We start from the raw sequence: 576,716 nt of genomic DNA on the forward strand, positions 1-576,716 counted from the left end.
GAACATTTGGAAAGGCACAAGAGTGACTGACCTAAAGAAACCCTTGGAGGTTGTCCTGGACTCGAGGCTCAGACAGACTTGTTTCCTCAGATGTAGCTGTAGTGCTGTTAAAGCACTATGTCCCTCCAAACTTGTGCCCCACAGATCTGAGTATGTTTAGGCTTCCTGCTGAGGCACTTGACCCATCGGAGAGGCTGGAAAGGAGGTGTGGGGTGCCAGGGCCAGGCATCTCCTTCAGCCCTGGCAAGGACCAGGAGAGGTGCTGTGAGGCTGCGCGCAGCCCACGCAGGCTGAGTGCTTTGGCTGCCCCTGCCAAACCAGACAAACAGATGAGCTCATGCCAAGCAAAGTCTCCTCTGAAAGTAGCAGGAAAACCAAAAACTGTCAGCTTTGTGACACATGCTTTGGAAAATCCCTTCCAGTGCTCCAGTCATCCCAAGCTCCATCCCAGGCAGGCTGAGCAGCTGGCTGTGCCTCAGCCCAGGCTGCTGCTGCCAGCCCCATCTGTGGCAATGATGTGTCAGGATAGAAACAAGATCTGTAGCTCCTTTCCTGCTCTGCCTGCTGGGTCTTTGAAGAGGACTGTGGGCACCAGAAACACCAGAGACTCTGCAGGGGGTAAGAGCTGGTTTGTTTATTCCAATGCAATAATTATTGGGAAGAGAAGTCAAAAACAGGAGCTAGTAGCATGTGTACCATGGTGGGCTGCACAGATTGGGGTGCTCCCACTGCTCATGTTTGTCCTTTCCTCCATCTGCTCTCCTTTCTGTCTCTGCCAACAATTCTACAGCTCCCTAGGCCCTTCCCACTCCCTTCAGCAATGCCCACACTATTGGTGGTACCTGTACCAGGAGCTGTGGTAGCAGCAGCCAGTGCCGCAGGGGTTCTGGCACCTTTGCTCTCTCATCTCCTCCTCTAACCCTGCCAGCTCAGTGTCTTCTCTCCCTCACTTTGCTCCAAGGCTGATGATTTCCAAATTTTTGAAGATTTTGGGCCTTGACTGTCAGGCAATGATCAGGCAAAGGCATCCCATATCAAAAGGCTCCAGCTGTGCTGAGCGAGTGGCCACACTGAGGACTGAGGGGGCTGAGCAGAGCACATTTGCCAGGCTGCAGCCACAGAGTGACCTTCATGTGGTGGCTCAGGGACCGCTGCCCCTACTGTGTGAGACTGCCTGTTGTAGAGGAGCAGCCACCCTTGGTCAGACCAAATGTCCATCTGACCCCACAGCTTGTCCCTACCAGCCACAGATGCCATGAGAGGAGGGTGAGGACAGGGTGAACCCACTCCAGCACCTTCCCAGCCTCTTCTCCCCACCCATGGGAATCCAAGCAACCTCCTGGGCTAGAGTTAGTATCTCTGTAGGCAAGAGTTTAAATTATTTTCCTTTCATGACTTTTTCCTGCCATGTTTTGAGCTGTGGCTGGCACTGGCAGGCTTCCATGGCAGAGCCCCACTGTGTAATGACATGCAGTGTGAAAGCACCTCTCTGTTTGAAGCTGCTGCCTCCTGCCTCCAAGCTGCTCCATGCCTCCAAGGTGTTGGCTGGGAAAAGGCAATGAATGGCCATGGCCTATTTGCTGTCCCCAGGCCTCTTCTATCAGCTTTTTGGCTGAAAACCACTCCCTTTTCCCTGCTATTGCAACTGCTCTACACCTTCAACTAGGAACTGGCTGTCTGGGGTGGGCTGTCACACTTGGCTGTGGGGCAGAGGCTGAGAGCCCGTTCTTGGCCCAGGCTGGCACCTGCAGCTGCACTCAGTGAGCCACCAGTGCTGGGTGTGCACACAGCCGTGCTGGCCACAGGGCTGGGCAAGGGACAGCACTCACACCTCACCCCAAAGCCTTGTGCAGTCACTGCCAGTGCTGTGATGCCTTTATTTCTCAGTGCCCTTTTCTTCTCCGTTGAGCCAGTAACTTAGAAGCATACAAGATATTTTTAGACCTAACTTAGAAGTGCTTCAGGTCTGCATTAGGGTGACTCAGCTGCCAGTGCTGTTTACTTTAGTTTTACAATCAAACTGGGCAATTACAGCCCTGAACAGCTTTTAGAGTCTGCATTTCCTTGTCATGCTGTCAGAGTTTGCAGGCAGCGCTGTCTATAAAGCACTTTGCACACCCAGGTACGTGTCTGAAGGTTTTCTAAAGCAGATGGAGAATAAAGCCCTGGGCTGTCACACCTCTTTCCTCTGTCTGCTTGTAAAAGCACCTTCCTGTGCCCTTGGTAACACTGCCTCATTGCCAGAGGAGCCGGCACGCTCTGCTGGGGATGCTCCCCACAATGACAGCTCGCAAAGGATTGCTGCAGGATTTGGGTCACGGCCGGAGCACAGGGTGGCATTTTCTCCCTAATGAAAGTCTCTCTCACAGCTTTTTCCTTTCAGGGGAAGAAATCTTTGCAGCTCACAGAGCCATTTGTACTGGCTTAATGATGCTCAAGACATTTATCCTGGGGAAAAGTTCTGCCTGAGCTCCCTGTTTACTTCAAACCCAGTTATTTATAACAACCTTTCCTCCAGTTCTTGAATCCTTCACCTGCACGAACATCTCCTCTAGATCATCTTTATTGAATACAGTTAAGTGTAGCTCATGGGGTTATTGAATTACAGGCATGAACTTGGCAAAATGAGATAAATCACTCACATATTAGCCTCTCTCTATTAAACACATCTCACCCAGAGGCATTTTTCCATAAAACAGTAACTATATATCAAGCATTTGAATATTTGAAGCAGCTAAGGCAGGCTTCTCCCAGCAAGAAGACACACAACAGGAATGTAGCAGCCCCCTCTGAAGGATGTTTTACTGTCTAAAATATTTATTAGAAATAGCATCCTCTGTGTGAGGCTTGATCAGTAAGAGCCTGAGAGCTGCATTTGCTCTGATTTGTGTCAGATTCTCTTCCATGCAATGTGGCACTAAGTGGAGATGAGCGCTGGCAACCACCCAGCCCTGACACCCACCTCTGCCCAGGCCCAGGCACAGCAGGGACAGTGCCCTCCCTGGGCTCACTCCCCAGTGGGCCCCTGCCAGGCACCAGCTCGAGAGGGACATTTTGGGAGTGAGGGGAGCTTGATTTGGGCAGGAGCAGCACTAGGAAATGTTGATGCCATCTGGGAATGCAAAGGGGACTCAGCTGCAGGCTCAGCCCCTGGCATGGGGGGGAACAGCAGGTCCTGGTACTGCCCCAGGTCCTGGTACTGCCCAGCCCCAAACCACGCCACTGCATGCTTGCCCTGCAGCACCCTTGCATTCATGCCCCTCCAAAATACCTCAAAATATTGGTTTGCTTTTCTCTCCAGGTAGGTTTCATTCTGGCACAACTTTTAACTTCTTTTACCGTGGCCTCAGCTTTGGTATTTTCAGAGTCCATGGCAAATCCATGTGTAACCTTCCCTGCTCTGTGGTTTGATATGTCTCAGGTTTTGAGGGGATTTTCTTCCCCTCCCTGTGTGACTTGGAAGCTTGAGGGGGTGTGTGGTGCTTTATTTGGGAGATCCTGATCCCCAACTGCATCTGCTCCAAGCCATTGATTCTGTAAGATTTTCAGATCAGAAGACTAACTGAAATACTAATGGAAAAAAAAATATACATATATACAATAATCTGCCCTGATACATCACTGTGAAGATCAATAACCTCTCAGGACAGACCATGTTCTGCATCATTGCTCCTTATGCACAGGATTTTGTTCTGAATATTAATCCAGAACAAATTAATATTAATTAATTACTATTGTTCTTGGATATTAACATTTTATAAATAATTAGTATAATCAAGATCTTATTTCCTGGCATTACTAAGAATTACACAACGATCAGCAAAGATGTATTTGTAACCTCATGGAGCATAAACTACCCTGTTTATATACTACTGTTTAAGGTGCTACTGTCAAGGAAAGTAATTTTTACAATCTATTAATGAGGTTCCAGCCAGTGAAAATGGTTTGCAGTGTGGACGTTTAACTCTTTTCTCTGGAAATACCTTTTATTAAAGAATAACCTGCAGATTCAATAACAGCGATGACATCTCTGTATGTCAGTGTCCTCTGGGGAGGACACTTGGACTTCTCTGCCCCATTTTGCAATGTTCTGTAAAGAAAGGCAGAGGAAACAAAAGCTGCACCCCCTTCTGCTGCCTGTGGCCCTGCACCCTGCAGGACTGAACCCCAGGAGCAGCACCTGTGGCTGCAGCACGCCTGGGCTGCAGTGCACAGTGGGATCAGTCACTGCCCCTGGGCACGGGTGTACAATGTGCTGGAACCAAACCAGGAGCAGCTCCCCTTTCGTGGCCTTTTGTTCAAACTGCAGGTTTGTAACACCCACTTTGTCCTCCAAATCCAGATTCCAGCTTGGCTTTTCCTCATTCCTTTGAGGCATGTGCATGTTGCTGGTTTATGGACACTGCACAGTGCAGCACAGGTTACTCCATTAAAACACAAAACTCTGAGATACCATTCCTTCTTGTTCCCAGTGAACTGGATTTCATACTTTTTATTCTCTATTTTAAAAAAACCCATCAGATAGAAAAGTGTGACAGACAAGCTTTCATGATAATGTTTTATGTTGATCCATCTTCCCTGCATTCTTTCCTGGTGGAAACGAAAATCTCCTGTAAACACAAGCCAGCGTGTGGTTCATTAGAGCAGTGGTTTGGCACCTGTGTCACCAACTTACCCCATGACTGTCTCACTGTCCACACACTTGGGATGCTGCACTCATTGATGTTTCGTGGGCCTGGGCACAGCAATAAATCCCCAGCTAGCTGGACACAGGATTGCAGATCCTGGCAGACACTGGAAGCACAGTGAGGAGCCAGGTGTTGAGTAAGGCAGCAGCAGGACGTGAGCTGGGCTCCTCCTACAGCCCATTAGATCTGCCTTCGAGCGCCCACACACTCTGCAACTTTTCAGTTGGACAAAAAGAAGTTTTCCAGCAGAGGAAGAAATGTCCCTTCTGTGGGTCCCCACAGCATCTCAGGCCATTGATGTCCTGCTGAGCCCATGGCACCAGACCAGCCAGCCTGACTGACCAGCATGTCATTGCCCACAGCCACCACCTTCCCTGCTCCCCTCAGACCTGCACAGCACTGCCTGAGCCTCCCTTCTCCTCCTTCTCCTGGGGAGCTGGAGGAGCGTGTGATGGCAAATGACAGCCTCACCTCTTCACCCATGGAGGGGGCTGGATGAGATCTGATCAAGCAGCTGCTCATCAGTCCCAGGCATTGTCTGTCCATCACTCAGAAGCCACAGGCTGCCCTGTGTCAGAAGTCCCCGCAGGGCTCTCCCAGCAAGGCCTCCAAAGACACTGAGGGGATTGTCAAAGCAGCTGGTTCTGTCTGGTGTGCAAGTAAATTACGCAGCTGTATTGCATACCTGCGTGGCTGGTGGCAGTGGAATATATTTTAGGAGTTTATACAGGGATTTCCTGAGCTGGGACATCACATTCCTTTCACCTTTTCTAGGTCTGAAAGCAAGGTGGGGCAGAGCACCAGAGCAAAGCGGGTGCAGAGGACATCAGGAGTGCCCAAGCTGTGTATGAGCTGTATGCATTGAGCTGAGCACACTTCAAAACAAACCCCCCCTCCCATAAGGATCATTGCTGGCACCCAAATGCAGGATTATCCCCAAAGAATCCTCTCCACAGTTTGCTGAGTATCTCCACATTCTGATCTACAGGAGCACATGGCTGAAGCAGTTGTGAAGAATGCCAAACACTATATCCTACTGTCTCCCCTGCCCAGGTAAGGGCACAAACTCACTAAGGTGGAGCTTGGCTAATGTAGGAACTTCACAGGTCCCTGAGTATACCTGAGAAACACTATAAACAGAATTTTTATTTTAAAAGGTGATCAATAAGAGCAGCTCTTAGCACACCTGGCCAGCCAAATACTAAAGGCAACCCTGCATAAACCAATACAGGACATGGTCAGATTTTGGCACAGTGGGTCAGAGAAGGAACGAGCTCCCATGAAAGACAGGTGCTCTTTACATCTCAGGGCAAGACAATACCTCTGGGCCTTCTCAGTGTAATCATGGGCCTTCCATAAGCATCTGCTCAAGGGCTTTTCACCTCTGTCTCAGCACTCCTGTAAGCACTGTCTGTACACAAATCCCTTCTTCACCTCCCTCAGATGCTGCATTCCATCTGTACCCAACAGGGTGGCAGAGGTGGCTGCTATTCGCTCACTCTGGGTGACACACTGGGCAAGTTCACAGTCTCACAAACATTAAACAAAGCCTTGCTCCAAGGATATGGCAGCCTTCCCACATCCCTGGCTGAGCAAATGGAAACACTTCCCAAGAGCACATGTCGTAAAGGCTGTCCTTGGTGGTTCTGTGGGCTCAGGGCTATGTGACAAGGTGTGCTGAGCAGCTGAAGTAACAACCACCCCTGCACCAGCCCCTCCACCATCTGCTCCGGCTCAGGGCACTACCCAGTCCACTTAGGTAGGTCCAGAAATGAGAAGGGATAGTTAAATTCAGGGATAATTAAACTCCTTGAGAGCCAAGGAAAGGCACCCTAATCCTGGCAGGCTGAAAAGTGCTTTTCAACATCTTGTGACATGGGAGCTTTCAGAGCAGTGATGGAGCTCATCCAGATTCCCATCCTAGGCTGGAGCTGGCGTGTATCACCCCAGGGCAATGGCTTCATTAACATCAGTGCCAGTGCCCAGTTCTCCAGCACAGGATCCCTGCAAGTACAGACAGTCCTCTGGAGACTTGCTCCTGCCATCACTGAAGCCAACCACCAAGATAAAGGCTGCCTGAAATCCTTGAGGAGAGGAACTTATCACAAGAGACCTGGTGGAAACAGCAGCAGCTGTGGTTGTGTTTTGCTTTCAAAGGGTAAGCACCTTTTTCTCTCCCTATCCTACTGTTGGAGTACAGTTTGTACATCCCATCATTCAGATGTCTGACAAATTATTTCACAGAGTGTTCTTTATCTGTAGCTGTGACAAGCAAATTACACTGATTTAGGCTCATCTACCTTGGTCTCCAGGGAAGCTGGATATTAAACTCTCTCAGAAGTGGCAGTCTGAAGCACTGTCACACTCAGCCCGAAGGAAGATGCTGGGATGGCTTCCCTACTCAAGTAAAAAAGGCTGCTCTACTCAGGGGAGGAACTAAAATATGATGAAGGGAGCACCACATTACTCATTCTTTCTACAGAAATGAGGCTCATCTTAACCACGGCAACAATATTTACTCCAAATGGCAGGTCTGCAACTTCCCCGTGGCTCCAAGAAAACTATGTGTCTTTTCTTACTGATACACAGTAAGTCCTATGAGATCCTGCAGGCTCCATTACCCCACTTGGTGGCAGCCAAAGTGCCTAACCAGGCCCATAAAATGATCAACAGGCACCACGCATGAAAGGCAGAGATCACTGGTGGCCTTTCAGTGAAGCCAGAAGAGGGTGTGCCCAGCAGTGGCTTCAGAATGAAGGAATCATAGAATATCCTGAGTTGGAGGAGACTCACAAGGATCATCAAAGCCCAACTCCTGGCCCTGTACAGAACCAACCCCAAAAATCACAGCACATAACTGAGAGCATTATCCAAGTTCTTGAGCTCTGGCAGGCGTAGTGCCATGGTCATTTCTCTGGAAAACCTGTTCCACTGTCCAACAACCCTCTGGATGAAGAACCTTTTCCTAATATCCAGCCTAAACCTCCCCTAAAAAAAAAAGCTAAAAGGAAACCTGAACACTGGCCCACCCCTCAACTGGGCATTGCTTGGGCACTGCCATGGGCAACTCAGTGAGTGCACTATTTTGCTATTTACATACATATATATGAACAGGAAAGAACAGGACAAAACCAATCTTCTAGTTCTTCCTTCTAGGAAGGTGGGACTGCTCCTCCCAACACTAATGCTGAAACCCTCTTCAAAAGGGATCAGTGCAAAAGTTATTTATTTCTTCTCAAAGCAGCTGGGTCTTTATTTGGTATGATAAATGCAGAGCTGCCACAGGCCAGGCTTGCTGGGAGTGCCAAGGTTAAGGTGCAATGGCACATTTATCCTCACAATCAAGTTAAGCTTGTAGCCCATTTTCAACATAAGCCTACTCTAGCAAAACAATTTGTCCTTTAATCACAGCAACAAAGACAGGCTCCCAGACTCCAGCTATTTTAAATGCACTCAGATGGGTCCAGATAATTGTTGGTAAGGAAAAGCTTTGAAGTTCTTGAATCCAGTAACAAAAGCTGAGCCATGTGCGGAAAGAGGCACAGCTGGCAGGTTGGCTGCTGCTGCCATCTCCTCACAGGAATTTGTAACTCTTCTATTAAACCCTTCTCAAAAGTGCTTTCTTCTCCTCCCCTCTCTGTAACCCTCATGTAAAAGCCCCAGTAAGAGCATAACAACAGGATTCATGTTTTTATACAGTTCAGGAAAGCAATTTAGAGCCTTGCCCTCTGTATTCCTAAAGCCATTATTAAAAAGCTTATTTGATACAGAAGATCCCTTAAAATTATCATGAATATGAAGTGATTGACCTTATCTGCAATACAGAATCATACTCTATCTTCGAGGTACCAGAGGTTTTACCAGGCATTGCAAAACCTTTTCTTTCCAAAGTCCTAGAGAAAAAAATCTCAAGGACCTCCTAACAAATGACCAGATGACAGAGACATCAGTACAAGTCAAATATTAGGATTTGACTTCCCTGTAGGATCTGTTTGTTCATGTAATCTGCAATGTATCTACTAAAAATGAGAACACAAGTGAATGAAATTGAGAGTAGCAGGCTATTCAAAACTAAATGCAGAATACAATTTAGTTTTATTATAATTATTTGATAAGCTGCATATTTATCTCAAATACATTCCTAATAAGAAAATTAAATTCAAGCATGAACTAATGGCAAGAGCACCTTTTGTCAACTGGATGCATTTCCTTTTGCAAAAATGAAACTGAAGCAAGCCTGCTACTTTTCAACTGCAGACATCACAATATAGTGGTATCAAATAAAGTCTGCTATTACATGAATAATATTATCTATTATGCATTATTATAAATATACATCAATAGTAAACAAAAATCTGGGCCAACAGCATTTTAGCAAAACAAAAGTTACTCTTGGCACCATCAGAGTACTTGGGAACAGCCTGGACAATACTGAACAGGCAAGCTTAAAGCCTATATATATAAATTAAGAATAAAAACTGAAAATGCTTTCACTTGAAAAGCAAACCAAAAAGTTTAATGCTCTCCCACATATACATTAATGTATTCCAGAAACCAAGGAAAGACAGATTTTGACACCTTTTATGTCAAAATTAAGAGGGCATCATACAGTATCACAAAAGCAGCATAAATTCTGCACTCAGATTTTCTTCTTTAATTTTAAGCCTTCTGAATACTTGAGCCTGTAGTCCATCCAGTCAGGCAGTTTAATCTTCACATCAAACTTGCTTTGCCTTTCAGGCAGACTAACGATTTGGGTTTTGTTTTGCCCCCCACTGGCATCTCAGTGCATGAAGATGAATCACACCAGTTGATATTCACACTACATGAAGCACCTGCAGAAAAATATCCTGTGTGTATTGCATATATTTATGTCAAAATCATGGTGTGGTATTACCTACCAAAATAAGAATGAGCTACAGAAACCTCAGAAGAACATCCAGACAGGAATGCTTCTGGATTTTGTAGATGAAAAGAAACTGTCTGATCTAGGAAATGTCACTAGTAATAAACCCACTTTTAGAGTATCTCCAGCTCATCAGCTACATGAACAGAACAAGAGTAATGCACTTTTTTTCCTGCTGTTTAAAAGAAAAATTATCCTTCTTACCAGTTAATGGAAGCCTGCCTTGCAAGATAAAGTCCTGCTGAATGCTGTTTCTCAGGACACAACCTGATATAGATGTATGAATGGGGGAGCAGGGGGTTTTCAATGATAAAAAGGAATACAGGCAAAGGTCATAATGCAGATTTATGAAAAATAAATTTATTACATAACACCTTGTTTTAACAATGTTTGATTTTTTTTTTTACTCAGAATACTTGTGTCATTCATGTAAAATAGTTTGATACAGTACATTGTATGTAAGTTTTTCCTCATAAATTCTAAGGCTCTCCTAACATCTTGTTCCTCTGCAGTAGGAATGGCACCCCTAAACAACGTGCGAACATTAAAAAAAAAAAAAAACAAACAAACTGAACAAAATTTAAAATCCACTACACCAAGCTGGTTCTCAAAAATCATGACAAAATATCTGAATGGATGCCGCACCTTTTTAGGAAATATCATTCATGCTTTTTTAATCCCAAAGCATGCTCACAAATCATTAACACCAACAGGAAAAAAATAAAACACTGTCTATGACAATCATTTTAGTTTGTTTGCTGAACCAAACATGTTTATATCAATGACAACATACTTATTTAACTATCAAATAGCAGCTTTAATACCAGTCAAGTCATAGATTTCAAAACAAAAAAACTTATGTTGGAAATAAATCTTTGGGACGCTTGTAATTGCTGGGAAAAAATGCAAACGCTTCCATGTTCTTAAAAAAATCTCATTGTAGCAATCATGTCGGTCATAAAACATCGATCTAGCTGAAAAATGAACCAACCCACAAAAGTCACTAAAAATAAATGTCTATCAAAACTGTCTGAGAGTTACGGTTAGTTTGCTTTTTTGCCATGGTAACATATACTGTATGCTTCAAGTACCAGTTCAAAGATGTCGTGTACTATCGGTCAGATGAAGTTGTTACATCAAGAGAATTCACCACATACGACAACAAAAATGCTTGCCCCTAGCACATTTCACAGCTTCACCTGCTACAGACTGTCACTGAAAAAAATGCATCGCTCAGTCTGAACCATGTCAAGTAAACTACAGAAGTAGCATATCCACAACACAAACCGTGCTAGCACTTCCTTTTCAAGTCTAACCCCAAAACCAGGTACAAGGTGGGAGTCCCCGGCCCCGTGGCGGTGGGACGGGTGGGAGGTGTGGTCGTACAGTACATTCTGCGGCCCAAGGCGGGCTCCTGGCAGCAGCTGCGTGGCCGGTGTGGCACCGGGTGCGGCTCAGTACCGGTGCGTCTGGTGCGAGTACTGCGGCGGCTGCTGGGAGGTAGCTGAGTACCCCATGCTGCTCTGGGGCTGCGATGTGCTTGGTCCGGGGTTGGGGTAGGCAGCATGGGGGTTGGAACGCTGCAGGGCAGAAAGCACAGACACACAGCCCTTCGTTACACAGACATGGAGAGACAGTTTCACCTAATGACTCCTTTCTTCAAGAGGCACCCAGCACACAGAGTCTCAAAGCAGCTGCACTTCCAGGCTTTGTTCCACTTTGATTACAGCAGGTAACAGACATCAGGAATACCAGATAAGAAAGTGAGAGCTGCCAGCCTTCTGCTATCTACCCTAATGGGGATCTTCACGCATCACAGTCAAACCTCCAGCCAACCCTCCAGATGGCTACTGTGCACCTGCATGTGACACTGGGCTACCACCACTCATGGAAGTGCTTTTCTCCACTTGCTCCCTTCTCCTAGCAGGAAGGTAGGCTGGGGTGGAGGTCCAGGTGAGGCATCTTACTGCTGATGAACCACTCTGCCTTATTCTGGAGATTTTCACACATAGAGGATATACTTGCTACCCTTCTGTGTGACCACAGGCTGACAGCACCGTGGCTGGGCTAAGGTGTCATCCATCAGCAGCCTTAAAATGCTCAAAAGAGAGTTTAAAGACAACAGTGACATGTTCCTCACCGGAACCAGATATTTCAGGCAAAAATGTCCTCAGATTGTGGCTTGGGAGGTTCAGGTGGGACACTGGAGGAGGGACCACCAAGGAGCCAGTACAGCACTGAAGAACCCGCCCATAGAGGGGCTGTGAGGGCTCTCTATGAAGATTTTTAAGACTCAGCTTAACAAAGCCATGCTAACCTGAGTGAGAACTAGCAACAGCCCTGCTCCAAGTGGGAGACTTGGCTAGATGGTTTCCAGAGGCCCCTTTCAACCAGCATTCCCACAATTATTTGAGTGGAGCATTCATCATTGCAAGAAGCTCTCCACAAACCAGGAACTGCCTACTTCAATTTTAACCTAAAAGTTATTATTTACTGATAATGTGTTATAAAGGAAAGAAGGACTGCCTGTGAGAATTTCAGTAAGTATCTGACCACTTAGTAGCACTTAACATTTCTTTAAACTAACACAATTTCAGTACATTACTGTGCTGGTATACATCCACACTAAGGTTTACATGCCCTCACAAACATTGGAGCATTTAGAAACTGTGTAGCTTCTGAATTCTTGATATCACAGGACATACTATGTTTTTTAGGAAAAGCTACTCCTAGAAGAGGTCTGGAAACCTCTAAAAAGTAACTCTTCCAGGACTAGGGCATTGCTACTAGACCTGAATAGGAAAAAACTGTGGTGAACCAACACCCTGAGAAAGTAAAATATTAGGTCACAACATAAAACAAAAACCCCAATTTTTTCTTGTACAGCATTTATAACAGAAGCTATACCCAGGAAGCTGAGATGATGGCAGAAATAAAAAAGGCATACTCTATTTGATAACACACACTCACAGGACTGAGTTAACACCTCTAGAGAAAAGGGGGAGAAATGGCTGGACCAGCTCTTAATGTCAGTGGGAATAAACCAGCACTGCTGATCCACACCGTTAGCACAGTGACTGAACTTTGTTGACATTTGCCTTCAGTCTTGAGAGGAACACTGAGGCACTCATCAACAGAAGGGTCACAGCTCAGGGTCACCCTTCTCCATGTTACAAATACAGGATATACTTCAAAGAGCAAAAGTCTTGAATGTTGGTTCTGCCCATGTGTGGCTCTTGTGTGTAGGAAACCATCACAAGTTTAACCATTTAAAACTGACCACTCATTTCAGTTGTAAAACACTCCCTGCATCCTGACTTCTAAAACAGATCTCATTTTAAGACAGAGGCAATGAAAAATCATATTCCTTCTTGACACCCAGAGCAACAAATGGCTTTTGTTTTAGAAAAAAAGTAAATATCCAGTCCTTTCTAAATACCATTAAGCACCCAGAGGGTTATCCCAAGCAAAAGCTCAGGGTAGTGGAATTGCTCCAGCCTGCTCAATCACATTGCCTTTGGGAGTGTCACATTGCACATTTAAACAAGGAGGCAAGTCTGTGTGCCATGTGTCTACTATTTTTATGCATGGCAGAAAAGGATATGAGGTCAATGTGCCCTGCAGAGAGTGATTTGACTTCTGAGTGAATGCAGAAACTGTCTTAGTGTGCCTTGCCCAGGAGATGGCAATCCTTCTTCACAAGCTTTATATGGGGAATTTGAGCAAATCAAATGACGAACAAAGGAACAGGTGTTTGATTAAAACAGAGGGCTGTATTGTAATGTTTGTTTTCCCTCTCCTCAAGCTGCTGGATCAGAAGCAAAAAATGTGAGGAATTTTTTTCAGGGAGATCTGAAACCATCAGTGGGAAACTCTTAACTGCTTTTGTTCTAGTACTAGCAAGTTCAGGTCTCCTCTCTTTGATTATCATGTTTTCCAGACACCTTAATCAGAACAAATCTACTGACTGTCTCTTTGCAAGGCTAGGGATAAAAGGATATATTTTTTTGAAAACCAGGCATTTTCCCTGCTAGAGAGACAGCAGAAAGACTGGTCAGGAGTAGTCAAGTTAGCAGTAAGAGCTCCTGAGAAAGAAAAGCAGCAGTTATCAATATCTTAAGGGAGAAGTATTCTGAAATTGTATTTGTCAACAAGGGCTGCCCCCAGCTGTAATCCCAGGATGGCTATCTGTGAGTACAAAAATTCTGATGGGCATGAACTGAAAACAAACCAATGCCAATTCTGGCCAAGCAATTTGATTCCTCTGACTTGTCAGCCAGCAAACCTCAGCTCTGGCTCACAGAACTGGGAGCTGAAGTTAATTCAAAATGCCCCAGTACAGCAGCAAAATGAGGTGAAGGACATGTAAATAGGGCATGTAAATGGGGCTCCCTGACACAGTACACACAATCTCTGAATCAACCTCCTTAGATGTGTGACTCCACCTGAGGGCAAGATTAAGAAAGTTACAGCTGCATTTGCCTTCTGCTCTGTGTGTGTTTTTAAGAAGCGGAAGAAAGAGCCAATTAAAAGGCCAAAACAGCAACTGACTGCAGCTTGCCAGATTGAAAGGGATGAAACTCCTGTAAGCGTGCCTGTGATGGATAATCCTACTAAAAGAAAGATGACATTTATACTTAGAGGCACCCCACCCTGCAGAATTATAGTTAAGGCTCACCACTGTCTCAAACAGCTCTAAAAATGTATATTGTTCAATCAGAATGACTTGCAAACTGATGTGTTATTGATGTCCTGGGATAAACTGAACAAAGGCACTTGGGGACTACATGAAGAGTCTCACAATAAAGCTCCTGAAAATGATCTTATTTTACATTTTTGTAGTACTTTCAAATTTTGGCCAATGCTGAGAGTACACAGATTTAGGTAAGGATGAAGGTGATGCCCCCAGGCAGCTTCTGAGGCTATCTGGTACTTTGAGGAACAAACTCTGAAACACAAGATTTCAAAGCCCACTGGTGGTTCATGGAGAAGCTGTATCAAACTGAAAGGCAAGTTGACAGCAGAAGCTTTACTGACTCTGTTTTTAACTCTCCCCATGTTTTGCTACAGACTGTAAGCCCAGCTAAGTGGGTTTCCACTATCAGTGTCTCACATTTAGATATCAACCTTTAAATTAACTGAAAACATTGCCAGTAGTTTCCAACTTCCCCACACTTTGATTTCATCCAAGACTGTCTGGCCCCCTGTACCGTGCATTCCATGTGAACCAGTACACAATGGCCAGTTCCTGCAGGCTAACACTTCCAGCAGCATGCCTCCTTTTGAAATCCCCTATTCCCTAGGCTGGAAAAATCTGCTGTTCTCTAACTGCTCCTGTGAATCATCTGAAGTCTTCCCTGCTCCTCTTTTGTAATTTCTAAACTTGTATTAACTAAAGGTTCTGTCCTTGACTCTCTTCTCCTCCATCTCCAGTAGTAGGCTTATCCAAACCCAAAAACTCAGGTATCATTTGCTGGGATGACAAAGATATTCTTATACTCCAGGCTCTGATTTCTTAATGTCTGACCACAAGCTCAAATGCAGGAAGGCCAGAACACATTTTTCATGTTTTCCTCAAGTGCTTTTTCCCAATGCACCTCCTCATCTTCCTCATTCATTGACTGCCACCACCTCACCTGTCTTCAGATCTGCAATATTTGGCTTACTCAACCTGGAATCTCCCTTGATCTTCAAAAGAGATTATGACAGCATCATGCCAAGTCTTTGTCATCCAAAATACTGCTTCCACATCCATTAACTGACTAAAACACTTGTTCAGATTGTTATTTCACAGCTTTTTTACTGCAACATCCTGCCTCCTACCATTGCAGGTTTGTTCAAGCAAGAAATGGCATTTTTAGCTGATACAGAACACAGCATAACAGGCTCCTGGTCCATTAACCATTAGCATTCCCTAATATGAAGGGAATTGGTAGTAACTCTAGTAATGTCTGATCCTAATTCTCTTACTGCTAACCTAAAGAACATCAGGATATTAACAAATCATCAACTATATGAATTAAAAAAAAGCCAAAGAGTAACAGTTAATACAGTGACATTTATCTAATTACTTTTTTAGTTTGAAGAAACACTGCTCTAAACATGAAAAACAAATACACAATATGTGAATAAAACAAAATACCTGATAGTCTGAGGTCATAATAAGTCCACCTGAGGTAGTGGTAGGAGGAACAACTCTCACTTTTTTCAGTGGGGGTCCCTGTGTGTGACTGTTGTCTTGGTTCCCTGGATGACCAGTTCCATTAGTATGGTTATTGCCCTGCTGCTGCTGCTGGTTCTTCTCAATTGTTTAAACACAAAGAAAAATTTCAACTCAAAAACAGTACATGAAATAACATAAAATCAGGAAATAGTGTAAAAGCCAGTGAAACATGATGATACTGTTCTTCTAGTACTTACTTTGTCTCCTTTATCATCTGGTTCTTCTTCTGTTAAAAATTCTCGTTTTGGGTAAGGGATTTGACAACCTGCAAAAACACTGTCCCCCAAAAAAGTCTATTTATCACTGTATTAGAACAGAAGGGTAAGACCTGTAAGATTCACACTTTACCCATGATAGTTTCATTTCATTCCTAAGCCATCATTTAATAGCTGCAACTAAGGGAGAAGTTTTCCCAGTCTGACTATCACCATATTCTAAACTTTGCAAAAACATAATCATTTTTACATATTCGATTGTAACGTTTATTTGACTCTTATACACTAACTTAAGCTCCCAGTAATTTTTTTGTTGGTTAGAAAGGTCCATCACTTGTTAGGTATCTGCAAGGGCACAAAGAGCTATCTCACTTATAGCTATTGTGTAATTCACAGTCTCAGGACTAACTATAAATATTCCTGGAAACTTCACTGACTATTAAAAAAAAACCCTGGAAAAAAAGTTTAAAAGTAACTAGAAATTTCACCTATCAACTCATACCTCACAGTCCACATGGATCTGCTACTTCTAGTGCAAGCTAATATTTACGTGCCCTTCATCAGTAGAATGTATTTATAATAAAGTCTCTGTACACCTGTTAGCAATACTCACTGTGCATTCACATTAAAACGTCAACCTAAATTTGAGAAAAATGCCAAACACTATCCTAAAAACAGTTTCTGTAACAGGCAATCATTCGCACGACTTTAAATCACAGAGACAGTTCAGGAAATGCTATAAATAATCCAGCAGGCTTTAGTGAAATAATTTCATTTTTAATTAATTCCTTATAAGTATACATATTTTATAAATTCTTCCCTACATAAGGGTAGAGAATCACAGACAGGATCTACTAATAGCTTTCCTAAAAGGGTGTACAGTCATGCTCTCTGGCTAGCCTTTTGGAAGAAGGGCTTAATTTTTAATGAAATCATTCACTGTCCATAAATTCTCTCCCTTTTGTAAATCCGCCTGTGCAAACAAATAAGAGGAGTGTCTACAGAAAATGGATTTAAGTTGTTAAGGATGACAGCACAGAGACACAGACTTGACTTTCCCCACCCAGTGAATTTACAACAAAGGCTAAGACAAAAATGTAAACTAATTAGAGACTGTCATCTGGCATTCTGAGGCAGAGAAGCGGACCTGCGGGCACTTAGCAGTTGTCTACCAAGATCTGTAGCATGCATAATCAACCTGTCAGTGAGTAACAAGATTAGTGCTGCAACTAATAGGATCAAAGTTCCATAAAGCAAGAGATTAATAAAAATGCTACTTAATTTTAAAAACCACGAATGGCATTTTAGTGGTTATAGCTCTCTTTGGTTGTTAGCCAGTATTTAGCCATATATTCACAAACATACTTAGGGCAGAGAGAAGGCACAGCTCGAAAGGATCTCTGCATGCACTGATAGGTTAATAAACTGACCACTTACTCGGATGTGGGAAGAGGATCTTCCAAGAAGTAAGGATCCTGCATAGCCTGTTCTGAGGTAATTCTCTTTATTGGATCCATAGTGAGCAATTTCTGAAGCTGAAAAGAAAAAAAAAAAGAAAAACGGAAGAAAAAAACATCTTTACATTACCAAAACCATTTATAGAAACTTCACTGTATTCCTGAAGTTAAGATGATACAAATGTGTGTGAACTCAAAAGCCTAACCATAAATGGCATAACCACATTCTTCTCCCCTGTTAAAATAGTAACTTCATTTCCTATCAAAGGACACCTATTTTCACTTGCAAAGCCCAGGACACTAAGTTTCAGTCACAAGTCAATGGTTCTATCAAAACCATTCAAAAAGTTTCCACAATGTACTAGCACCTTTAATCACAAAATAATTTGAGTTGCAAGGGCCCTTTCAAGGTCAGTTAGTCCAGCCCTCTGCCATGGGCAGGGACATCTTTAACTAGATCAGGCTACTCAGAGCCCTGTCCAGCCTTACCTTGAACACTTCCAATGATGGGGCATCCTGAACTTTGTGCAACACGTTCCAGTGCCTCATCACTCTCCGAATAAAGAATTTCTTCCTAATGTCCAATCTAAATCTACCTTCCTTCATTAGAAAGCCATTATCTCTTGTTCGATCAAAAGAATGCTCCTCTCCAGCTTTCTTGGAGACTCCCTTCCAAGTACTGAAAAGTGTTTCAAGGTCTTGTGGGAGCCTTCTCTTCTCCAGGCTGAACAAGCCCGGCTCTCTGAGCCTGTCTTCAGAGGAGAGGTGCTCCAGACCTCTGATCACCTTTATGGTCCTCCTCTGGACACAACACCCCAGATGAGGCTTGTGAACTAGGAACACCAAACCATAACTATTTTATTTAGCTCTAGTGCTGAGTTGCAGAGATGCTTTCTTAAACTACATGGTTTTTATTCAAAAAGTCTGCTGTACATGCAGATACTTCTCTCCATTCACTCTAGCAGCTGTGTGGAATACAGCTGTGCTGGACAAGCAACATGAAATAACCTTCAGATACCACACAGAAAAATAGTGAGTTTTCATGTTTCAACTATACAATGAAGTGTCCGAAGCAAAACTACACCATGACATATTGTCCAAGACTTTATAACAAATGCTTCACTTTTAACCTGCAGTGGGTATTTTTAAACAAGAAAATACATATGTAAATAAAATTAATTTACATTTCCTACTCATGCTTTTTATAGGATTCATACATTTCACCTTTTTAAAAAGATCCAGTATCATGATCTAAGTCTGAACTGGTCATTTCCTTTCACTAGGAGAAATTCATAACTACATGTGAGAATTCATAACTGCAATGCAAATCTCCATACTTCAAAAGCTGAGGTTGAGAAAGTACATTTCCCTCCTCAGCCTTCAGTTTTGACAGCATGGTTAAAACTTGATAACTATGAATTACCACCATCAATTCAGTTTTGTTTTTCACATCATCCACAAGAACTCACAGCGCTCTGAGTCTACATGAAGTTTTTATAGAATAGCATGTTGAACAAGCCAATTCTTACTCTCTCAAAAAGCACTGCCAAGAGCCAGAAAAGGAAAAGGCAAAACATGACAAAGAACTGCCAACACACTGAAAAACATGAATAAAAAGCACTGCAAAATACTGGCATCATTTGTGATGATTGGATTCTAGAGCTGTCCATCACAGGATAGCAAGTCTTGGTCATGATCAGCCATACAAAAAGAAATCAAAATGATTGTGCAACCATTATCCACTTAAGGGATCAAAACTTCTGCCCCCTTGTACAGATGCCCCACAGAAGCAAACATTCTACATATTATTACAAATATTTTCTATTTTAAAAACTGCTTGATGTAAAGATCACCTAAATGACACAATAAAAATGCAGTAAACTTCATACATCATCTATTAATGGGACAATCACTATAGTTTATATGGACCAAAGTAACCACAGGACAATCAAAAAAAATCAGGCATATAGGAATTTTTAAAAGTAAAAGTAAACTATTGAAAGTATGCAAAGCAGCAAAATTAATAAGGATTGCAGCAACACTGCAAATCTAACTATAGGCTAACACAACTATAATATGACTTAAAGAACAAAAACTTCAAAATTACTTGATACTTGAACGTAATCCAGTGAATGAAACTCAGAATCATTTTATCAATGTGAGAAGATATTTCATCAATGTGAGAAGATAAAGTGATTTTGCAATTTTCAGAGTGCAGAGTATCAGTTATTCCTAACTTTATGAAGTTAGTTACAGTGGACTTAACACTAGCTCAACTCTTACTTGAAAGAACTGTAACATATACAAGGGATTTTTTATGTTGGCAGGAACTTACCAAGTGGAATGCCTTACTATCTGGTTTAACTTTATGTTTTTCCATATATTTGATAAGGCTGCAGTTGGTATACCTAGAAAAGGAAACAGAAGTGATATTTCTAATATGCAAAACACCGATACTGCAAAATTTTCCTGATAGTCACAAAACATTAATAAGAACAGTTTAGTCTCCCTGCAAATCCAATAAGCAGGGAAAAAACACAACTATCAACACCACAGATTGCTTAAAAATGACAACTGCAGAAAGGCATGTTTCCCTCACATCCTTATAAAAGCATATCATACCCACACAAAAAGCACACTTTTAACCCTGAGCGTGCAGACAGCAAACTATCAACTGGATTTAAACTGCCTGGTAGCAATTTCACTACTACACTCTTTGATTCTGTGTATTTCTCATGGCAGTGAAGATATATAATAAGCTCATCTAAATGCTCTCCTGCAACCTACAGGTTGCTACAAGAACATTCACGTATTTACTTTTTGAAGAGAAGCTCAAAAAAAAAGGCTTCTAAATAGTTGCAATTACATGGCAGATGCAAGAAATGCATGTAATTATACAGCCCCAAATGCCTCAGCACAGAAATCAGGCAATGGGGTGGCACTTTAAGTGCAGGTATTGGCCTGTGGCAATGTGACAGCAAAGCTGAAGGGCATTTTCTTCTTTAGTCACTGTAAGCTACCCTAGACATCAAACCTGACAATTATACCCACTGTTTGCTGGAAATGGTATAAGGTTACCTGACCCCTTTTAAGCAGCTATTACAGAAAATCACTGCCAGTACCACAGATTTGGGAACAGCTGTGCTTTGCCACACTGTGCTTTGCAAACTTCAGAGCTGCATGGGGTCTTACTGGCATCACCTTTTTCACAGCTGCCACCTTACCCTTTACAGCCTCTGGCTACTCTTCGGATCCACACCACCTCAACAGGCCAAGTTCACCATTATGAAACAACTTTATTTTTCATTTTTCACAACCTAAGTCATAACAATTTCACAGTCCTTGTTTGGCATCTACATAGAAAACAACTCAAATTGCAAGAAATTTCTTGCAGTGTTGGAAAGATATATAAAATATGCTTTATTAAGAAAGCTCAACACAGACTTACGTGTTTCTCCGGAAATCTTTCATTAAGGTTGAATGTTCTGGCATCTTTTTTATGTCTTCCCAATCTTTATCTGCAAAGCAGTATTAGTTATTTTCTTCCTTTCTCTCTGAGTAAAACAAAGCATTTCAAAGTATCTCCACAGCCTTGATATGTGTTTTTTTGCGTTCCACTCCTCTAACCTTGTAGTCTTATGCCTTTGTACTCCCTAGCTCCTACTCCTTCATCATCTCTTCACAAGAAATCATACCAACACCCAAGAGGCTCCAGCTGGGTGCTGATTAACTCAAGAATTTGAAAAAAATATACCAGCTACAGTGGCCACAAAACAATGCTGAAGAAAAACACATCAGGCCTTGAGCTTGAACCCTTCAGGACGGTTACTAAATCTATTTAGACACAGCTGTGATCTCAGGACAGGAGTACACAGACCTCCAGCAAACCCTGTCTCCTTCCTAAGGGATTCTCTGTTCTGACAGCACTTTTAGTTACAGGAAACTGCCCAGAGGTACTTCAGCAAAGTAAGATATACTGTTATTAAACAAAAAGTTAAGAAAAAGTAAAGTTTGCACACTCAAAATGAAGAATAATTCACCTCAATGTAGACCAAGGCCAAAATGGATTTCAAAATAAAACAAAAAATTCAGTACCAGCACCTAACTTCAAATGTCTTAAGCTCTAACTCTTGAAAAGGCTCTGTGGGCAACTAATTTGGTTCAATTCAAATATTTACTAAGTCTGATCACTACTGCAGAACACTGAGTTTAAAAGCATTGAATAAATAAATAAATAAGATAGAATTATTTAATTATTACTTAAAGTATTCTCCTCTTTCCTGTCCCATAGACATGAGAAATTGTTTCAGATATGGCAAGTGTCAATTAAAATGCAAAAAAAAGCTGCAATTGAAGGAAAAGCATTTCTTGAAAAAACCAAAGAACTCCAAAGGTCAAACAGACCATTAGAAAGGATTCATTAATCCAATCAGAAAACCAAAATGAGAGTATCATCTACTTATATAAGCAATACAGAATCAATGTAAAACCCAAATGAACTAAGAAAAGTATAACAGGGTAAAATTCTAGTTTAAAAGCAGAAGGGGACAGTATTGCTTGAAGAAGTAAAACTACGGAGACAATATGCAAAGGCAACATTTCCATGAATCTCATAGAGCAGTACAGAAGAAATGAAGCACATACACACCAAAAAAAGGCAAAAGCAAAAATAAGAGCATGTTTAATAACAAAATTCTAGAACCAACACAAACATATAGACCACAAAAGTCATGTGAAAGGAAGAGGCAAGTTCAGGAACAAAAAAAACCCTGAACAATTAATAGTGGGGCAGGGAACACAAGCAGTGAGGAGAAAGATAAACAAAACAAAAATAAAAAATAAGGCCCCTGTTACTATGACTCCTGCAATCATGTGAACACCAGAAGACAAAGTATTAACTGAAGAAGCAAGGCAGCCTGCATAAAAACAAAGTGTGACCAACACTGAGGGGAAAATGCAACACAAGTGATGCAATTTGTTTTGGTTCATACAACCAGTTCTTGGAAGAAAGAAATTTTTTCTATACCACCAGTTTTCCACCATGTGGGGGGGGGAATCAATATCCAAATGCTATGTTTAATTTGGCATGAGCTAAACAAATGCATAATATTCACTAAATATATGTATTTTTTGCCTGGTTTCATAAATCATCAGTCACCTTGCAAATCAATAATCAGTACTGAAGCAATGTAGAAATATTCCTTCTCATTTTTAATCACCCAGCATTAAATACACTCTTAAAATAATAAAGCACTGGTACATGTATACACAAAGATAACCCTATCATCAATAAAAGGGAACATACCTAATTTGACCATTGGATTCTAGATTTATAACTCATGAAATAAAGATTGTGTTTGAACAGCTTTGCTGCTTTGATCAGCTGCCACCTTCATATGCAAAGAAAGCAATATGGATATCTTTCTTTGAACAGCAGTGATAAAAAATACAGTATGTACCTGCAGGAAATCCCATTACATTGAATATTCTGTCCAGCTGGTCATGGTGATAAGGATTACTAGTTTTGATATCTTCTTGTCGACAATGGAATATTGGCTCTGATGTTAGCAGCTCTGCAAATATACACCCTATGGCCCAAATATCTTTAAAAAAGGAGAACAGAAATAAAAAGAACAACAAATGAATCTTTCCAAAACCATCTGGATGAGGTAGAATGTTAGTGTTTAGCTTATCAGAGATAAGGTCAAGTTTCTATTGTAGAAGTGCAATACTTCCTCAACTTTTTCTTTTAGCTTTGAATGGAGGTACCCAATTCAGAAACTACACAGGAGCTGAGAGAATAGCATATGAGTTTTTGTGGGGTTTTTGAAGTGTAGTTACCATTTAACATTGTAAAAAATTATTCTGGTTAAGAATAAAAGTGAAGGAGAAACTATTGGGATAATGGTCAACACACAAAACACCAAGAAAGAAAAGCCAACTGGCATCTTGTTCTTTCAGTGCCACATTGTCCTGACCAAGAAATGTGCAACCGCTGAGCAGCCAAGTTTAAGTAAATGGCTCCAAAAATACAAGCTGAAAAGTAGTGGTGTTGGTAAAAACCAAATAACACCTTGAAAGAGAGTAACACACAAATTGCTACAAGCCCACACACTCACAACTTTTCCACAACATTCATTAAAAAAAACCCAAACTCCACAACCTATCTAATAATCAGATCTCCTAAATCTTCCCAGTTGTTTTCTCAATTCTTTTCTAGTATATACAAATACAATTTTTAACTCAAAGTGGTGCTACACTGAGCCTTGAATGAACAAGGTCATAAACAAGGACAAAAGCAAATAATGCAAACAGCATAACTCCATTACTCAGTGTTTTTACACAGTAATTTTTTATCTACACTGAAAAAACTATGTACTAAAGGCTATGACTGCCCATGCAGTTTCACACACTGCCATCAGAAGAAACAGCAGTAAACATGAAAACACAACAAATTAAGCAGTTTGAAGGAGCATATAAAAATTTATCTGATCTATAAAAGAAACACAGTATTAACAGAAAAGTAAACAAGAATACATTTTAGGCATAAACATGAGAATTGCTGACAGAAACACAGATAGGATCTTTAAAAAAACAAAACAAAACAAGAAAAAAAGACTGAGTTCTGAGGAAGACTGTCAGGTTACAGAAACAACACAGCATGCTGACATACAACCTCCATGTCTGTGCAAAGCAGAGTAGCTGCTAGGGAAGTTACTTGCTCCCAGAATTTGTTGCCAGCCTTTAACACATCTTTTAAACCAGGCAGCAAGAGAAATCTTCCCAGTGCTTTTCCCTACAGTCTCTCTTCTTTCCACAGCAAAGCTGATCAATGCAGTAAAAGTGAATCTAATCTCCCTCCAGTTTGCTGCTGGGCTGTTCCCCTGTTACACAGCCCACAAAAGCTCTGGCCATCTGTCAGCTGTCTTTTTCAAAGACACAGAGAGGCTAAAATGCAGCTTAATTTTACATTTTAGCTTCAGTGCAGCCACTATATTCTCCATTCTGTACATTCTTTATTGCATATCTTTATTACACTAGGTAATAACCTCTGCAATGAATTTAATGCACTGTGTCTCACAGTCATCCTAATACAAATTCTACCAGCAGTTCAAAGATGCTTCCATATTTTATAGCCCCTAACAGCATTTATGAAAGTCCTGTGTGAAAGCCACAAACTTAAGATTGCATTGCAGGGCATTTGGAGATAAAACCCAACAATATATTTCATTTCTATATATAGCCTGAGACCCCAGGAAATGAATCAATTTGTCAAAGATTAATGTTTCTTCAAGAAACAAGGAACATACCTTTAACTCAGCTACAGTCCTTTGAACAATTTATCAAAGCTTTAATATTTGGGTACAGTTTACATAAAGAACAAAACAGTACATTTTTGTCCAATTTACTTACCAATAGCTTTGGTATAATGCCTTGCTCCAAGAAGCAACTCTGGAGCTCGATACCAGAAGGTTACAACTACTGGATCCAAGTCTGCTAAAGGCTTCAGAGGTGAATTAAATAATCGGGCAAAGCCCATGTCAGCTGCAAAATGCAAAGAGAGATGCTTTAAAATTTGAGGGAAACTAGCAATCTTTTTTTTTTTTTTTGAACAAACTGATTGAGTTTACTTGTTAGCACTATCATCACTCCTAAATAAAATGCAAAGGCAGACTGTAGCAGATATGAACTCTCTGAGCAGATTTTCTTTCTGTAGAAGTTACTGGACGGCATCACCTATGGAGTATATCATTATAAATCATTACTAACATGAGTCATTTACAACAATGAATTAACCATTGTTCTGAAGAAGTGCATCAACTCCTCAGGACACTGGTAAATCCTGACTCATTTTACCTGATGTTCTCTGGTAAAATATTCCCATTATTACAGGATGTTTTTTCACAAAGCAGCAATTTTTAAAGCAAGCAAAATGCAGATTCTGCAAAGGTTAGAATGATTTATAATACATACGTGTACATGACAAAATCTCCCTCTTCATGAAGTTAGCTGTGGCAAGAGTTCCCTCACACAAAAACAGCACCTAAGCCTAACAGCATCTGCCTCCCTGCTGATTTTCTATCAAGATGCATTTCCAATATCAATATATCAGTGCTAAATACCATTCAGGCTATGATTTTAAAATTTTGGTTGTGGGCATTGTATCATTAAAAACTGCTTCCTAAAATTTGTAGCGTACAACTGCCTAGGAAGTTGTCTGAACAACTAAATGTAAGTCATATAGGAAAAAATGGGCAGAGACTAAAATGTTCAGCTTCTCCCACGAAATTGCTTTCCTGACCCACCAACCCCCGAATTCCAAGACAGAGTGACCCTCTCATGTAGGGATATTCATATGCTGAGAAAAATTTGAATGAAATGAGATGAGTAGCTACCCTGAGGGAAAAGGACCTACATGCTATAGCCCAATGAGGGAACACTGCAGTGTAAATATGGGTCTCTAACTTGACTACACAATCCTTAATTATTTTTTCATATGCATTCCTATTTATGATTACTTTAAGGCATTTAAAAAGAGAAACATTTTACAGTTTTCTACACTAAAATATCAATTGCTCAAAATTGGTCAAGTCACTAATAACTATGAATAATAAGGAAAATTGTTGGCAGAAAGTGAATTTATGACCCAAAGTGACACAAAAATACTATAAAAATTATTTTAAGTTAAATACCAGTTATGTATTTTTTATAAAAATTAGTTACACTGGAAAAGTGGAAGCCCTTGGTATGTGTATAACTTCTGCATTCTTTAACGGCTGTGGCAATCTTAAGAAAATAAGAAAAAAAAAATCTACATTTTGATAACACACTTCAAAATCCAAGGTTCCCCTCCCTCTTTCCCTGCTGGGAATGGATGGCTCAGAGGACTGGTGGCCCAGTACAGAATCTTTCACCTGTCCATTAATGGAGTCTGACTTAATTTAGTTGTTTACTAAGTTATTCTCAAATTAATTCAAAACTATGAATTAAGAAATAAATGGGTGGTCTATGTGCAATCACTAGCAAGTAGTTGTGTACAGCAAAGATCACCACCACTGTCAAAAGTGAGTCCAGAGGATGACCTACGTGCTCTGTTTTGGAAGAAACCCTCCATGAAGAGTAAGGTAATATGAAGAAATTTTCCCTTCTGTTGTCCGTGCTGTACCTGTTTTCTATGCAGACCTCAATCCCTACTGCCAACCTTAAAAGCTCAGAAAGGCATTAGAAACTTTCAGAGTAGGATCTGCAGAAACATTCAACCCTGGCCCATCACTCCTTGGATTCCATAGGACAAGGGAAGGCCTAGAGCAGCACTGAATGCTCCCAGAAAATCCTACCCTGAATCTTTCTACTAGTGACTAACAATATAGTTCAGATCAACAAAACAGTAAGAGAACAGAGCAACAATGCAGAAGAGTAATCTCACAAAAGAAAACCAGGGGAAGTGAAAAAGATGAACTAGCCTTAAAAAACCCTTCTAAATGGGGCTGCATTACCATAACAAATGTAAGCAGGCTGTGCATTAGTAGCACTGCCATGATAATGCACAGCCTGGTACAGTTTATTATTTTTAGACTACTGTTAATTTTTATTTATGTATTTAGTTTAAAACAATTGAACTTCTACAAGTCATCCTATCACTGCAAACAGTAACTCCCACCAGAAAATGTTACAATAGTGTGGAGTGTTGGGTCCTTTCTAACCTGGTACACCCCAGGCTAGGCATTTAGCATTAGCTATTCACTGTCACTAAACATTTTGCATGGATTTCTGTGGTTTCTGCACTCTTAAGATCCCTTGTGTTCATCTCCAAGGGACCTGCCTACTCCTTCAAAAATATTTTGTAGGCTGTCATCTTTGATTCCATTATAAGATTTAAGTTTTGTAGCAATGAGTAGTTCCCTATTTAGATTTTTATAAACAGCAGCAAGATGTCATGGCATTAGAGGTAAATGGAGGAAATTTTAAAATCCCATTTTTCTCCTCCTTTCCTCCTAGCTAGCTGTCATCTTTAACCCCACATCAAAATGCCCCACCCCACACAAACACCCACTTAAGCAAAACATAATGACAATTTCCACTTTTTATTGATGAGGCTACAGCATTTCATTGTCAGAACTGCTACATGGGGCTAATATAATGAAGCCAGTCACTCACAAAACAGTATTTAGGCAATGTGCCCAGGCACATACTGGTATTATACAGTGACTACTTTAGGTGGTAGAACTGCACCTTCAGAACATTCTAACTTAAATGCTACACTGGGACTTATCAAAGATATAAACATACCAATTTTTACTCTTCCTCGCTCAGGACCTTCACCCATAACTAAAATATTAGCAGGTTTCTGTGGAAAAAAAAATAAATATACAATACATATACCACGATAAACCTAAACATTAGTCTCTGAAAAGTTAATTAAGCTTTGTTTTGCCAGTTTTAAACCAACTTTGTTTTGATAAAAATGACAAGTTTGGCTGTCACAGTAACACTGTGCAAGGACCCAGACACAGGCTCTCCCTGACTGCATCCTCCTCTCGTTTCTTCTGGGCATTGCTGTGCTCCAGCAGCACATTCCCTGCTGACACCCTGGTGTCTGTCCTCAACATGCACCAGCTGGCAGCCACCCAACTGCTGAGATTTCTACCCAAATTGCCCTAGATCCTTTCAGTGGGAGGCAGTCCCACTGCTGCCCACCACCCCAACCACAGGGATGGGAAGCCAGCTCTACAGCAAGCTTTGCCCAGGGTTATTAGGCACATTTGCAGACACATTGCACATAAAAATATACAAGTGAGATACAGATGAAACATATCACTTGATATTGGAGAGAACACCATATCACTTGATTTTGGAGAGAACACTCATCTAAATTCTTCCTATTTACAAGTGTTTACCAATTCACACAGCTGCAAAACTGGAAAGCACTGCCTTTATGTTATTCTTCTGTCTTTCCTTTTTTTCTTTTACTATGGAAGCAAGTTAAAGAACTGAGCTAGAGTTTGGCTGGTTAGAAACATGATAACTCACTTCATAATCCTCTATTTTCTGCTGTCCTCTTTCTTATAATCCATTCTCAGCATCTGTAGTCATAGGATTCCTCAACTCCTAACACAGCTTACATAATGAAACCTACAGTGCTTATTTGGAGGGAAAAAAGTAAAGAAACTCACAAGTAAAGCTGATAATGTATGCCAGACTTGTTCTCAAATGGAGTGATTTAGATACCCATTAGTTCTGTAAATCCTGGACAAAATAGGGACTCCTATTCAGTTGTGACCTCTAAGATTGCAGTAAGGCTGAGTTACAGCTCTTGCTTTGCTTTTCCAGTTTAAACGGATCTGAAGGTAAGAGTACCTGAGCAGAACAGCTCAGACCACCTAAAAGTTAACGCAATAAATCCTACTATCTTTGTGTGGTTTTCTAAACACATTCTAGGATATTCTCAAGCCTTCCTGAATCTATCAGGCTCTAATGTAAACACACATGCAAAGAAGCAGAACACCACAATATGATATCAACCTAGAAGTAACTGCTATTAGGTAAAAACGAGGCAGAAAATATTAGTACTTGAGCAAAAATTTTCCTTGAGAAATTAAATTATTGTTGTTTATGAAAGGCTGCAAAATGGATTTCTGAAAGTCTACAATCTTGGACAAAATATGTAAAAAGAACCTGAGGCATTGCATTTCTGAGAACAGGTTAAGGACAGAAGATCTTATCAAAAATGTAGTCAAAAAAGGTGAGATATATTTCGTTGTCTTTCCAACAGCAAGAACAACAGATCCAGCTTGTGCTGTATTAGCTCTGTGATTTCCAGAAGAAATTGTTCCCCACACCACCACCACCACCACCCCCTTTTGCCTTTTTTTAAATAAAGGCATACACTCCAGATAAGTATTGCTTCAACATTAAAAAATGCAGAATGTGGGCACACAGCTCTCAAACCATTTCATTTAGATTGCCTCTACAAAAGTCCTAGAAATAAACAAACGGCATACATCTTTAAATTCATAGTTAGTGCTGAACTTTATGGCAATTCAATCTGCTAAGTATGAAAACACATCATTTCACCAAAGAAATCTTTCTATTGCTACACTGTGACTCAAAGAACAAATCCACATCTTTTACAAAACCTGCTTCAATATATATAGGGTGTTAAGCTACATGTCTAATTATCATGTTTTCATTAGAGTTAACAATACATTACACAGGCACTAGAATTTTTCAGATATATAATACATGGACATAATACATAAAGTACCATTTTTCCCCCTTCAAGTTCACAGGTTGATAATACTCTACAAAAATGCTTTTAACATCCTCATGATATTTTCACCCTAAAATATTTTACTGTTTGGATTTTGGTAAGGACAAGAAGTCCTATTCACACAAAGACTGTCATATGTATTATACCATATGACTAATCAGCCCAGCACTGGGTAACAATTCCTGCACCAAAGATCTCCTACCCTAAGGTCAAGGCAGGTAGAGATGAGAAAGCACAGCAAGACAGTACTAGTCAGCAAAGTAAGTATCAACAGCTTGATTCACACTCACATTTCAGAAGTTACAGAACACACTTAACAATAGAGACAATTTAGAAATCTGTGTAGGAGTATTCTAAAGCAGCAAAATAAAAAAGAACCCTCAGTTGGTCTGAAATATTCAGTAAACCTTTTTCTAAAGCCACAAGTCCTTCACTGAAAACAGCTCTGTTTGGAACACAAGATTTTTCCTACAGACAAAAATATTTATGTAATCACATCACTGTAAAAATATATCACAGTTAAAAAAAAAAGTAAATTAGATGTCTTATTCTGGAGGCTTCCGTTTCTAAAATCATTGTATGCAGAGACTGGAACAACACTTTTTGTTCAAAAAATTTTCCAAACAAGACCATTCAACTTAAATTTAATAGGGGGATATCTACTAGAAATCAGTATAGGAGTAGTATTGATACAACTAAATACTAAGCATTTTGAATAATCCCTGAAAAACACTGAAGGCCACTAACAAAAGTGAATACATGTGTCAGGAATTATTGTTACGCATCTTTTAATCGAGTCCACTATCTGAAGATAAAAAACCCCAACAAGTCCCCAGATTTGTCTATTTGGGCAACTCATTACACATTAGAAATTTATTTGCAAAGAAAAATAAGCAGTCATTAGAAGAAGAGGGAGAAATTTGGATAAGCATTAGTTGAATTTGTTAATTTTCAGTTTAATTCTAATTATCCAGAGAAAATTGAAGTTGAAACTGCTTATTCAAATCACTTGGGCTGAGCAAGTGAAGCAAAATCTTTTTGCAATTCTTATACTGTATTCTGAAAATACTCTACTTTAAAGCAGCTATATATTTTTTATAACTACAAATTACCAACTAAAGTCCCTAATTTTTGTACTAATAAAGGAATAATTACTTTTGTCATTCAGTAAAATAATCTGTGCATGCCAGACAAATGCTAATGAGAAACCTGTTATGAAACTAAACCAAATGTGAAGAGCCATGCAGTGATGTACAGCTGAATATTTCAGAGACCAACAAAAGTGTCTGGCAATCCCATAGAACTAAATTCAAGAAAAATCACCCTTCTCCTCCCAAATCCACCTCAGCAGCAGAGGGAGAATTCATTCTCATGAAAGAATGACCTTGTGACCATGGCACAGCACTAAATCTCATCTTGTCTTATATTTGGCTTTGTAGGACTCCTCTTTATGATTCCTAGACAAATCCTCTTCTGTATTTAATCATTATTACTGCTGAAAAGAGAACCCACTGATATATCTTTAGGTACTTCTAATTTAACAATTATTTGCAAAGTGCAAAAAGAAATTCTAAACAGCAGGTTAATTTTAACCAAGGGAGGTAAAAACCCAAAGAGGTTCATAGATCTGTGAAGAACTTGAGACAGTCACCTTTACCTATCTGCCTGATCTCACCCAATGCTGCTCAGAGTCACCCTGAAGTCTCTGGTGATGAAGGCTGCACAATTCCCATGCAATCTTGTCTCTTTCACTCTTCTCCATTGCAGTGTTCTTCCTTTCCTTTTCACACCACAAACAAGGTTAGTCCCCTTGCCTCTTCTCTTCTTCATTAGCAGAAGGCACAGACAATCACTCCTTCACTGCAAGAATGTCCAACACTTCCTGGGACAAACATCTCTCTTCAGTCCTATTACCTAGATTAAAAAAACCCTGAAGCTCTCTCCTGCTCTGTATTTCTTGGTAGGCTGTTTTTGTTTCTGGATCTATGCTCATTCTTGCTGATTTCCTCTAGCTGTTCTGCCTTGGGCCACCCATTTCTTTGAACTCCAGTGCTGCAAATTACACATTGCTCCTGCTGAGGCTTCACTAATGCTAAATGCAGTGGAGAGATTGTTTTACATGCCTGGCACAGCATCTCTCACTCTGTATGATCCCAGTATGGTATCCTGCCTCACTGCATAAGGCTACTGATGCATGTTAAGGTTACCAGCTGTGCATTTTCTTCATATCCTTTTGGCAGGACTACTACTATGAACAAACATTGCAGTCACATACTGCTTCTTAACATATACTGAAAATGTTTGTGTTCTTTCACAGAGGGGAAACTAGACTTCAGAACTTATCTGAATTGCTGTCTTGAAGGCAAAAATGCAAACAAAATTAAAATTATACCAGTCTATGTCATGATGAGATGCGACAAAAAGAAAAAAAAAAACATCATTCCTGCTGCTCAGAGGAAGTTATTGATGGAAGCAGGAGATGATTATTTATTCCAAATTTGTATACAAAGTATCTGGAAATCTTAGGACATTGTCTCATGCTCCTGGAAAAGTTTTTAGGTGTTAGGCCCTCCTTTGACAAAGCTTTACTCACCAAAGTAGTGAGGAAAGAACTGGGCATTTTTAGACAGCTTAGCCATTGCAATTTTTGATACATTTTAAGCATCAAACCAGTCTGCAGGAACTACTATTCCACATAGGTTTTGCTACTAGTCTGTTTCTGAAATCACCAGTTTTCAAAGACTGATTTTAAACACAGGTATCAGTGAGTAATCTAAACTCCTCTGAATTACCTGTTATGATATTATAATGTCAATGCTACCTCCTCCCCATCCACATTTTTAACTGCTTGCAACATCTCTATGTATACTAATAAACAGACTCATACTCTTTACACATCCTTATTAATATACCATTTAATAAGGTTTTAGTATAATCCTAACCAATTTTCATTTGGATAATCCAATACTTACGAGTTGGGCTCCTAAAACATTACACTCTAGAGGATTCACAATGATGGGGTGAGTCACACCAGTGATATTTGTTAACTCCTGGTATTTGTGCATCCTTATTGGCTGTGGGACCAGTTTACAGAACTGGCCATGCCATCCATTTCCACCTGTGATGAGCCATGATAATTTATAAGAACATAATACTGGTTTTCAATTTAAAAAACAAGAGCAGGTTAACTTTAAAAGAACCATACTAGACAAAGGGCTTTTATCCCTAAATTATTTTGCTTTTGCAACTATGACATCGACAATGATTCTATTATGATTTATAGTGAAAGACTTCTTTCTATTTTAGACTTCAAAGTACCATACTAAACAATATAGGAATTATAATCTATATTAAACAATACAGATTATATTGTTTAAAAACACAACCCCACAATCATACAAAACCATAACTGAACTTCTTCAGCTGTATTTGAACAAAGTAAATTAAAAACATCTTGCTGAGAAGAAAAAAATCAAAAAGGTTTTGAAAGACAACTGCAAGGGTTTAGCAAGTCGCAGCCTGCTCAGAAGAGTGCTTTTGTGGCACGGTGGTAGAAATTCTAATATACTGATGTGGTTTATCATGTCCCAGTCAGGCCCTCTGACAAGAAAAGCTGCGCAGCAAAACCTACTAGCCTTCAGCTTGGCTTGCAAAATTCACACCCCATCTCAAGGTCTGTGACTCTCAAAAGAGTCAATGTTTATGCTTCTTCTGGCCCATCTCTAACAACCTTGTTATCTTCAAGCAGACATAACCTACATCAAAATATTTCCTTATTATCAAGGTGGTATGATCTCTTATTGCATTCTTAGGGACTGCAGCTGTCCTTTTGGATCAGTTTAAAGTTAGAGAAAATAATTTCATTCCAAAATAATTCAATTTTCTTTCCACTTTAACAAAACTGACTACTTCAACACTAAATAGTACTCTAGCACAATAGCAGTGACAATATAACCTTATTCAAATGATAGTATCAGCACTTTTCTGAAGTAATTGCTTTCCTTGAGTTCAAAAATGTTCATTTTCTTTTGCAACTGATTGGGGCTTTAAAACATATTATAATCAAAAGACCACTACAAACACTGGTGAAAACAACAGCTCCATAGAATATCTTAATGTTCAGATGTAATACATGTTTTCTGATTACATAACACAAATTGTAAAAAGCACTGCAAAATTAAGAAAGCCTGTTTTAATGTAATACTTCCTGTTCATTATCTTCCTATAAAGAACATCCCAGAGCTCTTTAAAATAAATAAATTGAGCATCTAAATAAAATTCTCTTTAAAACTAAGAACCATTAAAATTACTAGTTACAGCCAAACAAAAACAAACCCCTAAATTATCAAAGCACACATGTCCAAAAATTTTAAAAGTAAAGGAAGTATTTGGATAGGATAGAAAATAGAGGGATGCTGTATCTATGCCAAGGGGGACTTCTGCTAGTTACCATCAACCATATTTTATCTCTGTTTCAGCCTGATGAAAGCTGTTAGTCTCACTACTATGTTTTCAGGCTCTGAACACACTCCAAAAATTTTCTTTCACTGCTGTCACTCCATTACTGCCAACTTTGGGCACTGTAACTTATTAAAAGCTTGCACACTGCCTAATACACAGACTTTTCTCACTTTCACTGGAACTGAATTCAAGCCAAATAAAAAAATTAATTACTCTTTTCAGGCCAACTCTTTCACTCTCTAGAAATGTCAGCACAAGCAGCAGGGCATGACTTTCTGTACTAAGACTCAAAGCAAGGAAATGTGGATATCAAAAATATTATTATAGCAGGAAAATCTACCATGTCAAATATCATTAACACACCATTCAAAAGTGTAATAACAAGCTTAATACATTAAAATGAACATGAAGAAATGTATTTCCTGTGGGTTTTGCTACAGCAGCGATTACTCTGTCCATAGGTTAAAATGACTGGATGCTGTGGACACAGCAGAGCAGGATCAAATGCAAGAGGAGAACATGCTCTGAAACCAGTTTTTAGGTACTATGTTATTCTATATATAATTCCATCTCCCTTTTAAATTCTAAGTTCTGCCTCACAAAGTAAGGATTTGAAATGTGTAATAAAAACCCAGTACTATTTTTGCTCAGTATTTTGTTAGAGCAGTTTCCGTGGGGTGACAGGCATTCAGTAGTACTGTAATCTCACACATCCCAAAACTTTCACACAAAGGCAGAGAATTGTCTTATTTACTCATTGGTTTACACGGAGGTGTGTTAACCCTTGCCATTTTCTTTAAAAGCCCTACTCCGTTGTTGTTTTTAATTTAAGTAATAATTTCATTACTTCCATACCACCCTACTTGCATGGACTATAAACAACTCCTCCTTGATCTGGATTAAGAAAAAAAACAAAGGTGAAAAGCCTATGTAATTTACTACTATGCACTTTCCAGTGGTTGCATGGGCTTTGCTTGTGTTAAGAGCACTTCTGTGCACAGAACAAATACAGTATTTCAAACTACATCCCAAGTATCCCTTTTGTGTCACTCATAGTCACAGTAAGACAGATGAACCTGGGAGTACATAAAGAATAAGCTTTTACATGGGATGTGTCCTATTCATACAATTTTTTAAAACTCCTTGGATTAGAGTTACTCAAAGGACTGTTTTCTTATCATCTTGTCCTCTATATCATGAATATAGATCATTCATACAGAATATAGCATTTTCTTTGTACAGCAGACTGCAGTGAAAACACTTCTTATAGCTATTTCCTATATTCTGAACAATCCATATTCCTACCTTTCACAGCATCTCATGGTGTAATAACTTTTCCACAACCTTAACAAGGTACTTAACAGGTGTCTCTAAAATCATACCCTAGGGTTTTTACTAAATCCTGCTGAAGGGTTTTTATTGACTAAACTTACTTTACAGGTACATTTATGATCAAAAAGCTTCTGGTCCTCCATACTTCTCTTAGGTCAGAACCACAAGTTATGCTGGTATTTTTTCCACCTAGTATAGCTCATCACCTTTATGGCAGGAATTAGATCTGAAGTTTCTAGCACACCTTTCCTCTGCAGAACTCTTAACTCTCTTTGTATTTACATACATAGATATGAGAGCTCCTGCAGCCAGTTTAGTGTAACCACTGAGATGACTGAGTCTGCCTTCAAACAGTGAAGGATTACTTACATTACTCTTTCCAGCACCACAATCAGGTATCTGGCCATCTTGGAAAGCCAGCACATGAAAAAAACAGGCTAGTAACAAAAGAACAAATTTATAGCTACAGAAAAGAAGGAAATCTTATATAGTCTGCCCTGTAGCTGACGTATTTTCCTCCCTCAATGTGTCATATATATGCAGATAGGTATAAGCAATCATCTACAAATTATATTCCTCAATATATTACTTATATTACACCATTCTACTTCAGTTATCAATTTACTTAAAATTACCTGGAATTTTAAAAAGTCAAGTATTTCTAAGCTTGAAAAAAATCAAAAGTATTTCAGCATTTGTCCCTGGTTCAACCATCAATAGACGTCTCCCGGAACACATGCCCTCCTCTATATGACATTTGCTTTTCATGACATTTGAAACAAATGGTCTGTTTTGATACTGCATCTTTTTACCAAAGGCACCTGAAATTTGCTATCAGATACAAAGATCACTTGAGGAAACTAAGAACCAGCATGCCCAGGTAAGCAGTCTCCTTAAGCAATCACACAGTATCAACAGACCAACATAATTTTCTTTTTATTATAAAACATGCAACACAACTTGCATTTTCTAAACTATTTTTTCCTAGAGACTGTAGAAGCCATGCTATCATTTTGCACATCTACAACTCTAAAGCACCACTTTGTCTCCAGCTTAGAAATCAATATGCAATATGAAGGCACATGTGTTTCTGGTGCTGTAATTAAATGCATATTCCACCAGACAAAGACAAACTTCCTAAAGGCACAGAAAAAGGCCTGTACTGATTACATATCCTGTAAGGCAAAGATGCAAATGGTTATAAAGATCAGTTCTGAAACGTTCAATTTAGTCCTGAAGGGCTCCAGAGGAATGAGGAAAAAGATTTAAATTTGGAATTTCCCTTTTGCAACAGTTTTCACTGCCTGTTAACTGGTCCAAGACTGCTGGTTAACATTATTCCATGTACAATGATGTAGAAATGTCAGGGGAAAAAATTGTCTGCTTTCATTGTTTCTTGTGTCTGACAGTTCTGCAGCAGATAAGGCAAAAATATTTCACTAAAACATCCATAATCATGTAATGCAATTTCATGACTACAAATCCTCATCTGTGTTGCACTTGTCTGTCCCTAACATATCTGGTGGCAGTTCAATAAGTAGTCTTACTTTTTCCATTTATTTTCTGCACCTTGTACTTCTTTCATGTTGAAGTCTACAATGATTTCGGAATGCCAAAGTCAGAGACTTTACCTGCACTTTAGCAAAGCCCCTCTTATAATACATATATTGTTCCACCTTGACCTTCCCTTTAAACTTTGGACAAAGATTGTATTTACTCTAGTTTTCAAAAAAGATAAATTCATCAATAGAGAAAAAAATTATTGTCAGTATGACTGCCAGTTTTAAACATGAAGGTTGTGAGAATTGGGTTTTATTACCACATAGGATTAATTATTTTGAGAATTATTGATGGTAAAGAAATACTGAGCTAACAAGAAGAAAAACTAAATTTAGGTTCCATCAGACAAAATGCAAGGCAGTAACCCAGACACAATGATGTAGTCAGACCTTTTGGGAGCACCTGCAGAAATAATAAAAGGCTACAAAAAAATTACAATTAGGGCTGGACTTGGCAATCAAGCTAATGGGGCTTTGAATAAAAGTAGCAGTCTAAGAGAGGTAGATTTGAAAAACCTGTACCTGGAAGAGATATTTCTGACCTTTCCTTGCACCCCTACTTTCACTTAAATCAAGCAAATAAATGAGCTTGTCACTTGCAATCAGAAAAATATCCATCAAATGTTCCCCTATTCAGCACTTCATCTTTGTATAAATTGGAATCTAACAGCATTGTGTGATAAAAGATTATCAAATAACTTTTAGGACTGATTTAGCATTTTTTCTAAACACTGGTTGCTTGAATAAAAATTTTCAAGTGTTATCTGTTCATCTCATGTATTACATACATCTTGGAGTCTTTACTATTCTTTCACAATCCTTACTTAAAACTTGTTAAATGGCCTTGCCTTTTCTTTTCCTAAAGCTAAAGATGATCAACCTGTAAAAAGCTGTGAAAGACTACATTCAGATTAAAAAATTGCTTAAAGGGACACAGCCAGTGAATTAAAACAAAATAAAATCATTTCACTACCTTTAAAGATTGATTTACAGAATCACCAGGAAGTCTTGCAGTGACGATCCAAACACAACTGGAAGAATAGACTGAATAGCTTCTTTTCATTTATATTCTCCATTTGATCTTAGTACTGAGCACCTTAGTGAAGAATGAAAAATATAGGCCTGATAGCTTAAGGCTTGGGTATAGCTTTCTAGAGATATTGCCATTACACAAATGTTTCATACCCAACAACCGATGATCCAGCAGAAGTATATCTTTCATTTTTTGACCATACTGCTTCCAGAAAGGTTTTAGGGAATACGTCACTGTACTACTCAGGAAAAAAAAAAATGGCACCATGTCATACCTCTCATCATACTGCAGTCATTTTGCAAGATACGTTGCAAAAACGTCACGCTGCACTTCAAAAATTGGGTATTTCACTGTTTTCTTCACACTGTTCCTTATTCCTTGGGAGCTATTTGATCTTTCATACTCATCTTACACCTGCTCCCACACAGCCCACACTTGGTACCTGGCATCTCTTCTCTTGATTTGTCATGAGCTGGATTTTAGACTTTGAGAGAGCAGTAATTGAATTTTTCAAGACAAATCAAATGGTGAATATACAACTCATCCACAGAATGGTCAAGGCTGGAAGGTGCCACTGGAAATCATCTGCCAGCTTGTTGAGGGTTTGCTCCACCTCATTGTTCAGGTTACTAATGATAATGTTAAACAGTACTGAACTCAGAATCAGCCCTTGGGACACTCCACCAGTGGCTGGTGTCCAGCTTAACTTGGTGGCATTGGTCACAATCCTTAGAGCCCTTCAACTCCTCCCGTTTTCCATGCCCTTCACTGTGCACTTCCTGGTGTGTACTTCCCTAGCTTGTCTACAGGGCTGGATGGGATGCAGGGCTGAAAGCCTTACTGCAGTAAGCAACATTCCCCACTGTTAGCCCATCCATGGAGCTCATCATTGAAGGCTTTCAGGCCAGGCACAAGCTCCCCTGCATAAAAATCCATGCTGACTACTCTCAATCACCTTGGTATCTTCCAAATGTTTGAAAATGGCTTCCAGGAGGATGTGATCCATCACCTTTCCAGGGATCAAGGCGAGAGTGACTGGGAATGTAATTTCCCAGACCCTCCTTGAAGACTGGAGTGACATTTGCTTTCTTCCCCTCAGGAGCTTCCCCTGATGGCTATGACCTTTCAAAGAGAGTGGTCTCACAATTATTTGCATATATGAATATGAAGCACAAGATTTGATATATCTCTATGGGCTTCTCTACAGTGAACTCAAAGATCTCTCACTACTTTTCCAACTAGAAGGCTGGTAGCACTTCAACAATATTCTCTATTTCTACCTTTAAATATGATTTGTACAAAACTGACAGACATTACTCAGTCAAAAGTTTCACCTAACTGGCTATTTTTTCAGAGTTCTTGGATTACTTCTCTCTTTTTTTTTTTTAAATCACTGGCACAAACACCAAATACTGAAATTTTGCAGTCTCTTTTGATAACTTCTACATTTTCATTACTTACTGGTTTGAAAGTGTAATCTAATACATTAAGAAAGTGCTCAGAAAGGCAGGCAAGGGAGTAGCCATGCTCCCTGTAAACAGAAACATTAAGAAACACTAGATAATATTATTTCAACTATGGAATATTTAGAACTATAGTAAAGTACAACTTACAGGAAAGCATGTGATTAGAAGCACATGCAAAAAAATAAAGTTTTGCCAGACACACCGTTCTTTGGTGATCTCACGAAAGTACATACCTAACGAAAAACACCTTGAAAACAAAAATCTTGGGAAATACAACAGCTGACAACCAGAAGAGTGATTTGGTTTGGATTGCTGGGAGTTTTTTTCTCCTCTGAAAGCAAATCATCAGCAAGTCATTATAACACCTTTTGGGAAATAACACCTATTACTTGTCGATCTACTTAGAGTAGAAAATTACCCTACTTTTTAAAGCTGCAAACTTATTTCTAGTAATGTGCACTATTATTGCTTTCTTCTTTTCAAGGATTTAGGTTCAATCTTTCAAATGACCACAGCTTTGGAAGTTTTACAGGAAGACAGAAGAGCATTCCTGTATTTGTGAAATAATCCTTAAATATTGACAGGGAGACATCCTTGGATTCTAGAGTTCTAATGAGGAAAATTGTAAATTGCCAAGGTAAAAATTCCATATATTTAACTTCGCCTAAAGAACATATTTAAGTGATTCACTTTATGGAGCCTGGAAAGTAACTAAGATCCTGTCTAAACAAAGACTCTGGCAGTGGCTTTTCCTCATTCCTTGTTAAAAGAACGTCTTTAATGTTCTCACTAATCCCAAACATGGTAGCAGGTATCCCTGGGAAGAGTCCAGATCTCAGAAAGCGACACACCAACTGTATTAAAGCCTGACTGCCTCAAAGCTTTTTAAAAGCCAGTGCTTGTCCCACAGCAGCCCTCGAGCTGAGCTGCACATTAGGGACACCTTCCCCACACTGCACTGCTGCCAGTCTGCAAATGTCCACAGTGACACAATCCCAGGCTAACTAGGACAGGGATGTTATTGACAAAGGCTAAGAGATTGTTAATTCCTTTGGCAAGAGATAGGAGGAGAAGAATGGGAAGCAGAAGTCCAGCACTCTGTTCCCCACTTCCATACCTCACTTGCCAAGTGGTAATTCATCTGTTCAACACCCACTCACACCAGGCACAAAGCAATAGGCCAGAGAATGCAGTCTGAAGATTTAGGAACAAAAATAATTTTATGCTACTGTCCCAGCTTCAATACTACAAGACATGTGATATTTCCTCTAGGTTTTTTTTTGCTGGAGTTTTTTGGGGGTGGTGGTGGTATGCTTTTAAGCACTGCTGCACTGTGGAAGTACTTCAAATAGCTTAGGTGCCAATTCCATTATTAATGTAAATTGAAGACTAATCTTACTTACTGTCACCACACAGAAGCTGTGGAGGGGTGCTCATCTTTACTTAAAACTGGATCCTGACTGTGTAGATAGGACTACTACCAAATAAATTAGAGATGCACTTTCAAATGCTAACAGGCATAGCTTAAAAGTTATTGTACCATGCAAAGGACCTCTACTTTGAGCCCATTACTTGAAAAAACCTTCCAAGCATGCTGTGAAGTGCATGCTGTCTTTTCCCTTGCTGTTCGAGTTGCATATTGATGAAAACACATCTATGGCAAATCTTCGGCTTATGCTTATTTTTAGTGTGGAATAAGAACTTTGAGTAAAGAAAAAGCACAATAGCTGCATATTATAAAGTGGAAAAAATACTCAAAAAAGAAGTCAGCAAAATGCAGTATGTTACAAGCATACTTGATAGCTAAATTCAAAACATTATTAAAACTATAATTGATGCACTTTGTGGTAATTATATGAAGTGTTCTTATTTCCTTCCTGCTACAGTCAGAGCATGAATAAACAATCTGCTTTCAATCGCTCTCAGCCATGAAATTTAAAGAGGCTGAAGAATACGCAAGTCAAACAAGAAATTTTAAAGGGCTGGCATTTATTTGTTGAAAAATTTTACTGGTACATTTCAAAAACTTATGGAAAAGTTAACTACTCAAGTACAGTAGTATTCAAGGCAGTATTCAAAGGCAAATACAATCAACATCTCCCTGCTCTGATGGAAATTGTGAATTGGCTTTCAGGTACCCAGTGGAAGAAAACAGCCAAGTATTTAAGTTACTGCAAAGATTTGTGTACATTTCCTTTGTAAAAGGCACACCATGACCACAAACCCCACAACAGACAATTGTTGTCTTCCAACAGATTTTACTGTTTCATACAGAATTCAGTCACTTTATACAAACCTTACATGAGCTGAGATTTCTTGATTTCCACATTGTGAAGAAAAATTTCAGTCTCAGTTTGTGTGATTTCAACAGCTGCTACATTTTACTGCCCAGGTTGTAGCAAGAAAGGAGTTGGTTTATGCCATATTTTGTTTCTGATTAGAGAAGTCAAAATCTAAAAAAACCTCCAAAAAATTAGCTACCTAAAAGCTAACTCGACTCAGATGTCTTAAAAAAAATGCACACAAAAAAAAACCCCAACAGAAAACCCAGGAAATCTGCACTTAGACAGAAGGTAATTATATAGATAATCCATACCTATTAAAAATTCCTTATCCAATGAGAGAATAATAGATTTTTTTTGCCACGTACTATACTCTTTAGCCTCCTACCAGCCCCAAGCACCATCACTCTTATAATAGTATATGACATGAAAGCAAGCATGTTACTTCAGCAGCTCTGTGGGTCTATCTAAACCCAGGAAAACATAAAATATCTAGAAACTACAGCAATACCTATCGTTTAAAGGCACAATAGGAGTTAAAATTGATGATCTAACACTGATATTCCTGAAGAATAACGTTACAGGTATCCTGGAATAGAAAAATCACACCTAAGCATTCATGTCAGTTATGCTGCTTTGAATCAGAATGTTAGAGAAGTCCCAATTCTCAATCTTAACCACCAGGTTCCTGTCTTTCCAAGACAAAACACTAAGTAGAATCCCTTCTCTTACTCAGGTTATTTCCAGACCCTGATAAAAGAAAGTAAGCATTGGCAGGTGCAATTCTGTCTTTTGTTCTGCAGGAAACATGTGCCTTCTGAATTCAGCTCAAACTGGAGAGTTTTGAAATAACAAGTCCCAAGGTTTCCATGGACAAGTCAGCACAGGCAGCCCCTGTACAGCTCTTACAGGATTCTCACCAACACAGCTTGACAGGGTTCCAGTGGGAAGACCTCTCAGTCTCTGCCTCAAGCTTTTGGTCTCTTCCTCAGATTATCAAAAGACAGCCAATTGTGATGGTGGATTTTCTGCTGGAAGGAAATTTCATGCTGGACTGAGACCACCAACTCATTTCACAAAAAATAAGATGGCAGTAGTTTTTTTTGCAGTTGCCAACCTAAATTGTATCTGAGCTACAGCCCTAGATGTGAAAGGCTCTGTAATAAATTACCAATCTCCTGAGCCATCCAGTTAACAATATGCCTGGTTTTCTTTAAGCATTATTTCACGTTCATAAATTTTCCGAAACTGTAGAAAGCAAAACATTAGAAAAATTTAGATTCTTGATGACAAATCATCTGCTACCTGTATGCCTCTTAAAAATATAATAAAGTTGGCTAAGTAGTAACATGCACTATGTATTTCTATATTATGTTTTGCTCCACTACTTCATGAGTCATGACAAAGCCACCAGAGTCTTTTTGATTTTTTCCCCTCAGTGCTGAGGCTTTTGTTCCATTTCTAAAACCAGGAGCAAATTAAAATCATCCACACAATCACTGCAATAAAGCAAAGTTTCCTTGTACTTCAATTCATAAAATGCTATTTATCAGAGGGATAAATAGCATTTTCAGAATCGAAGTACAAGGAAACTTTGCCTTCCAACCAAATGGAGAAACTGGTACTCTGTAAAAGCATTTATCAGGCATGAAAATAGATGTCCAAAAAACTAGTCCTTGACCACATTTCCAGGAACACTATTAAAGCTATTTCAAAGACAAAAACTGACTCTGGAGGAGTAGCAAGGAAGCCAGACTTATTTCACCAAACACAGAATATCACTGGCAATACTGACTCATAGGAATGAAAGGTCAAACTAATGATACTTTTAATTACTGAAATTTCATTCGTGCATAAGAGTATCATATATAAGTGGTACACTTAGAAGTAAATTGAAAAAAAAGAATGCTATCAAAGAGTAAGAGCTACAGACAAGTGGATCAGAGAAATTACCCAATTTCAAGACAACAGACAAAAAAGATCAGTTACTGTGGGCCTGTTTTGAAGGCAAATATATAACAATTGGTGTGATTCACCAGTTGAAAAGAATTTGCTGGTTAAAGACACTAACTCAGGTTAAAAATGTTTTCCTTATATTGTAGTTTGAATAAACATTAGTCTACTTGCAGAAATCATCTAAAGTTGGTGTGGCTATATTGCTGGTAGATTACAAACATTAGGAAACAATAATGGCTTTGAAAAGTCACTTTCCTACATTGAACTGATAATTTCAGAAAAAAATCTTTTTTTTCAGCAATTCTTACAGCCAGTCATTCTCCCCCACCTACACCAAAGCTGTAGGTATTTATCTTGCCTGCAGTGATACTACCAGAGGCATTTTCTGTACCTCAACGTGCCTGTTACTTAAATAACCCATTTAAAATAGTTTATTTAGAAAATCAAAAAACATAAACAGCCATCTGATACACTTGATCTCATAAGCATATCAGATCACAGCCAGCTTTTAAAATCCACTCTACTAATCAAGGCTGTCTGACTGCAGTGTAAAAATATATATTTATTAGTACATGCTCTTAGCACCAAGGCTTTTGTTTCCCAGTGGATTTTCATTAAGAAAAACAACCCTTGCCCTCAATCATCATCCCAGTGCTAAAACCCATTGAGGATCCACTTACCAAATCCCTGTGTAACACCCAGTTAGCATGCAGGTAGTGAATACCATCTAGGATCTGATATAACAGCGACTTCACCATTCCCCGAGGTAACTGAACTGGTTTCTTGTTTGCTTTAGAAGCCCTGTGAAACTTGATTATATGCTGCAAAGGGGAAAAAAGAAATGAAAATCAAAGAAGTGCAACGTTTACATGAAAAGATTGCCATCAACTCCTTACACAGACTTTTTAGGGTTTTTTCAACCTTTCATGATTTGTTTTCCAAACTAGAAACATGGGCCTCAAGTACTAAAAAATTAATACTGTACTAAGTAAAGTGATCACCATCCCAAAGCAATCTCTCAAAAATTAAATCAGTTTTTGCTGTGGTTTAACCCCAGAAGGCAGCTAAGCCCTGCAGAGTATGAGGAATACAACACCAATATGACCATCAAAGCACATTTCCTTTTAGATCACTGATCTTTCAGGTTTTAGAGGTATTTTTGTTTGGGGAGTCTTTTTGTTAAGATGGGCTGATATCCTGTACATCAAATCACAGAATTACAAGTGTATTAACTCCTACATTATTTTACTTCTAAGTTTTCTCCTACAGTAATAATGACGGTAACATTCAAGACCTAATGCCAAGCAGAAATTTTTGCAAACTGTACTAGAAATTTTATACATTTAAATCAAAAGCCCAGATTTATTCCTTTTTTATTTACTGTACCCTTATAGCACAGTACTCTCAGAACAGAAGCTGTTGACAGAGCACGTCTACAAATCTGTCCATCTGAAAGTCAGCCACCAAGTCAGACACAGAAAAAAAACCTTTAGTAATTCTAAATTTAGACACAAGGATTGATGTCACCAAGGAGGAGCCCAAAAGGATGTGTTGTCTTAGTACTTGAGCCCCAGGTGTCACTAAGTTCAACAACAAGGTGTGCCATAGTCATGGTAACCATTTCCATGTTTGCCTCCTTCAAACACAGAGGCAATTTCTAGAACAAACTTCTTAACACATTCACACTTTTTTTCTGTAATGGCTCGCACTTGTGTGATCATCAAAACAGCCCAGATCTTGTCTACCAAAACCTGGCACCAAACCTCTATCGTGTGCTCTTCCTACGTTCATGACTTCTCATATTCCAGGTGCCAATTAGCTAACTCAGCTATCTAACATCCTTTGGGAAACTGCCTTTGCTCTCCTGCTGCAGCCCAGCTCTATACAGCCTGCCCTCCTCTGCTTCAGGCAGCCAGGCTTGGCTTTCCTGTGAGGAACAGGCACATTTCTGCCCTGTCAATGGTAAAAATGGAGACATTCAGAGCAAAAAAAACATTGATGAAAATGGGACAATCCCTGCAGTGTCAACCAAGCACCACATGCAGAAGCATCCCTCAGCCTGAGCCACAAGTTTTACCTCTTCTCACCTCTCACTTCCACCAACTCCAAAATAAATGTTATTTTCATACAGTGGACCAAGAGAAGTGGCTCTTCAGAGACAGGCAGGAAAACAGATGGTTGTCCCAGGCTTTTCTAATACACTCTGTATTATCTAGCCCTTTCCCAGCATTACTTAAAACCTGCTGTCCTAAATACACAAGTGCTGGAGCACTTGATCCATGGCCAGCTCTCTGGGGCACAGAGCCAGTCCAGTCACTGCAACCAAATCTCTCACATCCAGATACAGTGAACAACCAGGAGCTGGTGCGGCTGGGGAATTCTGGAGTTCATACAGGTATATGCATGTAAGCATAAAGCTCAAAATTGAGGGTCACTCCTAAGTTAGTTACATACAAACCAGTGTTTCATTAACAGAAATACTTCTGTGGTGATTTAGGTTAAGTATGAAGCAAAGTAGAAATGTATAAATACAAACAAAAACAGGGTCATAGTAATAATAGTCCTAACAAATATGAAGCCTTGTAGGACATTTTCAAACAAAAAACTCTCAAACATTCCTAGACCTCAGTAGCTCAGCATATCATAAATACAGGGGAGTAGTGGAAAAAAGAGTGCTCTTATTTTTTCCATCATATTAAAATAAAAACAAAACAACTGTACTCCATTTCCTCAAGATGATGCTGTTTCTGTTTATCAGCCTTAAGAATGTCTCAACATTTCAGCTGTTTGCTACCTTTTTTTGTCTCTAATTTTATTTTGGTAACAAAACCTCAATAACAAGTATCAGAACTTCCAAGACATTTAACAGTAAGAAAACATCTTTCATTTAGCTTAGCAGAAAGAAAACTGACACACTAGTTCTTAGGCAAACCAAATGATTCCAAACTATAAGGAAAACCATTTTTAAAAGAAATTATTTTGTTTTGATTTTTACTAAGTGACAGGCTGACAAAAAAACAACTCATGATTCAGTGTGCAATTCTCACATGTACACATTCATAAAAATTTTCCCTCATTACAAATTGTTTCTGTTGCACCCTTTGGTATGAATCTTAGCATCTTTTGAGGTTAGCATTTGTAGCATTGAGAGCAATCCTCCTTATGTATGTCATCATTAATTTGAGGCACACCCACCTTTTTTCAGGGAAGTCACAGCTGCATGGTATTTTTCATTTTACCATGCTATTTTATTTAAGTATTCCAAACAGATATTAAGCTTACAAATATTGAGTTAACAGAGGAATTCAGTTTGTATCTTAAAACAAATTTACTTTGCCTCCAACAGGTTTATATTTTAAAGCTGTATCTTGCAATTAGGAATAAATAGCTTTCGTCCCAAATACAAGGAATTTCTGCAGAGTTGAGAAAAATTTTTCCCACTGAAATGTATGAATTAAATATACAGTGGCACTACTCTCATTTCATGTATTCATGGACAACAACCAATGCAACTAAAACTCTGATCTGTCCTATTGAAAAAAAAAAAAAGATTTTAAAAGGGAATTCACCTGCATAATCAATACATTTTCCTGCACCCTACTTTTGCTGTAATAGGGGTTTATATCTACATTTATTTAAGTAGACTTCTAGCTACTGAGAGCTGATTTCTGCAGATTTTTTGCAGTTTTTTATCTTCTTAAAGAGATCACAGGTTTAACTGTGTGGTGTGTTTACTTAACATTTTCCATCGCTTTTCCTTTAGTACTGGAAATGCTTCCAACAAACATGGAGTAAACAGCTATATTGTGCTTAAAACTTATGCATCTCCCCTGACACTGTCATTCTGCTGCAATTAAAACTCGAAGCCTGGTACCTACAAACAATTCACCTTACCCAGAGGTCATGCTCAGCGTAGTCAAAGAGAAGCCACACTTTCCTGTCAGCATGAGAAAGGAACACCTTTTGCAGAGAAATGACATTTGGATGCTTGAGCTCCCGCAGCAACTGCAAAAGAAAAAGTCCACAACAGTTATATACATACATCCAGAGGTGGTATACTTAGAACACAAACAAGAGAAGCTGAAATCTGCAAGCCACAGAAAAACACTTTTTTTAATGAAAGAACCAGTCATTACTTTCAAACCAGAGCTGAAAGCAGGTCATAACCCCCTCAGGGCATTCATTTCCTACTCATTTTCTAAAAGCTCAACTCTATGTAAACCTCATTATTATCCAGGACCAAGATGACTCTGCAAACAGCCAGCTGTGGCATCTGCCCTTTAGCATAGGCTGTAATCTTCGACAGTCCTATTTGGGGTACCCTATTTTCTCCTCACTTCCAATTATCTGAAAAAGTTGCATTTTCATTGCAGTCAGTTGAGACTGAATGGGATGGCTGATGTAGAGCCTGCTAATGCAGTCAGCTAAACCAAGATGTGGTTTGTAAGGTGGACTCTGCTGATCTACAAGGTCACCACTCTCCACAGAGGAGGGTCCAGCTTCTGGACCACAACACAGACTACACCAGTTAGTACACCCACAAGACTACACCAGTTAGTACATTCACAGAAGCCACCCATAAAACAGCACCCAGTTCAAGAGAAAACTACTCTGGATGCATAAAGGCTGAAAGGTAAGCTGGTACAGAGCTCTTGAGCTGAAATAAACCAGAGTACTAACAGCAGAGACAGCCCTAGCAAAGGGACACACCTGGATCTTCTTTCAGCAGCAGTGAGCCATTAAACCAGATCAGCTGCTTCAGAAACTACAGTCTGAACCCCAGCAAAAGGAAAATTAGATGAGATACAGCACAACAACTGAATGCAGACAGCATCAGTCTATTTGAGGTCTACTGGTCATGTTACAATCATACTGTACTCATCCAATTGCTAAGAAAGAAAAAAAGCTTTAGCTAAGCAAAATGTGTTTGACTACCCAAGACTAGTCAAATTCCTGCCAGTTCAGTGTGCCAAAAATGATGACATTTCTCACTAAAAGGAATGGTTAGGGCTTTTAATTTTTTAAAAAAGTGCCAAGAGAAAGTTAAACTACTCTTTGAATACAGAATTTACTTCTGAGACAATCTATTTCCACTAAAATATAATTTTCCCACTACATAAAAGAAGAAACAAAAAAAAATCATTCTTTTCTATTTATACCTTTGTCATAAGTGTTAAAATTTTAGCTGCTACTGAGATAGTAAAGTGGAAGTATATATACATGTGCTTGTTTCCTTCTTTCCTATTTCATTTGAGACAGACTTGCATTATGACTCACTGACCAGTCTTCAGTGTGCCATTTCTTGGAAAAAAAGGACCTATAACCCACAGAAATTTTACCTCAAGTACAAGATCAAACAGGGAGATAGCGTAGAGAAGACAAAGCAGAAATAGAAATCAATGCAGAAGGCTGTAGAGTTTCAGCATGGTAAAACTCTAGGATTTGTAAAAGCACTACATCGAGGCACTTTAAGGCAGGATCTACAAGAAGTATGGAATTCTTTAAATGCCTGTAATTCCAAGAAAGAGTAAGATCAGTATGGGAAAAACCAAGAAATGCTTATTTGCACTTTTTTATCAATTACAGGTGGGGATCGCCTGTAGTAATTTAACCCCAGCCAGAAGCTAAACCCCACAGAGCCACTTGCTCACCTCTCTCAGTCAGACACTAATGGAAGAACAAAAATTCAAGAAAATTTGTGAGTAAGACAGTTTAGTAAGTGAAAGAAAGAGGAATTAAACACCACACCCACAACAAAAAACAACAGAAGCAATGCGAAGGTAATCATGTACAACTTCCCACAAGAGAACTGGTGCCCAGCCAGTCTCCATGCAAAGGGAGGAGGGGGCAGGAATGGGACACAGAGAAAGCCTGAACACTATAAGCAAAAGCACAGGCTTTGCACTGATAAGCCAAAGCACTGCTGGCTTATCAGCACTGCTCTAGTCACAAATTCAACACACTCCACCATACAAGCTGGTGTGGAGAAGATTAACTGCATGCAAGACAGGCACAGCACAGCATCAAAGACCAGTCTCTCAATGGTGAATGATGTTGCAGGGTTTAAGAATACACTGTGCCAGCCCTTAAAACAAAGTCATTTTTCTTTAATCAGCATAAATTCACATATTAAATTTATGCTAAAAAGTTTAATTAACTATACCAGAAGATTAAATGACAGTTCAGCAACTATGTGTCCATACAAAAATATTGTATTTCCTGTGACCTAATGGACACATCTGTACCAGATACAACAAAATATTCCTTGATGAAAGATGCAGATACTAGTCAGAGCTCTTAAAAATAATGTAATGTTCCCTTTTGTCTGCTCCCATTTTAAATCTCTCCTACTCCTTATTCCTGAGGTAGCAGCTATCACCTACCTAAAAAAATCCATCCTCTTCACATGAAATATGATTCAGCTTGGAGAACACACAGAAAACCTATCACCAAAGCTGGACACAAATATGAGAAACCTTTAAGTAATGCAGCAGAAGAGCTCCCTGCCTGTGTAGTGAAGTAACATAGATGGAATTCTCCCTTGTTTGTTCTAAGGTAGTCTTTGCAGACTTGAGATTGACAGCATTCTTTGCTTTTTTCCTCACCACTCCACCTTGATCATTCCCCTTCCTACCTTTTATTTTTCCTCTAAACATCCCAGCAATCCTCTCAACTACCCAAAATCCCCACTATCCTCCTAAAAATTCCACAGCAACCTGCTTTTCTTCTCATCAGTCCCAGCTGACACTCACTGTTCAAGAGCACTCCTGAGAAGTTCCTACTGCAGCCCATCACCATTGTGTTAGGAGTTCTGGCCTTTGCTACTGTCACTGGCAGCACCTCTTCCTGTTTGTGCATCTGTGCACTTAGTTTATCATTCTTGCTGGTTTCTGCCTCTGCCTTCTGTGTTGAATAACTGTTAAATCCACATTCTTTCAGTCTGCTTAAAAAACTGATGGGTTCAGTCAAAGCCAGCCAGCCACAACCCAGTAAACAGAAAGGCTAACATGTATCAGCAAATCCATCAGCATAAGGAAATGATTGCTGCAGTGCGACAGATGATTCCTGAATCACTGTCTTGGAAAGGTTGAAATGTTCACAGTGACAAATGCAAACACTGTCTCTGAAGTATCTGAAACAGCTCATGCAGATGATAATATATCACATGGGCTGCAAAGAGCATTTTCAGCAACCTCAGTCTCCATGAACCAGGCCTCTCTAGCCCATAAACCACATGCCTTCCCTACCAGATGACTTGACTTGTGTCCAGCAGCTGACAGAGTTCAAACAAAGACAGTTCAGACAAAGCAGACTGCAAGAAACATGCTTTGACTATCACTATGATGCCTCCTAATGATAAAGGGTATTTTTTGGCCTAATGACTGTCATCTAACTACTTCTGTCTATCCTAGCTCAGTTCTGTAGAACACAAAAAGAAAGCAGACAAAAATGATGTGTTTGGCTCTCAGTAAATTGCCTTCCTTTTTATTTGCATAACATATGATGATTCAAATCTATTTCCTCAGCCAGAAAGGTTTCTCTTATATTAGTTAGACTGGGTACCCCCTTATAAAGAAGGACATCCAACAGACCTTCAAAGAACTAGAAAATCAGCAAATGACAAAGATGCCAATAACATCAGTTTTGGAAGCCCATGTTTGCCCCTGGCTGGTCCTACCCTTGTTTTCATACTGTTCAAGATCCAGCAAGGGAAACAGCATCCCTTTGTGCAGGTCCTGGGCTCAAACTAAGGTCCCTCCACCTCCCTCTTGAAATGAAGAAATACTCATTCCACATAGCCACGGGTCAGCTGAGAGACAGTAAATCAAAGTGTCCCAATGATGCATAAAATTGTTAAATTGCTTCAGGAACAAGGAGAAAGTGAAGTAAAACAGGATGATATTAAATAATCAACAGCAGCAGTAAGGAAACCAGGAAAACTGCAGCATGACTAAGACCAATCTTTTCTTGCACTAACAACAATTATCTTTCACGTAAAATATGAGCTGAAGCCAGCACAATTTTTATGAACATGACCTGCTTCCTCTGGTGATATTCCTAAATTTCCTGTGAAGCTCTCCACGACTGCAACAATTCTCACAAGCCAAGACAAAGCCCTCTTCACGTAAGTGAGGATTTCTAGCTCTGCTGCAAGTGGCATTTCACCCCTGCTCTTGACACTTGCTAACCTTTGTGGTCCACAGGGAATGTTAACCTGCAAATGCAGCCTTGCACTACTACCATGCTGACTTCCATAATACAAGTCGCACTGGGGAGGTTAAGATCAGTTATCAGGAAAAATTACTTCACCAAAATGCTTGTCAAGGACTGGAACAGGATGCCTAGGAAAGTGGCTGCACTACCATCCCTGGAGGTATTTGAAAGACATGCAGATGTGTTGTGCTGAGGGACATGGTTTAGTGCTGGACTTGGCAGTGCTGGGTTAGTGGCTGGACTTGATACAGGTCTTTCCAAACCTAAATGATTCCAAAATCCATTAACAGAGCACAGTTGCTAGAGCAGTTTGCCAGGTAACCCAGCCCAGGAGTCTCCCCTCTGTCAGGACATCAGCTATCTTAGAAAAAGCAGCTTCTTGCTCTGACCGCCTTCTTTGAGTGCCATGCAGCACCTCTTCCAAGCCCTAGGACAGTCAGAAAACTGGCTACACACAAAACCATTGGCAGTATCAACCAAACACTCATTTAAACAAAAGTCACTGTTGCATTACATGGCTAGTTTGATAGCATAAATTCCAACTCTAATTGTCATCTCATGCTTCAAAAAGGTTCTCATCAGTTTCACCAAGGGATCCAAAAACAAACATCATACATTAAGTCATGCCATGGCCTTGAAATGCAAAAATGGGCAAGCAGGGCCTTGGAACACAAAGCAGACTGCAGTTGATGCAGAAAGGCAACTTTCAGACTGGAAAGAGAAATGACAAATTTTACTCATCCTGTAACAAGTAAGGTGCCAGTGGAATTACTGCTACAACAGATGAGTATAGACAGCAATAAGCCATTACCTGAAACATTATGTGTAATTCTGACCCATTCAGGGAAGATTAAATCCAACTGCAACAGGACAAAGAAAGCCTAAGCCTACACCCAGAGGAAGGGAGAGCCTACTGCTCAAAGAAAAGCAGCAAGCCAAGACAAAATGCTAATAGCCTGCTGAAACAAAGCAGAGAAGAAACAGTCTCTATCTCTCTCTTTAAAATGAGAGCAGAAGAGAAGAGCTATTTTAACTAACAATATTATGATAAGTACAAATGGGTACAAATTAGTCATGATTAATTTTGGCTTAAAGGCTGAATAATGTTCACAGACTCATTACTAGAATGAGACTCAGAAACTGCCTTCAGAGATCTCTTTTCCTTACAAGTTTAACTTGTAGCTTGCTAAATTTTTAAGTACCCTTTGCTTTTCTGCACGAGCAGGAGTAGAATATGACTTGAGAGATGTCACCAATTCTAAGCCACAAACACTTGTAAAAACTTTCAAATCACTATTCTTAGTTTCCTATGAAACAGTGGAGCTCGACTCAAGTGCTTTAAACTTGTTATATAACAACCAATCCCCAAATTTTATTATACAACGGCTCAAATCCCAGGCTGGCTTAGCTGCTCTGCATCAGACTCAAGATCTGTTTGCTTCACTGTAAATACAATTTTAGTTTATATTCTCACAAGTCAGACATTCCACAGTACTAAAAAAGAACAGAGTACCTGCTAAAAGTACATGCTGTTTTCCTTCCAGAAGTGTTCAAATAAAAGCTTACAAAGGCATTGTAACAAAGTTATAATACTGCTCACCCTAAGAATTTATTATGAAGCTGACAACACATTTTTGAAGCTCCAGTTCTTCAGACAAAGCAACAATTTCAAAAAAAGATGTATATTTTCTTCTTTTGATATTTTTAAACTCCTAAATGTGCAAAAAAGAAGCCTGACAACACAAAATGTCCAGTGAAAAAAAAACCCCATATTTCTTTTTATCTTTCACAGTTTCTAAAATAAGTGAGTCTTATGTGATGTCACATGCAAGTCAATATTTATTAGCACCTTCTAATTCCAAACACATCTGAAGTATTAAAAGAAGTGTTACTAAATGTTCTCTCAAAGTAAGGAGGTGGGAGAAGAACCCAGATGAGACAGACACTGGATGTCAAGCTTCAACAAATTCTGCTGTTCACAGAAAACATGATTCCTAAGGATTCTAATTACAACATTTAGTCATCATCTTTGTTCCACTGTCACAGAACTAAAAACAGTGCTACACTCCCTTCACACAAAAGCTCTCAAGAATCTGTCCTCAGATCAGTAATGTAGCTGGGTAAGAACTCAGTCAGAACTGATATTTTACATACCATGTTAGTATTAAACTAAAGCATTTGAGAATCATTAAACATGCCAAAAAGAGTAAAATTAGACATCCGTCTTCCTCAGTACTTTGTCACCTTTCACTACATGCAAAGATTGCCAGGAAACCATAACATGCCCCCAGACATGAGGAGGGTTTGGTCTTTCTCATGGGAAACTGCTTTCACTGTTAGTGTGGAAGGGACATGACAACACCCATAACCTGAGGAACCTACACCAAACTATGGTTCATTGCCACACAGCTGGTTCAGGATCTCTTCAGGCAAGCTCATTGTTTGTTCCTTAACAGGGGAAGGTGTTGAAGAGGGTAAATCCTGGTGTCACCCAGTTTTGGCTTCTGCCTCATTGAGTCTCTCTGGCTGCTGCAGGCTGCAGAGACCACAGTCATCCTCAGACTGGCTGTGAAAGAGCCTTTACAGCCTTCTTCCATCCCTTCCACTGGCAGAGGGAAGAGAGACCTGATAATCAATGGTGAGACACTGTCATCACCCAGGGCACGGAAGGCCCAGTGTGTGAGAAGGACCAGTTACTCTCTAGAGGAGCCTCCTCCACCAAGGTCAACTCAGGTAAAGACCACTCACCACGAGCAGCTCCCTTCTCCCTTGCCATGGGGGCTGAGCCTGCTGCTGTGCCTCTGTGTCTCCCTCTGCCACCCTCCAGCCCAGGTGAAAGCCATGGGGACAGTGCAGATGCAGAGATGAGCAGGCCTGCTGCAGAGGCTCTCCCTTTCACAGGAGTTCTGTTAAGTAAGAGCACATCCAAAGGACGGTTCAACTCTGCTTGCTCACTCCACAAAACTGCTCTTTTGCCCTTTGGTAAAGATGAACGTCCTACAGTCACACTATTGCTAGATCCAACACAGAGGACATCATCTTTTGTGATAACAGCCTGCACTTGTTACAACAGGAAACATAAAATCCTAGGAATGCCTCCAAGGCAGACCTAAAGAGCAAAAACAACCAGAGAAGCCAGCTGCTTATTGTTCTGTAGTTTTCTGTTCCATCCCTGGCAGCCTCAAGGCTGTTTTAACTCACACAAACTGGATATGGTGTTTAAAGGACACAACTCAGGCAGGAGACAGCCAGAGCACAGCACTGTCCACCTCAGATCTGCACTGTCACTTTCACCATTTCCATCACTGAAAGCATCTCCTATGACACCCAGCAACTTCCTCTTCAGAGCCAAGACAAAAATTAATGCTATCAGGTACTTCTGTTGACCTAACCAGGCACCAATAAACAAATTACATGGAAAACTGGTAAAAAGAAAAAAACAACAAAAAAAAAAACCCAAAACCTTCATAGCTCCCTCAACTAAACAAAACAAAAATCCCAAACAAAACCTAAGCCTAAGCCAAGTCCTTGCTAGCCAAAGGAAGCATATGCAAGCAAAGTACTTGCAAACCTGCTAAAACTGAATGAAAAAAACTAATCAACATAACACATTTCAGCAAGCGACTTGGTTGCTTCAAAAGCTAGGACTTCTACATAGGAAACTGTCCAAGCCAAAATCCTGAAGCTCTATTTAGAGCCTGGTTAACTACTTCAGCTTTCTACAGCCTTGAAGAATTCTCCTGCTTTGCGAACTGTGAAATAGCATTTGCTGCACTATTCCAGGTGGATAGACTTTAATGACTTTCTTCCACGTGATTAAATCAGAAGACGAGGAATCAATCATTTGGGCTTGTACATTCTGCATATTTTTGTACAACTCTTCTCACCATTCGGTCTCTCTGCTCTCCCATCTACCACAAATTACGCTCATGGCATGCTGAACATGCAGTTTTTAGTGCCTGCTTAAATCCTCAGAAGTGAAATTGCAGATCACAAAACAGATACCCAGTATAGCAGGCAGTGCACAGATCTGCAGACAACAAGATATGAGCAGCCAAACATTCAGTTAAGGTTCTAAAAGAGGCAGGATTCACAAATGTTTACCATGGCGGATGAATGGGGCAAAGATAAGGAAAAATACAACTCTTCAACTAGCTTGATATGAAACATATTGATTCAATTAGCACAGTAACTGTTAACTCCACCAAGTAAACAGATGGTTGAAGAAAATCAAAGTTCAAATGATTGAAGAAAAAAACCCCAAACAAATCACTTATTTAAACTGAGTTATAGATTTAGCTCAGCCCATAACTGATTCAGACATCTGAAATCAGGTCTCTAACCCAGTTGAAACCTTTCCTGAAACTGATAAATTTCAATACTTACTTTATTTTTCTTACACCCTTCTCCAACTCAGATGTCTGCATCAAACAGATGTCTTAAAAGAATAAGTTATGGGCATTTTTAAATATAAAAGTTACTCAATACTCCAAACCTGAAGTTAGTCATCATAAGACAAAAGCCATGGCAGAGCTGTAAAAAGAAGAGCTTCTCTGCAATTTATATCAAACTACATTCTTCCTAGACTGTCACAGAGTAGAAGACATAAGCCTCAGCTCTCCAGAGAAACTGAAATGGATATGGCTCATATGCAAACCAAATCATCCTAGTTCCTCCTAACATCACCACGCTCTTAACGCATTGACGTTAATTTGGATAGTCCAGAACACACTGTAACAAAGTCTGGCATGCAGCCTTGACTTTTTAAGTACAACAACAAATAATTTTATTAGCTATTTGTACAGACGACAGGGTATAATACTGCTGGTTAACTCAGTAGCATATTCACATAATCAATATAAACAGTATGATTATTATCATCATCAATTTGATTCATTTCCATAGGAAGTTCATTTTGCTCCTTTTATAACATTAATTGATAGAAGGGTGGAAAAAATCTATTTAACAGAATTAAAATAACACCATTCCAGACGGAAAAAAATTCTCCTGTTCGCTTCAAACAGCAACATCAAAAGAATAGCAAGAAACCAATTCAAAGTGCATAGTGAATTATTAATTCAACTCCAGGAAAATTTAACCACATTATTACAAGTCAGAAGCCTGGAAGCATAACCAGAAGTAAAGTCAACTATAGCTCAAGAAATATTGCTTCAAGTTTCTCCTTCTATCCCTACACCTGCTTTTGGCTCCATGCCTCTCGTGCTCTCAATACCTGCTTTCTTGGCATCTTTGGTATTTGCACTGTGTTCCCTCCTTCCTTCACCAATCCTGTCACACATGGCCCTGAGTTGTACTGCTGTTCTCTTCCAAAGGCACATGCTGCAGCAGCTCAGAGCATGGAGAAAGCAATCCTGCTGCTTGCACCTTTTCCATCAATACTGGGGGACCTTGCTGCCCAAGAGGAATGAGGCCAAATCCTTGCTGCCTGTCAGCCAAGTTAATGATTCTCATAATGCACAGAAACTGAATTACAGTCATAGACAGAGCAGAGACACCTCCCCAAGACCAGCCAGGCTTCTCCTGCCAAGTTCAAGCAGCACAAACTCTTCAAATCTTTTTAGGTAAATCACTGCAGAAAGACAACAACTTATCCCAAATCCCGCTGAAATGGTAGCTGACATTTCCTAAAAGCATTCAGCCTGAGTCACAGTATTTGGAAAACTTGTGCCCAAGTGGCTGAAGGTAACAAAATTTAAGACCCTGTTTCCTGCTCCTTTAATTCAGAGTGGATGTCTACAATAGCAGAGGGCTCAGCTTTCACCATTGGACAAAAAGAGCATCTCGTAAAGATTACTCTTTGTGCTTCTTGTTCATCTCTGTGCAAGAACTAATGTTTTTGACATCACTAAGCCAACTGGAATTTGACTAAGTGGGAAAGCCTAGTACTCACTTCAGTCATAGAAAATTAAATTTAGGGTGAAGTTTTACACTCTTGAGGAATATGGGCGGAAAAGAAATTATTCCCTTCCCACACACACCCTAAATAAGTTAGCCACATTTCCTTTCAGTAAGCAACTTCATTTGAAGCATTTAAAGAACAACAAACCCAAGCAGCAGTAAAACATAAGAACATACAACAGGTAAGCTTCACAACATCGGGTTTTCCACAACTTCTTCCCAAGCTTCTCACAAACTATAACCAGACATTATTCACCAGTTTCTAAAGGCATGAAATATACAAATGTAAACCTGAAAAACTAAAGAAAATGTTTGAACAGCATTCACAGCTGTATTACAGCCTCCAAGGCAACAACAGCCTCAGTTTATTCACCTAAATAGAAGTTAAAATGTTTTTATCATTGTAAACCAGTAAGAACTAATTTCCTTAGAAAGAGAACTGAATACTAAAAGTCAGACCAAATGTGACTTTTAAATCACTAACGCCAATCGTGTTTTTAAACTGCTGCATTTAAATATAATCTGCCCTGAGGCAGGCAGTTGCAACTCAAAAACAATCAGTTTCAGACAGCATACATGACAGGTACATAAAATCTCCCATGACATTTGTACTTACTTTATACCCCTATGATAAAAATACAGCATCCACAGTAAAATAACAAGACTGAGCAGAAAAAATCCAGTATTCATGCAAATTAATAATTTTAGTAAGTTTGCAAGTAAAACAACTGTTACTTACTGCTATTTCTCTGCATGCAGACATGGAAATTCCAGTACCTTCTATCTGTTTTAAAGCGTAATCTTTATCATCTTTTCTGTGAAGAGAAAAAGAAATTTGTTTTGTTTTTTTTTTTTAATTGCACCATAAATTCAAAGTGAGCTGTTCAGTACCATTCAGACATCAGTTTCTACTTAATGCAAATTATGCATCTTATTTTCTTTTCATTCTTTATTAGTTAAATGCCTGGATATCCAGCTAAACTGTAAGCAAACCACAACACTCTGATAAAGTTAAATAATAAGTTTGCTCTCATTAGATTGACATCACTTAAAAACTTGTTTTTCTAAATGCAATGATTAACACTTCCATTTCTTCCTTCTCTTATCAAAAAGAAAACACAGCAAACAATTAGCACTAGAAATAAGCCTAGCTGGGGCTTTATCTCACATAAATGTATTACTCTAGGACACAGTAAGTCTCGCCCATATTTTAATGAATTCTTGACCAGCCCAGAACTAATATCACATTAAAGGACCTTTTCTTTCTCCAAGGTACCAAACTGCAATTGAAACTGCCAAGATTAATTAAAATCTCCACCAGATGTTAGAGCAATGTGAAGAATCCAGAAGTGGATTCCAGTGGAAGGTGTCCCTGTCCCTGACAGGGGAGCTAGAACTGGATGATCCTGAAGGCCCCTGCCAATCCAAACCATTTTATGAGTCTGTGACAAAGTTTGCTTAGGTTCAAATGTATATAACACTCCTAAAAGCAATACTGTGACCTTTCTGTACTTCAACCAGTATATACCTTAGAGTCACTTACTGAAAATGCAAGCCTGTTAGTAACTCCAACTACCAAAAGCAAAATCAGGAAGAGATAGAATTTAGTATCTTCTTTTGCTGCAGTTTTTCTCATTCTCAGCCTCAAAGACTCAAAATTTTTAAGAGCTGGAGTGCTTGTCATTCCCACTTCTGGGCAGGCATCCACAGTGCTCCTGGGGGGCATGACACTTAACAGCATTGCTTCAATATTTAGAGTACTTTTATAGCCTCAAACCTCCAAGTTACATAAGAAGCCTTATTCATTTTTAATGACTCCAGCTTTCACAGCCATGAAGAGCCATCCTAAAAAAATGAAATTCAACCATCCTTAAGGCACATAAAACTAAGCTGTAGATAAGGACTGAGAACCAATCTACTTGTTTCTTCCAGTTCTCACCATTTGTAAAACTTTGAATTGCTTTATTCCTACCTAAAGCACACACTTTTCCCTATTAATCACCACCTAGGGAATGGAGAAAAAAGTGAAATTAACGGGCAATATCTGAACACAGATAATGAGGAGAATGAACTAACAGCAAGCAGACAAGAGAAGACTTCAGTAAGGGGCCAATTACATGGATGCAGTGAGATAAAAGACAAGAAAATACACAGCATTTGACACAAAAAAAAAGAAAAAAAAGAAGAGGGAAGGCAACGATAGAAGCATTAAGAAGCTTCCATGTAATAAACCCCTAAAATTTCCTGCCTGGAAAAGAAAGAGACAATGCTGAGCACAAAGTCTTGTGGCCAAAACAAGGTGTTACACAATGCCCCAGAGTACATACCTCTACACAACTCAGAGGAAAACAAGCTGCATGAAGCCATTATGATACTAAGCACAAAACTCAACTGTGCAACTCATGATGTAAGATTATTACAGGGATCAAAAGCATAAACAGATTTAAGATCAAATTACACAATTTGATCTTTTGATGATCTTTGGTAATTTGATTTTAAGATTAAATTAACGCAAACTCATGGTGGATAAGGAAGTTATGGACCACTCCACAAGCAGCTTCTGAATATAACCCCAAGCTGCTTTACAGCACAGAGATTTCGAATGCTGCTGATAGAAAGAGGGGGAAATTTTCACAGCTAAAAATTGTTTTATCCTCTACCCGCCTTAGCAAGCAATGGCTATCCAGCTGTCACTCAACAGAAATATGAAGCAGAACAAATTGGACTATAGGTTATTCTCACTGCCCTACATGTTTATCTACTTCATTTTGAGGTGTTTGGAGAGATCTCTATTTCAAGAGAAGCACTTCCACACAGTTGCTGTTACATGCATTACCACCACTGTCAGGACAGGGAGCAAAGTGGGACGGACTAAAGGTTCTTCTCATTGCCCTGTTGCTCATCTGCTTAGATTTCAAGGTCTTTGAAGGACAAGTCAGTGTTAACATGAGGTTAACATGAGGTTATGAGGTACCATAAATCTAGCCATATTACAACAATGAAGCCTGCCATACACTTAAGATGGTACAACTACTTTTAATTGGTCAAATTTCTGCCAAATTAAATCTGGACTAAAATTCTCCATACCAGATGGCAGACCTTCTCTAGGAATTTTTAGGGGGAAAAACCCTCAGCTGTTTCCTAGAACAAAACTGGAAGAACACTCTTTCAGCTGTGTATGTTAACTCTTTTACAATCAGGGCTTTAACGCTGAAATTCAACAGGGTGGCTCAAAGAACACACCATTTGGTCTCCTCAAAGCAATCAATGAAGTCCTTGAAAAAATTAATCTTCTCATTTAAAGGCCATTTTAAGAGCTGAAATCAAAAGCTTCAAAGCCCAATCTTGCTCTGCCCTCACAGTGACCCAGGGCTGTGGGGAATGAACTGTTGTTCCCTTGCTTTGCTCTGCCCAGCTGCTGCATGTGGGAACCCAGACCAAGTGACCTCTGCTGGGTCCTCAGCCTACCCATGCAGTCTAGAAGAAATATAAGCATGGCAAAAAGAAGGAAAATAAATTAAGTTCAGTTCACATTTTTTAGCACCATGCTGCACTCCACTCCAGAATGAGGAAAAAAATAACCAAAGACTTCTAAGACTTAAATTCTCTGAATTGTGCTGGTGCAGTTGAGATACAAAGCAATAAACCAATTCCTAACCCACTCCTAACATGTTCTACTCTGAGGCTGCTAAAATACCATGATTACCCAACTAAACCCAATACCAGCTTTTCTATTTACAAGAGTAGGAATATCCTACTTTTACTTTTAAGCCAAGTGATATTTTTATTGAAAAACTTAGTGTAATTCTTTGAGAGCAAAGGAAATTGGGGGAATACTTTTTAAAGGGAGCGGTAAGAGTCTGCAGGAGTGCCAAACACCATGACCAAGCTTATTTTACAAAAGTTAAAAAAATATTTTGCCAATAGTCTGTTTAGAATCATAATGCAGCCCAAGGCTTCTCCATGATTTTGGGACATGGGCAATTTCCTTCTCTGAAAATAAAGAGATGTTTGAAGATAAAGAGACATTCAAAGACAAAACAGGAAAAAAAAAAGCAGTAAGTAAAAAGAAAAAAAGTTGAAAGAAGTCCCATTTATAAACATCTTCCACAGCCAACTGTGAGTAACAAAATGGGCCACTTAGCAGGCTGTACTTTAAGGGCACAATAAGACTCAATTCAACTGAATTTCTTCCTTCTAACAGAGAGCTCATGTTGGGAAAAATCTGTTTTCTTTCCCTGTTGCCTAGAATTTAAACATTAAGTAACTTCAGAAGCTCCTCCACCTACCAGTAGGCTTAGAGAAGCTGGTCAATCTGCAAACTTATTTTCCTACCAATTTATTCTTACTTTCCTGCACTGAAATAGGTTGGTATCTTCAACTCTGTGGTGCTCCCCAGCAGTAACATGCAGCATGAGAGCAGCAAGAATAAGAAAACTCACTTTGTACACTGCTGCTGACAACAGCAGTACTTATTGTAGGAATGAGCAAACTACATAACCTTGTGGAAAATCCTCAGAGGGACAACACTAACATCAGAGGTGTAAACTTGAAAAAAAGGTTACCCTCAACACCACGTCCAACAGATTTTAATGACAACAGCAAAAAAAACCCTACTAAAGTACCATTAAAAAGTATAAAAGATGTTGCACCTAAAAAAAATCTGTACATAAGAAAGGAGGCCTATTACATAAAAGGCAGATTCTAAAAAAATGAATTGTTATTTCATCTCACATACCAAAAATGCTGTAGAAATGTATTGACATAACCCTACAATATACCCTTTATTCAGATCATAAGAACGGTTCAAAATTCATCTTAGTAATAAATATAGCAGAATAAAGTACCAAAGTCTTTAAATCAGGGATGATCATGGTAAATTCATGTTACAGTTAAAAATCTCAAATTCAAAATTAACTGGTCACAATGTAGGATTAGTTGTGTCTACATCTCCTAAAGAAGGAGATGTAAATCTGACTGCAGTTAAACATGTGAAGGAAATAGCCACTTGAGTTTTCAACTACCAAAGGGAACTATAAATGCACTATCTCTTCTACAGAAAACTAAGGAATCTCTTAACTGTTTATGACTCTTATTCCCTAAAAATATAAAAAAACCTGATAATGAAAAATAAGCCTACTAATAAAACATGTGTAGTTTTTTTTTTTTTTAATTTCTACATGTTAAATTATGAAAATCAAACACAACAGCAAAGTATAACATTTAGGAGACTTGGAATTTTCATTTTGTGGCATCATTCCCTATCTCTTCTCCCAAGTCACACCAGTGGAAATTTTTGGTTTTGTTTTTAAATAAATTAGAATCCCCCTAGTCATACAAGAGATGCAATGAAGTTTACAGGAAGCAGTAATTCAGTTCCTGGGAAGTGTATAAATGCACAAATGCAGTTTTTGAAAGATTTAATCCTTTTATACTAAATGCCCCTAATACAACCACAGCAAACACTTAAATACAAACCATAAGAAGACATAATTTTCTAGAAAGCACAGCAAGATGAGGACAGACTTGGTACCCACTCAAATGATGACTTGCAAAAATAGATTTATCTATTTCCCACAGCTATTATCAACACCACATCTGTGCACTAAATAATCTTGTCAGAATAAGTTATTTATACCAGTAGTTCTAATTGTTTTGCATTTTGTACCTATTAACTACCATCCCAGTGTGTTGGAGAACCAAGGGGCAAAGAACACAAGAGGCTCAGGTTCTCAGTGCCTTCTTGGCATCGGTTTTCACATCACAATACACTTTCACAACTACACATTCTCAACACTGGTGGCACAGTCCTGGTGAAAGGAAGTAGAGGAAAACCAAATTAGGGACAATGTCAACAAACTGGAGACACTCGAGTCCACGGGACCAGGTGGGCTGCATTTAAGGGTGCTGGCAAATGTCATTGCAAAGCCACTCTGTCATTTGCAAAAGGTCACACTGCACACTGGCAGATTCCTGATCATTGGAAAAGGGCAAATATCGGGACCTCTCTGAGAAGGGAAAAAGGGCAAATATCACTGACCTCTCTGGTTCAGTGATATTATAGGCCAACCAGCCGAATCTCAGTCTACAAAAAGGTTACGCAGCAAACCCTCCTTGGAAACTTTAAGGAAAGCAGACGACTGGGAACAACTAGCAAGGATTTTCCAATGATAAGTTGTGTCTCATCAACGTGAGTGTCCCATACAATGAGAGGACAGTGAAAAAGCACGGGATGTTACCTTGACCTTAGCAAAGCTTGCGACATGATCTCATCATACATGCAGGGCCAAATGAGAGAGCCTGGACGGCACGCAGCTGCATGGGGCTGAGCTGCTGAGGTTAATCCTCAACAAGCACATAAACTGCCTTTAAAACTGAAGAATGCAATAAAATTTAAATTTACATTGTCACAACAGCGGAGAATGAGAAATGTTGCAAATTGTAAAGACGTTTAAATGTATGGAACCCAGCAGTTATCACTGCATACATTTCAACGTACAATGCTGACCAGGTATAACTCTGCAGAATGAGATAGAACAGTTCTGTGAAGATAGAGGGTAACAGTCAAATAGCAAAAATTATGTGCATCAGCAGAAAATAAATTGTACAGGAAAAAATGGATACTGGCTACTAGCTACTAGTAGCTGAGAAGTCACACTATAAGCACCTGAATTCCCAGAAACACATTTAGGTCAAAACTTTTGTCACGCTAATTAGCACACACAGTAAATCTCATCACTGACCCTGTACCTTCAGGTAATCCTAAAATAAAGAACAAAATCCTATAAATCATTCTCTCAAAAATATCTGAGCTAACAATGATGCAATGACAACCACTTCATCTTCTTGTAATTTCCTTTTTACAAAACCTGCTGGTTTTCACATATCAAAATGTTTTCCAATTATGTTGACAAAAAGAACTGAAAAATACCAAGAAGTTTTGCACAATGGCTTGCTTTGAGTCAATGAGTTCCTGCTGAAACAACCCCTTTTTCATACACACACACTCCTGTCCTTTGCACTAGAGCCCAGGCACTCATTTCTGATGGAGATGAGCTTGTTCTGACCTTATTCAGAAAGGTATTTCCAGATTTTTCTCTGGTACACTTTCTGCCCCATTAGTACACTGAAGTGGCCTGCTGAGTGCTCAGATGAACACCAGACTTAGCTAAAAATGAAAAGCAGACACAGCAGAAGTACAGCAGTTCCTGTCCACATTTAAGATGATGTTAGATTAGCTTCTAACCAGTACTTTTTTTTTCCACATCAGCTGGATGCAGTACATTCACATTTGCCAGCTAAGTGCAGCACCCCCTGCAGAAGTAATTATGATCACTGGAAAAATTCACCATCGCTAAAGACACCTATTTTTCAAAATACGGAAACAATATAAACTAAAATTATGTTCTTCTCTTATAGAGGTTTAAGAAGGACTTGAAAGTTATTTTACTTTTACTGATGCTCTATGCATATTATGAATATAAATTCCCAAAAATTTATTATTCTAAAAAATACTTAATTTTACAAGAGTCATTCATGGGTTTTGTCTTGTGAGCACATTTCAGTTAAATTGGCTAAAGTAAGTTGGAAGAAATCAAATCAGAAGATAAATATTAGCTCAAATTACTGCTTCTTCATTTGACTGAACTTAAAAACATTTTGAAAAATGCAGTAGTTCTATAACATGCATTAAACCTACAGGAAACAGGTTAACATTATCTTCTCTATTATAAACTGTGTTCCACACAACCAAAGCATGACTATATTTAAAAGTTCAGATTTATTCAAGCCTGGAGTATTTAAAAGTATTTACAACCAGCTTAAAGTTTATCCCATCATAAATTCTAGCTTGTTCTTTTCAAGGAAGAAATCTGCCAAAACTGAGATAAAATCCCAGATTTTGTCATGAAAGCCTCTTATATAATAATATATGAGAAAGGATTATGAATAATACAACCCAGTCAGAAAATCTGTGAATCTGAACTATTGTTTTAAGCATTTCAGCTAAAAAGAGCAGTTTACAACTCTTCTCTCCTCTACAAAGAGAGCATGAAAATAAAGAACATCTCTTTCCAGGAAGAGAAGGGAATAAAGTGCAGCTGGTACTAGTTAATCAGTAGATGAGATTAAATTCAGTTCATAAAGTAGTGTGACTTCTTTCATATTTTTCCTTGCCACTAAAAGCAGTATCTTCCACCCATTCTAATACAGATGCCAGCATTAGGACCTCTTTAAATTGTCACACACTCAAGGGTGCTCACTCCCAAAGGGGAGATTTCAGACTGCTTCCCCATTTATACAGAAATAAATATTATTTACTTCTTCAACTTCAAATGTGAGTTACACAAAAAATATGAATAAAAATGCATGGAAACATGTTAAAAATAAACAAAAACCAACCAAACAAAAATTAACAAAAAAAGGTGGTGTTCAACTGTCTAGAATCCGCTAGAGCTGAATGAAGTCTCCAAACAATACAGCATCTCTGCAAAACTTGTACATTGCAAAACTCAGAAAAATTGACAGAAATTTCATATTTCATTTTAATTTTACCCTGCTGTTCTCTTCTTTCTCTTCTTTTTTTTCTGGAAATGTAACAAAAATAAATGCCTTAATGCTAGGCAGTGAATATCTTGCAAGTTTGTCAATAATTTCTAGCTGAATTAAAAATTTAACTTAAGGTCTAGCAGAAAAATCTTATTTAAAATGTAAACATTAAACAATCCAGCAGAAGAAAAAAATTAAGACTTCTCTCTAAGGCAAAATTCCAATAAATTTGCATGGTAAGGGTTGGGTTTTTTCCCCTTTTGAAGACATGCACATGATACACAGAAAATGCGGAGGCAAAAGACAGCATATGCAAAAGCAGGGAAAAAAGACAGTTTGTGCTCTTCATTGTTGCCATCAGCCCCCTGCTGCCCCCCCCCCCCCCCATATAGCTTATCCTCAAAGTAATGCTTCAGAATGAGTCTAGTCAACACTTTAACATGCAATTTTTAGACTGTTTGCTTTAAAAAAAAGCAAAAAGAAAAACCTTTACTAAAGGATAGAAGCATATAAGGTGCACAGTTTTTCACTGAAGCTGGTTTCATGGACTCGGATTTGATTTTACAAGATGTCATATGAAAATAAAAGACCATATTACTCACCTCAATGCTAACACAAATAAATTAGTCCAGGGGAAAATGCATTAACAGAACTGAATTTATTAAAGGTCCAGCTAAGGCATCAATATTTTTTCCATTCCCAAAATACTTAGGAAGACATGGCAAGATCGCTGGGCCAGAACAGCATCATTATTTTTAACAGATAGCAAGGTTCATGCTGAGAATACTTTCTACTTCAAAATAAATCCTCCAATAATCAGAGCTTTTAATGGGTAAAGAAAAAGTATTTTCCAAAGCTGGAGGAAAAACCATCAACAGCAAGACAATAAATACAAGGGCTTCTGTGATGGTTGATGTGGTAAACGGCAATTACTGATTCCCTTTTTTCCTTTTGTTCTTAGATTTTATTTTTTTTTAATTAACAACTTTTGCCACAACATGTAGTTTGGCAGGAAGTTCAAAGCAACCAAGCAAATTCAATGATGCACTGTAAATGTGGTTCTTCTGATCTAAGAATTTGCTGCAGTCAAAAGGAAAGTCTTCTCTCAACATCTCTGCCTTGCTGCTCCCAGCCAAAAAATTCCCTTCCTTTATGCCAGCTGTGATCTGTGCCACACTCCATGACAGAACTCACTTCCTGCATTTTCCTAAGAGTTATCTACTTCTGAAAAAGAATTTAACTAATGTTAAGTAAGTTCACTAACATAGGTTAACTAATTCTGTCCATTTACAGCAGGGTACAAGGAGTATCAAAACCAGCATTAACAAAGTATGTGGTGAGAGCAAAAGACAGCAAAGGAATGAGTAAAGGACAGAGACAGAGATGGAGGAGAAAAAGCAAGATACCACTCGCTTCACACCCTGCTTTCTAGTGGTAATACCACAGGAAGTATGGCTGTCCATAACTCAAAAAACAGAAAAAAAAGAAAAAAAAAAAACCCAACAAAAAAGACCATCTCGCCATAGCCCTGCAACTAGCTCCATCACAAAATTTCTGCAGGGAGAGAATCCCTGGGATTTGGTTCTCTTTTCGTCTCTTAATACACAAAACTGTAATTTGACAGCCAGCCTAAAACCTAGGTTTAAATCCACACAATTATGAAGATCACTCCTATGAGATTAGCTGATGGGCAGCAGACCCCTGCTCCAGACTCAAAGCTCCATGGTGCTTTACTAAAGGTCATGGCAGTCTTACCAGTACTTTTATAGGAAACAAAACAACAAGTGCCTACACAAATTATCTCTAAAGGAAAAGACTGCTGTAATTCATCTGCACTTTCCTTCTCTTCTTCAGATTGCTCTTAACTCACCTCAGTACTTGTACCATTTCAGAAACTAGAAGCTGCATAAAGACAGCACAGCATTTCAAAGCATCAACTACAAACTGGGTTAAAGCACAGGTCTGTACTCCGGAAAGCCATAATTTCATTGGGTAATTTCTATTTTTGGCCCATTTTTCTTCAGTAGTCAAATCTATGACATTACTTGGTTTACACAGAAGAAGCAACATTATTTGCTGCTTTTAAAAAAAGCCTAACAGTCACAAACTCACTACTGCAGGAGCTACAAGTCTACAGATTATATTAGCTTATTTATTTGCCCTTAAGAGAATTCTCTTTCAGAAATGTATCCAGTCACTGAACAACTGTTTCTTCTCAATGACACTCAAGATTTCAGAGACTTTGCCCATCCCGTGCTCTCACAGACAAAAGAATCCTTGTCCATGGGAATAAATGAAGTTTTCACACAGACACTGCTCCACATTCCCGAGTTGTTGCCGGTTCTGTGATGAAGGAATTAGAAGCACCTACAATACTGAAAATAAGACTTAAACCAACAATGGCACTGTGTTTTGTGCTCCACTCCATTGCTATTGAGTTCTGTGATTCTCTCTGCTTTTTAGCAATTGCTTGCATTGAACTAGCACTTTCATGAAAGTGTCATTATAAACTCCACAATTGTTTTCTTAAACAATAATTAACTTGTGTGTGTGCAAAGAAAGGACCATTTTCCCAAACAAACAGCTCCACATCAAGTACAATGTGTTATTCGGAGATTGTGATGATCAGGGTAAAGCCCTATGATCAGCCCTTGCCTTCAGTATCCCAAGTAACACTCATCAGCAAAGCTTCTCCCCAATTATTTATGGCAAGCGATTTCCAAACAAACCTTCTGAGCAGCACAGATTCCTGGGAGATACCACTAATGACCTCTCACTATTATTTCACATCTCTAACTTCTCCATACAGAGGAGGACCATCTCTAAATTCAGCTTTAGTCTCTGGTAGGAAGCTTAACAGGATGCCTTTTGAAAATATAGTTAAGATTACATAAACTGCATTGTCCTTAGCCTATATTTTAACTCAATTGATGCATTTTAATAGACTTATGAAGTGCTGAATGTGTTTTGCAAGACTGTTCTCTCCATCTCAGCACCTACCATGGGTCCACTATCTCTGCTTTTGGTTCGCCTTACCAATTAGTACTTTCCACTTTCCAGAAAGTCCTTTTAAAATCTGATCTCACCACTGCCCCTTTCCAGCCTTTCATAACTGGGACAATTTAAAGCACAGGGTCATACTTTCTGGTTAGAAATTTGCTCCTTCCGATGTGCAACGATATCTCACCTTGACAACTGTCTGCACCTGAGACAGATCCCTCAATCACTGTCTTCACTGCTAATCCTTTAAGTTCTTTCATAATGTCTACATTCACTTTGCTCCTATTTCTTTATTCATCCTTCAGAGAAGACTTAATTTTTCAAAGAACATATCCTCACTCCCAAGGGCTTCCTTTATTCTACTATTTGAGCATGTCACATTTTTTTAATTGATGGGTTTAGAGTACCTACTCACCCTCAGTCATTGAGAGCCCAGCAAAGCTTCAAAAACTGTTCCCAGGCAGCTTGCAACACTTCACCATCTTGGCTCTCTTTTAGCTTTGAGAGGCCATCTCCTCCCACCACCATCCCTCATATTTTCTTTTTTAACTGAAGTGGTACTTCAAGCAGGTCTGTTTTTTTTTTAACCCTGTACAGATTCGGCATATGCCAGGAGCAAAGAACAACCCATGTTTATCACAGACAGTCCTCGGTAGTAATGGTTTCCATCTTTCACCCTACTGTAGGCCAGGTCCCAAGTTGATGCCCCCCTCTGTGCATGCCCTATCTGTTTCACTAACTAACTACTCATTACCATGAAGTTTTGGCTAGGCATTCTTCACTGCCCAGAAGCACCCACCTAAATGAAATGAGGCTAACAAGCCGTTCATTGCTGCATTCCCTGCTTTGCAGCCTCACTGATCCAACACAGCACAGGCAAACAAGTGGCAGATGTAAATGCAGTCCTAATGATATTGTTCCCCCGCCCTTACACTCCACCCACAGACCTTTCCGTGTTGCAATAGCTGGTCTTTCTTAAACGTCTTCTGGTATCTGGCAGTCACATAAGCTTCCAGTTGGGCTTTTACACAATGGAACTAACATAACAGTGAATGGCACTGTTAGCACATTTAATTGCGAGGGGTTGTTTTGTTCCACCCTGCTTAAATAGGATTGATGTTCACCCAAAAAGAAACGAGAGATTTTGAAAGCCAAGCTGTTCAAGTACAAAAAGTTAGATAAGATTCAAATTACAGTCAGGGACAAGTTTGCTGCCTTGGGGTCTTCAAGTCCCCCCAGGTAAAGCTTGCTCCAGTTGCTTTGATTAAGCTTCATACCTTGCTCAGAGGTTCTGTGAGAAAATGCACTTGATGAAACCTGACTTTCCAAGGCTTCATTGTGGGATTATCCCGTTATCTGAATGCAAATCGTAATTGGAAGTACATCTGAAGTTAGGGCTCCCCACTCACAGGGTAATGCTATGCCTCTCACAGAAAATGTATCTTGGCCAGAATTAAAAAGTCGAATCAAGAATTTTCTGCAATTCAGATCCTTTTGTATTTCAAGTTCTCAGCTGCACTTATTTTTCACACACACAGTAATGAATTGAGTCTTCATTTTTAGAGCAACTCTCAAGTGTCCTTTATTCAAATGTCAACATCTTGTATGCAAGGTGTTACAAGCACACAGCAGAGCTTTCCCAGAAAAACAGGCAGATTGTTTCAGTGACCTTTAGTTGTGTTCTTGCCTGTTCACAAAACGTGCATTTTTTCAAGGATAATTTTAATTTTTGATGTTTAGGCTAGCATCTGTAGTTGAGAAAAATCATTATGCTCTCTCGAACATTTTGTCCTTTAAAAAGTATCTGCAGCTTTAATCATGGCTTATACAGTTCTTTTCCTGCAAATTCTAAACTGACTGCACAATATGTTTTGCCATACTACCACTTAACACTCAAGGTTGTTAAGAAGCTGTTGAATAGAAACTGTTTTCTGAACAGCAGTATCTTTTTGCTTAGTGTCACACAATCTTACAAGCACTCTTTGGCATCCAAATGCTCTTATAATTAAGTCAGACTTTCACTAGGTTATGCAAAAAAACCCGTGCAATAGGGCAACATCAGTAGAATCCTCCATTAAAAAAAAACCCCAGAATATAAAATGGACTATCCAGCACCTTTCCTATATAATCTACTAAAGACTTTGTATGCTTCTGTATACAATTCAATATATTTATTCATAAAATCACAGAATGGTTTGGGTTGGAAGGGACCTTAAAGATCATCTAGTGATTTCCAAACTCAAGCAGCTATCTCTCAAATGGGAAGCCTCAACACACAGAAGTTAGCAATTCATTCACAAGTAGCCCAACAAAAAATTGTAACTATGAATAAAGCTAGGGCTGTAATCCCAAATGTGCTATTATGGGGCTTGACAAGGTCTCAGAAACCATTTGTTGAGCCTTGGAGGAGACAAGAAAGAACAGCAGGCTAGCCAGCCAGAACACAAAACCCTCCTGAATGGTTATCAGCCTGCACGTAGCAGTAACATGCAGCATTACTTGCCAAGCTCACAAAGAAAAGATGTGGGACGGTGGAGGGAGAGAAGCATGAGAGGTACAGCACCGGGGGGATAAAGCCTGAAACTGAAACTTTATTCCCATCCACTCACAAAACACAGACTTCTCTACTCTAAACTCAAGGCTGCTTTACAGTTGAAGGCTACCAGAAAGAAAAGCACGCCTTTTATCAGCAGCACTGTTCTGTGACAACACAGCCTCCTGTACAATCAACACCCTCAAAAACGAACCCCTATTCTCTAAGGGGACATCGCGTACACGCGTTAGCCACTCCATGCCCCCACTATTTACACATATTACTGTAATTTATAAATCCAGAATCAAACTACATGGAGACAGACCTCTGGTGTTTTTCTTTCTTGTTTTGCAACACTACTTTCATAGCCTCTTCTCTGTACTTGTCATAAGCTTTGGGTAGGAATGAAACACCAACTCACCTTTGCTGCAGGGTATGAAAATAAATCAACACATCTGTGACAAGATAACAAAAGATCACACCAAATAAGGTCCAAAGGCCACAGCAGGACTCTCTCAACCACACGACCTTAAAAACCTGTAAAGCCTGGAGCCATGTAACCGGGTGAGAAGGGAAGGAAGAAGATAGAAGACAGTTAAAAGAGTGGTTGACCAGAAAAATGTAAGAGCACAAGACTTTATGCAATATGGCATGCCTACCTCATTATGTAGATACAGTTTAATTAGGAACTTTGTAACTACTATGGCGAAGGATCCAAAAGAGACTCAGGGCATATATTTTAAGAAGGTAATACCACATATTACATACATAAATAAAGTTTGTGGCATTTAGAAATTCCACACCACTGTTGACAGGAGTCAGAAGCCAAAGGCTTGCATGCCAGCTCTGCAGGTTCTCACCACCTGCCTGCAAACTCCACCAACTACTTCGGGTCAAAACAGCTGAAATCAACACACAAACATTCAGCCAAAAACAACAACAACAAAATCACCATTGAGAGAAGACAAGAGTTGTCTGGAAATTTATAGTGAAAACTAATAGCATGAGGTTCATGACATAACTCCTATAAAGGCTCCATACAGAACTAATCAAGACACTTCAAGTCCAGCCCCACTGTTTCACTTCTCACCAAGTAAAATTTTAACTCATTACTTGTGGCACTCCCAAATTCTGTGTAATGTGGTAAATTAATGTGTAGAAAATTCTCAAAGCCAAGAAACGTTTATAACATATTATAATTAGAAAATAGCTTCTAATTGTAATAGTGTAAATTGTAGCATCTGTATTGTCTCATCCTTCACGTGACACTAAAAATAGATTAAGTTTTTAAAATGCCTCTCAGCTGCCTCATCTCTAAGTCAGAAAAAGACTTAATCTGACATGTACCTCTCAGTAAATATAAGTTTGATTTAGAACTTGACAAAGTAAGTGATTACTTATCCAATATAACTCAATCAATACACACTCACAACACAGACAAACTGGAACTCATCTGCTAACCACCCTATGAAGGGCCAGAAAGTAGTTTAGTGTTAAAAAAAAAAACAAACATCACCAAAACTCAGAATTCCTGAAGCAAGCAAAAGCAGTTCTTCTGCATCTATTACAGAGCTTTGCCTGATCTGTAAGTGAGCAATGAACTTCTACAGTTACAACAGTCAGAACTGACTGGTTTTGACAACATTACAGAAGAGACACTATGCTCTTATCATTTCCCTTCAACAATAGGTTATGCAGTTTATCTACACTGCATTAAAATATTTTATGTTTCCCGAAAACATTCCAGGTCATCCATCTTCAAATGCTGTGAAACAAAAATAGCACAAGAATCTTGCACACTACCCAAACCATTCATTATTTTATCTAACTTAAACAGTTCTGCCTTCTCTATCTTCCAAGATAAATATTCCTCATCCCTTCAGTTTCTCTTTATACAAGATTTTCTGAGAGAGAATCAAAATTCTTGCAATATCCTTTAATTGGTAGGTAGAAAGTAATGTCACATTAGAGATTATGCAACCCAATAACTTACTGGACATCTACTAGATTTCCACCATTCTGCTTCTTTTACAACTCAGACAAACCCTCAAGGGGAGAAAAAAAGTAGATTACATTTGACTGCTTGAAGCACACAAGATGTATTTTCATAGTGCCAATTACAATGTGTCAGTGGGTTCAAATTAAACAATCTGCTCCCCTACGTACAGCAATACTTCCAACACAGAACTCTAAGTGCTGAAATTACAAAAAAAAAAAAAAAAAAAAAGTCCAATTCCACTTGTGTTCGGGACCAACATCACTTCTCACAGTTCCTGACAACAACTAGGACAGCACCAGTTTGCTTAGTGTTGGTTTCCCACCTTCGGTCTCACCACTCAAGTCTCTTTCCAAGAGATTAGGAAAGCTTTCAATAAAGCACCAGGGAACATTTCTACAGTTCAAGACCCTCAATTACATAATTTTTTTGCTGTTGTAATTAAAAAGTTAGATACTGCCTAACAGGGACATTCAGTAATTTCTTATTCTCATCCAAACCACATCCAATAAACAGGAAAAATGATTATTTGGAAACACTCCAAATTGCCACTGAAACAGTCAGCCTTCCTCCGCAGAATAGGCTTCTCTCTCAGGTTTCTGACTATAGCTGTACCATAAAAAGGGAGAGGAGAGCCAAGAAAGCAGTGGAAGACCAATCCCAGTAAGCCTGGGAACTCGTGGGCAGCACAAGGTGCCAGCCCCAGGACGGGCTGTACCTCCTGTGCTGCACAAGCTGGGCAGCCAGGCTTGCACCAGAGACCCCGGTGTCCTGCCACCTCAGTCTGCCCATGACTGGCACTCAGCTCCCAAGGAGTTGCAGAGAAAAAAAAAGTAAAAACAGTAGATCTGCATGCCAGTTCACACAACAAAAACTGCTGGCATATTTTACAAGTCCTGCATAAGTCAAATAGGTAGATTTAATAGCAGGGTTGAGCAGTGTTCCTGAGGGAGCACCCAAGTGGCACATAAGGCAAATTTTATGCAGGAAATAATGGACATTTTCTGGACCCCCAAAAAAAAAGGTAAACTATCCTACAAACACTAGAGATGAGCAACAGTTCCTTTATCTGAAGACTGATGCTCACCATGCCATGCCTGTGTTCTCTTCCCAGTGCATACCATTAGAGTCAAATGTCTTCTTGTACACCTTTCTGCTACAAAAATAAACCCCATTAGCGTCAAATGCTTCTTTGTACATCTTTCTGCTATAAAAATAAACCCCATCAATTCCAGATTTTGCTCTAAGCAGGTTTTAGAGCCCACTGCAGGTACTGCACTGATGAAAAAGACACCACCATCCAATAAAAAGCCAGGAAGATTCAACCACCTAGACAGACCACAAACTTAAAATAGAAGAGATTAAAATAAAAACTCCAGAATACCATTGTGCTTCAGGCAATGCATCAGATAGAGCCCAATTATGATGCCTGACACTGTCACTCAGCTGATTCAGATTCAGTTGGGTAAAGTTTGGCAAGTAATATGTGAGAAATGTCCATGGACCTGTACCTGGTGATGCTCTGAGATGGACCCCAAGCCTCACCTTGAGGCAAGGGGCACTGCAGGGCTACACTGGCTTTTTTTTCTTGGAGCAAGGCATGAAAGAAACCCTGGTTACACTCCCATTTGGTCACCAGCACACATACCACAGGACACCTCTCCTTCATTAGAAGGATTCTCACTCCATCAAGATTCCTGAAAGACTGTCCTCCAAAATACTCCTGTGTAGATCCAATGATGCAATTAACTTCCTAGGATTAGGATACAGAGCTGCTATCTAGTTTTCAACTGCCTTATTGCACCTCTGAGGCAGCTGTAAAACATGTAAAGCAGTAAAATAAAAATAAAAAAAAGGAGGGGAAGACTGCAGCTGTACTACAGAGACTGCTGTATTCTAGAACTGGGTTTTATCACCAAGGGCCTCAGAAGAAACATTTGCACAAACTCAATTACTAAAATTTAGTTATTTTTTGTGATCCTTCTATCTCCTAGTCATCCATAGTAGAAGATGTCATTTAAGAAAAAGCTGAACCAGTACTGTTAACAAAGTATTGGCAGTCCTGCATGCCATTCTTCAAAGTACTACAAGAATTACCATGCATATCTTAGAAGATTTGTGCTACTTTAATTTAAGAATTAGAATCATGTAGCAAAATTTAAAGAACGCTTGTAAACTCAAGGGAAATATAAAAAATAAAGTTTGAGCTGTATAGACTCTAGAAACAACTGAAAAATTATTGATCCATCATTACTTACCATTACTAAAACAATGCAAGAGTATGTTTTGAATATATGCATGTACAAATAAACAAATACTGAACTCTGCTGCAGGAACTCCCCACCACAGGACATAACCTCCATCCATTACTACAGCTTCAGGAACATTAACTGTTATTACTAAATGTTATTATTAGCTTCTTTGATTTAACTAATTCCCTCTGGATAAAAGGATGTAAACAAAGCCCTCAACTTCAAGCCTAATTCCATCCTTATAATTTAAGATCACACATGTACAAACATATTACAAGCTGCAAAACCATCTATGGATGCTTCTAGTTTACATATTTTAGGGACCGTCCAAGGGCAGTTACACAGGATATTTAAAAGAAAAAGTTTTCAGAAGTCAGAAAGGCAAATGGGAGGTATTACGGAAAGGGATGGGAAACAAGGCACTAAATGAACAACAAAGCAAAGAAAAAAAGGAGACAATATACACTGCTTATCTTTTTCTTTTTTTTTCCCGCAAACTTTAATCAAATACCATACCTTGATTTCCCCCCTCATCAAAAGTGAAAATCTAAAAACATGTGCATCCTATTGTAAAACCACGTTCGAGCAACTATCCATTTTTAAAGCAAACAATTCCATTTTTTGCTGTAATTTCTCAAAACAGCAGCATTTTCAAACATTCTCTCCCAAACAACATCAAGCAGACCGATAATTTCACCAAAACTGCTTCAGCAGTACGACATGCTGAATTCCCTACACGTTGCTGCAGTCCAACATGCTGAACAGCTGCAAAGCTGCCTGACACAAACATTAGAAATGTAGCCCTATCTTTCAGTACCTCGACTTATTTTTCATATTACAGATCTCTGTATGGGCAGAGAAACCAGGGCTGGGTATATCAGCAGCATTTGTGCCTGCATATAAGGAGACTTGAGGCAACAGCTTATCACACTTACAACTGGTTTGTTGTTTTTTGGTTGTTTTTTTTCTCTTGCTCTCCCAGAATAGAGAGAATTCGGGCAAGATAAGATTTTTTCCTACGGACAGTTGGAAGGATCCAAATATAAACGTTCTGCGAAAAAAGTAGTTACCTGACTCCTACCATCAAACAAAATTCAGGCTGAAGTAACTGTGCTGCAATTAATATCAGCATGTTTAATACAGAGACGAGACAAGGTGCAACCATTTTCATTACAGCTGTTTTCCACGTAACAGCCAGAGCATTTCCTTCTAGAATCAAAAGCTTATGTAAACACAACCAGATCGTATTTTGGCCATGATTGACCACTGTCTGCTTTAAAGTTCATTTATTCAATGTAAAAGTAATAGCCAGACTTTTGAAATGCACCTTACTGGAATGACAGCATACAGAGCACCACTGCGGTGAGACTTTAAGAGAAAGATTAGATGCAATTCAAAATTTAGAACCTGCTACAGGAACAACCCGTGCCTCTCCCGTTTCTCCTGCTCCCTACTTCCTATTGTTTCGCTGTTCAGCAAGTGATGCCATGCCACGGAAGAGGGAAACCTAAATGACAGTTTCATTCGGTCTTTCTTCAAAACGTTTATGCCAAGCAATTAATTTACTCAGGTCTAGAACAAGAACTGCTCATACACAAAAGGTGGCTTAAAGCATCCTAAAGCCCCAAAAGCACGAGGAGACTTTGGCTTCTGAAGCAGCCAGCAAGACGACCCAAAATGGTGACTACAAGTAATAAATCATATTAAAAAAAAAAAAAGCATTGTTAAAAACAACAACAAAAAAACCCTGTTCTATGAGCCGATGATCAGGCTGAACAGTATAAGCGGCCACTAATTTACTCATAACGAGAATCCATTAAGGGAACGGTTTTCCTCGGGCGCAAAATTTGTTTCTCCAAGCCCACCCGCTACCGAAACACGACTCCGGCACAGCGCTGAGGGGCTCGCAGTGACCCGGGGGGAGCCAGGCGCCGGCCGGCCGGGGATCCGGCCGGGCCGGAGAAAGGACGGCACTAACGTGGGGAGCGGGGGGAGGCACACGAGCCTGCGGGGCAGGAGGCGCCCGGGGGAAGGAGGGCGCGGGCGGGCCGGGGGTCCCGCGGGGAGCCGCTCGCTCGCTCGCTCGCTCACTCACCCGTCCTTGCGCTTGGCTTTGTAGACGTGCCCGTAGGTGCCCCTGCCCACCTTGCAGCCCTCGTACTCGAAGAGGTCCTCCACCCGCTCGCGCTCCCCGGTCAGCTTCACCTTGAAGTCATAGTCCATCTTGGGCGCCCGCCGCGATCCGCCGCCGCCGCCACCCCCGGCAGCCGCGCCCCGCCCCGCCGCACACACCGGGCGGCGGCAGCAGCAGCAGGAGGAGGAGAAGGAGGAGGAGGCCCCCGCGCCGCCCGCGGAACATCCAGCGGCGGGGCTGCTCCTTTCGCTCCGACCCCCAGCCCCCGGCGCTCCCTCCCTCCGTCCCTCCCTTCCCCGCGCCAGGAGCAGCACCGCCGCCGGTCCCCGGGCGGGCTCTCGGGGCCGCGCCCGCGCGCGCTGCCGCAAACGGACGTCGCAAACCGCGGGCACCTCCCCGGCCGCGAGCAGCGCACCACGTGGAAGGGGCCGTCCCAGCGTGCCTTGCAGCCGCACGCCGGGAGGTGTAGTACAGGCGGAGGGAGGGAGGCTGGGCCGCGCTGCATGCCGGGAGCTGTAGTTCGTGGGCAGGGCACGAGGGGCACGGGGCCCGCCATCAGCAGCCACCGCGACCCGCGCTCCGTCCCTTCCCGGGGCCTCGGCTACCGTGAATATCCCGGTCCCCGGCTCGATCCAGGCTGGCGAGGGCAGAGGTCCCTGCTGCTCTGAGCATCTCTTAGCATCTCTATAATTAAGACAATTCCATAACTATGAACATGGACAAAATCAGAGAATCACAGAATCTTTTGAGTTGGAAGGGATCCATTAGGTTCATCGAGTCCAGCTCCTGGCCCTGCACAGGACCATCCTCAAGAGCCACACCATGGACCTGGGAGAGTTGTCCAAGCACTTCTTGAGCTCTGTCGGGCTGGTGCTGTGACTGCTTCCCTAGGGAGCCTGTGCTGGTGCCCAACCACCCTCTGGGGTGAAGAACCTATTTCTAATATCCAACCTAAACCTCCCTGACACAACTTCAGGCCATTCCCTCTGTGGTCCTGTCACTGGCACCACAGAGCAGAGATCAGTGCCTGCTTCCCTGTTTCCCTCCATGAGGAAGTTGCTGACTGCAATGAGGTCTCCCCTCAGTTTCCTCTGCTCCAAGCTGAACGGACCAAGTGATCTCAGCCGCTCCTTCTCCATCTTGGTTGCCTTGCTTTGGACTCTTTCTAATAGCTTAATGTCTTTCTTATATTGTGGTGTCCCAGGCTGCTCACAGCACTCAAGACAGATGGATGTCACAGCGCTGACAAACCTGCTCTCTGTGTGGCTGCTGAGATCAGTCAGGATGTGTGGCCGCATTTCTGTTCACAGAGAAAAGCAAGGCACAGCTTCCCAAGGATATTTTCTGGGAATCGCAGCGAGGAACCTCAGAGAAAGAAGAAACAATGCTTATCTCATTTGCTGCGCCTGTGTTTGTGCAAAAATAGAATGCAATATGGAGATTGTTTACCCAAAGTGAGATTGTTTTTTTTCCTTGGCCTATCAAGGCCAAGCGCGTGTGCAGACTGTCGGTCAGCAGACAGTCACGAGATTCTGGGCAGTTGAGTGGAGTTGAGTCCTTGGGCAGATTCAGTTTAGATGTAATGTAATACATTGTAATATAGCACAGAATAATATAGTATAATAAAGTAATTAATTAGCCTTCTGATATGCATGGAGTCCTCCTCGTCATTTCCTCCCTTCGTCAGGGTTGCCCTGCATTTTACTATAGGGATGTAATACAAAAACTCTTGTGTTTAGCAAGGCCCTTGTATGTGACCAGTAACTGGGCATTTCCCAATTCCCGTCCTTGGCTGACAGAGCCGGAGTCACCCACCCAACACAAAGTCAGCTGGTAATTTTGTAGAACAGGCAGCTTGGAACTAAACTAAAGCTACAGCAATCTCTACTTACAGCCCAGCTTTTGGCATTTTTAATAGTCATGCATGCATGCTTCACGTTTCATGTCAAGAATACAGCATATTGAATAAATAAGTAGGCACTCAAATCCCCTAACTTAGAGATATCAAAGAACGTGAGGGCTCCTGAAAGAAGCAACAACATTCTGGAATAATCTAAAATAATTTCAATTTTCAATTATAAGTCTTAATTTTCATTTACACATTAGTACTGAAAATTGGGGATTGTGCCTGCTTCCCAGGCTGGCATCACTCAATCAGACTCATGACAGATGCCCACAGTTGGACTTTCAGTGTGTTGCTATGTAGTTGTTAGGGATATTATGTATGTTGAATAAAGCAATTAGGCACGTGTTACAAAAAATAAGTGCAATTGAGAGAAGCAGCAAAATTACACTTTATTTGCCCAGCAAATCAACTAAATTTTAGTACATTGCCCAGCACTTCACTATACCAACCAAACAGACACAGGTCAGGGCAGCCCAGCAGAAATCAAACAATCTGGAAGATGCCATCCACTTTACAAAGTTCATCCATCTCAGCCCCATCTCTGCTTTCAGGGACTGCTTGGCTTTGGGGACTTTCAGGGACAGTAAGGGACCAAGCTTGCATGGCCAAACCCACCATATACAGTACCTCTGGCCTGCTCCCCACCCTCAGTCCTATCAGCAGGGGAGGTAGCAATAACCACACTTCTGTAACTTTGTACTCTTCTGTGTGTTATTTATCACTTTTTTGTGGAGGCAATGAACATCCAAACTCCTCCACATGGATCCAGTTACTGCATGGTAATTAATGGCTGGGATTAGTCCAGCCCGAGCTGAAACATTGCAGGGTGTGGAAGACAAACAATGTCTGCTTAGAAAGGAAAGAGATCATGAAGGAATACAAGAACAGACAATCCAGATTAATTTTCTGATGACCTGTGCTATGTTTCACATTTGCATAAAACATTTGGAAAGAATTCCATACTTTGACAAACTCTGAGAAATCAAAACCACAACCAAAATATCTTCTTTTCCAGATTGTTGGTCCTGTTCTAAGAATATTTACAAGTTTGCTTGAATGTTTCTTTCCTTAGTTTTACATACCATTTGAATTGTATGCCTTCCAGAATGAGTGTAGCTGTAAACCTGGTGCACCCTTCGCTCTGTTTTCACTTCAGGTGCTTGCATTGAAACCAGTGTTTGATTTTACCAGTTCAGACGTATGGTCCCCAACTCAAGAGATATTTGAAACAGAAAGCACACTTTGGCTCTTTTTATAATGAAAAATAAATATTGACATTTCAAGGTCAACTTTCAACTCTCTTTCATGGAAAGATGCGTACTTTCTGTGCTTAATTTTAAAAATCTGTCACAGTGTAATATAATTTCAAGGAAAAGTTTAATTTGTGGTCTGCTCTTCAAAAGACAGACACAGACACAATCAGGATCTGGTATTCTTGACACTCAGGTCTCCATCCCCACAGTGGCCCTTTCAATTGAGAGGATTTCTTATCTCTTACTGCCTGTTTTTCGTTCCCTTCTCTCATGCTCTCTCAGGACTCAGTTTAAAAATATATGCTTAACACATCCTGCTGAAGTTAGATTTTTGGAGCTTTCCTCTTTCTCTTTTTTCCTCTAACAACATTCATGGTTTGCTTTAGCATATCCTTCTGTTCTGAGTTTGTGTAAATCCTAATATGCCCAGAACACACACACTTTTGACATTTTTTGGTCTGGCATCACTACAGATGTGAAGAATGTCCAAGTTCTCCACAGGAAAGCCACTGTTACTATGTTAGCACTGGTAACGTGCAGTGGGTTGGAGACAGTTATCAAAGCGAGCTGTGACCGGAGAGAACAGTAGTCAAGGAAGACTGACACCAATAAACACTTCTGAATGTATTTCAGGGCATTGTCTTTCAGGTGAAAGCCTGGATTTTCTGGGAACAGGCTGGATTGTGACAATAAGTAAATGCTGTCACCTGGGGGATGGGTGTGTGGAAGAAGTTTTGCAGCGACTTCTGTGAGCCACAATTTTGTGAGAATTTTGATAAGAGAATCCATGTTTACCCCTGAAAGAATTTCCTACCAAGGTCGTTGATGTAGAAACCAAGAAAGAGAGAAGGACAAATAAGAGAAATCTGCAACTGTCTATTTCAATAAGCACTTTGTTTGTCTTTCCTGACCAATGAGTAAAGTGTAAACTTATGTTTTGTAAGAATGTATAAAAAGCATGCATACTTTGAAGCCTTCTGAAAATGGAGTGTTGCTTTGTATTGTGACCATCTCAACTATGACATGGGAGCAGCAATATTGAGAACAAAGCTGGTTTTGGGAGGGGTTGACACGGGCAGTCTCTTGGTGATCCTCTGGCCAGCCCACACCTCCTGGCCCTGGCCCATGCCAAGAGTGCCAAGAGATTGACATGGGGAGTGACATAAGATTAGGTGGGAAAATAGTAGTGAACAACTTCAGGGCAAAACCCTTGAGGAAACTGAAGGGGGTACATGGAACAAACCACTCTAAACTTACAATAAGGAGCAGCTTAAAATTACAACAGAAAAACAATCTACCCCAAGGGATATGAGTTTGCATGCTTGTGGCCATGGTGTTAGTGCTAGAGTCAAAGTTTGTGAAGCAAAGCTTACAGCTGGGAAGTGTACAGCGAGCTACTTGCTTTTTGTTTTGCCTTCAAAAATAGAATAAAAATAAAGAAAAGCAAACTAATATTTTTGCTTTCTCATCTGTGTATTTTATAAGTAGATAACCTACAACAGTCTCCCCATGCCATTAGAGTGTGTGCTCATTCCACTTACTAATTTGCCTAATTTGAGCATACTTTTGCTTTTCAGAAAGCTTTTCATGAAGCTGTAGCTACCTGCTAAAATTTTCCCATATCCCCATACAGACATTCTTTAGTGGTGACTGAAGTGTTCCCAGCTTGGTATTGACTGAAAAAGTGCAGTCCTGCTAAGTGCTACACATCTTCAATTTTTTGTTTAGTCCAGGGAGAGGCTGAAGGTAAGACAATAATGTGGTGGCACTTTTTCCTTTTCTGTATGTAAAAAAAAAACTGTCATACTTGCACAGTCTGAGTATTTTTCAGAAACTTTGCAATTTTTATGTGCAGATGAGTGAGCTGAGTAGTGGCAGCACTTAAAAAAAGCAGTTTATTTAATACAGATAACTAAAGTGCTGATTCTACAGTTTCCTCTGTAAAACAATGTGTTGGGCTTTTTTCCATTCAACTATATTTTACTATAAAACTGATCTAACAAAGCATCCTAGATTCTGGCTGGAATGCAAGCTACTAACAAACATACATCAGTCCTTTGGATCCAGGTGCTGTATAGGAGAGTTGTGCTTGCATTCAGTGAAACATCTGTTTGCCAGACTTGGGACCACCTACGGTAACAATCAGCCTATGTTATGCTCCTGACAGAGATTCAGTTGTCACCATCCCTGGAGGTATTCAAAAGACATGCAGATGTGGCACTTGGGGACATGGTTTAGTGGTGTAGTGCTGGGTTAATGGTTTGGACTGGATTTTAAAAGTCTTTTCCAAACTAAGTGATTCTCTGATTCTGCCTCTGCAAATCTTGAAAATTCAGGCCATGAACTTGTGGTCACTTTTGTTACTGAGAAAAGCCCTGCCTGAGAGGAAATAAACCCTGAAATTAAATATAACTTTATATTTTTTCATATAATCATAGAAATATTAAGGTTGGAAAGGACTCTGGATGATATCTAGGACAATATCCTGCTCAGAGCAGGCTACTCTTAAATTCAGGTTGCTTGCGGGTTTTTCCACTCAAGCCTTTATGGAGGGAGATTCCATAGTGTCTCTGGACCTCCAGGTGAATTTTTCTGTCCTTCTCTCAATACAAATCCTGCCTCTGTCTTTTCAGTAAGCTCCTTGTCAGTATTGGCAGGCTGCCCATTATTCCAGCTGGAAGAAGTCCTAGAGCCCACAGCCTCTCTCACATGGTGAGTGCTCCAGCCCCATGACCATCTTTGTGCACTCAGCAGAACTCACTCCAATTCATCAGGAATTTTCCGTATCAGGATTGTTCTACTGGAGACCCCCAAACTGGGCATTGTATTCCACACACAGGCAAACAAGAGCCATGTAAAGGGTAGTAGTCACGTCCTGGTAATCAATTTTCTGTATTCACAGGATCACAGAATGGGTCAGGTTGGAAGGAACCACAATGGTCATCTGGTCCAGGTTCCCAGCTCAAGCAGGGTCCCTTAGAACACGTTAACCAGGGTTGTGTCCAGACAACTTTTTGAATATCTCCAGGGAAGGAGACTCCAAAACCCCTCTCAGCAGCCTGTTCCACTGCTCAGTCATCTGCACAGTAAAAAAGTTCTTCTTCATGTTCAGGTAGAATGTCCTGTGCATCAGTTTCAAAGGGCCCATTGCCCTTTGTCATATTGCTCAGCACCACCAAAAAGAGCCTGGCCCCATCCTTTTGACACACTATATACCTTGAATGTTGGAACCCTGGATGCTGAGAATAGAGCTACTTTCTAAAGAACCTAAAAGACAGAACAATCAAATTAAATCCAGGTTCTCAAATTCTTTATTACAAAACTTAGTAATTGCCTGAGGTTTGCTGCCCTCCAGAGGCTATTTTTATTATAGTTGCAAAGAGACAGTTTCACTGTGGACAGCACTGCTACAGTGCAATAATATTTTAAGATCTACTCTTGTCATTTTGTATTAACAACACAACATAAAATGAACAAGTACTTTACTTAGTTATAGTGTGCTGTTGTGAAACATCACTATGAACAGGACATGGACACCAAATTCTGTGCTGGAGAACGGGTCAGTGGAAAATAAACTAATTCAGTAAAAGGTTTTGGTATGGAAACGTGTTTATTCACCCATCTAAATCATAACTTCCTTCTGGATGAAGAGTGTGTATGTGGGCTTGATAGCAGAGGAGATGTTGTGTTTGACTATGGAACAATGATTAGTAAAAGTGGGCTGTGAGAGGAAAAGATTAAAAAAACATAACTAAAACCTATATATATATATATATATATATATATATATATATATATAGTATATATACTCTGACATTAATTATGAAAATAAATTGGATCTTCAGGCAAGGTGAATCATAATAGAATACTAATTATTTATACTGTGCCAAGGCACACGAAAAACAAAGAGGTTGCCAGTTTCTGAATGCAGTGAGCAAAGAGTAGTTCCTGATCTGGCCTCAGTATTAAGAATCTGTACCAGCCGTCAGTTTGTCCCATGGAAACCACCTAATGGCAGAACAGGAATTACCACCAAACGTAAATATAACATTTGTGCAAACTCTTTTCCTTAAGCAGAATAGAGAAATCCTGGGTGTGTTGTGGAAGAACCTTCCCGGAGAGCAGCCCTGAGCCCTTCCTCGCACCTCATCCATTACCGAGGGCGCTCCTTTGTACGAGACCAGCTGTACAAAAAATACCCAAACTCTTGTTTATTTTAGTTTGAACACAAGAGCACTTTGGACGTGAGAGGGATGAGGCAGAGGTTTCACACAGAAGCACCCTACTGGGGAAATCCCCTCATTTAGCCGATTCAGAGAGTTTGTGCAAGGTGTGTGGAGACAAACCCGCACGAGCAGCTCGGGCCCCACCCACACTGTGGGTGCCCTCGCGGTGTCCGCCACTAAAACCGGCAAAATCTTGTGGGAGGTTCCGCGTCTCGCGTGGGAGAACTTCTACCCAAGGCTCTGCAAATGAAGTCACTAAAATCGTGGCTTGCGGTGACGACACCCAGCAATTATTTTTTGAACGTTTTAGAAAAAGTTCAGTGGGAGATTCCTGCAGAAAGAAACGTAAACAAAAAGGGAAGAAAGGGAGGCAAAGTGACGGAAGAAGGAAAAGCGTCCCATTTAAAATCGCGGCAGCCTGGGGAGGAGGGAGCGGAGAGAAAAGCGGTTCCACGATCAATCTCGTTCCTTACGTAAGGCAGCACACAGAGCCCAACGCGCCTGCGCGCCGGGGGGCGGGGCTCGCGGTGGGGGCCGCCCCCTCTCTCGTGCACGGAACCTGCGCCGGCGGCGCCGGCAGCCACCCGGACCGCAATCGGTGCTGGAGCCGGCACCCGGACGGCAATAGGAGCTGGAGCGCGCCCCGCTCGCACACGCAGGGTCGGTGTCCCGGCGGGGGTGGTTGCCGCTGCCGCCGGTAGGGACGGGGCGCAGCGCGGCTCAGCCGGCCCACACCGCCGCCAGCAGCAGGCAGGGATGGGCTGTCGGGCTTTGCCGGCCGCGCTCTCGGCGGGCTTCCCCCCAACGGGGCAGGCGGCGGCACGGTTTGCCGCAGCGGGTGACGCGGCCCGCCGCGGACAGGAGAGCCGTGGGTTCGGGCAGCGGCGGAGAGCGTAGTCCGGCCGGGGCGGTGGGTGTCAGGGCCGAGCCGGGCAGCCCGGGGGCCGCGGGGCGGGAGGGCACGGGCTGCCTGGCGCTGCTGCCATTGGCCGGCGGCCGCGGGCCGGCCGGGACATTGGGCGGGGGCCCCGTCAGTCACGGCGCTCCCGTCCCCCGGCAACAGGCGAGGGCGGGGCAGGACCCGGCCCCAGGGCTCCATCAATCCCCGGTGCCCTCACGGCTCTACGGCCTGGGGTCGCGGCGCCAGCCCTGCCCTGTCCCGGGCCTGGCTCAGCTCTGGCGGCTGCGGGCCCTGCTGCCGGCCTGGGGCGGGGGCGGGCGGCCACTCTCAGGCCCTCGGCTTGGGTCGCGCTGGATGTCCGGGGGGCGGTGTTTTCATTACCTTCTGACTCTCCCTTTTTGTCTCCTTCCTCCTCTCCTTCCCCAGGCTTCATGCGTGGGGGTTTCTGCGTTTGGTTTGGGGTTGTTTTTTGGTTTTGTGGTTTTTTTTGTGGTTTTTTTTTTTTTTTTAATTCCCGAAGTCGGTGAGATCATCCTGCCTGGAGGCTATGGTGTGACAGAAATGCTAAATAGCCCTCTAGCTCGGGGAGGTTTCCTCAGTTAAACTCCGTGGTCGCCTTGCAATCAGGTGGTAGACTTTCAGAAAAGGAATACCTAATTGAATCGGGGGTAGTACTTCAGGGAAACAGGCTGAAACTTAAAAGCATAAGGTATGTATTAAAAAATAGTTGTAAACCTTAAAGAATAGGCTAGAGTAATCATGAATGAAGGTCTAAAGGAGTAAGTCTTGGGTTGAAAAGGCTAGAAAACAAGCTGTTAGCATGCGACCCCTACCTCTTTACTTCTTTGCAAAGGAAGAGTAGTCCAACTTATAACTGGATTTCAATTTCAGTTTTTTGCATTTTACTAGTTAATGCCCTTCAACTTTTCAATAGCCAGAAATATTCTAGTGCAATGTACTTAATTTTTGATACAGTTAATACCCTTCAACGTTAACTACTTTAAAACATTTTAGGTGTCAAAGTACTTAGTTTTAATGGCATTTGATTAATAGGGATAGTAGTTGTCATCCATGGAATTGTGTTAAACAGATAGGACAACGGAGCACTTCGCACTCCTTACTGTTTCTAAGTGAGTCATTCAAGGAGTGTGACTAATCATCCTACCATACAGTTGTCAACAAAAGAGTATTTTATTTTTTTCCTTAACTACCCACAAAATCAAAGAGATTTCCAGATTTTCTGTGGATAACTGATAACTAAAGAACCTATCTTTTGAACAACACTTAAAATTTAGATTGAGGGGGACTACATGTGATGGACTTCTTAAGAATATATGTGGAATTTTCTTGTGTGCAGCAGTACAGTGATGTACCTGGGAAGTCGGTTAACTTAGAATGGTCATTGTCGAGCAAGCAGCCACATGTTGTTTTAAGGCATTTGTCTAAATGACAACCTCTCGTGAAACTGAATTAATTTTATCATTCCTCCTTCCCCCTGTCCCCGCTGCACCTGTGTCAAGTTGTAAGTCCCCCGGGACAGAGGCACTTCAGCATTCAGTGCAGTCTGGATTGGGGATTTTCATGGTAATAGCGTTAATTAGGTAATTTTCACGATGGGTGTTGCCAAGCTAATGATAGTGCTGGCTGGGGGTTGGGTGGGAACCACTTTTGTTGTGAGGAAACCGGGATAGTAAGAGGAAGAGCTGGATGAGAAATTTGTGTTAGGAAGTGTGATAGGGAAGTAACCTGATTTGAACATAGCCCTTGTAGGAAATTGAAGTCAGCAGTTATCTACAGCTTGTGAGACTGAGCCAAGAGGACAACATTGATTAAAGAGAAAAATATTATGGGAATGGAAAATGTCTTGAAGGAAAGATACTCAGATTTAATTTTTTTGAAGTCAAATGAGTTAGAGCTCATTTAAGAGAGAGGGAGACAAGATTTTAAATGCACCAAAATGTAGTGTAGGACACAGGAGGAAGATGGTTGATTTGGAAGAAGTGTGTTTGGAAATGCAGTTACCTGGGACAGGGGCTGGTAGGGGGAAGTAACATGAGGTGTGGAAATAGTGAAACCAAGGATACATCAGAATGGATCCCACAAAGAACGTAAAAAGGTATATTAAATGTATGCCAGCTTCTGCTGTTGACAAATACATTTTCTGATTTTTTTGTATCTGTTTGCAGTATTGATAAAGATTTGCTTCTTTTTTTTTTTTTTTTTGATGTATTTCTAATAGTTGTTATGGTCTGTTTGTTGTCTCATCACCTGTCCTGTGAAGACTAATGATTGATCAGGAGTGTGCTTAGAATGCTGTTTTCCGTGTTTTCCCTGTCATCTAAACTTGAAGTGACTTTTATATGTGTGTAAATTGACAGAAAACAAACAAATAAAACAGGCATTTACTCACAGGCAAGCAGATTGGTGCAGTGAGTCTGGGGCTTCTCTAGCCTGATGATCTCTGTAGAGAAGTGATCTCTTTTTTTCTGGTGTCTGCCTCAGCAGGTGTTACAGGTGCCTTTTGTTAAACAGGAAGCGCAATTGAGAGGACACTTTATCGTCTTTCAAATAGAGAGTGGAAGAACAGGTTTCCTTTAGAAAATAGGAAAGTTGAGGAGTGGTCAGAGGATTGAGTCCTAACCAGAGGGAGGTGGTAATGACACAAAAATCAATGGAGATGATGCCTCTTGGACACTGGAAGGTTATTCTTGCCTTCTAACAGTGTGGTCCCACTGGTTCAATATTTGGTAAGTGATGAAGAACTGTGGCAAAAGTACAGCCAGTTCCTTTTACCCCATATTCTGGAGATGGATGTCTCGTTGCTAGCTAATCCTTGGATTAGAGAATGCAAGCAAAATATACCAATAATGTAAGAATGTCAGAAGAGTCATTCCACCAAAAAGAAATCTGTAGGCTGTACACTATGTGGATGATATTACCAATGAAAATACTAATGTAGTCTTATGTGTTGGGGTTGTAACAAGTCTGCACAGTAATTGCAGTACAATAATCAGAAAACCATGGTTTTAGCTATACTGCAGCTTCTGAAATACTCCCTACCCACTGCTGTTGTATTTTACTTGAGAGAAAGAACATAAATTTTATGTTAATTCCTTTAACTTTCTAGAATATCATTATTTAGCTAAAAAAAACCCCAACCTGTCATTGCATTTTTATTTTAAAGTTGCCATACCAACTAGTATGCCCTTTCAGTGAGGAAGGGGGCTTGAAACTATTTTTCAGCAAGCTACAAGTATTTATATATTTGAATTATAAACTACCCTGTTGTCTTGGCAAATAACATGGAGCTTGGTTCACTTTAATCATCTTTAGCTATTAATAAACTAATTTCTTTGAAAACGCTGGGGATGTTTGACTGCAAATCAGGTAAATACTTCCCGTAATTCCTGGGTAGTCTAATCTTCTGGTTTTATTCAGGACAGCTTGGCATTATCATTATGGATCGCTCCCGGCACCGTGCGGGAAATGGCAATGAGCAGGCGCCTTCACGGGAGCGCAGCGGTGAAGGTGAGAGACAGCGGCAGCTGGAGCGCCTCAGCAGGGAGGAGGCCTATTACCAGTTCATTAACGAGCTCAACGAGGAGGACTACAGGTTAATGAGGGACCGAAACCTGCTTGGCACTCCTGGTAAGATCTGCATACCTTCAGTAGAAGTATAGTGGAGTAACTCTCCTGCTGTTAGGCACCACATGGGGTCCTGTGACTCAAGCAGCCTGACTTCTGTGGCTTTGTAGAAAGGGAAAAATCCTCCATATGGAACACAAGGATAACACTTCACCTGTATACCAAGATGCTGCATTTGAATGTCCAAACCCAGATAATTAACATTTGGTACATTCAAGTATATCTGTTTATGTGTGGCAATTTTGGGGGCCTCTGAAGTGTTACTGGAAGCTGGCATACTGTCAACACATTCAGCATCTTTTTCTTCCACTCCACTACCTACTTCCTCTGATATCTGCATTGTGATCTCACATGAGTGCTGTTTTCTTTATGGTTTCATCAGTTTTGTCTGTCTTCTGAAGATTTTCATTCAAGATAGAAAATGTTATTTCTGCATGGCTATGTAGAGGCAATAATAGTGTCTTATCTAACAGTGTTATCAAAATGTAAATTAATTCAGGAGAAATAACAGCAGAAGAGTTGCAGCAACGTTTGGAGGGGGCTAAGGAGCGTCTGACATCACAGTCTGATCTGGATAACAGAGAAGGTGAAGGTAGAACTGTTGGAGGTAAATATTCTTCATTCATATATGTAGACACATAGTATGTGGTGCATAAGTAGTGTTATGTAAAGATATTTAAGAGAGTCTCATTTCTCTTTTTTTTTTTTTTTTTCAATCTGCCTGTGGGGATTGTTTAGGAGAGATTTCCTAAGGATGCAAAACCCAACTTGAAATACTTGATGAGAACTTGTTTATGTTAATCACAAATTACTTGCTCCTTTTTCCCTCATTGTCCCCTGCTAGTAAATGTGATAGCACAAAAATACTGTTTTTTCAGTTCTTAGAGGTTTTTATCATGTATTAGAGCAGTTGGAAATGAAGTTAATTGGAAAACAGTTATTCTCTCCACTGTTTTGACACTTTTGTTGTTTCATTTCCATTTGTTTTAGTCAAGTGAAGCTTGTGTTTTATGCACGGTCTTCATTTCGCCAGAAATACTGGCTTATTCATTTGGCCAGTTACAGTCAGATTTGGGAGAAGAATTGGCAGCTCAGAAATGAAGATACCAAAGTTCTTGGAGGGGAGGTTTCCTGGACACTGAGATGATGGAGTAGGGAGAACTTAATCTGATCCCTTAAAGGGAAAATCTTCACTGTGATCATGACAACTGGCCAGCTTTATACACATAGTTAGCCCTAACCACAGCACGTGTATCTGTTCCTGAGTGTGTAGTTGGAGAAGACTTGAAAATGGAGCTGTGGGTATTGTAATAGGAAAAGAGTATATTTGCACAAAAGGAGAAAATCTGTTCAAACCATGCATCCCACCCAGACACATTCCTGTGTAAGCTGCTCTAGGTGACCTTGCCTTGGCAGGAGAGTTGAACTACATTATCTCCAGAGGTTCCTTCTGACCTTAATGATTCTGTGATCATTTATTCTACTGCTTATAGGAAACATTTTTTAAAAATGTTTTCCAAAAGAAGACAAGACTTGGTATTCCTTTTCCTGCTGTATCAAAATGAGTTGTTAAAATATTCCCAAACTGGTAACTTCAGCAAGTGGCAGGTATTGGACAAATACAACCATCTTTGGACCACCTGGATCTGAACACTGGCTCAGAAGAGACAATCTGGGTGTATTAATTTCTCTGTGAGTCTGCTGGTGAGACAAAAATTCTAGGTTGAACTGGTAAGTTTTGATGGCATTTTTACATAGAGCACATTTTTGTACATTAGCATAGCAAGTTAGGTGCCCTGCTCCTGTATGGTGTCTGAAGTCAGAGCCTAGCAAGTGAAGAGGATTTGGAGTGCATTGTCATATGCAGAGCATGCAGTTGTATGAATGTTTGCAATTCTTTGTTTCTCTCAGATTCTGAAGTTCTTGGGGAAAACTCCACCGGCGACTCTTTGCTTGAATGGCTTAATGCATTTCGTCGCACAGGAAACGCCACCCGCAGTGGGCAGAGTGGGAACCAAACCTGGAGAGCCGTGAGTCGAACGAATCCAAACAGTGGGGAGTTTCGCTTTAGTCTTGAAATCAATATAAATCATGATCATAACAGTTTTGAAACTTCTGGTGAGGAGTATGTTGATATAGATGCTACCAGACTGTATGTAGAAAGAAGACGTCAGCTAGTTGCCAGTTCAGTAGCCTCACGGACAAGGAGCATGGCTGCAAGAGAGGCAAACAACGACGCTGCAAGGACCAGGCTTTTAAGACGTGCCATGGCATTAAGGTCAGAAATAGTCTCTCATGCAGTCTCAGGGAGGCTCAGGAGTAGAACGAGAGAGCTGACAGGCCAGACAAATAATACTACACGAAACAATTCCATGGCTGCTGATGAACCAAGAGAAATGCCAGAAAGAGGTACTTCTGCAGGGGTCAGAAGGGGTAGAGCTAGAACTAATGTCCGGATGAATACGAACCAAAGACTAGAAATTTTGCGGCTGAGGTCTACCCTAAGTAGTCGAAGCCGCTCCCCGCTGCAAAGGCAAGGTGATGCTGCTCATTCTGAGGAACATGGTCAGAGGCAGGATAGAAATGCACAGCAGGTCTACAGAAGTAGGAGACAAATGGCTCAGGCTTCTCCACAGCCTACTGAAGAGCAAGCAAGAGGTAACACTCAGGCTTCCCAGCTTTCCAGTGTAGCCCCATCCTTGCGAACAACTTCAGAAGAGGAAGAACCTGGTAGGCCAGTAGCTGCTGCCAGAAGGCACCCAACAATTACACTAGATCTTCAGGTGAGAAGAATTCGTCCTGGAGAAAACAGAGACCGGGACAGCATTGCCAGTAGAACTCGTTCTAGAGTAGGAATGTCAGAAAACACAGTTACCTTTGAAAGTGACAGTGGAGGGTTTCGGCGCACGATATCCCGCTCAGAACGCGCAGGTATTCGGACCTACATTAGCACTATACGGATACCTCTTCGTCGGATTTCAGAAACTGGGCTTGGGGAACCTTCATCAGTGGCACTTCGATCAATCCTTAGACAGATAATGACAGGCTTTGGAGAACTGAGTTCTTTAACGGAAACTGAATCTAATTCAGAAGTGCAAAGAGGCGGCCATCACTTAGCGGATGCACAGAATAACTCAAGTACAGCGAATGGCAGTGATCCCAGTGGGGTTTTGTCTAGAAATCGACACGCAGTAGATGGCAGTCAACGCTCTGGGCGCAATCATGAGAACCAAGACAGCAGGCAGTCTCAAGATGCAAACAACCTAGTGGAGAATGGAACGCTGCCCATCCTTCGACTTGCCCACTTCTTCCTGCTGAATGAGGATGATGATGATGATCGTTTAAGAGGTTTAACCAAAGAGCAGATTGACAATCTTTCTACACGGAACTATGGGGATGTTCACACCGAAAATGAATGGAGTAAAACGTGCAGTGTTTGCATTAATGAATATGCAACAGGGAATAAGCTAAGGCAGTTACCTTGTACGCATGAGTTTCATATTCATTGTATTGATCGCTGGCTTTCTGAAAACTCCACCTGCCCAATTTGTCGGCAGCCAGTTCTGGGGTCTAATGCCACAGATAATGGCTAGAATTGTTTGTACTGCTCAGCACTCAAGGATTTGCTCCTGCTCTGTTATGAGCCAGATGAAATTCATTGACTTAGATATGGGTCCATTTGTGGGGGCAGTTTTGTTAAATTTCTTCAAAAATTATAGAAACTTATCTAAATCTAACAGTGTAAATACTATTTTTTCCAAGTGCAGATCTAGGAGCACACATAGAACCAAATGATATTGGTAAAGTTTATATTTTTTTAGATAATTTTGTTATGCTAAGCACTTTTGTAAATACAGAAATGCAATAGTTAATCAGTCCTGCTTAATGTATGTTTTTTAACATTGTAATGGACTCGCTTTATTTAGATTACAAAATGTTTCACACAGACCCACCACTGTGTTGAAAAAATAGTGGCTAAATAGCCATTTGTTAGCTTTTTGTTCTAAGAACAATTTCTTTTACAGAGAGTCTCTTGCTGGACATGTTTGCTGAAGATATTTAAGTTACTTGAAGTGCTCATTTTTTAAATTTTTTTTTTAAACATTGAAATATCCTTTCCAAAAACTTGCCAATTTGGTTCTATTTAAAAAATTCTATGGCAATTTTTGCATGTGGGTTTACACAGTTCTTAATGTTGATGAGTTCTTATTCAGAAGTGGATGAGTTAGTGGCATTATGAAATGTATATAATTAAATGCTGTCTTTGACAATCTTTGTCTTTTTCGTGCAGACAGCAATCAAATCTGATAATTCTGAGAGGGTGTGTCTTACTTGCTCAAAGAATAAATGAGCACTAAGGAAGCCTTTTTACTCTTCCAAATTACTCAATCGATATTCCTGGGGTTTTAACTGCCTTAGTTTAAAGAGGGGAAACATTTCCTTGACCGTTATATTGTCTATAATATGCATGTTTTGGGCATCCTACTCAGAAGAACAAAACAAAGACTTGAAGTGCTTTTGTATAGAAATTTAAGGTACACATGTAGTGTTAGTCCTCTTGAAACACACCTGAGGACCAAGTGGCAAAAGACACTAAAAAGGACAAAATAAACTTCCCTGAAAATCCCCAGTATCTGTATAATTAGATATTAAACTTTATACCAATGACTTACACTGAAATAAAGTTGCAAGTTAAATAATTGAGGCTTTTTGTGAATTACTGTTGAGCCATATCCTGTAGATTAATAAGAAAACTTACTATTCTTAATGTTCAGTCTCAGTTTTCACTTTTTTCCCCACTTTTCCCCAGCTCTGTTCCTGGCCTTTTAGTCACTATGGTACATAAAAGCCCAGCTAAAAGTGCTCCAGGGGTTTCTAGGAGAAGCTGGATGTTACAAAGCTTGTCTTCTGAGCAACCTACATCTCAGTCCCTGGAGAAATGCAGAATTGTGCACTAATCTGCTGTGTGTATTCTGAGCAGTAGGGTACTTGAAGCGAACAAGTCCTACTGCCTTTCTCTGCCTGCAGATAGTGGCCTTGACAAATGTGCTTCTGTGCCAGGTGTGTCACTTAGAACATCTGCTCATGATATACTTCAAGGGTAGCTATAAAATCCCATGTGATTGGATGTCTACTTCAGTTCTGCAAGTGGAAAACTTGTGTCATAAATTCAACAGAAGGGCTTCTTTTCATTCCTGAAGGTAGTTCTAAGGAACTCTGTTATGAGATTTAGATGATTTAAGGATATGATTAAGATCTCTTCTGATGTAATTTGTGCTGTTAATTACTGCAGAGGTTGTTGTCCCCTCCCTTGAGTGCCTCTTTAGCTGCAGTAAAGAGTGAGGAGATTTAAATGTGATTGTAAGAGCTAGCTTTTTTATTTTGACTTTTTTTTTCTTCTGTTAGCTGCTGAGACTGACAGTATTTAAATACATACATGTCTTCTGTTGCTTCCTTGTTTCTTTATGACTTCCTTTAATATTTGAAATGTGCCTGATTGAAAAGACACATACATAGAAACCTACCTGTGGCTCACTACTGCCTTGCTGGTCAGGTCCTTCCTTCAAGGTCCATTTTAACTCTGATCCTTACAACTGCTACACTAATGCACTGATGAAGAGAGCTTGCCTGTGCCTTTTTTCCATTCTAGTAGGAATTTTGCTGTGTGTAAGAACACAGTTGGTTACATGGCTCAAGATGAGATCATCTGTGACAGGCTATGTTTAACTGAGCTGCTAAGCGGAATATCCCAAAGCATAGTGAGAGCTTTCTGTAGAAATTGAAGGCTATAGGAAAAGAAACATTAAGCCTCCACTTCTATATTCCTGCCCTGTCACGTGAGAGTTGTCAAGTATTTCCCCTCCATTGAGAAGTATGTAATTTGTTACTCAGCTTTCCCAAGATACTGTGTTAATGGCACCAATTAAATTATAGTGATTCAGTTTGGTATTGGCTTCTGTTATCTCTCTTTCTGTGATAAAACTGCAGTTCTCTGCCACCCCCACCCTCCAAACACTTTTTTTTACCTTGTCTTTTGGTGACATTAAGAAACGTAATTTATTTATACGCAAATGAATAAAAATTGTTGGCAGAATTTTTACAAATTAGTTCATTTAAAATGAAATATTAAATGAAGTTGAACTGGTAGCGCTAATCCAAAGCCTGTAGAAAGCCTTAATGTTGAAGATGACCAAGAGAGCTGCCTTAAACGTGATGCCTGCAAAGATAAAGAGAAATATCAGGCTGAACTAATAGATGTTTCTTTCTTTTATGTGTGATGCTATCATTGACTTTCTAGCTGATATTATGGCTCTGTATGTCTCCCTAATAGTCTCTTCTTTAATAATACATCACATAGGAGTGGTTTCCTCTGTTGCCAAGTAACACACAACAATTAGCAACATGTGCAAATGTGGAACTATAAAAGGAAGCAGTAAATGATAGCAGATTATGTCCTGTCACTTCATGCTTTTGCCTTGATGGGAAATAACTATTCTGCTTTTAAAAGCAGATGCCACTTCACCATGCCCAAGCTCCTGATGAAGTAACCCTGTGCAGTTATCTGATAAGTACCAAGTGACTGATCAGAGCCCAACCAAGCTGCCCACCAGGCCAACTAGGAATGATGTGGGGCAGGCAGGACATCCTGCAACTGTGTGAGGATATGTTGGGCCAAGCTGGTAATCTGAGTCTGCGAGGTGATGTGGGCAGAAGAAACCTCATAACAGAAGAGAATTGCAGTGGACTCACTCCAGGTCTGTTCACACAAATAAAGCTGGCCCTGCAGGTCAGTAAGGTGGGGCAGATACTTTTCTTTCTCTAAGAACTCAGCATCTCAAGTGCTGGTCTGCAGAAAGCATGGGGAAGAAGCAGGAGAAATCAGGTCTGTTTGCAGTTCAAAGGCTGTGATCTCATCAGGATCACAGAGACCTGGGGGGATAGCTCACACAGCTGGAGTGCTGCAATGGATGGACACAGGCCCTTTTGGAAGGACAGCGATGGGGAGGAGCTGCCTTTTGAGGGGAGAGCAGCAGGAATGCATGAGCTCTCTCTCAGAATGGATGAGGAGCCAGCTGAGAGTCGGGTCCCAAGTAGTAGGCAGACCAGCATGGTCCTGTTGTGGTAGCTGTGTGCTACAGACCACCTGTTCAGAAAAAGATGCAGAGATCTTCAGACAGTCCAGATCATCTCTGGATTATTGTTTCACAAATGAGACACATTAATTCAAATGTGGGCTGTAGGATTTGCCAGTTCCTGAGGAGGCTTTGAGACCTGACTTTCCTTTTGAATGCACTGACCATACATCAGTGCAGTCTGCAGGATTTCATGGGAGAGAGGGGGCAAATGTCAGAAAGCTCAGGATTATTGTTCTCCAGTCATATACCGTGGTTATAACTGGAGCTGTGCATACCCAGCTGTGGTCAGAGCAGCATTCAGAACAAAAGACACGGCCATGCTGACAGTGCAGCACTCAGTGATGAGTCTTTAAAATTAAAAATATAATTAGCTCTCCTGAGATCCTATGCAGCTAATCTGATTTCAGCCTGCACACAGAAAGCATCAACAACAGGCAAGCACTGCCCAGCACACTGCAGACTTCCCTCAGCCTGCTCATGTTTACAGGCGGAATGGGGTTAAGCCCGCCTTTTGGACACACAAGGAACCTCACAGCAAAATTTCTTCAATTTCTTTTTTTTCCCACTGGGCTTACACTAGACTTTGACTAGTCTGGAAGAGACCTGGAGCAGGTTCACCAGATACTTGGTGCACGTTGCTCTTTGGCATTCACACTTATTCCAGAGGGTGTTTATTCCAGCACTAAATTTATCTTTAGTGTAATGTAAATTGCCTGAAGTGCAAAAATGAAACATATACACACTAAAACAAAACAAATATAGCTTTGATTTTGTTTTACAGGTTGAAAGCTAAAATGGGATATGTGGGATCACTTTGTCCCATTATTTTAAGCAGTCCTTTTGAAGGCTGAACTTCAGGCGTTTATAACCACAGTGGCTCTTGTCCTGAGTAACATGGGACAGATAAATTGTATTGCTTGTACTTCCAAGAAAAGCACTTGGATTGTATGTTAAACTTTTCCATCTCATCAGTAATATTAAGACTTCAACTTGGCCAGTTCCATTGTGATGTATTTCCTTTCACAGTACTGTTTCCACAGTGCTGAGCATCTGACATACCTTGCAGAGCCTGTGAGCTATTTTTGCAGTTCAGACACATTTGAGCTACATTAATAATGGCTCACTCTTTACCTTCAGGCATGCGTGCCCAGGAAAGCATATCATGTTGCTATTTTAATACAGAGGTCTTGCCCTTTTCTGACCGAGTAATGCATGAATAGAGCACTTTGGCTGCTAGTACAATTTCTTTTACTGTGTTCTAAAACACATTTTACATACAGTTTATTCAATTTGTTCGATGTATTTGTACAAATACATATAAACATTGAAAGAGTAGGAATTGCCAGTGAGTGTATGAGCACACACTGTAGTTAACCTACATAATGTGTAGCAGTTAACTTGAATGTACATAGTGAGCGTAAAGAATCATATTATTTCAGCAAAAGGTCTCTAAAATTTAGCCCTCTCCCCCCTTCATTTTAAGGTATCTCCAAGACTAGACTCCAATTTTTTTTCCTTGTTACATGAATCTCAAACTATGATTCTGGCCCCCCAGCTGATTTCAATCACTCATTATTCCCCTGCATCCACTGTGCTCTGACATGAATCAAGCTATAGCTCCTTTCTCTATGATCTAGGCTGTGAGATGTGAGTAATGCAATTTGAGGCATCCAAAACTCCTGGAAGTACCATGGCAAGATTCCTTCTCACGTTGATGGTGGTAGAATTGGGGAAGGCAGAACACTTGAATAACCCGGACTGTTTTGGACAGAAGCACACTGTGGGCAAGAGCCCGTGCAGAGCCCCAGCGCACGGAGCCCCAGAGCATCCCACGGCACATCCCCGTGCGCTGCCTGGACCAGCTGAATCCGTCTGAAACTTCGGCTTCCAAGAGGAAGTGTCTCACAGCAGGAGAGGGCGCCAGACAACAAGGAGCAAGTGGTGGCTTGGCGGTGCGTCTGGGAGCGCAGACTTGCTTCTGAAGGGGAAGGTGACTGTGCGACAATAGGGCACTGTGTGACAACCCTCCCTTTAAGGGGAAGGGAGCACTTCAGCTTCGAAAATGCTCATTGGTCGAAAGGAGCAACAAAATCCGAGGGTCCACAAACAGAGAGTTTTACTGGCACATTACACACTTGATGTGGAAATTGGTGTGTTAGTCCTAGACCTGAGATACAGGCACACAGCACTGGATTTTCGGTAAAGGGCTGGGGTGAAGGGAAGAGAAAAATAAGGCATATGGCAGTGGGTTTTAGATAAAGAGGGAGGGTGGCAGGGAAAAGGGAAATTTAAGAAGTTAATTTAAAAAGGTAAGATTAATATTTAAAAGGAAAAGAGAAAAAAGAAAGGGAAAGAAAGAGGAAAAGAGAGATGAAAGACATCATCAGCCCTTGTTCCAGCATTGATCCAGCTAAAAAGATGCCTGTTGGAGAAGATGAAACAGGAAAGCCTTATAAATATGATTGTCTGGCAAAAGATTTTGAGAATATAAAAACAATAAGCAAGATTGAAATGAAAGCAAGCTTTGAGATACCTTAGTTACTGAACAACTAGAAAACAATGGTGTGGCCAACTGAAGGTAATAATCCCCTTTTGATGAAACAATATCCTCTGCTTGCAGGCAGGTCCAAGGGTCAGAGCAGACCCTACTAGCTTGGCAGAAGGGGTCCAAAGAGTAGTTTTTAGGGTTTAAAATGCAACACAGTATGGTAATGTAGTGATTCTTATAGGCTGTATGTAAATGCAATAAGATTTGTGTATGGTATTAGATTGGTTAGTGAGAATCAGAATATTCAACACAGAAGAAGATTTATTGTATTGTAACGGGAACTTTACTGTCTTACCCCTTTTACTCCCTTACACTCTTGCCTCTCTTACTCTCTTACCCTCTCATCCTCTCTACCCCTCTCTTCTTTTGGGCCTGCTACGAGCTGTTCTGGCAGCTCCAAGCAGGGCCCTGGCACCCACGCCCTCTGCAATAAACCCCAAGTTCACTACCTGGCTTCAGAGATCTCTCATCTCCGTCTGTCCTGACTGTCCTACCCCCCAACATTCCTACAGATGCCTATGCTTGTTTCAGCATCAATCCAGCTGATAAGTGGTGGTCCAGTTGAGCCAGTTCAGCTGATGAGATGTCCGGGCTCTGGGGACACCACCTGGACTTGGAAATGCCCTTTTATTGACAAGTTTCTCCACCCCAAAGACATATTTCTCATTTCCCATGTTAATCAATTACCATGAAGTCTGTTCTTTTAGGCCTTTCTGGAAATGGGTCAGAGGACTTCACAAGTCTTTGGTGGTTGATCTGAAATAACACTGAGGAAAGCCAGCTGCCAATCCCACCTTATAGACCATGTCTACTTCCTGCCAATCATTCCTGCACTCTGCTGTACTGTGCTGTGGTTCTTCCTCATGGAAAAGTGCTGCCCTCTCTCCACCTGCCCCCCCCTTCTCCAGCCAAAACTTGTTCTTTCTCACAGCATCCTAGTGCCAGTAGTCCTTGGTTATTACCAACAATTCTGATCTGTTATTAGAAACAGTCCTTGGCTGGCTCCACAGCCATCCAGTCATCGGTATTTGAGACATACACATCGGCCCCTTATCTTTTGGGAACTGAGAGCTCAAAAGTATCTCCCTTTAGACCACTGTCCACAAGGTTATAAGAAAATGGGGTTTAGTCATAATTATTTTTCATACTGGCCACAATTCGAGTCAGTAACTTTATTTGAAGGTTCATCAACAGAAATATTATTCCACTTGGGTTTCTAGTCAGGCAAGAAAAATAAATTTCTGAGGCTGCTTGTTAAAAAACAAATGCTCATTAGACAACACTATTTCCTGGGAACAGACAGTGTTTCTGATAAGCTGGAGAGGGGCTTTGTCCAGGTGCAGCTTGTCAAGGCCAAGACCTCATGAGCACTTGTCATATGATAGAGCAGCCTGAGCAGGGAGGGGGGTACGACTAAAGTCAGCTTCTCTGGGGCTCTACACACCGTGAACCCGGGAGGCGAGAGGACACACGCTGCCGAGCCCCAGCTTCCCCTGAGGGGGAGATAAAAAACAGGACTGGGGGAAAACCGGTTTCCCTTTGTGCTCCGCGGGGCCGGATCTGCCCTGGGAGGGAGGGCAGGGCAGAAGCTCCTTGGACATTGCGCCCGTGGCCTTTGTTTCTCCGCGTGTGGAGATACTAACGCGACCTTGAACCAGTGCTGGTTTCGAAACAAAACGAATTAGCTCGGTTTGAAATCACGGCGAGGAAAGCGGCTGCCGAGGGCGGTGACTGCTGCTCCGCTTGTGCCCCGCCGGGGCGGAGGAGGCGGCGCCGGGCGGCGCGGCCCGGCCCCGGGAGCTCTCCGAGGTGCTGGAGCGGCTCCCACCATCCTCCCCAGGGCAGGGACACCGCCAGCCTGCGCTCAGGACATCCCTCGGAGCACTGCTTCTCCAGATGCCCCGACGGGAGCCACCGCCGCTCCCTGTCCCTCCTCCGCCCGGGGGAAATGGGGATAGGATGACACTGCCTCTCTGCAAGCTCCCTGGAGACGGGTGTCCGAGAAGCAGATTTCCAGCTTGCAGGAAGGGCTCCCAGCAAAGGAAGCAACCTCAGTTAGCAGGGCACGAGCTGGACCTGTTTTCTGAACAGCAGCAGGGCAGAAACCAGCGTGCCTTTTACCCTAGAGCTATTTTATCCTATTCCAGCGTCCCTGCCAAAGCACTGCAAACAAGCAGAGCCGTGGGTGCTGGTCTCTAGGGTATGGAATATCATAGAATCACAGAATTCTATTCTTCTGAATTCTTTGGGCTGGAAAGGGCCTTAAATCCATTACCCCTGCCATGGGCAGAGACACGTTCCACTAGACCAGGTGCTCAGAGCCCCATCCAACCTGGCCCTGAACACTTCCAGGAATGGGCATCCACAGCTTCTCTGGGCAACCTGTTCCAGTGCCTCACCACCTTCACATCAAAGAACTTCCTCCTAATACATAATTGAAAACTACTGACAGTTCAAAGCCATTCCCCCGTCTCTACATACTCTTGTAAAAAGTCCCTCCTACATGCTCTTGTAAAAAGTCCCCCTATTTATACTAAATGGGATTTCAGCGAGTTTAATTTTTTTTTACTTACTATGTTGTACACATAGTAAGTGTGGTTTTTTTACATAGTAAAAGTAAGTGTGTTTTTTTACATAGTAAGTACATTTTTTTCTGGTATTTAGAGCAAAGTCCAGGTCACAGATAAACTATATAGTTAATTCCATCATATTTTAAATCATGTGGTGCCTTGGCCATAGCAGTTGGTTCAAAACATATTTCAGAAATTTACACACATGCTCCAGAGTATGTTTTACCTTAACAAGTGTGTCCACTCTCTCAAGCTTCTTTTCAGTCTGAGAACATTTTCTTGGGACTAACTTTTGCTTTTCTGCATTTGTTTACAACTGTACAACATGAGTGCCACCAAATCAGTATGGCAGTATTTCATGCCTGCCTTGGATTCCCTTTACACCAATCTCATTGATTAGAAAGCCAGAGAATATTGGACTCACATTAGCCAGCAACCTAGCTGTGGGAGAGGGAAGTGAATCAAAATAATGAAAATGCACCTCATGCATTTTGAGAACTATTTACATTCTGGAAATCAATCCCATCTTAAATGTTTCCTATGAAGACAGACTGAGAGGGCTGTTCAGCCTGGAGAAGAGAAGGCTCCAGGGACACCTTAAAGCACCTTCCGGTACCCAAAGGGGGCTGACCAGAGAGCTGGGGAGGGACTTGTTACAAGGGCATGGAGTGACAGGGCAAGGCGGAATGGCTTTAAACTGACAGAGGGCAGGCTTAGATTAGATACAAGGAAGAAACTCTTTACTGTGATGCTGGTGAGGCACTGGAACACGCTGCCCAGAGAAGCTGGGATGCCCCATCCTTGGAAGTGTTCAAGGCCAGGATAGACAGGGTTTGAGCAACCTGGTCTAGTGGAAGGTGTCTCTGCCCATGGCAGGGGGTTGGAACGAGATGATCTGTAAGGCCCCTTCCAACCCAAGCCATTTTAAGATTCCATGATTTTTCATTAAACTTTTAATTTCTTCAGTATTAGTCTTCTTTGCTTAAGAATATATTTCTTCTTAATTACTAGCTAATTGCTAACTTGGCTCCATATAAGCTAAGATCAAAACTATGGTCTACTCTACCATATGTCTTTCCTGTGCAAAGCACTTTAGGGGGTTGTTTTACACAGAGCTTTCCATCAATTTCCAGCCTGATGAATTCCTTCTGTTGACACCATTATCGTGGAATAAAAATTACTTGTTCCAATTCAGCTTACTGTATTTTGAATGTATCTTTAAAACCATGCAAATTTGAAGTTTTTCAGTAATTTTCAGGCAAATCACAGATCACCTCCTGCTATAAAATGAGTATAAATTTCAGTTTCCAACATATCAATATGATTATTCTATTCACTTTTTATTTTATTTACATACGTCATTATTGAAAAATCTGAAAAACCTGAATGGCATGTAAACAATGAAGATGCCTGCATTTCCAAATCTTTTATATTTTCCCCCCATTTCACTTAGAGGTAATGGTTTACCCTTTCTCTACCCCTCCCCCCCTCTCCTATGCTCCCACTCAATGTGCAATTCATCATATTTTTTTTCACCTTCAAGTTAAATCTATCTGTGGATTATGGTGAACTGTAAGAGAAGTGTTATTGTTGAGCCCCTTCTGCTCTATAAAGCACAGGAGACTCCAGCTCCTTTAAGAGATTCCAGGCTGGCCTTGCATGCATTGACACATGTTCACATATGTAAGGTCACATCCTGTATCTGTCTATAGATACCAGCATCTCTGCAAAGAAGATCCTTAAGCTATTTCACTTATTTTCTTAAGCTGGGTGATGCCAAGCACACTTTCTCTATCAATCTAGAAACAGCAAGTCCTGGATTTTTTACTTTTTTTTAACCTTTTAAAAAATGTAATGATGAGTGACAGATACCTCCCCTGTAGCTCAGCATATTATCTGCATCATGCTCATTTTGATCCTGTGCATATAAACAAGGGCAAAGCACCACAGCACAAAGATTTGGTTTAAGACCAAGAGAGTCCATTATGTTGGGGTTTATTTGTTTGTTTGTTTGTTTTTTAAGACAAGCAGAGTTAGACAAGCAGAACTTACATGCAATTACTCTCAGCCTGTAGCCTACCACCACTGCTGGCAGGAGGCCACAGGCTTTGTACTGACTTTGCAAGGCCTCAGGACTGAGCCTCATTTTGTCTGAGCTTTTATTGACCTGTCTGTTGTTTTCTTTCACTTAGTTGTTGCAACAGCAATATCTCTAATGGGAAGGTAGCTATGTCTAACTGTCTTACTTTTGTTTAACTTTGTATGGCGCCATTGTGGCTTTTACATGGAGAGTGACAAGAAGTTCTGCTGTGGACAATGAGATACTTAAAACTAACATGATGATGTATAGCATCATTTATAACTAACATAATGATGCATAACATAATAATATGTAGAGGAATACAGGCCTGGTATGACAGCAGAGTCCCCTGAGAGTGGACTCACAGGACACTGTAGAAGAGGCAGAGGATGATGAAAAAAGGAGCACAGCCTTGGCACTGGAGAACTTGGGGCTACAAAGAGCTCATCAGCAGTCAGCTAAAGCAGTGCAGACCTGGGAAGTGGACAAAGATAGCTGAGGGATTACACAAAGAACAAGTATGTACCATACATAAATGGCATCCCATATAATACAATTGGATGTAAAGTGGAGCAGTAGACAAATGGATAAAGAGCAAGGTGTGAAGGCATCCCAAATACCACACAAAAATACCCCCAGAACAGTTGTTTTTCTCAGCAAATATTTTGTTGGTAAGACACTGATGACCAGCTGCAGCCCCGACACCCACTGCTTTACAAAGGCCAGCACTGTTGATCATTGGTCTCAGAGGGGCAGTGGAAGGGTAAACACCACACCAAAAAAAAGGCAGACAGGAAGAGTGTGACTACAAAAAATTGAAATGGTTTATTATTTCTGTTTTTTTTTTTTTTCTTTCAAAAGTAGTAGCATTCCTAATTTCTTAGTAGTAGCATTATTTATTAGCATATTTCTTAGTATTAGTAGTCTTTAATTTCTTTCCTTTTTCTTTTTTTTTTAGTAATAATTAGCTCTCACCTTTGATTAGACTGTTACATTTTCCACTACACTAATAAATCTTGAGTAATGTGGGTTTCTTTCCTCTTTTTTTTTTTTTTTCCCAGAACCAGTCTCTGTGTATAACATTAGTAATTGGAGCAAAGGATGCATCTTTTTGGAAATTTGGGCTTAACAATCTCTCTAAGGTCCCAGACGGCATCTGGCACAGTCAAAAATAGAAAAAAGATATCCTGTCTACCAGTCTGGCACATTAACTACAGGACCATTCTTCCTGCCTTTGCTTTATTTATTACATTGAAATAATTATTATGCATACTGAGCTCTTTGAAAGTACATTGCTATAAATACTAGAAAAGTGAGCACGTTGTAATTTGAAAAATACCAACTCCTTTTTTTTTCAGTACATCATTCAAACCATGGAGCCATTATGACAGACCCCAGGGAATAATACTGCCATGACTCATGGTCCGATAATACACAATTTAGTGCAAATCAGCATGATGACAAAGACAGGCATTGCATAACAAAATAACAAAGGTGAGTCCTGCACAGCGGAATGAGCTGTTTCTTTCCTCAAAGCTCAGGGCTTACCCACAGGTTGTCAGCTGGTTACTAATGAACATGAGCTTTCAGAAACACAACCAACTGCTCTGGACTGCACACCTTAGTTTTCCTGCAGGCCTCACTCTTAAACCTGCTGAGCAGGACTCAGGTTCTTTCTCAGTTACTGAGATTATCCTGCACACTTGGTGTCCTTGAACACTTTTGCAGTCCACTTTCTCCTCTCAGTGTTCCACTAGACTGCATTGTATGATTATATCAACTTATGACTTGAGACAGATTTTACAGGCAGGTCTCCTCTGAGGTCCTAATTCTGAGCAGAGGCAAAGATGTGTTTTGTTTTTTCCACACCAATAAGCTTTACTGAAATGCCTGGTCATTAACGCTTGGGGCATGCCTTCCATGGGGATACAGCTCAGGCTTGTCCAGGTAAGTGTGGGCTGGGTAATTAAATCTCCTTGAGGCACTCAAGTAGTCAAGTTTAGGTGAGTGAGTAGCCCTTGTAAAGGCTGTAAGGCAGATGGTGTTCTGGCTGGAGCACTCTTTGAGAACATTGAGCGTGCAGAGGTGAAAGCAAGTGCAGTGCATGTGAAGGAACGAGTGCACTCAGCTGCTACATGGGCTCACAGGCTGACAGTCCACAATACTTTAAGTGTACTGGAAATACAGTTCACCTGAGGGCTAATTTCTGATGAAAGAGTAAACATGAATCCAGGAGTTGCCATTCATTTTTTGGTCCTTTTTTGGGAGCACTTTCTTTGACTTTGATCTGACAGTTTGAACCCAAAGTGAACTTCACTTTAATTTGTCTACTAGCTAACAATATATGTGAAGTGATTCCCTCTTCCCCAGGCCATTTGTTCTGGTACAAAGATACAGACCACAACAGAAAATAATTTGTGGAGAGGAGAAAGAGCAAGCTGAGGGAGAAAATGATGTTCATGAAAATAACCAGCTCTATGTCATGGTCTTGAAATGGGAAAGGAATGCCAGCTCTGGGCATTGTCCTAACTGGATGATTTCACTCACAAGAGCTCTTGGGCCACTTCTCCCAGAGTGATAAAATCCATGAGTAAAAGCCTCTCACAGGCAAATATCTGTCGGCAGCAGCCCTGTCACAAAGCACACATCTCCAGTGGGCTGGATGCATTCAGTGCAGTCAGTCTAAAATGCCACAGTTCTGGATTACTTTGAGTTTAGGAAGTTCAAAGTGGTTTGTCAACAATACTTCTATTTCTAAGTTCTATTTCTACTTCTATTTTGTGGAGTCATAGCTAGAAAGTATCACTTTCCATGCTGTATATGAGGATACCAAAGTACAGCAAGATTCAGAGGTTTAGCATTATTTATGATCTTTGAAATAAAACCCAAGTTACCCATTATGTGTGGTAGCCAACTCTGTGGGGTCTGGATTGATATACAGACTTAAGGCTGTTTGTCACAGACCTTCAAGATACAGGGGGCCATTTCTTATGCAGCAGATCTTCCCAAAACTCAATGTATCCTCATCCTGTGGTGATTCTGCCTCATTGAAACCATTCCACCTTGAAGCTCATCTGGTAGAAAAAGCAACCCCTTAAGATGTGGCAACTGCTGCTAGCTATGCCTGATTAAGATCAGGATCTGTAAAGATTCAGAGGTGCTATCTTATTTTTTTTTTCTATTAAGTTACATTCCTTCTTTGCCTATCCTTAGTAGGTAAATTCTCATGGCTGCAAATGTTTTGCACAGAAAGGTGATGTGCTGTAAGTGCTACATTGATTAATCTTTCCTCTATTTCTTTTATTATCCTTGAATTACCGGACGTTTTGAGAAGGAATGGTATCTTTTGTGATGAGGCTGGCAGCATGCCACAGTGATGAAAGATGTCCTTGTAACCGGAACAAAGAAGCCCGGTTAGGGATCCTGATCCCAGCGGGAGCTTTCTTGGGATGCTTTATGCGCCCCAAATGTCCAGTAAAATACTAGCTCTAGAGAGACACCTCAAAAACCCCCACCAAACCCAGGCCCTGGCTTCATGGCACCTCACGCGATGGCTCACGGCGGGCGCACGGAGCCGTGAGCGGCTCCCCGGGAGGGCATCCCTGGGCCCGGCCGGGGCTGAGCGCCTCGCCCGCCCCCGCAGCCCGGGCGCGACGGAGCCGGCGGCCGCAGCGCGGCGTCTGCGTGCGGGGGGGCCCATGGCCAGCGCGCCCCGGCCGGCCGCACCATGCCGAACAGGGCCGGCCTGGACACCGCGCTGAAGATGTCCCTGCGGCGGAAATCCTCCAAGATCCACTCCTCGGCCGGTGAGGAAAGGGCGAGGCGAGGCGGGCTGGGAGGAGGCGCCGCGGCGGAGGAAGGAAGGCGCAGCGGAAAGGAAGGGAAGGGAAGGGATAGCAGCGGCGCCTCCATGGCGCGGCCGCCCGGCCCTGCCGCCCCGCCGGCCGCGGCGCTCGGGGATCCCGCAGTGCCTTCCCCGCCCCCGGGGGCTCCCCTGGGCGAGGAGGTGCCTCCGGCGGGGCCGGGGCGAGGCGCTGGCCCCCGCTCCCCGGCCCCAAGGGCACCGCGCCCCCGCCTGCAGACCCCGGCCCGGCGCTGCCGCACCTCCCGTCCGTCCCACCAGGGCCCCCCGGCACCCTCAGCCCGCCGCGTGAGCAGCCCCTCGTCCTCTTGGCTCTGACAGTTACTGACAGGGACATTTCTCCTGGTCAGAGGGCAGTACCGCCGGTGCAGGGGAGACAGGGGTCCCCCAACCCACCCCGCCGGTCAGGGGCCTCTGTCCCGTGACCAGGAGTGGGGAGAGCATCAGGCACTGCAGTGAGCCTGCGGAGAGGTCAATTACAGGGTTTCTTAAGAGGTGCGTTTAGGAAACTGTTTTCCAACTAGTTCATAAAAAGAAGTAGACAGAAATGGAAGACTTTGAAGGTAGGATTCTCCTCACAAAAGACTGACTTCTGTAGGACCAAGGTGCATTCAGATTTTATCTCTGGTATGTTCTGCTTGGGCATAGATGAATCATCAGTGACATTGCTGGTGACCTACAGACACCCATTCCTGTGCAAATTATTTAGGTGCCTAGTACAGTTTCTGTGGTGAGTAAAACTGTAGTATAATGCTGTTTTAGCTCTTTTTGTTTCAATGAGAAATGTGCACATTTCTTGATCAGATCTGCTTTGGGTTAAATCTCAGAGCACCTTGGAGAGCATTTGCTGGATTGCTTTTGGATGATGCTGTATTTGAAGATGTCCTTTAGCCACTCATGGCTGTTCAGTTCATGGAACCAGGCTAGAGCTAGCTGAAAGAAGAAAGCCACCTTCCTTTTGGCTCCTCTGCACAACCTGGTCACTCTAGTAACATTTTCCTGTTTGGTCTCACTGCTTGGTAGCAAGGACAGAACATCAGGGACTTCTGCATAGCAGAAGTAAGTGGGATGCTGAGCAAAGAAGTGTGTAATGCCTGCTCAGAGGAAATGGTAAGGTTTCAGGGTAGGATTTAGCATATTACCCTCCCTACTTACCTTCAGCCTAAGTCATTCAGATGAAACAGTTGCAGTTAAGCAGATTCCACTTTCCAGTGTTTGGGGATATGTCCACTTCTGCAGTCCGATCTAAAACCCTGTCCTTTGATAGGGAGGCTCCTTTCCCAGAACTGCAGTTTGGCAGATCTTTTTGTGACTTAACCTTTGGAATCCAAACCTAGGCTCCTTTCAGTGCTTGGCACTTGGAGAATGTTTAGCTTCAGCGTAGCATACATAAGGAGTTTAAGCTTCAGCTTTTGTCAATGACAGAATCACACACGATGGTTTGGAAGGGACCACAGAGAGTCCAACCTCCCTGCTCAAGCAGGGTCATCCTAAAGCACATTGGATGGGATTGTGTCCAGAGGGTTCTGGTTCAATATTTCCAGTGCTTGGTCACCCACAATCCACAATCGTACTCATGGATCTAGGTGGTTAAGTTGTGCCTCGATGCGCTGGGTGGTTGGGGCTCCCAGATCTTCTAGCTGGGATTTATCTATAGACAGACTCAGACTTTTACGTGTTCCCTGCGTGTGACATAAGAAGAATCCAAATTAGATGATACTTTGAAGAAAGGTGGGGGTTGCTGGTTAGCATTAAGATCAATTTCTAGCTCTTGAACAATGTATTTCCTATATAGAATATTTTCAAGGGTAACAAGAGTAATATCTAGTATTAAGTTGATTGTAGTTGGTTTAGTACACCAGAGCCAGCTCTGGTGACTTAGGACAACCAGAACCAATCTCTCTGCCACCCAGAAAGTCCTGCCTTCCCCATTCGTGTGCATTCCCACTGCCTTGCTTGTGTCAGCAATAGCCATCAGATGGTTACCTGTTCACTGGGACCAGTGCTGATGTGGCTCACTACCAGCCTGTATGATCTGAATCCCAGCGGGGACCAGACACAGAAAGGCAGTAGCTCTGTTTTTCACAGCATGTTGTGGCTTGACGTGCAGACCTGCCGTCTGTGGGGGCCAAACAGGTTCACGTGAGGGGCTCTGGGCTGTGTGAACCCAACTGTAAGAGCATACATTTGGAGACTGAGCCACAGTCCACTAACAAGCAGTTCAGATGTGGTTGTGTGGTGGCACTGCAAAATCTCAAGACCCTTCTGAGCTGAATGGTGTGGAGGGGGAACTGGTCACCCTATTGTCATCCTTAGTTAGGGTCAGGTAACTGTCTCTATCCATTGCAGGTTTTTTGACATCCATGTATCAAAATGTTCTCTCTCCTTTCCTTTTTAGAAGAGAGATCTTTCCTGCTCTGAAGTCTTTTAGTTTATTTGCTAGTTTTGTTTACTTTTGAGGGAGTTTTGGTAATCTAAAGTATTAGGTTTTAGTTTGGGTCACTGAGATTTATTTTCATACCATGTAAAGCATTTCAGTAGCTTACAGACATTCCTCTTTAGTCAAGAAGAACACTGCCTCTGTGATCGTCTAACAATATCTTTTCATCTCAGATTTTCGACCACCCTGCACTTGGTAGTGTGACTTCCATATGTGCTAATACAGTATAAAGTGCATCTGGAATATTTGATAGAATTTTAAACCTGGTTAACACTGGTATAAAGCACTTGCCAGAAAAGCAGATGACATGAAAAGGAGAATTTAGAGATGGGAAGTCACCTTCTGCCACTCAGATGATCACTGCGCTTCTTTTTTATGCATTTGCTCATTAATCGATTTTTTTCCTTGTACAAGTAAACCTTTTTATTGCTGTAATGTTGTACCAACTGAGCTAAATTGATTAGATTTAAATTATTCTCAAAGTCTCTAGCTCCTTACTGTTGTAACCACAGACATCAAAGACTAACTTCTTCTCTCCTTCCTGCCTCCTTAAAATCACTAAAAATAAGAAACTGTCAATAAGACATTGGATTACAATGGCATTTTTATTTTTAGGGGAAAAAATCGAATTTCAGCTTTATAATGGATTAAAGGTATAACTGATCTCTATATTATTTACTGTGGTCTTTTTCAATTGCTCAGTGATACACATCAGCAAGAAAAGTATTTTTAGTGTAAAGGTAGTAACAGAATCTTCTCTCAGGACATGGTTTTCCATCTACTTTTCCTGTGAAATACTTGCTTATAGTTTATGCTGTGTTTTTGATTTTAGAGTCTTAGTCCTTTCCTTGTAAAGTATCTGTCTCTTCCATTTTTCAGAGAAATGTCTATGCAAGAATTTCTTTGTGCTATTTTTGTGCTGTGATATAATTACCATGATTGCAACTGTTGGGAAGCATCATACGGAGCAGTTAAAACCCTACACAGGCACTTGTACTTTGGTCAAAGCTTTTATCCTTGAGCAAAGATGGTTAAAGCATTGGAACAGGCTCCTCAGGGAAGTGATTGGGTCACCATGCCTGGAAGTGTTCAAAAATGAGTAGACATGGCTCTTTGCTGTAAGGTTTAGGGGGCATGGTGGTATTCAGTCAAAGGGTGGACCTGATGATCTCAGACGTCTTTTCCAACTGTAATGATTCTTTGATTTTATCTGTAGTCATATACAGGTTAGACATAATCCCTATAGATACAGATAAAATGCCCAGGAGCTACAGGTGAAATATATCATCAGCTCTGCAATATTTTACATATGGCTGTTGCTGCTTCAAATGAGGTGTGATTTGGTTTTGTGGAGGCAGGTTCAGGTGGTGTAAGAAGCATGGTGAAGGCTACAAAGCTTTAACCTTGAAGCTCACTCTCATCACCTCTACTCGCAGGGATATGTACATCTTATTTTGCAGGAGGATCAGCAGTTGCCTTGGATGCATTTTTAAGCAAACAACCCCTATGAAGGGATCAGCAAAGTGCTGAGCTAACAAATTCTTTAAAAACTGTTATTAAAACTGTTTAAGTAAGAATAAAAGCCCTATTCTGCTGAGAGAAATGTACCTGGCAGGAGTAGTGACAGTGGGGACTGACCAGGGGGGTGTACTTCCTCAGCAAGTGCTTTAACCACCCGTTAGCATCACCAAGAGTCACTGAAACATTGAGCAGGATGATTGCAACCATAGTGTTGGCACACAGAAATTCTGCACTGTGATGGGGAACTTTTCCAGGGTAAGACTGAACTGCTACCAGTTTAGTGGCAGAAGTTAGTACTGAATGGACAGACAGCTTTAGTCCATGTTTGTTCATGCACATACTCAAACTGTGTGGTGGTAATTCAGTGTGTTACAGACCTCCCATTGCTTTTCATCCACGTTTAACTGGCACACAGTGCAGTATAATGTGCAGCTCATTCTATCACATCAAAGGTCCCATCCTATTTGTGTAAACACCAGTGACAATTATAAACACCAGGGACAATTATAAACACCAGTGGCAATTACGCCTTCTGACAATGCGCTCATCCCAATAAACCCCATGCTCTACGTTACTATGTTTCTGTAGTAGCACAAAGGGGAACCTTCTCAAGCTGTTTGGGATCTTGCACGACTGTAAAGTGAGGTGGTGACAGCAACAGGGCTAACTGGAGGCCGACCTGAACTTCTGCTGCCTTTGCTTAAAGCTTGTTTGGCTGTGAGAGTTGGTTTGCATTAGAATTGGAGGGAATTTAAAATACCTCTGCTTAGGACGCTCAATTAGAAAAAGGTGACTTAAGCACAGTTACTGTGGAGCAACTTCCTAGCAAGATCCTAAGTAGAGTGGCAGAAGAAACATTTTTTCCGTACTCTGATGGGGGAGGTGACACTATTAATAAATTCATTAAAGATCAAAGCACTCAGATGATAAGGAATACGTTATTTAGGAGTTAATTGAGGACATAAGAGATTTAACTACCCTTCTGTTTCTAGGATCAAATGAAATGAATGTATTTAATAAAAGTTTAAAATTCCACTTGCTGTATAGCCAATATATGAACTCTCTTATGCTACTTGAGTATTCATAACTCCATTGAAACAGACACATGTATTGCCTATTTATAGAAACTGTTTTATTCCTTCTCTGTGCCGCTCTCTCCACAGGACTCTTGTTTCAGATTGTAGTTTTCCAGCAGTATCTGCTTTTAGTGTACTTCCCTGTGCTGGGTGAGTCAGTTTTCTCCTTTTCTGGGCAGACCTAAAAGCACTGCCCTACTAGTGTGATTTGGCAGAAATGCCACTCTAGTTCCATGAAGGATTAAAATATCTAACAGTGAAATGACTGCAAGGAAATCTGCTTGTCTGTTCAGGGTCCTAGAATATCACCAAGATGATGGAACTGCTGGGTGTACTTCCTTATGGAACTCACTGAGCAAAGAAAGAATAGTCATTTAGTATTGCATTTCCACTGCCACAAGGTTTGAGTGCAGTCTTGATCTCTGCCAACTCTGCAGGGTTTTTTTTTAACCTGGGAATCTATGGCTTTGTGAGTGATGTTGCTCTAAAGCATTCCCTTTTTTTGTTACCATTAACCCCCTTCCCTCTACAAGAAGTTTTAAGCTGATAGCTCCCATTGACTCGAGATGGTATTTTGGATGATCACTTGAAAGCTGATATCAGCATCTAAAAGTGATCACTCTCCAATTAGCAATTCACAAGGCATTTTTATTGTAGTGAAGCCTTGCTGAGGGCCCTATGGAACAACCAGGTCATCTGTTTCTGTACTTCTGGAAGGTTGTCAAGTGATGCTCTGTAGATTTTGCTACAGGGCAAGACTCTTGGCTGTTTCATTTTCCTTTGGCTAGTCTTTTTTGAGCTGTCAAGTATAGCCTTTAAATAATCTTTGAATCTGACTGATTCGCTACTTGTGAAGCAATATCCTAAGCACCTATGTTACCTTTTTTACTGCAACAGGGAGGTGTTCCAGGCTTGTTTTCCTGTACCATGTTGTATTGTGACACATTTTAATTATGTCTGTAGTAGTACAAATACTGGAATATCTGTTACAGGCAGTATCTGCAGAGACTGATTGTCAACATGTTCTTTTAAGGGATAGTTAATCCCAAAGTCTTTCTTGCACATATACCTGGTAGAGCAGAGCAATATACTGGATTTTGAAAAGGCAGTTGAGTGTCTCTGCAGCAACATCTTTCTGCTTCTGGGACAGCTTTTAAGTGTGGCTTGCCACAAATATTTTCCTTTCAGTCTCTTATCTTTTCCAGCTAAGCTACTTAAGCCTTTTGGAGCAGTTGCAGGTATGTAAGACATGGCATCTGAGAGCTTTAGATAACTGATTCTCAGCTGGTGCACTCAAAGGATAATTTGGGAAAGATCACTGACACAGTTGAGGATTGGGAAAAAAAACCCCAGATTTTACACAGTTTGAGGGTTTATTTTTAGTGCAAAAAACTAATTATCAATATTGAAAATATATTATTTTCAGTTATTCCAGTATTTGTTAGGAAAGCTCTCAGATTTTTGATTAGTATTATTGCCAACTTTTCATAATGAATCCTGCCCACTACAAAAGTTCCTGGACAGTTTCTTTCCAGCCCCAGGAGTGGCTATATGCCTGTCTGTTTTGAAGTTCTTAGTTGTCAGACTGCTGGCTGAGTGGTAATTACATGACAGTAAAATTACTAGAAGATACAATGGAGCGAAAAGACCTAAAAACAGAAGATGCAGAGCTTTGTATTTCAAGCCAAGGTGTGATAAGGCAAAGCTGACATGATGCTGATTTTAATGGCTGACCCAATCCAACCACCTATTTGGACTCCTCACAGAAGTGACACAATCCCTATAGTTACAATATCACATCCATGTACATGACATTCACAGGAGGTTTTCCTGACAGCTACAGGTGTAGTTACCCTACACCTTTTAGTGAGCACTAAATCCAGTTTAAATGAACATGAAGTGTCAGTAAATTAGTCTCAATACTCTCATGTTATGATGAAGGATCACAAGACATACCATGGATTTTAAATATATTTCACACCCCTTACATAGGATGTTTTTGTTAGTTCTAGTTCTAATTAACAGTTTGAAAACTCTTGCCTTGGGGTATTAGTGCAAAAAGAAGGTAAATGAGAACTTGTCTTCCACTTGACTAAAATGGAAGAGCCATGATTGTATCAGTTCATAATGGATCCAACAAAATGTGTCAGTTTGTTTTAACTAAGGGTTTGGTTTGATGAATCTGCCTTCTTTTAGAGTGCTGGAAATCAGGATTAACACAAATTTAATTAGCGTATAGGTTCTATAAAGGAGAGAAGGCAGCCTGACATCTTGTTTAAAACGGACTGTGAGGTCGTGATTTTTAATTCCTGATTTCTTGAATGCAGGTGACCAAACCCATTCATTTGATTTTATCAAATGAGGAGGTAGTCAGAAAGAGTGAAAGCAAAGTCTTTATCTCCTTATAATAACATCACCCTGATAAATTTTTCTACTTTGAATAGAAGGAGGGCTCAGGTGTTATCTCTTGTCAACCCAGCACTGTTCTGCCTATTTGTACAAAACACAGTAAAGGCATTCTAAGATTCTGTGCCCGTGAGATTGGGGAACATTCAGCCCAATGCTTATACAAAGGATACGTGAAACAAGTTCCCCAGGCTTTTTTGTGCCTTCAAATACTCTAAGCATACATCACCCTACTTAACAGATGGTGTTTATTTGTAAATGAGAGACAAAAGATGCTGAAAGGGTATGTGCAAAGTCAACATCAGCCGTTAGAACTCTGAAACAGATACAGAGGTTACATCTGCATTTGTCATATCAGTTACACAGCGGGGAATCAGGATTTAACCTGGAAGCTTGAATCTGAATTCCAGATGACATTTAGTCAACATTTCTGGATCACTGGGAAGGCTCAGCATAGTTATTGCTTCAGTGGTCCCATGGCCACTGAACTGAAATACATCAATTGACATCATTGACATCAATCCTGGTGCCTTGTTCTGAACTGGGACAAAGAGACAGGGGAATTAAGGTATGCAGGTGCTGCCCAGGCTGGGGAGGGCACCACCTCTGCTTTACAGATTAACAGTCAAATCTTCTTCCCAGAGTTTCACTAAGACAAGTCTGCATCTGGAAGCCATCCTTGTGCCATTTACCTGACTGGTCATAGGGGAAAAAAGGAGCTTTCAACAAGAGCCTAGCAGACAGACAGGAGGAGAGAATGCTAGCCCTGCCCCCACCAAATTTATCCTAATCCTGCACTGCCTAAAGAGGGGGAAGCATTCGCTATCAGTCCTTAACTAAAATCCTGATCCCTGCTGAAGTTTTCCCACAATCTTCAGTAAAAAAAAAAAAAAAAGAAAAAAGTTAATACCCTCTTTCTTATCAAAGTAATTTTATTTACAAATCTGAAATTTGTCTTTGAAAAGTTTTTAAACCCTACTAGTCATCATTATGGTAACAAAGTGGGGTGATCAGTCTTCAGAAGGAGAAAGGAGTGGCTAGAAAGATCTGAAATATCTGAGGAGAAAGAGTCCACTTCTTACAGAAAAAAAACCCCAACAGCCTGGGGGGTCTGGGTCCCAAATTAAGACACTTTGGAAAGTGCAAGTATCAGTCATTACTGTAGTTATTTTGGATCCATTCCCTCTTGTGAAATTGGAGTTGGACATTGAGTTTCAGCTGGGATTTAGCAGTGAGCAGCTGCATGGTACTTACTTTCCAGCTGGGGTTAAACCAAGACATATTTTTTCAGGTCTTTCTGTATAGTGCTGAGCCCCCATAATAGGAAGAATTAAAGATAGATTTTCTGGAGAAGGTGAGCTTCCTGCTGTGAGTTGCAATGTATACTGTCACTAAAGTTGTCCAGTGAACACAGATGAAACTTTCCCTAGTGCCTTCCAGGTAGCCCTTCTGTCATGGGTCTCTTAATTGGGACTGTGAAGACAGTATCTTCCACACACAGCGTGGCCCCAATACCATTACCACTCTTGTGACAGAGTGGGACATGTGCAAAATTCCAAATCCAAAATCCCACAGTAGACCCAAGAAGGCCTCTTTAGCTTCAGGATCTCCACTGAAAACAAGAAGTCCGGTTTGTGTCACAGTAGATGCACCTGCTTTAAATCTCTGGCCATTTCCACCCCTGACTCCATACTATTCTCCCTCATGTGTTCTTAGCCATGTTGTTTCTGGTAGGAGTTCAAGTGAGAGACTTCAGCAGTCCTAAACTTTTACCATTAAGAAAGACTGGGCTGCAAAGAAATTTCTGCAGTCCTCAACACTGGATGGTTTTGTTGAAGTTTTGGCCTGCCAGCTAATTACCTAAACCATTTTCTTTGAGGGCTTTCTGGCAAAACCCCAAAGAGAGAAAAATAGGGAATAAAATAGCTGTAATAATAAATCTGATATGATCTGGTTGAGACAATGCAATTTGTGTTAGTGCTAAATACCAGGGGATTTAAATAATTTAGTATTCATTTTGGTACTTTTTGGTTCATTAGACAGCCAGATTCCCAGGGTGTGTGTACTTGCCATTCCTGCTAGGAACATTGTTGTTTACAGAGACATTAAACTCTCTTATCACTGTCATCTTCTATATACAGAAATCCTGACAACCAAGGACAAGAGTTAATCTTCGATCTTCCTACCAGAAATCTCCTCCCTTTTTTTTAAATTAAGGTCCCTTCTTAAGACACCCAGCACTTTACAGACACAAGCATCTTGCTGAATTTCTGCATCATTCTTTTACAGGCTTCAAATAAATCAGAACAGTTTTGCCCTCTGATGAGATGAAAACATTTATATTTCTGTGTACCAGTTCACATCTTGTCAGGGCAGATGGTACTATTGAAGAGTACATTGTCATTAATTTGGGACTCAGCAACTGCAACCAACCAACCATATTTTTTATTTCCATCACAACTTGTACACAAACTAGTGTTCAGTAATAAAACGTTAGTATCCTAAGCAGAAGCCACAAAATTTACTGAGGTAGAGAAAAGTAGCATTGATGTGGTAGCTCCTGTCTTCATGAGGAGCTAAAGCTATTTCACTGCAGTTTCAAGTATTTTGTCATCAGTGGCTCCAGAGCAAGGGAATAATTTTAGTTACTACTTCAGAGGGCAAGATGAAGATCACAGACAGCTACACAGTGTTTGTATAGTTCTCAGAAGCAGAGGGTCAGACACAAAAATATTTCTTTAGTCAGGTAAGCTTACAGCCATTAGGTTTACTTGTTGTCATCTGGCTTTGGTGGTGTCAGACCTCATGAAACTAAGTACACCTGGATATTCTGAACAAAAAAACCAGAACACGACAATTTATTTAATTCCCTGCTTCTTAGAAAGGTTTATTTTTACAAGGTAATTTTATAAACTATATACCTTTAGGTTTTTTGGCATTATTTTTTATTGTCTAAGTTGTTTATTAACAATGATTCTATATTGACATAAACAATTCTAATAAGAAAATTGATATATCCAGTTTAGTAGACTAAAATTTGCAAAGAGTGATTAACAACCTGAAGAAAGGGGGAAGGGAAGTTCTACATTAAGAAGATTGGCAGTGCTTCAACTAGAAGACTATGCTGTGACTGAGGCTATGGCCAAAAATAGAATTGGATTAACAGAAGAAAGGCAAGTAGATAAAACTAAGGTCAAAGCAGAAATATATGCTTTAGAATTACCTCATGCACCAAAAGATATGAAGAGATATTTAAGGAGTTTTCCTATTATATGCACCTATAATGGAAAATCAACTTACAGTAAGAGGCACTGTGAAAAATGACTCAAATAATAAGTTAATTAAGAAGATCTAAGCTTTAAAATGGGCAGAAAAAATGACAACAACTTCTACTGATTGTTTGTACAGGCTTTAACACCATGATAGTACAAATAAACTTACAAAAAAAATTGTAAAAGACAGCTGTAGCAATACCAACACTTACAAAAAGAAACAGTAAAAATACCATTAGACACTCTCATTGAGGTGGGTAACAGAGTGACAAGTCAAACTCAATAGGTTGTGCTCCTCCCCAGAAAAAAGGCTTAGCTAGGTAACAAGTTCTACCTGATGACAATTATTACAGCTCTGTTTACACTAACGAGTCCCAGATGCATAATTAGTAGGGGAGAGAAGCTAATGCACACAGATAGGAAGACTTTAAAAGGGGGAAAAGTAGAAAAAGGTCACGTCTGTAGAGATTTTGGTAAGATAAGCTGTAGTGTTTAGGAAACTTGTACTTTTTTGTAGCTTTGAATTCCAGTCAGGTAAGTTGGTTTCAAAGGAGGGAGGGTTGTGCTTGTTTAAAAAAATTATTTTTGATGTGTTCAACTCTAATGCTCTGAGGTAGATACTGACTTATCTTTTCATCAATTTTCTACGTGGGAAAGCTGAAGACCTATTTTTTTGATAGGAAGGTAAGATAAGAGCTAAGGTAATGATCTACTAGGAAGCAAGACCTATGTCTGCTTTTATTGTAATGATTGTTCATTTATTTCTGATTAGATATTCCTTGGTAAATGCATAGTCAAAACCTAAACCCTGAGAGGAAACACTTACAAATTCATAATTCTTTCCTGTAATTCTGTGTTCCTGTATGACATGAGCACTACAGTGATGGCTCTCAATAGCTCCATTGTAGGAGTTATGTTAAAGATGAAAGGTATACTTGCTTAATGCAAGAGACTCCTTCAAATTTCTTGGGATCTAGGGCTCATTAGTGGCAAGAAACTGTTGTTTTGATGAGGAGCTCAGTATTAAGACAGTAACTGAATGGGAGGGATTTCTCTCCACTGAGTACTTCTGCTCTTCACGGCAAAATAGAACAGCTGTGTGGAAATAGTGTTTCAGTAATATTTCTAATGACCTCTGAATGTGGAATAGCGAATTAATGCTTATTAGTTTGGGACTTCTGCTCATATGTGACTAAATAATTTCTGTAATAGTCTGTCGAGTGAAGAGCAATAAGGCTTGCAGTCTTCCAGAAAAAACTGCTATATGGAATTTGTCTCCAGTAGTTACTTCATAGAACTAAGTATTTGCTTTCATATTTTTTTTTAAAAAAGGGAGTGGGTATGAAACCTAGATTAGGGGTGAGAATGACTATTTCTATTTCAAAAAGTGTCTCCTCTTTCACAAAAAGACTTAAACAATGGGTATAAAATCCAGGAATGGCTAGAGGTAAGGACTGTCTGAAATTCTGTCCTGAAGAATGTGTAGTACCTCTTGGGTTCCTCATCTGAAGTCTAGCTGATAAGCCTTTCCTAGGAATGAAACACCAGTGCTTGCTGTGCCTCAGTGGTTGCACTGTCACTGGAAATTGAGTCAGCCAGGTGGTGATATTCAGCTTTCAGCAGTGGTTGGTTGGTTTAGGCTTTTTTTTTCCCCTTCTCCTCCCTAGGGCCACTTTTTAATGAAAAACTCCTCTAGTACCAGCACATGAGTCATAAACATAATTTCCTCTAAATTTGCAGCAGCCTATGCAATACGAGATAATTAAATATTGAAAAGGTCTGTGATTCTTGTCTTTGCTCATTCTAGAAGCAATTGCAATAAAACTCTCCCTATTGCAGACAGGTATTGGAATGTCTCAAAAGTGACAGATGGATACAGTACAAATGTACTTAAAAATCTCAGAAATGATGCAATAGGTCAAGCTAATTCCTGATCCAATGGAAAGGAAGCACTTAATGTTTTGGCAATGACAAGCTTTGTGTGGACCCCAGCAGGAGACCTGTAAGGTTGTGGGCTCAGCAGGTCAGGTCAGCATAACTCTGCCTAAATCAAATTCACTGTCACCAGTCTGCAGCAGTTCAGGGTCTGAGCTATAGGATTACCAGAAAAATCTGTCAAAGCATAATAATATATCTTCTGGAGATCAAGCCACTGAAGCTATTATCTCTCTTTGGGGGTGGTGGGTGAGAGGAGAGAATATTTTTAAAAATGATCCAGTACAGATGCTGCAGACAACATAGCTGTTCCAGGAAGAACAACCCATATAAGAAGGCTGGGATTTTAAAAATAAAAATACTTTCTTGGGGAAAACATCTCCAGCTATGCTTATAGTATAGGACTTTGGCATAATAGTAGCAGGTGGCTGCAGCATTAAAATAACTGGTAATTATATTTTTCATATAATGTGCTTCAAAGGAAAAAGGAAGAAACCACATGAGGTTGTAGTTCGATCAGCTTTATTCTCATCCTTGGTCTGGTGTTTTGGCTAAGGCTGCAGAGCAGAGATAAGACTGGCTGATACTGCAAACCTGTAAGCCTCTCTTATCTGTCAGTAGTGCTTTCTTCCTGACAGGGACAGGCAGAGGCGTGTGATGGCAGTTTTTTTCCTTGTCCTTGGTTAAACATAGAACTGCTGTTGAATTTTCTGTTTTGTAGGTCTGTTTATACATCCATTACTCTGAAAATAAACTTGTCCTACATGGAAGATGTTCATTAAGTTCACAAGTCTGTTCGGAGCTTAGTGCAGATATATCTTTGTTAAGCTGCCCTAAACATAATTAGCTGTGTTCTGGTTTTGGTAGCCCTTGGTGATACAGATCAGTTGTAATCAATATAAGAGGTTCTGCACTAGATCCTTCATTTGGTGGTAAAGGCTGGGAGTGCAGTAACTACCCTTCTAGGTCCAAATATAAAAAACCTGAAATGCAGGTGCCCATTCTTCCATCCCCTTTGCTGCAGCTCTTCTCTTGGACAGGTGGGAATTTCTGTCTGGTATTCCAAGTCCCCTGGAAATTGCCAGGGAGCAGTCCTCTGGGAGGGCTGCTAATTCTCACACCACCATATTTGCTCCTGTTTGAAGGTGCCTTAAACAGAAGAAGAATGTCTTTTAGAGCCAGAAAATGAGTGAGCAATGTGCTGCCTCTCTGCATGCCCTGTGCTGTGAGGGTGATAGAGGACAGCAGAGTCCCTCTGCCATGTATCTGTTATTCCAAGAGCTCTGGAAATAGTTACTCTCAGGTTTATGTTGACTTTCTGCTAGTGACAGGCAACTTCATGACGTCCACTCTGTATTGAGGATGGCATTTCTTGTTGCTCTCATGGAAGCTGTGTGATGAGTTTGTGTGGGTTATGCTCATATTTCTGAGATTCAGTGCAGTCTTCTACATGGTTATGAAGTGTTCCCTTCATCGTGTGGGACTGCTGAACAGTCCTTGTTCTGAAGGAGGAGGGCTAAAATTTTCTTTTTGTTTAACAAGACAGTATTAATTTTGTTCCTGTATTATGTCAGACTTCAATGTAGCTAGCAGATATTAAATTAGACAAATTACTAAAAGATAAATAAGGACACAATAGACTAATTTTATTAGTTACTACACTATGCAGTTACATGCTGTTTTCTGCAGGGCATTTAGATGCTGCATGAGACATCTGAAAGTATTTTGCAATTAGAGAGAATTAATTGGTTGCCAATTTCCTCTCTCGAATGCTTCCATTAACAGACCCACTAACAGTTATAGTGAACCTTTAATGAATACAATAAGCCACATAACCCATATGAGCCTGCATGGCTTGGTACATGATAGGTTCTGTATACTATAATAGTACCTTGCAGTCATATTTTCTAAGTACTTAATCAACAACTTGATACGATTTTTATTTAAAAGTTGCCTCAGTGGAGAGAATGGACTATAATTGAGTTTACCTGCGTTATCTTTTTCATATCTGCTTCGTTCTATGTTAAACACATTTGGAGAATGGCAAAAATAGCAGTGTAGTAAGGATATAGTTGATTAATAATGTGCTGCTCTTAGTTTAACGCTCGATCCTTAGAACTTTTAGTATAATGCTGGGGTACCCTCTTAGGTAGGCTAATTTTGGTGGCTTGTGCAAGCCCTTAGCAATGCAGATGGGATCTGCTCCATGCCAATTCAAAGGTGTGTCTAAGGTGAGTGCTTGGATGTATATGCCTGTGCTGAGCAGCAGGACCTTCATCTAAGGGAGTCAGGATGAGGTAAGATAGGCCTTGCTTCTGCAGTAGCCTAGTCACTTCTTCTTCCAAGTCATCCTTCCCTGTTGTCTTCTAAACCACGTGTCTTGTTGCTATAAAGCAGAGAGCAGGGGTTTGAAGAAATGCTGGGAGTGAGCTTTATGCTTAACTGTATCCATCAGTTGGTCCTTGATGATAAAAATTGCTTCTGGATCAATCTTTGTTCCTCCCATGCAATAAAAGAGATGTATGGGTTTGAGACCCAGAGGTTTAAGGGAGTTGGCTTAAACTCTAGTTCCCACTTTGTAATTGAATGTCTTCTTGTAAAGATAGTTTCAGCTGTCCTGTATGGCATATAGGTATGCTCAGGGTATGCCCATATGGTCGTGTATTTAAATGTCTTCCTGAAAACTGGTGTTCTGCTAAGATCCTCTAGAGTGTGGACTTCTGGGTTTGAGGATGTAATGTTGCTGTTTTGGACAAATTTGGGTTTAAAAGATGAGACTTTTGGGGGATTTATTAAGTGTGAATTGTGAGTTGTCCTCAAGGGTGCTGGGGGAGCCCCACTGTTTCAAAGCTGGCTCTACTTTGCAGGGCCACTCTCTCACAATGCCTTACCTCAGATCAGCCTTCAGGATGTCTAAGCTGTCAGCAGCACTAGTGAGGAAGTGGTCCTCCCTGAGACATAGCTGGCTTGCTGCTGGCTGAGCCCTTCCCAGTGAGAGGAGAAGTTGGTGGTGAGATAAAGACATGGTGTTGGATTTGTTGGGCTTTTGCAGTAGGATCTGTCACAAACTGTAGAGGGGCCAGCATTGATTGGGTTGGTAGTAGAGCTGCAGTCTGCCATGTTTTGTTCTTAAGTGTTAAAATATGCCTTGATACTTTTATCAACCCATACCTGATCAAGGCAAAATATTCATCCTTGTGCCTGCATAAAAGAAGATGCTTTGAAGAAACAGGGCTTTCCTAATGTGTGTTTTCCTTCTGCTGAGCTCTTCCACGATAGCTGTACACACGTGCAGACATGAGAAAAAAACTGACTTCCTGAATAAATTGTTTTCACAGTGCTTTTACATTTTAGTAAAGCAGTGGGATGGTCTTTGTGGTCTGATTGCTATTGGCTGAAGAAAGTTTAGCAGCCCTACTCATCACTCACCTTACTCCATTAAGGGTAGGAGCAGCTCTGTCCATATGTAGCTGTTGTGAGGTGCTGCATAGCAAGTAAATGGCTTGTCTAAGCTGCCTCTGACAAATTCAGTTCATTATCTGCAGCCTAGTTCATTAACCATGCCTGAACAGTGAATACTGCAATATTAGCATTGCTAGTGGTGCATTTTGCATGCTGCCTTTCCTCTTCCTCCCCTGCTGCCTCTTGGTCAGCACTGAGGGTACCTGCTAATGTCCTGAGTGTAGCAGAGCTGCTGTGTAAATAATTCATAGGGCTTAAAAGTTTCAGGCAAGTCTAGTTAGAGTGGGTAACCTGAAGTTGAATGATGGCAGAAGATGCCCACTACGGGTTTTTCATCTGATGCAAATCTGGATTTGGGTAGAGCTGTTCTAGATCTCCCTGTGGTAGCTGAAGCCAGTTTTCCCCAAGTCTTGATCAGACTGCTTATCTGCAGTTGCTAGAACAGAGCTATCTCTACCCTATAGCCTGCTTGCCTGCTATAGGTTCCTTTGAGGTCTTTGTTGGTGGTGGTGGCTTTTTTTTTTTTAATAAAAGATTTTTATGTGTGATGAGGATTGCCCATAAGGGAGTTCCTATGGATCCAGTCATCATTAGAACATTTTTATGAGAAGCGTGTTGGGGCTGCATTAAACCTTGAGAACCTGTAGGGGAAAGACTGTGCTTGGTCTAAGTTACAAGCACAGAGATTCAGTGTGTTACCTCTGAATCTTTCATGTCTGTTAGACTTTGGCCAGTCACCAGAAGTTAGGCTGTAGGGCTTTGTTAAGCAAGAATTGGTAAGTGAGGCAGTTTGCTTTTGGATTTGTGCGTGTGTGGCCTTTCATTTTAAAAGGCATTTTGTACCGTACTGCCACAGGGTATGAAGAATGCATTTCTTTGCTTCATTTTGTCACTTCAGGAAGATATTGTTAAATGTATTTATTTTTCCCATTACAGATATTTAGCATTCTTGCCCCTAGAAAGAAAAAAAAAGGTAAATGAGCTCTATAGCATTTTTAATGCTGGCTTAATGTAAGTGCAAATAAATGCAAGAAGATGTAGTGGCTTCAGGCTACTTAGAGCAAGCTAGAGTTATCCTAACATAGTGAATATTTGGCTTTTCTTGGTGTTTACTTGAGAGGATATTAAAAGGATTAAATAAAAATACCTATTCTCTTTATTGATAGTATTACACTGTTTGCAAGTACTTAGTCTTCTTTATTGACATCAATATTTTAACTTTCTAAAGTAGAAGGCCTACTTAATGTGGAAGCAACTGCATTGATAAGAGTGAGACAAAAGCACTGTTAGCTGGATTGTAAGGACTATTTATTATAGGCATGCTGCTTTGGTTTTGTGGCCCAAGTTAGTAAAGCACAAGCTAGGTGAGAGGACATGAGTTCACAAAACTGAAAATAGTTCACTATGATGATTCAGTATTATCTTTAGAGAATAGATATATAATAGGCATTGCTCCTTTTTATTGAAAGGCTGGGTTTCTGTGCATTCTGTGAAGAGGTGATCCAGTTGGGATGAAGGTGAGTAAGAAGTTGGTTATCTTGCTAGTGAAATTTACGACCTAATTTGCTCCTGGTGCAAGGTTTTTTTATTTTTAAGAACAATGTTCTGTTAGTCCTGAATGTCTTCATGGAAGTCAGAGATGACTTCAGCTGACAGTGCTGCATTCCTACTATACATGGCAGGGATGGTCTGGCAGTCCAAGTGCAAGAGTGTCTTTGGAAGTGCAGTTGGCTCCTCTGCCTTGTCATAACACTGTGCTGGCAACACTGCAGCTGTGGGTGTGTTTACAGTGGGAATAGAGGTGATCTGGCATCTCCTGCATTTCAGTACTGGAAGACTGCTCTGGAGTGCTTTGAGATCAGAGACTCATCCTGTGATATCTGTTAATGTTTGCCTCTGAGTTTTTCTAGCCACTAGAACAGGCATATTAGTGATTATCTTTGCAGAAAATACAAAAGAGGATAACAAAGTTGGTTTGTCTTTGGTTTTGTCTCTGTGATTGCTTGGTGAATAATTGTTTATGGACACAAAAGCGCTTTGTACATGTGAAGTGCACTTTCTCTAGGTAGCACTAAGATAATCTAGAGAGAAAGGTAGCTTTATGGAATGCTTGTTTGCTCTTCCTTTGTATGCCAGGTATCTTAAAAATGCATTTTTTAAAAAGAGAAAAGCTGCACTTGAGTATGTATAGATGGGACAATGTTTAGAGCTGAACCATAAGAAGCCTCCAAGGAGGTATAATTATGGAGTGAGTGATAGGCAAGTAGTTCTGCTGGTGAAATGTGTATATAATTCTTATTTTCAGAGTGTGCTTAATTTTATGGTGCATTTCTGTTTATCTGTGAATAGTAGTGCAAGATCAAACTTCAAGATGCTTTTCTTTCAGTAAGTTGTGGGGGCTTCAGGCCACCATACTCTCTCTGTTGTGGGACTTAGTGTGCTTCTTTGCCATGAGCCTTGAGATAGATTGAGGCTTGAAGTCAAATTCTTGCAATGATTTAATGTTTTAGTATCTTGCTGGATTTCTGATGAGAAATGTCAACAACTTGGAGAACTAAGTTATGGAAAGTAGAAAACTTCTCCAAGCTGCATTTTTTTTTATTATTTTATAAATTTATATAAGTTTGGAAACTTGCTGGCTGCTGTAGGACGAAGACTGGTGGCAGATGGGACCCAGTACCTTCAGTGTTAATCAAAGGATGCCTTGCAAAACAGAAGGTAGCATAACCTGGCTGTACTTTCATGCTCCCTTTTGGCTCTGGAAAAGACAATTGGAATTTCCTTTCTTCCCTTCACCTTTTGGAAAGGAAATATTTGATATAATTTTTTTCAGAGAAAGGGAATATAGAAAGGCTTCCTTTAGCAGGTTACTGACTTGTGATAAATCTCATATTTATTGATTTTTAATATATATTTAAATAAACAGAATAGATATGTGAAAAGCTGAGTCGTCTGTAGATCTTATGGCAATATAGGCTTTTGTGTCCCATCATGAAATCAGAATTGTTTTACTTTTCTCCATTAAAATTCCATAAACATGAATTGGCTGACTCATTACTAATCTCATCAGGATTAAGAGACTTTAATCTTACTCAAACAACATAATAGCATAATGGAGTAAGACTGGGAACTGATTTTTCTTGTTTGTACTCCATGCATTTGCATGAAAGTCCTTACTATTTCCTAATTTAAAGCATCCAATCAACAGCTTGGAGATGATCTGGTAAAAATAAATTTAAAACTGAAAATTCTCTTACTAAATTATTTGAGGTTACACTCTTGAATACTAAGTTATTTGAGGTCTCCATAGATCTGAGCTGCTCTGAGAATTAATTCCCTTCCCAGTCTATGATAGGGAACATGAATCTTTGATTGTATAAGCTAGGGAATTACATTTAAAAGAGAAACTACAGCTACTCTTTCATTATTAACAAATGCCTGTTGGAAAGATGGTCTTTCTGACCTCGTAGGCAGTTCTATGCACATCTGTCAATGTTTGCCATATGAAAGCATAAAACTGGTGCTCAATGCAAGTGTTACTTTAGGACTCTTTTGAACAGATGCTTTATAAAAATCTTGAAGGGATAAATCCTGGAGGAGGGCAAAAAGCAGGTTTTTGAACTTGACAAGAATCCAGCAAAGGACAAAGGAATGTTAATTGGTTATACCTGAACTTTTGGCTGTAAAATACTCTCACATGCAAGTGGCAGTAGTAGTTATTACCCTGCTCATTACCTGCCTTTGAAAAGTTGGCTTCCTGACTGGGAAAATTGAGCTTGAACTAGTGGGGTTTGATACAACAGTATCATTATCTTAAGTCGCTTGACTCCACTGACAAACAGATGCTAAAAGAACTATTTTTCCAATGTTTCAGCCACTCTGTTCTCTAACCAGCAGCCTCAGGCAGAAGGGATTACATCTTGTAATTAGATGCTACCTCTACCAATCTGATCTGTTTTGAAGTCGGCATGCTAAAGATTTTTAACCTTTTAGAATGCAATAGAAGTTAAGCTAATAGTGGGTGGGATGGTGAAGTATAATGAATGGAAAACTTGTCAGTTCATCCCAACAAAAATCCTATAAATATTGGTGATACCAAATCTATTTTGAAATTATTGGAACGTGGGCTTTCTAATGTAATATTTAAACAAAATGTCATATTTCAGTTGCAAGATGCTGAGAATCCAATTTGTTACATAACAAATACAATTTGTCTAAAAATTACAGCAGAGAAGTACATTCTAGGCTTGAGAAATAATTAGCTGCTACAATACTTGAGTAATTGCTAATTAGTGTGGTTTGTGGCCAGTACTGATGAAGTCACCAGAATAGGAACAAATGCACTTAAGCCAGCTGTGGTATTTGGTTTCTTGCTTGTAATCCTTCTCATTGGCTTGCCAGGAACATGGCCAATGTATTGACTGTCTTTCTACTCTGAAGTACACAGAATGAAGAGATATTTGCTTTATTGCAAGTTATTAATTGGGTGAAACTTGGTTTTTAACAGCTTGCAGCATTCTGAGCTGTACTTGTGGCTGTGGGCGCTTTGTTGGCTTTGAGTGCTGGATACACACTCCAGTAGTCAGTTTGTGTGGAATGAAGGTACTGCAGGGGCTCAGCATATTGTGATCATATATTTGAGGCTATAGGCAGAGGAGAGGCTTGAAGTCTGAACTTCAATACTGTTAAGCAGTTTAAACTTGTCTACAGAGTATTCTTTTAAGGAGCACAGATCACTCACTCCCTGCAGAAGGAAAAGCTGGTTTTGCTAGGACTCCCAACAGTTAATGTGATGTTGAACTGTATCAAAAATATATTTCTGGCCTCCAAAAGTATTTGCATTTCACCAATAAAGATCAAACCATAAAGGAGTAGAAAACTTTTTTTATAAAGTTGACATCTTGATGCTCAGCCTGTGTCTTCAGATGTGTCTCTGAAGCCATCTTCTCTAGGATATGTTCAGCTTCTAGTCCTTAACTTTGCTAGCTTGATTAGTTACTAGGAAAGAAACTTAAACTTAATTGTAGCAAAACTGTATTATATTGAAAGTAGACTGCTAAAGGGAGTTTTTGGTGATTGGACAATATGCTCTGAAAGAGGCTTGCATAAAATTAACTTTAAAAATTCTGTTCAGCTCCGATCTGTGCTCTGGCTAGATATGTAGTGACCTGTCAGAACTTAAAAGATTTAGACCTCAACTTCATCTTTAAACTGAAGAACCTCCACAGCAAACCACTCAAAATCGTTTATCCACTACATTCCTGAGCAGTGTGTATACTGGGGAAGGGACAGGATTAACTGCTAGGGTGGGGTATTGTCTAGATGAGCTTCTATTCCAGGGTCTCCAACAAACACCCTCGGTTTTGCTCATAAGTGTTGTGACCAGCATTATTTCAGGCCACTATTTCACTGTGGGCTGGCATGTTTAGGTACCTTCCTAATATTCCATGCCCTTGGAGATGTTCCAGCATGGAGAGAATGTCCTGTAGTAGCCTTCACAAAAAAACTTAAATTGAGCAAGTAAGATAAAATTGCTTTCAAGGTTTTTTTTTTAGAAAAAAAACCCAAAAAAACCCAAAACTCCAAAAAAACAAAAAACCCCCAACCAAACAAGAAATAATAAAAACCCAAACCAAAACAAAAACACACAAAAAGACCCCCAAACAAGCAAACCCAAAAAAAACCAGTGTTAACTGGCTATATATGTATTTGCAGTTGGACTGAAATTCTGCTTTGCATTTCTTTAACAAATTTTTCTCCCTTAGAGATTTGGCAACTTTAGGAGGAAAGTAGATCTAGATTTGAAAATCTGGAATTTATGGAAGACTGATAGAAATTCTGTATTGATTTCTAATTATTTTATAATAAGGACAGCTTCAAAGCTTTGAAAATCATTGTTTAATACTGTTTGAAGATTTGATCACTGGTCATTTCCAGTTCTGTGCTCTTCTGTGAGGTTACAATTGCAACATAGAGTGACTGCAGTGACAGCAGGGGATGGCAGCAAGCCTACTGTGCTTCATGTTTGGATGCAGTCAGCTGTCAGTACAGCTGGTTGAGTTGAAGTCTGAATGCAGAAGTAGGGGCAGCAGTACTAATGGGGGCAGTGATGCCTGCTGCAGCAGGTGTGGGCCAAAAAGGAGCTGATGCAGGCTCTTGGAGGGGTGTAGGCTACCTATGTGATCAAAATGGGAGACAGAGAATGGGAAAGAAGCTTGTGTTCTGCCTGATTAGGGATGACCCTTCAAAAATTTGTTCTGGTCTATAATCTTGTGGTAAAACAGGGATTTTCAGAAATTAATGTGTTCCACAAGGGTATGGACTGATTATTAAACAAAGGACATGGTTGGATTTGTGAGGTACAAAAGCCAGGAAAAGGTTAAAACTTACGTAACTTTTTCAGGCTAGGTTTCTGGACCCAGAATGTTCAGTGCTTGTGGTGAACTCTGAAGGCTCCTTCAGTAATAAAATGCATAATGGTATCTGTGGGATGAAGAATAGCTCAGTAGGTCTTGGTACCTGTCTGTGATGCACTTGGATCTTGAAGACAGGGATACTGGAAACAAGTGGCAAGAGTCCAGTTCCTGTTGCATGAAGAAGTTCACTTGTGCTGCCCAAGTGCTGCACAGGTCTGACTCTTACCTTAGCCTGCTGTTCCTGGTGCCTTGGCTACAAACAGGAAACCTGTGGTGGGGATGCATGTGTTGAGACTGGGTCAACACTTGTGAATTAGAGATTTCATTTTCACGTGCTTATGTTGGTAGCTATCTAAAATATTTGCTGTTTGCTGGTGAATCATTCCTTAGTGAATCATTTTAGCTAGGCATTCCTGCCTTATCCCCTTGCATGTAGTTCTGATTGTCAGGATAAACAGCATGACAATCACAAGGTGACTTTAGGAGCAGATACAAGTGGATATGTAATAAACTGATCTGATATTTAGTCATTCACTGTGATTGTTAATAAGTTTGCTGAAGTGTGAACAGTTTCCCTGAGGGAGAAATGCATTAAGGAATTATCCAACTTTCTGTTCTGTTTGTAAGCTTCTGTTTTTAATCTAGTCCTTTCATATGCACGCTAGGTATACTAAACAAGCAAAACCCTGTTAGGGAAGTGCACACAAAAAAGAAACTTACATTCAAATCTGTTTTACTAGAATAATTGTTGGACCCAGCAAGATGCGAGCACATCTATTACATCAGAGATGAACTTTGTCTTCAGCATTAAAGCAAAATGCAAGTCCTTCCAGCTTTGATGATACTTCTGATCAGCATTATGTCAAGCTTCTAGCTCACGTTCAAGCAGTGTGTGGGGAGAGGAGCCTGCATTGCAGAACAATCAAGCTGTAATTGCAGGCAATCCTGAACATGTGATGTGTTTACTGTAAAGGGTCAGGGAAGTACTTATTTTTTTTTGAAGGACCAAAACCAAGCCTGAAACTCCAAAACTCTGAACATTATGATGTCTAAAAAAAGCTTTTGTCATGTTTTGATGTCTGACTCATTTTTGTCAATGCCTGGAGCTGCCAGCACTGAGTCAGTGGTACTCAGCATTATGCATGGAAGGGATTTCCAATAATAAAAAGCAGTACTGATGCAAGGCAGTGCACTTGATGGTAAATATGCCAACAGTACTGGCTTAAACTGCATTCTGATGGTTCTTGAGTATCCTGTATATGGCTTATGGATGTTCTACTTGCTCTGAGAGAAGCTCACAGAGCACACAAGCCGTTGAAGGATGTAAGGAGATCTAGAAAACTTTGAAAAAAGGTAGATTGAGTGTGGCTATGATGGCTGGGATGAGGCTGTAGGGTGCAAGTGGGAGCCCAGGACAGGAAGCAGTCAACACCCTACCTGGCTGACTTTGGGCCTGGCCCTTCTCGTGCTATTGCTGTACTCTTCTCTAGACGTGTTGGAGGTGCCTCTGCAGTCTGTCAGACCTCACCAGCCTGGAAAAGGTGAGATAAGAAGTTTGGGTTCAAGATAGCAGTTCCCTACAATGGGACCTTATCTTTGGTCCTTATATCTTATATAGGATATATATATATAGGGATATAGTTATATCTTAGGCAAGCTAGGCTGGTGTAGTCAGCTGGTGAGCTTCTACCGTATTTTTAGTAAGGAAATTAAAGCACAACTATATACAGAGGACAAACAGATACAACATTATCTGCTCATGGATGCGTCTGTGTAGGCAATAGATAATGTTCTCAAACATTGTTCTCTGATGTTTTCCTCATGCATTATGCAACATGCTTCCCTAATGAAAGCTGGATAAGAGCACCTAAAATTTTAGAGTTACCTTCCTCTCCTGAGGGAAAAGCACTTACTTGTAGCTAGCAGTGTCTTCCATGGTTTCCTGTCATTATGTTGCTCATAAATATTTGATTATCTCTTGCTAGCCTTTGTTGTGCCAGTTGTCAGGTGGTGCATGCAGCTTCCTCTTGGTGGAAAGAGATGGGCTTGATACATCCCTCATATCTGGAGCCTGGCTCTGCACAGATATGTTCAGTTCATAAGCAGAACTGAACCCCACAGCTGATGGTGTCACCAACATTTGTGTGCTGGTAGCTTTAGAAAGGCTGAACTGGCCAAGGTGCTGCTGTTGGCAATTAACAGCCAGTGCTGGTTCTTCACACCTCCCCTTGCTAATGTGGGCTGGCCTTCTTAGAGCACACAGCTGTCCTACCATAACTGTACTGCCTTGATAAAAATAGAATATGTATCACTCCAGTGGGCCTCATGGCCCCAGGGAAATCTACAGATGCAGTGCTTTGTTGGGATGGTCACTCCTGGTACAGTTCAAGAAGCCAAGTCCTTGCTTCCTCCTATAGCTGTCTTCTGAGGCTTTAAACAAGCTGCTGATGTTTTCTTTTCTATTCCCTATCCAGAAAGCAAGCAAGTAGTTTGGATGGAGTGATGGGGAGAAGGGAGAAGGACTGCCAGGGAGGAAGGACCCTGGAAAGCTGTTTTTAGTGCTTCATAGTTATATACATGACCCGCGAAAAAGGACTAATGATCATGGTTATCCAAGATGTATCCAACATAATTAGATATGACTTTAAGGAGAGGCACATAGTGATGAGTTTACTCTGGGTGAAAATAAAGTGAAAACTGCTCTTTCTTTTCTCAAGAGAGAGGGGTTTTTATTGCCTATATTGATAGCTGAAATAATTTCTAGCCTTTTCATTTGACAGCCAAAATACTTTTCTATTAACCTTGTTCTGAAGCAAAGAAAAGTAAGTTAAAAATAACCCTTTATACCTGTAGAGGTGAATGGGTCTCATGACCTGTAACATCACAGATAGCATCTCTGGTAGGAACAGAACATCTTTCTACTAGGATTTCACTTGAGAAATTGTGCTTTGAAACCTGGTAGAGGTGGGGAGGAGGGGTCAGAGTCCAGGAATTGGACAGGTCATTGTTTCAAGTGCTGAAATCCAGGATGATGTTGAATTTTCCCTTTTTTTTTTTCCTGGTTGAAATTATTAGACTGTTTCAGTGAAAGGCACAGCTGTCTCTTTGTGCATGGGTATACACAGGCACCTAGTGCACACTTGCCTTCTGTGAATCCAGTGCGGAGCAGTTTGAAAGTGCAAACATATATTTCACAGATTACCGTGGGGATCACTTTAATCAGCTTTGAGACCTGCTAATGCTGTAGAGATCTTTGGAGGACTACTGCTGTTTTCATCTCCATGCAGCCAGTGCAAGAAGGAATGAACATCATGTCTCTGTGCCGCTGCTGGAAGAGATTCTTCTCTCTAGGTAACTGTATACGATGGGCAGCTGCTTTTGTTGTGCATTACACTGACCGGGGGCGGGCAGAATTAAGACCAACAGCTTTGGGAGTGCTTTAGAGCAAAAGGTTACTATGTATGCAGTAAATCTTTGTAATCTACTGTTGGCTAGAAGCCAGTGTTATAGGCCTCTGGGCTTTTAGTAGAAGAAAACAGCTTTAAATCATGAGCATATAATGGAAACCCATTTATTTTTCTTGTTTAAATTGTTCTCTTAGAAATCAAGATCAGCTGTGCTTGCAGCTGATATGCTTAAAGCTGTTAATAAATTGTTATAGAACAGATGCAGTGTAGTAGAACAGAAAGGAAAAAGCACTTGGGTGTCAGAATGCTAACAGAATTATGATGCGCCAAAGATATTTTTAGCTTCAACCAATATTAATACAGGGAAACAAGCCTCAAAGGTGTGAGGCAAGAAGGCTGTAGCTGCTTTCTTCACAGGATTAGCTTTGGCTGTCAGTTGTGCTAAGCAGATTTCTGATGTCTGTTTTTTAAATATTCCACTAATCACACAACAGATATGCTGTACTTGATAGTTGTGTACATGGCCCACAAATGGGATTACTCGTCATGGTTATCCAAGGTGTGTCTGACAAAAGTTCTAGGACTACAGGATCCTCCTTGAGCAGTGGGATTATTCACAGGAGGGGGTTCTTATTCTTGTTTGAAGTATAAAAATGCAATGTAGCTGTAGCTTCTGCCACCTCATGTTCACTTTCTAGAAACTGTTTCAACAGCCACATGTCTGATCCAGTCTCATTATTATTGCAGTCCCTGTAAGTAAGGTGGGAGTAGAATTAGTGTTGTGCATTGTCAAATGCAATGGTTTGTGTTTAAAGGTTTTTCCTTTGTATTGAAAGATTTTTTTCTTTAGCAGAAAATTCAAAAGAAACACAAAGGATTTTATCTCAGAGGCTGGGAGTGCACGCAGAATGAGCACAATATGTTTTCATGTGTTTGCCCAATGAACCTGCATTTGCACTGTCACCTTGTATGTCAAAATTCTTAAGTTAAATGTAAATATAAATCTAATCAAATGCCCTCCACACTGTCTCAAGTGCTGTAGACTTGTTCATTGTTTTCTAATACATGCATGTGTTTTGAACTCAGCTGACAGTTGGTATGGTAGGCCATGCTATCCAGGAATTAAAAATAATAATAAATTCTGAAAAGAGCAGTGGAGTGGTGACACGTGGCATTATCAATAGCAGAAGCCTTGTTCCCCACAGTGTCAAAACCAGGTAACCCCAGAGAGAGAACAGTAGTGCCTGATATATATTGAGTTCTCACTGAACCAATGCCTCTGTGATCTCCTTTAAAGTTGCCTTAACTGGTATTTCTTATGGGACTTGTTCATGTACTGTTGGTTGGAAAAATAAATTGATGACTTTTTTTTTGGATGCCTTCATGCCTTTATAGTATCTGTGAAGTTGTTGGAAACCTGGAACATATGGAACTCAATTTTCAGAGTTGAATCTGAGTCTGAGAAGTGCAAATTGTCTGAACAGCTTTGAAAAAATCTATTTCACAGGAAGTGTTTGGATTTGAACTTGAGGGATTTTAGTGACAGCTTGGGAGGCTCCTTGAGCTTACTGGAACTGCAGTGTTTGCCTATTTAAAATTCTGGTGTTGAACAGTTTAAACTCTGCTGTAGCTGAGTATTCAACTTTGTGTCAGGCTATTAGATCTAATTTATATGCTGCCTGAAATTTATTTTTTCAGGCATCAGCTATGCTGTTGCTTCTTATAAATCAAACACATGTTGTATATACCAAAAACCCCTTCTTGAAGTCCAAGTTCTGGTGACAAACTGCTTGTAAATACACAAGTGAGTTTAGATAAGAGTGAAGCTTCTAGAAAGACCATTTTTGTTCAATGCAGTATGGGAACTCTTCAACTAACAACGAACCACTTGGTTGAACTGGTGTCAATTACCGGTCCCACTAATAATTTTGTAATGTTAGTTAGGAAGCTGGGGTGGGAAAAAAAGGGAATTAACTTCTCTACTCACTAGTGATACATCTTCATTCTTGGAGTTGAGCTGACAGTTGTGGCTATGAAGCTTGAGGCAGAATAAGAATAGATCATGTGCAGTGTTATTAGTTCAGCATTATCAGCAGAAACTACTTGGCTTTGACATTAAGTGAGAAGGTACAAAATTACTTGCGAGATGGAGAAGAGCTATTTTAGGCCGATATTCTTCTTGTGGTCTTGCCAAGGTTGCATATGAGGATTGTTGGAGGGAATAGAAACATTATGCCTTTATTTTGTCACTTCAAGAAGCAAAGAAAATGCACCAAGGAGACTTGAAACTATAAGTAACTCTAGGCACCTTTGCTTTCCCATACCTGAGTATTTAGCCAGTTGATTTTTTTGGTTTGAATAATGTCTGTTATTCATACAGAGATAGGTGAATTTTATTGTGTGGATCTGCTTCTTATCCCTTCCCTCAGTGAGAGTTCTGTTCTGTCTCTAGAAATATGCAGTATTTGTGTGTGAGTGCATCTGGATTCTCTTTGTATACAGTTTCTGCTGAACTCCTGAGGTAGCATATTCTGGTTGCTGCTGTTTAGTTCTCTGAAGTCTCTAATATTCTGCTAGGAATTAGTTTTGTTTGTTTGTGATAACATTTAGCTACTTCATTCAAGTGAATTTGAGCATATGCAAAAAAAATCCAGGCTCCAGCTGTCTCTGTGGCATGCAATTCCGTTTACAATTGGAGGCTGCTCTTCAAAAGCAGCAGTGTTTTCTGCCTTGAATTTCTTCGAACTAACAACTTCCTAGTTAGTAATTTAAAATTATTCAAAAAGATCTTTTTTTAGTGTTGTCAAATTTAGCTTAAATCTGGGATAAACACAAGAAAAGTGACTAAACTTCACAAGGAACATACTCTGTTCATGCTTAACATTAGCAGGGCCAAGCAAATGGAGTGCTGGTTCTTCTGGTTTCTTTAACCTCAGTGGTTGCTTTTGCATCAGCTGAAGCTACAAGAAGTCTTGCATATGTGTGTGCAGTTAAATGAAGTGAGAGCTACTGATGCTGTGTGTCTGTTAACACAATCATGTATGAGCTACTGATCCACCTATACTGAGATTATCTGTGCATTTATTAGAACACAGCAGTTCTTCTGCAGCTCCATCCCACAGGCAGACTGGTCCTCCTTGGATTGACCAGTGTATATCCAAGCTTATCTCCTGGCTTAGCTGAGTTCCCATGGCATAGCAGCATTCTTTGCATCCCTGAAGTTCACTGTGAGATGATAGAAGTCCATGAGCATTATCCCAGTGGCTAACTTTCCTGTCCAACAGTAGCCTTCTTAGTCTTGTTAATTTTGATAAACAACACATTGCGTAGCTGTGAAGAGGAGGAGGGAAGTTACAGACCTGTGTCTGTTTACTTTCCTGTGCAATATCTGTTAGCTTGATTGATGACAACTTCCTCCTTGCATCCTGGAATCCAGAGAATAATGTTCCTTTGGTCTTCTCTGGTGCTTCTGAAGCTTCATTTGCTTTTAATATCCTTTTGGAGCTACTGTCTCCATCCATTTGTTTATTGGTCTGTATTTCACATAGAAAAAAATTCTTATCTTCAAAACTGATTCACTGCTGTGCATAAAATAGCTGTTCTTTCTTGCTGTGCATCTCTAAAACATCTGCTGTAAAGACATGGATGTCTTTTTGTGTTCTGACTTGAACAGGGGAGTTATCCAAGAGCTTTAACTCCCACTGTCCTAAGTTTGACTCACAGTAGTCAAGTTGCTTGAGCTGAACACAAGGTTTTTTTGCTAAGTTTAGCTGTTGGCAGATACAAATTCAGGGTAACTTTAAAGAATAAAATCTTGTTTGAAGAACTCTAATCTGGTTTTTTGCTCACTTACTATGCTTTCAGGTTTTCTGCATGCAACTATTAAAAAAAACCCCAAAACAAAACCAAAAAGCAAAAATACCCCCAAACCCTTTGAACCCCTGAAAATCCAAACCAGTAATAAAGGCACTTGGAGAATGTACCTACCAGTTGAAAATCAGCTTTTCTGTTTCATATTGTCTTTAGTCTGTATGAAAAACAGAACCTTTCCTGAAAGTGCCCATAATGCTGTTTGTGCCTTGCTGCACAAGCTGGTAAGTGGAGGGGCTTGAACTGACTGAGTAGTCCCTTGGATATCTGCAGTAGCATTTCAGTCAGTAACTGCACTGATTTATTGTCCACTTCTGGTGTTGCATGATGGCAGCACTTGAGCCCATTAGTGTACAAGACCTGTTGTAGGGCTCCTAATGGCTGGAATGATGGAGATGGACAGAGAGCTCATGGTCCAGCCTGGGAGGCTTTGCCTGATGATAGTCTGAAGGTTGCTGTGCATGTGTTCTCATGTACTGTGTATGTTGAAGCTGACAACCATTTTCTGTCACTAGGAATTGTCATGGCCTCCTTGTGATCCTAGATGGAAGCACTCTTAACCCTCTAAGCTGATTAGGTGCTACTGGCTCAGAAGCTCAGTGCCAGTGAAGTTCTGGGTGAAAATGTACAGTACTTTGCTCCTTTTTGCTACTCAGCTTTTGTATTCCCATGGAAATCCTCCACTTGTTACTGTCATGTATAAAAGATTGTTTTTAGTAAAGGGAAGTTCTGGTTGGCCTCAAACTGCTAGGCACTCGCTTGGGAAAGATGAAGCAAGTTTTATAACTGCCTATTAAAATTGACAGCATTTGTTCATATTTTCATACTTCCATCTAAGTTAATTTGGTACCACACATGCTAACTGTACCTGCTGAAAGCTTTAAGTTCTTAAAAGATAAATATTAGTAATATCCATGGTGCTGTTTACAGAACTGAAACAGTTTGCAGTAAAACACTTCTAAAACCCCATCAACTAAATAAAACTTTTTAAAGAAAATAATAGCTTCATTTCTTGATGCAACTTGCTTTACTCCTAAGATTTAGGGTGTCATTTGGGCAGGAATCCTGTATCATATTTGCTTCTCCTTTAGAAAATGAAAGAGCCACATCATTTCCAGAAACTTAAAGCAGAACAGTTCTTGCTTGGTTCTTGAGAGAGCTGAGAGGTGTTTTGCAACTCTGTATTAACTTCAAGGCTGCTGCTATTATGAACTCTGGTACTTGCATGCAGGTGATCTAAAGACCTCTTAATTTGCAGGACATGGATCTGCAGTGAAGGAAGCATATTTAAAATTACTTCTGGTAATAGAAAAACTAGAAAATAAAAGTTCCACTGTGAAATTTGCCAGATCTTCCTTTGTTTGGACATGAGTATGTCAGAATGTTTACCTACAGTGTTATGCTGTTGAACACTGTGGCAGTTTTCTAAATTCTTAAAAATTAAAACCATAGTACTGTTCATCAGGAGTTTTTTTCACATGAACTGGTTATAACTCAAGGTCAAGATAGCCCAGTCCTGTGGAACAAAGCTCTCTCTGAGGACCTGGTAGCTGAAGTTCATGCCCTGTATCTCCTGTTGCCAGCATGCTGTGCTCTGCCTCTTTGAACTCCTACCTTATGTGTGTCTAGATTAACTTTCAGCTGCATTTCTGTTGAATGGTGAAAGCAGCTAGGGGAATAGTGCAAGAAATAAGATATTTCAGGTAAAACAAACTCATTTAGTCACACTTCAAAGTAATTGTGTATTAACTTGTTGACAATTCTGAAGTGCAGAACTCCTCATTTGGTGTCATTTTTGGTACTCAGTTTGTGATGGTGATGCTGTGAAAAAATGTTATCCCAAGAAAGTGAGCGTTACTGAATCTGGGTAGCTTGTTGAGAGCCAAATTTGCTTTTCAGTGCAAGGAAAAGTCTAATCTTGTCTGCCAGCTCTCTAAATACAGCTTTTGGCTGTTCAGGTGTTCGCTTTGATAACTTTCTTTGAGGCTTAACCAATAACAAAAATGCCAGGTTTTTTGTAAATGAGAAAGGTTGGAGTCTTTTGGTGAGGCTCTCTTTCACTCTGAGGAAAGCTGTCTTTCATTTGTCTCAATTCAAAACTGTCACTTAGTACAGTTGGGAGCATACAGGGAACATTGTATGGCTACTTCAAGTTTAACTTGTGAGGTGAGTGTCTGAGCTTAGAATCAGAGTGCTTGAGGTAAGAGGACCCCTGGAAATTGCAGTCCAACTCTGCTCTCAAATAGAGTGGCTTCTTTACCTCAGTGTACTTTAGCTCTTTCTTGTACTAGATCCTAGTCCTGCAAACAGTGTGCAGAATCAGAAGTATGATTCTTGGCTGTAAACACTCTTAACATTGCTTTAATACTAAATGGCATGAGGCCTTTGGTGAACTTCCTTTACAAACCAGCTGTTTCTCATACCTTGTAGTTCTGATGTTTTGGTGAAAGGCTTAACTGATCTAAAATAATTTGTTCTTAAAAATGGAACACCTGTTAGAGCAATCAAGCACTTCACTGAGCTAGAGGTAGTAACTAGCTGGCTGATCTACTTAAGTGAAAAGTGATAATTTTGGCATGAGTTCTCTTGTGACTTCTGACAGTTGACAAGCATCCCAAGTGACTCATCTTTCAAAACATTACGGAATTCACAACACTTTATTTACTCAATCATGCAGAAGCTATGACTGTTGGTGAGCAGGCATTAAGGAGGCAGATACATGCAGAAAAGTCATCTTTGCAGGGCCGGTGATTTAAGAGTATTAAACCATACTTCATTGCTTTTCAAGTGATAATAAATGCCATATGAATTTGTCAGGGCATCAAGTCTGGTTTCTCTTAATGATGAGAGAAAGCTATAAAATCTCTTTATTTTTGTCAAGCTTTAATCCCATCTATTTTTAGAAGAAACCTTGTTAAATAGTGTGAAGTAAGAGCCTTGAAGAAATGAATGGGCTTTTTATAAGGGAGTTTATAACTCAAGTCTGACTCATTGAACTTGTCAAGTACAGTGGGAAGCAGTATGAAACTCTTGCAGAAAGTGTCTCAGAATTGAAGCAAGGTGTATTAGACAATGTTTAAATTCCACAAGGATCTAAGTAGTTGAATTGTCATCTTTGAAGATGTTTAACAGGTAGTTGTGTCTTTGGAACATGGTTTAGCAGCGGACTGGGAAGTGCTGGGTTCATGGTTGGACTTGAGGATCTTAAAGATCTTTTCCAACCTAAACAATTCTGTGATGCAGGCTTAAGATCAATGTGATTAGGGCATTCAAAATTTGATGTAGCTGAACACGTAAGCTAAATCAGATGTAGCTCTTCTCAATGAAGAGCCTATGAGACAGTGGTCTGGTATTAATATTGCTAATTGAAGCATGAGTAGTTTGATGCAAAATAAATTGCATGGCAGTGTTGCAAGTCCTAGGGTGAATAACAGGAAAGGTCCAAGTCTTGTGGAATAGAGTGACAAGTTGGCATGCCCTTAAGTGAAGCCAATGAATCTTATTCCTCTGGATACAGGGAAGCAAACGCTACTGTGAATAAGAGCTGCTGAGCCTTCAGTTTCAAGTTCCACAAGTGTTGGAGGTGGTCAAGTCTGCTGTGTTTTCCCACAGCCTTTCTGAAACAAAAAACAGGGGTGCAGTTACTTTTGCGTGGCTGAAGTGATGATCTGCATGTGGTCAGGTGTCCTTGAGGGGGATACTTCTACAGGGGGTGTAACCTCTGGGATTGTTACCTACCAGGAGGCCCTCAGAAGCTCAGGGCTCCTTAACTTTTTTGGAAATACAGGGAAAGGAGAGGATCTACAGCCAGTAGTAAAGGCCACTCTCTGCAGGCTTTTGGATGTGATCTGCTTCGTAACAGGGGAGGGAGGTGGAAGGCATTCCTGATGGGCAGGATTATTGGATAATCTCCAAAATGAGCATTATTCCACTAAGAGTTGAAGCAGCTGCCTTGAGCCACTTTCAAAACCCAAAGCCTTATTACAGCTGTTTCTACACACTTGTAAGTCTACTTTGAAAATAATTCAGTGCAATCTAAAGAATGAGACCAATTGTCCCTGAGGCACCTGTCCTGAAGAGAGCAGCCAAAAGGATAGTACGTTCATTAAACCTAAATACCTCTGAACTTCATCGGCTGTATTGACTCAGTTAATTCTTAAAGTTGTGGGACAGCTTCATAATACTTTGCAGCAAGGAGAACTAGTCAGCAGGAAGATTTCAATCATCAGAGAATGTTATGAAAAAAAAAAACCCAAATAAGTAAGGTCTCTGGAAAAAACCAACAATTTTTACAGCATGTTTGTTCTAGAATAATTGCACTTCTCTTCTGGCACTTGATTAGGAAAACCGATGAAAGCTGCTTCCTTGCACTTAATGCTCTTAAGAGTATTGTTGTTGGATCTCCTTTGCAGTTACACAACATGAAATCAATGGGAAAGGACAACAAATATCCAGTAGAGCATTTAGTTCTGTTTTTCTGAAGGGGAAAATATCCATTCAGCAAGGCTGAGTGGTCTTCTGTGTCATGGCAAGGTTCTTCAGGCTGAGTAACTTAATATAGTATCATAATGGCATAGCCTTGCATAGTCTACAGTCTTCCTATTTCACTTTCTGAATTTGTCTCTTTTCACAAAGTAAAAATGATCGAGCTGGCATATTTTTGCTGTCTGAATTGATATCAACTGTAATGAAAGAAAATCAATTATTTAGCCTCGAACTTGCAAGTCAGCTTAATGTCACCAAAGTATGATTTCACAGTGTGCAACACTTGCCTTGGGCAAGAGGCGGTGCTGTTGAAAGCACATCAGTCTGTTAATTACATCGGCCTTGTCGTCCCGGAAAGGTTGTGTGCATGACCGTGGTGTACGAGCAATGGGTAACGTTGCCCTCCAGTGGCTGACGCCTGGAGAATCCCGAGCCTGTTTGCACTGGCAATAACAGAGCCAAGGCTTGGGAAGGTCTGAGGTGAGTGGGATTTAAAAGGGCGAGTTAGTTTAAAAGGGTCTTCTGTTAAACAGGACAGGTTTTCACACTGTACAAATACCTACCTGTTCAATATGCTAAGGTTGTATAGGACTGATAATTTTCCCTTCAACTTTAGTTAAGGAGGATGTAATTTCATGGGCCTCTCCCATTCATTGCAGGAGTCCTTTGTAACCGCTATCTGATCAGATCAGCTTGTTGCAGTATCATCTTAGCTTCATACAGCAATCAGAAACAGATTTGGCTTTACAGTAGGTTTACTGCTTTACAGTTTCACAGGACAGTTTATTGCTTCTGTTACCCTTTGAATGAAGTTCTCAAATAATGCTAACATAACACCTGTACTAGATTTTTATGAAACAAGTTGTCATACACTTGTCTAGAGCTACCTGTGCTAGCTTGTAAGTCCATGGCTTATTAAATAAACTGATAAATTCTTACTTTCATTTAGTTGAGCTGTAAATATGTAAGATATCTCCATGGCTCAGGAGGGAAGGGGAAAGCAATAAATCTGTCTCCACAACTTCGGTAATGTTTTGAGGCTTGACAGAGGGAATAGCTAGCTCCTTTCCCTTATATTTTTGCGTTCTTTTAATGTAAAAGTAAACAATGCTTATGGAACTCAATTCACTCCAGACCCAGTGGGAAATGAAAATTACCTTCTGCTTCTGCCGCTTAAAGTCAAAGCTTTGAAGTTGCAGGTGTAAGGCAAGGCAGTATTTTTTTTTATCAATTCAGTCCGAGCCTTAGCTTTAGGGACGGACTCCCCAGATGCTCGGCCGTAGCCCCGTTCGGTGCCCGGGCCGGGGGAAGGCAGCTCGGTCCGCCCGTGTGGGTCTGGGAGGGCTCTGGCGGAGATGCTGCGCCGCTCCCTGAGCGCGGCTTGGGGCTCGGGACGCGCTGGCAGCGGGCGGGCAGCGCCAAGGAGCCGAGGGGCCGCGGAGCCCGCGGCGGTGCGCAGGATGCTGGCTGCCTCCCTCCCTCCCTCGCACGGAGCCTGGGAGGCTGGAGGCGGCGGATACGGGGCGCGGGGGGGCGGCCCGGCGCTTCCCGGCGGGAGCGGGGGCGGCGCTCCCGGGGCGGGGCCCGGCCCATCCCCGCGGGCGGGGGGCGCGGGCCCCGCGCTGTCCCCGCCGCCAGCTGGCTGCGGCCGCCCCGCCGCCCCCTCCCCGGACCGCGTTATTTACAGCCGCCGCCGCGGTAAACAGCGGGCAGGGCGCGCTCGCAGCCGCCGCCCACCGCGGCCCTTCCCCGCGGCGCGGCCCCGGAGCTGCCGGCCCGGCTCGGCTGGGCGCGGCCCCTCGCTGACCGCCTCCCCGCCGCGCTCTCCTTGCAGGACCTGTCTGTTCCACCTCGGGCTACAAGAAGGCGGATGATGAGATGTCCGGAGCCACGTCCGCGGCGGATCTGGACGAGGCACCAGCCCGCACCATTTACTTGAACCAGCCCCAGCAGAGCAAGTTCCGCGACAACTGGGTCAGGTACGGAGCAGTCCCCGCTTCTCTCTTTACAGGCGGCAGCCGCACACCCCGCAGCCGGGGGCTGGGAGGGCTCGGGTCCCTCTCCCTTGCCCCTCGGCCCTGCCCACGCCAGGTTTCAACACGGTAAAACGTGTGTCCGCCGGGGCGGCTGGTTTTGTTGTCTGTGCTGGGTACCAGGGTCTGGCCAGTGCACGGGCGAATCCAGCAGCAGCAAGTGATGAGCTGCTAACCTCGGCAGTAGTGAGAGTAGGGAGCTTGTAGAGCTGCGTGGGCAAGATGCATGAAAAGGTATTCACTTCAGTAGGGTGCCGAATTTTGGAATAACGGGACCTACTCGAGTATTTCTGGATGCAAGGGTTAACCCGTGAAAATTTAGTGGGAATTTTGAGTAGAATCCAGTAAACTCCATGAAGTGTCCCCTTAAAAAGTAGCACTTGGTTGAAGGAGCAGCTAGGCTAAGTATATTAAAAATGTATAGGAAGGAAGAACAGAGAAAGTGCATCCAACAGAATAAGAATGACTACAGAAACTACATGCTGGCATCCCTATGCATAAAAGCCTATGGTCCCCTTATGTCTTTTAATTGAAGACCAGAGGTAATTTTTTTAACTGTTTTAAACTAGGGGTGTGTGTGTTAGTACTTCTGGTGGTATGATTAATGCCACCAGTGTCATTGCAGTTTGGAAACACAAATAGCATGGACTGAAACATGGAGTACAAGGGTGCATAACGTGAGCAAGTTGTGGTGATGCTTGCCTGGCGTTAGCTGGATGAACAGATGGCTCCTGTCATGACTAAGGAGGGACATTGTTTAGCAGGCTTCTGTTCGTTAATGCAGATGTTTGGGTTATTGTTCAAAGAACAGTTTACACAATGAGTACCTTTATGAAAAGAGAGGAGTTTTATATCCTGCTGAAGTGATGATTTACATTTTCTGGTTTATTGTGTGCATTATCAAGGGCAGTTCTAAGAATATCTTCTGGAAGGGTGCTGATGTTCTGGGCACCACAGCAACTTATTTATAGGTGGTTTTCTCCTCAACTTTAACTTCTTATATATTTGTCTGGGAAGTGGCTTAGGAGGAGTTAAAATGACACATTTTCTCAGTATTTTCCTTACTCTATGTGGGTAGCAACAGTGAAGGTTTTCTTGCTTTATTTTTCCTTGACTAATTGAGGGATGAGTTTAACAGTTTCCTAGGCATAGACTATTTGTGCTTTCCATGCTTTAAGAAGGAAAAGCACAGAATAGAGGGTTGGCAGAATCTGTAGTTTAGGTTTTTCAGAAGGGATTCTGTTCTGATCTGGCTAAATATTATAGAAAAGTAGTGTGTTAATCTGCTACCAAGAACTTGTTCCTGACAGTGCTATTACTAAAGAGCAGCTGTGTCCAATTTGCTGTCTGGAAGCCATCCCCTTGTACATAGATGTACAAGTTTCTCAATACCTTTTCACGTCTTTGCCTTGTGACAGGTAAATTTTGAGTCATAAGAAATACTGGTGTGTGAGGGATAGACAAAGTGCAGGTAGTGTAATAACAAATTATCGTAGAGGTACTTTCATTACCTGATCAGGAACCTTAGCTCCTTAGTGTCACTTGGAAATTAAGTTGACTTTGTAATGATTTACTGCTGCTTAGTAAGAAAGCTTTGATCTCTTGACTTTTAAAGGCTGATAGACGTTGCCTGTACTCTTCCCATCCTCTGGATTAATTTTCTTCCCTTAGCCTGGTGGAACTGAAGGCAAAGGTGACCTGAGCTTGTAATGCCTGAGTAAGGAGGCCTCAGTTACTGAAGTGTATTGGAGTTTCTCCTGAGGAACTGAAGTTCTCTGTTGCCTTTGGACTTTCTTACTTAACTGTATTCAGCTTCAGAAATTCATTCAGCACTGGATTTCTCTGTACTGATGGATTTGCAGATGTTTTGTCTCCCTAGGAAGCATCAGTGTACCACAGAGCAAGGTGCTGGGTAAGCATGTGAACACCTGCATGTAAGGGCTTGTGGAAAATTAACTGAAAATGATAAACCAGCTTGTTTTAATTTGTGTGAGTTCAGACTGTCATATTTTTGGTAGTCATTAAAGATTCTCTGAATAACAGTGGGAATTTGTGAATGTTCATAGGAAGTTTTCTAAATTAAGGATAGTGTGGAAAGCTTGCTCAAAACTAAAATACAGCAAGAAATGGAAGTGCAGAGCATGGAGGAGGGTAGGTTAGTGGTATGGCTTTTTGTGTAAGATGTTCTAAACATCTTGAGCTGCTTGACGTTCTGTGGGTAGAGAAGCACTATTAAAAGTGAATTCCAATGTTTGTGGGAGCATAAAGACAGACTGATTTTGGATAAGTTAATAAAAATGGATAATTGTCTTGATCCCACTTCGAAGTAGTATGTAGTGCTATTGCAAAAGTTAAGTGGATGGCAAGATGGCACTAACACTTCCAGAAGTCTTGGAGTGTGAGGATGTAGAAAGAAGAAATGTTTCTTCTTTCCCCAGGCTCTCTGGTGTAATTCAGACTAGGAGAAGGTTTCTCTAATGGCAGACTTTTGTGTTCTTGGAACTTTGTAGCAAACTATTTCAAAACATAGTGCTGTTTGTTACAGACTAGATTTAGCTTGGCCCTTGGCATGCGCATAAATATGGATGTCACTGTTGTTTATTATACTGTAGCAGCAGTGATTCATCTGTAGAAACACCTCTTCTACCTGTCTTCAGTCCTGCTCTATTGTTTGAAAAACTTCGTTTGTCTTACATTTTGGGCTTTTTAATTGAAAGGTAAGTTATGTTCTATTTTCAGGTGAAACATTTTAAAAGCTGAAGCATTTTAGAAGCTCTGAAAAAAGGTAAAAAATGAATAAATGCTATTGCTTTGTCCAACACAGCTGTACTGCAGCATTAAATGTTTGTTTTTGTGAAAACCATCTAGTACCTGTTTTGATATATCCAGCATACAAAACTTAAACACTTGTCTGTTTGACCAGAACATTTCTGTACTTTTAAGTCCAGTAAGAAATGAAAGATGTATGTTGAGGAAATTTCCAGTCTCTCCACAGAGCTTTGTGCCACTTACTGTGACATTTGTGCTCTGGAACAACATTCAGTGTACTGAAGCCCTACTTCCTGGGAAGTGGCTGGGCATGTCTGCCAGTGGGAAGCAGGGAGTAGGTTTTTTGTTGTCCTTTGCTTCTCTACATGACCTTTGCTTTATTAAACTGCCTTTATCTTAACCCATGATTTTTTTTCCATGGTATTTTCTGTCTCTTGTCCTGCTGAGAAGAGAAATGATAGAACAGATCAGGGAGTATGAAGTGCCCAGCCAAGGTCAGCCCACAACAAGGTGGGAAATAAGCTTCCCTATTGCCTTGTAAGACCAAAGGAATACAGGTGGAGTATGGTGCTAGGGGCTTGAATGCTGTGTTAATACTTCTGACATGACCAAAATAATGGCATGAACAATTTTCCAAATGTATCCTCAATGAAGACTGGATATTGTACTTGAAGTTAGAATGTTCTATGCATTTTGTTTTCTTGGAAATACAGTTCCTCGATGTCTCATAGTAATACAAGAATCTACTCTGATATCAGTGGCTTGTTCTGAATGTATAATAGTACTGTAATAGGAATTTCTTGTAGTCCATTTTGTAAAAATCACCAGTAAAGTGATTTGAGCCCCTCACTTGTTGCATGTGTTAATGTTGATGCAAAAGAGTTGGACTTGTGGTTTATTAGTCCTGGAGGAACAAGTGTGCTGAGATAACTTCAAGTACATTAGAAATGGTCTCCAAATTTTTGAAGATGGTGGAGTTGCTTTGTAAATGTTGCTCTAGGTAATATTCTATGCCAGGCCTGGTAGTGCATCCTGGTGCAAATCTGACTTGCATCTGAATCAGGACCCCAAGTGCGGTCTCAGTTTGTGGCTTGAGTGGTAGGTTGGACAGTGCAGCAATCAGGAAGGACAAAATTCAGCTTGTTTTTTTTAATGGATCTTGATGCCAGAAGTCTTGTTCAGAAGTTGTCTTATCAAAGCGGACTTTGGTGGATTGATCTCTTAAGGAGGTCCCAAAATTTGCATTATAATATCCAGAAAATACTCAGTTCAGAAACTTGTCTTCCATACAGACAAAAATCAAGTTCTAATAGGCAATGAGCAAAAAGTCTTCAGTGTTTATTTTAAGTTGTACAGAGTCTTAAAACTCAAGTAAACAGGTGAGAATCAATTTCTTGTCTCATAAGGCAGAAGCACTTTGCATGGGGAATTTTGCCCTGTAGACTGTAGGTTTCTAGTGGAATGATAAGTCCTGTATTAAACAGACTACTGTTTATCTATGGTTCCAGACTGTCCTATCAGTGTTTGCATGATGCTTGCTGGTGACAAAACTGTACACACAATATTTAATCTTCCTTTTATTTCATATGTGTTGCATTAAATTAAGCCAAGTGCATTGCTTTATTGGCTTGTGTGTAGGTACTGTAGAAATCAATTGTGATTTAGAGGTGTTCATGCTTTTTGAATGTGTGGGCAGGTTCTCACTGGTGAAACAAGAGTTGCTGGTATCACTAACCAATTAGTATTGACCCTTGAAACCTGAGTAGTGTTCTCTATGATCTGTGGAAATGTGGATTGTAGTCTGCTATGTGCAGGTGAATTTCTCTGCACTTAGTGGTATAGCCCAGCATTCATCTTGCACCAAAATGTTTTACCATGTTCTTAGGTTAAAATGCCTCATTTTCTGTTCAGTTTTTTCTTAATAGAGTTCAGGCACTGGCCATTTGTTTTATTGTGTTTGTGTTAGATTTGAAATACTCTTCTGTTGTCATGTGAACAGATTGCTTGCCTGACTGCAGAACAAGATTTTGAAATCCTTCAAAGAAAGGATGTATTATTTTAATCTGAATGGTACAAGTCTAATCATGTGTTAAACTAATCCTCTAACTCTTTTTAGTTTTAGGTAGATAGTGTTTTTAAGTGAAGAAAAATACTTAGTGTAGCATACGTTTTTAAATAAACAAAAACTTGTTTCCTGTAGTGCAGCTGTTGATGGTACTGCAATCTGCCACAATGAAAAAGGCTTGGGTACAGCTATAGAATGATTCTTTTAGCCATTAAAATTCTGTTATTGTATGTCTGGTGTTGTGTGTAGAGATTATACCAGTGTATTTGAAGCTGCTGCATCTTTGGTCTTGGGCTATTCCTAGGGCAAGAACCCCTGGACAGTTAAATTGTTGAATTTTGCTCAGATGAAATATCTGGATAAAAAAACCACAGATGGGGAAGTTCTAGTGCCCTTTCACCTGCTGCATGCTGAGCTCTCTGGGATCCTGAAATTTTTCTGGTGGTTTGTGGCACAATGAATTTCATACATCAGCAGCAACACAGCAGGTGAATTAAACTGGGTCCCTTTTTTTCTTTTTAGATCTCCCTGACTGCTAGTGGTCTGTAGAAAAAGGTAGAAGAGAATAATTTATCTTAAGTGGACCAAAGTAGAGTTTAAGATGTGCAATAACTGCATTCCACATAGTTTCTGTGGGTTGTAAAGATAATTACATTTCTCTCAAGACTAAATATTAATTTCTTCTGCCAGCCCCCTGCCTGTCACTAAAATAAACACTGCTTTAGTTGTGGTGACATTTAGAGTTAAAAATTTGCTTTAAAACTGAAGCTAGCACATTGGCTTTTAGACAGCTAGCTAGCTTATGTGACTTGTTTGATTTTTATTCTTTTTTTGCCAGTTATCCTCATATCAGTGCTGTGCATTTAAGTGGAGGCTATCCTGTGTTTGCACAATAACTAAATGTGGTACTAAACTTACTTTATTAGACAGTGGAATTTTGAGGTTAACTGTGCTGGTCAGCTGTTTTTATTGAATTGTACTTGCCAGCAGGGTTACTGCAAACCAAGTATATATTACTGTAGTGATGACCTCCACTCATGCTGAAACAATATCATGCCTTCAGAGCTTCTAGTACTGTTTCTAAACAGTCTTTGTTTAAGGTATTTGTTACTGAAAAACAGCCAGGAATCTGTTCCCCTTTTTGTAGGGATTTAATGAATAGAGAACTCATGGAAAGGCCTTTTCTGTTTGCCTGCTTTAGGAAAAGCCTCCAGGGTACTGGATTTTGAAGGAGAGGTGCACTTGCTTCTATTAAATGTGACATGTGGTCTGGTTTTCAGGTTAAACTGAGTGTAAGCAGTTGTGGCAGTGCCCACTATAGGAGACTTTGCTAGTGGAAATAGTATTTGCTTTGGTAATTAACATCAATTACATTAGTTGTTGCAGTCTTTTAGTACTTACATATGGCAGTAGGGCTGCTGATAATGGGCAGTTTGGAATAAGATAATTCAGGTTAGAAGTTCTGAAAAAATCCTTACATGGTTAAGAGGTGATCCTAATGAACTAGAAAGTAATGGGATCGTTGTGATTCAGTGGACAGGAGTTCATAGTGCATTTTCATGTCCTTTTGTCTTAGCAGTGGTCTGTCTGTGTCAGGGTAGGAGCTGAATTGAAGCCCTTGAACATGAGCTTGTTGCTGATGCAGCTTTGGAGGAAGTGCAGGTAGCTCAGCCAGGCTGGGTTTGTCTGCCTGATCATCTTGCTCCTGAAATGGAGTTTGTGCACAAGGGTAGATAACACTACTTGCCTGCTCAGGCACTGGTAACCACTGAGTATTTTATTTAACCCCCTACCTTTTTATTAGGTGTTGATGTAGGATGCAACACTCAGGATGTGCATGACTAGACAATAATGATGTAAGAATGATCTGAAATGTCTGTGCTAGATTTTTCCCTTGTGTAAAATACTTCTCAACATGAGTGGCTGGTTGTCTAGCTGAAAGCTGTCTGCTTTTTTTGCTTTCCCTTACGAGACCTTTACTTTAACTTGAATAAACTGTTTTTCTGAAGAGTTTTGTTTTCTTATTGCAGCAGACCCAAATCATGGTGGCCCCCATAAAGCAAGTTCTAATGGTACTTGACTTGCAGAGAAATTAGTGGGCTACGTTTGTATGTCCTGACTCTTTTAAACTTGTATGAAACAATAATTTTTCTCTAAATCATGTGATTTGAGGAAAGAGGGCTCAGGGATTTTGAGATGTGATCAGTTCCACCTGTAACAAACAAGGGGAAGTGGTGTTTTCCAAACAGTGGTACCTTTAGTTGCTTCTGGTGGGAGCCCATACTATAAATATATATAAATAAAGGAATAAGAAATATGGGGAAGTGGTGAGGTGCTTGAGATGAATCCTATCCCACTGATAAGTTTTCTTCAGCTGGAAGCTGCTAGAATTGTTTTCAGTCAAAGTTGAAATTGATTAATTCTAATACATTTGAATGCTCTCAATCAATTTCATTGTCTGTGTGGATAATTTCAGACAACAGATTCATCTTCTACAGCTTCACTGTGGCTTTTTTGGGAAATGTTTCAGGGTTTGATGTTTCAGTAGCTAAGCACAAGAATGTCTCTTACACCCATTTCCTCTTTTGTCAGCATACGAATTTGTATATATAAAATAGCTTTGGTATTATGGAGGAACTGTAGCAGAGTGCAGGGAAAGATTGAAACAAAATAGGCACTTAGACTGTGGACAGTGGTTGTTCCAGAGCTGAGTGACAGATACAATGTGGTAATTCTTGATTTTTTTTTTTTTTTTTTGTCTTGGTCTGGCAAGCTTTAAGCAATAATGTCTTGCAATATTCAAGTTGTTGCACTTTTTGCTATGCAAGAGCAAGTCCTACTCCTTTCATGCTCATCTGTTCTGCCCTGAGCTCAGGGGCTGTCTCAGGTATTTAAGCACCGCATATGCTTTTCTTGGCTGCTAGAAGTGTACAGCCATAAACAGGGCAGTGAAACCCTTTCTAGTTGAATCTTCCTGTGTAAGAACTGTAGTCTCAAGGATTCATCTGATAGGACAAGGCCCTTCAATTGAATAGGGAGCTGTATTTGTTCAGGTTCCCTATTATAAAACCAGGGTATCTAGGACCTAATTTTCAGTCAACCAGTAATCATTACATAGGGATATGAGTAATTTCTTCTTATAAGCCCTCATGATATATTTTTTGGGGACTTGTAAACATTGATTTTTGTCTCTAGCAAGTTTGAGGAAAGTACACCATCTTCCCTATGTGCAAGGAGGTAGATGACCTTTCACTGTCATATGCATGCAACTGCTGAAAACCTTGTTTGTGACACTTGGGTTTAGAACAACCTTCTCAGTATTCTACATGGCAGCAGCTTGTTGATGAGATGTACCTATAAATGTGCGTTCTCTGTACTCAATGTAATAGCTGAATGTTGTTTTTTTTCTGTTGATGTCTCTTGAAATATGTAAAGCTTGCTGCTGTGCCTCCTGCTGCAGTGGTGACTGCCTGGAGCTGGCTTGTCTGCTGCCTCTGTACATGAGAGCTTTAGCAGGACCTCAGATGCTGATGTCAGTCTTGCTTTTAAGTGTCGTGTGCCTGGCAGGACCTTAGCATGCAAACACCATCCCACTAAAGACAGTATTTGAGTTCTTTAGTCAAGCAGATCAGCTTGGGTTTTCTGGGGTGTTTCTTTTCCTTCTCTTTTACTGGGTGTCTTACCTTTTGTACGTGTTGATGGACACAAAGCTTGTTTGGTGAGAGAAGGGTTCAAGTCTGTAACATTCACTTTAATTACCCAGCCCTTTTGCTGTGGTTCAGATGTCTGTGCCTGGGCTTCTTAGTAATTGTTCCTGCAAATTGATGTGTGTTAAAACCACTGACATCAAGTGATACTCATTCTTCAGCTCTTGGAGAGTATTTCAAGTATGTGAACTGTGGCATGAGTAGGTTTGTGTGAATGCTGTCTAGGAAAGGACAGTTTGTTGTACTTGTGACCCCTGGAAATGGGGCCCACGTATTTCAAGGAGGTCCTGTTTTCTTAATCCTGATTATCCTGAAGGTGAAGTTCATCTCAGAGTTGCCATTCTAAAGGAAGGGGTGGAAGTGCTTTAGATGGCTGACTGGAAAAGTGCAGACTGTGTTCAGCTGCATATTGCCAGCACACATGTGTTTCAAGAGAGTAACTGCTCTGCCTCTGTTACTGACAGCCTTTGCCTCTTCAATCATTAGTCAGTAAAGTAAAACCTGACTTTATGAAATGTTTTTGGGAAACAGGAAAAAAGGCAACAATGGGAGTGGTTGTGCAAAAGTTACCTATGAGTAAATAGAGGAACCGTACTGAACTGCTACTGAGTTTCTCAGTGCACTGTTTGCTACTTTTGAGTTGACTGTTATAAACATTCCTAGGTAATCCTTGGTACTTTAGTAATATGGTAATGAGTTAAAGTATGTGAATGACAGTAATGTTTTGCAAATGATACAGCAATTGCTTTAAAAAAAAATCTCTGCACTGCCTTAGGAACAGTGGGGCCAGAGCCAGCTGTAGTCAGGTGTATCTAAATTCACTTGTTTAGTAGGGTTTGGTATTGTTCCTCCTGTCTTGCACAGTGGTGTAACTTGAAACATGACTTATGTGAATTAACTTGCAGGTGTGGAGGAGACAGCTCTTCTAATGTTTGCACACCTGTTCAACATTTGAACTTGTGTAGTTAAGCGAGATTTGCATAGGTGACAGCTGTTGCTTTAGGAGAAACCAGTTTGTTGTTTGTTTTCCCCCTTGTGCTTCCCTCCTCTACCTGCCTCAACCTGTTCTGTGAGCTGCAGGCCTTGTATTCTCTGAGTTAACATGGCTCTGACTGGGGCTGGTCAGAGAGCTAACCTTCCAGTTTTTTTTTATTTTTGGTGGCCAAAACTGTGCTATGAGTGAGCTGACTGAAGTTTCTACCTGTTCATTGGTAGATTTTAACTTTCCTGAGCTTTGGTTATCCCGAAGTTGTAACACATCTATCTCTTTTGAAGGAGCACAAGAGGTTTTTGTTATTTAAAAATAAGCATTGTATTTATCATTTCAAGAACTGCTCTTCAGAGTTAAGTCAATTGCATGCTCTTGCCCAGCTTAGACTGCTAGTTAGGTTTCCATAAGAAGTTTTCTTTTGGAATAATAACATGTATCTGCTATTTATTCATACTAGTGGTTGCTGTTCTGACCTGTGTGGTAACAGCTGACTGTGCCTGCCTCTAATTAGAGCTGTACCCGTTTTCTGTGGGCATCTGTCAAGTTACTTAAGCAACAGAATACATGGAGTGCCTTACTATGTACAAACCTCTTTCAAAAGAGCCTTATTGTGTTGGCATTAACATAATTGTTAGAGTAAGAATCATGTTTGAGCCAGCTAGCTGTGAAGTTGGTAGGTGGTAGAATGGTGTTAATAAATGTTTCAGCTTGGTTGCAGTCAAATTCTTGTGTTCTTATAATCATAGCAATGTGATACCTAGAGGAATACTATTCTCATATAAAATATGCCATTGCTTGATGTCTAATTAGTGCTGCTTGGAGATATTGCTTCTGGGTCTGAACTGTGAACTTGATTAACCCATACTTTTAAGTCACAATGTAATTCTGAGATGTGTGTTTAATTATGTTCTGTATTAAAGGAAAGTTATTACACGTGAGACCAAGCAAATGTGGCTTAAAACAAAAGAAATACTTAGAGCTGGAAGGATTTAACAGCCTTTGAAGGAAGTAACTTTATATAAATAAAGACTGGACTTGCTTTAAGCCTGGATATATGATTTCACTCATGATTTGGCTTGGTAGATATGAGCCATGATTAAGTACAACCATTTGAAATTTCTGTAAAATATTGAGTATTTAAGTACTTGATTCTGGTGAGCAGTAGTAGCAATAGAAATGGATTTTGTAGTTGCTTGAAGAGGAAACAAGGCAAGTTCCTAAGATAAGATTCATCTTAATTGTTTTTTATTTGGTCTTTTTTTTTTATTTGCCCCACTAATTTTTCTTACTGTTCAAAATAGAGCCTTTTAAAATAGGATGTGCCTTGTTACTTCTAGTTACTCTTTCATTTTGAAAGATGCAGCAGTGTCTGGTAGATGGCTTGGAGTTGAGGATGGGGCAGATAAGAAGGAAAAGAAGGTGTTTAAAGGAATAAGCCAGAAAATAGACATAATGGAGAGGTGGTCTTGGCACTGCTAGGAAGTGTCAGTAAAACAGGAATTGGGAAACAATTTTTCCTTTTTTCTTGAGAGCCAAGTATCTTAGCGTTCTCAGTCCTTGGAAATACCAGACTTGTTAAAAAAATACCCAATAAACATCCAAAACAACCCAAACTGGAACGAAGCACAAACAAAAAACCTCAAAATGAAACTGGAATCACAACACCCAAACAAAAATGATGCCTCAAAATTTCTGGTTTTGCTTGTTGGGCCTTTCCAAGGCATACTGAGCTGCAGGTGCTCAGTTGTTAAAACTCCAGCTCATGCTGATGGCCAGTAGTTCAGAAGGTGAAGGTTCTATGCTAATGGTTAAATTATCATGTCTACTTACTTTTTCCCTGAAGTTGTACTCATGCCCATTATAGATTTGATGTGAAGATGACAAGAAATTACATAAGGCTAGTTAGTGCAGTATGGTTTTGTTTTGAGGTGGAAGAAATAGTAGTTATAATTCAGTTGCATATATGTGTTACTTACAGTATTTATATATATAAAATAGGAGAAAAGCCAAGAGCCATTAATCTGAAAAAGTGTATATTGTTCTGGAGGGTTATTCATAGCTGAATGTAAGTTATCCTGAGGTAGGAAATGAAGCATTTTAAAAATGCCTTGCAAAATTTCTAATTTCTCTCATTCAACTCTGCCTCCCCCAACATTTAAATTGAGAGGTAAGCAATTGGAACTGAAATGAAAGCTTGCCTGTTCACAGTGCTGAAGTTTGGATGGTGGTAAATTGTCTGATAGTTCATCCAATAACAAAGGTTCCAGTGATAGAAGTGGGCCTGGCAGCCTTCTGGGTCTGTGTGATACCTTTATTGTTTGGTACAGCTCCTTATCATAACCAGAGCAACTACTTCCTCCATATTCTAAATATGTCTTTACTTTGTTATCTTTGAACTGCTTTCTAACACTGGCTCTTAGACTTTTTTGGTCATGATCCCCACCTGATATTCTGATGAAGTACTAAGATGAAAATCTTCTACCCTGCAGCACAGCCAAGTACAGCGTGGTGACATTTCTACCTCGATTCCTGTATGAGCAGATAAGAAAAGCTGCAAATGCATTCTTCCTCTTCATTGCCTTACTGCAGGTATTCTTTTATTGCTTTCCCTTGTTTTTAAAATGAAATGGTAATGTAGTAAAAGTTATTTCTGTTGTTATGCTTAACTGCAAAGCAATTATTAAATTTACTTTAATAGTAATTTTAATGGGGTATGTAGTTGCTAATTGAAATTGCAAGACAGCTTGGAGACTTCTTTCCATGTAGTTTGTAAAGTCGAACCTCTTTTATTCTTAATAAGTAAAAATAAATGGTGTCATAAAACATGGAGCTATTGACCATTGTGAGAAAAGAATGTGTGACTTTCTTGTGAAACTTCTGCTTAATTAGTTCAGATTATCTCTGCTTCCATGTGAAGCAGTATAATTTTCTTGTAAAGAGAAGAGAAATAGAATGAAAGGCATGTACAAAAACAGTCTTCTAACTTTGTTATTGTTTCTTCAAACCTACTTGGACTGTAGGCTAGTTTGCCCACAGAAATGGGATATCTGTGAGGTACAGGTCACACAGTAAATCAGAGAGCTTTGTGTTCTGTCTTCTGAGAGCTTTGCATAAAATTCTAAATGTACCAGAAATTAATTTTCAATACAAATACAAAAGGAGTCTCTTATATAGGGTCTCTTTTCCCTCTGTTCACAGCAAATTCCAGATGTCTCTCCAACAGGAAGATATACCACCTTGGTGCCATTGCTATTTATTTTAACAGTTGCTGGCATCAAAGAAATCATAGAAGACTATGTGAGTATGATTGATGAGGATGGGGATGAGTATGATGGGGAAGGCTGTGCTAAAGACCAAATGTCTCAAAAGCTATAAAATGCCACAAAGCCATGCATCTCTGAAGTCTCTTGAGTCATTGCTCAACAGCAGCAAAATATTGTTTTGACTTTCAAAGTGCTTGACTTGAATTTCTGTTATGAATACTGAAAATGCACTGAAATCAATAAGTATTTTCATTATAGTTGGTGAACAAGAAAACAGTAGAAGTTAGGACATTTGTTTCTTCCTCTTCAAGCTTGCTTATTAATGCTTTTATTGGAAAGACAGTGTAGAATCCTGGCAAATAGGTGACCTTTTCAGATGGTCTTGAATATGGGGGTTGGGGGGAGGCAAGAAGCTTAAGAACAGAGAAGAATGTTTTGGGGAAAATCTGCTCTAACTTGCTTGTATACTTTACATGAGAACAAGGTCCTTCTGCTCTGCAAAGTACTGATGAGAGAAATCATTTGGATATCAGTCTAAACAACAGCATGTGGAATTTATGCACGTGGATATTTATCTAAATATTGTGGTCCTTATTGTTCCTTTTGTTTTTCTTCAAAAAAACCCACCTTTGGAGACTTTTTTTTAACCTCTGATAAAGGTTTCAGCCTGACTTCCAACACAGTGACTTTGACTTTGAAGTTTATAATTATACTCTTTATACTTTTTACAAACCATTTGAATTTAGATGATCTGTGACTTTTTTAAAAAACAGAAAAAAAAAACCTGTAAAGGCAAAAAGAACCCAATGTATCATCTTGCAGTTTTTGTATTTTTAGCTCTAATCGTTCTCAAATTTGTGATGAAGTGTAATGAGGTGTAATGAAATGTTTTGTTTCCTTACAGAAAAGGCATAAGGCAGACAGTGCAGTGAATAAAAAGAAAACAGTAGGTAAGACTAAACAGTCTTTAAGTATTTAAACGCAAATAGTGAATGCTTACTTTTGTGCAATTCTGTTGCTTTAATGGTCGTGATGGTGAGGAATGCATATCTTGTGCACTAGGTACTTACCACTAATTTAGGATTTTACTTTGCTAAAGGTTTCAGACTGATGATTGGTGGCCTGACACTTAAGGGTGAGGCATTGGGAGGATTACTGGAATTTATAAGTTCATGTAATTTCAAGGTTATCCAAAGTCACATAGTTCTCAGCTCCTCCAAGAAAACCAAGCAATTTTTTTCCTTACCAAACTCCACCAAAACATCCTGAACTAAAAAAGCCAACAACCCCCTGAAACGTTAAAAGCTGCTGTCAGAAGAATTTAGTGTCATTTTTGGAATTGCTGCTGCCCTTTAAATATAGTAAGTATGTGGATTTTTTAGCTTTGCTTTCCTGAAGTGTCACTGAAAGAGAATCTAACACTGATATCCACTGAATGCCTACATCTATCCCTGAGGTATGGCCATACTTGTCACTGTATGCCTGAAGACATTGCTGTCATTTTCTTCACCTCCCTTAACTGAAAACCTGTGCAGAAAATAGGAAGAACTTGTCAAAGGCCACTCTGTGATTGTCCTGTGCTGTAGTCATGGCAGCTCGATGTTCCGGTGTTGGACAGCTCCACTTCTGCTCCTCTGTGCAAATGTAAAAGTGAAATGGGAACACAGGGACTTGAGCTCCAAGAAGAGCCCCTTCCTCCCAAGCACAAATACCTGAAGTGTCAAAAAGCTAGAGGAACACTTAAAGGAACATGGGGATGTGAGCAACCTGCTAGCTCCATGCTTCAGATAGTCCTGCAAAAACTATGCCAGGTTTTTTCACTGAGTTTGTGCTTGAAAATTTGGGTTGATCATTAAGATTGTTTATTAATACACATCAAAAGGCATTGCTTTATTGGTTCTCCTAGGTGATGTTTCTACATGAGTCTGGGAAGATATTTTGAGTGCAAGAACACTGTATTAGTCATAAGCAATTGGCAATTAAGTGGCTGTAGCACAACAGGCCTTGTTATTGGTGATATGAAGGATGGCCCTTTCAGAGGTCAGAGAGGCAGTTAGAATTCGTTTGTAGGTAGAGAAGGTGTGCCAACAAACACTTCAAGGGATGTTTGTCACAGTAATTGTGGAGAGACAACCTTAAAGAACACGAGGTGTTCTAATGGAGCTAAGGGAACGTAGCACTTGAAAAATTATTTGAGTTCAGATTTTATTTTTTACCTTTGAATACTCTTAATAAATTTTCAGTCTGATACTTAAAACTGTATCCTCCTACTTCTTAAGCGAAGGCTAAAGAGGCTTATTCTTGAGACACGTATTACCAGAGTGAAAAGATAACTTAGGTTCAGAGTGGGATTAAGATGAAATAAATTTAGGTTCTCTGTGTGCCTTTAGGTTGCTCTTATAGCTGAGTGGTGTCTAATCAATGCATTCAGTGTGGAGAGCATTCGAGCTCACTGCTGTCTACTTGGCTGTGTCCTGAACTCCACTGCCTGCAATGGCTGGTTGCTTACTGCAGCAGCAGTCATGTAGGCTTTGCATTTACCTTGTTTAGCTTTTTAGAGCAGTTGTGTATCTTCAAAGTGCTTTTCCTGTTTTAAATTTACCATAGAAAATACCAGTTTGCTTTGCAGAGTGGCTTTGGTATGTAGGAATTAAATTCCCTTTGGAGCAAACTAATAAGTCTGCCCCAGGTGAGCATTTGCATTAGGAGATGGAGTGTGTTGTTTAGGCTCTGAGCCAGTGTTTTTTGTCTTGCATGGCTTCACATGATGTCTGTGGTGATGACATTAAATCTAGGGACCAGACTCCATATAATTCTAAGTGAAGCCCCTTAGCAGTGTATTGCATAGGTACAGAGAGCTCAGTAATAATTTTTCTGATGTATTGATCCTCCCATTGTCATATAATAGAATAAGTAATGAGCATTTAATATTGCATGGGATGATCTCAAATATTAGACAAGCACAGGTCTAGCAAACTCTGGAACAAGACTGATGGGAGATGCTTCCCCTTCAGTAGCCTTACTTCAAATGGCCTTGCATGGCTGGATGTGAATGTCAGCATTAAGTCCTAGATATAGAACTGGGTTTTGGTCTTAGAAAGCCTTAGATAGAAGGTTTATATTGAAACTCTCTTTTTAAGTTGAAGCAGTCTTTCTAGGTACTTGTCCTTTGTTGCTTTAACCAAGTACCTTTTGACAACGAATAATTCATCAATTTTAACCTACTATAAATATTCTAGAGAAGACATGTCCTTTTCTGTCCTTTGGAGTACTCCTATAAAACTGGGTTGAGCAGAGTAGGAGGTGTGAAATTGCAACCCCAGAATTTCTGAACTGTTTTATGTCTAATGGCAGCTTTCTCTTTAGACTGTGGGATTATGAGTTTAAAAGGAAATAGTTGAGTAATAGAAAATAGCTTCAGTAATTTGCTTGGGTATTTAATTTTAATCACTAAATTGATTTCAGTAAGCATTGCAAGTGAAATTGTTCTCTGAAGTAAATTGCCTTCCAGACCAGGTCTGTAGCACTTGATGCTGCAAAATACCTTTGTGTGTGAGCATACAAATGTCAACAGAATGTTTGCTGAAACATCTCCGAAACTTTCTAGTGGAATAGAGAGCTGGCTAAACCAGGAGATTTTGAGTGTTGCAACTCCTCTCTGAAGGTTTGAGTTTTGAGTCAAGGCTGCAGGTATTTGGCTTTCCCCTTGAGATTCTGGATTCAAGCCTTCTGAGTTCTGAACTCAGCAGAGCTCTGTTCAGCAGCAGTGTATATGAGGGATGGAAGGGGTGCACCAAAACTGTTATTCCCCTAAACTGCTGTATTTGTTTGGTTGAAAGCTCAGCTGTTTTTTAACACATCACTGGCACTGCTTCTGTTGCTGCCTGCCCATTTTTTGTTAAATAGTTTAGTTCACTGCAGTCCATTCACTATAATAGTAAATATCAGGATTCAGTGCTTCAGTGTGTGTGGCCTGAGAACAGGAGTCAAGAAACTTCTGCTTCATCTATTCTGACAAGTCTTGCATTCCTGTTTGTGGAGTGACATATCCTAGGTAGGATGGTCAAGGCTGTATTCAGCAGAATTTTTTTCTGAGAGTGTGGTATTATTTTCAAATGAGCCACATGTATGAAATGCATAGAGCTGAGAAGATTGTTCATATTCAAAAGTAGGGGACTGACGTCTTCAACTCTGATATGTTGCACACTGCACTTTTTAAACACCTTTGAAAACTGGCTGCAGCTGCTTTCAGTGAAGGTGAACTTGCTGTGCTTGGACCTGGACTGGACTGGGTTACTCAGCAGTAATTGGGCATATTTGACCTTACTGTTTTGGCTGGAGTAGTCTTAAGTATGTGTAGAATCACCCAGAGGAGGTGCTTAGGTGGAAAGACATGCTGTGGGTTAAATGACTAATGAGTGTGTTAAGATGGCAGTGTAGAGCTGGAGCCCTACAGAAACTGAGGTCTGTTTTAGAGCCTTGTTTTCTTTTTCTTGTTTCACTCTGAATTTCAGAGGTAAGGATTCCCTGTCTGACAAAGCTGATGGTTGCTTTTCAGCAGGGCTTTGAGCCTGCTTGTCAGTTAAGGCTCAGATTTATATGGGCCATGGGTAATGGTAGTAAAGTTGGATGTGCCAGAGTCAGAACTTAATGAATAAAATGCAGGGAAAAAGATGAGAAGTGAAAATTCTGTGGTAAGTCATACACAGAGTAAAGGTGCTTCTTGGTACTGATTGACAGTGGGCAGTGATGCCTTTTGTTTTAAGGAAGGTCATTTCCCAAACAAGAAACAATGCTGCCTATCTGCATGTTAGTATGAAGTGATGCCATGAAGAAATCAGGCCACCAACTGTTGTCTGGCAGGAGATAAGAACTATATAACTATGAAGGGCAGATTCTTCCTCTTTCTTGGATTCACATGCCCACAGCTGTGCACAAAAGAAGTTCCAGCTTCTGAAAAATAAATTTCTGATTTTTGTGTTAGTTCCTATTGTGTTTGCTACTGCTGATACAGTTGTTCTGAAATTTGTCTGAATTATGGCTATTTTTTCTGTAATCTAATTTTAAGCTTTCTTTCCAGTTCTAAGAAATGGGATGTGGCAGAACATTATGTGGAAAGAGGTAAATAAAACCTGAGGATGGGAGGGAGGGAAAGCAAGTGTTCAAGAATTACTCTAGCCAGAATTAATTAGGAGGCTTAGAAATAATGTATACTATGTGAGACTTCTCTGTCACTTGGGTTGGGGGGGTGGGAGGGATCCTTTCAGTTCCAGTAGTCAAAATTGCCCTGAGCAAGGCACCTGACTACCCATTTTTAAATCCTAGTACTGTGTTACAGTCAAATGCTAATGGACTGTTTTGTTTTTCCTTGTGCAGTTAATAGGTAAACTGTAAACAGTATTTTGTTTGTAGTCTTCCTAGAAGAGTAATTTTCACTGCAATGCTGTACCTCCCCTGTAAGTCTAACAGAGACTCACTTTGCTGCCTGTGCTGGAAAGTCCCTGGGCTTTGAGACTAATTAGTAAGTTGCTTGCTCAAGTAAGAAACACAAGCCCTGCTGCTACCTGAGGCACTTGGGACCCATGTTCTATGAGGCCCTTGGCCAGGGTCTGGTGAGCTTTATTTCTAAGACCTGGGAGTTGCTGAAATGCCTTAGGAAGTATCGATCTAGTTGTGGCTCTTAGTGCCTTTTAAAGGATAAAATTAGCCCTCTTATCTAGTAATTGAGGAAAAAGTACACCCTTTTAAAACCTCTGAGGAATGAGATCAGTTTCAAGACACCTAAAAGCTATTCTGCTGAAGTGTTAGGCTATAGTAGAAGCTCAAGATTGCCAGGGATTCAGATGGCTAATGTTGGTTCCTGTTTATGCTGTTCCAAGTCCTATTTTTGTAGAAAGGACAGTGAATTCAAAGTTTAAGGTCAAGCCTGGAATCTGGGTTTTTTTATACCCTCAGGCATTTCGTGAATTGACTTGTGTCTGTAACTGCATGTTGTCCAGGTTTGCATTTATTTTTAAGGAATAACAGTTCTGTATTATCCACCTTGATCACTTGAAGGCAGACTTCTGACTTTTTCCGTTTGTTTTTTTGTGCTGTAAGTGGTAGGGAATTTATTTTTAGTGGTATCTGAGAAAACTAATGAATCTGCTTGTTCAAACATACCATCTGTTTCCATTTTCATAAATTAATATCTTGAAAGTATTTTAAGCCTATTTCAGACTCTCAGTGCTGCATTGGCATTAAGCAGCCTCATCTTTATTGGGCAAACCTGGTTTACTGTTTTGAGAGTGCTACTTGACTCTTTTGAGAATGAAAGTCCCATGCATGTGTGACTAACTCAAGGTGCTGGAAAGTCTTAGGCCTGTGTAGGAGGAGACACAGTATTCCAGAATTCAGAACTCTGCATATCTCAGTCAAGGAACGACAGGATTCATAGAGATGATACTATTTGCTAGTGACTAGTACAAGCAGTGCATCTAAGGAGAATTGAGGGAAAATGACAGTGATGATTGGGTAGGTAAGTAATACAGGTAAGGAATAGAAGAAAACTCTTGATACTTAATGAAGGGGAAGTGTAAAGATGAAAGGTAAATTTTAAATATTCTTACTAGAGGAAAAAATATGACTTAAGAAAACCCCTGAATTTGCATAATGGCAGAATTATAGAAAAAAAGTAATTTTTATTAAATGCAAGCCATAGAAGTTCACAACTTCTAATTGTGTGTATCTAATCTATCTAATGAGTGTACCTTTTTTCTCTATAGAATTTTATGCTTTGCATTCAGAAAAGAGAAGGCTTTGATATTTCCAAACTTGCAGTGAAAAGTACTCTGACTTTCAGAAAAACTATCTAGCTGTTCTGTGCATGATGCTGTTCTTCTGACTGGGTGAAAGAAAATAACAAACTAACATTCCAGACAAGCGAACTGTTTGTTTTTCTCTTCCATGCTACTGTACTCCTGGCCACCACAGGTAGCAGTAGGCGATATTGTGAAGGTCACCAATGGGCAGCATCTTCCAGCAGACATGATCATAATATCTACCAGGTATCCTGAATGGGTGTGGAAGTGATGTGTCTGATGAACTGAGGTGCAGAGGACTTGAATCTCTGTATTTGCTATTAGTAAAACCAGACATCAGATAGCACTAATTCTATTCCACATCTAAAATCAAATTTCAACAAGATTCAATGACAAAATATGGCTTTATTAGGCTTTGATTCATGTATCGTTGTAGATAGGCTCTTCTAAAGCAAGGCATTTCCAAGACTTCACTTTATGAATTGCAGGTACTTAATACTCTGTATTGATGAGTTTGTTGGAAGACTGAAGGGCCTTAACATGAGCTTCGTGCAGTCAGTGGTTCTTTGCCCTTCTGAGAATCCCTCCACTTAAATAAGGAAGCTTAAGTTTTCTTCCAGTTAATTCCCCTGAGTATTCAGCATATTTTCCTGTGCTCCCCCAGGAAGATTTCTCTGTCAAATACTAAGTCGTAAAGGCGAGCTCTGTTGGCATGAAACAAGAAAATAGCTTTTGGACTTCATTTGTTCACTACTTCTCTTGGATACAGCTCTTGTATGGCCCATCTCTAGCATAGGAGGGACAGTAACCTGTTGAGTCCTTCTTGGATTAGTTTCAAGAATGGGACAACTTCCTGATGCCCCCCAGGACACTTTTTGCCCTCTGGCTGCTAGGGTACTGTGGACTCATGTTGAACTTGCCGTTGACCAGGACCCTCAGGTCCCTTACCATGGGACTACTCTCCCTCATCCCATTCTCCAGTCTGTACACACATCCAGGGTTGCCCTGTCCCAGGTGAAGAATCCAGCACTTGCCTTTGTTAAACTTCGTATGGTTGGTAGTTGCCCAGCCCTCTCGTTTATCAAGGTCTCATAGTTCCTAAAAGCATTTGAGTGGTACTTCACTGCTAGTCTAGGTTCTGGATTGTGTAGAGCAACTTGAGGCTGAATCAAGACCACAGTTTGCTTAGACAGATGAGGTGTAAACAAGACACAACAGCACAGCTCCTGTTCATAAATATGCTTGTAATAGCCAGACCTTACAACACCTCCATAATTCCCTCCTCTGTGTGTGTGCTTTTCAACGGTGACTGCAGATTGCTCTGGTCTCAGGGATTCAGTTCTCTTACATGATCCAACTTTTAAGGGAACTTGGTTTTTTCAAGCTCCTGTATTTTCTGCTCCATCCTTCTTGTCTGTGCTGTTTCTGAGAGGTTTCAATTTTTTCTAAGCTATATGCTGAAGCTCAGTCTTTTTGAATTACTGCACAATGAAGGATAGAGGTACCTCCATTCCATGGTATACAGTACTGTATTTTTCAAAACAAGCCTCAAACCTTAAATAAGTAGTTGTCAACTTAATATGCAGTTAGGCTGAACTTGGACATCAATAATTTTGTTTCAGCATTGAAGAATTTTTTACTACTTCTCTAATGTATTATACTAAAAACCCCTTCTGACTTATTTCTTAACTGTGTGAGCCAGCTTTTTGTTCTACATTATTCTACTAACCTGCTGTCTTTGATAACCACATAATAAATAGAAAATTTAACCCAAAGCATGTTGATTTGGGAGAAGCTTTGCTTGAAATAAATAGCAATTTCTATGGCAATTCTGCTTTATAATTGGTATTATTCCCATGATTCCTTTAAATGTCAATACTGTGTGTCCTCAGTTCACCAGAAAGCTCTGCATGTTCTGAAGGGGATGGATTCTTTTGCTTGTATATGTTGATTTTTCTGTGTCTGAGGTGATTGTCAGAGGTAAAATCGACAGTTGTTTTTATCTGAACTCTCTTTTCCTGTACAGCAAGAAGGTGACATCAAATTTTACATAAAGAATGAATTAATATGAAGGAAAAATATTTTAATTCAAACACAACTTTGCATGGAAACATGTCCACATTTCTCATTTCCACAGTTCATGCCATTTCTGTGGAAATTAGAGGAATTGTATTGCAAAAGGTCTCCTTCCTGAGCTAACTACTTCAGTTGTAGTAGGTAAGGTGTTTGACAGAGGTAAAATTGGAATCAAGCTGGACTCTCATCAGTGTCTTTCTTGGGTTCAGATTCAAATTTACTGTGTAGGAGGGGACAAAGAATAGACTCAACCATGTTTTCTTTTCAAAGCAAAATTATTGGAGAGAATAATCTGGCTTCTTACTGTGTTATAAATGTACCTGTCCATTTCTTAATTATTGTTTTCTTAAGGGGCCTTTATTGCTGTCTGTTCTGTTGATTGAGTACATTTGCTGTTAGAACAATTGGTTACTTTGGAAAAAACCTAGCCATTTATCAAGAGTATGCAAAGTGATATGCTGAAGAAGCACTTGCTTGAGTCCAGGTGAGAAACTGATATTCCTTAGCAGCCTGAGAAGACAGTGGGCAGAAAAATTGTTTTGGTGGTGCTATACAGAGGTTTTGAATCTTGAGTGGCATGTCAGGAAAAGATCCAGTAAAAGTACCCTTCCTTATCACAGGTACCACCTATGCTGAGCTCCTCTGTTAGATATAGATAAGAGCTTGACTAATAGAAAGTTCAATTCTAGGAAGATGATTTTTGTCCCTATTGGTAAGGGCAGAAACACATCTGGAAGATGGTGGTAACAGCCTTCAATCCTAACAAACCCTTTTCTCATGCTTGAAAAAGAGCTGTTTAGCAGTGACTTCGGGTGTACTTCCCTTATTAAGGGGATCTTGCAGACATGATTTTGTGTGTACAGCTCACAGACAGAATTCAATAGCAGAGAGCATTGCTGTCTTCATCCAAACATATCCCCTTTTTATACTGTTCAATATTTGCTCTTTCATCCATAGCTCTTGCAATTGGAAGCAATTTAATGGTTTGTAATTCAAAATAATCCACTTTCGGCATCTGAGTTTATAATGACTTGTTAAATTCTTACTGTTTTTTGATTTAGACTTGTCTTTCTTTGTAGTTTGTTGTATGACTATATCCAAAGACATCTCTGTTAAATATGTACTTTGAGCTTTCATGCTGGTATACTACCACAGTATGGTTTTCTGTCTTCTGCAGTGCATTGAAGAAGTCTATGGTGGACTGTATTAGTGCAAAAAGTAGTGTACAAAAAAGTACTGAGTTTTAATATTGAAAATCTTACACTCCTTACAGTGAACCACAAGCCATGTGCTATATTGAAACAGCTAATCTCGATGGGGAGACGAATCTTAAAATACGACAGGTAAAAAAAAACTAATTTAATTTTTTTTCTTTTAGCTATTTAATATTAGTTATGAAGCAGCATCTAGCTTGCATGACAATACAAGTGCTTTTTTTTCATTGTTGTTTTTTAAAAAAGCATATTTCTCAAGTGGCTGTAATTTGCCTTTTCAACAGATACAAACCCAAGCAGTAATGCATCATGTGGAAGTGTAAGGAACTAACCTGGAGCAAGTATTTTAAGCCCAGAGAGACAAATCAAACAGACCTTGGATGTGTTTTGCTGAAGGTCTAGTTAGTGGAATTTAAGTGCTGTACATAAAAAAAAAAAATCAGCTATGCTTGTGATGAGAGTTGCAGTGTCTCCTGTCACAAGTACTATTTTATGAGCATTATGCAGAGGCAGAAGCTGAAAAGTATCTTTACATGTATAAGTTGATTTGTTATCTCTGTGGTAAGCAGAAGAATTTATTTGGATCTTTCTAGTTTTGTTAAAGAAGTACTGTTGCTTATAGTGTTTAGAAATAGGTAAGAAACTTTGGCTTCTTAATGAAAAAAAGTATTTAGACTAGGATTTTGAAACACAGATAATTTGTTTTTAAAAAGCTACACTTGCTTCTTCTTTGCTACATTTGTAGAAATGTGATTTACTGTTCCAGATCAGGCTACTAAGTGAGGTCTTGAGCTCTTGTAGGCTTTTATTTGCTTCAGGACATGCTTAAAATACAAAAATACGGCCTTGCTCTGGCTTGCAGTGCTGCAGTCAAATTCTGCCAAAAGAAACGTGAAATGGATTCCTCTTTTAATAGAAAGGCAGTGGGGTGCTCTGCATGTGCTCAGATGTAGAGTACCAATATTTTATGTTGCAGTTGTGTGACAGGCTAATCATTGACCTTGAGCTGGATCAGAGCATATTAGTTGCAGTGGCCCAAGAGAGACTACATTTAAGAATGACCATATTTGACAGCCATAACACATCAGGGCAGCTGTACTTTGAGAAAAAAGCCAAGTCTATTTGTACTGCTTTTCTCCTACTTCCTCCTACATGTATCCAACTTTGTGTTTTGTGGATGTTACTTTCCTTTTGGTTAAAGAGGGATCATGTAGGTAATGTGAATATCTGTGTAGAGAGTTTCAGTCTTGTTAGTAGTTTCCTTTGTGCCCATAATGAGTTTTCCTTGCAGGAAAGAGATATTCACTATCAAATAAAAAATTAAAACCCCAAAACATAATGAAAACCAACCCCCCCCCCCCCCCCCCAAAAAAAAAAATCCACCAAAGCAAAACAGGACCTGGACTAACAGACCTCCACAGATTTAATTATATTCTGGTTCATAGATGTAAAAAGGAAGCAACACTTTCCTAGGTTGCCTTCTAATAGCAGTTTTTGTCAAGAATTTCCTTTGAATTGTTCTGTGCAGGGTTTGTCTCAAACTGCTAGTCTCCAGTCCAGGGAAGAATTGATGAAAGTGTCTGGGAGGATAGAATGTGAAGGACCCAACCGCCATCTCTATGACTTCACTGGAAACTTGCGCTTAGATGGCCAAAGGTATTGACAACAAAGCCATGAATTCGTTTAGTCAGGATAAATGTTTCCTCTGTTCTTTTAGTCTGGGACTCTGAGCATGTGCATGTTTTTGCTGGAGAAGAGGAGGGTAATAATTAATGTTTATTAATCAGAGCATCTGCCAGTATAAGATAACACAGTTCTGTCTTTGCATGGATCCTTCTCCTTGTTATGGGAGTATTGATTTCTTTGTAATTAATGGTGATATTTTATTAAAAGGTACATCTAAAGAGAAGGACTCAAGAAAATGGTTGGGGTTTTTAGGGCCTTCTTGTTACACAAGATACACAGAGGAAATAGAGACCTTTCCCTTTCAACAAGAGCCAAAGGCTGCACCAAGGTCAGGTTTGTAGAGAAAAGTGATCCCAGAACCTGGAGGCTTTGTCAGTGTGACTTCGATTTCTAGAACTCTTGAAAGAAAAGTAGATAGTTTTAGTACTCAAATTCACAGATTGTGACAGGTTGGTAGGAACATACATGTTATATTTGGCTGTACCTGTTTTCCTTCACCAAATGTATATTACTTGGGCAGCTCAGTGCAAGAATAGCAGATGATCATTGCATCTCACATGGAAGTTATGTGGTTGATACAGGCTTTCTCAAATACTTGTTTAGTTGTGTATTTGATATAGTGTGCTTTAAATGGATGGTCTCTTTGCAAGTTCAGTGCTTCTCTGTCCTTGATGTGAGAGAGAATGTACTACCCAAGGTCAAGTGTAGAATAAGCTTATTTATGGCTGCCACATAATTTCTCAAGTTCTGGGTAACTGGAGCAGCTTTGCCCTACTGTGCTTTAGCAGGAATTAGACTTACAGAGGTTTCAGTGCTTTCTTAGTTGTGTGAACAATCTAAGCTCATTATATTGCTATTGTGTTCTTCTCCTCTTGGGTTGGGGTTGTTTTTATTATTAACTGGGGAGCGAGGCTGGGAGTAGAACTATCTTCTGTAAAGTGTTACCAAGAACTGCAAGATCCATGAACTTCTTCTTTTGCAGCCCAGTTCCTGTTGGTCCAGACCAGATCTTGCTGAGAGGTGCACAACTGAGAAACACTCAGTGGGTCTTGGGTATTGTTGTGTATACAGGACATGATACAAAACTCATGCAGGTAACGGTTTTAAGGGGATTAAAGCTATGTTTTGATAGAAGTTGGTCATATTTCCTGTATTCTCATTGTCATTGTCTTGATTTTATGAAATGGTTTGACTCATTATAGTTGTTTAAGGCTTGGAGGCCTTGAGGAATAGAACGGTCCATTGTACTCCAGTTTGCATGTGCACATGTGCAAGCGCACACTGAAGTGGAAGCAGTTCAGTATGTAAGGGGAACTAACTTTCATCTTAATTTATCTGGTAGCTGGATGGCATTTAAAACTGCGGCTTAACAGCTGAGGACATAACCTAATTATCTTCATGATTATTACTAAGACAACACTCCTGTATTTCCTTAATGTCGGGGAGTGCCTGGTGAGACTGGGAACGTGTATGTTGATCACTGCTGCTGAGCATCAATGGGATGGACAACAGGTGCTCTAAAGGATTCTGAAAGTAAAGACTGGGTTTGCTTCTGGATTTTTGTCTTGTAAAAGCCATTGCCAGGTTCTTTCTCTTTTTTTTTTTTTCCTGCTGCTGTTTAGAATTCAACCAAAGCACCTCTGAAGAGATCAAATGTGGAGAAAGTGACCAACATGCAGATCCTGGTTTTGTTCTGTATTCTCCTGGTAATGGCCCTTGTGAGTTCTGTAGGTGCCTTATTATGGAACAGAACACACGGCGAAGTTGTCTGGTACCTTGGCTCCAACAGTGAGTATGCAGGCACTGGGCCAGTGATGTATCAGACTGCAGGGGCAGCCAGGCTCTTAGCTTCACTGAATTAATACATGAAATAAGAAATAAATAAAAAAACCACAAAAAAACCCACATCTCGCTAGTTTTTTGATGACCTAATTTTTTTTTTTTTTTTGAGAATAGACTGAAATAAGTGAGCTTCCCTGTGAGGCTTCTAAAGATTAGGTAAATATCACTAGGCTAGCACCCAAGGAGCAGGGCAGAAACAGAAGAGGGGCAAGAGTTACTCTTGGATAACTGGTGTTCACTTTTTTCATCTCTGTGGAGATACCATACATTAATTTTTTCTCAAGGGGGGTCATGTACTGCAGCCTTATGTGTGTCTGACAGTATTTGACTGCAGGATGGGGAGCATCAATCTGATGCCTACTTGAGCTTTATGCTTATATAGAGATGCAAAGGATTTCTCTTTACTTCTTTCAGTTAGAAATGCTGATCTGCTCTTTTAGAGAAAATTGAAAGGTGAATGTCACAATTCTTATTTATTGGGTAAAATTTCTGTCTTTAGCTTCTATTACCTTGTTGTGAGAAAACTGATTTCTTAGCATAATTATTTGAAGGGTTTTAGTTCATTTTTCTTAGTCCTCAAATTTATTAGTTCATTATCAAAGAATGACATGAGCAATGAAGTACTCCTCAGCAGACTTTTGAGGAGGTTACATTAGCTATAAAATGTGGTGTTAAAAGCATTTTGAGATGCAGATCTTAAAGCAGTTATCACAAACTGCAAATGGCTTGCCTGCTGATGATGCAAAACAGATGGCAAGTGTATCTTCTGCAGTTTAAGAATTGCAGTTGTGGTAGTAATGAAAAAAAAATCACATAGGAATAGCATGGAAATGCCCCATATTTGACTCTGGGTTTTGTTAGTTGTAATGTATTCTTGTAGCAGTGTCAGCACTTTTCAGAATTTCTTGCCTGCTCTCCCCTTGTTTTTAATGAGGTAGTTTAAATTTGTGCCTTCCAATGACAGAAGCAGTACTGGAAAAGATGAATGGAATGAACTCTTGAACTTGCAATATAGAGCAGGTGCAACTTGCAGCAGACTTAAGATGACATTATAGTCTGTGTAGATGCCTTTTTGTAAATTGAATGCACAATTTCTATGCCTTCTGTAACTGCCATACACAGGAAAGACACTTTTTCAGGTTTGGCAGGTAGAGGTTAAATTTTGTTTAAATGTCTCATCTCTGTAAAAATTGTATTGGAAAATGTTCCAATACCAAGCATGCTTCTGTTTTCTGTAAACTTATCAAAGATATGGAATTAGGGTGTACTCACACTTCGAGGTGCCTTTGTCCAAACTCTGATCTTTATTAGGCTTCAGCAATTTTCTCTGGATTCTGTCTCCTCCTAGTTTGCTCCCCTGACTTCTAATTAACTTATGATGCTGAAAGCCCTTAGTTGTGGACTCTGACCCTGTTGTTCTGGGTGTTCTGTGTGCTGACTGAAGTGCCTCTCTAAGTTTCTAGGAAAGCGGAGAGCATACAAATGTGGAGACTTGATTGTAAAGAGAGGCTGTGGGCAGTACTGTGACCAGGAGCCTTCATCCTGTGTCTCTGCTGAGACTTGTACTTTCCTGCTGGCTGTCTATAAGTGCTTCCCCTTCCCTTTAGGACCACTTGTGATGGTAGACTTATTTGGGCAAGTTGCCCAGTGTTGTCGCCATTAGTAACAGCTTCTTTGATTAAGCAGGGTGCCTTAGTTCATATACTAGGTTGATTAAGCAGGGTGCCTTAGTTCATATACTAGGCAAGTGTTTAACAGTCGACTTGTTCTTGTTGATTTCTTTTATAAGAAAAAATTCTAAATTCTGACAATGATGTCAGATTTTATAACTAATTTCAGTGTTTATTTTTTGTTTCCTAACTCCACTGAAGCAAGTAGGCACTCTCTGAAAGATGGTTATATTACTAGTGACATTGGGAGCTCTTAATTGGGCAGTTGACACACTAGATAAATGTCTGAATTGGGTTATAGTGGGGAATACTGTACTTCTCACCATCTGTCTAGCAAAAATTGTTCATAAAGTGTTCTATTCTTTTATATATAGCCTCACCAACCTTGCCGTTCTTCACCTGGTATGGTGTGGGTGTTTTATCTATCTTCTGTTGAAATCAATATTAAAATGGCGCTTACACTAGACATCAACACAGTAGCTTATTATTTTGGCTTTGTTAAATCTGATTAGGTGAACTGCATAAAGATGATAACCCCTGTACCACTCAGACTTGTCTGCTAATGTCCTGTGTCTTTTGATCTACAGAAATGCTGTCTGTCAACTTTGGATACAATCTGCTGACGTTTATAATCTTGTACAACAACCTTATTCCAATCAGCCTTCTGGTGACATTGGAAGTTGTCAAGTTTACTCAGGCTCTTTTTATAAATTGGGTAAGTAGCAAGAATGAATGTATCTCAGTTCTGGATGTTGACATTTAATATAAAAACCCACTTAACATCTTAGTGAGATTTTCTAATTACTTTCTGATGCAACTTCTGGGAAAGGCAGGGGGAAACTCAGTTTTTATTCTATATCAGTTCTGTGCTTCACAGGAAATTAAAATATCTAGTCACAGGAAGGTCCCCTGTGCAAATCATCACTTGTATTTTAGGCTTTTAGGATGAGAAGGAAGCCTCAGCTCTTGGTTGAAGGAGGTCTCTCTCTTGGCTGACTCACATTCAGTAATTATCTTTTGAAACCTCTTTGGTATCTTACAGCTTCCCTGAGACACAGCAGAGGGCAAGACGAGACTTGTTTGAAGGTGTGGGGTTATTTTGTTGTTGTTCTTGTTGGGTTTTTTGGCTGTTTGTTTGTTTGGATTTTGGGTTTGTTTTGTTTTGTTTTTACATCTTGAGGCTGGCCTTAAGGTCACCTCTGGAATAGACCATAATGTTTTTATAAGGAGATGAGTTGATGTTGCCTCACGCAACCAAACAGTGATCCCTCTATTCAGGGAAGTTTTGACTTCAAAATATCTTTCTCAAGTTGTGGGCCAGAAATAATCTGGTAGTGGCTCTTAAGCTGGGCAAAACCAAGAGGGATACCTTTTGTTGGTATGCATTAATCCTTGGACTTTGAGTAATGTAGTAGGTTCCTGTAAAACACATGTAAGCAAAGTTTAACATGTCTGTTCCTTGAGATGCTTGTAATGTAGTAGATATGAATATCAGAGAAGTTGGTTTGGTTTGTGCAGCAGCTGTTTCTTTGTAGTAACAGATGAAGTTGATTTCATGTATCCACTAAAATTGTCTCTCATAGATGTGGCTAGAGCAACTGATTGTTCTAACTGACCACCTATGATTAGCATGGCTAATGCATGGACTTCTTTCTACTGTACTGAGTTTGGTTTTTTTTCCTGTTGCACCTGTAGTTTATTAAGTACCTATAGTTGAATCTGTCTTTTCTCATGTCCCTGTAGGATGGAGATATACTTTGGAAAGGAGGCGCCCATATTCATCTGGGGATGATGTTTGTCTCAAGCATTCAGAATGTGTGCTCATAGCATTAAGACAATCAAGCCAAGTTGGAGCTGAATAAAAGAAGAACAGAGACTTTAGTGCTTAATTTGCATAACATAAGTCTTAATTTTGCTCTCGTTTCAGGACATAGATATGTATTACCCTGAAACAGATACACCTGCAATGGCCAGAACCTCAAACCTTAATGAGGAACTTGGGCAGGTAAGATAACATTTTCTGAAGTGTCACGATTGTGATATACTCTCTCAAGAGCAAAGGTATGAGAGCAGCATGTGCAGGATTGTACAAGATGTACAAATCAGCTTTATTTTGTTGCTCTGTGGCTTGAGTTAATGGGACATTTTTATTTTCTCTAGTCTGAGTCTTACAAGTGAAATAATGAGATATCACAGGATTAAATGTAATGTCATGTAGGCAGTTTTATGTTCGGGAATTGAAACTATTTCTTATGTTCACTCTAAACTTTATTCTCAAAAGTCTTGGAGAGATGCTCTGTGATTTTGGCTGTCTATACCAGAACGGAACATCCAGGGCTAGACATAGTAGTTTTTGATGTTTCTGACTACTTCACTGGAGATGCAAGTAAAAAAAAATGCAGTTGTATTCCTGATTTAGATATTGTGATCCTTCAAGCATTTCTATTTTCAATTCAGATAAGGATAACTGCATATTAACTTCTAATTGTTGTAGGTTTGTTTATTCTGCATATAACATTTCTTCAAACTGGAAGAGCTTCCCAGAACAAGCTTACTGGATAATATGGCTTTGCTATTGGAATTTTGTAATACTGTTGAGAAATGGCAGCTATTTCCTTGACCACCAAGGTTATAGGTCTGTGTGGAGGGATAGAATGTAAGAAAATAAAGATGGTGCAGAAGGTAGTCTCACCCCTGAGGAGCTGTAGCTGTACTAATCACCAAAGATTAAGAACAGACCTGAACTTAATAAGCCACAGCTCTGTCCAATAATGATGAGTGCTATAGAAGAGTGGGTTAGCTGGTTGAGGAGAGAGCTGGAGTTTGTTGGCTGTGCTGTGAAGAGAGCTGGAGTTTGTTGGTAGTGCTGTGAGGAAGAAGGAGTCAGTGCTGCGAGGAGCTGCCCATGAGAAATCACCGAGAAGGTATGGAACTTTTGCAATATGATGATAACAGTTGGTGAGCCTGACATGATCCCATGGTGATTTGGGTAGAGAACTGTAGAGAGAGTAGTAAGGATGTGACTGTGGTGGTTTGGGAAAAAGGACTTAAACATTAAGCAATGTCATCCCAAGGTGATTCAGGAAGATGACTGCAGACCTAAGAGAAATAAGACGGTGGAGTCAGGCAGACCAAGAGCCTAAGTGCCTAAAAATCCAGATGAGCTATAGCCGGGCAGACCTGGGAGCCTAAAAGTTGGGACAATGTATGAGATACCACCCCCAAGAAGAAGAGCTGGGTCTGAGGAGCGGACGCTACACACTTGGCTTATTTAGTGCATTGGAGCAAGCCCCATGCCCCTGCCAAGGTATGGCTGCAGTCCAGAGGGGACCCAGGACAGTGTCGGAATGGCAGTGTGTGCAGCAGGACACAAGAGTGGCGCGATAGAAGTGGCAAATGGAGAGCTGCGCAGACAATATATAAGAGAAGCCTTCTAAAACTGTATAGTGGCCATCTCCACAGTAACCCAATGTGATTTGGGATGGGCTGTAGGGCAAAGTGCAGCCAGAGATGGAGCCCAGCGTAGCACTGAGAGCAGCAGGGGATGCTGTCTGGTCTGGACCTGACAGATTTTGACACCTGGATGAGCTGCTGGGGACACAATGGGAAATAACATATCAAGTGAAGAACAGATTGCTTCATCTACATGGAAAACAGAGCAGGGCAAGAGAGGCTTACAGTGACCAACTAATACAATAAAACTTTAAAAGGAAGAAGAGAATTATTAAAACAGCAGTTGGAGTGGGGACAGAGTAGCTCTATCATTCAGTATGGTGTATTTGTTTGCTGATGAAACGTGCATTTTGTTTGTGAATTGCAGCTATTAATCCTTGATTAGGCATAAGTGTAAAAGTTTATATTTCATAAGCATAAGTACACTCAACAAATACTGGATCGATGTTGTTCAAGTTCTATAGCTATTGATAAAATTATGTAACTGTTGATTTGTTACTATCCTAATATATGGCCTTTAACTTACTCTTGTGAGTTGCCTTATAAAGTTGTACAGCTATTGATATTGTCAATGTTCTAGAAGTGTAAGAGTTTCTGATAATATGTAATGTAAATTTGGGTAGTGAATTAAGGTCAGCACACAGATGCATTCCAAAGTTAAATGGAAATTAGACAAAAGATGATTGTACTGGGTTTACTATCTTTTGCAAAGGGCCCTGCAAAAGACAGTAAACACAACATTAGTTTATGAAAAGCCTTAGGTTGATGTTCCTGCTGTGATGTGTTGCCTGAACATTTGTATACTGTTAATCCTAAGTGAGATATGTGAATGTTATAATATAAATTTACTCAAGCATATCTTTCCAGAGATGCTGCAACTTTGTAATTAAAAAAAAGGGGGAATTGTGGAGGGATAGAATGTAAGAAAATAGTGCAGAAGGTGGTCTCACCCCTGAGGAATTGCAGCTGTACTAATCCCCAAAGATTGAGAACAGGCCTGAACTTAATAAGCCACAGCTCTGTCCAGTAATGATGAGTGCTACAGAAGAGTGGGTTAGCTGGTTGAGGAGAGAGTTGCAGTTTGTTGGCTGTGCTGTGAAGAGAGAGATGGAGTTTGTTGGTAGTGCTGTGAGGAAGAAGGAGTCAGTGCTGCAAGGAGCTGCCCATGAGAAATCACCAAGAACATACGGGAGCTTCACAATAAGATGGCAACAGGTTTGTAGCTGAACTACGTGAACTTCATAACAGGCATGAGTTTAGTATTGGAGACAACATTATGTATTTAAACATACGTATTTTATTGAAGGATAATAATATCCTGCTCAGTAGGGGGTAGTCAATATTGTTCCTGCTTAATCTGATCATTTTTCTTATGAATGCTGAAATTTGGTTTCTGTTTAAATCACTTTGATGTGAAGTTATCAACCTCCAAATTATGGTGTTATTTTTCCCTGAAGTAAAGGATGTGTGGCATAATGTATGTTGGTGGCCCATATGTTATTTTCAGGAATGGCTTACTAGTGATTCTGTGTAACTTGACTGAATTTTTTGATTCTTTAATTGAATTACATGTTCACAGATGCCCTTGATGTTTTTGTTTTATGGTGAAATTATTAATGACTTAAAATTCCTCAGAAGTGTGGGTACCCACTTTGACTTCTGGCTTGCAAAGGCTCCATTTCCAATGCTGTATTCAGTAGCAGTACAGTGCACAACTAAGGGATTATGTTACAAGAGGTGTAGTACAGTGTCTTGAGCTGAATGGCAATGATTGAGGAAAAGCTTCTTCTAACTATAGTCAAATTATTTTTGTCTTTGAGTTGTCTAACTCTTTCATGCTATTGTCATCCCTTCTTGGTTGAAATTCTTACCTGGTGCAGAGGTACAACAGTGGTAGCATTAACTTGCAATTAGCTTTGGTCTGTTATGGCCCTTCAAAGGTGGGAATTTTGAATCTGCTAATGCTCCCAAGAAGTTGCTTTGATGGGCTTGCCTCCAAGTTCTACCTTAAAATCACTGTTTCCATTAAGGGACTATTACTTTGGGCAGTGCTTACTGTGGCTGTGTGTTGTGTGGGACTGCTCATGAGTGGACATGAGATAAAACAGATCTTGTTTGCCTGCAGAGTGCCAGTTGGATGTACTCTAGCATATTCTATGCTTATAGGTAGGGGGAAAAAATCCCCAAACATTCCTGGTGATCTTTGAAACACAGACTGTCTTCAGTGTGTAAAATTCCAGTGAGCCTTCAACAATCTCAAGAGTCTTTGTTTTCATTTCTAATCACTCTTTGAGATTAGTACAGTTGAAAGATTTGGTAAATGTCCAAGTAGTGCAACCAAGTACATCTGTAGTGATCACACTAAAGCCTTGGCAATTGATACTTACTATTTTGAGCCTTTCCACATTTAGAGATAAAGAATTAATGCAATTAAATAATTTGCCTGATTTTTGTTCTGTAGATCTGGTAGACAAATCAAGCTGTAATAAGCCTGCATTGGCCAATATTGTGACATTTGAGCAGTATGTCTCTGAGTATCTTCCTGTTTTTTGCTTTGAGTTTTATTCCTATGCAAGTTGAAAATCAGACTTGTTTTTTCCCTTCCAGGTAAAATACCTGTTTTCTGATAAAACAGGTACTCTAACATGCAATATCATGAACTTTAAGAAATGCAGTATTGCTGGAGTGACATATGGGTAGGTATGACTTTAAAAAAAACTCTGTAGCTTAATGTGTGCGTACTAATGGTACAAAATTTTATATTGTAAAAGGATTAGAACATTCTGTTCTTCTGTTTTTATTCTAGCATGTTTTGTGGTCTTTAATTAGCAGTTTTCATTTTCCTGTCCTGCAGCACAAATTATGAAAGTCAAACCTGGGGAGTACTTCATATGAAGCAAAGAAACTTGATTCCTAACTTACCTGATCATGATTAAACAAAACCAGAAGTGATAAATAAGCTCTGGCCTTTCAAGAGGGAAGAAGTTGCAGTCCAAGGGTAGCAATTATCAGTCATATTTCTGTGACTTGAGAAGAACCAGAATTTTTTTAGAACAGTGTAGTTGTAGTTATAGAGCTTAATATTCCTTGAACAAGAGGGATGGATACCTGCTTACTGGTTTTATTCTGTTCTGTCAAAAGGATCCCTTTGAGTCATCTACATCTTTGTATTTGCTTCATGTTAAATGGGTAGTCTTAAGATCTCAAGTTAACCTTTGAATTTCATGTTAGCTAAATTAGGTATCTCAAAGGCAGAAAATTTGATTCAAATGTATGAACAGCTGAACCCATGGTTCCAGCATATGTTTTTGTGGGATGACTCATTGATCTTCGCCTGCTACCTATTTTTTTTTTGTTACTAAAGTGGAATAAATGTTCTTTTTTCCTTTTTCTACTCCTCAGTCACTTTCCTGAGTTGGAAAGAGAACGTTCATCAGAAGACTTCAGGTAAATACATTCCAAGATGTTTATGTTCTGTATAGCAGAGTGGGTACAATCTATATAAAGACTGCTTTCCAAATTGGGACTGGAAGAAGCCCAAGGGAGGGATGCATTTGAGTAAAATGGTCTTCCAGTGGGAGACTAATGCAGAGCTGGTGGGTGGTGATGGATATATTCTTCTGCATATAGATTTCATATGTGAGGGGGGTGAGGAATAGGCAGTGGCTGGGATGCTAATGCAGTGCTTATTTATAATTGCAGACAGTCAAGTTAAAAGCTAAAATTAACCTGCTTTGCAAGAACCTTACCCCTAGCTAGAGACTGAATATTGCTCTTTATGATCACTGAGTTCAGGCCTGAAGAGAATGAGAAGAAAAGGACTTCTTTATTAAAATGCTGTGTTTTAGTAATTAAACTGGGAGAGAGCTTAATATGTAGGCCCGCCCTGTCCAGAGAATCCTTCTTGTTTTTATTGGGAACTTTAATGAATAAAGGTGTGATGGGTCTGTCCCATTCCACAGAAACTAGTGAAGACCCAGAGGTGTTACAAGGTATGAGTGAAACACATTTTGATTATTGGGAAGGAGGGGAAGAGCCAGGGAGGGCTGACATGGATTTGAATGGCAAATACAGGGAAGAAGTGAATTCCCACCCAAGAAACAGATGACACTAAATGCTGTTAGAAAAGCACTGGGTGATGAGCTAAGCTGGGCTTCTGCACTGGTCCAGCTCATTTCTGTGATCATATTTTAGGAAGGTGATAAAAGGATGTTTCGTCTGCTGAGAGGCAATTTTGATGGATCCCTCTTTTCTTCCAATATATTGCTATTTTCTTCATTGCTGTGTTTTCTTTCCTTGTACCTTTCTTTTCTATTCAGTTCTGTGAAAGTTTTTTCTAGGTATTTACTTGGAGACTTAAAATCCTCCAGGAGTCAGCTTGAAGCAGAATGCTCTGACTAGGGAGGGAACTTTGGGATATTGAGTGTCGATCTATTTTATGAGCAAGCCACTCTGAAATCCATTTAGCTTAAATATGCTTAAAAACTGCTGTTGCTACATCTGTCCCAGGAGCTGCATTGATACTTGAATCTTCTGAAATACACTGTCAGCCGTAACCATTTTGGGTTTCTTGCTGGTGTTCATTTTCAGCACTTGCTGCATTACTCATATGATCTTTTCACACTGCTTTCAAGGACACTGGAGTTTTACTTTGCTTTTTAAATTTGTTTCCCAAGAAACTAGATGAAGTACTAAGATTGGCAATGTTGCCACTTGTTTGAATATGCTTGTTTTGCTCTGTAGCCAGCTACCTCCTTCCACCAGTGAATCGTGTGAATTTGATGACCCAAGACTGCTGCAAAACATTGAAAATGATCATGTAAGTCTGCTCTTTGAATATCACGCCTCTTAAATGCCCTATTCTGGGCTTGTCTGGAATTGAATGCTGAACAAATCTATTTGTGTGATTAAGTCTGCTCTGTGAGTGTGTCATGCAAGCACAGAAGGGGTAAATTGGAATCAAAATAGCTCCCTCCAACGCCTTTCTGCCCACTTGTCTTACAATTGAATTAAAGAAGCAATGGCATTGATACAGATTCTAGCTACCTCTAAGGTAGCTTCATATATTCTGTTGTATATGGAAGATAATGCTTTGTAACAAGTTATGATAGAAATTAAAATTCTTTAAAAGAAAAACTACTTGGAGTGTTGAAACATCTATACCACTTTTAACTGTAATCTGTAGCATTACAAGGTGGTTCTGGAATGAGCCTTAAATATTGCAAGGGTTTGGAGTTCTAGTTGTGTAAAGGATGTAAGAGATGGGAGTTAATTGCAAATTCAAGTTTGGCATGAGCCTTAATGATTAGTAGTCTTAGCTAGCTGTTGAGTCCTAAAGGGACCTATTCTTTGCAGTGTCAGTTCGTTGTTTATTTGGAAATCATGTGGCTATCAAGCATCTGACTGGACACCAGACAATTAATTCACCTGCCAAAAAGCATGACCCTTGTTCTCTGCAGGCTGTCTCACGGTATGGGGTCTGAGCATTGGCACGCACAAACTCAATCAGGTGATTGCTTTCCTTAGTGTAGGTTCTGCAACTGGGCTGGTTTAGTATGAGCATCTAAAATGTACTTGCCATATACAGTTTGTGTGCGGGAAAGCTTTGCTTTCTGTTCTGCTGTGCAGTACTTAAGAACTGCAGCATGGTGTGAATGCTACAAGGGATTAATTACTTGGTGTGACACTATGTATTCTGCAGGGTGATAGAGCCTAAAGGTGCCTCCTGTGCCCTAACCTCCAGCAAGGTGACCCACTCAGGACAGTGCCCCAGGTTTCCCACGTGGCTTTTGTACTCATGTACTCTGGAAAAATTTCACACTGGACATGACTTGCAACCAAGATTTATGCATATCCTGTTCCTTTGTGTCCTGTTTGTTCATTTATGGCTACAGTTATGGTTTATGGCACTTGCTGACTCAAGGTATTCATTCTGGTTTAGGTGTAGACTGCAGGTAAAATGTCTTTGAGCTCTTTCTGGCTGCTGTTGCTTGACGTATGCATAGAGAAAAATGCTTTGGTGTATTTTAACAGACTCAGCAGAAGAGATGTATCTCAAATGAGCTGTGAGATGGAATTTCTCACCCCAGCCTTGAGATGGCCTCTTATTTTAGGGCTACCTAATAATTTGATCTCTGGGTGGCTTCTACTTTGAGGGATAGAAGAAACATATGCTGTTGTAGCAGGCAAATAAGGGATTTTGGTAGCTTCCCTAAGTGTCATTTAGTCTAGACAGCTCAGAAGCCTTCTATGCTGAGCCCTTTTCCAGTCTCCTTTTGCTGGTTACTTAAACAGACAAATATTGATGTCATTGTGCAGCTGGCTGTTGGGCTGAGCATATTGTGTGAACTCAGCCCTCAGACAATGAGTGGGGAAATTACTGGGCAAAGATACTTTTCAGAGCCTGACTGTACTAGAGGAATGGGTGCCACCCTCTGGCAAGTGGTGATTTAGCACAAGACATGAGATGCAAGGACTGCTTATGACAGTTTGCTGAGCATGTTTGGGTGTATTTTTCAGGCTGTGGGTGAGAGGAGGGGCTGAATTCCAGGATAGTGGTAGAGGGAAGGGTCATTCTGGCTTTTTTTGCATTTGGTCAGCTGCTGAGGTGCATAAACTGCTTCTTTCTATCTAGACATCTATTATCTTAATTTTTACAGCTGCACATGCTATTTGCAGATGTCTGTCAATTTCTATTCATTTAGTGAACTGTGGTGAAAAACTGAAGTGTTCTAGCATAAGCTACCTAGTGAAGTTAGATGGTGCTGTACTCGGGCAATTCCCTCTGAACATTTGCCCTTCTGCAGCTGAAGGTGTGTGATCTCTTACAGGCTGTCATTAAGTGTTCATTGCTCTGCTCTTCAAGATTTTGTTTTTTTTTCAGTTCAGTCACAAGTATTAGTTTAGAACTGTCTCAGTGCCAAGTAATTTTCTTTCCAGGTTGCAAATAAAAAATTATGCACTTGTACTCATGAGACTGTCTTCCATCTGCTAGGAAGATTTCTAGCATCCTGCATCACCTCTAAATTTCATAGCTTTTCTGGGGCACTGGTGTGTAAGGGCTGACTGATAGCCAAGTCCACTTTTGAGCAGCAGTTAAAGAATTATTGCCCTGTAGGAATTGTTCCAGGGAAAAATAACTTGCCTTGAAAACCTGTGGAGGTTTCTCTTGGCTGCTCTGCTATTTAAATGTGGGAGAAAGTACCAAGCTTTGTCTGCCTGTGCTTTTTCTTTGTATCGGCTTCTGTTGGATGAATTGTGCAGCTGTACCAAGTGTATGATGCTGTCTTGGTTCTTTTTCTAGAGAAAATGGCATCAACTCTTACTCTAATAAGGAAAGATCTGTTTTTTCCTAATACTGGAAGGAATTTTTGGTGAATATCCTAGATGGTCTTTATCTTGGTGCTTGCTAGTTGCATATGTCCTGTGAGTGAGCTCAGCGCAGAGATGCAAGCCTGTTTGATGTGGGGTGATGTTTTACACTGATGATAAGAAAGCAGGGAAGGAGGTCAAGAAGGAACTGACAGACTTGGTTCTCATCCTTGACTCCTGTATCTCCCAGGATTCTCTCTGAACCTCATCTGTGAATTTCAATTTGCATATGAACTTTCTTCTGTGTCCCCCAAATTATCTCTTGGCCGCGAAGCAGCAAACATGGTGTAGCTGCAGATGCATGAATTAGCTCAGTGAGTACATGTGATGAGTACTTTAGCAGCTGGCCAGGCAGAGCAGACAACTGTTGTGCTCACGTTGAGCCTTTACCACACTGAAAGTGTTTGTTTAGACCTCACCAACACGTCTGCTTATTCTTGTGTAGTGTGGGAACTGAGGCTATTATCCCATCAAGCTTTGTTGAAATGACAGCTATCATCAGCTGATTCTTAATTCCATAGGAAACCAGACCCAGAAAAACATATCACAGCTAACTGGGACGGAAAACTGAGATTTGAAATACAGTAGGGGGAAAAAACATATTCAGGTGATGAAAGCCTATGGGAGGCTTTAATTCAGCTTGCTGGAAAGTGTCCAAACACATCATTTTATAGCTCACAATTAAATTGTTAGAACTTGGTGAGATATATTTTTCTCTTATCTGCTTTTGTTCTTATTGTGCGTGGGACTTCAGTACTTTTGTTCAAGTACAAGGCAGTGTCTTTAATTATAGGTCATATCTCATTGGTTTTGGGCAAGATACACTTGAATTTCATTCTCTTGATTATTCAAAAGCTGGTTAATGTCTTCTCTCAGTCTGTGCCTGAAGTATCTTGGTCTCCTCCAGTCCTGCCAGCTTCACTGTTCTGGGGGTGCTCAGCATGGCTGGATCCTCACACTGTTGTCCAGATACTTTAGTGAACTAAATGGTAGGAAGTGAATATATTTTTAAGATGTTGAGAATTACCACGTAATTCTCCGTGGTAATTAAGTACATAAACATTTTCACAGTTTTCCTTGGCAGAATGTGCCACTTAAATGCAAAGTAGTAAGTTCAGGTTGTTAGACTGTGCTTTGGGTATCCCACTGGCCATTTCTAGACCATTTGCTCAAAAAGCTGTCAGTCCTGCTCACCTGGAAATACTGTGAATGAGGGCACTAATCTGATACTGCTACACCTAAAGGAAAGATGAAAGGTATCTTTAACTTCACATGCAGATGCCTTGTAATTTTATGAGACTCTTTAACAGTTGAGAAGAATAGTGTCTTCAGAGTGAAGAGTCCAGATAAGGACATGTGTAACATGTGCAGATAGGAAGCTCTGCACAGGGCAGTTTGCTCCCCAAAAGACTGAGGCTTGTCTCAGTGTTTTGTTTCTCTAAATATAGGAACCATGAAGGGATGAAAACTTGCTTTCTGCCCACTGGTTTGCTTGATAATGGATAGTGCTGTGCCTAGTAGATAGCTGAGCTTTGCTTTCCCTGAGGATAGTGCTTTGTAGATGATAATCCTGAATATGCTTCCAGAAGTAGGAGACCATTGCAATGTGTATGTGGTTCTCAGCTGGTAGGGACAGCAAATGAAATAATTCACCCAGTGGAGTGTATTTCTTGTATAGATGTTTGTAGACTAGTTTCTTCATGGATTTTTAGGGGGGAAAAAAGGGAAGAAGCAATGGCTTTCACCCAAAGTTGTTGGCACACTAGAAGAAAAATGAGGGAAGAAGGCACTTAAAATGAGAACTACCTGTGGACTGATGAATAAGAGACTAAAACATGCAAACTTTGTTCTAACTACAGATAAATAGAGAACTAAAAAGTGAGGCAGGAAGAAATAACACTGACCTTAACAGTGTTAAGTCATGGTTTGACACTGGCACAATGCCACTGCCCCCATGAGAATACCCTCTCCCTGGTTTCTGCTGTGAGATGTGACCAGGAATAAGCAAAGCAGGCTCCCACTTAGGAAAAAAAAAATTAACTGAACTACAAGGAGAAGGAAAAAAAAAAGAAACAGAAACACACAAGGAAAATGCAAACTTCACAAATACATCTCCATCTCCTCCCCACCAAATTCCCAATACAATACATCCCCCAAATCATTGACTCTCGGTCCGGCACCACCCTTCAGAATACTCAATCCTCAATTCATCGAGAGGAGGAGTCCTTCTTGTGCCAGTGGTGACCTCTTCCTATGTACTCCCATTCATAGGGATGTTAAGAGTAGTGTCTCTTCATGTCCAGCGCTCTCACCACTGAACATGGACCAGAGCTGCTTCTAGGGTCGACTTTTAAGGATGCTTCGTCCCACTCCAAAAAGGCACAGTCTCAACTTTGGGACATCTGTCCCCCCCCCGTATTTTTCACCCCCTGGGGCTGAGGGGTACCCACACTGAGCCCTCTTGGTCCTGAGGCATTGCCTCCCCCTAGAATGCAGTCTCTGTATCACAAGGAAACATGGCTCTGTCCACGGCTACACAAAAAGAGTCCAGCAAAAGCCACTCCATCATCTCTTCCACCCGAGTTCTTCTCTATTTCTCTCGTGGCCCTATTTCCTCTTATCTCATCTATATCTCTCTTCTCATTCAGCTCCAGGAGGATTAGCATTTGTAAGATTTCCATCATCCAAGAAAAGGGTTAAAAAATCTGAGGCTCTGTCTGTCCAGAACTCCCACAGCTGCCCAGGCGGGCACCTTCTTGCCACCCCCCCCTTCCCCTTCTCGGCCGGCCACTATTAAATTTCAAGGTGACACAGGCACAGGCTCTCTCTCTGTCTCTCCTGGGGCGGGGGGGTGGCTGCCCGATGCCTCTCAGTGCTCCTCCACCCTTCCATCCTGCAGGGGCCTTCCCCTCCCTTCTGTCCAGGCCCTGGCCTACCTCACCCGGCCCCATGGCTGCCCCTGCCCCGCCCAGCCCGCAGCCGGGCAGGGGAGCTCTGAACCTTTCCCTGACCGGAACCCAAGAGAGCCTCCCAGGGGAGAGCCCTGCTTTAACCCCGTGTGCTCAGAGGCGGACACAATGTCCCAATGGCCACATTAGGGGCCAGTATTAAAATCTGAGCACCAATTGGCCTGACCACAGCATCCCAGAATACATATTTCCTGTCAAACCACCACACATGAGCAGGCAAGAAACATCTCTCAGAGATCATCAGTAAGAATACTGTCAAAGACTTGATAGAGGAAAATAAGTAATAAAGAAGAATTGCTTAAGCTGTGGGACTTCTGTCCTGTGCTGGGATTCAGCTCAGCATCTTGGAAGGGATACATTGCCACAGAAGCCATTAACAGATTTTCTGTTCACAGGTCCAAAGCAGGTATTTAAATGCTCTACCCTGATTCATGTCTGTGCAACAAATATTGTCAGTGCTGGAACAATACAGAAAGGAAACAAATGACTGCTGTGTAGAGGAGCTGGTGTGATAAGCTGGGCCTCTGGTGATCTGTTGAAACAGATTTGGAAGATTGCCCTGTAATACATTGTGAGCTGTGAAAATACCAAGACAGCAGCAAATTATGTTGTTGGCTTGAAAACATAAATACATACTTAGGAAGGATTAAAATCCATGTCACTACCAGAGACAGGTTGTTTCCAGCTGATAGAACACATACTATAAAAGCTTGTTAAGGGGCTAGGTGATAAAAGTGAAAGACAGACATCAAAGGTCTGCAGCAACAGATACTGAAATATGAATCTGGCAGGCTGTGCCTTTTGACACAGAGATAAAACTTTCATTACTTTGACTGCAAATGATGGAACAGCAATAACCTCTTGACTGTAATTTGCTGTGGACTTTTTCAGATAGTAGTGTGTAAATATGTTTGTTTTCCTGAGCACAGCCTCTGCGCCCCAGCATGTCGAAAGCAACAACTCTTGTTATTTTAGTAGCATGTGACCATACAATTTGCAAGTTTCAGTATGCAAAGGTAAAGGTCCTGTGTGAAACAGTTACTTTGAAAATGTTTATGGCAAAGTACATGAAGTGCTTTGAATATAGGGCTAAGAATATAGGGCTTGGATTTTCAGTCTTTTTATTACGTTACTTTCTGATATGCTTACTTTGTTTACACACATTGCCACAGTGTTTGCCAGCTGCCATGGTTTTGTGGCTTTTATAGTAGTTTACTTTCTACTAATTAAACATTCATATTGCCAATGCATATGCTGTGCTAATGAAAGCTTTGGAACCTAGATGATATTTTTGTATGCAAAAATTCTTTGAGGGTTTGCAAAGTCAAGTAGGGCATTCTGCAAAGGTAGAACTACTAAGTTCATATCTGAGTCACTGAGCAAATGGCTGCTCTGCTCTTCCTGACTGCTGCAAGACTATAAATCCTGTGCCAGAGGCAGGGATAGAAAGGAGGGAAGAATGAGATGAGGGACTTAATTTCACATCAGTAAAGGTTGCAGTTGCCACAGTTGGCTGATCAGGGGCCTGTGATTTAAGTGCTAACTTTGCTGAGTTGCAGACCTGGTGTCTGTTTAAGCACTTTGAAACAGTGGTTTATGTTGCATGTTCTCTTGATGCTGAATGTGTAGGGACCATAGATTAATTTTATGCTTGACTGGATGCTGTATTCCTTTGGAAGGACATGTGACTTTGCCTTCTACTGGCTGTTCAGCTGCTCTTAGCTCTGGATGTTCATCACTAAAGGTGCAGTTGCTGCAAGTTTAATTCTGGTGTGGTTGCTGTCAATCTGTTGGAAGCTGCCATTAGTAGTATTTCCTGTTGCTGGATTGTCATCATCTTGTGGCAGGTGTCTTTGCCCATATGAAGCTTGGGGTGCTAAAGAAGTAATGCCTTTATGGGTGGGGGTGATGGAATGCTCAGCCTTCTGAGACCCTGGAGTGCTCTCAGAGCCTTCTCAGCTCTGCAGCTTGAACGGGGTCTTTATCAATAGCTCTGTAGTGCATCAGTGCTGACTCTGAACTGTGCTGTCTTGGTGTTCTGAGGTCAAAACAACTGCTATAAATAGAGAACAGAATATGTTTTGGGGTTTTTTTTTGTCTGTGGTATCTAAGAGATCATGTCAGTTTAGTGAGCAGGTTCCTCAGTCTGTGTGCAGTGCTAAACCTCACTCTCCTGGTGTCCTGTCTAGCCCACAGCTGTGCACATACAGGAGTTCCTCACACTGCTGGCCGTGTGTCATACTGTTGTTCCTGAGAGACAAGGAAATACAATAATCTACCAGGCCTCCTCTCCAGGTTGGTTGTTGCTTTCTTTTTTGGGAGGGAGGGGGCAATGAGTTGAAGGAGTGGAGGTAGGTGGAAGGAAGGTCCATGAACCTCTAGGTCATTTCAAAGGTCATTGATTTTGAAAGCAAAATGTTCCCCCATGATGCTAGCAGTAGATCTGGCATCTTCTGTAATCAGTACACACTGGTTTTGAATGCTTCCTACAGAACCACTTAGTCCGTGATGTTTCTTTAGAGATAGGTTGGGCTTAGGATCCCTTCTGTGCTTATGAGACCGTGTACTCTTTCTGCAGGGGTGAAAGTAAAAGATGTGGGTGTGTAGGAAGAAATTATTTGTTTCTGCATGAGCAGTTACTTTATTGGCCTGACTACAAACTGTCTTTCTTGATCTAGTATCTGCTTAGATTAAGATAGGAAGCTATCAAGTGCTGATACATGACACAATACAACCAAAACTTTCAGAGTCTTGGCATTATTCAGGCCTGTCCTTCACCCACATTTTTATCCATTTCAGTTAGCACAGACAGAGCTAGGTGGGGCTCGATTGGGGAATGTTGCTCTCCCTTGAATTTATCTCTGTCAGTGAAGATATTTCTAGAATTGCTGTAGTGGTGTACTGAGTGATGAAGCTGCCTCATTTCTTATTTATGTCTTAATAGGGTGTCTGAAAAGTAGGATAAAGAGCTCATATAAGGAAGTTCTGGTCAACATGATGAGCTGTGAGGAGAGTAAGGGAGCTGTAGAGACATGAGGGTTGCTTGAATTAGGCAGTAAATCCACCTATATAATGGTTGTGCTTAATGATGCTTGCTCCTTAAGGAGGCTCTGTAATTATCTACAGGCGTCACAGGTGTTGGCTCTGATTGCAGCTCTGTTATTTGAGCTCTTAATAACACTGTCCCGTTGAGTCTCTGGAAAACAGTGCTGTATTTCTATAGTACCTGAACTTAGTGCCTTCCCAGCAGAAAATGGATCAAACACATACTGTAGGAATTTAAAATAACAGAGCTTTGATCTTGCTTTCAGAACAGGTATTTCACCTTTTTCATGTGGAAAAGTATGACACCTCCACAAGAATAGAGCTCAATGCTTCAATAGTTACAGGATATCTTACACAGATTAAGTACTAGGTTTGTGTAGTTGATATTGCATGGCCTTTGTAAGACTAAAGTGTTGAGGTTTTTTTTGTGGAGGGCTGTGCAGAACTACTCTTAACATCCCTATGAATGGGAGTACATGGGAAAAGGGATTCTGTTTTGGCAATCTTCCATATTGAAGTATGGGTTTTGGAGGTCTCTAATATACCAGGTTAAGTTCAAGCTTTTTGTGTTTTATTTTGGCAGATGAAGGCGCATTAGTAAAAGGAGCAAAAAAACTTGGTTATGTCTTCACAGGACGGACTCCCCACTCTGTTATCATTGATGCGGTAAGTGGTGGGTGTGCACGGCACTGGCTGCCAAGCTCTTGCAGAGCATACAGGTGTCCTCTCTGGTCCCTGTGAGAGCCCTTTTCCAGGGCCTTTAGGATCCTACATGCAAAGGGCTTATGCACGCTGAGAAAAGTTGCTTTAATCTATTTTAAGATGCAGAGTCCTTTGCCCCTCTATGTGGCATGGGTGATAGGAAGTTGCAACCTTACATGGGAAATGACAGCAGCTGTGCCTGAAAAATCTTTCCTTTGTCTAGGAAGCACAGATGGGAACACTCACATTAGAGGGAAATTAATGTGTCTGGGAGGTTTTCTGACTGTTATGTTTAATGCTGTTCTTCTAACTGTTTCATTTTTTTCTTGAGTAAAATCTGCAATAGAAGATGTAGCTGTGTACACAGGGGTGCATAGTTACTGGATTGCAGTTGGCACAGGCAGCCTCAGACTCATGGGGCCACATTCATACTCAAGTTTCAGTCTAAGCTGAAGTGGCTCCAGATTTACACAGATGCAGCTAGTAGGGTGCTTATTAAGAATAATGAATCTTTTTTGTCCTTCCCTTCAGGTATGTTCCCTTTCAAATTTCTTGGTACACTGCCAAGCTAAGCACTTGAAACATATCTTCTAGGACTTTGTGAAAAACTTCTTACAAATTCTCAAACTGCTTCTTAGTTGAAGGGGAAGAGCTTAGGATGAATAGTGTCATCTAGAGCCACCTAAATGCTTCTCTCCTCTGCAGGAGCAGCCAGTTATATACTCATAGTTGTATACTCATAATGCCAAGCTGGGGGCATTGTTAATCTATAGCCAGCAATAAAAGCTGTCATTCCCAGAGATTCCCATCTCTCCTGATTGCCTACATTATTGGCAGCATTAGAAAGTGGTTTGGAGTTGCTTTTTAATCTTGGGGATGTTGCTGAATTGATATTTGCCTTGGACAAGTCTACACTGCAATTAGATTTTACTGCTGCACTTTATTTAACTGCATGCTACAAATGCCACCAGAGTTCTGTGACTGTAACTCCTACTGCTCCCTCTGTGCATTTTACAACAGCAATGACCCATGTTTTAAAATCTTTTTCCTGCTTCAGGTTGTTCCTGCTCAGCCCCAGCAGAGAGTGGCTGGTGATAACAGGAATTTATCCTCAGCTAATCTTTTTTTTGGCCGTGAAAAATCTAATGCATATTTTTGTGAATTAAAATAAAAGAAATACTAATGGAGGTCAGTCAAAAGTTATTGTGATACTAAACCAGGAGGGCATGCTTATTTTAACTTGGAAAAATGCCTACAGCCTGTAATACGTTTCTTAATGGATGGCTGTTGAGATAAATATGCAGCTTAACTTTCAGAGCATGCCTAATCAGCAAGGCCATTAGCTTCTTGTAATGGTATAGCAGTAGTGAATGAAGGATGCCACAATACAGGATGTTCAATTAAGTAATTAAATAGGGCTCTGCATCCTTTAACCAGCGGAGGGAGCCATTGTCACATTTATTTACACTGGGACGTGTGACAAAGGCATCTGAGCTCAGCTCGGGTGATTGCACGTGTAAGAATATAATGTAAATTGTACTTAGAATAGTACACTCTTTCTTTTGTTTTCTTTTGTAGCTGGGGAAAGAGAAAACCTTTGAAATTCTTAATGTGCTGGAGTTTTCCAGGTAAGTTTTCCTCTAATATGTCAAATTCAGGTTAATAAGAAAACTCTTCTTGTAAAAAATGTTGTTTAGAATAAAATGTTACAGCTGATACAGTAGAAAAGCAGGACTTCCTTAAGTTTTTGTCCTCCCCTTCATCTTATTTCTGATGTACTATGAATGAGTTATGAACTGGTGGCTGTTAAACTTTTTCCTGCCACTGCAGCTCTGTTCATTTATTGAGAAGTTGCTGGCCTGGAAGCATCTTGCTATGACTCATAGAAATCCTGATTTGTCCCTTGTCTACTTCAAGAACATACTTTGAGATTGCACTTTTATAGTGCTTCTGCAAATTACTTTTTGAGTATATGGAAACTGCACCTGCAAGTGCCTCTTCTTAAGAACCATGCCAGCTGTGAAAGTATAAACATTGCAAGCACTCCTAATTTGTCAGGCTCATTAGGATGGGCATTGCTTGGGTAGCAAGAAGCTTTGTTGAATCCCCTAAGTGATTGGAAATAACAAGGTGCTTTCTCTTTGTCAGTTGATAAAGTTATGTCAGTTTGGATGGTGCTAGTCAATATACTTTTTTTTCTGTTGCTGTTGTTTTTTTCTCTTGCTGGGGATTAAAACCTTGAACTCTTGTTCTCTGCTGTCTTTGAGTTGGCTGGTTGTGCTCAAGGACTGTGTAAAACTAAAGGTAGGGATGATTTGGTAGGGGGCTTTTCTTGTGTCCTGACTTGCTTTGAAGATTATTCCTAAGTACTTCCCTCTTTCCAGTCAGAATGTGGCTATTTAAGCTACTTGTGGGAAGTATCTGAAAAGGCACTGGAAGACTCTTGGAGGGTTTGGGACAAGTTGACCAGCACCTTGGTGTCTGTAGGCAGGAGTAGTTGCAGCTTGCATGCAGCAGAAAAAAAGCTGTCTTAGTTCTCCTCGGTGTAGCACCTTCCCTCCTAACCACTGAGGGAGTGCTCTGTGATTAGTTTTTGAAAAGCACACAGAAGCTTCCCAGTGTCATTAGGATGCTGCAGAAATTCTGAGCACAGGTAACTGCTGCCCTTCAAACCCCTCTTCAGAAAGCCTCAGAAAGGATTTGTTTTGTTTGATGATATGTGCCAAGAGCTTACTTTAGTACACATGGTTCTTAAGCTCTGAAAAGTGACTACATTTCTCAAAGCAACCTCAAGAGGAGAAGGAAGATTGCTCTACACTCTATTCATACACATTTGCAAAAATATAATGAGTAAGTAGGATGCTTCCAGGTTGGTCCTTTTGCTGAAGAAAAGATTTGCATGAAATCACACGTTCTTAGGGCTCCCTTAATGAGAGTGGATTCGTTTGCATTTGCCCCTTGGAAGTTGTGGTTTTATTCTGGTGGCTCTTTTGAAGGAGAGATTAATAAGTAAAACATCAACATTTCTTAAAAAAATTATCCTTGTCTGCCTTCCTTTGTCAAATGTTGGTGTACACTATGCTACTGTCTGCATTTTTTTAAGATATATGACAAATTTGACTGTCCTGTCCTTGTGCAGGGGGCCTGACTTCCTTCTACTTAGTTCCAACTGTGTGAGTCTGATTAGACCAATATAAAGAATTGATAGAGGCCAAGAACTGATCTATACCATGATTGTTTTCTATTACGTTTTTACTTTCTTTTAAGTTAGTAAGTTAACTGCTCTTGTAAGTGGATGGTTGTTTCAATGTCTGTTATGCCTGTACTAAAGATGTAATCAGCCTTAACGATTCCATTTCTAGAGTCCCCAAAGCAATTTTGCTTGAGGAATAAGGAAAAACTGCCACAGAATAATGAGAATAAATGTGGATCCCCTTCTTTCAATATGATTTTATACTATCTTGCTCTTTTTCAAATTCTTGCTTGCATATGGGTCTAAATCTGGAGTGCTTGCTAATGGGAGGCACAGGGCTGAAGCTGGAAGTAGGCAATTTAATATATCTCCTTGTGGCCAAGGGTTGTGGGATCTTAAGTTACTGCTGCTATATCCCATTTAATCTCAGATGCACGAAGCACATCTGAGAAAATCCTCTGGCTAGAACAGGAATTAGTCTTTACCACTTTAACTAATGAAAGCAAATATTTTTATTTCAATAGCAACAGGAAGAGAATGTCAGTGATTGTTCGAACTCCGGCAGGACAGCTACGTCTCTACTGCAAAGGGGCTGTAAGTAATTATGCTGCCTAATGGAGAACACTGCCAGTTATTGTTTCAACAGCTGTGGCTGATGCTGACATTTCATGTCTCATACATAATACCTGTTGGCTTTCTGTTTAGGGCCAAGTGATTTAAGAGAGCTGTCATTCCTCCTCTGACTCCTTTTGTAGGCTGGAAGACTGCTAGGCTTTATACTGCCCAGTTGAAATCCTGAAACTCATGGGAGCAGTCCCCTTACTGCAAAGCCAGGGCTTCACCCAGCTGTGTAGCAGAAGTTCAGGAGCTGGAGTAAATGCTGTTGTCTGAATTTATAACACTAAAATTTGTTCTCAAGTGGTTGGCTCTTGATCTGACTTTCTTGCATCTCTGCACCTGCTGTTATTTGTCATCATGACTTGCACCATGTTGTGCTTCTGTCTTCACTGACAAGAGCAATAACTTAGCACAGTACAAAGGCTCCAAAACTAGCATTGTCCACAGCAAGAGAGTGGTTCTAATTTCAGTGGAAAACTATGGAGCTGGCTTTTTGCAACAGGGAAAAAACTCTTTCTGACCTCTGTGGGGATCCTGTTTGCTTGAATTTGTCATGACATATAGGTTAGTGTTCACTGCTCTGTTGCTTCCATTTAGCTCCCCTGATTTGATAAAGATGTGCTGGCTTCACTCTGGTGTGGTGGAAGTGAATGAAGCCTGCTGCCATTGTGCGGTAGTTCACAGTCCTATGCCTGATGGGACCACACAGACTTGAAACTTGCTTGTTCATGCCATGCCTGAGTTCACACTGTTCTTTGGAGCATGGCACTGAAAGGGATGGAGAACAGGAAAGTTTGTGGTACAAATTGTTGCTATTTTCCATATGAGCAGACCTAGATGTACTAATGTGCTGCATCTGCCACTCATGTAACTGTAAGTTAACTGATTATTCTGCATTAACTCTTCCACATTCTGGTAGTCATCCTCTGCCTCTTGCTTCCATAACAATTAGGTTTGTATGCCTGTCTCTAATCTGCTCTAGATGTAGGTCTGCTTACTTAGCTTAAGAGCAGATGTCTGAGTAGGGTTTCTGTATTACATGTGTTTGTAAACTTGTTCTGGTAGTTACAAATAAAATCCAGAGACTCTAGATACGTAGGTGATGCTATATTTTGATTTCAGCTGTTAATGGGGCCTTTTCAATTGTCCTTTAATTTACTGATAAAGAAAGCTGCTGCAGGAGGAAGGTTGTTTCTGAGAGGATGTTGTGGTAGAACATGATTAGTGTTTCTGCCTTTTTTTTCAAACATGAAAAGGAATCTTTTCTGGAAAGGATTGCAGCAAAGTCTACTGCACCAGGACTGTTTTATATACACTGAATAAGATCAGATATTTGTGTTGTCTGAAAGTCAATATATTGGCTTGGTAATTTATAGAGAAGCGTTCTGTACTGCCCAGTAATGGGGACCTCATTATGGAAAGAGGGGAGGAGGGCAGAGTGTGCTTCTCTCCCCACTATTTGTAGTGGATGCAGTACCTCTGCCATTGGGCACAATCCAGATGACTCAAATCAGTCTCTAAACCCCAAATATATTGTAAATAGAGTTTTGTTTTTCATATTAGCAAGTCCATTCAGGTTGCTTCTCTTGAGCTTGTAAATACACAAATGGCAACTTCATATGTAGACTTACTCTGTTGTCATGAATTTGGTTTTACTAGGATAATGTAATTTTTGAGAGGCTTTCAAAAGATTCCCAGTATATGGAACAAACACTGTGCCATCTTGAATACTTCGCAACGGAAGGTAAGAGTAACAGCATGTCATGAGAATTCAGTTCATTAAATGATTTGCAGCATCTTCTGCATTGTCTAAGCTCTGTGGTGTCAACTAAGATGATTGTGGAGATAAAGATGGGGTGTGTTATCAGCAAATTAACAACTGTAGGTTGACTTCAGCTGTAAAGAGGTTTTTGTCCAACTTCTGTGTGATTTCAGTAGGGAAGTGGAATTTGGAAGGAAAAGACAGTGTTCTGTGTGTCCATGATGAAGGGAAAGGGCATGAGCTGTATTGCCCAGAATAACTCAATGACATTAGAGTTGGAGGTGTTTTTACCAGGGTAGAAGTTGGATACCAGCATCTTTTTATGAAGCAGAGTGATAACCTCAATGTGCTGGGAAGCCTGGTAGACTGAGACATCAAAGATGATCTGAAATGTTCTGTAAGGCCTTTGACTGATGTAACACCTCTGTTCACTGGGAAGCTGGCTTTGTTCCCTCTTCTGTGAGAGCCTAAGATACCTGAGTTATAGTAAAACCATGAACCAGTGCTTGTCTTCCAAAATCTGAAAATACCAGTCAGCTTTTTAAAACACTATGTTTTTGCAGACTCTCAAAAATTCCCAGTACTGGAACTTTTGTATTTTATGGCACACACTCCTTTTTGATTGATTTGTGACAGAAAAAGGAATCGTTACTTCTCTATATTAATTTTTGCCAGCAGTCTAATAAATTGATTTTCATATTTCATGGACCCTCTTCCCTCTATTGTGCATGTGTAACTCCCATTATTTGTGTGAGTTACATTGGTACACTGAAGGAGAACACAGTCTTGCTAAAAGGAAGCACAAGCTGTGGAGGATGTTTGACTAAGTAATATCACCAATCACAGCATGTCGCCTGTTCTTTAATACGATGTTTTTAAAAGTACATGAAAGGCAAGGTTGCTTTCATACTTAGCAAGAAGTTTTTGTTCAATGCTCTCTTGATCTGCACCAACATTAGTAGCCAGAATGAACCAGATTTGTGGTTTACATTTGTGGAAATCCAAGTGCTTAAAAAAATGTAGAGGGAGATTTTTGAACAATGTGTGTTAGAAGCTTTTGTTGTTCCAGCATGAGGGTTAGAATTTAGCATTCATTACATGTGAATGATTTGATGATATTCAATGTAATTTTACTGTGGGTAATGGCTGTCTTCTGTTTGGCAGGTCTGAGGACATTGTGCATTGCTTATGCTGATTTGTCAGAGAAGTCTTACAGAGAGTGGTTGAATGTCTACAATGAATCCAGTACGGTTCTGAAAGACAGAACTCAGAAGCTGGAGGAGTGCTATGAGATCATTGAAAAGGTAAAATTTACTTTCTTGATGATCAGATGCAGATTACCTTACATGTGTATTTTCCAGTGGAATTTGGGCTTTACACAATGAAATAAACTGTTAATTTCATAGATGAGAAACTGGAAAGGTAAGTAGTTGGTAACATGTTCAGTCCACAGTTTTAATCTGTAAATGTGAGATAAATTTACAGATAAAAAAAATTTCTACTTAAAACCCCTTTTTTCACACTTTTTAAATCTTCCTGTTTTGTGTAAGGTTGTTGTAACTTGATGAAGATAATATATGTAGACTGTTGTGTCGCACCAAGTTCCCATGTACTAGGGTATGAAGGGATGTGTTCCTTTTCATACAGCAGTCAAATTCAAGGTTTTTGAAGGCTGTTGCAGGCACAATGTAGGGCTCACCAAAACCTTATAGGTGTGTGAGCTAAAAAAAGGATGAAAACCTGCATTCCATGCAAATTGCAGAACTCTTAATTTTAGAAGGGGAAAGTAGGTATTGGAGAACCCATTTGAAACGCTAATCCTACGAAGTGAACGAAATGTTAAAATGCCAACGCTAGGGGCCAGTGTTTCTCTGAGCCTTGTTGGTCTTGCTGCTTTCAGAAGTGCTGGTAGTTGCATTCCTCACCTGCACAGGTTCATGGTCTTCCCTCTTGCCCCAGGTATTTAATTTTATATAGTGGTTTCTTTAAAACATATTTTGAACTCCAATATCTTTTAAAATTAATATTAATATACTGCTTAGGTTCTGGAGCACTGTTGTTTATTTAAGTTAGTTTGGGTAAATTGTAGAATTATAGAATGGCCTGGTTTGGAAGGAACCATTAAAATCATTGACTTCCAATCCCCCTGCTGTGGCCGGGACACCTTTCACTAGGCCAGGTTTCTAGAGCTCCATGCAACCTTGCCTTGAATACTTCCAGGGATGGGGCATCCACAAAGAGGTTGGGACTAGGATAGCAGCTAACTTTCAGGGGGTAAGAGAAAAGCTCCAGGAACTCTTTCAGTAAGAGCTAAAGATTAGGTCTTTGTTTTCCAAGTAATGCCTGAAGTGGTCCTTTGTGTTTATCGTGTATCAGTAACAGTGTGGTTATCTCATCCTTGGTTCTGTGGGTTTGGGTAGCTCCTTCAGCTTTCTGCTTCTTTCACTGTGCTCTCACACTCATCTGTTTTCACCGAGGTGAAAAATGAACGTGGCTTTTGCTGTACTTCAAAATGTGTTTTCAAACTTTAGGTCATTTTTGGTCATGTACTTTCTGCTTTTTTTACAATTTAGGATCTTGTTTAAGAAAAAAGGAGGAATCCAGGAGTGGCTTGTAGAATTGGAGTTAGGAGCTATCCACTGTATGCCGTGCTGTTAATGTTTGCTGGTCATGCCAAGAAGCAGGCCTTACAGATAAACTGGCATTTGACTGTAACACAAAATATCATGTATTTCTGCAGACTGTTTTTTTTTTTCATCTAAGAGCTCAAATGAGACCAAGAGAACTACTTTTTCAGTCTGAATGCTGAGATTGCGTAGAGGTGCACCTGTGGAGACAAAGTTGAACTGACTTCCTTCTGCAGCCATATGCTGGCTCAGAGGGCTTCAGCAGGTGCAGTGGTAGCTCCCCTGCTCAGGTAGCTCAGCCATGCTGATCCCTGTGCTGTCATGTGTAACTTCTTAACAAGTGATTTTGGGGAAGAAAGACCATCTGCAATTGTGCACTTGGATTATGTTTGTAACCTTCAAATGTTGCTAGCATTGAGAGAGCTGATGAGTCATTGAGAGGCTTAGTGACTTGCATGAGTCACTTCTGCCACCTTTGCCAACTGACTCTCTCATAGCAAAAAGGAAACTCTGTCAAGGCCTGTAACTAATGTCAGCTTACACACTCTATGGAATTCCACTTAGATTCATTCAAGTGGGAGCTGCTTTGAATGCCCTCTCCATGGAATCATGGAAAGGTTTGGGTTGGAAGAGGCCATTCAAGATCACATCCTTGTACCCCTGCCTCCCAACCAAGGATGGGGATGCCTTTCACTAGATCATGATACTCAAATCTCAATCCAGCCTGGCCTGGAACACTTCCAGGGATGGGTCCACCACTTCTGTGGGCAAACCTGTTCCGATGTCTCACCACTCCCATCATAAGCAAGTCACTCCTTTATGCCTGGACTAAATACACCCTCTGTCAGTTTAAAACCATCACCCCTTGTCCTGCCACTGCTGGCCTTGGTAAACAGTCTTTATTAATTTTTCTTATAAGTCCACTTTTTATATAGAAAGGTCTTTATGGGAAGATGACACTGAAGCCCCATCATTCCCAGGCTGAACAACAGCAACTTGTACTCCTGTTCCTTTGTCTTCATTTCTGTTGAATGATTTTAGTCCCTACAAAGAATAGAAAATGCTACCTCTTTCTGTGCAATCTCTAAAATTATATGGTATGCCTAAAGTTATTATCAGTTTGTTTTAAGTTGAGCATCTTTGCATATGTAAAGAATCATTAAAATGCTTTTAGAGGTAAAATCTGAGTAGGCTGTACCTTTTGACAAGGTTTATTTCTTAGGTATTTTTTGCCTGTCCTTTTTTTTTTTTTACTGTAATGTAGCCAAATCTCCTCAAGCAATTGTTTGAGAATTGCCTGAGAATACAGATAACTCTGTAGTATTAAATGCACTGTATGAGATATGTATTTCTGGCAGACATCTGTATGTTGATTAGAGATACTTGGATTGATTAATGTTCATACCACTTGTATTACACAAATGTAATGATTAGATCCATAAATAGTTGCAATAATTTTTGTTTTGAGTGATTGTATCCAGTCTGTATGTACATTTTATAGGCGGAAATTAGTTTAAATGATGTAATGCCAAATTTTTGTTTTGTGAGCTTAAATATATAAACTGACTACTCATCATGTTGCTATGGTGATTAGTGAATGGTCTAGTATACATGGTCATCTATAGGCTAACTTTGGTTTTTATAACTTCAATCAATTATTCTTGAAATGTTGCCATCTTTCTGATTAAAAACACTCTGTTCCATTCTGTACCTCTTGAAATGTGAATTGTATGCAGAGGAAGTAGAATAGCCACACTACAAACTTACTGTGGTGTATATTGCTTGTCAAAGTGCAATATTAGCAGTGAGATGCAACATGCTGTCTTAATTCATTTTTTGAGTATATGCCAAACAGAGATTTATCTTAAAAGAATTTGAGGGTTTGTTTTCCTTTTTTTTCTCCAGGATTTGCTGCTTCTTGGAGCTACGGCCATTGAAGACCGCCTGCAAGCAGGGGTTCCAGAAACAATAGCCACACTAATAAAAGCAGAAATTAAGATATGGATTCTGACAGGTGACAAACAGGAAACGGCTCTCAATATAGGTATCCATCATTCTGGTTACTCTGAATTTGTCTGGTATGTAGCAGGTCATATGCAAGATGTGCTGAGTGTTTTTAAGTAGAATTGGGCTTGCTGTTATAGAATGGTTCCTTGGCATCAGGGCACAGTGTTGGAGAAGAGATTTTGTAGTGAAGTCTTTGCTATTTGTGTCAGGCTTATATATATTTTTTTAATATTGTTTTGAGGCAGAATGGACCCATCTGCCCTTGGTTAAATGCAGTTCTAATTGAATGAGTGTATGTAACTCTGCTTTCTGGTGGTAACAGGAGAACTCTACCAGACTAATGTTTCAGAAACGGTTTTAGAGATGGTTTTTTTTCTTTTCTTTTCTTACTGACTGCCTTCGAATCAAGTTTGGGATACAATGGGAAATATGATAATGCAAAGCATGTATAGTTTACAGCATCTTCCAAACCATGTCTGTGAGTGTAGGTGGATTATTCAAGCTTAAATAACTGACCCTGCTGTCCCCTTAGAGCACATCTATTAGTATATAGTAAGGACTTGGTCAAGGGACATATCCTGATATAGGCATACCCCTTGTCATGCCACCCCTCCCAAATGTCCCATCTTTGGCAATAGAATGCCATGATGCTCTCGTGTTCTTTTTCTCCCTATCACTTGTAGATCTGCCCAGAGAGGGGAAGAGATGGAGTTGCGGTCCTGTGATCTGACATCTCACCTAAGAAAGTTCAATGAAAGAGAATTTTAGTTCTCCCAGGAATAGCCTGAAATACACCCAGACCTTCTGTGTGCAGTTCTAAACATAAAATTGGTTGCCTTATTCATGTAATTAGGGAGTCTTAAAGTCAATATGAACTCAAAAACACTGAATAAATAGCTCCTTTAGCAGAAGGCAACATATGCTGTTAGGGTATCATAACTGCATTTACATGTGCAGATTAGTCTGTTTAGATGTACAGATGTAGGTTAAAGGGAACTTTAACAAGATAGGTTGCTTTCTCAAACTCATTCAGCATTCTCTATCAATGATGCTCTGTAAATGAACTTAAATTATTTTCAGGGAAGTTTTGGGCATTTCCACTTTTTTTTGGTCTGGTTTGTCTTGTGTTTTTTTAAACTTCTATTTTGGTTGACTCAGTGAAATTTCATTATGCAATCTACTTGACTGACTAGAATTTTTGTGTGCTTCAAATTAAATTTCATGTATCTTCATATGTTGAAGGTGGTACCAAGAGGTGGAATAATTTGCTGAACTGATACAGCTGTAGTAGAAATACAGTGGATGGCCTAGGTAGACAACTTGTTTAAAGGGTAGTTATCTGGTTTGAATCACAATCTGCAGATTTTCCTTACTTTACCAGTAGTAGATAACTTCAGAAGGGAAACACCATCTTTTGACTAGTTAAAAAAATGTAGCTACACATTTTGATGTAAGTACCTGAATTAAGTTGATCTATTAACCAACAGCAGCTACTTGAACACCAGTAAATAAGCTTATTCTGAAGACTGTGAAAGAGACTAACTTCCAGCTTTCTCTAAAACTGTTGGTTTGTTTCTTTTATTATAGCAACTTGAGAAGAATAATCTCGCTTAAAACTTCTAAATTATCCCTTAGTTTAAGGTACAGTTTGGTAGTAAAACTCTAACTTAATTAGCTTCATGTTTAAGTTGGCTTGAAAGTATAAACATGTGGCACTCTTCCCGTTTTTGTGTGTAATCCAATAAAACTGTAATAAACCTTCAACTTAAAACCCAATCCATGTGTGCACTAGATGTTTCAGGTATGATTATGCTATCTGGGGAGTAAAAAGTGTTTTTACTTTCTCATTGTGTTTGGAGGTTATGCTTATTGACTCTTGCTTACTATATGGAGGTGCATGTGTATTGAGGGATATTTCAGCTCTTGGCAGCTCTGTCAAGGAGCTGGAGTACTTTGTTCTTCCATTTTCCTCTTGATTCTTTAGTTTTCAGAATTTGCATAAGTCTTTGTTTCTGGATTGCATTTTTGAACTTCTCTGGAGAGTAATGGTTGACCTTCTGTGGGGTGGCTGTATGCCTTTCACTCAGACAGGTGCTAGTCAGTAGTTCTGCAAGTGAGGAGAGTGTTCATGATAAGCTTTAATACTGATCAGTCATTTGAATTCTAGCTCTTGAAAATGGGACTTCCAGGTACAGAAGCATCTTTAAGCATGACCTGCAAACAACTTTAGAAGGCTTAACTGTGTTCTTGCAGCTTCATCCTTTTCATCAGTCTACAGACTCTGGATCATCTTTGCCTTTCAGTGAGACAAAACCACCCATAATAGATTTCTATTTGCCATCATCCTTGTGCTCAACGGAACACCAGAGCTGCTGTATTTCCAGCCAGTAACTTCCCTAGGAAGAGATTTGTTTTCTGGGAATGGGAGTATATTGTTAACTCAAGTGTGTCCCTCCAAAGCATGAATCAGTCCCTATAGTTGAGCTGAATGCTCTTACCTAGGACATTGATAACTGCCTGCAAGCACTGCCTTACAGTTGTTTGGATTTGAGGTTGAAAATGACCTTTTGAAGATACAGTCCTCCTGCTCCCTTCGTGACAGGGACGTTGTTTATAAATCAGGTTGCTTAAAGCTCCATCCAGCCTGGCCTTGAACAATTCCAGGGACGGAGCATCCGTAACTTCTCTGGGCAGCCCGTTCCAGTCTTGTTACCCCCCATCATAATAAATGTCTTCCTTATGTCCAGTCTAAACCTACTTTCTTCCAGTTTGAAATGACTGCTCTTGACCTGCCACTACAGGCCTTGGTAAAAAGTCTTTCTCATTCTTTATTGTAATTCCCCCTTGTATATTGAAAGATCTCTCCAGAACCTTCTTTTCTCCCAGTTAAACAGTCCCAACACTCGGGCTGTTTTCAGATGAGAGATGTTCAGCCCTCTGATGGCTTTTGTGGCCCTCTTTTGTACTCACTCTAACAGGTTCACATCTATCTTGTGCTGGGGGCCCCAGGGCTGGATACGATATTCCAGGTGGAGTCATTCAACCTTTTATCACTTAGGTGCTTCTCAGTAGGGCTGCTTTCAGTCTGTCCTGATGGATATTTTTGATTGTTGCAGTACAGGTGGAGGACCTTGCACTTGGCCCTGCGGAACTTGATTAGATTCTCACAGGCCTGCTCCTCAAGCAGATAGAAGTCCCTCTGGCTGGCATCACTTCTCTCCAATGTTATTTAGGTGCACTATTCAGCTTCATGTTCTCTCAAGGCTTGCTGAGGGTGTACTTGATCCCCATCTGTCCCTGGTGTAGATAGCAAAGGACCAGTCTCAGGACTGGTCTGAGGGCCACTGCTCATTACTGGTTTTCATGTGAGTGTGGAACATTGACTGTAACTCTCTGGATGCAGGCATCCAGCTGGTTCCCTGCCCATCTAACAGTACATCCATGAGACCCCTGTCATTCCAGCTCAGATAAGAACACTTCTTGGTGAGCTGTGCTTTGTTTCAGTTCAGGAGACAAGCCATGCCAGCACACTTGCCTGTATCACTATGCAAAGTTTGAACAGGGCATTTGTGCCCTCTCTAAACACAGAGGATAATCGTTCTTCCATCAGATGCTGGATTCTATATGCCTGCAGTATGAATGTGCCTGTGGGCTATGATCTTGAACTCTAGTTCAAGTAATCTTTCTCCCAGGACACTTAAAGGAAAATAAGTCCCAGAAGCACCTGATTCATCTGCTTCATGGACTTTTAGTCAGACTTTTAAATTAAAGAGCTAGATATCAACTTACAGATGTGGGTTGACATTTTATATCTGGCTTTGAACCAGCAGTTGATCTTCTTTTACTCAGAAGCATTGACAAAAATACTTATCTTCAAGACCATTTTTGCTTGCCATGTTATTATTGCCAGTAATAACTATTACAAAGCCATTATAAAACTTTAGACATTTCTAGTAATACTTTAAAGTTACTACTTGGACTCCTACAGTTGCCAGCTACTTTGCTAGATTTTAATATCATCTTAGTCCTGAAATTGTACATAATATATAGATCCCCTATAAACTCTTGTTAGGGTTGACTTACATTCTCATATTCCAATCTTGATCTTTCTGTTTGATGTGATGGTGATGCAAAATAGTTTCAGTTGCAGGATAACATGTTCTAAGTCCCTGATTTCCTAGATGCACAGCAGAGCAACTGTTTTCCACAGTATTTTTTTTCTTCCAGCTTGACTTCTAGAATGGCATCTTGCTCATTTTGGAAGAGCTAAAGTGAAGCAGTGAGCAGTGGTTTAGAAATTACAGGTCACTGTTGCAGCTGCTGTTCTAATCAAATGTTACTAGAAAATCCTTTTGAGTTAGTTATGCTGAATTTGTAACAGCCTCCTGCACAAGACTGCTTTAGCCTAGGGAAAGAACAACCTTGTTACGGAGGGAAGTACTTAAATTTGTAATATTCTCTTTTTCTCAGTAAAAATAAGGAAGCATTTTTTAGCTTGAAACTAACTTTTAAAAATGGCAAGCAACTGACTTGAGAAAAAAGTCAGTGTTTTTCCTGTAACTGTTGGAGGTTTTCTACTACCATCTAAGATTTGATCACAGGCAGAATCAGAGTTTGTCTGCAAAGCTTTCATGTTGTAGGCTGTCACATCATTAGAATATATTTCAACCTTTTCCCAACAGGTGTGAGTTCAGTGTTGTACTGTTTTGTTCTCTGAAGCAGAATTAAACCTAGGCTTGTTAACACGTATTAGTAAGACTGTACTTGATATTCATAGTCCACACAGCTGAAAAAATGGAGGAGAGACTGAACTTCTGCAGGTAATCCGACCTGCTGCCTAAGAGTTGCTGTATATGACACAAGCATGTCTTCCTCAAAGGAAGGAGAGGGATTTACTTTCTTTACAGAAGTCACACATGCAGACATGTTAACCCTGGATTATACCTACAAAACTAGCCCAATTATAAAAACTCTGTAGCCTGAGGAAATTATTTGCATTGCAATTGATGACCCAGTATGGCCTTTCTAAGGAGCCAAGAATCCCAGAGACGATTCATGCCTCAGCTGTTCTCTTGGTGTTGTAAGATATGGAAAGAGGCACTTCATCTTTTTATGGTGACTGTGGTGTTCAGCTTTTGAATCTGTCAGCCTTGCAGTGGTTCTTTACTTGGACATTTTTGTTATACTGCAATACCCTCCAGTCTCCATTTAACAAAAGTAAGAGACTTCCCAAGACTCCATTTTATTTGATAGCAATTTTTTAAACTGCTGTAATTCATTTCTAGTAAAAAAAATAGAAATAAAAAATATTTGTATTGAATTTCCTTTTCCCATGTAGCTTAGATGAGCAATAAAAGGTGTGTGCTTCAAATAAATTAATTCTCTGCTATTTTATGAAGCTGACATCACTATGCTAGTCCCAAGTGAACTTGCATGAGTTTTTAGGATAATGTAGTGGGGTCAGTCTGATGCAAGTTTGCATTTGTCTCTTGCTGTTAATATGAGTGGAATTAATCTGTTTATTTTGTAAATGATTAAACTTTTATAAAAATAAGAGATTTTCTTCTGTCTTGAGAGTTTTTGTTTTAATTTTGGTGTGCTGGGAAATGTACAGAATTGCCTTCTGTGTGCTCTTGTTCTTTGATGTCCCAGTCCCGCAGTAAGAATAATGTAGTCCATTACCTTGTGTCTATAGGAGTTGGTAGGGGTTCTGTGAGTATGATTGATCTATACTTCTTGATGAAGGAGCTCAGAACCTTCCACACTGAACACTCAGGAGTAAAAAATGCTCAGTAAGCTTTGTGTGGGCTAAGGAAACTGAGTAGCATCAACTGAAAACATGTGTGCACTTCCAGTCATCTGGCATAGATGCAACTGTGCGTTCGGATCTGTTCCTGTAATGTGCTTAAGGCAAACCTGCCTTCTTGTAGACATTAAAAAAAAAAATAAATTGATGTAGGGCTATAGGCTATATTTACTGCATCCAGTTCATACAGTGTTTTCTTTAATTAAAACATCTCAAGTGATGTATTTGAAAATGCAGATAGAATGCAGCCCATTCTAGTAAATCTGTCATGTTGGAGTGTGTCCTATACACCAAAGTTTCCAGCAGAGTGCCTGATAGGAGTACCTGCTCGAAAAATAAATTGTCATTTGACCTTATAAATGCTTATCTTAGGGCTGAACTTGAACCTTAAATAGCCTTCCAAAAAGTAAGTATTTGTGTTTTATTGTGGTTTTTTTTCCCTCTTGCAGGGTATTCTTGCAGACTCATTTCACAGAGTATGTCTCTCATCCTGGTCAATGAAGACTCACTAGATGTAAGTAAGCAAATTCTGATGTAATTCTTGACAGAGGGAGGTGTTGCTAACAAGATGGCAAGTTGTCAGGCTTTCACATTAAGTTTCTCTTGCTTACCCTTAGGGGTAGCAGGAAAACAGCTCATGACAAAACACAGCTGTATTGTGTAAAGTGTACTCCAGAGGTCTTCAGTCACAAACTGTGCAAATCAAACTGAAGTCTCAGAATGAGCAAATTCTTAGGTGAATGGGTTTGGTTCTGCTGCAAACTGGAAAAATCTACAGCATGCCATCAGGAATATAGTTAAGTTTTGAGGTATAAATATAGGAGTAATGTTTGAAGAAAACTTGTTTTTTGGTTTTTTTCTGTCTTCATTATTCCATGGAACAGCTCTAACCACACCTGCATTGTGAGCTTGTCTATGTACAGTAGCTTTTGAGATGTAAAATCAAAAATGTTCTGCAAATGGTTGCTATGCTCTGCATCTATATGCCAAAATTAAATACAAAAATCATATATTTGTACGTGAATCTTCCCAGGAGGTATCTTTCCATTTTGTGTGTTTCAATGTCTATATCAGTATTGGATATCACTTCAATATCTGATTTCTATTAGAGAAATTTGTAGGACAGTATACAGTATATATACATATATATACAGTATATATATATAGTATATACAGTATATATTTGTAGGAAAGTATACAGATGCTGTAACACACAGCATCTGAAATTTGCATTTAGAATTGGCAGGTTGGGATTGGGTGGGAAATGCAAAACCTTGGAGTACCAGAGGAGTTACTGGATATCTGCAAATCTGGTTGAAGAGGGTATTACTGCTGTGCCAAAATTATCACCAGCTAAGTGTTATTTTCCAGTTGCCTTGATGTGATTCCAACAACTTTGTGTGTAGAAAACTTTGGTTACAGAATCCAGCTATAGACAGTATTGGAAATCTGTTAGTAAACACAAAAACTAATGGAAGCTTTCAGAGCATGAACTTGCACCCCCAGCTTGTTTGCCTGGGACACCAAGCTGTCTGTGGTGCAGTCAGCACACTGGAAGGAAGAGATGCCATCCAGAGGGATCTGGACAGGCTTGAGAGATGGGACTGTGTGAACTTCATGAAGTTCAACAAGGCCAAATGCAAAGTGCTAAACTTTGGTTGGGCCAGTTGGGGCAGTCTCAAGCACAAATCCAGGCTGGGAGAAGAATGGATTGAGAGCAGCCCTGAGAAAAAAGACTTCTGGCTGTTCAGACAAAAAGCTCCATTTGACCCAGCAATATGCACCCACAGCTAAGAAAGCCAAAGGCATCCTGGGCTGCATCCAAAGCATCACAGCTAGCAGGTTGAGGGAGATGGTTTTCCCCCTCTACTCTGCTCTCATGAGACCTGACCTGGAGTGCTGTGTTCAGTTCTGGTGCTCCCAACGCAAGAAACATGTGGACCTCTTGGAATGAGTCCAGAGTAGTGCCCCTAAGTTGACCAGAGGTCTGAAGCACCTCGGCTAAGAAGACAGGCTGAGAGATTTGGGGCTGTTCAGCCTGGAGAAGAGAAGGATTTGGAGAGACCTTATAGCACCTCGCAGAGTATCCAAAGGAGACCTACAAGGAGGCTAGAGGGGGAGAGTTTACAAGGGCATGTAGTGATAGGACAAGGGGGAGTGGCCTTAAGGTGCAAGAGGGCAGGTTTAGATTAGATATTAGCAATGAATTCTTTGCTGTGAGGGGGGTGAGACACTGGAACAGGTTGCCCAGAGAGGCTGTGGACTCCCTATCCCTGGAGGTGTTCAGGACTGGGCTGGATGGGGCTTTAAGCAAGCTCGTCAAGTGGAAGGTGTCCCTGCCCATGGCAGGGGGGTTGAAGTGACATTATCTTTAAGGTCCATTTCAACTCTTAACTTTTCTGTGGTTCTATGGAAGAAAAAAAGGAAATGGAGAACCATGGCATGTCAGATGAGAAAAGAAACCCCTTATGTAGTTGCTGGCCTTTCAAGTGAAGAAAATGTTATCATATGATACCTCATGAATATTGAAGGTGACTGATACTTTAGCTCAGATAACCTACATTTTTTCTAAAGCATGAGTACAAACTTGTGGAGCTTCTGAACTGGTACATCAGAAATGCTTTGTATTAATCTTGCTTTCCATCTAAATTAAGTCTATGGGTTTTCTCTAAAGTACTCTTACTGCCATTTTTAATGTAGAATTTGATTTTATAGACGTTTGAATACAAAACTTATGTTTTGTTAATAATTGCCTCTAGTTGTTTCACTCTAAGGTGTCTTTAAGTACTTTTATTGCCAATTTTTCAGTATGGGATCTCCACAGTAATATTTATTTTGTGTTGCACTTCTAACAGAAATTTTGACTTCTGTTCAACTGAGCCTAAAATTGAAGATTCTCACACTGAAATTCTGTAGCATTATATTTAATATATTCCACCTTTGAAATCTATTAATACTAAAAATGAGTTTTTACAGGATCCAAGTTGAGCTTAGAGCTTTGAAATATTGATATACTTCCCCCTTTGTGCAGTCCCTGTGTGACTTTTCCCTCCCACTTCTGCTCCTTGGCATGCAGCAGTAGGTGAGATGTGATCGAACAACTGTCTTTGCTTGGTTTTCAGAGATAAGTTTTTTTCTAAATCATGCACTTCAGGGGAAAAATCAATCATTTCTGTTCTCTTCAGGGAACTCCTGGGAATAGGAAAGACTAATCTCTAGCTTGATTCAGCTGAATTCTTGAAACTTAGCATAATAACCTGCAAATGTCTATCCCTTATAGACTTTACCACATGCGTACAACATATACTTACTTGTTTTTTCTTTTCCTAATAAAGCTTTTTGAAATGAGAATATTTTGAGCATGAGATTTCCTTTGAGTGTAATTCTTGGACTCAGTTTCTGTTTAATTAAATTGGAACACCATAAAGTCTTATTGTGCAGCTCTTAACCTGGAAAAATTTCTTTCATTGGCATCTAGGAGAATTTTGAGTTGTGGGAGCAGTAAATAGGGTACCTGAAGAAGGGAGGTTGGATGACCAGAGAGGCCCTGGCAGAAAAACATCTAATGAGAGAGTGGATATTACAGCCAAGAAATGTTGTGTGTGTTCCTACCCATAAATCCTGTAAAAAGAAAAGGTGGGAATTGTATCAGTTGTTTATCACATGGGATTGTATTTAACAGTAGTGGAGGGACAACATTGGAGGCAACCAGTTCTGAAGCTGTGGATAGTACTTATTGCTGTAATGCAATCCTGTTGATGTAAAGGGAGTTGTGAGTGTGTTCTACAGAGCTTATATGCTAGGAGTGACAGTCCTGGGTTATACACAGATGTGTGAGTAAAAGCAAATGGATATTCCTGTGTAAGAACCCTCAATGCTCGTGTGTCTTGATAAGGTGTGTCTTGATAAGATATGCCTGAAAGTGTAAGCAGAAGCTGGCCCTCCTTGCTTTTCCACTTCTTCAGGTATACCTTTTGCATGTTTCCCTGTTGGGATGTACCTGTTTGTGCCAGCATGGTGTTTGTAGTATTCTTAAAAAACAAGCATAGTTTCACAGTGGAATTTGTCATCTGTTGTCAATGTCTAGACTTCCCAAATAGTATCTGCAGGGAAGCTTTACGTATGGTTATGTTTTATATTCTGGCAGTGAAGAGTGATGACCTGGAAAACTTGCTTATTTTGTTGTTAGTTTATTTTAGCTATTCTGTAGGGTAACATTGCTGACAAGGTTCTAGAAGGATCTGTTAACCTTGAGAATATTAGATTTATCCAATGTCTTTCATGGTCTTCGTTCTTAATTGGCACATTTCCTTCCCACACTTCTTAAGAGTTAAAAAAATTAGGGAGATCTTTGACAGGCATCATTGTCCATTGTATTTAAATACTGATGCACCTGTAGATCTGATGTTATCTGGGAATCATGGATCTCTTAAGAAGTAAAGCTCTGACCTGGTCACTGGACTTAGCCATACGCTAGAAATTGCAGGTTTTGTTGGGTTATTGTCTAAAACTTTTTCTAATAACCATTGAGAATTCAGACTGTGTAAGGGAGAGCAACATGAGCAGAAGGCCATTAAAAGTAAATTGTTTATCAGCACATTTGTATTTGAGCAAAGAGTATGGTTCCAGTAGTGTCCTCTGTATTAAACTTCTCAGAAAGATTTGCATGCATTATGAATTACACAGAAAGGGTTACCTTCACCTACAGAATTTTCCTCAGCATATGCACTGTGTGAGTTTTTTATGTAAATCTGTGTTTCAAACTCTCAAGCACAATTACAGATTTTGAAGGTGTTGCTTTTTGGGATCCTGATTCTCTTGCAGAAGAAGGAATGTCTATACGTCGTCAGTCATGTCATGCTGATTACTCCCCAAAAATGGGCTAAAGGTACTGTCAGCTTTTCAGACTAAAACAAAAGTTACCTAAAACTCCAGATGCTCCAAAGCATTGGTATTGTGTATGCTTCAGCATACACATAAAAGATAACATACGTATAAAAGATAATAAGGTATGCAGGTACTGCTGGGAAGACAAGAACAAGCCTGGTACTGCTAATGCCATGTAGATGCTTTGATGGTTACATCTTGTGTGTTGCACTAGAGAGGAAGCTGGGGCTTTTATCTCCCCTGCTATCACCTGCCCACGTGCATTCAGACAAAGTTAATATTCTGGAAAACTGGTCAATGTGAGCAAACTCAGTTGGAGCCAGGGATCAGCTCCCTTCAGAGGGGCATCTGCAGCAGTTCTCTAGTGCCTTGTGGCTAGTAAGTTACTCCAGTCTCCACTCAGCCTGGAATTGTAATCAGCTCTTCTGTCTACCACTGGGGATTTGCAAAGGAAGCTAATTAGGAAAACTAGGGATAGAATACATTTTCTGTTGTGCAAAGCTTTTTACTATTGCTCAAATTTCTGTTTTTCTTAGTCTAGAAATACACATCGAGCTAATAAGTAGTTACATAAGGAACAGAGTCTAGTAATCAGATAAGTCTTCAAAAATGTTAGGTAGAAGGATTTTAGTGTTTTGTTTGTTTGTTTTTGAGGAACAAATTGGATCTTTCATAACTCCAGGTATTTGCTAATCTGCATAGAAAGTTAATTGTATGGATGTGGCGAATATACAGCTCTGTGTGTGAAAAGCTGCTTTGATTTGCATGTACTATGTAGAATTATAAGTGAAAGAATATAGGTGTTACCTAGACCTGTAGGTTTAAGTACACACAGGACTATGTAACTTAAGTATTAGATTACCACTTTTTCAGGAAGTAATACTAATAGGTTTGAGCTGTGAGTGGTGAATGAGTTGGGCTGGTATTTTTGTTTCATCCTGCTTTTCACTTTTAAGAATTCATTAATGGCTGTTCTTGCTTATCTGTGCCTCTGTTTTTTCTGTTAGTGTTTTCTGGCACTGTGATAGTTGGTTTGGATGAAGTGGGGGGTACTTGGACCTGAAGGAATGCAAGGACCCTTAGGAGTGCTAAGAAAAAGTTACTGAATAACTCTTCTTTCTATAATTAGAAACTGGGATGGGAAGGCTGGGGAATGCTTTAAAAAACACAAACACACTGTTTTCGAAGTTACTTTGCCTTTCATATTTTAAGTTGTAATAGTGGTCATTTCTGACAAGAGCTAATTTTAGGCAGCTGGTATTTAGGAGATGTGGACTAATGCCCTGTCCATGCTATAGGACAGAATAGATCATATTACATACAAATAGAAAGGAAGAGCGTGTTCCCTGAATTCCAGCTAAAATTTGCTGTCTCCTTTGTAAGAGTTCTCATATGTTAGAGGCAAATTACTGGAAACAAACACGATGTCTCTTAAAATTGCTAATGATCTTCACATATGTGAGGGCTTATATCAAGAGATGATCAAAGTATTATCCAGATTTATTTTCTGTTGTGTGTGTAACAATAGAAGCATGGCTTCAGATGGGTGGTGAAGGAAGTATCTGTTGGCTTTGAAGATGGATTCTCTGCAGCATACTCATGTGCTTATTTCTGTTAAGCACAAGAGACCATGGAAACATAAGGATGTGTAATCAAGTGTTAAACAAATTTTTTTTAATGAGACACTACCCATGAAATGCGGGTTTTTCTGGTATTAAAGCATGATGGTGTGTTTTTAGGGGAAAAAGATGAAGCTGGTGTCTGATGTATAGATGAGTTATGGATACTAATCCTCTTGATTGACATGGTTAATACTGCACATCTGTAGAAAGAATTCAGATTTGTCTTTTGTATTGAAGGGCAGGAACCTAAATAGTCCTTTCTTCTTCAAGATACTTTCCTATCTGATCTTCTGCTTCCATTGGAGGGGTTCCTTGCTCATGCAAGTTTGTCTGGGGGTTTTAAGAATAAGCAGTCTTCCTTTCTTGGTGTGGAGCCAGCCTAAAGCAATAGGATTTATTAATCTGCAGTGTTAACTTAATGAGGATAGTAGAGAACTAACTTCTTCAGGGTGACAGGGTATATCGTGATCATGTATTTGGCAAACAGAGAGATACAGATATCTGTGATCTTACTTCTGTGGTTCCCATAATACTCACTTACTACTACTTTGTTAAGCAATTTTTTTAAGATTCTTTCCTTTTTCATAATAGAGAATCATTCTGGCAACTGGAGCTTGATTGCTCCAAGCCTTCTCATCAGTCGCATAAAGGAATACATTTCCTTCACAGGGGAATTAAGGAGAAAAAAGATGTTTTACATCTGGTTGAAGCTAGAAAATGTCCCACAGAATTTCTGAGTTGATTGGTCTGTCAGAAGCTAGAATTAAGCAGTTCTGCAGCTGTATGAATTTAATACCTAAGTATGTGTTCCCTCTGCTTTTTAACCTTCTGCATAGAGTAGAACTAATCAGAGGATCCTTGTGGAAATCTCTAAGCTGTTTATGCAACTTTTTCACAATGTTGTAAGCCTTTTTTTTAATGGGAGAAGGTGTCAAAGTGCATTTTCTCGCTATCTCTGGTTGTTTAACTGACATAGTGATATTAGAGGATTAGTGTTGCTCTTTCATATTTACTAAGCATTTCTAATTAGCTTACCCTCTACACATCTTAAGTAGTGTTTGCAGTCTCTCCTCTCCATGTGTTCAAGACAACACTGATTTGCTTATCTTGAATTATCACTAATTCCCAAATCCTGAGTTATCATAACGCATGTTCTAACTGGGCCTAAAAATCATAGTGCTGAAGTGGTAGAATATAATGGTTTCTTGGAGAGCTTTGGGAATGAGTGTCAGTCCAAGCTGAGGTGATTCAGATGTCCTCTTGAAGCTTCCATCATGCTGAGTTTTGGTGGTATCTATGTATGCTTGTCGTGTGCTTCAGATTTTCAAGCTAGCCACAGTGAATCTTCCCTCTGGTTTGAAATGTTGAGAATTTGGTGTTTGTTACTAATTCAAATTCTTGTAGCTAGAGTATAGAATTCAATGAAACAAGAAGATTCAGCTATTTGTAAAAAGAAAAGGTATCAAATTCTGTGGTATAACCTGGCTCCTTTACTTGGCTACTGGTGACTGAAGTTGTCTGGCTTCAAGAATTCTGTGTCCTTGGAGTGCAGGGGGGGGAAAGTCAGCAGAGCGTGTGCTTTTGGATATGGAGTTTAGTAGCACTATGGGAAAATGTGGATGAATAAAGCCAATTAATTGTTAAGGGGCTTTGTAAGATCTAGACTGGTACAGTAATATTTGTCTGGATTATAGAATTAATATTTCACAACTTACCTGTCCATAATGTAAGGAAAAGGGGGATGGGTTCACAGCTGAACTGGGTGACTTTTTTGAAACCTTGTGCTTTCTTTTCAAGTTATTAAAACTTAATTTGTCTGTCTATAGTAGCTTTATTACTGTCAGGTTCTCAAGGGATTTCTAGTTCTGTCCAGGGCTTGAGAGACAAAATCTGCAGTTGAATAGACAGAGTTAATAGGTTTAGTAAATATTAATAAAAGAAATCTATTGTATAACTAAATCTTTAGGGAAATTACTATGGTGGTTTAATTTTAAAAAAGAAACATAATCTTGATGATTTTGTGGAGTTTTCTTACTACAATTATTTTTAGTAATTGAAGTGGGTATCATATTTATTAGATAAACTTTTTAAAAAACTTCAGATGTATTGAGTAAACTGATAGGAAACTAAGTGTGTTTTTAAAACTCAAGGAAAAAGAGGTCTTTGAAAAGTTACTGTTCACTTCAGGGAATGGTGTTTGTTTGACTAGAAAAGAGAAGCTTGCCTAGGGCTTTCTTTATATTTTGATCTTTTAAAAAAAAGTAAAAATGCCAGAAGCTGTCACGATGAAAGCAAATTGGGTCTTGTGTCCAGCTTCTCAGTTGAGTGGATACCAATATCTTTGCTGGGCAACAGTTAATGCCACAAAAGTAAGATTTGTTTCCAGTTCTTTCTAGAACTAGAAGCAGCAAGACATGAGTGGTGCAGCAGCAGAGGTACTCTTGCTTCCTGAGCTGCCTGTGGATGTCTAGGAAATGTCTGCACCAACTGTATATGAGAATAGAACATTTAAGTTGTAAGGACTAGGATCAACCAAATTAAAACTTTGTCAATTTTAACGTAGAGATGAATTGTAAATGATACGTATCTGAAATGGTGTTTACAGCCCTAGTTTCTAATACATTGTAGAGAATTTCAAGTCAAAACCAACCCATTTATGTATGGGCCGCCCTGTGGCCTCTAGATGCATTTTGCTATGCAGTCGTTCCTGACAGTGGCAATTGCCAACAAATACATGTCAATTTTAATCTTTTGTTCCTTTAAATCTGCAAGGAATAAGCAAGCCTCCTACTAGGGGAAGGGATAAAATGAGTTACCTCTGGGAGTCTGGAAAAGTATAGAGTAGCTGGAGGAAGCTTTACTTTCCTCTGTGGTTCACTACCTGATATTTGCAATTTTATTGAAACCTTTAATGCAGGTAGACAGTATTTTTGAAAAGTCGAGTAGGGACAGTGGAGAAATCCAGTGTGATGGTTTTGGAGGGAGAGAAAGCAGCAGGTTGTTTAGTTTGTTGAGTAGGATTTTTTTGTATGAGGGAAATATGTGACGCTACTTAAGAAATGGAAATTATTTAGTTACTTGAGATTACAAATAAAGTAGATCTTGTGACAGATCATTTGAGTCATGCTTGTCCAGCATCCAGGAGCCACATGAAACTTCAGTAAGGAAATCTGCAAATCAGAGAGATAATTCTTGCAGAAGGTGTTAGAAAATATGTTTGCCAATAAGGAATCATTGCTATTTGTCAATATACCGGGAGCTAATGTGCTGTGCCAAAGGCAATAAAAAGTTGTTGCTGTAGATGTTGTACAGGAGTGTAGTAGAGCTACCGCCCACGAGCATAGATCTTCAGTATAACTTCTTGTGGTGGTCACCTGGAAGAAATTCTCAAATTAAATATTATTCAAAACAATGATAGTCATGTAGGACCAAGCATGCTTCTAGTATGTCTTTTAATTTTGTAGGAGACAAAACATTCCTACTTAGACTGCCTTTATCTCTGCACTTGGAATTTGTTACCTTGCCTATCCACTGCCTTAACTGCTGTGCATTCTCTAAATCAGTGAACATAAAGTCCTGGAGAGCCTCTAGTTTTCATCACAGAAGCCTCTGCTAAATTGCCTGGTTTCTTGGGTTTTGAGTTTTGACTATTAATTGTCACACTGTCATTATTGCTGTCAGAGTGTTTTGGTTTTTTGTTTTGTTTTGCTTTTTGGTTTTTTTTAATGCAGCAAAGCTTGTTACATATGTGTGCTTAACAGAAGCCTGATGTTAATATGAAGTACAGTAAACTGCATATTTTAAGGACTAAACAGGCTAAATAACATGGACTAAACTAGCAAGAGAAATGTTTGATGTGGGGTTTTCTCTTTTTTTTTGTTTGGTTGGTAGTTTGTGGGTGTGGGGTTTTTTTTATTCTTATATGACATTGAATACAGTCTGCTGTAAAAATGACCAGTGTGGTTTTAAGACCATGTCTGCTGCCTCGTTATGCACTTTCAGTAGTCTCGAGTTTGGGTTCACATGTGCAGTTGGCTGGTTACAATATTCTTTTCCATTAAGCATTTTAGGAACATATCTTGCTTTATGAGCAAAGGTTAACTAGGGCCTGAAGGAAGCTTGGAGCAGCAAAATACAGATGTGTTTGTAACAAAGAAGACCACTGGCCAAGCCCAGGATAATTACTGCCACATATTATTTAAAGATATGCCCTTTGTGTTCAACTCTCCTAGCATCTTCCAAAAGATGGTGTTCTGCCCTAACTGATTTCAATGTCCAAAGTCATTGTGGCTAAATCCCTATTTCCCGTGTGGAATTTCAGTTCACATAGTCAGAAAGGCAGCCTGTGGGATATAAGAATGAATATTTTGGTCTGGGAGTTGTGAATATTGTTACCTTAACTGTGTGTTTCTCTGCAATGGCATTGGAGCTCTGAAAATCTTTATGGTGCTATCTTTTGAAATAGTGTATTTGTATAGAATTTTTTTAGTAGGTTAGCATGAGCATCTTGTCAGCTAATGGAATAAGCTTTGGGAGGAATGCAGCATCTGGGTACTTGAGAGGCTGGGATAAATAGGGCTCAGCATCTCTCAGTTTCAGGGGTCTTGTATACAGTCTGAAAAACGACTTCTTTTTGGTATTTCTGATTCTTGTTAGAATTCATTGCCCCAAGTAAAGCATTTGTTGCCTTGGCTGGGAGAGGGCTTTTATGGAATTTGTTTTATATCTAAAGTGCTAAATTGCCAAAACCAGTTGTTACATGACCTTAAGATGATATAACATTAATACTGTTTCAATGAGTAATTCTTTGTTTGGTAACTCTCCCATAGATTACATACAATATTGGAACTTCAAGATTATTAAAACAGTTGTATGAAGTTACTTGAAAGCTGTCCTTAGTGTCCAGCATCAGGACAGTTCTTAGAGATTGTCCTTGGATGTAACCCATCAGTCACTGAGCCAAGTGAATACATCTCACCTCCATTTCTCTCAAAAGCTCTACCTGGGATTGTTGTCTCCTGTGGAGCTTTGAAAGTATGAAGGCACTAAACTGTCCACTGAACACATGTAATCTTTCAGATTTGCAGGGTGTCTGGAATTTCAGTTCTGTCTGAACTATGGCTGGTGAAGAAACTGCCTTAAACTTGTGATGTGATGGCAAGGGCAAGTAGCCTTTTAATGTCACCTTGTGTAGTATTAAATAGGACTGTGTTTAGCAAAGGCCATTTTTCTACTCCTGTGCAGCTTGGAAGTGCTTTAAATGCTCAAAACTTTTTTTTTCCAAATAATCTTAGCTAAGAAAATGACTAGGGAACAGCTGAGTGGCGGCTTTTGCGTCCTTTGATCTTCAAGGAGGCCAGTGGCAAAGCTGCCCTTGTTCCTGCTTGTTTCCTTTTCCACCACTACCTAAGAGTGATGCAAGGCCAGAGCATGACCAAGCAGTGCCTCTCTGAAGCTGCTGTCAGGAGATGTGTGCTTGTTCATGTATATCACCCTTCCATAAGGGTACAGCCTGTGCTGAGAAGGTAATGCTACTTACAGGAGAAAAGTAGCCTAAAATAATCTTGGGCTGTTGGCTGATATTTAGAAAGATCTCGATGCCATGTACCATCATCTCATATAAACCCTTAGCTTTTCACGTTTTATCATGTTTTCGTGTTTCCTTGCTATCACGTTATAGCCCTGTTTTTAAAACCCTCTAGATAGGCTTCAGGCTCTTTAGGAGCCTCCAGCCATTCCATTTTATCATTGAACCTGGTCTCTTCTGAGTAGTTGAAGCTGTGGTGTAGGAACAAACCTTTTTTATAAGATAGGTGCAAAAATTAATTTGGCTTTAGAATTGAAGTAAAATTCAGTATAAAAAGTGACAGTTGTATGGCAACTTCTGGACTGCCTGTGGGGAGCTGGTCCATTGACCCAGGTCCCACTTCTCCAGATACTTGAGGAGGTGAGGGGAGGCTGTATCCTGCTGCTGGCTCTTCATGTGCCATGTGGTGAAGGATGGGCTGGAGGAACAGCCTGCCCTGTGTCATTTCAAGGGTGGAACTGAGGGCAGGAGGGAGGATTTGGGTCTGTGCCACATCTAGTTTGTCATTGCTCACATATCTGCTGCCAGTTAAGTTAAAATTAATTGTTCAAAGAAAGCTTATTTATATTTGCTTTTTCAGACCTTTTTATTTTTCATATAACTGTAGAGTGGTGTGAATTGGAAGGGACCTTAAAGATCTAGTTTCAACCCCTTCTGCCATGGGCAGGGGTTCCATTCCCTAGATCAGGTTGCTCAGGGGCCCCATCCAACCTGGCCTTTATTGAACATGCCTGGGGATGGGGTTTCCACAAGCTCTCTGGGCAGCAATTTTTGTCCTTTTGTCACTGTAATCTGCTGTGCTCAAATTGCAAGACAGAAGGATTGTGTTCCTTTTGGTGTTTTGAAGGTAAGTAGCATTGAGCATGAATTGATCTTGGTAGAGTTCAATTAGCAAATATAATCTTCAGACTTCCTCTGACAAAAGTGTTCAAGCTGGACAATTGTGAGGCATTTACCTGATGTTACTGTTGTGAAGTACTAATTTTGTAATCAAAGTGCAGCAGAAGAATTTACATCATGACAAATCTTACTTGAGCAAAACTAGTAAGTAGATTCAACAGGCTGGCAGGCATAAAATCATTTTGATAGTTTTGTCATGCTTTTCTCATTTCATGATCTAATGCTTTGTAGATAGTTTGGTTATGGGTCATGTATCAGCTGAACAAATACACAGCTATCTGGATTTCTGGTATTCCGATACTAAAACACTAAATTCTTTAGTTTTCATAATTTATGTGTGGTGCCAGTGCTTGCACTTTGGATAGCGCTTCTGTTACTTTTCTCCAGTTGTTAAATGAGAGCTATTTGATCCTACAGATCTAGAAGTGTTCAGATAATGAAGATCTCTGTGATCCAGCTTGAATGTTTCCTAGCATCTTGCTTTGTAACCCAATAGTGTTTCTCCCTTTCCCTGATAACGTACCTGTATTTTAGCACTGTGATTTATGGATTTAAAAACCTGTGGTCTAAGTTTAGCGATTTTAGTTCTGCTACTGTCCTCTGCTTGGATGCAGAGTTATAGAGCTCTTACTTTTAGTTTTGGGACACAAGGGAAAATCCAGTTTCCCTGTATCCTTGCTGTTCCAGCTTTTTGATCTCTGCTTCTTTCTCCGACAGTCTGTGTTTCCCAGGTGTGGGAGTGTCCACGCCCTTGTCCTTCAGGGCACATGTAGTGGTTTCCTTGCACAGTGTTCCATATCCTTCATCTGCCCTTGTGGGGCAATTTAGGTGCTGTCTTAAACAGAAGCTTTAAAACTTTAGGTTTAAACGGCAGGTTTTGTCTTAAACAGAAGTGTGGTCAGGTTTGAGCACCCCTTTCCAGTAGCTTGCCAAAGGGGCCAACCCAAGCAGGAGAATGCAGCCTTGCTTTCTGCTTTCTAGGCTCTGCTTCATTAGAAGTCCTGAGAGGGCACAGATGGGACTGAAGCCAGCAATGAAGTGTCCAGGATGGACTGTTGCACCCTGCTTACCACTGAGCAGTTGCCAAAGGGCAGGAAGCCTGACCTAACTCTTTAAGGAGTCAAAGTGATCCTGGTTGGATGGAAACAATTGATGAATGTACTTGTTCTTCATTTTTGAGAGGCTGTTGGGGAATAGGTAAGGTCATGGGAGTACAGCTTATATCAGATCCTTCTGGAAACCCCTTTGTGTGTTGCTTTATTGCCTAGTCAGCCTGGGTAAAAGGGAAAAATACATATTCCAAGGAGTATGAGTAACTTCTGATGCTTGTCATGCTGTCAGTGTGGAATTAAAATCTCAAAGGGTATTTCAGGAACTGTGAGTTCTCTCATATTTCTGCTCAATACATCTATTGTTTCTAAATCAAAACCAGGGCTTTAAGCAAACAACATGGGTTAAAAGCAATCTGCTTCTTAAAAGTCACTTTTATTACGGAGCTTGCTTGTCCTAATCAGTGGCTCTGGAACTTTCTTGAGAAACAGATTTGATAGTACACAAACACTTGAAAGGGAGACTAATGTGACAGGTTGGGTTGTTGTATGTTGGGACTGTCTTGAGTAGCTTAGAGTTTGCTGTTTGGCTTTATTCTCAAAGCAGTTTCCTTTTACTGAAGTGCAGAAATAACTTTGGCTATGAACTCTGACAGCGGTATGGCCTCTGTTACTTACACTACCATTCCACTGAGCTATTAACTGCACAGATGCTAACAGCAGTTGGGGTCTTTTTTTAAAGGGGGATTTTGGAGAGGAAATTAAGAGTGGAAGAGTACAAATAATTGAAGGTATAGTTTTCTCTAGCCCCATTTAAATTTTATTAGTCTTTAGAGAGGGAAATTCTGTCCTTCCAGCTTTATTTTGATGTCTTACAAATTGATGTTACCTTACATCAAAGGATAAAACCAAAACTTTCTCTTTTCCAGACTACACATGTAATGTGACTTGAAAATATGAAATAATTTTGTCATTGTAAACAGTAGTTTTGACACATACATATGTCTGTGCTGGAAAGGTAACTGCATAATGAGAAAATCATCTTGAGTCAGTCCTGTTTTGTACAAGTCAATCTACTCAATATTATGCGTTGCTTATGTTTAGCATTTGTCTGGAGGAGAGATGAGCTCTGTCATCTCATCTGTATTTGATTGTGACTAGTGTTCAGTCTTTTATCCATTAATAAACATGGATTCCTTACTTGCTAGCAGTGGTAGAACTCCTTCAGTGTAGTCCTGGCTGCACTGGGGGCTGCTCTTTGTCTCAGCAAAGTTCTAATCTCACTGAGTCAGGATGGCTGAATTTTATTTATATTGAGCAAAGTGGTCAATAATAATAATAATAATAATAGTGATAATTTATAATTTACACTTTGTGTATATAAAGAAAACCCATACACAGATAGAGGTATAAATATATGAAAAAGCCAGTATCTGTAGCAGAGATCTGAATCTTTAAAGCATTCTACCTGAAGGCTTAGGGGTGACCTAATTGCCTTCCTGTACCTGAAGGGAGGAGCCTGAAACAAAGTTGGAGAGGGACTTTTTACAGGAACATATAGTGACAGGATAAGGGGGAATGGCTTTGAGCTGTAAAATAGTAGGTTTAGATTACACGTTAAGAAAAAATTCCTTACTCTGAGGGTGGTGAGACACTGAAACAGGTTGCTCAGAGAAGTTGCGGGTGCCCCGTGCCTGGAAGTGTTCAAAGCCAGGCTGGATGGAGCTCTGTGCAACCTAGTCTAGGGATGGGGCTGGAACTAGATGATCTTTAAGGTCCCTCCAACCCAAAACATCCAGTGATTTCATATAAGGAGAAAATACCCTCTTTTTTGGAGGCAGTGGGGCATAAATTATAGACTGACTTGTATGTCTGCTTACAAGTGTTATTTTCTTGGTGAATTCTCCTCAGTTGTTTGGGGGCATTGATATGTACTAACAGCTTAAAACAGAGCAACACAGAAGCCTGTGGTTCAGACAGTGTAACAGAGAATCCTGTATCTTCATGATCTAAAGCAGAAGGTTGTAGTGTCTCCTTGATCTGAAGGTTAATCCATCAGGTTGAGAAGTGGGCTGTTACCTCTGAGAAATTACTTGGCAGCATCAGTAACTTCCTGAAGGAGTGTCTTCATGAGTCGGCTTCTGTTTTGTTTGCTTCCAGGAAAAGCTGGATTATGTTCCAAAGAGAAAAAGTCCATTCTTTTGAATGAATTTAATAAAGCTAAAATATCATAATATAAAGACTGAATCATTCTAGCTTACTAGCAAAACTAACAGGCTGCTTCCTCTTGGCAGAGTACAGTTGATTTTAGTAATCGTACAGATGTTTTAGGGTCCAGAACAAGCATTTCTTCTTTGAGCTTTCTGTGGTATGAGATATAAACTTTCTTAATGTGCACCATAAACTGTTCTGTGGTCAAATATCTACTATATATTGAAAGCAATAAAAAGAGTCACCTACATAGAGCAGTTCTGGAGTAAATGAAAATTGTGTAATAAGCCTAATGCTGTTCTGAGTGTGAAGAGACCAGGGTTGTGTTGTCCCAGGATACACATGCTTCTTGCTAAAGTTAGAAATATAAAAAAATGTCAAACTGAACAAATGCGGTATTGTCTTCCATAGCATTTGAAGAACCTTTGATGAATTGCCCTTTTGACTGGAGTTGTTTCTACAATTGTTTCTTATGCTGCCAGCTTTGCCCTCGTGGAACTGAAAGGAGGATTGCAAAAGACTCATGGCTTTCAAGATGGTGCCTTTGGGGCAACAGTGTTGCACTGGATAACTACTTAGGATGCCAGTTCTTTTGTCTGAGAATGCTGAGACTTTTGTCACTTTTCTTGATTTTTTTTTTTCTTTAGTTAATCAGTATTTTAGTCAAGATTACAGTAAAGAGTGGCACTTTTAAGATGCCACTGCTATAATCAGCATTTCTCTCTTTAATGTGAGGAAGAAGTAATGCTGCAGAAAACTTAAGGTTTTATTTCAAAAGGCTGAGATATCAGGATCTCCACTTCTGGCAGCATGCACTGCCATGTTATTTATTCTGCAGGGTGGGAGATGACTAGTTAGTGAGGTCTTGAACAAATTGGTTTTACTTCTTAATTTGGCAGAAGCCTTTCTTTGCTCCTAATTCTTCCCTCCTTCTCCCCCCACCCCAAAGCCTCTCCAGCTCTGGAGTTGCTGGGGAGACTTCATATATGTTCCACATTAAAGATGCTGATTTTCTTCACTGAGAGCCTGAAGTTTGGTGTGCAACCACCTGATGTGCTAAGTTTTCTTGAGTACTTCACTTTGAATAGTCAGCTCTTTGTTCTTCCTTGCCATGACCTTGAACTGATCTTGCAGGTACTGGAAATACCTGCAGCCCTTTTCGCAGCATATGTGTTTGAAATGGTATATCTGACTGACACTTCTGGAGATTATTTTTCTGTGATCAGATGAAGTTTGTTTCTTTTTTTTTTTTAAACTATGTAGAACATGCTTGGAGATAAATGTACCGATGACAGGACAGATGTTCCTTCAGGGTGTATTTTTTTTCCTATTTAATAAGTTTCTTGGTTCCTGCATAATAAGTTTGTTGCAGAACGGGAAACATCCTTGAATCATTCTCCACAGCACTTGCTACAGCTCTTGATGGGCAAATTCATCGGGGCTTTCAGCTGCCCCTGGATAGAAGAATTCTGGTATGATCTATTTATCTTATATCTGAATGCAAGATCTGGTCTTGAATATGTGATAACCTGAGACTTGCTATGCAGATTAAGGACTCTTTGTATTGAGTCATTTTAAATTACTTGGCTAACTGAAGGAATTTCAGGTTCAAGTTAAATTCAAAGCTATGAAAATTATTTGAGTGATTGACCCATCTAATTTCTCTGGGTCCTCCATATGATGTTTTTCTTAGCGTGGTAGGAGATCATATTCATCAAGCAGAATCATAGTGCTGTTAGCGTTTGGAAACATATAATCACGAAAATGACCATATGTCGGTGCTTTTATTAAGAGCTCTGGGTGTCGGGTATTCAACGCAAATCTGACTCCGACCATACATTCGAGATGAACATGTTTTTATATTCTATCGTGATATAACTATCATGTTTATTATTAAACTTATATTGTTCTATTGTATACATAGATTTCAGCCAAGCATGGCTTCTCATGGCCCCCCCCTTAAATTTCTAACATAGTTTCTCATGATTATTTTTATGAGTATACAGTAATTATATTTAATTACTAAACAATCATCACATCTAACAATTATATCATTTATCATACTGCTTACGCAGATGCAGTGATCTGGCAGAACACAAAGCCTAACATTTTCAGAGTCTATCTTTAACATTTTCCAGGGCCCCACTATCAGTGTTATTAAATAATAAACTTCTGTGTCAGATCTGTAACAGTCATTTGATTGACATGTTTTAAGAATGGCTGTAAGGTGATATTGGAGTAGTCACACACTGTGTGCTTGTATGTATCTAAATCCAGTATGTGATGCAGGCTGAGTACTGCACTAATACTGAGCAAACAGCTTTTGATGGGCCTGTTTGTTAGTTTTTCCTCTTAGTTTTGATCTTACTTAAAAGAGTAAATTGAAGGTATGCAGCTGGGATCTGATCTTCCATGATCCTTTTGCTAAATAGTTTTGTGTGTACAGGTTGAATTTGAAGTGAATCCTGTATTGTAGAAGTATTCAGACTTCCTCTGAACTGGGAAATGTTGGTAGTATTTCTTTTTAAATGTGAAGTAGTGAAGTATTCACAGTTAGTCTTTGGCTCTAAAGGGTTTTCCTGGCTCTCAACTAGAGTGTCCTTATATCCTCTTCTTCTGTAAAGCTAGGGAAGGGATGAACTCTTAAAATTTGGCTTCAGAAATGTGTAATTCTCAGGGTCATCTGTCCATAGTGCTGTTTTCAGTAAACAGAACAACCTCCCTGCTAATATTTCTATTTCTGGTTTTACAAGAACCTTACAGGTGATGTATTTTCAGGAATGCAGCCTGCTCTGTTCCCCATGCACTGCCTCATCTGTTGCACATCTAGCAAGATGAATGCCCATACTGCTGTCAAGTTTGATTTTATTTTTTTTAGCATTGTTATATGGTTTTAAGAGTAGAAGAAAGCCAGAGTGGTTTTGTGGCTACTCTTAAGAATTTCCTTATTGTTGAGAAAGTGTGCAAAATGAAATTTTTTCTGAGTTGAATGGGGAGGTCCATGCTGTTTTAGAGTTGATTATATTACACCATATATATTCCAATATTAGTAACTAAGTATTTTCAATTCTCTTGATGTTTTGAGTATTTTATGGGCCATGGATTTTGTATCAGTTTGTATAAGCAAGTGACACATTGCACCTAGAAAACAATTGTGTTTGAATTGGTATTTCCATCCCCAGCTAAATTATGAGAGTACACGGAAGCAGTTAAATAACCAACTGTTTGAAGCCTGATCAGTTATAGGAATCACAAAAGACAAGGAACAGAGGAACTGACAAGTCCTGTAGCTGGACTACTGCCATAAACATGAAGTAATCTTCACTAGGGTTTGTGGCTTTATGCTTGCACCCTTCCTTATAACTAGGTCTTTGGAAGTTCCCTGTTTGCTTTTGGAAGCTGAAGTAGTTTGCTGACCTAGTCAAGTTTGGTACCAAACTTGGAAGATTGGCAAAAGTGAGGATCTGTTCTGAAAGTGGTATTTCTTTCTAGGTTCCAGGACAGGTTTCAAGGTTAGCTCCTGCATATGTGCTATTTATTGTGCTAAGCACTTTCAGTGACTCTTCTGCCCAAGGGGTGTTGCTTTAAATAGTTATAATAGCTTTGCCAGCTTTGGTTTAAGCATTGGTTTTTCTTGCTTTTATGTTGGTTATTCCTATTTTCCTGTAAATTTGCTTCTGCCAGAAGTCTTTACAGATCTCTTTGGCACAGCAGCCAGGCAGATTGAAGTCAAAGATTTCACTTAACATGGTGAAACTTATAGGTTGCAATGAAGATTGGAAAATTTCCCATGAAGTAGGGTTGGCCAGTGTTATCTTGATAGGGATTATGCAATGGATTCCTTGCTTAATTGTTAAGTTCTCCTTGGAATAATTTTCACTTAACACTGGGGGAAGGGGATATGGCTGGTATTTTGATTGAAACCACTTTTTTCAGCACAGTGAAGGAGTTGTTACATCTGATGATTCAGATTATCTGTGGATGGGAAGGAAAACAGCAGCTGTAAAAAGTAAATTCGTGGACTGGTAAAACAAATTGAGCTGGCACTTCAGTGCACTCTAGTGAGTTAGCAGATTGTGTAATTTATTTAACCTCATTTATACCAGAACTAGTGGTTTGGAAATTTTTTATAGGGTGATGGAAGAAGTTAACTTGGAAAACCCTTCAGGCTGCTGTAGCTAGCAGTACTTTCTAGATAACTACAGAAGCAAATGGTATGTGTGATTGACTTAGCTTATAGTTAAACTGCTGGACTTAGTTTATAGTTAAACCAATGTGTAAGTTTAACATCTCTTATTGCAGGAGCTTGTTTTGTTAGGGTCATTTTAGGTCTTCTGAGATGGAGGAAAGGCTGTTCAAGAAAGCTGAAAGACTGAATATTCTGAGTTGGAAGGGACCCAGAAGGACCACTGAGTCCAGCTCTACAGTGAATGGCCCATATGAAGGCCATACCCATGATCATGGCACAATTAGCACCATGCTCCAGCCAAGAGGGCATGAAATGTGGGCAGCCAGAATGTAAGGCTGATTTTGGCTGTATCGGGGTATGTCTATCAGAGGTCACAGATCCAGGGCTGAGTGGCTCTCTTCAGCTAAAGATGCCTTCTGGCCTACCTGATGCTACAAGCCACTGACTTCTCTTCCTGAGATGTCTTTCCTTATGGGCCATGGATGGCTGTGTGCTTAAAATGAACCATGAGTGTAGTGCTTGCAAAAAATTTTGTCCTTTCTATCTCCTGCTGTAGCTTCAGTGAGTTTGTGAGCCTTTCCAGGGAAATGCAGGGCAGGAAAAAGGAGATTTGGAACAGATTGTCTTATAATAATTGTCCAGTTCTTCTCTGGGTATCAGTGGTTTTGTAAGATAAGCTTAGGGAATAGCTATTATCCTGCTGGAGTCTTCTGCACTCAATTTTTGCAAGTCCTTCTGAGGTTTTTTTCCTTGGCGAGTATCTGATACTGTCATTCTGTGTTGGATACTGCACTGCCTCAAACACCAAAATTTCTTGCTGTGGTGTCCAAAGCTCTGGTGGGAGGGAATGGGCGGTATGGTGCACTGCTTCTAGAAAAACCCAACCAAAACAAAGCAAAAAATCCCCCAAGAGCAACAACAACAACAAACGCCACCCAAAGGCACATGGTGTACACAAAAAAAAAATGTTTAACTTCTAATTAAATAACCTATACAACATTCATAATGTTTCTTATTACAACATGAGGAGACTGCTCTTGTTTTTAGTGAAATCAGAGAGTTTCTGATTACATTAACTCTGATTGCATTGACTTTCCAGTTGACTTCAAGCATCATGTAAAAAGTATTAATATGTGCTCTGTTAACCTACAAAATAATAGCCTGGTAAATCCCAGAATGTTTGTTAGTATTGTAATTCATAAAGCTGGGCACAGCAGGGATTTTCCTTAGGTTTTAGGAAGTGAGAATATGCAGGCATGCTATCACAAGGTTTGTTAAAGATCCTGAGCATACAGTCCAGAGAAGATCACACAAACTCTTCTTCAGGATGTTTTTGTTTTCTGCCTGTCAACAAATTTGGTCTGCTATGAAGATTTATAATAGTGAACTAATGATGTTACTTCATGTTCTGTATGGAAACTATGCACACAGAGAACAGTAAAATCTGAAAGTTTATTTTAAGGCAGTAATGCAAGTAAATGCTCTGCTGAGGGTTTGTATTTGTGGTTGCAACTTGTTAAAATAGAAATGGAAAAACAAACAGGAAAAGCAGGTGGGATAGGTTTATTATGGAATGTAGCACTATGTCTTAAATTTAACTCAAGCACAGAGACCGTAACAGCTTTAACCCTTAAATGCATTTATGTCAGAATTGTTCATGTTTTTAGAAACAAATCCCCTCATCATGTCAAAGGTCTAAAAGTAGAATAAAAATAAATTGAAACCTCATTTCCTTAGCTTTTTCAGTTTGAGCTCTGTAGTTGACTTTTTACAATCTTTTTTTTTTTTTTTCATATTTGTTCTCTGACACTTGGTGGTCTTATGAATGAGTTTTTAAGCCCTTGTAAAGCTCTAAACTGATAATGTTACTCTGATTCAACTGACCGCTTAAGCATGTGCACATGTCCTCTACTGGCTTACTAAATGTCTATATTTATTAGAAAAACACACTGAATCAAGGCTACTAAGAAGATGGACTTTTCAGTTTTTGCACCTTCTGACTTTCAAGTAAAGCTGTAGATTTTTAATATTTGATGGAAATCAATATGCCACTACCATTAGGTTTGATTGGCAGGTGCCTCTCTGGTTTTCCCAGAGCAGCTGGATGCTCTGTGCCTGGGAAGGAAAACCAAGTTTATTATGGCTAAGTGAAAGGCTTGCTTTATTTGTTTTTAATACTCTATTTCTGTCAGATGCCCTGACAAACTTAGCATTTAGGCTTTATGGATACTCAGTAAAAAAGGCAGGGGTATTCCACAGATGTGGGATACCTTCTTAGGATTATTATTGATTTCTGCTCCATCATGCTTGTTCTAGTAAAGGATTGACTTAGTCTTGCTTGATGTGACTCAAAGAAACTTAGCCCTTAATAAAAATCAAGTATCCCTTAATAAAAATCAAGCACAGCGTAAAAGCTGGGGATCAAAGTAGGGATTTTTACTCTAGTTGCCCACAGAAGGATATAGTTCCCCATGGTTTCCAAATGTTTGTTCCCCTGCTTGCTTAGAAGGTCTGCATTATATACCCAGTGAGAATGGGGTCTGGTTTATGTGGCTCATTTGCACTGGCCTATCAGAGCAATAGTTGGTTTTCTTTTTTAAAACACAGCAATTTTAAGTAGTTGGAAGAAACACAAATAATAATTCACGGTTTTTTACTGTATAAAGCTGTTAGGTTGTAAGTTAGCCCTGCATATGGAGGAGTGAGAGTTGTACAAAGCGTCTGCATATTGAGAGTTGTACAAAGTGCTGATAAAATAAAGTGTCTCATTTGTAATCCTTGATTTATAGTGTTTTGGGGTATTATTAACAGTGTTACTAATTCTGTCTCACCTTACATGTAAGATGAGTAAGTTCCATGACCAGGACATGAATTGGATGAGGCTTATCCGTACCCATGATAATAAGCAATGGAGGGACTAGTATCCTCAACTGATGAGAAATATGACCTTTTATAAGTTTTCTTGTGGCTTTGTCTTTTGAGCAATAGATGATGGATATTCAGTAATCCTCCTGAACTTGGCCTCAGATTCTCCTTTGTCTCTGTAGGGGGGAGTGATTGGGCCCTGGCCTTCACCTTCCTCTGGGTCAGGTGAAAAGCGAGGGTGTTCCCTCTGAAGTGTCCTAAGTGCTGGACAGGGAGTAAGGGGCAGGGAGTTCTCCCTTGGTTTCAAATAGGCAGAGAAGCTGTGTGCATTCAGAAGGACAGGGGTTAATTCTGCTCTTGAGAGCAAGAAAAATGTTTGAGCAAGACTGAGAGGAAGCAGTAAAGAAAAAGAAATGACACTCAAAGATCCCAGGGGCAGAGGCTCTTGGGATAAAATTTTATTATTGATAACATTACCCAAACTGTATCCATTATACCATCCTTGGAGTTTCTGTGAATGTTGTCACTGCACAGTAGTGTTGAACTAGATAAAACAGCTTTCTTCCCACAAGACTTACCCTTGTTTTCCCAGCACTGGTCTCTAATGGTTTAAGCACAGTCATCTACTTTGTGTTAGATTTTCAGGTACAGTGTAGATAAAGCATGCCATGAAGTCATAAATCTAATCCCTCACATTTTAATGGGGAAACAGGGAATTATGCAGTCATTCTTTTAAAGAAGAAGGTGCAAAAGGTAATCTGTGTCTGAAGTGGCTGCACTGTGTTCTCTGCCCCACTCATTAACTTAATCTGTAAATTTGCCTCCAGTTTGGGGCTAGTTTTCTAGTGGATCAGAGTGAGTTTGTCTCGATTACCATACTAATGAGGTAATTAGTATGTAGTGAGATGAGAGAAAATGAGAAAATGAATTGCAAAGGAAATTTTCCTCTTTCCTCCCACACTTCACCTTTTTGTGAAAGTGGCCTGATTCTTTTCCTACCTGTTTGCAAAGTTGATGTATTTGGGCTACAGTTGGGAAGGCTGTATCGCAACTGCTTTGGGCACATCCATCATACAGGAGTATGTAGTAAAGATGCTGGAGTCTGCTCTGAAACAAGACGAGTTCCTTGGCAAGCAGAGGCAGCTTTTGCCAATTTGTGACACCGGTCACTATGTCTGCACAAGGTGCTGATAACACACTAGCTCATGTCAGTGCCAATTTGAGTGCATGTGTACTGTGCTCTGCTGTGTGGTCTGGAGATAACTTGCTCTAGTTTGAATGCACTTTCCTTGTATTAGGAAGAAACATTTTCTTTCTGTTTTTTCCTTCAGGCAACAAGAGCTTCTCTGACTCAACATTGTACCAGTCTGGGGGAGTCACTGGGCAAGGAAAATGATATTGCCCTGATTATTGATGGCCACACACTGAAGTATGCCCTTTCATTTGAAGTCAGGCAGAGCTTTCTGGACTTGGCACTCTCCTGTAAAGCGGTCATTTGTTGCAGGTAAGGAATTCTGTGTTTCTTTTGGGTAACAAAATCGGCATGAAGCCTGTGAAATTCAACCTCATATGCACACAGCCACACTTAAGTATGCTGGAGAGCAGCTTGCTTAGTAGTGTCTTTCTTCCTCCTATGGCGTAGGAGGTGTGTCCCTTCATTAAAATTGTGTCATCAAATAGTACAATTCCTTCTGCCAGTGTCAGTCCCAGCTGAGTCTGATCTCTTCTATAAAGTGATGAAAGATCATGAGAAAACATTGTGCCTGATTGCTTGATTATAGTAGACACTGATGAGAAGCAGTGGTATGGATGTCATTTGTAATCAAAATGTTGTGTGACTGTTCAGCTCAGGTCTAGAGAAAGTCACTGCAAGAATTTAAGTTGGTCTTGACTTCTGGTTGTGTATTATGTGAGCCTGTGATAAGTGTGATTTGCCCTGTTAAAATGTTAGACTACTGCTGGCTTTGCTAAGTCACTGCAGGGTTTGTTGCTGTTTGTGGATAGAGCCATACACAGATAGGGTCCTATGTCATGACTACTTCAGAAGGAGGAAATAAGAGCCCCAAGAAAATAAAAACCAAAAGCTGGCTTACTTTACTTTTTGTGTAGCAGGAAGGCTGCATCATTTTTAACTTTGAAAGATTATGTGGTTTTGAGGATTGTGTGTGTTTGTGCTCGTTGCTGGTATTTGGGGAGAACTGTGACCTAGTGGAGATTGTTGATTTAGGCAGGCAGGAAGTTTTATTTGCATTCTAGAAGCAAGACCTGCTTTGTGGGAAGTGACTGTATGGAGACCTTGTACTACTTTTTTTGCAGTCTTACTTACTTTTATGTGTGCACTTTTGTACAAGTATTACATGGCAAAAGGAGTGCTGTCCGTGTACCTGAAATAGCTGAACCCTTGGGCTTTTTATCTGACTAGTTTCTTTCCATTTGTTTTCTGGACTGCTATCCTGCATGTTAGTGGGGCTAAAACGTTCAAAGTGTTCGTTAATTACCTGATGATTAGGTGGAGTATGAGCTCAGCAAGTTTACAAATGATACAAGACTGAGGAGTGAGTGGTAACACTGAGGGCTTGGCTGTCCTGAGGGACTTAAATAGGCTGAAGAATTGAGCAGCGAAATCTCATGAAGCTCAAGAAGAGGAAATGCTAAGTCCTATGCCTAAGGAGTTACAACCCCTTACACCAGTAAGCTGTGGGGGTTGCTGAACTAGAAAGCACCTTTGTCCAGAAGGACCTTTGGATTCTTGGTGGACAAGCTGACCATGAGCCAGCAATGAATCCTAGTGGCAAAGCAAAGACTGGTGTTATCCTGGGCTGAGGTGTAAGGAGCATTGGTAAAGGTTGAAGGAGGTGATCCTTCTTCTCCACACTGGTGAGGTAACTTCTGGAATGTTATGTCCAGTTCTGGGATCCTTAATATAACAGGTTTAATGGAGAGAATCCAGTGCAGGACCATGAAGATGATAAAGGGGCTGGAGCGTCTGTCATACAGTGAGAATCTGAGAGCTGCAAGTGTTCAGCCTAGAGAAGAGGAGGCTCAGAGGGGTTTGTATCAATTTGTATGAACATGCAATAGAAGGGAGTGAAAGATGAGGGAGACAGGCTCTTCCCTGTCATGTTCAGTGACAGCAGTTTTTCTTCTGTTGCTATAAATTTTTTTAAAAGTTGGGCAGGGGGCTAGAGGAACAAGGCACAAAGCCTTAGAGTAGAAGTCTCATTTCTGCAGCTGTTTCGTGGAGTGGGAAATGTTTTACAAGAGGGAACTAACACAAGTGTAGCCATCTTTGGAATGCAGCAGGCCCCAGTGTAGGGCCAGAGTGAAGGTACCTTGGGCATCGAGAGCACCAAGTGCCAAGGAAGGGCACTTGGAACTGACCCTGTCTTGTGCTCTGTTTGAGGGGGAGTTAAAAAACAGAGCAGATGGAAAGCTCCTGCTTTCCTACTCTATCACAGTGCTTTGGAGAGATCCTTCCAAGGCACTGTTAGTTTATTGCTTGAAGATTTGACAAGTTAAGCCAAAGACCTGCGTAGCTGAAACAAATAATAAATTGCAAATTATTAAAATTACACATAAAATATAAATAATAAGCTAAATATAATGAATGGTCCAGTTTTGCCAGGAGACGTGCAATACTGGACATTTCCTCTTTCATTATTTCATGAGGGGAGCCAACAGGAGTTTTATTTATTAGTGAATTAGCAAATTGAGGAACAATGCAGGAAAAATACTTTAAAGTATAAATCAAAGAGGAAGAGATGATGTAATTTCATAGCTTAAAAGGAGGAATGAAAATAATTGAGTTTTAAGTCCCCAGGGAAAAAGAGGAATGCTTTTAATAACCTTTAAGGCTTTTCAAGAACCTTCAGTCACTTGCCAGGTGCTTGATACTGAAGCAAGAAAAACATTTTTTTTTTAATGCTCTGAGTTGTTTTCGATAGTACTTTGTGTGTCAAATTAGGCAGTGCACTTACACTTCAGAGGAAGAAGTTTTCAAATGGAATTGAGAAAGAGGACATTTCAAATTAGAATTAGTCTTCAAACGAAAATGTTAATTGAGAGGGGGATGTGGCTCTTGAACTTAGTGGTATGATGTTTAACCACAGTAGGAGTTGCCTTGCTATTCTCAACATTGCAGAAATTCATGGGGCTTAATATTTCATAAATTTACTAAAACATTTTCATCTCCTCTGGGGAATTTCAGCTGCATTTGCCATTCAAAATTTTTTAGAATATAGTTAAGACATACTGTATATTCATTTTCTGGGCTTTAGGCATAAACTGTAGTTGAACTTGATTCTCAGGGGTAATCTCTTAAAATGAAACTGTAGTAAACCTGGCTCCTTTTTGCATTAAGAGGGAGAGATGGTATCTTCTGATGGGGTTAAGTCTTCCACTGTTACAGTGTCTCTAGCAGGCCACTGGCACAGTGGAGAAAAATATACGCCTCGGGAGACTTGGTAAAGCTAGCAAAATCAAATCAAACAATTCCTGAAGAAAAAGCCTTGTTTGTTAAAAGTTTTCTAGGGACTGACAGATCTTATTATCTTTCTTCACACTGACTGGGATGTCAGGATGTCAAAAGCAAGCAAAACATACTTTTCAGTGGAAGTAAATGTTGTTTGGAAGGCAGTTGAACTCGTGACTTCATTTATGAGATCTGAGCTGATGATTGGCTGTCTCTGGTTTTCAAATGTTCCTTTAACAGACCTGTTTTTAGTGATGTTTTGTGAGACACAAAATGTTAAGGTTTGGGTAGAAGTGAGGTTATTCTTTTAATAACAAAATAGAGTGTTTTCATTCATCTAGTGTTTATACTCTAGCTGATAGGTACAGCATATTGCTGCATTTGGCTCTGAATATAAAAGTAGCTGAGAATTATATAACTTGGGTGTTATGGCATTTAATATTTAATTATTTAATATTTTTAAAATTCAGTGTAATTTTAAATTCATATTTAATTCTCTACTGAAAAGCCTGCCTTGAAGTGGAAGTATTTGTAGTTGAATTAATGCAATGTTTCAGAAACACATTTTTATGACCTTGCTTTGGGAACTTTTTGTTTTTGTTGTTGAATAGAACTTCTTTGCAGGTGGCAGTGACTCTGCCTTTGTATGGGTTTAATGCCATATTAACAAGATGTCCATCAGGAAGAAGCAATCCATCAGCATTTAAGAGATTAAAGAATTCTAAGCAGTTTGTAAGTACTTCAGTACTTAAAATTAATTGCTGGACAGCAGAAATAGTCCTTTGTATAATTTCTTTCACAGATGTAAGCACAACAAAACAAGCATCTCCAGAGAGATGTGTAGCATAAGGCTGGGAACCCATCCCACACTGGGCTGCCTCAGTGTGATTCTTTTCTCTTTTGCTTGTATTATTGACCATTTCTGCCATACTTCCTGAGGTGATGATGCTGGGATGTCGTTTCTTTTCCTTACACGTACTTAGATCCTGCAGCTTTTTAGCTGAGTGAACAGTGAGTTGATGCCCATGTAGGAGGGGTTTCAGGTAATAGGAAAATAAGTAAAATGTTTCAATTGCTGTACAGTCCATCAACTTTTCTGCCATACTTTTGATCCTATGTCCTGTTCTGGAGAGGTGTCTATAAAGTGGTGCAGCATGAACAAAAATTGAGAAAATCCAGCAACAGCAATTTCTATGGACTATCTGCTATTTTCACAAGAGCACTTGCCATGTCATGGCTACTACATCAGGATGTTTTTGCTTGCTTTTAGGTGTGGAAGGTGTGTGCAGTTGTTGCTTAGCATCTGAACACTGACTTTTGGAGGGCTTCTGCCCAACCTCACCAGCTAACTTTAGGTGATAGTGGCACAAACTGTTGCTTTCACTACCTTGAGCAATATTGGAGGTGTAGTGATAATGGTTAGGAGCTAAGTAAAAAAAGAAACAAGAGGAGAAAATGTATGTTTTTTAAACAAGCAACAGGAAAACCCTGTTCTGTGTTTCTACTGCAGGTAGTATGCAGGGAGGCTGGGGTAAAGACAGGAGCCCACACGTATCACTCTGAGAGCAGACACCAAATGTTCTGAAATGAACATGCCCTTTGACTAGAGTGTGTCTGCTAGGGTGTGGAAAGGGAAGGGGTTTAATGAATTGAAAGCAGAAGGTTGGAGAAGGGAAGGCAAAAAGCAGCTTGTGAAGAGTACATGTTGCTAACTGTTAGAGTCACTTCATCAGCTAAGGAGAGAAGAGAGATGAGGAGACAAGAGAAAAGTTGTCTCAGCACTCCAGGTTGTAAGGCCATAGCTGGGCTGCTTCTGGTCTTCCATCATGATTTGGAGGAGACATTAATAACATAGCTGACAAAATGAACATCTGGAATACTTCTTAAATATTTATTCCCCCAACTCGCATATTGTTGCTGGTGCTAGTATTTGACAAAATGATTCTTCTGTCCCGTAGTTCAGTGTGTATTTACTTATTGAATCAAAAAAGTGTCTTGCTGGCTTTCATTAGATAAGACCCCCATTTTCATGACAAAAAATTGCAACTCAATTCTGATTAAGAGTATGATAGCCAATTCTAATATTAATTGGTCCCAAAGAAAATTGTGGATGTGTTACATTTTCCTGTATGTACATCTTGTGTTTCCCCTCATCTGTCACCTACTAAATAATCAATGCTCATTCTCATATTCTATTTCTGCCAACTGATGACAGCAACATTCATCTTATGACTTTGAAAACCATGAGGGAAGAACCATTCTGACAGCTTTAGTGTTTGTAGATAATTGAAGTGGGAGGAAGATTTGGAGTTGCAGCATTACATGGTGCTCTCTGCACTCTTGAATAAAGAATACTCACAGATGATTAGAAATGATCACCTAAACTGTTCAGTGTGTATGTAAGGATGTATAAAACAATCCTGGGACTTAGGATTATTTTTCTTAAAAGCCTGTTGGCTGCTTTGCAAGAGCTAAGTAAACTTGGAAAATGTCACCAGTTCTGTGCTGGAAAGCTAATATGGGAAAACTTTAGGAGAGCTTGGTCTTACAAATTTTGGTAATTATGTTGTCCTCTGAATGGCAAAGTGAGTTGCTGCAGCATGTTTTGACTTCCGTTCTTTTTAATAGGTGTTCTGAGCTATGACAGTTCCTGAACCTCACTTTAATAGTTCAAATCATTCAAATGCTTAGCTAATGTTTAAAGGGGGAAAAAAAGTACTGTTTACACTTAAACAGTACTTAAAGATACTGTTTTAACTGGCATTGTTTGTTTTTTAAATGACACAGGTGAAGCATGTTTCCCTTGGGTAACTATTAACTGCCTGACAGCCTGAATTTAAATGATTCATGCTATGTAGCCAAACATTTCTTACTGCTTAACTTCATCCCATTATTGTGACTGTTCCTATTCTTAGCAATTATTTTACTTTATTTGTTCAAATGAGGAAATAATTCAAATGAAATAATCCCTAAGTTGAATCAGTGTTCCAGTTTCCACTGCTATTCACAATTTCACAAAATGTTTGCCTTTTTGAATTTATTAAAGAAAAATACTTAGCTCATAGACTAAGTTTGTATTGTGCTTTAAACTTGTGTATGTCTGTTCAGATCTGGTATCTGTTTTAGTGTTCAATTTCTGTTTCTACTGGATGACTAGCTGAGTGAGTTCTCATGCTTATAACTGATTAGGAATAAAAACCTTTTCCTGAAATATTCTGCTTCACCTCTATTTCCTGTTTCTGTTACTATTCTTAGTAGCAAATTTACTTACCACTAAGTTATTGAAAAAGGTTGGAGGAAAGGCAGGAATACAGCTAAAATCAACCTTTTTCATTGGAAACAATTTTGTAGGAAAAATACTGCATGTCCTGACAAAAAACTTAGTAAGTTTCTCCTTCAAGTAGTGTTTATGCTAGTTCTTTTTTTTAAAATTAACTTGTTACCATTTTTCATTGTGAGCCTAATATTTAGGTGACTAAAAGCTTAGCAGTTCGGTTGATCCATCTCGTCAAATGTAAGTGAAATTTTTCTCTTGAGCAATGGGGTGATAATACTCACAAACACTTCCAAATGGTATCAGTGCCTGTTTCTTCACCACACTGCAGTATCTTGTCCAAATTGCTCCTGGTCTCTTCAGCTTCTGAGCAGGAGCAGCCAGCAGTGCTATGTTTAGCGCTACACTTCCCAAACTGGAAAATAAACATTCCACAGATACTGCACATGAGAAAAAAACTATGCTGCTGGAATGTATGCTATTTTAGAAGAAAGATAAAACTGTGGTTTGGAATACCTTCTGTTCCATGAGAAATTCATAGTACTGGTATATTTTTCTTTCCACTAGTGTTAGTGTGTTAACCCCTGTCTTCTGGTTGAGTTCCAAATGGAACAATTACTCTCTTCTCACTGAAATTCCCCTGCTACCTTTATTGAATATAATCTTCTTCACTTCCTATGCAAAGCTGTTGAGGGTGATGGTGTGAATGCTAAAGGTCACCAGGTTTTAATTCAAAGGTCCTACAGCAAAGTTCTGCTTGTGAACCCACCTCTAACTATTTCCATCCCTTCATTTTAAGCGTCTGTTTTGTAGGAATGGTATTGGAAGTAAAAGTGTTACCCCTAATCTCTTTAAGCAAAATATGTAGGGTCTTATTTTGGGAGGGGAGGTGTTGATTTGGTGTTTTTCTTATGTCTTTTTTATGGTTAGGGGGTGGTGCATGTTTTACTCTGGGTTTACCCAGGTTCCTCCAGTTTTCCAGTGCAAGTGTAAAGTAACTTTCTGTCTTAGCTGACAGCAGAATGTTTGAACTCTTTCAAGGTGGCTTGTGTGGCATGTGTAATACATGGTCTCTGACACACTGCACAGAAACATTCATTGGTGTATGCACTTGTGTCTGGTAAGAACAGGTTCTCAGTATGATGAGGTGTGTAGGCTAACTGCAGCTCACTGTCCTGTCTCAAATAAAGCTTCTTCCCAAGCCAATGATGTCAGACACTCTGCTTCTCCATTAGGCTTCAGTACTGCCAGTTTTTTCCTGTTTAGGCAAGGCTTCAGTACTGCCAGTTTTTTCCTGTTTCAGCATTCTGGCACAACTGAACTCTTGAGACAGTTGTCCTTATTTCCTACCACTTGTCTGTTGTGCCAAATACCCTTTTCCTGAGTTCCTGGAGCATTGCTGAGTGTTGTCTGCTAGGGAGTGACTGAATGTTTCCTCTTACAGAATTCCCTGCTGGTCCATAAGGCTGAATGGAGGCCAAGGGTCTGGTGCCTTTCTGGAACCTTGTGACTGGTTTGTAAAGGTTTCTGGCTGTGCAGAAAAGTTCCTTAATTCCTTGCTCACCAGGTTGCAATTGCAAGGAAATAGTTTACATTTTCTGTTTCTTTTAATGGTTTGAAGATGTTACGAAGGAGTAGGTAGCCTCATCTTGATCATTCCTTGCTATGCTGTACTTTCTTCTCTAAATATTGGGTAGTTTTAAAGATCTCAAAACTTTTCCTAGGAGAGGATTTGAGCATTCTCTTTGCTTTTATTGAAATATTTATTTTTGTCTTGCAAGTTTAATATTTGAATTTCAGTAAAACCCTGATGCATGAAGGTGCAGAAGACAAAGGCCTCTAAAGAATATGTGGTGCTGCACTGCATTCAGAAACAAGACTCAAACCAACTGTAATCTTACTCCTTTCATAAGTTCCAACAGAGTCTCGTGCTCTATCCCACAGGACCAGCTCAAATATTGTATTTTCCATTGTTAAAAGTACAGATATAAAATTACAGAGGCAGGAACACTCTGTTCTGCAAGCTTCTTAGTACTGCAGGGAATTACCTTCATGAGGGCTCTGGGCTTTAGGGCACTGTAGTAATATGTGGGACACTGAACTGGTAAAACAGCTCTGGTCAGAGTTTCCAAAAGTGCTTAGTGTTGGTGGAAGCTGACTCTAGAGTGTGTCTAAGTTGAGTAGGTGCACAGCTGAATCCATACTAGATATTTGGAAAAATTTGACCTTACACTGAAAAGAATGGCTAGGCTTAAATGTATTTCTCTGCTATTCATATCCTTGAAGTCATGATAATAAAGCCAAAATTATGCTTGAGGGAAACAGAGTAAACCTGATTTGATTCAACAGGCTAGACTAGGAAGCAACCTCTTTAAGTTTGTTCACATGAGTAGGAAAATGAAGAGGCTCTCGCTCCAGTGGGCTATGCAGTTTTTGGCCTGCTTATGTGCTTGAAATGTGTAGATCAGTAGATCTTTAACTGTGTGAGTACCACCATATTCTGCAGGGCAAACAAGCATGCCCAGATGGAAGCCATTTAACAAAGTAGCCATGTTAGTGGTGTAATAGCTTTTTTGGGGCTTAGACTTTCCTTTGCACAGTTGCCCACAGACAGTGGAAAGAATTCTTTGCAGAATCCTCTGTGTTTTGCACTCTGTAAGGGATGCTCACCTGCTTATGCAGAGCAATACTAAACTCATCCTTTTAAAAAATAAAAATCTTATCTCTGTGCTAATAATTCTCCTTAGTACTTCTAAGAAAAGGCAAGTGAGAAAATGTGTGAGGAATACCTGTACTTGCAGAGATATACTCAAGAACTTGAAGAAAAACTGATTTTCTGCTTTATCATAACTACTATTCAGCTTAAGGGCTCTGCATTCTGAACACCACTGGCAGGATTAAAATGGTAGAGACTTTGATTCTGTATTCACCAGTAGGCCATTCTTACGCTTTTTCTGAAAAAGGAGGTTTAAAAACTTCTTCCTATTCTGGGAAGGCTGCTTTGATATCTTGTTTTGGCATGTGTGTTGAATGCATTTTGCTTCTACTCTTTCAAACTTGCTTCGTCAATAGTGTCTAGAATAGATAAGTGGTAGACATTGAAAATTATGATCTCTTTTAAATCTTGCTCTTTCATATCTCCCTTCTCTTACTGTTTTCCATACCATGGCACACTTATACTTTTAAATTGCTCTTTCTCACAGGTCTTCTGTCTCATCTCACTTTGTATAATATGTGGTCTTTGTGCATTCCTAGGATTGTTTTATTTATGCTCTACATAAACACACAAATTCAAGTTCCTACAGGGAGCACTTTGATCAGAGCTTCTAAACCTGTGTAGGGTGTTACCTGTGGCTGTTTGCCAGCATGTGGTCTTGAAGGAACTGTTACTTGTGGGCCCTCATAGGGAGAACCAAGGAGTCCTAAAAGGAGCCCAAAACATGAAATAATGTGTTGAGGTGCTGAAATGAAGATGAGCTATGAACTCGATAAAGCTGGGCTGAAGACATCTGTTTGAGAAGCCAAGTGCTTGTCATCTTTCTGCAAAAGAGCTTCTTGTTTGAAAGTGTGTGCTGAGCATTCAGAGGTTGCTGGCTGAACTGATCCTTATGAGTGGGGAGGCAGGATTTCATAGTCTCTGTGGAGGTTGAAAAGTCTTAAGAACTTCTCTGCACTCAAGAATGGCTGCTATGTTTGTCAAATCCTTTGGTGTGGTTCACTCTTCTGAAATCTTTCCCTTGGCTTTAGTCTTTCTTCTGGTGAAAAGTTAAGCTCAGAACTGTCTGTATGCAGAAGGTGAAAGGTCATTTTTGCATATGGTATATTCAGTGTCCAAGTCAGTGCCCCAGTTTCTCCAAAACTTTCTATCTCTACATTCCTTGTCCCCCAAGTGAGGTGCTTCCATACGCCTTGGTACTGGGTTGTACAGATAGGTCATCATTTAAATATAGTTTTCATGGTGTGATGGGTCTCTTGGAACAGTGGGTCAGTGATTTTGTCAGGAGATGGAATGGCTCTGTACACTGCCATAGTGGTATCAGTGTGTCCAGGACTAGGTGATGTTGAGATCTCTGCCCATGGGTGTGTGTGTGCATCTCTTGGCTCTGTTGAGGGTTGTTTGAGGGACTTTTGTGTGTTATTCTACAATCCTCCAACAAGTGTCCTTAAAACTGTCAAAACTAGCAACTAAATCATAATACCATCAGAGTTAATATAGCCATATTTTGAGACCTGATTTAGCCCTATTTTTTATAAATAGAAAGTAGCTGCACTGTGGGATTTTCTGCTGCTCAGATTGGGTCTTTGTAACCCTCTGAGTACTGGTTGGTAATAGCAGGAGCAAGAACTGTGACTGAGTTAAACTTAGAATTGGGGATGACCTCCAGAGCAACAAGGAACTGCAGGATTGTTTTGCAGCTTTGCAAGATGTTTTTTGCGGCCGCATTACTCTTGGTTAAGAAGTTCCAACTTCATCTTGGAAGGATAAAATCAAGCAACACTTGTAAACAGTTCCCTTCAGGGTATCAGGCACGATTGCTTTTAACCCCTGGTGCTAGGTGGTTGACTTAGCTTTATTTTTTCAGTACAGCTGGTTTTAGGAATCTAAGGAAGAAATGTGTGCAAGCTTTCTTCTTCATTGTTTCTCATGTCTGTTTCTTTTGATAACCAACATGTGTGGGCTGGAAATCTAAGCTGTTTGGGGATGTTTTGTTAGGGTAGACTTCTAAAGGCAACATAGAGCTGTGTTTTATTCTGCCCAAGTGTAAAAATCTAATGAATATTTTTACTTTAATTGCTGAGCTCAGGCGTTCTTAGCACATTAATGGGATTTGCTGGTTTTGTCTGACTAGTTGAATGGGTGTAGTAACTGGTGGGGTTTTAAGAAAAAAGGTCTGAGGAGCCCACTTCATGCTTGTTTACAATAATAGTTACTCTGGGAGACTGTTCTGCTGTACCTGGTGAGCTAAAACCCTTTTCAACTGTTCTAATGGCAGGATTGCATCCAGATGGCTCTTGAAGATGTATTTCAATGAGGGAGACTCCGCAGCTTCTCTGGGCAGCCTCTTCCAGTGCTCTGTCTCTTGCAGAATGATGGTACCTGTGGTACCTGCTGTCCTTTTATTGTGTGGTACTGCCACTAGTACTTTTTTCATTTTGATAAGCCAAAATTGTGGTGAAGTAATCTTAAACTACTGAATAGCTACTCTGAAAACTGCACACTGCCTTTGTGAAGGGTTCAATACCTTGCTGTATGGCAGGCAACGCTTCATTGAGAGATTTTCTCCACCACAAGGTGACTTTTACTCACATTTGGAACTTAAGAGTTTGAAAATATCAAGTGCCTTCACATTAAGAGAGTAAATATTGTATGGCTATTTTAAAAACAATGACCACACATGGTTCTCTGGTCTATAAGCTGATATATCTATACAAGTATATGCAAGGTTCTTGCAGGTTGTGTGAACAGGAAACTGCAGGTATCTTTTGTTCTTGTGATTTTTCTTTTTGGGCTTTTTTTAGTGGTGTGCTTAACCAGAAGATCAATATGGACAGAACACAGGCATCCCATTAGGGCTGGCATACTCACAGAAGCAGGGCATGTCCCAGTGGGGGCTGTTGGACCCAGCAGCTGCTGTGCAGTGGACTGCTGTGAGTGTGCTGTGCTTGTGGAGCTCCTGGGCTGTGAGAAAATGTGTGCTTGGAGAAGCTGAATCCCATCTCTGCCTCTCTGCACAGTTCTGAATGTGCAATGAGTTGTTTTGAGGAAGTATATGAATCTTCAATGTTGTGGATTCTGATCAGCCATCAGAGTACTCCCTGCAGAGAAGAGGCTGCTTAATCCAGTTCATGTCCATGGCTGGAGAGGAATTGACCTTCAGGTACTGTATGTACTGCTTGGGCATCAGTGCCCACTGTCACCTAATGGCTCTTTACCTCAGCTTTTTTTTTAGGTAACATGATGTCCTGGTGGGACTGGAGAGTGTGGACTATTTCTGCCTGAGGTGATAATCTAAAGTAAAATAAAGGGTGGAGGTGGAGGTTGATTTTGTTAGTAACAGGCATTGTTTGGCGGCCCTTTAAGCATGTCATAGTTGTTGTAGCCCTCCCCAAAGCAAGCTCTGCACCTGATTCTATCTGAAAATAGAAAAGTAAAGAACTGCTTAAACATTACTTGATTTTTAAAGAGTAAACCTGATGTAATTACTGCTCGTATTATTGAGGGTTTTTTTGCTTATCAAAAAAGCCTGATGTTTTATATGATGTAGGCAAAAAGTGCTCTGAACCTAATCTATGGTATGGTTAGTGGGGTCTCTGCCTGCCTCAACTGTAAAGATCTTTGGATCAAAGGAGAGCTGGTACTTAACTATATTTTCTTCCTCAACTACTGCTTTCACGTTGTTGGTTTAAAACAAATATGTTTACCTCAAATTGCAGATAATAAAAATATTCACATTAAACTCCAAAGAACTACATGCAAAATAAAATTGAGTCTGATTTAAATGTAAGAAATAAAGAAATGGTGAGTTAAAGCTTCAGCTCTGCCCATGATGCAAACTTTTGGAGATCCTTTCACTGCTCAAGAGGAGGGTTGTGATTCAATAATGCAGTCCTAGTGTTAGTTTTTCTTGTTATAGTTTCTTCTTTTATCTCCAAATAACAATTGGTGGGAAGAGGGAGAGGATAATATAGGAATGTCTAAGTCCAAAAAACAGATGGCAACAGCTTCTTTAGAGGTTTTGTGCTTTATTAAATGAATAAGCATTTAGGGACCTTTTAAAAGCATGTGTCCTGGACCCAGTACCATATCCTTAGTCCTTGGAGCTTAATATTAATGTTTTGTTACAGTTGGGATCTATTATAGGATATAAAAAGCTCCACTGATTTAGAGCTCTGTTTTAATGGTATTTGTGCCTCTTATCGAAGGTTGGCTCCTCACGTGCAGTTCATGGCTCTAGTGAGAGGGGAAGAGGTGTTCCAGGAGTTCTGGCTTTTTTTGCAGGCATCTCTTGGGGTAAAGCCAGTGCTTGGTCTCTGCAGTTGTTTGCTTAGAGATGGGTTGTGTGAAGGACCCCAAGTGGTACAAAGGGGTCAGACTTGTTGCTCTTTTGGGGACTGGCAGCTTGGAAGAGGCATATTTTAAAGTATGTAAAGCATAGTAACAATTTCTGTACTTTGGCACACTAGGATCAAGATGCAGTTTGTGAAAACAGGAAAGAATTGAGCATTTTGTCTCAGTCCCAGGTGTGCCATGGTGTAATGGGGGCAGGTCTGACATTTCTCCACAGCAGTGCAATTTTTTCTGAGCCCTCTTAACTTACAGAGAGTTGCAGAGAGCCTGGAGAGCTTTGCTGAAGAAATACAAATTGCTACGAGAGTGGACACTGCAAGGGGTGGGGGGGAAGGGATTCCTTCAGCCTGCCTAGGAGACTTTACTCAGTTTTGTTGCTGTTCTAAATCCATTTCATTAATGTGTCACACAGGATGCCTCTGTACAGTTTTGCCTGTGTTTTTGTGTTCAAAGAACAGAGGTGTTTTTATTGTGGGATTCTGGCATGGGTTCTCAAGCTGTGCTGATATTTTAATTTCTGCAGCCATTTTATACAAACACAGCAGTGTAATAGGATGACAGCATCCAGATGTTACAAACTGCATCTTTCACAATAATAATATCCTTTTTTAATCTGATTTTCCTCTTCGAAAATCACTGCTTGCATTCTTTTTTCCTCATATGCCTTCCACCTTCTTCACATTGGGCCTTCCATTCATTTTTGGATTTTAGTCTTGAAAACCAGGCTAACAGGCTGATCTGTGATGATGTTGCCAGTTGGTTATGTCTAGGGGAAAATTTTTTTTCTTTTATTGGATATGTGCAGTAAAACCCAATATTTTGCAAGATGGTAGAGAGCAGGAACAGTGGTGGCAGCAGCAATTTAGCTGAAGGTGCAGCAAGCAAGCCCAGCTCATGCTCAGTATTCACACTCCCAAGTCCAGAATGGGAGGGTTGGAAAGAATTTTGGTTTTGGCCTGAGAACAAGAAAAGGATTAAAACCGCTAAACTTAGAATAAGTTGTTGATTTTTTTTTTTTCTGAGAAGAAGAAGGAACTGAGTGGAGAATGGAGTATAGTGTGGTGTCTTATGTGGTGATGACTGAAAAGCATAAAAAGACTTTCTTCTATTGTCAATTCTAATTGGAGGCTAGTAATTAGCAAGAGGAAAGAAGCCTAGGAAAGGAAAGACAAATGGGGAATTTTATTGAGTGGGAAGCTGCTGAACAAAAGAGGATTTTTATTCATCTGTATTCTGGTGGTCTTAAAGAAACCTACAAACTGCATACAAACTATTGATAATTCTTTTCTCAACTCTTTTAAGTGTAAGGAGGGGGAAAATAAGAGATATGAGTGCTAAGTAATTCTTTTTAGTAAAGATGGTCTGTAGGATGGTTTGTTAGGAATTCCTATACTGTGAGCTTTTGTCTTACTGTTCATGCAGTAGGGACAGTGATGTGAATAAATATTTTACCTGGGGCTCTTTAGCAATGAAACCAGAGCTCTGGGACCACATCTTCTGGTGAAGATATCTCATTCCTGGTTATGAGAAGATCCTGTTGGAATGTTAAACATGAAGTGCCAACAGCAAAAAGGCTGTTATATGCATTATATAGTGTAATGTGTTATAGGCACATGAATCATATGGATTTCACTCTTTAGGTCAATGGAATTGTCATGTCTCTTCCAATTTAACACAAACATGCAAAGGTGGAGTCTGCAAGTGGCTTAGTCACACCTCAATTAGAAAAAGCATCTCAGCAAAGTTATGGAAGTCAAGTTGTAATGCTGAAGTTGCAGAAACTCAGATACAGAGGCAGAAATGCTGTCTCTGGCTAAAGATAGCTGAGAATCTATTTCAGCTTCTTGCCTTTCCCATTCCAAAGACTTTACAAGGAGCAGTAAAAGTAACTGGATGGCTCTGTGTCTGTGGTGCTTGTCTCAGAAGACTGAATACCTGATTTGTGCTACCAATTTGCTATGGCGACTTGAGACACCTGGCCTTCCTCAGCTCAGTGCAAAATCAGGGGGTGTGATGATGCCTGTTCCTGCAGGCTGTGCACAGTGAGAGGCTGTATGAATATCTTGTTTGTTCCAGAACAGCTTCAAGAAATAGAGTGGTTCTGCAGATATGTGGGTGGGAATCTGTTTCACAATAATGGTGAAAGGACATCTGTAAATGAAGAGTAGCTTTGTTTTTAAATATAAAGGGATTAGCAACCTAATTTACAAAATTAGCAAGAGGGTTTTGAAAGGCTGATGATGGCAACAGATAGGATAAAGAAATGCAGCAATAACTTAAAGTACAAGAGCAAGCTGTTGTTTGGCTCTGAAATTAGTAAGATATCTAGCTGGCTTAGGTGCTGAAAGCGGTTGAGCTGCAGCTGCCACCACCTTCTTCAACAGGATGAACTGCATAGTGTGAAGTCTAGGCTTCTCCAGCCAGGCTGTGAGTATGTGCTTGCCAGCATCTGCTGCAAAGAAATTGGCTCTCTGTATGTATGTTGACAGTAAGAGTCCTCAGTGTTAATTCTGCATCCTTCCTTACATTTTATTAACACCAGCACTGGAAGGTACATCTTGAGTAGACTTGAAACTAATAGAGCTGTGACAGATGAACTGCTGGTATGAGTAAATGAAAAAGCATACTCCTTCTAAAAAATTCAAATTACAATATTTTGCCGGTTGAGAAGTATACTGCATGTGGCAAATACTTCAGGCAAGCCATTTGGAAGCATTTCCTCGTAAAACTTGGGGAAAAAACCCCCAACTTTATTGGCCTAAATATTGCATGGACTAGAAATTTGCTGAAGGACTGAAAGCAAAAATAGGAAATGTGGCAGTAATTTGAGCTACAGGGCAGAGAACTGTGCTTGCAGGATAAATACCAAGCTCAGATTAAGTGTCTAACTAATGATTTAAAGGAGGACGTGAAACAGCTCATCAGTTAAATTCAGAATTTGATACTAAATGGGGATTTTTTTGCAAGCTCAGATAGAATGAAAAGAAGTACTAAGTATGGAGTGGTTGAATCTTAGAAGACAGTATAAAAACAAGCTTTTGAAAAAGTGTGTTTTAGTGAAGAGAGAGAGCTGGCATCTTTTATATGGGAGAAGTTTGTTCAGCATGTTTTACCTGGCTGTATGTCTGCCTTGGCTGTACTGGTTCAGAGACGTGCTTTGGCAGCTGTAATTAGTGTTGAATTTTTATTCCTGTTGAAGGCTATGTCTGAGAATTAAAATTGGGTCATAAATACTGCAACAAATCCAAGGCTATTGTTAATAAGACTGTGCTACTCCAAACAGCAGTCTGATTCTGCAAAGACGCTGAGGGGCCATATCCCTTAGGACTTAAAACAAATGAGGACATTTAATACTTCAGAAACCCAACTCATTTTTAAGTTTCTTTCAGAAAGAGGTAGTTATCACATTTTATGCCCTGAGCTAAGCTGCAGTTCAGCCTATTGTTACTTGGTGTTTATGCAAACTACTGTTTCAAAATATTTCTTGGTGAGTGGCTCATGTCTCAAGTTTTTTTTCCTCTCCTATTCTCTTTACAGGGCACTCACTGGAGAAGAGGGGAGACACCAATTGTTCTCCCCTCCCCAGTCTGTGTGGGTGTGTGCACAGTGCCTGTGGGGTATTTCAGAGAAGCCAGCAAATGATCTCCAGTGTATTTTTACATTATAACACCCTTTCGTTGTGTAGGCAAGAAGCGGTGACTTCGCTTTCTGTGCTCTGCTGTGTGGAGTCAAGAGCACTGATACACTTTCATTGGGTCCCAATTCAGAACTTCATTAGCTTTCAGGGAACAGAACACTTCTGGATCTGCTGGTGCTATACTCGTCAGTCTTGCCAAAAACATTTTACTAGTTGCTGTTTCAACTGATGCTTGATGTTATTACAACTAGGGGAATGCATTGTTTTATAAATGACATTAATAAAACATGTAATACTGAGGAAATCCAATGTTAGCAATTTTAAAATTGATCATGCACATTGTAAAGGTAAGTTTAAACACTCTAATAGAAAACATTTGATGGTTTTCTCCAAAATGTCTGTTTGGAGAACTGTTATATTCTGCCTGATTTAACGTAGGTAATCAAGACAGACAAACCTGACACAAAGTATTTAATGTTTACTTTTAATCTTTTGAAAAATGACTCTCTATAGATTTTTTTCAAAGCCTTCCACTTTTCCTGTCAAATAATTCAAGTATTTTGAGGATTTATTACTATTAAACCTTTCAAATTTCTGGTTCGAGTTAAGTCCTAATGCCATCAAGTATGCCTTACATTAACTCAAAATATCTCTTCATGTCTTCATTTGACAAACTATGCAATAATTTCAGAAGTGCTGTAATACTGAGTTGTGCCAGTACTGAAAAAAGGAGTAAACTGTCGACCAACAAAGGATGGAACTTGGGTGGGCTCCAGCAGGAAATTTTGCATCAGGCAGTTCATAAACTTCTGCCAAGAAGCCAGTCATACGAAAGACAGCCGGTGAATGTGATGGAGTTTGTGCTGCTTACAGTTGTTACAGGATGACTCTGAATGTCACTGTGAGCCCCAGTTACTGCATGCTTAATCATTAATAATTTCTGTGTGTTTTATCACAGAGGGGTTGTTGTACTGAAGAAGAGAATCTGGTGAATGAAGTCCCTACAGAGATAATTATGGGAAGTATAGAGAGCAGAAAGGGAATAAGCTTGGGAAAAGTGGTATTTGGGGAGCTTGAGAGATGAGTGATGAACTGCTGAAGTGTAAAGGATGGGCCACTTGGTCTGTAAGGTTTAATAGTCAAGCCAGGAAGAATATTGAAAATCAAGACTTAAATGAGGTCAGAGTTTGATGGTGAATGCTGCTCTCTTGGAAGCAGCATTTTATTTTGTTGTGTGAAAAAGGAGCATTGGCGGAAGTAAAAAGAATTGCAGTAGCTGTTGGAAGATTATTAGGATGGAAGCAGAGATTCCAGTTTTGTTTTCAGACTTGCAGGTATGAAGTATGGCTCCATCTTGAGAATCCAGAGTAGATTTGTACTGAAGAATCCCAGGTTACAGTTTAGTAACCTCTTTATGATGAACAAACAAGTTGTTCTTCAAAAGGCTTCCACAGTTCTGCACATAGCTTATATACTCATAGAGTGGGCAGGGATTTAAAAAGGAAATTGAACAATCTCATACAGTGGTGTGGAGTATTTCTTGTGCCTGTGATCTGCTAGGGAGATCCAGTTTCTGTAGTCTGGGCTCTGTCATAGTTGTACTGGAACTTCCTGTGCTGGAAGCAACAGGGGAAACATCAAGTGTGAATTGTACAGCAGACAGCTTCTCTCTGGTCAGATGTGGAGAACAGACAACACCATTTTCTTGACTTGTAGAATAAGACTTGTGCCCAATAAAAACGCTTTTAGGTTGGAAGTGCAAAAAAAGCGAGGTTTAAACATTAATTTATTGCCAAAATCTTGATAATTTTATTTATGCACAATATTGAGGTGGTGAGTAATTACTGAGTCTGCTAACTGAGTTGGAAAGCTTATTGGAGAAAATACAGTTTGAAAAAATGGATCTACCACAACTTTAAACAAGTCTTTCTAGTAGGTTCTTGTTTTACTGTTCTTAGAAAGAAAACATCTTACCCAGCTTTACCAGCCAATGACTCTTCTGTGACATTTGCCTGGCAAGATAAAAAAGCGGTGACCTTATACAGTAGCAAAGAGAACTTGTCCTGTTATATAAAGACTGGAACTGAATGAACCTTGATGCATTTAACTGAGCTCCTTAAGTATCTTAGTGTAAGGAAACCTCTCTACAGATTTTCCTCTGCTATGACTTGTGCATTTTTCACTGAGTCATTAATTCCTTTTAGCACAATAACATATGCCTTTTGAAAATACTTTGTCTGCAGTTAATGGATTATCAGTTTTATGATTGCATTCAGATCTGTTGGCTGGGTTTCGCTAGCTAGTAAAATCACAAGTTGTAAATTGGGGTGGGTTTGTTTGTTTTGGTGATGACTGGAGTTTAGGTGCATCAATAGACAATTCTGAGTATCAATTGCTTCAGAGCTTAGCACAGGTGGGAAAACTTTTTTTTTTTGTAGTAACCTTTCTCTTAGATACTCTGAATTAACTTACATATTTATTTAACCCAGACCTATCTCTGATTAAACTGGTTATGTTCTGATGGGCATCTGGGCAGCAATCCAGTGTTGAATGCCTTTTTAAGCTTGATTTCACTAATCATTTCTCTCTAACAAATGGTATCATTATCTGGAATTCAGAATGTTGAATGCTTCTGAACAGACTGTAAACTGCTACTGTGCACAAACACGCATTTTTTTCTTTTAAACAGTTTATTTTAGGGGTTCTGCTTTTTTCATGTGTTTTTCAGAGTCTTCGTGCTACTTGTACAGCATGGAAGAAAAGTAGCATAACAGAATTTTTAAATCAAGTTTGTGGGATTTTCTGACTTCCCTCTCCTTCACCACACGGAGCAATAGTTTAAGTGGCATGGAAGCTATCCCTGTATTCTTAAACTAAAAACCATGAAAGTTCAACTGAAAATCAAAAGTGTGGTAATGATTCTATTTCTTGTGGCCCTGTCTCCCAGTTTATATGTAACATTTTAACCCTGATAGGATTAAATTATTCTAGTCCTCTTTGTGGTAGTTGAAAGGGAAATAATTAGGTATTCCTTTAAAAGTTAAAAAGCTTCCATTTCTTTCTTTTGGTTGTACTGCTAGTTGAGTTGTGTGCATAATTGTCAGACAGCATGTTAAAGAAGCCTTTTGTTCTGAAATGTACTGGAGAATTTTCTGAACAGCACTCGGGGTAGGAGACTTGAATGACCCTGTAATACAGTTTTAGTCTAACATTTGGGAATGTCTGGGATTATGGAAGATAACATTGAAGACAATTTTAGGTATTCCAATATTTGTCTTATTAGCAGATTCTTGAGGAATTAATTTACATGAGTTATTCTCTGGAGGTCCAGGGATAAATCCTCTCTGGAAGTCAGCTGCAATACCTCACCGATTCCCTGAGGATGGCAGCCTCATCATGTACACTGAATTATCAGGCATACTATTTACTGAAAGTGATTTTACAGGTGAGAATTAGCCTCTCCCTTTCTGCGGCCACATCTTTGCTTTTGTTTGTTTTTTAATTAGGATCTCTTGAGCTGTACCAATAATATTTTTTCCCTATGTGCTGTGTCTTTCAGAATAATTGTGTTAAATATCTTCTTTATAGGAGAAACAAATGCAAATCTACCTTGTCATTAACCCTGATGAATAATGACTTAAAAGATGAGGTTGCATATCTGTCTTCTTGTTTAATGCTAACAGTCTAGTTCTATTTCCCAAATATATTTCAACAGTAGCAGCTATTCAGTTTTAGAAGTTGTATAAAGCTCTGATAGGTTTGATACCAGAATGCTGTGATTTAACAAAGTGGTTTGAAAGGCTGTGAAGGAAGTGTTGCTTTATTAAGTTTTGTCTTGCCTCAAATTTTAAAATAAGGTAGAGATGGGGCAGTTTTTTATGAACTCAAGAGAGTCTGCACTCCAATGTGAATGCAGCCACTGATCCCTAACCACAGACATGGATTTGCAGCTACAATCGACAGCTACTAGGGTCTAGAGGATCCTGGACCCTTGATCAAGGTGATTCCCTTAAGGTAACTGATACCACATAAATATGAGGAGTAAGTGAACATTTGTTTTTTCTTCTGCTCAACGACTACAAATCAGAGTAAAATGCCTGCTCAGGAAAGGGCTGTGGTGTCCTCTTTGGGAATGTTTCAAATTTCCTTGATCTTTGCAATAATAAAGCTCTTAGAAACAGCCAAGCCTCTGCCCCTCACTTGATTTCACTTGATGACATGGGGGTAGTGCTCAATTTGTGTGGTAATGCGTTGGGGAAAGGGCTACGTGAGTGCTAGTCTGACAGGGGACTTGGGCTGTTATAGAGCAGTAAAAGCCCTTCCTGTTCTGAGCCATGTCAAAAGAAGGAGGAAGGAACTAGCAGATTGCCAGGCAGGCACCACTGTGCCTTTGCCCTTTCCAGCTCTCCCCGGTATTTTTTAGTGTTTTCCCCTTCATTCTCCGTTCTTTACCAGGTGTCAAATTGTGTCATCTGGGGTTATAAGTTTGGTTGTGGAGTTTAAAGACTCAATAATAAAATTCTCATTGCAGCTTGAATCTGTGAGTTGTTAAGTATCTCCTATTAGATGCTGAGTGCTTGATGCAATGTGGGATTAGAATTTTAAATCAAGTTTGTGCAGTCATGCTGTTATTTATAACAGCTAATGGTGACAGGATGTGTAGAATGTCTGAAATGGCAAAGTGGTGCTTATCTCCAGGTTTGAACCTGTTTCTCTGTTTAAGATTGGGCACAGCTGAAGTCTTTCTAATGGTCTTTTGACTTATTTAACCATCTTGAACAGTCTTAGAAACTTTTTTCTAAAGCTCATCCATTTGAAAGCTGATAGTGTAATAGCTTTCAAAAGTGAAAACTCCGAGAAAGTCTTTGAGAATACTTGCTGTTTACATGGTATTTATTTGCAAAATTACTTGCATTGTGTGTTTTCTGGACTTAACTATACTGCTGTTCCTTTAGGGCTAGGAATTAAAATAAATGGATCTCAGGCATTTTTGTTGTGTGAATGGACCTTCAGGACTTCATGCTTTACTCTTCTAATGAATTATGATAAATTCATCATATTGTGTTGTAATATTGGCTGAGTTCCTGAAATTATTTGTGTACAAGTGCTTTGAGAGCTGTTGAAGATGATTTTACTTTCTGGGTTCTAATAATGGAATGATTTTTCATTGGTGCAGCTTTATTCATAGCAAATCAATAATTAATAAGGTAGAATATGACATAAAATTTCTGCCTTTCTGCTGTTAGTTACCTTTTACTGAACTTGGCTATTGTATTGAGTTACAGGGGCATTACAGAAGATTTTGTTACAACTTACTCCGTTCTGTGTAAGCACAAAAACATTGTGCTTTTGCCTGTTCCTTCAGGATGAAGGTGAAAATATCTTTGCTTACAGGATAATGAAAAAGCATATAGCTCTTCTCATACCCACAAGGAGAAAGACTCATGAAGTCTGCATGGATTTTTTGGGAAGGAAGGCACTGAACTCCCTTTACATGTAGTATGGGCAGGTATGCATTGCAGGATGAAATGCAGAGCACTTGCCTGGAAATTTATTGCAGCAGCGAGAAGGAATAGCAGGGGGGTGGTTTTCTTTCACCTGGAAGTTGCAGTGCACAGTGTAAAGCAGTGAAAGCACAAGGTACAATTCCAGTCTCCCTTTCTTCCACTGCCCTCCATCACCCAAAACTTCATCCCCCAAGAGGCTCCCCCTCCAAGCATTGCTGTCTGAGTTAGTAAAACAAAACAGTGTCTGTACTCCAGAGATGACCAAGATGGAAATGAATTATTACTAGTGAGTAAACAACGCTCTCTTATCTGGAGGGAAATAGCCCTCAGCAGAAATGTTTTATTTCCTAATTTGACTAATTTACACAAATCAATTTATCTATCTTTTGCCCTTGCTTTGACACTTGCATTCTCAGACACAGAAGATCCCACCAGCAAGGGGAGAGGAGGCAGCTGGGCAAGGGGAGAGATGCTCAGTGCTATCTTCAAGTACTGAGAAATGTGAGAACTGACATCTGTCTCAGACACTTCTTCCCAAAGTGTGACACACAGAGCAGTCCTCTGTGGGACTCAGCAGGGGAATGTGTTGTGGTACAGGAACAGCTGGCTACAAATATGGCTTGAAAACACAAGCGAAAGAAAGCCTGTGCTAAGCTGGATACTGTTTTCTTCCTAACACTTTTCTAATCAACTCTGTGGATCAAACCAAGTTCTTTGGTTATTCTATTGGTTCTTCCAGTATTTATTTAATTTATATAGGTTTTGCTCTTGGTATATTACAGGTATCTGGCCCATCCCCCACCATTACTTCCCCTTCCAGCCAAAATATTTACCAGCTTTAGCAATAAGATTTTGTGTGGGGGTTTTTTGTTTGTTTGTTTTTCTGTTTTAAAAAAGCGCATGTTTCTATTTTGCTTCATGTTGTCATAGACTGAGTTAGTCAACCATGATCAAGACAGATCTATAACTGGTTAAAAGATAACATGCTTCTGAGCTGGGAAGGCATTAGAGATTAGGCTAAATATTTTGGTCATATGAATTTTCTCATAGGAAGTGGAAGGAAGCTTAGCAGAGGTCCGATGGACCCAGCCCTGGTCATAGTTTTATAGCATAGAACCAGAAATGGCTCTTGTAGAATGTGTTTACCACCACTTTCCCATTTAATTAAATTCTTCATATCATGTGTAACAGATGGGATCTGGGGGGCGGGTGTGTATGCCGGGAGTGGAGGGGCCTCAACCAAATTTTCACCACTTCTTGTTCCAGTCCAGCTTGGCTGGTTGTTAACATAGATGTGGCTTCACCAGATGATTGTGCAGTGCTCTTTGTAGTTTTGGGATAGTGTAGGATTGGACTGGGTAGCCATGCAACATGCTTCTTGTAAGACTCTTTCATGAAAGGCCCTGGAGCTGCAGGTGGATGCAATCTGATGGCTCTTCCAAATTGTACTGAAGGGTTAAATGGTGCTGGTAAGGGCTTATGCCGCTGGGTACAAGTGCTGCAAATCAGGAGATACATTTCAGATCACTGGGGAACTGTTCATATAACTGGTGCTTCCAAGCCTTGCACAAAGGTGGAGATCAAAAGTTGTGGAGCAGCCAAATCAATAAAAGAAATGAAAACAGAATAATTGCAGTAAAGCAGGGGGGAAAAAATGTATTTAGTGGGCCACAGTCCAAGGACGTTGGGCCTGATGAAACATCAGCCTTTGAACCAGGAAGTGTTTCAGTGGAGTAGGCTTTTGATTCCCAATTATATTTATGTCAAAAGGAAAGCTGGATGTACTGCTGGAAGATTACTTGCTTCAGGAAACTTGCATCACTTTGAAATTTGCCTAACTATAAAAGTATCAGAGATTTAATTTTTTGTTTCCAACAATACTCCTTTAGTCCAAAGAACAGAAGGCTTGGTTGAAATATTTAGAGATCCAAATACATTCATATGTGTGAAAAACACCTGCATGAGAACTGTAGAACAAAGAGAAGGTCTTTTATGAGTTGTAAGTAATTCTTATGAAAATGTAGGGAGGATACTTCAGTGGTGGAAGCAGGGATTGTGGGACTTTTAGTTTTAATTGGTTGTTTTTTGAATATTGCTGTTTTGTTGTGTGAGTTTTTTTTGTTAGGTTTTTTTTTTTTGTTTGCAGTTTGGTTTTGGTTGGGGTTTTTTGTGTTTTATTTTGGTTTTTTTAGTTTACTGGTTTGGTTTTGGTTTGTGGGTTTTTTGGGGAGTTTTTGTCTTGGATTTTGGTGGGTATTTGTTGGTTTGGGGTTTTTTTTTGTTTTTGTTTTTTTTTTTGGGTTGGTTTTTTTTTTTGTTTTTTTTTTTTTTAGTTTGGTTTTTCTTTTTTTTGTTAAGTAAGAACCATGAATTTAATCTTGCAAGGAACAAGCATTGCTTTACCAGAACTTGTTGCTTTCTAGTATGGAAAGTGTAGATGCGAAGACTGGAACCAAGGTATTTAAGGAATTGGAAACTTGCCCTTTTTACATGTCCAGTACCTGTAATCATTTTGTTCTAAAAGAACTTACGTGAGCGCAGGGAGATTTAAAGACAATGAAAGTGGCTTGTGTCTCGCCCGTGAGCTGCAGTGAATGGAAGACACTTCAGGCAGCTGCAAGGAGGGCTGTGAACACATTGGGGTAATTTGCCTCAAGGCCAGTGTTTTACACAGAGTAAATAACAGAAGGAGGACTTGTCTGAGGAGAGTTAACGGCTGTTGTGTATCAGACTGGAGACCATGCTAAAATATGGAAGTATTGTTTTGTTTTATTGTGTGGAATCACTAGCTATTGCTCAAACCTCTGACTACTTCGGGCCTTTTCAGTTTTTTGTTTCTGTAACTTTATTTTAACAGGCAGTGATCAAATTCTTTTTAAATTGATGAGGGGTAGTCATAATTGACAAAACCCATCTCTCTCTGTGTATGTGTGGAGTGATGTGGCAAATACATTGGGCTAAAAGGATGCAGTTGTTAAATGTGTGGTGGTAACTTGTGATTGAGGAAAGTCTTTACAAGTACAGTGCACTTAAGTCAGAGGAAATTATTTTTGCTGGAATAAATGGGCACTAGCATTGTTTCATGGAGAGGACTGGCAGAGGTGAAAGGTAGACAATAGGCACCACATTCTTTTAAAAAACTCCTAAGGAATGGAGAGAAAGCAAACAACCATATGAACTCAGCAATGAAAACAAGTGTTAAAAAAATTTCAATGCAAATTTATTTGTGTTTAATTCTTTCTTATTTTTCACATACCAATGCACCTAAATCAAAGAAAAAGGCCAAGTGTAACAAATAGAGCACTTCTTGCATGGAAAAGATGTGTGTTTAGGTTTGGGGGTTTTTTGCCATTTCACTGAAAACTATCTTTGTGCTCACTGTGATCCAAAAGTCTCAAACTATGTTTGCCACCAAGATCTCATTTTGCTCTTCAGGAAAAGAAAAACAGCCCTCACAACTGTTTTGTGCTACTCCATTAGTCTGTTATTTAGCTTTTACTGAGGAAACACCAAAAAACCAAAACCCCATCCTTTTCCAAAATCTAAGACATTCTTGACATTTAACTCTTGAAAAGTGTGATTTATGTTATCCGAAATCAGTCTCCTTGATACTAATCAATACTTTCTCTCAGTTTTAAAACAGGAAATAGCTTCAGTCTGTGTTTAAATCCTGCAACGTCTCATGTCATGACCTTTTAGTAGTTTGTTCCTTTTCTCCCCCTATCCCAGTTTTCCCTTATTTTCCTTCTCACGAAGGCCTCTCAGCTTGTCCTTGGGTTTTTACTGAGTAGTGGAAGCTATAGATATTTCAGTTCCTGCTTTTGGGTACATGTATCTTAGAGGCTTCCCGTGCCTACTTTCTCACCTTCTTTGGCCTTTCCCTTTGCCTTTCTTTTCATATCATGCTCTACTCTTCTGAACTACTCATTTTCTCACATCCACTTCAGCCCTGGGATACAGGTTTCTGGCAGTCTGAAATCCTGCTGCTCCGTCTCTGGGGATAATGAACTCCTTGACACCAGCTGCATAAATCTCTGTTGTAGGCAGTAGTGTCAAGTCAGTAGGAGCATATGGGAGATTTGTTCTGTGTCAGACAGGCAGGATGGGCATCCAGTGGTGCTGTGCATTAGGCAGTGGAAAGCCTGTATTTCCTTGTGGCATTCTGTTCAGTAATTCAGTGGTGTTAAATCCATTGCTGAAGGGACACTTGGTATCTCTCCATTGGTTTTCATTTCTTTCATTTGGAGTCCTGACAAACTAAAGTATTGGAGGACTGTTAGTCTTAGCTGAGTAGACACATATTGAGAAAACCCTGTACATAACTTTAACAGACCTTGGCATAATGAACAGGATCTTCTAGGAGGGGCCCAAGGGCTAAACTGGCCAGGATATCAGCCTTAGCTTTTCAGACATTGAGAATGGAGGCTCCTGGAGGGGCAGCTGTCTGACAGGATGCTGGTGCAGTGAGGAATGCTGGTGTTAATTTATTCCTTCATGTACCAGAATGAAAAGATGGCACTGCTGCACTTCTGCATATTTTTTTTTCTTTTTGGTACAGAAATTTACTATCTTTATGATCAGAAAATGTAAAAAAAAAAGTGCCAAGGAAATGTGTGCTAATTTACTGTCTGCTTTTTTCCTTTTTCTTTCCTTACAAGATACATTGTGGGGATTTTTTTTTAAGAGAGCTGAGTCTCATGAGTGCTGTCCTCAAGTTCAGTTTCCTGGTTGAAAATCTGCACACAGTAATGTAATATTCTTCTCCAGGAAAGACTTTTTTATGGCATATGTAAATGAAATAAGACCAGCCCCTGGTGGTATTGACAGGATGCTGAGAAGGAAGCAGAGTGTGTATTAACGTGCTTGCAGCTTAGGTCATTCTCACCGAACCCTGCAGCTCTGTGAGGTTCAGCTGCTTGCTGGAGATGACTTCTCATTCTTTCAGTGACCCTTTCTAAAATGCTGTTTCATTAATGAGAAATATTTTTTTTACAAACATCTCTTCCCTAAACTGTAGATGATACTGGATTAGATGTGTAATTGTTCTGTTTATACAGGCATAATTAAAGAAATGTGAGCAGGAATCCAGCCAATGTCTGGTGTAAACATTACAATGGAAATAATCACTTTGTTTTGTGATCATTCAATTCTGTGGATCAAACTGACTTCTCCATATTTTAATTCCTTTGTGACTAGTGTGGTTTCCTTTACTCAAACTTTCAAGAAACTTTGATTTCTATCAATTTCTTTGTTTTAAAAGTCAGGAGTTTTAGTGGGAATAGGATGCGATTTCAGTAGACAGCAAACATAACTGGAACATGGATGTGCTGAAGCACTTTCCAGGCTTGCTGTGGCATTAGATGTATTGCCCTTTTAAAAAGTTGTCTTTTGTGCTAACAACTTGGTTTAAATAAACTTTGTAGTTCTCTTTCCAGAACAGGAGAAAAATGATCTGGACAAAACTGATCCTCGACATTTTATGTTGTACTTGATGAAATGTGGTGTTAGTTGGTAGATTTCTTCCAGAACTCATCAAGCTCCCTTATTTCACAGCTGGAAGCTTCCTTGGGATTTTGGTGCACTGAGAAGAGTATTTGTTTCCTATATTCAGGAAGCAGTAAGCTTTTTGTCTGCTTTCCATAGTGCTGTGTTGAAAGCAAAGCTTCTCACAGGTTCCTTTCCCTTTTAACAAATATGCATAGCAGAAGGAAAAATATCCTGCAGTGGAGTAATTGGTTGTGTCCACCATGTATTCTTTTTTAGAAAGTTGGTAATAAAGCTGAGGAACTTCTGTCAAGCAAAACAATAGCAAAGGACACAAATAGGAAATTTTATGTAGCAGGAAAATCTAGTTGTTCTGATGTAAATTTTGTTGTACCAGGTGTAGATTGAAGAGCCCTTTGACATCTATTCAGATGGAGCAATGACCATTCAAACCAATGTAGCTACACTCACCTCGAAATCTTTCAGTTCTGTAGTGGTGCCCAACATTTTGTTACAGAATACTTCCAGAACAGTTTATAATGGGACACTTGCAGGCCACATGTCCTGAGTATCCTCTGCCTTTGTACCAAAACTGCTGCCCTCTCATTCTCCTCTCCTGTGAGTGGTGACTCTTACCCCTCATCTGATCAGGTGAAACCATGCATTTGAGCTACACAGTGTATTTGCTGTTAGCATTCACTTCAAGGAAGAATAAAGATATTATCTGGGATAATTGGTAAAATACTGTTTTAATGTTTTTGCTGATTTTAAGATTGCTTTTATGTTAAAGGATAAGTCAAGAATGGTTAAAGAGAAATATTTGGTCTCTTTTTGCATGTACATGATGTCTGACTGAGTCCTTGCAGGGGAAAATCTTGGTGTAATTAGATCTTTGTTATCTTCTCCTGTGAGAGCTCCTTGGGATTTTGCTCTCTGTCCCTTTGTGTTTCCTGTTTACTTTGCCTTCTGGAAGTGTGTTAGCTCAAATAGGTATTTAAGACAACTGCCACCCAAGAAGCAAAGGATCAAAAGTATCAGTAAATATCTAAGTACGTGGAAGAAGAATTTAATGCTCCTTGTTAGCTGTCTGAAGTTTCAGGAGTAGCGATAGCTGTGCTTTATTATTTTTCTCTTATGCTTTTCATTTCTCAAGAGGGTTTCTTTAGTACTAATGGCAGAAGTCTGTTAAAGGCTGAGTATTCTTTTTAAAATGTTCCATTGCTGTTGAATGACCACCTTGTTTCTCACTGTTGAATTAAAGCAGTACCTGTAGTATACATGCAGTGAAATGGAATTAGGTATTTTCATTTTCTTTGTAGCCGATTATTCAATTAGAGTTAGTTGTCTTGGGATATTTTTGTTAACATCTATATCATACTGTCATAAGATTGGATTCTTAAAAGTTGCTGCAGCCTTCAAGTGTCTTCTTTACAAGTGAGGAGTTGCTTAAACCTAGAACAGAACAGTAGCAAAAGGGACCCTGCAACACAGAAGTTTCATAACTGACCTGCTCTCTGCCAGATATGGAAGAGGCAAAATACGAGGTAAGGGGATGATAGATCAAGCATATGAATCTAGAAATTTTGTGAAAAGGCTGAGTTTTCTCCATTGTGAACTCCCCTTTTTTGAGGAAGACGTAGACAATGAGAGTACAAGAAGACACAGTGTTCAAAAATACTGCAACTTTTCAAAATTCCTTATAAGTTATTCTGTATTTTTTTCAAGTTGCTATATGCTGTCAGTGGTAACTGATTTCTTTTTGCCTAGGAGAAAAACATGTAGAAAAGTAGGTTTATCACTGTCAGGATTTCAGTTCAAAGTGGTAAGGGGTCATGACAGTGCATTATGTTTCACTCACAAACTGCTATCCAGTCCACTGCAGTTCTATAATTCACTGTACAAATTGCTATCACTGCAGTTCATTGCAGTTCTAGAAGTAGAAGGTGAGCTTTTCTCTTCCAAGAGGTTTTTAATAGGCTAACTCCAAACTCAATGGATGACATTGCAGCACAGCTGTTCTTTAACTAGTGGTAAATCCATATAGAAACTTACATTTGCTGTAGTTGTCAGCTAATGATCTTAAACCTGTTTTCCTATGCGAATGTCAGTGTTGGACCAGACCCAATTTAATCCAGTTCTTGGTTTTAAACAGTGACTAGTAGTGACTGTCTTGGGAATGTGTGTATAATTAGTAAATGAAACCTCTGTTGCCAGTAGCTGTATCTGCATCTTGTTTTCACAATCCTTCAGTGATCTTTTTTCATTCATAAATTTTCAGTCTCTTTCTCTGAATGTGTTTAAACTCTAATCTCAATTAGAGATTAGTCTGTAATCTCACCCTGGACAGAGGGTGTTATGTACAGTGTAGAGGAAGTATTTTCCTTTTAAGTCTCCCTGGTAATTTCATTGGATGCCACCAAGTTCTTGCATTTGAAGAAGTTAAGAATAATCATACTTTGACTGCTTTTCTTCCCCTTTTCCTCTCCAATGAATATATATATTCATTCAGTATATCAGCTTTTAGTTGACTTTTTCAGACAGAGGGTCCTTGTTTGGAAGGACTTTCACAATTTTGTTCTTCCCTGCCTCACTTTCTTTCTTCTTTTTGTTGGTTAGGGGTTTTGGTTTTTATCTTTTTTTTTACTTCTGGTTCATTTTATCTGATTGAGAGAAAGGGGCTGTCACTAAAGAGTAGGACACAGTGGATTTATACACTTGCATAATGGAGAGTTTTTTCATTTCTATTTTGTGGATTTATAAAGTTGCCTTTATGGACTTGGGTGAGCAATTTCCTTATAAAGAGCAGAGATTTCTAGATCAGAAATATGATTCATTCCAAAGCCTGCATAACAACTGATGTGCTGAAGGCCTGTAAGCATATGGCTTCTAGCTGGTCCCCTCCGAGGTGAGACTGGGACGGAGATATGAGTAGCTGTTACTCCTGAATTTGTCTGAGATGCGTGAAATAGGCCTCCACATGTGTAAATGCTTTTAAGGAATGGCTTTGCTCTGCATACTGAAGGCACCACATGAAGAAGGCTTAAGCTAAGTGCCCTCTTCAGACTGTGAGAGTTAAAAACTACAGCCCTTCGCCCCTTCTCCTGACTGCCTGGAATCAGGTTTAGGTAAGGTATGCTGTTCATCTCCCATTGTGCCACTTGAAGCAGACAGAACAGTGGATCTTGATTTCTAAATCCTATTCCCATTGTTGTGTATATCAGTCATCCAGAGAGAAAAATGTCTTCCTCTCCTCTAGCTTTATGCCTGTCCCCTGAAGTAGATTTAGTCATCTGTCTGCACCTAAAGAAACAATTCATTTATCCTTTTGTGTTTTATTAATTTGGGACACGGTCAGTTAAATATAACCAGAGTTTTGTTTTCCTAGCACTTAAATAACTTCCAATTAGAGCGTATGCATCAGGGAAGGAAAAAAAAAGAGAGATTGTGCTGAACCCTGGAAGGGTAGAACATAACATATTTCAGCCAGATTTTGTACTACTTCTGGCACACTTGAAAAAGTCATACACCTTTGGTTCAGGTTTATTTTTGTGTGTATGTCTTAGTGTTCTTCTGTGAACACTGTAGCAGCTGAGTAGAGAAACAGAGTACTAGAACTAGCGGTGGGAAGTTGAAAATGTCTTCCCTAAAGTAATGCCAGAGAAGTTTGTCACTGGAATCTCTCCAGTGAAAGGTTGTTGAAAGAAAGGTGGGTCAGTGAAATGGAAGAAAGAAGAAGGAATTTTAAGTAGCATAAAACAGGAAGTGGGAGGTCATGTTTGTTTTCTCTAATTATGATTTCAGGAGAGTAACTGGCTGCAAAATTAGTCAATTATCTTGTGTTTATTGTAAACTCTTATGCTTTTTCCGAAGACACTACAAGTGCTTTTGCTTCATAAATCAAGTTAAATCAAAGAGCTTTCATTATATGACAGAGCTCTATAAATTGATGTCACAACTTGAGAAAAACACTTTTATCTGCAAGCACTTAAAAACACTGCCACTTTCAGAACCATGCAAGACATTAGTAGCTGGCTTGTTCAGCTCCTTTCAGCTTTCATGCTGACACATACCATATTGAAGACATGGGTTGTTTGTATAATACTTGGTTTGATCTTTTTTCATGGTACTTTGAGTACTGTTGAATCAATCAGAGGAAGTTATTGCTCTGTTGGGCATTAGCATACGTTCAGATATTTCTGCATTAAGAGCTGTTCACAGAGGAAAAGGCTTTTATGTCAAAAGGAGAGTAAACAGTATGACTGCTGCTGCTTTGAGCTGTGCTGTTACTTCTGACCCACATGTATTTGAAAGCCAGCCTGTTTGTACTAGCAATTATTCCAGTTTTGGACCACATCGTGAAAGGGTCCCTCTTCTCCCCCCTCTTTTTGAATTTTCAATTCCTTTAGTCTTTAGCAACTGTATGAATGCTACAGATGGGGAAAGGACTCTCAGTTGCTCTTGTGGTGGTTTGCTTCATTCATTGATTAGCATGCACAACTGAGTTGACTTCTTTATCTCTTGCTGCACGATCTGCTGGGAATAATAATGTTAAGACAGTTGGTAATGCTGAATATTCATAATTTGTGCATGACATGTGGATGTGACTTCCCTTGGAAACTTTTTCACATGAACTTACTGGGAAAACCCAGTTCTACAGACGACTGACTAATCGTCTGGACCTTTTTCAAGCCTCATTAAATTCCATGAAGAATTAGTTTTTTGACTGGGTTTGTAGTGATTACTGTCAGCTACTAAATTGAGTAAAGAGCCACTTAAAATGCATTTGTACCTCTTCTAATGTCTCACTTAATGCTGTTTTTAAATGTCACAGATAAGTAGTGAAGCACAGGAAGGGATAGAAATGAATAAAAGTGTGTTTGAGATATAAGAGACTGAGAAATCTTACTGTAGAAGTTAGCATTGACTATGATAATTATGGCCCAATGTAATTAAAAAAGGTTTTGTTCTTCTTGAACCCTCGGTGTTTTGGTCAGCCTTACTTGTAAACATACGAGACATTGCATTTAGGAAGATTCCAACTCAAATATATATATGCTTAAGTTTTGTAGAAAAATAAGGCTAACAGTCAGTTTTCACTTCTCATACTTATTCATGCTAATTTTTCTTAAATTGCAAGAATTAGGTCTAGTTCTCATTTTCCTTTATCTAGCAAAGATAAGGGAAAGAAACTAGAAATACCTGTTACTACAAGGTCTTTCTTTGAGAAGTAGGTTATGATCAGACATCATGAACTTATGAGATTAAGATGTTAATTTTTGCTCAGTTTGGAAATAGTAATGTGAAGAGTGCTAAAAATGTCAGTGCTTGAGAGCTGACCATCTTGGAAACAATCTTTACCATGTGGAACTTCTTGCTGGATCAGAGCAGTTTCTGTTGAGTCTACACCGGCTGTTTAGCTTTCTCAAGAGATATGTTTATTTCTTCTGATGGATTGGCTTTTATGCCAGATGCTTTAGGTTTTTTTAAACTGAAAAGTCTATGGCATAAAAATAACCAAGAAATTTTGTAGTGTCTACCCAAAGAGCTGTTAACTTAAAAGTTGCCAAGTCTATTGGATGCACTGCTAAAACATAGAAATTTCAAGTTAAAGAACTTATGCACAAAGTTATTTATATTACTTCAATACCAGTGGGTTATTCAGGCAAGAGAAAGGGAGTGATGTGATGGTGCTGATGGATGAGGAAAGGGCAAGGCTTGAAGGAGAAGACTGTTTATCCTGGGAAGATGCTCCAATAGCATGGGATGATGACTACATACAGGGGAACGAGATGAGATCAGTTCTCTACTGCAGTGCCCAGTTATGCTGTGTCTCACTGGAGACCTTCAGCACACAAAGCACATGTGTGTTAAGGGAGTCTCTTTGGAACCCAGGCCTCACTGTGTGACAGAATCACATGGGAGCCCTCTTCAAGAACTGTTCTAGTCTTTTATAGGGAAGAGCCTCTATTGTCACTAAACTGAGATTTCAGGTGTAGGTCTAGCTCTTTTCAATCTGTGGCATTGGCCCATGTTTCATTGTTTGATGTGACAGGAAACTCTTGAGGTAACTCTGGGTTATACAGTAGTACAATGTTGTTAAACAGAAGCACAAGCCCAGGTGACACAACCTCCTCTTACATGTTATGTATTTTAGACCTCAGTCCATCTTAGTAATTCTCTGCTGGGCTCTTTACAGTTCTACAGATTTTACCTCACCTGTGGTGAGGAGAAGACTGATAATAACTTGTGTCTGTCGTCATCACACTTGTGTCCTGGTTCACTTCTAGTGCATGGTGGGCCTTGATCACACTAAAGGTGTTTTTCTGGCTCACACAGAACCCAATGCCCACCATAACCAGATCATGGGCTGACCATTTTCAAGCCTGCATTAGTACATGGGGTTATTATTTTCCAAGATATGGAGCTTAGTCCTTCTCTGTCTGAAATCTGTGAGGCTCGTTAGCTCAGTCCCTGATTTTCTGAATGTTCCTTTTACTAAAAGTCCTTTGATTCCTTGTAATCCAGTCTCCCTAGTTCAGCACCATCTTCAGACCTGTTGAGGGTATCCCTTTTGTCAGCATCTGTGTTACTGATGAAGTTGTGCAGGATGGAACCTCATGGTACTTCAGACCATTGCCACTTTGACACTGAATGTTTGTTCTTATCCTGTGAACTTTATCCTAGGATGAGGTATGATATATTAGTTATGTCTCTAATATGTTAAAATTGTTGGGTCCTCAGGCTAATTGCTCTGCCGTGCACCAATGTGTTGGTTTGTTATGTTTGGGGTGTTATTTTTACTGAACAAGGTGAACATGAGTAAAATCTGTATACCTAGAAATTAAATGGCAGGGCATCTACAGTACTATTATGCCCGAGTGCATGTAGAGAATAAGCAGATTTTCTGCTCTATGTAAATTATTTGTATTATTTTTACATTCAGAAAATTTAGGAATTTACTTTTTTTGGCATTCAATTTGTTTTTACAGGTTTTTTTAATCCAAATTGCTAACTTTGATTTTTAAGTCAAGTATGAGTTTAAAGGTAATTAGTAGTTTGTGATTTGATGGTTTTCCATTATGCTCATGGGAGAGTTGCTCATATAATCTGTCTCCATCTTCATAAAAAGAGTGTTTTGAACACTTTCATGTTAGATTAGAGTAGCTGTGACCTCCTGGAGTTTTGTGGTTTTGATTATACCTTGAACATCACTGCCAGCAAACTCCTGGCAAGGCTACTCTGACCCTGTTTGGAGAAATGGGGTATAGAAAATTGTATAGATGTGTACAAAATTTAATCACTTGAAAAATCTTAGTTTAAGAAAAGGTAGTGCCCTGAAGGTGTGAGCTAGTAGCCCAGCAAGACAGCAAAGCCTCTTTGGCTGTGCCAAGCAAACTCTTACAGTGGATTTTCATATACAGCTGTCATTACCAATACATTGGCACATCTGATTTTAGGAGACTTGAGATCAGCCCCTTGTGCATTGCCTCCATCCGTGCCTCTCTTCCCCCCAGGCTCTCAGGCATAGTTTGTTTAAAGGTATTATGTGCATACCTTCTATCCTGCAGTGTAGACCAGCTTGTAGAAGGCATTCATTATATGTCTGCTGGGTCTGTGAATTTGAGCACTTTTCACATTGTCACATCTGTGTTCCACTTCTGCAGTGTATCTTGAGATCTTGCTTTCCAGTTGCCAGGTCATATTTGAACATGAGGCTCTTTTTTTACCTCCATAGCTGTTTGGCTGTAAGATTTTTCAGTGTGTTGTATTTGAATTTTGCCAGTATGTGAAACATAAAACCTTATCAACTTCTGATATATCCTGAAGAGATTTTAGTGAACTTCGGCTTCCAAATCTTATCTTTAAACTAGACAATAAAACAAAATGTACTGTGTAAATTGACCGTTGACTGCATGCTGCTACAAAAGCCATATTATGAAGTCATGTGTGCATGCATAGGCTTAAAGCTGTTCTCTAGACAGAAGTTACTGTAAGCTGACCTGCTTTTCATGGCTGGATTTAAAAAAGAAAGCATCAGCTTAGCTGTACTGATATGCTCTGGTACACATGGAGAGTATCCTATCTAACTCACAAAAGCTGCTTTTCTGTTTCCTTTCGAGCTCATGAGTTTTTCAGCATGGGGAACTCATCATTTTTTCTCCCAGGTTTTTTGCTTTTAATCTTGCTTAAGTCATGAAGAGCGTCAGTGAGTACAGTTCGACTTCAAGCAATTCCTTTTTTGTCTCAAGTTTTATGGTGTCTTTTTAAAGAGATGTTTCATGTGCTCTGGCTTATTTAGCTCTTCAATTTGTAGCTGAGGCAATGGGTCACCTAGATGTTATATTAGCAATAAATAATAAGGTAGCTCTGTCTGATACTTTAATGCCATTGATGCTTGTGGCTTGGATGTGGTCAAATTCAGTACTGCTGTGGCACTAATGGTCTGAAGAAGCCCAGTGCTTAAAAATCATTGTAGCAGTGGGAGAACAACTCTCTTCTAAGGCTGATATGGTAAAGTAGTATATATAGAAGAAATGTGCTGTCCTCTGGACCCAGTAATGTGCTGCTACTTCACACTGCCTCTCAGTTGCCCAATGGTTCACCTTAAAAGACCACGAGTTAATAGGCAATGGTTCATTATAATGTCTGCTGAAATGCTTCAAAGCTGGTTTTCTGTCCAGCAAAGAAGGTCCTTCAGGCAAAGTCCTTCTGCCAGCTTTCAGGAGAAAGTTGACATAAATGCACCTATTTTCTCTATGCTCTTTCAAAGATCCTTATGTATGATTATTCCTGTGTCTATCTTTATTCCCTTAAGTAAAAAGAGTGGTGGAAGGCATGATTCCTCTTGGCAACTTAGTGCTAATTAAGCCTGTCCTGTGATAGGTTGACATGTATGTTACCAAACTGCAGCGCTTGGTGTTCTTTCTGTAAAGATGAAAATGTTTGACAATCTGAAGATCTGGCTCCTAGTTCTGTATTCTTAGCCTAACTCAGGAAGCAAAATAGTTGGCCTAGTTTCTTAAGCAAAACATTTGTGCTTTTTTAAACTGTTTGTACTCCATGGAGCACAGTCCTGTGTTAAGCTCTGTCTGTACTGGTATGGGTGATCCTGTGGTTAGGAATATGGATAAGAAACCTAAAGTCATATGTGGAAAAGAAGAGCAGATGAGACACATTCAGGAAATCAAAGCTGCAATTTCTTTGATGAATTTTTTGTCAAAACTCTTGAAGATCCCTTTCAATAACTGCAAGGTAGCCAGCTTGGAGATTTCAAGAGATATATTCTGAAGTCAACACAAGTTTGGGAAAAGAAGAGGGAATTGAGTTTTGTGAGGCTTTTCCTTGTGTGTTAAGCATTTCAGGCTGTGTATGTATACACTGTTAATAAGAGCTCTAAGGAGCAGGTATTTACACTGGACTGTGTGCGTTCATCCTGGGCTGTTGAAGTACTCCCTGACTGCACCAAAATGCCTGCAGAAGCTTCTGAGGACAGCCTGCTCAAGCAGTATGGCAGAGATGAGACTGGACTAGGTTGGCCTCCTCTTGCCCAGGAGTTGCCCCCATCATTACAGCAAGTGGTATGCTCATGCCTCCTGTGACAGCCTGTGATGCATGGCTTGGGTTTCATGTGCTCTTCTCTGCAGCAGAGTCCTCATCCTTGGAAGGTACTTGGCAGTCATGGGTGCAGGGACCAATATGTGTTGTGTTCACTCTGCCATCTGTTCTTCTGTTTTGCTCTTACAGAAGCAGCTGCTACGTATCAGTGTTGTTTTCACAAACCACAGGACACTTCTGTGTCTTAAACAAGATCTGTGTATATATTGAACCATGTGTTTGAGGCTAACAGATTGCCCTAGATTGTGGCTGTAAATTTGGTACTAAGAACTTAGAGTATAGGTTGTGGATGAAGACTGTAAAAATCACCTCCTTGCCCTGGATGCTGTATTTTAATGCTGTGATTTAACCATGGGCTTAGTAAATAAATGACCTTGCTAAGAAAAGAGTGAGGAGGGGAAGGAAGAAAAATAAAGGAATAATATTTTAAAACAGTGTTGCTTGTATTTAGTCTGAGGTTAGAGGTTAATGTCAAGTTCCTTCTTCAGGTTGTGTTTGGGCGTAGTGAGAATGCTGTGAATGTTCTGCTGTAAGTTAATGCCTAACCTGTCTTTGTACAGAGCACAGATTTAATAGTTGACCAAAAGTGAGCTAATCCTAGTCAGACTTTCAGTGGTCAATGGTGTTCCTATATCAAAGTGGTCTGATTTTTTTTTTTTTTTTTTTTTGTAAATGCCCTGCTCCAGATTGTATCTGTCTTGTCTGTTCCAGGAGCATATAATTCAGAGATGCTAGGCTTTTGAACTATAACATGTCATTGAAAGTTGATCATTTATATGCATTTTTATAGTGAATTCCAGGAAACATTTCATAGAGAGGGAGAAAAATCATGCAGAGTTACTAGAATTCAGAAGGAAGAAAAAAAATTGTCAGTGCTTGTAGAGCTACTGAAATAGCAAACTCACTCAAATCTACTGGCTACGTATCCCTTCATCTTCCTTCCATGTCAGTGTTTGTAGTTTGTTTCTTACGTATTTGATCCTGAAAGCAGCAGTAGTTTACAACAGTAATGATGTCCAAAGCTGCTTTATTTTATATTTCTGAGCTGTAGTTGAGTGGAGGAGCACAGCACCCATCAGGCTTCTGAGAGGAGGTTCCCAGGAGATGAAGCTCATTCTCTTCTCACAGGTGGTAAGTGACAGGACATGAGAAAGTGGCCTTGAGCTGCACAAGGAAGTTTAGATTGGACATTAGGAAAAAAAAAAATCACTGAAACTGTGGCCAGGCATTGGAAGAGGCTGCCCAGGGAAGTGGTTGAGTTACATCCCTCGAAGTATTTAGAAGATGTGCAGGTGTGGCACTTTGGGACATGGTTTAGTGGTGGACTTGGCAGTGTTGGGCTAATGGTTGGACTTGATCTTGGATGTCTTTTCCAACTTCAATGATTCTATGATTCCATGATGGCCATGTATGTGGTGTGACTGATGCTCTCACAGTATTGCTGCTTTGTTTCTAGAGGTGGGGGCTCACCCTGGCTCTTCCAAATAATCTTTTGGCTTCACCACAGGTAGAGGCTCACTAAATGGGCTGATGCGTTTATTGATTGATATAGTGTTAATCATCACTTAATTTCATCATGTGTTGCAAAATTTTGTAAACAGCTCTGCTATGTGAAATACATGGCTGCTGGCTCTGTGTGCATATCCTCAAGGTTATAAAAAGACTAATCTGTATGTTTTGCAGACTGAGATTTTTTTGCTCTGTCATTAGAAAAAGAATGGTTTCTGTGTTGCGTGAGAACTGCTCAGGCTGATTAGCATGGAAATGAATGTATGTGCCTTAATCAGCTTGGGGTGAGGGAAGCTCAAAATTAATTTAATATATTGGCTTAATTTTAAAAACATATAGCTGCTACCACTAGTGACCATTATAGTTTAAAATGCAAAATAGTCTTTCATTCGACACGGTGTTTATGCCAACTCATCACTTTTCAAATAATTTGTTTTCCAAACTAGATTTTCTGTATTTAATCTTTGTCCCATAAAGCAGACTGGGGGAAGGGCAATCAAGACAGAAACATGCAGGGAGGGATATCAAAGAGGAAGAAGATGCTGACTTGAAACTTAACCCTGTGTTCCCTGGAACACTGTGTTTATGTTACACTGCTTAATACCTCGAATCCAACTCATAAAGAGATTATTTCCTAGCCCTTATCCTCTGAAGATCATTTCAGTGGCAACTGTGAAAGGCAAATGAGTTATTGAAGTATGAAATGCAAGTGAGAAATTCTCTAGTGAAACATATGTTAAAAAAACCCCACCTCATATAATTAACAAAACCTTTTTTTTTTTTTGGTGGTAAAAAGATACTAAAATAATTTGTGTTTTTCCTGTTCAGAAGACTGTGTAGTTCAGGGCCTTTATAACTACAAAGAGAGCTTTACATTAAGGCATATCTAATCTATCTAGAGTGATGCAGAAGGAACTGCTTTGGTAACCATTAAATTTAAAAAATTGCCCCATGTCCTGTGAGCATGTAGAAGTGCACATGTATTTTGACTTACATCCCTGCTGGGCATCAAAAATACCCTCCTCTGGATAACCTGAAATTTAGAGGTAATATATGTTGCTCAGAAAGTCAAGTGTGCAACTGGCACACCAGTGGTACTGAAAAATTAAAGGAAGATTTTTTTTGTATTTATTTTAAGATGAAATGAGACTCCTGATGATAGGTTAAATAGGATGTTAAACTCTTTAAAATTAAAAAACCAGACTTTAACCAGTCTGATAAATTTGGATGAGTCAAGCAGTTTGAAGGACTGTCTGCTCAGGAAAAAACTTAAGTATGGACAAGTGAGACTGCAAATGAAGTGACAAAGGATGATGAAGCTGAGGTTGTTCTTACAGAAACCAGTAGAGGTTTGGTAATGCTTCTGGTTGCCTGTTCAAAAGGGGTGGGACTACAGACCAGTATTAGCAAGAGCTAATTAGAGCTGGGAGCAGAGTCAGGAAGTGAGGATTTTAGAAGAAGGGGAGGTGTGTCAGTTCAGCATGTCAGGAGGGAAGCAGGCAGTCTACCTTAGCAGAAAACAGGAGAGCAAAAGCCTGTGCACTTGATTAATTTAAAGGTATTTAGACCTGCTATAATGTAAAAGAAGGGCTTCATCCTGTGAAATTTTATGACTTTTTCATGTGAACCACTTACGTTCAGCTCCCTTTACCTTGATTGAAAGAAAGCAGCAGTTTTGAGAGGAGATGAACTACAACCTTAAAAGTACACGTCTAAAGCCAGATGAATTGCACTCTAGAAATGCCTGTTTCTCTCTGACTATAAAAGGAGTGTGGTGTGATTAGTGCAGATAGGGATGTCTCCATTGAAGACACTTGTGTGTAGTTGGATGAATTGGATGAATTCCTTTGGTGCTTTCTCGGAACATTAAATTATCCCATCAGTTCACTCAGTGCTGACTCCAAAAACGTAAGTACTGCACCACAGCCAGTCCTGTGAATGTTGTCAGCAGGGGAAGGAAGTTCAGAGAAATTGCAAAATGTAAAGCATTCAATGCAAAGCACATTTTGAGTCAACATGATGAGTGTTTTTCTTCACTTTATATATGAAAGATTATCCAAGATATCTCAGGGCATCATGGCTGCAACTTAGGCCTAATCCTTGTTTGGATGACACGTGCTTGAAATCTGGAGGCTGTTGTGTGTCAGGAGAAAATCAGCTGCATAATTAAGAACTCCTGAACATAATGTAATTGTAATGTTCCTTCTTTTCCGAGCATTACTTTTAGTGGTGTGTTAATTTATCTTGCTTTTTTGCTGGGAGCCAATGCATACACTTTTGACAATGTTATTCATAGCTCTCAGCTTTATGGGCTCTCTCATCTGCCTTTTCTGCAGATGAGGTCACTGAGCTTTTTTGAAGTACTAGTGTATTTTATGATAGAACAGGGTAAAATCATGTTCACTGCAGTAAAGGTAAACTCTTAAGGGCCTTTTGTGTTGCATTAACAAGGCATTTCAAGGAAGTAGGATATCAATTTCATGTTTCATGTTAAAGACATTAATGTCTTTGTGTTTATGCCTGTTATGGCATGGAAGCAGAAAAAGGTAATACTTGAAACAGCTTCCTTCCTTGCCTTACTCTTTTCACAAATGAAAATTAAAAAAATTAAAAGCATGGGTTAGAGTGTCTTCAGAGTATTTTGTATCAAATTGAGAGTGTGGAATGTATGCAACCCACAAGATAAATGCTCCAGTCTCCTTGTGTTTGTAGAAGGGACCCACAAAAAAAATCCCCAGAAAACCCAACATGTGGCAAAATACAGGAGATGGCTGATAATCGGTATCAAACTGTGCCTTGCACAGGTGTGGAAGAGCTTGTGGGACTGCCTCTTTTCATGGCCTTGTAAGATTGTCTGGACATAAACTGATCTCTTAAAAATTACCTAATCTTTTTCTCTCTATATATATATATCTTACAAATAAAAGGACTCCAGTAGGATTTACTTACTTTATTTTTATTGATCATCTATATTTTTATGAACAACTGATAATCTCATTTGTTAGTTCTGTAGCAGAACCCTGTCTTTATTTGGTCCTTTAGACTCAAATGCAATAAATAAAACTAATTATTTTCTGAAATACTGCACTTTTATTTCCCATCTGGGCTTATACTTTGAAGCATCTGCAGTGACACAGCTGTAGTTTAAGGGCCTTGTGTGAGAATTATTATTTACAGTTGCCAGCAGTTGCTGTCATACATCTGTAACTGCAATAAATGCAGGTATGCATAGGGTCAGAATTAAGAAAGCTGTTTATCACTTCCTACTGACAGGATCTTACAGAGTGTAGCTGACTGGTGTGACACAGGGATGCTTGTGCTGATTGTGTCCTTCCTGTTGTATTTGTGACTGCATCCATCTTGATATATTAGATGGACTCTAGGGATAGCCTTGTAGATTGCACAAAGTGTGTGGTAAAGGAATTGATTGTTTAAAATCAGTTGAAGTACATTAAAAATATAAGTTCTGTTGCATTGCTTTGCTTGGTTAAAATGGATGGTTTCGTGTTTCTACTTTTGACGTTTTAAAAAAAGTTTGGTACCAAAATGAGTTTCTAAATAAAATGTTTGATATTGATTTTAAAATATCACCACTTCACAATATCACTGTTGGTTTGGTTTTTTTATTTTTTTTTGTAGTGGTTGGCATTTATGTGGGGTTTTTTTGTGAAACTTTTCACCAAATTATGACAGAATTTGTTAAATGCTCTGGTTGGCCCATAAAGTATTCCTGGTGAAAAAATTTGAACTGAAAGTTCAAAGACTTTATTTTATCTTAAAGTCTCTTAAAAAAATGAAGTAAGCCTGAACAAACCTCCCAGTGAAATGATGTGTGTAATTGTAGAATATCTCAAGTTTGAAAGGGCCTGTAAGTCCATCTCCCTGCTCCTTGCACCTAAGACAAGATCATACAAGTAGAACTCTTCTGAACAGACAAAACATATCAGGCAAGAATTTTGCTTGTAAAAATGTATTCAGGCTAAAGAAGCAAATGCAAGCTAAATATTTAAAGCCATTGAGACTGATCTGCAGAAGTCAGTGGGAAGCCACTGATATCCTCGTTGGAAACCATCTGTGTTACTGCTCTTTGCTGTGCCCTGTGCTGCTTTTTCATGAGCCTCCTAAAGTTCAAGAGGGACCTTAAAGTATTTACTGATAAAACAATGCAGTATGTTGTTACCTGAAAAATACTCACCCCCTGCTTCCTTCCACTGTTTCTTTATGAATTTAAGTAACCTACAGGTAATTAGGTCTGTAATAATTTGTGGCCTGTCTTGCTTCTACCCATCCCATTAGAGAGGAAGCAACGTGGTATGATGGCAGCAGTCATCTTCTTCAGGATGAAAAGCCCTTTCTGCCCTAATCTGTTAAAGATACTGATAAGGACTATGCAGGTTTGAGACTGACAAGAACCTTCTGTTTTCCATATTAGCTTTTGTTTTCTCGAGAGCAAGGCTACCAGAAGGAAGTTCCAGAGGTGGGCAAGGAGCAGCTCTGCTGCATGACTGGCACTTAACTTCATATATCCCTGCCATCCTCCATGGACACTTTGTATTGCACAACCAGATACTGAATGATAGGCACTTGATAAAGGTGAAGTCTTGACCTTAGGCTCTCTTGTAGCCTGTGTAGGCTAAATTCAGATTGTCAGGGGAAGAGTTTGAGTAAGAATCTGAAGAGCTGATCTTATCAGATTGTAGCCATTGCTACAGTTTCGGTACTTGAAACCTGACTTCTTGTTTTCCTCAAGTATGTGTGAAGGAGCAAATCAATCTTTTGTCAGACATTTTTGAGCAGAGGCAATAAAAATAAATTCTGTAAAAATGAAAATGTTTTAGTGAACTCTTGAGTGGCACTCAAAGAACCTTTATAAGAAGCACTGCTGTCTGATCAGAGAATGAATACAAAAGTAAGCAGAAGATTTTTATGCAACTGATGCTTTATTCATATCTTAATTCTTATTTGGATGTATATCCGGGCAAGGCTTACATCCTGATACTGTTGCAGTGAGCTCTGCAGTGAAAGCCAGGATCTTCCATCAAATGATACATACCAATTCTGTTACTACAGATTTTTTTTTCAAAGAAGTTAGTTTTTTCCTTGTGCTTTTTCCTTTGAACTCATGCATTTATCCATAATCTTTGTGAACTTGGCCATACCTGGGGGAGCTGCAGTTTAATAGTATCCTGTGCTATAATCTTCATTTCTTCCTGTAGGCAGCTTATCAAATGTGCAGAATTGTACCAAAGCTCTGATATCTGGCTAAGGGGATTAATGTCACCCAATGCAGTATGTTGGTACCAAACAGATTACAAGGAGCAAAAGAGGTTTGGAGGCTGAGTCAGTGACTTGGAGGAGGAGAGGTGTAAAACCCCTCAGGAAATCAGTAATCATCTCAATTTGCAGTTTTTGTAGCTAATGTACTGTGTGCAACAAAATGTGTTCTCTGAGTTGTGGGCTGTACTTGCTGTTCAAGTGTCAGAGAGGATGCATGTTATAGAGCATGTTATCTTCTCTTAGATTTCATCTTCTTAAACCAAGTCCATAAATATTTGTGGTGTTTAAAATGAGTGTGTAGCATTTCTGGTAGTTCGTTTAACCTTAGTAAGCATATGGGGATGTTAAACATTAACTGAGTGCTACATAACTGTGGATATAATTAACCTCATTTGGTCAAGACAGTAAAAGCATGCTCTATGTACATTATGTAGCTGATAAATGCACTTTTATAGACACATTCCCTTGATTTGCCAAATAATGGGTCACTAATCTGAAACCACATCTACACTGTAGGCACAGAAGTGAACACAGGCTGCATTAGCTTGCTTGACATGTCCCAGCTAAACTGCACTAGAACAAGCTTGAGCATCTCTGCCACATTCTGGTCATGTCTGAAGTGTCTGTAGACAAGCTGCTAGTTTAAACTACAGAGTCAGAGATGCTGTTCACATTTTGTCTTTTTAGCTTCTCTTGCTCTTTTAAGCATATTTGAAAAGAGGGTGCTTCTTCAATATTTCTATCACTAGGTAACTGAAAAGTAATTGAACATAAGTTGAAATTATAAGACAAGTGTATGTCTGGGAAGGCTGTTAGAAGATATGTGCATGACTTTGCTGTGAAGAAATAATTGCATGAGAGGACTGCCGAAAGTATATGGTCCTGTGTACTGAAGGTGCCCCTGGGGCTGGTAATGAAGGTCTGTGCACTTATCAATCCAAACCTGCCACAGCTGGCCCCAAGTCCCTCTGGAGTTTCCATTTTATGGCTTGACATCCCTTTGACTCCTTGCTCTGTGCTTGAGTATTTTATTATGTGAGTACTGGGGCAGAGGGAGGACTGTGTGTGCATGTATGAGAGAAAAGTTAAAAATTGGTGTAGATGATTCTCAGAGCTGATTTATAATGAAAAACGCAATAGCTTTTGTGCTCCATAGGTGGTTGGTGTGTTGGGGTTTTGTGTTGGCACTGTAGAGGCCCAGTTAAATACCAAGTGCTGTTTTCACTGCCAGGTAGTGGAGTGCTTAATAGATCTATCCAATGGTATTAGTAAATTTTATGGTTTTGTCAACTTTTTCCTGTATTTGGCTTTTAGGAACAGGACAGCTGCTAGACTTCTCAGGTGGTTTACTTCACATATGAAGCTTGAGTTTAGCAAGTTTCTTTTTCCCCAAATTATTCATCAAGTTATTTTAAGAGTGATTTACTAATAAAACACCTATTTAGGTATTTACTAAACAAAACCAAGGCCATAAAGCATAATGGTGAACAAGATAACTCTGCCTTTTTTTTTTGATCAGCAGTGATCCAGATGGATGTATTAAATGGCCATTTAAGTTGCTCTCACAGGTTGTAAACTCTGGAAAAAAAAGCCAAGTAAAAATCCTCTGTCTCCCCTATTCCCAAAGCTCCCTCTTCTCCTCGTATTTTAATAGTAAAGCTTTTAGCTATCAATTACTTTTTTTTTGAGTGATATGTGGCTGACTTGAGATGTGGAAAAGTTTTGTCTAAAGCTTTATTTAAGGAAATACCAAATAATTTGGAACTTTAACTAAAACTGATGGGGAAAGGAATTAGGGTTGTTTGTACAGATGGGGTTAGAATGGAAATATTTAATCTACATGTAGGTATTTCCAAAATACCTCATATGATTTGGTAACCTGATCTACCTTTTCCACGATTTTCCATGACAAAAGGGCATTTTGGGTGTCTTATCCAATTTAGAAACCTAGTCCTGAGTATTTTTCTGGTCTTGCCTGATTTAGACTAGATCAACTCTGAATTCTGTGAATTTTTATTTACTTGAAACTGATATAAAATGAGAGAAGAATCAAGTTAAAGTAACTGCCAATAAATCTGATAAGGATATTAAGATATAATGGAGTCAGTCTTTTGTTTTGGAGTTGGAATTGAGTAACATCTTTTCTGAGGTCAGAGTTGCATACACAAGACGTATGTGAGATCAGGAAGCGGCCTTTGTGCTTTCTGATCTGGCCTGCATAGTCTGAGATTGGAAAGATGGCCTGGAAAATAGGGAGGTCAGCTGGAGGAGGGAAGAGCATCATTAAGGTTGGGAAAGTCCTTCAGGATAATTATAACTGACAAGTCCACCACTAAACTTCAGTGCTGCATCTACATGACTTTTAAATACCGCTGGGGATTGTGACTCCATCACTTCCCTGGGCAGCCTGTTTCAATACTGGTCAACCTTTTCTCTTAATTTTTTCCTCATATCCAATCTAAACCTCCCTTGGCACAACTTGAAGCCCTTTCCTCTTGTTCTTACCATCTTTTACCTGGGGCAAGACATCCCTCCTTCAGTACCATCTCCTTTGTGGTGGTTGTAGAGGGTCATTAGGTATGTACCCCTGCCTTCTTCTCCAGGCTGAGCAATCAGAGCTCCCCCAGCTGCTCCTCATAAGAGTTGTGCTCCAGACCCTTCTCCAGCTCCATTGCCCTTCCCTGGACATGCTCCAGCACCTCACTTGTTTTTTCCTGAATTGAGGGACCCAAAACTGAACTCAAGGTGTGGCCTCATCAGTACCAAGTACAGGGGGACGGTCACTGCCCTGCTCCTGCTGGCCACACCCTGGCTGATCCAGGCCAGGATGCCATCGGCCTTCTTGGCTGCCTGGGGACACACTGGATCGTGTTCAGCTGCCGTTGACCAGCACCCCCAGGTCCTTTTCTGCCAGGCAGTTTCTCTGCCAGTAATGCTGCCTGGAGTTTTTGTGACCTCAGTGCGGGATCCAACACTTGACCTTCCTGAACTTCATACAACTGCCCTTGGTCCATCAGTCCAGCCTGTCCAATCCCTCTGCAGGGCCTTCCTGCCTTTCAGCTGATCAATATTCTCACCCAACTTGGTGTCATCTGCAAACTGACTTAGACTATACCCAATCCTCTCATTGAGCTCATTGATAAAGATGTTAAACAGAGATGGTTTAATAATAAAGTAAGCCTGCAATATCTTTTGCAAACCATTGAAAGTGTCTCTGAATATATTTGTGGTCTTTCTCCTTCTGGATGGTGATGACAGGAGGCAGGGAAGCCTGCACTTCTAATCTGTAAACTGTCATAGTTGAAGAGAAAACTCACTTCAATGTTCCCAATATAACATCACCGGTGTTATGCCAGTTAGCAGGGGCTGGGTAAGGAAAGCAAAGCTTTGAAAGCTTTCATAGAGATTTGGTCTCTTTTGCATGAACTATCAGCAATTAGGTAAATGTGAAACTATTTTTAAAGCTACTTTTTTCTTCTGAAATAGTTTGGGACGGGTTCTGAAGCTCAGTTGTTGAATAAAGGAACTTTCCAGCAACTGCTTTTGATTACTTCTAAATGTAGGTTACAGCTGTCCTTTTGGAAAAGGCACACAGCTCAGCATGTGAGAAACTGACACCTTTTTCTCTCCTTTTCAGAGTATCTCCTCTACAGAAGTCCGAAATAGTAGACATGGTCAAGAAACACGTCAATGCCATAACACTTGCCATTGGGGATGGTGCCAATGACGTAGGAATGATCCAGACAGCTCACGTTGGAGTGGGGATCAGTGGCAATGAGGGCATGCAGGCAACCAATTGCTCGGATTATGCCATTGCACAGGTCAGATGCAAGAATGAACAACTGCCATATCATCTTTGGGAAATGTACTGTGCAGCCATGTAGTGTTTGATTGGCTTCTTCTAAGCTAGAAGCATCTCTGATTGTTTCTTTTTCCAGGCAGCTGTCTAGAACATATTTTGGATATATTTTTGGGTATTTGTTTTGATTTTGTATTCTTCAGGGCAAAGCCCCAATTCTCTTCAAACTTTTTGTTTCCTCCTGACAACTGTGCAATATCTTGGTTCTTCAGTAATCAGGGGGAAGCAATTTCTGGAATGCTTGTGTTAATATGCTTTAGTACTGACCTGTCTTGGTGCAAACTCTTCTCTTACTATGAGTAGGTACTATAACCAGGCATGTGAGAATTTGGCTGTTTGGCAGTTCTTAATTTGAGGTGTCTCCTCTATCTTTATTTCCCCTTGCCCCCTGTGTTGCATCCAAGATAACAGTTCTAGAGAGCTGGCCAGCATTTTCATTTTACACATGTTATTTTGAACATTATTTGAGTGCTCCTAAACTAGTTTATCAAATTCAGAACTGATTTCTGCAGCTAAAAAGAGGAGTTAAAAGCCTTTTTTGGTTTGTTTTGCTGAAAAAAAACACAATTTAGAATCAAGATTTTGAAAGAAAAATCAGAAAGGAAGAAGATGCTTCAGTTGCTGGATATCCTCTGAATACTCTTTAGACCTGAGATGCTCTATGTGTTTGAGGCTGATGCAGGGCAAAACCAGATCGAGCTGACAGGAAGAGGAGACAATCCCTCGTCTCCTCAGTGGCCAGATTGTCAGCTGATGTTCCCTTCTGACAGGGTGTAGTCAGATTTGTTCTACCAAATGACGTGAAATATTTCCATCTTTTGATAGCTCCCAGTAGGAGGTGAGGTTTTGAAAAGGCAGGGATAATGCTGCTGTATGCACAGATAACTGTTCATTGTGGTAACCCTGCTGAGAAGCTAAGTGTCAGTCTTGTTTGCTGCTCTGTTGTTACCTCTGATGAAGAACACTGAAGAACCTGAAGTTTCAGGTTTGAATAACTGAGACCTTTCACAAAATCTATCTTGAGAATTTTAGGCAGTTTTACCAAGTTTTTCTGTCATGAGCAGTAGCATATTCCAAATATATACCAGTATAGGAACTTCCATAGCCATTGTCTCTGGTATCTCGTAATGAGTTTTGCATTTTTAATTTCAGTGGATTATATACAGCTTCTGCTGTATAACTTAATGGAATACTCTTTACCTGGACTTCCTCAGATCATTTATTACTTCTGCTTTGCTAACTAAGCATAAGCAGCAAGGGTTTTGTCTGTAGAAGGCCCTATATATGTTATTTCTTTTGTGTCATAGTAATGCTAAATCTGTGGAAGTAATTCCATGTTCACATGTTGCTTTTGCACTAAAAGAACCCCTGTATTCCAGTTTAGTGTTAGAACACGGAAGCTGCTCTTCGTTTAAATTCCAGTCAGCAAGTTGCTGACAATAACGATGAATCTTTTTCATTCAATATGAAATAAAAGCTGGTGACACCAGCACAGAGTTGCAGCATTCAAAAATTAGTGAAACACCGTGGAACTGGTGTTTTTTTTTGGTGATTGTGTAGAAGAATCTGTACTGATTAAATCAGAAAACATATTAAAAAATCCCTGTAGTAGAGGAGACTAATACTGTGTGGTAGTATGTGCTTAAAAAAAAAAAAAGTAAATTAGTGTTCAAAAGAAAAACTTGATCTCCGTGGAGTATATTTCTTTCAGCAAAGACATGGAACTCCCACTAAAACATTACTGTATGTGCATGCCTTGAAGGCAGAGTATGTTCTTATTGAGTAATTTAAGACGACCACTGTAATGTAGCATCTCATGTTCAAATGCTATTTCAAATGCAGTGCTGCCAGAAGTAGGCACTTGGAGAAGAGAGAGTCTCTATATAGGCTCATTTGGGATTCCAGGGAGAATCAAAGCATAAACCAAACAAAAATAAAAACCAGCTTGTGTCTGACTCCACTTGAAATAGCTTCCACAGGTGCAAGGAGCATCTGTTTGAATCATCCTTTTCCCTTGAAATGATATTGCACCAGTGACCTCTATTTAGAGAATTCCCAAATCAAATGACCTAACTAGTTAGAGAGACAGTAGTAGACTTTAATAACTTTTTTTTTCTCAGTAAATAGCTTTATCATCTTAATCCAGAGAACATCTGGTGTCTAGGGACTATTTCCTTTTCTTAATTAAGGAAGCTTTTTTCTTCAACACATTTCTTGTTTTAGTTTTCTTCTTTGGAAAAATTAGCTTGTTTTGTGGATGCCTTTTCACTGTCTTAAAACTCCCAACATGCCATCACCTCATCCTTTAGTCAAGACAGATTCTAGAAGATAATCTCTGTATAAAAGAAGTTATGCTAGGGTTGATACAGAGACGACTGTAAAAACTCACACACTGTTTCACAGGTATGCTGACCAGATGGTGATAATGTTTCCTGCTGATTTAAAATGCTGTAAATACAGGAGCAGCCAAACAAGGACAATGTCTTGGTGGAGCCCCTGTCTGCACTGCTCTGTGCCAGTAGCTGTGCATCAAAGCAGATTTAGTTCTTTGCCATGTCTTAATGGGACTCTTCACTGGTGTGAGCAGGCTCTCTGTGTTCTTTAGGCTCTGAGTATCTTCCTTGCTATGCTCTGTAGTGCACTCATTTTCATGAGAGCACAGACAAGAGCAACCAATGGTTGAATTTTTTGTTGCCTTGAGCTTTCAAGAAGACCACATCCAACATGGTTGTTAGATTCAGCAGAGAGGTTCTCAGGCTGTTTCTGACTATTGTCCACAGGAGCTCTGGGATGGTTTGTAAGGACATTGTGGCAAGTTTCCCATCGCCTTGGTGGTGTTTTGTTAGTGATTTTGATGAGGAAAGTTGTAGCTCTCCTGCAAATTAACTTGAGGCATTTAGGGGTCTAACAGGTCAGCTACTCCCTTGGGAGTGTCCCAGTTATAGCTCTAGCTCAAGTTAAGCAGAGAACAGTAAAGCCTGGTTCACTTATGTTTTCTCTCCTTCTCTGCTGGCATATCCTAACAAATCTGAGTTGCTGATGCATGGGAGAGAGGCTGTCCTTACAGGATTTGTGGTTCAGTGATTTCATTGCTGGAAAGCATGGGAGCAGAGCTGCCTCACAACAGCCTTAACTCTTTACTGTAGCTTTCAATTTCAGATAAATTTTGGTTAAAATAAATGATCTGGAATCTAAATTTAGAAGTCAGGGTTTTTCTGTCAAGTCATTTGCAGAAAAGGAAGCAAAGCAAATAATTACCTTAGTGTCCAAGGTCCCTTCAGGTACATACATGCTAAACAGTAAACACAGTCATCCCTTTGAGCTGTGGGCAAAAGAGGAATGCTGCAGGTCATAAGAAGGTTCGCTAACAAAGCCAAGACAAGAAAATTATGTATTTCCCAGTAGTCTGGATTACAACACTGACTCCATAAAAGTCCATTTTCAGAAGTTAAGAATTTGAGCTCCATCTGGGAGCTCAAACTAGCATTAAAAGGTATGCAATCATACAAGATTAGTTTACTTACCCTTTTTGGCAAATGCACCTTGCTGTATACAATATTTTATATAACACAGAATCACATGTATTTTGGGGGCAGAAATGTTAATATCTATTCTCTATAAATGCATCTATTTTTCCACTTTCGTTCCCCTCTTGTGTATTTTGTATCAGCTCAAGACAATTTTGTTTATTAGGTTGTTCATTTTACAGAGGGAAAGGAGATACTGAACCTTGTAAGCCCTCAAACATTGATTTTACCATCAGAATGGTAATAACAATTGAAGACTTTTTGCCATTTAAAACCACTTTTTAGAACCTTCAGAAGTTTTGCTACAGAAAAGATTTTAGCTTTCAGTATTTTAAGAATTGGTTTTTGCGTATATCTTCAGTTTAGTTGTTTAAATACTGCACTTCAACTGCTTCCAGGGCTGATTTGAGGATTTTTCTTTTTCATTGAGGACATGTGTTTACTTTCAACCTTTTTTTTTTTTTAGCAATTCTTCATATATGTAAATACTTCTTTTCTGTCTTTCAGTTTTCCTACTTGGAGAAGCTATTGTTGGTCCACGGTGCTTGGAGTTACAATCGAGTTACCAAATGCATACTGTACTGCTTCTACAAAAATGTGGTTTTGTATATTATTGAGGTAAGAGAAACTAAATGGATGGGTCTTACTGGTGCTCATTCCTTATTCCTTATATCATCTCTTGTAACTAGAAAAGCTCACCCAAATGGATTGAGCAAGAAGGACTGCCATTTTTTTTTCCATGTTTAACCATTTAAAATTCTGTTTTCATCCTCAAATCACTTTGCTTTGAATGTTTATAAAGGAAGACCAAGGTTTTCAGTACTGCGAAGCTTTGAATATGAGATATCAGAGGCAAAGTTCATTCCTTCTGTGCAAACACTCTTATTGAAAGTATCTTTGTATTCATGGAAATATTTCAATTAGTGCTTGTATTTATAAAAACGGGAATTTGGTAGCTAAATTTAAATCAAAAATTCATTTAATAGGCAAATAATAAACTATTCAAAACTGTAGCCTTACCTTCCAATTTACCAAGACCACAGATTAGCTGGAACTAAAATTAGTTTGCTTTGTTTCTTGAAAAGAGATGACATAATTTTGCAAATGACATTCATTTACAAAATGAATCATGTTATTTGATTTGATAATTAAAATATAACTGTATTTTGAAAATAATTTGCTGGAAGGTATCAAGTACTGAAACTGGTTTATAGAGGGCTGAATACTGTTACTACCATTCCATTTCAGCATGCTTAAGATAGGAGTGTAGTTCTCATGCTGCAGAATATCATCTTGAATTCAGGATGTATCAGGAAGGGGTTTTTACGTGTTGTTGCCTAGCTAGAAATACTCAAGGAACTTGGAGTCAGTGGTTTGATCAGTTGAGTATCAAGTGATCACTTGCTACAGCAATTTCCACAGTGTTGATCAGTTTTATTATTATATGTGCATATAGGTTAGATTTTCTATTTCTTTGTACAGTTGAGCAGCCATGAATGAGGTTAACAGAAAATTGCAATATTTATAATTAGGCAGGTAATTATATCAATTAGAGCAGATAGTGGGTGAGTAATATTTTGCAATTCAGTAAGTCATATAATGATCAGTGTGGTCAGTATTCCTGACTCCATCAGGGTTTGATCATTTTCTTTGTATGATGTTTGAGAACAAATATTGTCCACTAACTTGTTATACTTCTCTAGTGCTATTTCTGAATTAGCTGTTATCTGTTAAAATTTCAACACTTAATAGTCTACTGCAAGGAGTTATCCTATACATCATGTTTTTAGTAAAGGTTTTTACATGCTGTTGGAGAGAATAACAATATTTGTGCAAAGAAAATATAAATAACTTTAAAAAGAGCTCTTCTATTTTATTTCTTACTGAGCATAGCTGGCTGTTGCTGGGGTTTTGCCTGAACTTTTCAGAAAATGCTTAGTAGCTTCATGATCTTCTGCTAGATTTTTTTCTCTATTTGAAAATTAGTTTTGGAAGTCCTGTTTCTAGCTTATTATAGCACCATGTGTCTTTTTTTTCTTTTAACATAGTCTGACAAGTAAATTAAGTTCTGCATCAAATGTTGTATGGCAAAACTGTGCCTTCCCTTATAAGCAACTGTGCAAGGAGTTGAATACAGGAGTTCTCTGGGACTTCCATCCTGAGGTAGCTCAATTATTTTACCCTAGGGTAGAATTTTATTCACCAGATATCTCTACATGATATATAAAATCCAAGTCTGCTCTGAGAATATGAGGTCAGAGGTTTTCTCCACTGTCTTAGGCCATGTTCAGTTCTTTCTGCATGCTGTCCTGAGCCAAATGAGCTTTTATGTCTCCTCATATCCATGACTTAGGAGGAGTCAGTTTCACCAACACCTGAGCACTGGAAAATGTCTTACAAGATGCAGCTCTGCACCTTGGTTACCTCTCTGTGCTTGTGCTGCATAGTAGTTGGGAGCAAGTTTAAGGCTTTAAGGGAGATGAAGTGACAGACATTGTTGTCCTGCAGCAATGGGAATAGTTCAATTTGGTTTTCCTTGGTGAGTTCCTTTTACTAGCAGCCTTAAGGAACTTCCCCTCCAAAACTGTGTAAACTAGCCAAATTGCCTGGAAACCCAAGAGACACCAAGAGTTTTGGTATCCTAGGGATACAGGGTAGAGAGAAGAGATCTTTAATTCCCTCCTTAGCTTTACACAAAGCAAGAGAGGTTGTTTTGTGTATGTACTGTGAGGCTTGGCAGTGTTGATCAGTTTGTGGTATGAAATGATGCTCATGAAAGAGATGCTCCACGAGGGAATAAATCCTTCAACTTGAGAGACTGGTAGTTAAATGCCTGGCACTTCTGCACTGTTGCTTATGTCTATGGTGTGTTCCTGATTGTTTCCTGGTGTTCTGGACAAGTTTAATATTTACCCATACTTTCTGCTTGGATATGTGGTGTATGGGGAATATCCTTTTAGCATTGTAATGAAACAGGGATTTGAACTTGAGCTACTTTGTAAGTATCTTCAGAAGGATTGTACTAAGTAAATATTTATACAGTTGAATGAAAAAGCACATCATGAATATGACTGCCAGTTCTACCTTTGTTACTGTATCTGTTTTATTTCAGTGGAGTTTTAACACCTGAGGAATAGATATAGTAAGCCTTATATAAATGGCTTTTGCAGCAGAGAGGCATTGAGGCTATCATAACTTTTATTCCCTGATACTTTGCAAATACCACGGGGAAGGAAAAGGTGGTAGTCCAGCTTGGCACACAGAACATCTGGACAGATCTTGGAGAGGCATGCAAGTTAAGCCATTAAGATTTAACTTAATTAAACAATGGTAAATGCTTGAGAAAAGCGTATTGCCATCTGTTTTTCTAGCATCCCAATGCTGGAATGCTAAAACTCCTCATACATTAGAAGTTCATCTTGATACCAGTTATGTACACTTAAGCCTGGAGGATCCAAAGTATTCATCCCTGAAACATTAAATTCACCAGCTTTTTCAGGTTCTAGGTTAAAATACGCAATTTGGGGTTTTGTGAAAAGTATACTTAGATAATTGTCATCATGGGCTTCACTCCTAGGAGGTGCTGTGGGGTTAAGGCTGGTGCTTACCTTTCTGCAATGGCTGATTCTTTGTGGAGAGACAGGGGCCCAGGAACTGTTTTCGGCTGCTTTGATGATTAAAATGTGTGCCTGTATTGAGATAGTTCCATGCAGCTAGAGAGGTGGTACAGCAGACAGGAGGCCTTGTGATTTAGTGATTGCAGGGGCAATGGAGCTGAGAGTGCATTTTCCCTCTCTTGAAAATGCCCTCCTAGTATTTTTCAAGAGGTGAATTTTAAGTCGTCAAAAGTTTAGTGAAATCTGAAAAGACTTTGTCTCGGCTTAACAACTGGAAACTCTTGTTCCTCTTCTTTCTCTAGCCTGGTCTCTCCTTTACCATTTCTTTATCACTGTCCTCCTGCCATTCTCTTGATTTCTCCCCTTAATTTTTGAAAATACAAAACTAAGTGAAGTATAACTAAAAAGCACAAAGAGAAGCAGATCCTGGAAATTCAAGTCCTTTTGGTGGGATTCTTAGCCCAATTCCTGAACCCCTGTATATCACTGTTGCCAAGGTGCTTCAGGGTATGAAGTTGAGATTCTCTTACTTATGGACTCACCTATCAAAAGAGGTGCAGAATCTAACCTTTCCATCCACAGAGCTGGTTGGCAGATTAATTGCTGCTTCTTGCCCATCCGTGACTATCCATGCTGGGTCTGTCCTAAGAGGAGCAGGGGAATCTGCTTGGAAAACTACCTAGATGACTGTAGGGATGAAATGCAAATATAAAGCCCTCTCTTTGATGCTCATTCCTGTATTTCCCATACCTGCATGTACTAGCAGTGTGCACTAAATCTGTTTCTAAGGAAAGCTAACCATTCAGCATCATCCTGAGGCAGAAGACCAGTGACAAGGTTTCAACTGTTAAAGATTTGACAAACAAGTAGCTAGGCATACTCAAAAAATACCATTTCATTCAATTACTTATGTAGCTGGCTTCAAACTGAGTAGTGAAACAGAAGATGTGTTTCACATCTGTTGAGCAGATACGTTTAACTGGAGATGATATAAAGTTGTCCTGTTGACATCAGAGCTTTGAAATATAGCTGATTTCAAATGTAAAAGAATACAGGAATGTTGCTTTCATGTCGTGCTTGGAGAAGTAGAAACACAGCAAGATCAAAGGTGGTATCAGAAATATCAGGTAAGAGTTCAAGGCCTTTGGGAATGGTTCTGTGGAAACAGTAGCATGGAAGATAGCTTTCAGGCCAACTCAGTGTGCAGGAAAAATGTGCTCAGTTCTTCACTGGAGAATGTGGTTTTTTGAAACATACTTAATATGAAGCACTTTTGTATTATATATTGCAGAATGAGTCAGGGGCGGGAATAGATGGCCCGGCCCCAGGGTCAAGTCTGGCAGTGTAGGGCCATGACAGAGAACTGAATGGCAATGGGGAAGGAGAGAGTATAATGTACATACCTTGGTTGCTGCATAATTTTAATTTCTACTTTAAGAATCCAGAGATAAATTGTAAGCCTAGATTAGAAAGCTGTTTCTTTGTTGCTGCTGAAAGGTAAGTCTAATATCTGAGCGGTGTTAAACAAACAAGATAAACATACTGAACAACAAACCACTAAGATCATAATTTTTATTCCAGAGCTGAATTTCCAAGTTTCAAAACCTCTGAGCAAACACAATACCTAGATAAACATGCTTTTAAACAAGAGGTGATTTTGTGAGTCAGCAAGGTCTGGTAATGAGAGCTGTTAAGTGCACTCTTAGTGGTCACCACTTCAGACGAGCTGATAGCTCAGGCTGCCAAAGCACACATGAAGTGTTGCAGCATGAGGCTTTGCATTTGTTTTTCCTGTTTTCTTGCTTTTCCATCAAACACAACAGGTATTTTAAAAAATATGGAAAGCAGGGATGGGAATTTCAACTCTTTTCTCCAAATGGTAGGCATAAATGAGTGTATATGTTATGGTACTAAAAATATACAGCTACAATGCTTCTGTGTGCTTATTCCTGATTTATATGATCTGACTTTTACCTATATCTCTGTGCTTTCTGTTTCCAATTGACTTTGCCGTTCTTAAGTTACAGCCAGGCAATAGAAAACCTTAAGCATAGGCATTTTTGCAGTGAGTTGAGGACTGAAGTGCTATAACTGTTGTCATATAAAGCAACTTCCTAAAAAATAAGAGCAGTCTTTTGCTGCAGTGTTAAATTAAGGATAAGAATATATGGTTGCAAAACTTTCTAACAAGGATAACAAGAATGAAGGTAGCTAGCTGTCTTGTCTTCTTATTCAAATTATTCAGTTGCCTGTTCAAATACTTCAAATGCCAGTAGGCATTTAATAATCATTACTTCTGTGCATATACTCAGTTGGTGTGGTAAGCTTAGCACAATGCTCCTATCATGATGAAGCAAAGGAGGAATGTGTGTGTGTGACTTTCATTTTGTATCATTTGGGAATCTAGATTTGGATTCTCATAAATGGATACATAGCCTGAATATGTAATTTACTCTTTGTAGATGGGTGCTTTCAGATGGACAAAAAGGTGGGATTCAGTGTCCTTAAGATTGGTATCAGGTTTAAATTCGGTGCCTGAGAGAAATGTCTGTAGTGTCCATGTAGATAACCTTTGTGGATGCTCTGAGCTCATGGAGAGCAGTATGGGACTGGCAGGTATGTCACAGGACCTGTGACAAACTTGTCTAAAGCAGCAGTACTGAGAGGTCTGCCTGAAGGTAACTGAATCCTATCCAGATGGAAATCTTTTTTGTTCTGTTATTATTTGTTTTTGAAACATGTAAAAGAAAAGAATTCCATACCTCCTAGCTTAGGTAATGTTAATCAGTTTAAAAAGTGCTGAATATTTATGGAGGGTATAGGACAGAACGTGGAAGACATGAAAAATGTAGGAATGAACACAGTGTGAGGAGCAAAGCATTTTATTTTGATAATTTGTGGAAAAAGAGGTCTTATATATGTGCTTATTTTTCTCTTGCACTGTCCGTCAGCCTTGTACACAGGTTTAACATGGAAAAGACCTAGGGCAACACAGAACACTATCCCCTTCCTGCCCACCAAAAAAGCTGATTGCAGGCTCCAATTCAAGAAAGTATTCTTTAGTAGCAATAGTTACAGGAAACAGATTCTACAAGGAGCCTGCCAAAGTTCCTACAATATTGTAAAATGCAGTTTTCCAACCTATCCATAATTTTCCAGATATCACTTTGCTTTTTGTTCCTAAAAATATATATGAATTCTTTACAGTACCTGGTTTATGTGCTGCTACTGACAATTTGTTCTGTTTTCACCCCTCTCTTGTCTGAAGAAATTCAGCATTGTGTATGGGTTGATCTCATCAACTTTAATCCATGATTGACTTCTTGTTTTTTGGCTTCCTAATTGAGCATGTTAATCCCAAAAGTTCCCAAGGAATTGGTCATGAAGATAAACCCATGCTAATTTTCCTTTCTTTTTGTAGTGTTATGCACTGCACAGTGAATCATTAGAGAGCAGTCCATCTTCCCAGAAAACCAAATTGGCCCAGCTACATAACCACTGGGTTTGATTTTTTCCCAAGAATGATGGAAACTATTAGCATTGCTCTGAATTTATGAGTACTGCCTTGATAACACCCTGCAGCTAACAGAACCTGTAATTTTTTAACATTCCAGATATTATAAATGATAAATCGGGTTCCTTTGCATGGTCTCAAAATCTCTAGATGAAATGCCTATGGGGTTCAGTACACATTGCAATAGAAGAGATCTACTCTGATATTTTATTGGACACAGAATATGTTGAGCGCCTGAATTAATTTGTTGTGTACATTTACATAAGAGGAATATGAATGGCACAGTGATTGTTCCCCCCCCTTGGTAAAATGTATGCTTAATTTGGTGTGAAAAATCTTAAATTCATAATCTGGTGGGTTTATACTAAAGCAATGATAATGTTGTTCTCTAAATTTGAGGCCATTCAATGTGAAACATTTAGCCAACTCCAGAACAGTGTGTTCTTCAAAGCCAGAATCCTTTAATCAGTAAACATTTTTTCACCTTAACTAACCAATAAAAATACAAGTTCATGTTTAGAAGAGAGATAGCCTAATATGAAGAAGCTTTTTCTAGGGAAGATAAACCTATATTGCAAGTTAGGAAAATCCAAGCCTAGGTTTTTTTCATCACAAAACCAGCTTTGAAATTCAAGAGTTCATTGTTGATCATTTCAGACCAACTTTCTTTCCAAAGGCTCAAAGTTCTCACATAAAATATAACTCCTCTTATGGCCTTGAGCATGGAATTGAAAAACATTGACTGCTCTGACTCAGTATTGGATAACTCATTGTTTTAATAAAAAATATTTTTCTATTAAAAAAAACTTTCATCTAGGCTAATTCAGTGCACATGACATTACTTGTTGATACAGAAAAGGCTAAATTTCAAATTTGTGTTGGTGTTGAAAGTGTAGATAAACCTTATAATGGAATTACTTGTGCTTAGCACTTGAATGCTGAGTTTAGCAATGCTGTTCTGCACTGAAGGCATGATTTTGAGGGAGTTTTTTTAAAAATCCAACACTACAGATGCATCAATGCATATATGGTAATACATCTATTCACAAGTATATCCTTTGGGTCTGTGCTGGTTTTCTTTCTGGCCTATACCCCATAAATGTACTTCCTTTTGTAGAGACATTCCTCATCAGCATGGGAGTAACTGAGAGCAAAGTAAGGTCCTGTGCATATTGTGCATGTGGAGCAGGGTTTTTTGTCTGTTTGTCTTCTTGCTAGATAAGCCATGGGTCTGTCATGCTGATGGTGTGAGACTTCTCCATTTCTACCTGTACCTCAGTGCTCTAAATAGCAATCTTCATACATTTCTACAGCAATTTACTTGCCTTTCATAGAATCATAGAATAAGCTGAGTTGGAAGGAACCCTCAGGGACCATCAAAGTCCAACTCCTGGCCCTGCATAGCACCATCCCCAGGAGAGTCACACCATGTGCCTGGGAGCATTGTCCAAACACTTTTTGAGCTCTGTCAGGCTGGTGCTGTGCTCACTTCGCTGGGGAGCCTGTGCTAGGGCCCAGCCGCCCTCTGGGTGAAGAATCTTTTCCTGATATCCAACCTACAAATCCCCTGGGACAGTTCCATGTCATTCCCTGGGGTCCCGTTGCTGGTCACCAGAGAGATCAGTGTTTTTGAGAATGCTAATACACAGAGCTTAGGAAGAAGGCTGAGGAGGACTTGCTCTGGTGCCAGTCCTCTGACTGACTGCTGACAGTTTGGAACAGTGAGTCTAAAACACTGAAACATTCTGTTTTGTGTTCAGTTTTATCATCTTGTAGCATTTTGCTCATACTTTGCCTCTTTGTTCTTGGCAAGTTAAGCAAAAAAGCTAATTTTACCTGTGCTCCAACAGCAGTCTCATTGGCAACTTTTCCTTTCTGATTGTTGATAAGGGCATTTTTCTGGCATCTTTGGAGGCACTGCTGGAGTATGTTTCTAAAGATCAGTTTTTCTAGGGAGTCCTTTTAGTACAGATGCATGCAACCAATGAATTAATAACTCCTGGTGTCTTAATACTACTTCATAGACAACTCCAAAATCCTTCTGAATGCTAGCTCAGGAGTGTAGGGTCACCAAATTTTTGGAATATAGAATTTCTTTCCAGTATATGTATCATGAACTGAGATGGTTCTGATTATTTTGAGGTTTCTTGGGTTTATATGCTCATGACCCAAAGAAGTTAGGGCAGAGAACAAATTTAACTGAATACAGATTCCATTTTTAAATGCTGCTAGCAAATAATTTTGCCATTTTACTTGGATGAGCACTAATGATAAAAATACCTCTATCCAGTTTCACTAATTAACCACTAGAGACTGTTTTATCTTGGGATGCATAAAAGGCATCTGTAACCTAGTTTAAACGCGTATGAAGGATTTAGAATAAAATAGATCTTAGTTTGTCAAAGAAAAAAAATCTAGAGTATGGCTTTGGAGTGTTTGTTTGCCCAAGTTCACGTTCTTGAATGAAGTTTTTTTTACTGTAGCAGGGTCAGAGGTAAAAGCTATACTATATCACCCATGATCAGTATGCAGAGTAAATCTGGAGCAGCACAGGTGGTGCTTTCAAATGTGCTTTTACAGCCTCTTCTCCTGTAAAACCAGTTCAGTGGTTTGGCTGTATTTTACCCAAGGGATATATGCCCAGTCAGGATAGAGAGCTCTGTCGCTAGGGACATTAAAAAAAGGTGTTGTCACTCAGTGCCCTTGGGAGTCTCCCTTCCAATGTGGGGATCCTGTGTCACTTAACTGAATAGGCATTAGGAGGCATTGGCCTATGTGACAGCCCACAGCAGGAGTGAAAGCTTTGAGTAACCTGCCCAAAACATGTTATCTTTCCCCTCTGTACTGAGATGTTGGGTCCTTAGCTGTGACTGTTGATATGCTTCTGGTTATTTCTGTGCTCTAGAGAGTAATTGCTTTTTGTAACTCCTTACACCTCCTCTATCTCTTTTCAACAAATTCATTTAGAACATGTTAAAATGCATTAGAAATAGCAAATTACACTATTTACTGATAATATTACTTTTGAGTTATCCACTTTTCTTTACCAAAGTGTCAAAAATTAGTCAGTTGTAGCTCCTGCCCCTGATACTCCATTGATAATTCATAATGTTGTTTTGTACTTCTCCTCTTCCTCACTATTTTGAACCTGATTCCTTTCGTGAGCTATTGCAATTTCAGTGTAACTGCTGTGAAATAAAGGCATCCTGGACCAGTGGGGTTTTTTGGGTTTTTTGAGCCAGGATTCACAGCCCACTGTAATGAGGTCCGTGTCAGACAAGGGAGAGAAGATTCAGAACTAATACTTGAAGACTGAGACAACCATCTTCTTAACACATGTTTGTGGGTATACTTAAATATGGAATATAAATGTCAGTAATCATGGGCTTAAGCTAAAACCCCAAAACTATACCCCAAAAGGCAGAGGGGCCCATTCTGTGGCAAAACAAGAGCTAAGCCTTCTTGATGCATGTTTGGGTGTATGTTACAATATTTCTGTTCCATCAAGACAAAGCTATGAAGAACCACTGGTGGCTTCCTGCTGTCAAAAGAGTAAAGAAGGTCAAAACTTGGTCTGCCAGCTTTTAAATGTGACAAGATTATTTTGCTTTCTTTCTTCTTGCTGGATTTCTTTCCTTAATTGCTTTTGCATGAATGCATTTGGAAAGGGGGGAGATGGAATATATTAGCCTTAGCTGTATCTAGCTTCTGCAGAGTTTCAGAAAAAGTATGTATTATGAACTGCATAAATACTGTATGTTAGAAAAAGAAATCCAATACTCATCCAACCCCAAATAATGCTATCTTTGTTAGTAATTGACAATGCAGATTGATTTTATTAGTGGTAACTGACTAAAATACATAGACAGCTCAATAGCAGCATAAGCTTAAACCTTCAGTAGGCAGTAACACCTGAACCTCTCAGCAGTATTTGTGATGATGGTTCCTGTCAAGTTCAATTTTGGTAGAAAAGTTAGTCTCCCTTTTCATTTTGCTAACAGTGTTTTGACCCTTTCTCCCTTTTGTTGCCAAGGAATGACAGGTGTCTGGAGCAGCAAAGCAATGTGACACTCAGCTTTGTGTCAACTCATATTCATTAGCTTTAAAAATGACATATGGGTTTGTACTACTTGGAAATGTGTTTATGCCCATTAGTATGTCCTGATTCATGGACAATATAGGGATAGACTGTTGAGTTGCTCCACTTTCTCCTGTTTTTCTTTTGTTTACTGTTGTTGTAAACAACCTGTGGCTTCTGTAGTGGCATTATTAGCCCTTGTTTGTCTGCTGCAGTCATTGTTGGTGGTGCCACACCGTGTTCTTGCAGTGGATCCAGCAGCTTTGTCCACTGGGAGCTTTGTGCAGTGCTCACCTCTTAAGGTGCCACTTCCCTTAGAAAGTCCCAGTCCCTCCTGCTGTGTCATGGATGTCGCTGTACCTGTCACAGGGCTCTGCTTTCACCATCACTTGAATCCACAACTGGGCTGTGCTTTAATCCAACATGAGCTCCACTGCCATTAAAAAGGGCAGTCTGGTCTTCATGTCTCCCTAGGGGCGTGTTCTTTCCTCTCTTCCTTGCCAAGGCATTGGTGTTTGCACAGCTGCAGGATGGGCTCTTTAAGGCTAGAATTCAGCCTATGACCTTCCTGATGTACACAGGAGCCCTTGGACAAGAGAGCTCAAAGGACCAGCTCTTCTGACAGAGGTATAGACTTTTGTCAAACTTTACATGTTATTTTAGTAAGCTGAGAGCCTTTGCTTATGTATAGATGCAGAAAACACAAAAAATTTGGAGAGGTGGTGCAAATGAAGGGCATGAATTGGTTTTCATTATATCCCTAGTAATCACCATGGTACAGCTGCTTGGGAACTTAAAATGTACCAATTTTCCCTTTTGTGCTGTCAGGGTATCTTTTACTCAAAGTCATTCCAAACACAGACCTGGGGAAGAGGAGGGAAGGAAGTTGAAAAATGGCAGTTGATCCCAAAGACATATCTGAACAAAAAAACCTTTCCCTATGTCAGTCACATGTTGTTCATGTCCATAAAGAAGCTGTGGTCTTTCAAAACAGAGAATGCATCAGAGACCGTCATTTTAGCAAAATGTATGCATGATAACTAGATTTCGTGGTGGGTGATTTGTGGGGTTGTATGTACATGGAAATCTTTAAGAATGTGTGTTAGGCCATCTGGACAACAAGGAGGAGCTGCTTTGTGCTGAAGTACAAGCTATTTCTGCCATGGAGGAGTGATAACATGATAGCAGAGAAAGTTCTGGCAGACTTCATTTCTCTGGAAGCAGTTACTGCTACTTTTTAAGCAGCCCCTGATTTATGCTGAGTTGAAATAAGAAGTTAGGAGCAGTAAATCTAGGGGAAGAAGCAGGAATGTTACCTAAAACCAGGACAGTGCTTTAAGGGATGTCAGACGAGAGTTGCTGTTCTCCTCAATCTGACTGATACTGCTGAGAAAGCATTGTAGGGAAGGCATGAGAATGAAAGTGGAACATTTTAAAATATGGGTTAGGATTGGAAATCCTTACATATTTGGCTTTGGGGAATGTAAAAAGTTACAAGTAAGCCTGGCAAACCTTCCTTTCTTGGACTTGGTGAAGGAAGGGGAGTGTGTGTTGGTGGTCTGTGAAGGGTCTCTGTGGGTTTGTAAAGCCCAGTTTGGTTGGGCGGAGGGGAGGTGGCATTTGGATAGGCACAAAGCTCTCCCATTTAACTTTCCTCCCTTCCTAAGGAGAACGACTGTTGTGTCTTGAGCAATGAAATCTTTACCTTATTCACATTTTAAAAAGGATAACATACAGAATAATGCAACTTTTAGCATGCTGATTTTGGCACCCAAATACACTGCTGGTACGTCCATTGTTTCTGGTGACTGAGACTCATTCCTGCTCACTATTAGGATAACCATGCTCACTGAGAACTACCCATGAGCATGCAAGTCTGTCTGCCCAAAAGCTTTATTTCAATTTTTTTTATTTTTTAGTATGACTGTTCCCTATAGAGCAGATTGCCAGATCAGTAAATTATGGTCTCCGGAGAGCTCTCCTCTTGAGAAACTCAGCAGAGTTCCCTGGTCATTTCCTGACTCTCTCCATGTAGCTGACTTCATCAGAATCTGAGTGTTGGTGACTGACTCTGGTTTCTTGGGTGGGTGTTTTGGTTGTGTTGACTGATTCTGTCTTCCTACTTGTTTTACTGATGTGTCAGTGGGGAATCACGTCATGAGACGTTTCAGGTGCTCCCTTTACCCACACTGGTATCTTGAGATTCATTAGTAAATTTGTTATTGCTTTCCATGAAAATGCAAATCTGCACATTTTTATTACAGCTCCAAAGCAGCAATAAATGATCCAAGTGCTGGGTACAATAAACTCCACTTGGGGTTGTGAGCCCATGGTTAAGTTTCTCATTTGTAAGGAAAGTTGCTGCTGCATATATTTCTATAATACAAAGTCTAGCAGTACTCCTACATCTGCTGTCATGTTAAAAAATAATGAAGATAGATAAAACTTTAATTATCATATTTCTCCATTTGGAGGTGTAGCTGGAAGCCACTCTGGTGGGCAGCAAATGTCTGCTCTCTTCTGTTTGAACAGAGGCAATTACTATTTAATTCTAATAAATTGGGACAAACAGAACTTCACCTGCCAGGCTTCATTTATTTCCCCCTCCCCCACTGGCATCAGTCACATATTCCTGTAGTGAGTATGTATCTCATTTCAAAAAGCAGCTTTGGCAGTTGACTGCCTGCTTAACAGTATATGAAGAATGATATCCTACAAAATGGCTGTTGTATTTCATTTAAATAGTTCCTGCTTCCATTGCAAATATTAAATTGTTCCCACCTTGTCTTGTGGAGTTTAGTACAGAGAGCAATCTTGTGAGATAAACACTGCAAAAATAAAATTTAAAAAGTCTTAGTATCTCTTGTTAACACTTGCAGGGCTGGTATAAATTTTGAGGGTTGTACACTTTCCCCACTGAGTGCCTGGCTCGTGCAGCAGTGTCCTCAAAATCATGAAGTACCTGAAGTTTTTGCCAGACTGTTCTAGGAAGTCCTGAAAAATAATTTGGGGTAATACCAGCACTGTTCAGGTGCACACTGCTCTATCCTCTGAGACTGATAGCAACTACATCAGAGAGTTGGAGGTTTAAAGCATTGTCATAGAAATATATGCCTTGTTCCGTTGCAGTCGTAGGTTTTTTTCCTTCCAAATCATAAAAGGCTTCCTTCTGAATTGAATATGCATGTTTGTGTGTGCACCACCTGAAGGTGTCTTGCTTTACCAGCCATACAAATGTTTAATGTCTGCTGTAAAGCAGAAAGGTACCTTTATAAAAGTTGTCAGTCACACCTGTTTACCTATGTTGTGGAAGAGGAGCAGGGGAAAAAAAAAAACAAGCAAGTTGTAGTCATAGTAGTACCAAAATTTAAGCAGACTTACAGGTCCTTGTTTGGTGCCTCAAACAGCTGGAAGTCCAGCACAGTTCCATCTGAGAATTAGTGGCTTAGCATATTCTATCAATGATTAGTGAATTTCAGCTATTTCCCGAAAAGCATTTTGAACTGAATCCCTTGGATGCACATGTCTCTTTGTGTCCTTGATGTATTTCTAAAGAGGAGCTATTTCTATGTTTGCATTACTCTTGCTTAAACCTGCTCCCAAACTATTTTGAAATCCCCATTGTATGTACAACAGGAGACTATAGTTGCAGTGTGTCAGACTTGGTAATTCCCAGTATTCCTCATCTTTAAAAGAAATTAGTTGCTAATGAAAATTTAAAAGGAATAGAGTGGAACAAGCATATTAGTATTAATATTTTCAGTATTTCAATATGTGGTAGTTATTTCCCAAAATATGAAACAAGAATTATTATATTAATAAAATCTTGTAAATTATATCTGTAGCCTAAGGAAAATTAATCTGATGCAGCTAAATAAATTGCCTCTGTGGTATGAGTATAAAATGTTCCAACTTGGTGTTGCTGAAAAGAAAGTTAAAAGATTCAGCCATCTCACTCTTTCCTTTTTTCCTAGAATGACATTTTTTGCAACAACAAGTCAATTATGGTCGCTTCCCTGTTGTACTGACACCTGCTTTACATAGTAATATAAAGTTTAAATAAATTACTGATATACAGGTGAAGAAGAGCTTGAAGATACTGCATTTTGGTTTTTATCTAGGAAATGTGCATGTTTTTGAGATGATATCGATTTGATGTTGGAAGACTGTTTTGTCGAAAGGCCGTCTTGTTGGTAGACAGCAGAAAACTGACTTTTAGTATGGTTTGTTTTCTGTAGTCACTTAAATTGGGAGGGCAGTTTCGTACGTTTTTTCAAATTTCTCTGCACTGGTGACAACTGTCTCTCAAGGCTCTTTGCCTGTCTTTCTACTCTGTTTTTGGATATGTGCTTGAACCCAGTCTCTTTCATAAAGAATACAAAAGCCTAATGCACCTGAATATAGAAAGATCTTATTCCATCGTTTTTCAGTGCGCTAAAGAATATAATCAATAATATCCAAAACTGGCATCTAGGGAATTCCTGAAGGATGACAGATTGTTATTAGGGTGACACAAGATGTACTGTGTGCGCATTTTTAGTAAGAATGATTCTCTCTAGAGCCCGGGGCAGGAGGTCTTAGGAAATGCAGGAAACTTAAAAGGTACCATTCCAGCTAAAGCCTACAAGAAGGTAGTGAACCCTACAGGCTCACTGTCATGCCTGTGATAGTCTCTATCATGTTACCACTGATCAGGATCAGGAGGATCTCTGAACTTCTGGAGGATGTTTTCTAGGGGGTCATGGCTTTTGTAATTATCGCACAGGTTATGAATACAACTCAGAAGTGTAGCTTATGCATCATTACTGTTGGTGTACAGTGTCAGTCTTTCCTAGATGAAGCAAAGGGAGCCTTGTGCTGCAGCTGTTTGTTCTCTGAGGTTATTCCTGCTGGCCTACCACAGGTGATCTTATTTCTTCACAATATTTATGTGTTTTCTAGTCAAGGCTTCCCTGAAGCAATTTCACTTGTGTTGCTTTCTCTTTCTCTCAGAACTTGTTGCAAAGTTAAGTATTTACATGGTGTCTTGTATCTTTTTTTCTATAAAATATGAGCACTGAAAATGTCAAAGTGAGTCTTCATATTCCGCTTTACTCTTCTGTTGCAATGTCACTGATGAATTGAGAGGTTAGAGTGAAGTCCTAATTCTTTATCAGATTTAATCTGTTCAGACCTGAAGGCAGATTTCCAACTGCCAGCTGACTGGGGCAAACCCTTGCTTTAGCAGCCAATTCATAAACTCAGAAAGGGGAAGATTAACACTCATGCTTAAAGAAAATAAAAGAAAATCAGAAAATCTGTATTTTCAGCTATTTGAAAAAGTGAGAATGCAGTAAAATTATTCTTACAGCTTATCAACAGCAATATAGCAAAAATATTTTATTAAATAGCTTGTAAATTATACATATGTATGGTTCTCTTTTTCCTTAATGTATGATTTACGTCATGGCTTTCCAATAGAGATGTGTGGTGTGTAATACAATATATATACTGAAGTTTTGATTTGAACCTGAATAACCTATATTAAGTTCGATCATGTGTGGGTATTAAAATGGTTTACAATAAGTAGTAATCAATCATAATAAATCACATATGTTGATACAAAGTTGTAACTCTTGCTCAGTGCCCACAGCATTGTTCTGATTTGAAGTAACCTATCGCCATTAAATTGAGCACAGTGACACACTGGGCTAAATTTAATTGCCTGACAGTTTGCTCTTTGGTTTCATGGTACCACACAAGGCCAGAATACTGAAGTCTTCAAAAAAATGAGGTGTCCAAAGTTTCAGCTCTTTATCTGTCAGACATGGTGAGGTAAAGGGTAGAAGACCTTTAGAGAAAAGACTGAGAGGAAAAAACACCTTTAAATCACTCCAGGGAGAGCTTCAGAAGAGCACAACCCAAACCAGTGCTTCTCTATTTTCAAAGCAACATATGCAGGCATAGCTGCATGAGTCTCATTAAGTTTGTCTGAATCGTGCAGCTAAAGCCCCATGCAATGTTTTGAAAATGCAGGAAATAAAAATGGTCTTAAACCAGACATCTGGGCTTCTATCCAGTTTTCCGGTGATAATGTCTGAAGCATGCCATTAATCAAGCATCATCCATGGGCTAAATTATTCAACTATAGCATTCTTTGCAGAAGGCTTATGAGTCAGCTTTACTTAAAAAACAAAGAAAAAAAAAGCCAAAAGCTTCTCTTCACACTTCACTCTCAGCAGCAACCACTGCTAAGCACAAGGCCCTTTTCCTTTTAAAGTATTTTAACATTTTTTCCCCTTGAAAACTTTTCAAATTTTTTTTTACTTTTTCTCAGAAATTCTCACAGGGTACCCATCTGAATGTTCGAATCCTAATTTTTGTGGAATAGAGGAAGTGCTTTCTCTTTGCTGGTTCCTTTATCTCAGGTGAATTTCTATAGAGTCCAGGTGCCAGGACTGGAAAAAAACACATCTTTTCTGACGTGCAAACCCTGCTGTTTCCCTGTCTTTTGTATTTTGATGCTGACAGGAAGATAGTGAGCTTAGTAACACTTTTTAGAACCTTCAAACCTTAATATTAAAAAATATTCTTAATAGTGAGGAAGATGATCTAATTAACTACTTCTTAGATGACGGTCTTCATGAGCAAGGTTTGGTTTTGCCTTCAAATGCCAACAAGTAAGCTGTGTGTAGCAAAGAGGTTACTTTAAGATTTCCATAAAAATAAGTAACTTGATCACATTACTATACTGTAGTGTCAACTAGGTAAGTGTTATCAGTTTATCAAAGGTTTTGTTTTGTCTTAATTTGGTATAAGGTATGGAAGGAATTGCTAAAAATGTACTTGTGAAAAGCTGAGTTACTTGCTTTGCTATGATACAACTGTCTTTGGTGGCTTTTTGGAACACTGGAATCTTTATAATTTGCTTGTAACCTCTCTGTCATGTTGATGGTAAAGCACACAGAGCAGGCTAAGTAAAGTATGTCTGTAATGGCTATGGCAAGAAGGAGATCTTTCAGTTGTGAGAAATAGCTTGCAGTATGCTTTTGTGATGTACTTTTGTGTGTTGGTTTTTGTGGTTTTTTTGAATTAGCCAAAGTACAAATTCCTTTGCGGCAGTGGACTTATTCACAATATGTGGTTCTGCTTTATAAAACATTGAAGTTGTTGGTTATAATTCTAAATCTAGTACTGTGTTGAGAAAAATAATTTTGCTGTATTAGAAGTAAACTTGAAAGGTTTTAAAATGTCCATACAAATGAAAAAGAACTTTTCTGAGGTTTGTGTGCTACATCTTATGTGAGAGACCTTAACACTGAGTGCAGTTAAAATCTATAACTACCAATATTCTCTTTCCTCTTTTGTTGTTCTTTGGGGGAAATCGGACACAGCAGTTTTGAGTACAGTATCTTGTTTTAAATATTATTTAAGCTGCAGGTCTATCCAAGAGAATGAATGTGAGTTGATGTTACATGTGCCATACTGTGAACTTGCCACATCAAATGAATGCTCTTTATTTGCTGAACATGTGCTTTCTTCTTCCTTTTTATAATCATGGGACCCTCAGAGTTGCCAGTACTCAAAAGGAGTCATATAAACGGATTTTTTCAGAGAAGCACCGTGTTCTATGAAAAATTGCCCAAAAGTAGACCTGGCAGTTCCTCACTTCTGGTTGCATCTTCCCTTACATCTCTGGTTGTATCTCTGACAGTGGACAAAAGGGAAAAAGCTTGTATGAGATTCCATGGAATCCAACTACGTGTTTTCTTGCTGGTGGTCTCTTTCTTGGTATCTGAACTTGAAGTCTGGAAACATGTAAAATGATTGCACTGTACTTCTGGGGGCAGCCCCGAACTTTTGACTATGAGTTTTAGGTGGGTTTAAAACACTGGGCTGAAGTGCAAGCCTTTACATGAAGCAGAAGGTAGAGCAGCAGTTGACAGTGAAGTGGTTTATTACTAACTGGCTAAGAAGGGAAAAGAACATTATGAACAGGACACCAGTGAATCAAAGTTGAGGGATTGCCTCTCCACAAATTTCAACATGTCAAAAAGCTGATTAGTTGGCAATATGAAATACTTCGGTGTAACAAAAGATTTTTGTCAACTCTACCTAGAAAATAGGGCTGGTAACCAATATATATGAAATAGAGTGGTATCCCAGATCTTTTGGGGCCAGGATCGGGGAACAATATTTTTGCTAAACAGTGGTGCTAAGAGGTAAGAGAAGTAGTCTTTTAATCTAAACATAAGAAAGATTATCCAGAGGCAAAAGCATTTAAGGTATGAAATGTTTCTCACTGCATATGGCCCACAGCTAGCCTGAGAACTGTCACCCTCAATATGTGTAGGCCTTTAAATCATGTTGGTAGGCTTAGTACCCTTAAATACCCTCTTATCTTGCACTCTTTCCACAACACGAGACCTCACTAATGCTATAAACATAAACCTCATTCTTTCCAGCCCTTTTAAGTTTTGTAAAAAAACTCCGCACTGTTGGCCTACTCAGCACAAGCACAAAGGACCACAAGACAGTCAACATGCTGTTCCTCCAGGTGCTGACACTGGGCACTGTGGACACAAGCTTGTTGGTGTCTATGAGACTGGCAGTCAGCTCTCTGAAGAACTGAAAAACACAGCATAGCTATTGCTTCCTCAAAAGACACCAGAGACCCACCTAGAACTGAACAAAGTAAGCCAGCCTTGTATTGCATAGGACTCTCCAGCTTCCAGTCTCTCAGGAGCATTTTCTCAGAGTCATTTCAACTCTAAATAGAGTATCACAACAGACTTGATGTTTCATTTAAGTTTGTCTTCCATACTGCAGCACAAAAATCAATTCAATTTTAAATGCAGGTTTTAAATCTGTGAAACAAACTATCTGGGCTATCATTTCAGTTTAAATCAGGCTTAGAGCTTTCACAGAACATTTGGAACCAATTTAAGTGGATTTACAATCACATCACAGTTAAACCACTGTAACTTCCTTGTGTAGACAAGCCTCTATGGCAGGCAAAGGAACATTTGTTTATAGTTTGGATGACTATATGAGGGGAAAGAGGATGTCAGAAATAGCCTTCACTTCACTGTTTGGGGATTTTAGCTCTGAAAGTTGAAAGGTAGGGGGAAAAGCTTGTTATTATACTTGCACTGCTCAAATATTAGAAGAAACTTTAAACCACTTTACATTGGGTTGTGTCTCAGTCACTCAATTTTAACAATAGAGAATGTACCACTTCATGCAACCACATCCAACCACTTGTGGAGAGATACATCGAGAATTCACATGTCAGACTCTCTTCCCTTAGTAAACTATGTGTTTTTCAGGTAAATTATAAATACAATTAATGTCTTTTACCCAAAACTTTCTTTCATCTTGCTTAATCCCCAGAAATAGTAGCCAATCCATTTTCACTGCTGTAATGTTAGGTCTTCAGATCATTTTAAGATGGCAAGTGGTTACTTGCATTAGTGATCTTGTCATTCAGAAGTTGCCGTTCAAAGTTGAGGTTTTATTCCCCTGAAAATAACTCATTGAGGAAAAGCCCCAACCTTAGAGGCACCGTGTGTATGACACTGCTAATTCCTGGCTGCGTGAGGCTGGAAGACCTTTGCAAGGTGCTGACATACAAATGTTTCGCCCTTGGTGCCTTCCATCATTCCTGGGGAGTTATCTTCTGTCTTGTTTGTCTTACTAGTATCAGGTTCTAATATGAACACATGTTCCTTTTATTCAGATACAACAGTGTCCTAATTGAATACTACTCAATATTTTCCTCTTGAGGGAAAGAGGATTTGACAGGTTAGGAAATATTTCCTAATGTAAAGGCTACAGCAGCTCGGGTTTAATCATCTAAATTACCTCACAGTCAACATGCCCTCTTTAGAGTCAAAATATTTTTATGCTTCTGAAACAGAGCAAAAGTTATTTCAACTTCCAGCTGAAATCACCCCCTGCCCCCAGAAGTACAATGCAATCATTTCACATGTTTCCAGACTTCAAGTTCAGGTACCAAGAAAGAGACCACCAGCAAGAAAACCTGTACTTGGATTCTATGGAATCTCATACAAGCTTTTCCCTTCTGTCCACTGTTAGAGATGAAACCAGAGATGTAAGGGGGATCCAACCAGAAGTGAGGAACTGCCAGGTCTACTTTTGGGCAATTTTTCATAGAACACGGTGCTGAGGAAATCAGTTTATATGACTCCTTTTGAGTACTGGCAACTCTTGAGCATCCCATGATTATAAAAAGGAAGAAGAAAGCACATGTTCAGCAAATAAAGAGCATTCATTTGATGTGGCAAGTTCACAGTATGGCACATGTAACATCAACTCACATTCATTCTCTTGGATAAACCTGCAGCTTAAATAATATTTAAAACAAGGAACTATTGCAGGACACTTACAGGGGCTTAAGAGGAAACAAGAAAATCACAAAGGAATAGAACTGTGAAGGTTACTGCATAGGCAAGGCACAGGAGACTTGGAAAATCTACAGAGCTGGATATTTGCAGATCCTGAGTACCTGGAGACTGTGTGGTTCATTCTCTTTCCTAGGGCTTGGAGTGTATATATGTGCTTTTAAAAATAGGCACGTGGGTGGGATCAGCTCATATGTTTGAATGGCTGTGACTTTCTTGATGCTCTTATGCCAAGTTAGCATTTGCAGTTCTTGGTGGAACTGAGATGCTCCTTCAGGGAGCTGAGCCCTTTCCCCAGTCACCGAGATCTTAGGAACACTGATAGATGCTTCCAAGGAGAAAAGATTCTGTATCGCGTATGACATAAACAGGACTTTCCCCATCCAGCTGATTGCTCCTATTGTCTGGTTACCTTCAGTTTACATTAAGTGCTGTGAGGGTGTTTTTATTGTTGGGGTTCCTTTGGGGTTTTTTTAATGGTCTTAATGCATCTTCATTCAGTTGTTGAATGGCTACATTCTGCACCTGGGAGAGCTACTTTTCTAGAGATGTATTCTGCCCCTACCTAGAGTGAAGGGAGAAGGCAAGAAGGGGGAAACCGTAACCATGATTTAGTTGGACAAGTTTTTGCATGATACACAGTTTCCATACAGAAGAATGTCTTTTAGAGCCTCTGCTGTGCTCTGAAGAATTCACTGTCCCAATAATTTGTTAAGAGGGAATAAATATATATCTCCCCTGCATTTAATTCATCTGGCTTGGAAATTGATCACATCTGTTTATTCCTTTTTGTACTCTTCAGGTGCTTTTATGCACCTGATTCTAGTTCTGAAGCGCAGCTGCTGTTGGAGCAGTAGAAGGGGATGTGTACTGCAGCTAGACCACGGGAATCATGGTATGAGTGCTTCCTGTACACATGTCCCTGTCTCCCATTTTCTGCTCTATTAGAAGCTAGCAGCACTTGTTGTCTTTACGCTAGGTAGCTTGTGGAAATTCTACTTGGATTATAAATTCATTTGGTGTCCAAAATAGCTTTGGGGTCTTGTACAAATAGTGTTTTATGGTTTATATGTATTTGCTAATTTTAAAATAAGCTTGTAGTTAGTCTTTCATTGTATTTCTTTTTTGTGTTGTGTAAAAGATGACAAATGCATCTTCATTCTCAGAGTTGCTCCTTAGAGCATTGCCAAAGCTCAAACCTCATTTATGGGCTTCATTCCTGTGAGTGTCATCTCAGATTTTCATTGTGTGTAATCTTCCTGTGGTTTTGAGGCACTCGTTAAAAAGAGAAAGCAGATGTATATCTCTGGCCCATGTTTGGGGGCAATTTGGTGGTCATTTGTCTTGTCACCTAGCAAGAGGGTGCAAGTTAATTCTCTCTGGTTAAAAATCTGCAGAATACTGTGAAACTAAGAACTAGTGTGTACCAAACATCATTAGTCTGCCATAGTCTCTCCTGTATTACCCAGCCTTTGAAGGAGAGACATTTATAAAAATAAGTAGTCTTTTCTGTGTGCTTGATGTTATGAGTGAATATGCAATGCCTTCCTAAAGCCACGTCATTAAATCTTAGACTGAATTTGGGAATCACATGAATGCTTTGCTCCTGTGTTTGAGCTTATAGGTTTTTCTTCTCTAAAGTATTTTTTCCAGCAAAGAAAGTTTTGGTTTTCTTTGTACATCGCTCTTTCAGAAGATACAGCAAATGCTTTAAAGACACCGCAAGAATTTCTTTGTACATTGTGCAGGGAGAGCAAGCTAGTTGCTTTCCCGAAGAAGTTCAAACATTATTTCTGTAGTGAGAAGTACATCAATAGGTAATTTACTAGTGAAGTGATTGCACATGTTTACAATGTGCTGTGTATTTTGGCAAAAGATGTTTAGGACCCAATTCTTTTAGCTTTTGCCAGCACATAAAGCAATAAATGTAGACTTTAGTTACCAATATTGTATGTATTTTCTACATGAGAGGAGACACAAGGAGACCAGGGGATAGATTTTTTGTTGTACTAGTTTTGAAGTTTAAGGGAAGGGGTAGCATGTTTAAAAGCAGCTGTGTACAAAACAAAATGCTAGGTCCTGTCTGTTATTAGATTGTCCCATTGACATCCAAGAAAATGGATGTATTAATAAAAATGGAACAAATGCAATGAAAGTACTGGGAAGCTTTTCAGATTGCATCATGTGTCAAGGTGGTTTTGGGTTAGAATATTGTCTCTGTGCTGAAATGCTAATAGGGTTGTGGGTAATGAGAAACATGGGCTGCTCCTGGGATTACCCTGTAAAGGTTTTACTCTTGTCAATATGACAGAAGATGAGCTACAGTTTCTATAGTGGTCTGGCTTTTCTGTTGCCAATTTTGCTATTTTTCTTGGGTTCCAAGCTGTCAGGAAACTTCATATAAACTTCCTGGATAAAAGTAGCTTAATTCAAGGTCTTACAGAGACTGAATTTAATTTCATAGGGAGTAATGGGGGAAAAACCGACTTGCAAGGGAAACCTGGCCCTTCACGTAACCATAACAGGGAATCCTAGGGGGACTGCAGTCGCAGACCTAAAATGACCTTGCTACAGAACTGCTCCTATTACATTTAATTCAGCAGCTCTGCAGAAGGATTCCTTTATGTGGTGACAAGAAAAGCAAAGGCTGTGAACCTGCATTTATAACTGTAACATAAGGGACTTCTGCAAATAAAAGTAACAAGGGAAAGAATTGAAGTGAAATGTCCTATAAAATAGGAGCTGAATAATAACAGTCAGGGTCTTGGTCACTCTCAGTTTTATTCAGTCAGTGCAGATTGCATCTCTTCCTTGGAAATCTTAAAATAATTTTGATTACCTAACACATTGCATAGGTTGATATCTAGGAAATAAGCATGCACAACTATATTTTAACTACAATAAATTAATATTAATTTCCTTATTACTTTTTATCCTGTTGCTCATTGTGTCATATGCAGGTATAAATGAATGCATTTGAGTGTGGGTTGGTAACTCTATTAAGTTACATATAGGTTAATGGAAACTGCCAGCTACACAATGCTATGAAATGAAAGAAACCAAGAGCAAAAGTAGTACCATTTTCTTAATGAATTATACCATTCTATACGTTTCTTTCTCTAATTCAGTACCTATCCTGCTCCATCCTGATACCCTTTACCCCTAAGGGGTTAATGCTTCTACATTCATAAAAATCTTTACTCCATTTCCTCTCTCCCCTTCCCAAATACACAGAATGTTTGATAGTAGGTGCATGTGCTGCATTTTCTGTGCTTATTTCTGGAGTTAGATCATGTCATAGCTCCTGGCCTCAGTCTGTTTTTGCTTTGGGATGAGAGTTGTGGAAATATTTGTTGCTGCATTCTGTGATGATGTGTTTTATTCAGATTGCAGTGAGCCCTAGTGCATATCCCAGGTGTGACGAGCATTGGTGTATTCAGCCTCACTTTTGACTCATGGTATTACCAGGCTTCACTCATGGAGTGCTGTGTGTTTTGTTGGCTTTCTTTCTGCTTCTACATCGGTACCAGACTGGTTGATGGTTTTTGTAGCTGTTTCTGTGCTTTCTTTCCATTGCCCTTACTTGGGTTATAGTTTTAGCATCTTTTCTTCCACAATTCCCTAATCTTCTATTTCCAATACTGCTTTTCTTGCTATTTGACATGTATTTTCTTAGTGGACTCCAAGTGCTTAGCAGAATTTCAGCTGGATAAGTTACCTGAAAATGCTGATATTTTCTCACCTATCAATGTAAACAGTTAAACTTCTTTCTTTCATTTGTTTATTTCAGCACTAGAGAACAAATTAGGAATAACAAATCCAAGGCACTTCTGTTATGTTATCAGTGGTTAAAGATACCACATAGCTTCAGAAAAGCCAGCAGATAATTTAAAACCATATAGTAGCATGTCCTTATCTTGTGTGTGTGATATGGGTCAATTACACAGTTGTGAGACTTGTATCAAGACCAGTCTGTCATGATTATGTGCTGAGGATATACCATAAGCTATTAATAGTCATATTGTACTTCTCAGTTCCACAGTGATGTGCTAGTACTCAAGGGCAGTTAAAGAAGTTGATTAGGTAACTCCAAGAGGCAAAAAACCCCCAAAATAAGCCCCCCCCAAAGACATGTTAACGTGCCTGATTTGACTGCAGCCCTGTAGTCACTGCTGCTGTGTGCATAAGGATGATGTCCATGTCCGTGGAAACCTGTCTTTACAGTTGTTTGCTTTGTAAAGGAAGGGTGATGGCACTGGGAGTCCATAGCAGAGTTTCCATTGCTCAGCAGCAGACAGTGTGGCCTGGTGGGATGTTCCCAGCTTGCCAACCAAGCAGCTGAGCCCTCCTCAGTCCCCAGGCTGGGAGTGGGAGGAGGACGTGGACAACAAGCTCTTGCCTTGTTTCCTCTCAGCCTGACTCCCAGCCAGAGCATGACACCCTGGTTGCTTTGTAGAATAATGATGCAAATTCCCAGCATCATCAGTCCTGGCAGCTTTGCTTTAGCTATGGGTTTAGACCCCGTTGGCCATGCAGATAGACTGAAACTCTGCATCATGGTAGGGCTTGACTGAACCATGCTGGGTATTAATTTTTTTTTTGACAAGCTACTATGTGAGTCCTGTGACTTCAAGGGTGTCCCATATATATGTACGAAAATCCTAGTGTAGCAGTGTCAGCTTTCTTCAGAAAACTTAAGGAAGGATGAAAAATAGAGCTGCCTATATTTGTAAAAGGGAAATGTTATGAAGAGTTGCTAAATTTAACTACATCTTTTGACAAGTACATCTGCCTTTTGGCAGGGCAGGCCATTTATAATCACATTATCATAGGCATGCTTCTGCAGCAATTAGTGTGCTAGACAAATAGTAAGTCCCTGTAATACTTCACGCCAAGAGAGGTGGAGAAATAGCCTGCCTTTTCTCTATGTGATTTCATAAGGTCTTAAAACAAAGTTGTATTAGAGCTCTGAACAATGTGCTCTAATGGACTGTGCCTTCATTTAACCAGTGACATAAACATGGATAGGATAATTTAGCACACTGATCAGATGTTCATGTAACTCCAGGAACAAAAAAAAAGTAAACCATTACCCAAAAAAAAGGGATTGGCAGGGCATGCTATGTTTTTTCATGTTTTTAAATGCAGTTATTAGTGTATTTGGGGCCAAATGTTGCTGGAAGAGGCAATCTTTTAGGTCTTCGTGGCAAGGTCTTTTGATGTATGCTGCATTGTCATTTGCAGGTGTGGTATCTTATCACAATGTTCAAAACTCCTGGGATAAGCAGCATAATTGTTCTCAAGTGGAAACCACTGAAGAAAAAACCCAGATCTTTGCTAATTCTTACTTTATTTTCAAGTCTTCAGAATTATTCTGAGGACTAAAATGGAAAGAATTGTGAGTCCAAGTGTGGGGTAAGGCTCCTCTTGTCCTCTACCCCTTCCATTCTGCTCTGTGTTTGCCTCTCTCCTATTGAATGTTACTTGTGCTTTGCAGGAAGGATGTTAGCAGCTGATCAGTTAGAGAGGAGGAGCACAAAAACTGTTTTTATAAGGAAGGAGTAAGATTTTCTGCATATGCCTCTTCTGTAAACAGTGAAAAACGAAGCTGATAAAATCTGTGCTCTTTAGTATGCTGAAATATGAACTATATGAAGTCAGGAATAGAAAAAATACAATAGGAAAAATAATAAATGTTCAAGATTATTTTTCAAGCTTATTTAATAAATCAGTGCTTAAAGCCAGAGAATCTCTGTTGTAGTGGTTGCTCTAGTATCTATCTGACAAAGCATTGCAGTCAGTGCATAGGGTGTTTTTAATGAGACAAAAGCAGCGTGAAACTTTGAAAATAATTGTTAAGACTGGAGATGATTTTTAACCTTGAATAGGCACTTGTTTGGAGTGCACAGGCCTAGAGCAAATTCTTTTCAGTTGTAAAATATCGATCTGTTTTCAGCAAAGAATTATTAAGCACTGGGGGGAATAAAAGGAGCAAGGGAAATATTCCTCAGCAAATGAAGTGAGTCTCAGACAGCCATGCCTACCCTGTCAAATCTTATTACTAACACACTTTGCCTACATTATAAAATTGGTGCTGTACATTCTCTAATGAAGGGATTATTTTAAGGCTGTGAGCATTTGGGTAGGAATAAGAGGCTGGTGTTGAGAGAGACGTCTGTAATGAGAGATCTTAAATCAGGATACATTATTAATGAACTGCACGGGAGACACACAAACCTGCTTTATTGGGCAAACTGTAAATGAGCCTGTTTGGTAAGAACATGCAAAATGTGTGTGTGCTGAGAGAGGGTATTTTGAGAATTTAACTGATTTCTGAGTAGTAAAGGCATCCAGTCTGGCTATAATTGGTGCCTGTGGCAATTGTTGGTACCCTGCCTACATTAGCTTTCTGTGCCCTTTAGCAGAATTGGAAAAACATTTCTAGTACTCGTTAAGCGGTCTATTATCAAGCCTTCATAAATATACACATTTAGAATAGAGATGATTTGCTATCCCAGTGCCTTACAGCGCTTAAATAAATTAGTTCCTACTATTTCAGGCATTAATTTTGCAGTAATTATGCATGAAGCAATAATGCAATTAAAATTGCCTTCCAACTTCCTCAAGTGGGAATACTTTCTGAAAATAATACTTGATCTTTTCTCAAAATACACTCTAGAGCAGGTGGATGTGCTGTGTAGCTCCAAACAGCAGTGTGGGACTGTTCTACCTTGAGATCCTCAGTTTGCCTGCAGCTGAAGTCAATATTAACCAAGTATTACCATCTGTTGGCTTTTGCTGACCTCTGGTTTATTCCATTCTCCCCTTTCTCTAGTGGCAAAGTGCCCACATCACAGCTGTCAAGTGCCCACATCGAGTGCTTCAGCAGTGGGGTTTCTTATTTAAAGAATGCAACTTCTTATTTAAAGAATGCAATTCCTTCAAGGCAGGAAACATGGGCTAGCTTTCAGTTTGCAATGTTCTAGTTTCTTTTTGCACAGTACCTACTAGTTTCACATCTTTGCAATATCTGTTATAATAAAGCACAGCAATGTATCAGCCCAGATTTCAGCCTTAGGTCTGAATCTCTTTACATTTAAATTGGACCTCTCGTTTCTTGGGAGAAAGGTATATATTTTGTAGCTGAGTTACAAATAAGCTTTTCCAGCTTTTTGGCAGCTAGGTAATAGTTAAAGTGAAAAGATTTCTTTTTTCCAGCCAGAAAAGAGGTTTAATAACTGTTGGTCCATTTGTTCATAGCAGTGCTGGAGCTGAGCCCTACAAACCCCTGGAGCTTGGCAAGCCAGGCAGACTTGGCAAGTTTTCCTACCAGCTTACTGAGTCTGAGTCAAGCGTGGCTTGTTGCAACTTCAAATATATTTAGTACATTTTGTTAACATGAACATTAAGGTGGAGAGTTTGGGCTTGTTTTTTTCCTTTGTTTACCTTAAGGTGCATTATGCTCTCTCTACAAGCAGTTGGTCCTTAAACCATGCATGGCAGTTTATGGCTTGTGTTAAATTCAAAATGAAGGTGCATTTTATTTAGAGTATCTGATTTACTCTTGACATGAAGATATTGAGGAAGTATGAGACAGTATCCCACAGTCTTTCTGTCAGTCAGCTTTTGGTAGTGTGAATCTGTGGAGAAAACAAGCAGAGCTGTTACTTTCCAGTGCATTGTGACAGCGATAACTTTTCCCCTCTGTTTGGAGCCTGTTGTGCATGAAGACTTGTAAGTGTTGGAAATGCTCTCACCTCTAATTTTTACCTGTGTGGATACTGCTGAAAGAAAAAGAGTTTAACTTGGACTTTTGGATTGGCCAGACACTGAACTTTCTAAATGTTAGTTCTTGCCTATCCAAATTATATCAGCCTTTGAAATAGGGGGAAAATTTTTCTGTAGAAAAAAAATTCTTTCAATGTTGAAAGATGCCGCAGAGGACTCAAGACAGTATTTACTGCAGTCAGACATCTCAGTATTCTTTTATATTGACTCATTCATCTCAATGTGGTGTTAGCACATTGGGTCTTTAGTGGATTCTGCACCATGCAGTTCTGGTACATCCTGAGTAGAAGGAATTGGTCTATTGAGTGGGTGTTTCTCACTTGTGCTTTGACAACCTGTCTGCTGCTTTGTAAGGCATCCTAACAGCTCTGCTCTTCCCAAATTTTATGTGATTCTCTTATCATTATTGCTAATGTTTTTGTTGAGAAATGTAAATCTAAGAATCCAAGATGTTAAATTTGCCTGGTTTAGGGCTTTTCTTCTAGCCACGGGCTAGCTACAGATATTCTGGCTGCTTTGTTTTACCCTCTTGATGGATAATCAGCTATGTCTGTTGCTGGAGGACTGGTTGTGGGAAGCTATGGTTTCAGAAAGCAGTTGTTTCCTAAGCAGCACGAGCCAATGTTATAAAAGGCCTCATCATTTGCTACCAAACCTTTGAAGTTTGCTTTGCCCAGTGGGATCTAGAAAACTGAGCAGAGCACAGTCAGGTTGCCAACTAAGCCAGACAGGCTTCTGATTTGTGAGCTATTTATTGTTTCTAGAATTGCTGCCCTCATTCATCGTTGCAATTAATTGCGACAAGCCTGGAGATGATAAATGCTTAGATCGTTATTGCTAAATATCTGGGAGCATGCTATTTTAGAGCTCAGATTCCTCCTAGAATAAACACTCAAGTTCCTAACTTGAGCACCCCAAATAAATTGTGGTTTCTTTTTTGGACCTCAGGCTTTATACCAAAGAGGTTTCATATGTTTCTTTTGAAGAGCTGATGTGTAGAAGTGGCTGGAACACTGAGAGTGTGACTGGCCAATGTGCTGCTTTGGGCCATTAACTGTGTCATTAGAGTGAGGTTTGGAGAGTATTCCTTCAAGGTAGCAATGCAACAGAACTGATGATAAAAAGTTGGGATGTAGAGTGTGTCTTCTGTCCTTCTTCTGTCCTTCTTCTGGATAGAGCTGGTGAGGTGAATCTTGAAAGGCTCTTTTAATTGAATGCATGTTTGGCAATGGGAAAGAAAGGGGCGCTTTTTTTAGCAAATCCAAGAAATATTTTGCACTTTATACTAGGCTGGTGCATTTCAGTCAAGTGGCAGAGGAATGAACCTGTTGGCCCTTAAGAAAATTTACAAGGACACTTCGTAAACTACAAGCTGCAAGAGGGGCAGCAGGTATTGAAAAGTGCAAGCTTCAGAGTAATATAGTGAGAAATAAATAGAAACTCGCTACTTGAAAGAGCAGCTGATGGTTTAAAAAATTACAGGAAGTAATTTTAAACAGATTACCAACTGTGAAAAACATAGGTATAAACAGATGAGTTGGAATCAGTGTCATTGTTTCTTACTTGAACAATGAGAGTTCATTAGAACCGATGATTAATTTCAAACAAGAATGGTGATATAATAGCTGTAAGAATTAGAGAAATAAGAGCTCAACTAACCTGGTCTGTGGTTGTGAACAGTGGTAGTTCTCTGGCAGGCTCATCTGGTCTCCAGCTTTCCTTCTGTGATTTTTTTTTTCAAATTGCCTTTTGCATCTACAGCATCATCTGGGAGACATTTCCATAGACCAGCCATATATTGTGTGAAAAAGTTTCACTTTCACCTTTTGTGTAGCATGTGAATTTCATGTTGTGCAGCAGTGCCTATTTGGACAGCTATTTGTTATTCTTTCCAACCTTGTAAATACTTTAATATTGCATGAAGTTGCCTCTGTCCCGTGTTAGAGTCCTGGTCTGTTTTGATATTGCATCTATGAAAACAGTGATAGGTCTTGATGCAGTCTCATTTTCTACTTGGTTTTTTTTTTGGGGGGGGGTGGGTTTTCCCTGATTATTCTGTATTCGTTTTGGGTGGGAGCAAGGAGAGATCAGATGATGTACAGCTAACTGCTTGTTATCTGAAATATTCTGCTAGGCCACTAATACTGCACAAGTGAGCCAGAGAATAAATGATGCTGATAGGAGAGTGCTGCACAATGAGTGACAGAATGGTGTCAGAAAAGGTACCTGGCACTAAGTGCCACAGGTTCACAGGGAGCAGGAAGGGAATGGACATGGTTAGCACTTGACTGATCTGCAGTACATAGTGCATCCAGTGCAACATGGACTTGTGAGTAAATGCAACACAAAATATGTTGAAACAAGGTGGTTAGAGGGAGTATTCTCACACACAATATTGAAATCATTTTGAACAAAGTAATATGGTGTACTTTGGATTTTGAAAGGGACTGTTGCCAGAAATTCTCAGAAATCTTTTGTTATCTAATAAGTGTAATGATTTCACATGCAGACTGTTTCAGGCTGCTCTTAAACTGCTATTGTTCTTTCAGTTTCCAATTTACTTGGAAAATAATAATTCTTCCCCTTCTTTATGTTGTTTCCCTAAGCTTCTTTCAATGTCCACTTAGAAACTTTGTTCCAACCCAGTACAGCAGTTTGTGCTTCAAAAAGGTGCTTAAGCAAGATTAATAGGCTCAAAGAAGCTGCATCCATGGAAATGCTGAAAAGAGTTTACCTTTGCACTGAAGCTTAAAGCTGTTTCCTGGGATTGTGTCATTACAGAATCCCCTCAGTTGGAAAACAGCTTGAAGTCCATCTAGTCCAATCTTCTTTTTAAAGCAGGATGAACATTAAATGCAAATTGGTTGCTCAGGGCTTGCCCAGTTGCATTTGTAAACTTGATACAGGATGAAGACCCTGCAGCCTGTTTTGCAACCTCTTCCAATTTTAATGATTAAATAGGTAGTTTAATAAATAATAATGTTTGCATAATTTAAACAATAAAATTACAATATAATCATGATCATGTAACTGACAAGTAGATATCATTGTAATTCTGGGACTGTAAAAGTCAACACAAGTTAAGCAGAACATCCATCAAAGCAGTTATCTTGAAAATTCTGGTCTTTAGCAAACATGATGGAAATGAGGCTGGCTTCTGGCTGCAAGCATATTAATTTGCCAGTGATAAGGATTTTGTAATAGTTTGATGCCATCTATTTTTTAGAGCAATGATGTAAATACAGCTAATTGCTCCTTAGCCTGAGTACTTTATTTTATACAAGGAGTACTTGGCCAGTATTTAAAATGTAAGACTTGAAAGTAACTGCCTGGCACTGCTGATAATTATTTTTAGAGCATGACAAGCATCTGTCTCCAGATGGTGGTCTGTATTCCACATCCTTCTCCTCTACTGTGAATGGAAGGATGGACTGCAGGAGTAATCTAAAGCTTTTTGCAACTTGTCTCTTTTTCAGCTTTGGTTTGCTTTCGTTAATGGATTTTCCGGGCAGATCTTATTTGAGCGATGGTGCATTGGTCTGTATAACGTGGTAAGTGCTGCATGTTTTGACTTGATAGTGCTTGGGACTACTGTGTTATTTTGTTGTGTCCCATTTTTCACAGGTAACTGTCCGAGGTGTATGTCAGGAAAGGTGAGTTCATTTGTAAATGCCACTTTGAATCCACTCTGAGGTAGGGAAAATAAAATTTAAAAATTACATTTTTATTGCAAAATGAAAATTTGGGAGAACACCTTGAAAATAAATGTTTAACCTAATATAACCTGCATAAAGCTCTGCAGATTTTACATAGAATTTCATTTCCTCTTTGAAAGCATTCAGTGTTTTGTACTGAATATATTTGTGACAGATCATGCTCAAAATACTCCTAATCTCTGAGTTTTGATGATTTTTTTTTCCCTTCAGACCCTGTAGAGTTAGATGCTGAGAGGAGTTACTTTGGGTTGACTTGTGCTCCCTTAGGTACAGAAAGAGAAGCTGCATCACTGTGTCATCAGCAGTCTGGGAGTGGCCTGCAGGGTGCCACACTGTGTCATATGACTTTATTACTTAAATCAGTAATCTTATTTAATCAGTCACATAGATGAAAGCCAGAAGGATCTCTGGAACCAAGTTCTGTAGCATACCATAGACCTGTGTTGGTGTTTTTGAGAGTGTTACCTTTGCAATGTTACGAGTGGCCCAGTGCCTGGATTTATAAACTGCTAGGACACTGTTAGTGTTAAAGAGTCTCTTCACAGGGAGAGAATTTAAATTTTTTCGTTAAAAAACTCATTCCAAATATATGCTAATACAGAAAAAGCCAGCAAATTATCACTGAATAGTATTAATGGAACCACTTAACTTCTGTCACATTAATTTTAAAAATGATGGCACAAGCCCCCATATTCCATAAGATTTCATACTCTTAGTTGAAGATACTTATTCAGGGATTTATGATTCCCTTGATTCCCTTCACCCTAATTTCCTGACTGTTATGCAGTCGCTGTCATTCATGTTTAGATATTTGCATCTATTATCTTTAAACCTCATTTGATGAATCTATCTACTCTGACTAAAGCTTCTGGATAAAACTCATCTTCTGTAATCAGAAACTAAACCTTGTTTTTTGAGGTCAGTATTTTCTAAAATTAGAACTGGTTGTGTGGACTTGTGGAGAATCAAGTGCTTGTAAGATATTGGGGACTTCCACAATTTGTTGGGCTGAGATTTTGAAGTACTTTTAGCTAAGTCATTCTCTTCTTTGCGGATTAACCCTTTCTTTCATTAGTAGTCTCATTAAAATATGAAGTGTAGGAAATCATAATGGCTTTGTAATTCCTGATTTTGCACTAGTTCACACTGGAAGTTTGCCTTGGTGATCAAAACCACTGGAAGATTTACTTCGAGTGAGAATGTAAATGCCCCAATAAACACAGGAAACTAGGGGAAGTACGTTAAAGCTGTATGAGAGCATGGTCTTCTTTGGAATATATTGGACCAGTGCTCTCAGTTTCAGTTCTCTACCCTCAGCCTGCTGCCATTTTAGCCATCTGGTTTATCACTTCATGGGTGAAGACACACAATTCCCACTGGACTGAGGGCTGTAATTATTGATTCTCACTCATCTCTGTTCCTCCCCATTGTTCTTTGTCTGCTCCCCTGCTGCCAGCGTGCTGCTGGTGGGAATCACATCCTGCCTTCTCCAAATGTGCACACACCCTAGAAACAGTTCATAACTCCAACCTGCTTCTTAACTTCAAGAGCACTTCTCAAACTGGTAAAAATATATGTACGTATAGGATTTAAAGGGATGTTTCTGATATAAACTGTTGATGTAAAAGGAAGTGAATGAAGTTTAGTGTTCAGACTTGCACCCTGGTGTAACTTTCCCTCTGTTCCTGCACTGTGGACCACAAGAGACATGGATACCCAAGCTGGCTTTAAATGAGCTGCCTCAGATCCTGGAAACACTTCAAGAGCAGCAATGTTAAAGTCAGTGGAGGCTAATTTACTCTGCTTCTGGCAGAGTGTCCTGCTGCCTGTCTTGGAAGGCTTCCGAGGCTTGGTCATCCAAGCGTCTGCCCGTAGCACAGACACACACTGCAGTTAATTTGTTCCTATCAGTTCATGCCTGCCAGGGGAATCCCCAAAGTACCATAATGCAGAATGGCCTTTGTTGCTCAGTAGATTTTTTTTTTTAATGTGATTTCCACATTTACTCTGTCTGTAAACTTAGCAGTGGTTAAACACATTGCATATCTAATTATGGCTACAACTGCCGCTATATTGGAACCTATTCCCACAAGGCTATTTTTTAAAAATTCATACTGTCTTTCCATTGCAGTACAATGTGTCTGACCCTTGCTGGATTAGCTGGTACCTCAGAAACTTAACTTCTTGCTTAACTTCTTGGGTTTAAATTATTGGTTAATAGTACTAATTTTCTTTCATGTTTCTATTGTTCACAAGTCAATATTTGACAGTTACAAATGAATGTTTGGACCATTGAAAATGATACTAAATAACATGCTAGGTAGTAGTAAGTCTTCACTGAAGTCTATGAGAATTTTGCTTTTGTCTAGATAAGGAAACATTATATGAGATACACTTAAAACTAAGAGCTGCTTTCAATTAGTATTTGCTTTCCTTGCAGATTTTCACAGCACTGCCACCCTTTACTCTGGGAATTTTTGAACGGTCGTGTACTCAAGATAGCATGCTTAGATTTCCACAGCTATACAAAATCACTCAAAATGCAGATGGTTTCAACACAAGGGTAAGGAAAACCCTGTTACTCTAAGAAAAAACATAGGCATTCTGATATTCCAGATTTTTCATGTCAGAAAATAACCTATTTCCTGATGTTACTTCTGCTTTATGCTAACCACTGAGAGTGATTGTTCAGCCTTCCAGTTCTTTTCAAGGGATTATTTTTTATTTAAGTAAAGAACATCCTTGTTTATAAATAAGGATTTTCTGCTGTGACTTCACCTGAAACTGCTCCTGAAATATCCATAAACTTTGATTCAATGTTAGATTGGTATCCAAGTATGATTTTTCAATTCACGGCTACTGAAAAGCCACAATGACATTGCCTGGATTTATTTAACATATGTCTTGTCACAGCACTCTCTGCTAGGATGCTTTTTCATAGTTAGCATAGCTCTGTTCCAGTAGTTCTTTTGGAAAATAGAATTCGAATTGGCTTATTTGGACTTCTGAGTTTTGAAGAACACATTTTACTTCATTTTGCTATTTAAATGCTGGAAAATGCCAGCGTTTGATATTTTATCTTTTCCATAATGAGCACATCTAAATGTACTTCTGAATCAAGGAAGCTGTATGATTGCTTTGTTTGGAGAGGAAATTGTAGAGTACATAAAGCGTTAGTTTGTGCAAAATTATATTATCTGCTAGTAAAAACTGTGGGGCACAAAGTATTTATCCATTTAAAGAAAATAGAACATTTCATAATACTGAATCACTCTTTTAAAATTATTCTTTGAGGTAATTAAACAAAGTTGACTCAAGCTGTCTGCCTTATTCCAATAAAGACCTTAAGCTGAAGCAGGCTTGCCTATTATGCTTCAAGTTGGTAGAATAAAATGATCGAATTGGACCAGTGTTTTCTTGTGAAAGAGCAGAAATTGTAGGAGAAAATAGATCCTGCAGAAGTTTGAGTATTTCACTTCAGGACAAACATTTTTTGACTCTAAACTACACAATGAAGTGTTTGTTAGGAGTTAGAGAGAGGTCAAGAGTTTTTGACTTTACTGATGGCTTGGTTTGTTTTCCCTCAGGTTTTCTGGGGTCACTGCATCAATGCCCTCATCCATTCCATCATTCTTTTCTGGTTTCCACTGAAAGTGCTGGAGCATGGTAAGGGCTTCATTATTTCTTATGTGAGTAACTGATGTTCAGTCTTACAGAACCAGTGTGTTTGCAGAAGGGAGGTCGTGATAAGTCCCAAGAAGTAATGCTGCCAGACAGTTCAATAGTCTTTAGCTGCTGAGCTTGGCAGGTTGTCTAGTGGCTTTCAGAAATTATTCTAATCTAACATAATTATTGTTCATATAGTGACTTTAATAGGTGAAAAATGAAACTACTGCTTTGCTAAGAAGTCTTACCCAAATACTGAGTGATGTTTTATGAAATGTCTTTTCTTTTTTTTTTTTTATGGTAGTGTGTTGAGATCTCAGCATTTGATTGAATAATGTTCTTACAGCAGCTGCCTTAGAACCATTTGCTTTGTATCTTGTTGGAACTCCCCCATTCCATAAGGCAGTACTGTGAAAAAGAACTGGCTGGAATGGAAGTAAACCAGATCAAGAGTCAGAGATACTGGGGAAATGAGACTCTTTGGTGTACAAATTAGGGTTATTATTAAGTCTTGCTTTTCAGGGTAATGCAACTTTTCAGGGTAATGCAGCTCCATGGTATTTCAGGGACCAGTAAATCCCACATGGTTCCTACCTAGCTTTCCAGTATAGCTGTGTGGGTAGGAAAAACCACTGGAAATCTGTTCTTTGATTGTGGTAAGAAATAGCATTAGATCAAATGAGGAATTCAGGGCTGGTGAAGAGAATATTTATCTAAAATCATTAATTTTTCACAAGTGAAACTGCTTCCTGGAAGACACTGATTTTAAGAAAACCTTCTCAGCTCCAGAATGGATTAATTGGGGAGGAGGTGAAAGAAATAAAAAGGGAGGGAAGATGAATGCTCATGTCAGAGGCATGATAGCAAAGATACTTGTGGGGATTAGGTTCATGCTACTCTACTTGGCTGATCAAAATGTCAGTATCATATCCTCAGTCAGAACTTCAATGGCTGATGGACCATATAAAAAAGGGACTTGCCTTTCATCTGTACATGGGCTAAAAGAAGGTTCCATTTCATGGGAGAGGGGCTTTTATGGTTGGTTGGTTTTTGTTTTGATTTGAGGAGTTTTGTTGTTCTGTTACACTGTTTTTATGACAAATGTTAATCTTGAATAGCTCTTTTTAAAATTCAACTGCAGAAATTTTAGGTTAAAATCTGTAGTGTTTATAGTTAAAATTACATAGTCTTCCATAGAGGTTTTTGTAGTTCCCAAATAGATAATGTGCTTTTCATTTCAACAATTAGAATTATAAGACAGAAATACCAGCTCAGAGGCTAACTTTCTGACTTCCTTTGAATAAGTTGCTCAGGTTTTTTTTCCAGAGAGGAATGAATATTGAATTTTCAAGTTTCTTTGCATTTCCAAGTGCAGGAAGGATTTCAGTGCCAGAGACAAAAATGTGCCATTCACACTGGGATGGTTCTTAACCTTTTGAGTTCCTTAGGATGTGAACTGCATGTAGTCCAGGAATGGGCACTTGTATAGCTTCAGAAATGAATGTTCATTGAGCATCCTGCTGTTCTCATTAGCACAAATATCATTCCTTTCAGGACTGTATAGCCTCCCAAAGTGAAAGGTCATGGAAAATACTGAAAAATAAAGACATTAATTTACTGCATTAAAATAAATAACTCTAAAGTAGTTGAGTCTCACAGGAAATGTATTCAATTACTTAAATGTTCACTATGATGTTACACTAGAGCATGGCTCTGTCATGTCAGCTTATTCTAGCAAAACTGATGAGTTTAGGCATGCCTTTTTCTCAATAAACTGAGCCTTTTGGCACCAACAGGATTCAATTGGCATGGGAGACTAAGTTCCCTAGTGCTCTCCACCTATTTCATGGGCACCAGGGGAAAGAGCAGGGTGACTGTAAAATCTTGGTGTGTCCCTGAATGATGTGGTAAATGCCTGAAGCCACTGCAGAGGAGCTGGGCTGAGGAGGATGCCAGTGGCTAGAAACCATGCCAGCTCCTAACCTAGCTGTCTCAGGCTTTAGCTCCAGTTGCAGTGTTAGTCACTCTGCTGCTGTTTCTTAGTAGTTAATATTGAAAAGAAAGCAGAGATACAGAGCCAGAAACTTTTGGGAAATATTCAGAGCCTGTCAGCTCTTTGGAGACAGCCACGTGCAGCATGGTAGAAGGAAAACAAAACAAGTAAGCTTGGGTTAATTGTACTGTATAAATATATAGGGGTTTTTTAGGTGTAAGCTAGACAGGGTCTTCATCACAGAGATCAGGGGCCCAGGAACTCTTCTCTATAGGCTTAAATATTTACTGATCCTGGAGCACACAGCCTTTGTTTAAGAATGGCAGATCCAGTTTTCCAAATAAATCTCACAAAATGTTACTGTTACTGATGCCTTGAGAGGCTACCTAGAATGGAGGCTAGACAGTGTTAAAGGAATGAAGTAGGTATTTATTGAAAGACCTTCAAGGGATGCATCTTGGGCACTACAAGAGCCTGGCTGAGACTACACCCAAGCTGGACAATGGGTCACAAGTTTTCACACTGGTATAAGTTTTGGTCCATTTACATATTGGGGTTCATTGTCCAATTACAGCTTCAGGTTATGAAGTCCCATCCTCCCAGACTGCTCTCCTCAATTTGCTGTTTATACTTTTTGAGCCTGAAGCTGCAACAGTGTTCTTGGTTCTTGGGCTGGAAAAGGATTGTTTTGTCTGACTAAACTGTGAGGAGAACTTGCTAACACTTTATTTGAAGTTCAGAGTTATATACTAATGCAGTACAGAATCTGGATGATATGAAAGCTAAAACTTAGGGCATCATCATGGTAGAACTGCTCACTGTGCTAGGCAGTATGTGTTTAGGAATGAATCCAAGCTTTTATCTTAAGCCTTTTTGTCCCTGCTGTTCATGTATTTCCCTAGCAGTTGTCTTAAAACATGTGAAAATAGCAATACTTATCATGCTTGAGTAGTGCTTGAAAACTCCTGTGAGTACAAGTTCAATTGGCATTCATGTGGTGGTTGAATGCATTTTCATGGTGTTCCAGTTTGATTCAGCAAGGGCTGAGAGACTAAATGACATTTGAAGTATTGCCAAGCTTGGCACTTCCAAATGATAGATTAGCCTGTATGTACTCACCCTTGTGCACAGCTGATAGAGAACGGGTGGCCAGAGACTGAATACTGCTCAGTTATGGAACTAACCTCCAGTGAGATATTGTACATGTTGATATGTGTCCTTTACAAATTAAACTCTCCCTGCTCTTAGCTCAGCTCTCTTTCACCACAAGTCAGCTGGTGTTTTGCTGCTTTTTCATCACAGGCATGCAAATAATAAATATTGTTAGAGGTGACAGTACAGGACAGATAGCAGCAGAAAAAGTGGCAGGGGCATACCTCAGCTCTTACAGGCAAATTACATGTTAGGGTCTGGTGAACACTGCCCCTTTCCTAGGCCAGCTTCAGGCAACTGGAGCTATGGATGGATGAATGCTCTATCCATACACCATGTCTGAGGCCCAGCTGAACACAACTTCTGCATTACCATTACCTCATGGTCTCTAGGCAGTGCTTTTGGATGTTCAAAAAGGAAAGGTTGGGACCAGTTATTCTCTCCTGAAAATCTCCTTGTTCTTTTGTCCATTCTGTTGATAAAGTGACAACAAAGGTGATCTTCTTTATCTTCTTCTTTCAGATGCAGTATTCACAAATGGACAGGGAGTTGACTATTTATTTGTTGGAAACATAGTTTACACTGTAAGTTTCTGTATCCTAACAATCTTTGAATGGTAGAATTTCTTTCCAGCCTTTTTTTCACCACAAGAAAATGGTGTAAACCTGACGAAAATATGTAAGTTTAAAAAAAAAAATCAACCTGATGCTGTGTGCATGATTTTCCCTCTTCCTTTTAATTTTTTTTTCCCAGACATGCACCAACAATAGTTTCTGCTCTGTCCTTTCCACATCCCCTACCAAGTTCCTGGGTTGCTGCCTAAATGGTGGTAGCTTTTTAGGTGTAAAGGGGAGATTGGGATTTGAGAGTGTTAGTAATGAAGTTGTCTTCTTTCTTATTTTTCCTTGCAGTATGTTGTAGTCACTGTTTGTCTGAAAGCTGGCTTGGAAACAACTGCATGGACTAGAGTAAGTACTTTCCAGTATCTTTTATTTTATTAGCACACCTTCCTCCCTAATGAGTATTGATACAGATAAGAAGTACTAAAAATCATTTTTTAGGGACTTCAGAGTTCTAATTAGGTCTTTCATGTAAGGATAGGCTGCTAAGCTCTCTAAGTACAGAATGTGAGAGGAATGAACTCGTAAATCACATGATATCTGTGATGAAAAAGGGCAGCCTGGCAGAAGAGGAAAGAGTACACTAAAAGCGTATTGTCAACATCTCTACTTAAAAATGAGGAAAATTTTGCATGAAATCAACATACTACTGAAATTGCTTAAGAAAATGCATCAAGAAAATTATCCTTTGTAGTCTGTAGCTCCTTCAAAATTAATGCAATAGGGAATGAAAGGTGTCTGCCCACAGATAAACAACTGGACTTTGAAAACATCTTTGGCCCAGGTAAAAAGAACTAGTGGTGACTCCACATTGGTTGAATTGTTTTGGTTTTTTGTTTTCTTTTTGAAACCTAGTGTAATTAGGATGAATAGTTATGTTGAATAACTATAATAATTAGTTGAATAGTTATGTTGTTTCCTTGATTTGAGTTACTGGCTTGAAATGCCAGTAACCTGTAACAGGGCGAATGCTCTGTTACAGGTAGATGACAGAATCCAGCAGGGCAGTCAGCTCCAAAGAGTGTGAGAGACAGGGAGGGAAGGGCTCCTGTGTTGATGAACCTTCAACACCTTTCTCCCTTCCTTTCCCCTAGCCCCTCTGAAACACTAATTTTTTAAATTTTGATGGAGTCTCCTTTTCTCCATACCAGTAAGATACTTTATGGGAATCCAGTTGTCATGACATACAAAGAAACTCTGCCCTCAAGGCTAAGATGTTTTCAGGACACACATTCTTATTCTACCAATTTCTTCAATGGTTTGGCTTAGGTCTTGTTAACCTCATTGCTTCTGTTAGTTGTAAAATGTTTTATTTCATTCCTCCCAGAGGAATTGTGAAGATCAATGAGCTGACATCTGTTCTGAATTTTAAAGATGAAATGCTGTCTGTATGGGTTATTTAATTGTTAGGGCGATGTTAATATTTTCTGCCCCGTTCTCTCATCTGAAAATAAAATCTGAGTATTTTTACTGTTGCTTATGCATCAGTTCTGTGTTGTGTATCAGCATTTTAAAATGCAAAAATCCTTAAATTAATCCCTTGTGAACCAGAAAGCATATAACCAAATCAGCATTGAATGCATGTGAGCTTGTTTAGATCCTGTTTTGTTGTGAATTTTTTGATGGTTTCTGTTCTCTCCTTTTCCCTGGATAGGTAATGGGTGTCTTTTCAGCCACTTGAGGATAATCGTGGGCCCCTCATTTCTAAACTTCTTTTTTAAAAGATACCATAATGTTTAGTAGATATTGGAGTTCTGTAACTCTGGCATTTTACAGATAAATTATTGTTATTCACACAGCAGTTGTGTTTAGAATCCATTTTTTCTATATATACTTCTAAATCCTGCCCCATTGCTTGGAACAATGACACTCATAGCAAAATCTGATGTTGGTTATAGTTTCAGCTGTGAGTGAATCAACACACAGAGAATCTTCAGGTTACTTGAAGAGTATTAAATTTACAACACTGAGTTAAGCCTCTTCTCCATCATCAAGTGGATTGGTTACAGGCAATTTGTTCTAGAGAGTGAGAGGGACACTGCCACTTGGGAGAACAAGGTGGTTTCAGCAGAAAACTTTAAGAAAAAACACAGTCAAAGTTTTGGGAGCTTGGTATATCCAGTAGGTAGTGTGGAAAGAAAGGCTCTGATAAAAGTGGCAACATAATGCATAATAAAATCCACACATTGAAGTTGAGTGGAATAGCTTCATGTTACATGAGGCCTATGTGGAACACTGCAGTAGGCTTTTTCCCAAACACACAGAGCTTTTTTCATCACTGCTTTACCACACTGTAGGAACTGTTTCAGATAAGCAGGGTACACGGGAGAGCCACACACTCTGTCTTGTTCTTATGCAGTAATCTTGATTTCTTGTTTTCTGTCATTCATTTAACACACCTGATGGGCTCACTTCTGGTTTTGCACATCAAGTCTCCGGGGGTAAATGCAGATTATCAGTGGAGAATCACCAGTGCAAAGGTTTGTGGGGTGACTTGTGTAAGGAACATTTTCCTTGTGTAAGGAACATTTTCAAGCAGGCCAAGGAGGGCTCTTCCAGAATGCAGGAGCTCTTTCAAAGGCAAAGAAGGAGTTTGGGCAGATGTAAGTCTGAGATAATGAGATGATTAGGACAACCATGAGAAGAAGGTAAAGACAACATAAAATGAGCAGAAGTCTGCTCAGCTGAAAAGGGTGAAGATCTGCCAAAGTTGAACAGTGTCCTAGCAGCAGAATGGAAAGAAAAACTTGAGTGAGACAAAAAAACCTGATGTCATTTCACTAGCCTAAATACACTTCCTACAAAATAAGTCTATATCTGAGATTGGGTTCTCTGCTTGCTTTTATTTTTACTGGTTTTAGTCATAAAGTACAGGAGCTAGGGAAGCACCAGTCCCAGCTATCCTGAGCCTTCTGTCCACTTGTCTGAGAGGAAGGCTGTGGCTCAAAAGAAGGTATCACATCCTTTTCTGAAAACAGTGATGGTGCTATTCTGCCATTGCATGGGGCTGACTTTTCATAAGGATGAGTTCTTGCAGCAGTCTTGCAATACTTGATCTTTGGGGAGCTGGGCATTACAGTTGCTCACTAGGGCAGGGCTTCTAGTCAGAATCTTGACATGAGTTGTGCTCAGTTTTCAGAAGAGCAAGTAGACTGAAAGGATAAAATCCTCTTGTCCTCCAAGTGTTTTAAAAAATGCTTCAATTTCCTTCTTTTCTTCACATTTAAATGGAATTGAGCACATATTGTCGGTATTTTGGAGGGTTTTTTGGTTATGTGGGGGTTTGGGGCTGGGGTTTTTTGGTTAGTCTGTTTCTTGTTTGTTTGTTTTACATAAGGAGTTGTTTATTTACTGAGGTCAGATCTCCTGGGTCAAACAGAATAAATAGCAAAGTTTGAAAACAAATCTTCTTACCCACTGTGTCTCTCCAGGAAGGGGCCTATCCCATGTCTTGCTTATTATTAGCCTAGCAACTTTCAGAGTTACACAAAATTCCAGCGTTCTGAGAGTGCCTAGAAGAGTGTTCTTTCCATTGCCTCTGACATTTTGTATGAATGCTTCTAGTGTAAGGTAGTCTCTAGTTGATCCCAACTATATGCCAGTCTGCACTGGTGCTGCAGGCTCCTTGCTTGTTTGTTTTCACTGCCTGTGCTGGAGAAAGCTGTCCTTTCTGAGCATGTCCAACGGTTGCAGATTAGGAGCAATCTTCTTCCAGAGTTTTTTATCTCACAGGTAGCAGAACACAATATCAGACACTTCTTTGATTCTCAGACATACTGTTCAAACAGTCAACAGACACAGTCATCCAGTAGGAAATATAAAGCTGAGAGCTGAACAAACACGCTGTGTCCACCAGCACCCAGTATGTGAATACATTCCCGTGTTCCTGAACTCATATGTAATTAGTAATTAAGATTTATGCAGGTACTTCTCTGAATTGGAGCCAAAGTCATCAGCCACAGGAGTTGTTGGCATCCAGAAAAGTTGGAGCCAATAATGAGCTCAGTTGCTTGTTACAACTGAAATTGCTGGTTCTATCCACTGTGGTGTAAAAGTAAAACAACTTAAATCATCTGAGCAGAAAAACAGTTTGGCTGTGTAGGAAAAATGACTTTAATGCCACTGAGAAGAAGTTTTTGCTGGATGTGCTCTTGGTCATTTAGTAGTTCTTATTTTCTCTTAGTGAGTCTACAGACTAAAGAACCAGTAAAGATGTAAACTGCATTGCATGTGTGTAAATCAGTTAGAACACCTTTAAAACAAAAAAAAAAGGCATAGTTGACCAGTAGATGTTGATTTTGGTAGTACACAAAACTGAATCTTCCTCCAGAGAAGGTGATATATATGGCTAGTATGTGTACACGGCCATAGGGGATTTGTCCATGTGAACTTTAACCTGTGCCTTTGAAAATTCCTACCTTGATTTACATGTTGAATCTGGAATGTGCGTGACAGGATACAGGAACTAGATGAGAGAAATTATGGTTCCAAGGAAAATCTGACCAGTTTCTGGAGATCCAAATAAGACAGATTGGCTGAGAAGAGTATCTGTCTGCCCTGCTATGAAGCAAAGATTAAAGAGAAGTGGTTTGTGCTGTTTGAACAACCTGTGCTACTGGCCCCAAACCAAGAGCAGTAGACGGGCCTGAGTGAGACCGACAGAGACCTGAACAGGGAAACACTTCTGGGCTGGCTGGATGGAGGAAGTGCCGTGTGTTGACTCTGTCTCTCTCCCTGTTCTTGGCAGTTCAGTCACCTGGCCGTCTGGGGAAGCATGTTGCTCTGGCTCGTGTTCTTCGGCGTGTACTCAGCCATCTGGCCCACGTTCCCCATCGCGCCCGACATGCTGGGGCAGGTCAGTACCGACACCTGGCTCTGGGGACACAGCCCAGCACAGCACCCTGCTGTCACCCTCAGAGCTCACATAGTGCCAGCAAAGCACTGCTACTCTGGTCAGAGTGCTTGGACTTCATTTTAACCTTTTCTTAATCCTTGTATTCATTTAGCTTAATCTCCTCATGAGAAGAGCTCTCTTTGTCCCCCAGACTGACATCATCCATGATTACATGCACTGCGGGTACTGCATGACAATTCCCAATTTACTGTGATGGCAGTAGGACTGGCTCTTTTGTTAGTGTCTAGTCCTGGCAAGATTTTGTGTGTTTGACAAAATGTTGTATTTGGTTTGGGATTTTGTTTTGTCATGGGTTTGTTCTTTTCCATATGTTTGGTTTTGTATTGTTGCTTTTTACCTTCATCCATTCTAAACAAACAGAATTTCCTTGAGAATAGAATGAGATGGTCAGAAGCAGGAGAGCTGATACATTGCTGAGTATGGTACTAGAGGAATTCTGGATTTGTTCCTTCCATGTCAGCTGAGCTCCAGGTAGTAAGATTTTCCCTTCAGTGTTGTTATTTCAACCCCTGGTGAGAAGATCAAATAGCAGGCCTGTCAAAATCACTCAAGAGATTAATACATATTTAAAATAAGGGGATAGCAATTAAAAATTGTAACAATTAAGGGGTTTGTAATTTTATGATAAAAAGTTATTTTGTAGAGGTTGGAATGGCTTTCAGATTTACCTGAAAAATGTATTGGGTTATAAGTTTAGACTTCCGTGCAAAGATGGGATACAGAAAGAAGAAAAGCTATCTATCTAATAATTTCAAGAAATTATATTCTTAGATTGCTACCTTTATGTACTAGAAAATTATAATAAAAAACTCAAGTGTTGGCAGGCCAATTAGATTTTTGAGATTACTCCCATGTTTGTATTCAACAAGAGCAGTCAGGCATGATTTTGTTGCTGTTCTGGCTTAATACATATTTTATTATTATGCTCTAAAACACTGAGGCTAATGGAGGCTATGATACATTTTCATGGACAGCTTTTTACGGCTGAGACTGACAGCTGACAGGCTGGTGAGTGACTGAGCAGGTGAGTGACTGACAGACAAAGCCTCAGTCCTCTGGTAGTATTTCATGGTGATCTTGGCGTGTTTCACAGCACATACAGCATCAGTAGCTCTAACTCACATTTTCATATATCAGGCAATAATTTGACTTCAGTATCATGCAGAGTCAAGAACAACTTGTCCTCCACAGCAGACTTTAGTGCTGCCATTAACATGTCAGCCTTCTAAAATATAGACAATACAGCAAAATGTTGCTTCACACACAAGGGGACAAGCTATGGGCTTTAGCTTGCTCTTGCCTTTCTTTTTTTCCCAAAAGGACTCTTATTTTTTATTGCAACTTTAGCAAAATTCATGTTGTGCTGGTCATCAACGTTTGCTGCAGCATATAAAACCACAGGTCTTGGAACAAAACCTTCATATTAATAAGGCTTTGGTTTTTCTTGACTATGTTTTTAGAAAGTGTTTGTATTTAACCTTTGGTTTTATGCTCTGATTTTCTGACATTACAACTTGAGAAGTGGTACTGATATCTTGCCAAAATGAAAATAATCTATTCTCCTTTTTTTATTTTTTAATGGAGAACACGTTTACCTTGGCTAGTAGAGTATCCAGTCCAATGCTTGTGGAGCTGTGTACCTGGATCAGTAATTATCAACCTAAAATGTTAAGGATAGGTGATCATTGTACAGAGATGATTTTTGAATTCAAGCAGAGAGAAACAAGCTGTCTTAAGGCTTTCAGTGTGTGCTAGAGGGGATCAATATCATTCTACCAGTTTCCTTGTATTTTTGAGAGAAGGAGCAGCCGTTGAAAAACGTGGGGTTTTTTTTCTTTTTTTTTTTTTTTCACTTTTATCCTTTTGTAAAATCAAGGAAAGCTCCCAAGGTGAAGGGAGCTTGTTTACCACTCACATTAACTCCCACAGAGTCTCTTGAGTAATCGGTTGCTGTCATGAAACCAGCTCATGGTGAAATGAGCTGGGACTGTGTTAGGCTCTAGTCAGTAAAATGAGTTGCCTTGCTACCTAGACTTTAACAATTTCTTTACTCTTGCTGTATTCTTTTGCTCATTTATAGATAATATGGCATCTTAAAAGTGTTGTTCTTGTTTCAGATCTTGCTAGTGTGTTTATCTTCAAATAAACTGAACTCCAGGACATTTTAGATCCTCATACTATGTAAATCTAATGGCATTTGAAGGAAGCTGATTTTAGCTAGAATCGTCATTAGCATTTGTGCCAGCCAGGACTTTGTGCCATCAGTAGAAGGCACAGGAGGTGCAAAACATTTTATTGTGTTGTTTCACCAAATGTCAACATGAAGTCTGGCAGACTTCAAATATGTGATGCTTTGTTTCTGCTGGGGTTTGTTAAACTATTTGCACTAAGTATTTCTTTCTCTTGCCCATAATATCTTGAGCATTTTCACAGGGATATAATACCATTTTTCATCCTTGGAGGGAAAGGAAAGCGACTTACTTATTCTCTCTTGTCAGAGTCAACATATTTCTTCTGTTTTCACTACAATATTAAGAATTAAATACTTGTGACATCTTAAGACAGAGCCGTGATTAAAATCTCAATTGTCCTTAATAGAAATCTTCCAATAGTATTTGTCTGGTACTTTGGGAAGAAACTCTTTCTGCTTTGGGGGAACCTTTTCAGGCACACAATTTCTCTTAAACAGTATCAGAAATAATAATGTGAGAATAATGTAAGAAAACTCTCTGGTAGCTTGTCTCGGTCCTTCTGGGAGCCTCTCAGGAACCCTGGGCCAGTCCCGAGTCGGCAGACACCGGGGGGCAGCCCCGACATGGCTGACAGCGGGGAGACACTGTCTGTGTGTGCCCCGAGGGTGCTGAGGGCACCTGGGCTGACAGCAGGGAGACACTCTCTGTGTGTGCCCCGAGGGTGCTGAGGGCACCTGGGCTGACAGCAGGGAGACACTCTCTGTGTGTGCCCCGAGGGTGCTGAGGGCACCTGGGCTGACAGCAGGGAGACACTCTCTGTGTGTGCCCCGAGGGTGCTGAGGGCACCTGGGCTGACAGGGAGACACTCTCTGTGCCCCGAGGGTACTGAGGGCACCTGGGCTGGGCGCCTTTGCAGCACAAGAGACACCAGAGACATTGGTAGAAGAGAAAGGGCCGACTCTCAGCAGGGGTCAATCCAAGGTTTTATTAGGATCCCAAAGGAGCTCCTGCACCTCAGGGGGCCTCCTGCCAAGAGCCCCGGGAGATGTGCCAAGGTCTCATTTAAAGGGAGGTGGAAACCAAAAGTAGATAACATTTTACCAACCAATGAGTGACCCTAAGGGATGGATGCTGGGGGATAGACATTTAGGACAGCGTATGGGGCAAGGCTTGGGGGGCTGACTCCCAGCCTCTGGCTAATCACTCGACGACCTGGACCGAAGCTTCTGGATGGAGGGGATGGGATGCTGAGTGACTGACAGAGAGCCAGGGTGGGGGTTTGGGGATGATCTCATCCCACGAGAGGGATAACACAGGTAAAGGGAGGGGGGCACAGTTTGGGATAAACCACTTGGGAAAAATATGGAAATACAAAACAAAACTACTTCAGAGTATTACAAAATATAAAAACACACTACAACAGTAGCTCTCTTGGCTTTCCTGAATTTCTGTATATTTTTAAGTTTGGGGTTTTTTTTAAATATTTATGAGAACAGTGACACTAGAAGAGTTGGTGCCTTTTTTTGTCTTGCCAAAGACAAAAAATTACAAAAGCCAAGATGCTTTGATGGGAACTGATTGCTTTTGAATGGTCACTTCCAGATAACAGTATTTTGTACAATATATGAGTCCTTTCCTGCCTCTGGGGAAGGTATGACTTACCATCACAGACTTTTGAAAGCAAGTAGATGTCTGTGTTTTTGAAAAGAGCTATCTAGTTTGATACTCATTATCTGAAGAAGTGGTACAGAAATGTGCCACTCTGAGGATGTGAGCTCCTATTTAATTATCATGTCCCTGAACTTACAGGGCTTGTAGCTCATAACCCAGCGGTATTTTGTTGATGAGCACATTAGCCACCATCCTGCCCTCATGCAGTCTTGGGTATTTTGTTTGTTTGCTTGGGGATGGAGATTCGATGCCCTGAAGGGAACAGTGAGTGCTAGCATTTGTGCTTATTTCTTATATGAGTCATACATATGGTGTAAGAACTGTGCTGCTAATGCTCTGTTCTTGTATTGATTTCTTCATTGGAATTGAAGCATACTTTAGGTTCATGGGAATACTATTGCAGTGTATGGAATTAAAGTCTGTGTGCAGGTATTCCCATCCCCACACATGTCTAAATACCTGTACCTGAAAGCATGCATATGTGTACAAGAGGATGCTTTGAAAGTGATCATGCTTTGAGTCTTGATGTAGACATTATCTAAGATGAAGAAAAACAGGTATCTTCTTTCCCCACCTGGAGCTGAAATTTTTAGTGTTTTAAGGGAGAGTAGGGTTGGCAGGAAAAGGAGTATTCCTATCACCCCTCTGAAGCATCTGCTCGTTGATGATGAAAGAACTACTATGTAGCTGTGATTTCTTTCTTCCAGTTTATTTACCTTAATATGTGTTGTATTTTGTGTCTGCTTCATTTGTTGTTGTTACCATTAAGGAAATACCTTTAGGAAGATGAGTATCAGTCTCATGGTTTCTGCCTGAAGGAAAGGGTTTTAATCTGGTTTCGAGAGAGACATGTGCTGTGGTTATTTTAAAGTGCAGGTTGGTGTTTCTAATTTTTTAGACTTCTGCTTTGTGCTGTATGTGGTCATGTTGCAGAACTGGGGTTTAACAATCATCTTGATCTTAGGATGTCATTAGGAGGCCCATCTCATCAAAACCTCATGGCTGGATGTTTTGAAATTGGGGCTGCTGTACTTCCCAGTTACCTTTATACAGCTGCATTTGAAAGACTTCTTGAATCACAGTTCAAATACTTTTATCGCCAGCATAGCTGAAACAGCTCCATGTAAGAGCCACTTTCATAGCTGTAATTGCAGGTGCGCTTTTATTTTCCAATGCTCTGCGCATCCTTGACAGAAGATACTTATTTCTTGTCCAGTTAAACTGTCAGACTCTTGCTAGGTTATCATATATTTATGAAGACTTTCAAAGAAGCTGACACGGAGTTTACCTGGATCGAAGATGTTTTTTAAAAGATCCCAGTAATGGAGATCTCTGGTTGACCCCATGTAATCTGACAGTAGCAGGACTTGCTTGTTCTAATGGCTTGTTAAGAAGACATCTGTGCCATTTTTAGCAAAGCTTCCCATTCATCTGTGTGTATGACATTAGCAAGATGGGCTTGCCTTGACTATTGCACTGTTGTTGGCTTTTGAGGGAGGGAGGTGATGTAGATAAAGGGTGTGATGGACTTGGGTTGCACAGTTGGTTTTGTAGTTGGCCTTCAATCTGAAACTCTCTGAGATCTTGCTGATTGAGCTCTTACCAAAGCATGTGAGAAAACTTCATGGTTTTCAAGACTTGGAAACAACACAAAACACCCCCCAAAAATCCTGGAGGCAAGATAATAATCATTATTGCAGTGTAATAAACAGGTTTCACATTACTGCCCTTCCAAATCCACACTGCAAAGCTGACAGCTTAATGTACATTTTTGTGTTTTCCAGAATACTTTCGTCTTACTCTCTACATTTGAATTGTTTTCCAGAGGTCTCTGTTGTTGTTCTCTCTGGCTTCTCATATTTCCACAGTTTGGTGCTAGTTAGAAAATTGGCTGTTCTGATTGTGGTTTTTTTGTCTGCAATCAGTTGCACATTACATTGTGGTGTCAATGCTTTGGTTGGTGAAAAAGCTTCATCCAGCTGTTATACGCAAATCAGACTTGGCCTGCAGATTGAGGTCCTTAATGCCTGCTGATCATGTTTGTTTTTGTTATTATGCACAGAGGTCTCTGTGGCACTTGATGTGGTTTTGGAACATTTTCTGCAGTTTTGGACTAGGCTCTGCGCGGACAAATTAGACTAACGAAGCATGCATATATTTTTAAGCATCTGTTGAAGGAGTGGGTTTGTTGTTTTTATGAGCCACACATGGCTTTCAGAAATTAATCTCTCATTTCTAGATCTCTGGCATTGTGTTGTACTGTGTCATACACCACAAAGATGAAAAAATGGAGATAAATTAATATTTTTATAAGTTATGAATGTGAAACTAATATATTAAGCATGCTTATTTTAACGCAGGCTAATCGCCCAAAACATACTCCTTTACCTATTTGGCAACTTTGACACAAACCTGTTCTAAATATTTCTGAAAGATCTCCCAGACTTAATTTCTCCTTAGGAAATATTTTACGAAGGCTTTAAAGCAGGACTGTATATGCAGCTGTGCCCAGCACTGTGCTGGCATTTCCTATATAGAGCCATGTGAAAATAGCGTTAAGCCAGAAGCATAAATACTCGTTCAGGTTTGGGAACTGGCAGTGCAGAGCAAGGCAGTCAGCTGGCTTCAAACTTCTCCCAAGTGTTGCTGTGCTCACCTTCACTTCTTGGTCCCTGCTCTGCAGAAGAGCTGTGGCTGGCAGGTGAGTGCATTAGATGGGGGAGCAATAGGAAAGGGAGAGGTTGTGAATGGTTACCTACAGGTTGTACAGATGGTGCAGAGGTGGTCAGCTGGTTTTTCTTCAGTGTTTAGGGTGTAACCTGGGACTCTAGCCATGCTGTCTGGTCAATGCTGGTTTGGAGATCAGGTAGCTTTAACAAGCAAATGCTGCTCAGTAGCTTAAATGAAAATACAGAGCATTTACACTTTAGTCTAATTGCCCGTTATCCCGATTTATTGGTTTTGGAGTGGGGAAAAGTAGTGTGCAGGAACCAAGCTCCTTCACTCAGGATGGAATTACCATTCTGTAGTAATGGACTGTGCTTCAGAAGTTGCATCTTTTCTCAATTTGGAGTTCAGCATTGCTTCATGTCCCTCAAAATTTTCACAAATAGCTTTATTCGTATATTTAGAAGTAGCAAAGCCTTGTTGCAAGTTCGGAAAGATGTTTGGAAGATATCCTAATCCATATTTTCTCAATTAGAAACAGCTGCCTTTTAAATATACAAGGGCAACTACTGTATTGTACCAGAGGCAGTGTTTACTAATGCTCATGTCTACAAAAAAAGTCTGTGTTTTGAGCCCCGTTGACAAGCAAGGACAAACTAAGAACATATGACTTGTCTCCTGGATCAGAGCATTCCTGATGTAAGCTGTGTTCTGCATTCCTTAAGGAGGAAAACCAAGCAGCTCTACAGTGTGTGTTTGTCATGTATGACAACCGTTTGTGTGCATCTCAGTAAAAGAGAAAGCTGTTCTTCTTTTGGAAAAGTGGAAAGCAGCCAAGCGGTTTTTATGCCTCTCATGGAGCAGCACTCAGCCTCTGCAGCATCTTTAGCAGATGAAGTTTGTAGGTTAGCAGTGTGCTGCGCAGGCTGGGCTGTGGCAGCACGAGAGGCTTGGTAGCCAGGAGGAGTGGGTCTGCCTCAACAGGTGGTCACTGCTGAGCACTGCTCTGCCAGCTTGCCAGGTGTGCAAACCAGATGCATTTCCAGCTGCTGTGAAGACATCAAGCAATATCCTGTTCCTGTATGGATGTTGTTGCCTAAACAATCTGGTATGATGAGGAAGGCCATGGCAGAGAGGATGTGCAAGTGGACCAGCATGCTGCCATTCCCATAATCGATAGGACAGAAAGGAAGGTGGCTTGTCTAGAGAAGATGGTTTTTAAAAGTGTGTTTAAACTCATAGCAATGAAGCTGTGAATCCTTTAGAAAGTAAGAGGAGCAGCAGATGGGATCTATTCCAGAGGGCAGGAGGTGACTGTCTGTGAGTTGGAATTAGTGGTTTTCTGGCATGCTTTGGTCACACTTAAGTTATTTGTTTTTTTGATGAATGCAGGGAAGCCCTGATAGCAGATATTTAGGGGTTGGTTGGGATGCTGTTTTTACCTTCGTTCCTTGGGGACAGAAGGGTCATGTTATGTTTTTATTTGAATTTACATATTATAAAGGAGTTTTGTTTGTGGAGATTTTTTGTTTGTTTAGCTGAATTTGTGCTCCATGCCACTGTTTCTTTCCTTCACTAGCAGATTTCATTTTTGTAAGAGACAAGCATAACTATGTCACATGGGAAAATATTTCCAGATCAATTTGAAACATACCTTTATTCCCTTTCCTCCCTAAAGTATATGTTTCATGAGATCATTTTTTTCCCCCCAATTGTATTATGTCAAAATTTGATCCAAAAAGCCCTGAGGAGTAGAAATGATCTCTCTTATATTGTTCTAAGGCAAGCATAGGTACACAGGAGTAGTGAGGCTGGAAGGAGTACAGCCCCTCCAAGTGCCCTGGGCTGCTGGTGTGGGTCAGCCAGAGCAGCCTGGCCCCCATGGCTTTCCTGGTAACTCAAGAGCTGACAGCAGCGATGGTATCTCATGGTGCCTCTCTATTGGTAGATGTGGCAGGCAAAAAGCAACTGAGTGCAACCACTTCTGAGAATGCCTTTGGAGTTTTGAGTCTGTGCAGGAAGTCAGACTGCTGCACCCATTTGGCTTGTGGAGTGTAATTCCTCATTTGGGTATTTGCAGCACTTGAGCTGGTGTTTTTATACCAGTACTCTTGTCAGAAGGTGTAGGAAGGAGTGTCTCCAGAGAGCTGTGTTTTCTTTGGATTCAATAGGATTGAAAGGAGAAAAGGAGAAAATTACACAGGTGCTGTCCATAATATAATGCCTAAAGTGTGGAGGGGTTAGTTGTGTTTACATGTGCCACCACTGGTCTCTGTAACATAAACCTAGCAATGGTACCTCTCAGTAGGCTGATGTTGGAAAAGAAGTTTCTTTCACTATTAGGAGCTGCAGCCTCATGCTGAGCATCTTGCAGAGCTACATCTTGCAGCTCTGGACACACCTCCCCTTTCTGAGATATGGCTTAGATAAGACAGTTTCATGCTTATGGTAGAGTCAGCAAGCCAGTGCAGAGAAACCTTGGACAGTAGCGTTGTCACACACAAAAGAGGATAAGCAAGTATAAACATTGTTTCTCTGTTGAAACAATGGACCATACAATGGACCAACAATGGACCATGGAGTGCTTTATGGAGGATGCTGGGTGAGGATTCAGTACAGAAGGATTCAGTACAGTGGCTGAAATGTAGAATGAAAGTTAGACCCAACATGGCTTTTCTGTTTTCAATAAATTATCCCAAATGCAAGGTGTTAAACAGTATTTCTGTGCAAGTACTACTTACCACTTCTTACCCTGTTCAGTATTTGGGACTGGCAGATCCTTTTAAAAGAAATGAGCTAGAACAATATTATATGCAAACTTACTTTCATCATCTCGTTCTCATTTGGATTGAAATGGTTTACATCTCATGTTAGATTTCTGAGAAGGAAAAGGATGAAGACCTACCAGCCATCAGGTGCTCCTGTAATAAACTGTGAGCTGTACCCACTACTGAACAAAGGACATGCTGAGGGAATTAGAGTTTCCACACCATACTCAATTCATTGCTTGTCATTGCATGGGTGTACAAAATGTGTGCATGGCTCAAAGAGAAGATGCCATGGTTTTCAGAGTGTCATTTTATATTTTACAAAAAATGGCTGTCACCTTTGCAAGGACCTCTTTTGTGCAATGTTTTGGAGTAGCCATCTGTTCTAGTAAATATCTAAAGGGTTTTCTTTTGGCACTTCGTCATTAGTACTCAGGTTCCAGTATGTTAGCATGTTAGCTAAGCAGCATGTTATCCAGCAGTCTGTGTACATTCAGTAGAACCACCAGTGTTAGGCATTTTATTTTCAGCTATAGAGTAATCTTGTTGTGGGGTTCTGAAAGAATTTGTATGAGAGATATACCAAAAGGGATGTTTTTAGGCTAATTCTATTTCAGAGAAGTATGAAAAGTAATTACTTCAAGCTTTGCTTTAAAAGAAGCTGCATTCAGGCAAAGCCTTTCCCAATTCAAGTGAAGTTTGTCCACTCTGAAAGAGAAATCAGAGGAATTTCTTTGATAATTTTACTTAGTTGACTTTTATTGTGCTTCTGTAAAATTGGATATATATAACAAGAAATTTTAAAACATGGAGGAGGGAGAAGTGAATATATGGAATAACCAGATAGGTATCTGGTGGGGAGCAGAACAACTGAAAATAAGGCTCTGTCAATCAGGTACCCATACAAAGTGCTGTTACTTGGGGCTAGGCAAAATCTCATTTAGCTAATGGGTCTCAGTGTTACTGTTTATTCAGAACAGATGGAAGAGCAGTTGAACTCTTGAATCACTGGCATCCTCACACAGACCAAAAGGCATATGAAAGGCAGCCACAAAATGCAAAATGTTTTCCAAAGACCCAATAAAAGTTTAGTGACAAGTGTATTTGATTTCAGCTGTGTGTAAGGAAGAAAGTGTTAATGAGGAGCATGGAATTATATTGAAAAGTTGGAAAAAGAGGGAACTGAGAGGAAGCTTCTAAGTAAAGACACTGAAAGTTGCACACACACCACAGCCCCAGTTCTTTGCTGCCATCAAGCTTTAACAGAATCATAAAACCATAAGGTTGGGAAAGACCTCTAAGGTTGTCAAGTCCAACCATTAACCCAGCACTGCCAAGTCTCCCCAAGTGCACATCTGCATGTCTTTTAAATACCTTTAGGCATGGTGACTCTACCACTTCCCTGGGTAGCATGTTCCAATGCCTGAGGACCCTTTCAATGAAAAAACTTGTTCTAATATACAATCTAAACCTCCCTTAGCACAACTTGAGGCCATTTCCTCTTGTTCTTATCACTTTTTTCTGGGGTGAGAAACTTACCCCCTCGTGGCTATAACCTCATTTTGGGCAGCTGTAGGGAGAGCATTAAGGTCCACCTTTTGCCTAGGCTAAACAGCCCAGCTCCTTCAACTGCTCCTCACAGCACTTGTGCTCCAGAGCCTTCCCCAGCTCCGTTGCCCTTCCCTGGACACGCTCCAGCCCCTCAATGTCTCTCTTGCACTGAGGGGCCCAGAACTGAGCACAGCATTGGAGCTGTGGCCTCAGCAGTGCTGGCTACAGGGGGACGGTCACTGCCCTGCTCCTGCTGGCCACACCTGGCTGATCCAGGCCAGGATGCCATCAGCCTTCTTGGCCACCTGGGCACACACTGGATCACATTCAGCCAGTTATTGACCAGCACCTCCAGGTCCTTTTCTCCTTGGCAGCTTTCCAGACACTGCCTCTGGCCTGTAGTGCTGCCTGGGGTTGTTGTGACTCAAGTGCAGGATCTAGCACTTGGCCTTGTTAAACCTCATACAGTTGGCCTCAGCCCATGGATCCATGCTGTCCAGGTCCCTCTGGAGAGCCTTCCTGCCCTCCAGCTTGGTGTCATTGCACTTGACCCCCTCATCCAGATAAATGAGAAGATACTAAATGTGATTGGCTCCAATACTGACCCCTAGGGAACACCACCAGTGACCAGCCACCCGTGGAGTTAAGCTCCATTCCCCACCACTTTCTTGGCACAGCCATCCAGCCAGATTTTTACCCAGGAAACAGTGCAACCATCCAAGCCATGAGGAGTCAGTTTCTCCAGGAGAATGGTGTAGGAATTAGTGTCAAAGACTTTACCGAAGTCCAAATAGACAAGGTCCACAGACTTTCCTTTTTCCGCTAAGCAGGTCACCTAGACTGTTTCCTCTGTATTGTATTTCAGTAGACATTTAGTGAGTTGAACTCCCCCACAAGAACAAGGGCCGGTGATCCTGAGACTTGTCCCATCTGCTTATGAAATATTTTTTCTGCCTCTTTATCTTTAGACTCTGACCAGGATATTTGGCTTGTTGACCTTTCCCCTGATTCTTACACATAAACCCTCAACCCTGTCATCACTACTGTCGAGCTCTAGATACTCATAAGGCTCCTTAACTTACAAGGTTACCCCACCACCTGACCTTCCTTGCCCGTCCCATCTGAAGAGGTTCTACTCACTGCAGCACTCCAGTTGTGTGAGTCATCCTACCATGTTCCCATTAATGCATCATTAGCTTTCCTCCTCTACAGTGGTTTCCTGCTCTTCCTCTTTGTTGCCCATGCTATGGGCATTGGAGTAAATCCATTTCTCTTGGGCTTTTTTGGGGAGAAGCCCTAATTCCTAAGTGACCATACTCAGGAGCTTCCACAGTTTCTGACACATCGGTAACCCTTGCATCTTTGCTGCTGCATGGATCTCCCTCCCCTACCTCCACTGAGATAGCAAACCAAAGAATCTCACACCATCCCATATGGAGTGCCACCCCCAGGCTTATATCTGGTAAGCCTGGTTTTATCCCTTTCACCCTTCAGATCTAGTTTGAAGCTCTTTCAGTGACATCTGCTAATTCTTGTGCAAAGATCCTTTTCCCCCGTGAGACAGGTGGACCCTGTCTGTTGCCAGCCATGTTCTTGTGAATGTGCTGATTAAGTGCTGTTGTAGCAAATGTATGTATCACTAAAGATTTTATTCATTTTCTCTTAGCACTTTTCCAGTAGAAGTATATGGCTTTTGTTCTAAGCTTTTCAAGCCTCACATGTTTCATACAGTTTGTGAGAGATACATTTTTATGGGGTGATAATATAGGGGAGAATGAACTTCAGTAGTCACATGGATGTGAATGTTTGGACAAACATTTTTGGGCTCTGTCTGTGCCATAACATATTGGAAACGCTGCTTTGGTCTTCTTAGCAGCATAAGAGCAGCTTTCCTGTATGTGCTGTGTCCATGCAGTGCCTAAAGGGCTTGTTAATGGTGGGACCCCTTATGCTGTGAGTGCAGAATTTCAGATTTCTGAAGACGGAAATGGGCTGGAGACACCTGTAGGAACGGCTTACTAAATATAGCATGTGAACATTAACGACTGGAGATATGTTGTAACATCAGCTGCTCTCATCTGTTGCATCAGAGCTCTTTGCAAGGCTGGGTCTTTGAGTGATTAAACATCGAAGTCTGTTGCTAAACAGACAAACTTAGAGTGAACAGAGCAAGTAAGTTCAATGTAGCCTTCTGGATACTCATTAAGGTGATCATGAGCTTTCCACAGACCAGGCTGTAAGCAAGGTATGTACGCGTTTATCAGCCTGAATGTGTCTGCAATTCCTTTTTTACACCAAGATCACTTTAGATACTGCCTTAAGACAGACTACAAGAGGGGTTGTGTGAGAGAAAGAAATGTCAAGAGGGGCAAAGAGAAACAAGAGCTGTGGAGGACATTGCCTGAGTTATATTATGCTCATTAATTCAATTTGAGGCAGGAATGTGTGTAAATAAACCCTGGCAGCTGCAGCAGCTCTCATTTCTGCAGGGCTTTGGCAGGAATGCAGGGGCCAATGGATATGAAATCCTGGCTCTCTTTTGAGAAATTGCAGGCAGACAGCTCTGCAGCCAGAAGAAAGAACAATCTAAGATTTACTGAGAAGACGTAATCACTTTAAGCAGACTTGAAGAGTGTGGAGTTTCAGACATGCAGATTTAGAGGTAAAATTAGTGCAGACAAAAACTAAATCATTGGAAAACCATGGGGCTTACCTAATTCTCTTGGGTTAATGGCATTATTCATGTTCCAAATATTCAGCCTCAAAATGGAGCAGGAAAACTGTAGCTGTAACATTAGGTGTCTTCAGAGTAACCCGAGTCTGGATATTCACCAGCAATTTTCTGCAGGTAGTGAGCTGTTTGTGCCATGTACTGAAAGTCAGATGTGCTGACCAGATTAAGTGAAGTGAGCTTGTGTCCCAGGGAGTTTAGGCTTTGGTGCTCTGTCTGATTCTGGATCCCCAGGAGTGCCTGGAAGAGCATTCCCGTCACTTCACATGGTCCAAGAATGTGTGCTCCCCCTGCTCCCCCACCAAAATATTCAGAGGACAGATCCCTCAAGGGGTGCTGCAGAGCTCAGATGGGGAGAAGGATGGTTCTGCAACAGTTAACAAGTGATTTTCAGATCAGTGGATTTTTAAGCTCTGTTTTTTTAAGTAGTAGTAGTTACGATTTGGCTGAAGCTGATTTGAATATGAGCTTGATATATCAGCTTTAATTTTTAAAAGAATTTAAAAGTGAAAAAAAACCACCAAACAATGTAAACAGTCTGTGACCAAAGGAGAGTCCTTGGTTTTCCTGCTTTAACCTAGAAGTTTAAATAACAATGTCACCCAAAGCCAAAGTCGTTTTAAAGGCACTGAGATGCAGGTTTTAGTGGCAGTATTAGAGGTAACTATCAATTGATTATATTTTACCATATACTTAAAATTTGACAGTTACTTTATTGATCTATAAAAAAGCAAGATTTTTTTCCTCAAATGGAAACCAGCTTCTAGGATAGGTCTTCTTTTTAATCTCAATTCCATTGTCTTCAAATATTTGCAGATCAGAAAATTTAATTTTGTTAAAAGTGTAATGGCAAGGGAGTTGGTGTGAAAACAAGGTCTAGGAAGGTCAGAATTATAGAGCAAAAGCTGCAAATGGAAGAACTTGACCCTAGCAATAATAATGCTTCGTATTTGAATGTTCATTGGGTTTTAGAATAACTGCTTTGCTTTGCACATTAGATAAATTAGTGCAAACAAAGGTAATGATGTATTTAATTGTAACTCTCTTCATGTAACAAAGTTTGTCAATAACACTTTCAAAATACGTTTCCTAAATAGCACTTTGAAATATTTATGTACTGTGACTCTGCCACTGTCTTTTTCTGTAGTGCAGGCACCTATGTCTGGCAGATGATAAGCCAGGAGGCACCCAGGAATGTCACAAATGATCAGATTAATTATTCAGATTCCGAACTGGCAGCTATTTTGTTAAATAGCTGTCTCTGTAGCAGAAGCAGAGCTACATGCAATACATTGACATTGTAAGTTTTTCTTACTGCTCTTCAAGGGTAAACAGACCAGAGGTTTTGTGCCTTTGAATTTGGGGAGTATTGATGGACATTTGGAAATATAGGTCATAGAAACAGGGAACTGGAAAAAGGCAGCCCAACAGTCAAGCAAGGATAGACCCCGTCATACATAACACTGGCATTATTTTGTTGAAAGTGGCAATATGCAGAAGTTGAATGGTCTTTCAGACAGTTTCATTTTAAGCTTGTCATAAATCTGTTTCTTTTACTGTGGAAAGTATCTGCTGGAGAAGCAGTGGTCAAAACTCAGGGCAAACTGCTGAGACACTTAGTATGTTATTTTATGCACCCCTCTATTTTTAGCTGTTGTTTACATCCAGTGTTGTTCTTGCCCCTTTCAGCCCAGCTCACCCTTGACACTGCTAGCTTCAAACATCATCTGATGTGTGATTTAGCAATAGAAGAGCAGCAAGATCTGCTCACACCTGATGTCTTTCAATAGCTGCCTCTGGGTCAGTAGCCTCTGGCTGGCTTTGCCATTCTTGAGAAACTTGAATTTTAATCATTTGCTCCTGTCAAGAGCAGCATAAGGCACACTCTTTCATCAGTTTCAGTACAGTGAGTCTGAGTCCAAGTCCCCTGGAAGTCTCTGCTGCTAGTTTTGGCTGGAATAAAATCAGTTGTGATTTGTATTCTGCCTCTTGTGGGCTTCTCTGCTGATATACAGAGAGGCATCCAGTGTTTAAAATCTGCACACAGCACAGCCTCACTGGCATGGTTGTTTTCCTCCTTCTTCTTTACCCACTGTTGCCCAGCACCCTGCTGTGTTATCCCCACATAGGTGGACCACAATCATCTCAGGTCACTGTGGTTGTCGCCTTGCCCCACAAATTTTGTGTACATTTGGATGCATATGGTAATTAATTTCTACTAACATACCTGCATTGTTTTGTAGGTAAGATTTGCTCTTTGTTTCTCTCATGTCCTGGATTTACACTGTTTTCTCTCTTGCTGCTCAGAGACAGATGAGGAGCAAGTGACACTTTGGCAGTGTCACGTTTGCCTCCTCCCTGGCTGGCTCCTTGCAGGGCCCCCGTGCTGTGCAGGGCTGGCAGCCACAGTCCTGCTCCCTGCTCACCCCTGGGCCCCTCACACCTGCTCAGTGAACCACCTCCAGGAGCATCCCATCCACTGCAAGCTGCTCCTTCCCCCCAAACTGTGCAGTGCTTTCTCCAGCAGAGCTTCAAAAGAGCAGAAAGGACTTGAGGGAGAAATTTTGTGAGCCATCCAGCAGTCACAGCAGGGGATTGAAGGGCATTTTCCAAAGTGCCCTCAATTAATTAGTGTTGCTTTGGCTAAAAACTTACTGGAGCCCAGGTATAGCTTTGAGTGCTAGCACTGCAGGGAAGGCCCTGAAGAGTCATTTCAGCGAGTTCTTTGCTTTGCATTTGATTCCTTCCTTTTTTCTTTTTCTTCCGGTGGGACTTAACTAGGACAGGAATCAGAGTCTGGCTGAAACAGAATTTATCACAGTAGAATACATTACTGAGTTAGAGTTCTTTCTCCCTCCTTAGGTACTGCTGGCCATTTGTGTAATCTGTTAAACAGTTTGGAAAGTTTTAAACTTTGTGCCAGAACTGAGCTATGAAGCATAAAAAAATAACTAGTGCTGTCCTAAACTGAAAAAATTAATATGATAGTCAGAAGTGAGGCTGCACTGCTGTGCTTTGGTCAGCATGGTGACATGCAGAGCACTTCTTCACCACAGCTGTGCTCTGCAGTTAGCATTCAGCATTTCAAAGTCCAGTAAGCCTCCTGTTCTGCCTCCATGGTCTGCCTGTTTTGGGGGTTTTTATTTATTAAGTCGGATATCCAAAGAGGTTTTCTGTGTATTTTTTCAAATGTGGAACTTTCTCTTTATATTGACCAGCATTTCAAATTACGTGGTTTTTTTTAGCTGCAAGCCAGTGATGTGTTTGAAACCTGTCTTTAGGTTATAAAGAAAGAAGGTGAATTTGATAGCAGGGGAGAAGGATTCATCAATTCTTATTTTGGACATGAGACAGTACATGCTTTCAACCAGGTAGTGTTTTCATGCATGCCATTTAAAACACTTGACAGGCATGTTTTTAATCAAATTAATCTATTAAGAATAGTTTTCAAATCTACTAAGGAAAGTGGAGGCTTTTGTTGTTGGAGCCCAAGGCTAGAAGGATGAGAGGATGGGAATTTTAGTATGTTGAAGTAATTATTGCTGTGATTTTATAGACTCATAGATTGTGACCTTTCTGTGCCTCTCACTGGAAAGCTGGGAATATCCCCCTTTGCAGTAATCAAAATTTCCTATTGTTGAATTCTTACGGTAAAAATATCCCAAGTAGCTCTTAGCTTTCCTATAGAGTCAATCTTGTTTTGGGCTTGAGCAGTGTCACTGTAAGGCTTGGATGGGTTTTAATATGACTTTAATTCTACCATCAATGTGTGCTTTACAATATGACTGCTACTGTAATTGCATATTGGCCTTCAAACAATAGCTTGCAGTGCTCTGTAATTTTTTTTCATTTCTTGGGTACATGTGTCTCCGTGCTGTGTGCAAGATGATATATTCCTTGAAATCTTTTGGGGAGGGGTGTTGGGGGTGTGGAATACAGTAACCATTCATACACACCAAATGTGTCAGACTGAATACTAGAACATAGGATAATCATGGAAATGCAGTAATTTTTAAGCCTGTCTAAATTAGCTTTCTAGCTCACCACATCATCCCCTGAAGTCAAAGAAATGATGCAGTACAGAGCCACCATCTAAATTATTAAAATGTGTTCCTTGGAGAGGAGATATGTTCATGTATAAGTCTAACTCAATAAAGATTTATTGGATTTTTTGATGGTAGGAACTGAGTAAATAGACAAGAATGGGGGAGATGGAGGGGGGAATTAGAGAGGGATGTATACCAGTGATCAGGTGGTGAAAAAGAAACCCATGTAATGAATAATATTTCTATTTAAGTAGTATATACATAACATTTTAATGACAGTACTGAAATGCTGTACTTCAGCTGTATAATACTCTTAGGAACTTCACCAGTGCTAGTTCAAGGTCATTTTTTTTAACCTGGCTATGCCATTTCCCAGCCTTGAACTACTGCTCCAGTTTTGTCATTTTCCCATCCATCTGTTGTCTACATTTGTCAGTGTTGATTTCCATGTATTCTTTTCCACTTTATTCAAGATATTTAAGGAAGGTGAAATCAAGATCTGATATAGCCACCCTATATTCTTTCTTGCCATATCCAGCATTATTTTCGTCTTCTGTTTTTTTCCAGCAGTTCTGCCCTAAACACGTTGTTTTCTGTGTCCCAAGTTCTTTTGTAGACCATTACTCTCTTCTATTCCATGTTATTGATTTCATCTGACATTTATCAAACCACACTGCACTACTCTCTCTTGTCCTTTTTTTCCTATTGTTTCTTTATTCACTGTAATGTTGGTGACCCTTTGTGCAGTTTCCCCTTCTCTTCAACCAGAACAGTCTTCTGTCCAGTTCTGTCATCTGCTTATCACAGATCTTGACTAATTCTGAAGCCACTGGCTTTTTTTGGTCTCTGTTTTATGACAATTCTGATCATCATCTTTGTAGAAGCCACCACTTGTCCCAAGCTATCATGTCAGTGTCTTTCCACCTCAGTTCATATGGGAAAGAAACCTGATCATAAACAGCAAGTTGAAGTTATCCTTTAATTCTACAAGACACTGCTGAGAGAAAGTGAAGCAGGTCCTGAAAGTGTCCCAGAAGAACAGGAACAAAGTAAAAGACAGAGCAGAAGTTTCATAACAGCTATTAACTTAGAGTGTTTTTAAGCAGTAGTGTTTTGTGCTGTGTGAGAGGCAGGTGGCAGATACTGCTGCCAGAGAGGCTGCATTGGTAGCCTGGGGTCACAGATGCCATGCAACATCATGACAGTGTTTTCCAGTTACACACTTGGATTCAAGAAAAGCAGTGCAGTGGAATTTAAAATATTACTTCTCTGTACTTCATTTCATAAAATACATGCTAGGCAGTTCTTCATTCAAATGCAAGATTGACAAGTATTTGTAAGTAGTGTTCAAAATAGATGCACAGCTGTAACATCTTACTAATAGTCTTCACCCACATTTTGGCATAAAGATGTGTTGTAAAACTTTGTCAAGGGGAGAAATACATCAAAAGGGTTAAGAATCCATAAGAGATTAAGGATCAAATGGCTCCACAGAGGAAGAGGGAACTCAAAACTGAATAATGCTGTGAGCTTTCTTGGAACAGAGCACTGCCAGCTGCTGTTATAATCCCATCATTCTCAACAGGCACAAAGCAAGTCTGGGACAATTGTGTCTCGGAGTTCAATATTAAATGAGCTACTTTTGAAGCTGGCATGCAGGGTTATGTCATCCTCTTGATGAAGTGGCCTGTAGTGTGCATCCTTTACACATCTGTAACTACTTAGGAACGCCCCTGAAGTTTTCCAAATGGTTACAAACCACAGGAAGATCATGAGAAGAGAAAGGACAGGGGAGTGGGAACACTGGGTGTTATAATGAATAAGCTTCCAGTCTGGAGGATAGTAAATAACTTCAGAGGAGAGGCTTCTGCTCTGACTAAGCACTTTGCTTTTTCTTTTTTTGGAAGGTAATCTCCTCAGTACCATGTCACTGGATCTCCCTTTGCATGGCTTGTACCAAGCAGACACCTGGACTGACACTTAACAGGCAGCATGCAAGCTCAGCACAGTAATGCTAGATGCACAGTATGGTGTTCATACAGTTGTCAGTCTTCTCACAGGTACACTGGAGTAAGCTGAGAGATGCAGGTAGAAGCAGGGGAGTGTGAACACCCAAAGGGCTTAGACTTGCTTTTTGGAAATAATTTTCCCCCAGCTTGATTTTTCCCTTCTCTACCCATTATCTTTCCTCTGCCCTCTCAGTGCCTACCTGCTTCTTTCAGTGCCTGCATTCCTTTGCTCAGAAGAGATCAGGAAACAAGTTGCCATTTCCCACCATGCTTGCTGGTCTAAAAAGAACAAGGCAGAGGCCAGCCCACTACTCAAGCTTGCAGGCTGTGATGAGCTTTGATGGGTGTCTTAGTGCAGCAAAGTGTAGTGTGGGAAGCAGTGGTGCAGAGTAAAGAGTTGGAGAACAAGTTCATACTTTAATGCATGCCTTTATAGTTTTGCTGAAACTGCTCTGGTGTATAGATTGGAGTGGAGCACTGAGTAGATCAATATCACTTTTCCAGGAACAGTTTGTAACATGTTCTTTTCTTAGTGCTGAATCCTTTGAGTCTGGCACTAAGGATCTATATCAGGAACTGCGAGCAAATCAAGGGGCCTTCTGTGGAGCTGTGGAAGAGGTTCTGGAACTCACATCATCCTTCTCTCCTATAAAACTACAATCCTCCCTCCATCTGAGGTGCCAGCCTCTTTCTGAAGTGTTTCTTGCCCTGGCAAAGAATCCCCTTTCCTTCCCAGAACAGGTACAAAAGCAGCTTGCTGGTCTGACTGGAGCCATCCTGAGTCTCTACTTGTGTGGGCTGAACTCTGCCACCATTTTGGGTGCCAAAATTTCCTTCATTCCAACTCAGAATCAATTCAAGAGCAAGGATGTAGTGTGGCACCCAGCTGCCCGTGTCTACTCTGAATAGCTTGCTGCACCTATTCATTCTGAAACAGTAAAATGGAAAGGATTAATTTTAAAGGGGGTTTCAGGCCATAAGTCCCTGAGGAAAAATAGGGTTTAAACTCAAATTTGCAAATGCATCTTGGAGATAACGAGTTTTTTTGTATGCCCTTGTGTCTGCTGCTCAAAGCTGTGCTCTTTCTCTGTTAATTATCTCCTTCCTTGATTAGTCCAAGCTCCATTGTTTTGATATCGCTAAGTCCCAAATCATACTTGTAATCTTTCCAAGCTTCAGCATCCAAAAATTCTCATTTTAACCCATTATTTTGAGCCTGCATCATTTGGAATTCCTCCTCAAGCTCCTCATGTACTGTTTCTAGTGTTGGCAACTGCTGCCATTTTATTATAAGCAACATGAGCCTTGCCTTTGCTCAGGAGCCTGTAGGAATATGAGAAAATTTGCAGTATACCTCCTCTGCTTTCATACACTTTGGAAACTGAGTAACTCTCCACCTGGTGTACTGTAGCATGAAGGAAGTTGCTCTGTTCTTCAGGCAAGGATCCCATATCTTCACAGTTGTTAGTGATGGTCATTGAATATATGTGCCCCTTTTCTGTTATTTGATGTTATTTTGGACAGATGACCCATTTAACATGTAAGACAATTCATCTTTTAAGGGTAGCTTCAGGCCATGCTAATAATAAAAACTTTTTGTGTAAATATAGAGAATATCTGTTGTTCTTTGCCATAGAGCCTACAAAGCAGTCTATGCTGTAGGCTTGATTACCCCCCAGTGTCAAAGGGCTTTGCATCAACCTACACATGAGATGGCTTACAGTTAGTGCTGATGTCTCCATGCCAGTGCAGAAGCCCACTTTGGCCTCTCTAGTGTATCACATCAAGTACTGTTGTGTTTTGTTTCACTCCCTGGTCATGTCAGTACAGAACACCCTGCCCGTGCTCCCAGAGTTACTTGGTGCCATATACCTGACATAGGAGATGAAGTGACTGAAGCAATGGAGGAGGGTACTTCAAGCTTAGTGCCACTCTGATTTAGCAACGTGGGTGAAACTTTGCCATCTGCTTCCACCTTCTGTGGCAGGCCTATCAGTTTGCCAGGTTTCCAGTTTCTTTTTCTTGAGCTCCTTTTCATGTTACAGAAGGCAGACAGGATGCTTGGTGTTAACCTTCTGGCACTGTCAAGTCCTGGCTTGGGTTAGGTCTTCTCCTAGGCAATTCTGCAGCAGAGCAGAATTGCAGAACATATTGCTGTATGTGATAAAATTTGTCAGTGTTGTTTGGGTGTCTCCAGGAGAGAGTCCAAAATGAGAACACACACTACTTAAAATTTGTCATTGAATTGAATGATGGTTTATATTAAATCTATCAGTATTGGCTACCTTTTTATTTCTTGCAGTTCACCACCAATGTTGTAAGTTACTGATGCTCTGTTTCTGAGGCTTTGTGAATAGTCCAGAGATGGCTACACTACAGATTTTTTTTTTCATTATCACTCTAGATCTTGCCAACTTTCCAACTGAAACACAGTTTAATAAAATACAATAATGAATGTAGATTTCTACTTTTGCTTTGCTCCTGATGTGTGTTGTAATTTTCAGTTTATGTAGGTGTCAGATAAGCTTCTCCTTTGCTCAGTCATTTGAGTTCTGTATTGACTCCAAATAATATTGCATGTTCTTTGACTTCTTCTGGGTGGTTGGGTTTTTTTTTTCACTTGCTCTCCTGCATGGTCACATAGTCCATGTAAATTTGCACGAGGCAATTTAAAGTCTGACTGAAACTGAAGTGGTGTTAAATCAGGGGAAATGTTAACTCAGGAAGAAGCACTTTGCCAGTAATCAGGAGTTGTCTCCTGTGGAGTCAAACCAAGGTGAGATCTGACCTTTTATTTGAAGGAGGAAAAGGCTAGTGCATGTTCTCACTGTGTTGCCAATTAATAAATGTTTTTAAGACAAATAATCTGCACTACAAAGATTTTCTTTTCAGTGGGTGTTTCCAGAGTCAGAAGAAACTCCAGTAGCCAAGGTTTATGCCATAATACACAAGGTGTCTCAGGTGTTTTGAAATAATCCCAGAATCATGGAATGGCCATTGAAGGAACCTTTAAGATTATGTAGTTCCAACCCCCCCACATGAGGACGGAGACACCTTTCACTAAACCAGGTTCCTCAGAGCCTCATCCAACCTGGCCTTAAACAGGAATGGAGCATCCACAGCCCCTCTCAACAACCTGTTCCAGTGCCTCACCACCCTCACAGTAAATAATTTCTGTAAAGAATCCTAACCTCTAATTTAAACCTGCCTTCTTTCATTTTGAAGCCATTCCTCCTTGCCCTGTCACTACAAGCTCTTGTAAGTAGTCTCTCTCTGTCTTCTTGTAGGCTCCCTTCAGAGGCTGGAAGGCTTCAGTTAGGTCACCCTGAAGCCTTCTCTTTTCCAGGCTGAACAATCCCACTTCTCAGCCTTTCCTTGTAGAAGTGTTCCATCTCTCTGATCATCCTGATGTCTGTCCTCTGGCCTCGCTCCAGCAGGTCCCTGTCCTCCCTGTGCTGGGACCCCAGAGCTGATGCAGCCCTGCAGGTGGGGTCTGAGCAGAGGGGCAGAATCCCCTCCCTGGCCCTGCTGCCCACCATTGGATACAGTCCAGGACACCATTGGCTTGCTGGGCTGCAAGAGCACATTGCTGGATACTTGCACCCCCAAGTCCTTGTTTATCGGGGGTACACCTTATTCGACCTTCATGTCCTGGAGCAGTTTATTTATGGAATATCATTTCCACTGTGGTCAAACCCTTACTTTGTGTTTGAGTCACTCTTCTGTTGATTATTTGTCTCACACATGAATTTATCCTGCAGCCTTTTTCTTCCAAGGGCACCTGAAGGGGCATTTGGAACATCTCTGTCTGCCTTCTTAGTTCAGCAAAATGTGAGTGAAACTGAACTACTGCCAAGATGGGATCTCTTGACAAAGTTCTTTGAGTTTAGCCCGTATATTCCAAAGTTTAAGAGGACTGCTGTTAGGATTTGAGACTGGAATGATAGAATACTTTAAAAGTCACTTTGTTATATCAAGACGGTATGATGAGCGGTAAGAAGTCTGCCAGAAGAACAATACTGCATCCCTGGTAATGAATCATCTTTCATCCATTGCTAGGACATGCTGCTGACCTCAGCATGCCTTGTTTTTACTGTTTTCATCATCTTTTCAGACCAGGATTTGAAAAAGAGATAAATACCTGACTTTTACACATGCTAGATCAATTTATTGATACTTCTGATGGGTTCAGATGCTCAATTGCAGTAAGTGCACATTGCCTTAAGGGATTCTTGGCCTCTTGTGTCGTGGTCCTCCTATCAATCTTCATATTGTTTACAAATAAATATATTGGTGAGAAATTGGGCCAGACTAAGAACCCTCTGAGAGGGACAGTCACTATCTCTGAGCCTGAATTTGTGCCATTGTATGAACTCTGGATTGGGCTGAATGTATTGCAGCCCAGACTCCTGCGAGGTGCATGAAATCTGTGAATTCCAGCATGATTAAGAGAAGCATAAAGACAAGTCAGTAGCCTGTGGTGCAGAAAGTAAGCAAGCAGGTCATCAAGTTTTACAAACCTAGACAAATTGCTGAGCCTGTTCTTTCTGTGCAGCTTAGACACGGCCATTACCTTGAAATAGGAGGTTCTCTTGTAGGTCACAGGCTGTGCTTAAGAGTGTTACTGTGTTTTGATAGTTTGACAGAATCATTCCACCTATTTTCTTCCATACATTTGGCTTAGCTCAGGTGCTTCTCAAGTAGAGGTGTTCACAGTTCTGTATTGCAGAGTAAGGGCAGTGTTGCGGAATATAGTTACTGAATCTGCTAATGGTGCCCCAAATTGGGGAAGCACTTCTTTCTCAGTGGTGCTGAGAGCAGTACAATACAAAGAAGAACGTGTTATACTTGAAATCAAGTCTCTGGCACACTTGTAAAATCATAGTGATAGGTAGGAGCTTACTCCTTGGCAGCAGGATCAGTTTGCTTGGGGAGTCAAAATGCCTACTGCACCACTTTGTGCAGAATAGTACATCTTTCTGTTCATTATTTGTAGTTTTGAATCCTATATAGCCATTTCATGGTATCCTATAATACCCTGAGCTGGAAGGGACCTACAGAGATTATCGAGTCCAGCTCTTGGGCCCTGCACAGAACAACCCCAAGAATCACACCAAGAGCCTGAGAACCTTGTCCAAAAACTTCTTGAACATTTGATTTTTCATGTGAGATTTTTACTGACAGTTGTTAAGTGCAGTGATTTGATGGCACTGTTTCTTGCAGAAGCTTTACTCTAGCTGCAGCTGTCCTTTTTGGGCTGTATTTAACTATAGGAAAGTCTATGTTAATTTTGAATTGGAAAAAACATCTTATGCTTAGTTTTATCATTCTTTGTAAAACCTGGAAATACTTTCAAATATATTTTTAAAGTTATATCATTTCTGCTCCAAAAATTAAAACTCTGAGGGCCTTTTTCTGCCTTATCCTTCTGCAGACATGACCTAATTAAAGTCATGTAAAGATTCTTATTTTAAAAAAATCCTTTGTATAAATGCAAATAACTGAGAAAGAAGGATTTAACTGGCTTATTGTGAAAGGACACAGACCTATTGACTGCAAAGTCAGTAACCCTTTCCTCTCTGTACTCTGCACTTTAGGTGTAACTTCCCAGAGACTCCATATTACCTAGCTGATATCTTGCCCTGGAAGAGAAGGGAAATAGAACAAGAGCAGAGGTGGGATAAGGACAGCAGGCCAATAGCCATGTGTCTGTCTTGGCAGTCTCAAGCAGGCTTCTACACAGGAAGTTTGCACCCTCAGGGCTGGCTTTAAATGAAACGTGGTGAGGGGGTGTTGTGTTTGATTGGCGTTTTTTGATGTTGGGTTTTCTTTTCCTGCGATATGAACTATCAAGTCTAATACAGTTGGTTTGCAGTGAATTTTGATGCAGGGGATGCTCTTCCAGATAGTTTGCACATTGTGTAGTGTCGATTGTGGTTTGTAACGAGCCTTCCGTTCTTCTCGAGTGCCTTCAGTTGAAGTCCTCTCTGACTGCATGTCACCCATACGAATAAGACCCTGAATGGGGGGACCCATTTCTTTTTCTGGTGTTCAGAGTCAGAGCTGAGAAAGGCAGTGCAGTCCTAATGCCTGATTGACTCAGCCCTGCAGGCTGCCTAGGGTTGAGGGACTGCAGCCCCTGGTGCAGGGCCAAGCAGTTCCTCAGTGGTGCTGTGGTGGGTGAGTGCATCTATCACCTGGAGGTGGTTCTGTGCTACTGTGGCTCTGGAATTTTTGTGGTTAAGCATGGTGCTTGCCTTGCTTGGCATTTGTCACCATTATCCCTGATTCTATGCTCTGGAGAGACATGGGGATAGCAGTGACTGCCAGCTGGGTGATGCACTGACATTGCATAAGGTTGTGTAGGTCTTCTGCAGTAGGGCTGATTGTATCCATAAATGCAGCTACACAAGTGGGAGAAATAGCTCTACTGTAAGAGAACCCATGCCTTTTTTCACTTTTTTTTTTTTTAATACTGTAGTGTTTTTTGGTTTGCGAATTGATTTCTATCATGCCTTTCATGGCAAGAGGAAAATATCTCTTACGGCATCTGTTGTTGGTTCAGGCTAGAGTAAACAGGTAAAACCTCAGGAAAAATATGAAAGAGTTAACATGTAAAACCTCAGGAAACCACTTCTTCAACGTTTCCAGAAGTAAAAGAAATAATTATTTGGAGGCCAAAGAAAATAACTTCTTTCCTTTTAAAAATAAGGATTTCTAATAGAAATAATTGAGTCCCATGGCAAATCTGAATTTTTCAATCAGGTTTGCTTAATTTGATCTTTAAAACCATTTCCCTTCTTGCTTGCCAACTGTCAGACAGAGAAATACTGATGGTTTTTAAGAAAAATTGAGTAAGACCCTAGACAAAAAGGGCTGAAGAACTAAATTCAAGATTGTGGTATTTGTGTGCTTGAAATTCCCTCGAATAGCTTATTTGTATCTTTGCCATTGTTATCAGAATAAGGATGTTATAAACAGAAAATTGGAAATCTTGAGAAATAAGCACATGTTCTTTGCTCTGAATTCTGGCTTTCCAGATTCATCTTGATACTGTTCTATTTTTTTTTTTTCATGTTATGAGAAAAATACACTGTGAAAAATTGAAACCATGTGAATTAATGACACTTTAACAAATTACAAGGTTTCATAAAGGAGCTTACTGGTTAAACCACAGAGTCATGGTCTGTGGAGCAAAAATGGCCTGTTGGCTTTAAAAGTGTCTCAAAGCAGGTTACATACAGTGTCTGCAAATGATAATTTCTCTAGCTGCAAATAGGTTACTAGTGGCATACTCAAGGGGACTGATCTTTTTAATAATACATATATAAATAATTTGAATGAGAATATCAGATCTAAGATTGTAGTAAATGTTAGCTGATTATACTGAATTTAGAGGAGGGGAATAGCAAACATTTCAGAATTTATGTAACCCTATTCAGAGGGATTTGGGATCTTTAAGTGTCTGAGTCATTCAGTGGAAAACGTGCTTTAATGCAAACAGATGTAAAACAATGAGTCTAGTGGCAGCCACAAAAAACAGAGTATGCATTAAACAGAACAGTCATGAGGTTCCCTGACCAGACACAAAATTAGGGTATACTTCACATCTGTCTAGGTGGGAATACAAGCCCGGTATAGCTGTGCAGGAGAAAGTCAGAGGAGGGGATTAATGCTAAGAGAGAGAGAGAGAGGAAAGTGCAGTACAAATCTGATTGTACAGTGTGTTGCTGGATCACAGGAAAGGCAGATTGCAGTCAGATGACACACATGCAGCTAAAAAAACCTCCAAGAGTGAGCTCACAGGATTTGTCTCAAGGGCTTTGTTTCAGTAGGGATTTCAGTGTGGTAGGGCTGAAGGAACACCTGGAGTCCAAGTCATCCATTTTTTAATGAGGAAGAAGAGCTCTAGGCAGGTGTTTTGGGTTTTATTTTGGTGAGTGTTTTTTCTTCCTGTTTTGAACCTTTGACTTAGTAATTCTGAACTATGAAAACAATACCAGGAGGACCTTAAAAAGGAGAGGCTGAAGTGGATCCCAGTGAATGTTTCCTCAGGGTGATAGAGTAGCAGTGTATCTAGAAGAATGCTTAGAACAGCAGCAGAAATACAAAATCAATCGAAGGCTCAACAGTAGGAAGTAAAAGAGTGTGCTGGGGGTCAAACAGGAAAGTTTTTCATTGTTGCCATTTCATTGTTTGTAGTATGATTTCCAATGACAAAACTTTGCCCTAAAGAATTCAAGTTCAAATGGCATCGCAAGCATCAAGGAAGGGGAGCTGGAAGTGTGAAGCAAATACTCAATTGGACAAGTCTGTGAGAAGGTGCCCTGTCCAAGATAACTTTAATATGGTAAACCTAAGGTGGAAGACCAATTTTAGGGTATCAAAAATGTGTATATTAATACTGAATGAGTATTTAATGTATTACTTTAGTAGTCTGTGACAGGGAAGGAAGACAGTGTTGACTCAGCCATGTGAGATACAGAGCTATGCTTCCAGACATGCCCAAAGCAGGCAGCTTCTGTTCCAATGGTAGATGGCCAACATGTACTGTAGTAGCTGATGAAAAAGGAGTTTTGATTCATCCCCCCTTTACTCAGAGCTGACCTACCTATCTTAGAATTATGGCAAGTGCAATGGTTCCTGAAAGGACTCTGAAAGAGGGAGAGGGATTTTTGCATTGGGATTGTCTCTTTTGGTACAGGTAAATCATCTTGAGGTGGAGAGAAAAGCCAAGATCTGCAGGAGAACTGTGTGTTGTCTATGGCTTGCACCTGTCTCTTGATGCATCTGAACCAGGTTCACTTTATCCTTGTCCCTGTTGCAACAAATACTACTGCTATGTCTGCCTGGCCATGTTTTACTCCGTGTTAGTCTATTTGTCTCATCTTCCCCTGATTTTTCTTTCTTCCTCACTTCCTGACATGTTCTTGGGTATATTGTTGCTCTGGGATTTTAATTTCTGACTTAATCTGAAAGAGTAGGTTATTCATGATCTTGGGAAGGTAAGGCTTTTGTCCCACTAGAGAGCATATATAGGATATAAACTTCAGGATATAAACTCTGGGCCCGAGCATTGATAGAGGGTGGGATTGTGTGATGCTGGGAATCATGGCTCTTTTGAAGAGGAGTGGAAGGAAATTTGGCAAACTAAAATCCCAAAGGTGGCTGTAAAGAGATAGGGAATAGGATTTCATTCCCACAGCCAAATAAATTGTGGTTTGGTTAAAAGATGCATCTACAAGCTGGTATTGAGCTTTGGCTGAAGTGGAGCTGATTATCTGTTGCAATTATAGCAGTGTTTATGTAGGCATAAAAGAGTTTGGGGCAAGTCTGTCTTTTTACAGACCTGTTTATCTCTGCCATATAAAATTTAGAAAGAGGATTTGATATATCAAAGGAACTTTAGCAAGAAATAGTACCTTCCTTTGGTGGAAGGGGGAAGTTGGTTGCAGGTTGTGGCAGGTCCTTGGGTTACCTCAGCAAGCACCAGAGAAAGCAGAGGCTGTGGGGATGGGAGGGGGGGAAGTCTGGAAAAGTACACCCTCTAATGACATTAGGCTTTGCCCAGTACTGTGCATATGTAAAAATGAAGCTGTCTTTTCTATTTTAAAATAGAAGTAGTTCTTAGGATTTTCCCACCAGAACTTGAACTCATCACAGTTGTATTGTGTGTGGATGCTAGTCTCATTTATGAACTCAGTCACAGGTACAAACTTCACAGATGCAGAATGCGTTTGTGCACAAGAGTCCTTCCTCTGATCATTTCCTTTCTGTATTCCACATTTGGTCTTCATTGTGTATCCAGTGAATTTAGTGGGAAATCTGCCATTGACTCTGATGGGAGCTCAGACCCATGAGTCTTCATGCTTCTGGTTATTTCCAGTCTTTTATTTAACTAATAAGAATTACAGAAATGCTTCTCTTACAAAAATACTCTTTCTGGCAGTAACAAGATATATATCCCCTGAGAGCTATTTTTGCTATATTGCTATTGCTTTTTGATCCTTAACAGCAAAATCCTGGTTGAGCCCCTCATGCAACTAACTAGTCTGTGGGCTTATAGGCTATATAGTCAATCAAGACAGCAAAGCAAGCATGGCATGGCCAAGGACTGTCTTGCTGCTTTTAATAAAAAGGTGTGTGGGGGGTGGTAGGGCTGTAGAAATGTAGTTTTCTAAAATGCATATCTTTAAAATTGGCATACGGATGTGTTACACTAAATAAGTACATTTTAAAGATGATCTAATCCTCTGCACAGTCAATGGCATGAAAAGGAACAGAAGCCATACAAATTTTCTCTTTTACTGAAGGGAGTGTTTTGGGTCTTCTATCATGTAACTTTATACCTAGAGATGGGAGCAGGGTAGCAGCAAAAGCTGTTCATATCAGGTTGTAGATAAGGGTGTCACAGGAACCTTTTGCCCCTTTGGGTGTCTTGTAACAGCCTTTCATAGCAGCTGTTCCATTTTAAGGATGAGTGCACATAACAAATTCCAGACATCCCATGGCCGGTGCAGTTGCTGAATAGTGAGTTTAGGCTTCATTTGGTACGAGCCTTGAGAGGGCTGAGACAGAGCTGTCAGGGCTTATTGTTCAGCCTACAAGATCTAAATAAAGAAAACATTTCAAATTCCAGTTGACGCTGTTGTTTTACCAGACAGAAGTAAACATAGAGCACATATGTTCTTAAACTAGTTGTATCCCTATTGTGAGTTTTTTATGTTTTAGCTATGGGCCTAATAATAAGATGATCTCGGGTTTATATCTTTATAACCTCAGACAGTTAAATAAAGGAATTGGAAAAGCAGATTTAGGCAGTGACCAGAAATAAATGAATATTCATTGTTGAGGATAAATTGACCTGTGTGCTAAATTGTCTTCAATCTGTCAATTCTGTTTGAGAGCTTGAAGCGTAACTAATGCTGCTCCTCTGAAGTATGCTTTTAATAACTCAACTTTTGCTCATATTAATAGTTTATATGTTTATTACTAAAAATAGCGGCTAGTGGAAAGTTGGCTTTTCATCGTTACTTAAAATAACTTTTTGGAGAAAAAACCCCAACTATACATTTGACATAGAATACTAAAATTCACAAGAATCAAAGGACAGCCTCTGCCTTAAGATTTATTAGAAAATTGAACTGGCACCTACTAGTGTTTTTTCCTATAACTTTTTACTCATTTGTTAGCAGCTGTGTTTATTCTTTTAGAAGCTCTTCTGTAGATGATTCCTTCAGTTTGGAGGGCTTTTTTTTAGAATAGGACTTGTAAATTTTTTTTTTCTTTTTTTTTCAACACAAAAGCATTCTAAACATTCCCCAAAATAAACAAAAAAGCTGCAGAAGGAATGCCTGGAATGACTGTCACATATGCTGGTAGAGAAGCAGAGGTAAGCACAGTATTACATATTGCAGCAAAACAACACATTCACTTGTGGCATGGAGAGTCATTTCAAGAAAATAAATGTACTAAATGTTGATTGAATTTTCCCATCTCCTTGCACAGCCAAAGTGGTCAGGAAACTGCATCTGTGACTTTCTGTGATGGTTCATCTGTGGATGGATTTCCGTGTTTTCCAGGGAGTTGCACCCCTGCCTTGATTCCTGTCCAACTATAAATCTTCACAATGCATGCAACTACTTCTGAAGTGTGTCCAAAATGTGTTGCTGTCTGACCAAATGGTAGCATAGCTCTCCCAAGAGAAAGAACACATTGTTTTTGCAGTTTTAAATAGATCTGAAAGTGTAGTTGTGGTTATTCAGCTATTGAATTACTTTTTCAAGTGTGTTAGGAAGTATCCTTGATAGTAGAGAATACAGACAGAGTGTGTAGTTATTGGAGCTAGACAGAGCCCTTTTCAAATGTCTGTATCAAAGTGTACTTTAAGGCAAAGAGTTGTAATCATTTGCTCTAAGAATTATTCTCTGTACAATACAGAGAAACTGAGCATGGTTTATCAGTACAATAAAGAGACTTGTGTGCATGTATAAGACTGCAAAGGTACAAAGAAATAATACAGGTTGAGGTTAACTGCACATACATATAATGGTGTCAAGTATAACATCTTAAACTCTCCCAAGAGATAATAAGCAAACATGCTGAAGACGAATGGTCTGATTTTTTTTCCTCTGCTCCCCTGTGAGGCAGTCTAGGGTTATAAAGTTTTGATGATTTATTTCCTCCTGCTTCATTCTTTTTCTGCTGTTCCTTATGTTCTCCATCCTTTTCGCATTATTGTCATCTTCCTGATCCCCTTCTTGCCCACACTGACTTAAGAAGAAAAAAACCTGTAAAGTAAAATAGTAAAATAAAGTATTTAAGAAGCTGGTCAAAACCAGTAGTTCACCCCGTCCTACACTTGTTTCAGCTTTTGTTTCATAGTAAAAGACCGTTTCTGCCCCTGCCTGTGTGAGCTTTGCTGTTTTGGTGCTGAAGTTCTTTTCACTTTTAAGAGCTTTGTTCCAGGTATAGATGGATTGATTTAGGAACAAGCCAGCAAGTTAAGTAGCATGCACTGATAACCAGATATAGATAGAAATAGATGGAATTCGCATAAGAATTACCACATATATCATCATTGCTCCTTAGCCTAATTAACTTGGGTGTATTCCTATAGAATATAGATTAGGAGTTTCTGTAGGTGATTTCCTGGGGACTTCTGCACATATTCAGGTATGATACTGAGTTCCTCTTCCAAGGTTATGGTTGTTCCTACTGTACTGCACCAGCTCCTGCAAACTCTAGGTGGTGGCTGTTTTTTTTCTCTGAATTCCTGATGTGGTTTGATCCATCCTGTGTGCTGCCCCTTGGAGGGAGGAAAAAAGCACCCTTGTGTCATTAGTATTTCTATATACACAGATAAATTTCCTAAGGTAGGATATTACTTCCCTTGTCACCTGTCTTAAGCAACCTCTGGGGAAGTTATGGGGGTTTTTTCCTACTTTGAAATGTTTTAGGGCTGAAGAAAAAAGAGCACTCAGATGTTGTCAGGTCATTAGTACTGACCAGACATATGACTGCAGCAAATTGGTGATCTTTAGAATTGAGAACAACTCATGTTTGCAGTTCTGTGGTTCAGCTGAATCAGCTCTCTGACAATGACCGCATTGGTGGCTGTCTTTGCCTTGTTTGCCAGACTCTGCTCTGTAGTCTCCATTGGGGAAGTCATAAGTTTGTGTCTGTCTGTACAACAAGGATCTTGTTCGTGTTACTCTGAGAGCTAAAAGGAATTATACACTTATTTAATGGTTTAACAGTCCATAGATCACAAAATGAGAAACACTGATCTAGCAAATTACATGCATGTAGAGCTTTAATCTTATTTTGGCTTTTCATTTTCAAATAAGGTGGACATGACAAGTATTGAGGTTGTCATTCCAGCTCAGCACACTGCCTTGTGAAAGATGTGTATGCATCAGTTATATCTAGAGATGTTAAGCATGCTGGCAACATCTCTAGAGTCTTTAATTAACAGCTTTCAGTAGAATATCAGCTTGTCAATGATGAGGTCATACAGTATTGAACCTCATGAGTCTGAGAAAGTTTAGTAGCTGGGCTGAGCATGCTACAATGCCTAATGACTTTATTTTTTTGGGGACAAGTTTGCCTCCCTGGTATTTTAGTCTCTCATTATCAGGAGGGTGAAGAAAACTGGAGTCTTGGAGGCTGTATTTGAATGCAGCACAGTGAAATAGGAAATACTCACAGAGCAGTATCATTGCTTAACCTCTGCAGTGACTTACCAGCTGCATTCTCTCTCAGACATTGTACAGAGATTATTTTTTCAGTACTGAATTAAAACTGAAAAAAAAAATCAGCTGGAATTACCTTCTGTCTTCTATGCTTTCCTCCTCCTTTTTTCGTCTTACCCCAACCCAAAGTAGCTTAACTTTTCAAAAAGAAAAATCTTATGTTCTGCATGGAGTGGGACAGCTTGCCTGTGATACACATCAGGTCATTGTCACACCAAAAGACATTTTCCTCAGTCCTTACTCAGTGCCCTACAACCCCTGGAACTTTAATTTTGGTTTGTACAAAAGAGGAGGAACTTTTTTTGTTCTACTCTTTTTTTCTGAAGCAGGAAAAGGTAATTTTGCTTTGTCAGTAGTGATGGTTCTCTTTAACACTCTTGGAGGATCACAAGAGGTGGATATTACAAGGCACCTAATGTTACTTGTGTGTTGGAGTTTGAGCCAATAGTTGTGTGCAAGAGCTGTCTTACTGGGATGAATTCTGGGAAACAAAGTGTCAGCAGTACCCCCACAAAATTTGCTGTGAGTTGAGTGTGGGGTTATTTACACGAAATTTGTAGCACTGGGTATCCTACTGTTGTTATAGCTGATGTCATTGCACCCTCTTAGCTTTGAGAAGTGGATGTTCATATTTCTCCCATAAAGACAACATTAAAAGAATAGTCTTGAACACCGATAACCCCAAATATTATACATTCCCATTAAATGAGCTTATAATAATAATAATGGGAAAACGTTTAGGAATCACGACCTTTAGAATCATTTGAACAGTCTGCTTTCTGTCAATTTTTTCCTTTTAGAAAGTGCTAATTCCTGTTAAGTCCGCATGAGAGATTTGTTTAATGAGCAGATTAAATGGGTGATTATATGTCTTTTAAAAATGGTTTTTGTGGATCGGCTTCATGATGCCACTCTCCCATTTGGCACAGCAACATAGAGCAGTCTTTTTAATTACCTCAGCAGGGTCACTGGGACCCAAGCTGTTTGCTTTATTAAACCCTGATGGTGCCTTTGGAGCAGCTCCCTCTAAACTCTGCTGTCACAATTGTATCTAAATTAGCATCTGAGTGACCCTCTTTTCAGGCTTTCCAAACCCCAGCTGACAGGGATTGCCAAAAGATGCTAATTGCTTGGGCCGACTAGGAACAAGGGCTTGCCAAGATAACAAAAGGACTAATGTTTCTTTCAATATGCATCTAGATTCACATAAGTACCTCTTTTAATTACCAAGAATTATTGTAATGCCCAGTCAATGGAATAATTGACCCTCAACAGCGAGAGCTTATTATGTAATAAATAATGGCATCAGCCTTGTCAGAGTAGCAGGTACTGAGGTGATTTGCTGGACTGAAAAGGGCTTTTCTCAGCAAGGGCTCTGGGATAGACCAAGGCATCCCAGTAGGAGTCCAGCAGAGGGGACTAATTTGAGTTTAACTGAGAGGAAATGCACTAAAAGCTTTTAGACTTATCCTTATGATGACAAAGGAGGAAATAAAAAGGATTGGGTTGGTAGTTTGGCAGCTTACATGGAGGGAATGTCGCACTGATGAAACAGACAGTCAAGCCTTGCGCAGCTACTTCTGCTCTGTGGTGTCTTTAAGAGCATGTTTCTATCAGGACTATTGGGGGAGAGTAAGAGGGGGATTACTGCCTTAACCTAATTTATATCTCTGTCTCAGCACTCCTTATATTCACTGTACTTGCACAAGAATAAAATGACATTATTAGAAACAAGAAATTGATACATGTGAATTTTTAACTTTTTTTTTAATGGAAAGAAAGAAATCCAGTGTGGTTTTACCTCTACTCCTGTTCTTATGCTTGCCTTACTTTTCAACTGCGGAATCTCAGGAGGTGCTGCAGACTGGAGGGTTTAGATCTGTTCTCAGTGACACTGAGGTATAGCCAGGGTTCATTTATTTTGTTAGTGTGCCCAGAATAACTCAGAAATCAAGATCCGGCCTGCTTTTCTGAAGTCTCCATGTTCATAAAGGAAATACTGCCTACAGTCGAGCAGTTATCCTGGTGTTCAAAGTAGGCTCTAGGGATAATCTAGGAACTGTTGGCAAATATATGTGGAAAACACATTCAGACATGGAAAATCCCTTCTCCTCCCCCTTACAAACATGGAAAGAGTCTGTGCACACAGCACACTCCTGAGGGAAATGTTTGTAGTCTTGTTTCTGCCAGTCTTCTTGTCCTTTTAGGTCAGACTATTGCAAGTTTGGCTTGAGATATGTTGGCAGAACTTATTGGGGAGATCTGCATATTGCCTGCCAAAACAAGTTTCGGACCAAAGCATGCATTTTAGTGCCTTGCTTTTATGATTAAAATCATTCCTGCAAAGCATGCGCAAAGCAAGAAAATAAATATTGACTTGGCTAGGTGATATATGAATAGCACTTTTTGTTGTGTTTATAAGGTCACCAGAAAGTCTGATGGAATTGCATCGTGCTGAATTTCATTTCCGTTTATCCACTGTGTTTTCTCATGGGTGTATTTTTTGTGATGTATGGTACATCAGTATTCTGAAGAAAATATATTCTAGTTCAAAGATGTTTCTAATGTGATGCTCTTTTAAGTAGACACTTTTTGTTTTGCATGCTCCTTAACTAACATTATGGATGTCCAGTGGAGGTTTAGCATAACAGAAGAAATATTTCAGTTGAAGGCTGATAAGCAGAGCATGAATGGAAAATGAATGTTGTAGATTAATTACACATAAGTCATATTAAGCTCTTTCCATTTAAATGTGCTCTTCACTGTTCCTTCTAATCTGTCCTTACCTGTCACTCAGACTCAACATTTTCAGAGCATTAGAGAAGGAGTGAGGAGCAAGCCTGAGGATAAATTTTGCCTGGTAAACCCACCCAAACCCTTTGGAAGAGCTCACTCTCCTCCGCAGAGGCATTCAGATCAAGATGTGTTGGCAGCCCCGCAGCAGGAGTGAACTCAGGGGCTAGTTGTACTTCATCACATGATCAACAGACACAAATACTTTCTGTAGTGGAAATCAAGTTTAAGCTGGACTTTCAGGTTGCATTAAACTCCTACTGAGGCTGCATGTTTTCTTAATAGAGAGTTTAAGCTAGTACCATACACCTGAGAAATCTTGAGAGCATCCTTCCTCTTTGGCCCTTTCACTTGCTCTCTGAACTCCACACTTAGTCCTACTGCTGAAACTCCTGAGAGGCTTCAGGAGGCTTAGACCTGTTGAGAAAAAGTCTCTGTCCCTACCGTGTGCTGTGTATATTCAGCACCAGAGAAACAGGAGAATCAAAGACAATATGCAATATTGCCCAGTGTGAGAGTTGTCTATATACTACTGAAATAAGTGCACAGATTTGGCCAGAAAGGGCCATACTGATGTGAAGGGAGAGAGTGAAATAGCTTTAAAACCATTTACCAAGAAGCAGCTTCAAATAAATTGAGGATGTCATCCCATTGTAGCTTCCCTAAAGCTCTTTTTTATTTTTTTCATTGGGTCTTGAAGCAGTGAGAGAGACTGGCATGCCTGCATGAGATGGCTCTCATGATGAGTTAAGGAGATCAGTATTATAAAGCTTTATCTTCCATTGTGCTTTGTAGGCAGAAATATCAGCTGATCATTGTCCTCCTTTTATCTGTGACTGCAGGGCTGGTCACTCTAAAGCAACCAAGACTTGAGTGATAGCTAAAGTAGATGATGAGGTGGCAGGGAAGTTATGAATTATTTTACATCTATTTTCATTGTAGAAGATGAAGGGGAAATTACTATTCCAAGGGCATTTTTTTTAATGGAAATCAGTGTGTGACCTTAGCAAATCTTAATGTTTTAGGAGAAAGTTAGGAGATCTGTTGAAAATTCAGGAGTAGTAAATCACTCAAATACTATAGTGGAGATAGTGACAAGTTAGAACAGTAAATCTGTACCCTGTAAATTTCTTGATAAAACAGTTATTGTATGAATGGAACATAGTAAGCACTTTCAAAATCCCTTCTTCTTTTATAACAAGTGCTCCTGAAAACCTTGAAGGGTATGCAAATTAAGATTGTCTTCAAGGGAAAGCATAAGAATTAGATATAACTTAATTTTACTTCAGCTCTCGGAAATGAAATTGAGGAATGAATTTTCCTATTAGACAGCAATAGCCATGAATAACTCCATCAATTATCTTTTAAATTTTTCCTGATATGGTTTTATGTAAGTGAATATGGAGTTCATCCCACAGAGATTTCATACGTGAAGAGCATAAGGGGAAAATTAGGTTAATGTAACTTAAGTCAAAATTACATATCTTTGGTGAGGAAATTGTAGTGCTTTATATTATCAGCGTTACTGAAGAAGTTGATGGAGGATGAAGGAAACATAGATGAGGCAAATTAGTTGGCTTTTCTAAAAGTTTTCCAAAAAGTTCCTCCTAAGAGTTTCTCGGGGAAAATGACTAGCCGTGTAATCCAAAGCAAAGTGCTGGTGTGGATTAAAAACTGTTCAAGCAGGTGTGTAGAAGGTTAGTGAAGTGAGCTAAGTGAGTGGTGCTTTAAGGCAAAGAAGACAGAAGATGGAGGAAAAAAATGGAGAAAAGTTTCTGTCAAGTTTATCCAGAGGGGAGGCTGCTGTAGAAGATGTTAGAATAGAAAAACCTATTCTTGAGACTGGTGCAGAGGCAGACGAAATTAGTGAGGAGTTAACTTGTGGGTCTCTATGATGCAGAAACTAAGGAATTGGGGGAGAAGGGTGAGCAGCAGTTTGTCAAGGGCTGCTCAGGAGGAACTGTCAGATGAGCAGACAGTGATGTGTGGTTGAAAGCAGGTGGGTTCTAGGTAGATTCATGTTGAATGTTGAAGCATAAAATAATACCTGAATCAAGGCATTGGAAATTGCTTGGAGGAGTGAGGTAATTTGACCCAGAAGAAAGCTTTTAAGAGTGTTTGGCAAGCAAATACCACACTCTGTAGCATGAGAGAAGAGCTGAGCAGTCTTCTGCTTATCTTAGCCTGCAAAAACATGGGGGTGTTTGGTGAGATCAAAACACTAATGACAGGTCCCTTTCCTGTGAAGTGATCAAACTATCCCAAATCATGTGCTGCACTGAGAGACATTATCAATAAATAAAATAAACTGATCTTCAATAATAGCACATTGAAGCAGTACTACAATGTAAATTGTGAAAATACATGTAGTTTGAGACTGCTTAGAGTAACATTTCAGCTCCCTACAGACTTCTGCAAGAAGTACCAGTGTCTCTGATACTGTATCTGAGTATCTGTCACCACTTAGCTGATGAGGAAACATAATTTTTGTTGGTTGGTTTATTTTGGAGACTGGTCTGTTAGGATTTAATCCTACTGCAATAAATTTGTAGTGAATTGCCGTTAACTTAGTAAAATAGTGTATGTACTAACACTGACTGAGAAAGCAACGTCTGCAGATTCTTGTGAGGATGAATATTTTTCTGTCAAGAAGAAAACCCAAACAACAAAATAAAAACAGCAACATAAAAACCCAACACCCCCCCTCCCCCGCAAAAAAACTTTCAAGAATTGATTCTATAGTCAGTGAAGGAGTTCAGTTTATTCTGTTTTTTCCCCTGCTAGCAAAGCTATAGTGTGGCAGTTATAACATATATTATGGTCATGTTTACAGAAATCCTGGCCTAGTGCTCGGCTTCAGTTGTAGCAGAGGAGTTCTACAGCCATCAGTCCTTTCACAGTCTTTGACCTGTTTCCAAAAAGCACTTACCTCAGTTTTTCCTTTTCCTTTCTTACAAGCTGCACAAATACTCTAGTACTTATTTTAGACAATATCTGTAATAGACTTCAAACTTCCAGCAGTTTTTGTGATAGCTGTTTTCAGAAAAGTGTGATTAGAATTTTTATTTAAACGGAGAACAAGTAGTAATCATTCAATCATTCAATCACATTTAATCATTGTACAAAGTGTGGAAGATGTTGCTTCGTCTTTCTACTATTTTTTTTTCTAGCAAATGCCTTTTTCACTTTAAATTTAATACTACATAAAGCTGAAAATACTAGAAAAAAGACTGAATTATTATGCAGGCTCTTTATTATGGTTGTCTTAATGTAAATGTAATTTGGTTAACATCCTGTGGTTTTGAGGGGTTTTCCATACTATTTGTTTACAATGTTCCATTCAAGTTTTCTGCCAGGTGAAAAAGGTTTAGCTTAGTTTTTTTTTTCAAATGCTAATTTCATTACTTGGCTACCTTGGTAGGCAGGTTAGCTTCTGAAGTCTTGGCAAAACAGAAGAGCTCTAAAATGTGTTCTGAATGTGTTCTAGCTTTTTAAATCAGCCTTTTTAACACCTATTTTATTATGTTACCAGACTAAAACTTTTAATGAAGGGGTATCTTTGTTTCACTCACTGCATCTTTAGTGTTCTGGATATATCCAGTTAAACCTAGTATTTATTGGGTTAAAAATGGTAAAATTCAGAAAAGAAAACCCACTGATTGATTGAATTAAAATTCAACTAAATGCTTTGGAGAAAGAATATCTTGATTTAAAATTCACTAAACAAATGTATCTGAGGTACTCATATCAAAAGTAAAAGGTTGCACATAGACTTGACAGAAAGGTATTATGTAATGGGATAAACTGAGATAATTAAAATACTGTATAATTAAACAAAGAGGCTACTTGCTCTGCAAGGAACCTTTTATACTTATATTCTATCTCTATTCTATCACTAATTCTGTGCATCAGACAATGGATTGATATTCAGAAAGCAGATAAGAGTGAGGAAGCTGCTCTTCTTGTCACAAGGTACTCTGTTAAAAGAAAACTATACTGGATGTTAATCTGTTAAACTATTTTTTGTAAATAAATTCTAGGTACAAGAGAAGTGGAAACTGAAATGTAGGTAAACTGCAAAATTTTCTTCAACTTGTTTACTTGCTTGCTGATGTGTACCATGAAAGATATAATCCAGAAGCTAGCTTTTGCAGCTAAGTGATGTGTCACTGAGCATTATAAATATCTGCTATATTTACAATGCGGAAAATATTTATTTCATAGCTTATTTGGGCAGATGTGAGCAAGTGTGGGAAGTATGTTAATATATGGAAACACATAACTCTTTAAGTCAAATATTTCCAGTTGGTAATATCCCCAGTACAGATTAAATTTCTACCTAAAGCACAGCCATGTTCTGCACTGCCCTTCTCAACCTTGCCCAGTGAAGGCATGTCTCCAGCAGGCAGGGGTTTGGTTACTCAGAAGTGGTTTGCTCTGGTCACTTCCATAAGAGGCCAAGCCAGGCTGAGGATCACTGACTGTCCAGCTTTAAGCAATAGGATAGTGTTTAAACAGGATTTATGGCAAGCCAAGCCATACAAATTGTTGCTGTATCAGGTCACTAATCCATTTAGTCCTCTGTCTTCTCTCAGGTTACATGTAGTAGTAGTATTTTTTAAAAACAGGAATTGAACCATCAAGGTTTGACTGAGACATGAAAAGCTGCTAATTAACCATAGTAATCTGGATGACAGTGAGGTGCAACTGATTGCCTGATCCATGAGGATTTATACCCTAAAAACTGTAATCCCTGCCTTGGTCCTTTTTGTCATGTTTTAGAGGATTCATGGCTGGTTGGTAGAGCGTATGTTACTGATCCATACATGAGTCAGGTCGATCGCAGGGTGTTGGCTCTCTTTGAATCCAGCTGCTAAGCTACAATAGAAGAAAGCTAAAAATACATCAGATATTTTCCTAATACTGCACTGCCATGAAAGCAACTGGGTGGTTGTAGAAAGTCATCACAGAGTTACAAATGGGAGGACCTGTCCCCTTTGAAAGGTCCATGTGACTGCACGGTGCATTCCCGTAGGAAATCTGAGGGTTCACTTGTGCTCCGCGGTCTCATACCAGGAGAGCCAGTGGAGGCAGAAGGGTTCCTCACAGTTGGGTAGGTTGTTGGCTTCAAAGAGATCTTGTTGCAGGCAGGGCATTCTTCAGGCTCTGTGGTATGGATTTTCACTTTTAAATCTGCTCTCTCCTTGACTTGGAACATCCCATGTCCTTTCTTTCCTCCTGCCAAGGGTAATTAGCAATGGGAAACACAAGGCTGGTGGCGTTGCTGGCTGGAGATGAGCCCATTCTGTTTTCAGACACCCTGGAAAGAGTGAAGAATCCTGCTTCTGTTCTCAGACCCTCTTATGATGACAAATTCACATTCAAGCCTGTTACTCAAGCCTCATCTCCATTTTACTTCATTATACAGTTGACAGCTATATGTTTGTCAAGATGGAAATTTGCAGGATTTTTGGCAATAGAGAATACTCCCATTACGAGTCAAAAGAGCTCCACTGAGTACATTAATGTAGCTCAGTGGGCTGGATTTGCATCCTGCCTTTTCGGTAATATCTGTCACTGAAGTTGGAGATTCTATTTCTCAGTTAAGGTGAGAGTGCTGCTAGTGGCTCTGTGGGCTTTGCATCCACAGAAAGGAAGGTCTCTGCTTTCTGCCTCACTGACAGGTTGATGTTTACTGAGCCCCTTAATATTTCCTCTCTGCTTCTTCTCTGTAAGATCCTAACTCAGTGCTGATATCTGTGATGTGCCCATCTTCTGAACATCATCATTTGCTTCCTCAGCTTTTCTGAGGAAGTAGTGTTCTTGGTCAGTCTTGCTGGTTTTCAGTGAAGATGATAGGGAGAAGTAGGGAGTAAAGCTACTTCGTGCTGTAGATTTCCACCAAAGAACGGGATCACTTTTGCTGCTGATTTACTCTTTTTACGATAAAACAAACTGTCCAATAAGCATCTTGCCCTTGAATGAAAATGTCACATCCAATGCTGTCATCATCCAGTTAACTCTAAGTTTGAAAAATTGGAGCAAAAATTTTTCCAGAACAAAGTATCAACTTTTTCACTTAATCCTGTTCCTGGTTCTGTTCACATTTCTGAGCTGTCCAATCTTACAGAAGGCAGGAGAGACTAAGAATTTGCCTTGTACTTTGCAAGGGTGCAAACACAGTGGGAAACACTACTTAAAATATAGTTGTGCTATTACTAGTTCTACTTAAAATATATATAGGTATGTGGAGAAGGGGCACCGAACAAGCAAATATGTTATTAATGCCCAAGGGCAGTGTTGATGCAAAGGGATCTAAACAAGCCCTGTGTAATCTCAGTTGAAGAGTACTTCTGAAGAGCTGCTTTCTAGGGTGAGGAAATTCCAGTAGAGCTTTCCAATAATAGTTGCAGTAGCAGAGCAAGAGGAAAAAAAAATTGCTTTTTAAGGAGCAGATTAGTGTTTTCAGGAGGTGACAAACTAATTTTGTTTTGAAAAAAACACCAACAGATGTTTTGTGCATTTGAAGTGGTGCACCAGGAGCTGCAGGAGTTGTAGCACAGCACTAAGGCAGAACTTTGTAAACGTGTACTTGAAATGACACTGCTGCCCATGTGAGTTCGGTGACCAACAAGATAGCTTCCTGTTGGAAATTCCCATTAATCTGTCATAAATTTTCAGTTACTGACAAGTCAATTTGATATTTTAATATTATATTTGGTATTATTTTTTGTATTATTTTTTATGTTTTATCACTGGACAAGAGTTGGCTTAGAGTTCTAAACCCTCTCCTGCGCATTATATACCCAAGTCAAATGATGACAAGAGTGGGCTCTTCTGCCTTTAGTAGACCCAAGCCATTTCTTACTTACAACAAATCCTAACTGAGAAGGATGTGTATTCTCTGGTGATTGCCTTCTTGCATCAACTCAGCTATTGGGTATAGAATAAACAGTGAGATACGTATATATATATTATATCCTATTATTGATCCTACTTCAAAGCTCAATGATCAGCAAGATTCCCAGGAGTTTGTGACTGGCTGGTACAATTTTGATTACCTCTCGGTATGCATTGTTACCCTGTCTTTCCAAAGGAGACTGTCAGGTGCCATAATTGGTTTTAGGAGTTTATTTGCTACTAGGGCAGAATCTAATTATTCCATTTAGAGTGACATCTAAAATGCCTTTTGATAACTGTGTTGATATATACCAAATCAGAAAAGCAATTTTTAGCAATCCTTTTCCTTTAAACACTACTGTAGTGTATAGCCAAGAAAAATGTAGGGTTTTTTTATCTTGCAAATCTTCTCAAAATAATAAGAGGAAAACTAATTTCATATAGCTGACTGAGGTTAGGAGCAATAAATACTCGATTAGTTCAGACCACACAAACTCTAGTTTGTCTTGGAGCTGCTTAATTACAGATTCTTTCAGCATTGTACTTAAAATTATGGTAAAACTGGAAAGCATAAAACTTTGTGTTACTAAAATTCATCCACATATTTCATAATACAAGTCAGAGAAAGTGCTTAGCCATGAGTATCAGATTATGTGATGAGAGAACAAGTTTATGTTCTGTCATGTTAGTTGTACATTGGAATCAAGACTTTGAGAGGCTGGGTTGTTGTTCTTTTGGAACAGGAATTAATTTAAGGTGAATAACAAAAAAGGAAAACAGGGACTTACATGTCTTCCTTTTCTGTAGTTCAGGTGTTGCAGATTTTACTGCACTTTGGGAGATGGAGGTGATGGGTTTCAAGTAAGGTTACACAAATCTTCATGTCACTTTTAAGCCCCATCCTCAAAAGCAGAGATTTTCACAAGAGATCGCTCTAAGCCAAATCCCAGAATCAAAAAATATTCTGGGTTGGAAGGGACCCACAAAAACCATTGACAGACAGCAGCCACATGTTGTCATTACTGTGGTTTGTGCGTTATCCTCACTCACCATGTGCATGTAAGATTGGGTAGAACAGCTGTGGGTTCAGCAGCTAAACATAGGCTTAGAAGCCAGCACCGGTCTGGAAGCAGACTAGGATGTGTTGGTATATTTAGTTCCACACTGCACGTGCCATGCTGCCAGTCCATGTCTGTGCTTGTGTAGCTCCTGCCTGCCTCAGCCTCAAGGGTTTATTCCATAGGAAGCCTCTCTACTAAAACCATATAGACTGAGGATGGATGCTTTTTTGTTCTTCTGGGGAGGATTTTCCTCCCTCCTCAGAGAGAAGATTGACCTGTGCAATACTCATAGTAGTCTGTTTATTTCTGTGCTGCTGACCTGGCCTCACTTTTGGTTTTGGGAACTGTGCTTGGTAGATATGTCAGATAGAGTGAGTAGAGGCTGTGTACCTTGCATGTCGGGTTTTCTGCTATAAAGCTATGCTGAGAACCTGTGTGGTCTTGGGCCTTTTTGTGTTTGCATTAGTTTAATTGCTTCTTTGACCCCTCTTCCTCCACTGGCCTTTCAAGCTCTGCAGGCTCTTAGCCTCACTGATATCTCTCCACAGGATCTTAGTACCAGGAAGCATCTGGGCTTGTCTGGAACTCCCCCAGCCCTGCTGTCCAGTTATATCCAGCATTTTCTCTGGCTTTTATACTAAACTTCTGGTTTTGCAATTTTAATACCTGTAATTCACTTGTTTCTGTTCTGTTAAGCTGTAGATGAGGAGTTGATTAGTTTTAGTTCTCTTTATAACACATCTGTTTCAGCATCTGATTGCTTTTTCATTTCTTTCAGAAGCATTTAGTTGCCCTCTGAGAAAGGGAAGTAATTTATAAACATCCTTCTAGACCAGTTCTTTTATGCAGCTCTTCCAGATATTTGATAGTCTCTGTTAATTTCTTTTATAGTTTCCTTTTACTTTTTTCCCTTTGGGTTATTTTTCCATATTGTACTTCTACTGTCATATTCTAGGTGGTGTTTTTAGATTTCAGTCTTTATCATTACAATCAAAATAGAATTTATTTTCTGCCTTAACAACATTTAGATTAAATTTTATCCTACATTAGGAAACCTTTCAGTCTGTTTCTGTTAGGTAAAATCCAAAGCAGGAATTCACGAGTTAAAACAGTGGGAGGTACTGCAGTTTAAACAGAATTCAGTAGTGTGAATTTCCACTATTTTTTCGTTTCACTGGCTACATCAAAGCAGACTCTTGGGAACGGTCTGCAGGGAACCCTATCTGTCCAGGTCTGAAACATGTTGAAATAAGCTACACTTCCATTCCAGCCCACGCACCAGCATTTTTTTCCCCTGAAAACCACAATGTAGGAAATGTCACCTGCACATTTATATCTTTCCCCTAGTGGACTTGGAAGATGGCCCAGTCACACTCTCAAGCTTAATGGCATCCTTGCACCAGCATTCAGGTGCAGGTGCTCACTTGTGTTTTAATTTGTAGATATCTCTCTCTTTCCATTCAATCTGATTTTACAGACCTAATTTTCATAAACTTGTATATGAACACACATACACACACACCCCTCCTTTGGACCCAATGTATTTAAAAGATGATCCATTAAAAGCCAGCATGGATGTTTCCATTACCTCTTCCTAAGAACTGAGGGTAGTACTTTCTGTTCTGTGAACACTTTGGTGGTTTGAGACTGCCAGGGTCAGTAAGATTTCTGAAAACAGGAAAATCCACATCAGTTCAGAACTTCACCTTATTTCTGTTAAATGTGCTGATACTGACAGTAGTACTGCTGGGCTGCCTTATCTCTTGGTCTGGAGTCTTTGTGGATTTGATGAACTAGATCTATGAGTTCTTGTGGTGTCTTGAGTCAGAAGGGGATAATGCTCTTAGCTGAAAATAGGGCTGTTCTGTTTGGTATTTGTTTTTCCATTTATAACTTACCTATTTCCACTTTTTTTTTAATCTTTTATTTCCAATATGTGAAGTTGTTCTCTGAATGCTCTAGGAGTTAAGGTGATCTTGGGGGAATAATGATATGTCTGACATGAGTGAAGAGAGGTGCTCTGGAGAAAGGCCTGTCAGAGAGGGAACTTTCTTCTAGATTGCTGAGCTATGAATGTGGCAGGGAGTGTGGCTTCCCTAGGCAGTTTCTTAGGACCTTAGGTTTCTTAGGACCTCTCCTGCTTCCAGGTACAGCAAACTCACTGGACACATGAACATTTACTTGATCAGCTTCTACTGCTGGAATGTGCTAATTTGGATCTTCTTGTATGGAAGGGCTCTAACACAAGTAATTGTGTTGTAGACAGACCTAACCAGAAAGTCTGTCAGGGTCAAGCTGACATCTAAGTAAGCACTGGAGTCTGCTCCAAGCGAGGAGAGTTTAAGGAAACCTGGATTCCACCAGTGGGACTGACCTCAAGACTGATGTGTTTTGAACAGCAGAGTCTTGGCCAGGGATTAAAAGCAGTGATGTCTCTGAAGGAGGTTAAAGCAGCTGTCTTCTGGGTGTTTCCTGTTTGGTTTAGCCTTGGAGAGCTCCTGGTTCACTTGTCTTCAGTTTGTTCCTTTCAGTACCTGAGCTCCGCTACAACAGAGTTTCCTGTTTAATTTCTAAGGAGCGTTACTATTGTAATAGTAATGGCATGAGACTAACCTACCTTCTCTGACCTGACAGGGAGTCTTCTTGTTTGCACTTGACTAACACTGTCACTCAAAAATCACTGAGTCGTGTTACTATATTAGTTTCCTGGAGCTGACTGACCTTTCCTAATTATTGTAATGTTTCATTTCTTCTTTATTTTCATTATGTTTCATAATTGATTCTGGGTGCAGGTATGTATATATCTTGCAAAGACTTGTACAATCATTTGGAATGGAAGGAACCTTGAAAGTCATTTCACAAACCCCAAATTCCTTCCCCCAACACACACCCTGCTGTGGGCAGAAACACTATATATATATGTATATCTTTAGTCTGGTGCCTTGAATTCACTGTGCAGAGAATCACTTATTTTGCAAGCAGCTGTTTTGTTTTGTTTCTTCTAGACATTCAATACTCATAAATCTGAACTTGAAGTTTCAGACAGCCCTGGAATATCATGCTAAAACTCTTGGGTTAGTAAATAAAATGCAGCTCCTTTGCTGCTTGGTAAAATATTTTAGATATGGTCTTTTCTGGTCTTGTCAACACCTCGTGCCTATGAGCATGCCCTGGAATTTGATTGCCAAGTGGCACACGGGTTGGATTGTTCAGTTTGCCAATTCACATTTGGGTTTGATTTACTGTCTTTAAAGTATTTCAGGTAAACCACAATTGTCTGGATGGGAAAGTTAACAGAAGGCACCTAACTCCTGAAAATACATAATCAGTATATGGTGCCACAGTTATTTTCAGAAACCTTATTGGCATGCTAATATCTGTCTTAGGTTGTAATCATGTTAGTCAGGGCAATTGGATGTGGTAACACCCTGAATCTGTCAAAACAGACATAGGCAGCTGACAGTGTGCAGAAATCAATCACTTGCTCTCTTTGCTTAAGTGATATGTGAAGTCTATACCATAAAAAAGTAGGCTTGAACTCCTCAATTAATATGTGACCATACCAAAATTTGAAATGCACAGACTTCCATTTCCTAATTAATAAATACTTAGGCTAATGAAATGACAGTGGCAATTTTAATCCCCCATATTTAAGAATCTCTGACTCACTGCCAAAGGAGAATATAGTAGTGCCAAAAATAATTAGGCATTTCTGTAGCATGCTTTTACTTTGGATCTGAAATCATTTAGAGGCAAACTGATATCTCCATGATCATTGTGCAATGGGCTCTAGGAAAACTGTGTTTAAGCACGGAGGTTGGACCAGGTCAGCCCACTGGTGGTCCCTCCCAGCTCTAACACTTCTGAAATTGTATAATTTTCTTCCAGTGGATAAGGAAACAAAATTACAGTTGGGGGAATTGGCAAGGTTAAGGACAGCTATAGTAGCAGACTCTTAAGTAAGGGTTGTGGAGGAGTCGACTATAAGTAACTGTAGTGTTACGGCCTCTTTCAAATCGGCATAAAGTTTATGCTGAAATTGTTCCTGACTACATTTTGATAGGTTTGCAAAAAGGACCACAAAATGAATGCTTATCAAAATGGTGGGGGTGGGTGTCTGACTATAAGGGGAGCTGCAAACAGAAACAGAAGGGATTTGGCTTTTGTTTTACTGCTCTGCCTGTTGTTCTGCTGAGACACAGAAATCGGACACTGGGCTTGATGAAAGTGTAAGTGAAGGGGGGTAGTGAGGTTCCTGTGCCAAAAATGAGCATGTATTGGAAAGGCTGAATATGGGTTAGGAAAATCAAAACAGTGTAATGATACACAGACAGTGCTGTCAGTAACACAGAAGAGTTTAAGAAAAGGCAAAGATTGTTTTGTGAGGAAGCACCACTGTCACATTAACTTGGGGAAGAATTTGGCTCATGGTATTTAATGTCACATCACTCATTTAAAGCCCTAAAAATAGTGTTTATAATAAAACCCCTGACACAGCCATGACTGGTGTAATTCAGATGGCCCCTTTCCTTTTCTAATTTGTGAACAAAGGCGCTCCTTTGAAGAGAAGTGTTTGTTTACAGTTGTTTATCAGTGCAGGAAATGGATCAATTAGATGGAACTTTCTAAGTTAATTGAGTGCCACTACTGAAGCCACCTGACGTCATGCTGGTGCCAGCAATGCCAGCTGAGAAATCTCATCCTTGTTGCTGTGGGAAAGACAAGGACACAATGGGAAATGTTATTTTTGGCCCTCAAAAGATTAAAAATTTTAAATATTTATAGAGTCTTATCTAAAATACTGATTGGTTATTAGTGCCTTGAATTGAGGCAGGGATGTGTGAATCCCTAGAGCTTTATGACCATACCCCATCTGAATTAATCTGAACCATTAACAGGGAATTGGCACTGTAAATTTTCCTCTAGCTATATCCTCCTTTCCACACTGCACTGCCTTTATTTTTTCCTCTTGGATAGTTTTGTTAAAGATCTAGAATGTAATACCAGCACACAAAAAATAGCTTTCAGTTTCATCCCTCTTTGAAATATTTGGCTTCAGAGCTATATTTATATATTTTTTTCCTGTTTTTATTTCCTGGTTTGTTTTTTTTTTTCCTTTCCCTGCTACACAGCCTTATAATCCTTTTTGCCTGTGCAAAAGCAGAATGACTTCATTAGCATGGTGCTACCTTGTCACTGTACTGAGTTTTGCAATCTTTTTCTTACTCAGCCATTCTTCTCTACTGACTTAAGGGAGTTTTGGGAGGGGGAGGGAGGAGGCTTAACGTAAATATTCTGGATTATTTTTTCCAGGCAAATTGATGGCCTGTTTTGAGACTGGAGAAGCTATTGGATGCATTTGTTAGTGTTGCAAACCCATATTTTTCCTGTCAGTTGCAGAATAGCTCTGGCTTATGACAACTGTAATGAGGTCTTCGATAATGCTTCTCTGGCCTGTAGCAAATGAGCTTATTGTGGGAGCCAGGAACCCTTTCAGAAAGCCCCAATTTCAGAGCTGAGAGAGAAACAGGAGAGCACAAGCTTTAAGTAAAGCTGCTCTCATCTAATCTTGAGTCTTGCAGGAGAACCACTTGAGGCTACCAGTGAGGTTGAAACTATTCAGTGTGGCTAATGTTTAGCATCTAATATGAAAAAAAAACCCAAACCAAAAACCTCTTTTCCTCTGATATGATTTTGATGTTGCTGTCAGGCTTGTGGTAAAAGAATGAATGATCTTGGCATGTACTTTAAGGGCAGAGCACACAGGAAAACTCTGCAGGTCAGTTACCTTAAAAATGTCTCAAATTCAATAGGCTTGTGAGCCTAAGGCAAGCTTAATTAAACTTAAAGGAAAACAGAAATAAGAATTTAAAATGCTAGTTTGGCTCACATAAATGTGAGTAAGCCAAAGTCTGGATTACTCAATTCCAATGAGTAATTGGTTGTGGGATTTGTTTTGTGAGCATTTTCCTGCACAGTGCAAATTCTCAGCATCCTTCTCTTTCACTCTGCGTGTGTGTCAGTCTCTGAAAAAGGAGAGGAAGGAACTTAAGGTTATGATTTGGGGGCTTAAAATGTCCTCCCTGTCACCCTTTTTCCTCTCAGGCCACCTGCAGACATGCTGGAAAGTATTTGTAGGGTGAAGGAGATACAATGGTCCTCATTGCATTATATACCTGAGACTCTGTCTGTGCAGCTGTGTTCCATGCTGGAGCCTTGGAAAAGAGCTCCCTAGAAGGGATTGCAAAACCCCAGTTAGCAGTGAAGTTTAAAAGGAAGACACAAGCTGGCCACAACATGTGGCTTTGTGGGCAGAAAGCTTGTCACTTTTGAAGGAGCTGAACCCCAGAACCCGGCACTGTGGTTTTGTTTTTCCTCTGTTAAAAATATTCTTTAGGGATCACATCTTCACTGAGGTATCTTTCTCCCTTTCTCTTTTTGATTGAAATACACATGGCTTTATTAACAGTTTCGTTTACTTCTCTGTTAAGCTAAACTAAAAGCTTTGAAGAGCTTCTGCAATGGATTTAAGTATCACTGAACCAGCTGGCTGCTTTTCCTTGCTGTGAGAGAAATAAGATTCCAGCTCTTGTGTGCACAGGTCCTTAGTTTCTGGAGCTCTCAGTGTCTCCTTCATCTGCAGCCTCCAGCTGATGCAGTCTGAATAATGTTTCTTACTGTCCTGGCCATGACAATGCCCAGTGGCAGATGATTAGGAAGAGTATAAGAACAGGAAGGGATGTAATGGTGCTTCTGTGGTGTAGTCTCCTACCTCTAAGCAGGTCAGGAATTTCAACATTGAGGAATATCTTCAGTTTTATGTCGTGTGATCACTCTCTGGTCCACAGCAATGTCCTGAATCATATGCTATAAATGGGAAAGCATATTACCTCCATGTGGTTTTGAACCTACCACTGCCTGTCTGCTCTGGTGTTCCAAGTTCCTGTACTGGAAAAAGAAAGGAACAATTACTCTTTTTACCTGCTTTCTGCCATTCTTGCCTTTCCAGGCCTTTATATAGCCTTTCTCTCTCTCTCTCCTTCAATGAAAGTCCTTGCACTAGTCATTACTCACAGTGAAGCCATGCCATACTGTGGTCACTTCTGTTGCCTTTCCCCTCAACCTTTTCTAATTCTCTGATGTCCTTTTTGGAATGAGGACAGCACATAGAAGAAGCACAGTTGATTGCTTGGGATTTTTTTGTAGCAGCAAAATATTTATGTTTCTTCAATCCCATTTCTAGTAAGTCCTAACACTGAATTTGCTTTTCCGGACTCCTGGACAACAGGATTGCATTCTTAGGCCTTCAGCTGGCTATTCCTAATACAAGTTCCCCCCATGTCTATTGCTTTTTACTGAAACACATTGAATTTTATTATTTTGCAAAATATTACCATCTGCACAGAGCCACTTGTTCCCTCTCCCACCAGCTGTATCAGGGAGAGAATTAGAAGGGTAAAAGATGGAAAACTCATGGGTTGAGATAAAGACAGTTTAATAAGGAAAGCAAAAACTGCACACACAAGAAGCAAAACCAGGAATTAATTCACTGCTTCCCATGGGCAGGCAGGCGTTCAGCCATGTCCAGGAGAGCAGGGCCCTATCAGGTGTATTGGTTACTCAGGAAGACAAACACTATCACTTCAGAGGTCCCCCTCTTCCTCCTCCTTCCCCCCATTTTATACACTGAGCATGATGTCAGATGGTCTGGAATATCCCTTTGGTCCATTGGGGTCACCTGGCTGTGTTTCCTCCCAACCTCCCTTGTATTCCTAGCCCCCCGCCTCCAGCATGACAGTATGGAAATCAGAAAAGGCCTTGGCCCTGTGTAAGCCCTGCTCAGTAATAACCAAAACATCTCTGTGTTATCAACCTTGTGTTCAGCACAAATCCAAAAGACAGCCTATTCAAGCTACTGTGAACAAAATTAACTCTACCCCAGCAAAAGCCAGCACACTGCAATCTGAGAAATAAAGTTTTCTACCACACAGATATGGTGTGCAGCTCAAATTAGTAAGCAACATAGCTCTTGCTGGACAGCCCCAAACAGAAAGAAACAGGGAAATGCAAAGTATTTTAAATATTTAATCTGACTCTACTTGAGCATTAGCATTACCCATGGTCCAAAGTCACTTAAGTGTTCTTGAAAAATACCATAATCATTAGTAAGCAGCTTGCAATGTTGATTGCTGGTCAGATGTGTACACAGGGAGGAGGGGGAGGTACCACCATGGGCCAAGGTAAACCTCCAGAGTCCCTGAAGGGGGGAAACAATGGCTTAAATTTAAAGATTTCTGGCAAGCTTTTTAAAAATGCTAGTTGTTTATTACTCCAAGGCTTAAAGACTTTGGGATTTATTTCCAGTGTCACAGCTTTGGAAAACAATGCTTCGACTATTTTCATGAAAATTCTAAAATTACTCATCTTCATCTACTGTACCTTGCAGGCTTTAAGCAGAATATAAATCCAGCTTTTTTAGTAGTCAGGCAGAGGCTATTTCAAAACTGTTCCTGATTATATGGGGCTGACACAGTTTTAAAGAGTAGCCATATGGGAGTGTTTCTTTTAAAACCACACACAACATGGCATTGTAGGATTTTTGCACAGAGAAGGAAATAAACTAGGTCAGCATAGGTCAAACTTCAGTCTTCCAGTGAGAAAAGCATCTATTTTAAGTGGAAGATGAGAAATGATATAGTAACTGTTACCCTGAAGTGAAAAATGGTGCTGTTTATGTGTTTAATTGGTCAGGGTTTGCAGTGGGGCTTTGAATTCCGCTGCTGTCGGATCTTGCGTTGCCGCTGTCGATCACGGGTTTTCTCTTGCTTGAAAGACTCATGGTGAATTTATTTTGGATGGTTTCTTAACAGGTGTTTCCTCAAGGCTCCGAAGGCTTTAACTGAGAGCAGTGCTGCGTGTCCAGAGCTCTCAGCTGCAATCACACACAGCCTGATGCGGGCTGGTGTGTTTACCCATCTGTGGCCACGCTGACAGCAGGCCCTAGTGGCCCCGCTGCCCGGCCGGGACGCAGAACAGATGTCGGGGATTAGGGGGAAGGATCTGGGGAGGCTCTGAGGCTGCACAGTGGTGGAAGTCATTCATTGTGGAGTCGTTCATTGGAGTCATTCATTGTGGAGTTGTTCATTGGAGTCATTCATTGTGGAGACATGGACGGGGCTGCTGGGCCTGTGCTGAGGGATCGCCCAGAATGGACCTCGGTGGTTTTGTGTATCTGAATCAAAACCAAATGTTTTCCTGGTACCTTTTAATTAAAGGGAAGCGTAAATCAATTCAATAAGATAAAGTTGGTGCGCCAAGTGTATTTTATTTCTACAGTGTTCTTCCCAGAAAAGAGCTGGAGATATGGGGCTCTGAAAGTCACGCTGCGGATGGAAAGGCTGTCCTCCTGTGAGAGAGGAGGTGGCTGTGCCTGACCTGGGGTCAGGCAGCCAGCAGAGCTTCTGTACCTTGGACCGGGACTCATGGTCAATTTGTCATTTTGTCAGTGTTTTATGCTTAAGGGAATGTTTCCTGTGGGACTGCTTGTCTTCAGCTGTTGGGTTTATCGATGGCCCTTGTGTTTGGAACATTCTGTGCTCGGAAATCAACCGTATGTGGAAACATAGGGGTAGCGCAAGGTGACCAAGACTGAGCAGTGCATGGCACTAAGTGTCCCCTACAGACATTGAATACTGCCCCACCTTACTGGGAGGCTTGTCAGGCATCTCACTGAGCTGGAAGCTAACTTTTGGCAGCAATTCATTAAGTTATGGAATCAGAGCAGGCACCTGTAGCTGTGATTTGTAATATGGAAAGAAAATTACATGAATTGTTACAATATTGTGATGCTGTTGTGAAGATTTCAATAAAGGGTGAAAGGAAGGGCGAAAAATAGAGACACAGAGTGCATCTCCAGGCTTTGGCAAGAGACAGGAAAGTGCAGTGGGAATTGCCGCAGATGTACTTCATACGTGACAGTACAAGGCACAGAGACACGGTGGCTCTGTGAAAAAGTTCTATGTGCTCAAGCAATGGCATAAATTACTCTGGGAATGAAAACAAAGGAAAGTGGTAAGGTTTTATAGGAAAAACTATTTATTTGTGTAAGGCTCCATGGATCTGAGTTGAATTGCAGTCATGCTAAAATAACCCAAAGCCTTTTAGGGCCTCCAGGAGAAGCAGTATGACAGTAAAGAAAACTTTGAGCTAACTGCATTCAGAATATGCTTTAAGAACGTAACCACTGAATGAAGATAAAATCCATGTGAATATGTGGTGACTGAGCTAGTAAATTACTCTTCCTGGAGAAATAAAATGTGGGGAAGTAATGGCTGTTATCTGATGCAAATCAACCATTGCTGTAAGAGATTAAGATCTCTAAAGCTGAGTTTAAAGGACACAGTTTTCCAGAATGCAGAACTCCCTCTATGGAAGTGGTGTACTTTCAGCTGCTGTTGACTTTGGTAAGAATTCAACATGCTTATCAATTTATAAACCTATGTCCCAATTTCAAAAACTTGGAAACTATCTGCTTCTCTTGGCCTTGCAGTTATGAGATGTAATTCTTGCTGTATGATTATTATCCATTTTCTGAAATTCTTGAGCTATCAAGGAATCTACAGGATGTGAGACATGGGGAATAGTGTTATCCTGGTAAATGCAATGTCAAACCATATTAGGGAATAAGCAAGTTAAAAACAGAAGATCAACAACAGTGTTTTCCATTTGTGGGTTTCAGTGCTGTAATTCACTGCAGGCAGCAAACCACATGTGGAGTTGCAGTACTCTCCAACAAATTGCCTGCAAGAGCAGGTGTCAGCCTGCCCCATTTAAATTGCTACATCAGGACTTTGGAGAGCAGCAGCAGTCTTGCTGACATCAGCTCATTTGCCAGATTTGGAGACAAAATGCTGAATCTAATTTGAACTAATACTCATGGAAGTGTTGCCACAGGCCATTTTAGATCTTAATATGTGCTGTAGAACTTCAGTTTCGGTCAGCAGCTCCAGTCAGGACCTAGAATTGTTTAGGTGGCTCAGGCATGTGGATAGATACCTGATTATACTTACCTGAATTATTTAATAGTGTTAATTTAATAATGGTAAACCCCAACTTAATCTTGGGTTGTTTTAATGGACTCTCTTAAGATGATCTATAAAAGCACAAAAAAGTTTAGCATGAAGACACACACAGTAGCAAAACAAATAGTAAAGGAATAAATGCAGATTGCAAAGATTCTTCTTGTTTAAGTCAGTAAAACAATCATGTGAGATGAGGCAAGTATTATTCCATACTAATATAAAAATGCTATTTTCCAATTAAATATTTGTTTGTTTGAAAGCTTACTTTCAAAACACTTCACTGAGGGTGGTTTTATACTTTGTGTTTTCTGAGGATAGAGCATATACCCAAATTCATACTGCAAAACCATGGCAAAAGTGATCTTTCCACTCCTGATAGAGGATCTTTTTACTTAGGAATGCTAATACTGAGAAGGAGGGAATATCTTGAAACAAATGTATTTCATGTGAGGAAGCCAGTGTTGTTGCAGTAGCAGAGCTGGGAAATTTTCAGCACAGAAAGCCAGCAAATTTGAAGGTTCTGAATCTTTTTGTAGATGTAACTTAGCAAGTTGTACAAATATCCTGTATCTTTTCTGGCAAGGAGCAGCTTCTTCTAAACATAATTACTCCCCTGGAGTTTGAAATTCAAAGGTGGTTTCTGTAATTTTTTTTTCCCCCTGCAGCCTTCATGATGAAGGCACAGTTATTAAATAAGGGCAGCTACTCTACAAGAGTCGTTCCTCTTAAAACCTTTACAGAAACTTAGAGACACCAAACAAGAGTGGTTACATGCTGAACATTACTTCAGAAGGAGAATGTAAAGTATAAATTTCTTCTATGCAGAGTAGAAGTTTATCCTAAAGTGCATGAAGCAGTGACAAACTGTTGCATTATCGAGTCTGTCCAAATTACTCTTCCAGATTTCATGCCTTTGTTGGTGCAATTTGAGGGGAGGAGGAGGGCAAAAAAAAAAAAAGAATTCTTAAAGAAGTATGTATAGGTGTGACTTTGCTTTCATCCTGGCTTCACTTCCTTCCATGTTTCACATTGGCTCAGTGGAGTTCTGGAATCATGGCAGGTCACTGCCCAGCAGCTGTAGCTGCTCATGGGCCTGCTCTGCCAGACTCTGCAGGGGAAGTTCATCTTTAGTTGGAGTGTAAAAGAGAATTATATTGTGTTGGACAACTGTGTAATTGTGGACACATCTCAGGAAACTCAAACTATCATATAATTCAGAATAATACCAAGCCTGACTAAGGTGAGGAAAAATAAATCTTGGATGACATAAACATTTTTTTTCCAAGTTGTGATTTTTTTTCCAAGTTGTTCATGGTTTTAATTTGTGCTGGAGAGGCTCATGCTAATACAGAAGGGTATTTTTTTTTTTTAATATGAAATAATAATTAGCACTTGATGCTATTTAGGTAAAAATTTACTGAGATGTTTCATCCACTATGAGGAGAAGGTCCTTTGGTTAATGAGGTGTGTGCTTTCTAAAAAAATTTCAGGAATCCACTTAGCCATTTACATGGAGCATGATTTTGCCACTAACTTTTAACCAACAGTTTTCTCCAAATAACTATGAAGAAACATAAATTTACCTTTTTTTTAGCTTAGCATAATGAATAATGAAAAAATTACAGGCTGTGTGGAATTGAATCAGAGTTTACACTGCTAGTGAACCATAAAATCAAATTAAAGCACTATCTGATTAATTTTCTTAATTCTCTGCTATCAGAGTAATAATGGAGGGTAGCATGGGCAGGCTCCTTGTTTAATTGGTACTGTTGTATACTATTTAATAAATGAGATGAAGTAATTTCTTCCTTAAGCAGGATGTAGAATGTATCTTTAGTTAACACAAAACAGAGCTTATTTTAGCATCCTGTGGGACATATTTGGCCAATGATATGTTCATGTATCTAAGTTATATTAAGAAATAGAATAAAAATAGGTTTTTAACTTGCTATGTTCCTCCATTATGGAAAAAGAATTCCTGATAAGAAAATAAAAGGATCTAGAAGATCCTTTCACTGTGCTCCTATGGTTTTATGGCTCTATCTAGTCCTTTCAAAACCATGGCTGTGTATGTGAAGTTAGTTTTGGTGGGTATTTTCTTCCCCTTGAAGGTTTTGATTTTTGATTTGTAACTTTGTACTGCTAATTCCTGATCATGAAATAACTTAAAGCAAGCAATTTGTCTTTTTTGAGTTGACATTATATTTTTCTTGGTCTTCTGCACTTTAATTTGTATTTTCCTGCTTTCTTTTATCTGTCATAACCAGCAGCTTCATTAATGAAAAGCTTCTTGCCTGATGCCTGGACCTCAAAACACCTTGGTCTTTACTAGGAATGCCAAATTCGTGCCTTTGTGCTGGTGTTGGCAATTTTCTTTTTGCTCAAAGTGCAGCTCCTTTTGTCCCTCCCTACATTTATGTCCAGGTGCTATATTAAAAATATCAACAAGCTTCATAGCTAGGGAGCTAGACAGTGGATAGATTTCTTACTCTAGGCTCCCATGTGTCTTCAAGTATGACTGGCAAAATTAAGAGAAAAGGGTAAAATATTTGAGTGAGGTGTCTGATTTTTTTTTCTCCTTTCCTCCTTCTGCTGGTCTCAAGGGGATGTGTTGGTATGAGCAGAGACTGGGAAAGGGAGGAAATAGTTTTGAGACTGGACCAGTGCGTCATTGTGTTAAATGCAGCCAGCCAGTGAGGTCATTGTTTTCTTCTGAGTCATTTTAGAGTGAAAACTCTTACATTATGGAAAACATTGCACATCTTTATTTCAGATATGGAAATATCCAGCCAGCCTTTCAGTGGCAGAGCTCTGCTGATTTCATCTGAGGTACTCCTGACTCCCAGTGGTGTATGCAGGAGGGGAAATCAAATTCTTCTGCCTCATTTCTTAAAACTTTGCCACTAACCCAAAGGGCTTATTCTTCAGGTACTTTTCCAGCCTAGGTATTTGTTGAAGAGGGAGCTATTAAATCTGTTGATTGCACCTGTCAGCCCTGAATCTACAGATCTGTCCAGCCTGGAGCTGGCTGCAGTTATGTTGCAGGGAAAAGTTCTTAAGCACCAACTCAGGTTGAGACTAGACTGTGTTTGTGTGCACAGGGAAAATCCTCAAGACTGCATTCTTGGATATTGGTTATATTTCATACTTGGGCTCCAGTAGGCTCATTCTCCATCTAGTATGATTTAATTGGGGGACTTGGGCAATCTGCCCAGCTCTGCAGTCAGTTTGTGTGACTATGAGCTAGTCCTGTCATCTCTCTGCACTTACATTTTAATGTATGTGATCTCTAAGGTCTAGGGCCTGATGTTTGTAGCACCTTGAGGATCTTGTATAATACAGGAATTTTAAAACTATCTCTGTATTTTCTATAGTCTTAACAGCATGGGGTGGAGATAATGACCATTCCACACAAGCTATAATAGAAATAGTAGGAGGTTTTGATTTAATGTAACAAAGTTTTTTTATCATTTGAAGTGTGAGAAAGCCATTGCTACCTGATGCCTTGAGAATAATTTATGAAAAATGTGTTTGTTTATGACACAGTATCTACCAGTTGTTACATGGCATGGACTGCTTAGAGTGTTAGTTTGTGGCAAGTCTTGTGTCTCCTTAAGACCTCTTCAGTCATTTGATTGCTAAAGAATTAATACTTCTATCCATTTGAGGTAAAACTTCCAGGCCTTTTGAAAGAAAACTACCCAGTGCTAGCACTGAAACATTCAGGCTTAGGAGGACCTGAAACGTGCAGACCGTGCACAGTGCAGTTCTGTAAAGGAAAACGGGTGGGTAATAGTCTGCAAACTGTAAATATATATTTGCTGAGGTGCTTGCTCAATTATATTGTTCATAATATGCAATAGGATTTTTTTGTGCATGGAATCTGTTTCTCTTCCTACTGAAGTTAGGGATCAAATTTACTTGTGAGAAGCATTCTAAAAATTAGAAAAAAAGAGAAAAGAACAAACCTGCAGTAAAGATGTCAAAGTTGGAACATCACTAAAAGTGCAACAATTTCAAGATTGGGGCAGAAGGTGTTTTACTTAATACTGAATCTATTTTCTAGACATTTAAAACAGTGTTTGAATTAGTCCTATTGAGTCTGTAGAGCAGAAGAAAGGCCATCTTTTGCAGGAATCTGAGAGTTTTCAGAGCATTGCTGCAATGTGTCTCGGTGCTAATGGTTGAACTTCTCGAAGAGAGTAATATGTTTGTCCATACCCCGTGCCTTCAGATGGGGCACTGGAACTTAAGTGAAGCAGGACTGTTTGCCCAAGCTAGCAGCACCAGTGGGAGGAAAATGTCTGTTTCTGAGGGCCTAGGAATGGCACCTCAGGTCGATGGGCCAGGGGCAGGCTTTGAAGAAGCTGCCGTCAGTGACTGAAAAGTGACTGACATGCTTCCATGTGAATTGCCTACATGGAATGGGAGCAGAGTGACCAACTGGGCTTCCCCTGCCCCAGCTCTCGCCCTTCTGAAGTGGTGTGCTCAGACCAAGCCACTGGTCTAGAACTGCTGGAGGGGAGGCACTGGCAGACAAGTGCACCTGGTGCATCTCAGTTGGCTGCCTCCAGCTGTGTTGGTGCAGCTGGGCATTCACTGCTTCCTGCTTTGGCTACCCAGGCAGAGCAGGTGGAGCAGCAGGGCCAAGCTCCCAGAGCTGCACTTGCAGCTCCAGCCACTAGTGTCATCAATGTCTTCCAAGTCCAGATCAAGAGTACCTCAGTGATGGCAGTGAATATTTCTTGTCCCTCACAATAATCATGTGGCCATCCTCTCCCTCACTCCTCCTTTCCCAAGTGCTGCCAAAGGCAGTGCCGTGCTATCATCCACATTTGACCACTGGGGACCCAGTGATGTGCCATCAACTGCAGGTTGCACTTAAATCCCTAGTGCACAAAGCTGGAATTGAATGAGTATGAAACTGCAGTTGAGCGACTTATTGGGTCCTTATCCATGTCTCATGGAGAGAGCTGTGATCAGGCTCCAGGCACACTTCCAGGAATAATTTTTTTTTTTGTGCTGGAAATATAAAGCAATATGATCTTATACTTCTTCTGTCCATTTTTTCTCGAAGTTAAGATACGTAGATATATGAGGAAATGAAATCATAAAACTAAGTTATTCGAAATAGGAATTTTAATTTTGTCTCGTTTTTCTTGAGTGATATGATTGAGATCCTTGCTTGCTTTTTCTGAATCATTTACTGGTCCCCAGCTGTCTAACCATGCTGTGATAAGAATACCAGAACAGTGTATATATTGACTTCCCATCCCTGGGCACTTTTGGCCTTGTTCTCCTTGGAAGTTGTTGAAAATAGTGACACCACCTATTGGTAAAACAGTACAACGAGGAATAATGCTATGAACACACTAAGAATAGTAAAATGGAGAAGAGAGCTTGACATGTACTCCAGATTGTATTGCAATTTAAGGTGTTTTTTTTTAAACAATCTAATCTCTATTTCATATGCTTGTGCATAGCATGTCCTTGAGTTAAAATAAGCAAAGAAACAAAAATTCCAACCAACAAATGTAAAAGCCCACCTTAACCTATTCTTTCTAAAATAATAGTAAAAAGACAATCTTGGTCCTTCTGAGTGGTCAGTGCTATTACTTCTTTTAATGTTTTTAGAATGAAAATAACTAAATTGTCCACCCTTAAAAATGCTATTTAGAAGATGTGAAAGGCGTTGGGACCTAAATTATTTCCTCCTCAGTTCTGAAATAACTGGAGCTAACTTCTTTTTCTTTCTTTTCTTATTCCTATTCTTTATTTTTAACAAATGTTATCAATTCTCTAAAATGAATGCTTTGTCTGTGGCAGATTAATCAGTGTTTGAAAGGCAGTTACTGGTGGCAGCAGTTTAAGTTGCAGTGTTCTCAGAAGGAGGACTTGCATTAGTCTCAAGTGGTTTTGGGGGGTGCATTGTGATTAATGGTCTCTGGCAATTCACCTTGGGTGTGATAGTCACTAATGTTTACATCAGTATACAGAACAAAAACTACTTAGTTACATATCATGGGGCCTCTGTGATGACAAGAGATGGTCAATATTTAGAATTTGTTTAAAAAACAACCTATTTCTACTCCTGCTTTGTGTGATGATCTTGACAAAAGGCGAATTGTAGTGGTTCCTGTTTGGTATCTCTGCTTTTTTTTTTATCTTGGGGTGATAACTGATAGCTGAAGAGTGTTATTCACAGGAACTGGGTATAGAAATGCCATGTTTCACTGAAGATGTAATGCAGTACTGTCTTCACTGTTGTCATGACTGGTTGAGCAACTGAAATGGAGCACAGCAACAGCTGGGAAGTGTGAGGAAATCTTTGTAGGGATAAATAGGTGCTCTTATTGCAGCTTCTGTTCATAACCCAGCTCTCTGTCCTACAAGTTAGGGACTAACCTAAAAGTGCTGTCTATGGATGTCCCCAGAGCACATTGGGTGATTTGCTGTGAATGTTGTGCTGAGGAGCTCCCATCCTGTGAGAAGAGGGTGTAACCCTGCAAGGGAGGAGGCTGTGCTCAGAGGCAGAGCTGTGCATGCAAGACAGACCAGACTGTTGTGAAGCACAGCAGTCCTGTAACTCCAAGAGGGAACTAGACATGAGCAGGAAAGAAACCTTCCAGATGAGCTGAGGAATGGAGTACAACCTTGATGAGGATTGTGTAGGAAAAGCCTTCCTAGTAGTAAAATGAGTGTCTGACAGAGTTCCAATGAGATGAATAGTTTTACTGTTATGGTGAAGTTTTTGGACAGAATAATACTTGAGTAAAATACATAATTGCAGGCAAAAAGTATTTGGCTTTGAGGTTTTTTTCCAACATGCCACATGTCCAAATTCATAGCCATTGATTGAGATGTCAGCATTTGTAACAAAAATAATAGCATTTTAACTTCTATTGTACACATATTCAGAATGCTCTGCACTATAAAGCGTGTTAAGTTGCTTTCGGCTAGAAAAGCAAGAAGCGGAACGTAAAATATTTCAATTAAAAATATCAGAAAATGCATATAGAATACTGTGTCACTTTTTTAGCCTTTATTAGCATAGACAGAGGAGGGATGGTGAATGGAAATGCTGATGTGATTCTGTGACTCCTAACACTTGCAGGGTCATGGCCAAAGAAAAGCAAAGCATGAGGATAAATCTTATTATGTTTTACCACTGTTATTACAGTTCAACTTCTTGGCTACCAATAAAGTTATTAATTCCCTCTTATTCCTGTACATCCTTTTCCTTAAACAAGCATAGACCAAAACTGTCTGTGTGCTTCTGGCATTCTCATGTGAATGTGAGTATGAGGGCTCCCAAATAACGGAGAGCTGATTCTGTGACTGGAATGTGTTTGCTTACTGTCTGTGTGGGTGGCAAAGTGTCCATGAATGTTTTAGCACAGTCTAGCTTGCTCTTGGTTTCACTACAAGATTTACCACTGATCTGTCAGTCCAGCAGTGACATGGAGGATTTAACATTTAAAGGTGAAAACCACTTGTGGATGTACTCCCTACTGGGCAACCCAAGGGCAAGTTGTTGCTAAATATGACTGAGTTGTTAGATGAACAGCTCTAGACAGAGATTGACACTGGGAGAAGGTGCTGGATGCCACTGGTGGACATCCTGGCAGAGCTCTGTGATGGCTTCTCTCAGTTTAAGAGCTTTACTGTAGTGAGTGACCATCATGTGAGCAATCATTCTCATCTTAGGAGGTGTATAACTACAAATTTTGTCTCCAGTATATTTAAAGGCTAGGTAGGTGTTTCATGTAGTTCCATTTCCTCTGTAGCTCAGCTGTGTCTTTACCTGTACCATGGCCTGACACTTCAGTATTGCAGTGCTTGTGTGCTACAGTGTGAGACAAAGCTGAGCCATTCAAGCCTGTGTTACACTGCTGACATATCAGTAGGTGCATGTGTGTGGCATAAAAACTACTGAGAAGATTTTGGAAAAGAGATAGAGCAGTGTGCATAACTGAGGAGAGAGTAAAATCTGTCTAGACACTGGAAATGCTGTTGAAACCTTTCAGCCTCTATTTCTGTTTTGTGGTGCACACAAGTAGTTACAGGGGGGAAAAAGTCCTTTCTAATGTGTAGCAGAACTTAACAATGCTGATGGGAAATATGTGTATTCCATGGAAGGGGTGATGAGGTAATCTCAAACTTTAATCACCATTAATTTATCTGCAAAAGGTTCTAGTGATCTAAAGTAGCATTTCTGTGAATAGTGCTATATTTCAACTTAATTCCTAAGCTATTTGTGTATGCTGGAATATGCAGAGCTTCCAAATATCTTCCTTCTCAAATCCCACCAAGCTTTTTCTTCAAGCATTACAACGAGAAAAACGTGAATATAAACTTTGAGCTCTTTGTTTGTAAAAAAAGCCATTTGTGGGACGGGAGTGAATCTTTCCCACCCTGGGTTTCAGGCAGCAGTAGCTTGAGCAGGAAGTATTGTATTTAAGTGGAATATGACTGAAACATCTTAGTGAGAAATGCATTTTTTTTTTCATGTCAGTTTGATGCTGCTCAGAGATTTAAAACAGTAGATTGGAAGAGAGTAAGCAAAGGGTACAAAAGGTAGTGAAAAGTGCGAGCAGAATATACTTAGAGTGCTCTTCTCCATGACTAAAAATGTGTCTGCCTGGATCCATAATTTAATATTTTTGGAGGATTTGGTCAAAATGCATAATTTTTCAGAAATGTTTAAGAAATTTGGTCATAAGGAATTATTGAAAAAATGCCATCACTGTTTGTTAATTATTACCTCACCATTCAATTTCAACATCACCCAGACCATGGATGCAGTACTAGTTTGATGCCATCACTCTACCCTTTTGCTTGTAAACAGCCACTTAACATGTAACAGCTTGAAAACACTCATGAGTTATTTGTTTGTTTTCTTCACAGGCTGGAATGGTGTTAAAATGTGGATACTTCTGGTTTGGCTTGTTTCTTGTGCCCACTGCGTGCCTTGTTAAAGACGTGGCATGGACAGCGTAAGTCCCAAACCAGTCCTCTTGGTGTTGTAAGAATTATGCTCTATGCACATGTTGTCCAGTCCAGTATTCTTCTGTAAAGAACCCTAAAGTCTCTCAGTGATTGCAAAATGGTGGTAGTCATTTGGAAGGGAAAAAAGGTGAAGGGGGTGATTCCTCACCTGCCATGGCACCCAGCAATGTGAGAGAATGAATGGCTGGGACTAAATCTGGAGGAGGTGGCCTTGTCTGAGTAGTGAGGGTGTGTCACTCTAGGATTACTTGTGTTGTCTGTGCTTTAGTTAAAGGCAAATTTAAATTGAATGTCTGAGATTTCCTGAAAATGGAGCAAATAATTTGTTGAATCTGACTAAGGTTAGGTAGAAAGTAGAAATGTGGCACTCTAATCCATAGCCAGGAAGCTCTCACCTCTTTGTCAGCTGCTTTTTAGGTTCTCCTTCAGCAGCTGGGTCTTTGAAGACTGAACTGGGAGAAGAGCAATACTCTGCTCTTTATGTTTGAAGTGAAGTCTTAATGGTACCTTCACTGCCCAGAGAGGAGGAACAAACTGGTGAAATACAAGCCTGTGTAATTCCCTTCTCTCAAAATCTTGGGGTTTCAAAGCATTGCAGAAGGCAAACAATTTCAAGAACTTGGATTTAAAGGGAAGCAATTTACCTTCTCTGCCATTGCAATTTGAAATACAGAAGTAATAATTTTAATTTAGAATTTGTGGCCTTTTTTCAGCTTACTTTTAAGTGTCTTATGCACCAAACCTTCCATCTTTTCCCTTGGAAGGATGTGTTACAATTAAGAAGGTTTTGTTACATATCGGATACATAATAATTTTGTACAAGGGGGACCCCGGACATTCCAACTCCGGGGCAAAAAGGCAGAATCCTGCCTGGAATGAAGAGGAAATACAGGTTAGCTTGTAACTTGTCAGAAAGGCTCACAGTGAAAGCATCATGACACATAACACTTTGCTCCCAGAATGGGAGTTGGTCAGTCAGGAAGATTCTTGGAATCATACAACCATTTAGGTTGGAAAAGACCAGTGGGATCATTGAGTCCAGCTGTAAAACTAACACTGCTAAGTCCACCAGTTTGCTTTACAGAAACATGCAGAAAATACTAAAAAAACCAGAAAGTTTCCCAAGCACAGGCACATTTCAACATTCATGAAAGGTAAGTCGTATGCACAGATCAGAAAATCTGGTTTTATTTCATATGGGGTTGATAGCACAGTGAAATTAAACTGGTAGTAGGCAAATCAGCACTCAGTAAGTACTTCTTAAATTTTGTCCCTCAGCTTAATTTTCATAAGCTAGACTGCTCAAATTAAATCTAGATAATGTAATGTGAAATTTCAGCTATGATTTAATAGTCCAGCACATCAGAGGTCTGGGTTTTTGGGTTGTTTTTTTTTTTGCACTCACTAAACTTCTGCAATTGTAAATGATTTTAAAATTCTAAAACTGAGGCCAAAATGTTTAAATTTAGATACTTAACTGTGTCTGTGACCTGCTTGTTAAAACTCTGAAAAAAATCTTTAGCTTTTTTAATGTTTTCATGATAGTTGAGTGTCCTGAAGTTGTCCTCTTTTCTTATCAGTTCTTGGCAAAATAACTCATGAATTGTAAAACAGGCTAGACCATGGCAGGCTCATCCTCAGCTATTAGTCATTTCAAACTCTGTTACTGACTGAGCCTGTTCTTTAATATTTCTTAAAGAAATCTCAGCAACATAATCCTTTCAGTCATTCAGACTGAGAATATATAGAGACTGTGAAGCTCTCAAGACAAACGTGTATGATTGATAGGCCAGATATTTTCCCAACAGATTTTAAACAGGAGGCTCCTAACAATATTAAGCTAAAAATCTCTTCTCTGACCAGGACCTTATTATTTTTTTCTTTTTTTAAACTAAGCCATCACTGAAAAATTAACATTATTAACATTTTAACTAGGATAAATGAAATGACACAGCTATCAGTACTGCCATATGGAAGGAGTAAAGGTCTATTTCCTTTCCAAGAGGCTTGCCATTTAAAACTGGAGCCTAAGGCCTCTGGAAATCAGCTGGCACATTTCCACAGCAGTGGTTACACCACATTGCTCTCTGTAATTCAGCAGAATATGGTTTTGGCCATAAAATTCCAGCAACTCTGCCTGCTCATGGTCATGGAATTTATCCCTTTCAGTTTCTTTTGGACATGAAGCACATGTCCACAGACAGAACATCCGTATGACCCAAAAGGTACATGCCTAATTTCAGTACAAAATACTGCCAGAAAGCCATAAACACAGTACAGAGTTTTAGTCTGGAACAAGGTTGATTGGATAGTCTGTTTCAGACACATACAAATCTTTTGCTTATAAACTGCTGTGCTGCATCTACTATCAAAATTTCTAATGCTGGAAGCAAGAACGTGTTTCCATTGTTACACAGGCTTCAGTTGTCAACACATCACTTACCTCCCATGTTCTCTGTGGCTCCAGGCTTTTTTATTTTCTTTTTCTTTTTCCCCTTTTAAATGAATCAAGGAAATGTGGAAAACTCTTTTTAAAGAGAAGGAAGCTTATTATTAATCCTTGGTTGCAATACGTTGTTAACTTTGGTCCACTACCCTGAATTCAGTGCCTTGGTTTGCCTTGTAAAAATCCTACTTGTGCCACCATTGCAATGAACAGAGCTTTGTAAGGTGAGTGCTCCCTCACAGCTGGCACATGTCACTTGAATACATGTCACTGGCTCTAGGAAATCTTGGAATAGCTGACTCACAGAGGTATGTGGGAATCATAAAAACACAGCATGTATTCCAGCAATATCAGGCAAGAGTGCAAGAATTTATTCCTTATTGGTGTCTCAGTGCTTATTTTACAGTGAAAATTTTCCTGAGCCTTCAAATCATTACCAAAACGTTCATGAACTTTTTACCACGGGGAAGAAGCAGTTTGCACTTGCCAGTTCTGCAGTGTAAGTAAGAGAAGAAGATACAAGGAGCTCTTCCCATCTTTGCATATGCTTGCAGTCCCTGAAATACAAGACTCATAAAATGGTACTGAGGACGATAAACCAGAGTAGAGATAGTGTCATGTTTGAGAAACATTTATGAGTGTCACCATGCTTCTCCCTGGCAGATTCTGGCCTCCTGAACCCCCTAAATATCCTAGGCCAGTGAAATGATGCACTTCCCGGGCTTCAAAGGGGAAGGGCTACACAAAATACAAAGATGGCCTTTTGCCTGTTCTTGCAGTCCCTGATCTTAAAATCCCAGCATGTGAGGGAAAGGTTTGTCTTTATGTAATGCATCAAATTTTAGCTGAACAGTAACAGCAAACACAAAATCTCATTGTTCACTGAGGACTGATTGTGCATCCAGGGTCACTTGTGGAGTACTAACCTAAAAGCTCAGAATCCTACCTGTATTTCTGTGCATCAAAAGTTTGTAAAGTGCTGTAGGGAAAAAGTCATGAAGTAGTATCCAGTCCTGTTGCCAGCAGTCTGTGGAATATTTGCAGTTGACTTTGATAGGAGCAAGCCCAGACTCTGAGGCAACTGTAATACCATATTTTAGTATTTTTTTTTGAAGGAACATGTGGATAGGTTCCTCAGGCCTTTTTCATATTCTTATATTTAGTGATAATACTTGATTACTGACCATTCCATGGGTGCTCTTGCTTCCAAGTGAAAGAGTGACTCAATGCATAGCAACTACCAGCCCCAGAAGAGCCCATGTGTTTCATCGTTTCACACTACTTACAAAACACTCCATTATTCCCAGTTTCAGGCCAACAGTATTTCTTCCATGTTGTATCATATCCATGTCATGCCTCCTGGTGCTGTGCTGCACAAACTGGACTTGTTGATCAAATTTTGAATTCAGTATTAAGTCTAAGGGAAAAGAAAAACATCTCTTATGGCTTATGGCAAAATAAACATGGAACTTTGGAAGAGATTGAATAACGTACGTTTTTATGTCCTTGTCAGTGGGGAAAAACTCGTTATGAAGGATTTGAAAAATTCTAAACATGATCAGTCTTGAAGTTTGCAGTAGGTATGACCTCTTTAAAAGGGAAGAGATGAAGGTCAAAATTTCAAGGTCAAAATTTCAATGTATTTATTTAAATTAAAGACTGTAAAAGTGAATTCAACTGAAAAAATTATAAAAATTAATAGCCTCAAAGCTTTCTCATTTTAATAGCTATACTTTCCCTTCCTCAAAGAGGAGACCAGTCTAATCATTAGCCTAACTAGTTATAGCAACTTGAATCTAATTAATTTCTGTGCAGCTGTTGGTAATCTCACATTGCAGAAGCATTATGCATTTTAAAAATACCCTTGCTACTCATTCTTTTGACACAGTATGTTGGTGTTACAAATCATACACCTTCGGTGGTTTGTTTTAACAATATGCCATTCTAAGTACATCCTGATAATCTTTAACTTCAGATTTTGGTGTGCTTCATCTTCTGGGGTTTTTTTTGTTTGTTTTCTCTTAACTGCAGATGTGTTTTGAAAGTAGTTCTCATTTTAGCTTCTCATTTTTAGGTATTTGGAGCGTAATTCAGCAACACAAAGACCAGAGGACTTAGACATCCTAGTATTAGTATCAAGGCACTGTCATTATAAACAGAGCCAGCAAACATTTTGTGGTCTTTGTTTCTTATTCCCTGTGGAAGGAGCAATAGTATCATACTTTTTAAAAATAAATGCATCTTCATTATTTTTAATTACATACACACCAGTTATTATTTTTCTGTTAGAGGGAGATTTGCATTGTTTTATGTCATTGGCTAAAGATTTTAATGTCTGCATGTTTTATAAAACTTGCAAAGAAATTTTTGCCACCTTTGAGCTGAAGAATATTAATTTAATGCTATGAAGCAAGTAGTGTCTCAGCCCACTTGGCTCCATCTTGTCTTTAGGCTTATTGTGCAGTCACATGCAAATCAATAAATTCTCATGAGACACTTGTCCTCCTTTAACTGGCACAAAAGAGGAAGCTGATCAAAAACTGCCCATGTGAGAAAGATCCTTGCGTTTTGTGTTCTTGCTTTGTACAGGTCAAGAAAAAGGGGACTTGATTGTCTCCCCTGTGTCAATGTAATTTAGGTATAATAGCCCTGGAGCAGTCAGTGAACCTGGAGGGGGAAAAGGTCCAAGTCTCTTCATGGGGAACTCTAAATTGCACTCTAAATTTTGATTGCATGTGTGGTGCATGGATTACTCTTTGAATCCTCAGGCTGAAAAAGTAGGAGGACACAGCCAGTCTTGTTACTGTCAGTTTGGAAGTTCATTGAGGAGAGAAGTGCCTTTCCAGTCACGTGAGACTGATAAAAAAAAAAATCAAGGGGCTTGAATGGCAATTATTAGCTGAGACTCTGCTCTGGTTTTCAGAGCGGTGCCACGCGTAGCTCAAAAGACAGAATGGATTCATGTTTTACTGCCATGAATATTCAATGAATCCCAGCTCTTTTGTCTGAGTACCCGGGTCCTGAGCAGTCCCACGGCAGCAGGGTCAGGTCTCTGTGGTCCCATAGCATTGCTGCTTGGCTAGGTTTTGAGTGTTGTGTTGAAGTGGCTGAGCTCTGTTTAATTTGAAGTTGTCCTGATTTCTTATTTTGTATGTATTTTTTCCCAGTTATTGTAAACCTGAACTAACATGCATACATTGTGCTTTATTTCCCAAATCCTTCAAGGGAGGGCCCTGTGCCTCTCACCTGAGAGGTAAAACTGGGGGTTTGTAGCAAAACAAATATTCACATGGCTTTTTTGTTTTATTTTTTGTCCTTTCCTTGCGGTATAGGGCAAAGCATACCTACCATAAAACTTTGCTGGAGCAAGTTAAGGAGTTGGAAACGAAGACAAGAGAACTGGGAAAAGCCATGCTTCGTGATAGTAATGGAAAGAGGCAAGTCTATGCTAAATGTTTAAACCAGACCCTTCTTTTCCTCTCCCCTCCCTATTTCTCATTCACTATTAAAATCTGATTGCAAACAGGCTAATAAGGCTTCTTCTCCTATATTATTTATTTTTTGCTGTTCCCTTTCATATGTGTCTGTTCCCCCCACAGAAACCAGCCCTTCCATTTTCGTTTCTCCTGCATTATTGCTGTGAGGCTCTATTGGAAACTGCTGCTCAGTCTCCTGCATGGTAACATGTAATGCTCTTACCTGGCCACTGAGGCAGGCTGGTTTTGAAAACACTTTGTTATGTCATCTAAAAAACAAAACAAAAAGATAACCATGTCAGGGGAGGGAACTGTCAGCAGCTCAGGATATTAGGACTGTAGCTAAAAGGAGAACTGGCTTAATCCATTGTGCCCTACTACTTTGTTCAGTTTCACCTTAAGGAGTTTTTTTTTTATGCTTTTGCTTTTTTCACCACAGCTTGCAGGTCTCTTGCCTTCAGGGTTCTCAGTTTCTCGTTGTGCCTCTCCCTTATAACCACACCATATGGACTTGAATATATTGCTATTATTGAACCTTTCATTGTATAGAGAGAGTATGTCTTGTGTGGGAACTTCTGTCTATTCTGAAAGAAGCTAAAGAAAATCCTGGTGAGGCTTTTGCATCCAACAGTTTCATTTACCATCTCAGAATGTGGTTCTGCATCAGCTGGTCGGAAAAGCTCCCCAAGTTCAAAAAGGTTTTAGAACTAGCTCTTCTGTTCCTTACACAATATGGCACCACATGACTTGCTAAGAAACTACATGATCATTAAACTGGATTTTAGCAAACCTTATAAACTAGCAAACTGAGTGGAATGGGGCTTTTAAAAGATTTTGTTCTTCTGGGGCAGGGTCATCCTTTGAGCCTTTGATGTCTAGTCTAAGGTAAGCTAATTGCCATATTTTAGCTGCTGCTAAGACAAGCAGATAGTAGATTTTTTTCAACTGAATTTGTGTGTTAATAAGGACTGGTTTTAGGGAAAATTATCAGGCAGTGATTTACTGAGATTATGGTAAACTGAAAAGCTTTTAAAAAAGCTTGTGTGAACTTTAATGTGTTTATAAGATGTCCTTAGGGACCAGAGTTTGCTTTTCAGAGGCCAAGACAAAGTAAACACCGTGTTATTGATTAAGATCACTTCAAAACACTTGGTATCTTCAGTTTTTGAGTAATTTTTCTGCTGCAACTCTTGGATCCAGCAAAACAGAGTTTATAAATTCTGCTCACTACAAAAGTCACAAACTGCACATCAAATTATTTAAGAAGAGAAAACAAACTTTGCACCAACAAAGATGCTTAATATCAGGCATTTAATTATATAATGGCCCTTGTTCTTAGAAGGCTGAGCAGTCATTTTGAAGTCAGTTGAAGCCAAAGCACTTAGTACCAAAATCAGGTCAGTCTCCCCAAACAAGTAAGGTGTAACCTGGTGTTGTGAAGTGCTGACTGATAGTGTGATTAGATGCCAGGTAAGTGGAAGCCAGACCAGCAGAAAACTGATTGTTCCCAGGCTCATGGCTCTGGTATGAGCTCTGTGAGTTGCCTGGATGTTGCTGTGGCTCCTATCTGTGCATTTATGTGAGGTTATACTGGTGCTGGTTCGAAGCATTTGTGTTTTCCTGCCAGTATTTAATGCCTGTTACTGATAGTCAGAGGGGAGCATGAATCAGTTTTGTGCATGGTGCATCCCTGGGTTGCAGGGTGGGTTGAATTGCTGTTAACAGTGAGAGAGAGACAGTCAGCATTTGATCTGTTTATATGTGCATGTCTGTGTCTCCAAGAGCTTGATGGGTTTCTTCTCTGTTTACACACTGTCCTGACTTTCTGTAAATTTCATGGCCATGTTGTAATTCATTCATACACTCCATGTTTTCATAGCCTTTTACTTTATTGCATTCTCACTGCAAACTCTTTCATCTGCATTCCTCCTCCATATAGCTTCACTTCATTCTCGAAACGCTTGCATGGAGATGATGTAAGGAATCCCTTCTGGCCCTCCTTCCCATTTTCCCTCCCCCCTTCTTTCCATGCATTTGTTTGTTCTCATTCCTAATTGCTCCCAGATTTTCTGGGTGGTCCATCTGTGAACTAGATAATGGTAGAGTGCCTCTGCCTGCTTGGAGCTGGTGTGCTGTGCTTGTGTTGTGGCCTCCCCACTCCTCTTCAGAGTTGTTCTGTCTTTTATCTCTTTTGTTTGTCTCATGGCTCTTTCACACCTGCTAGAAATCGTGAGCTTGTCCAAAGTGAAGGGTGAGGGTGGGAAAGAAATAGAGTGGGAGCTTCCTTCAGTTAGACTCTCTGGTTCATGTTCCTTATTTTTAAAATATTTCCTTGAAGCTGGTGGAAACGTGTGCTAAGGTGCATGCTCTGCTCTCCCCTCCTGCCCACAGCCCTATTGCTCTTGGGGTATTTCTGGCAATGTAACACTGTGCAGGAAGGGAAAGTAACAGGACTCCTCTCATTTCCTATAGGAAATAGAGAGCTGTGTAAAAACTGCACGAGTCCATCTGTCACCTCAGTCCTTGGCTGGAAGTGCTCCTGAGAACGTGCCCATTAGGTGCTGGTTTGTTCAGGCAGCTGTGGAAGATAAGCTGGCTGTCATCGGGGTCTATTTTCCTGGCCTACATGGTGGACCCTGGTTTTGTTCAATGTTTTTCACAAACAAACAACAAAAAAACTCACACCTAATCATAGATAAGAGCAGGATTTAGGGAGCTAATTGCTTTTTTCATTTCCTAGATCTTAGACAAAAAATGAGGTGCAAGATCTGAGTGTTCAGAACTAGTCTGCTAAACAAAAAGCAGCTTGCAAAGCCTGGAAAGCAGTGAGTGCATCTAGACTTGCACAAGAGGATGCCAACAGTTTGCTGTGACTCAGCTGAATTGCTGTTAAATATGGCAGATATCACCTGGGTCCTTGCTGTGCTTGGGGAAGGAGTTCTGGGTGAACTGTGTGTGCCACTTGATACCTATATATTCATATCCTGTCTCAGAGGATCTTCACCCAGACAGCTGTTCTTGCTAGGCATATTCTTCTGGGGTAATAAAAAATGTCTTCACTAGTGCTCTTCACTAGTTATATCTTTCTGAATCTTAGGCCCTTTGAACAGTTTCTAAAATTGAATTTGCTTGTATTGCTCTAAAAAAGCAGGGGCACATTTTTGCTGTGGCTGGGAATGAACAAGGCAAGTGGTTGATGAGGAACTGTTTGGTTTGTGCAGGGCAGAATGTCAGCACCCTGGGCACTACAGCTGGGTCCCAGAAACCTTGCAAAGAGCATTAGAGTGATGCTTGGAGATTATAGCAAGTGTATAATCTTGAGCTTTAACAGGTCATGCTCTTATTCTTCTATATGTCTCATCTGGACAGCTGAAAACTTAAGTTTGGTGGAGGCTGGGATGCTGAAAAGTCAGATAATTCCAAAAGCAGGGAATTAATCAGGGTGAACATGTAGCTTGAAAACTGGCAACTCCAGAAATAGCTTGAGAAGTGGGATAGTGAGTGTGCAGTGAGGGTCTATGGTGGATCCCATGCCATGCTTGCCTACCTGTGGAAGATGAGTACCCACACTTGCCTTCCCCAACCTGGGCACATGGCAGTGCTGGGCTGGACTCCAGCCCAGCTGTGACACGAGCACACTTTGGTTAGGAAGGGAGAGGGGCTCCCTGGCACTCTCATGTAACAAAAGGCAGGATTTAACACTAAATTTTCATGAATTTGGAGAGGTGAGAGGGGCAGCACATGAGCCAAAGCAAACATGGACATGAGGAGACACCTGCCCAGCAGATTTAATCATGTTAACATGTAAAGATTTACACAAAGAAAACAAACAAGGTTTGTGTTCAAAAGCAGCATTGAGTTCAGCTGCAGAGATTTTTGTGTCTTTAAATAAGTTTACAACTTAAATCTTGGCTCGTAAAGGGCCAAACCTTCAAGTCCTCATTCATTTTTCACTCCATCTACCCTCTCATTGAAGTCAGCAAGAGTTCAGGTGGCGTAGAGCCTGATTAGGCACCAAAGCAAACTTTGCTTTGGAAACCCATGTCACTTTATTGCTCCACTGGCCAACTAATGGAGAGTGAGCAAAGCTGTGCAGCACCCTCTTTGTGACAGTAAGTTTCCTGTTCCAGAGGGTTTCTCTGTCTTGGAATTGCCAGAGAGCTCCCTTTGAAAGTGGCTTTTTGGTTGTTTTTCTGTCCTGTTATTAATTGGTTGGTGGGCAGGATTAGATTGTTTGATACTGAAGAACAATGTGGCTTTCATGATTTGCATACTTTACAAGGAGCTGAAGGACCTCTCTGGGCTGTTGCAGAAAAGTACCCACATCGCTCAAGTGTTGGGAAGAATTTCTTCTAGTGAGTCAGAGATCTGGAGGGCAGAGTCTTGCCTTGAACAAAGGTGAAGGGAAGTGACTACAGACCTAGCAAGGTATAGCTGCAGTGTGTGTTTGCACAGCATTTTTCTATATGCCCCTTTACTCTGGCTGCTCTCAGACACCCACTGGTGATGGCTGTGGTGCCACTTTCATCTCCGTATCATAAAACAAATACTGTTTTTTCCAGTGCACCTAAAACAGCAGCTCCCCACAGTCTCTCCTTTGTCTGTCTTCAACAAGGAGACATTCTGGTGTAGATTCTCTTTCATTTTAGTACTTCTCACCAAATCTAACCCAGTTTCTTTGGTGAAAAGTTCATGACCAGCTCTCACCCTGAGAGCAAGTTGTATTATCTATCTTGGCCTTGGTTTTATTTGGTGTGGGAGGGCAGGTGCCTGTCTCATTTCAATAGCTGTGTAACATGGTAGGTAATCAGTGAGCTCACACAGGCATCGGTGGAAATTTCTCTGCTCCACAGGTCCCTGGGGAGGAGCAAGAGGGCAACACGGGAAACTTGCCTTGGGCTTGTGGCTGTGCAGAGAACTGAGTGGCAGAGGCCCAGCCTCTCACTGGCAGAGGCAGAAATGGTAAAACAGACCTAACTTTTAAGGAATAAATGAATGAGGTGAGGACCTCCTGAGGAAGAGGCAGGCTTTTTCATTAGGGTTAAGAAGAGTGAGGCTTGGGCTCATTGTATTTCAAAGTACTCTGTCTCTCTATTGATGCACCCCAAGTTACATCTACTGGAATAGGGAGACCTTGCCATTGAGGCCCCTTTGCATCAGCAGGTGCAGTGAATCTTACTTGGATCAAACTCAGTCTTGTGCTTTCAGCTGGTTAAACAGCATGGGATGTTTGGAGCCCAAATTCTTGTTTCATGAACGTGTTGACTTCGATGTATTTACTCAGGATGTGCATGACTGTGATCTAAATCCAGCCCATACACTGCAGCTGAGCATAAAATGAGGTTGAAGAGGGGAGAGGTGTATTTTGGGTTTTGAGGTCTCAGCATCCTTTTTATCAATTTTTCCAGATGTTCTTTGCACCATTTCTGGGAAGGAAAGGCGAGATTTCTCCACCAGCGTACACAAGAAAGTGACTGGCATATTTATGATTTTTCCTTGCAGCTTTTCTAGTAAAAAGATATTAGACTCCTTTTACTAGCAAAAAGCACATAAAATTATATCAGTGGGTTTTTTTTTTAATTCTTTGATTCCATATGGTAAACATTCATGTATGGAAGGTGGAAAAGCATAATTTTCTTTTATTCCATGCTAGTCTTTATCTCTCTCCCTTCTGTCCCATATCAGTAAGGATTCATCACATTATTTCCTCATTTTAATATGTACCATTTATTTCTGACTTTTCTAACCCATGTGTGAGGCACTTGAAATTACCAGGTTTGATTCCACTTTGGAGATGCTGTGGGGCAGAGGACAGAAAGGGATTCGTAACATGGCCAGAGGTCTGAAGGGGGATTTACCATGTTCCCACTGGCACTGGGGACCCAAGGGCCTGCTTGCTAGTGCAAACCAGTTAGAGTTGACATTCCCCTTCTCCAGTGCAATTAATTATTTGCCATCCTGGTTGTAGCTATCATGTAACCTTGAGGGAGATCCAGTGCACAAATAGGGTTAAAACCTGGTGACCCGGAGAAGGATTTAGAGCTGTGATCAAATCTGCTATCAAAGTCAAAGTTGATGGAGGTACAGTATTAGAACAAAGGCCAGAATGAAGTTGTAAATTGCAAAGAAAGATTAGGAAAAAGGAACATTACAAGATGAGAGTTAAAACTGATTAAGGGGCCAATCTCTCTGATGCCTAATCCTGACTTACTGGGTTGGGCACTGAGGATCTCCACAGGGGAGGGAGGAAGAAATCTTCCCTCCAGGCTGCACAGCAGGAGAACTGCTCCATAACAACTGTTCCAGCCTAATGGCTTCAGCAGTCTGCCTAGACCCTGACTCCTCTGCTGGCTAACCCAGTCTCTGAAGAGAGGCAGGACAGTCTGCATTCTCCTCACTGATTTGCAGTAAAGAATAAAGTGCCAAGTTCAGCGTAGCAAGAACAAGAAAACACAAGTTGTACTAGGTGTTAAATATTTAGTGGACAATTACAAAATACTTAAAAGCTTAAAGAAAAGCAATTTGGGTTGCTTTTTGTTTTCCAGTTCAACCAAATGTCCTGGGCTGTGCTCTAAACTGTGTTCATGAAACTTTCAAGGTTCATTTTTTGTTGTTGCCCTGAGCTGTTCTTTAGCTTTTCTGTAAAGAAAAGCAAGAAAAAAAGCTGATAGGAGGAGTTTAGAGTTTTTAAAGACAGAAGTAATCTTAACTTCAGTAAAAGTATATAAGTGAACTTCTAGTAAACCAGTACGTTTAGATTTTTTTAAAAATCCACACACAAAAACCCCAAACCAGAAAAAATGTGTACACAGAGACCAAACATGGAAGACTTCACCCTCCAAGGTGACTACTTCTGAAAAAAATGAGTGAGTAGGAAAAGAATGTTATGATTGCAACTGTATTGCCACCTTATCTGTAAAGGATATGACCAAGCACCCAGTAGAGTAAGTGCAAAGTGAGGCACTTAGGGACAAGAAGTCAACAGCACTGATACCAAAAGGAGGGTAGCTGGAAAGCAACAAGCCACTCTTAGCCTTTTCTGCTTCTCAGACGTTTAAATTGGGTCAGTTCCCCTGTTTTGAGAAGGCTGATGGCAAAACTGGGCAGCTTCAAGTTTTGATTTAAGTTAGTTGACTCTAGGACATCTGACAATGATGTCTGCCTTCTCGCCCCAGAGAAATGCATATACAAGTGCTTAGTGTTTGCAGTGCTTGGAAATGAAAGGTACTTTAAGCAGAGAGAGACCTCCATTATTGTTTTAGGATTGCTGCATTTCAGACAGGCATGTGATGTTTAGCACTGATATTTTTAGATGGTATTTTTTAAAGGTGCTTGGTCTTTTTACAGTGGGCTCACCTTGACTGCACATTAGGTGCCCATCAAACCTGCACTGTTATTCCTTCTTGGAGCTGGCTGGCATTGGGTTAGGGTTAGCTTCTGGCAGCTTCTCTTAGAGGCCACCCCCATAGCCTCCCACTACCAAAACCTTGCTATGCAAACCCAATATCATTCTAAGTAGTCTTTGAAAGAAGTTTAGGAATAACAGTCTCAAAAATGTAGGCTAGAATGGATTGTCCAAGTGATCTTAGGAATCAAAAAAGGATCTGACTTTTCTGCCTTAAGACATTGTTATTGAAAAAAAAAATGTAAATCATCTTTGCTTATCATGAAAAGGAAAAACTTTGTCCTGCTTTTAGCCATATTACTTTAAGGACCACCTTGAAGAGGATTCTGTGGATTTAGAGTGGAGAATTTGACCCCAGAACTCTGTATATGATCTGTGTGCTGCAAACGGGGGCTGACTGAAGCTCACAACATGTCCTGGCCTCCATCTGCTGCCGCAGGGTGATTCTGCCATGGGTACAGTCTGGTGTGACAACGCGGGCAGACCTGGGAGCACCTGCCCTGAGTGCTGCTGCTGCAGATGCTCCTCCATGCAGACCTCTGGGACACAGAGGGAGAGCTGCTGTTTGGCTGGAGTAGCCTGCTGCCAAGCCAAGTCACAGCCTGGAACAGCAGTGTTTCTTCAGGGCTTTGGTGAGGGCCATGCATCCTTGGGTTCCTGTTGATGGGGCTGCTAGACTGGCTTAACAGTTTCCCAAGCCACTCATTGCCAGCCGTGGTCATCCTGCCCATCTTTGCCCCAGCTGCTCAGCTGAATCAGCTCCACTGTTTGGATCCATGTGATGTCTGAGCTGAAAGAAGTGGGGTGATGTGGGGAGCACTTTCAGGTCACTGACTGGTGAGGGCAGGAGCTGCTTTAGCCATCCATCACCACCAGGACATCCATGGGGCTGCTGCTGAAGGTATTTAACACTCTTTTAACCTTTTCACATCCAGGCAAGATAAAAAGCATGTGGGCTGAGCTCAATACCCCATGTTCTCATGGACTGGAGAGCTGGCTGCTCTCAATATGCTCCAAGTCAACCTTGCAGGGCCACACATCCAGATACATCTGATGCTTATCAGGCATTTTGGCTGGATAATGTCAAATACAATTTATAAAGAGGGAAGGTTGCTCTGTGGCTTTCATATGTGCTTTGGAAGTACCTGGAGGGGAGCTTGTTGCACTAAGAAGTCCTGGAAGTGCCACACCCTGGCAGAGGGTAAGAGCTCAGCTTCTCTGGAAAGCTGGCTGTTGCTGAGCCCTCAGCAAGGACTTGGTACTCCTTAAATCCTGGCTGGCTGCTGCAAGTCACCTCTGACAGGTAACTTCTGGCACCTCCCAGCCTGCTAGTGGCACAGGCAGCACTTCTGTCTTCATTCCTCTGTGGTTTTTGCCTGGTGACCCTTTGGTGTCCTAGTGGTGGGTTTTTGTTAATGGTGTGCTGAGTATTTACAGTAAAATGCAAAAGAAGCATGGTTTGAGATGTCTATTTCAGCTGGATCCAGAGTGATTAAGGAGCAGTGTTTGTAGACGCTGACTCTGCAAAGAAAATGCTGGGGTTTTTTTGTTTCACTGTTTATATGCCTCAGACACTTCCTTGTGAAATGCTCCAGAGATTTCCTTTGATTACTTTGCCGCTTCATTATCAGTAATGCCTGTTTGCCTTTTAAATTAAAAAGACCTCCTACTCTGACCTCAGAGTAAAACATTCCTGCAATCAAATGTAGATAACAAAAAATAACATCTCCTCTTTGTGGATCGAGAGAGGGAAGCCATCAGAAGCCCCTCGTTGCCACTTTGGCAGTTGTGTAGGAGGGTGAATCCTCGATGTGGTGTCTCTGAAGCCAGAGGATGGAGATACAATTGCTCTCTGAGCCAGCTGGACCTTTCTTCCCCAGCCCTGGGATACTCTAGGTGTTTGAGCATAGAGTTTTGCTGAGCCCTCAGCCTTAGTGTAACTTGCATTTGTGATTATTTGCATGCTTTGATTTTGAATTCCTGATCTGAAATAATGTTGTTTTTAATGTTCTCCTTGTGCTGAGCCTATGCTAGTTATGTCTCTGCCCACTGTATAACTTCTAACAATTCTAAACTAAAAAAACCCACGTTAAACCAAGGCCTGGGGTGGTTCTGGGGGGGTGCCCTCATCCAGCAAGGACTATCTGAGGAAGAACAATAGTTTCCTCTGGCCAATTACAGAGGTGTGGCCACAGCCTCTGCCTGGTGTACAGTTCTTGCTCTATGTCTGCCAGCACTGTGATCGATGCTGTAAGGCTTTAAGCAGTGTTATGTTGCATGAAAGGTGAGAGATGGAACTTGTGAATAAATCCTCAGGAATACATGCCATGTCCTAGCAGCCAGAGAGGGATCTGCAAGGCCTCTCTGCCAGGTGTACTTGGGGAGAAGCCATCGTGCTTGAACCTCTGATTCTTCTTCAGAAGACACGTAAGGGAGTTTGAGAGCCAAGAGACTGAAATGAAAATGAACAGTCTGCTTGTAAAGGATTTGGTGATTATAATTGATCAAAGCTGGAGAGGTCTGCTTCAGACCTTTCTTCTTGCTCTTTTTATTTTATGTTGATGTGATTTTCAGTGACAGAAGCATGTCAGCAAGAAACAGCAACTTTTTTGTAAGTTATTGTTTGAGATGTGTGGAAAAGATCAAGTATTATGTTTTAATTCTAAAATTTAAAAAGAGAGAGAAGAATACCCTCTTTTCCCCTCAAAATTCAAAACACAGGCCAAGATGACAAGGACAGAAACTTGTTAGTCTTTTACCTTCTGTTTAGCCACATGGGATATTTAACTAAAACTTCTTCCCTCCCTCATTCTTTCCTGTCCCTGCTGTCACAGTGAGAGGGCAACACGTTGCAAGATGTTTCTTCCAACAGGAGAATAATGCAAGTCAGCCAGAGTTTCTCAGGCTGTCTTTAGCAGAGTGTGTGCCACTGGAAGCAAAGAGACTGAACAAGGGTTTACCTGCTGTTTCTTTTGAAAATACTTATGGGTAGGAGAGAGGCTGTGGAATTAAGGACAGAACTTCAGCCTAAGCCTTGGAGGTTTAGATTTTCTGGTTTAAACCAAACTGAACAATTATTTACCTGTGGCTGTCTGCTGCAGCACCACTGTAGGGTGGAAGAACCAGTGATGCTGCACCTGCAGGCAGTGTAGTGAGGGCTTTGTAGGTGTTCAGATGATAGGGAAAACAGCTACAGCTTTCTTGTCCTCTGGGCTTACCCATGGACCCTGAGTATCTTGCACTGGAGAGCCAAGGTTCTGCCCTGAGTTCCTGGCATGTTTTTGGCACGGGGTGGCAGCTGGGAAATGTGCTTGTGTGCTTCAGTTGTGTCATCTCCAGCAGCCCTGGTAAGGCTTCACTAGGCACCCTACTTCTTCCTTCTGGAAAGGGGAAAAGCAGAAACAAACCAAATAATTTCTAATGTCTGTATCTGACCGAATTCTTCATAATCCAGAAGGGCAGTGAATTGAAACCAGTGGCAACTGAGTGTATTTGCCTGTTTGGTGTGCTTCTGCTCTGCATCTCCTCTGGCAAATTGTAACAAAACACAAACAAGAATTCAGTTTTTGTAAGAGAAGGAGGGCTCTGAATTTCTATTTTTTCTTTTTTAACTGGGATATGCATGTGTTTTCAAAGGGAAGATCCAATTTTAAGAGACACCTGCATCTACTTTAACCTTCCGGTCTTTGTGATCCCTGCTTTTGCCACCAGTCAATTAATGGACTCAGGAGGACATTCTGGGTCAAACTATACCAAATACCCCAAATCCTCATTAACGCTAATTAGTGCTCAGTAGATTAATTGGTGGCGAAGCTCATCTTTTTTTAATTACTTGAGCAAATGAGACAGCAGGACCTTGTGGTCAGCTTTGAATTATTCTGTTTGTTTTGATGCATCTCATTTGAATGTGTAAAGCCAGATGTTTGTTGCCTGGATTTAAGGGCTGTTTGCTTTTGTGAGGGATAAGAAGAAGAGAATACAAAAATAAAATGAAGGTCTCCGTTGACACCTTAGAGCAATTCAGATAGGAAGATGGAAGAGTCGTTTTATTCATGGAATTGAAAGCATTGTTATGAAATAACGTGTTGCCTTTAGTTTACCTTTTGATTTGTCATTCACTTAATGAATTTGTGTGATGTTGCTAGCACAGAATTCTAGGCAGGCAGAAGTCATCTTGACTCTCTTATGAAGCCATCACAAAGGTATTCCTGGCCTAAGGTATTCTGCATTATTGATAGCAACTAAATCTGATTTTGGCTGACTTGACTAATGATTTTTTAAATCTTTTTTTTTCATAGAAAGCCTCAGAATTGGGACCTTTTGACAGTTTTTGTTCTAGTCAAGTATATATTTAGTTCAAAGCATTTTGTCTGTGTCCTTTGTCCTTCATATAATTAGAGATAGATGGTGCCTCTCTCTTACCCCCTCGGAGGTCACTGACTAACCAGCTAAAGCATATTTCACTGTTACTTTCCATGTCACTGACTTCCATAAGAATGTCTGGGTTTGTGACTTCTTCCATTCTGACAAGATTTTTGAGTTCCTGAATATGAACACCACTGTCCAGTAATCAGAGTGTGATCTCATGATCTCTTATCCTTTTGTCTCAATGCATCTGAAGATGCCATCCTTAGACCCCATGGGAGTGTTTAGGCCCTGGCTCGGAGTCACTAGAAAGCAGAATTAAACCTGAAAATCATGGCTAATGCTTGGGATTGATTTACAAGCAGTATTTCTCTGAGCAAGGCCTAACCTGTTGCCTGTGAGCCCAGTGTTGTTACTTTTGCATCAAAGTGTGAGGCAGAGAGAGAAGTCTTCACTTTGTTACCTGTTAGCAGCAGGGCAGAAACCTTTTCTGAAAGCAGGGACTTGTATGAATGCAAACACTTACTAGTTAAGAAAGCCACTTCACTTTCCTTTCAGGGATTTTATTGGGAGATCTAATACCTGTAAGTAAATAAAATACTCATCCAATTCAGAAGAACTGTGTTGCATTACCTTCTGTGTATTAAAGGTTTGTTTTATTGTACTTGACTAGTCTTGACTTGCAGTCTATTTAGTCATCCCTCATACTTAAACCACAAATTTCTAATACTGCTGTGAGTTTTTCTTTCTCTGCATAGATGCAATCCAATATCATTTCCCAAACGGGAAGATCAGATGTGACTTCAGTTTTGAACTTGTTGATTATAATTAGCAATATCAGAGATAGTGTAGCTTTGGCATTCTTAGAGCTGCAATGTGTCACTCCTGTTCAGAGGTCCCTTGACAGCAGGCTTTCCTCCACATATTGAATGCAGAAGCCTGGGGGGCTAAGCATTACTGGTCTACACTTCATCTGTTGCTGCATGGTAGACAAGCAGATAAAGAATTTTTCCTTGTGAGCTTTTCTGCTGTGGTTAATTCCATTCTCAGTGTAAGAAATGTTGTGGCAAATATAGCTTATTTGTCCCTTACAACAAGTATTTTTGATTGGTTTAAGTTTCCTTTTTTAAATCACCCTCCTACTGAGATAGAAAAGTGTCTTCTTACACGTTCTTTGCCTGCAGAACATGAACAAGTATTGCACTTCTGTCATTCACAGGACAGCAGTGTGTTCAGACAGTGTTTCACTAAACTAACAAGTTACCCAGCAGTCTCCTGCAGTCTGCAGGAGGTTGTGCAGTACAGCATCACTGGTAGTGGCTGGTTCTGCAGGTTGTCAACTTCCTAAGCAAGGGAGGTTAAAGGTTAGAGAAGTCTCATGTCTTGCTTTTGTGCCTTCCATTGCATCACCCTTACCTGGTGATTCTTTGTAGTATGTGTTTTCTACCATGCTGCCTCCTTGGAACAGGTATAAACTTCTTTCTGTATGTACTAGATTTTCTTATAGCCAGAAACTGATCTTAGTTTTTTTAATCACTTGGGTCCTCCAAGATTTTTAGAAGTTTTCATGCTGTAACCCTAGTTTTAATGGAAACCTCTGATCCTTTCTTCTTTGAACATATGCAGGTCTCCTGAGCCAAGAATTGTTAGAGTTTGTTTGACAAACTCAGTTGGAATCAATACTTTTGCTTCAAAATTTATTATCAACTTCTATTTTATGTTGAGGGAATACTGCTGACTGCAAGCAGGGAAAGTAACCTGCCATACCCATTGCAGGTGTGATTCTGTGGTGCCAGGGGAAGGAGGGGAAGAGACCAAGTGTCTGAAAATGCTTAGAGATTGTAAAGATTTTGAGGAGGAGTCCATAGGTTTTACAAGCTTCTAGTTCAGATGTGTGAGCTTAGGGATCACAGGAAAATGAGAAGGATTCCACCCTGTCCTTTGTGGACACCTCATTATGCACTGAACAGAGGACTGTGAGCCTGGCTATTGCCCTAATGGACTATTAAGTGGAATATAAGCCTGCATGGCTGGATTACATATTACAGGCATCTCAGAAATTCTTCAGTTACTTTCCTGATTGAAGTTAGCAAACTGCTTCAGGGAAAGGGACTTGTTTGTTTAAAGCTGTTGTTAGCATGTCGACAGCAGCAGCTGCACTTGCTGGGATTTCCATTTCATACACCAAATGCATGTGAATTTGTAATCTAACCCAAGGAAGATACCAGCATTGGCATTCAGGTGTGTATCCATGTTTGCAGCATAATCAGTGCAATTGCTCCTTGTGAATAAAGATGTGAAAGAAAAAGTAGACTGGGAAAATGGAGACATGGTGCAAATGTGGGGCAAATGGGACAAAGGCACTGCAAGGAGCTGTACCAGCAGAGATCCCTTCTGTGCACTAGCTCCATCTCAGTATCAGGAACAAGGGCGAGGAGGAATAAACAGACCAATTGTGGAGAACTTTGAACCAAAGTAGACTCTAATACCTTTCTGAAAATAATCTGATACTTAAGTTACTTGAGGCTCCAGTGCAATGAGATTTGAAGGCCTATGTTATTTTAAAACCCCATTGAATTTAGTGGGACTCATGTACGTAATTAAGTGCTTTGAAAGGTCAGGATCTTAGTCATAATTTTTTAACTCTGGGCATCAAGTTCTTGATGAAGCGAGTGTTGTTTTTTTATAAAAATCAAAGTGGAGAGTACCTCTAATAATTCTTGTTGGTATGTTACACCTATTGTAAGCGTACTGTGTTTTTCATCTTAAGTTGGTATTTTCTCATTTTGTAAATTCAGCAGTAATTTTGTCAGGCCTCTGACAAGAACTGTGAAACCAAAGAGGTTTTTAATAAAGGAAACTGGATAGAAAGTTTTCTTTCCATATGGGAGGTTGGTTAAAGTGAGACCATTCTTTAGAAGGCAGAATTAACGATGGGTCCTACCTTTGGTTGCTTCAGGCCATTTTGCAGGTGTGATAGAAGCCTTCTACCTGTGCTAAGCGACAATGCTTTGCTCCTTCTCTCTAAGGCAGTGTGTGTATGCTGTGATTCATGTGCATAACACTAAAGAGAAATCTTCTTAATGTTCCATATCACTCGATGTCAGACTTCTGATATGGTTCGTAGTGATTTAGAGGCATCACACATTCAGAAATCACAATGATGGTGATATTAGGGATGAACTGACCAAAAGTAGATTTATACAGTGTCCTTAGAAAGGATGAGTTCTCTTGATAAAGTGCAGTTTAAAGAAAGAGAAAATTCTTTTTCATGCTAACACCTTTAGCACTGACAAAGTCAAAGCTGATAAGTACTTTAAATACAGTTGACTCTTACCTTGAAATGATCTGGTTACTCACTGGTGTGTTTTCTCTCTTTGTCTCCCTTAGCGTGAACGAACGTGACCATTTGTTAAAAAGGCTCGGCAGGAAAACTCCTCCGAGCCTTTTCCGTGCTCATTCTGTCCAGCAAAGCGTGTCACGTAAGTAGCGGCTCACGTCCGCCTGTTTCACAGCCTAGCCCCACGTCAGGGAAGCCAAGGGTGATTATTTTTTAATTAAATTGTAGGTAGAGATAATCTAGCGCCGTGGCTGAGCTGCCAAGCAAGACACGTACATTTGGAAGTGGAATTAGTGTATCTGGCCCTAGGCAAGGGGAGCTCAAATGTGGCTAATTCCCTGGGATTCAATCACCAGACCCAAATGATAGAATCCCAGTATGCAGGTTCTCTAAAGGTAGAATTCGGATAGTCTTAAGAATAGTCTAAAAATCAAAAACTCTGCATAAAGTAAACATTGTGGTAGAGCCTAGCTTTAACAGAAATTATTTCTGTATGAAATGTCATGTTAGCTGTGGTTAGCTGAGAATACAAAGATGTTTCAGGGATGCCATTAGGGTTCTGTGTGTTGCTGGTGAGGAAAGCCATGGCCTGCAGATCTGCTTCTCTCCCTCTCCTCTCCCTCTTTATCCGCTGCTGGGAGAAGAGAAACAACATCACAACTGGCTACTGCTGCTGCTTCAAATCAGTGGCATTTCTTGTTGATGTATAAGTCATCCATTTATTTGTCTTCCTGTGTCTGCTGGACCTGATGGGCTTTTGTCAGTGTTTTAAAGGCTTCCACAGTATTTAAAATCATCTCTAGCAGCTCTGCAGGCCAGATGCACCAAAGGACCAAGCTGTCTTGAGGGACCAGGGAGTCCAGTCAGCCCTTTCTAGTGAGCATATGCAGTCTCTCTTGTGATTGGTATCAATAGGCTTATTTATTAAAGAAAGTAACTCCCTCATTGTGCAGTGCTGCTGCACGCAGGGCAAGGGGCAGACACTCAGGATTTGGGGTTTGTATTGCAAATGCAGTAGGAAGTGACACCCCTGACTGCCCAAGAATCACAGTGGAGTCAAATTTCATTGCTGCCTGTGTCTCCTTCTGTAGCAGAACTGTTACGGCTCAGGCCATGGAGGCAGGGCTGGGATAATACCTGAGGTATTCTTGTTTTCCATGGGAAATTTGACTAGAAGGGTGGGACAGTGATAGATCTGATAGTGCTTGTCCTTGATAGAGCCATTGGAAGGCTGCCATCACTGTCAAGGGATGTGGGGTCTTTTGCAATCAATCCCACTATGTCTGGGAAGAGAGGTCAGTGAGCAGAGCAGCCCTGTGGACCACATTTCTGCAAGGATTTAATCCTTTGTACAAAGGAGCCAGGGATGCTGATAGCAACATGGCTTTGGGCATGCAAATATGCTCTGAGGAGATTCCAAAAGCAATGATTGGCAGAAGAAATCCATAAAATGCACAAATAAATGGCTGTCAAAATAGTCTGCTGTGCAGACTGAACCACAATCTGAAACCTGTGAAGGAGTGCAGAAAGGAGCTATACCAGGGGGTAACTAGTCAGACTTAATATATGCTTTTAGTCTCAAAGAACACATCATCAGGTTGTTAGTAGGCAAACAGCTATGGGGAAAGAAAAATGAGATCAAAATAAACCCCAATTTGGATAACCAGCTTCCCTATAAATGCAAATGATTAAGTGCTAAATGAGTCAGGCCAGTCAGGACAGGTTACAGTCAGCAATCTGTTTTTCACATGAACATAAATTTTGACTGTGAAGCTGTTAGGACTGAAAGATGATTTTTGTGATGTATCCATGACTTCTGTCATCTGTTGTCAAATATTATTTTCCAGTGTTGCATAGCTGCTATATGTACAAGGCCATGTAAAATCTAGGGAACATATGTGCTGTTTTCACAACCCTGGATTGTACAAGTGTTTACTAAATGCTAGAAATCTTCAAAGCAAAGAGTTGATGAATAGGGCAGTAGCCTTGACATGCCGGGCCAGTATCTTAAATCACACTACAAGCACTCTGTTTGAAGTCTTGAACTGTTCATGTGTTTCCACCAGGCCCTAAATTCCCAGGCTGTGAAGACCAAAAATTGCTTTTGTGACTTCAACTCAGAATCTGTTGCTTACATATAAAGGAGGAAAATGCTTTGTTTAGTTAGAGCTGACAAAAGCTTAAGCAAATGGATTGCCTTGGTCCCAACAAGGAGTGAAAATGGGATTAAATTTGGTAGCACAGATTGTAAAGATGCAGTACTGGGTTGGAAATTACTTTATTTTTGACAGCAACCATTTCCAAATGCTTTGGGAGGAAGCAATGCCTAAACAGCTTTGTTTCCAGTTACATGGAAAGGAAAAAAACCTCACAGGGAGTTTCTGGGCTACTACTGGTGGTCAATGGTGGTGGCAAAGAGCTTACTGAGGTAAGGCTACACGACTCTGTACAAGAGGCAGAAGCTCGCTCTGTGTGTTTCCTTAGCTCTCTGTTGGTAAGCCAGCCCTTCTCCTAAAGCACTGGCACAGCACAAGACCTTAAGGCATGATGTGTGTCAGGGGTGCTCCCATATAGCACCAGGCTCTTGTGGGTCCAGCACCCAAAGTGGGCAACAGAGCCACACAACCAGTGCCATGGCAGTGCCATATGGGAGTGCCAGCCACGATTAGTCTCTCAAACACCTCCTCTCATTAAAGAAACTGGCTCAGAGTGGCTGTCTTGGAGAGTAGCCCTGTCCATTTGGAAGGAATGTCCTTAAAGCGAAACCTTCATGGCTGTTTTACTTGCTTTTTGTTTTTGTGTTCCTGAATTGTGAAGAGCTGCCAGAAGCATGAAGGAAATCTATCTGCTGGCTGTGCTGTCAAAGATCATGTGGTTCCTTTCTGGGACATTTGTGAAAAGTTTAAATAAAAAAAGGAAGTCTGAAGCTCCTGACTTTAGTGGAAGAGTTGTTGCATATGGTTGTCAAGCTCAGGTGCTAAAATAAAACCATCTCAGTGCAGTATTGTAGGCAGTGCTGACAACACTGCTCCCCAGGCTGTGCTCACCTCCTGGTGAAGGTGCCTGGTGAAATTGGTCATTCCCTGCTGCCATCTGCTTTCTGAAATCTCTTAAGAATGAGCAGGAAATGCTACTAGGCTCCTCTCAGATGTGTCTTTGGACCCTTCCCTTTAGCTTGCTGTGTGGCTCTCCCTTGAGGGAAGGAGCAATAATGATTTCCAAAAAGGGTTTGCTGGCTGTGAGGTTTTTCCCAGGTCTCCATCCAGGTTCTCGTCTTTTTTACTGCTGTGACTTTGTGAGAGCAGCACCTCCTTTAGACAAACTCTGTAGATATAAAAGATGGCTCTTGACCTCCCCTTTCCTCCTGTGTGACTGACTTGTATCACCTGTTCCCCCAGAGGATGGGAAGGGTACCCTTCATCCATAAGAAAAGTTCCACAGCATCCTTCTAGGGTGGTTTCCCTCCTGTAATGCCCCTGCTGGTGTTCAGTTATCATTTGTCTCCATGTGCTCTTTAAAAAGAGAGCTGAGTCTGCTTCCATTAAGCACGGCTTTGGCAGAGCTCCCTCTGAAACGCCAACAGCCATGCCTGAGTCAGGATTACTGCACTTGGCCTAGGCTTCCTATGCTAGCCAAGAAAATCCTTCTTCCTTTGACAGAATATGGTGATTTCATAGAGTAAATCTGAATGCAGAGCATATGGTTTACACCTTATTAATCAGTGGAGAAAAAGCAGCTGTCATCTGAGGTTCGTTTCACAGTATGGGGGCTGACAAATAATAAATAATAATAATGTGTTCATGCTGAGGGCTCTAATCCCACCATTTATTCTCCACTAGCAGACACCTTCTTCCTTTCACTTTTCTGCTAGTGCATTTTTATTTGAAAAACAACAGGGGAGCTACTTGAGATGCTTTTTAAAATTTTTTTTTCCTCTTATCTTGCTTTTGTTTGAAATATAATATACATTCTGTATTTTTTCCAAGCTACATGTTTGTTGACTGTTAAGTGGAGTTGCAATATTTTAATATAAATTTTGGGAAAAGAAATAGGAATAATTGGTTTAGAATTTGATGCTGTGGCATCTGACTCTTATTTTCTACTTGCAAATACCAGTAAGTTGGTGTCTGAGACTAAAGAGATGGCACCATTTGTCAGGAATTCCTCTTGGGTCCTTAAGAAAACACAGGCATGGTTTATCAGAAGAGAAATTATTTACTTCAGTAAGCATTAGTCAAACTCTTCAAGATTTTAGGCAGCTTTCCCTTTCCCAGGTTAAATAGAAGATGGTTGCTGAGTCAAAGCTGAGTTAGCATTCACTTTTTAACTGGTAAACATGTGCTGTGACATCACAGCAAATCTCCTTAAAAACTCTGCAGAACAAAATGTTTCGCCTGAGACAGAATTTGGCTGGTCAAGTGATACCACAATGTTGATTTTCATTATGTCAGAGAGAGTTTTGCTATCCAAGAAGCAATATTTCCTAGAAGAGATTAAAAAAAAAAAAAAGGTCTCTCACATCTCCCCAACCCCCTAAAAGTTTTAGTGGATTTGAATCTGGGCATTTTTCTCCAAAGGCAAACAAAAGGATGCATTTTATACTTTGGACTGTACTAAACCATAATACCACTGCAGTATGAACTAGTGAAATGCTGTAGCAGGTGAGAGTTCTGATGGGCTGCCAGTGACAAGTGCCCTCTTGCTGGCTGGCCTAAACAAATCCTGGGGCAGACAATTTGGGTGTGTCAGAGCAGAGTGCAAGGAGTAGAAAGCCTCTAAAATAAATCCCTGAAGTGACAAAAACTGTAAGCAGTCCTTCCATGAGGAGGTCTTCTGGAATAAAAAGAGCCCTCTGGACACTTTTTGGTCCTGGTCTTGGAAGCTGTTGCCATGAGAGTGCTGTTGAGCTTGCACAGACCAGAGCAGCCATTGCAGTGAACAGAAAAAGAGTGTTAAATGAGAGACCTAATGGGAGACTAGATTCAGATCTACTCATAGAATATCAAAGCTTTAAGAAAACCCAACAGGATGCTTTTAAAATTCAGTAGATTGTCTGATATCTGGTACCAGTGAAACCTTAGATTTGATGAGAATGTGAATCTCTTCTTAACAAATGAGCCCCATTGACAGATATTCAAAAGTGCCACTTTCCTCCATTAATAGAAAGTCTCGGAGTATAAAGGTCCTTCCTTCTGTGAGGGTGAGTGGGTTGTGCCCAGAAAGCCCCAAAGAAATGTGCTCTTTCCTTGGGCTGCTGCAGGACAGCTGAACAATAAGGGCCTTGTTCCCAAGGCAGACTCATAGGTGTGGTTTTAAAACTGGAGTTGAGGGAAAAGTTCAAACTTCCGGAAAGTTCCCTAGTAACTGACAGATGGAAACTTTCATTGGTTTTGGACGGGGTCGGGAAGCAGTGGAAATGTAGAGCTGCTTGGGGAGTATGGATGGGACTCAAGCATTTGCAGCATTTTGATTCCACAAGGCACAGTCAGCTGCCTAAACAGCTTGAAGTTCAATTTTAATTGTAATGTGAATAGAAAAATGTAATATGAACTCATCTTCCTGTATAGAGATCTACAGGAAAAGTCTTACATGAGCTGCCAAATGTTGAGCTTCGGCTGAGAAGCTTGGGGGTCACAGCCTTTCCCATGACATACACACAAAACCCTTGTTGCTGATATTCCAGGATGGATGAGGGACATGAACATGTGAGGATACCCCTGGTATTCTTAATCACAGATCATCTTAGTATGAAGTTTCTTGCTGTATTAAGGTGTTTCCTATTGGTGTGAGAGTAGTGAACAGGTTCCTTTGACTGAATTTTTCATTGGCATTGTGGAGTGGTTGGGCTGCCTGGCTGTCTGCAGGCCTGTGGCAGCACTGGGAATAAGCAGGTCATGGGAAGATGACACCCAGGGCTGACTTGTGTGGTCAGTGCTGGATTTGCAGCAGTTATGGCAGTTGAAGACTCCGTTACGCCGAATGATCTCATGGATAAGTAAATATAGCAAAGCCACCTCGATGCAAATCAGGCAATGGGACATGGGCTTCAGTCTTCTAGGGCTTAAGCTTGCGGTCTTTGACCAAGTTGACTTATCCATGGAGAATTTAGCCAAAAATGCTAACAGGATGTTGGCTCTTCACATGGAACAAACCCAGTGGAGGTGTTTGTTTAAGTGTGCATCTACCCTTTTTTAAATGAAAGCCTGTTTTGTGCATCGTACTTCCTTTGCAATGATCCAGGATGGATACACTTTTTTCCAAAAGGCTGTTTGCACTTCATGAATGTATTCTGTGAACCTTCAGCTACAGGCAGGAAAAACAAACCTGTGCCTCTGTAGCAGTATGATATTGGCATGGAACTGCTCAGGGAAAATGAAATGGGATGCTGGGATGATTGGTCATGTAATCAAATCAAGGTTCCTGCTGTCCTGCAATCACTTCCATGAGGGATATGTGACTGGAGCAATGTATTCCTGCTTGAATCCCCTCCACTTACTGGCAAAGATTTCCTGCTGTGCTTGTGACTCGGGGTGTCAAAAAATCTCCTGTCCTTTGCTATAGTTTTCCATTCAGAACTTTCTATAAGACCACGTCTGCAAGTCTGTCTGCTGTTTCATCATGTTTGCCCATTAGCTATTTGTGACTGTTTTACCAGCATTGTGGTGTTCTGCAGATGCTATCAATAAATGTCACTTGCCTGTCCACAATACTTTAAAAGAAATCAGGCACATGGTTATTTTCGTCTGAACAGTTTCTAGGGAGACCACAGGATTGTGCTAGCCAGCAGGATTAACCAAATAGACACCTCCAGAACATGTGTTTTCTCTATGCAAAATATAAGTGACTGGCTGAGAGAATCAAAAGTTTCACAGTGTCATTCATCTGATTCCACTTGAAAAATTGTTTAAAAAATAATCCTGAGGGGAGTAAAGAGGAAGATGTGAGAAAAATCTGGTTGTGGGCTAGACATTCCCACCTTTCTCCAGAGAAACTGCTGGTATCAAGCGGACTTCAGAGGAGTCAAGCTGAAGTGCAAATCTACTTCTCTCTTAAGTCTTTGGAGAAGCTCTGCCACTATGGGAGTACTATGGGAGTGTGTTCAAATCAATCTGTAGCTTATTAGGTTGACTCAGAGGGCCTTGGTGGCTGTGTGCACTGTCCTGGCCTGGGGAGGGGAGCAGAGGGACAGAGCAGGCAGCAGACACCCTTCCTGTGTCATATGGGCAATGCAGTGAGCAGCTCTGAGCATCAGAAGCACAGCACAGAAATTAAGGTTGCTGTAGTCTCAATCACATAACTTCAGTGATGCCTAAAACTGTTTCTAAAAGAGGTCTGTGCTCTTGAGCTCAACTCCAGTGATTGATTTCTTTTTCCTTCTTCTGCTTTTTCAGATGGGTATGCATTTTCTCAAGAAGAACACGGTGTTGTTTCCCAGTCGCAAGTCGTTCGATCCTACGATACAACCAAAAGGAGAACAGAAATAGAATAAATTATTCTTTACTTGATGGGTGGTGGGAATAATGGGATTTGGATCAATGCATCCACTGTTAACACATTCATGACTAGGTTTGGCAGCAGCAGCCAAAACACCAGAGAACTCATTTCTGTGGCCTTAGCCAACAAGTTTCTGTATTCTCCCTGCAAACCTTGAGTGCATATTGTGGGGGGGAAATCATTGTTTGACTTCAGTCGCAAAGCTCTGCCTAAAGTTTTGTTTATGTTGTTATGAAGCATTTGACTGTGCTATGTGAGGTGTGAAATTAAAAACAATGTTTTACCACTATTTAAAACATCGGCATAAGGTTGTTCTGGGGGAAAAGTAGAAAATTTATGTTCCATGAGAAATCAGCCTTTGCTTAATTGGAACGGGGTGCTGAGATTTCCTGTTTTGTTACACAACAGACCAAGTGCACACGACTGCATGCAGACTTTACTCCTTCTTGTATTCACTGTTAATTAATTTGGCTGAAATTTTCAACAGACCATTTGGTGTAAAATTTTTGATTGCAACACAGTTTGTAGCTAAAAATGCTTATTTGCCTTCTTATGACAGAATAACACAAGATAGCAATCAATTACTTAGACTATTTGCCCTCTTACAGGATTTATTAGGGTTCTATCTTAGCTTTCTGAAACCCAAATAATAGCTTACTCACAGAGCCAGGATGTGGGAGTCAGAGCTTGGCAGAGCAGCTGTCTTGAGTGCATGGCATTGTACACCAAGATGAACTCAACTAGGTGCCTCCTCATAACGCTTCATGATGTATTTGGATGTGCACTTCAAGTGTAGCCTGGGACTTCCCTCCATGACCCCATTCCCAGTTTAATAGTAGAATAAAACAGTGAGAATTTCAATTTATAGGTACCATCTGGTCAGATATGTTGATAAGATGTACATGTGCATGGGAGGCTGATAGTGTAACCCTAAAGAAGCCTTCCCCGTGCCAGGTAAGAGAGGTTCGCAGAGGAGGGCAGGAGGGGATTACACACGTGCCTGCACACACATGGACACACACAGAGCTGGCCATTGTGAAGAGGAGACCTGCTGTTTGTTTGTTCAGCCAAACCAGTCCCTCTTCTAGATCTGATCCATCAACAGGCTTCCCAACACACCCAGACCCATGAGCCCTGGAAGGAATGCTGGCTCCATGGCCTTGCTGTGCCACTGGGACAGGCGTGCTGCTGCATAGATTGGGATTTTGAAGAAAAAAAAAAGGCAAAAACTGGGGCATAAGTTAAAGCTGAAAGAGCTCTTAGAAAGCTTATGCTGTCATCCAGACAAGTTCTATTAATTTTAGTCACCAAGCCATGTTTCTGAACAGTATAAAGTAAATACTGCTGTGTTTAAGCCAGGCTTCGTGGTTAATGTATATTCTACATCTGTATATTTAAAAAGTTGGCGTTGTTTTTTGCCTTATTGACCATCATCCAGAGTTTTTTATTGATTTAAATATATCCGAAAGCAATTTGAATATGAATGTTTATGTTTAGCAAAGGAGAGGAAAGTTCCAGCCTGGCCTACTGTTTAATCTTCCTTAAGGGTTGTGAGTAAATGCCAGCACTCAAATGCTATAATTCAATTTCCAGTGCCACCTCAGAGGTTCAGAGTCCCCTTCTCTTTTAGAAAAGGCAAATTTTGCTCCTGCAGCACCAGTCAGGAGTGCTCTTGGATTAGGCTGATGGCACAGAGGGAAAAGTCATCACCTTCTTTTTGCAGTGCTAATGAGACAATTATGCAATAAGGAAAACCTACAAATAATTTTGCCATAGGCATGAATGTCAAGGGGCCAAGTGTGGATGTATGTATTTTCTGGGAGAGGAATTTTGTTTAAAGGCACAAATACTAGTGCTGAGAATAAATAAGGGGAGAGTAAACCTGATCCCAGGAGTTTTTAAATCTTAATGCTGATATAACCTGTTAAACACTTCCTTTTATTTAGAAACCAAATCTGTTTAGGAAATGTGTGGTGTAAGCCTCTCCTCAAAACTGCTAATTGTTTCTTCCTTTTGTAAAAACACAAGGAAAATTAACTTCCCACCAAGGCAAAATGAGATCAGCTTAGTCTTTGTACTCTAAGCTACACACCAAACATTGGCATGTAAACAATTTGGAGGCTTTTCATGACGCTGCAGAAAAAAAACTTTTAAAAGCCTTTGGATAATGAAGAATGGCAAGTGAATGTGTTAAGCAGAGAATAGAAGGGATCCTGGAGTTTTTTCTGTTCTTAACTTAGGGCAACAAAATTTTGCAGAACATAATGAAAGATGCTGGGGAGGAGCAGCTGTCATCTGATGTGATTTATTTTATTAGTGCAGACTATGGGCTGTATCATTTTGACCTCCCTGTAAATTGAGGTCAGTGTGTGTCACAAACAAAAACCTTCCCTAGAGTGAATGGTGGTTTAGACTGAGCTACGTGTGTTGGTTGTCAGCTCAATGGGAATTGCACATGGGATTTGTCACAGGGCTATACAGTATGTGACACTGGGGCTAGTGGGTCAGACTTTATCATCACTGTATGGCCTTAATCTCTAGCTGAGTTAATTCTGTAGAACCCACCCAGGTCAAGACCTGGCATTCTTCTTGTTCTTTGGAGTCATTACAGGAATTAATGTATTGTAATGTGCCGCAGACTGGGTGTTGGAGTTGCTTGTCTTGATGAGCAATGATGAGGTGCATTCGGGTGCTGTGTTAGCAGAAGGAGAATGACAGCTGCTCTGCATCAACAGAATTCCTTGTTCATTAGGGCAAATGCACGGAGCAGTAACAGCAGCCTTTGAAAGTGCTGTGTGAAAATGTTATCAACTAGACAGGGTATCGGAGCAGAAGAAATGGGGGATTTCTGCGTGACTGTCCAGACTTAACTACCCAGCCTTGATCAGAACAGGCCTTCCTGAGCGGCTCTCTGCACTGACCAAAGGGAGATGGGTTTGGATATTCAGATGGAAGCGGTGATTTTCCTGAATTAGAGTTGGCTGTGTTGCTGCTTTTTATAGCACCATAATCACAGCTTGCATAGAAGCTGCTGCTCCTTTAATGATTGCCTAGTAGCAATTTAAAGCTGGAGAGCGGGAGCCTGAGCTGCTCTGAGCGCTGCTGAGGAGTCTGTTGACATTTTCTTCTCCTTGACAGGGCTTCAGGTCTTGCTGTAGGGAGCTAGAATGGGAAGTCAGTAATAACTTGTCAAGGAGAAATGGTGAATAACCAGTAAAAGTATCTGGGTCAAACTAAGCTGCTAATATACATAAAAATGTGTGTAGAGTTAACATGAACTCTATGGGCTGTAAATTAAGGTAACAGTCAAGCCTCGCTAATCTGCAGTTTACTAGACTACACACCCCATAGTGCATGGCCAAAACTGTGCAGTCTCTTCCCCTACCTCAGCCAGCAGCTCATAGCAGATGCTACTGGGAAGTCTCTCTTACCAAGATTACATTATTTTTTACAGCATGTACTGGAGTGTGTTCGCTGGGAGACAGTCATAATAATAAAGTTGTAAATAAAGCAGAGAAAGCTTTATTTATGTGAATATGTGAAATGCACACAGGGTGCAACTTGGCCCTCTATGGACAGCCCAAGAACCCAAGAGGTGCGCAGTCCTTACACTGTCCCTGTCCTGCAGTTTGCCCTTTTGGGCTAACTCACTAAATCTTCTGTTTTCACATTGCCTCCAGTCATCAGTGAAGGCTAGTGATACTCTATTTACATTCTCCCTTAGTTTTATAACTAATGACTTAAATTAATCTTTAAATGCTTCGAGGAGTGTACTTCTCACAGCTCAGGTTTGAAGCAGAGCAGGCATTGAATGGGTGCTTGGCCCTGAGAAGCACCTTGGGTTTTTCAGATTTCTCATTACTGTTAAGCACGGAGGGTATTTTACCTTTGTTTTGAATCATCACACAGTATCAATGCCTTAAACTTCAATCAGGTTGCAGAAGAGCTCTTTGTGTCCTGTTGAGTCTAACAAGAAGTGGTGATGGTATGAAATACCTGAGGGGTTGGAGAGGAGAATTTGGCTATGGTGTATCTGGGTATCAGTCTGCATCTAGAATATGGCACTGACCATGCATGTTCCTCAGCCTCCAGACAGCTGGACCCCTTCTGTCCTGTGAGGAGGGATTCTTACACTCACCTCTTCCCAGTATCCTGTAGACACCCAAGAGAGGCTTCACTGCCTTTCAGCATCTGTGACCAGAGCTTTGTGTCTGGAGAAGGCCAGGCATAGGTCAGTACAATAGGTGACAACAAAATAAATCCATATGGCTACTTTTTTCATATGTAGCAGTAAGATTAATGGAGGCTTTGAGCTTTGTTGGCAAATGAAAACCAGAAAGTGCCCTGCACTGCTTGGCCACACAAGTGAATCCCAAAGGTGATCACTTCTCAATGACCTGCTGGAAACCTAGCCAGCCTGAGTTTATCTGGCCAAGAGTGTGCTTTTGGATGGGCTGTCTGGAGAGGTGAAGGGAAACAAAATAGATTGACCAAGACCAGTGCTGCTGTTAGAGGTTAGTGAGGGGAGGGATTCCTCAGGCATCTGTGAAGAGCTGTGATAAAGCTGATTTCTTTGGTTCCTTCCTGTGGCTCTAGGAAGGGAGCAGAGCTGAGAATTTGTGAAGCACTGTTACCTCCTGAAGCTGAGTTTGTCTGGTACCAACCTGAGTCCTGAACTTAGAATGAATCCCTGCCAGAGGTGTTCCCTGTTTAGCATGTTTTGGCTCTAGCAGGTTGTTTCCTGGGTTATGAAGATTGCTAAATTATTTACTGGTTCCTCTTTCCCTCATGGACTCACCAGAACTGAGCACTGGAATTATTTCAGTCCTGGCTGACACCCCCTCATGGAGAGTTAGTGGGATTTCTGCTCAGGTGTGCTCCTGGGCAGGTTCCTGTCCCTCAGGCCAGTGCAAGAGGCTCATTAATCTCTGGATGTCTTTGTGATACTGTGTGAAACCCCGGGGTTGTTTCATTTGGATTCATGGCCTGCTCGTGTGTGGTGTGGACAGAAGGTAAAGCGGCTGAGTACTGGTGTTTATCCAAAGCCTTCCTTTATGTATGAAGAAGGTGAGATAAGTTCTCCTGAAATCTGCCACAAGAGGTCTGTTCTTGTTCAGCCTCTTGGTAGCTTCTAAAGAGAAACAGAAGTTAGTAAATTACAAATTCTGTGTGGGCAATCTCAGCTCTGGGCAATCACTCAGAAGTCTAACAATGAAGAAAAGTGTTAATATATTGCCAAACTGTCACTGTGCATAGCTGGAAGGTCAGCACCCTTGTAATTATGGAGCAATGAAGCCAAGGGAAAAAGCCAACATTAACAGAAAGACACGATTGTTTTAAATTCTAACTACCTTACTGGGTGGTTTTCCTGCGAAGATGTTCCAGATGTCGTCTTGGCATAAATTAATTAATTTCAAAACATCTGCTGGGTTTCTTAGAAAACATGGAGTTTACCAGACAGTGCTTGGGCTCTCCTCTGCCCTTCTGGTTGATATGTTGATTCAGAAGGGGAATGAGGGTACTTGCTGTTCTTACTGTCAAGAGTTCATAGACTGGAAAGTTGCTCAAAGTTGTTGCTCAACTCTTTTTTTTTTTTTAAGGGCTCCAGTTATGAAGTAGTGAGGCAGCCAAGCCCTCTGGGACTGTGTACATGTGTGTGCTGGAAGAGATGTTTAACTTGAAAACCTCCCCCTGTCCCTCCTCCTGCCCCCAAAGTGCAGCCCATTGCAAGGGGAGGTCAAATATTCAGGGTCTTGAGTGACAGGATCTTTAACAGCATCTTTTTCATCAGCGAGCCAAGTCATGTGCCCGCTTGTCTGTCATATCTGTACTCGAATTGCTTAAATATTGTTTCAGATGGGGATGTTTCAATCTGGATATGCAGAGAGGAGTGATGCTGTGGGGGGATGTTTAATTGGCTCCCAGCAGAGCAGTAGTGGTGTGTGGGTTTTTTCCTCTAGAAGTGTTACCATTTTCAGGTCCTATTAATGTCCTCTGGTAGTTTAAATACAGCATTGCATTACAGTGGAGTTTGTTTCCCTCTCAGACTGAATACAAATGAAGGTCATTTACTTGTATTTTTAGAAGGTTCAGAAAACTTAGACAATTTGTAGCTTTGAACAGCATTGTTGACTGTTGTATGTCTGCACAAAAATATTTCCAATAAACCTTTTATTAAAGCAATCCAGCAGACCGAGGCTTGTTTGTTTTATTCACCCACAAGCTTTGCAGCAAGACTTCAGTGTTAAATACATTTGAGATTTAGTCTGCAAAGCTGTTGAATGGATTATTTCTATTTTTTCACGGCCTTTTGGGTGTGTTTTAAGGGCCTGCTCATTAGACCAAGGCTTGAGTTCCTTCGATAAGTCTCAAATCAGGCCCCAAATGCAAGGCTAATATGGCAAAATAAGAATGGTACTGATGAGCTGACAGCAGATACTGGTATTTGAATAGTGTCTTCAGGGGGAAAACTATATTTTTATATAAGCTAGGTGGAGAGAGATTCTTCTACAAATGATACACTTGATCTCACCAAGGCTTCACCAAAATAAAGCTTAGAAGTCTTTTGTCCCAGTTAGGTCATGTAGACACAGCAGGGGAAAATTAAGCCCTAAAAACCTTCCCTTGCCTCCTTACTTGCAGCTAAATTTGCAATTTTAACACGGGCCCTTCAGGCTCCGAGTGTGAGGAGGAGCATGGTCTGATAGTGCAGCGAGATGTGAGGTGAGACCGTGGCAGCCGCTTTCCTCCAGAGCACAGGGCCAGGGCTCTCTGCTGCTTCTGCCTGCTCAGGAATGCCACATCTCTGCTGCTGCTGCTGCTCAGCTGACACTGCCAAGCTCGCTGGTGTGGCCAGACCTGGAGAAGTGACTCTGGAGCTCCCTGGCCTCGAGCAGGAGCGGCAGCAGTAAGCACCACACAAGGCTCTCGTGTCCCCGGTAGCGCTGCATCCGCATGCGCCGGGTGACGCCTGGCACCGACTCAGGAATGGGACTCAACTTATGGCTGAAGTTAAATTTGCAGAAAAGGTTGGCCTTACTTGATTTTTGGTGACCATGGAGAACATGCACTGTCAGAGCCTTCTAGAAAATGAAAGGGTATGAGCTTTAACAAAGAGATCCCTTTGTCCAAATATTAATAGATGCTGGAAGTAAACAGATTTTATCAGGAACAAAGTGGATATTTATATAAAGTTTGGCTAAAATTTTTCCCCCTTAGGGAAACTTGAAGAATAGGATTTTTCCTAATAGATTGCTGACAGAACCACTTTTAAAAGTGTAGAGGGACTTTTTTACAACAAATCATTTTTGGATTTTCTTTTTTAAATTATGGAACAGAAAGAAGGTGTAAGCCAAATCTCCCATCTTCCCTTAACAAGTCATTGCTTGAGTACATTTCAAAATATTTTCACCCCAAAAGCCAGACCAGTATCTGCTTTTCCTTTGCAGGGAAATTAAAAGAGAGTGATGAACTTGTGTATCCCTGTTTTGCTGGAGTAAATGCCTGCTCCTTCCCTGGGCCTGCATCGCTGCAGCCCAGCCTGCAAGCATGTAGCAGCAGGAACTGTGCTGTTTGTAAAAGCTTCTCACACATCTGGCCAATCAATTATGCCAAAGTAAAATTGATGATAAACTTAAGTAAGCCTTATTCAGTTGGTGGTGGGAGAACTGGATGCTCAGCCAACTGCTCCCTGCACTGTCATCTCTTGTACAGCACACTAAAAGGGAAATGATTCTCAGAATTGTTAAACATAATGGATTGCTGCTTAAACCCCTTATTAGATATATTAGTTGACTAATCACCTGAGAGACTTTCCCTCTAACAGTCTGACAGGCAAGGCTGTGAGAGAGCCCAGTGCTCAGGTCCCAGAGCCAAATATTCGGAGCAGCTGCTAAGTCTGTTGACGGCAGTCTTCGGTGCCTCATAGCAGAACAAAGAGGAATCAAAGTCCCTAAACCTGTAGATTAATGCTCAAGTCTGAAATGGGAGCATTAAAAAATAGAAGTGTAACTGAGAAAGGTCTGGCTGAGGAATGTTAAGCAAGAAGATTTCAGAAACATAATCCCTTTTAGTGAGTGCTGCTGTGGCAGTACCCGGTGACCAGCACTCCCGCCAGCACAGCCTCGTGCCTCTTTGAGTTCCCTCAGCATTTGGGGTGCAGCAAGTCCTCAGAAACCTGGAAGGAGCAGTGAGTTCCCTCCTCAGCAGAAATACAGGACTGCAGAGAAACGAGGCTTTAGAAACCCCTGAAAGACACAGCTGGTTTTTGGCTGTCCACACTGAGCAAGGAGCTCAAGGGCAGATGAGGAGTGGGCTGTGTCCCAGGTAAGGGAATGATGAACAGTGCTGGTGAGACCTTGCTGCAGTGGCCATGCCCAGCCAGGACATTCACCATGAGGAAGCTTGAAGGGAGGGAGCTCATGTTGCATTTTTCTTGCCATGACTCTCTAAGGACAGTGGGGTGACAGTCGAAGAGGTGGTCATGGTTCCCCTCTGTATTTCCCTTGGTGTTTGGTGCTGTCCCTGTGAGGGTGCCATGTCAGAGTGGTGAGGGCACTGAGCTTCCTGGGTCACACAAAGCAGCCCTCGAGTGGAGAAGCTCCAACCTTTCAGGGCAGATGGGCACTTAAATCCTGCAGTGGCGAGTCTGGGAGCCTCAGCTCTCACAGCCACCTTGTCTGATGGCTCAGCTGGCACTGGCCTACAGCCTCATCAAAAATGTGCAGCACAGCTGTCACAGTAAACCAAGACTGCTTTGTTGGTCCTGTGGAGCTGCTGGTATCCAGTACAGGCAGCAGGAGCACCCCCACCCCAGTCCCTCAGGAGAAAAGGGATTCTGAGTTTGTATATTGTGCTGGGTTTGTAACTGTGCTGCTCCATCTCACTCCTTCCTTTCTCCACACTGTGGAAGGAACTGCCTGTAAGCTCCTGAAAACATGCCTTAGTCCATGAAAAACCCCAGTGTGATCCTAGTGCCAGCTCATTTGGATGTGCCAGGTATCAGAGCTTGAGCTGCCTACTGCTCTCATACTGCTGACTAAATCCTGTGCAATGACTGTGTGTATTTGCCCATCCACAGTGAGGGTGGGCTTCAGCTTCACCTGTTAAACTGAGAGCCTGATTCTGACTGTGCAGTAAATCTACAGCAGTTGCTTTTGGTTTGCAGGAATGTAAATTAGAATTATTTTTCCCCCCATAATGAGATCTTTACAATCATGCATAGACTGTCTGATTGTGTGAAGTCAATAGGATTCTGTCTCTCAAAAGCAAATATTGAGGGAATTAGCAGCTGCATAAGCCAATATTTACCATTTGGTTACTGAATCATAGCAGAGACTGCACAACACACCAACATCCTCATCTTGTCCTGCAAAAAGTCAGACCTGCTGCAGCACCAGCAAGCTCTGGGAAGTTTGTGGCTCAGCTAAACTGGGCTCTGCACCCAGCAGAATCAAACACTGCCACGTGGTCCCCATCAGCTTTCAAAGCTCTTCCTAAACCTGATGGAGGGAAATTTAAGTAGCCCACCCCTGGAGGTGTTCAAGGCCAGGCTGGATGGTACACTGAGAACTAGACTATCTTTAGGGTCTCCTCCAATACAGCCAATTTTTTATAATCCTGTGAAGCTGCTCTATATCTTGGAAGGGAGATAGAGAAGTATTTTTAGTTTATTGCTGCATTGTTGTCATCTTATTGCAAAAGTTTCATACCTTTTTGGTGATTTCTTGTGGACAACTCCTCACAGCACTGACTCCTTCTTCACAGCACAACCAACAAACTCCAACTCTCTTCTCACCCAGATAACCCACTCTTCTGTAGCACTCCATCATTATTGGACACAGCTGTGGCCTGTTCCTAATCTTTGGTGGTTAGTACAGCTGCAACTCCTCAGGTGTGAGACTACCTTCTGCACTATCTTTATTTTCTTGCATTCTATCCCTGCACACTACATTATTACTGTTTTCTGACATGATGCTGACTTGCCCTGGCTTAATAGCAGTGATAGGATCCAAAGTAGTGCCTTCTTGCTTTATTTTTTTTTTTCAAATTAACCTAGAGAGGCAAACCAGGGTGGGCCGTGCCCTGAGCTGGTTCAGCACTAAACATGAGGAAGGTTTGATGGAAAGCAACTTACCTGTTGAATTAAACATTTTTCAGCTTGATGCATCACTGTTTGCCTTGATTTTGCTGGAGGTTTTTTGGAGGACTGATAACAGGCAATAAGAGACTATTTACTTGAAAGTAAAGGATTATCATGTTTAGGAGAAAAATGTTACAGCTATTCTTTCTTGAATGTTTGAAATCTCTATTTGCTATTATAAGCCTAAACGGTGTCACTGCAACAGCAGTGACAAGATGGCAGTGATGGCAGACAAGATTTCAAGGTTTCAGGTGAGTTTTCTTTCATATTTCCTGATGTGTTATGGACAATGCAAACAGAAAGGAACATGTGTCCTTGGTGAGCTGGATGTGCCCAGTGCAGAAAGTGACTGCTTTGAGTTGTTACCTGCATGGCTTCATCTCATCAGAAATAGCCACTGAAATTGATTAATATTAAAAATAAAGTCAACTAACTTTCTTTTGACAAAGACAGCAGCCAGTACAATGCTGGAGGCACTTGGAATCTGAGAGCTGTGACTCATGTTACACTCCAGAGAGGTTTGTCTCCCCTCTTCTAATGAAAATCAGGGAGTAAGAGGATACTTGGCCTCTTGCACACTTAGCAACTTTTCAGCCGTGCCTAGTGGAATGTTTGCTGCCTTGCTCTCAGTATTTGGAAGATGTCACCTTTGATCTCAAGTGGGAAGGTATTTTCCAAATGAAGCTGTGCCTCTGCCCATGAACTAGATGGGCAGAGGTGTTCCCATCCACCCCAGCTGCCCCCACAAGAGGTCTGGCTCAGCAGGGACAAGCAGGAGATGGAAATGACATGAGGGCCAGGGAAAACATTGCAAACAAGCCAGCATGGAGAAGCTGGAGAAGGTGAGAGATGCAGGGTCACTAGCCAGGTGAAAAAGGCCTGGGATCAGCTCATGATGCTCACTTGCATCTCGGGTCAGTGTACTGGGATTTTCCAGGTATAATGCACAAATTAAGACATCATTTCTGTGGGCAAATCACAAAACCAGTAAGTGTTGGCACAGGAAGGGGGAATTCTGCAGCAGGAGGAGAAAATCCATCCCTGTGCCAGGACTGTAGTGGCTTCCCAGGGATGGGTTGGGGGGAAGCTGTGTCCCCCAGGAGATGGGGGAACTGGCACACCCCAGGGTGCTGAGACATGGCCTGTGCCACCCGCACCTCCAGGGCTTGCTGCAGACAGGCCAGCACCATGTAGTGTTTGATGCAGAGCAGCCACACCACAGTGCCTGGCTCACCTGAGGCCTTCTCACTGGAGCCCACAGTGGTGTTCTGTGGCACACAACCCAGCACAATGGGCTTATCCCCATTGCTGAGGCGAGGGAGGCTGTTACAGCACCAGTGACTGCTGTTACCTGGCCATTCAGGCTGCACAGAAATACTGTCACAAGGATTAAATGCTCTCCTATGGAACAGGGGACACTGAGCCTCCAGGATGGCCAGGATCTCATGGAACTGCCTCCACTCAGTGTAGATGGGGAAGGGGAGAAAGGATGGCACAGGTTTATGTGATTTGTTCAGTCCATTTGCAAGTGATCCTGGGTGGGAAAATGCTGCAAACCCCACCGAGGACAGATAAATATTACAAAGGGACCTACTGAGAAGCAGGAAATATGAGGAGGAAACAATAAAATGAGATTCAGCTTGGAAAAATAGAAGGGAATACATGTAGGGAATAATATTTAGTAATAACTTCAGTGGGAGGAAAAGAGTAGAAAAGCAGAAAATCTGGAGGGAGGAGAGCTCCAGGAAGATCCAAAGTGAGCAGCAAATGAGACATTTTGCAAGGGAGGTGCTGAGGTTAATGTGCTGAGCTGAGACCTGCTCCCTGGCTTGCTCCCCTTGGGCATCGTGGGCCACATGTGAGCGCTGGCCCTGAATTGCACAACCTCCACTGTCCCCTGATGACTGTGGCACAGCTGGTGGCAGCTGTACAGGGCCACACAAGCCCCTGCTAAGGGGCTCTGTCCCCTGCCGTGCCCAGCTCACAGGGGAGACATTCCAGAGTGTTTCTCCACGTGTGTGCTGGGAGGGGATCCTGTCACTGGCGATGCTTTCCCGCTCTTCTCTGCGTGGCTCAGTGGTTTGGGCACAGGATTTTGGGCACAGGATTGCCTACAGCCACCTCAGGGCACCACTGTGCCCACAGGTCCCCTTGTGAGGACACCAGCAGCCTGGTGCGCTCAGGGCCAACCAGCACCAGCCCAGCCTGAGGGGGGTTTGCTGGCTTTTCCCCACCCTCACCACCGCCTGCTGTGCACACCAACTCCGGCACGGCACGAAAAGAAAACATCTGCCAAGGGCGAAGCAACGCTGCAGCAGATAAAAACACAAGAAAAAGCTTCAACACAAGTTGTTGGCCTGCCCTGCTGCGCAGTACTCGTCACCTCAGCACATCTGCTCTGAGCCATGGCTGACCCCCTCCTTCCCTGCCAGCTTTCTGCTCCCAGCCTTCCTACCTCACCTCCCCCGGACACCAGGAAGCTGTGGCATTTTGGAATGTGCTGTGTAGAGCCTGACCAAGGCGCTGTTCTTCCCAGACTGTTCTTCCCTACTTTTTTGAGTCATAAACATGCAGATCCAACAATCACCCAATTTCCCCTCCATGCCCTTTAGGCTCCTCCAGCCACCCACCTGTCCAGAGTGCAATGCCAGCATCTCCAGCAGCAAGAGGGAGCAAACCCCAGGAAAGGAAAGTGGCCTTGTCCCAGACTGAGCTATGGCTCCTGGCACTATGAGGCTTTGGTTCTGGTCTCACTTCTGAGAACAGAGTTTGCTCTAGCAAGAAGGGTCCCCATGCAGAGGACAGTGGGGACAGCACAGCCACTTACTGAGAGTTACACACTCAAAATAAATGCTCAGCTGGTAACTGTGAATCCAACAGAAACCAAAATTCTCAGAAAATGCCATTTAATGCAGAGTATTTGGCATTCTTTGACAAGAGGGAATTTGATAAGCCCACAGGCTCTAGCCCATCCTGCTCCCACCACTCCTCCCCAGCCACCTGAGAGGTGAGGGATCCCCAACTCAGCTGATGCTCAGATGCCATCTCCCTGCACCCCTTCTCCCCAAACACATCCCCTCACATGCCCCATGGCATCGGACATGTAAGTTATTGGATTTACTGTTATTCTTTAAGAACACAGCAAAAATTCAAACTTTTGGTTTTGCCATTCTGGAGAGGGGGGCTGGTCAGATGTTCTTTTGGAGACACAGGAAAGCAAAGCATTAACTAAAAAATTAACCCTATGACAAAGCAAACAAAACCAAAGTCACACCGTAAGTATTTATTAAGAAACAAAGGGGGCTTTTTTCTTCAGTTGTAAGAAACACTTTAAAGCAAGTGCTCTTTCAGAGATTTAAAAGCTATATCAAATGGTAACATTGGTTTTACATTATTGTACATGACATTAAAAAAAAAGCCACATCTCACAAAATTCCTTTTATTAGAGCTCGAGTTTCTCTGCCTTCAGCTGTAAATTAATTTCTACAGACTTAAATTTAACTTATTCTTTTTTTTTTTTTTTAAACAAGTAAACAATATACAAAGATTCACCTGAATTCCGTAGGTCAGAGGAGGTGTCCTTGCCAGGGCCTGTGCAAGGCAGGCAGTGGAGGGGAGCTGACTTGGTTCACAGCTGGGCACGGTCAGGAGCACAGGACCAGGGCTCACCCAGGGCCAAGCACCTCCTGCTCCCAGGGAAGCACACAGAACTGCCCCTGTGCCTGATGCCAGCTCAGTGTGACCCCACTGCAACGTGGGCAGGTGGAAACCTACACCCCCAGAGACCAGAGAGTGCAGGGGGTCCTTCAGAAGCCTGGCAGCACCCAGCTCTGGAGCACCCACTGCCCTGAAGATCCCCGAGCACCGAGTTGTGCAGCATCCAACATTGCCTGCAGCCAGGCGCCGCTTCCCAAAGACACCCAGCCTGGCTGGAGAGGAAGCCAGGTCTCACAAACCAATCTTTCTGTCCAGATCCTGCACACTGACTGGGAGATCACAGCCAGGAACAACAGATCTGGGATAAATTACCTATTCATTTCCCCGTGCCAGTGGCCAAACCATGGCTGCCTGCTGCAGACTGCCTGTGTGTGGCGTGTTTATGAGTAAACCATTGGGTTTGGCAAGGCATCTGCACCTTCTGTGTCATTTAAAAAAACAGGCATACAAAACATAGCATCACAGTTATTGCTACATATTGATACAGTATCAGACAATAAGAAACCTTTTGTCATCACTGGTCTGGCTACAGTAATTGCTTGGGTTTTGCACAGGGCCTCAAGTATTCTGCTGCACTGTTTTGGCTGAGGAGCAAATGGATGGAGATGCAGAGGCTACATTTTTTAAGAGACAAAACCAGCCTTACTTTGCTGCATTTGGGGTGATATAATTAGAATGATCTGACTGTTTGTTGCCTCTTCAACCTGGAGAGGTGTTTTCCCCAGATGAAGCAAAGCAGGACAGAGCCAACAGCCCCAGTGTAAAGTGTCTCTCCTGTCTGCATCTCACTACCTCCATGGCCCTTGTGACACCACAAGCACCTTTGTCCCTTGGTTGAGCCTTTTTCTTATTTTTAAATACAGCTGTGCCTGTCTAGTCTCCTGCCACAGGTAAAGAAGAAAAAGAGGATGGATTTCAAACCTCCACCAACCCATTCACATCCCAACTAGGTTTTGTTTAACACTCTCCCACTCCCATGCGGTGGGAGAGGGGATTCAGAATGGGCTCATGGGGACAAGATAAACTCCATTTTCCTACAGGCAGACTCCAATGCAAGCAGGCTTTGGGGCTGACACCTTCGTGGGCATTCACACGGGTTTCCTGTTTCATGGGAAGTGAGGTTAAATCAGGCATGTTTGGAATCACAGTCTGACCTCCCTCTGCCAAGGCAGGTTCAGTTCAGACACTGCCAGCTGTACCAAGAGCTTTGCTGAGTGTCACAAAGAGCAAGCACCTCATACCCTGGTTTTAGTAAAACATTCACAAAGATAAAGTCTGTGCAAACCACTACTGGGTCCTGATCTTGACACAAAACCAAATCAAGAAGGGTTTCAAGTGCACTGTAAAGGAGAGCAGAATAATTCACTCTTCCAATTCCTACAAAATACAAGGAAAATTGGTCTTTGCAAGACCGAGCTTCTGATGGCATTTCAGCCCAAAGTGGGTGTGTGTAAGAAGCCATGGTGGCTGGGCACACAGGGATTGCACTGCTTGGCTCTCAGTTGTGATTGTCTGTAAAGTAACGGGAAACATCATTACGGAGCTGGGAGCAGAGAGGTTTCTGAAGTACTGCCGTCTTGTACAGTGGAACAAAACTCTTTCTAGAATTAATTAGGCAAATACTTGTGACCATGTCATACCTGAAGGGCACTTTACGGCTCCAACATTTATCTCATGAGCACAGTGATCTGAAATACATATGCATTTCCAGCGTAATCCTTCGCCGCCGTAAATCACGCGCTGGAATGAGAGCGTATCTGGCAACGTTAATTCCGAGATATCATCCTTACAGTTCCTGGCAACAGACCCCGATGAAAATAAATGGTTTATAAACACTGTCTGACATGCATGAGCCTTTCAAAATTATTTACAAGTGGTGTTCTGGAAGCTTTGTTCCAAGGAAGAATTTCTCCTCCGTTCAGTTCAGATATTAAAATTGGCTGGGTGGGGATGGGGAGGGGAGGGCATCAGCGCTACACAGTCACAGCCGGGTACATCTTCTGCTCGCTGTTGGTGTGTGGGAAGGGAGACTGGATCTGCCTGTAGCCGCTCTGCAGGCCATCCAGGAAGGGGGGTACCGGGGTCAGCGGCATGGGGTCGTGCTGCATGGCGTAGCCCACGTACTGCGGGTGCAGGTACTGGCCCTGGTGCGGCACGATCTGCGTGGCCTGCTGGCAGTTCAGCACCGAGAAGTTCGTGGGCATGTTGACGTAGACATTATTCATGGTCCCTTCTGGCAGGCAGCAGTTGGTCTGGGACCTCGTCGGTGGAGCTCTGGCCCCCGAGTTGGCGCTGGAGCTGGAGCTGGCAGCCGTGCTCGACTGGCGGGAGGAGGAGCCCCGGGAGGTGCTGGCACTTGGGATCATGGGGATCGTCTCCATCAGGCGGGTGCCCGCAGGGGCTCGGCTCTGCTGGGGCTCCTGCTTGGGCCGCAGGCACCTGCAGCAGCAAGCTGCCACCAGTGACCCCAGGATGATGAAGGCGACAAATACAGATCCTACAATAAGGAACGGCACGTAGATGGGCACTGCAACAGCAAGGAAAACATTGTCACCACGGGCCAAGGACAAACCTCAGCAATCCCCCCTCATCCAAGCAGAGCCCACTTCCTCCCAGCACAGGTCAATACAAGCAGAGCATTTTATACCAGAATGATGAAAAGGGCTGTTAAACCCAATGGCTTCTATTTCTCTCCTGTTGGTGATGGTCTAGTTCACAGCAACCACTGCTCCACATTCATCAAATCATGTCTCCAATATGTCCTACTAGAACAATCAGGCAAGATACAGCCGGGTTTCAACAGTGCCTTAGGAGATACTTTGGGGCAGGATCCCTGCTGAGGGCTCAGGATCACGGGGTAGTGAAACCCTGGTGCTACACGACATCCCTCTCCATCACCAGCCCACTCTGGCTGTTGTCAGCCCGCTGAGGCAGGGTGACAGCAGGCAGTGACCAGAGAGTAGTCACAGGGCCTCTGGCACCCCACAACTCTGGGGATGAATGTCCACCTGCTCTGCACTTCAGCCCCAGGTTTAGGGAGGAACCACAGAGCAGGCAGTGCAGAGACAGCACCATGCTCCAAAGGGGCAGCATTCCTCCTTGTGAGGCCTAATAATGGGACATCAGGGCAGGAGGACTGAGGGTGGGCAAGGGGTAGGAGCAGAAAGTATGGATGATGCTCATTGGTGGAATCAGGAGCCACCAAGGATGGTAAACATCATCCTTGGAAGAATCTGGGCTACATGTACAGATTTCACAGAATACACCTGAGTTGGAAAGGACACATAAAATCACTGAGAGCAACTCTTAAGTGAATGGCCCATACAGGGATCAGACCCACAATGGTGTTATACAAGTGCCATACTCTATCCAACTGAGATAATCCATTCTGCAGTCCCAGGGAAAAAGCTCTTTTCTCTGTCTCAGTAAGAAATCTGTATGGATATATCCACAAATAACAAAGGGAAAGTGTCTCCCTTCAGTGCTTGTGAATGCACTCAGCAACATGCCTGGAGTTCATCATTTCCACCAAAACCTGGCAGCTCCAAGACTCAGGCAGGGCTACGGATCCCTGCTTGACCCTGTCTGACCCTGCTAAGGCAGCCACTGCTAATGACCTGCAAGTTAATCAGTGCCAGCACAGGGCAATGGCTCCCAAACCTGCAAAGCAATAAATTTTAAATAAAAAAATATTTACAAAAATGCATTGTTCTCAGAACTGCAAGGGTGGGGGGGTTATCTGTCTGCTCAAGTCAGAATACTTCCTGGCACAACAGATTAGATGAAGCGAGTTATAACCAAAAGCCACTTCTCTTCCATCACTTTAGTACTTTTAAACAAAAGGCTGTAAAACATCATCTCCACTTCTGCACTTGGCATTACAGCAGCTCTTGAGCAGGTGCACACACTTGCTCCACACTGTAATGTGCAAGTTTTCCAGGAGTAAATCTGTCCTAATTATAACATCACTTCAGGCTACTTCTCCCGCACTCAGCACGTGTGGATGGCAGCAAGGGTGCTGGGGAGCCACCGGGGCTTTTTTAAACAGCAGTAGAAAGACTTGAGTTTATCCTTGAAATTCAATCTTGTAAAACCAGTCCTAAGTGGGGATATCAGAGCTGAAAGAACATACACAATTACAGTGGGGACCAGCCAGAGTCCTTTTGAAATATCCTGTTACTTTTTCTGATCTGTTCATGGGGGTTGTCTCATTTTTCCTTGCCTTTTCAATGGGGAGCTCAGCCACGGCTGAGGAGCCCGTTCAAAGTGGCGGCAGAGCCGTGCCAGGCCGAGACGGCTGGCCCGGGACTCAGGGGAGTGGTGTCACCTGCTCTGACAGAGACGTGGCTGGGACTTCCAGCAGCAAGGGCGGGAAAGGCAGGCCTTCAGCTGGGCACTCCTCCCCGTGTAAGAGCCCGGCCATGCCGGCTCCGTCCGTGCTGCCCCACGACTCGATGGAGGGGAACCGGCTGCAAGGGGGGAAGGGGTGGGCAAGAAGATCGCCGCAAACCCGCGACGGCTCCCGCGGAGCCGCCGAGCCGGAGACACCCCGGGGCCATCCTCGCCGAGCCAGGGCCGCCTCACCTGCCGCGCCGTCGGGGCCGTCCTTGCCGGGGCGGCCCGGCTCGCCGCCGCCCTGCCGCCGGTCGTTGTCGCAGGCGCCCTGGTCGAGGCGCGCCTCGGCGCTGGAGCAGCAGTACCGGAGCGCGCAGCTGCCGCAGCAGATGGTGGCGTCGCCGCCGTCGAAGCGCTCGGGGCACTGGAAGCCGTCCCGCCAGCCGCCCTGCCCGTCCAGCCAGCCGTGGCAGTACTCGCCGCTGGCCGCGGCCCCCGCCGGCAGCAGCCAGCCCAGCGCCGCCAGCAGCAGCCAGCCCCGCATGGCGCCGCCGGGGGGGCGGCCGCTCCGTCAGGGCCCCCCCGCGCCGGGGCAGCGCCGCCCGGCCCCCCGGGGCAGGCAGCCGCCGCGCTGCGGGGACTCTGGCCGCGGGTCCCGCCGCCGCCGCATGCCCGGGGCCGGCCCGCAGGGTGCGGAGCCGCCGCCCGGGGCGCACCGGCGGAGCCGGGGGCGCCGCTACTCCGCTCTCGCTCCCCGCCGCGTCGCCGCCCCCACCCGGCCCGCGCCCTCCTCCGCGCCCATGGGCGAGGGACGGCGGGAGCCCGCGATCCTCCCACGGACGGAGCGGGTCGGGCGCGCCAAGCCCACGCCGCGCTGCTCCCGGTGCGCCCCGTCCGGCACCGCGCCCGCTCGGCGCGGGGGGCGCCGCGCCCGCTCTTATAGGCGGTGGGGGCGGTGCAGCGCGCATGCGCCCGCCCCGCCCCGCCCGACGGGGCGGTACCAGCGCGCGGGCCGCGGTGGCGGCAGCGGCCGGAGCGCGGGGGCAGCAGCAGCAGCAGCGGCCGTCCCGCCGGGCACCGGCACCCGAAACAGCCCAGCAACGTGTACCTGCCTCACGGCTTGTTAAAAGTCAGTGGCAGCCGGAGGCCGGGCACAAGGATGCACCTTCAGCTGCTGAAGTGTCAATAAAGTCTGTGGTTTCTCGTTCCCTGTGAGACAGCTGTCGTGACACCAACCACAACTCTGGCTTACAATGCATTGCATCAAGTAAAAAAGTACTTCTTTTAAGAAAAAGGCACAAACACGGAAGCTCTGATAAGTGGCAGTGGTTCTAAATTCCGCTGTAAAGGCAGATCACTGGGAGGAAGGTGACTGCAAAGCGTTGTGTATTTCTCTCACTCTTTCAAGCTTTTCTTCAATTTAGTTATTGCCCTTCTCCCTCCATCTTGATCCCCTCTTTTGTTCTCATTTCAGCCAGTGTTTGACAGCTACGGGCTTTCACTGAACTGCTGCTGTGGAGCACCAGATTCTGGTCAAACTCGGGACCAGGTAAATGCATTCTGCCCCCTCAGCTTTGCTGCTGCCCCCAGGGAGTTCTTTTCCAGCCGTGGCCCTTCTGCAGCTCAGCCCATGGCCGGAGCTGTGCTGCTGCAAGGGCAGGGTGCAGAGGTGGTCCCACACACCTCATGTCGTACTTACCTCAGAGAGGATTAGTAACCCGGAGCAGCTAACCTTTGGAAAAGTTTGCACTTACCAAGATGGAAATGGGGCGGCAGCACCACAGGTTTTACATCACCCAATCAGCCCAGCTGGGCGAATGAGAAGAAACTTGCAGTGATTCAACTGATGAGGTCTGAGATGCTCCATCTCAAATCCTGAGTAGCAGCTCCCCAGAGCTGTCAGCTCCAGCACGAGGAGCCCACCACAGACAGTCCTGGACAGTGACAGATTTCGTACACTCAGCCCATGTCCCCCACAGCACCCATTGCTCAAGACACCCCATCAGCGATGGGCCACAGGGAGGGAAGGGGATTGCCTGGGAAAGGAATTAGAACCATGAGCTCCTGCCAGTGACCTGTCTTTGGATGTCTGGCAGCCACAAGTGACAGCACAGCAGCTGTTAAATGCCTACATTCACAGAGGTCTTCCTACGAGATCATTTTCCTTAAATCTGGGTTAGACACACATTTTCATAATAAGAAAAGCAGCTTCTTGACTCTTTTATACGTGGCAAGCAAAATACTTTCCCAGTCCCATCCTTTGAGTTGATGGTTCACTGATACTCAGTAAGGTGGCTCTCTTTCAATAGCAAAACCAGACTATGAGAAGAGAGGTGAAAAGCAGACTATCTAATCTAATCTGCACTCCAAGTTAGGAGTCCTGATCATAACAAAATACCAGCTCCAGATTCCCTGCAGAGATTATCTGTAGCAGGTACTTTATATATTCAAGCTCAGGATTTGTCTCAACTTGCCTGGATAACAGCAGAGATAATAGTGTACCTCATTATGCTTTTGTGAAACTTAAAACATTTGGCACTTTGCAAAATGCTTTAGATCCTGTTTAGCAATAGACTAATTAGTGGAGTTTGGGGTGGTTTTTTCACTGTCTTTACAAGCTGATCAGGTAATATCCCTGTGATTTAAATTTAAAAGCACACAAAAATCCAGAACCAAAATATGTGGAAACACATAAATATAGCAAGTCTTTCCTACTCTGTGACTTTTTCACTTGCTTTCTCATGTCAAGCAATCTCATTATATTAGTTCAATCTATTTCAATGTAAAATAAACTTATCACAGATTTTGTAGGACACCAAACACATCATATCCCATCAAATTAAGCATAGTGCAGCTTTTAGATATAATTAAAATAACATATAGATGGTGGAGTGGGAAAAGATTTTAAAATCCTACTGTATTCAGTAATGATCACATAATCTACGCATCTCTATTATCTGCTTAACCTTTCTTTTTCTTTTTTTTTCCCTACCAGTCTCTGAATTTGTAATACTACACCAGGTTTAGTTTTCTGAGGCCTTAGGATCAGTAGAAATGTTCTTTGTCATTTTCCAGCCAAATGCATGATATCAGGAAAGCAAATAAATGTTTCATTTTGGGAATTTGAAGAACTCACCTGCTGTTCTGCTAGTCCTGAAAAATTGTCTCTCTTAGAGCAGTGAAAATAAGACTTAAAAGCACTTCTGCTAGTTGTCTGAAAGAGGTGAAGTGCATTTTCCACGTAATTTTCAACACTCTGAGCTGCGAACTGCCTGTGCAGCAGTGTAGGGGCTGAGTCCATCTACAGCACATTTCAGCACCTGTAGGACCCAACATGCAGCTGTGGCACTGGCTGTGTGAGAGCGGTACCTGCAGCCCTGCATGCCCGGGCACAGAGCTGTGGCACAGCTGCCTGTGCCACTGTCCAGCCTGGATGCTGATCCTTGAAGGCAGAGCTGCTGTGGGATAATGGCCACCATCTGTTTAAGTGGCTCTCTAACACCGGTATCTGCTTACCTTGTAAATTCACCCAGTCACTGCATTGACAGGCATTCTCCTTATTGTAACATGGGCATTTTTGCTCGCTCTCTCCAGCTGTCTCTCTCCATATTACAGTCTCCCTCCAGATGGAAATTTTTCAAAAGTATTTCTGTGCTTTTAGAGCACAGTGCTTTGCTTTCCTAGGGCTGGCACGCCTCGTGTGCTGAAGTTCTTCACAAATACACCAGCTCCTACTTCAAAAAAAGACAACGGAAATAAGAAAGGCATGAAAAGATAGATAATACAAAAGCACATCTCATTCTGAACAGCTCCCAGTTCAAGAGAGGGGAAAATGAGGACACCCCACCTTGAGTCTGAGCTGCTGAGCCATTCACAGCAAGGTACCACAAACATTTGTCGGGGTTGGCTGTGCCAGCACACACTGGACAGGAAGGAAAGAGGAGAAAGGACAACTAAGTGAAAACCATAACAATAAGTAAGAAACAACAGTTGCTATCCTCCCCTTTGGGTGTCTGTCCTAGAAATTCTCCAAGATAACACAGGAACACAGACCTCTCACCCTTATTCTGTATCTGTCTGTTTTGGTTGGAATCTCTCCTAGGGCTAGGAAAAGGAAAACCCTGTGACACGACTCTCCAAGCTGCCATGTGCTTCTGTGGGTGTGTAAGTGGCTCTTGCTGTTACGGATGTTTTGTTTTCCCTTTGGTATTTTCAACCCATGCTGTTGTAACTTGTCACATTCCCTTGATATGGGAGAGAACACAAAACTGGTAGCAACTCCTATTCTCTTTCTTTTTGACCCATTGGTGATAAAGTTTAGATGGCAGATGGATACTGTCCTCTTTTCCCCTTTGGAATTTCCAGTTTCATTCTTGATGGTCTTGTCACTTGGGCACAAGTGAGATTATCTGCTTTCCATTGCCCAGCCCTGGATGCCAAACAGGCATATATGTATTTTCCCATTCCATTTAGCTCACATACCTACTGTTACATCATTATTGTCAAACAATTTTGCAACCTTATCAGGAATCTTGAAAATCTGGATTCTGGAATTACTTTGGCTTTACTGTTGTGTCCACAACATTAGAATTGTAAATTAAACATAGCCTGAAGTCTTCAGCTAGAACTCATCATCATGGTACTATTGTTTAGATGACTTGGCATGTAAAAGTCAGGCCATGCTTACCACAAGAGATGGATTTTACTGCTTTTTGTACAATTCAACAAAAGAGATTTCTCTTTCTGGTAACACAAAATAAAGGAATTCATTCTGATCATGCAGAGGGTTAGTTTAAAAACGGTTTGTTTTATTGCTTGTAGGTTTTTAAACATAGAAATAAATCACCTTGGAGTTGAAATCCCTGCATCTTGTCCATTTATCCCAGCAAAGTCACTTCTCAGGCAAAACTGTGTTTCCCGCTGCTAAAGCAATGCCTTGCTGCCCCCGTGTGAAGTTAGTGAGAAGAGTAGCGTGACTGAAACTCCACTGTGGAGTTAGTATGGAGAACTGTTGAATTTGAGATTGCAATCCATACTGACAGGTTATACCAACACCATTTCCCAGGTGAGGATAGTTACTAGAATATATGAGCTTACTTTAGTAGCCTTTCCTTTTCTTCCCAACCTGGTTTTTCGGTACCTTTTACACTAGTGTACCTGTAGCAAGTATAACTTAAACACCATCAGTACACTTAAGGGTGGAAACAGCCACTCCAATTGTGGTATTGGTTGCATAAGCTGGACTGGTTTTTATTTCTGCTCAGGGAACATGTTTAATATCTGCATTTTAAAATACACGTGTACTCATAGCAAAAGGCTTTATTTTATTGGCTCTCATTTCCTGGAGAATAATTAGATCAAGATGACCCAAGGGAATAAAAAAACACCCAGTCACAGGATGAGGCAAAGGACTGTAAAAATAGCTTTGAATGAAGGCATATGAAGTTAGCACTCTCCTCAGGGGCTGGGCTGTGACTCTGCAGTGGCTGCACCGGCACCGAGCACATCGGGAGGCACAGCTCAGCTCCTGCTGCGAGTGCTCGCTCTCAGCACACGCCGCAGTGACAGCAGCAATCAGGGCTGGCACCACCTTATCACAGCCGGCACAGACACCTCCCCTATCGCCCGTCTGGCTCCAAAATGCACCGCTCTCCTGATAAGGGGCTGGGGGATGCAGCTGAAGGGAGGTGAGCGGGTGACAGTACCTCCGAGCGCTGGGGGACATTTCCCTACAAATTCCCGAGTGCAGGAGGAGGCTGTCACTCAGAAAACGCCCCCCGGTTTCAACACAGCCCAGTCGGAGCAGAGCTTTAGGGAGCTTGTTAGCGTTGTCCAACTACTCAGACAGCCTTGATTAATACAAATGTCAGGCTCTTCTCCCTCGAGTCTTAATGCATTGATTTTTGGAGCTTCCCTTGCTGCAGACACAACAGATTGCTGTACAATATATAAAAGCCTGGATACAAAGCCGATGTGCACAGCTTCAAATTGAAAGGGATGCTGTTTCCTAATTGATTTATTACTTCTGCTCCAACCAACCACTCCAGCCACTAGCAAGAAAAGGAAAGAATTTAGTCTTTTTTTTCTGCTCCTCAGACAAAAACCAGAGGAAGACTTACTTGTGGACTAAATCCATCATCCCACTGTCTGCCCTCACAGTGAGGCCAGCCAATTTGAAAAGGCATAGTTATTAAAAAGTTATTTAAAACTAAAACAAAGAAAACCCCAGGAAAGTACAGGAATTTTCTGCATTCACACTTTAGGTTATGCCATGCAGAGCACAAATCATGAGCATTTATCAAATGCAGGAAGAGAAAACTAAGGATATTTAAAACCAGAAATTTACTGTTCTTTACCTCCTAATGCCTTAGTGCAAGACAAAGATTTGGGCATCATATGGCAGGAATAGCATCACGACACAGCTGTTGCCTTTTATTGCACTTTTTGCCTGTGCAGTGAAATCAGTGAGGTTCCAGCAAAAAAAAAAAAAAAAAAAAAAAAAAAAAAAAAAAAAAAGCACTTCTTCTCAACAGGTCTTAGTGCACCTAAATTTGCAGTTTGGCGGTTTATACAGGGATTATTACTGCAGACAGGCAAGAAGCAGCAACTTGTTGTGGAAAATTAACAATATTTATGATAATATTTTCTAGATCAGGACATTTTTTACACTGCTTAGAAAAGAAGTAAAGAAGACTGTATTTGCTTGAATCATTGCTATTTTACTCTACAATTATCTAGCCTGGCAAAGAGGCTTTGGAATTTTGCCCTTCCCTCCACTTCCCAGGGCACTTAAAATGATACATCCAGCACTCTGCAGCACTGTTAGGATTTTTAGACTACTATTTCTGTCACTGGTGGACTGATATTACCATCCATCTATCTGAGACCAGAATCTTACCCCCATATGCCTTCTGCCCCTGTATTTTCCAGCAGCTCCACAGCCTGGCAAGCCCTGATGCCACCCCAATGTGGGTATCACCATGACAGAGCAACAAGCACCAGCTGCTGCAGCACTAGAAATAAGTCATGGGGAGAGGTGATGATGAAGGTGACAATTCTCAAGTGTAAAATGACAAATTACTCAGAGGAGCATTTCAAGCTAAATATTTTTACTAATAAAGTATAAATTGAACCTAATATGCCTTTGTATTAGACCTGCATCTCTGCCATAGAAATTAAATTTCGACAAGCTGCCAGTCTTCCTGCAGTCCCAGCCTCTTTTTCACATCCCCAATACATGTGGGAGGTTGCTCTTGGCACTGACAGCATCTCATCTCACCCAAAGCCAGCATAAGCAATGTTGAAAGCCTTCCCTCTTTGGTCTCAGAGCAGTGCTCAGCATCAACTTCTCTTTGCCACCACGGGATCAGGTAAGAACTTTGCTCTGTGGTGCATACCACATAAGCTTAGCTAGCAGCCAAAGATCTTCCCATCCCTGGGAATAAGAATTGCTTCTGGTTTGGCTGCTGGAGGTATGCGAACATCTGCCTTCTCCTTAGTCAGCCACTAAACAAAATAAGATAAAAGACAATTCCTATTTGAGACTGATATAATATGCATTACTAAGACTGGTTTCCATGGCATTAAGGCTGGCACCTTCCTTATCACTTCTGTCCATTCACTTTGACCCAGTGCTAGATTAGAACCCCCACAGTTGTTAAAGGAGGCAACACTCTGGAGAGCTGTGCCACACACAGCTGCACCAAACAAAGGCAGCACAGTGGTAACATACAGGTATGCTCACCATCACTGCTCCACACATTGTCACAAAACGAGTGTTCTCCGCCAGAGATGGAGAGATGTCCCCACACTGCTAAGGACTAACTGCTCACTGCCATTGCTTCCATTTAGCATTTGGGCCCACACACTGCAAACTTTGTTTTGAAAGATGGACTTTTTTTCCCAGTAAGGACACCTTTATCACATCTATCTTACCCCCAGACAGAGCCATAGTGAAAGTGTTTACGCTCAAAGGTTAGATTCCTTTATGTGTATGTTAGTAAAGAAATAAGGGTAGCCCAAACAGCCAAGGAATGCTAACACCATTAACAGGATGAGAAGGTTTGGGTGTTTTTTCACTTTAGGGGTAGCTTCTGCTTAGGTGTTTAACCATGGAGTTAATAGATTACCCAACTCTGCACAGCTTCTGCATACTTTTTTCCCCAAGGTTTCACTCAATTTGAAGTCTACTCAAGCTGCCTGTCACCTTTTTTTTCTCCCCATGAGAATTTATCCCCTTCTCCCCTTAATAAGAGGACATGGTATTTTTCAAATTTCATATAATAATGTTTGATTTTAAATCCTTGACTTTGAATATTCATCAAGTGTGTGTTTCTTTCCCTTTTTAGTAGAGCACCATGACTGATCAAAACCTCATCCTCCTAGCTTTCTTTTGTGGCCAGGATCATCATCACCCCAGAAGCATATCCTGTTACCACAAAGTGCCATATTAAATGCACAGACAGGAGCTATATACCAGCTTCTAATCAGAACTTTATTTTGGAAGCAATTACATTACTTTCTAATAAAGTGCTGTCCTGCTGGTACCCAAGCATACGCCGTACAGTGATCCCTGTATCAAAGAGAAAAGAAAAAAAGAGAAATCCATCAGTCTAGGAAACATTAATTGAACATACATATATTTTGCTTCTTCAGCTATTGACCTATTTAGGACAGGAGTATTTAAAGTTTTCCATACAACTGTTCAACAGACATGACCCAATATCCTGGTGGGGGCTGATCTGTACTCAAAAGTAAAATCAAACCAGAAGCTCTTCTAATTCTTAATTCTTAAGAATTATTAAGAATTGCCTTACTTCTAAAGGGTGAGAAAACAGCAAACAAAGCTAACGAAACATGCAGCCTACTCACCTCCTCACTGTGGCATTTAACAGCAGCCATGGGTTATAAAGATTAAATTCCTGAGGCGGAGTGAAAAAAGCATTAAGTTATAAACCTCCTAGCAACAGGAGTCAAATGGGTCAGAAGGATTGTTCAAATATTAAAGTTCAACAAAATTCTACCACCTTAAAAAAAAGTGTGTCAGAAAATGTTTACAATGAGGAAACAAAGGGTGACATATCTTGTCTTAGAATTGTTTAGATTGAAAAGATCCAGTCTGACCATTAACCTACTATAGCCACATTCACCACTAACCCCTGTCCCTAAGTAGCAAGCCCACATTGTTTCTGAACACTTCCAGGGATAGTGACTCCACCACTTTTCTAGGCAGCCTGTTCCAGTGCTTAACCACAAGCCTTTCAGTTAAGAATTTTTCCCCAATATCCAAACTAAACCTGCCCTAGGACAACATTTCTTCTTGTCCTGTCACTTGCTGCCTGGCAGAATAGGGTGACCCCACCTGGCTGCACCCTCCTGTCAGGCAGCTGCAGAGAGTGATGAGGTCCCCCTGAGCCTCCTTTTCTCCAGGCTGAACACCCCCAGCTCCCTCAGCTGCTCCTCACAGCACTTGTGCTCCAGAGCCTTCCCCAGCTCCGTTGCCCTTCCTTGGACACGCTCCAGCCCCTCAATGTCTCTCTTGCACTGAGGGGCCCAGAACTGAGCACAGCATTGGAGCTGTGGCCTCAGCAGTGCTGGGTACAGGGGGACGGTCACTGCCCTGCTCCTGCTGGCCACACTACTACTGATACAAATGCACCTGTCCAAGCCATGAGTAGCCAGTTTCTCCAGGAGGACACTGTGGGAGAACGTCAAAGGCTTTACAATAGTCCAAGCGGAAAACACAACCTTTCCTGCATCCACTGAGCTTGTCACCTTGTCACAGGAGGAGAATCAGATTGGTCAAGCAGGACCTGCCCTTCACAGCCCCACCTGCTGGCTGGACTTGATCCCTTGGTTGTCCTGCACATGCCACATGATAGCACTTCAGATGATTTGCTCCGTGACCTTCCCCAACACTGAGATCATGCTGACAGGCCTGTAGTTCCTTGGATCTTCCTTCTGACCCTTCTTGCAGACAGGTGTCCCATTTGGTGACCTCCAGTCAACCAGGACCTCCCTGGTTAGCCAGGACTGCTGGTAAATGATTGAAAGTAGCTCAGCCAGTTCTTCCACCAGCTCTTTCAGTCAGTATCCTTGGGTGGACCCCAACCAACACCACAGACTTGCAGCTCTTTCAGTGGCACAGCAGGTCACAGACCATTTCACTGCACGTGCTGCATGACAGCTACTCCCACAAGGGTCCTGTGGTGGCAGTACATAACTGGCAGCCTCTTGCCACCTGATGAACATTCAACATTGAGCCCAGAAGAAATGATCCTGAATTGGATTAAAAAGAGTTGGGCCATTCACAGCACAAAGTTTGTGCCCTACATCCCCTCACCTCTCCCCACACTTCATCCCCGTCACACCTCCATCCTCCTTTGAAGGAACCTACCAGCCTGGCTGAGGGGAGATGGAATGTCACAGCTGTGCTGGAGCTCCATGGACACTGTCACAGTGGGTAACCGCTGTCTTCCAGAGCCGCTGTAGGCATCAACTCCATGTCACTCCTCCCCAAACCCAGGTGCCCATTTCCATGAGAATCCATACCAGTCAATGCCCATGATACTTTAACCATCCATCAGTGTCTGGAGACAGCAGCCACAGTGCTGGAAGCTACTGAATGAGAGGGAAGAGAGAAACAGCCTGACAGCACAATCCCAAAACTACATAATTAATTGCTGGAAAAGTTTGCACATAGATAGTTCTTTGTTCTTAGAAACTTGAAAAAGTTTTAGGGAAACAAGCTTTTTGTAGAGCATAAGACACACTCTATGGTACTGATACTCTTAATTTCCCATTAAGAATCTACAAGGTGCTTCTGCTGACATATTCCAGGTATAACCAGTAACATAATTGAGCTCACATGAATGACTGGATTACTTCTACTGTCCTCATAAGTAGTGGAGTGGAAATACCACTGACATCAAACAGGGGGGAAAAGGCCACTAAAGCTGTATTCCTGAGCCTTATTTCAAATTTTTAATAAAATGATGCTATAAATGAAATCATGATCCAAAATGCAGTTATGTTAGGAACATGTAGATGGAGGGAATGTAGCTGAATTTGGATTTTTTGTGGTGAGGAAGATGCATAAACTCTGACCAACTCCACTTTATTTCAATCTCCAACCTGACAATCCACAAGAAATAAGCAGCTAAATGTAGGATCTACCTAAATGATTTGACAGAAACAGAGACACAGACAAGCACAAAGAAAGAGGTTCCTGAACCAAGTAATCTAAGGCACAGCTCTTTCCCTTCTGCTGTCTTCATCCCAGGGAAAACACTGAAGGAAAAGCAAAGTTACTTCTAGTAAAAGAAAGAGGTCACATAAGTAAGTTCATACCACAGCTGTACAACAAGGTACAAACTAAGAGAAAACCGTATCTTGCACATGGACTTGAACCTTCTTCCAGACCAGACTTTTCTTTCTTTACAGAACAGATAATCTAGATTTGATTTAATTTCATGGTGTTTAAATATAGGTCAGCCTCTTAACCTGCTTTGAAGAAAACCAAGCCAAACCTTGAATGCATATGTATATTACACTCTAATCATATTAATACGTCTTTAAATTGGGGTGAAAGATAATTTGAAACAATGTCTACAGTACTGATATCCAAAAATCATGGCTAAATTCAACCACCCAAGTAACAGTCTAGGAATATAATTATTTCAAATCCCATTTTGACTTTAGTTTGTACTACTATATGTGATTATTCTACTATATAATCACTTTTCACTTAGGCTAAATTAAGGACATAATTGCTGTTTAATCGGAAAAGAAGCAGAGCACAGGTACCCAGGAGGCTCAGACTCCTTCCCAATTTACAAAGCCATTCCTAGCGCTGTGTTATATTACACCATAATCCAGGCTTACATTGTGCAGTGAAGAAATTCTAGACAGCCCACAATACAATACCTCCATTTACCCCCTCTCCCTCTGCACTTTCAATCCAGGATCAAGGCTCTAACTTCAGCAAGAACAATTCTGCACTATATGAATTCTAGGAAGAACAGTTCTACATATTAGCCAATCAAGTTTTTGTTTCTCCTATAATGCAGGAGAATGACAGGAAATGATCTCTCAGATAAGCAAGTATGTATTACAAGGATCACAGCATTATTGTTTTATTGTTTGCACAATGGTAAGTTGCACATATGGACAAACAGTACACATTTAGAATTAGTTTCACAAATTAATACATTATAAGAGTCCAGTGGTTTAACATATTAACTATTAAAAAAAGCAGTAACAAAGAAATACAAACATTACAGTTTTGACTGCAGCCCAGTAAAAGTTTAAAAACAGGTTGAAATCAAAACAAACCATAAGCTTTATTTTTCTGTGACATTAAAAAAACACATATCCCTTCCTAAGAGACTGCTCACAAAGATGCAATAACATACAAGTACAAAAGTGAAGAATTCTGTGCTCAGTTTCCCTTAATTTTATCAGATTAAGTGACAAACCAAACATTTGTCAAAGAGCAATCGCTGCTGAATGCAGACACTTCCAAAACATACAAAATGGTAGTAACATGGTACTTTAACAATATAAAGCCAATGACAAAACCTTTACATAAAATCAACTTGGCTCCAAAGTTTCATGCTCACACATCAACCTAGTATTATTATTTGCAAAGAATCAATTGTTCTATTATTTCCTTCTTAAGATATTTTCCTGGATATTCCTAGTGCACACCAAATTGGAGATGCAGAACAACAAGCTATAATGTTACAGTATGTAAGATTCATAAACTACTGCTGCAATAGCTTTAACCTTCAAATTACATAATATTCCTCCTCTGTTTTTGAACAGCAAGTTACTGTACTACACCTTTCTTAAAAGCAGATGCCCAACTGCTTTTAAGGCAGTGCTGAAGAGAAGCTCATGAAGCAACTTGGGTTTGTAACACTTCATTTTGGTTTTCAATAGCATCTCATCTCTCTCACATTCAGGGAAAAGCTCATCCAGCCTGACAACTCCTGTTTGCACACAGACCTTGAGGCATCCTGAGCTTTCAGCTGAAATCCGGCAGTGTCCTACTCTTCAGCTCAGGAGAAAAACAAAATCCAACAGTTTGGGAACATTATCTATGAAATGTGTGTCAAAATCCCAGATTCTTCTTTAGAGTTGGCTGCTAAATGGGCCAAGAAAAAGGTTAAAAAAACCAAAGCAAAACCAAAACAGGTACTAACCACTATTAACCAAACTTTATGAATTAGTAAACATTGTATTTCAGCTGGTTTTAAACAACAAGACACAGGAGCAATGATTCCTAGGAACATCCGGATATGGGACCACAGGACAACATGGAGAAACAGAACACACAAAGAAAAAGAGATCTGTCTATGGGGGAAGGTATGCACATCTGTGTTTTATACATATATATATATACACATACATACACACAGATGTGTGCACTGTACTGTATATATTTACATCCATATACACAAAAACACCCTGAAGTAGATTTAAAGGCCATATCCAGGAACAGAAGATATGAACTCTAGTATTTGTACTAGAATATATTTTATCTGTACAAAAAAAACAAATATGCATATATTCATATGGTATAAAGCTTATTAACAAAAAATATTCTGCTACTAACATTAGGTTAAATAGATGATTTTACAAGATTCTTTAATAATAATGCAGTATAGAACATTTCTAAAACTAGGGCCCAAAATAAAAATACATAAACGGGTTTCTATTCACAAGAAAATAGCTGTTCAATATGATTTCACTAGGGAAAAGTAGCAAAATTTTTATAAATCTCCTGGGATGCAATTTAATTAATCAATCTACAAAAATAGACTTTTCAGATGAAGAAAGTTGATGTGCTTCCCCCTCCCTAAAAGGGGTGCCTATCTTTTCCCTCGCTTGTTTCCTGCTGGAGGTTTCTTCAGCTGAAGAAGTTGCCCTCCTGTCCCAAAGCCTGCAGATGCAGGATTAGACACCCCGAACGTCAGGCCAGCTGATGCTGTGATGCCAGGATTGCTGAAGTTAAACCCAGATGTAGTCGAGGTCCCAAAGCCTTATGGGGGAGGGAAAAATATTTTAAAACATCAGTTATATCAGGATTGTAAATTCATTCTCCTTGAAGTTTTCACCAGCAGCCACTTTATTACCAGCAGCTGTAACACTTTATACCAACGTAGATCAACAATGGTAAATCACATTGCTAGAGCACTTGGACTTGCCATGGCAACTTGGATAATGCAGCACTAACAGAGACTACCTCAGTGAATGCCAACAATCATAACCTAAATCACAAGTCTGTGATACCATTACCCATACAAGAGTAGCACACAAAAGTCCCACTGAAATCATACAACAGAAGAACCACAATTCCTCAAGTTCTCAGCATAAACATGCGGTGCACTCCTAAGGTGGGAGGGAAGGCAGCAGGTACAGGTGGACCATGGACCATTCATTTCACTCACAGCAGAGAAATGGCAAAGCTGGAGTTGGAGTGCTCAGTCTCTTCTTACACACGTGGCACATACCACACCTTACATGTGAGGCAGAAAAGGCTCAAAAAAAATCCTTGCCAGACTGTATTTGAAAACACCCCTTATGACAAACCAAAAACAGCACTAGAAACAAAGCTTTGGAAAAACTGCATGACTGGCTGAGCAAATTGTGCTATTTTAACTCCTCTACCCTCTTCTATCATGGTAAACAAACTGAACATATGCAGCTGTGAAACCAGGTCAGTTGGAAAAAGCCCCCCTACAGTTTCCACCAACAGTAACACTAACTCATTTCACTTTCTGTTATAAATTTGTATCAATTATGCATCATCAACTTAGATAATAATTGCAACTATTAGAGAATGCTAGAAATATCTCAAAGATTACTTTAAGAAGCAGAACTTCACAACTTCACTTTTTGTTGTCTCAAGAGACCACAAAATAATAAGTAAGACACAAGCAAGTTCAGATTTTAACAAAGAGCTTCATACAAGTTGTATATGAAAACCTGCAAACAATTAAGATAATAAGAAAAATGGGACTGGTTCACAATCAAGAAAAGTATATTCTCAATATGCATTACTTTATATTGCTTCATTAGTTCTCTAGCAGAGAGCTGAAGCAATCCTTTGGTCACATCAGTATCTTCAACTCGATGCATAAAATATTTCTGGAGTACAGAAATAAAAGCCCAACTGGTTGTCTCATCAGAATCCTAAAGCAGCTCTCACAAGCCTGATGTCTTCTGTTCTCTCAGTTGTTACTGACACTCTGCATTAAGAAATACTTCAAAATATAACATTAAACTCTTCCTCCCGCAATGTCTGGACTTGGGGTACACACATCATCTTGTCAAGAAAATTCATTATCAACGTTCCAGTAACTCACAGTCCTACAGCATGCAGTTGCCTGCATAGAACTCATTGTCAGTGTAATGGTTGTGCAGATCTGGAGAGTGACTAATGAGAGTGACTGATAGTGGTCATTTGGGTCTTGTCTAAATTTTGTGGGCTAATTTGTCTCTCATCCTAGGATGTAAGGGGTGAAACACATCAATTATTACTCCATTTCCCTGATAACTCTGAATCCCAGCTAAGATTGATCAGGGAATCTCATGAATGAAAAAAAGTCACCTTTCTACTTCATGTATGTGAGATAACAAGCAAGCATTGCTTCCCACAGAAAACATCATGAATGCCATTCATAATAAAGCTGCATGTGACCTGTAGTGTCAGGAGTCCGGTAGGCAAGAGTGAAGTGTTTCATCAATTACCTCCACCTTGCTGCTTCTAGATGCAGGGATTATTTTGAAGCATGCAGGGAAGGCAGGCTACAGTTTACTTGAGTAATATTACAGTAAGAGATGTATAAAATATGGGATGAAAGACTGAGAACATGCTTGTTAATTTAGATACGGCCTGGAAAGTAATAGCTGTTATGTTAGAAGTGGCATTAAGGGCAGCCATAAAAGTATACAAAAGCAGATGTGAAATTCATCTGTATGGTTTTCTCCTGCCATGGCAGCATAACAAGGCCAAGGTACCAAGTTTCATCAGAAGTAAACCAAACCCTAAAGCTGAACACTCAAATGAAAAATCTTCAAGATAAAAAACTTAAACAAGATACACATTGAATCTCATTTCTGTTGCAAGAAAAGACGATCAGTGACAGAACAGCTCAGTTTAGATGGAAGACTCACAAAGTCTTGAACCACAGGTATAATGCGATCAACAATGTCCTTGCTGAAATTAGTATTATTTATGTGTGAACAGTGATTTTCAGGAAGTAAATGACAACCTGCCCTTCAAGGACACAGTTTCACATCTCCCCAAACGGTGTTATGATCACACTTTATTCACTGGGCTTGTGCATCTTCTGTCAGCCCTTTAGCTTGGTAAGCCAAAGGTGAGTACCTCCCCATAACAGCATTTTTTGGGTAATTTTAATACTACAGGGAGAAACAGCAGTTCATCAGGTGGCAATCCATTCCTGCTTTCATCTCCCATACCACAATGGGTGCTCTAGATCAAAAAGTATTTCAAGAACAGTTTTGACTGATTTATTATAGTCTCTCTATCTAAAAGCTGCTCATAGATTGTATTAAGGTCTGATTTTCAGCAGTATGAGTCCATACAGCCATGATCCCACTTATTATCTCTTACCTAGTTTACTGAGGCTGCAATTCTTCAATAAAAATAAGACTCCAACAAGAGTTTTCAACTCAGATCTTCAAAGTATATTTTACCATCTGTTTCCACAAAAACTGTGTTTGAACACTTGCCTTCCTCTTAGCATTAAATTGTTAAATAAATTCAATGGTGATTTTTTTCCTTTTCCCATTACTTGGAGAGTCTGATGTCCTTTACAATAGCCCACTAACATCAGGCTTTTGTGGTTGCCATTACATGAGTAAGATTAGCAATTAAATGGGACTTGTTTTGAAGTCAGCTTTCTGGAGTGTCTCTGTGTGTTTCAGAGGGACACCTGATTCACTGTTCCATCTCACAGCTGTATCCACTAAAGAAACTGCAAGCACACTGAAGCTGCTCTGCTTTTCATCTGCTGATGAACACAACAACCATTCCTGGACCAAGCCAAATTTACTATTAGAAGATGCTCAAAGACTCTTAGAGGACTCAGAATTTTCTCCTCAAACATAAAGTGAAACTGAGAAGAGCAGGAATACCACTACAAATATTTTTGCATCTTTTAAAGCAATTAAACCAAACTTATAAAAATCAAACTCCTGACAGAACTAATTTGGGGATCTATAATTATAGTTTTAAGATAAGATCAAACTTATCAAAAATCTGTGGAGGAGAGCTGGGGCACCCTAAGCAGCCTGAACAGTGTGTGCTGGAACACACACTTACCTCATGTTCCCAGACACATTTATCTGGGAAAATACTTAACTGCTCATATCTAAACCCAAGCAGCCACAACAGTGAATTCCATAACCCATATTCACCCCACTTTCTTAGCTTTTTCAAAGAAACACATTCAGAAACAAGATGCAACCATTATACTGTAAGATAAACCATAATATGCTTTCAGCATCCTGTAAATGATACCTAAGATACCTAAGAAACAGGACACAACAAATTTAACAGAAGTAAATATAACCTAGCTAGCCTCAGGTATCATTCAAACCAATTTATACACATTTATACACCCTCAATAAAATTAAAGATCATACACAATCCAGGGGCTGTATGACATAAGGTTTTGGATATAGAAGATAAAAGTTAGTGTGTTTCTGGGCTCCCAAAGTTTTAATAGTGGTTTCTATTCCATAACCCGTCTAGATAAGGATTTCATGACCACCTGATTTTCAAAGCAAAAAATGTCAGAAATTACATTTCACTTGGTTTTATTCAGCTACTTTCTGTAGCTGAGACTCCTCTGAGATAACTGACAATCTTAATTTCATTGGGTGCAATCCCTTCATTTGCAAAAGAGACTGATGGCATTGACTCCATGACAAAGTCTGGTTTGAGGGAAATGGTATCTAAATTGCCTCTGCACACCACCAACATAGCAAAGACAGACTTGGTATTTATTTTGGCTTGATACTTATTTAGTGATGGACAACTGATCCATACAAGTAGTTTTGTAATTCTATTTTTAGTATGCTAAAAACTAAACTATTAACTTTGTAATCCAGCAGCTTTAAATGCTGCAATATTATTTAATATAGACTCAGGAATAATAGGCTACAAGATAAAACCATAAGCAGTGTAAGTTTCCAATTGTTTCTCATGTTAAGAACTAAGTAAAAGAAGGCCGATGCTTGGAAACCAGATACTGTAAAGAGTTCCACCAAGAACCTACTAGGTTGTTAATATTCATAAATGTTACACAGCCCACTCAGGGAGCCATTTCCACCTTATAACGCAAAGCTTAAAGTACTTTACAGGCCTAGCAACTCATCACTAACCAAGGAGAATCCAGAATACAAATCATAGCGCTTCCTAGTAAATAACAGCAAAATGCTGTTTTCTTTTAATAGCAGTTGATCAAACATTTTTTTTGAGACACAATCCTCCTTCAATGTGCCATTGAAAAAAGACTTCAAGACAGACTACAGAAGCTATTTGCTTAGTAATAACTTAGTAACCTATTATTCCTATTTAAAAGGTAAATAGAAGTGCCAGCTAAATTCAGACTTCTGAGTTAAGGCACAATAGCATCCATATTTTATCACCCCCCAAAAAACGAAACCAAAATAGCTAAATGAGTACTGTGTAGTTCAATTGCCACAGAAGTGTTTTCAAAGTAGTTAATATAATGAATTATAAATATATACAAAGATACAATACATATAAATCACTACTCAGAGTAAGCACTTATATATTTTAAGGAAACCTCTGGGCTTCCAGAAAATAATTGTAACCTTATTAGTAAATATAGTAAGTCAAATTACTAGTATATTTGTCACTAATTTATGCATGAATTTCAATCAGTAACTCATACCATGCATTCAAGTGACAACTGCTCTTCTCTGTATGAGACTGTATCTGACCTCCTGCTTCCACTCTTAACTAGGACAGACACCATGAAATGGGAAACATTAATGCTCAATCAATACTGTCTACATAGGAGACCTTCAACAGAACCCAGAAACTTATCTGAAAATGTGTCTCTAGCAAGTAAATAGTTATGTTAATAGTGATATACACATGCAACTTTAAACAATCAATTTCTTGGAGCGAGTGCAGCAGTTTTATAATCAAACTTGCTTTAAAATAAACTAGATTTTTGAATTCAAAAGAAACAAACCAACCTGCACTTAGACTTCCTGATGGTTTACTTGTAGTTCCAAACCCAAATGATGACGCTCCTGTGGCACTACTTCCAAAGGCAGAGCTACTTCCAAATCCTAGTAGAATAATAGTAAAGACATACAACAAAAAAAATTACAGACACAGCAATTAAAGACACATAGGTTTTAGGTGAGTATTCTAAACCCAAACATAATGCTAAGCATTATTTGTAAACAAATACTCCTAAGATTATTGTCTGAAGAGTATTTATCCTTGACACAGCATTGTGTTAAGAAAACAGTGCAAACTGGAAAGCATCGAGAAAAATACTACCTTCAAAATCCAAAACTGAGTAAAGAAAAAATTATAAAAACAGGTGGTGTGAACTATCAGAGTTTAAAAACTATCTATTGAATTGCCATTAAACTGGCAGGAAATGGTACCCAAATAAGCCAAAATGAAGAAATTTCAGATACAAGTTACATGACTTATTACAGAAAGTCACAGTCTTCATCTATAACTCTAGAAAAAAAGAAATATGCTCAAAACAGAGTAAAAGCATTTTCTTCAGTTTACACTTGGCTTATTTTAAGAGTCGTTCCCTTCCCAGGTTATTAGGGATCAGCTTTATCTAGGAAACTACAAAATAGTTTAAATACAGAATAGAAACAAATTTCACAATATTTAATGTGAAAAATTACCATTAAAGGGCAACCTTAAATGTATAGCTGTGACAAAATTTAATGCTGTTGATTTTGCAACTGACATTCATATTTCATAATACAAATTTTTTAAGGTTTTAAATTGTGTTATTAATATGAGGTCACTCTGAAGAAAAACTAAATTGATATTTGAAACTTGAAATAGAGGCCAGACAACAGGAGCTATAAGAACACTGTATACTCTGATTTTGGCTGTCTCAGGTTTTCAAAAGAAAATAGTTTTTGTATTTATGTTTGAGGAAATCATGCTCCCATCTTAAGTTTCAAGAGAGGAAAAATCCTTTTATTTACTGCAAACTGAGCCTTTACCATTCCTTTACAGAAATATTTTTGAGATTTTAAAACCAGTAAGGACTGAACACACTATCTGGAGCAGTGTTCTCAAGTTTTCTAAGATTTTAAAATCAAATTAAGGGTAGGTAATGACAAGAATCATTTCCATGTAAGAGAGTTCATTTAAATGACACACTCTTTTGTCTTTTCTAAGTTGAAATTCATAACCAATGATCAGGCAATGTCTGTAAATATTTAACAAAGCATAGGATCTATGCTAATAATTTATACACTTAAATGTAAAAGCCTCTGTTTATCACTGTCAATGTAAACTGAACATTAATCAAGGAAAGAGAGCAAATTTCCCCAATTAAAATAGAACTTCCAGAGCATACACAAGAAACTGTCCTGTTCAAAAACCCAAATCCCTAAGATTAAAATCCCAAACAAACTTAAGTAATCATTCAGCCAATTTGTTTCCAAGAACACACCTACAGGCTATTTTGCAGGTATGTGTTTATTCTTCTACATTTGCTTCTATCAGAGTCTTATGGATTTGTTAAGACATTTTGCAAATTAATGATGCAAACAAATACCTTCCTAGGCAGAGAGCTAGGAAAAAAAAGAGAATACAAGTCAGGATTTTGGACAAAACTAAAAGCAATTGGAATGTTCATTTATTTACATATGTAAGACTGGTGAGCAATCTTTAGTCTACAACCTTTTCAGCAGAAATGGAAGAATTTTTTTTTAAGGCATTTAAAACATTGCAGGAAAAACTGGTAATTCGAAAGTAATTTCCTTTTAGCACATTATTTTCACTTTTTCCTTGTTTAGGTATACAGATTTTCTTTTATCTGAAAACACTTAAAATCTGATGAGAAGGGACACTGGTAGATAGAAAGGTAGATATTTTAAGATGATTATTAAAGGTAAAGCTCATGTAATGTCCAGGTCACATCATCTTCCCAATACTGAGTGACGCTTAATTATTTTCAATACATTACAACACTGACTCATATGTTCAGCTCACAGGTAAAATGTAGGAATGGGGACTGAGGCTGCAGAGAAGGGAGGATGTAACAAGAAAAACCATGTTATGTTTGTGCTCAGCAGATGTAACAATTTTCTTTGCAGATCTTATAAAAGCTCCAGAAAACATTAGTACCTGTAGGGACCCCAACCTATATAGACAGGAAATTTACATGCCCATTAGATTCTGGTACTCACTTAAATTCTATCTGTAGCTCTAGTGCTAAGAACACACTACATGTAAAATAAAAAGTCTACATTAACTTGAATTTTTTTTTTTAATATTGCCTACTTTTTCACAGTCATGTGTCCTCCTGGAATACGGTCCTCACCAGCACTGTTAAATTTCAATAAGTATTTTTCCCTCACTTTCACATGTTGCTTTTTCAGCTGGGGGAGAGATATTTCTCCACCTCAGCACTGAGGCACAGAGTGAGTGCTAAAGCAAATAGATTTCAGGATCACAGAATGGCAGTAACTTTTCTCATCTTAATACAAGCAGAAATAGGTCCCCACAGTTAAATGCTGAAAAACTTCCATGGATTATCTACAATGTGATCTAATGTCTCAGGTGCCTAACTTTCATATAGGTAATATTCAGTCAAGTTGTAGTTCTAACACACTCGATGTCCTTCCCTAGCTTTTAGAGCACAACCTCTCTGTGATTACCTAATCCTGTTTATCTTGGGGTTTCACTACAATGGCTTAGCCCGAGCAACTCCTTCTGCTAGGCAGGAAGAAGCCTGGAAAGCACAGACCTGCCAAACTGTAAGGTCTTTCCTGAAAAAGATCATCCTCTTAGTGGAGTGCAAGGTTTGCAAGAGATTCAGCTGTGCGGTATAATAATTCAATGAAAGATTAGAAAAGTTAAAGTGTACCTCCAAGGCTTGAAGAACCTAAGCCACTTGATTGCAAGCCAGTGCCAATACCTGAGCCGAATGGCGTTCCAAAACTAACTCCCAGAGATGGCTGTGGCCCTGGTACAAAAAAAATGAGAACAAACTTGCCTTACTCTTTGACAGTAAAGAGGTCCTTTATTTACTTATTCAAGTATTTGATAATGTGAACATCATTGCTTTCAACAAACCCCATTAAGAACCCAGATTTTACCTCATCAAAATTTCTCACTTAACTGTCTGCCTCTACATTCACTTACCAAAAATCTAAGAAAATACTGATTGCAGTAAGGTGAAACTAACCAAAACTAATAACATAAAAACATAATTTAGTACTTTTAAAAGTTACCCAGTCTCACCGTAAGCTTTAAAATGTTAATCAAAACCTTGAGAGAACTCATAGGTAACAACATTTTGCCACCTGTATTAATGGAATCAGAGTAAGGGAGAGCTTTCAAATTAGAAACATAAGAACTGACACTAACATAACTAAAACTGTATTACCTAAAATTAATTTAATCAATAGGAGTCTTCAGAACTACTCAAGTATTCCATCCAAATTTAAACAGAACACTAAGATAAAAAACAAGACAATGACTTAATTTTATTAAATTTATTGTTCATTTTTAAGCAAGTCAATTACACAGTAACATGACAATTCATTTTTTTTCCACACAAGTGATAACTGAGTTCTGTTAAGCTCTGCTACATAACACCATTCAATAAGGTAAACTAGTCAAACCACCTGTTCAAATAACCATTTACAAAAGGCACAGTTCAGTGTACCTTAATGAATTAGATACATTCAAAATTTCAGAGTTTGTTCCATAATTTAAAAAAGTTGACAGTACTTTCCCTGCATATCCACATTAAGATGCAGGACTGTCAAAAAACAATTTCAGTCTGCCGAGATGAAATTTACAGTCTCAGTTCCTTTTTTGATTTTACCTTAACCTTGGGGAATAAAGAATCAACTTGCTAGCCCATCACTAACACATTTTAAAATAATTAATTCTGATAAATAATATATTTTGACAGTTTTCACAGTACAATCTTCTATTCCTGTCTTTTTCAAACAGTTTTCAGTGCACTATTTAAAAAGTTTAACCATTAAAGATAAAATACAGTGCCAAACTCTTAATCCACAGACATCCGCACCTCTGCTCAAGATGGCCTTCTCCATCTTTGAACATACTTGACATCCTGTATCTGTGAAAGTGATGATTTATTCAAATATTACTATAAAGCTCAGATGATTTTGACCTTTTTCCTAAATCATTATGACATCTGGGCTACTTTCATTCAAAATTTCCCATTACAAATATTTATATCTAGTTTTAAAATGTGAATATTTCAAGCTCTTAAAAATAATTTCAGTATTTCAAGATTTAAATGGAAAATCATTTTGAATCAAGTGAAAGGCACTGTATGTTGAAAAGTAACAACTTTTGCTAGGAACACAAAATTCTTACGTGATCCAAGCTGAATAACATCTGTATACACCAACTAGTGTTAAAACTAAATTTTAAGGCCAACTAAAGTTGTTAGCCTTCAGATTCTGCTTAGCAGGGAATAGTGGGAAAACCCAAGCTATTTCTTCCATTTTAAAAAAAGTATATCAGATGTTGCAATTACAAATTTCCACAGATTTCAAACTAAACTTGTTTACATCCAGTTTAAATACTGATACATCTACCTAGCAGCTCTTAAAAAATAAGAAAAATGACAAAAAACCAAAACCCCCTACACAAGTCAGTGAGCTAATTAACTGAAAGAACCCAAAAACACATATCCAGTTCCTTCTCAAGTACACAGGTTTCTATCTCAGTAGGAGGCACTGTTAGTGGAAGACCTTATAAACAAAACACTACAGTCCTCCAGGCCAAGCTTTTTACCAAATGCAACATGCGTTTTTAAAGCCAGTATAAAACATTATACTTAAACACCTCAGATCATATAAAACAGGCTTATGCCTTAGGCTAACAAACTTTTTATTGAGCAACAGCATATGTATGATATTTGTTGACTTTGTACCATAATGTTCTGAAGGTATCATCACTGCTTATAGTTCTTGTAAGTAAACATAATTTTCAATAGCAAAAGACTAGTAAGACTCCTTGAAGCCGAGAGTATTAGCAAGAAAAAAATGGCACTTCTGGCTATTACAGGAACAAGACAAATTCTTTATAACAAAGTGTTTTAACATTTTGGAACTTGATGTATTTGCCCTGTAGAGCACTTCAGTTTAATGAATAGGACCCATTACAGAGAGCCAGACAGGTCAGACAGATTTCCTACTGATGTTCTGCAATTTTTTAAATTACAGCTGGTCTAAACAGTGAGTAAATTTAGCATTACAATTTAGATCTGATTATGATGAAGTCATACACTGGTTAGTTTTAACCAAAGTCAATATCAAATGACATAATAAGAAGTTTAAGTGCTATAAAATTTGAGTATCCTTTCCAATTAGAACTTCAGTCTCACAGTGAGTTAAGTCAAAACATAAAGTGTGCTAACAGCTGCATAATGCTTCGACTAATTTTGTACTTCACCAGTAAAGGAGAGAGTGAGTTTCTTAGGGGGTTATTTCTATATGACAAAAGGTGAGCCTAAAGAAAAGCATTTTCTTTAAGACAGTTTAGTCTTATCCAAAAAACATCAGTTGCAGCCTCATGCATTTACAGGTCTTGGTGCACTAGGCTTTAATTTCCTTTGAAATCTGATATAGTGATCCCATCAACATAAATAGGTAGATTAGCCACCATCATTGTAACTTCCATGTTGTTCAAGATTGCTCAGGGAGGGTGCAGATGAGGCAGTGTTTAAAATTTTATCTGCTACTGCAAAAAAGCATGACCAGCCTCACTGCTACCAAAAAAGCTGTGCTCAGAATGAAAGTGCCAAACTAGGGAGAAAGGTTGTGTACAGCCAAAACTTAAGCATAATTTCAGTAATTCTAGCTTAAAAAACTGCACAAAAATTGTGCTTTGATGTGCACACCACAGTCCTGATGTTGTGATTATCCATCTCAGGTGAGCAGTGGAGTGCATTTTTGCTCCCTTTCTTTCATATGGCCAGGACTCACTGGCTTTATTTATTTCAATAGAAACCAGAAAGGTCTGGGCATACAGAAAGAACACAGGGTGCACATCTACACCCAGGAACTGGGAAAACATTCCCTGATCCCACAGCTTAGATGTAGCTACTAAACTTTTGACTTCTGAAAAGAAATGTAAAATAAATTATTATTTATCTTTTTTCAGAGAAAGAACAGTAACTAACTCTTAAGTTAATCTTACCAAATACTTAACATTGTAAACATAAAATATTTTTTAAAAGAGACTAAGCATTCTGATCCCTCAATACTAGAGTATTATATATTACATTTTTCATCAAGAACATTATAAAGGCCAGATTAATTTTCTTGTTTAATTCTCATTTTCAAAAACAGCAATAGCAGATCAGGTATACACAGACATCCCCTACCCCTCCCTTTATATACACCTCTTTTCATAGCCTTTTTTCTCAGAACCTTTTCCCATCCCTCATCTATCCCACCCTTCAAGATCCAGATCTTGCAAAGAAATATGTATGATTTTAACTTCTAGCAGATAGTATATCCAATTCACGACAACATAATACAAAACTAAAACATGCAGCATTTGCATTACTACAGCAAATGGCCATCTAAAAACTCAAGCAATAAAAAGGAAATGAAGATGAGGCAGTCCTTAAAGATTCCTGCAAAACTGAAAGAACAGATTCTTCTCTTTCTCCAAAACAAAAAGTGGCCTTAATCTGAAACTAGGAAAAAGTCAAGCTCTGAAATCAGTCACTTAGGAAAGCTATGAAATGTTCCCATTTAACAAACTTTTAGGGCTTCAAGGTATCTTTGAAATAGTTTAGGCCTGACTAATTCAACTTTTGATCTAGAGAGAACTCCGAGTACCTTTTTCTTTCATCTAACCCTAAAGAGTTTCAAGTATTCTTAAAGTGCCACTCAGAACATCAATCTATTTCTATTTCTTCAGGTCCTCCAGTGAGTTGCACAGAGGGTAAAAGTATTCCAACTGAGTAAGTAGTAAAAATATTGTTGTCTACTTCTGCTGACATGTTTGATATAAGTTAATGGCTTTGTTCTATCTGCATCACGCTTGTAGTTGGCACAATTTTGGGTTCTGAAATACTCTCTCAAAACAACTATGAAAAAAAGAGACAAACCACAAACCAAACTTCACACACTCCCATTTGCTCCTTTCACTACAAAATGTTACAAAGTATCTCAAGGTACAGAGTCACATTACCTCAGTTATGTTGGTACAGGCCAATTCTGCCATTTGATTTTTTTTTTCCCCCTCCTCTCTTCATTCCTATTACTAAGAGAATATTCACAAAGTCATGCCGAAGTGGCATAAGTTCACTGAAGTTATTAGCAGTTCCCTTGAATCTGGACTAGGAAGTTCAGGAACTTCAAATCCCTCACTTCATTTCATAAAAGTGCAGGAATGATTTTAAATGTGACATCCCAAGTGTATGACTTTCATAAACAACTAATCCTTTAAAAAAACAAATGTAAGATAAGGAAAAAGATGAAGAGTAAATTACTTTGGCAATATTAGGCTGCACAAACAGTGTGCAACAATACTACTATCTGTATTAAAACCTCTAAAGCATAATATTACATTAACTCATGTTTTCTGTTTAAAACCAAACTCTTTTGAAGATGCCACCTCAAAAAAATTTCAATGAATTAACATAGCAACAACAGAAAGACTGTGGTCTATGACTGAAATTCTGAAAAGTAGTATTTCACAAAGATTTTGGGTTCTGTTCTGTTCAAAGTAATTTGGCATACCTATAATTTAAACCCATCTCCCTGCTGTTTAGAAGGGTGAGGGCTGGAAGCATATTGTATTTCTCTTATGAAAAGGCAAGGACAATCAAGTAATGTGTTGAATTTAACATGGTTGCTGCATACGTCTCTAATTAGCATCATTCAAAATATCACTGCTGTTACAAGACCAGAGAAAGCACTATCGCTTTCAGTACACCTATGTGAATAATATTTTAGGAAATTAAAGGTAGAATGAAGCTACCAATACTCTTCATAATTTGCTGACACAGATATATATCCCTGTTCAAGTAAAATTAAATGGAATTGACCTTATTTCTGTTCCCCGATGACATACAAATTCAGTTGTCTGTATTCTGAAATTCCTCAGAGAGGGTTGGTTAGTATAACAACCTCAATTAAGGTGCCTTAAATTATTTCCTTTGCCACAAGTATCCACTCTTTATTTGCAGTGGGTAATGCATTTCCTTTGTTTTGGTCTTCCTCTTACTCATGCACAGGCAGAACCAGTGACCCACTCTACTTTCTCTACTAATTATTCACAATAGTAGAATGGCCAGCAAAATGCTCCAATGTCATACTAACAAAAGAGTTGGCTACAAAATAAGCCAGACATTTGACTTCCTATTCTACAGAGATTTGCTTCACTATCCTTCTTGTTCTACAGCATTTTTCATTTTACAGTTCCAAAGTGCTATATAAAAAAGCATTATTAATTTTACATAAAGAAAAGATAGTATGCATTTAGATATTCTCTCCTCTCCAATTTAAAATAATTTACTGTAATGATACAATTTCTGGGAAGAGGCTATACTACATGTATTCAGAGATGTTACTTAAGAGTGAAGACTCACATTCCAAGGGGTAAGTTAGAACAATACAGTAAGTATCACTAATACAAGTAAATCCACAAGATAAGTATCTGTTGTATAATTATTGCTAAGTCTACCCTGCATTTTTCTATTGGCTATGTATCAGTAACTTCGCTCATCACAACGTTTAGATTTTCAGTCTAACACAAAGGAAGACCTCATAGAAAATGTTACACGAATTTACTATTGTCATAACACTAATAATCTATAACTTGAATGCACTCAGACCTGTAGCAGGCTGTTGCTGCTGAGTAAGTGTTGCAGCCATTGCAACGGCTGCTGCATTTGGTATGTTGCTGAAAGGGGTCGGTCCAGTGGTAACACGTGGCGCGCTTTGCCACTTCTTTGCTTCTGTTCGTCTTGCCTCAAACACATCCATGGCATCTCCCAGAAAGCTTTTCCTGTAGCCAAGGTATTGGTCTTTGAGCATCTGAAGGGGATGGGAGGAAGCCATTTTAGTTCCATGTATCAGACATAAACCCTTAACTTAATAAGGAAAGAGACACTGAGTTATAAATAATTTCCTAAAATAACAAAGAAAAACCCACAAAAAACCAAACCAACAAACACCACCACCAAAACAAATGAGAAGCTCCCTCCAAAACCCAAAAAACCTTGTCAGGTTATGAGATAGAAAGAACTGGTTTGTGACAGCCACAGCCAGAACACGCTGCATACTTAAATTCTGCAAAGCCATTGAGGATAACTGATACCATTCAGTATGTCAGCCTGAGTCTTTCGATGTTGGAGCAAATCACCACAATTCAATTTGAATCACTGTACTTAGCTGATCCAAGAGGAAAAATAAAGCCACATTACTAGCTTATAAAATAACACACTTTTCTTCAGTGCTACCTTTCCACCATAGAGTCTTTTAGGGATAGGGATAGCTTTTGCTCACTATCACCTTCACCTTCTTTCCTTCCTTTCACTCTTGCATTTCTTCTTACCAAAAAGCTAAATTTTTGAATTCACTCTTGTTTCTGATGCATTTCATTAGCAATGTAACACAGAGCAAATGCAACAGATCATTCTGCCTTAGGGTAACAGGAAGCCCAAATCTCTTGTGTCATGATGTCACACCTTCCCTTGCCTCTGCACTTTCCCTCCCTCAAAACTCCACCACCTTTGGCAATAGCCCAGCTTGGCTTGCTCATCATGAGCAATTTCTGTCTGTCATACATGAGGAAACTACAGGTATCTTGCATAACAAAAATGGAATAAAAAGCTTTAACTAGATAACTGATAATTATTTCCATTTTATAACAGGAAATCTTTAAATGAAATAGATTTATTAAAGGACAACAGTTTCCAGTTTATAGAAGGCGTAAGAGGAGTTTGCAGTCCAGAAATTCTCACTCAGGATTTGAACCCCTGTAATTCCAGATCAACCAGCAACAGCAGGAACCACACAAAGAATGCCCTCATTATCACATCAGAAGTGCTGTCTTTGGAGAGAAAAGACAATTGTAAAAATCTGATGGAATTTAATACAATAGCATACTGACTGCCCTAAGAGTTGACAAATTCCATTAGAAATCATAAAGCAGTTTTTAAGGCTATGCTATGCTGAATGATTTAGTAACATTACCTACTCAAATTGTGCCCAAGCACACTTACTTTTCATCAGGCAAAGATATGAACTATGATCACAGCTCTGCCTTCCACAAACCATATCATAACCATCAGGTTAGGCAGAGACCAGTTTCAAAACTGCTCTCCCCTTCTAGCATCTTGTAGCCGAGAAACTTAAACAGATTGTTATAATGACAGATTCACTTAAGCAGTACGCATCTTTCTGTTTTTTGAAGCTCTATTTATAAAATGCCTTCCAAAATACCAGCATCCATATTCACCCACTAGATTAAATCTCAAAAAAAATTTCCCAGAAGAAAAATCTTCAAACCACTCCCTTAATTTCAGGCAATAGAATTCTACTCTAAACTAAAGTCTTTCCTGTTCAGTCACACTGAGAAGTACTGAAGAAGCTATGGCTTACATCTGCACACTAATCCAGCTGTTCATACATAAGAACAACAAAAATGTATCATCAAAAAGACCACTGCACAAATTCAGGCTACACTCAGATCTCAGAAGCCACGAGCCCTGAAAACATTTGGGAAACCTTTCAGGTAATTCTGCTGAAAATATGGATGAACTGATGCATTCTACACCTGGCTGAATGAATTAAGAGCAGCACAAATACCTGCTGGCAGGTATTTGTAAACCAGTGAGTATCTATGCTGACAGAAGCAATGCAATGAATCAAGATCATACCAGATCCTCAGTATTTCTGAACTTTATTCAGAAAAAGTAAAAAACTTCAGATGTTTAGAGAACTAGCAATGCTGTGCAGAAGAAGCTCAGAGAGAGAAACCAGCAGAAGTTTCAACACAGCTATTTCTATTAAGGAAGTCACTTAGCAGAAACAATTTCAAACATTTGTACTCTTCTTCAAGTTAGTTTGTTTTGGTTTGGTTTTTTGTAGCCAAGAAGGATTCTGATGTTTTCAAGAAAAATCATGAATTGAAAGGATTGGAGTACAGTGACATTTTGTCAACATATCCAGAACAGTAAATGGGAAAATGGAAATGGAATGAGCCATAGTCTGTGATGGAAAAAATAGGCCTAATTAGGACCTTTGATACCTAAGCTTTGATACTTTTATTTTTCTTTCTACAAATACTACTTACCCTGAAAGCCAGGTTTAAAAACAATAAATGAACAGCACACAACTTTAAACAACATTCTTTGATATGCTGAAAAATCTTACATATGGAAAGTCACTTTTTTTTCTCCTGTTACCTATTTGAGCAAGAGCAGATTTAGATCATCCTTGCCTGAGATCAAGAGGTCATTGGGCAAAAATCAAAACATACAAGCATGATCTTGAAAACAGACATTTTAAAAATCAACAATTAGAAGGAAAGGAGTTAAATGAAAAACATTTTGTAACACAAATGATTGTGGTCAGTTGCTGTCATCCCTATTAGTAAATACTTTAAATGCAACTTCAGTTGAACAAAAGCTAGTTTTTTAATCAAAGCACTTCTCTGGGACAGTTTGAAAATTTTTAAAAGCAGTCAATTTAACAGAAGGACAAAAAAAAAGACAAAACCAAAAACAAAATCACCAAACAAACAAACCCAAAACAAAACCACCTGAAGATGATCCTTTACAGTCATACAGGAAATACACAGGAACACATCAAAACATACCTTTACATTTTCATGTATTGACTGAAGTTGCGCAGCTAAAGCTACAAATGTTTGATAGATTTTCTGCATAGCCATAGACAAATCTGTAAGATGCACATAAAATATTGGTAAGTAACAATCTCATTATCAGAAGAAAAGATTCAGTGTTTATACCAAAGTAAGAAGATCACCTAAAACCCATACAGCACACAAAACACAAAAACCATTTCATGAAATACGAGATTTGACCCAGAAACGGGGTGCCACAAATTATCCAAGGATTTGGATAATTAATAAATTTAAATTAATTATCATTAATAACTTTCCAACAGGGCTTCCAACTTTATTTTGAAAGTACTGTTTTCTCAGATTTATTTTTATATACATGGTAAAAAGCTTCCTATGATTCTATTATTTAGAAAAAGCATTCTTAAACTAATTTTAACCTAATTACATAGGAACATTGTTTACCTCACTGGCTTTTACCTAGATACATTAAATCAGATTTGCTTGCCTTTGTATATATTTTCCACTCTTTCTGACTTAAAACATACTTAAGTGTTCAGTTGATTTTGTCAGAAGTAGTAGAATGAAAGCTTTATTTACATTTTAAAGACATAATTAATAAGCATCACAGGATCTCTTAATCTGGCTCTACCAACAAGGATATCATAATCAAGAGAAACATCAACAGGGAGCTTCTTGCCTTTTATTTCGGATATCCTATTTCCCACAGAGATATAAAAGTATTTTCAGGGCATTGACTGAACACTAAGGCAAAACCTTAGCACCAAAGGGAAAATCTCAAGGATTTTGGCAGAATGAGGTACCTGCTCACAAAAAAATGCTGTTCTCATAGAAGCACTGAAACAATGTACCAAAGTGGAGGACATAAAAGTACTGAAGTTGTTCTTTCATTGTGAAAAGATCAGCTATTGTGTTTCCTCTGAATGATGCACATAGCCTGAACACAAATATATTTAGATATATGTAAACTGAAATGCATATAGTAGCTATCAAGTTCTTGAAGATGCATAGATCTAGCAATGATTCTTGAACTGAAAATGTTTGCCTATCCATAGAGGAATTTCACCCTTGAAAAACAGGAAAGCTGTAGAATCAATTCATGCCAGCCCACAGGGTTGTGGAGGCAGCAGTATCTAGGAAGACTGGTCACAAGTTTCAAATTAGTCTGGAGGCAATTTGCTGATACTGACTACTAGATACTGCAAAATTTTCAGGACATTCAGAGTTATGGAAATCTGCATGGCAAATGAAGTTTTTTCTGTATGGTAACAGCTACATATGCAATCGTGTTGACTAGATCACCAGATACTGCTAACAATATGCTCAAACTGACACAACAGATTGACCCTCGCCTACACAAGCAAGGAACCTTTTGATTATAGTAGAAACTGCTGAAAACCTTAGGAAAACCTGTGAAGGCATCCTTCTCATATTCTTGACAGACAAGAAGGTCACACAAAGATAGAGAACCCTCAAGATTCAGCAGATCTTTTACTATGGAAGCTAGATCTAGACAGTCCTCTTGCTTTTTGACATATAAAGTCCATATAAAATTTGTGCACCATTCTGTGATGGCAAGATGTTCAAGTAGCACTTAGCACAAAAAGACAAGCACTTGAAATCATTACTTATTGCAGGACCTGTATCTAAAATGGCCCAGAAGATAAAGCTGTCTATGACCACAGGAATGGTAAACAACCAGAAGACTACTGCCCAGAGGTCAGCATTCTTTGACCAGAGAGATTTTCTCAAGATTGAATGATGTGTCAGCAAACAAAACAAAATGTTCTCAGTTGGTCAGAGTTGAAGGCAATGCCAACAGGCTCCAAACTAAGGAAAAGTTCTCATTTTGATCTGGTGCTAACAGATCAGACACCCAGATTTGTCTGGCCAGAAGGCCACCGCAAAACAGAAGGTGCCAAACATCAGCTAGATGGTGAAGGGAGGGAGATGCAGATGTAAAAACAAACCAGGCTTAAAAATCACAACTCAGGAAATGGATCCATGTTAAATTGCTCAAGAACCCTTATGAATGGAACTTTTAATTTCAAATCTTTACCTTGAACAACTACAGAATTCATCTGAACACTAATTTGTTCAGTACATTAAATGAGAAAACCCAACAAAGAAAGAGGGGAAAGTTTAATTACTAACTTTTCATTATAAGTTGCTAAATTCTTTGTGTACAAAAGATTAGAACTGAAACATTTACCTTGTGGAGTTATGTGTGAATTATTTGCTTGAGTAGCAAGATGATTTTCCAGTTCTTCAATTTGTTGCCTGTACTGCTGCAGCTGTACTTCAAACTGTTCGACCAAGATTCTGAAGTAGCTAGATGAGTAATACAGTGAAATTGTATGATTAAATTTTACTAATTTGTCTGAACTTTTTAACCTGATCTCTGTTAGCTGCAAATTTTTGTTCAATTAATTGCACAGTGAGGTTGTATAACATTGTTGATGTCACTCTACAATCGCAACAAGAGCAAAGGGTATTTTTCATGTGGAAGACACAAAGATAATTTAAGTGAAGAAATAAAACACTGATTCTATAAAGCATTCCATATAAATGTTACAAGAAGCAAGGGAAAAAAATCATATTATGAAGTTCATACAATCTTTAAAGAGTTGGTTTGGACTAGATGACCTTGAAAGGTCCCTTCCAAATCCCCTGCCATAAGCAAGGACATCCTGACCTTGAATGCTTCCAGGGACAGGGCATCCAACATGTCACTGGGCAACTTTTTCCACTTTTACCACGCTCACCGAAAAGTTTCTTCCTTGAATCTGCCTTCTTCAGTTTAAAATCATTGTCCCCATCATAATAGGCCCTACTAAAAACTCTGTCCCTGCCTTTTGTACAAGCCCCTGTTAAGTACTGAAAGGCTGCAATAAGGTCTTCTCAATTCTCCTCTTCTCCAAGTTGTACTATTGACTATTTTCTATGAGTAACAGTAACTTACTCTGCTGGGGCTGTATTTTCATGCTGAAGACCAGGAGGAGTTTTCTGTGTTCGCAATGCTATTTCTGCATTCTTTAGCTCCTAAATAAACAAGAGAAAATTAATAAAATATAAGCTTCTGCACAAAGTGTTCAAAAATAAAAATGCTAGGACTCTACTCTTCACTCACATAAAATATTTTCTTCATGTATTTAACACTGTGTAAAATTTGATCAGAATTTATCCAAAGAACTGGCTATCAGAAAGTTGGAGAACCACAAATACCAACAAAAGTTTGGGGACAGAACAAAAGATACCACATACTGAAAGCACATCAAGTGCTCAGAAGTAGAGAAAATACTATAGTAAACTGTCAGAGACAATTTTTTTTATTTTACTTCAGAAATATTGTAATTATTGAGGGGTAGAGGGGGAAAAAAGCAATAGTCAAGTACAAGGAAGTAACATACCTAAAAGAGAAAAAATAGGAAAAAAAGATTATTTTGACTTTTTAAAAAACATAAATCACTTTAGATAAATGCCTCTCTATGGAAATTATAATGTTATACATGATAATTAGAGCATACACTTCTGCTTAATACTTCCTAATAATTTTACCATTAAGAATTTCTCAGTGCCTGGTTCTGTGATTATACTCAACTGCATTATGTACAGAAATATAAAAATATCATTAACTAGCTTTTGTTTTCACAAAAAACTGTTGAAAAGGGGCAACTATAGAATAAAGAAAAACATCAAATTTTTGACTTGAGAATAAATTATCACTTATTTATATAGCAAGCAGCCTTGACATGCTAGTTGAAATAAAGGTGGTACAGAACTTGAAAAACATCTGCATCAGAACTTGAGATCAAACTGTCTGCACAGTTCAGACACAGACTGGTGGACAGAGAAGTGACTCAAGTTCCCTAAATGAATAGTAGTGCTAATCAAGAAATTTTGGTCCCTGAAACATTATAGGGTAATCTGGTATTTTTTTCCTCCAAAGCCATCAGAAGAACATGTCTTCGTATTTTTGCTGCTCCAGAGTCTATTATGTTGTTACAAATGTGTCTTCACTAGCAGCTGAATGTACTACTAAAACTGAGCTAAAGTGCACACACATTCCCGTCTATTGCCTTTGCTTTGTAGGACTGCTTTCCTGAATAGAAGTCATTTTACTGCTGTTGTACTTATCTGAAAATACTGACAGCACAAATTTCAGTTTCCCCCAGTAACTTCAAAGAGATCAGAAGTGATTCAATTTTTCATTCTGTTAACAGCTGTTTAGTTGGGACACATGTTGACTGATAAAAAAGGCTAGCTATCCTATATGAAATAATCAGCACATAAACTCTACATAACAAAGGTTATATTCAATTATACCTGTGCAGTTTCAACTTTCAGCTTGTCAATATTGAGAATGTTTCTCTGTAACCCACTGGCAACCACAGAGAGAAGCTGTTTCAAAGCTTTAATGTCTTCTTGAACTTTAAGCATCGCTTTAGAGGACATTCTACTAATTTCTTCCTGAACTTGTTTTTGTTCTTTCACAAATTTCCTGGGGAAGGTAAAAAAATGGGGGTGGGGAGGAAAGAAGCATAATATAATGAACCTGAAGTACTCATGTGTTTACCTCTTGGTCACATTATTTAAATAGCTATTAAATTTATTTTTCCAAAACCAAGTACTGAACAGTAAAATTACCATATGGCATAGTACTATCTTAACTCCTAGCATGCTAATACTGCAAATAACCAAACCAAAACAAAAGCAATCCCCTTCCCCAAATTCCTCAATTTTAAATAGCAAGTGTTTAAAAATGTTATGTTGACCCCTGACAAACTAAGATATACAGAACATTTTATATATACAGTAATACATAAGCATCTGTGAAAAAGCAATTACCACTTTTAACTCACAAATGCAAGGCATGCAGCCCAGTCTACAAACCATTTCCTTCCTGCCCGAGGGAAGACTTTTATAATTCTCTATTCCATACAAGATCCATGATGCACATGCAATATGGATATAAGGTTCAATGCGCACTATGCATGTGCAACAGGCTTAATACTCTGAGAGAGAAGGCTACAAGCATATTGTTGGGCAGACCCATTTCCATAAATACATGAAAAAGTGAGACTCAAAAAAATCATGCTAAGACTTCAGCTACTAGAACTATTCATTCATTCTGTTCCCAAAACTGACTTGTTGAGAGGACCTGGGCTAGTAACTTATCCTTCATGCAGCCTGCAGGAATGTGTTCTTCTTGTCACAGAGCATCAACAGTATACAATACTTTAGCTGAAAAACCATCATAATAAAAATCACTACTCACTGTAGATTTTCTACATCTTGACATATGACTGGAGGTAGATTTTCATCCTTCAGCGCTTTGCTATCTCTACGAGAGACAACAAATGTTTAGGTGGTCCTTCAATACTGCCAAACATTTTTGCTTGTCTAGTAAATATCACTAAAACATTCAGGTGAGTGATTACACAGTTTTGCACTCATTGCATGAATATTGCAACTAGGAGTGACTTGGATTAACACACACAGATCCTATGCCAGGGTTCAAGCCTGCGGTGTGAGAACTTTGCAAGTTTGCAGAAACCACTTTTCGGATCAGATGATCAGTCTACAGCAGATGCCAGATAAGCTGTAGGTATTGCATTTGAGGAAGAATTGCTTAAAATCATGACCAAACATTAGTAAATTACCTATATGGCAAATGTTGGTTATACAGATCTTTTTTCAGTATCAAATCAGCAGAAAAGTGAAAATATTTGTTTAGTTTTTTCTATTACAACATGGAACATAAAGAAAATCTGACACTTACTCTGGTCTTGTTCCTGTTTTGTCACCTAGAAGATAAAAACTGTAGGTCATAAATAAAGCTTTGAAGAAGAAACAAAAGAATCTTAATGAGATTTTAAGGAAGAACTAATGACTACAATCTACTTGATTTCTCATGATGAGCGGAACAGACTAGGCTAGCTGTAAGAGAAAGTGGGTTTTAATTTACAACCCCTTCAGAGGTAACTGTATTTTCAGGAACAATGGCTCAACAGTTGAAGTGCTAACTTCCTGGCACTCGGAGTAACAACCTCTTGTGTCACTACAAACACATGAACAACTGCAGTTGCATACAAAACCTGTTTCTGCTTACGCAACCTCAACTCACTTTGACCTGAACCCACAAAACATTCAAGTGTTAAAATTCAGCAATGGCAGACTCCTCTCAGATATGAAGGCAATGAACACCTGCCCACTGAGCTTCCTCAAAGAATTCTGCTATTGCATTAAGTCCAGAAGTGAGTGAGATTTTACAGAACTGAAAATGTTACTGCTTACCTGCCACCTACACACTCTAAACTGCACATCTGTGGATCAAGATGCCAAATGACAGAACAAAACTGAAAACAGCATCATGCATAACAGGGCACAACTATTTCTAGTTATGGCTGTGGCAGTAAATGCATTCCATCCCGCAGCAGTCTGCTAGGAAGAGCACCCACTCAGCCCAAGAAAAGGGCTTCACCTTCTTCAGCTGAATCTAATTCACATCCTGTCAATGCCACAAAGGCAGAAAGCAGCTACACAGCTAATGCTAGTACCACAGACGTCTGAAGCTGCACAAGTCAGTGCTCCTGCCAGCAGAAAGTACTAGTTTTAGAAGCAACATCTATTTAAACTGTTGGCAGACTGTCACCCAGGACTTTAGACTGATTGCACTCACAACCATTCCCTATGGCTTCTACTTAAGGGAAAAAATATCTACATGAAATTAGGGGGGGAAAAAAGCATGATGGACAAACACCAGAATTTAGGACTTCATATAAATGATAATCTAAAAAAATAGGCAGAAAGATATGCATACTTTACTTTTGTTCTCCAGATACTTCTTTCTGTTGAAGTTGTTGCTGTATGTCACAATACTTACAAGACAAAAATTTGACATCAGATTTTGCTACTTTCTAGGCAAGTAAGTGCTTCAGATTTTATCTTTTTAACACTCTCTTAGCAATACAAGAAGAAAATATCTCTTAGAATAGGTTTTTATTCCCTGCAGCCATATTTTAAAGAAATACTAGATGGTCAGAAGCAAAAATTTTTATTACCAGTTACAGAAGAGAGAACACAGGCTAGTCTTGGGATTGCTAGGGCACTTTTCTTTCATAGCCTTATCACCTCCTTCCTTTGCTTCATGAGGAAAAGGGAAATAAAACCCTCAAAATCATGGTGCTACCACTCGCACAGGTAGGGATATTTATAAGGGCTGCTTAAGGGCTGCTTGCCAAGCCATTAAGGGAAACACTTCTGAATTAACATCTCAAAAAAAGTCTCCTTTGACATTTCCCACTGCTTACCCCATAGCAGTAGTCCAACTCAGCAGTTCCACTATACAACATACAGGGGAATTCAGGTTACTCATTTAAGTTTCCACCCTAAGAGGTAAACTAAACAACACTACTACCAAAGTTGATTTTCACTCTGTGGCTCTCTGGTCCTTATTTTATGATACTTGTATGTTATGGAAGTATTGTGATATCGAAATATTATAGTAATGGAAATCCCCCATGCATCAGAGCTTTTTCATTACCCCAAGTTTCAGTAATAAATTCCAAAAACAATCAACATCATCCAGAGTACTCCAATTTTGACAGTCAATATGTCCTCTCTTTTACGAGTAAGAACTCTCCACAAATTATGCTACTCTCTAAGCTGGTTTCATGGAGCTTATATATTGTCATCTCTTTTAGCTATTGGCATACCCAATTCAAAATTTCAGTCCTGAATGAAATAAAAGATATTACATTAACAGATTCCCCAGCAAAAGCAAGGCAAATTAACAAGTGTCCATATGTTAGTGCTCACTATTCCCTCACTTAAGTACTTTAAAGCTATCACAGAAGTAAAGTTTTTATAACTGCTTTTAATAACCTGATAGAATATCTCATATATAACTACACACCACCAGAAACAGTTTGGAAGAGTAGTATCTAAAAATTAGGACACTTTAGTTGTGCAGGCTTTCAAAAGGAAAAAAAACAAGTTTAAGATATGCTACAGCTGGACAACAGTAATTTCAAACCAGTGCTCTTCACACTTGTAACACATTACTTAAACGTAGCTCTGCTCCTCCCTCTAGTGACAATCTACACAGAGCAGAAACCTGTGATGGCATCTCTGCAAGCAGCCCTCAGTCTTCACTCCCAGTAAGCTCAAGGATTTACATCCTGCTTCTCAAGCTTATACATATTTTTAAATTAATTAATATTACATTGTATTTGCAAACACAATCTTGTTCTTCCGTACAAGCACAATATCTAAGAATGAAATCAAATGAAATGCCTTTGAAAGAGGGAAGTTATTAGTTGTCAACTTTAATCCCACACTCCTAACCCAATAAAATAGTCTTTGCTGCAGTGTTCTGATAATTCTCTCAATTTAAAAAATGTTTAAAAACAAACTTACTCTTTTTGTCTGAAGAACTGCTAAAATCAATGCCACCAAGCCCTTCACTAGCAGTAGTTGAAGGAGCTGCAGTTGTCCCCAGAGACAAACCCAAAGCATTCTGCCCAAGTCCTACAAAAAATCCAAACAGTATTTTCACCTTTTGCATTGTTATCAAGACTACAACACAGCACAAATTCTTCCTCTAGAGCTAAAAAAGGAAGCTATGAAATGACAGTGATGTCACTGACAAAAACACTGACAATGAAATCTTTTATTCAGACCAAAACCCACCAAAAATAAGGAGCTTTCCATTTCTCTATAGATAGTCACGTATCATTGTCCTCTCCCCATATATCATCAACTTCCTTGAGCCAATTATGGGAATGACAAGATTCCCTTATATTTTCACTTTTGAGAGAGTGTTAAGTAAAAATTAAGAGTAAGAAAGGAGACAATTATTTCAGGTTCATTTTTATTGTCCATGGATATCAACACTGTTCTTAACTGTAACACTGTTAAAAACTACACTTCCACAGTGTTAACACTTTGTATAAAATAAACCTTACATTGTACAATCACACATTAAATGTCATTGTTTCGAGACAAGAGAAGAAACTAAAATAACTTTCACCTGTTGCTGCTGTGCTTGTATTTTGGAAGAGTGAACCTCCTAAGCCTGCTAAGGCTCCTCCTAAGGAAAGGCCGGTGGAAGCAGTTGTAGTCGGAGCAGTTGTGCCACCCAAATTTAATGTAAAGCCAGTAGTTCCTGTAGAGAAAGGAAACCAGATTAATGCAGACACTGTCTTCAAATACTTACATACACAATCTAAAATAACTGAAAGGTCTGAACAGCATCTTTATCATAACTGGATAATAAGTGATTTTATTTCCTGCAGAGTTTTCACACAAAGCCATAGCCTTTTGAATTACATGTTATTTTGCTTTGCAAGCTCATAACCCTAATTAGTCCATATTTACCTGCAACTATAAAAAAAATGGTGGCAGTCGCCCACAACATTACAGATTCTAGAACTTAGGACAGATTTTAGTTTAGAGCATAATTGAACTAGTAAATGACACTGATTTTTATATTAAAATGCTGAAATTTCAATGTTTTAACATTAAAATATTTACACAAGACACATGATACAATAACATTTCCATGGTGGTTGGAGCTGCCTTCTGGAATACCAATTAAAAATTATTAGTAATAAAGGGAAGAACTGAGTAGAGAAAGACCACAAGCATAAAGGGACAATGAACAGAGGACATTGAGCTTGGAGAGGTGAGCTCAAATGCAGACTACGAAGGTTAAGAAAAATAAGAGTCTCAAATACCATCATGCATGGTGCAGTTCAGCTGAGTTAAATATGATGACAAGTATGATAATATGAGAAGTAATTTAAAATGTTTAAAAACATTATTTCCAATGCTAGTTAACCATTTCAGGCCATCTGCAACAGGTAGACATTTCCCAAATTTGCAGCCGTGTAAGAAGGAAGCTTTCAATCTTTAGTGAGGTTAACAATAAGAAAAATAATTGTACATGACAAATCAGCTCTTGCTACACTTCTAATGACTTGGATTATATGCTGTCTATAGCACTAGGTTCTCTGACCATAATTCTGTCTGTATTAGGGTACCCAAATTTAGAACTCGAGAAGTCCAATGAACCCCTTTATTCATGGACCACAAGATTACATAAATAATAGAAAAACAGATGTGGAACTGTTATACAATAAAATTTTATTGTTAACAAGCAAACCAAAAATAGCCCCATACCCCTAAACATTTTCCTACCTGCTGCAGGAGTTGATGTAAGAGCAGATGATAATGACAGGCCACCCGCTGAGGTAGAAGTAGCAGGTAAAGCAAATGGCGTGGCTGAACCTGCAGGTTTGCTGAAACCTAAACTAAAGCCTGTGGTCGCTGCTGATGTGGTGGCAGGTGTGCCTAGAAGAAATCCAAAACCAGTTATCACTCGTGAAACATTCTGTTTGAGAATGAAAGCTAAACTCACCACCTCTTCTGCATCTCACTTAACCAGCCTGAGTGACACAGCACAAAAGATCACTTGCATCAAGTAAAATATTCACACAGAACTTTCTAATGAATTTCAGTGGTTTACATCAATTGCACAGGCATTTTTGCTCCAGAAATCCTAGGGTTCCAGTGGGCTTTAATTCTGGACTGGCAATTATACCTACTAGAATCCTAAAACTGTATTAAAAAAAACCTACTTCCACCAAAAGCATCTAGTAGATGACACAAACATTGGAAAATGGAGCTAAAACCAATACTGCTCAAAATACAGACTACAAATTCTCAATTAGATAGGCACACCAAAATGAATGCACGTACCCTTTCAATGTGTAAACAAGAAAAGTATGTTGAAATGTTACTCCCTCAAAGCTTTTAAATATTTTTGAAGCAAAACAATTTCTAATTCATGCTGTTTTCATAGTAAGAACACATTTCACGTTCTAGAATCCCTATTACAAAGTAAAGGAGTGTGCATGTACATACTCAAACCACAACAGCAAACACATACTTTGTATTCTCAGTAACTGCTGTTTTGGATGACATAATTTCATCCAGCTAGTGAAAAGAATTAATGTTCATCCGCACAGTACTACTTCCACATGACTATGTATCATACAGTCTCTCCTGGGTTAGCTGCTGCTTCTCCCTTCTGCCCCTTTGATTTCCTTCTTTATTCAACACTATTTTTACCTATTTATTCATAGTATGGCTTCCTAAGTTCTTTGACTGCATTGTGTCTTGTAGCACCTCCACCCTTAACATTAGTGATAACCAAACTCAGTTATTCCTCAGACCTCAGCTGCTGTTTAAAAAGAAAACAAAATCAAAACCAAGCCACCAGCAACCCATATACTCCTGTGTTTCTAATGACACCTACAAAATACTCACCATAGATGGATCAGAGAAACAAAAAATATTCTCAAAGTCTGTTCCCAGTTCAACCCTCTTTATTCTTCTTAAAGAGATAATTACCAAACAAGCATGTTCACACAGGATTCACTAGACCAAGAGATTGTGTATGAATAATTCTTTGGTAACAGATCTCCCTTCCCTCTGCTAAAGGATGAAACTCATTAGGGGAACATAAATACAAAGTCCAACCTCCGACTGTCATTGTTGTACAAGGACTGAATCCTTTAACAAGTAAGAATGCCCAGAACTTCAGGGCTCCATTCTGATTTACAGCCTTAACATTTGGAAAGCAAAGCAAACAGCAATTAGTTATGGGGAAAAAAGCTCACATGTGATCACTAGCTCCATACATTACAAGAAAGATTTAACTCTTGGGGATTTCTGTCTATGTAATATTAAAATCCAAATTAGGTCCTTACCTAATGTCAGTCCTGTAGCAATAGTTGTTGCTGTTCCTGCTTTAAGAATAAGAACAAATGAACAGGGTAAGAACAGAAATAGAAGGCCACAGAGAAGCTGTGACAGTAAAAAACATGAAACAAAATCCTGAACTAATACAACTATTACACAAGTTCTTTTTCTGTAGTGTGTTGAAAAAGAATATACTAAAACAGAAAACAGTATGGGTAAACACCAGCAGCAGAAATTAAAGCACAACTGATTTAAAAAAATGTAACTTGTCTTTGTAAGATGCTGATAACAGTGAAGCTGATGTTAACACAGCAGTATATTATCTGAAATTTCAAATAATGTAAAGAAAAAAGATGAAACTAGTAATTCTACCATGTATTTTTTTAGCCACACGGTAGTACATATTATCAGCATGCAAACCAGCAGATTTACAGTACAATGAAAAGGATTATAGAGTCTAAAGTCCTTGTAAAATCCTATCTTGGTTTAGGGTTTCTGGCCCACTGGTAATTTAAGGAGCCTATTCTGGACACAGTGTTAGGCCTCTTCATATTTTAAAAAACGTCTGATTATTATCAAAAGAATCACTGAAAGAAAATTACCCCAGTGTAGCCAAACACAGTAATACAAGCTTTCAGTCTATTGCTGATTTTATTTTTAGTAGATTGGGCCTTAGAACTTTCCCCATCTACTTATATAAGCATACAGGAAGAAAAAGACCATTTTATCTAGCAATATTGCAGCAAAGTAAAATTTATTTTTATGTTTGCTTGACAGCTGAAAAAAACCCCACCCTGTCAGGAAAGCTTTATAATTTTGTACTCCATTACTGCTATAAGAAGCTGTGTGTTCACAGGCTGAATTAGAGAACTAAGAAGATATTCAATTCCTTCAGGCATATTGCATTAAATACCCCCAAACAACAAACTCAGAAATATTCACTACTGCAGAATTACAAGTATTGCATTACAAATGCAAACAATCTCATAAAGTTTTAAACTACTTTTAAAATCTAAATACACCTTAATCTTAAATCAATTCTGAGCATCCTGGATGAAAAGTTAAGATTTTTAAAATACACCAGGATTCAAACTACAAAACAAATTACACATAGCCCAGGAAGTTTTCTGGTAATTGCAGTTGTCTTTCTGCTGCACTGGTACCACTTAATTCTTAATTCATGATCTTTCAAGCTACTCAAAGATGCAGCTTTATAAAACTGTAATATTATTCTAATATTATTCTAATATAAAACTGTAAGTAATATTCTAAGCTACAGAATGACTGTAAAAGAGTAAAAATTTTAGTATGACCCAGTTTGAGTAAATATAATTTATATCTTCACTGCTGAATCCAAAACTCGCAGTACAAGAATTCTTTTCTACCTGTACTGGTGCTTCCTAGTGTAAAGCCAGTGGTTGATTTTGATCCAAAAAGTCCACTCCCAAAACCCAATGAAGGAGCCGATGTAGTTGCTGTAGCAGTGGAAGAGCCCAGAGTTCCAAAATTAAGTCCTCCTGTTGAGCTATTACAAAATACAAGACTATTAGCAGCAATTCTATTTCAAAATGAAAATACTCCCCCCTTACATCAATTTCTTTCAGATGCCATCATTCACTTTCCCACAAACATCATTCATCACAAACAACCCAGCTGGGCAAGACAGAGTCCAAGCTCACTGCTACTGAACAGAAAGAAGGAGCCGTTCCCCCCTTTCCTTCCACAGCTCTGTAACTCCCATTGCTTCCCTGGCACTAACTCCAGCATTTGTTCAGCCAGTGTTGAGCTGATTGACCTTACTAGACCACTTAGAAATTTAAACTTTTCTCTGCCAGATATCTCATTTATTCTGCCTAATTGTTCTCCCCATGCTACTGAAATGAGAGAACAAATGCTAGAGGAAGCACAGAGATGATAACAAATCTGTATGATCTTTTCAAAGCAGGTTACAAGTCCAGTTAGTTCTCTGACCAGAAATTTCAACCAGTGCTGCTTTCTTTCATTCTTAAGTGATAAGCAGAGACACAGAACCATTCACATCAACACCACAGCTTCACCCTATCTTACTATCAAAACACACTGAAACATGAATTAATTTTCTAACCAAAATGCTATCCTTTTGCACAGATTCCAACCACATGCCTACTGTATTTTTTCAGACTGTCTACCGGTCAGAAAGTTACAGAAAATCAACTCTCATATCTACTTTTACAGATAGGGGAAGAGAAAGAACAGAGATCATCAGATCAGTCATCACTACGAAAATGAAGGCATTAATACTTCTTTTGGGTGACTACACATTTTAGACTTCATGCCAAACAGAAAACAAGCTTTACAATTAGCACTGAACACAGGAGAATAATCATGGTTACCTCCAGCCAATGAAATTACAGCTACTAGCACCCAGATGAGTTTGTGGGTTTAAAAATTTTCTTCTTATTTGATGAAAGATCAGATGAATAATTTGTACTAACTTCCTGGTCCCATTTGTGAGCCTTTTTAGAAACCAGGTTCAGTTTTCACAAACACATTTTGCTGAAGTACAACAGCAACACTGAAATAAAATGCAATTTAGACTTCACCAAGGACTTTTAGATGTTCAGTATTCTCTCATTTCTCCCCTTATCTCCTCTCTCTTTGTATATGAGGGCAGCTCCTAAAAGAACAAGTCAAACACAAAAGTAAATCCATACCAAAAAAGGTACAATTAGCTGTTGAATTAGAACTTTTCAAGCTATCAATAAAACTGATCATGGCAAGCCCAGTTGTCTGCAAGTTCAGAACTAGGTGTGAGTTGTTTTTTCGGCAGTAATTTGGGAAGCAGAGTGGCCAAGAAGTTTAGAAGGACAAAGACGCGCAAACTGTCACACAGGATGCACAGCCTTTCAGCTGTCTTTGCTCCCAAAATTTCAACATACCAAAGTGCAGCACCATGACCTAATGACTTGAAAACTTAAACATGGTGCTTCTCTCACTAGTCAAGAGCTTACGTGTCTCATCTTTCCAGTAGATGACTCTTCTGTGCGAGTTTTTTGTGTTACAGCATTCCCGTAGAAGAAAGCTAAGGTACAAACTGTGATATTTGGCACTACAGGAGGACAAAAAAAAATCCCAAACCAAACCAACACAAATAAAATGAAGTGGCCTTTTTTTTCAAGGTAGAAAGAATCCAAAATGTAGGAACAAAGTAATGGCAGCATTCTCACCAGCAGGAGAAAGCACGGGCCGTAAGAACACAGACGGAAGGTCAGGTCAGTGAAGTCAGGTCTGAACTCTAATTCTAGAACTAGAATGAAGCACTGCCCCTGGCTGAAGAATACAGTAAGCAAACAACAACTAGAAAAGAGTGCAAGTACCTGAAAGGCTGCTGGTGCAAAGTACAAATTAGATAGGCTTACATGTCACAGAGGCTTTCAGCTGCCAGAATACAATCCTTGGCCATGTGACATTTATGCTTGGACCAGACAATGGAATGCTTTTTCTCCCAACACCTGGCAATATCATCTTAGACCCAGCTCAGAAGAACAGCTTCTTACAGTCTTAAACACGTTCACAAGCAAATTATCTCAGAGATGCTCAAGAACCAGTAAGAAGGCCCCTTCCTCTATGAAATTCTTTGACCAACAGCCCTGAAGACTGGTCCTGCTTGGAAAAATAAATAAATGAATAAAAATACAGAGACCCATACTGCTATTACTTAGCACGTATTAAACTTTTTTAAGTGATAAAAAAAGCCAGCTGGAACATAAAAAAGCCCACCAAACAAAAACATTTAAGTTCAATACACAGTTTTTAAAAGTGCAGATCAACAAGACAAAGAGTTTCTCTTATTTCAGTACATTTAGAAGAATGGTTTTGAATTAACAAATAGTATTTTAACTTGCTCAGTTGAATCACAGGAAACCTACATTAAGAAGGCATAAAGCAAAAGAGGAAAAACTCTATCAAGTCTACATTAGCTTTACTGTAGAAGTTAAAAAACCAAGCAAACAAAAAACCAAAAAAAAACCCAGAAAACCACCACCACAAGATAACTTGGGGATAAACAATCCCCTTCCTCCAAAACCAAGCAGAAATAACACAAGAAAGTCATCAATCTGTCACAACCACAACATTTACATTATTACAACAAACTCAGAAATCTTATTCCCCTCTCCTATGGGCTCCCAAAGAAGCAATACTGCCATTTAACCCAAGAATTAAATGGATGTCTTTCAGATCCAGATGTTCTGTTCTCTCCATCTCACAGTGCTATTTCCTCACGGTTCTAACAGGTATTTCCAAATGTTGCGCCTTAAGCGAAGCTCCCTTGAGTGACCACCCCTGTGCATTTAGTTTACACTACAGTGATCAATTCTAAATACATTTGGGAAAGTCTCTGACACAACAACCTTGATCTTCAACAGAAGTACAACAGCAAGCAAGTCAGAATAAAGAGGCTCTGCCAGTCCAGTTGTGTGCAAAGAAACAGAAAATGGGGAAAAAAAACCCCAAACTACTAAGAAGAAAGACTTACCGATTATTCTGAGAAACCTAAACCATAACGCTTGGAGTACAGAGCCTGCTGTACATCACATGCACAAAGTTCTCCTTTTACTCCAAGATACTATACACCGAATACAAGGTTATTGTTGTTAGAAAGGGTTAGCTCGAACCTAACTTCCAAAACATATACAGAACATCTTTTGGACACTGAACATGTGGGCTCTGGCATCAACATGCTCCACGCCGCGGACACAAACGCGGGCTGACTTCTGAGAGAAACCTGGATACACATCTGATTCACATCCTGCGTTCGGAGAGGCAGGCAGAACCGTAGAGGGAGGCACCCAAAGCCAAAGCAAAGCACAATAAGAACAGCAACTCCCTTAATTATTAGCGGCTGAACAGATCGCTCTCTACAGGCGCAGAAGAAGACAAGGCGAGGGAGGCCGGGGCAGACACGGCCCTGCGGCCGGGACTGCCGGAGCCCCGAGCAGTGCCTCGCTCACTCACACACGCACGGGCCGCCCCCGCCCCCCACGGCCCGTGTTCAGGCTGGGCCCAGGCCCACGTGGCAGCCTCAGGCCGCAGGGGCTGCAGGCACGGCCGACCCGAGAGGAGCGGGGAGCCGAGTTACCTCGGCGTGGCGGTTCCGAAGGAAAAACCCCCGACTGCTGCTCCTCCTCCTCCTGCCCCGGCGGCCGCCGTGGAGCCCAGGGTGCCCGCGCCGAAGGAGAAGCCCGAAGACATGGCGACGACGACGGCGGCGGCGGGAAGAGCCGGAGAGCGGGGCCGGGAGCCGGCGGCGAGTGCCGGGTCGCTGGGTGAGCGGGTCGGTGCTGCGGTCGCGGCCCCTCAGCCCCGCATCGCACCCGCCGCCACCTGCGCAGCGAGCGGCGGCACCGAGCGCGCGGACGGACGCCGGCCACGCTGCCCTCCGCGAGCCCGCCGCGGTGCACCACGGGACGGCCCGGCGGCCCTTAAAGCGACAGCGACGCGCGGGAGCCGGGCTGGGAGAGAGCGCCGCGTCCCGCCTCTGCCCCGGCAGCACCAGGGCGGCTGGCCCATGGCACAGATTGAAATATGACAGGCTCCATCTCAACGTCAGGAAACACTGCTAGAGTGACCGAGCACTCACCAGGTTGCCCAAATAAGTGGTCGTGGGGTCTCTAATGATTTTTAAAGGCTGCCTGGGCGTGGTATTGGGCAAGTGGCTCCGAGTGGCCCTCAAGCACGTGGAGGCTACTAAGCACCTCCAGGGACAGTAGAAAGAACCGTCTTGCAGGAATATCGTCATGTGCGAGACTCACAGACTGAAGCAGAGGCCTGCGTGACCAGGGAACAGCTCATTTCTCGCACATCTACTGTCACCCCATTGTTAGGAAAATTAATCCAAGATGCCAGAGGTTTATGTCAAAAAAGGAGACAGAGGAGTCCTGTAATTTTATTAGAATAAAGGGAAAGGCTGTGGGGCATTTCCCATGGGGGTCTCTAAAATTGTTGGGGAACGCAGCCCCCTTTTATGCTAAGTTCCCAATCATCCTCTTCTTTTTCCCAGCTGGCTGAGGTACTCAGAAGGTACAGACTTCCCAAGACACCTACTGTGAAAAACGCCAATCACTTGTTTTTTAAAATTTTAAAAGTTTAATGATAATAAAATAGTTATAAAAATAGCAATATAATTAGAGTAATGATAATTTGGACAATTTGGGTTAGGACAATATGAGACAACAGAAACAAAGAGTTATGGACGTCCGGGTACCTTTTTCTGGGCAACATAAGCCTGAAAAAGGACACATGTTACAGAGGATTAACTCTTAAAAACAATAACCTGTTGCATATTCATACATCTCCTACATGATGCAAAAATTCCATTCAAACAAAGGATTCTGTCAGATCATCGTCAACTTCTTCCTCTTAATCCTGATGGCGTCGTCATGGCTGAGTGAGGTGGGAACAAGTTAATTTCTTCTGATAAGAGAGCAATAAATTCTTTCTCGGAAAGATTTAGGTGTCCTGTGACTGCTATCTTGTTGTGAGTCCTTTCTTTAAAGAAAGTATCTTACATAGCATAGTTTCTATTTTAACATTATGTTATAACCTAGAACTATATTTAACACACTACTTAAGAAAATTAATACAGCTAAACTTTCTAACATAACACATATAAAATTCATTTTAATATTTGCAAAAAGCCAATCATAAAAGACGCCTTTTTCACACCTACTCTATGCCCCTGTTTAATGTGCACCCTTCTTTTGTCATATAAAGAAAGAAAAATAAACTATTCATAATTCTATTAAGCCTTTGTTCCTTTTTTCTAGGTTCAAGAATATAAAACGGCCTTGGCTGACCAACAGTCTGTGTTGATTAGTAACATTTTCTAGAACTAATATTTTCTTCTGTTACTTCCCTATCTATAAGTTCCTAGCCCTATCTACGAGCAGATTAATATGGTCTGTTTGTAAAGACACATTTATCTTATTCCTTTCAACGTTATGGGATCCATGGGTACGGTTCTTGGGCATCCCCATGGGGGAGAAGACTGGTTCAGCCCATCGACCGATCCCAGAAGGTATAACAGAGTCTTCCCTAACTTCTCCTCATTCTTAACTCACTTTTATATTATTTTTTTACGTCTAGGTGGACTCTGAGTGACTTTAGTTATGTATCTTAGTCAGTGAGGGGCGGTCGTACTTCAGCAGGCAGGTATCTCAGGATAATATCTGAAATAACCTGGTGATGGGATCATGTGTCTGTCCAAGGAGAGTGATTTCGCCGTGGTTGCTGATTCAACAGCAGCACATCTTCCTTTATCTCCCTTGGTTTTCATCTGTTGTGTGGATTTTCAACTGGAAAGCGCCACCGAATTCCTCGTACTTCTGCTAGGGTTTCGACTGAGCCTGGCCGCGGGGTCTCCCCTCTGCTCCACCCTCCGTTTAGTCCCCTTTAGTTTGTGCTTTGTGTGAGAGGTCGGGTGCGCCGACCGCGTCCCACCCGGGAATAAGAACCGTGTTTTCCGTTACAAGTTCCTCACAGTTACCTGTTTATCCTTCGTCATTTTCCCACGCCGCCCTCCAGCCATTCCCGCTCCTCAGCCAATCCCTCCCCTCAGCCATTCCCCGCTCCTCAGCCGCTCCCTCCCCTCAGCCATTTCCGCCGCGCGAGGGCGCTGCGGAGCGCGCGGCGCTGGCCCCGCCCCGCAGCCGGCGCGGCCCCGCCCCGGAAGCGCAGCCGGAGCGGCCGCCGGTCCGGCTCCGTGGCGGCGGCGGGAGCGGGAGGGAGGCGGCCGCGGCCGAGCGGGCACCGCCATGGAGCACATCCGCACCACCAAGGTACTGCTGGTGCTGCGGCTCGGGAGCTGCGGTAACTGTGCGGTCGGGAGGGCCCGCCCAGCCCGGCGCGCCCGCTGCGGGCGAGGGCGTTGTTGTTTTCGCTGCCTCCTGCTGTTTTGTGGCTGGTGCCGCCCCGCGCGGGGCTCTGGAGCGGCCCGGGCCGCTGGAAGGGGTGGAGGGCTCTGGGCGTGCTGCTCCAGTGTGGCCCCGTGTCTGTAATGAGGGGAAGACGCTAAAAATCCCGGTGTGGGGGTTCTTGTGGTGGAGTGGGGAACAGGATAAGCGAGCTGGGAGGGGATTGCATTTGTTTTGTGTGCTCTGGATATGGTTCCGTGCAGCTTTTTCTAGTATTGGAGGCAAATCTGTTGTGAAAACAACCGATTTGTTTTCTCCTTTTTGAATATTCCAGTGTGTGCTGTTAAATACGCAGGCTGTCAGTGCCTGTGTAATGTGTTAGGCTATTAAAAATGTGTCAGCTAAGCTGTAGCTGGCATTTTGGACTTCTGTGGCTTTTATTTCCCATTATTGGTGTGTTAGTCTTCTTTGTATAATGAAGATGCGAAAGGAAGATCTCTCTTGTTGTGGCTAATCTTTAATTGAGTTTTTAAGTCACAGCTTCTATAGAATTAAATTTCTAACAGTACTTTTCTCACCTTGCTCATCATCCCTGACTGCAAAGGTTGCTGAAAAGACTCCCCCTGTCTGTTGGGTCCTGGGAATTGTGATTAATTCTTGAACCTGGTAGTCTGACTTTAAAGTTGATTTATAGATATCTTTAAAAAAGGAGCATTCATAGTTCCTGTCCTAGTACTAGATTCACAACAATAATTACATAAAGGAAAGGGCTTTTAAATTTTTTGAGTAATAACTTATATAACTTTTATATAACTGTGTATAGCTGCTTTTATTTTTCATATACATGTGTATATGTGAAACAGAAAGAAGGTCTTTGATGAAACTACCATTAGTGACACTTTATTAGTCTGAAATTAGATGCACTTTATTAGTGCATCATGCTGACAGATTTGAGATAAAGTTTCTTTATCAGCTGTTTATTTACAAACATGAAAGTCCTTGTTTGGAAATTTAATATTGTATTGTTACAGTCAGTAGCTGATTCCAAAATGAAACCTATACTAAAGCCAAGAAAAGTAAAGTACAACCTGCACTGTGGGTCTTGAAGATTCACTTTGTGTGTAGGTTCAAGCTGGATCTCATGTCAGCTGTTCTGAGACATCCCTGCTTTTTCTAATCTGACAGCATTCCTGTTTTTTTCAGTTTAGTTAAGTCATAGTGAAATAAACTTGAAACAAGAGTGCAGTCTTGCACAGATGAACTGCTGTGCAGGGCAGCTGTTATCCCCAGGAGAATGTGATGGAATAGGTTTTGTAGCTCCTCCAACTTCAGTTTACTGGGAATGTTGAAATTAAAATTTCTTTACAACTGTCCACACAGCTATCTGAAATTGAGTGTATCTTTTTGTGAAATTAAACTGTCCAACAGATTTTATGTTGAATAAGGAAGTGAGGTCAACTTAAAAATCACTTCTGAGAGTTTTATGTTTAAGTAGCAACAAATGATCAAATTCAGTTTATTAAATGTGGTGGTGAAGTAAAGAATATGTGTTTTTTCAATGAATCTTGATAGTATCCTTAAGGATATTTTAAAGCAAAATGTGGTAGAAAAGGCTGAAAATTCTTCAGTCAAACCTGTTTGCATATTTGAAGTCAAATGTGAATTAGTGAAAATACTGCTGGATTTTTTCTCCTGGATATGCAAATTTTTGCTTCGTTTGACTGCTAAATCAACTCAAACAGCAAAAGGAAAAAGTGTATCATAAGCTGAGTACCCATTTAATCTGGTTTGAGTCAAGTTTAAATGAACGTGTCATCTGTGGAGGCTGAATCTAACTCAGTTGTCTTTAATAAAAGTTTATCTGTGACTTGGCTTTCAGAATTCTTGTAGACTTTACCTAGGTAAGTGGAAGTTGGAGCACTAATGCCTGTCCTCATCTAATGTAGAAATGCAGCTTTGAGGAAAGCTGCCTTATTACATGGAGGAGAAGGAAACCTTACATGCCAGGATTTTGTGGGTTGTGTTACTGGAGCAAAGCTGGGGCAGTTTCTGTGCACTTTTCAACTTGCTGGGGAGGTGCAGTGCCAGGTACTGGAGCAGTTATTGCTGCAGATCTGCCCAGTATGGATTCTGTGTTTTGGCTGTGGTGTATTCACTTATGCTGCTCTAAACCTGAGGACTTGGTGGTTTCAGCATGATGTATTTTGGTGTACTGATGCATCTAGTTTCCAATTTTTTTGCTTTCTAAACTGAAGTCTGGAATATTATCATAGTGCTGACTTCTAGTATATATTTGTATTTCCTTCATTCTGTTTTGTATTCATTGTTGTTTTTTCAGCTTTTGAAAGCAAAATTGGGCCTTTCTAGATCCTAAGTACCTGATTTTTTTCTGTTTTGTATGTGCTTTTAGTAGGTAAATACATCTGTACATAAGAGTTAAAAAAGGCTTAACATCTGCACAGTAGATATGGGTTCTCCTTGTCGTCTCCTCTGGGTGCTGGTCTTGCTGGTGTGGAAGTTTTTGGAGTTCTGCCATGCATTTAATGGTAGTACAGAGCTTTAACTTGGCATTAATGAGACAATGCTGCCAAGAAATAGAGGAATGCGTGGAGATAAGCCATTTGCCACACTCCTTTCCTGTTCTTGCACACAAAGAATCGAGTAATGCTTGTTTCAAATAGAGCACTCTGTGGAGCCCAGAGTTAGGAGGGGCAGATAAAATACAGGCTATCTAGAAATAGTTATTATTTTGAAATATTTTCCATAGGATTGAGATAACAATGTTGATAGAATGCCAGAAGGAGTTGTTGGCCCTTGTGAGGCTCAAGTATGAATTATCTGCTTCAAATGCCAGCACAGTCCTTGAATTTCTAGGAGGTTTTTTTGTAATTATTAGTAGAATGCTTACATTTCATTAAGAATGCATTTTGACTATGAGGCAAGGTTATAATAATACTGATTTTTGAAGTTGGGGAATTTATAAAAGACAGTACAGAGCTAAAATGGAAGTCAGGTTTATGGCATTGAGTGTGCAGACAGCTAATAAAGCATATTGCTGAGATCAGCTGTTAATTCAGTGCTGGCATCTCAATACCAGGAAACTGTTAGTGCGTGTTTGCTGTGTTTTGGGGAAGCAGCCTAAAAGCTTAGTAATTATTAATTCTTATTTTAGAAAAAACGAAAACAAAAAATAGCTCAATGCTTTTTATTGAAACAGGATATTTGAACTAGCTGGTCTCAAAGCTTGTGACCACTCTAGTTTGGCCTGAATAGCCTTGTGTGTGCTGTCTTATGTTTCCTACCATTTTCAAAATTATTGCACCAACTGACAAAGCCTTAGCTAAGCTGTAATTTAAATTCTTCAGAAATTCAAACTTAACTTTTATTCCCCCCCTCCCCTTTTTTGTTACAGGTAGAGCAAGTGAAATTACTGGATAGGTTCAGCACAAGCAATAAGTCACTGACGGGAACTCTGTACCTTACAGCAACTCATCTGTTATTCATAGATTCAAGCCAGAGAGAGACCTGGGTAAGGATAATGAATGCTTGTGGCTCAAAGGCATGGCTCCTCCAGATACATTTCTTCTTCCTGATCTAAGGTTGAATTTGTTTACTAAAATGTTCTTAGCTGTTCTTTCTACTCTCCTCCTTCGTGATATCATAATAAGTTAATAATTCACAGGTTATGCTCTTGCGTGACGCTGCTGCAGTTGAAATCAGGTCATGTTGAAAGTTTTGACTTTTCCTCAGGCTGCTGTAATTTCTTCTGTAGCTTTCACTGGTATTTCTGAATGCATGTTTGGTGGTTTTCTTTTAATAACTGACTTACACCATGATTCTGAGGCAGGAGTGGGAGACTGATACATAGGTTAAGCATCAGGTTTAAAATTTCAGAGTTAAGTTACCTTGTAATTAGATTCTGTCTTGGTTAAATGAGATAGCAAAAATGCTAAGATCTCAGGTTTGGGCAATATTGATGATAACATGCACTTTTTTAGAGCAGTAAGCAGCTGTTTCTTCACAAGTATTCATCTCTGAAATAAAGGGTTTCAGATGGGGCAGCAGCTTCTTGTTGACCAGTACCAATGTTGTGCAGTCAAAGCTGGCTAGTGCATTAGTTTTTGTGCTTACTGCCCTGGTGGCACACATACGGACATCAAGCTGTGGCTCCCATTGGAGTCCAGCCACCTGACTTGAGTAAGTGCCTTAAGTCTTCCATCCTCCAGGATGAAATAGCATCTCCCTGGCTGTTGTTAATTTTTTTTCCTGTAGGTGTATTTTCCTTGATTACCCTTAATCCTGTATCCTGGTTATCTAAGTGCCTCATGGTGCTTTCAAGAAAATTCATTTTTCTATTATTTGTTCTCGGATACAAGGTACACCTTTGTACAAACCAAACTGTTACCCTTTCATACAAAATGGGTTTTTGGGGACAGCATGATTCAGAAGCATTACTTGCTTGTTTCTCCCTATGCACTGCATTAAGAGATTTCATTTTGGGGAAATTGAACCCATACGCCAAGTACTGCATTTCTGATGATAATGCAAGTACCAGGTATTATTATCATAATGTCTTCAAGATAGTCTCTTAGGAAATGCATATTTGGCAGCACAGTTTTCAGTTGTCAGTCAAATTCTGATCAGTGTTTAAGAGGATTTGATTGCTTCAGTGAGGTAATTGAAATTCTGTCAAGAACATCTTGTTCAGTTGAGGTAATGTATCTGTGCCTTTCTTCCCAGAGTTGAACCGCTGTTACTTTCTATGTATTTACCTAAATCTTGTGTAGATTTGCCACGCATAATAAATCTGTGGAGGGCTTCTGTATGTCCATTGCTGTGACAGTGCTGTTAAAGTGGTCATAAACATTTAGCTGAGAAACTGTCATGTTTATCTAACACAGTAGGCAATATAGGAGATGTTTTTCTTTATTCTATCTGTTAAATACTGAAATTTTGAAATCTTCAGTACATTGAATTATTTTTCCTTACTTCCTTTATTTTGTTTGAAAATTCTGAAGTATGTTTCTGTAGATTCTTAAAAAATATAGATATCCTGTCTGGACATTGCGTAATGAGGTATAAGCCTATCAGTTAACAAAGTTAAAAGAAAACTGAAGAACTACAGTGGAGTTTTGCATCTCAGTTTTGCACTTAGAGGGACACTTCAAAATGATAGAGAAGAGTAACAAAAGTTTTATACATTTAGTATCCTGATCAAAATGGCCTTCTTGGATTTCTGCTTCTAAATGTATTTCTTTTTATAACTGGCTGACAAAATTAGTCAAAATCCATATTCAGCATTGCTTAGTGTGCTGTCTTGCATCTGCTGATCTAAGTAGTATGTTACTCTTATTTTTCCTCAGCATGCTTACTCTGTGAGTTTTTGTGTGTCACAGATACTACATCATCACATTGCTGCGGTGGAAAAACTTCCTTTGACTACTTCTGGCTGCCCCCTTGTCATCCAGTGCAAGAACTTCAGGATAGTTCATTTTGTTGTACCCAGAGAGAGAGATTGTCATGACATTTATAATTCTTTGCTTCAGCTCTCTAGAACAGGTAATTCTTGTAGCTGTAAAAGACTTTGCAGTATATGAATGTATGAATGGCTAACAAGCTGGGGTGTGTGTGTGTAAACCAATTATCTTTTTTTTTTTTTTTAAAAACACACATTATATGAAGTCTCATGTGGGTTTGGTAATAAATAGGTTTTTTGATTAAATATTAATCTGCATAAAAATTCAGAAGCTGCATTGTCTGGCTTTTGTATATCAGTGATACTCCTTAACAGAATGAGAGATTCCTATGTGGTTTTTTGCATTTCCAGTGGTGTTCCTGAAATTGTGAATATAAATGTGTATAGTCTCTCTTAATTGTGTGTTCCATCAATTAAAAACCCACTGAGAAAATCAGTTGTTACTAATTTCATGCAGTTTCAAAAATAAAGCTGAAATTTTATGTTAGAATAACATTACCAGTTCAGCTTTACAAGAGACTTCTGTCAGTACAGTCTTTTGCATTTTCTGCCTTGTGTTTAGAACAGTGCAAAATGTCATCTGTCATAAGTAAATAGCCTACTAGGAAAAACAAAGTTTTTGAAAGCTTTTATTTTTTAAGGGAAACTTTAAAACTTCCTTTTTTTAAGGTCAGTAGATATAAATTTTAGTTCTTGCCTCCCAAAACTGTTTGTTCTTTCAGATCCTGTGAAGTCTTTTAATAATTCTGTCTTTTGCCTTAAGTTTGTCAGTCTTCATTTTGTGACCCTTATGGCTTTAGAAACGTCTGTTCTGAAATAGGTCAAGCACACTCAGGAAAACTTTCATAACCTACTTCTGACTAGGTATCTGTAATTATCAGTTAACTGTAGGATAGTTGCAGAATAGATATTTCAGGCATGTCAAGTATCTATTATTTAGTCTTGCTTCTGTGGATCTTGAAGCCTGAGACTTTCTCTCCATTACATATTCTTTACCTTTTAGCAAAATACGAAGACCTGTATGCCTTTTCTTATAATCCTAAACAAAATGAATCTGAGCAAGTCAAAGGTTGGCAGCTTATTGATCTAGCAGAAGAATATAAGAGAATGGGAGTGCCAAATGATTACTGGCAGTTGTCTGATGCAAATCGCGATTACAAGGTAAGTGTTGTAATGGAAGAATGTTCTGCTCTGCATCTGTTTTGGTGAGGCCTATAGAAAGGAGCTTACTGCCAAATCACTTGGCTTGCTATATAAGCAAGAACTTATCTCTAAGCAGGTAGAGAGAGTTAACTCCTTAATGTGCAATCTCACAACTTCCTGATTGAAGGTGTTCCCAAGGCCTCATTGTGAGAGCGTGTGTGTATGGATGCATGGGTTTTTTGGGATTGTTTTGAGAGATGCTTACCTGTTGGAAGCCCAGCCCCACTGATTCTGGTGCTCTGCAGCTTTGTGATGTCTCTCTCAACTGAGCAGGATTCTACTCAGCATTTTGCAGTGCTGGTTGTGGTGGTGTGGCTGATTCTGAGATTAGATTTCATCTTACTTTGTAGTCTGCAAGTATTAAAAATGAAGGAAATAATTTCAGTATTTTATTTGAAACACGTTCTACTGCAGAGTTGCATTCTTTAGAGTGAATGCTGGTATGGTGATGCTTGGATGTGTAACTTGGATACCAGTTTGTACTACTTTCATCCATGGCTTGTCTCCTTCGAGTTGTTTACATTTGTATAAAGAAACATGGTAGTGTTTATCTTTTGTGTCTTAATTCACCTTACATCTTTCAAATTGAATACAGTATAAAACTAGGTTAGGCTTTGTGTCTTGCCTATAAAATCCTTTCTGTCTATCTTTGTCTTTCAGATTTGTGAAACCTATCCTAGAGAACTTTATGTTCCCAGAACTGCAAGCAAGCCCATAATTGTTGGTAGCTCCAAGTTCAGAAGCAAAGGAAGATTCCCAGTGTTGTCATATTATCATAAAAATAAAGAGGTATAGTGTGACTTCTTTTTGCTGTAAAAGTGCTGAAAAGTATTTCTCAACATTTGACAGTAGTTCAAGGGTTGGTGAGGAGGTTCAAGTACAGTGACTTGTATGGCAAGGGTGTGACTAAGGATAACCCTGAATACAGCTGACAGGAGTGGTGCCTAACAGGTTGTGGAGTAAGCCTAGCCAGTTTAAAATAAATCCTTAAGTAATCTGTTGACTCTACTGAAATTTCCAGATACTAACATTAAGGTAACTGAGGATAGCTTTCTCTTAAGGGATCTGTCTTCCTTGATACATCAGAAATAAAATATGTTAGGTCAAAATGGTAGGGAAAAAACCCCAAACAGATAAATCAACAAAATAAAAACGTTGGTTCTTCAAGGAGTTATTTGCAAGGTAAAAAAACTCTACAGGGTAGGAAATAAGATTTTGCAGTGGGTGGTGTAAAGCAGCATGTACCTGTCTCAGCTGTGGAAGGAGCATACTGTCACCTTGCTGAGTTAAAGAATTTTTCCACAAATGTGAAGTTACTAGATGGATTTGAACATAGTTATATCATTATTTGAATATTGGAAGATGTACCTGATACCTTCTGAAATACAACATATCATTGAAATGACATTACAAAAATTACATTAGATGATAACAAATTGCACTTGCAATAATAAAATCATGCCTGCTTTAGTGAAACCACACATAGTTAATGCTGTATTAAGGGAGTAGCTTGCTTTCCTAAAGTATAATTTTTCCAGTCTGTACTTTTGTGAGTTTTTATGTCAATTATGTAAACTGATACCTTGCCCATAAAGATAAACCTGAAAAACTGTTTTGATGAATATTTAGATTTAAGTTGTAGCTACTGTGTTTCAGGGTTTCCAAGGAATGTGCTTAAAAAGTTGGAACACCTGAACTTTATTCAGTTTGCTGGTGCTGTCTGCTGAATGAAACAATTTGTTTCAGTGTCTTTTGAGACTTTGCTAAGCGCTTCAAGTACACATACTAAAATGATGCTGATTTGTTCTTTGTTGTTTCTGGCAGGCTGCAATTTGCAGATGCAGTCAACCTCTCTCAGGTTTCAGTGCCAGGTGCCTGGAAGATGAGCACATGTTGCAAGCCATCAGTAAAGCAAATCCTTCAAATCGCTACATGTACGTCATGGACACCAGGCCCAAGGTACATACTTCTGATGCTGCAGACAAGCCTCTCCTCCTGAATATTAGAGTGCAGGAATACCATGTAATTTTGAAAACTTTGGAGCCAAGTAGGAGTCCATCTTGAGCAAAAGTGTTGTAAAAATGAGGTTATGCCTCTCTGTTCTGGTGTTTTGATTACTTGCTTTCTTAAAGAGGGTTTAAGGTTCAGCTGGACAGTTGAACCTATCCCAGTAGTCAGCTAGAATTCTCTGAATATGCTGCTACACTTTGAGAGAGGCATTTAAAAATATACTTAAATCATAGTTAAGAAGTGAACAGTGAGTGGGATCCAGATAATTTTGATTGTTTAAAATGAAATTCAGGAAATGGTGAGCTGTGATGTGGTTTCTTTTGGAATGGGAGAGTACTATGTTCTGTGTAAATGATCTGTACAAACTGTCTCAAAAGTGAGGAAGTGGAGGAAATTCTGTTTTGGCATTTTGAGGTCATCATAGAATGGCTTGAGTTAGAAGAAGTCTTAAACATCATCTCCAGCCTCTGATGAGGTTGTTAGAGCTCTGTCCAGTCTGGCTTCGAACACTTCCAGGATCCACAGCTTCTCTGGGCAATGTTTTCCAGTACCTCACCACCATACTTCATCACTGTCTAGTTAAACTGAATTCTGTTATTTTATTAAGTTATGTTATTACCTGTTACAATGTATGGCTGATTACCACTCTTTAGACTCATCTTCATTTCAATTAGTATTAATTTCACTCAATACAGGAGCTGAAAATGTCTGGGTCTTACTCTTTCCTTTGTATGTGAGATGTTTGTAGTGTCTTTACTCAGAAATATTTGGACACAAAAAAAGGCTTATTAGTTAGGAATCTGGAGAGGAGAATGGGAATTACTAAATGCATTATTCAGATATGTCAGCTCTAAATATAGACTACTTTTTTTTCAATATCTATATACTGTCCTTTTCTTATACTTCAGTGCTTTCAAGCTGATTTGCCACAAACTATATTAGAATCTGTTTATACTATGTGCTCTTGTGTTTTTTTCCCAATGTGTTCAATTGAAATTGCTTGACTTTTGTTTCTTAATTTGATTTTTTTATTCCAGTAATGTTTTTCCGTGTTTTTATTTTCCTCTTTTTAGCTTAATGCAATGGCTAATAGAGCTGCTGGGAAGGGCTATGAGAATGAAGACAACTACTCAAACATTAGGTTCCAGTTTGTTGGCATTGAAAATATTCATGTAATGAGATCTAGCTTGCAGAAACTCCTGGAAGGTATGTTTTAACTGTACTAAAATAGTGTATTTGAACACAGGGTGTTTTTCTGAAGTCTTTAATAATAGGTTACACAAACTGCATTGGCATTTCTATGGTTTATTCCAGCTCTGTGTTTAGTACCAGTTTGATGTGCTTTGTGGTAATGAATTACCTTAAACTTCGACCTTCAAACTGTAAACCCAACTGAATGGAGTTATTCTGAGAAAATTGAATGGCAAATATGTCTTCAGTGAGCTTTGTTAGTATGTCAGTGAGAGACTCCTGTGTTTTCCAAGTGTGTGCCTGTAGATACATTTTCATTTACAGAATATCAGTTCTACAAGGGGCACTTTGTTCCACAGAATTCACAGTGAGCATATGGTCTGTACAAAACTCGAGCTCTTTGAGGACTTGGTGAACCCCTTGTGTGCTTGTAGGTGTTTGTAGAGAAGGGGGCAGGGGGAAAGGTGAGCCACTTCACCGTACCACTGCCTGCCTCCTGGTGGAGAAAATGGAGAGGCAGAACTGTGTTCATAATTCTGTTAATATTTTTTAGGTAGACAGCTGAGAGAAAATTTAAGACATTTTGTGGATTCTGAGATTAGAATACAGTGGCAGAAGTGAGGCTTCCACACCTGACACACAATACATGTGTAAGTGCTTGGCTTCTGGAATTACGCAAGTATTTCCAGAGACAGAGAAAGTTTACACTTGTATGGAAGCCTGTTTTGATGAAGACATGCTGTTACATTGATCAAGAAATCTTACAGAGTCGTGGTGTAATCTTTATTTTCATTGATCCTGGATATGCTGCTAACCTATTCTTCAGGCACTGTGCATGGAATCCTGCTGAGCTTTGATAATGTGGATCTTTCCAATTATTCCTGCATGTGTTTTTCTTAAAGAAAAGATGAGAAGCGTGATCCTGAGCTTGAGCTTGTAGATTTTTCATAATCCCCCTTTCTCTTACTAATACATTGAATTCTAGGAAACTAGCTAATAAAACTTGATTGTTTTAATTTTTTAAGAGGCCTGCTCCTGTGTAATAATGTCTGATGCAGAAGTGTGTGCATCACACAGTTAAGCTTCACAGACTTCATATTCCTTCCATTTGAGTTGGCATCCCACCAGCAATACTTACTAAATAGTATTGTAACTGTAACTTTATTTAAGGGTATGGAATATGTTTTAGTTTTTCCTTGTGTGAAGAATTGGTTTGTTTAAACACTGTTGAACAAAATAATGAATAATCTCTGTTGTTTGTTTTCCACATAAGTTTTTTTGGTAAATGAATACAGTTGTTTTACCTCCGTTCATTCTGTATGTTTTCTTAGAGTTTTGCTGAATGCCACTTTAGAAGTAGGAGCACCTTCAGGGGTAGAAAGGACCCTTAAAATGTAGGGATGTCTGCAATAATTTACTCTTCAGCCCCTTGTAGAAATGTGCTGTCAGTGGGATGATCAGGAATAAAATGCCATGAAAATGGTTCACAACTTAAAATGAGGAAAATGCCATTTAGCTTCTGTGTACTCAATTTCCCTGAATGTGCTGGACTGAATGTTCTCAAATCAGAGCATGATACCAATGACGCTGTTTGTTCAAGCACCACTGTAACTGGGACTGCCCTCAGTTGTTTGGGCTTTTTATAACAAACAACTGTTACTCATTGTTTGATGTGTGTCCTGCTCCTTGGCTCTGTGTCTGTCTGCCTGATTTCCTTCAGAATCTGCAAATTCCACTGGCAAGCCGAATGTGAGACAAAATCCTTCCCAACATCCTTTTGTAATGGGACTACACCATGGAGCATGCTAGGGGGTTTCAAAATGTAGTCTTCATTTTGGATTCAGCTGTTAATTAAATACCTTGCATGCAGTGGTTCAAAACTTTTCTACAATAGTTTTCTTCAGTGTGAATGTGATGACTCTATCGATGAGCAGACTACAACACTCATGGGAGAAACTTCACATTGACTAAGTTTGTAGCTGTAACACTAAATAAAAAGTTCAGTTTTTATATATTTAAATTAAAATGTTACATAACAGAAAGGCGTGAACTCTGATAAGCAAAAGGGTTTTGGGTATGTCAAGAAGGGAGCATTTCTGCAGAAAATGTTTGGGGAAAAGGCTCAACAGATGTTGCAATCTATTACATATATTTTAATGGTGGAAGTGTGTAAACTGAGTGGGTTTTGTGAGTTATGTAGAGTTTTCTGTATAGGGCAAGGGATTATCTAGGTTTTTTTATTTGTTAAAAAAAAGCCTGCCTGCAACCTGCTATGCTTCACTCTCCAGGTCTAGTCACCTCCTGAACTGCTGGCTGAGGCTTTGCTAGTAGTGTGAATAATGACAATCAAGCAAGGGAACATGGAGGTTTTGGGATTCATGTGCATGCAGGGCTTGTGTTTTTTATGGTGGGATCCATATAGGCAGAACTATCTTGAGTCCTATTTATTGTGAAGTAGCTGAATTATCTGACAGGTACTATAAATGGTACCATAAATCATCTTTCACCTTTTAAAAGACCATAAGGAACTAGAAAATAACTTTTTTTTTCAGCATATAAGACTTGGACCAGTACCAATGCATTTGATTTAATCACCAGCTAGTATAAAAATGCCTGTGTTAATTCACAGAAATGGAAGCTAACTCTTGGGGCTCAACATATGTGTTCCTATCTCTGCCTTGGTTTATAAAAATATAGAAATCTAGCTAGGGAATTACTAGTTGTGAAATATTTCTGCCAAGCTGAAAATTCTGATCAAAACCAGGTTTTGACAGCAGTATCTGGGTGAAAACAAACTGAGGGCTGGAAGCCTGTTTATTTTCTAGCTGGAAAGCTTGTGCTGTAAATCATAAGTTAGAGAATGTGTAGGTGTGCTGCCATACCTCTAGACATGGCTTTGTCTGTCCAGTCCCTTCTCTACAGAAGTTTTAATTTCCTGATACTTGACTATTTTCAGTTTCTTTCCTTTACCACAGAGTGATGGATGCGTTTGTGTACTGTTGTGACTGATCAAGTGTATGGAACCACTGGTATAGAGAATGACTTGGTCCTTTCAGCTAGCTCACATTCTCATCTATGTCTATTTTCTCCATGTGCCAGATCTTTTGGAAGCAGAACTCTTGCCTAATGGTGCCCTTCAAAGGCAGGGGAAAGCTAGCTTGCTTTTACTTCTTTTATTGATATTACAGACTAACCTTTAAAAGTAGGTCTTCTCTCCTGGGGTTTCTTGATGTTCTATTACCTCATTGTGCTGTGGTTTGCTAGTTAATTTTATGGATGATGAAGATCTGTGGGTTTTAGAAAAGGTGCTGCAATACTTATTTGGAAGCCTGTCATTGTTCTAGTATTCAGCAGCACCTCGCACTATGAATCTTCCTGAGCAGTGGGGAGTGTGCCAAAACTTGTTTGACTGAGAGCTGAGAAACATCTAGTGCAGATACAGGAAAGCTCTTGGAGGCAGTGATTTGAGTTCATAACCTTCCTTACATCAAGGGACTTGATTGAATATGAAGCTGCATCACAGAATTACTTGGTGAATTTTGTTCTCTGCTTTTGCTGCTGACTCACTTCCTTCCATGGCGAGAGATAAAGATGATTTTGCAGCTGTTGTATTCCTACTGCTGATTTTCATCTACAGAACCTTTTATTTTGATTTACAGCCCAATGCTCTAGAATCATTAAATCATTTAGGTTGAAAAAGACTTCTAAGATCATCAAGTCTAGCTGTTAAGTGTAGTGGAAAGTAGGCTTCTAGAAGAGGCAGGTATTTTTGTAGCTAGGAGCCTTGGGTGTCTTTTCTTAGAATTACACATAGCTGAAGTTATGTTAGCAGATTTTTTTTAATTCCAGAAGTTCGTCATGTTTGAATAGTAAGGTAATTGTGTGAGTTGTTATTCAAAATTGTACAAGAAACAGGCTATCTGTCTTACATGTGAATTGGTTCTATGTGAGAATCTTTCAGTCTACCTCTGCATCTCTTGCTGCTACACTGCAAAGCATCCTTCCTTTAATTTGAGTTCTTCCTTGCTCTCTGAATTGACATTATTGTTACAGGATCAAGTAAATTAGGTAAGAATGATAGAGATCAGTTAGAAATGCAGTGTGTCAAGTGTGAAGGTAGACAAAATTTCAGTGGATTTCATTTGTCCCTGTGTTCTTGTACTGCACTTACTTTATTCTCCTGTGCAGGGTGGAGGTGACGAAACTCTGGCAGTGTGACTCCTCTGAACTGTGTATATTGTCTGGATGCAGCTGCTTCCCTACTACTAGTACTAATTAAGTATTTCCAATGAGCCTTTGGCATTTGCATTGCCTTCTCTGGTGACAAGACTAAGGCTTTCTGGTGGGAATAACCAGTGTATTTACTTGGAATGTTATTTTGTCAAAAAACCACAAAGATCTTACTCTTGCAGCTCATGGTTATATAGTTCTACAGAGTTGAATTCTGACTGGAGAACATTTTGTAGTACTCCTCCCTTAACCATTTGATTAGAAATCTTTCAGGAAACCACCATTCAACTTAGAACATAGGGGATTAGATACAACATGCAATTATTCTTCTTTCTCCATTGCAGGGTGTAGGTAGCTACAACTGCTTAAGGCTTTTTAACTCTTGATTTCTTTCAGTCAGTGGCACAAGAGGTTTGTCTGTCAATGACTTTTTGTCTGGTCTGGAGAGTTCTGGATGGCTGCGTCACATCAAAGCTGTGTTGGATGCTGCTGTCTTCCTAGCCAAGGTAACTTGCATGCTGCTTCTTTCTTTGGTGGGAAGTTGACTTCCTACCAGAAAAATTATGCTTAATATTATGTAATATGTGAAATTCTGCAGCTGACTTTTTTGGAGATAGGTGTTTAGTGTATATATACCAGTACATCTAATATGCTGGTTAAAGTATTATATGTTTTTTTATGATTGGAGATGTTAAACATTCCAGCCAATGCTCTGGGATTTTTTGAATGCTGTTTGCTCATCTTGTTGGGAGACAAAGGGATTCTTATGCTTCCTGCTCCTCTAGATATTTTTGAAAAGTGTAACCAGTTTGGTGGTGGATGGAACAAACTATTATTTAGTATACTCTGAAAAGTGGAACTGGGGCAGTAATTGTAGAGCAGCCAAGGTGGCTATGCTGACTTCATTTGGCAAGGAAATAGGATTCTGTGAATAATTCAGAGGAACAATTGCCTTTGCCAAGCACTTAGGAAGCCAAGCGCTTGATCTGATGGTAGTGGGTAAAGAAAAAACCTGGATCTTTGTTTTTGCTAGGTGAAATAACAAGGAGTTATCTCAGTTAAAAGTGGGTGATTGTCCTAATGATGACCCTCAAAAATGTCTGAGCCAACAGGAGCTGAAGCTGATGAGCATTTCCTAGGCCTTTACTATCATGTAGCATAATGATGAACAAGTGGTATCTTTAATGATGAGTTAATGTCGTTTGGGTTTTTTTTAATATGTACTCAGTAATGTATAATCTAATTATTGTTCGGTTTTCTTGTAAATTTAGTTTTATAAGGGGGAGAGAGAGAACTCGGAACCCCTGTAGAGGTTAGTTTATACAGAAGTGGTAGTGGAATTTCTTTTCTTTTCAAGGAGTTTTCTATACTTCTATGGAGACAAGTTCATACTTTCTGATGCTATTAAATCTTTTCCTCATATTAAACATTTTTCTAGCTTTGTTAAATAAGATGGCCTATTGTATGAGTTGGAAATAAATATAGATTTTTTTTTAATTTATTTACTGGTTTTTGACTTCTGTCTAGAAAAGAACATTGATTAAGAAACAACTGTGTTTTGCAGGCAATAGCAGTTGAGAGTGCAAGTGTATTGGTACACTGTTCAGATGGCTGGGATAGGACTTCCCAAGTTTGTTCCCTTGGAGCTCTCTTGCTAGATTCCTATTACAGAACAATCAAAGGATTCATGGTAAGCAGACCATTGCAATGTTGAGTTGTTCCTTGGTAAAGAAAGGCTGTAAAATGTTTGTGTGTGAAAGGGAGCAAATGTACTGAATTTTTTTTTTTTAGTTTAAAGTGTAAAGTGGGAGTTGCAGTATATTGATAAATACTTCATACAGATATGCTTTGCTACATGAAAAAAAATCTTTAAAATCTGAAAAATTGAAATACAAATAGCAAATTGCTTTAGTCACCGTGCAGAAATGTTGCAGTGGTTGCCTTTTGCATCCCAGCAAGTCCCTTATCTATGACATAGAAGGATTCCAAAGTGCTTATGTGAGGTGGTGCACATACTAATTACAGCAGCTCTGTGCTGCTGTAAAACAACATTTTTGTCTGTCTCCAAGACAACATTTTTAAAATCTGAAAATGATAATTCCCACAGTGATAGAGACTTAAAGATGTCTAAGCAATCTAAATTTGTCATCTTTTTATATTGAGAGAAGAATTTCATTACGATTATTCCAAATTTTAGACTAGGAAAATCAACAGTGTTCTGCAATGACAAGGCAAGGTGTTATGGGAACTCCTCAAGGATAAAATTAGTTCAATGTATTGTTTAGATCTAACTGTCACAAATATTACAAGCACTGAAAGTGAAGTTGAGGAAGAATTAGAAGAGGATTAATTTGTTGTGAATAGTGAGAATCTTTAGGGAAGTAATTTAATCTTTTTGGGTTTTGATTAATCCTTGCTTTCAGTTAAATTTCTGTGATGGTCCTTTGTTCGTTTTGGTGCTTGATAGTATGACCAAAGTGAGAAAAGAAGATAGTGTTGATATGAGCAAACTTACTGTTATAAGTGTTAGAAAGAATATATTATGTGGTTTTATATAAATTATGATAGCAGGCATGCAGTACTAACATTTTTCTTATTCTTTGCCATAGAAAGTTAATAACCTACTAGTGAAGTCATGCAACATTTTTCTTAAAATTATCAGTTACCTGATTAGCAAGTTGCTTAACTTTTTTTACTAGTTTTTTACAAATGTACTTTGAGAATCTTGTGAAAAGCTTCCAAGAAAATAAAGAAGTTACAAAGTGATAAATAGTTGTTTCTATTGTAACTTACTCGACTCAGATTTAAAGTATAATATATTGATATCCTGTGGGGTTAGTACTGTAGGTGTAAGATTGAGTAATATTTTACATGAGATTTTGGTTTTTTTGCCCTCTAGGTCTTGATAGAGAAAGACTGGATCTCCTTTGGGCACAAGTTCTCTGACAGGTAGTTCACTCCTCTGATATAGTAAAGTGTATACAGCAAACTGGGCTAAGTATTCTTAAACAAAAGACAGCTTGTAAATGTTGCATTTCTAGCCACACTGCACCAGTTCAGCAATGAGTAAGCTGTTTTCAGTACACAAGGCACTTCTCCTGCTGCCTACAGTGTATTGCAGTTTGTACCTATTGGATAATTGATTTATATAGCAGATGTAAATTTTTAGTGCTACTGGTGCTTGCTTGCAGAAGTTGATGACTGCAGCAAGGTTTGCACCAACGTATAGACAGTGCAAGACCAATCTAAAGCTACGTCCCAGCTATTTAGGCAATATGAAACACATAGTTTTGGTATCTTTAAAGATAAGTTTGCATTTATGTTTACTTTGATGCTGAAGTCACACCTACCTTTAGAAGTCCTGTATGTTAAGAGTTCTGTTTTTTCCCTTGATCTGCCTGTCATCAGCTATGACAATAGCCTTGCTGCTATTTACTGCTTATTAATTTGCTTTAGCTGGTAGACTCCATATATTGACTGTGACAGTATTAGACACAAAGGAACTTAACTGTCTTATGTTGCTCTTTTGTACTTAATATAGATGTGTGATTACTTATAAGTCAGAAAAACAGGTCAAATATAGACTTATTTCTATTCAAAAATTGCCCCAGTTCTTGAAGTTAGGTGCTCAATTTCCAAATCAAAGCTAGCATCAAATCAAGGTACTGTCATTTAAAAACAATTGCAGCTAAGACTTCCTTGATTTCTTACTTAAACCAGTTTCAGTCTGTCTGTGGAATCTTTTTCAGATGTTGTCAGTTGGATGGTGATCCGAAAGAGATCTCGCCAGTGTTCACCCAGTTTTTAGAAAGCGTGTGGAATCTCACTGAGCAGTTTCCACAAGCCTTTGAGTTCAATGAAGCTTTCCTCCTTCAAATCCATGAACATGTCCATTCATGCCAGTTTGGTAACTTCCTTGGAAACTGTCAGAAAGAACGAGAAGAGCTAAAGTAAGCAGGCACATTCTAATGTGTCTTTTGTTTGTTCTGGCAGACTAAGAACTTCGTGAATCTTCTTCATTTTAGACTCTGAGTAGAGGAAGGATTGGTAGTATTGAAACCTATGTTGAACTGCATCAGGGAAGAAGGCTGAAGACAGCCTTTCTAATTCTGGTAGAAAATCACATTTCTTTTTCATAGGGAAAGTTAAGGTTTTCCTGCTCAACTGTTTTTGGGGTTTCCCCCCTCTAAAAGTAGGTAACCTGAAGTTAGGAGGTATCATGTAATTTCCTCTCCCAACTCTTTTTAGCTAACCTTACAATTCTTGCCTGTTCAAGACTACTCATTTAGAAGTACTAGTAAGGTATCTTCAATGCATTTAGCTGGAAAACTTCTGTGAAATTTTTATCAGTTCCTCTTGCATTGTATTTTAAAAGTATTTGTTTCAAGTAGGCAAAACTTGCACATCATAAGCAGTTATCTTCTGCTTGTTTGCTTGCAGTCAAGTGTGTTGACCTCTAACTTTTTTTGTTTTAAGACTAAAAGAGAAGACCTATTCCTTATGGCCATTCCTGTTGGCTGAACAGAAGAAATACCAGAATCCTCTGTATAATCCAGACTTTTCTCCAGAACTAACACTTTTGGAGCCTAATACAGTATCATTCAATTTTAAGTAAGTTTAAATAAAATACATTATCTTTTCTTCAGCTCTGTCTTACCTTGCAAACCTAAAAGTGTGTGTTTTGTGCAGGTTTTGGAGAAATATGTATCATCAATTTGATCGAAGTATGCATCCCAGGCAGTCTGTGTTCAACCTTATCATGAATACAAGTGAGCAAAATAAACAACTGGAGGAAGACATTAAAGAACTGGAAGCTGTAAGTATTACAAAATAAGTGTGTGCCCTTGTGACCTGTTCTTCAGATTATAGTTGTTGCAGTGCTGCTGGTTTTCAGTGCTGCTGGTTTTCACCTGAATGTCACTGCCGTATGGCCTAGCACTTACTCTGTGGGATGGTGACTTGGACTTTGACTGCTTGTTTCTATGATGAGTGCTCTAAGGCACTATTTATTCTGCTTTATTAATGAGCTCTGTTATGTAAAAGTGCTATTATCAAAGCCTTACTGAACGCAAGTTTCACAGAGCTTAGCTTGCATTAAACTATTTTGGATAACAGGGTATCCATGTAGCTACAGCTGTGTTGCTAAAGTAAGGAGATTGAAAATGTTTTATTTCTATTATAGCTACTAAAATGGAAGCAGTAAGTATTGGTTTTCTTTTAACTTCATATGCAGGTGCATGCTGTTGTAAGTCATCATAATTATGGGTCATGTACATTGTAATGGTTTTATGAAGACAGGGCTTAATCCAGAGACCAAATGTCTGTAATTGACTTGTAGGTGGTGCATTAAACAGCCAGGAAAGGCTGATTGATACTTCTGTTACAGTCAGTTAAGGTGCTGAAACTTCTGAATAATGCCTTTTAAGGAATGCAGAAGTCTTCTGATAATCAGTTTTAATACTTGTGTGTGGACAGAAATGGTAACACAACTCCTGTGTATTATGTTGGAGGGGAGAGGGAGGGGAAGTACAGCTTTTCTAGGAGGAAAGATTTTATTAGACTGATCCTACTGTAAAGTAATGAATGCAGGTCACTTAATCTAATACTGTTTCAAATCTTAATTTTATATTTAAAAAATTTTATACAATTGAAGCAGCAAGGTGAAGAAAACTCAAAAAACAATCTAAAGAATAAGCAAGAGGAAAGTAGTCTCAGCTCTGAATTTTCTAGAACCTCATTCCATGATATTAACTTCACCTGAGCCTACATTTGTCACTTGAGAGATCATGAGATATAGTTGTTTGAAATCCTGATGTCGACTTTGCTACTGCTGTTTCTATCTATAAAAAGTTATAGATGGAAACAGCAGTAGCATGAGACTAAATCCAGAGACACCAGTCTTCTGGATTTAGTCTCAGTTCTAATCAAATACAAACAGATCAACAAACAAATCTGTTCAGTTAACTAGTGTAGCCTCCCAGTTACTGGGTGAGTTTGAATTAAAAACAAAAATGAAGTAAGCAAACAACCCAAACCATGTAACTGAAAAATCCCTTCATCCTAATCTTCCCTCTTCTCTTGCTCATGCTGGCAGGAGACATCCTTTTCTCCTTTCCTGTGTTTTAGTTGACATTTTTTAGAGTATTCATGCATTTGAACAAACTGTATTGGCATTTTTTAGATCTAAAGGAAAAAGTCTTTTAGAAGGTTTTTAGGAAAGATAGAAGGGCTTTAGATATCAAGCTGCTTTATCACTAAGAGACTCATGGTCTTTAAGAGATTGCAAGATCCCTGCTTGCTACAGTGCCAAGGTCTGTCTTCGTCTGCTTCTACTCCAGAAAGTATTTCCATCTTGATTAGCAACCAAATAAAGGGCAAGCCTGGAATAACCTCTCCTTCTCTGGGGATATTAATAGGCATTCTTTGTCTTCTGCCCTTCTGCAAATTTTAAGCCAGCAGTGCTTGTAGCATCAGCACTAAACTGTGGGGAAGAAGCTGGGGTATGTAAGAGTTCTGCAGACACTGAGTTGGCCAGCAAAAGAAGGGGATACATTTCCTTTAAAAGCACAGTGTCATCAGTAAGGAGTCATGCCCGCTGTTAGTAACTGCTCATTGTATTTCAGAAAATAAAGCAGAGAAACGGGCGGTCAGATGTGGTCCTTGTGAAGGAACAGGAGCAGACGGCTCCTCCTGCCCCCGTGGCTCTGAAATCCCCTCCGTGCTTCCAGAAGGAGCAGCCGCCGATGCCGGTGAACGATGCCGTGCGAACCATAGAGGGCAGCAACACAGCAGACAATCGCTACAGCGAACTGGTGTCCGAGTTCTCCAAAGCCGAGCCTGCCGTTGTCAGCTTGGAGTACGGAGTGGCCAGGATGACCTGCTAATTCACATCTGGCACTGTGTTCTTCTAGACTGATTAAATGGAGAGATGGGTCATTTTCAGGATGGGTCTGTGCTGCATGACCAAAGCACGATTTGTATATCAGCAAGTTTTGTTAATGTAGACTAGAACAGCATGCTATTTGTCAGGTGTTTGCTGTTCTTTTAAGGGGGGGGGAAAAGATGTAGTTGTCTTTTTGAAAGAAATAAGGGGCATTTGGTAAGTAGTGACTGAAAATCAAGGAATGTTATGTCTTTGGACTTAGGTCAGTTTGCACTAAATTGATTTAAATAGTAATATTACTTTATTCAGTATAGGAAACCACAGATGGTCTTTCACAAATTGATTTTATTTGGACAAAAAAACTTGAACTTTCTATTTTAGGAACTGAGGCTATGTGTATATATCTCATATGAATACGTATTCCCTTACTTAGTGTCACCCACTACTAACTTTCAGTGTATTAAGTGCCATGGAAAAGTATGACATATTTCAAATCATAAATAGTTGGCCTTAAAACTGTCAGATCAATGATTTTGTCCTTTACTACTGCAGTCTACCTGGCTCTGTTTACATTGTATTTGCTCAAATTTTTATATCCTTAAAACAGGACTGAATATAAAGAATGAAGCATGCCTAAGCTGGCACAGCCTTTCAGCAAATAGCTATATGAATGTTAACTTATCACTTGAGACTGTGTTTTTTCTTCCATTTGCTCTGTTGTTTAAAATATAATAGATTGACCTGATTTTCCTCTCTGGCAGCTCAGTAGATTGAGCATCATTAAAGCTGCAGGTTGTCTGACTTCAGGTGTTTTGATTTGTGGCAAGGTATTTAGGTGTAAAATAAGATATGCCACATAAGAGAACAAAACTAGCCAATAACTGAATAATCAGGTTCATTCAGATTGTTTGCTGTGTGCTGTGGAGTTGTTCAAGGTGCAAGAATGCAAGCAAAACTTTTGGAAATAGTTGTTCCCAAGTTAAAAGAAGTCACATGTCTGAAGCTAATGAGAAACCGAGTGCTTCCTAAATGTTTTATTAGAAGAAAACTTTGGTTTTTTGTGAAAACCCTTCTCATCTTGTAAAAACTTGTCCAACCTGTGCATATTTAAAGTAATTTTAGTATCTGGAAATTTTTATGTATTTGGAGACAGGACAAAACTACTTCTAGCAGGATGCAGTAGAGATCATGGAACATAAGAAAAAAGGGGAAATTCACAGTTTGTGTGCTTAACTATGTATCTGTAACCTTCTGGTAAGGGAGAAGGTTTTCTGAAATTTGTCTTATGATAGATTTTCTGAGCAGGTAAGAGAATTAGGAAGAAAAATATTGGTGCCCAGTTCTTAAATAGAGGTATGAATTATAAATTTGGGTATTAAGATCCCTAATTCTGTTAGATTAATGCTACTAATCATTTACATCTTGATTTAAATAATTTTTTGTTTCAAAGGAACATTTCATTCTCATCCTAATCCCTGAAGTATGTTTTGTCACAATTACTGGTGTGCACAATTTGGCATAATTTGGCAGCATTTCCCTCTGCACTATATTGGATCCAGGACTCTTAGCAAGGCCAGTATAGGTCAAGATCAAGGTGCACTTGTGGGGCTGTCTGGGAAAAACCAGCTGTGACTCTTGTATTTGGCTATTAATTCACTCATTTCACTAATTGATTTTTGAAACATAAGCATTTTTATTTTCAAAGATATAAGCATAGTGTCACATTAAAATATATTATCCACTTACTTAAATACATTTAGAATGTCTCCACTACAGGTTTTGATAGTTTCATGTTTGCACAAGTGGTGCCTTACAGGGTTGCAGCAAGAGAGGTTTTTGTGCCTTGTTATTTATTGTCTCCCCTTCTCCCTCACCTTCTGTATTAAATTTGTTCTGTGGTTTTCCTTTGTAAAAACATGTTGTATATTAAGCTTGTATTATATCACAGTAGTGAAACAAACTTATTGCTGACAATATAGGTAAGTGTTACCAAGTACCAAGTGTACTTGTTTTAATATTTAGCTGCTCTGGTGTGCCATGTACACTTTTCCTATTTATTGTTTAGAGTTTATAGACTCAAAAGATTATATTAAGCTTTTTTGCAAATATTGTTGTATGTTGTTTTTACTTTAACAGCCATCTGAGTGCCCCTGTATACAGGGGTTTTGGAGAGAAGATCTGTTCCCTTTCAGTACTGTTACTTGGAGTTTATTTCAGTCTTCAGGTCCTTTTTATTGGCAGAATTCACTTCTTAGGGAAAGGAACTGGAATGTGTTTTTATTTTAAATCATGGTAGGCATGTTAAGTCACCTTTAAAATGCCATAAAACTGCTCAGGCACTGAGCTTGTTTCTTGATCAAAAAATACAATACTTCCTGATCTGAAGTAAATATTTTACTTCAGTTAATATGTAAATAGAGTTTTATAAGACTGTTTTGTAGAGCAACCACTTTGTAAGGTTCAGGTAGCCCTGCCAGCTCAACCCCCAGGGTCACCAGTGAGGAAGGTTCCTGCAGAGAGGCATCTGTCTCTTCTCATTTGCTGTTAGGCCTAAGCCAAAACTACCTAAAGCACATGGGACCTGTGGTGCAGTGAATAGTTGGTAGTCAAGTGAGCTCCAACAGAAAGCTTGGCAGGATGGCCAAGACTCAGCACAGTGGGGCTGTTCTGTGTCCTTCAAGAAGGATTAAAAAAAAATCAAGTAAGTTGACTGTAAAATTGTGACAGAAGCCTAGGAACAAGAAAGAATTTGAATTCTAATTTCAGTGGATGAGCTTTTTCTTCATCATGAATATGCTACTCCAAGAGCAGTTACATACTGAAAGGCACCTCATACAGATCAAAATAATGTGCAGAACTCTCTCTTTCAGGCTGTGACATTAGTTTGTGGTCGGTATGCTCACCAGTTGATTGGGAATATAATGTCCCAGACAGAAAGTTGGTACATTTGATTCTGCTCCATAGGTTGCAAGACTTTGGCACCTGTCAGTTCTGTTTGTCTTAAGGAAGTCTCCTTAGGTGAAGTTTTTGGGTTTCTACATTCTGTGCTCTGCTTGATCTTTTTTCTTTTAATGAATCAAGCTGATAGTCTCACCTGAGAAAACTGATTTCACTTTTGTACTCCAGGCAATTTAAAATATTTATTTCATTACTACCAAAAGAGTTGGGCTTATTTTTTGGGAGGCTTGCTAGTGTCATAAGGTATTCTTCAATACAATTTTAAGTATCCAACTGTTCTGTTTCATAGGGCGACTGCCAAATCGACAGACTAAGAAATTAATTAGGCAACACTGAACTGAGCCTGTGCATTTTCTACACATGTCCAATTACTAGTGACCTAAATCTAGGGCAGAAGCCTGAAGTCTGGAGAGTCCTTTTAGAGAACTGGAACTGCAGTCCTTCCATAAAACCACACAACCCTGTGTGGAACAAATGCCCTGATAGAATGGCTTTGCAGAGGTAAAGCTAGTACAAATCAAACTGTGACAGTTTTATGTGTCTCCTCCTCAGGATAAGCGCAGTGGAGAATGCCTTGCTGGGAAAGGTGATGTGTTCTTCCTCTCTAGTTGCTGTTTTCCTGAGGCCTTTTAATAATGTAACACATCAGCAAATCTCTGAGAATTTGCTCCTCCCATTCTGGTAACTCGAGCACAAAACTGGCTGCACAGCTGGGCTGAAGTGGGGCTGCGGTAGCTTGGCTTATCTACTGTCCTCTTAAGGAAGTGATATAAATAATATAAGGAAACTCAATGTTAAAATAGCACAGGGCACATGCTGTCAACATCTGTTCTCAGAGTGCTGCCCTGCTCTGGAGCAAGTGTGACTGGCATAAGGGCCTCTCGTAAGCATGATTGCTTTCTAGTTAGTTTAAAGTAATCTGATTTCAAACTAGATCATCCCCCCAGTGGTATTTATAGATCTTTAGGTCAGAACCTAAAGGTTGCTCTTAAAACTCCTGTTTATTTGCTAATAGTTTTAAACCTGTGGCTGATCATAGGCTAAGTGTACTGGTTGTGAAACCTATATTAACCTTTAGGATTAAATCTTTAGATTGAAGTCTGCTTGGACTTGCTTTCACCATTTATGCCACACTTTTCTCCTAGTGTTGCTTATTGTGGTGCTTGACATCAGTCAGATGTAATGGGCTTCTTAATGCTCTGGATGTTTCAATAACCTGAGAGACTGTGGCTTTCTTCCACTGCTCTGAAGGCTCACATCAGCCTCAGTGAGCAGTGTGAGTGAACTCATGCTTAATCTAGATAGCTTGACCTGCCTCCATGTTAAATAACACTGAAAATCAGCACAGCATCATCACTCAGTGCAGCTTCTGTACGCACAATAGGCTTAAAGAAAGGAATGTAGTCAGGGACCTGTGTCACAGCATGTAGCAAGGAACAGGACACTGCAGGACTATGACTCATAAAGTAGAAGCAGTAAAGCTGTTCTGATGTCCAGCAGCAACTCAGGGGCTTGAGGTGGAAGGTTAGAGGCATACTGCTTCTGAGATCACTTTCCAGGTCCCGGAGAATTTAGTGACCTGGTCTGTGAATCACATATTTCTGAGTAGTTCTGTACTGGCATCGAGGAGCAGAAAATGTATATGGAACTGTGTTTCTTAATCTACTGGCTTCACGTAATAGTGTCCTGATGGTGATGTTGAAATTGGAGCACAGTATCTTGTTTATTCTTGTTTGTATTTTAACTCTTGAGGTCAGTTGCATACTGTTTATAACTAAGTGGGATTATAGTTTTGGCACACACTGTTTTCCTTGTTAATGACAAGCACGTACGCATCTTGTGCTTTGTATCTCTGCATATATTTCTGCTGAGTGCTTTTCTTGCAAGCAGGCAGCCTTGGTGAAGTCCCATGATGCTGCTCCACCAAGCATTCCTCATTACCTAGCACTACAGATTGCTTTTCTTGCTCTGTCTTACTATTGCTCTTCAGCCTTACAGTTTATCTTTACAGCTGTCTGTTGACAATGTCCCTTGACAAGCATCTTTCCATTGAAGAAAATGGGTTCAGCATTTTTCCATCTCTCAGGGATTTTTACCCCTGAACTAGTGAACTTGAAAAATAGTGCTTACTCTCCCCTTTGGGGCTTCTGAGTGCCTCTTGACTTCCACAGTTGGTTTGGTTACACATTTTAAATTCAGATGTGGCTATTTTAAATAAAGAAATTAAAAACTTAGTCAAATAATAGATGTGACAAAGGGAAAGAGAATTTTTCATTGTAAAATATCTGGAAAGACTGGCTGTTTCACTAACATTTATTGCTCTATGTGATGCTTTCTGTAAAAGTCATTTATCTGTGTGCTGGGATCATGCTTGATGTATATTCCTGAAGAAACTTCAGCAAATGGAATTTTGTAACAAGTATTTTATTTGTATGTGTTTTCAAAATCCATAAGGCTTAAAATAAAGTGATCTTAATATTGCCAATCTAACTGGACATTAAATATTTACAATAGCATATATAAGCATTTATAATAACTGTGTGTAAGCATTAAAATTTAATTTTATGGATTAATCATACCTGATACAGAGTACAGAAAGAGTTGACCTATTTATTAGGTTCTTGAATGCTTCTGTAGCTTTTAGATACTGGAGATGGCTCAGCTTTGTGTTACTGAATCTTGATTGCTGCCCTGTTAATTACAGGCACTTCTCTGATCTTAATTTAGGACTTAACTGTCAGGAGAGTGCTGTGTTTACTAATTGTTACTATTACTGCATACTTGGTTATCCAGGTAAGTGTTCTCAACAGCTACAGTAAATTTGGTTAGGAAATTGGAGCGATTTTCTGAAAATACCAGCTTCTCTTCTCAGTGACTTTTCCATTAATTCTTAACAGTTTTCTTTAACTCTTAATTCTGAGTCTTCTTAGGGTGTCTACAGCTGTATTCCTCACTTAGTAAAGATAGTACTATGACAAAAATGATTCCTAAAGCTCTCCTTAAGTAGTACTTGCTACAGAGTGCTCAGGCTTCTTCCTACAGCTCATATTTACTTAAGCCACATCCAGCATCATTGTGATCTGTGCTGAAAACATGTTTTTTGTGCATAGTACAGGTGGCAACTCATGCACTGGAGCATTGGACCGTGCGTTTTCTAGCCAATGTGATCTTTATTACAGAATGGGACCCTCCTGCATGCAACTTGGAGGGCTCTCCTCAATCTGTTTTATTCAGTGGCTTCCTTTCAGGTAACGCAGGCTGGGTGGTTGGAATACACTGTGGGAGAATCTGCCTAGTACGATTAGGGGAAAATGCAAAAACTCCTGCATAAGTCAGAGCAGGATGATTTAAGCATATGCCACGACAACGACAACATCTGTCAGCTGGTTCTGTGTCCAGTGGCACAGAATACGAAGGGCACGAGCGTGTTCATCCGCATCTCCTGTGTGCGGATCCTGCTGGCTGTGCTGGAAGCGCTGGTTCTGGATGTGCATACTCAACTCGGGGGAAAAGCCAAGCTGACCTTGCTCTGAGGGCAACTAGGAGGCTGGCTGATTTATTTCACTGGCTTAGGCCAGGGCACATCCATTGCCTCACTCACTGTAACTGCAGCCTGCCAGCCTTCAGGCATTACTTGTAGAGTGCGTGTTCTGACTGAGGGCTGACAACACGTGTATGGCTGCCTACTGTGCAGAATGACTCAAGTGAAGCAAGTAGGACATAAAAACTATATAAAGGCTAAACAGACATGGATATGTCATTCTTCATCTTTGTGGTAGCCACACTGGGCCGTGGGAGGAGGAAGGGCTGATACGGCAGTGGCTTGAGGGCTTCAATGGTGGCTGAGTTAGTTCCAGAATTTGACAAAAGGTTGAGTGATCCTAAAAATGCTGTCTGCTTTGTGTTTATTTTTCCACCCTTGAAGCTGCCCTGGGTAACACACTTAAGATGGTTGCTTTCTTGCAAGAATATGGCTTGGCAAAAGCCAGGGCTGTTCTCTGAATATTCAGCAGCGTGGATGTTGTTCAGATGTGTTCCTCAGCTCTGAGACTGCTCAAGCTGAGTCCCTCTATGAAAGCACAAGACTGCTGCAGCTTAGTGCTCTAAGATTCATGTGAGAATGCTTTAGAGGGGAAAATGCTGTCAGTGATTGGATCCCTCTTTATCTTCTAATCCCACTTTAAGCTTTTAGTAAACTTGTTCTCAGTAGCGTACTGGCAGAGGAAATGATTCTCGATAAACCAAACGGTTTTTGCTTGGTCGCTGGCCTTTGCATGTACACTGGCTTCCTGCTTTATCTGATGATGTGTCCCATTAGTCCACAATGTATTCAAGAGATTAAAGTGTGTCTGCCAAGATAGAATAATAACTTTGATTACTTTTTTCCTTGAATGTGATAAGAACAGCACACTAACAGGAAAAATGGTTCTAATTGCTATGGTATCATTTATCTGAATGTCTTTTAGATGCTCACTGTGGGTACAGGAAATGTCAGAGGAGACTTACCTACAGCTGTTATGACTTATACTGAAAGGAATGGTTAGTGGATGAAAAAGGATTAATGTTTATGCATATGTTAACTCTACATTTCAGGAGGGGTTTGTTTTGAAAATGCTACTTCATAAGTGATTCAAATTCCAATGTGAATGCATCAAGAATGACAGAGGTTCATGGGCAGTAGTCTCAAAAGAGATGCGTAAGAACTTTTAGTGCCTGGTGCTTCATCAAGGCAGCTTTGTAAATACTAGTCTAAGGGTTCTTTTTAACATTATGGTGAGTTGACTTTGGATGGTGAATGCATTTTGGGGCAGGAAAATGTAAATGGAGAACATGAAGCACAGCTGAATGGAAGCATCCCTATGAATTTTAGAAAATGCAGTGCAGAGTAGAGCACTGAGGTTTTGGTAGCTGTAAAAACATTTGAGGCTGAACTGCACTAGTCCTCAGTTATTCCTTTGCTGCTGCTTATATCCCATACCACACAGGTCCATCCATGCTGCCAAAGGACAGCCTGGGAGAAGAGAGATAAGTGATATCTGGCAATTTCCTGATACCAGCCAAGAAATGGAAAGGAGAGCTGCTTCCCAAGCAGAGATCATGTGGAGGAGATTGCATACCAAGAGTGGGTCACGTGGTTATTAGAGGATGAATTTCTACTTGGACTGTTGCAGGAGAAGGGCTGGTCAGCTGGAGCGGGGCAGTAGGGAAAAGACTAGGGTTAGCAATAAGAACTACTTTAACTTATTGATATTTGAAGTATTGATATTTACATATTGATAATGTATAGAGCAATTGAGCTATTTCTATTACCCTAAAGCTGATTTATATATAACTCTAAAAGTTCAAATTCGTGGGTCTCTATTTGGCTTGTTCTATTTTAGGAAGAGAATCCATTTGTAAAAAATCTTGCTTTGCTATCCTAAAGTCCTGCCAGAAGTTTATTTAAAGAGCAAAACTTGGCAGAGACTGCTCTTTTATCTGCAGATTTGCATTGAGTCCTCCATGCTCTGTTGTGGTTAAGTGCTCTTATGGCTATTCAGTTTCTGGTGATTTCTGCTATTCTCTTGCTCTTCCTTTCTGTCTATATTCAGTCAGACTCCAAGGCAAGTGGAGCTGAGGAGAACTGTTCACATGTAGCTGCAGAGGTCAGCCAAGGGACAGTGGTTTACTATTGAGCTGCTCCTCTTGGTAGCAGCTATCCAAGTCAGCAAGGTGGAAAAGCACCACTGGGGATTTCTAGCAACAATGCACTGCAGTGGGTCTGAGCTGCAGCACAGCACAGTAATTTGGTACTGGTATCTGCAGGTCTGCAGATTTCCTGATGGCCTGACCCCGTTCTGAAAAGGACCATTAGGCAAGTGCTGCTAGAACAGCACTTCTGAGCAGCACTTGAGGATCTGAAGAGCGTGGTGCTCTTTCATTGTGAGGATTAGAGAGAGCTGCTCTGATTTCCGCAATTAAAAGGCGTTCTGAAATTGTGCTGCTCATGCTCAGTCCGTGGCTTTGTAGGCTTATTAGTGTAAGAGATAATGGGGATGCCTTTAGTGCTGGCTAAGCAGGCAGAATGTGTGCTGGGGATGTGCTCTTTCCCTGGCAAGGTGGTGAGAATTGGTAATCACAGCCTAGAAGGAGCTAAGGACTCTCAGGTCTTACCAGGTCAAGGGAACTTGATTTTCTAGCAGCATTTGGTCCATTAAACAGAACTACAAATACACCTCTGAGTGTCTACTGCTTCTAAATTAAGGAAAAGTTGCCCTCACATCTCTCTGGTAGAGCTTGGGCTAAACTGAGTTTTTCACTTTAGATAACAAATTTTATTTGTATTTGGCCAAAAATTACAGTATGCTTTATAGGAGGAAAAAATATCGAGCATGTTCCTGTGTCTGTTTAATAGTTTTTAAGTTAAATGTAGCAATTAAAAACTGGTGAGATTTTGTGTAAAACATCTTTCTAATCCATATAATTTTAAGAAAGGAAAAAACAAAGCAATGAAGATATCTTTTGGCTTAATTCGGAAAATAATACTGAGCTTTTGGTGTAATTTTTTCATTCTTTTATTTGTAATGTATTTGCACTTTCTGAATTGGGCAAGTAAAGTTTCTCTGAAGATTATATCTTGAGCGCTGTGGCCTTGATATTTGGTAACCACAACATTTCCTCAATAATTTCCTCATTTTGTTAGGAATAAGATGTTTTCCTGCATACAAGGAGTGTTTCCAAGTGATCTGTTGTCTTGAAGATGTTCCTAGTCAGATACTCTGTGGAGGCAGTGGCTTGTTTTGGATGAAGGAAATGATGTGTTCATAGGCTCTATCTTTTTTCCAAATATTTTTTACTTTGTGGAACATTTTATTAATATCCATCAAATAATGATGGCATGTACTCCACAGTGCTTTAATTGCCCATTCTGGAGTGTTAGTTTTCAAATACACTGATGTTCAGGAGAGGGAGCTGTCAAGCCTTTGTACTCCAGTTCATATTGACAGGCTAAGCAAAGCCTCGTTTCATTTTTAAATTCTGATGTAAGGTGGGGGGCTCAGCAGAGAAATGCATTCATGACATCCTCATCCAGCTGCTTGCTCTGCTTTAGGGACCTTGACTTTCTGGACATAAAGTTAACCAGGGCAGGGGAGTGGGGGAGAGAAGCAGCTTGTTCAGAAAAAGTCTATCAGAGCTAAACACACCTTGTTATTAGAACTTAAAATACCTGGAACCAGTCTTTATAGTGACTTGAAAATTGAAATATCAGCTGCTGTCAACCTGGGTTTGAGAGGCAGCTCTCCATGCTGTTTAGTTCCTTGTTTTTGCTGCCATTCTAATGACAGAGTGGCTGGAGCCACACAGCCACTGCCAGCCTTGTCCGATGAGCTTTTCTGTGCCATCTAGGCTGAGCCAGAGCTATGGAAAGAGCCTGGGGCTACTTACGTAATGCAGTTATGTTGCTGTGACATTATCATTTTCAGCTATAATTTGATTTATTGCTCCTTTAAGCATTATCCTTTTCCTCTCCATACTACAAAGATAATAGCAACTGCCCTCTTTCTTTCCGCTATTTTTTGTAGACATTGATACGTAGTTGCTTATGTTTCATCAGACTATTTAGTTGGAAAAGTTTAATTTTTGAAAAATAGATTTTATTTAACATTGGAAGCCACAAATACAGCAAGGAAAGGCATCTCTATAACTTCCTAGGGAAGATGCTTACTAATTACTACTTTTATCAAGTCCTCTAAGACTACAAATAGGAATGAAAACCTGCAGAATAATGATGAGGTTGCTGAACAATTCACCAATCCTGGAATTCTCAGTTGTTTCCAGAATAATACATTTGGCTGGTTTGAAGAGCTGGGTTGAGTGCCAGTGAATTTCATATGAGACCCTGAGCAAGCAAGTGATGTTAGGTAAGCTGTGCAAATTATTTAAAAGTTGCCTCAAGAGATCCTAGCACTAATTTAATAAAACAGGAGCCATGCAGGAATACATGTCAAAGCTGTAAATCATGCACAAGCAATGGAGAGATGAAATTACTCTGCCCACTTCAGCCAGTATCCATGTAAATTATCAAAATCCTCAGGCACTCTTCCCAGCAGACCTGAAGGAGGAATCACAAGAGGCTGGCACGTACCCAGATGCCAGTGGCACCTTGTGGGATTCATCTCCATCTTTCTGTGCCCACTCCTGTGCAGATGTGACCTCTGAGCTGGCCACTCTTGCCTTCCTGCACAGAGCAACAGCTGCTTCTGGTGCACAGCTGCCCTGGGGATGGTGTAGGCCTGAAATGGGTCACAGGAGCCACATGGTGCAAGTGCCTCTTTCTGTCATTTCACTGCAGGGAACCCCGGGTGACCCCCTCAGCTGTGCCAAGTGAGGCACTGTGAGTCACATCCCTGCTGCTTTTACAGGTTAAAGGGCTGGAATTTGGAGCAGCCTGGGAAAGTAAGGGCTGATGGAGGAGCAAGAGCCTGGAGGTTGAACACTGCAGTGGTTACTGGAAGGAGCACTTCCTGGCAGTGGCCTCCAGAGCAGCACTGGGGAGCATTCCAAGGCATCCTGTGCTGTTTGTGGGGAGCTGGGGACTCATAGGATGCTATTTGTAGACACCAGAGCCTGAAGTCTAATCCCACTGGTAGTAAAGCTTGGGCTGCAGCCCAGAGATGGGTTTGCCTGGCTGGCAAGACACTGAAGAGTAGGATTCAAAACACTGATGTGAAGAGCAGGGATCTGGTTAAGAGACTGCCAGCAAAGGATGCTGGTGCTTGGTGAAAGAGGCAAAGAGGTCAAGTCCCAAATCCTCCCACTGCTCTGCTGCATTTTAGCTATTAATGTAGTAGTTAAGAGTTGCACATGAAAGGAGAGGCTCTAGTTCATTTTCTGACAAACCTGGGTGAGTTCAGGCAGACACCTCTCACTCATGGCTGGGCTGCATGCTGGGCTGGGCAGGGTTGCAGTGCAGCAGAAAGCCTGAGAGAGCATCCCCCTCTCTTTGGTCTCTCCTGGGGCCTCTCTGGGATGACTAAAGTTTCCCATGGAGCACCAGAGGGCTTTCTAGCCCCCAGGGAAGCAAGACTGGCCTCCAGATCAAGATACATGAATTAAAGAGAAGGAAAGAGACTTAGGAGGGAGTACAACTCTGTGTGTAACAGAACTCAGGTCTAAGATCACTGTCACCCTGGTCTTCATCTTCCTGGCCAAGTGCTCTGGGACTCCTTGGGGCTCAGAGCTTGCCCTGAGATCAGCTTGGATGAGGAGAAGGCTTTGAACCAGAGTCCCTGTCCCAGGTGGGAAGATTTGAGCCTAATGGGCCGGAGGAGACTTTTAAACAGATGAGTCAGATCTGAGAGGGAAATGTCAGAAGTGGTCTGGGCTATAAGCAGGGTGCTGGGAAAGCCAGCCTAGATTAGAAAGCAGCTTTCTGCAGAGCTTTGCAATGCTGGAAGGAGATGTACTTTCTGTGATTAAACTGGGATGTCCCAAGGAATGTTGCTCTCCCCCTGCCCCTGTACTTCCCAAAGGGCTCACTTGTGCTAGTGTTGGATCCTTCTCATTTCCAAGGCATGTTCTGGGTGTGTCACAGTACCATGGGCATACCAAGGTCTGAGGATGAGAAGTGGTGCCAATAGCTGAACACATTTAAGTGGAAAAGAAAGTGGAAGAGCTGGATCTGTAGTGCTGAATAGAGTGAGGTGCTCCTCATCCTCACTGGGGAGGAAGCCCCAGGTGTTGTGTAGAGGTGAAGTTTTTATTCCCTTGGACATGTAGAAAATTCTAGACTCTCTTTGAAAATGCAGAGTTGGAAACACAGGATATAAATTCCCACCCATGAGGTGGTCATCAATTGTGCTGTACAGTGAAGATATTAATTTGTTACCTCTTAGTTTTGGTTTCGTTGAAGGAGATCTACTTCAAGGTTAAGTGGGAAATAATGTAACAATTGCTACAGAAGGCAATATTTCCTTTCCATGTGGTAAGTCCAACAAAATAGATTATGGGAATTATGCAACTTGCTGTCACCAAGGCATCTTAGATATTTTGTAAATGTTTCCATATGCCAGATCCTTTAGGTGGAACAAGCAAAAAACTTGATTTTACCTTTGCTCTGTGGGAAAAAACCCTAATTACTAACAGATACATGATGCAAAGAAAAATACTTTATTTCTCTTAGAGACATTGTAATAATATCCAGACAGTAATAAACCAAGATTTAATTCTCCAGCTTTTAAAATTGTCTCATATGAGAGTAGGAAGATGGCTTCATAGTTAAACGTGGAACTCTAAGGGATGTGAATTGAATGGCAGGGTCTGCTGCAGGCTATCTCTGACCTCAGATAAGTAATTTAATCTCAGTGTTACTCCTGTTTGCCTGTGGAAAACTACGATAATATCCTCTTTTCATCAGTTCTCCCTTTGGTGTGCTTAGATTGCAATCTATTCAGGTCAAAGATTTAGCCTTATCTTGTTTATATGGACCAATTTCACTGAGGGCCTTGAGGATGGATCTACAGATAATTCTATTTTCTAATAGTGTTATCTGGAAAATATCTACAATTAATCTATGAATCCAGTAAAATCACACTGAATAACAATTGCTCCTCAGATGCTTAAAACTTGTACTAAATTGCAGAATGGCAATATTATATCTAGATGACTGGAACAACAGCATAAATCTGTCATAGGAAGGTCCCCAGTGCTGGCACAGTCTGAATATTTTATGCTAAAGTGCTGTTCTTAATCTGAGATGGCTGGTATTTACATAATGTCATAAAAGCTTGTAAAGGAGAAAAGTAAGTTCTGCAGAAGTCGGGCAGTAGCAATTCCCCTTATTACCAGTTGCAACAGATCTATTGGGCAAGAAAAAGTGCTAAAGATAAGCACCAGTGAAAATTAAGACAGTAAATCTTTCTTTTCCATTAGCTTCTGAGGCAAAACTGAGGAGGAATGAGAACAACTTGAGAACAACATGCAAAATGAAAGTCTGGAGTGACTTGTGTGAATGCATTAGCTTTCCTCTCTAAAGAGAAGAAATGAAATTGTTCCATCTAGAGGCCTTGAGAAACTGGGAAGCACAGAATTAAGCAATGGTTAATGAAGATGTGAATAACAAAAAACATTCCATAAAGCTGTTCAGATAAATGACATCAAGGATCCAGACTTCTTTGCCTTTGGTGAAGCAGGTCCAAACCTCTGAATTCTGACTGCCCTGCTCATGGCAGCTGCCAGCTCCTCCTGGTGGGCTGAGTCCTTCCCTCACCCGTCAGCATGGCTTTAGGTGTCCCTCCTGGGTGGCACAGAGGAGCTGGGACAAGGCTGCACAGTGTCAGTGTCTGAGTGCTTATCCAGGTGTTGGGTGACAGCATTTGAAACCCCTCTGGAGTCCCTGGCAATGGAGAGAATGATGTTTCCAGGCAGCCACCCACGTGTCCTGTTTCAGACTCTAACTCCGCGTTTCTCTTGCCTGACCAGGAAGGATCAAGCGTGTCTGAAATAACTTCTCTTCCCCTCTGCAGGGTAAGTGTGGCACCAGTGGACACCCAGGGCTAGACCAGCTCCAGGCTCTTCTGCTGTGACATTCAGGGCAGCACAAAGTCCAAGCTGTGGCTCGGGCTGATGCCTGCCTTGACTGACTGCCTCAGTAATTCCTCCTTTGCTTTTCCTGCAGGAGCATTCCCAGCCTTCCACTCCTGCCATGGCCCAGGACTCCCTGCCTGTTTGTGGGAAAGGCAAGGGGGATCTTAGCTCTGGGAAACTGGGCTGAGTCCTGGACACTGTGAAAGCCCTGGTTTGGGTTTACATGGCAAATAAACCTTTATCTGCACTGGAAAGTTCTCGGCAGAAGCATATACAGGGATGCAGGGTGAGACTTCATTGCTATCTTTTCTCAGGAGTCCTTCCTCATATAGTGAAAGGAAGGGGAATTAGAAATAAATTAAATAATTAAAAAAAAAAAAAAAAAGGAAGAAACCACAGAATGTTCTGAGTTGGGAGGGACCCACAAGGATCATCAAGACCAACTCCAAAGTGCATGGCCCATACAGGGATCAAACCCACAACCTTGGCATTATTAGCATCATGTTCTGGACAGCAGAGCTAATCTCATATAATGATTCATATGGATAATATAAGTCATAAGCCATATAGTCATATATGACTATATATGGCTATAATGGGTAAATCTGCCCAGTCTCTGCTTTCCCTTCCTTTCAGATGTGGTCTTTTTCCAAGGCAATATACATTATAATAATGTCTAATCTCAATATTCTTGCTTTATCACAGATAGAAGTGAGTGTTCCAGTCTTGCTGCCTTTTGACCACTTGCAAAAACTTCAGCTCCTCTGTGACATGCTTGCTCAGGAGAGGTCCCAGTAGTGACATCCTGGGCTGGAGGTGGTGTTTCTTAAAACCTTCACTGCTTTTAACAAGGACTACTGCCTCCTTGCTTGTGTAAGGACACATCTGTGTGGGCAGAGTCACAAGAGAGGGGTCTAAGGTGGAGAGAACTTCAAAGTTTCAAACTGCACACTTCACTGAAATATATAATTCAGTTATGAGAATTGTGTACAAATTCTTGTTGCATTGTATAATTTCTGCAGATGATCTCCTGTAGTTCATCACTGAATGTCTTAATTATTTTTCTTAATTAAAAACCAAACAAACAAAACCCCCTTTTTTGGTTCTCCCACTTTCCTAGAGTTTGCCAATTGTGTGTAATTTAACTTAGATATCATGTTCCCCGTTTCTTGCTGGATGGAACATGCCTGAGTTGGGAATCGTGCAAATGGGAATGTGAACAATTATTGTTTCAGGGTGTAAGATTAAATGGAATAACACCCAATTTCTTGACATGTGGCAATGCTTGTTGTGCCTAATGGGTATAGATTTATACCTATGGTCCTACAGCTGATGTCCTGCTGCTCCCAGCACCACTTTAATCATCTTAAATGCTCTTGGATACCCACAGTGGTTTGGAGAGGCTGTAAAACAGCATAAAACCTACAAAGACTGAGCCTTCCTAAGGAAAATAAACATGTACTCTTCAATTTATGTGCCAGCTAATGTTTTTTCTACTTTGTCTCCTGTTTTATTCAAGAGCCAGAAACCTTACATTTTTCCCTGAATAGCCTCTAATTAATGCACCTTACATCTCTTCTTCACCTAGTATCTACACATGAGCTCTGTTTTTCATGTCAACAACTGAGCTTCTCATTCATGTCATGTGTAAACACATGCAGCTTGAATCTCTGGTGTTTTCATCAGCAGCTTACACTACACTGTGCCCTTTCCTAATATCCTTAATCTGGGCTTCTGGAAAATAAAATAGTGACCTACTTTATTTTCTGCCTTCAGAGGAAAAACAAAGTGCATGTGGTGGAGCAGCAGCTGCTGCTTCCTGACAGGGAGTGAAGAGCTGTAGTGCCCCTGATCCAGAGCTTTGCTGAATTCCTGTTCTCACATCCTCCTCTCCCTGCTCCCTGAGTGTGGGCATTGGCTGCAATCTTATCTCTGCTGCTCGGGGGCCATCACTCAGGTCTGGACAAACCAGAAGGGATTGCTTCCACATGAGGATGGGTTAATTACAGGGAAAGTGGACTCATGGGCTGCAGTCCCTCTCTGCAGTGATGACTCCTGCTCACAAAGCTGGAAACATGCCCACAGCTCATGAATGTGTGCTGTGTATCGTGCTCCTGCTCTCTGACCTCTGCCTGTGCCACCAGTTATTTGGAAAACACTGGAATAGGGACCAGTGCACTGCTTTCACTTTGCAATATGGGGGGAGGGGGCCTCTTTCACGTGGTTTCCTCCCTCCCTTTCTGCAGTGGGTGATGGTGTCAGTGTTGACTCATCACCTGCTTGCTTCACAGACCTCTTCCAGTGTCTCCAGAAGCTCCAGTGCTTCACAGGGCTGTCATACAGTGATGAAAGCTAGGCACCAAAATAGAAAATCAATAGTATGCAAGCAGTCTCCTCCCACATGTGCTTTTGAAAATCTCCCCCACAACCTTTTGCATCAACACTAACCAGATTTCAACTATAAATCTGCTGCACTTAATCTCTCTAAGTACCTCTCCAGCACTCGCCTCTCATCCCCAACTTAAGCTCCCTTATTGACAGATGCACACACACACAAACAACTTATTTTTCCCCCCTCTCAATCCTCCATTGTTCAAAACCAACACAAGACAACAGCTCTGGCAAGGCTGTGTCTGTCCTCTTTGCACTCAAAGTAGTGACCAGTTCAAAATGGGAGGAGGGAGCTTTGCTCTGGCCTGGCTTTTGTGGAGCTCCTTGTGAGATGCAGCCAGTCAACCCCTGGTCTCAGATTTGGGGACTTCTGTGCCCATCTCCAGGTTTCCTGCAAAGCCACAGCATATTATCTGCACAATTGCACAGTAGTGGCTGGATGTTTTACCCTTGGCTGGCTTCTATGCTGTCTTCAAGTTATTGTTCCAAAACTGCCTGATGCAACATCAAAGCAGCAGCCCAGACAAAGCACATTCAGGCTGGGAGCTGGGGTGGAAAGAGGGAAACTTTGCAGCAGAGCAGACATGCAGGCTGGTTTTACTTTGGCATCAGTGGGAGTGAACGGCAGGCAGGAGAGCTGCTGGTGAAAGAAATTTTATTGGTAGAAGAAGTTTAATAGGTGGGAGCTAGGCTAGAGGGAAAATGCAACCCATCCCAGAATGCTAGTTTGGGTTTTTTTGGGGTTTGGTTTGTTTTGGTTTTTTGTTTATTTGTTTGTTTTGGGTTTTTTGGTACATATTGATTGGAAGTGTTGGAATACTTGGACTAGGGCAACAGCATGAAGAGTTAACATAGTGTCTGAGATAAACATTGGCTTTTTCTTGTAGCAAAAAGAGATGACTAAGCTGAGAATTCTAACAAGAGCTGATCTCCATTTCAGATCTTGTTTAAGAGATTAATTATGGAATACTGTAGACCTAATTAAACATGAAATCAAGGGCAAATAGGCACAGCCTTACACCAACTAACAGAAATACCAAAATTCTGCTGAAACAGACTGAATTTCTGTACTTGGAAAGCAAGAAACTGCCACAGCCTCTTACAGTTCTCAGATAAAAACAATAACAGCAAGAAAAAAGGTCTTGATACATTAATTGACAAATTTTATATTGAAGAAAGACTGATGACTTTCTACAAGCACAATTGCAGTAAGTTTTGTAGGTACTAGGTGGTCTACTGCTAATTATTTTCCACTTTCATAGCATCATAAATTTAGGGAATCTAAATTAACATTAAAATATTATTTCATCGTATTACTAATCTGTTGAATAGCTGGAGAAACAGGATCCTAATTACTAAAATGATGTGCCTGTGTTCTCCTACAAAACTGGTGAAAGGAAAAGCAATGTAAATTGAGAGTCCTGACATTAAGCTGTTGTGTCAAGATTTAAGGATTTGAGGAATTTATTTGTAAACGTACCAAAAAAACCCACCCTGGAGGAAGTGCAATCACAAATTTAACTAATTGAGGCAAATAATTCTAGGTTGCTCCAGTCAGCTGGCAGCTCCTGGGTTTGAGGATTCATTTTTCACCGAATTCTTGTGAATCCCTTGTGGTCTGTCCAAGTCTTTGTCACTTAGAAAAACTAGCAATTCTGGTTTTTGGAGTTTTTTGAAATTAAATTGTCTGTCATAGACACAATCAGTTTTACTCTCTGAATTCTACAGTTACTCAAATCACACATGTCCATTGAATCAAGGTCCCTTTAAGAAGGGATGTGCACAAATCAGTGAATCTGTGTGTGTCACACGTGAGCTATTTCTTTCCAGAGGGGCACTGATGCCCTCCTCAGCACCAGGGAGTGCTGGCACGGCTGCCTATGCAGCGAGGACATGGTGGTGCTGGTGGCTTTTCTGTGAGTGTTGAGCTGGCTTTGGCTGCAGACATCCTGGCTCCTCTCCCTTGAGTGGCACCAGGGACATCTTGGGATACAGCCTTGCAGAGTGGATGTTTTGGCCTCTCTTTTGACTTTCCAGTCTCTCTGTTTTGTGTGCCTTTCATCAGGCCCAGCAAGAAGTCAAGTCAGACTTCTGCTGCACACCAGCTTGTTCATCCCTGCCCTTCGTTTGTTACTCCTGGTTTTTCCTTGCTCTTGTTTCTTTTTTAGAACTGGCCCATTTTGGGCACTGTATTTTATCCTCTGCTCCTGGAGGTGGTCCTCAAAAAGCCTTGTCCTTTTCTGTTTTTTCTTTACTGCCTCTCAGCAATAAAGAACTGAATGTGTGTGCTGCACAAGAATATGAAGTGTTTGTTTGAAAGTACTGTTGAACACAATGTCTCTCATCTGCATGCATGGGAAAAAAAGAGAAAATATCACCTGTGTAACATTCCACCTCTGAAGGTTATCAAGGATAACTCCAGTTCCATGGGCTATGGGTTTCCCTCAAGGAATTCTTAAAGGACACAGCTGAGAAATGGCTGGAAATAAGTGATTAGAAACAGAAATCAGATTAAGGGGTTTTACCTGGGATTTCTTGTGAAGTTCAGCCACTTCCCACACTGCCACATTCCTCTCTTAAGGGTCTTGCCCTTTTACAGTGGGAGGAGACAATGTGATGAAGATCTGCAAGGGCCAGAAGATCAGTGACTGGTGAGTTGAGCTCGCTCATACCAGTAATGATGCTGTTGTGTTCAGACACAGCCAAAAGGATTCCAGCCAGCCAGCTGGAATTTGGCTCATAGCAGGCAAGCCCAGCAACCTCTTGGGTGTTAGAGAGAGCACAAATAGTCTCAGTTCATGCAAAAGTAGGTATATTTCTCAAGTTTGATTCAGTTATAAAACTACTATCTTCCCCACATTTGTCTGCCCTTTCCTGAAAAGGACAAAAGAGAAAGGAATACGTGTTTTTTCCTTCCTCTTATCTCTATGCAACACTGCCTGCAAATTCAGGGATATTTAATTTTCTTGGTTTCCAGTCATGTATAGAAATGGGTGGGGAGCAAGGGTCTCAGTCACTTCCCACAGGACAAAGTAGCCTGAAGGGTCCTCTCCTCCAGCCATGCAGCAGGTTCCTCCTCTGTCTGGAAAGCAGCAGAGGATGGGCAGTGTCCAGGAGGTAGCCAGGAGGTTCCTGTGTGACCATCTGGGCTTGCTCACTCCTTGTCTGCCCCACCAGGTCACACCTGGGTCACTTCTGGTGCCACAGCTCCAGAGCAGCCAGGTTTGGGGCTGACTTTCTGTTTCAGCACTCATGGCTGATCCTGCCTTTGAAACAAGGTGTTGGACTGCTGGCTGCTCTGCTCTCAGCCAGTCCTGCCTGCACTCCAGCAGTGTCTGCAGCTTTGCTTTCCAGCAGATTGCCTTTCAGTGCAGCTGATACTCTGACACCATCACAGAAAGGCCAGTGCTGGGATCTGCTGGTGCCTGGGATCTGCTCCTGGGCATTGCCTCCACATGTGTTAGCCTCTGTGTCAGGTTGTGCTGCAGCAGCCCAGAGTATTTCCCATCTGACCTGGTCTGTGTTATATGTTAGAGACAGAAGACAAGGTCTGCATGCTGCGTTTTCTATATGGCATGGCCTTAAAATTTTTCTGTCCTCATCTCTTGTTGCTTTTGAAACAATTCTCCATTCCTTAGCCCAGCTGCTCTCTGGAGTGTGGGGCTTTATCCACTCACATGGACCAACCCCAGCATGCACCAGCTCCTTCTGCTTTACAAGATGCCAGGAGAGATTGCTGTCCACCCCAGGTTTCAATAATGTTATTTCCATATTTATGGAAAAAGAAAAAAAAAAATCACAGAGTCAAAGAATAAGCTGAGTTGGAAGGAGCTCACAAGGAGCATCAAATCCAACTCCTGGCCCTGCACAGCCATTTCTATTTTGATAACAGTGATCCACGATACACTTTGTGTTCCAGAGGAACCACAGAAGAAGCTTCAAAAGTCTGCAGTTCCCTGGTGCAAAAACTCAAGGAATGTGCTCAAAACCAAAACTGTTTCACAAACACATGAGCTCCCATTTGCCCAGCTGAATGAGGACTGAAGGAAAGTGCAAATTTTTTTTTAAATCCTGCTAAAACTATTTTTGTCTTGATAGGACCATAATCCACATATGCTGTAATGCTGGTTACTAATTAAATCACTCTGAGACTCAGAAATGCAGATAAAGCAAGAAGGGATTAAACTGGTAGTTTTAGTATCGTTAGGAAATTCCCAGTTGAATTTTACAGGAAACTGCTTAAATGAACACAGGGACAGGAAAAATGTGGGAACTCAGCACATCACTCTGGATGTCCAGAGTTACCGAGAGAACCCCTGGGGGCTTGGAAATCCTGGAATGTTGCCAGGAGCTTCTGGTGGCTTGACTTTGATCCCTCTAGGGATGTGCCACCTGTTTGAGGACATGAGAGTCACTTGGGAGTGAATGGTGCAGGAATGATGTACTTACAGGGTGAAATACAGATTTTAGGGTTTTGGTACAGGGGGGTTATGGAGACAAGATGGAGGGATCAGGGCGTGTCTTGTCCTTCTTCTTTTTTCTTCTTGTCATCCATTTTCTGTGGTGATGTTGGTACTTGGGGATTGGTCCATGGTGAAGGTGCACTTGCTAATATGGGTGAAAGGTATTGGGAAATAAAGGTAAATATGACGTACGCAGTTTTTAGTATAAAAAGACACAACCGCCCCGTGGGTGGTCAGAGTGCCCTTGGCTGCCTTGCAGGTCAGACCTCTGCTGGGCAGAAAGAAAATTCTGTAGATAAGAAATAATAAACAATCTGAAGACTGAAAAACTGAAGAGTCCAGACTCGTCCTTTGAAGCGCGGGCTGCCCCAGAATCATCCTACGCGTGTCTGGGCAGAGACAGACAGCTGACCGCACAGAAAAAAAGCCTCTTTGACAATTATTCTCTACTGTATGGAGCCTGTAGATCTTTAATAGTGATGTCTCTGCACACATGAAGAGAAAAAATGTTGTGATACATAAGAGGTCAGTACCTTCTACAATTCGGTAATGTCCAGTCTTTCTTTATGTGTGGGACAAACCTATTCTTCATCCTTGTTACCAACTGATAATATCAGCGTGGGGTGAAGATCCAAAATTGATAGGTGTGAGGTGTATCACACATGGCCTGGGAGCTCCTGGAGGCACTGTGTGGAACTTGGGCACATTGTGCCTAACTAGGAAGGATGCACTTGGCATTGCCCTCCATGCTGTCCACAGTTCTCCTCTTCCCCTGCCTGCTTCCCCAGGAGGTGCTCCTCTCCCCTTGGAGAGGACTGAGGAGTTGGAATTAGAAGCTTTCTCTTCTTCCTCATGAGACCTATGGGAAAGGGAAGTCCTCTCCGGGGTCTGTGTGACACCTCCAACCCCATATTCCCCTGACTGTGTGCAAGAGTAATCTCCTTGCTGTTCCTCAGTTGTCTCCAGACCGAGGGAATGGGAGCAGCAAGGAACCAGAATTTTGGGAACCAACTCTTTACTGGCCCCAGGGCTGGCCCCAGTGCATCCAGCTGCCCTCTCCAGCATCCTCACACCTGAACCTGGAGCCTCACTACTCTGCTTGGTCTTTGGCTCAGGTTTTGCAGGGTCTGGCTGAGCTCTGAGTTAAGTCAGCTGCTATTCTTGCATTACAACTTTGCTTTTTGGTACTTTAATTTAGCTGTGTAATAAGATGCTTAAATGCAAATGTAGATGCTCAGGTTATGGTTTTTACAATGTCTAGATCTGTACTTCTCACTTGGAAATGGGCTCATGCAAATTACTGGCAAGTGCAGCTTTCTACATCTCTGACAGTGCTGCCTTACACAGCCAGGACCCCGGAGTTCTGCTTGATCCTGGTGCTACAGCTGTGGTATAAAAATAACTAACTACACTTTGGAGCCCTGCCTTTGTCATTTAGCCTGATAGTGTGACTGTCCAGCTAGGGCTAATATCAGGAAACCCCCAGTAAAGAGCAACACACTGGACAGAGATTTGTAGCAGCGTGTTGTAGTACTCTTTCAAAGACCGAGAGAGAAAAACATGTTACTGGTGTGAAATGAAGGTGGATAAAAGTGTCTCATTTTCGCTTCCTGCCATTTTAGGAGTGTTCTGTGTCATTCTTGTTCTTTTCAACTCTTATTAAGAGTAAAAGTAACACAACCAACTATGCACAAATGCTGTATTGCGAGATAATAAGTTATCATCTGATGCTACTTAGAATTTTCAAGGACCTTTGGAGAATACTATACTCTCTTAACTGGTAGCAGGTTAATGTATTTCCTTTGTGGAAATGACTTTTCACTTTTGATGCTAAGAGAAACTTCTCTGAAAACCTTTCTCCTTATCTAGAAGCAAATAGTTTGCAATGCTTTAATATAATCGAACATCCATAAAGCTCAGTGTATGAAAAAAAGACTCTTAAAAGAAGTTATTGATACTATAAATTATTAATAGAAAAGCATAATTCCCTTTAAATGCTTCACCATATTTGAAGTGCAAAAGGCAAGTGAGATGCTGGAATCACACCAAATTTACATTAGGGTTCTGTGATACTCTGATCTGTTCATTATTATTATTATTTTATACACTTTCTTATCACTAAGTGCTTTCCAATTGTTTAGTAAGGGAGCTAATTGGTGTTATTTGGTCTTTTTCTTACCCTTTCCCTTTCATTGGTGGAGATGAGTATTTTGGTAGGGCTGGTTTTCTTTAGGATACACACACTTATTTATATTGGCTTAAACAGAGAGAGAAGATGTACATTGTATTTGGGACTGAGAGGGGAAAGGCTGAGTGTCTCCAGTTCCTGTGAGACTCCATTCCCAGAACAAACAGACTCAGTGATTTCCAAGGACACTGAGCTGAGCCCTTTCTGAGAGCAGCATTTGGGTCAGCACTGTTAGGTGTTCACATGCCTCTAACAATTAACCAGCTCAAACCCTCCTGCCTCTGCGAGACAGCATCCCACCTCTGCAGCTAAAATCTTCCCAGAGAACTGGAGAATCACACATTTAAGCCGATCCACAACAGCTTTAATTAAACCTCAGTTAAACTGGTCCACATTTAAATATCCAGGAGATACAAGCACCATCCACACTTAATTACAGCAGCACAGCCTAATGCCCTGTTCTGTGCCCGTGGTGGCTCATGCTCGGGGGCTGCTGGGGAGGACTGTGGACTGCTCCAGCCCCCCACTCCCAGCTTCACTTGCCCACCACTCCCTAGCCCTCTCTACCCCCTCCCCACCCCCTGGTGCCCCTGGTGGCCCCGGGCAAGCAGCTGCAGAGCGTAGGGAAGGCAGGCAGGGAGCCCAGGGCCAGCCCAGCACGCCACTACCCTGCTGCTGAGGGGAAGCTGCTTGTATGGGCACAGGAGAGGTGGAGGCTGGTGGTGCCCAGCACTGCCTGCAGCCATATGGCTGCTCCAGGGGCTTCCTGGCACAGCCCCCAGCAAATCCTCTTAGTTCAGCTTCACCCTCTTTCTTGCCTCTTTGATGTCAGTCTTGCCTTGGTCCCTGCTCCAGTCCCAATTCCCACTGCAATCTCCCATGGTCAGGCTGTGGTTGTGTCCCCAGTGCTGTCATGGCCCAGCCACAGCTCAAGGATGGGACATTGAGGGGTTATATCTGCTCTCTGCACAGGGTCCTGTCTGGTAGTGACACACCAGGCACAAAACAGCCTGCATTCATGCCACTAAACCATCTTGCCTCTCAGACCCAGTGGCTGTATCCAAGCTACCTTGCCTGCTGCTCTGGTAGCTGCCATGGGCAACTAATGGAGATGCACAAGGCCAAGGAGAGCAAAAAGTGTATTCTGTGATAAGGGGCACTGCGTGGCAACAAAGACCAGGAATGAAGAACTTAAATTTGCTGCTGATTCTCTACTTTGATACCTTGCTACGTTATCTGTCTCCCTGTGTCACAAGCAGGCACTAAACACAAACCTACTTTCCTAAAGCTGTTACGAGGATTCTTGTTGAAAATTTGATCAAGAAAGTGAAAAGCAGTAATTAAAATATTCTTATATAGATTGGAAGTAGGTACAGAGCGTTATGTATCAGGAAGGGTGTGTTCACATTAGCAACAGGCCATTGCAATTTATTCTGTTCCTCAAAATCTAGGTAAGAGAACAAAAATGCTTCCTGATCTCTTTTTCAGTTTTGAAACAGCATAATAAAAAACATCTGCTAAAGCTAATGACTGCATTTGCATAGATTACATGTGACAATCCAGCACACAACAGGGTGTCCTGCCATGCAGACAACAAGCCACAAGGGTGATGCACTTCTCTGGCATTTGTTGCCATAAGTCAGTGACACTTCTACAATAATAGCATCAGCTACTTTCCAGGAGGGCTTTGGCTATCAGTGCCAGAGAAAATTACTGGCTCCCTCTTGCTTTCCAAGATGAAAGGTGTAGGGCTCTCTCCTGCCAAGTGTGGCGGAGCAGTGGAGGAGGGGAAACAGATTTCATGGAGGCACCCAGCAAAACCCCTTGGCTCTGGAACAGTGGGGGCAAGGCTGAGGGAGGCTGAGCCCCGGTGCCCAGCAGTGGGGGCACAGGGCTGGCCACAGACAGCATGGGCAGGCTGTGCACATCCCTGCCATCAGCCAGGCTGAGGGAGGGCTGGTGCCTGCCATGGGGCAGCGTGGCTGGATGCCATCAAGAGTTGGAGGGGAAAAAATGGCTCCTTTGTGTTTTCAGCACAGTGGTTGAGTTTTATGGCATGGCTTTGTTATTCTTGCAGCATTGGCTATGAACAAATAAAAGACGACAATTTATAGCCTAAGGCCAACTGGCTCTGATACGGTGCTATTCCTTTTTGCTTTGCTTAATTGGGCTAACAGAAAAAGACAACAGCTGCAATGGTGGGAATGAAAAATGCCTTTGCTTGTCCTGGTTTTGACAGCAATCAGCCTGACAAGAGACTATCAATTGATCTGAGATAAGTCTTAGTGAAGGATGCAGATTGTTGTCTGTTTATCCCCTTTACTATTTCATAGATACAAGTACAGATAAAAAAACTAATACCAAGAGTTACTTTGAGAGTGAGAAAACTGTTAGACATGTTTAAGATCAGCGTGAAAAGGAGAGGAATCTCTCTGAAAAAAAATGTTCTGTGACTTCTGCGTGTTTAGATATGTCCATATCTATGTGTGCACATGTATATTATGAAGCAAGAAAGTCAAAAGAGAGACAGGCCATAGTCATGTGTTTTCAAAAAAAATCAGGTCATTTTCTCCAGTTTGTTTTTCCCAAGTCTGCAGATCTAACAGCCACAGGATGCTTCCTTCTGTCCTGGTAATCCATGAGTTCAGGCAAGGCTCTGTGACCACCTGTCAGCCTATTTTTGTGATTCTCCACAGAAAAACTCCACAAAAATGAGTGGATGATCTTGACTGTCCCATCTGATAGATACAACACTTTTTGGATTGGTGCATAATTTTCCCATTGGGTTTTGGTGGAAGCAGGAGATGATATGCCCTGGCCAGGAATCAAGAGAAATGGGCTTTTCCCAATCAGCCAGAGATACTGGGCAAACTGGTGCTACTGGTTTCCAGTTGCTTGCACCCGGCCCTGATCCAGGACTGTGGAGTTTGGTGGGAGTTTTGCAGTTACCATCCTTGGTACAAGCTGAATCCAGCTATTGTGTGTGGAAACACCACTGAGGAGAGACTTTCACATTGCAAGAGGCTGGTGGAGGCTTGCTTTGCCTACCAGGTACCTTACAGCCAACTCAGAGGGCCTAATCCTGTGTTTCTTACATGGTCCTGTTTCAAATGGTGCTTCTCTGGAAACCTGTTTTGTCCGAGTAAAAAAAGGAGTAGGAGTGGAAGCCCCAGTGATTATTCTTCTCAGTACGAATCTATTCTTAAACTGCTCTGTACTCCTTAGATATTTCAGTAAAACTGTCATAAATCAACACCCACTGCTTCGTTTTTCTTAGTGGTGAAAAAAAAAAAGCAAAGAGAGAAAAACCCAAAAGCCATCCTTCAGCTGACATTCAGCAAGAATTGATCGAGCGATCTGCTGTCAAAGCAACAGCACTTGTCAAAAATAGCCCCATGGAAAAAAACCTCTGGTGTTATTTGTGTGGTGTGTGCCACAGGATGCTCCTTGGTGAGAGCAGCGCGTCAGGGGCCAGCACTGAAATGGGATCAGGGGTACGAAATTATCCGTGTGCTGCTCCATGAGCCACAGCATCCCCTCCACTGCCTCCTGCCAAGGAGCTCACTGATGTGCAGCAAGGCAGAGTTTCCAGAAGGACCAAGTGGGGTCAGCTTTCTTTAGAAACCCTCACAGCCCTGAGGGCCCAACACAACCAAAATCCAAGCTGCACCAAGCCTTTCTCATGGGGTAACCTTGACCCAAGTCCCAGTCCTGCAAACCCATGACCACCTTCATAGCTCCTCTAGTGCAAGGAGAAGGCACTGCCATGTGCATATACATTGGGCAATGCACATGCTTGCTTTACAGGTGATGGAAAATGTTTTATTTCTGTGCAACAATGTTTTTTCCCCAAACAGAAAATCTAGAAACTGAAAAATGTTGGTTGATATTTTTGGGAAGGTGGGGAAATAACTTAAACACCACAAAAATCAAAACATTTAGAGATGGACTGTTTTGAGCAAACTTAGGTGTTTTTCTCTGAACATTTAACTCGAGCTCAGAGCTTTTCAAATGAGATTTACCCCATCCACCCATAAGCTGTCCTGTAAAACATGTCAAATGAACTGCACCCTAAGAATACCTGCCTTTTGCCACATAAAAGAAAGGGGTTTTAAGCTAACTAGCTGAGATGCAGCTGTTTACTCTACAGCTGATTAAAGCATGGAGAGACAAAACCTACTTTTTGGTTTGAGACAGACGGGAGCCAGTGATTCCTACAGGTTTGCAAGGCACAGCCTGGTTTTGGGTGGCGTCTTATAGCCAACCCTTTTGGAAGCTTCTGAGGCTTACCCTCTATCAAATGCAAAACACCTAGTGTGTATCTGTATACAGGAATATTTGCAGTTTTGGGGCTCCTAAAAAATTCCTGACAGTAAATTTTATCTTTAGCTTTGAAAATCTGTCATAATAAAAATAACAATTCTTTCCCTCCTTTCCCACCATGTCCCAAGACACAGATTTGGTCCCAAAGCTTTTCAGTAATTCCCTTGAAGCCTGTGTGTTTCACACGTGCTCAGGTGCCTTTTTCCTCTTTCACATTTGGCCTCTGAGTCCTTTCATCTGAGCCCAAAGACTTCCACATTTTACCATGGTGCTGGCACCCAACTGCTCTGACCCATGTTCTGCCCAGGGCCTGGTTGCTCTATACAAAGCGAAATAAGGGGAGAGGAGGAAAGTGAGACAGAGCACTCCTGAAATCAAACTAGTAGTGAATCTATCAATAATTGTAATGGAAGGACTTTTTAAAAATTTATCTGTGTCAGCTGAATCTCACAAAAGCCTTGTTAGCTAGCTTACTTTAAATAAAACCTCACATTTATCTGGGTATCCTATTTAGTGAGGCTGAATCTTTAATTAAGGTCCCAATTCTGACTTTTACACCTGCTGACACTAATCAGAAGTACTTCTGCTGAAGTCAATGGAAAGGTCAGGGATAGTACAAAGGTAAGGAAAAACCTCAGGCATCCTCTATGTGATTAAAGTTTGCTAAATGCTTACCTTTCAATACAAGTGTCTTAGCAGAACTGTTCTCCAAAAATCATGCTCAGCTGCATCTCAACTGTTTGAAAAACATATTCTGATTCAGTATTCCCCATGGTCCCCCTAATCTGCTTACACTCCTGTTTGGGCTTTTAATTAAAGACAGTGGGGAAGACCCATCCCTCCTGTGTTACTATTGTCTGTCAGGTCTGCTAAGTCTGCACAGACAAGATTTTATTTTAATTTATTTTTGAAGAAGAAAAACTTAACTTGCAGAATTAAAAATAAAATTTAAGTTTTTATTATGTCTCAGATACTGCAAACATCCAAAGAAAAATGGTAGAATGTCCATCTAAAAAATATTTATATGATTTTTTGTTAACCTTCCTTGCTTCAGTTCAGTCCAGTATATGGAAGAAAATAAACTCTAAACATTTCCAGTAATTACAGTGCAAGTAAATCTGGGATTGGACTGGGTTAATTCTTAGAGGTTCTAGCTATACTGTTCCAGCAGGATTAAAAGGTTTTGAGTTTTTAATGCAGAGGGCTAGGGCACTAACATATTATTAATTAGAAGTAAATCTGTCCCTTGGGGGACTGCATGCACTGCCTTCATTTTTAATTTGTATTTAGCTTTAAGACAAATTATGGATATTTCCCCTCTTTCAGTTTCTCAGTTGCTTCCTTATTTCTCTGTAATCCTTTTGTTTTGCATTGGGAGGAACAGTTGGATAACACAGAGATAGTATGAAGAGAATTGATTTTTTTCAATCTGTTGACTGAACTGGTATACATTAAATAATTTTCTTTGGGGTCTAATAATGTTTTGCTTCATTTTGGGTAGGTTACTATTATTTTCCTATCTTGCTCTTCAAAACAGCAAAATATAAGCCATTTATACAGAAATGTTGTTTTGACAACAAAAACTCTACAAAAATCTTGGATGAGCTACTGTATCCTCATCCTTTCTCAGTTCAGATGGTTTACCTGATTTCAGAAACCCCGCGATTGTTTTGTTCAACCTGAACATCCATTTCTTGCTGACCTTATTTTTTTCTCTCTCAAGTTGCACCCAGAAGGGATGCTGGGGCCGAGGGATGGTAATAAAAGAAAACCCCACAGTGGCCACAGGATTCCTTTCACGTGCAGAGAAGTTGTTGGCCTTTGCTGCAAGGATGTTCCCAGCGAGGACAAGTATTCCTTCTCATTAAGCAAGTCCTCACTAGGAGGTCTCAGGTCTGACACACAGACTGCCAGGCTCATGACATGAGACTACTTCCCCTTTTGGCTAGACTGGGCCAGGATTTAAACATGTGAAAAGTCCTGTTTTCTTCTTTCCTCCACATTTATGCTGTGGAAGGGCATGGTTGTTACCTGTCCAAGATTCTGTACCCTGGCTCTTGCTTGCTGTGGTTTCTTGGAGATGTAGAGGATGTTCAGGTTTCCTTGAATTACACGGCTCTGCAGCGGGCACTTTCAAATTCTATAAATTTGTGGAGTTTAGATGTAATTTTCTGAAAATAGAGTCCAGGTCTCTATTTTGAGAAACAGGTCTCGTTCTGCTCACTGAACACTTCCCAGTACTGCAGCTTTTCAGCCAATAAAACACAGTAATGACAGTTTATTATCTCCCTGGAGACTGGAGATATGCTGTACAGGGACATTCACATCTCCTAGTCATGGTGAACCTTGCTAACTGTACAGTGCACTGATACCAGATTTTGCTGGTGACAGTTTTCCATGTGTTATTCAGGCATTTTCTAGTGAGCCTGCCTGGACTTGACAGTCTGATAGAGTTTCCTCACTTTATCCCTCATCTTCTACGTGCCACTCTTTAGTCTTCCTTCCATATATTGCATTTTTTAGATTCCCTTAGGAACTTTTTCCCTGACACATCCCCAGATTTGAGCTGCCTGTGAGCAGGAGTCAGTCAGGCTCTGGTCATGCTGAACTGCCAACCTCTGGTCTTTATGTCTCTGCAGCTGAGGAAAGTTTGGTTGGAGGAAAGGATATGGAAAATGGTCTAGCCTGGGAAAATGGAGGTAGGAGTAACAAAGCAAATGTCCTAACACCACTTGTTAGCAGCTGCTGAATGGGCTGGAGAGGAAGGAAGGAAATATGTGGTATTAGAGGGTATTGATCCATTGGGAGACAGATGCAAACAAGTAGCAAATGTTAGAAATCCAGACACTCTTCCCCTTTATCTGTATGAGCAGCCACTTGCCACTGATACATGTTACAGCAAGAATGCTCATGTGGAAAATAAGAGGGATTCTTCAATTCCCCATTTCTTTTTCTGATTTTTTTTTTGCTGGTTTTAACTGTTCTCTTTTTCTAGTCCCAGTGGCTCCCTAAGCAGATTTTAAGGTATCAGTAGAGATCTGACACTACTTATGTCTCTCTTAATGAGCCCATTGATTTAGTAATCCAGCAAAGAGCATCTCTCCCATTTCCTGGTACTGTAATGCACTGAAGACTTTAACTGTGCAGTAGCACACCTAATCATGTAAAAACAAAATGCTGTGTTCAAAGTAACTTTTCAGGTAGTGGGCCTGTTTTCCCTATGGACACATTATTGCTCTGGGCCTCCCTGCACTCCTTAAATTCTAGATCCTGGCAAGGTAATTATCTATTGCTTTCTAAAAGCCTGCTGACTTTCTCCCATTACCAGCTGGGGCCTAGATGCAGGCACTGTGCCAGCCAAAGTCTTGCAATTTACATTCACAGTGATTTAGATTCACTGCTTATCATTAGGAAGACCAACAAGTTTTAAATTGATGTAGCATCTTTGAGCCCCATGAATTATATATGCATATGTACAATTAACAGTGGTACTCAAATGGTCTTAAAGGTCTTTTCTGACCTGAACAATTCTAGGCACCTATAGTATAAGTGGTGGGTGAAATACAACCACAGAGAATGCTAACAAAAAACAACAACAACAAAAAAGGTAAAGAACTTCAGTAGAAAAAAGAGCAGTTTTGTGTCAGTTTTCTGGCTTAAAACTGAGCATATCCTGCTTATGTTGGGAGGACTGCTCCTGACTCTGGAGTCACTGAAGCTTCACAGGAATGAAGCATGAAGTGAAAAACTCCTGCAGAGATGTTCAAACACCCCTGTCCTGTCACCCTGTGCCCAGTGCTCCCATTCAGCACGTGAGACAGCCTTGAAATACCAAAACTGGGGCTTCTGTCAAAATGAGGTACAAGATGGTTTGCTACCTGTCATTCCCATCACTAATTCATACCTGATGAAGCCTAAGATGTTATTCAGTATTCATTCTGTGCCACAGCCTGCAGTCTTTGGGGCAGCTGAGAGCCCTTGCCTGGTGTAATGCCTGAGGAGAAGGCAGGGTGAGGCTCTGCAGAAGGTTTGTAATTCCGCCGATCCTGCTGTTCCACAGCTGCGGGGTGCCCCTGAGCCTCTGCAGGGATCCAGGCTGGGACAGGACGGTGGCGCCCGTGGGTCACTGGAGAAGGCACTGTGTCGGAAAGGAGCAAAGCCCTGGCTTCCTGAGGATCACAGCACAGGTCAGTGCTGGAGCCAAGGATGAGAGCTGGACCAGCAGTCTGTGACAGTGACCTTTAATAGGCAGCTCAAAAGAGCTGTAGGATATGTCCAGGAAACAAGCCTTCATGACAAAGTCCTTAATTGCTATTAAAAAATGTATACCTATAAATGCTACATTCTTCATATTACCCTTTTTTGAATAATTTTTTAATATAGTGTTTCTTGTCTGGTTTTCTTCATTCATACTCAATCTAAACATTAAAAAAAAATCCACCTTGGAGAACAGACCCTTTTTGATATCCCCTTCAGCTAGAATAAAACCTGCTGGTGTGGCTGTGCCATGCAGCTCAGCATGGGAGCTCTTCCACCACATCAGATGCCCCTCAGGCTAAAAACAGGTCGGGGAGGGGGAATGCAGTAGGAACAGCTCTTCCATCAACAGCGGCTCAGCTGCCCCACGTCTGCATGTCATCAGGAGCTCCCTGCTGGCTCCGAGTCTCTCTGTGCTTTTAAATTAGAGCTCCTCATTTGTTTTCACTTTGCAAGGTGTCTGTCAGTCGTTCTTCCTCCTTGCTAAGCATACAGAGTTATGACATTTTTCACTGTCAGAAGCAGACTTCCATTTCAGACCTACAGAGATTAAGGGAAGCCATAAAGAAATCCCTGCCATAATTCAGGGGACTGAAAAGCATGTCATAAGTTCATTATGAATCCGTAGATGTCTTCAGGTCAAAACAAAAGGATAAAAGAAAAAATTGGAATATTAGTCACTTCCAAAATTCAGTGCTGTACCATTTCCTTTTTGGAATGACTATCCATTTCCAGAGGTACTTCAAGATTCTTAAATAATGTTTTTTAAAGTGCAAAAAGTATTGAAACCAAATGTATAGAAAAAAAATCAATTTGTCAAAACATTTCCCAAGTAGTAATTTCAGGTTGATTTCAAATCACTTTCCTCCACTAACAGTTGGATTTTAAGCTGGCTGAAAAACAAGCTGACAGTCCACTCTTTCTGTCATAGCCACACATATTGACACAAAAAGAAAGAAGGCACAATAAGCTGTCTGTTCCGTACAGCTGTGAGGCACTAAGTCACCTCTCTTCTGCCTTTTGTATCTCTGAGTCTCCTTCCATTGGACCCAAGGACTGTAAGAAGAATCCAGAAGAACTGGTGAAATACAAAGGATTGGTGAAATGAAAGTACAAAAATAAAGAATTTCAGTTGGGTGGCCAACCCTTACTTGTTAGCATTTTTACCCATTTTTTTTTCCCAAGATACATGATCAGGGTTTGCTCTTTCAAATTTCGAAAGTATGCCTGGCTCTTTGTATTTGAATTTTCTCAGGATCATTTGGTATTCTCTCTCTTTTATCAAGTTTCTTTTGTGTAAAAAGCAGAAATATGACCAAGTAATGGGGAAACTCATGACGTGGTACCACTGCTGGAGGCACAGTCAAGGTGAGGAACTTGCACCTCTGGGTCAAGGTTCTGGTCTGTCTCCGTCTCTGTGGTTTCTGGGTGCTGGGCAAATTTACAGACTGTACTCTGTAAAATGTAACTCACTCCTCCTCCTCCAGCCAATATCTTGGCTTCTGCCTCATCTGTCCTCTCCTCTGTCTCTGGCAGAAGGCAGAAGAGACCTGTAAGTTGAATGATGTGCTCGCTCATATTGCTCTTATTGAACACTTCTGATTCTGAATGCAAATGGCACTTTTATACATGAACAGGACTAAATTCACTGGATAAATTATTCACAACAGATAATTCAACCTGCTCTCATGGGAGAGTGCAATGAATGTCTGATGATGTTAGAAAAACACCCAAACCTACAACTAATTCTTCCAGCCAGGGAAGTCAATGGCAAAGCCTTTTACTGACTTCAAAGGGAGCTCCATGCCAGTGGGCCCACACACGACTTCTCTTTAGGGGTTCTCACTCGCATTTAGAGCTTAAACCCAGACAAGTGTTTCTGCTTTGAGGAGCCCAGACTAGTGCTGTATGGCACAGCTGGGCTGCCAGGGCACAGGCACTATTACAGCTCTGGGTGAGAGCAGGTCTGCTCTGAGCTGAAATAACCCAGCTGAGCATTCAGCAAGTCTGGAGCCCAGGGCTGGTTATTTTGGTCAGGGTTGTCTAAATTAGAGAAAATGACACAGAGAGGTGACCTCTCTGTTCTCCTCAGCACCCTGAGAAGGCAAAGTGGAGAGGGAGGTGTTGAGCTCTTTTCCATGGTATCCAGTGACAGGATGCATGGGAATGATTCAAAGCTGCACCAGGGGAGGTTCAGACTGGACACTAGGATGCATTTCTTTACTGAGAGGGTGGTGAACACTCCAACAGGCTTTCTAAAGAGATGGTTGGTGCCCCAAGTCTGTCAGTGTTTAAGAGGCATTTGGACAGCAGGTGCTTTAGGCCTTTAGGTCAGGCAGTTGGGCTGGATGACTGTTGTGTACGTTCCTCCCAACTGCTCTGCTCTGCTCTATTCCGTTCCATTCTCACCTGGGATAGATTTGCAGCCAGGTAGGAGTTTCAGAGTGACACCAGCCACCTTGATGTGACTGGACCGTTGGCCATCATCGCTGGTGGGAATTTGACATGGACATTATTTGAGTGCCATGACTGTGCACAGTGGCTGCAGGGGCCGGGAGAAGGTTTGCGTGGGGGCTGCCACCGTGCTCCCTGCTCCATGGCAGGGGAGGCGACTGGGGAGAAGGCTGGGCTGTGCCCCAGCTTGTGCCACAGCTGGTCGTCGGCAGTGGGCACATGTGGCCCCGGGCACTGCGGAGAAAGAGGGACACGGGGGCGGTGGGAGTCGTCCTGGTGAAGTGGGAGATGGGAAAGCAAGGGGAGCGGAGAGAACTTAGCATCCTTTTCCTCTGCCCCCAGGAGTATTTACGTACCGGGTTCTGTCTGCGTGTCCCATTTTCCCACCCGTCTGTCCCTGCCGTGTGGTGCACTGGCACCTGCAGACCGCCACCACCCCCCGGCCACCCCGGCCCCCTCTTTCTGTGGGCGCTGCGAGCGCTTCGCTGCATCCCCCAGCCCACGGCTTCAGCCACGCAACGCCCGCGGTCCGGAGCGCGCTGCGACCGTGCCGCCGGGACACGGCGGCGATGCAAAACGCCGTCACAAATAAAAACCGAGCTCTGCCCGCCCGGGCGCGGCATCCTCGCGGGGCACCCGAGAGCCCGGCCGTGCGTGGGAGAGGCGGCGGGCGGCGGCCAGGGGCCGCGTTATGTAAGGGCGGCGGGGCGGGCGGCGCTGCGGCGGCGCGGGGCGGCTCGGAACGGGCGGCGGGGCCGCGGCGGCGGCGGGGGAAAGCGGCTTATCCCCCTCCTTCCCTCCCTCCTTCCCTGCCTCCCTGCCTGCCTCCCTCCCTCCGCCGGGTTGCCATGGAGACGGGCGGGCGGCGGCGGCGGGGCTGTCACTGAGGGATCGCACCGCGCTCCGCGGCGGAGGGGAAGCCGCGGCGGCCGCGGCTGCAGCGGCAGAGGCAGAAATGGACTCGCACTGCGACTGTGTCGAGCCCCCGGCCGCCGAGCAGCCGTCGGGGAGGATTAACAAAACCGCTTTCAAGCTTTTCAGGAGGAGGAAGTCCGGGGGAACCATGCCGAGCATCTTCGGGATGCGGAGCAGAGGAGGGGAGGGTAAGGGCGCCGGCAAGCCGGGGATGGTGCGGAGCCGGACGCACGACGGCTTGGCCGACGCCGTGCTGGAGAGCAGCAAGAAGGAGGAACCGGGCGGCGGCGAGGCGCCGAGCCGCGAGGCGCAGGAGCGGCCGGCCGGCAGCCCCGGCGGCCCCGCCGGCAGCGCGGTGGCCAAGTCGCACAGCTTCTTCTCGCTGCTGAGGAAGAACGGCAGGCAGGCGGAGGGCGCGGAGCCGCGGGCCGGCGGCAGACAAAAGAAGGGGCTGAAGGGGATCTTCAGCAGCATGCGGTGGCACAAAAAGGACAAAATCGGCAAGGAGGAGAGGGGGGAAACCTCGGACATCCCGTCCGGCCTTATAATGCCGGGCTCCCTGACCGCCAGCCTGGAGTGCATCAAGGAGGAGACGCCGAAACCTTTGTCTGAGAGCCCGAGCGGCGCGGGAGTCGCCGGGCCGGAGCCGCCGCGGGAGAAGCGCAGCGGCGAGGCGCACGCCGCGGCCGAGGAGCCCCAGGCGGGCGGCGCGGAGCCGCGGGCCAGCAGCCCCCCGGCCCGGGAGGAGCCGCCCGCCGCCGCCGTGCGGCCACCCGAGGAGCTCAGCCGCGAGCGACCGGAGCCGGCCGCCGGAGAGGTTGGGACTGCGAAGGATGCGGCGATAACAGGTGACATTCCAATAACGACTATCCCCCCTGTTGAACCTCACTGTGATAGCGGTCAAGAGACGGCAGCCGCCCCTGACCCTTCCTCTGTTGATCCACCCTCAGAGCAATCGATTGATCGTATTTGTTTGATGTTTGCTGACGTGACTTCACTGAAAAGCTTTGACTCTCTTACAGGCTGCGGAGATATTATTGCGGACCATGAGGAGGATGTGGGCGGCGGGAGTGGCGTCTGCGAGAAGAGCACCCCCGGGCCCAGCAAGCTGGGGGCCACCAAGAAGCACCCCACCATGGTGGCCTACCAGGGAGGAGGGGAGGAGATGGCCAGCCCCGACCAGGTGGATGACACCTGCCTGCAGGAGTTCTGGGATATGCTGTCACAGACGGACGAGACTAAGACGCAAGGAGGAGGAAGCGGAGGAGGGACAAAGAAGCCCGAGGGGTTGAAGGAAAGCCGAGGTACCGAGGGGGCCCAGAATAGGGTGGTGGTGAAACGTGGTGGTCTCCACCAGATTGCCATTCACCTGAACCACAAAGAGGAGCAGAAGAGCAGGGAAAAGGAGCAGCACGAGGGTGTCCCAAACAGCGATGAGGGCTACTGGGATTCCACCACCCCTGGTCCCGAGGAAGATAGTTCCACAAGCATCCAAAAGGAAACCCTTCCCAGGGATAGCTACAGTGGGGATGCTCTCTATGACCTGTATGCTGAGCCGGATGAGAACCCACCAGCGGGGCCCACACATGAGGAAGTCCCCAGTGTGCCACGCTCCAAGCCCGTGTCTCCCATAACGACCGTGAGCTCACTAAAAACACCCTCCAGCGCCGCCAAGGACTCCAAGATACCCATCAGCATTAAACACCTTTCGTCATCACATCCTGCTAGCCATGGAGCAGATGCCAGTAACAGCCATCACGTCGCACACCATCACCTGGCCAAAAGTGAGATGCACAGAACAAAAATCCCCGTCTCCAAAGTCCTGGTACGCCGCGTCAGTAACAGGGGCGCAGCGGGGTCAGTAACGGGGACAACTGTGAAAACTGCCACGTACCAGGACAGTGCCAAAAAGTAGTTGGGTAAGAACTGGAGGAAAAGGCAGAGAACGAAGCCCCTTGTGGGAAAGTCTGCTTAGGAGACCACAGATAATGAATTAGTTTTGCATCACCTGAAGAAAGTCACCTAAAAGGCTTCCTTCACTGTACTCTGTGGGCCTGCACTTCTGAGTCTCTTCTTACTAGACTGTGTGGCTGAATACAAAAAGTCAACTTCTTTTTGAGCACTTTTTTTACATTTGTATCTTTTTTCTGCAATTAAACACTGGGGAGGTTCATTTTTACATGCCTTTCTGGAAGCAGGACTTGGATTATGACCATCCTTCCTTGTGCAAAGCAGTGTCATGAGTTCTTCAAGGGAACAGAGCTACAAAAGGAGCGACATGAGAGGTTCTCCTCCTATACATTTATCTTTTAATTGTTTCTCGGGGAGGAGTAAAGGCTGGGTGCCTGGCTGGCTCTGGAAAGGATGTTTGCTCCACAAGATGTTGGAAAAAATGCCAAGCAGAAAACAACCCACCTAACAGGTATTTGCCTGCTGTAAGAACGAGAACACTGCTCAGCAGCAGACTTGATTGACTTGTGTGCAGGAGATAAAACTAAGGAGTTAGGTGGACTCGTCTAACAGGAAAACACATTTTCGTTTGTCTGTCTGTCTGGTTGGTTTTGATCTGGTCTAATGTAAATGGGTAACAGAGACACCTGATGTAGGTTCAGATGTTTACATCAATACTTGTCCGATAATGCATACAATCAGGTTCAGGGAAACATTTTACTAAATGCCAATATATACACACTGTCCACATTTATACAATAACTTGCTCGCCATGTGTAAATATATACGTGTTTTAGCAGATTTTTTATTAAAAAAAAATTACCTGTCCTTATTATCTAGAGTTTAAGCAAGAGTTAGTTTTTATAGGTAGATAATTTTACAGTTCTAAAAGGATAGAACTTTGTGTAAGTACCTTAAATTAGAGAAAACTCTGGTTTGTATGGGCTCATGCATCCCCAGATAAGTAAGTCTGAAGTGCTGATTTTATTCCAGTGGCACATTCCATGGCTCAGAGCAGATGTTCTGACAGCACTGCCACTGCAAACCTCTATTTTCAGGGGTTTAGACAAAAGTTGCTCTGGGCTTAAACCTTACCGAGAAGGAACCCAGCAAAGAAACTTGTTTTTTAAGTATTATTTTTTAAAATATATAAAATTAGTTTTTGACTATTTAAAAAAAAAGTTTGGGTTCTCATTGCTTTTTATTTTCATTCTCAATAATGTCAGAATAATTTTATGTTAAGAGAGAAAAAAATATGGTAAGCTAGTGGTACATTAAATGGTCTGATCAGCTTGGATCTTAGGAAAAATGTATTAATGGCCATGACAATTTTTGAGTAGTGGCTACTGTACATGGGCATTGGCAACATTTCAAAGAAATATAATAGGGTTTTAATGTGCCTGAGGACATATTTTTATGATACACTGAAAAAGCTCTAAAAATCACTGAAGTCTAAAAGTAAATGTTATGTATTTACAAAATATTTTGATATAAGTATTTAATCATCAGACCACAGTTAAATATAAAATATATGCTCCAGCGTATCTAAAAAACAATATACATTTTAAAAATATACATTTCTATATTATGCAGAGAATCCTAAATTCACATCATTGAAACTAATGGGTCTGATCTTACATAGCAGTTGGTTTTATTTTCTCTTAAATCAAAAGGAAAAAAAGAGGAAAATAAATATACAGAATATACATTTGAAGGATATTAAGGTTGTAGGCAAACCATAAAAAGCCAGGAAATACCATAATAAGAATTGTATATATGTATATGCATGATTTGTGGTTCACTGGGGAAATGACCTTAGAGTCATGAAGGTGAAATTGGCATCCAGTTTTGAAATTGCTGCAGAATTTAATACCGACTTGCAGCATCCCAGTGAAAGTGTTAGCTTCCCTGACCAGCCCCTGTTTTCATGGTTTAAGAACCTTAATACACTTCAAAGAGGATTATTTTATGTTTTCTTCCTGACATGTAGGTGTGTGGTTCCCTGTGTGCCCACTCCCGCAGACATGTTGTACATATGCATGTGCAGTAAGGGCACAGCCCCTGGCAAGGTCCCTGTGCACACTCACACTCACACTCACAGCCTGGGGCCTGTGCTCCACATCTGCCTCCAAACACGCTGGCCATGGTTTCCTTTGCCTGAGAAAGGGATTTGCATTTGGTCTGACTCCACTCGTGCATCTTAGAAAGTCAAAGCTGAAACAACCTCGAAAGGATGTATGTACAGAACACAGAATATTATCCTGCTCCTCAGCCCTAAACATGACATTCCTTTTCCTGTTCTTTTGGTTTTGTTTGACTGTGAGGGATGCATCTTTCCTTGCATGACAACTCTGCAGAAAAATCATAATTCCCCATTTTGTTCTAAGGACAAATTGTGCACAGAGATTCTATAGGGTACTGGAAGTTGAGAGGGAGGAGGATGTGGTGGTAGTACCATAAAAACTGGAAACACTGAGTACAGGTAGTAGGAGTGGTGCATCTTTAAACCCATTAGGAGATACCAGCTGCCATCTCTACAGGACTTGTGTGTGTCAAATTGTTTATCATATGTGTTTTGTTTGCATTGTGGCATGTCTATATTGAAAAACCATTAGTGTGACACTAGACTAACTCCTTCTCACGTAACCACTAACACGAATCATCATTAAAATGCTTTGGCTTCCCTTCATTCTTCTCTCTCCTCCTTTGTTTTCTGCCACGTTTTTTCCTCCATACTCTGCATGGGGCAGCCTCCTCCTGGGCGCTAACCCCGGGAATGAGGAGCTCTGAGCTGGCGTGGGGCGTGGGTGGGAAGGCAGCTGCCCAGGCCAAGGTGCTCCATAGCCACTCCCTCAAGCTTTCTGTCACATACCCCCTCTAAGCAATTTTGCAAATCTCTCTGCAGTTTGTTTGGCTGCTTGCTATGTACATATTTTAAGGACAATCATATCCTTAAAAGGAGAATGGGAAAGTAACTGGTAGTAGGGCGTCAGTGTTTTGAATCATTGCGACATGCTGACGTTGATTCAGGGTAATGGTTGTGTGAGAGTAAAGATACAATTTCATGTTCAAATTACCTTTGTACTTCTAAAATTCACTTTTGTCTTTAAGCCATCTATGTTTTTTATTTCAAAAGGTAATAGAAGATCTAATATTTACCAGGGCTTTCAATTTTTCATGGAAATATATTTGTATAACTCCACACAATGCCTAAAACAATCATTGAAAGGGGGTTCAAAGGCTTTCTTTAGACCTATATATAATTTCTGAAAGATCCCTGTAAAATACTGTGAGACGCCTAAGAACAAACAGTTAATGGCTTGCTGGATTTAAAGGCTGAGACATAAAGAAGTAACAGTCCTGAGGCATTTTGTGGTCGCTTGTATTCTTATTTGTGTTACCCTGTTCAAGCATATATTTTCCTTGGCTTTGGTAGGTATTGAGGTAGAAATGGTGTTCTAAGTCCCAAAGATAACATTCCCAATGGTGTCATTGTTTTGATTTCCTTAAAGTATATTTTTCTTTATTTGTTTCATTTGTTATTTGGTGGTCTGAATGATGCTTTGTAATTATCAGCTGTATGTGGTTCATAAAGGATTTTATAGATCAGGACTTGGTATTTAGTTATGTGTACTCTTTGCACTTTCAGGTCCCTACTGGTAAATTTTGTATGTTCTTAGAGTTTTTCTATATATTGCATAGTGTTTTATAGCTATCTACAGTGATTTCAGTGGTATACACTCCTGTTCTTTATATCAGCACAAAAGATTTCCTTTCAGCAGCATGAAATTATGTTTTTGTGGACTTGTTTTGTCATGATAGGAGCTAAGTTTCCAGTACTAAATGTGTGGTCTGCAACAAACATAAAAGGTTTTATTTTCCATGTAGTGCATATGCATTTTGCTCTTGCCGGTAATAGGACTCAAACATTCGTAGTAGATTTCAGAGGAAATTCCATGACTAGAATAAGAAAAAACTATGATCAGTCTTATTCCATCAGTAACCAGCATTTTCTTCATCCACTGTGAATATCCTCACCACCATTCAGGGTAGTAGAGGATTGAATTTTAAAAATTACATGCATAGATGTACTCTATGATAATTAATTCACTGATTATTTTTTAATGAATCTTACAAAATTATTTATCTAAGCGAGTATTGCACCAAAGTCTTAAAACATCCGATACAGATGGTATTTTCAGTAAGATGCTATGAGTGCAGATGAGCCAAATTAACAGGCTTTGCTTAGCAAAGCAAAACCGTGTTGTTTCTTAAATTTGTAGTACTGACTGAGCTTGCAGATCAAAGGGAACCATTGATTCTGCTTCGTGGCCATGCACTGAGGTTTTTCTTTCCCTGCCCTAATGGACTACTTTCAGAAAAGGCTTTTCAGAAAGATAATGGTATGAAAGGGACAGATCACAGTAACAATAGCCACTTACAAGACAGATGGTTATCCAACAGCCACAACGGGGGATTCTAGGCAAGGTGGCCTGAAAATGTATTTTCGTAGTTACTGATATGAAAGGCTGGGGCTTCTGTCTTGAAAAACAAATTGACACCAACTCAAAGACAATGCAGAAATGAGTCTTGGCAGAGTTCACACATGACAGCTTCTGCAGGGTTTGATTTTGCTTTTCATTTTGTCTTTTCTTCCCCCCACCCCCCTTTGTTTATGTTTTTATTATGGTGACATAACCCCACGTGTCCAAGCAAAACTGCACAACAAATGACTCTTCTGAGATTCAATGCTAAGATCACACTGCCAGTTGTCCCCAGTGGCCTGGGATGGGTTCCTGCTGAACATCCCTCCCTTGCACTGAGGGATGGGAGGGATGGGATGATAGGATTCCCTTGTGCTGAGTCCATATGCTGTTTACTGTGAGCAGGACGTATCAGTCTGTCTTGCTGTTTGTTTTCAGGGGACAATTTATTTTTAATTTAGCTCATAGGAATTTTTTAGTCATCATTAGTTCATACCTTGTCTTCCTTGTGAGCATCTCGGGTAGGAACATTCAGCACTAATTTGGTGTTTCCTACGTCCATTTCATGTAGAGAGAAATGGAAGAACTTGTCATATGCAAAGGAATAATAGCTATAACCACTTGAGCCACATCATGGGGGCCTTGATTCCTGCAAAAGCAGGTTGTTAAAACTCTTCTTGCCTTAGAAGGCTTCTCCACCCCGAACAGTGAGTACTATTGCCTAGGATGTTTTGGGGTTTTTTCCTGTATGTCTCTCATTTCAGCTCAGCCATACTGCAGTTGCTTGGGAAACAGATTTTTGATCTAGCCTTCCAGCACCAGAAAAGACGAGCTGCTGCCACTCTGCCTCCTCTTCAGGAGGCTCTTTGTTTCTACTTCTTGGTCTTGAAAAAATTAAACCCCCTCAGAATAAGTGCAAAGATATTTAAAATGGAGATGTCTGCTGTGTGATCTCATACATATGGGTGAGAATGTTAAGTGATATTTTGCATAGCATGGAATACATTCCTCCACTTTCCTGTTGTGAACAATTTAGTAAATGTAGCAAGGAAGCAGGTCATTCTTGAAGGAAAGTCCAGGAGCTGTTTGTTATGCAGACTGTGCCCAGATTTTATCTTTGCTTTCCTTTTTCCTTTCTGCACATACTTAAATAAATAGAGCCAAAGTTGTAGTACAGAGAGGAAAAGGTTAAGCACCTCACAGGGCAAGGAATTTAAACTGCCAGGCTGAAAGGCTTCTTGTAGCAATGGCTAAAAGAAGATTGCTTTGCCTGCTTTGACATCACATTCAAGCAATGCTCTGCAATAAAAGCTAATCCTGCTATGGCCACAAAGTTAGGAAACTGGCATTTGCCAACAGGACAATCTCCTGCCAGGATCCAGTTCTGCTGTGGCAAAGCTTCCACTGACTCCAGTAAGAACTGGCAGAAGTCCTTAATCTCTTAATCCTAAGGAAATAAGTATTTCTTAAACAAGTCTTCCTTTTTTTTTTTTTAAGATTAACATTATTCAGGTGTTTGTGCAGTCTTTTACATTACTGTGGTAGTGTTTTCACTGATCTGAATGCAAAACATGTCTTTCCATTGTTTTTCATCCTAACAAGCTGCACTCCAGCACATAACTCCAGTGCTCAGCATGTTTAAATTACAGCTAACACAATCACTGCCTTCCTTAATTTAACTCTTGATGGCAAAACCAGGACCAGCTTCTTTCCAGAGCTCTAAACCCCCCACTTGTTTTGTCATTGTTCATGTTTTTGATATGGTAACTAATGAAGCCTCCCTTTAATTATTGCACAGCCACATTTTAACGTGTCATTAGGGAGAAGGTATGGGGGACTAAATGGTAAGATCTTTAATAGATTTTTATTATTTTGGAAGATGTTGCATCAAAACTGTTGCTAAATCAGTGTCAGGTTGTTTCCATGGGCTTTTTATGCAGATGCATTTGAAGCTTTGAACATAATGTGCTTGTAAAAGAAAATTGGTTGTATCTGCTTTGAATTAAGGCTGACCTTAAAATGTAATTCTTGGTTAATGGCAGCAGAGGAGAAGGTGTGTCCCAACTCACCTGCAGCCTGTGGACTGCAAGGCACCCCAAGTCACCAGCAGAATTTGCTGTGTGACCTCGCCCTGTGTTGCCAGCAGAGGGGTGCAAGGTGTTGCCATGTGGAGGTGTCAGCCCTGGGCAGCAGCAGGAAAAGGCAGGGTGATGGTGCTGGGGTGGGAGGACTCAGAGGGCATCTAGGAGGTGGGCTGAAAGCAAGGCCTGGACCGCTTGTCCTTGTGGAAAAAGAGTAACACATATGCCTAAAACCCCTGTATCCTTTCTTTCTTGCACTGATGCTTGGGTTCATGAGTCACACTGGGTGAGAAGCCAGTGTGAGCTTGTGTGTGCTGAAGCCAGTGCTCCTGCAGGTGGACTGCTGAGTGACTGCTCTCATCAACACCTGAGCAGTGCCCAGTGTCTTACTTTCTAAAGGCAGTTTCAGCACAGAAACATCCACAAACCCCCTGTAGCCCAGCACTGGCCTATGGCATCTCACTGCTCTTCCACCCTCATTTTGCCAGGAAGATGCAAGGACCCAAAGCCCTAGTCAGAGTGGTGAGCTCTGGCTGCACCCTTGCAGCCCAAGGACAAGTGGGGAGGCAGTGTAAGACACAGTGCAGCAGCACCAAGTGCTAAGCAACATTATCCTGCTTTTCTAAAGGGGGAGCAAGACTTAAGCTGTTGCTTTTTCATGAAATTAAAATAAATCCTCTACCATGGGTGAAATTTTAACAGCTAGACAATGACTCATTCCACCAGTATTCTATCTGATATCAGTGGATCTGTAAGTGCTGTTGGTTTTTATTGAGTGAAGATCCCATAACTTGGCTCCATCTGAATTTTCCCTGCTCTGGTGTTGAAGCCTGGTGTTGAGGTCCTGTTGAAATGGGAGATGAGGTATGAATGTGGGTGATGGAAAATACAATAAACCCAGAAAATACAACATGGTTTTAGTCTTTAACGGCAGCCCAACTCAGCTTAAACATCATGGCGTGCCTGAGAAAGGGATAGCAGGGACTGCATCAGACAAAGCAATGCTCTTGGTGTTTCCTGCCTGCTGAAGGGGACATGTGTGTCCTGTTAGAGGTCACTCAGCCTGTTTCTGTAAGATGTGATATAGCTGACAGATTACAATAATTACAGTTAATTACAACATTTCCTTGTATTTTTTGTGTCAGCCACCTCCTGTAAGGTAGCATACAACCTATTTGAGATAATGAGTGAGTAAAGCCAGAACTCCCTGCTCTTCTCATCTAAAAGGTTTGGTAATGATCTGGTGGGCCTGTGTGCACCAACTTTTTCTTAAAGAAAGCTCACAACATTCCGGGAGGCTGTTTTATAACAGACTGTTAGACACACTCTGCTTCTTTCCACCTCTACAAACTTTTATGAGTACATGTCTCCTCGAACCACTGTATTCTTAATGTATTTACAACCTAACTGATAGCAATAGGTGTCTTTCTTCCCTGGCAGTTCACAAGGATATACTAATCAGTGTTTGTTATATTTTTAATTCTGTAAATATTTATTTTGGTACTCTGTGTATTTATTGGCACTGATTCTGGTGTTTGCTTATGTGTCATTGTAAATGTTGATGGTTTCAATAGTCTTGCTTCTAATGAATGTAAGGAACTCAGACTAACTGCACTTTTCTTCCATTCAAAAATCTTAACAGTGAAAAATATTCCCACTGTCATGTGTTATAATGAAAACAGTCAATAAAATCAGTTGTCACTTTTCATTGATGAATGTGAAGGTTACTTTTTGATGTTCAAATCAGAGCCAATCTATCGAGCGCCCTGGAAAATGCTAGGCTTTTCAAAGCAGGACATTGGGGAGTTATGTCACCAAAACAGCATAAAAGAGAATACTTGGGCATCTGTGCAATTTCATTTTTATGTAGAAATGCCTTTAGCAGTTTTACTAATAACATCATACTGAATTTGTTAGTTAAAGGAGGACTTTCAGAAATGAGAGTTTTGGTCTTCTGGTCTCCTGTTTCATCAGCATGTGGGTTTTGTTTGGTTTTGGAAATTCTTTTTGTCCTTTTAAACCACTTACACAATGAAATGGACAGAGCTTTTATTTTGTTTTTCAAATCAGCTTTGTTTTCTGATTCTTCTGGTTGAGAAGCAAGTGGGGAAGCTTGTTCTTTTGGCACAAATTGACTTTGGAGTTGCAGTTTTGGTGTGACAGAAAATGCAGTCTGCAGTAAGCTACATTTCCCACCTTTAAAACGTCTCTTCCTTATTGTGACTATTAAATTACATTTATTAGAACCTCTGGTTTGCAACCTTCTCTAAATTTCTTGCATTTTGAACGTGCATAAAGCATTTGCATCAGTCAAGTTTTAATCCTTAGGTTTATTTACTTTGCTGAGCTAAGTAGCACTGCCTTGCTGAAGGTTCTCCCATGGAATATACTGAGCCAGCCAGAGGAAGAACTGGAATAAAATCTGCTCAATAGTTTTTGAGGAACAACAAAGCAAAAGGTGTGAAAAGCTCGTTAATGCTAGTAAGGAGCAGGACACAGTGACACAATTGATCCTGTGCTCACAAAAGCATAACTCCTCTTTCTAATAGTTGGAACGAGGCTGAAGAAATGTTTTTCTGGTGATTTAGTGCACAAACATTTTTACATGCAGGCCTTCTCAGTCTGTGTCCCCTATTGCATGTTACTGTCTTTTATCCTATGCATCTGAAAGCAGAAGAGCTGTGGTTTAAATTTGCTACCACACAGATTGCCTGGTGATTACCTTGCTTTTGTCCAAGTAGAGCTACTGGGATACTGGGGGACAAAGGGGTTTCAATGAAGTGCAGGGCAAATGTACAGCAACGTCGTGAACCTTGATAACTGTAGATCTGTGTGATGCAGCTGTTGACACCTTCCACAAACCCAGATGACAGTAACCTGGCAGATCCACTGTGATAGAAAAAAAAAAAAAAGAAAAAAAAAAAAAGAAAAATCTTCAATCAAGACTTCACCCAGATTTTTTTTTTTAAATCAAAATTAAGTTTCTAATATTGAGCGAAAAGTCCCTTCCTGATTCAAACCAAAATCAATCATTCCCAACAATATATCTCTATGACTTTCAAAGTCATCTTACTGGAAAATTGTTTGAAATCTCTGGAAATCTCGCTGTGACCCATACATTGAAGGTGAATGCTCCAAAATCTATCAAGCAACAAGGAGAAGATAATATTCTTGACTCTGAATAATTGGTAAGGAGTGTTGGCAAGTCTAATGGACCAGTCAACTGACCATGAGTAAGTACTAGTCTAATTTTAAAATCTTTCTCTTGAATCATGGTATTTTTCCCTTCCAAAGTCATTGTACAGGAGCTGTTTACTAGGAGCTCACATTCAGCAGATGCCTGCTCTACCTACCACATTGCATGTCTGCTTCCAATTAAAACCATTCCACAGTGCCCTGAGGGGCTGGGGAAGAGGCTCCAAAGTTCTTCAAAGGATTATTTCAGCAGCCATGGATGCTCCTATGGGAGCTGAGGACCAGGAAACTGCTTCATCTCCAATGACATCACTGTTTATGCTCTGCAAAGACCCTTAGCACTTGGATCAGGTGTTCACTTAGACCTTGGGAACAGATCTCCTGTTCTGACTAATGAAGAAGACTTGTCCTTGATCGTTACATGTATATTTTCCAGCTTATTTTCCAGCTTAAATGCAATGAGTTTCTTAATTACAACTCCCTGCAGCTACTAAAAGACTAACAAATGACCTATCTTGATGCTTCATCCTTATGCAAAGTCCCCAGAAAGTGCCTCTGTGCAGCACTCCCAGGTAAATGTCAGGGGAAAGGTGACCTTGAGCAAAGGGTGCCACCAGGGAGGGGAGGGAGGGCTTGTGATGGAGCACTGTCCTGGACCAGGAAGGTCGGAGTCCTTCTTCCACTGCTTCCTTTCCCAACTCACAGAAGTCTGCAGGTGCCACATTTTAAAGTAGCATCCACGAAATCAGCTGCACTCCATGGTGTTGCTGCTCAGAACCTGTGGTCTGAAGTTTTATGATCCAATTTCTCTATCACTTAAGTGCTTGCACTGGGCAGGCTCAAAAGCACTGCATGGCTGAGTCTGCTCTCCCAGGAGTCACAGATAGGCTCTTGCTCTGGCCTCATCAGACTTCTGCTGGTGTCACTTGAAACTCCTAAGTCCCTTGGACAGAGGAGAGACTTGAATAAAGATTCTCTGGGTTCTTGAATGAGCAGAGGTTGCCTGGGTAGAATCATGGTGGTGATGGGAGAGGTTGAGGCAGTAAACCTGGGGCAGCCAGAAGCCTCGCAGGCAGCAGTGTCCTCTTTTGCTTCACAGGGAGATGGTTGCCTCCAGGGAACTGATGTGGCTCAATGTGCTTCAAGCGCATATTCAGTTTTAGGCTAGCGTGGGAACAAATGGTGCTGAGCTCCTTGCATGGAGCTGGGAACATGCAGGGTAACATGAGGTATGTAAAGAAAGCAGAAATCTCATGACCAAACAGTATTTTAAGGACAGAAATTATATATGTCATGTAAAGCAAATGTGTTTCATTCCTGCCCTGACTTCATTTATTCACCTGTAAAGACAAAAACACAGCCTAATTTTGCAAGGAAATACATTTGAATAAATAAAGGTAAATATGTCTTAGTAAATATGAGCAGGGAAAAACCTCCTTTTGACTATGGTTGTGAAGACACTCATCACAATCTAAACTGAACGTGAAAAAATCATCTGCTTTACTAAAGTAATGCAGAGGATCTGAAAAACATTGAAAACAAACAAAAGGATTGTTCCGAGTAGTTCTTAAGGAAAAATAGAAACCGATAAGGATTTGGCTAGGTTTGGTCTATCTTTACAGTTGGGATATATTGAATCTACATCTGTCTTTCTCTGACTTTCTACCTCTCACATTCTGCATGAATAGATTTTGTTTACTGACAGATAACAAATTACACAAAAGTGCAGCATTTATAGTGAAGAAATCACCCCTGCTACTCCTTTTCTTAGAGATGACTTTTTCCCCCTGTTAACTAATTATGTTTTTGATCTTCCCGATTAGACCACATCCAGTCATTATCACACCAGATTTAGTGTCTGATTATGCAGCTGCTGCATCTGAACAGCTCCATTCAAATCAGTAAGAAATGCTTCTATGCAGCAACTGCAGAAATCGTGCTTGAATCCTTTGCCTTCTCAGGGGCTTAACATATTTATGTCTATCATCACTACATGTTGTTAAATTTCCCTGTGTTTTTTTTCCCTGGAGTCTGATAGAAAACACCATAAATCCGCATGTTTTATGGAAAAACAGTTGGACGAGAAAACAGAGACAAGTTAACTTGTCTATGCCAGATCTTAATTCTTTCTCAAGATGTAACATATTCAGCCCCATTTGAAATAAATGACTGTATCAGAAAACAAAACAGACATCAGAGCACAAGCAGAAAGGCAAATGTCAGCCCCTGGCTCTGAAATAACTGGGGTCCTCAGTCCGAGCTATGAAACCTTACATTTCTGCCTCAGCGCAGGCAAACACACAGCACTATTTATAGCTCCGTCTTTTACTACCCTTCTGGTAGAATAGGCTTCATCGGAGGATTTACATGGCTAACCAAAAGCAAAAGCCTTTTGTCCTTCATTTCCATAAGAGAAGGCCAGTGTTAAGCTGGTGTTCATTGGGCTGAATTACAGAAAATATCAGTTACTAGAAAACCAGTTACTAATTCAAAGGCATCTGTTACCATGGCATAGGCCTTCTCTTCTCTCTCCATGCCCCAGATTTAGCACCAATGATGGGAGCTTAGAGAAAGCTCAAAAAGAACGGTTCTTACCTCTGGAAAAAAAGAAGCATAGTTGAGGAAGACCACATGTTTTCATGGCAACTGAGGAGTAAAGGGTTAAGACCTAGGAGATGGCTCTGAACCAATAAACAGCACAAAAGGCTCCTATTAGCAAATCAAGAGCCCAATGTGTTCCCATTTCCCCCCTTGTATCTTCAATTAAACCCTTTGGGCCACAAAGTTACTGTTCCTGCCAAGGACAACAATCAGCACGAGGTGATTATTTTAGATTCTGCTACATACCCTGAGGTCTTGGGAAAATGAAAACCACCCTTCCTTTCACCTTCAGATCTGATTTCCAGGGCAGGGCAGGCCCATCAGCTACTGCCCATCCCTCCATCATGCAGTGCCAGCTGCGAGCACCCAGGCTCCCCCCTGAGATGCCACTTTCTCACAGATGCCTGCTTCTTCCTGCCTTCCAGATGGCGGCAGCAAGGTTCTTAACAAGCTCCCCAATTTCTCTTTTCCCCTTGGGATTCCATTTCAGTGTTATCTTGTCACATCTGTTTTTTTCCACTTGGATGATGTGCAGGAGCTTCCTCCAGAGGTTACCAACCTGCGGCTCCTGTGGCCTGTCAGACCTCCCTGCTGCAGAAACACTCCCACCCAGCGAGGATCTCTAATGCTCTACTGTGCCCCAGCTGCCCAGCAGAGGCAAGGACCACTTTGCTGAGGTTTGTAGGCTGCTTGTTTCCTTGTCTTGTTCTGCATCACTGAACCTGCTCTTTCCTCCCTAGGGCTTTTCCTGAAGGCTTCTCCAGGCTCTCTGGCACTGTTGTGCGGCTGTTTAACATGGTTCAGGAAGGAGAATGGCTGCAGAACAGGGCAGAGAATTGGAATCAGGCTGTGATATCCTTTCACAGATGTCCTCCTGTGACCTTCAGTGCAGAACCACACCCCTTTGCTTTTTCCACCTCTAAGTGGGGATTGCCAGCCTTCCAGGGGAAAGGTTTCACGTGGCCAAATTCTTCAAATTTTGCACGACTGCAAGTGTTTGTTTAGGATGTCTTTGTACTCTGCTGTGAACTGCCAGCGGGATGAGAGCCTCTCCATGTTGTGTGTGCTGGAGCCACAGCCCCAGAGTGCCAAGAGACCAGACAGAAGGAAAGCATGGGCATCTGGAGAAACTGAGCCCACACTGAGGAAATGTGTCCAGGTGGAAAAGGCACTTGCAGGACCAAAGAATGCCTGAGTTTTAGTCCTGCCTCTTCCACTCCCCTGCTGCCTGCTTGCATGTGAACCAACGCACCTCCTTGCTGGGCATCTGCACAGCAAGTGTCATTTCCTGGAATACCTCCTGCTCCAGCTATTCAAGAGTGGTGAAGCAGATTAGCCCAGTCTGTGGCTGCTGTTTCTGTCCAAGCTTGTGCCAGCTCCAGGGATTGCTCTCCTCCATGACTCGAAGGTTTGACACAAGTTAGCTCCATGGTACCCTTCACCTGGAGAGCTCCGTGGGTGACGTGTGTGATAAGTTCCCACCTGTTGCCTTCCCCAACCATCCCCTTTTGAGTGGCTTTTACAGCACACTTCCAGTGAGGACCTGTGACACACAGAAGGGCTCCTGTGCTACACAAGCACTATGGCTCTCAGGCTCTGACCCTGCTCTCGGAGGTGATGGGTGAGATCTTCACACATTGCTTAGGCCAGAAGAGGACCAGATCTCTGCAGAGGGTTTTTGAACCCCTTGTGTGTTAGAAAAGCTACAGTGCTTACAAGGCATAACTTCAACTGCTGTACAATTTATAATTTCCTTTAATTTCTTGAAGCGTTCTAATTTTTACACTGTTGTGAAAGAATCTTTGTTTACAATGATTGCAAAGGGTAATATTTCCAGCATGGGTAACCATGGCAATGAGTAATTCTATTCTTAGGAACTGTGCCAGCTGCACGAAGGCCTTATAGTAGCACCCAAGCAGTTTGCTAATGAGAGAATTCTCATTTATTGTAGGAGAACGTTTTCCCATGTCCACAAGTTAGCCTGGTGGTTTCTTAAAAGCAAATCCTTTATCAGTAATACATGGGAAAAAAAAAACCACCAACAAACCAAAACAATCTAGTTACACAGCTCCTCTCACAAGTAACATTTTCATGTGCCTTTTTTCCCTTGGAAACTGTATTATAAGATAAATTTAAAAATGAAATCTATGGTATGCAATAGTATGCCTTGTTTTTGCTACCACCTTCTACAATAAGAATGAGCTTAGGATGCTCTAGAGCAGCAGTTTCTTGCAAAAAAGGACAACACCCTGTAAACTGACGCAAAAACATACAGGTTCTATCACTGGAGGAAGGACTTCAACTATTTTAAAATACTAGCTTTATACATAATTTTATCTGAGTAAAAATAATTTTATATTACTTATTAAAAATATATTACAGCTTGGAGTTTAATTACTTCAACACTAAAGCATTGAAATTGATTAAAATATTGTTCTTATACATGTGTGAACATGATTCCTATATTTGTAAAAAAGTATATAAAATAAGTAAAATATTTATTTTTGCTTGTTTCATTATTTAAATGCAATTTAAATTATTCTAAAAATAAATGTTCCAAATGGAATAGTTTTTCAGCTTATAGGGTTTAGGGTTTGTTCAGTAGAAGCCCTTAAAGAATAGCTAAACCATAGCTCCTGTCATTCCATGAAACATGGTCTCAGACTACAGAAGCAGCCAGGTGGAATAAAGCATCCTCTCCTGTTTTCAGAAAAACATTAATAACAATACCAAGTCTCTTACCCCAGATGAAAATCCTTAGGAAAGATTTATGGAGCAATTGTTGAATTGTGCAAAGTTGTTTGAAACACTTTTAACTTGAGGGTTTCTAGAAAAGCATTTCTCAGCCTTATGTCTTTGATCATACAGATGGTGAATGTGCCCAAATAAACAGCACAGCACAAGCCTTCAGGTTTTTTCATGTCACCAAGCAGATTGATCTCTTTTCTATGGTTGGTGAGTGATTTGGTGCCCTAATTAGTGGGCTCTGTTTTCACCAGCCTCTAAGTGACCTATATCTGCCCACAACCAGCTGTCGGGTGGCTCATGCAGTGCCCAGCCTCTCTCTCCCAAGGGCTCCTGATCATCACCCATTCCTGCTCTCCAGAAAACATCTTCTGCCCATGTCCCAAAGACAAAGCAAGACCCACCAGCTACATCTTCCCAACAAATTCAGTCTGGACTGACTTAAGAAAGACTCCTGCAACTTATGGTTCTGTTTGGCCTGGGATAGTTTGGTTCTTCTGTAGCTCAGTACGCCCCCACCTCTTTAGCATTTTAAAAACTAGGTCAGTTCTGACATGAAAACAGCCTGCAAAAGCCTTAGTGATTTTCCACCAGACTGTCACAAGTCAATGACCGATTTTTTTCTTCCACAGTTTCTTTTTCCAGCTAAGACTGATCAAATGATCAAGTTGCTTGTTTTTCCCTCTGCCCCCTGAAGCTGAAAATACTGATTTTGAGGAAACCTACAGCTCATTTGCTTCTCTCCCTCTATTTCCTGCCAGTATGGATGGACAGCCCCTGAGAGGGCTGGTCCTCCCAGCCCAGGCACCTTTGTGCCAGCAGGGCTCTTCCCCTGCTTCAGTCGGCACGGCAGCAGGGTGCCAGCCCCTGGGCAGCCAAGCCCAGCTTGGACACACGTGCCAGGGCATGGGCACTGCAAATGGATCTGCTACCTGCTGACTGGCAGCTTTCCTCCTGGATGTATGAAGCCATGCTGTCTCCTCTCCGTGCTTCCACTGGAAGTTTTGAGTTTTTTCAATGGGATGGTGACACAGGAATAATTTGTGTGTTTCTGTGCACTGACTCGATGAGCCCGGACAGACCCAATGGCAAACTTGATGAATCCTGCAGAAATCGCCTAAAAGAGAACTGGTAGCTGACCTTGGGCTGCTGACCTGATCTAAACCCTACCTAGTAGTTGCTGCTATTTTCATGGCTGCCCCAGATAGCTGCCTGAAGGCAGGAATGCTCTATTTTTGGGTTTTGTTTTTTAATTTTTTATTAAAAGATGTACTGACAAAGAAAGCGCTACAGAAAGGGAGAAGCAAAAAAGCAGGGCAGGGGGCAGGGGAGAGAAAAAGTCACTTCATAGAGCTCTTCCAGATAGATGACAGATATCCAAGCCCAGGCTCCTTCTCAGAGGTTTAAATTCAGTGTGCACTTCTGAAGTTCCATGGAGTTACCCTTAATTTATCCTGGAGTGTAAGCAGTCCTAGCTGGCAGAGCTGCTGCAGTAGAGCAGGACAAATGATGAGGGAACAGGGACATTGCAGCAAGATTAGAAAATAAGTCTGTACTGAAAGGGGAGATTTAAACAAATTCATGCTGGGTTTAGAAGCTTGTGGTGGGACCAGTGTTTTGCACAGTGCTGTGGCCAAGCAAGCTGAGCTGGCATCCCTCCTTTTCACTTGCTGTGGGCAGCAGACCATGCAGAAACCCTCTCTCCCTTTCAGGTTGTCTATGGGGTGCCCAAAAAGCTCTGATGTGGGGTCTCGCACCACAGAGGGTTAAAGTGCTGTATTTTCTGAGGCAGTCCTGTGTTGATCCTTCTCTGTGGGCTGCAGTGGTTCTCATTAGAAGCAATTAATCTCCAGTGCTGTGCTCTCCTGTCAGCTCGTGCCGCTGTCATGGGTCAACTCATCCATAAGGAAGCAGCTGGGCATCCCACGCTGACCTCAGCATCTCCTCTGATGTCTCGCTTTTCTCTCATCCCTCACAGGTGGTTTGGGTAAATATGTACAGGGACATAATACCTTAATGACACTCACAGCTATAAGCCTCACAAATGAGGGAAACCTGGACAGCTTCTGCTGCTGCTGCAAATTGAAGTTTAAGACTGGATTAGAAGCAGTTTGAAAGATGTGAGCCATTCCACTGTGTCTGGGAGCTCTGCAATCACTCTGTGAGAGGGCTAAAGGGGAATCAGTGCACTGGTTTGGAAAGTGTTTTCTCATAGGTCTGTTCCTTAATATTAGTGCCAGCTGTAGATGATGTGAAACATTGCCTTACCTCTCCAGATACCTCTCCTCATAGCCAGACGTCACCCATCTTTGGCACCCCTATCACCATAGATGTTACTGCTCAGCCAGGTCAGAGGTATTTTCAACACCCTCCTACCACATGAGTCACACTGTGGCCTTTGTACAAACTCATTTTCTACTCAGGGCTATGGCTGGTGTAAAGCAGCTGGACCTAAGGGCTTCACTGCTGGTTTTACAGGTGGCACAGTCTGTCCCAGCAGCTCCCAGCACACAGGCTGCCTGTTGCAAGGCACCTGCCAGTAGCCAGCCAAGGACCATAGCAGGACTCAGTCTAAACTTTTTTCTCTCATCTAGTGATTGATGACCTGTAATGCAAATCACAAATGTCACCTGAGACATCACACTAATTTCTCCAACAAGTCTTAATTCTCCTGAACACCACAGAAACCCTCCACAAAACACGTGGGAGACATGGAAAGTATCTTTTGGGAAAATCTACTTGCCCTGGGACAAAAAAATTGATGCAAAACCACATGTCCTCATTTAACCTGCTCCACCAGAGACGCAGGGAATTGTGGTATCCACTGTTTGACTCGCCAGCCATGTCTTCAATTTCTCATTTCCACCAAGCAAAATTGGCTTTTTTTAGAGCCTGTGTTCACTCAGCTTGTAAGCCATCAAAGAACAACTGCATTAGATGTAAAGGCTACAGAAACTCAAGTATTAGGACCTTGTTGTATGACGAAGTAACTTTGCCAGCATTAGGAATCTGGCTGGAGGTGACCTGTGGCCATAGGAGCTTCCACCCCAGAGAACCTGAGGGAGGTGACTCAGTAGCTCCTGGCGTAGCTGTACCCTCTGTAAGAGCTAGGAGTGGTAACCCTAGACCAGCACCTACACAACCCCAGTTTGTCCTACATCCTACATTATTTCTTTGTCCACACAACTGTCTGCTGGTTGTCCAGTCTCATTTTAAGTTTTGATGCATTTCAAGTGCACTTTTGACAGAATTTCACACAGAATTAATCAATGCCACGTTAATGAAATACACTGCTGCCCTGCCATGCTGCCAGCACCAGCTCTGCTCCTGCTGCTGTTTCTGAGCTGAGCAGGAAGAGCACACATGCCACCGTGTCTCCTTGTCAAAGGCAGAAAAACATCCTTTTGTAGAAAACTATTTTGACTTGTAGCTGATTTGCTAAACACGTTCAAGCACTGAACACTTATTAACAAGTGTCCCTGCAGAGTGCAGGCAGCACCCACAGCCCAGGAGGAAGTGTCAGGGAAAGGTTTTGGCAGCGTTTCCTTCCTTGCCTGCAGCCAGGAGCCAGAGCCTGGGAGCTGGCTCTGGGCAGCTGGCACGGCAGGAGGGATGGCTGGCAGGGCAGACCGGCTCTGTGCTCAAGCTGCCGACTCCTGCTTAGCTCAGCCGGTCCCTCCCTGGCGGATGCTCCTCCCTGGGCCCGGCCATGCCGCTGCCGCTGCCCGAGGCCTGCACCGTGCGCCGAGCCAGCCCCTTCCCGCACACGCCCGGGGGTGTCAGCAGAGGAGGAAGCTTCCCAGGGCCGGGAGCAGTTCAAAGGCTTGTCCGGCAGAGGCTGCAGAGGGAGGTGCGCGGTGGAATTAATAATGGATTTTGCAATGAGGAAAAAAGAGTTTCTGAATATGGAAAAAAAATTGCTGATCTAGTTAAATCCTCCTTAGTTGGGGGCTCTTCTGCCTGCTTGTGGCTAAATTGTCACTCCTGCAGTTCGGGTACAGGTAGCAGTCCCGTGCAGTGTGTTTTGTGTTTAGGCTCAGTATTGAACATGGGGCTGGGAAGAGACTGAATCTTTCAGGCTGAATCTTCCCACTTGTTTTTTCAATTAGTGCAGGTCTTGCCATTATCTTCCAGCAGCTGTTGAGGAAGAGTCTGGAACGAATGATGACACTCTCCCGTTGTCCCTTGCAGCGGGATGATTTGCCATGATCCTGCCTGGCTGTTTGTGCTTTGCAAGCCCTGCAGAGGAGGGGGGGCAGCTCCCACCCCATGCTGCCCCCCCTGACAAGAGCGCCTCATGAGTGGGAGAGGCTTTGCTGAGGTGGGAGGCTGAGTGGTGGGCCCCGATGTGATGACTGCTCTGCCTGGTTGCTCTGCAGTGCTGTGGCTTCTCCCCAGCTTGCTGGAGGGAAACTGCCCTGCCAAGCCACAGGCAACCTTCTGGATTGCCAAAGGTGCAGTGCAGGAGTGCGGGGGAGGAGGATGCAAAGGAAGGCCATTGGGTGGAGGAAATACAACTATTTACCTCTCCTCTGCTAGTAAGTCTGCCTAAGTGCTGTGTCTCACCAAGAAGAGTCTGCTTGAATCAGTGGGTTATGCTGAAAAATCAATTGTAATGCAAATCCAAAAGAATGCAGCTCTCTGGTGGCACCCCAGGCACTGCCAGGTCTTTCTTGGCTTGCAGAAGCATGGATTTTACTTAATATCCATGCTGGGCCAAATTCTTCTCTCAGCTTAGGTCATTCTTGTCCAGTTATTCCTCAGACCACTTATTTTTCTTTCCCCTATAATCTCGACAGTCTTCCAAGAAGTGCTGAGCTTGTCTGGGATTTTTCTTTTGCCCCTCAGATGCTGGGTTATCTGGTTTTAGAGCTGAGGAGTGCTTCAGGGATCCTGCTGCAGTGAGCCTGCTGCAGACAGACTGCCCTGTGCTGTGCTCAGAGGCTGTAAATTTGCCTGAAAAACAAAAAAATTGGAGAAATGAGGGTAGCCTGGCCATTATCTGTTGATTTCCATTTTAAAGGAGCACCATAGACCAGGCAGTATTTCAGTGATGTAACCTAGTCCTGTACCCACAGGCAGAATTTGGCCCTCTGTATCCTGACACAGGAGGTGCAGGAAAGCTGTGGAAGTTCCATCAGGGGGAAGTGCATTAATTTCATGTTTTGAAATGTAATTCTCAGCATTAAAATGCATGAACAGAGATTTTACACTAAAATCGATGATTTCCTCTGAATTATTTTCTTTTGTGCCTTCTGCATTTTTAGCTTTTGTTAGTCATTTGATACACACCATTTTACAGCCTATCTTTTGTGCAGTCGCCTTTCAGCTGTCATGCTCTGATCACATTCAGCCTAGATGTATTGATCATTTGTTGTTTGCTTTGGTAGTTTTTTAATGAATATTTCATTTAATATTCAGCTTTACTTGCCATTTGTCAGCAAGATCAACATCCTGTTGAATTTCACTCTGGGCAACCTCGGTGCATCAGCTATGGCTCCTGTTTTGTTAAACAATAGCTGCAAAAGGCCATAGGATCATTTTTGTCAGTCATGTTTAAAAAGTGAAGACAACAGAGGTCTAAATTCAGACCATAATGGAAATTACCCTATTTTTTCTTTCCTTCTCAGGCTCTGACCCACTTTTTCCCCTATATCTCATCTTTAGTAAATGTCTTGAACTCCATCTAAGGGTGTCCTGTCAAGGGGAAGCAAGAATTATGTTTGCTTTCTTCCCTTGTTTATGCTGCATGGAGCAGGCCTAAGAGGTTTCTCTCTCTTTATCCAATAATATCCCCTTGCTTTCCTCTTATAATAACTCCAGGGCTTCTCCTAATAGACTTGCTGGATAACTGGCATAATAGAGATACATATGAAATCTGCTTTGCTGAGAGGAGTAACAGTTTTTCATTAAGACTATTCATGTTCTTTGGGGACTTTTATTCTGTTTCATTGAAATGCCTTCAAATGTGTAGGAGAAAATATATTAATGTTAAATGGTTGGATAATTCTGCCATCTTGCCCAGATAAGAGATGGGCAAGCACTATATGAGACATCCTGCCATTTCTTCAGCAAAATAGTGAAAGCCAAAGTTGATATTTTAAATATATTTTTCTTTTAGAGCTATAAGAAGCAGTCCAAATCCTCTTATGCCTTGTTTTTATACAGAAATAAAAGGACAAGCAAGAGCACAAGCCAATTTTTTTGTTTATTTGTTTTCCTTGGTAGGTCACTGCTAACAGAGCATTTTTTTTTTAAATCCCAGCAACTGCTACTGAATCCTGACCTGATTTGGAATATTTTCAAAGCACCCAAATAAAACCAGGTTGACAAAGCTGATTTCAGAGGCTGGTTTGCCTTTGGTTATCTCAGCCAGGATTGCCACAGGGGCAGGAGAAGCACCAGCAGACTGATCAGCCACTGGCTCTGCTTTCAAGAATACTTCATTACTCTGGAACAGCAGCATCAAATCCTATAAACTTCCTGACATGGCTGTGTGTTGGCCATGGCATTAGCAATTGCTTTACCTGAACAGTGACCTCCAGAAACACCTTTTCTCCTTCTCTTTTCCTCTTTGCATTTTCTTAAATTTCCTCTTTCCAACACCCATGGGCACCTTTAGTGCCTATAGCAGTGACCTTCCCTGCTGTTAGTTTCCTCTTCTGCACATTTCTGCCTGTTATTTCAAGGGGAATTGATGCTCTTTTGAAAGCCCTGGGAACTGACTTCCTTTTTTGTTACAGACACTGCAAATTTGCCATATTTCCCCCATAGCAGGGCTCCAGACCCACTTATTGTCAGTAATTTTTGCAGGATTGATTACTCCGAGAGAGAACGTATGAATAGGCGAATAAATTGACATTGACAACAGTCATAAACATCCTGGCTGTAAAATCCCCTGACATTTTTATAGCTTTTTTTTTCGGAGTTTGTAATTTAAACATGAAACGAGCTGTATTCAGATAGGAAGTGAGGAATGATGGTGAAAGAGGAAGAAGGATGGATGATCAAGGCATAGATCATTACAGTGATTAATTTAACAACATGTGCTTGTGTGGATGTGTTCCAGGGTTTTGTTGCACCACAGAAAGCAATCTCAAGTAGTTTTGGGATGCATATGAAGTTTTATTGCTCTTGCTAACCCATGTCTCTAAACCCTGGGTTTTGGGTTTTTTTAAAATCATGAATCTCACTAAATCAGAAATACAGAGAGAGCAGGTCATAGAATATTGATATATATTCTTTATATTCTGTATATTCTTCCTGTATTTCACTCCTGAGTTATTCCTCAAAAGTGAGTACTGCCAGTGTTGCTATTGCCTCCCCTCTGTAAATCATCCACTTCACAAAGGCTCTGCTCTTGAATTTGAGAAAAGAGATTTCCTCCCTGGAGGACCAGAATTTTATCCTCATCACAGAGCTTTTACTACTCTGTAATACACAGCAATCATCTAATATCTCTCTTCTTTATCCATAAAATGAAAGCATTAACATCCCCATCTGTCAAAGATTACATGTAAACATTCATTCCTCCCAGAGTGTCATGGAGATCCACATTCATTCCCTTTCATATAAGCACTGCTGCCTCTTCTTTCCTAACTCCTGATCCAGGGCAGCAGCCTTGAAGAACATTTCAGAAGATATTCACACTTTGGTGATTCATCCTCACATGAAGGTAAATACATACATAAGCATATACTTGCAGAGGGTTTCCACAAGCCATCATGTACTCAGTGTCTGAATAATATTTCAGAGCCATGAAAGGGAAGCTGATTTTAAGGAACCACAATAATTTCAAACTCAGGGGCTCTATCCCAGTAACAGGTCATATGCCTGCAGTCCTATGCTGTTTTCCCCAGACATTTTGGAATCTCTCAGCTCAAAATCTTGCTTGGTGTGTTTTCCATGATGGTTGTCAGGGGTCTATTAATTCTAGCAGCTCCAGGGAAAATTCTATCTGTGTCTTCCTGCAGCTACGCAGCATGTGATTTGTTCTCATCTACATAATCCATCTGTCCCCCAATCTGAGAGCCCCAGGTGCCAGGGAGCATGGGATCAGTGAGCTGCTCTGAAAGGCATGGACAATAACCTTGCATAATTCCTGGCTTTTTTTTCTTAGCATCTGATTAAATTAATGTGATTCTGTGTATGAGTCATGTAATGGGTGTCTCTTTTATGTACATCTTCTCAGCTGTGGCGCCTGTTTCTGAGACATGATGGAAATCAGTAAATGGAATTACAGGTGCTTGGCTCATCCTAAGATCTCATCTGAAGCAGTGTGATAATTCCTTGGTGTGTCCAGAAACCATACACAGTGCCTCTTTGCCTCTGAGTGTGGAGTAGGCTCTGGCCCATGATCCTCAATCCTCAATCCTCCAGGCCTCTCCATCCTGAAGACTTCATCAACAGCTAAACAAGATGCAGCCATCAGCTCAGACAGGGAAATCCCCAAGGGAGACTGTCCTGCTTGTTGGGATGCTGTGGGGAGGGGTCTGAGCACAGCAGCTCTAACACAGCTCCAGCCTTCCTGGATCCAGCCCTCTGTTACCTGTCACAGGAGCACTGGCAGCTTCCAGCAGATCTGCTCTAGTTCATAGGTCTGACTCTGCACTCAGATTTCCCCATCAGACTTCAAATACTGGACAAACCCATCTTTGTGATGTGGCATTTTTTGTACACTTTGTCATGTTTTTCTCCCAAATAATCTTGATTTATTGAGTGTACAAAGACCCATGTGGTATCTGATCCAAATGGTCTAGAGCGCCTCACATGCCCTATCCCCACCCCAGCAACATCTGGCTCTGGGTTAATTGTGGCAGGCATTTAATTAGACACTTAGAGTATATGTGTCCATGGATGAGTTCGCACTGTGGAAACTCTCCCCATGTTCCTCAGAGCCTGATGCTGCTGGATTATTTTTTTCTAATCTAAAAATTTGTGATTTTTGGATGTTTACATTAAGGTGGTAAGAGCTATAGGGGGACATAAGGCTGGGGACAAGTAGGAAAACATGAGAGCTTCCAGCATGTTGGAAATTAGGAAAATATGCACAGAGTTGCCCGGCAAAATTATGCCCATTGGAGAATGTTAAGGGTTTCCCTGCTAATATGTAGCCCACAAGGGTACTCTGTAAAAAGCAATCCAGACAAAAAGAAAGAGGATGTGTTCCCTAAGTTGACTGAAACTATTTTTGCTTCACTTTATCATTTTTTTGCAGTTGCTGCTGCTTTAAAATTCTTTCTTTCAGCAAGGACAAAATATGTTTCTTTTCCAAAAATTGTTTGTCTCCACTACAGTGTGTTTCCGCCCCACCTAGAATTTCAGAGTCTTATGCTTTGAGAGGATGGGGAGGACCCTGAGGCCAAGCTTTGCAGCAAATGAGTATTAACATCTTGCCTCATTGCTCACAGACTTTCTCTCTCAAGTGAGTGTGATGCTGCCTCACTGAAAGAGTTTTGAAGTCTTTGCTCTGGAGGCACTCTGGAATGGTTCTGATGTTGAAATGACCATGCTGTGTTGAAAATTTCCTTGCAGCTCACTCTCCTACCAGAGCAGGCATTACTGGTTGGTTGCCAGATTTGCACCTCACTGAGGTCTGCGCTAACCTTGTCTCTTCACTGCTTCAGCGCTGGAGGGAAAGAGATGCAAAGGAGACCAAAAGAACTAGCATAGGAGACAAACACCTGGCAATAATAGTTTGCAAGTGAAAAAGGCCTCTGAGGGAGCATACAATAATGGGAGTAGATCTGCATGAAGTAAGTAACAAATACAAAACACACCTTGCTATTAAGAAAGATGAAAAGCAGGTGAAATTTCATATGTGTGTGTGGGTTCTTCTCCCAATGCCTGTCTCTCCTGGGAGAAATGAGCCCTTGGAGCCATATGTGCTGGAGAATCCCCAGCTCACAGTTTCCTAGCTACAAGAACCAGCAAGGGATTTGGTTTGTAATCAAGCCTGTAGCTTGCAAGACTTCATTATCCATAAATGTCTGAATTTTTCTTGGTGAGAGGGAACTGTATCTCAGGCCCCTCAGAGCCTCCCTCATGATACATCCACCATGCACATGAGGCCACATGGGTCCATGTCCTTAGGAGGTCACTAGGCCATCAAGATATCAGTCTGCTAATGGACTGATTATCTCATGTGCCTCACAAGCAACACAGCTTCTGGTGCACAGCAGCAGGGCCACCTCCTCTCCATCACCCCCCGTGTCCACCAGCTTGCAACACACCAGCAAATCAGCTAACTGGGCTGATTTTGGGGTAGTTGTCAGGGTCAGGGTGCACTCCTGACAGCAGGAGAATTTGAGGAGCAAACAGCCATTTTTTTGGGCCACAAAGTCACTGCAAAGAGAGAAGACTGGCCTATTTCCAGAGGTGAAGAGGAAAGTGATTTTGAAAGGACAGGTTGGAGTCAGAAGAAGTGTTTGCAGCTCAGTGCTCTCTTCAATGGATTGTGTAGGTTTAAGGTATGTCTGCATAGCCCCATGACAGAGGGTTCACATGATACATATAGGAATTGTGATTCCAAATGCATTTCCAGAGTAAGCCAGCTGGTTCCCTCCAAGGTGAAACCCACCCCAAGGGTTGGCTGGACTCACCCATTTCCCTCAGAAGATCTGCCCCTGGGCAATATCACCTTGTGGTGGCAAACCTAGCACAGGGCTGTACGCTGCATCAGGATCTTCTGTTCCCCTCTTGTAGGGCAGAACACTCCCAAGTGTCCCCTTCCCACTTCTCCCATAGCTCCTGGTCACAGGTCACCTCTGCTCTGCTCTGGCCTTTCTTTGGAGAAATGCCAGGGAGTCCTGCAGGGCACAGTGTGGGCAGGAAGAGAGGAGTGGGACCTGGCTACATCCCTCCTACCCGTTCCCACTGTGGCACATTTCAGCCCTAGAAGGGAAGGGAATGGGGGCCTTCCCCAGGCCCCAGGCAGGGAAGGGGATAGAAGGGAACACAGGACTGCTGTACATATAGTGGCAGTAGCTCTCAACTGATAATACTTCTGGGTTTAGACATTTTATGTGCTTGGGATTGTGACATCTACCACACTGTTGATGCACACACCATCACCAAGGCCAAAAGCATTGCAGCAGCTTGAGATCATTGTGTAGGTGTGTTACCCCTGGGGTTTTTTTTCATTTTTAGGATGGTTGTGTTCTATTGTCTTTGGGTCAACCTGCCCAAATTCAGGTTTCACTACTGCACCACATGCCTGCAGGGCTTCAGCCAACGCCACGAGACATGACCAGTGCCTGTCTTTGTGTTTTGATTTTAGGAACTCTCTTTACCAGAGGGAAAACAGATGCTTTCCATCCAGACTAATCAGGGAAGAAGTTTCACCCAGGGGATGCATCTGTTTAAAGATAGTTTAAATGTAATCAAATTGGTCAAGTTTGAGGACCAGCAGAGCTCTGCCATGAGGGACAAAGCAAAGGGACTGAATAAAAATAATAAATCTGTGCTCAAAAGAGATTCTGGGGACTGTGTTGTGCACTTTGCTATGAACTGAAATACCCAGAAGATAAAACAGCAGCTGGGATTAAAACAAAGCTGGCATGAGTCCAAAGTACTAGTAAATCACGTGGGATTATTACTCTATCACTAGAGATTTTACTGGTGCAGAAAGAAAAGAAAGTAGAAACCGATTTCTGCTAAACAAAGGAGTTAAGAGGAATCTCCAGCAAAACTAAGCCCTAATCCTTCAAAATCTCTACACAGTTCTTAAATGTGAAATTAACAATGTATGAAGATCTAAATCCACTGTTTCCAAACAGGGGGCTGTCAAGCGCTGCACCATTCCATAAGGGATTATTTTTCTCCATGACATGCATATAGGATGACATACAAAGGATAGGAAATCATCAAACATGAATAGATTTCTAATCTACAAAATTTCCTTTTCTGTTTATACAGATGTTGAATGTGAACACAAAGGAGAGGCATGTTAGAGGCATTTAGCATGCTAGAGTAGGAAGGCGGAAGAGGTGAGGAGGAAGGAACACATGGTAAAAAAATAGGATATAAAAGAGAGGCTTAAAAACACAGTGGAGCAGAAGTGTCAGAACAGTCCTTAAAATAACCTGGCTGATGGGTATGATGAATGATGCAGAAACAGTGCATGCTGTAGTCAGGTGTCCAGATGAAGTATCCTCCTATAACCACATTCCCTGGGAGGCTTCAGTCTGGACCACTTGCCAGAAACCAGCCACAGCTTGTAGCTGGTGCCATATGACAACAGATGTTTAACAACATCCTCTGAGAAATAAATTTGTGCAAAACACCAGTAAACATGTACTGATACCCAACAGCATTGAATCAGTGGGAAGTCTGGATTTTGCCATGGAGAACAGGGCTGAAGAGCAATTAGAAATGGACCAGTACTGTCTCTCTCTGACTGGAGTCTGCTGGATGTCTGATGTGCTGCCTTGTCTCATTACTGAGGCTGGTACAACTTTATTGACAATATATCTGAAGTAATTATTTTAAAAATTAAAACTAAACTACCCTCTCTTATCTCCAAGGCAAACATTATGTTTTAGAGGTTATTTAGGAAACCATCTTCTCTAAATAGGTTTTTGGTCACAGCTATGGTGGAATGTGCCTTGGGCTTTGCTTTGCTAAGAAGCACAGATTAATCCCAAGCCACTCTTTCTTCCAAGGCTCCAGTACAAATGGTTCAAAGGAAAGTATTAGTGCAGACTGCATTGAACTGTGCATTAATTGAGCTTGCTGCAAGGCAGGCATATACAAAGTGGCTGCAAGTCAAGCATTGCTTGAGGAGAGGAAGGAGTATTCTGGGGTGAGACTAATCTGGCCACAGCCTCTGGCCCAGATTTTTGCTGAATTCATCACTTGACATCTTCTTAGAGTCTAAGTATGAGGAGTC

General features: G+C 40.6%; 7 protein-coding genes and 1 long non-coding RNA gene across 21 annotated transcripts; 5 read left to right on the plus strand and 3 right to left on the minus strand.

The window, feature by feature from the left end:
* Nucleotides 1-9,932: 9,932 nt before the first annotated feature.
* Nucleotides 9,933-78,681, minus strand: CDK8 (cyclin dependent kinase 8). 4 transcript variants are annotated; one of them, XM_036404139.2, is made up of 13 exons: nucleotides 78,406-78,681; nucleotides 58,722-58,797; nucleotides 47,744-47,854; nucleotides 44,530-44,670; nucleotides 27,780-27,837; nucleotides 24,903-25,034; nucleotides 22,949-23,092; nucleotides 20,938-21,007; nucleotides 19,825-19,897; nucleotides 17,470-17,567; nucleotides 16,015-16,093; nucleotides 15,737-15,892; nucleotides 9,933-11,174 (listed from the first exon to the last, which is right to left on the minus strand). In XM_036404139.2, the coding sequence occupies exons 1-13, from the start codon at nucleotides 78,531-78,533 to the stop codon at nucleotides 11,049-11,051; spliced, it is 1,392 nt and encodes a 463-aa protein (XP_036260032.1). In that variant the 5' UTR covers nucleotides 78,534-78,681; the 3' UTR covers nucleotides 9,933-11,048. The 4 variants fall into 4 exon arrangements, with proteins under 4 accessions (XP_036260032.1, XP_036260031.1, XP_036260033.1 ...); XM_036404138.1 differs by having other exon boundaries at nucleotides 15,737-15,895; XM_036404140.2 differs by lacking the exon at nucleotides 22,949-23,092 and having other exon boundaries at nucleotides 15,737-15,895.
* A 7,761-nt stretch (nucleotides 78,682-86,442) lies between these two features.
* RNF6 (ring finger protein 6) lies at nucleotides 86,443-95,075 on the plus strand. Of its 5 annotated transcripts, none has more exons than XM_036404102.2 (4): nucleotides 86,443-86,489; nucleotides 90,169-90,378; nucleotides 90,875-90,982; nucleotides 92,287-95,075. In XM_036404102.2, exons 2-4 carry the CDS (start codon nucleotides 90,189-90,191, stop codon nucleotides 93,966-93,968), a joined length of 1,980 nt encoding a protein of 659 aa, XP_036259995.1. In that variant the 5' UTR covers nucleotides 86,443-86,489; nucleotides 90,169-90,188; the 3' UTR covers nucleotides 93,969-95,075. The 5 variants fall into 5 exon arrangements, with proteins under 5 accessions (XP_036259995.1, XP_054374611.1, XP_054374610.1 ...); XM_054518636.1 differs by lacking the exon at nucleotides 86,443-86,489 and adding an exon at nucleotides 86,511-86,526; XM_054518635.1 differs by lacking the exon at nucleotides 86,443-86,489 and adding an exon at nucleotides 86,651-86,739.
* A 13,311-nt stretch (nucleotides 95,076-108,386) lies between these two features.
* On the plus strand, nucleotides 108,387-427,473 carry ATP8A2 (ATPase phospholipid transporting 8A2). 3 transcript variants are annotated; one of them, XM_036404098.2, is made up of 37 exons: nucleotides 108,387-108,515; nucleotides 144,696-144,840; nucleotides 156,916-157,015; nucleotides 157,625-157,723; nucleotides 158,594-158,639; nucleotides 162,770-162,810; nucleotides 164,662-164,735; nucleotides 167,839-167,908; nucleotides 169,308-169,435; nucleotides 170,448-170,559; nucleotides 171,088-171,253; nucleotides 173,565-173,692; nucleotides 174,905-174,982; nucleotides 179,038-179,126; nucleotides 179,833-179,877; nucleotides 181,174-181,249; nucleotides 188,960-189,065; nucleotides 190,399-190,481; nucleotides 192,096-192,145; nucleotides 194,235-194,304; nucleotides 195,988-196,072; nucleotides 197,255-197,394; nucleotides 200,623-200,761; nucleotides 206,980-207,044; nucleotides 231,172-231,344; nucleotides 279,321-279,504; nucleotides 283,577-283,687; nucleotides 315,946-316,020; nucleotides 318,626-318,748; nucleotides 319,773-319,851; nucleotides 323,519-323,580; nucleotides 323,908-323,964; nucleotides 328,364-328,471; nucleotides 392,663-392,751; nucleotides 398,543-398,647; nucleotides 413,847-413,938; nucleotides 421,188-427,473. In XM_036404098.2, exons 1-37 carry the CDS (start codon nucleotides 108,437-108,439, stop codon nucleotides 421,283-421,285), a joined length of 3,570 nt encoding a protein of 1,189 aa, XP_036259991.1. In that variant the 5' UTR covers nucleotides 108,387-108,436; the 3' UTR covers nucleotides 421,286-427,473. The 3 variants fall into 3 exon arrangements, with proteins under 3 accessions (XP_036259991.1, XP_054374542.1, XP_054374541.1); XM_054518566.1 differs by lacking the exon at nucleotides 108,387-108,515 and adding an exon at nucleotides 134,366-134,450; XM_054518567.1 differs by lacking the exon at nucleotides 413,847-413,938.
* A 7,226-nt stretch (nucleotides 427,474-434,699) lies between these two features.
* On the minus strand, nucleotides 434,700-440,027 carry SHISA2 (shisa family member 2). Its single transcript, XM_036404047.1, has 2 exons — nucleotides 439,733-440,027; nucleotides 434,700-437,675 (listed from the first exon to the last, which is right to left on the minus strand). Exons 1-2 carry the CDS (start codon nucleotides 440,025-440,027, stop codon nucleotides 437,122-437,124), a joined length of 849 nt encoding a protein of 282 aa, XP_036259940.1. The 3' UTR covers nucleotides 434,700-437,121.
* Nucleotides 440,028-447,956: 7,929 nt separating this feature from the next.
* On the minus strand, nucleotides 447,957-487,747 carry NUP58 (nucleoporin 58). Of its 5 annotated transcripts, XR_008509163.1 has the most exons (17): nucleotides 487,492-487,747; nucleotides 483,758-483,897; nucleotides 482,381-482,419; nucleotides 480,807-480,959; nucleotides 479,638-479,772; nucleotides 479,025-479,135; nucleotides 476,386-476,410; nucleotides 475,882-475,947; nucleotides 474,930-475,104; nucleotides 473,566-473,645; nucleotides 472,816-472,934; nucleotides 470,598-470,680; nucleotides 467,608-467,809; nucleotides 461,635-461,733; nucleotides 458,750-458,845; nucleotides 449,880-450,103; nucleotides 447,957-449,761 (listed from the first exon to the last, which is right to left on the minus strand). XR_008509163.1 is itself a non-coding variant. In XM_054518555.1 (16 exons), exons 1-16 carry the CDS (start codon nucleotides 487,602-487,604, stop codon nucleotides 450,066-450,068), a joined length of 1,671 nt encoding a protein of 556 aa, XP_054374530.1. In that variant the 5' UTR covers nucleotides 487,605-487,747; the 3' UTR covers nucleotides 447,957-450,065. The 5 variants fall into 5 exon arrangements, 4 of the variants coding, with proteins under 4 accessions (XP_054374530.1, XP_054374529.1, XP_036259990.1 ...); XM_054518555.1 differs by having other exon boundaries at nucleotides 447,957-450,100; XM_054518554.1 differs by having other exon boundaries at nucleotides 447,957-450,103.
* A 2,330-nt stretch (nucleotides 487,748-490,077) lies between these two features.
* Nucleotides 490,078-516,705, plus strand: MTMR6 (myotubularin related protein 6). Its single transcript, XM_036404055.2, has 14 exons — nucleotides 490,078-490,189; nucleotides 493,677-493,793; nucleotides 495,661-495,823; nucleotides 496,744-496,901; nucleotides 497,604-497,732; nucleotides 498,768-498,902; nucleotides 500,027-500,159; nucleotides 504,771-504,880; nucleotides 505,939-506,064; nucleotides 507,274-507,323; nucleotides 508,124-508,324; nucleotides 508,851-508,985; nucleotides 509,064-509,190; nucleotides 510,998-516,705. Exons 1-14 carry the CDS (start codon nucleotides 490,166-490,168, stop codon nucleotides 511,256-511,258), a joined length of 1,869 nt encoding a protein of 622 aa, XP_036259948.1. The 5' UTR covers nucleotides 490,078-490,165; the 3' UTR covers nucleotides 511,259-516,705.
* Nucleotides 516,706-521,583: 4,878 nt separating this feature from the next.
* Nucleotides 521,584-527,265, plus strand: LOC118699862 (uncharacterized). Its single transcript, XR_004982141.1, has 2 exons — nucleotides 521,584-526,066; nucleotides 526,486-527,265. It is a non-coding gene; the product is annotated as an uncharacterized LOC118699862 (long non-coding RNA).
* A 19,479-nt stretch (nucleotides 527,266-546,744) lies between these two features.
* On the plus strand, nucleotides 546,745-556,994 carry AMER2 (APC membrane recruitment protein 2). Its single transcript, XM_036404054.2, has 2 exons — nucleotides 546,745-547,619; nucleotides 547,794-556,994. The coding sequence occupies exons 1-2, from the start codon at nucleotides 546,812-546,814 to the stop codon at nucleotides 548,684-548,686; spliced, it is 1,701 nt and encodes a 566-aa protein (XP_036259947.1). The 5' UTR covers nucleotides 546,745-546,811; the 3' UTR covers nucleotides 548,687-556,994.
* The last annotated feature ends 19,722 nt before the right edge of the window (nucleotides 556,995-576,716 follow it).

This window comes from Molothrus ater, chromosome 2, assembly GCF_012460135.2.
Source record: "Molothrus ater isolate BHLD 08-10-18 breed brown headed cowbird chromosome 2, BPBGC_Mater_1.1, whole genome shotgun sequence".
NCBI classification, from domain to species: Eukaryota; Metazoa; Chordata; class Aves; order Passeriformes; family Icteridae; genus Molothrus; species Molothrus ater.

Coding starts and splice junctions, on each gene's coding strand:
- RNF6 (XM_036404102.2), top strand. CDS start 90,189: ATGGATCGCTCCCGGCACCGTGCGGGAAATGGCAATGAGCAGGCGCCT. Junction 90,379..90,874: donor AAACCTGCTTGGCACTCCTG/GTAAGATCTGCA, acceptor AAATTAATTCAG/GAGAAATAACAGCAGAAGAG. Junction 90,983..92,286: donor TGAAGGTAGAACTGTTGGAG/GTAAATATTCTT, acceptor TGTTTCTCTCAG/ATTCTGAAGTTCTTGGGGAA.
- NUP58 (XM_036404096.2), bottom strand. CDS start 487,604: ATGTCTTCGGGCTTCTCCTTCGGCGCGGGCACCCTGGGCTCCACGGCG. Junction 479,773..480,806: donor TACATCAACTCCTGCAGCAG/GTAGGAAAATGT, acceptor CTTTCTCTACAG/GAACTACTGGCTTTACATTA. Junction 479,136..479,637: donor TACAAGCACAGCAGCAACAG/GTGAAAGTTATT, acceptor GATTTTTTGTAG/GACTTGGGCAGAATGCTTTG.
- CDK8 (XM_036404138.1), bottom strand. CDS start 78,533: ATGGACTATGACTTCAAGGTGAAGCTGACCGGGGAGCGCGAGCGGGTG. Junction 19,898..20,937: donor AAAGATTTCCGGAGAAACAC/GTAAGTCTGTGT, acceptor TTCCTTTTCTAG/GTATACCAACTGCAGCCTTA. Junction 16,094..17,469: donor GATCCTCTTCCCACATCCGA/GTAAGTGGTCAG, acceptor TTTGGGGGACAG/TGTTTTTGCAGGTTGTCAAA.
- MTMR6 (XM_036404055.2), top strand. CDS start 490,166: ATGGAGCACATCCGCACCACCAAG. Junction 495,824..496,743: donor GCTTCAGCTCTCTAGAACAG/GTAATTCTTGTA, acceptor TTTACCTTTTAG/CAAAATACGAAGACCTGTAT. Junction 509,191..510,997: donor ACATTAAAGAACTGGAAGCT/GTAAGTATTACA, acceptor ATTGTATTTCAG/AAAATAAAGCAGAGAAACGG.
- ATP8A2 (XM_036404098.2), top strand. CDS start 108,437: ATGCCGAACAGGGCCGGCCTGGACACCGCGCTGAAGATGTCCCTGCGG. Junction 179,127..179,832: donor ATTGCTGGAGTGACATATGG/GTAGGTATGACT, acceptor TCTACTCCTCAG/TCACTTTCCTGAGTTGGAAA. Junction 319,852..323,518: donor ACTGAAAGTGCTGGAGCATG/GTAAGGGCTTCA, acceptor TTCTTCTTTCAG/ATGCAGTATTCACAAATGGA.
- AMER2 (XM_036404054.2), top strand. CDS start 546,812: ATGGACTCGCACTGCGACTGTGTCGAGCCCCCGGCCGCCGAGCAGCCG. Junction 547,620..547,793: donor GAAGGATGCGGCGATAACAG/GTGACATTCCAA, acceptor ACTCTCTTACAG/GCTGCGGAGATATTATTGCG.
- SHISA2 (XM_036404047.1), bottom strand. CDS start 440,027: ATGCGGGGCTGGCTGCTGCTGGCGGCGCTGGGCTGGCTGCTGCCGGCG. Junction 437,676..439,732: donor CGGCCCCGACGGCGCGGCAG/GTGAGGCGGCCC, acceptor TTGCTGTTGCAG/TGCCCATCTACGTGCCGTTC.